The 576,716-nt window shown below is 47.2% G+C and overlaps 2 protein-coding genes and 2 pseudogenes across 2 annotated transcripts; 1 reads left to right on the top strand and 3 right to left on the bottom strand.

Moving 5' to 3' along the window:
* Positions 1-8,701: 8,701 nt before the first annotated feature.
* Positions 8,702-53,818, bottom strand: KY (kyphoscoliosis peptidase). Its single transcript, XM_037061236.1, has 11 exons — positions 53,610-53,818; positions 50,412-50,468; positions 45,966-46,028; positions 34,802-34,876; positions 32,951-33,013; positions 29,976-30,058; positions 26,835-26,943; positions 25,358-25,475; positions 16,795-16,983; positions 15,018-15,208; positions 8,702-10,978 (listed from the first exon to the last, which is right to left on the bottom strand). The coding sequence occupies exons 1-11, from the start codon at positions 53,743-53,745 to the stop codon at positions 10,083-10,085; spliced, it is 1,980 nt and encodes a 659-aa protein (XP_036917131.1). The 5' UTR covers positions 53,746-53,818; the 3' UTR covers positions 8,702-10,082.
* Positions 53,819-142,066: 88,248 nt separating this feature from the next.
* On the bottom strand, positions 142,067-142,165 carry LOC118997612 (uncharacterized; annotated as a pseudogene).
* Positions 142,166-144,476: 2,311 nt separating this feature from the next.
* On the bottom strand, positions 144,477-145,186 carry LOC118997506 (28S ribosomal protein S7, mitochondrial-like; annotated as a pseudogene).
* A 6,885-nt stretch (positions 145,187-152,071) lies between these two features.
* On the top strand, positions 152,072-568,051 carry EPHB1 (EPH receptor B1). Its single transcript, XM_037061235.1, has 16 exons — positions 152,072-152,505; positions 279,733-279,797; positions 304,174-304,855; positions 429,285-429,440; positions 453,560-453,895; positions 478,570-478,694; positions 485,972-486,134; positions 488,375-488,483; positions 489,364-489,428; positions 501,684-501,806; positions 514,612-514,859; positions 521,726-521,941; positions 554,528-554,677; positions 561,169-561,362; positions 563,098-563,253; positions 567,052-568,051. Exons 1-16 carry the CDS (start codon positions 152,448-152,450, stop codon positions 567,158-567,160), a joined length of 2,955 nt encoding a protein of 984 aa, XP_036917130.1. The 5' UTR covers positions 152,072-152,447; the 3' UTR covers positions 567,161-568,051.
* The last annotated feature ends 8,665 nt before the right edge of the window (positions 568,052-576,716 follow it).

Raw genomic sequence — 576,716 nt, 5'->3', positions numbered from 1 at the left:
CCTGGGGGCCCCCAATTTTCTTCTGCTGCCCCAGGTCTTCATGGAGCTTGTTGTCCACACCATCCGCCCGGACCTAGCTGTGTTTTCTGTCCTTCCCGCCCTTCTGCCCCAGAACCGGCCTGGAATCCTGTCCTGGCGTGCGTTCTGCATTGCAGCCATCACGCGTTCTCCTTTGTCCTCTGGGGAGGCCGATGTCCGCTTCCCCTGACACCACACGAGTGGGTGTGCACCCCACGCCCTTCACTGCAGTGAGAGCCAAAGCTGTTTCCCACGCTCATCGATGTTGGTGCTGAATTCTCGCAAAATGTGCTGGGACTCCTCGGAATCACTACGGACCTGGTGGCAGCAGCGGCGGCAGCAGCGTGCAGGCCTCCGTGGAAGCTCCCTGTGGCCCTTTCTGATGCCACCCCCTTCTTCCACGCAGCCAGCAAGCGCTCTCCTGGTGATGGCACTCACCCTTCACAGCCATGCTTTCGTGTTTGTGCACGTCCCCAAAAGGGCATGTGGCCTGATTTCGTGCCTTGTATTTGTATGCACCAGAAAGAATTAGGAATTGGATTTAAATACTGACTCAATTTATTACATCATGAAAAATACACCTGCAAAGACCTAGAAGTACATCCAATAAAAGATATGCCAGACTCTATGAAAATCTGCTCATTACTGAAAGTGAGAGTTTGCCCCCCACCCATGCTCTGGAGGGGGCAGCGGAGAGGGAGAAGGGGGCTGGGGCCTGACGCATCAGTGTGCAACACTGACGTCATTTTGACCAGGGAGGTGTCATGTAGTGTGCTTTGATTAATACGACGATTGTGAATAATGTTTCCGTGATGGAGTTAGCATTGATTTTGTTCTCTGCGTACCTTTCACCAAACAGTTCCCTTTAGTCCTTGCCGTCACTGTAGATTTCCTTCAAGTCGGCTGCGTCAGGCCGCCCCTTTCCTCTGACAGGCTTCCTGGACGGGTCTGCCCTGCCCAGATGGCGGGGACAGTGCTTGCCCTGCAGCCGTCCTCGGACACAACCCTTACCGGCCTCCTAGGGTCCCTTTGCCTCTTGTCTGGGTAGGATTTCCTGGTCCCAGGCCTTTTGCTGGAATGTGGCTCACAGTTAGTACCTGTGAATGGTTTTTTCTTGCGTGGCTCAGTTTTCTGAGAGAGGAATCTTCTAGTCTTTGCTTGGAGGGGACAAACCAGGCAGTCAGCTTTGGGGTATTAAGGCAGATAAAGGCATGGGGGGTGGTCTCACCGTTCAGTATGCAAATTGTATATATTTTCTTAACCATTCTTTTTCTTCATGTCATTTCAGATGCTGGTTTGCAGGCCTCCTTGAATGGGAGGTTTTCCTTTGTTTCCTCTCTCTGGCTCCCCTTCCCTATCTCTAGGTTGCAGCTGTTCTACTCGGATCCCAGAACCCAGACTAGGGCCAGGCTTTGTCCTGGGGGGCCCAGGGCTCCGGCCACACAGTGGTCCTGGAATAGAATAGGTAAGTTCATGGGCAGGTTGGCTCCACTGGTCCAATTCAAGGCTGTTACGTGTGAAGGAGGGCTTTTTAAACACAGGTGTCCAATCACGTAACAGCTGCCTCTCCCAGTGCCTGCTCCTGGTCTCTGCAAGGATTCTAGCAGAGGGGTGGCCAGCTGTTGGAAACGGGATTTCTTCTTTTAGAGCCTGAAACGAGTGACTTCATGGTTTCATGTGTGTCCGGGCTTTTGGATTTTTCAGGGAACAACACACGACTTGTCAATATCGTCTTCACAGTGCGAGTGACAACTGCGGGGTGGGGGTGGTGACCCTCACGGAGCACTTACTATGTGCTGAGGACTCTTCTGCTTCCTGGGTGGGCGGTTGACTCATTCCATCCCCATAAGGTACTTTTGTGGTCAGTGCCCTGGGTAGCATCACCACGTTACTACTGAGGAAGCAGGAGGTTCAGTCACTTGCCAGAGGCAGCTGGGAGGTGGCCAGGCTGGGGTGGGAGCCACGTGGCTGACTGCAGGCAGAGTTTGTGCTCTTAACCCTGTCCCATCCTGCTGTGTCCCACAGCGTCCCAGCCCAGGCCTCCTCAGCTCTCCCCAGCCTCAGGAGACACGGCTCTGTGAGGAGGGTCCCCAGCCAGCGGCAGGGCTTCCTCAGTTGAATCCATGTCCGGAGACGGAGACAGAGGCTTCAGTTCTGCAGCAATGGCTCCTGACTGCGCAGGACGGCTTTTAGCCAAACAGGGACCAGTGGCGAAGAGGCCATCTTTCCAGGAAGAAACCCATTTACTTCTTTTAGAAATGGTCTTTGAACACTCTTATTGAGCTTTAAAAATGTCCAGCGAAGCTTTTACTGAGAGTGGACTTCCTGCCCTGACCAGGTAATGTCTCCGCACTGTGTTTCTCCTGGGTGCTGGGGAAGGGGCCCCGAGGCTGACAGAATGGGTGCCGGAGCACCTGTGGTGCCCACGCTGGCCCCAGTCCCAGAGGAAGGATCACACGGGATTATGAGGTGATGGGGGTGGGGGTGGGGCCTCCAAATGCCTCCGACAGCTCGGCTGCACTTCATTTTTCATAGTATCATAAAATGTTAATTTTCAGATCCCCCTGGTGTTCACATGCATACAAATACACACACAAAGCAAAGTGCTCAGTGGGCAATCTGTAACTCTGCAGTCACTTTGCATTAAATAAACGTTTCCTCAGGTTTCCTTATCACCGTTCTTTGTCCGTATGGGAGCAGCCAGGGCCCTCACTCCCGACATCTGCACTCCATTAATCACGCAGCCCCATTGTTCCTGGTCCTTCGTGGTGCGGCTGCCTCGCTGCCCTCCACCCACAAGTCTCCCTGTAGTCCTCCCTGCCACCGCAGGGGCACCCCTGCCTTGCCCTCCCCCCACTCCCCAAACACCGCACAGCCTGGGCGAAGTAATGCTGATTCCTTGTGTCACAGAGGCAGTCAACCGTCCCCTGAATGGAAATAAAGCAATCCCAGCACGAGCTGAAGGCAGAGGGTCCCCGAGAAGAAAGGCACCCCTTCGGTGGATCGATCGGTTGTCCTGATTGCTTTCTGGTGGCAAACACCACGCGCACTCCCGGCCAGTGGCCATTTCTCCTTCCCTGTAAACACGCACTTCCCACGGGACCAAAGGGGCTGCTGCCCAGCAGGCACTGTGCTAGTTAGCTGGGGTGGAGGAGGCGGTGACTAGTCCGAGGTTGTAACCCAGCAGCCTTTTTGGTCGACAGCCACATATATACATCCAGTGATGTATTAATTCATTAAATTTTTTTTTAATTTATTGATTTGAGAGAGGAAGAGGTGGGGATGGGAGAGAGAGAGAGAAACACCGATTTGTTGTTCAGCTTATTTATGCATTCCCTGGTTGTCTCTTGTCTGTGCCCTGACCAGGGATCAAACCCACAACCTTGGCATAGCAGGGATGATGCTCTAACCAACTGAGCTACCCAGCCAGGGCCTATTAATTCAACTTTGAAATGACAAATCGATGGTCACTTAAAAAACTTACTGATCAGCCTGGCTGGTGTAGCTCAGTGGATTGAGCGCGGGCCTGCGAACCAGAGGATCGCGGTTCGATTCCCAGTCAGGGCACATGCCTGGGTTGCAGGCAGCTTCCTTGCAGGCTAACTACCAGCAGGGGGTGCACAAAAGGCAACCATACATTGATGTTTCTCTCCCTCTCTCCTTCCCCTCTAAAGATTAATAAATAAAATATTAAAAAAAAAACTTACTGATCACGTATTCTAAATGCAAGGTATTGTTTGATCATAGAGATGAAATGGCAAACGAGAGACGCTGGTGCGTCTGTGTGCTCCAGGTTGGTAGGGTGAGTGGCATGCTCCCGGGGCCCCGAGGCGGTTGGGTGGCCTCCGGCCCATCCGTGGACCCGTGCTTTGGCAGCTGACTCGTTGTCAGTCAGTGGACTAGGTTGTTGCAAAGCCAGTGCTCACCCACTGATCTGAATGACCTCCTTTGTTATTTTGGTCTTAGCCTCATTGGGCTGTCTTGAGTCAGGGCTGGCTGAAGCATGGTATACTTCTCCCGTCAGCTGAGTGGATCACTAGCTAATTGCAATACTCCTTCCTGCAGAGCTTGATGTGACTTCAGAATCCTTCTTAATCCAATGCTCCAGGCAACAATGGCCAAACATCTGGAGACAGCTGATTTAAGGTACAGCATGAAACCACTTTGCAGGCCCTGTCTGGGTTTCCTTCTCATTCTGAAACCCACACGGCTCAGCTTTGCCACTGGCTACACCCAGACCCTTGGGGCCCTTTGGCACCGCTTCCCGCAGGTGTGTCCCCACAGGATTGGCCCTGAGGACAGCCTTGCTCTGAGTGTTCAGTTGAGCATCGTTTCCTAAAAGAGCAATTCTCCTGAAGATGGTCCCACATATGGTAGAAAAGGTTCGGTCTTAAATCACCCAAGACTCGCCACTCCACAGCTCTTTCCCAAGACAGCATGTTCTCCTGGGTTTCAGGAGCTTTTCTGCAGAAAGGCTTGTTTGCTGGGCTCTGTTTTGGTGAGTGTGGGTGGGCCCAGCAGGTGCCTTCAGCTCAGTCTGTGTGCTTTTCAACAGGAGCACCAAGCTTAGGTTGCAGGATTTCCTTTCAACGGGGCTGGGGGTGGGGGAAAACTGGGCAGGAATCATAACTAGGTTGGGAAAAGGAAACGCCATAAAACTATTCAGAGCCCCAAAGGGCCCCTGACTGTCCACAGCCACCCACCTTCACCGGCAGGGCAGCTCTTCTGCTCTGGCGGCCTTTCTTCTGTGAATAATCTGGTTCACAAGGGCGTCGCTTGTTCACCTTCAGGGCTCCCACACCGCACCGTGTCTTGGGTCCTGATCTGGCTGGGGTGCTAAGGGCCATCCTACACACCGTCGCCTGTGAGTGAGACTGCAGCCCACGGCCTCTTCAGAGTCCAGAGAAACAAGGGGACTCTGGGATTTTTCCTGCCTCCTGAGTAAAAGCAGGTTTGGGTTTGAAGACCTACCTCTCCACCAGTGTCTGACACAAATGATGCCTTCTTCACAGAGGACAATGTTCTTCTGAGGGCTTTCACGGAAACCTTGTCTTAACCCAACAGTCCTGCTGTTCACAGAAGAGGAAACGTGGACAGTCACAGGGCAGGTGGGGGTCCCTGTCACCGCAGTGCCACAGAGGAGGATGAGGGCTTGAATTCTGGCAAAGGCCATGCAGTGGTGCAGGTATGGAGTTGCAAGAGTAGGCCAGATATGAGAGCCGGCCAGCACAGAGCAGATTTCAGCCACTCAGTGGGGACGATGGAATCACTAGTGGCCACTGTGAGTTTGACTCAGGTACCTGGGGGGATGGGAATGTGTTTACTGCATTGAGGGCTCAGGAGGAGCTGGAGGTCGTCTGGGGGAGAAAAGTGATTTTGGTGCAGTATCTTTTGACTCTGAAATGCCAGTGGGACACCTGAGAGACGACTGACTGACTTTTAGTTTTCTTTAGTTCTGCTTGCAAAATTTAGAGAGCAGCAACGTTCTGTCAGGGACTGTTGCTTTCCCTTTGGTCCCTCGGCTGGGTTCTCACCAGCGCCCTGCCTTGAGGCAACAGAGAAGCCAGCAGCCCAGCAGCCCAGCCTGCGGGGGGGCTGCGGGGCAGGCTCTTAACACAGCGGGGCTCTTCAGATTTTCTGCCGCCGACAATCCCAGGTCTGCCGCCTGCCAGCATCTGTTCACCGAGACGCAGCATCACAGACGCTCAGGACTGAAAGGGACCTTAGAGGTCATCCATTACAGCTTCAGGGTTGGCATTGTCAGGATGTTCTAATAATTCCAGAGTTCCTCCTATTATGAGGAAGACTGTTTCTTCCGACTTCCCTTAACTTGCTGGTAAAGGCAGGGTCCCGCTGTGGGCCTGCTTCCTGAGAAGCGTGGGTCTAGCGCGGAGGGCCGAGATGGGGCTGGATCTGGGAACACAAGTTTTTTTTGCCCTTCACACCACTGCTATGAGAATGGTTTCCATGGTTACAGCAGCTTCCTAGAGGTGTCTAGATTTTCATTTTCTGTATTTCCCTAAATGTCCAATTTATGAATAATCTCTTTAAGGAAGCCTGCTGGAAAGTTTCTGCATGTATATGAATATCAAGAAATAGGTATTTATATATTCAAAACAACAAGAAAATTGCGGTGTTAGGCATTTTTGTGTGGATTTTCTTTTTCCTCCCACTAAAAACAGAAATTAGGATTGACTTTAAAATTTTCAGGTTAAACAAGATTCAATGAAAGAAACTGCCTTCATGTTCTTCAAAGGCCTGTGAGCCCGCACGGGGCTGTATCTAACCTAATTATGTTTTCTTTAATGTGTAATAGCTATTTGCCTGACCTGCCATTTATTTGCATCTCGCCATCGCATTCAAATGACTAGGACATTGACTTTCTTCCCCCTCCAGGGGCTTCCTTTGAACATTAAAGTGTTTCTTCCTGTGTTTTTTTCCTCCTTTTGTGAGAACAGTGATAAGAATGGATCGATAATTACATTGTTGGATAGAAATGAATATAAATTTTATTGGAAAACAACAGCTGCAACAATGTGGGAAAAGCTCGCCCAGCAGCCCCCGGCCCCCACAACTCAGTGCTCGCGTTGTGAGGAGCAATCACCTCTCAAGCTGTCCCATTGCTCGCTCCAGAGGAAGAGAAAGGGTGGAACGCAGATAAACTGAGGTGTGTGTGGCACGGGCGAGTGACGCGGGTGCACCACCTCCGAACACGTTGCCAGCGGCAAAGGCCGCGGCGGTACCTCGGAGCCTGGAGGCGATCGAGTGGGTCTCCAGACCAACAGGTTTGGGGAGAGCCTAGTTCCTGCAGTTAGCGTGGCTTCTAACATCTCAGACCACTGGGAAAACTTTTCCACTTTCCAAGCCCTTGGAGAAGAGGATTTCACAATACTTTCTTGGCAACTTGTTCCTCCTGCTTAACAACAGGAAATGGTTCTTTATGTCTAGCCTAAATCCTTCATGCTTCAGTTCTTCTGTTTATTTCCCTTCAGTCTCAGCAGGCTGTGTGTGCAGAGTTTGTCCTGGTGGGACAATGTAACATATGGGGAGCTCACAATGATTATAATCAGACTGAAAACGGAGTCCAGCTGTGCTGGTGCCGCTTCCCAAACCAGCTGAAAAGGAGTAAATTGCAGTTTTGGTTGTGGAGCCCATTTGCTCCGGCTCCCTTCCTCCCTTCCGAACCGCCACACCCTTCCTTCCGCCTGTGGCCTGAGGGCTAGCCGTCCCGGGACTCGCTTCTGCGTTCGATCAGCTTCAATCCCTCACCGGCACAGGCACATCCCTCCTGAGTCAGGTCAAAGCAGTCCCACCCAGGCCTCTGCCCAGTGTTACGGACCAAGCACGCCCAAATCCTACTACATTCCATGTTTTCTCGCCAGGCAGTCCCCTAGGCTCGCTTCACAGCTTATGCATGGCAAAAATGTGCTCTGTGTACATACGAGGAAGCACTGAGAAGCCACGAGAGAGCACCAAGTGAATTTAACATAAACATCTCAGCAGCATTTTTTCAAATTCTGCGGAAAAACCCTGGCGGTAGTAGGTTCGGCCTCACGGAGGCGTGCAGCGACGGCAGTTCTGAAATTTGGGCACCAGGGGGCGCCCGTGCCATTCCACCGGCCGCTGGGACTTGAGTGGACCAGGAAACAAAGATGGGGTTTTGAATAAAGGACTTCAAAATGCAACACCAAATTCTACCCCGAGCAGCATGCGTGTAAAAATTCATAAATATGGGATTTCATTTTATGTAATTTTACTTCAGTGGAAAGAAATATAGGTGATTTTCTGACTGTGTCTACAGCTGTCTTTACGAAGCGGGTGGGGTACCTATTTAAATGATGACGGAGAGGCACGCGGATGCTCTGCAGGCACTTAGAGTGGCCCGGCCTCTGTCTCTGGTTCTCGGGACAGCTCCCTTTTGCTGGGCAGTGTCCTCTGCATGCTCCACAATACAGTGATTAAGTATATTGTTTTTAAAAGATGTGTGTCCTTCTCAGCAGAAGGCAGCCAGCTCTGGGTCCAGTGAATGACATGCGTCATTGAAGGCACTTATTATTTTGATGAAACAGCACATTTCTTTCAGCCTATAAAATCAGAGGTGTGAGAAAAGGCTGTTTTCAGGGTGTAAAACTCCCCTTGTTTCCCTGTCGGGGTGCACAGTGGTTCCTCCTCTGGGGCTTTTGTGCGTTTTCCCAGCAAGTGACAAGGTGCTGAATGCCGGGTGGCAGAGCCTGCCAGAAGGCACTGGACACAGGCCAGGGCAGCTCAGCGCCACCACGGGGGCATTGCCCTGGAGTTCCAGGGCCTTAGCCTGGTGAGGGATGGGCACTGCTGCAACATCGCTCTGGGCCAGGTTCCTGCTGGGGGGGCAGTCGTGTCCTCTGGGGAGGTAGCCCAGGGTGGTGATGGATTCAAGTGTTGGGAGCCTGGAACTTCAGGCAGGCCTGGATGAGGAGACTGCTGCCACCCACCCAGACCTCTGGGTTGACAGGGGCAGGGCCCTCTTTGTTCCCTCTGTAGCCCCAGCAGGGCCTGGTGCTCATTCAGTGCCCCATGAACACTGGTTAAATACATAAATGTGAGCATGAAGGCAGAGGAGGCTGTGAGGATTTCTGGTGGGCCCTGGCTGTAGCTGAGCCTGGGGGCAACTGGAGCAGCCCTTGGGGGACGGTCCTTGGCAGTGTGGACCGAGACAGGCAGGGGCCGCAGAGCTGGAGAAGCCAGGAGGTCAGCAGGGACCACCTCGAGTGTCTCCGTGTGAGGGTTGATGTTGAGTCCGCCACGCAGGGCATTCTCCATCCTCCCCTCTCCAGCTAGCCTTTCCACTGTTGCCATGGCAACGCCTGTCCGAGGTGCTGCCGATGGCCAGCTGGGCAGCTGAAGCTTTTCGGACTCTGAACTGTCCCCACAGAGGGTGGGACCCCAAGGATCTCTCTTGTCAGAGAAAGGGAGGAAGGGAGACGGGATAAGGGCATGCACAAAAACTGCTCCCAGGGCTGGCTGAGGTCCCCCAGCTGGGGCTTTGCTGGTGGGGACTCCTGGGGGCCTCGGGGGCCCTGTTACATGAGAGTCTTCCAGGCATCGCAGCGCTGCACTGCCCTCACCTGGCCTCCCTGCCCACGTCTGGGTTTAGGGTTATCAACAGGGCTACCAAGGGCTGGCAGGCCTCTTGAGGCTCCTTGGGCAGGGGGGAGGCTTGGAGAGGACCTGGAAGGCCACCGCCAACTGATGCAGCAGTCTGCAGGTTGCCCTGAGAGCAGATTCCGAGGTCTCATCCTGCAGACTCTGCCATCTCAGGAGTGAGATGGACTCAGCCCTGTGCAGGACTGCCACCTCAGGGTGCCCGACTCAGGACACCCAAGAGAGGAAACTGGCTTATCTCTGCTTCACAGTCTCCTCATAATTGCTCTGTTGCCACATTCCCAGTATGCACAGGGATTGTGGGGGCCACCAGCCTCTAGCCAGTGTGTGTGTGGGCGCTAGCTTCCTCTTCACACCCGCTTTTCCCCCTGGGGGGCTCTCGAAGAGCAAGAAGCACCTAATGAAGAGGCAGCAGGAATGCGGAAGACATGGGTCTGGAGAAAAAGTGATAGTCCAACCTTCCCTGGGGTGCAGGGCGGGTGGGAAACGCTGGCACGCTCCTGGGAAGGGGCTCTGGAATTCGTGATGACTCAGCCTCGCGAATCATGTCCCTCTGGGGCCCCAAGGAGAATTCATCGCTCACCATTGCCTGAAGAGCTCTCAGCCTGGGCAACACCTTGCTTTCCCACATCAAGCCTATAACAACAACAACAGCGTTAATACGAGAAGGGGGCATCTGGGCGGGGTGTACAGTTTACAATACCTTGGATTTACATAGCACCTTTTTCTTCTAATGGGCCTTTGCCTCTGTCCCCTCAGCCCTCACAGTGGAGTGAAGCCACCAGAACACAAGCATCACAGCTCCCGCGGCAAAGCAGGGAGACAGAGGCGGAGGCCTAGAAGTGATTTCATGCAGACGCAGTGGTGTCCAGGGCTCGCTGCACTTCCCGAGGGCCCTCCCTGGGGGGCGCCGGGCTCGGCCCTCACTGGCCGTTCACTTTGTATTTCAGGATGTAGGAATAGAAGCTGTGGTTGGCATTCTCCAGCACCATGACGTAGACTTCTTGGCAGCCGGCTGTGCTGCAGCTGCCCTCCCAGTAGCCTTCGCCATTCAGGGTCAGGGGCCACGTGTCCTGCCCCTTCACCAGGGCTTTGGCGACACCGTGCAGCTTCAACTTGAATGGGACGTTCCGGTTGGCAGGAAGCACGCCGGACAGAGGCTCCAGTAGCTCATTGCCCTGCCCCCAGTTGCCAAAGCTCTCAGGGAACATGGGCCAGTTCACCTTGGTGTTGGAGCAGCACAGCAGATAATTGAAGACAAAGACATAGTTGCCCGGTTCCTGCCTCTTCTTGACGAAGATCTTGAGGGCAAACTTGCCGGCCCGGGGCAGCTGGACTTTCAGCTCTATCCGCTTCTCCTGGTGCAGCTGGAAGATGTAGCGCCGCTGTGTCTCCTCGGTGATGGGGCCCTCGTCTCCGTGCAGGGAGGCTAGGATGCTGATGCCTTCCTCCACGCCGAAGCTGACGGAGCAGCGCCCATCAGTGGTGTGGATGATGGGGTCAGGGTGGGAGGGCTTCAGGATGCCCATCTGCTCCGAGAACCAGCTGGGGCCCACGGGCTGGTGCAGCTCGGCTGGCAGCCGGATGCCCAAGTCCACGTAGTTGCACTTGATCGTGTACTCCAGCACTGAGCTGTAGACATCAGAGTTGCCTTTGGCAAAGATCTGAAGCTTGTGGGTGCCCATGGTGGGAGGGTAGATGTCCAGCTTCATCCCGTTCTTCTGGAGGCTCAGCAGCCCGTGCTCCTGCTTGCCATTGAGCATGAACATGAACAGCGTCGGGGCACAGCTCTCCATGGTGATCGTGGCCTTCCCATTCACTGTGGAGAGAAAGCCAAGGTCAGGTGAAGTGGCTTCAGCCTGGGATGGTGTGCTGCTCGATGTGAAACAACCGGCTCTCTGGATGAGAAAGCCCCGACTGGTAGCCTCTGCCGGTTTGGGTGGTGTGAATACTTTCACCGCGATTGATTTCAAGCAGCCAATGTGACGTCCTCAGACGTGACCAGCTGCAACACGACACTGAAATGTCCCCTGCCCTCTTTGAGGGAGCTGAAAACTGGGATCTCAAGAAAACAACCTGCCCCAGTGGTACGTGCTCAGCTCCCTGCACATTGGATGAGGCTGCAGGAGGCCCAGCCTGGCTCCAGTGCAGGGCGGGGCCCAGCCGTGTGGAGGGCCGGGCCCTGGCCATGCTGTGACCACTCCTCCAAGTTCTGAGCCTTGCTTTCACACTGCTCCCTCCAGCATCTGTCCGTTACAGTGTCAACAGCTGTCATGTCCACACATTACCTTAAAAACTGTTTGGAATGGCCTCACTCCCGGGGACTGCGCCCCGTGGTGGGGCACCTCTTGCTCCACCCCACCCCCATGCTTCTCTCACGGGCACCTCTGTCTCAGTTGTGTTTGTGGAGCGGAGGGTCTGTGGGTGACGGTAGGGTCTTTGGCATCCACCCTCCCTCTGCCTCTCCCTGTACTGTCCAGTTTTGTTCTCCTCCTCCCTGGTGATGTTCTTCGGGGACAGGTGGCCAGTTCTTTGGTCTTCGCAGCCCATAAGCACTCCCCTGAGATGCTCAAGTGATCCCGAGACTTCCCACTGAGTCTGCCATGAGGCTCCCCGACTCCAGGCTGTCCAGCCACTGCATTCAGTGCCAACTCCAAACTTGGGCATGAGACTCCCACACAGGCAGCGGAACAGGGATGGGAGCTCAGTGCCCCCATCTCCACCATCTTCACGGGGCTCCTCCACCTGGAAAACTTTCCCCGCCCCTCGGGTACTGCCAACTCCTCACCTGCCTTCACTCCCAAACCTGTCCCCACTGCACTTCCCCTCCGCCCATTCGGCTGTCTGAAAGCTGGCCTCTGTCTCCACTCTCCAGAGTCTCCAGTGACTTTCCCGCAGAGTCCAGCCTGCAGCCCACGCCTCTCTGGAAGTGCTCTCCTCCCCCGTGTCTGCTGCGCTCTGCAGCCCGGCCCTCTCCCCACGCCTCTGACGGCCACCAGATCCCTGCGGTTGTTCCTTCCCTTTCCGGCATACTAATCGTGGGGTTCTTTGTACTTTTGTGCTATTTTCTATATCTATATTCTTTGCCATGGCCTCCAACATCTGTGGGACATCTGTCCCCAGATAACCTCCAAAGAAAGCGACCAAGAACACTAGACTTGTTATCCTCTTTCCGTGGAAACCCTCTCCCTTCACTCCCTCTTCTAAACTAGCTCAGTGGGCAGAGCTGTCTCGGCCCTTGGCTGCTCATGGCCCCTGTCTGGGTCCACCCGACACCTGAGCTGGTTGTGAGGGGCCCACATGATTCATGCTGGGTGTGTGGGACGCTAGCGCCGCACACAGCAGCCTGAGGGCTCCTGTGAAAGAAACATCCTCCCCGACCCTCCTGGGCTCTTTTCTGCAGTCACTGTCAAACTGGAGACCAGTAGGGGAGCCTGTCCCCTTCTGCTTTGCCGCTCAGAGGAATTCTTCTCGGGGTGGGGGGGACGGGACAGGATGTTCTCTCACAGCCTCCAGGGGCACTCCCCTTCCCACCCCAGGACCCTCTCCCCTGCTCTCCCCCCTCCAAACCTGGAGAAGGCCTGACTGCAGAGAAGCCATTCCGGGCTTCTCAGGTGAGGCCGAGCACCCTGGAGGCCTCTCTCCTGCCCTGTGTCCCTTTCAGGGAACTTAGCGCTGCTGTCGAAAATTTGGGTTTCAAAGATTTCAATTGACTCATTTTTGGAGAGAGGGGAAGGGAGGAAAACATTCATTGGTTGCCTCTCGCACATCTGCACCTGGGAACCTGGCACACAACCCAGGCACGGGCTGCGGCTGGGAAGTGAACGGCAACCTTTCGCTTGATAGGCCAGCGCTCAATCGACCAAGCCACACCAGTCAGGGCGTGACTTCGTTTTGTGTCATGTCTGTCTCCTCCGCTGGGTGTGGGCACTGTGGGGAAGGAGCCCACCTGTTCCCTTCCTGCCTTGTCCCCATGCCCTGCCCAGAGGGTTCTTGGCAAAGGTGAGTGGTATGGCTGGGAAGGCTTGAAATAAAGGGCTGGGACGCCTGTCGACTCTAGGAGCCTGTGACCTCCTCTGCGCCCTTTCTCCTCCTCTGCCCTCGCCCCTCCTTGGCTCTCTCCTGCTCTCTGCTTTCAGAGGCTTGCCACCCCACTGTCCTGTGCCCTCTTTCTCCCCTGCATTTGTGTGCCTCAGTTTCTGCCTTCTGCTTCCTTCCCATCCCTACTCTGACTATAACTAACTCCAACCAAGAGATAGTCTTGAAATATGCATCATGGATGTGGATCAAATTTTAGACTACCATCTACTACAGGGCCCAGCGTTCACATTTCTGTGTCACTTGAAAAGGCAGATTCGACGCCAGGGCCCTTGCTGGATACTGGTGTGCCTGGTGCGTCCCTCCCTGCGGCTCCATGCCCCTCCCCTGCCCCACCGCAGATGACGGGCTCCCATGTGACGAGGCCCAAGGCAGCCAAGGCCATCCAGCCTCAAGCTTGGGAAAGGCCTTCGTTCCCCAAGAGAGTGGCTTCACGCTGTTGTTATAACAACAGGAGCCACCAGGTATTTGTAGTTTAAAAAACTATGCCAGAATTCAGCCTGGTTCAGGGAGCCTTAGTGAGGCAGGAAGGACGAGGCAGCTGGAATGAATGTGGGGGTACCCAGGTGCCCCATTCACCCATGGGCTCTGGGCCCAGCACCGGGCCACCCTGTGTCAGCACTCATGGGAGCTCAGGCCTTGTCTCCTGAGAGCTCAGAGGCCCTGGGTGACAGGGAAGGTGTAGACCAGCAGGCAGTCCTTTGCTGAGGTGTGGGAGTGCTGGCCAGGCTGTGCAGAGCCCTGGGGCATGTCCAGCCATGTGCCCAGCCCAGGACCAGGCACCGGGGCCATAGAGGCACACAAACACAGTCAGTCATCTGGAGACAGTCCTGCGAGGCCCATGACCACAGTTCTGGGTCCCTAGAGCTGGCCCCCACCTGTCTCATACTGTGCAGACACACCCAGCTGGCTGCCTGTGTGACCCTGTGGGGATGTGGGGAGCAAATGTGACCCCAGGCCAGCCATGGGGACAGCTCAGCTTGGGGTTCCTCACTGCCCAGACCCAGGGGAGCCAGCTGGAAAAGGCTGAATCCTGTGCCCGGGAGGGAGGAAGGTGGAGCACAGGCCAGCAGAGCCAACAGTCCTCTGGGCAATGCAGAGGCCATGCTGCCCCCTGGAGCCTGGCCTGGTCTTGTCGGGCTGCTTGAGCCCAGAGGCTCCTGGAATACGTCTGTCCCCACGGACCACGGTGCCTGCTCTACTCCAGCTCCCAAGGTTTGGCTCAGTGGCTACCTCCCTAAGAAGGCCTGTCCTGCCCTGAGTCCTGGGAGACCCCTGCCATCCCCGGCTGCGTGGCTGGACCACTGACACACAGATGGTGACTCGACACACGCTCTCTGCCAGGGGTTTGGGAAGAGAGCACAGCAGGGCCATCAGCTTCCATTGGGCACCCAGACTGGGGGGCAGCGTGGCTGGGGCCGAGGTGGTTCCGTCTGCCGTGTGAGCTGAGTGAGGCTCTGCCAGCCCCGGGAACTCAGCTCTGGCCCCCTGCCAGGCTGGGCTGTGAGCGTAGCCCTCGGGCAGGAAAACCCACAGATGTCCTCCACACCCCCTTCTTGGTCCACTCGAGTGTGACCCATGGACTTGACAGTCTTGGCTGCCTCTGTAGCCCCCGAATGGCCCTGAACATACAGCTTACACTGGGCTCATGGGCCCTGGAAGGACAGTCCCACGGGGGCCCAGATGCCTAGAGGCACTGCGCAGGCTGCCCTGTCCCTGCCGCCGGTGCCCTGGCCGCCGGTCCCCAGCCCCGGGGTTACCTGTTCTGATCATGGGAGTCTCCGGGTGGGCACTCAGCATCCCCTTGTTGTAGAATTCACTCTTGTGATACATGTTGTTCTCAAACTGCCTCAGGGATTGAGGAGGTTTAAGCAGTTGCCAGTTCTTGTTGTCTGGGAAGTGGTCCTCGATGAATAGGGCGGGATGGGTCAGGAAGTAGAATTCATTGTAGCTGGAGCAGAGAAGAGGTGGTCAGCAGCGCGTGAGGTGGGCAGGGCCAGTGCTGTGGAGGGGCAGGTGGTGCCTCACGGGGGGGTATATGGCTCCTGCTTTTGGCTAACGCACCCACAGGAGGGGTCCCACTGATGCCCTGAAAGGGAATAAGCACTATCTCCTCTACTGGAGATCACCCCTGAGTGTCTACATCCAGAAACAGGAGCCAAGGCAGGATCTGAGGCCCCTTTTTAGAGAAGGCCGTAACCCACAACCGTGTCCAGAGGAGGATGAGTTCTCTTGCTCTCAAAGCCAGAGACCTGAAGGGAGCAAAAGGTGTGACCCGGGGACCAGGCGCCAGGCAGTGGAGGGGAGGGGAGGCAAGCACTTAGGGAAAGTGCTTGGTGGGCCAGCCCCATCACCCCCGCTGGTCCCCATGCCTGAGCAGGCGTGCGGGAGAGGCCCGTCTGTTGTGTCTAGGTCAACCACAGGTGGCTCTCTAGGGGTCAGGGATGGGGATCAAGAAGAAAATGGAGGCACTCATCTGTGACTGGGATGGGGAGGCTTTACTCAGCCCTGTGAAGGGAGCTGACAGAGGTGTGCGGGCACTTGAGCGCACAGGCCCCGCATGGGTGTGTGTTCACATGCTTGCACTTGTCCTGTGTGCGGGGCCGTCAAGCTTTACACTGAAAACATCAGAGACAACACTCTTTTTCTGATAAATCTGAGCTGCTGGCGGACATCATAATCCACAGTGAATGTCACAGCCTTAGTTAAAGGCCGGGGTTGCCAGAGCCCAGAGGGTGGTCCAGGCCCCTGCACCCCGGTGTGGCGCAGTGACTGCACACCAACAGCACCCCTTCCTGCGAAACCCTAACCCCTCCCTTAGACGTGCGGTACGGCTGCACTCAGCCCGGAGAGCAGGAGGGAACCTTTGTGCCTGGGGGAAGCAGAGGAGAGAATTCTGGTATCTGTGAATCCTGAAAGCCTGCAGGAACCCACCGGTTCGTAAGGATGGACCTCAGCCCCGCCTTTCTCCTATGTGGCCCTGGGGCAACTGCTGGAGGCCTCTAGCACTTGGGTGGAGGGAGTACTAGGGAGCCAGAGGAGGGACTTTGTCAGTCGAGGGGGAGATGACACAAAGTTCTGGGCCCTTGGAACTGGCCGGCAGCTACATCAGCTGGGAGCCGGAGGACGGGTGGGAGCGGCCGGCCTCAGGCCAAGGCCACCCTGGCTCCCCTGCCCTCCTGCCGTCGCCTTCAACCCTGGGTCTCCTGTTTCCACCGACCAGACGCCCCGCAGAACTGAGACTCGTACTTACAGGAAGGTGAATTTGGAGGTGCTGGTGTCCACCAGGCCGCTGCCCCAGGNGGAGTACTAGGGAGCCAGAGGAGGGACTTTGTCAGTCGAGGGGGAGGTGACACAAAGTTCTGGGCCCTTGGAACTGGCCGGCAGCTACATCAGCTGGGAGCCCGAGGACGGGTGGGAGCGGCCAGCCTCAGGCCAAGGCCACCCTGGCTCCCCTGCCCTCCTGCCGTCGCCTTCAACCCTGGGTCTCCTGTTTCCACCGACCAGACGCCCCGCAGAACTGAGACTCGTACTTACAGGAAGGTGAATTTGGAGGTGCTGGTGTCCACCAGGCCGCTGCCCCAGGTGCTGTCCAGCAGGTGCCATCTCCCTTCCAGGTACACCGCATTCCAGGCATGGTCAAACTCGCCAGAGAAGCTCTGCCCCGTCTGGTAGCCAAAGCCCTTGGAGTAGCCGGGCACCGTCATGCACTGCACTCCGGCGATTCTGGGGGCAGGATGGGGGTCTGAGAGGTGGCCCCTGCTGGGCTGCCAACTCCCTAAGCCTGTCTGTCAGTGGCCCCAGGCCTCAGGGGTATCTGCTGTCCGTGAGTCCCTTGGTCTCTCTTTTCCCTTACTTCACACAGAACCACATACGTATACAGCCTGAGGGCTTTTATCTCCAGGACGGGGGCGGAGGGGGGGGTGCACAGGAAAACAGGGCCAGTCGGCCCTGCTGCCTGTTCCCTATTCAAGATTAAAATCCCTCTGCCCAGAGCTGCCTGGCGCTCGCTGGTAGCCCCTCATGAGGACAATGCATGCCGCAGCGAGGATTGACTCATGAATGGGGGGACCAGGGAAATGGCGACATTCTTGAGGAACCAGAGCAGGCCTAAACGCATGTGTGACTGAGGAGGTGGGTCCAGGTCACATGGCAGGGTGTCAGGGAGGTGTGCTGGAAGCGAGAGTGTGGAAGAAAGCTGAGCCCTGCTCCCCTGGCTTTGTCCAGCCCAAGGACCTCTGTGTGGGGTCCCCGGGGGCAGGTCAGCCTGTGTCTACGGCCCTGACCTGGGGGACAGGCCCATTGCCAGGATCATTCTGGTCTGTTGGGGCCACGACAGTGCACTAAGGTCACCTGCTGACTGGTTGCCCTGGACACAGTTCTGGAGTCCCCTTTAGGTGTCCTTTGGGACGTGGAATGCTGATCAGTCTTGTCCAGGTGCTTGGGGCCTTTGGTGATGTACTGCCTAGAGCTCGCAACCAAGCTGGCCACTCTTTCTGGGGCCGGGACAGGGAGGGATGGGCACTGGCTACATCTGGGAACTACGGAAATCATTGGCAAGCTATAGCCTGGGTGTTAGTAGCTGAAACACTGAGGCCCAGATCTGAGTGGTGGGCACCACCCCAAGGCCAAGCAAGAGCCCTGAGAGTCCTGTGACGGTCAGCTGGCTTTCCTCTTCAGGGTCCAGCCCGCCACGGCAGCTGAGGGGCAGACCACTAGTCTCATGGAAGGGATGCCCTGTGCTAGCCCATCTGGGGCCTTTGTGTAAATTAGAAGAAATTGCCCCTTTTCAAGACACTTTCCAGCCTGGGCTAGTGTGGGTCAGTGGATTGAGCACCAGCCTGGGAACCAAAGGGTCACCAGTTCAATTCCCATTCAGGGCACATGCCTGGGTTGTGGGCTGGGTCCCCAGCTGGAGGCATGAGAGGCAACCACGCACTGATATTTCTCTCCCTCTTCTTCTCCCTCCCTTCCCTCTCTCTAAAAATAAATACATAAAATCTTTTAAAAAATGCATTCTTTGACAGAATCTATTTTAAAACAAGACACTCCTTTTGCTTGTGGACGATTGGTATAATAAATCCACAAATCTATGCCAGCCAGGGTACGCATGGTGGCCCCTCAGCTGGGCGCCTTGGAGCACAGTACCGTCCAGGCTGCCCGGCCACCCTCTGCAGCAGCGCTGGCCCCAGGCTCCACTCAGACTGACTCTGCCCTCCGGTGTCACCAGGCCTGGTTCACAGAGGAGGCCTCGGTGGCAGGGGTCCTTCCATGCACCAGGTCTGCAGCCTCAGTTTCTCCAAGCGAGAGTGCCATGGAGCCTCTCGGGTACTGGGGTGATATAGCTACACAGTCACTATGGGAAGGGGGGAAATTTCCTCTCTACAAATGAATGTTTAACAAGTAGCAGAATATTGGATTAAGCGATACTTATCTATAGTACATTGTATCATTCGCTGAGACCGTCCAGGAGCCTAGCTGTGGAGCTTGCAGATTACCGCATTCCACCTGGCGCGTGCTGCTTCACCTGCACCGGATGACCTGGCTCATTACTGTCCTCCACCTGAACTTCCTCCCCCTGCAGGGCGCTCTGCTGAGGATCCTGGTGGGCTTGGCTCTTCCTCAGCCTGCCCTTCACCCCTGTCCCTGTGCTTCTGCCTGCAGCCTCTCAAAAGTACGTCCAGGCCTTCTAGGCCATCCGAGGGAACAGATGACTAGCTGGGCTCCGTGAGAAGGAATTTGGGGGGCACTTGGGAGATGGGGAAATGGGGGTGCAGAAAGCAAGAGAAACTGAATCCTGAAGTCTAGATTTACTTCTGGTAAAGATCAAAACCAACTCTCAGAGCAGAAGGGGCGGCTCAGAGGCTAGGCCCAGGAAGCAGGGCGAGGCAGGGTGGGAGCCCCTGGTGGGTGGGGGGCGATGGGAGGGGGAGAGGAAGCAGAGCAGACACACCTGGAGAGCCCCTGCCTCCTAGGGCTGCAACGCTGCAGAGGAGGGGGCTGAGGGGATACAGGGCCGAGGGGCCTTGTTCTCAGGATGAGGAGATCCAAACATGTTCAGGGTCTTAGAGAAAACAGCCGGCGAGAGGGGAGGGTCAAAAGCAAGGCCTGAGGGGTGGGGTGGAGGGATGGGTGGGGGTTGGCTCCTTACAACAGGAGGGCTCCTTATACTCTGAGTGGGAGGAGAAGAAATGTGAAAAATATTTAGTGAGGCAAGAAATACTGCTGAAGCGATGCTAATTGACAAGAGCCTATAGAATTGTGCCATCAGCCCATTGTGTGTGTGTGTGAATTCATGGAGAACAAGAGACAGAGGGGAACCAGGGGGTGGGGGGGAGAGAAAGAGAGAGTGAGCAAAAGTCACCTGGTCTGTTGGTTAATAGGATTATAGGTGACTTAAATTTTCTTTGAACGTCTCTATATTTTCTAAATTTTCAATGATGACTATGTGTTACCTTCGGGGTCAGAAAAGTTCATACATACTGCTTGAAATTACTCTCTTGGGTGAGTTTGTTTCCTTTCTCGCCCTGAGTGTCTGTGCAGATGGCTGTCTAGCACAGTGTGGGGGAAGATGAGGAGCAGGGACCGTTTTGCTGTCAGGTGAACTGGGTGGAGCGCGCCCCTCTGGACACGCTGCCCACTGATGCTTGTCCTCTGCTCCGAGCCACCTGGAGCCAGGGAAGGAAGGAGAAGCTCTACGAGGAAATGGAGCCGGCGCCGATGGGGGTGGCACAGCCAGCCCGAGATCAGCGGGATAGCTGATTCAAATAGCTGGGATTCAATTGTCCTCCTAGGTGAAGCCGTGTCCTCAGGTTATGTGCCGGGGCTACCCGCCCATGGGAGGGGAGGAAGTGGAGGTAAGATCTGAAAGCCTGCCCAGGCTTGGGAAGGGGGTCTCCACTCCGGGGGTGCTCTAGGATGGGGTAGACAGTCACTGGGCTGAGCCAGGAGGTCACAGCTCTACTCCCAGCCCTAAGAGTCACCTCTAGCATGACCTTGGCAGACTTCTCCTGGGCAAAAAAAAAAAAAAGCTGGCATTAAATGATCTCTAGGGGTTGATTCCCCTCTGGCAGGCTGAGGAGAAGGCGGAGGGCTGTGGGAAGTGCCTGGGGCAGAGTAAAGATGAGAAAATAAACCCAGCTATAAGCTTATGCCGTGCTTGACTGTGATAGGAGGATATTTTATTACCTGGCAGTGACGTGCAAGATGAATTGGACAAAGCAGTCATAATGTGGGGCATTCTTGTTAATATCCCATGATTCTCATGCAAAATTGTAGAACTAGTGATCCCAGCTCCTGGTAGCTAGTCAGGGTAACCCGTGACCATTTCATGCCATCAAAAGATCACTGACTGTATCCTCTATGAGCAAAGCACTATACCAGGCCCCAGGGAATTACATCATATCATATCATATCAATCATAAATATTGTAATGTAATAAAATATATTTCCAAAAATCAAGCTCACTGGCTGCCCTAGATGTGCTCATAGTTGGAAGGGGGGCAGATATGTGAACTGTCACTAAAATATTGGGGACAAACAAAGCCCTGGGAACCGCAAAGGAGGAGGAATTTGCTGGAAAGAGCTGGGCGAGCTTTGAAGAAGGGGCAGAGGAGAAGAAGTGTTTCCACCTCCTACAGCAAGCACTCAGACCAGCTCAACTGGGGCCCAAAGTATCACCCAAGGAGATCTATCCAGTAACCTCAGGCTGCAGAATCTTGGTTTTTACCTTTGACAGTTTGGGAAACAACAATTCCACGGGAATAATTTGTGGAGGTGGAGGACCCAGACTGCGACTGTCATTTCGTGCAGGGGTGGTCTAGGCCCTGGCATAGGAACCGTGTCAGGCTGTGTTCACCCTACACTGTCAGGCCCTAGCAGGGTGCACCCGCCAGGCTCTGACCAGCATGACCTCCCCAGCTCTGATGGCCTCACCCTGAGCCTCCGAGCCACGCCACACACAAAGGGCTGGAGGGCGGGGAAGGGTGGTGGTTGCAGGAGAGGCTGCAAAGCCTGCTCTCGTTTAGGTACCTTATGATTTCAAATAGCGAAATGAGGAAGTACGGTGTCGTTAACCTTAAGCCCCAGCAAACTTTCACTGGGCAAGCAGGTGCGACTTAGAATTCTCAGGGCCTTTCTGTTCCCCACATGTTGGTCCTCAGGAAGGTCAATATTGTATATTGTCGCAATAAAGATGAATTCTAAACTGACCAAAAAGTGCTGTGATTTCCATCCGCAGCAGGCCAAGCATAACCATGACTTATGTTTCCCAGTTTAGGTAGTTGATTCTTGTAAGTTTGAGGGCATCTTTATATTTCTGTTATCTGCTTCTTTTCTTACAGCACTTTATGGTAAGGTCAGAGAGTGTGATCACAGTAATAATTCTCTCTGGAAGGTCCTACTGGGAGCCTTTTGTGGTGTGACCTCAGCGGCCACCTCTCCGACAGGTGAGGAGACAGAGGTTCAGAGAAGGAGGCTAACTTGCCTGGGGACACAGAGCTAGCTGGTAGCCCAAATAGCACCGGGATCCAGTTGTCCTAACGCCCAATTTAGAAGGCTTTGCCTTGCATTGGCCCTTTTGTACACCAGGATGTATTTTATTTTTAAATCTACTGGTGATACACAGAGCAAAATTAAAGAGGGTTCGCTCTAGTGATGCAATTCATATTTGTGAGGACTATTCATTGATGTATTTATAAGGCTGGGGGGGCTTAGATGTCTCTTTGGGGGGTCTTCTGTGACGAAGGCAGTTGGGGGGATAATTTAAGATTATCCAATGTATCTGCCTCTCTCAGGAAGCTGAGAAAACCACTCCTTAGTTTTGAGGCTTTTGAAAACAAGAGGTGTTTTGGGTTTGTCTGGGACGCCATGGGAAGCAGAAGCATGTCACTACATTTGCTCTCTGTGACAGCTGAAGGGCAGCGGGTGGGAAACCAACAGACATCTGATTGGTGACAACCAGTGCCCTCAGCCTCAAAGCCTCAAACTGGTAATGAGCTTCTTCCTGGCTTTACTGAAAGTCTCTGGGAAATGTGCGAGCTGCTGCTAGAGCTGGGACCGCAGGGCGAGGGAGTGTGCTCGAGGCTGACTCAGTGGCAGGAATCTGGGGAATTAAGCTTGGCCCTGCAAGGAAATTAAGCAGAATTCATTAAAGCTGTGACAATTAAGGCAAAGGGAAAGACATTAACACTGGATGATGGAGCGTCAGAAAGAAGGTGGACCAGCCGCTGCAAGTAATAACATCAACAAATAACCTACATCGGCTACTTGGGAAAGAAGATGAGGAAATGAGTGATGTTGCAAAAATATCTGAGTCCCCCACCAAATTACTTTATTAAATCAGTCTTTAATGAGGCCATTGCAGGGAGGCAGAATGGACTGGCAGCAGTAATGATGGCCATGTGGGTACAACTCTTGCTAAGAGAACATTCTGACAATGAAGTGGAGATAAATCAGCAAGTGTGGATTACATGTCTTCAGTTATTAAGGAATCAGTTAATGAATTTACCAAAGCTCGGGCAGTTATTTTAAAGGTGAGGGGAATTAGAGAAGTGGTGCATTGATGAGGTTACTGATCTTTAAAGCAAAAGTTAAAGGAATTCAAGGAACCGTGAGCTATTGTTAAACATCCTGGGTAATGTGAGGAGTGTTGCCCATGGTAATTGCCAGGTTGGAACCTAACATTAAACGATGCAAAATTTTGAATGTGTTTTAATGATCAGCTGCAAGCCAGAATATGGCCATTTTTAAACATCTGGACCAGGCCAAAAAGCTGACAGTTTCACTCAAGGCAAGTGTCAATTTCCTGAGTCTCTATGGGTCGGTAGGAAAATTCCACGGGGCAAAAGCACTTCGGTACTCAAGAAAGGAAGCTTGACAAAACAACCCTGAAGTCTGGCTGGCAAAGCCCAAACTGCATGTTCTCATTTAGTCCTACAGTCCTGCCAGTAGGTAACACAGCCTCAGTGTGCAGATGAGGAAACCGAGGATCCGAGAAGTTAAGTGCCTTCCGGAAGGAATTAAACCACTGAGTGGTCAATTAAGGACTAATAAACAGAGAACTGGGGATGTTTTTCTGGCTTTAAATCTGGCAGTCCTTCTATACCATGCTAGGACGATTTTGCTGGATGGAGAAAGCTATATTCTATGACTTAAAAACCCTGAGTGTTTTCAACTTTGCAAATTCAGATGGAAATAATCAGCCTGAACAATGCTACACACAAAATAGAGCTGAGGATGGATTAATGGTTATTCTGTACTTGAGAAGAGAGTAAGGTCTATTCCGTACAAGTTTGCTGGAATATCCTGTCCTTTCCTGTCTCTGAGGGCCTACTGTGTGTGGGATTCTGAGAAGGGTGGTCACAGAGGAAGCAGAGAGAGAGAGAGAAAGAGAGGGGCTAATGACATATGGAGACATAGAAGGCCCACAGACACATGAGAAGAAATGAGCACAGGCAACACCTCGAAGGCAGAACAAAGTCCAGAAAAGGAACATGACAAAATGCCATCTCTATGTGGTGGGTTCAGCGTAATTTAATTTGCTTCCTTTTTGTTTCTGTGTACTTTTTAAATCACCTACAATGAACAAATATAGTTTTAATTTATAAAACATTTAATAAAAGCATAAGGCAAGACATGATCTTGTGGATAAGGTGTGCCGACTGGGGAGTGGAGGGTGGGGGCATTGGGCAGGCATCCTGGAAGGAGCAGCAGGGAGAGGGGAGTGGAGTTGGAGTGAGGTGAAAGTTAGTGCAGGTGGCCTCGAAGCACACAGGGCTAGAAGGGCGGTTGAGGTCCGACTTTGAAGGACTTCACAGGATAGTCTAGTTCAGAACCAGGAGCCTGGGGAGCCTGGGGCTGGAGAGTTCCAGAGGCAGATGGAGCTGCCTAGGCCTGGGCTGGGGCAGGTGGCAGTGGGAATGCTCAGGTTGTGAGGGCTGCCCAGTGGAGCAAATGGGGAGTGGAGAGGTTGCTGTGCACCCTGCCCTGGGTGCCTCTGGTGCTATGGTCTCAGGGGCAGGCCTTGGAAGCAGGGGAAGGAAAGAGCGTGAGGGTCAGAGCAGCATGGGGGCCAGGCCTATGGTGTGGGGTTGAGGGTGGGAGGCAAACACCTGAGGGTCAGTCCTGGAGACGGTGGCATGTATAATCTAATGGAGTAGGACACCTTATAACCACCTGTGAGACACAAACTCATCACATCCTCCCGCCTGTGGACTCTAAGTATTTGTTGCTACATTTCATTTAATGACTTGCCTCCTGCCATCCTGGGGGGCTGGTCTCTGGTGAGAAGACCCTCTCCCACAGGCCTGCAGGGACAGTGGACAGCAGTCCACCCCTCCCCTGGGACAGAGACTTCTCAGTGGCCCCTAGGGCTGGCTGAGTGTTTCCTGGGAAACCCGGTGGACTTCAGAGAGCAAGTACAAGAAGCTGTGGGGATTAGCAGGGCTTCCCCAGCCTTGAATCTCTCCTGAAATCACCAGAACTAGCAATGGTGACTCCAAATACAAATGGTTCCCTCATCAGCCACGAAGTTGCTCTCACCCACCTGGGCAACCTGGCCAGGTACTCACTCCCAGAGCAACGGAAATGGAGCCCAAAGGCTCCAAGAGAGACATTGCTTCCTAGTTATTAGGCTTTTCCAACTGGCAAATCTTTCTGGGTAGAAGATTTTTTTTGTTTCCCCTGAGAGGGGGCCCCTGAGCCTGACTTGAGAACAAGCCTTTTTCAGTCCCCTTGACATCAGCAGCCACTGTCCTCCCATTCCCAAATCTGCCATTCTTCTAACCTTCAGCTGCAGGGATGGGAGAAGGTGGAAAAAGGGCCTTTTGTAACCAAATTATCTCTGTGCAGTCATCTGCCATTATGTTAATGCATCGCGAAGCCCAGCAGATGGTACAAAGTCAATTATGCTGGTGTTAAAATGAGAGAAATTGACCTTTTCAGGACTCACTTGGATTCCAGAGCAGAGTTTGCAAACTCAGGTTTTAGGGCTGGCATATGGGCAAAGGCACACAGCACTGTGGAAGGGAGGAGGGATGGGTGGGGGTGGTCGGCCCTGGGACTGCCTGCCTGCCTGCCTTTCACAGGGCCCCTCTGGTACCTGCACATTCTCTCAAAGAGCCCAGCATAGCCATCACAGTTGGTCTTCTGGGTCCGCAGGATGTTGCTGGGTTTGAAGGCCTGGCGGTCCTTCTCCTGGGCAGCCTCAATGTCGTACTCTGGAGGGCAGAGTAGGAAGCCGTGAGGAACCAGGTCCTGGGAGGCCACAAAGGCAAGTACAGAGTGGGGGGGGGGGGCATCCACAGCCCGTGGCATGGCCCCTGCCCTTGGTCCTGCTTTTGGCAGCATTTGAGCTGGGATCCCTGGGGCCTGGGAGAAACACTGTGGGTGAGGGGCTCCGCCCACGTGTTCCTCCCACCACACAGCTCTGCAGGCCCTTCCAAGGAGACTGCTTCTGTCCCCCTGTGGCCCCCAAAGCAAAGGCCTCACATTGACCCACAGGGAGCACACTGAACTTTGTCAAAGCTAGCCCCAGGTGGAGAACAGCGCTCTCCTACAGCCTGTCACTTTCCGAATGAGAGCCTGAGGCTTGCAGTGAGGCCCTGAGGCACAGCGGCCACGGAGGGCACAAAGGATGTGTGTGCGGTGTGTGCCTGCACAGTAAAAAAGTCCTGCCAAATATTCTGTTTCTGATTCTGCCCCCTTAAGGCCCAGGCTGAACTGCTGAGGTTGGGGTAGGGAGCAGGTGGCCCCCTGCCTGTGTCAGGCAAGTCCATCCTAAGCTGTATCTCTAACCTCTGCTTTGGGGAGATAAAGGAAAAGTCCAGTGGTAGCAGGTCAGGAGAGCCCCCTGGTTGTTATGTCACAGGGAAAACACTAAAAATCCCCCTCCGTCTGGTACTGCCATTGACTGCAAAGGGCAGCACCCAGTATCCTCTTCGCCACCACCTGTGGGGCTTGGCTTGACCTCTTCGGACTCCCAAGCTTGTCCAGTAAGGGGCTGTAGGCAGTTGTACAGGCCTAGGTTCCCTGAAATGGCCTTGAGAACCTGGAGACTGGGCTGAGACTGGTGACCGAAGTCGCCAGTGTGGGCACAGGAGCAGGCAGAGGAGAGCCCACCCTTCCTGGCACTGCTGCCTTGAGCCACCTCCCATGGTAACAACTTTTCAGGCAGCTATGACTCTTCCCTAAGAAATGATCATCGTTTTTTGAGATGACCTTTTGTCCTGGGTTCTCATGTCTCTCGAGCAGGTTTACCAGGAAGCCAGGACTGAAGGAAGGAGGCTGCTGGGTGAAGGGCCTCCTCTCTGGCCGCTGCTGTGGGCAGAGAGCCATGGGGGACCCCCCTACTCCAATCCAATGGCCCTTTGTGGAGACTGTTGGCACATGATGACTTTCCCTCTGCTTAGTCTTAGGCTATTCCATCTACCCATCTGGGAGCCTCTGCCTCATCTTTTGTCTCATTCCACACTCGCTGGTGATGGAGTGAGTCCCAGAGATATAGCCCTGGGAATGGGGGGTCTGCAAGGGGTGGCATCAAGGGGTCCTAGAACCAGTAACCCCGTAGGCGACCCTACCTATGTGGTGGCAGATCCAGATCCAGATGGCACGGACCCTCTCCAGGTCACTGTGGGCCTCCTGGAGCAGGTCGTCCATCAGCTCATCTAGGCCACTCTTGACTGTCACCTGGAGCGGGGAGGGGTGTCCCATGTCAGGCCCTGGACGAGGGCTGTGGGGAGCCCAGCGCCCTGCCACCTGCAGCCAGTGCTGCCTGTCTTCCAGGCAGGGAAGGAGGTGGAGAGGTCCAGAGGGACAGAGGCTGGGCCGAGAGCAACCACAGTGGGTGGGGCTGGACATGGTGGGTAGTGCTGACCAGCTGCCCACTGCCCTAAAACCACTATGTCTCTTCTTTGCAGATTTTGGGGCCAGCTGGGTGGGCATTGGGGGAGGGTGTAGCAGCCTCTAGTGATGGTCAGTACTGCCCAAAGCAATCTACAGACTTAACATAATCTTATAAAATTCCAACATCCTTTTTTTTTGCAGAAATGGAAAAGTCAATCCTCAAATTCATATAGAATTCCAAGGGGCTGGAATAGTCAAAAGAATTCTGAAAAAAAGAACAAAGTTGGAAGATCCACATTTCTGTATTTGGAACTTACTACAAAGCTACAGTAAAGCAAAATAGTGTGGTACTGATATAAGGATGTCACATAGACCGGCGAAATAGAATCGAGAGTCCGGAAATACACTCATAACACATCTATGACTAATGCACTTTTGACAGGGTGCTAAGTCCTTTCAATAAGGGAAAGAATTAACAAATGCTGTTGAACAACTGGATACCCACATGCAAAAGAATAAAGCTGGACCCTACCTCACACCATATGAAAAACTAACTCAAAAAAGGCAAGTGACCTAAACATGAGAACTTAAAATAAAAATTTCTGGGAAGAAAGCACAGGGTTAGTAAATCATCATCACCTTGGATTTGGCAATGGACTCTTAGATATGATAACAAAAGCATAAGGTACAAAAGAAAAAATAGATTAATTGGGTTTCATAATAGTGAAAAAACCTGTGCATCAAAGAACATTATTAAGGAAGTGAAAAAACAACTTGCAGAAAGGGAGACTATGTTTGCAAATCATATATCTGATAAGGGTTTAATACCCACAATAATATACAAAGAACTCCTACAACTCAACAGAAAAACCCCCCAAAAACCCAATTTTAAAATGGGCAAAGGACTTGATTATACATCTCTCCAAAGATATATAGATGGCAAATAAGCACACGAAAAGATGTTCGACATCATTAGTCACTAGGGAAATGCAAATCAAAACCACAAAGAGGTACCACTTCACACCTACTAGGATGGCTATAGTCAAAAAAATAGACAAGAAGTGTTGGCCAGAATGTGGAGAAATTAGAACCTTGTACGTTGCTGGTGGGAATGTAAAATGGTGCAGCTGTTGTGGAAAACGGTTTGGCAGTTCCTCACAAAGTTAAACAGAATTACCATACGATCCAGTAACTCCGCTCTTACGTGCGTACACAAGAGAACTGGAGGCAGGGACTGAAACAGATGCTTGTTCACAAACGTTCATTGTGGCATTACTCACAGCAGCTAAAAGGCAGAAGCAACCCAAGCGTCCATCACAGATAAGTAAAACATGATAGAGCCATACAATGAAATCATTATTCATCCATTAAAAGGAATGAAGTTCTGATATGTGTTGCGACATGAACTTTGAAAAGGTGACTCTAAGTGAAATAAGCCGGCCATAAAAAAAGGCATGTTATATGAGTCCTCTTACATGAAATATCTAGAATGAGTAAATTTAAAGAGACAATGAGTAAATGAGAGGTTACTGGGGGCTTGGGGGAGGAACAACGAGGAATTATTGCTTAAAGGGTACAGAGTTTCTGATTTTGGAAGTAGATAGTGGTGATAGTTGTATAACATCGTGAGTGTAATTAATGCCACTTAGCAATGATTGAAGTGGTGATTTTATGTGATATATATTTTGCCACAGTTTTTAAAAAAGAAAGGAAGCAATTCGATTTTCTCACAGGCCCTCAGGCGGAGTCAGAGTGGGGCTGTTGGAGAGGCAGCCCTGACCCTACCCGATCTTCCCAGGGAGCTGGGGCGACTGAATGCTCAGCGAGGCCCTCGTTGCCCTCACACCCCTCACCCCACACTAGGGTGCTCGACCTGTTCTCGCTGGAACTGTTCCGCTGCTCACATCAGAACTCCAGGACCCACTCTTTGACCACCAGGGGACCCCAGGGCCCCTCTTCCATCTCCCACTCGCCCCGTTGCTGCTTCTTTTTCTTCCAGGGCCTGGTGCAACTCCACAGTCCTTGTCTTTGACCCCCTCCCAGGGCCCAGAATACATTGTAGGCCCACACTATGGCCTAGATGACTCCTGATTTAACCCGCAACTTCAGTCCTGCGGCTTCTGGTCCACCGGTCCCCACCCGTGCCCTCCTTGGGCCTGGCTGCTTCTGGCCATCCACTGCTCCATGGCCGTGTGTCTGTCCTCAGCAGGGCTCCTGCACTGCTTTCTGAGCCTGGCCAGCAGCCTGTAGGTGACCTCCCAGCTTACCAGCCTAAGGGGCTCACTCTGATGTCACCAGCAGGTCCAGCTCCTTGGCCTTGCCAATCAAACTCTGTGGCGAGGGTCCTGCTTGGCTCCCACGACCTTGGTGTGCCCCTGGTGTCTCGGCTCTTGTAGCTGCTCCTCTCCTACCCCATGCCACTTGTGCCCAGACCCAGAGACGTGAGAGCTTAGCAGCCTAAGTGCTCAAAGGATGAACTTGGCTAAGGTCACAGTGGGAGCTGGCCATCTGCCTCTGGTCCTCCCCTACTCCCTTGCTCCCTTCCTTCCTGGGCTGGGGCTGGCATAGCTCAGTAGTAGTAATGCCCAAATGGACAGGGAGAAGGCAGGACAGAGCTGGCCATAGGGGCCTGCCATTGGGGTGGCTGCAGGGTATGCAGCCTTTGGTGGGAGCGTCACAGTCATGGGTGAGGTTGAGGGGATGGAATGGCCTTTCTGTCCCCCACCCACACACTGTAGAAAGGCACTCTGGGCCATCCATCCACAGGACTCAGGATACATTCAGGAGGGGTTGGGGAAAAGGCTGTGCTACTCTGGCCCAGAGAACTTTAAGCCACACTGGGGGACCTCTGTAGGCAGAGGGGCCGGCTCTCCTACCTGTGAGGCATAGGCGTCCAGTTTCTCAAACTGCCGCAGGTCCAGGGGCATGGATTTCAGGCTGGACCGATCCCAGGGGTAGGCTGGAAACACAGGGAGGCTTGGTCAGCTGCTGACACCTGCAGATGAGGGCTGCCTGGCCCAGGGCTCCCTGTCTTTTTGAGAGGCTGTGACTGCCCAACCTTCAACATGAGTCCCAGAGCTGAAAACTCTGCTCCCAGCAGCTATTATCTCCTGGTAAAGTTCTTTAGTCAAATTGGTTTGGGAACTATGGTAACTCCCTTAGTACCCTTAGAGATTCACAGGGAGCATAAGCCATTTGCCAACCCTATGAAACCATCAGTAAGAAACTGGTTTCACCTCAATTAACTCAGCAGTCCCCGGACAGATTGATGATGAAATTCCCTTCTCCCCACCATTTAGTTTTCTGCAGAATCCCTGCTAACTTTTCTAGGAAAGAGTGCTCTGTGGGAAGTGTCCAGGCAATGCTGCGTACCCCCGGTGAGCTCGAGGACGGGTCTGCACCATGGCTACGGTGCCGCAGAGCATTCTGGGTGTGGGAAGAGGGCATCATGGAGCCCTGTCATCTGGGCCTCTGTAGGTTGAAGTGGGTTTCTTTCTCCCTTGCCCCTGGTGAGCTGGAGCCTGGAGCACCCCAAGAAAGCCCATGTTCTGATAACAGTCACCCAAGGTACTGTGGGGAGGCTGTGCCCCAGAATCACTCACGTATGTCCAGCCTTTCTCATAAGAAGCCTGGACACAGGACAGGCCCAGTCAGATGCTGTAGGACTAAATGACCAGTGGTGAGATCCACTGATGGATGGACAGCAACCCCCCGTCCTAGTCCAGAAGAGAGACTGCACTCTGGTAGGATCTTCTTATTCAAGGTCTCCTGAGACAAGCTGACCACAATCAAGCTTGGGTGAGAGGGCAGGGAGGGGGTGAGAGGAGGATGGCGCCATCGATCCCCTGACTCATGTGGACTCACCCCACTCTCAGCTGGCCATCCCAGGAGCCTCCAAGTGTTGGGTGAGGAGGGCATGCTGGTGGGATGCCAGGAGGCAGCTGCAAGCCCAGGAGGAGTAGAGTGATGTGGGAAAATGCCTAGTGGGGTGGCACAAGGCACGGATTCTAGTTGGGGCCCAACCTCCACCTCACTGGGGGGGTACAGGGCTCGGCCGAGGGGCCCCAGGCATATATCTGTGGGGCACCTGGGAGGGCAAATGAGATGGTGGATCATGTAAGGTCAGTGTCACTCTGCTCCTGGTGCGTGCAGGGTGGGGGTCCTCTGCAGGCAAGGGCAGGAGAATAGGTAGGAAGCCTCTGCCCTGTGCATTTGCCCACACATCCCGCAGGGCTGTGAGCGTCCTGAACCCTGGTGCTGTAGACCCAAGAGGTGTGGTGAGAAGGTGAGGACAGGGTGTCACCACCAGATCTGGCCTGAGCTGCTCCATGGCCCTCTCTGGACAAGAGGCTGTGCCAGCTGGTTGGGCAGCTAGTCCAGGTGAGCTGTCAGGAGCAGGCCATGTAGATCCTTCTGCATTTCCCCACTGCTCCAAGGCCCCTTTCTCTCGGGAACCTGGCCTTCCCCCTTCTCAATTCCAGGCTGGATTCGGCACCTTCCCCAAGGCCACCTCACTCTGCTCCCTTGCTCCCTGCTGTCACACTGCAGCAGCCCCTCGGGGGTTTGGTCCTTTTGGCTGCAAGCCTCTAGCTGGGTTCTCGCCAGATCATGTGCTCTGACATCCAGGATTCCAAGGGCTGCTCCTCTTCTAAGAGGGGACAGGACACACGGCAGGCAGGCAGGCAGGCTGTGCAAACCCTACGGGAAGCTGTGGCCTCACCCAGCAGCCTAGCATTTTCTGTCTTCTTCTGCCCCTTCTGAAAGGACTAAGACACTCCCTGGAGCCCGCACCTCAAATCCTGCTGCCTAGCACCATCATGGTCACCGCTCTGGTGCCAGAGCTGGGACTTCCCGTCTCCCTTCACTCAGGTCACCAGCAGTCCCCGTCCCTTGCGGCCTGAGTGCAGCCCTGGCCCAGCCAGCCCTTGGAAGGGCACGGGACCATGGTGGCAGGCCTTGCTGAGCTTCCCTCTCCTCAGTGCCCTGTCCCTGCCTCCACGAATCTGGCTCCTGCCACTGTCTGACAGGGGCCGTCAGGGTGACCTGAGTGTGTGTGAAGGGGACCTACACGTTGAACAATTTCTGCGCAGGACAGCTCTGCAGATGAGGTCTCCCTGTCCCCATTTAGAAGAGAGATGGCATTTCTAACAGCAAACCGAAAAGCCTATTACTGGTTTTACCCTTTCTGGGTTCTATTTTACAATAATCAAGCATTAAAATCACCTGCAATGATTTATGCCCCATTAAGCTCACCTTCTGAGCAGATTATATAAATCCAAATATAATTTTGCACAAATAATTTAAAATACCAGTGGCATTAACTAAAATATTCTATGTTTTAAGCAAAACAATGGGAAGAAGGGCCAAGCTGTACCAAATCTTAGATAACATCTGGTCTTCTGAAGGGGAAACTGAGGCGCATGAGAAACAAAAGCCGGATTCAATCACGTGATCTGGCTGTCTATCACCCCATTCAGGGTTTTTTTTCTCTGGCCCACTCTGCTTATTTGCATGCCCCCAATCTTACAGGTGACTGGCATTCTATTTAGAGCTCACACAATTCTAGATTCTCATTTTAATATCTTTCCCGTAACGGCTGCCGTGTTATCGGTGGGGTTTGTGCTTTAGCCTTGGGCTCACATCTGGTTTGTGAGCTTTTCACTCCCCCTCTGTGTCCATGGCGGACATCGCTCATGAATCACGATACTCCTCCCCTGTTGAGCCCAGAGGTGGCCCCAGACTCTCATCCCAGTGACCCAGGGAGCCATTTTCAATTGACTGAAGATTTTCCATGAGGTTAAATCAATTCCCTGTCTCAGGGAACCACCCTGGAGAAGGCCCTGCAACTTACCGTGGGCATCTTTTCCTCCAGGCTGCCGGGGTCTTGTGTTTCCATTTTTATCACCTTGTAAACCTACAATATTCCAAAGGCCAAGAGGTAGAGACACTTCGGAAGAAACAGAAACGCAAGCACAGACAATTCTCTGTGTGGTGGTCCTTGCTTCTGGCCCCTCCCCTTCACTCTCCTTTTCGGAGCCCTCTTGCTCCCATCCTTGCATCCCCCAAAATGCTGCTGGAATCACCCTGGACTTCCTTGGTGGGCCAGAGGGAGGACTGGGAACCAGGGATGGATGACAAGAAAGACACCTGCGGCCTGAGAGCAGAGGTAGAGTTTCCTCTGACAGCAGCACTGGATTACTGAGTGGGCTCGCCTGGAGCCTGCTGCTCCTGCCCCCTCCCCATGCTCCCGCTGTCCTGGAACACAGTAGGGAGTGCTGAGAACATCAGCAAACTCATGCCACATAACCCCAGACTGGAACTGACCATGGACAGACATGGAAGTGGGGGGAGGGGAAAGTTGGTTTGTATGGAGCTGAACTCCAGAAAGGCCAAGCAATTATTAAATTAGTCCCTGGGAAGGCTCAAGGGCAACCACATCCTGTAAATCCAGGACGGTCAAGGCAGAATGGTCACCAGCAGTTCTTTGACCCCTTGGGCAACAGGAGAGGAACGGCGCCTGCTGATCTGCAGCCAGGTCAGGAAGATGTGGGTCCCTGATGGAACCAGGAGGAGCTTGGCAGGGGGGAGGCAGTGCCAAGACAGGTTGTTCACTGCCCTTGAAGCCCATTGTGAGTTGTCAATGTAACAACAGAAGGTTGCAGATGTGTGTAGGCCGTTCTGAGTAACAGTGGGCCTTTTCTTGCACCTACGTTTTCTTTCCATCACCTTTCTTTGGCGGAATAACAGGGGTTCAAAACAGGAGGGGGCATTTCTTGTGTATTTACTATGCCTGGCTTGTGCTTTATATTGAATCTCATTTAACGTCACAAGAGTCCTATGAGAGGCACTGAATTATTTTCCTCCTCTTATAGATGAGGAAATTGAGTTCAAAAGAGAGGCTTGGTCTTGCCCAAGGTCACAGGGCTGAGATCCGAACCCAGACAGTCGACTGCCAGGGCCCGTCCTCTCCACACTTGACTGCCCTCCTGAGACCCTGACTGCTGAGTGCTGCAGGATCGGGCGGACTTGGAGGGTCTGCATTGGCCCACTGAGTGGACTCGGAGGGAACCTGAGCCTTGGCTGCTCTGCAGCCTCTGTACCTTGGCTGGCATTTCTCTAAGCTCTTTTTAGCCACAAGATGGACAGATGCAGGGAGAAGACCAAACAGGGAGGAGAGGAGACATCGTGCGCCTGGGCCTGGGCCTGTGCGCTGCACCAAGGCCAGCCAAGTACGGTGGGTGAGAGCGCAGGCCTTGGTTGGACCTGGGTTCTGACCCTCTTCCTTGCTGGTTGCTTGGGCAGTTTTTTCACTTTACTGATGTAAAACGTGGGGATAATACTTGTATATGTCAAAGGGTTAAAAATTAATGAATGTAAAAAACTTAGCAATACACATGTTACTTTTTAGACACTCAATAAATAATATCTAAAACAACTCCTGTGATGAAATTCACCTTTAGCTAAATGCGTTGTTTACCCACATCTCATTGTAGACACTGAAGAACAGTGACTCCTGGGTGTGGGGAAGAAAGAGACCCTTAGCATGAAGCTGTCATACCTCTGCCTCTTTCCAGCATGTGGGCCCAGGTCACTGCTCTCCTGTCCCCAGCAGGTGCCCAGGCTGGGCTCTGTCTGGCCCATTAAGTTTCCCTCCATCCTCCCTGCCAGCCCTCCACACACGAGCAGCCCTATACGTACGTACGTTTAGCCAAGGAAAACTTCTTGAGCATCTGGGGCATGGCGTCTCGAGGGTGGACCTCCACAGTCAGCTGTGTCCCCCCTGTAGGGAAGAGGAGGGGACATTTTCATCCAGATGCTACTAGGAAATGGTGCAATGTCTCATAACAGATGTTTGAACAACAAAACACAATTGGTTTTAGAGCTTGCTTTTGACTATACAAGTAATTCTTGTTTAAAACAAAAATGAAAAACAAGCAGTTTCCAGATCCAGGCAAGACTGAGTAAGCACGTCCCACCTTTCCTCTCGCACTGAATGTAACTATAAACCTCGGAAAGGAAGTAGGGGGCAACTATTTGAGGATGCTAAAGTAAATGATAGAGGGAATACTGGGGAAGAAGATTAGAATTTAAAGCATTTTTAAATCGGCAGTGAGTTTACCATCCCCTTCCCCCCAGTGGTATTACTTAGACTGGACTCAATGCAGCCCGAGGCCCAGAAGTGCACAGCGGGTACAGAGAAAAAATGCTCCAAGAGAAGCCCTTTCATTGGCCTGTGGAGCGAGAAAGAGAACCTCTAAGAGTAAGAGAATGGGGAAGACACCCTGTTGTCCCACTGTTCCCGTTTTCTCCCCACTCAGCCCTCAGAAAATTCTATCGGTAGCAGTTCGGAGTGATTTTGGTGGCCAGATAGACAGACACCTGAGTCTCTGAGGGAGGGCACCAGAGAAGCTATGATTCCCAGGAGTGTGGGGACAAATTTCATTGTCCCCTCCCCCCCCCCACCCCGTTCCAGAAGCAGACACAGTTGTGAGAAGTGCCTGGCAGAGTGGAAAAACTAAAGCCCCAGCTTTTTGGCCAGAGGACTGGAAAGTGGGTTGTGAAGAGGAGGGAGCTCAAGGAAGCAAATCCATAAAGTTATGAACGAACTCTTGCGGCCACCTCTGAATTGTGCATGCTTGGATCTCATCCTAAACATCATACCACGATCTCCGAGAACTCAACTGTGGGCTAGACCAGTTCTCAGGTGAGCCACTGGGTGGTGCATGTGTGGAACAGATCTGTATAGCAGGGCAAAGGTTACAGCCCAAAATTACTCCTCAGCCTAGGGAGACCTAGGAAAATCCCAACTTGAAAAGGAAAAGCTGATCAACAGATGCTAGTGCCACGATGACAGATTTTGGAAATATCAGCCAAAGACTTTAAAACAGCCGTGCTCAAAAAAGTGAGGGCAAACAGTCTTGAAATAAATGTAAAAATACAGAATATCAGCAGAAAATAAAAGATATAAAGAAGAAACAAATGTAACTTTTAGAGCTGAAAAATACGGTAGTTTAAAAAATTCTCCGGATGTGATCACTGGCACAATAGAGATGACGCAGGAAAGATTCAGTGAACATGCAAATGGATTAACAAAAATTATGTAGTATGAACAAAAGTAAACAGAGCCTCAGGGACTTGTGGGACAACACGTAAAGGCTGAACGCTCACGTCATTGAAATACCAGAAGGAGAGGAGAAATAGTGTGGGGCCGAAAAAATATTTAAAGAAATTAAAGAGAGTAATCAGTGAAACCAAAAGCTAGTTCTTTGAAAATACCAGTAAAATTGATACAAAGAATGAAGACACCGATATCAGAAATGAAATGGGTGACATCACTACAGACTCCATATACATTAAAATAACAATAAAGGAATACAAACAACTTTATGCATGTTAATTCTACAACTTAGATGAAATAGACCTATTCCTTGAAAGTGACAAACTACCAAAACTCACTAGAGGAGTAGAAAACTGGAATGTTCTTCTGTCTATTTCTGAAACTAAACTTGTAGTTCATAACATTCCAAAAGCAAGCAAACAAACAAACAAATGCCAGGTCCAGGTGTTTCACTGGAAAATTCTAACACATATTTAAAAAGAAATATCACCAATTTTTCACAAGATCCTTCAGAAAATAACAGAATAGTGCACGTTCCCTACTCATTTAATGAGACCAGCATTACAGCAAAATGAGACAGCGTAAGAAAAGAGTGCTATAGACCGATAGTCTTTATGAACACCAAAATCCTCAACACAATATTAGGAAATCAAATACGTTATATAGTAAAAGGATAATACATCACAACCAAGTGTGGTTCATTTTGGGAAGGGAAGGCTGTTCAATATTTGACAACCAACAAGTGTCATCACCATATTAGTAAGCCAGAGAAGAAAATCACATGACAGGATCAGTTCATGCAGAAAAAGAATTTGCCAGAATTGAACATCTATTCATAATAAAATCTCTCAACAAACTATGAATAGAAGGGAACTCCCTTAATCCGATGAAGGGCATCTACCAAAATTCTACAGCTCATGCGTATTCAGCGGTGAAAAGTGGGGTTCTTTTCCTCTGGGACTGGGAACAAGATGTGGATGTCCACTCTCATTGCTCCTGATAAACATCGTGCTGGTGGTCCTACCTAGCGCAATAAAAGAAGGAAATAATTCATGTAGTTGGGAAAGAAGAAATAAATTTTTTCTTATTCACAGATGACATGCCTGTCTGCATGGAAAAGCTCACATAAGCCCTGGCTGGTGTAGCTCAGTGGACTGAGCACGGGCCTGCGAACCACACGATCGCAGTTCGATTCCCAGTCAGGGCACATGCCTGGGTTGCAGGCCAGTTCCCTGCAGGGGACTCACAAGAAGCAACCATACATTGATATTTCTCTCCTTCTCTCCTTCCCTTAAAAAGATAAATAAATAAAATTTAAAAAAAAGAAAAGCTCACATAATCTATAAGTGAAGTTCCTAGAAGTAATAAGAAGGTTAGCATGGTCACAGGACACAAGACAGCACCCCCAAATTAACTATATTCATATTGGCAATAAATGATTACAGTTGAATTAAAAAAATTGCTATTTCCCATAGTTTCAAAAATTGAAACACTTAAGTATAAGTTTTGAGAAAAAGGTACAGGAAATGTATGCTGAAAACTATAAAACATGATCACACAAATTTTAAAAACTTTAGTAAGTGGGGAGACGTACCACATTCAGGAATTAGAAGACTCAATATTGCCAAGTTACCCTTCTCCCTAAACCGACCTGTAGATTTAATGCCATTTCAATCAAACTCCTTGGGGCAATTTTGAAGATTATAGTTATAGACAAGATGATTCTAAAATTCACATAAAAAGATACAGCGACTAGAGCAGCGAAACCAATTTTGAAAAGAAAGTTGGACTCCAAGTATCTGATTTTAAGATGTACTATAAAGCTACAGTAATCACTATAGTGTCATAGCAGGAAAAAGGCAGATACATAGACCCATGAGGATCATGAAGAGTTAAGAAACAGCCACACAAATACGGCAAACTAACTTTTTTACAAAAGTGCCAAGCCAATCCAACTAGAAAATGGGTAAAAGAACAGATGTTTTGCCAAAACAGAAATGGCAAGTAAGCACCTAAAAAATGTCCAACATGATTAACCATTAGAATGCAAATTAAAATCATAATGAAATCTCACATTTATTAGAGGAGCAATAATAAAAATAGAGATAATACTATACGCTGACAAAGTTGTGGAGAAACTGGATCTCTCATACATTTCTGGTGGTGGTGTAAAATGGTATAGCCATTCTTGAAAACAGTCTGGCAGTTTCTTACAAAACAAAACATATACTTAAATATAACCCAACTACTGCACTCTTGGACTTTTAACCCATAGAAAAATTTATGTTCACACAAAAACCTCTACACAAATGTTTACATGAGCCCTACTCATAATCACTCCAGACTGGAAATGACCTAAATGTCCTTTGGTGGGTGAATGGATAAACACCCTGCAGTACATCCATTTTAGGACTAATTTCCAATAATACTGAGAGACTCTGAGGACTGATGGGAGGACATGATAGAATCTGCATGAGATATGGAAATTGAAAATGCAAAGTAAGAGTATAGCAAGCATGCTTTTTGTAACCTGGTTTCTCTACCTGTCTTTACATGTCGGTGAATACAGTCATATGCCACCATATTGCATGGCTGCCTGGTACTCTGTTCCATAGATGGTTCATACTCCATATAAACAACCCCTTTTTCATTGGACAGTTAACTTTTCCCAAATGTTTCGCTATTATAAACAGTGATGCGATGAACATTCCGATGCACACCCCTTCACATACTTTTCAAATCAGTAACGTCGAATGAATTCTTAAACATTGATCAAAAGGTATAAAGATTTTTAAGACTTTTATTAGATATTGGCAACCTTTACTCATGAATGATTTTATCAGTTTATGACCACACCTACAGAGCAAGGAAATACCCATTTTGCTCATTCTTGCTGTTCGATGACAAAACTGGCCATAATGCTTTGTACTTCCTCCTATCAAGAGATCTTTTTGGATAGGCCTTATGACTTGGTTTGGCCAGTTAGCCTGTGGCAGAGGCTCTGAGGGCAGAGGGCAGAGGCCCTCTTACACAGGCTCTGAGCCTGGGCCTCAAGGCACTTTGCCACTTCTGCTCTCATTGTTGGGATTCCAGCCACGACTGCCCTGTGAGTGAGCCTAGGCTGCCCTCCTGGAGGATGGGAGACCACACGGAGCAGAGCTGAGCTATCTCCAGTGAGGCCAACCTAGACCAGCAGGTTCCACCCAGCTCTCCAGCTGCCCACAGCACCTGAGCAAGCCCAGCCAGGACCCACGGTCAGCTGGGCGTGGCTCAGACCAGAATGCCCAGACAGACAATAAGCTGGTAAATGCTTATTGTTTTAAGCTGCTGAATTTTGGAATGATTTGTAACGTAAAAAAATACATCTCGACTACCTTCACTGACACTTGATTTTTATCAATCCTTTAACTTTTTATCAATGGATAATGACATTTCGTTGTTTTTGTGTATTTCTTTCAGTTTTAATCTAGTATGTTTCATACATTTATTTGCCACTCTAAATTCTTATTTTGTGGATAGCCTAGTTTCCTACTGATGTATTATTTTCCCCTTACTACTTTTGTAAGAGCTCTTTTGATTAATGCTTTGCCTGCTAAATGTGTTACAATTATTTTTCACAGAATAACAATACTGACTTTCTTGTACAGCTCATAAACTTGCTCTACATGCCAAAGACAGTAATTCTCAGACAATTTAAAAAGATGCAACACAGCCTCCTGAGGCACTACTTTGAGGAGGTTAACATTCATTTTGAGTATAGTTTCTAGAACATTCATTTTCAAAGAAAATCAGCCTTTGGCTTTATAATTATGACGTTAAGCATTTCAGGGTTAAAAGCATGATTTGGTTTTGGTTTTCAGATTGGGTGCCATTGCCCTCAGCAGCCAAGGTTTCCTGTGTGTCTTCTCACGATGGGGCGGCCTGGGCCTGTTCTCCTTTGAGTTTTCACTTACCCACCCGAAACACTTTCAGGTGTTTTTTTAAAGTAAACGCATCTATTTTTAAAATTTATTTATTTATTTATTTTTAGAGAGAGGGTAAGGGAGAGAGAGAGGGAGCGAACACTGGTAATTTGTGGTTGCCTCTCATGTGCCCCTCCCCCAGAGGGGACCTGGCCCACAACATGTGCCCTGACTGGGAATTGAACCTGTGACCCTTAGCTTTGTAGGCCCGCACTCAACCCACTGAGCCACACCAGCCAGGGCTTGAGATGCTTTTTAAAGGGGATGCCAAACTGTACTGAGGTGCAAGATGCCTTGTGAAGACAAAAATCGAGAAACATGACCACTCTTTCCCCTTTGGCGGGTTTCAGTATACAATGCTCCGAGAAGTCCCACAGCAAAGAAGGCTCCTGGCTCAGTACTATTCCATCACACACGGTTTGGGAAGTGCCGCACTAGAACCATCTCTAAAAGCTTAGAGAAACGGCAAAACTGACCGACTTGTTGGTTTAGGGCTCTACAATCAACCTCTTCCCCAAACTCGCCCTAATGTCCAGGAACCCAGTTCAGCCTCACCACCTTTTTGTCAAAGAATGAACAAACTGAAAAACCACCCTTTAATATAATGCTGAAGCCCTTCCGAGGGCGAGTTATGAGGGAGTCTCACGTGTGGAACGCAGCCTTGGCCAGGAAGCTCCACCCGCCACCATTTCTCATCTCTTCTCTCCTTCCTGCTCTTCCTCTTCTCTCTCCCCTCTTGGACAGAGGCCAATGTCCAACATTCTCCTAATTCCCACTTCCTGTCTCTTTCCCAAAGAGGCGCTGCTGACCAGTTCCCTCTGCAGAGGAACGGCAAAGCTCCCCGGCCTGCCTGACGTGTCCGGGAGGGTGATCCCAGCTCTTGTTTGCGGGCATGTAAGGGCCCTTCCAGGAGACTCTCTGCTCCAGGAACCGGGCCTGGGACTGGGCTCTGGTCTCCAGGTGAGCAGCATTCGCGGCACAGCCCCATGCTTCCTAGTGGTAAGAGTTTGCAGACTATAGCATTCCTGTATCAAATAAAACTCTTAATTTAGGGAAAAAATTAATTTGGCCACTCTTCAATGATAAAGAGCAGAACATCATTGAGAACAAAATTTAAAGTAAGATCTAAACCCTAAGGACAGATATCATTATACTAATCTTAATAGATCCAACCAAACCCAAAGGAGGTCCTTCCTCAGGTCACTTGGCTGGCTCTCTCATGACATCCCTCCCTAGTTCTACCAGTTGTCCCGCAAGTAACATTTCTCAAGCTGCAGTTCTGGCTGTCTCAGTGAAAGGGTGTTAATGACTGTTTTCTGCTATCCCCAAGAAGTGACTCCCAGGTCTTCTCCCACATGCTGTGGGCTCTGCTCCCTTTTCCCTACCTTCTCAGGAATGGAGATGCAGCGGGCAAGCCCCGGCATGTCCCTGGCACGCTGCTTTGGCCTGCCATTTACCCGGCCAGCAGAGTCCTCCCACCTGACAGCTTCTCTCCAGGTCCCTGCAAGCTTGAATCAGGGTTTGTCTGATGGCCTAATTTGCTCAGAATTACTAATGCAGAGATGGCAAACAGATTTTTGTGTTGTTCATTAACTCTGATTGAAAGTGGCTGCTGGGAGCATTGATCAGTTGGCAAAGACTATCAGGCATGTGTGTGTGTGAATGTGTGTGCATGTGAGTGTACACAGAGGTACGTGTAGGAAATGAGGCATTTATCTCAGATACCTGCCATTGTTGACTTACGGTGTTCATTAACTCTTTCCATGACCGGCTGCCACATTTACAACCTGAACTCTTTGCCTCGGAATATTTTCCTCTGGTAGTTGAATGCCTGAAAACCTCAGCTAGAGCATTTTGAAAATACCCTTAAATGGACTCTAGCTAGGTGTTCACCAGAGACTTGCTGTGGCTTCCACCCTAGCAGTGCAGTAGTAAGCTTCCGTGCAGGGCACGGGGAGCTGGGACATCCCTGGAACAGCTCGCTGGATGGTGGCGGGGGGGGGGGGGGCGGGGGGCGGGGGGGGGGAGTCCAGCTTTGTAGAATGCTCAGCAGGCGCAGCTGGAGGCGATATGAAAGCCACACTCAGCAGCTCTAGTTATGAGATGACAACTGAGTGTGCAGAGCTCAGGGCTGAGACCACGGGGGCCCTGCTGGCATGTGTGATGAAGGGCATCTCTTGCGGCCCTAACTGACCCGGCTTTCACTGGGTTCTTGAAAACACAACTATTGATGATTCCTTCTGCAGAGTGGGGCTCCATGGGCATATCTCAGGCCTGGGAACATGGCAGTTTGGCCCTAGTGCTGAGCGATCACAGAAGGCAGAGTGTCTGCATGGAGATAAGGCGACGACCTGGAAGGATGCGAGCCTCAACAGAAAACGAACTCCAATAATCACCATGGCGGCCCGATGTCCAGGGCGCCAGTGAGTGCTCTCCTCTCATTCAACCCCCACACCTATTACAGACTAATCACCTGAAGCCCCTTCCACCGGAAGATCCAAGATTCCAATGATCTTTTGTCATCTATTGTATCAAATCTTCCATTGAATGACAAGGTGAAGAAGAAAGACAAGCTGAACTATTTCAAGTAGCAAGTTCTGACTGAAATTTCTTGTCCAGCCAAAAGATAAGGAGGGTGCTGCACCCAGACTGTCCCCCTGAGACTGGTCCCTGCCCTGTACGGAAGGGGGCCTATGGTGGAGTAGCTATGCCCACTGGCGCTGGGAGTGCACAGACATGGGCTTAACTCCCAGGCCTGACATGTGCCAGCTGTGTAACTAAAGTCTTCCTGGCCCCCATTTCCCCATCTGTAAAACGGGAAGGATAACCTACACAGAAGGTGGTTGTGGGATTAAATGAGGTCACCCTGAAAAGGGGCTCAGGTCACTGACTGGCCCACACCAAGTGCTCCCCCAGCTGCTGAGAAAGCTGCACCGGGGGGCTGGTGTGGTTCACAGAACAGAGCTCGTGAGCAGCCAGGCTCACTGGATGAGTGGAAAAGTGGCCCGTGGAACACTGATGTCCCCGGTTACTATCATCCAAAACAGCAGGTACGTGGTTGTAGGCACTGGCACCAACCTCAACAAGGCCAAGTCTGAATCCTTCACGTTCTTTCCCTAAAAGGCACCTCTCCTGTAGCTCCTCCATCTCCACCCTCAGCTCCCAAACCTTAACTCCTCTCTTTTTCTTACACCCCAATCCACACTGTGGGGAGACCTCTCTTGCTTGTTTCATCATGCTGCCTCCCACGGGTATGCACCCACCTTCGTCCACTTGTGTCTATTCTCTAGACTTTGGGGGGTCTCATAATGAAAACTAAGTGGTTTCCAACAGCACTCAGATTACAAGCCAGCACACTGAGGGTAGCCTCACAGGCCCTGCAGGATCTGCCCCGTGTCCTCTCTGACTCATCTCTGCCACTCCCACCTTGCCCACGCCCCTCCAGCCACAGTGACCCGCTCTCGGCTTCCTGAACACACCTGTGCTCCCTTTGCCGGAAGCTCTTCCCCAGGTGTCTGCATAGCATGCTCCCTCACCTCCTCCCTTACTCAAATGTCACCTTCTCAGGGAGACCTTTTGCAACTATTCTAAATTGTCCCCTGTGGGAGGCTTTGTGATGGCCCTTGAAGATACCATGTCCCAATTCCAGGAACCTGTGCATGCACCTTATATACCAAAGGGGACTTTGCAGATGTGATTAAAGTGAAGGATCTCGTGCTGGCGAGGGAGTGGGGATGGGGTGGGGGTAGGGATAGGAAGATTATTCCAGATTATGCGTTACTTTGGAGCTCAGTGTAACCACAGGATTCTTATAAAACAGAGGCAGAGGGAGATTTAACGACTTCCATGGGGAAAAGGCAATGTGACAATAGAAGCAAAGATTAGAGTGACCCAGCTACAGGTCAAGGGCCTCTGGTGCCGTCACAGCCTCCAGAAGCTGGAAGAGACCAGGAACAGATGCTCCCCGTGAGCCTCCAACAGGACCATGCCCTGCGGACGCTTTGACTGTAGCCCCACGAGATTTATTTGAAACTTGGGGTCTCTGGAACTATTTAATTAAGAGAGTAAATGTGTGTTAAGTCGCCAAGTTTGCGATAATTTGTTACAGCAGCCATAGGGAGCTAATATACACCCAGGTGCACATACATCCACTCCTTATTCTCCTTTCTGCTTTACCTTCCCTTCTAGTCCTATCTGACACCCTTCATTGTGGTCAGCTCTTTCCCACTAGGGTGTCAGCTCCATGGGGACAGGAGTCTGTGTCTGTTTTCTTCTCTAACAAATCCCCGGAGCTGCCTCCGACACTGCTTTTTGGGGAATGAATGGGTCAGTGTCAGTGTGAACTCTAGCTAGGCCCCAAATGGGGAGCCTTCCACTCGCTGTGGCTCAGGATCCCACAGGACCCTGCCAGGCTGGCCCATCCGATCTACACAGGGATCCTTCCTTCTCATGGGATGCCAACGCTGCCGCTGCCCTCCTTCATGCCCCTCTGGAAGCTTTGAATGCTGAGAGGTGGCATGCGAGTGGCACACGTGAGCCAGGGTATGCTGTGCCAGGTGTGGCTCTGGTGACAAGGAGGCCCCATCCCACCCCAGCTGCCTAGAACACAGGGGAGGCAGTGCCATGCTGCGGTCTGGCCCTAGAGTCAGCCTCAGGGACTGAAGCACTCCCAGCCTCAACTTTCTCCTGTGTAACAAGGCTTCAACAAGGGGTGTGGCCAGAACTAAGAGAGATAAGTGGTCGCTAATCCACTCTCATGTCAGTGAATATTGTTTATTCTTGTTTCGTGCCAGCTGCTTGCTGCTAGTCCAGAGAAGCAGTGGGGCCCAGGCTGGTCCTTGTGCTCAGGGTGGGAGGCAGGGCACCTGCCTAAAAGCTAGAATTCTAACCTAAAGAGGTGCTGACCCAGGCTGCAGGGACAGGCAGCTGCCTTGTCCTGGAGACCACATTGACAGGCCCTCCCTGCATGTGTTGTGGAGGGCAGTTCCTTGAGGCTCCCAGCCCTCCAGGGAGCCACCAATGCCCCCACCCCGGCAGATAATCTCTTTATGGGTTAGGACAACAGTGCTGAGAGTGCCGGTGGTGAACTCTCAGGGCCGTTCTTCGGAGAGCTCTCAGATACCAGGCCCCGGTCTTTAATGAAGAATAGGAAACTGAAGCGGGGTGGGGGTCTCTAACCCGGCCTTGCCTCCAGGTTCAATGGTGGAGCCCTGCTCCTCCACGTGAGCCAGTGGGGGAAGCTGGTTCATGGGTAGGGGGCTGTGGTGGAAACAGAGTTTGAAGGTTAACAGCTCAGGACTTGGTGGTGGTTGGCGGGAATGAATGGGTCAGTGTCAGTGTGAACTCTGGTTAGGACAATTGCCAGCTCTGAATCTTGCCAGCCACTTGATCTTGAACACACGTCAACCTTTCCATGCCTCAGTTTACTCATCTGTAAAATGAGGATTACAGGAGCACCAATCAAACAGCATTGTTGTGAGGCTTAATTTACATGAGAATCATGTAAACGGCTTGGCTGTGTGCCTGGCACGTGGTGAGCGCTCAATAAATGTTAGTTATGGTGACGTCAATGACATCAGCGGGCTCTGTAGCCCAAGGACTATTTCTTGATCCCATGTTACCACACATGCTCTCATTGCTTCCCATGGATGTGAGAAGAGGGAAAGGGGGCTCCGATGTCCCCGGGGCAGGGAGGACCCTACTCCCCACAGTCCGAGCTCTGCATTCGGCTGTCTCTGGCTCACAGGAGCTGGAGAGCAGGTCATGACTGGCAGCGAATTCCTTACCTTGGTTGTCGTAGGAAGTGATGACCTGGGTCTGCTGAGGATGCCACTTCTCTGCCAGGTTTCCTATTTAAGGAAGACAGAGGGACCTGCAGTGACCACTGGGACCACAGTGGAATTTTCCCTGGGGCAGAGTGGGGAGCTGTGTATGTCTGCAAAAAAAGCAGGCTATGTAGGGGGGGGGCAGTTCATCCTGGGCCTGGCCCGAACACGTGCCCACCCACCTGCATGGCCCCGCGGCGTGAATACACCCCTGAATGCAGGGGCAAGGGACGGGGAGCCCTGTGCACCCACCCTCACACTGCCCAGCGGGTGCCAACACAGATTCTTTTTTTGTACTTTCACTTCTAGCTTCTTTGGATTATTGGACTCACGGTTTTTAGTTTTCCTCATAGTTTTCAAAATAAATGCAAGGTCTGGCACAAATAACACCCTTTTTTATTACAAAATTTTTTATTACAGAATCATAAGCATGTAATTCTGTAACATAACAATAGCACACCCAAGCACACCATATGACATTCTAGGTGAAATGTTCAAATTAAAACTATAAATTATTACACCCATATTATTACCCTACCAACGACATTCAAGCAGGTGTTACTTCTGCCAGATGCTGTATATCCAAACTTTTATAGCATCATGAATGTAGTTCTTTAGATTATTTTTGAAGATACTAATGAGATTCTCTTCCTTTTAAAAAAATTTATTGAATTTATTGGGGTGACACTGGTTAATAAAATTACGTATGTTTCAGGTGTACAATTCTATAATACATCATCTGTATGTTGTATTATGTTTTCACCACCCCACACGGACTCTTCCGAAGGAACTGAGGACACTTTCGCATGTTAAGTAATCACCACTTCATACTTGGTGTCGCTGGGCACAGTCTCCAAGAGCATGGGGATGCTTGACATTCCCACTTTTTTGGAGAGCAGGCTGAGAGGTTCCTGCCCTGATTTTACAGCTAAGGAACTTTTTAAAAAATATTTTTATTTAGTTATTTTTAGAGGGGAAGGGAAAAAGAAAGAGAGGGAGAGAAACATCAACGTGTGGTTGCCTCTCATGCACCCTCTACTGGGGACCTGACCTGCAACCCAGGACCTGACCATTCCCCTGATGGGGAATCGAACAAGTGACCCTTTGGTTCTTGGGCTGGTGCTTAATCCACTGAGCTATACCATCCAGGACTACAGCTAAGGGACTTATAGCTATGACTGGTTAACTTTTTGCCAGACTCTGCAGCTAGGGAGCATCAGACCTAGGGCTTGAACCCCAAGACTCCTGACTTTTAGCTCAGCCTCCTGCCTCCCTCTGAGAGTGGGGCAGCCTGCCTCCTACTCCAGCCTAGGAGTTGGGGTGACTTGCAGTTTAGTTCAGTTGTACAAACATTTGCAGGGTACCCACTATATGAAAGTGCTCTCCTTGTGCTAAGGACATTGCTGTCCCAAGGACACAGAACTGTCCTCAGAGCCTAGTGGGGTCAAGCTGCTGTGGAGAGATGCCCCATTTCTGCCATGCACCACGAGGAGGAACCCACAGGCTTACCTGCCCCTCTTTTGGGAAGCAACACCTTTCCTACATTGCTCCCTTTATAGCTGCTGACGTAGCCTGGTCTTGCTAAGGTTGCCCTTGAATCTCTGCTTCAGAGGGGTGGGGGAAGGGGCTGGGAAGGGCAAGGTTGTGGAAGTTGGGGAGGTTCCCCCACTGCTAACACCTTGGCCAGCCATCTTTGCCCTGGCCTCCCACCAGTCTGCAGAAAGGCTGTCTGGATTACCACTGGAAGTGACCACTGGGACCGGTGTCTGGGCGTGGAAACAAGCATGACTCTGGGGCAATGGCCTGACCAGGTTCCATTCAGATGATGTCCCCCATGTACCCAACTAGGTATGCTACTCAGTGCTTCCCATGCCTAGGTCCAGGCAGAAGCCAATCATGGTGGGTGGGAAGGGAACTGAGCTGGGCTTGCGATCCATCTGGCAGGGTCTTGCCCTGGAGAAGCCTGCTGGCTCCAGCCTCCTACTAAAAGCAGGCCAGCCAGGACCCTGAGCCCCTGGGCTGCAATAGGTTGATTGGCTGAGGGCCAGCTCCACAAGAACTCCAACCCAGTGTGATGTGGTATGCTGGGTTGGAGCTCAGGCCAGACTCAGGCTAGGGAAGAGGGAGGCCACCTCCTGCGGGCACAGCTGGCTGCACTTCTGCTGGCCCAGGGAAGAAACAAGATCTGGGAAGGGAATCCTCAAGGAAGGCGATTAGCTGGCATAGCTGCTGTGGGGTATTTATAGTCAGGGCTGCACAATTGGTTTCCCTGTGGCTGTGGGGCGTCAGTCTCTGTGCTGCTAGGCAGACTTTAGCCAGGACCAAGGAAAGCAGCCAATCAGAGCAGGGGAAGCCCATTGCTGGACAAGCTGGCGGGTGTGGGGCGGGTGGCTAAGCCCCATATACCAGCTGCTTGGAAAAAGTTTGGATCACTCCAGGCTCCCCCCCATCCTGCCAACGCCCCAGCCCAAGGAGTGCACAGGGCAGCAAAAAGGGGCACATGTGCCCTTTTGGATCAGTCCTATGTTCAGCCACATTTGTGCACACTCCAGGAGCTCAAGCCATCAGCTGCTTCCTTCAGTTTCCAGGGCTGGGTGCCTTGAGTGCCAGCAAGGCAGATATGTACCCAGACTCTCACCACCAGAAAACAGCGATGACTCTAATTTCTGCATGCATGCAAGTGTGCCACTTAAAAAATGAATACAATTTTAGTTTAAATTACATGTATTGGTGGAATGGTCTGAGTTCAAGGCCTCTGTGCAGTCTCTCTTCAGCCCTGTATGTATCTGAGACTCTTAGTTTTTGTAAGAATTACTTTAACCATCCTCTTTATTGGCTGACACATTATGCTAAGACCTACTTCAAATCTTTCAGAAGAGTCTTGTAAGAATTACCACGTCCCTCTGTGTTTTGTTGTATTTTTTCACCCCACTTCCCCCAAACCACAAACCCTGAAGATGATAAAAAGAGGCTGAATTTGGTGGATTTCAATGCTCTCCTGATGAAATAATATGCCTGAGAAGACATAAGATGAATTGCAGACAACCCAGGCAAGGTAAGAGGGCTGTGATGAACCAAGATGCTACATCTCTTTCCTCCCACTGCAGCGCGCATGCCTGTGTGCATACTGGCCAGACACACGTGCCTGCATGAGCTATCCCTTTCTGTGTCCAACAGGTCTCTGGAGGTCTGAGTCTTATGTAATTCTCACGAGCCTGCGGCCCAGTTTCACTAACTTTGGCATCTGCTTCAGTAGAGCTGGAGTAGGCGCACTCCTGTCTGATGGCTCTATAGCAGGGTTAGAGAAGCCATCCCATCCTTGCATGCCCATCAGCTGGGTCTCAGAGGGGTGGCTTCTACGGTGCATGTCTTGAGAATGACTTGTCCCCATGCACAGGGCAGAGGACACACACAGTCATACTGTTCACTTCCAAGATGCTGAGACTCAACTGTAGAAAATGGTGTTATGATTACAATAATTTTAATGTAACCTTGAAAGGGCAGGAGTTCTTGACTACATTGTCTACTGTTTTACCCCCAACAACTAGAACCTTGCCTGGCACTGAGGAAGCATGCAGACCTTTACTGAGGCAATGAATGAACGGATGAATTTACTTTTAGAACTCTATCCTTCCTTCTCGTTACTGTTAGAAGGATGGCAGGGCACAATTATTTGGTCTTGTTCAGTTGTGGTTCTGTCTCCCCATTTGTGGAGGGCCATGGAGGGTGGTTCCTTCATATTAGCTTTGGATGAGTCAGTCATCTGACCCAGGGTCTGATGAGCCCTCTACTGGGGCTCTGTGAGTGGAGATCTGACTCTTCTTAGAATTCTCACACACCCACAGCGCAGTTACTCTGATCCTTGTTCCTAGAGGTGGGGCTAATGCATCTCTCAAAGGCACAGAATAAGGCCCGGTATAGTTGGTCTATGCAAAGAATTCCCAGGAAATCCTGGGCCTGCAGGGAGACAGGCACCTGGCACCAGAGAGAGGAGGCTCTGGAAGCTGACTGCTCTCAGATTTTACGGTGTTCTGGGTCCCAGGCCTCAAGTAATAGCTACTCGAGGCAGGACGCTGTCCTCTCCACTCAGGAAAGTTTTCAAAAGACGGATGCCCTGCAAGACAGGAGCAGCCCCACCTCCATGGGGACACACCCAAACCTCACATTCCACATGAACAAGAAGGTACAAAAGCTTATGGCATTGCCCCCACTCTAGCCTCCAGGAAATTGGGGGGCCTGACACCAGGGAACACTTTCCAGTGGCCCCAGAGGCCGGCTCAGTCGAAAGCCCCCACTTCTGTGTGGTTAGGTGACTAGAGCCAGTCTTCAAACAAGTGAAACCCAATTCGTCCAGTCATTTCTCAACATACTGAATTCCAGATATTAAAAAAAAGGAAGAGAATTTACCATCCGAGCAGTTTCCTTCTAATTTCTGCCAGTTCCGTATTCCATTTGCGACCCCTCCTGTGAAATAACAAGGAATGGCGTGAGGCTTTCTGTGGTGTGGAGACCCAGCCCTGGTGAATGACACGCTAGTTGCCTATGTCTCTGGGTTAAAGTGGGGCTGGTGGAACTTGGCTGTCCTGGGACCCGAGGAAGGCTGCCCATCAATGAGATGCACTTGGGAGCATGAGTGCAACCCTCAAAATTTAAAACATTAAAAAATATTAAAATGATAGTCTACAAGGTGGTAGGGTTGATTATTAGGATCATCCAGGAACAATTTTCTCAGTACAGGGCCCACTTTTCACTCCCATGTCTCCATTGCATAAATAAGGAAGGATTATTGTTGAAGATGTATGCCATTCATTTGCTTGCCTATTTCTGTATGTGGCAAATCTCCCATTTTAGAGCTTTGATGTGGGGTGAGAGTGGGCAAAGACTGCCTATCCCTGTGGGAATGGAAAGTGATGATTTCCTGCTTTCCCAGCCTCCCTTGCAGCTAGAGCATGAATGTGTGTGGCCTAGGAATGGTCAGTCAGCAGCACCTGTGTCCAATTCTGTCTTGGGACCTGGTGAGGTGACAATGAAGAGAATGAAAGCTCTCTCTCTTGTGACAGTTGGAAGTGGGGGCTGCAAGGTCACCCAGTTCCTGGCACAGAGCTGGCATACGTTCCAGCAGTGGAAACAGCTGCAAAAAAATCAAGTTCCTGGTGCAAAAGGAGCACATAATGCTCCTTGGTGGCAGCTCTGCTGCACAACTCACGGTGCTGTTCCCAGACACGCAGCCTCAGGCCTGCTCTCCAGCTCTCTCAGCCACCCCAAGTCCCTCCTTTCAGCAGAACCCTCTGCAGTCAGCAACTGGGACCTACCACCCGGAATTCACACACACACTTGGAGTGGAATGCTCATGTCACATATACTCTGGGGATAAAACCTAAAACAATAAACTCTTTCAGACTTGGTGCAGGTGCCTGTACGCCACCTGTCCATGGCCAGAGAGGACTTGAAGGCCCCCAGGCATATTTTTGAGAAGCATTTCTCTAATGGAATGGCTGGGAAGATGCTAGGGCCCTAGAAGAAAAGGGAGAGAGCACCTGTTAGCCTTGCAGCCCAAATCCCTGGTGCTACACTCCTTGCCTCCTGTCCCTTTGACACTTTTCTGTCACAAAGACACAGCAGAAAGTCACCTAGTCACTTCTTCACTCAGTCTTCTGCATGGTGACGGTACCTGAGCTCAGGCCCACTTTTGCAGAGCTGAGGACCTGAAGTGGGGAGGAAACAGGAGATGCCTGGAAGTGGGCATGGGTGACTTTTGGATCCTGTGCATTAACAAGAGGCCTTGGAACAAGCGAATCTTACTCAGCATTTCCCCTCCCTAGACTGCGTGGGCTTGGAAGCTGGCTTAGCCAGGGGTCTCCTAGACATCCCCACTGCCCAGCAGGCCTCAGCTCTGGTGCATGCTCCCTCATCTCTGCTCTGGTGAGAACTGTCTGACTGAGTATGTGACACAGGTCTCTCCACTGACATAGGCTCTGGAAGAAACATCTGTTAGGAAACTAGTTGGAGAAAAATAGCAGAAAGGGCTCAGCAAGCAGGGTCTACTTTCCCTGACTCCAGATCGAGTGCATTGATCGGGAGTCATGTGGGGTTTGTGGGAGCTGTTTGACCCCTTCTGCAGCAGTGCCAACCCCAGGCATTCCTGGAGCTTCCCTGTGTTCTTCAGCCTTTCTTGCTAGTGACAGAGTGTTTAGGAGAGACGTGATCAGAGCGGGAGATGGAAGTAAGGACTCACTATCTGACCCAGAGCTGGGCCTCGTGGGGGCCCTCTGGCTGTGCCTCACACAGTGAGGCTTTCTGGACTGAGTCGTGTCTAGTTGGAGCAGTCTCAGCAGACTGCTCCAGTCTCTGCCAATTTCATCATTGCAAATACTTTGGGTGGGCATTTCCCCTTCTTCCAGGAGCAGCTCTGAGAACTAAAGAACCAACCAACGCAAGCAACTGTTGGCCCCCAAATTCCTCTCGGGACTGGAGTACCTGTCAACATTCTCAGCTCTCTAGAATCATTTTTTCCCTGCTTTTCTCCCCAAGGGGTCACCAGGAGCTATGGGGCAGCTCCAGCCCCTGTGACTGGCGGGGACAAAGCCATCCATGGCATCATTGCTTCAGTGTGGCAGGTGGAAGGGGGATGTTCAATGTACAAGGGGACTCTAGGGTCAGAAGAGCCAAGGCAGACTTCAAGGAGCTCAGGAGCTGGAGGGGAAGCTGGAGGCAGAAGCCGTTTTACTGCTCCGGCTGCTGAGCACCACTCTCAAAGCACGGGCGCACAGTCAGTCCAGTGCATGCACACACCACCCTGCCAGGGTTCCCGAGGGCTTCCTCCTAGACCCAGGACCCAGAGGTTCTCAGACATCTGAGGGGCTTAGCTAACAATTATTATGCATCTCTACCCTCTTCACGCTGTGTCTGTCCTCTTCTCTGGAGTGTACAGAGGCCTAGGATCTGCTTTCCCCAGTCATTCTGTACACGGTCACTTTATTTTATCAGTCTACACTTTACCAGGAAGTCTGAAGGAAAGGAAAACTAAGTTAAGGTGGGAAGAACATATTTCAAGCCTAACCCTATCCAAGCTTGTGTGCCCTTTACACCTGTTATGCCTTCCGTAGAAAAGGGGGGGGGGAGGGCTCCAAAAAGGGAAACTGAGGCTTCGAGTTGTGCAAGGGCATGATGGGAGCGCCCCATCTTCAAGTCTGACTCAGCACACAGATTTCCTTGGGGACCCTGCACCCTGCACCCTGCACCCTGCACTGCCATACGGGGAGCTGGCTTTGGCCACCCAGAGGCAGGCCTGAGGCTCTGGCCCCTTCTTTCAGGGCATCTTCCAACCCAATCTGCACCTTTCAGAGAGCAGTTGGAGAAACTGGCAGCCGGGGTTGAGGGAAGCACCCACAGGCAGGCACAGGGAGTCAACTCAGGGCAGTCACGGGGCTGCACGTTGCCAAGGGACGCCAGAGCCACAGCATCGAGGTGCAGGCAGCCATGGGGAGAGGGTCGGTGTGGCTGACCTCGTTCTGGGGCGCGTGAGGCGCCCCCACGGCGGGTGGGCCCTGGGGAGAAGAGGCCGAGGTGCCGGGGCCTCCAGGGGTCCGGCCGGGCACGCGTTACCTCCTCTGCGCTGAGGCGGTGCGCCCGGGTCCGCCTGCCCGTCCGAGTGCGTGCCTTGCGCAGCGCGCCGCTTCTCCGAGTGCACGATCAGCAGCATGTCGAAGGACACGGCGTTGCTGTCTTTCTTCAGCGCCATGGTGCCGCCTCACTCCCCGCCCGCGCGCCGCGGCTGCTCGCAAGCCTGCCTGCGCTGCAAATGGCCCCGTGCGCGCCGCTCCCCGTCCGGCGCGGGAGAGGGCGAGGGCGCGGGAGAGGGCGCTCCCCTGCCACCGAGCCGCTGCGCGCTGCGTTTCGCTGACTCTGCCAAACACGCCATTAGGGCCCGCCCGGGAGGGCGCTCCCCTAATGAAGCAGCTCTAAGTCACCTTTGAAAGGAAATCCCCGGCTGAGCCCAGACCTGCACCGAGGACGCGGGCCCCAGAGCCTCCCGCCCTGCATGCACCCCTGCCTGCTGTCCCTAGCGCTGGAAGCACTTGTCCCGGACTTCAGGACTGTCCTCTGGCTGGTTGGCTCGCTCCATCCCTGCCATCTCCAGGGGGTAGGGGGTTCCCCAAGAAGGACCGTAGCAGTCCTTCTCTGAAAGCCATGGCAAATACAGAATCGCACAGTGCTGTCAACAGTGAGAGTCAGTTTAGGCAGGGAAACGAAAAACAATAAGCAGGCTCCAGATTGACTTGCGAGGTGTGGAGAAACTGAACAACTTTTGGCATTGGCTCTACTTCATCCTGGGGTGGGTTTTGCAGGTTGACATCTCCCTCTCTAAGAAGGAAATAGATAGGATCTTGGAGTGAGAACCTCCTCACGATTACTACCCACAAGAATTTGGACACACGCCCACTGGGCATCAACTTAACAGTCCTCTCTGGCCGGAAGTGAAAAACCTTAACATCTCTGCTCTTTCTAGAAGCCCGGTTCCTGTCCCGTGGGGACGGGGGAGGGGAGAGGAGGAGGCTGGGGCACAGGGAGCAGCCTGCCTGCTGTGGTCAGGGAGCTGGACCTGAGAGTCCTTCTATTTTTAGTGGGGCCTGGCCTGCCCAGCCAACAGCAGCAGGGCCTTTGGCTCTAGGTCTCAAGAGTGTTTACAGTGGCATCTGCCCATTAGCCCCTGCCACGAGGGGCCCACCCCGCCCGAGCCAGTCCCCTAACTTAAATTTCCACCATTAATAAATGCCGAGCTCGCGGAGGCCTTTGCTCTAAAATCCTTTGCATCTTGAAATTTTGTGACCCCGCTTTGCAGCAGGGTCTCTGAGAACCCTCCCATCCCCCTTGGAGGCAACTGTATTGCACAGGCCTGGGTTTCAGTCTCAGCTCACTCCCTGTGTGACCTTGGGCAAGCCATCTCCCCTCCATTTTCTCACCCACATCACATGGCTATTGCAAATAAATTTTCACATTCTTACCTCATTTTAAGGGTGAGGAAAGGGACAGGTAAAATGACACATCAGTGATGAAGCTGGGGTGCACAGAGCTGTACCCTCAGACTCTGAAGATCTCTCTCCTCTGACTGTAGCTCACAGTTTGGCTGCCCGTTAAGGCGGCTGCCTCATTGCATCACCACCACCCCCTTGCCCACTGGGCATCTGAGGAAAGGAAAGGTCATTGGCTTCTGACACTGTTGAACCGGAGTCCTTAGATCCTAGAGAGCTGGGCAGAGGGACCAGTGGAGGGGGGTGACTCCTAAGGCAGGTTTCCTCATGCAATGAGTCCTGCCTCTCTTGTCCTGTTTGCATTAGTGCACACACATGTCCGAGCGTGTGGCTGGGAGGCTGGCTAAGCCTTGCTGCTCTCTAGATGGCTGGGAATGTACAGGAGTATATGAAGAACTAAGGAGTATTCAAAGCTGCCAGGGTCCTGGAGGTTGCTCAGGCGGCTCTCTCGTCCCAGTGTACCCCTATATGAGCTGGCACAGTGTGCCCTACCTGCTTCGAGGGTGCAGATCCCAACGGAAGCTCCTGTGTACACGCATCCTTACTGGAAGTGGGGAGGGCGGGGAAGCTGAAGCCCCTTTGCCTGAAACTTGCGTTAGCACCCTCCCACACTTACACCCCCACTCCACAGTGTCTTACTTGGGACCTAGCTCACCATGACAGCCCCTCACAGGGCTACCTTGAGAGGAGATGATGACTTGGGGGGGTGCCAACCAGGGGCTTCTTCAAGTGCTTGAAAACAGATCCTTTGGAGCAGGGCTTCTCATCTGTGACACTATGGACGTTTGGGGCCAAATAATTCTTTGTTGTAGGGGGATATCCTGTGCATTGTGACTGCATCCCTGTGATCCACCGACTAGATGCCAGTAAGAACCACTTCCCAGTTGTGACAACCCAGAGTGTCTCCAGATGTTGACATACGCTTCAGAGAGACAAAAATGCAGTGAGAACACTGCCTTGGAGCAAATCCATGAAAAAGGGGTGGTGTTGCCCTAATTGCTCTGGGAAATGCTGCTGCTTCTGGATCCCAAAGCTGCCCAGAACCTGGAGCTACTCCCTAAGGCTCCATCCCAAGGCCCGCAGTCCGGCAGCTGGCTCCTTGGGTCTGCAGAGTGCTCCCTGCCGGGAGCATGGGCACAAGGATGAGATGCTCTCCTCACTCCCCACTCCTCCTATCCCTGGTCTTTGCTGACCCATCCCTTCATCCATGGTACCCAAGGAGACAGCGCAGGGAAGGTGACGTGGTGGAGGGCATATGGATGTATCCAGAAAGCGGGGAGGCAGGAGGGGAGACTGAGGCTATGAGGTGTAATTTGGTGAGCCTACCTTTCTGCTCAACTGCCCCTGCCCCTCATTGTTCCCATAACCACTGGGACAAGGAACAGACCCTCTGTCGGCAAATTGTATCTTGAGCTTCTGCAGACACACATCTTCCTCTTTCCCTGACAGCCCACACACGCTGCAGCCACAACCATGTCCACCATTCCCCACCCACATCTGGCCTCTCCACTTCTCCACTTTGCTCAGCTCCCTTCCTCTTCTGAGCCTTTGTTATTGCTGCCACCCATTCCTGAAAGACCTTGTCGGACCTGGCAGCTATAGTCTAGCCATCCTTCAAGGCCTGATACCAGCCTCACCTCCGCCCTGAAGACTTCCTGGTCACCAAGCTGTTGGAGCTCCTGGAGCATGCCTACCCTCTGAGGTGCCTCGCTTTTTGATCAGCCCCAAAGTTAATAGGACTTGGAAGATTATCCCAGCTCTGTTCCTATGCTCGTTAAATTTAGAGAACCTGTCAATTCCCACTGGGGCAGTTATACCCAGCAACCGTGTATTTCTAGGCTCCACCTCCTAGCAGGGTGACCTTGGGCAATGCACTTAACCTCCCTGAGCTTCCGTTTTCTTCATCTGTCAAATGGGGGAGGGTGTCGCTGGGATTAAATGAAATAAGCACCGAGCTCTGACTTTGTTAAAGGTATAGTAGCTTCCCATTTCTTGGCCAGACCCCTGTGTGGCTCTTGCTCTGAGGAGGGTCACATAGATGTGGTTCCACAGTTGGAGAGAGGGGGCAGAAGAAACTGGAGGCATCTGTGATTTTCTCATGGAGCAGAAGTTGCCTTCCCTTCTGTGTCACTCTTACGACCCTTCCTGCCATCACAGAGAGACTCGGCGAGCCACAGAATCCATCCCCGGCAGGACTGACATCAGCCTTGTGCAGCAGCACCCTCTGCAGCAGAATCGCGGGCTTGGCACAGCCGTCTCTCCTTCCTGCCCCCACTGCACTGGAAGAGGGATGTGCCTCTGGACTACCTCCACGTTGTATACGAGAAAACTGAGGCTCAGAGGCTGCAGTGACCTCTCCGAAGTCCCACAGGTGTCTCATAGGCAGCAGGTGACACCCTAACTCTTGACAACCTACCTTGCATGCCTCTAAAACTCATGCGCGGGGCCCCTTCCCCCATGGCCATCATGTGCTTGTGAGCTGAGGCTGCTTAGTGCCCCGGTCCACGGTAGAGCAGCCACTATCCTGCAGGGAAAATGGTCTTAACGGTCACGATAACAGACCCCATACCTGAGGCAGGAGCCTAAGATCTTTGCTGAGACTTTTGGAAAAAGTCTTTGAGGTCAAGCCTTGAGCTGGATCTTTGGGGATGGATTTCCTAGGCTCTGTCGCATGAGTGGTGGCAGTGGGAGTAGTCACAATTTGGTGGTCAGGTGCATCCGGTAGCCTTCAGGAGCAGTGAGGTCACCCTGCGGGGGAAGCAGAGGCAGGCAGAGGTCTGCCATGTTCAGAGCCCTGACAAGGAATTACTTGCTGCCATAGCTCAGCGTTCAGCAGTGAGACCATAAGGAGGGCTCTCTAATCCTGCTTGGTTTGCCACCGAGATGCTGCCCAGCCCAGGCAGCAGCTTATTCTTGTGCCCCTACTGTGTACAATGACATTATGATGAAATGGCCGAGTAAATACAGAGGAGGGGCACCTGTCCTCCCAGACAGGAAGGTCCAGGAAGGCTACTAGGTGGAGCTGACATCTAAACAATGACCCTGGAGATGAATGGGTAGGAGAGAACCAGGGAAGAAGGGCGAGGGCTTTCCAGGCCGAGGAGCAGCCTTGGGAAAGAGGGGCTGGGTGGGGGTGTGCTGGAAGTGAGAGAGAAGATGACACGTTTCAAAAAGTGAAAGCAGGATGGTCTGGTTGATGCTATGGCGCACAGCGAAGGGGTCAGAGGGGAGCCAGAGAGCCGTCAGGGCCAGTTTGGGTGGGGCTGCTGGCCTGAGCAGTGATGGTGGTCTTTGTCAGCAGGGACAGAAGAACAGAGAGAGTTCATGAGAGGGAAAGATAGTCAAACACTGCACATGGGCTGTGTGAGAGAAAGGGCGTCTGGGAGTGTGGCACCGGGTGCTTAGACCACGTGGGGAACTGGGCTCCGAGAGAGCACCGGCGCTGCCAGGGGCTGGTCAGAGCAGGCAGGCCAGTTGGAGGGCAGACCCGGCTCAGGCGCAGGTGACAGTTCTGGGTGAGCGGAGCCCTGGCGCTCCCCGGGGGCCAGTGAAGCAGGCCCTCTATCAAACGCAGGCTTATTATTGAGAATTTAGAAGGGCGAAAACTATGTAAGGAAGAAAATGAAAGCACCAAATCCCACCATCTAGAGACAATTACTGTTAAACATTTTATTATTTAGCATTTCCTTCTTTTACAACATATGTATATAATAAATGGCTGTCTGTTTGTGTATATATGTGTGTGTGTATTTATTTAAAAAATAAAGTTGTGATCACACCACATACAGTTTGGTATCATAATTTTTTTCACCTAACCTGTGTAATGAATAGTTTACAAAAAACTCTTCAAAACCCGATTTAAGAGGCTGCCTCATCCCCCATTATACTGACATGCTGCACTCACATTTTCTACTTGCTTGTTGCGGGACTTTCATTTTGATTCGCATTTTCCATGTTTGTAAATAATGTGCTGACCAGTATCTGTGTGCTCACACCTTTGACCACATATCTGGTTATTTCTTTAGAGTAGGTCCCGGGAAGTGAACTGAGTCCAAGGTCGTGACTATTTTACCGCTGGATATGCCTACGCACCTGAAGTCAGGTTGCTGTTCAGAATGACTGTGCCTGCTTGCCACCTCCCCGGCTGCAGATGTCACCTTCCCCACACACCATCGCCAACACTGGGCGCTTTCATTACACGGTATTATTATTGTGTGCTTTGCTGCAATATCATTGTTGCATTGCAGCTCTTTCGAATTTTTATTTTTATCTCTACTGAGATTGAACAATCTTTTCCTTTACCTCAGTCTACGTGTGTGTGCCTGTGGGCGTGTGCATGTGTGCGGTGATTTTTTGGCATTCCTATTCTTAGTCCCCACTTCTTACGGGAATGCCACCAACACTTAAATGTTAGTTTGAAAAAAGATTATGCTTCCAAACTGCTTGAGACCATGTTAAGCTCTGTTGAGGACCAGGTTGTGGTATCCCTCTCCCCTGGTCCCCCACTGCCCCCCACCCAGGGTGCCTTCTACGTGGGTAGCAGACAAGAGGTGCTCAATTAACGTTTGACTCAAATTGGACAGAATGAATGCTCTGAGCCAGCCAAGACTTCTCCCTTTAGCCTGGAGGTATAACAGCCCTCCACGGATCTGGAACGAATGCTCTTCTGTTTTTCTCTCAGGCCTTCGGGGAGTGGAGGAGTAGGAGGTTAAATGAGGACAAAGGCTCCTTCCTCCGTGGCTGACAGAGCCATCTGGAGCACGAATCTGGGGAGAGCTTGGTTCTGACAGCGATGCTCAGTCCCGCCCCAGCCAGGAGTCAGAGCTGTGACTTTTCTGTTAAGCACAATTTCCGTCCTCAACCTTTCCATATGTTGGCCCATCAGCCATTCCCTGGTTCAGGATTTCTGTCCACGACACCTTCATCGACTTTCTCTATTTTCCTGTCCCTCCCTCACTTCCACCCCCCTCTTCTTGCGTATAATGATGTGCACGTGTGCGCAGTGCTAAATTCCGAATTCCAGGTGGTTTGAGTTTTGGAGTCGTCCTACTCTATGGCATTCTTGGCCTTTTCCTGTGGATGGAGATGATGAAAATCAATTTATCTCTCACCACCACTTCCAAACTATCTCAGGCCATGCCAAGAGAGGTATCCAGTGGCACATGAAAGCCCATGGAGAGATTACCTCTTTAGCTTCGCCAAGTGTTTATTGCAGCTATTGAAGTGCCCCTTGCATAGTCCTCGATCCACCACGCTCTCTCCTATGGAAACAGAGCCCTCATGCCTGCGGTGTGCTCTAGAGTTGTTCTCTGACAGTCACTTAGTTCTGTAGCGAATTCTGCATTTTTATGCCCATGAACTCATGCAGTCCTCACCGTAGCCCAGGGTCAGGCCAATGCCTTTGTGCCCATTTTATTGACAAAGCAACAGAGGGTCAAGAAGTTGATTCACACAGTTTTTCTCGTGCATCAACACTGGCTCCTTATGTGGGCCCAGCCCTGGCAGCAAGCCTACAGCACACTTGGCATTCTGCACAAGTGTGCAGTTTTAATAAAAAGGGGCATGGATGCCTCTTCCAGGTGTAGGCTGAGATTGGGGCGGGCCATTTGCAGGGCCCAGGGCAGGGCTCTGAGTGACTCGTGTCCCCTGGGAGATAGTCCTCACACCTGGCTCTGGGCAGGTTATCTAATGAGATGGCCAGGAGGCCACAGAAAAGACTTTGGAGCTGAAACATGGATGAAGTCAGAACAGCCTTTCTGATCATTCCCGTAGACCCCTGGGGGCTGCCAGGAGGGGACTGGCGCCCATTTACTCCTCCGCAGGACAGGCCCAGTGGCCTGGGTCTCGGGGAGGGAGCCAGTCTTTCATGTCAGGGTAGGCTGTGCCTCGCCCATTCCCGGGGCAGAGCCTCTCATAGGAACCACGGGTATTTTTAGTCTCACGTGTGCAGGCACAGGACACAGCGAGCTGGACGGGAACAGCTAATAAGCCACAGTCCGTACAAAGTTGGGAAGGATGAGATGAGGGGGAGGGCAGGGAGCCTGGTGGAAACTTTTGCACATGCCTCGTTGTCAGAGAACCCTCTTTGTATAATTCACAGAGAAAGACTGAGGTCAGAGTGACTGGCATAGTCCCAGCTACAGAAACCTGAAAGTGGAGCATGTCCCCTTCCGTGGCCTGCCAGTCTCCTCCCCACAGGTCCTGCTCTGCCCTCCCAGTGAGGAGGTTGGACAGGAGGGATGTTGGGCTTCAGGGATTGGATATCAAGGCTTCCTGGGTGGGAGGTCCTCAAAATGTAGTCCTTTGGACTACATTCAAAGCCCATCTGGGATGTGATATTCACAGCCTCAGGAGATAGTTGAGCAGTATCAACTATTATCCTGATTTCGCAGATGAGGAAACAGGTTCAGAGAGGTGTGGGCACTTGTGCCAGGTCACACAGGAAGTGGCAGAGCTGGGATTCAAACTCAGTCTCCCAGATCAAGGTCGACCGTGGTTTCCCAAGACATTCCATTTTCTTCCACATGATGGTCGGTCATGTCCAAGACTCATTATCCATTTTATGTAACCACAAACATTTTTGCTGTGACAACTCAGGGTCAGGAACTCTGTCACTGGAATGAGGCAGTGGGGATGACATGATTGTTGGTCTCCAGAGCTCTGGACCTAGTGAGGGCCATGCAGGAGTGACTCTCAGCCGAACCTCAGCTTGGTCAGTGTGCAAGCTTGCACTGTGGGACAGGGAGGCTGGGAAGTGGAATGGGTGGGTTTCCAGCCTTTGATTTTGAGCCTGAGGACCTTCAAAACTCTGCTAAGACAGTCTCTTTTTTGGGCAGTATCTTTGGAGGGTGAGGCTGGGGGAAATGGCCAGGGAGGGGCAAATGGGCCCTGGGCACTTTCTCCAGTCCTGTAGCTGTGAGCATTGTGATGCTTGGAGTCTGGGGCAGGGCTCACTAAGCGAGGGCTTGGCAAAGCTAGAATGAAGGCAGTACTCAACCCCTGCTGCTATCAGCTACTCTCTTCCTCTCCTGCATCTTTACAGGTTGAGAGCAGAAAAAGACAGAGCAAAAACATCCGTGTGAGATGAACATATGGAAATGAGTTCCTTGCACCTCCCTGCCTCCGCCCAGAGCCAACCAGGGCATGTGCTTCTGTCCATCTGCTCATCCACCCACCAATCCCCCCTTTCACATACTCTTTCCTGTCTGCCCATCCACCCCATCTATCCACATTCTCCTCCATTCATCTCACTTAGAAATTTGCTCTTCTCTACCTGGACGTCAATTCTCAATCCATCTACCAACCCGTCCATCTATCCCTTCCATCTCACATGTTCCACCCATCCATTCACTCATCATTCAGCCTTGTCTCCTATCCCCATCACTTACAAATTCTTCCCTTCTATCTGGAACCAGGCACTGCATTCCAGGCTTTATGTCTGGTGTTGTGAAGATGAACGAGTCTATCTCTTGAAATAAACCTGGAATAAGTATGATAGGTCTACTTATGAAGGAAAGAGTAGGATTAAAGAGGGTCCTGAGTGGAGAAACAGAAAGAATATGGCTGAAGGAGAAGAGGGGGTACTGAAGGAGGGTCAGACTCTTAAATTCTTTTTTTGGGAAAAATATAATAGAGAGAAGGAAAGAAGGAAGGAAGGAAAGAACATGTATTGGGTACCCACTGAAGCTGGGCCCTGCGTAAGGTGCTTTCGCTAGCCTTACTTATTCCGACACCATCTGAGGTAGTTGTCTGCACTGTAGAGATAAGGAATCGGCACTCAGTAAGGCACCTACTTAACATTAGTGAACTTTAGGAGCAGGGCTAGACTGAACGTGTTTGTCAATACAGAGCATCAGAATGAAAGCTTGACATTAACAGGTCCGGGACAATTGAAAAGCATGCCTTTTGACAGTTAATATCTGGGCTGTGTTGCTTGAAGGTGTGTGTGGATAGGAACTGCAGAGTCATTTGGCTCCCAGGGTGCCCAGTGTGAAGGAGATTGTGAGGATATGCACAGCTATTGGAGCCTGATGCCAGGTCATATCTGTTTGACACGGAATTGGAGCATCCCTTGGTGGCTGTGCCAGACCCAGAATCCTCCTGGAAGATTCCTGGCCCTGGACTCTCTCTGCCAGGATGCATCAACCACCTTCAGGTCAGCCCCTCCGACATTTACACAGCCAGTTCAACGTTCAACTTTGCTTTGTTTCTCTGGTCCAAGATCTGCTCCTGGAGGTGGAGGGCTTGGGAGGACCAAGTGGAGCCCCAAGCAGGAGCTCAGCGCCACCTCCCATCTGCTAGGGCTTTAGCAGTGTCTCCACGAGCCCCAGGCTCAGGCCCCTCTGCCACCCAGGAAGGACAGTTTTCTGCCGATACATCATTCTTGGCACTTTCTGGATTCACTCTCAGTTCTCATTGTTTGACGCCATCAAATCGTTCCCTGACTGTTCTGCTGAATCTCTAAGGACCACCGATTGACAACCTCTGTTTCAAGGTGGAGTATCCCCATATGGTTAGTGAGGTGGCCCATACAGCCAAGGGTTCTAGTGACAACTCAGCTGAGGGGCTTGGTTGGGGTGAGGTAGCCCTGCCGCTCACCCAACAGATGCCTCTGGCAGCTGCAGAGCGTGTGGAGTGAGGGGTGTGATGGAGATCGGGTGAGGGTGCCGTGCTGATTAGAGGCTAGAACCGCACAGGTCTCATTCGCGCGAGCCCTGCTGCCTCCTACAAACTTGGTGGTCTTCTATTCCCTGCAGTAAGTCTATTTTCTGCTAAGAAACTATTTGCCTCTGCTTTTGCCTGCTCCGGAGAGCAGGGTTTGGGGGGATTGGAATTCAGGTGGCCAGATATCGGTGCCGGCCCAGTGGATCAGCCACGAGCATGCAGGGCCCAGAGTGGCTGTGAAGGGGGGTGTGTGAGGAGCGTGGTTGCTCTGGGCCTGAGTTACCTCCCCCGTCCTTCCTCCCCAGCTTTCCCCTCAGCGCAGCCGGGCCACCCACCTGCCAGCTCAGCTGTCTCCTTGCTCACCATTAATCCCTGCCAGGAAAAAAGGGGGGAAACATGAGCCGGGCCTTCTCCCACTGCATATCCTGCCATCCTGTCCTCCTTCCCACCAGGAGGGATGCAGAGAGGGGACGCAGAGAGGGGGCTGGGGACAGGGAAGGGCAGGGCCCCGACTAGGGGGCCTCCTGGATGCATGAAACCAGAAAACGAAGGTGTTCCCTCTGGAGCCCGCACACACACGAGCACGCAGGGCCTGCTCTGGTCTCCCCTGGAGACCGGACACTGGTATGTCCCTTCAGACCAGCAGAGCCTCTCCTGCCTCCCCTGGGCTGTGTCTTCCCCTTTATGTCCCTGGGTCTGGGGTGGGGTGTTTTTATGTGAGCTCAAGTCCCAGCACTGCCCAGCCTGTCAGAGCCTCAGCCTCCTCACGTGTAGCCCTGTGGCCATCACCACCCCCGCTGGGTGGAAGATAGAATGAGGTGGTGCAGAATGTGGCCCCACACTCGCCAGCATATCCCAGTGACTATTCACAAGCAGTGCCAGGTGGTCCCTGCACCCGGGACACAGCCACAGAGCTCAGTCAGGGGTGTCTCTGGTGCACTGTGCAGGAGGAGCAAGGACAGGAGCAGCCCAGGATGGGCGTCTCACTGTGGCTCTCTGGAACCTGTGTTTGCCTGTGGGAGCTCTGCCGCCTGGACCTGCCATTCATCTGTGCTCCCCAGAGCAGCCTGCTTCCTGCACACAACACGAGCTCCTTTAAGGCAAGTCAGTATGTGTGCACATGTGTAGCAAGGCCACTGTGGGTCCCCGATGGTACTGTGGGGCCTTGGGGGAGATATATCACTTCTTTGGGCCTTGGTTTTCTCCTCTGAGCAATGGGTGTGTTTATTCCTGCCTGATGCAGCTGCCTGGATTCAGCAGCTGGCCGCCCACATGGCATGTAGTAAGTCAGGGGTTCTGCAACATCTGTCCCCTCTCCCCATCTGGTGCAAAGGATTTCCTCAGGTTGCTTTAGAGTCTGCCCCAGGGAAGAAGGGAGGGGACTGGTGAGGACACAGGACGAACAACAGAGGGGGTGGAGAGCCCTGGCTTCTCTCTCACCAGACACTGATGGTCTCTGCAGACTGAGGCGCGGTAGGGCTGCCAAGGGTCAGCAGCACAAGGCCACTTCTGGCCCCCCTGGTCTGGGAGAAATCAGGCAGAGGGCTTCAGGGTATGTCAACCAGCCTGGCTTCTTCTCTCCCCACCCCTTGCCCCCTATCATCTTCAGGCTTGGGAGGGGTCTGGGGCGAAGGCCTTGACCATGCTTCTCAGTGAGAGAGGTCAAGGCTGGCCTGTGTTCATGGAAGACCTCCACCCACCAGGGCTAACCCAAGAAAAGCCAGAGAAAAAGCCTACTGGGTGCCAGGCTCCCCCAACCATTCCCTTGAGGCTAGGCCCCTGGCCCCTGGAATGAGCATTTGGCAAGTAAAGCAGGGAGCCTGGCCTCTGTCAGGGTTACCAGAGGCAGGCTGGGCCCACGGCTGGGCCAGGCCCCAGATTGAAGTGGTGACAGCAGCCTGCTTGTGGCAGGACAGTTTGCACTTCCCAGGTGGTCGCTGAAAAGCCACCACGGAGGGAAGAGCCTCTGTGATGACATGGGCCTCTGGCCAAGGTCTGACAGCCATCTGTTCCTGGCCTCCAGCCTAAAGGCCTTCAGGGAGGGAGAAGACAGGGAAAGAAACGGAGAAGCAGGGGACAGAGAGAGGCAGAGATGTGGCCAGAGAGACAGAGAAGCAAAGAGAGACAAAGAGATCCTCAGGCAGAGAGACACAGAGACAGAGGGACAGAGAGAGGAAGCAGGAGCCACAGAAAGGCAGAAAGAAAGATGTGTAAGGGGAAGAGAGGGAGAAAGAGGCAGACAAAGAGCGAGAGAGGAACAGTGAGAAGAGACAGGGCATTGGGGAGAGAACTAGACGGCGGACAGCCAGAGAGACAGAGAGAGAGAACAATAGGAACAGGAGCGAAGAGGGCAACTAAGGAGCGGAGAGATGAGAGGAAGAGCGAGAGGTAGGGGACACAGAGAGATGGGAGACACTAGGGAAAGACAGAGAATCAGACGGACAGAGACACTCAAGGGGAGCGAGAGAGACAGAGAGGCAGAGCTATTCCTAGAGATAAAGAGAGGGGGGTCAGTGCTGGGGTCGCTGGTGTTGCGGGGGGAGGCAGACAAAGGGGCTTCTGGTCAGGCTCCTGGTGGAAGGAGAATTCTCATGAATCAAGGTCCTTTCAGCCTCAGTGCATTCAGTGGGAAAAAGTCACACTTGGACCTGGCCCCCTTGGTTCAAGGTCCTGACAGTGGTTCTCAGATGTTAGCAGGCAGCGAATCACTGGGGGGCATATTCCGTTTCGGGTGCCAGGCCCATTCCCTGTCTGATATACCTGTCAAGGGGAGGCCAGGACTCTGTGTCCAGCAGGGCCCCCAGCAGAGTCTGTCATGTGGTCACAGCAGTCACCAGCAGAGACACTGCAGCAGGAGAAGCCAGGGTAGATCCCTCTCTCCTGCTCCCTGTTCTCCCCACACTGCAGGCTCCTGGGCAGGCGGGGGCCAGGGCTGGGAGGGTTCTGAGGGAACTTTCTCCACAGACCTGGAGGTTTCTTACATTTTTTGGTTCATCAGCCAGTGACCCCAGGAAGAGTCGGGGGTCCTCTGTCTAGCCCTGGAAGGGCAGATGGGGAGGCATCTTACAGGTCATGATTCAGTTCCAGTCACTCTGTGAAGGTGAGGAAACTCGGCAGCTGGGCCAAGGCAATAAAGGTAACACGATACGTCAATTTATCAAGTGCGCTGGCCCAGGCTCTGTGTGGAATATTATTTTACTTCGCTCTCTTAAATAGGGTAGGGGTCATCACTGGCTCCACCTCAGCAGTGAGTTTATGGGGCTCAGGGATGAAGAACAGCACGCCCAAGGCCCCCATTTGCCTACCTGCTCCTTCTGGTCTCTTACCCCTCTCTGGTGTGAGTTCATCTCCAAAGGCATTGACTTCTCTGCCCTTCCCGGTTGTTACCTGGCTCCTCCTGTCGGAGCTGCCGCAGCTCCCACTGTGGTGGGTGTGAGAGAGGCTGGGCCAAGTCCAGCCCTCGCCTGGGAAGGCAGAGAGGGCTGGCAGTGTTAAGAGTTAAAGTGAAGGCACCATGGGCTCCCCTCCGATCAGATGTGGAGTGAATTCGACAACAATACGTACATCGATATGCAGTTAAGTTCACAATGTACTTAGAAACAGCCAGGCTTGGGTCCGGGAACCCTCAATGTACTTTGTTACTCTCACACGATGACCACACCCACGGCACTTGTGCCCCCGGATGTGTGGGGTTTCTGCACCAAGCAATTCTGACTCTAACTGCCTGGAGCCAGTGGAGACCCTGCAGGCTAAGGGCTCAGTCCTGCAAGACAGCCTCCCACAGCAGGTGCCAGTCAAAATTACTCGGTCCCCAGTTGCCCACAACTTTCATCTGGCCTGGTTTCAAAATGGTTCCCACTATCCCCTCCTCAGTGTAATAATTTTCTGGAGTGGCTCGTAGAACCCAGGAAATCAATTTACTTACTCTTGCTGACTTGTTACAATGAGGATTTTAAAGACTATAGATGAACAGCCAGACGAAGAGATTCACAGGGCAGGGTGTGGAAGGGCCCCGAGTGTGGGAGCTGCTATCCCTGTGCAGCTGGGGTGCGCCACCCTCCTGTGCATAGACGTGTCCACCAGCCGGGAAACTCTCCAAACCCTCTGTTTTGGGATTTTGATGGAGGTTTCATAATGTAGCCATGACTGATTAGTAACTCACTTTTCAGCTCTTCTCCCCTCTCTGGAAGCTCTAAGCTTCTAATCATGCTCGGTCTTTGTGGTTACCAGCCCCCTTCCAGGAGCTGCCCAAGAGTCATCTCATTAGAACACCTGTCCTCCTACTGCCCAAGAAGTGACAAGGGTTTTAGGAGCTCTGTGTCCACAAGTGGGCTCAAAATCCAAATATTAGCAGACACTGGTGGGACAGATATATACACTTATTATTATTGTTATTATTGTTATTATTATTATTTCACAACTTGACCATGTGAAAAATTCAGTAGAACACCCGCGGATCTGCTTCACAGATGTGTCCACCTAGTGACACTTCCTGGAAAGGGACCCCCTGGCTCCAAATGTGGTGGCCGTCTTTACGCTTCAGCCACCAAGGAAGGGCTTTCAGGGAGCCTCCCCACACCAGAACACAAGCCCCTGCCTAGACACTTCTGATGGAAGTGCCAGGACCTGGAAGTGTGGATGGGCCACACTAGCAGCTGCACTGTGAGGCTGCCCTGGAGAGAGGAGATTGGGGCCTGTAAAAATGTGGAAATCCAAGTATGCACTTTGCAAACTCTTGGGGTGCTCTGACCTGTTGTTTCTCATGTGATCCAGGTCAGGACCTGGGAGGCAGGAAGCCAGGAAGCCATGAAGCCCTCACCCATGCACATCCCTGTCTGCCCAGCTGTCCGGCTCTGCAGGAGTAGGAAGCTGAGGATTGAAAAAGGCTGTCCTGGTGTGAGCCAGCCAGGAGGGGAGCTGCCAGGTGGCCCTTGACCTCCAGGAGCTGGGTCCGCCCAAAACAGGAAGCAGAACTAAGAGGTGGCTTATGAGTTCACTGCCTCCTTGACCTTCAGGACAAGCCAAGAACACATCCCAGAGCTGCTTTTAGCAAAGAGGGCTTTCCACACCTTCTGACTGGCTTTCTGCCTGGGTGGTGTCCAGTTAACTCTCCTGATAAAATAATTTGTTTCTTTCCTTAACTAAACTTAATGGCTCTTTAGGTAGACCATTATTTACATCCTGTAGATTTCCACTACTCTACTTTTTCTGTGGACTGGTTCCTTTAAATAAAACACATCTTTATTTTGTAAATTTTAATTTATGTTTTTATTAAGGTATAGGTGACATATAATATTACATTAGCTTCATGTGTACAACACAGTGATCCAACATTAATACATCTTACAATGTGATCTCCACAATAAATAATAAAGCACGTCTTATTGCTATGTTTTTATCAAGAGGCCACCATCCCCACTTCCATTTTTACCTTCACCATCATCACCACCACCACCACCAAAAACAACAACACACCACCTCACCTTCACAACCATCTCCACTTCCATTTTCACCTCCACCTTCACCATCTCCACCCCCTTCACCACCATCGTCATCCCACCTTCACTACCACCACCACCACCAATAACACACCATTTTCACTGCCACTGCCACCAGTTCCACCATCCCCTCCATCTCACCTCCACAACAACCACCACCACCAACAATAACACACCATCTCACCTCCACTCCCACCAGTTCCACCATCACCACCATCTCACCTCCCCCTCTATTACCACCACTCCCTCCACCATCACTTTTTCCACCACCTCCACTACCTTCACTCTCACCCTCACCACCAAAGGAGTTGGTCCTACATCTCAGAGACACTCAGTCTTCAAAGTAGCATGTAATGACAGGGAGTCAGACTGTGCAGTCAGAGGGGCACAGACCACGGATTCACAGCAGGTCATTTCCCTCCTCTTGGTGAGCCTGCTCTTGGGGTTCTGGCAGACACTCTGTTGGAGAGATGTCTTGGCTTCCCCCTCTTCTCGCTCCTCCAGCCCTGAGCTTGTGGCCCAGATGATGCAAGGGTCTGCCATGCAGTGATGACTGGAGACGCTGGGGTCTGGTTTGCTTTGCAGCTGGTTTGCACGGTATGGCTACACCAGGCTGTTGACAACTGCTACCTGATATGATTGATCAGCTTCTGTGTGGTGTGCATCATTAAGGTGCATAACACCAGTGCTGACCCAGGATAATGTGACTCAATCCATGTTACTTACTAATGGGGCTGATGGTGATTTCAGTCATAATAAAGCTCTTTCGTTATTGTTCCATGGTTTCTGGAGGACTAAAATAAATGGGTACTTGAATCAAAGGTCTTAAGTAAAAATAGAACCAGTACATGTTAAAAAGATGAAACTTGGGGACTGGCCAATAATTTCTGAGCACAAGAAAATATTTTCAACTATTATCAACTAGCTAATGAAAATCAAATGTGATGTTTGAGGCTCTCTGAACTATTTTCATAGATGGTTTTGTAAGGTGTTAGCCTCCAATATGAACACATTCCTTCCCAAACCATACACAATTTAGTAACATCTGATAAAGTTGTAATGTGTGTGCCCCATGACCCAGCTCAGATCATGTCAAGGTTGTTTATTATAGCAGAGTTTGTAAAACTTACAAACTGGGAAATATCCATGGTGTCCAATTGTGGTATCCTCCCACGCTGGAATTCTATACAGCAGTGACCATGGATGAACTAGACCTTCATGGAATTATATAGATAAACATTTGCAACATAAAACTGAATAAATAAACTGGTGTTGGAAAGATAATATAGTGTGATATCACTTAGATACAGTTTTTTAACATCCCAAACAATACGATGCATTTTATACAAATATATATGTATATGTGTATATATATGTGTGTGTGTGCATATATATATATATATATATGCACACACACACATATATATATGCAGCAAAAGTTTAAAAAATGAATAGAATGTACCACTATGTGAAGATAGCGATACCTCTGTGGACAGAGAGAACTGAAGAGGGATTCATATAGATCATCAATACACCTGTAATAGTTTACTTTCTTTAAAAAAGTATCTGAAGTGGACACAGAAAGGTGTTCATCTTTGTTCTCTCCCAGTGGTAGGCACATGGATATTGGTTATATTATCAACTTTAGTTTTCTGTGTGTTTGAAATATTTCATCATGAAGATAGTAGATGGGAAAAGGAAAAGGAAACACGGAGTCCTGCCTTCATGCAGGTGTTTAAACAGAGCCTGTACAAGTGTCTGCTGGGTGCAGTGGTGGTGTTGGGGGGTTGCACCAATGCTTCACGACTCACTTAGAAGGCAGTGAGAACTTATGGGACATCACAAGTGGTGGGGTCATCTCTGTCTCTCTGAGTTAGTTTCCTGATTTATGAAATGGGGAGCTGTGAGCTGAGGGAAGCTGTGTGCATGGATGCTGGTGGGCAGCATGGAGTCATGCATAGTGAATGTTATGACCTGGACTGGCCAGAGGTGTCCATTGGGGACCTCCAGTGACAGGTTGTCCAATTGATTAATATTCAAATAAGTGTGTAGGGCTGAGTATTAAATAACTTTCGAAAATGATGTTCCTGTCTCTTCAATAAAAAAAGTGCACTAATTACATCACTAGAGGTCCAGAAATAAATCCATACATTTATGGTCAATTGATTTTTGACAAGGGTGTCAAGATAATTAAATGGGCCCTGGCTGGTGTAGCTCAGTGGATTGAGCGCGGGCCTGTGAACCACACGATCGTGGTTCGATTCCCAGTCAGGGCACATGCCTGGGTTGCAGGCCAGTTCCCAAAAGGGGACTCACGAGAGGCAACCATACATTGACATTTCTCTCCTTCTCTCCTTCCCTTCCTCTCTAAAGTTAAATAAATAAAATATTTTTAAAAAAGACACACACACACACACACAAAAAGATAATTAAATGGGGGAAAGAAGAGTCATTTCAACCGATGTGTTGAGACAACCTGATACCTACATGCACGAGGACATCTGCCTCACGCCATAAAAGAAAATTAACTAAAAACACGTCATGGACCTAAATCTAATAGCTAAGCTATAAAACTCTTAGAAGAAAATATAGGTGTAAATCTTTATGATCTGAGGTTTAGTTTTTGTAGCTAAGGCCCAAAAGCATGAGCAATCAAGGGAAAAGTAGATACATCAGACTTCCTCAAAATTAAAAAATGTTTGGGTTGCTCTATCTTGATAGTGACAGTGACATTATCAAGAAAGTGAAAAGACAACTCACAGAATGGGAGAAACTGTCAAATCGTGTATGTCATCAGAAACTATATCTAGAATATATAAAGACTTCTCATGACTCCTAATAAAAAGGTAACTCAGTTAGATAACTGGCAAAGGATTTAAACATACACATCTCCAAAGACTATACACAGTGATCAATAAACACATAAAAAGATGATCAGCGACATTAGTCATCAGGGAAATATAAATCAAAACTACAATGAACTATCACCTCATACCCAGAAGGATGGTAGCAATAAAAATGCTAGATAATAAGTGTTGGTGAGGATTTAGAGAAATTGGAATCCGCATACATTGCTGGTAGGAATTTAAAATGACCACCTCATGGAATATTATTTAGGCATAAAAAATGGAGTACAGATACCTACTACAACATGGGTAAGAAAATTATGAAAACAGCCAGACACAAAAGGCTGCACATTTTATGATTTAATTGGCCTGCAATGACCAGAATGAGCAAATGCGTAGGGAAAGAGAATAAATTAGTGGTTGCCAGGGGCTGTAGGGGCAAATGGGGTGTGACTGCTAATGGCTTTTTCCTGGGGCCTGATGGAAATGTTCTGGTATCAGTGGTGATACCTGCACAACCTTACAAATATAGTTAAAGTAATTATGAAGTATAATTGTACACTTTAAAAAGGTAAATTTTATAAGGGGATCACAGCTCAATGTTTAGAAAGAAGACTATAAAGAGGTGAATCTGCCCGAGAATGGGGTTGACAGAAAGGAATGGGGGGGCGGGAGAGGGAGGGAGAGAAACGAGCTCCTGCGATACCGCGTTGGATACTTATATCCGGTTGTGCCGGAAGTCGGACTACTTCGGAATGTTTCAGTTACAGGAGCCAACAGATTCCCTGCTTCTTAGGTCAGAGTGGGTCAGGTGTTCTGACTCTTACCCCCAAAGGAGCCCAGGCTGGCACATATGCCCTCTGACCTTCTGCGGGCTGCATTTTTTCCTCCTGTTTTCCACCTCTGCCTCTATTGGCTCTTGGTTCATGTTTCTTTCATTTGAAAGATAACACTCCCCTGACTTCACTTCACACCTTTCTCCTCCCCATTTCACTCAAATCTCCCAAAGAGTGGGCCACACCTGCTCTTTTATCTCCTTGCTACCCCTTTTCCCTCTTAACCCTCTGCTTCCAGGTCCTTGCCCTACTCTCCATGGGCACTCTACTGCCCTCCTGTGGCCAATCCCTGCAGTCCTGGCCCCTGAGGTCCACGTCCTCCTTTCCTGCCTCTGGGAGAGCTCTGAGCTCTCTGGTGGCCCTCTGACCTTGGCTCCCATCTACTCATCGCTGGACATTTGTGCCTCCTCTGAATCCAGACCGGGTTTGTGCTCTGATTCTGATCCCTCTCCCTGGGCTGCTGCCTCCAAGCTGGAGTTCTCACAGCTGAGCCCCCGCCTGTGCTTCAGACTTGCCCAGCTCTCAGCTCCTCTTTTGGAAGCGCCCTACCAATGGAGCCACGGTCTCCTCCTCCTCATGTGGTGGCCTAGCACATCATACCACGCCCCTCTTCAGTATTCCTGATGTCCCTGATCTTTCTGATCCCCATCACTATTGCTCCCTAAGCCAGTCAGCTCACCAGTCACTCCTGCACCTCCACCTCTTTCTGTGCTCAGGTTTAAAACACAAATCTGTGTGTGCTGCTCCCTGCTCAAACCCACATGGGATTCAGTCCAGGCTTTTGTTTTGGCAGGGCATGCGGGCCACCAGGCACTGGCTCCCACTTGCTTCTCAGATGCTTTTTTGGGTCATCTCGGTTTATGCTTAAACTCCTCCAAACAGGAACTGTAGGTTGGTCACCGCAGGGAACCATGCTGCCCCATATCTCTCTGCACGCGGTACCTTCCTACCCTCTGACCTCCTCCAATGACATTCTTACCTTTCCTTTAAGATTGGGCCTGCTTTTCTGGACACTCCATCACATGCCTGCCCTCCTTCCACCCCCACTCAGGCCAGGTCATGTGCTCTCTCTGGTTTCCACAGCTTGTTGGGCTTCTCTCTGCGAGACTATTTATAACATTGTTTAAATGGTTTTCACATCTATGTATGCTGTGTGCCTCTGGAGGGCAGGCTGTGTGTTCCTGAGGCTTAGCAGAGTGCCTAGCACATACCAGCTGCTCAGTCAGTGTTTAATGAGAGAAAAAGGTGAACCATATGGCTAATCTCCCCTGGCCATTCACTATGTGCCTTGTACCCTATAAGATCTCTTGGTACAGAAAGTCATTTAAACCACATGACAACCTTATGGGCACCACACTTGTCCTCAGTTTATAGGAGAGGATGTCGGGCACAGTACTAAGGCTGCCACTTACTTGTGTTATGTCATTTGACCCTCCCTACTTTGCTGTGAAGTGTTCAGGACAGGCGAGCCCCCTTTTATTAGAGACAACTGAATGTGAGCAATAATAAGAAACTTGCCCCTGGCCCCACAGTTCATTAGGACCAGGTTTGCTTGTTCTAAGCATGCACTCACTCCTTGCTTGATGTAAGCATCCAAACACTATCTGGCCAACAAGCTGACTCACTGTGCATTGTCATTCAGCTGGTGGGTGGTAGGACATGTCCTGTAATTAGTGCCTCAGCACAGACCAGGACTCTGTTCCCACACGGTGCTGCTGAACCACACTAAACCCACCCCCCCATCCCCCATGAGGGTTTTCCACAGTGCTCTTATATCACCAAGACGGTTACATTTTCTTTTTTTAAAGGTTTTATTTAGAGAGAGAGGGCAAGGGTAGGAGAAAGAGAGGGAGAGAAACATCAATGTGTGAGAGAGACATAGATCAGTTGCCTCTTGTTTGTGCCCCAACTGGGGGCCAAGTCCACCAGCCAGGCATGTGCCCTGACTGGGAATCGAACCTGAAATCCTTTGCTTTCTGGGACGACACCCAACCAACTAAGGCATGCCAGTCAGGACACATTTTCTCTTTTAAAAACATACATATGATTACGGGGACTATATCCCCCCCATTCATATATTGAAGTCCTCACTCCTAATGTCTCAGAATGTGACTGTATTCAGAGACAGGGTCTTTAACGGGGTAGCTAAAATAAATGGGGCAGAAGGTAGGGCCCTAATCCAATAGAACTTGTGTCCTTATCAGAAGAGAAAGAGACACCAGGGTGCAGACACACAGAGGAAAGCCCTCGTGAGGACACAGCGAGGAGGTGGCTATCTGCAAGCTGGGAGAGAGGTCTCAGAAGGAATCGACCTTGCTGACAGCTTGATCTCAGACTTCCAGTTTCCAGAGTGGTGAGAACACAAGTGTCTGTCGTTTAAGCCTCCCAGCCTTGGTAGTCTGTCACGGCAGCCCTAGCAAACTAATGCACACATACATGTTAGGGCTCTGGTTAATTCTGTGACCATTGTTTATGCTCCGTTTTTCAATAGTCCTAGTCTTAGCCACAATGTTAAGTTTCCGAAAACAGTGGCTGTTGAGGAATGGGCTTTGTAACTCCTGTTGAAGTCACCCTCTGAGGAGGCTGTGCACAGGCAGCATACTAATGAGGTGAGGATTCTGGACAAGCATGGGCTTGGCCAGCCTGACCACTTGCTCCCTGAGGGGACAGACTTTACTAACTCGGTTTCTTCATCTGCAAGGTGGGCACATCGAGACGTATGATGAAATTTCCCTTCTAACCCCCAAATGCCATCATTTCTTGATGGGAGAGGGTGGGAAATTTCCAGCTTAGTGAGGCTGCGAGATATTTGTGTTTCAGGTGGGGAGAGTCCAGAGCCCCACCAGTCTCTCTCTACTGAAAGGACTCAATACAAAGGGCCCTTCGGTTCCTTGGCAGGACCGGAGCTGGTGGCTCAATGAGGGTCTTGCTCAAAGCGATTTGCAGGACCTGGAACTGCCGGCTCACAGAGGAGGTGGTCGGGCTTTACAAGGACTTCTGCGAGTGCCTTTGAAACTTTCTGCTATTCCAGTATGTTTAGATCTCGCTTCTGAAGCCTGATATCTTTCAACTCTGGTATCTCAATTTTTCCCTCCTGTCTTGGCAGCTGAGCCAGGAGGAGCTTTGCAGGACAGCGGTACTTGTTAGTGAAGCCACAGGACAGGTGGCTCTTGGGACAGGAGCCTGGGAACATGCAAGGGCGGGGCTCGGGGTGGTATGAGGTTCAAGACCGGAGAGAGCCAAGGGTGGGGAGGGTGGGGAGGTGGACCCTCTGCAGGCTCAGTGTCTGTAAGGAGCCCTCTGGTCTGGAGGGGAGAGCCGGAAAAGCACGTCTTTTTTGAGGCAGACACCATGAAGAGAGACCTGAGGAGGGGTAGAATTAGGGGTGAGAACATGTCACTTTGTTCTGTGGCACTTGGTAAACTGTGAAGGAGGGACTGTCACCCTGCACCTTTCAGGGATGACTTGTGAACATGTGGCCAGCAGAAGTGCCGGCCAAGCCCAGGCGCTGCTGGAGGTCAATTAAGGCAGGGGATCTTAACCTCGAGGCACACGTGGCCCTAGAAGTCCCGGAAAGAGGCTTCCTGGAGTCCATGAGCAGAAGAAATCACGCCTACACGTGTGGGCAATTCTCCTGGATTAAGGGCCATAGCTTTCACTAGATTCTCAAGTGGGTCTGGCCCGTACAACGTTAGAAGCTCTAAGTGGGGCGCCATGCGGTGAGCGTTGAACTAGAACCTGCACGGTGTGTTTCAGAGGGAGGACTGCCATGCTGTCACTGCAGGAGACGGTGGAAGCTGGGAGAAGCAGCTGAGCCTGAAAGCTGTTTGCAGTTGACCCGTGGCTGTGGAGGGAGACGCCTCCAGGGGCTGCTGCTGCGGACGCTGAGCCCAGAGGCGTTTCCCCGGAGGAGGAAGGGCATTGAAACAAGGAGGCTGCACCCTTCGTGGCTGCGGCGGGCATTCTACATGTCTGACCTCAGTCTGTCCTCACAGAGGCTCCAGGGGGCAAGTATCACGGCTGCAGTTTACATGCGAAGAGACTGAGGCTCAGAGGAGTTAGAAATCTGCCGGGGTCACCCACGCAGCAAACAGACCCTCCTGGAGCAGCGGCCCAGCCCTGTCAGAACCCAGGCCTGCTCNCAACGTTAGAAGCTCTAAGTGGGGTACCATGTGGTGAGCGTTGAACTAGAACCTGCACGGTGTGTTTCAGAGGGAGGACTGCCATGCTGTCACTGCGGGAGACGGTGGAAGCTGGGAAAAGCAGCTGAGCCTGGAAGCTGTTTGCAGTTGACCCGTGGCTGTGGAGGGAGACGCCTCCAGGGGCTGCTGCGGACGCTGAGCCCAGAGGTGTTTCCCCGGAGGAGGAAGGGCATTGAAATAAGGAGGCTGCACCCTTCGTGGCTGCGGCGGGCATTCTACATGTCTGACCTCAGTCTGTCCTCACAGAGGCTCCAGGGGGCAAGTATCACGGCTGCAGTTTACATGCGAAGAGACTGAGGCTCAGAGGAGTTAGAAATCTGCCGGGGTCACCCACGCAGCAAACAGACCCTCCTGGAGCAGCGGCCCAGCCCTGTCAGAACCCAGGCCTGCTCTCATTGTCCTCGGCCAGCCATTTGGGGGCTCTCTGCCTCACTTTTGGGGTTCAGTGGGTGGGTCTTCTGTGGGGAGGTCTCTGGGCGATGCCAGGGATGGGGTCCGGTCTACCATGCCTCCTAGTCTGCTCAGTAAGTGGTCTTTCTGAGTCACGAATTGGTTTCACTTAAGAGCAGGTCAAAAGAATTGACTCCCACACCCTGTCACTTCTGAGCACCTCAGGGGATTGAGTTCTGGGGTTGGCTGGTCACTCTGGGGACCTTTTAGCTAAAACACACGTAATGGAGAAATGAGCTTGTAATCGTATTGAGAGCAGTTCACATTAGATACCAAGAAGAGCAAATTCACACTGAGTTTCAAATCAGCACTGACTAGACATCCTGGGCCCTAAAAGACAACAGCAAAAGTTCCAAAAGGAAGTGATTTTGGTGAGGGAGGGTGGGCCTTGGGGGAGGGCAGGAACCGGGGGAGGAGTAGAACCTGGGCGAACTGCACTTCCGAATCGCCACTTTCGCATCTCTAGAACATTATTGTTACTAGGTCCTTACTCGTCACCCACAGGACATAAAATACGTCTGAGCACTTCATGCTTTAACCCATTCGTTCCTCCCCCTGTCCAAGTAGCCGCCCCCTGGGCGCTGAGAAGTCTGATCGGAATGACGGTGTCGATGAGAGGGGACATCGAATCTGGGTTCACTACGCACTGGGCAGGGTTCGGAGGACTGTTGTCATTCAGCCTTCACAACAACACTGGAGGAGGGCACTGTTATTATCCCCATTTCACAGGTGAGGAAGCGCAGGCACAGAGGTGTGAAGTGATGCGCCTGCGGTGCCCAAGTAGGCAGCAATGGCAGATGGGAGGGGGGCTGCGGGCAGGTGTCGGACAGGGCATCTGGGTGACAGAGAGTCACCCTAGGGCTTTGAGTAAGGACAAAGCAACCACAATCCTGTTTTTAAAACTTTCTGAAGTTTATCACCTGTTACGCCTCTCCTAACTCTGGGGAAAGTGTGTGTGGATTAGCAGGCTGACTGCGACAGGCCGGCCACCCTGGGCATTCCGCTCAGAAGGGGCGGCAGAGCGCGTGCGTAGGCACCAGGGGTTAGCAGGCCACGCGGCGGTGTCGGGGAGCTGGTTCCTGCTCGGCGAAGGCAGAGAGGCCTTTCCTGGCTTTCGTCATCTGACATTCGACTGAGTTTTTGAAGTTTGGAGTCCACACTCATGAACGAAATAGTGTTGCGTCTGATTCCGAGGGTGGGAGTTGCTAAGAGACTGTCCATAGAGGTGCACAGTTTCGGGGCTGGAAGGCTCCTGGGGTGTTCGGCCCAATGCCCCCATTTTAGTGATGAGGACACATGGGTCTGACTTGTTGAAGGCCAGACGGCAAGATTTTGACGCACACTAGCAATAACCTAGTCCTTTATACGCAACCGACAGCTAAATAACTGAGGGAAGGAAAGTTGTTCTTTTGTGATGTTGTGATTTTATGTCAACCCCCAATCCATCAGTTAGAAGTGATGGAAACACGAACTTAAGTGATGAAGGAGAAATAGGAAATACGGCATTTTCTCATATAAATGAGAAGGGCAGGGCTCTGGCTTTAGACACGGGGCTCAAATGATGCAATCAGAACTCAGTCTACCTCTCACTCAGCTTTTCTCTGTCCACGTTTACTTCATTTTTATCCAGGTTCTTCTCAAACACCAGTGAAACGGCGCCCACAGCTCGAAGACGGCTTATATCTTTATAGCCTTAGCAGATAAAGAACCCCCTTCCCCACTCGCCACCACCAACAGTTCCACATCACTTGCTTAGCTTGGCTGGGTTGGGGTCACCTGCCCACGCTTGAATTATTGTCAGCAGGGGGATGCAGTGCTCCCATTGGCTCACCCTCAGGTCTGGGACAGGGTCAAACCCACCGTCAACCACATTGCCTCAGGGCAAAACAGGGGGCTGTTAACAGATCCAGGAGAGTGGGTGCAAGGCAGGCAAACAGCAGACGCACACTACAAGGTTTCAGGAAGGCCAAGGCTCTCAGACATTTTTCATTCTCATTTGGCTTTGGCCAGGGAAGGCAAGTTAGATTTGACTGAGGCCATAAGGGAAAAAGAGCTCTCTCTTGTATATCAGTGGATGGAAGGAAGCCCCTAGCTTATGATACAAGCTACCTCTAAGGCAGGGATGTCACACTCATGTTCACCAGGGGCCACATCAGCCTGGAGATTGCCTTCAAAGGGCCAGATGTAATTTTAGGACTGTATAAATGTGACTACTCCTTAACTAGGGCCAAGCAGCTCTGCATTTGACCCTTTGAAGGAAATCCTGAGGCTGATGTGGCCCCTGGTGGAAATGAGTTTGACACCCCTGGTCTAAGGGTTTGGGGTTCAAAGTTACTCAGAGACCCGAGGGGTGTGCCCACATCCTGGGAACATGAGCTCACAGGCTGACGTGTGATCCTGGGCAGCTGACTTCACGTCCCCTTACTCCCTCTCCCACATGTGCCCCCACTTTCCTCAGTGACAAGGGCCAAGCTGCTCTGGGCTGAATGGATGGTTCCAGCTACAGAGAAATCTCTTCACGTCAGCCTCCTTTCTCCCTTGGGGGCTGGGCTCAGGTGAAGTCCTCCTTCTCATCTCTCCCCATAATTTCCTCGTCCAATAATTCCATGCGGGCAAATGTCTTTAATTACTTAAGCACAGGCTCCTTCAACAAGCCCTTACCTCCTTCCACAATCTCTTTCAGCTTTTGCCTCATTATCTCACGGGAGTCCCTTTCTTTCCATTCATCTCTGCACATATCTCCTTCAGTACAAGGAGGCCTTCCTGCTGCAAGTAACTGAAAAATGCCCTCTGATTTAACAGAGGAGCATACTGTCCTGCAACACAGGAAGTCCGGGCACAGGGCTGATGCGGTGCAGCACAGTGGAGCCCAGCCTTGGTTTCTCCAGAATCTCAAGCCGGGTGTTTGTCTGTTGCTTCTTTGTTCTCAGCAGGCCTCACACGTGCTGGTAAAATAACTGCCGGCAGTGCCTGGCACAACATGCTCTGTGTTCCTATTTCACGAGAGCAAGGAAACCTCTCTCCCACCCACAGGATGAAAGAATGGCTCTTCGGTCCCACTGGACCAGTTTAGGTCTCCTACCTTCCTGAACCAATGATTGTCGCCAGAGGGATGCCAGGTGCTGACTGGATTCCTGAACCCAATACTGGCAGGAGCTGTGCTTATCCTGCCGGCTCCACCAATCAGGACCCTCACTGGAGCTAAGGCTGGTCCAGGAGGCTTGGAGTCATGAGGTCTGAGTTGGGGAAGGAAGGGTCGTATGCCAGGTATGCACAGTTTGGTGTTTAATTGGGCTGTGCATGTTTAATGTGCTGTAATGTAATTTTTTCATAGAAATACACAGTATTGCTGACATAGTCTGGTTTAAATAGACCTTTATGGATTTGAAATTGTAATCTAAACATTATCTAAAATTGTTTGTATGGAGAAAACATAAGATGTCATGCCAAGCATCTTATTTATAAACGCATTTATGCCAATTTAAATTATATTGAGATGAAGCAATGATTAGAGTAATTAAGAACCTGGGGTCCTGGCCAGGTGGCTCAGTTGGTTGAAGTGCCACCCCTGGTGCCAAAATGTTGTAAATGGGATCCCAGTTGGGACACATGCCCAGAATGCAGGTTTGCTCCCCAGTCAGGGTGTGTATGGGGGGCAACTGATTAATATTTCCCCCCCACATCCATGTTTCTCTCTCTCTCTCTCCCTTCCTCTCTCTCTAAAGACAGTGAACATGTCCTTGGGTGAGAAATTAAGAAAAAGGATCTGAGGAACTGTGGTCGCTAGACCCATACCGAGCTGTGGGTGTGCCCTGTTTGATCCCATGTGCATGCGTGTGCACACACACAGACACACAGAGGGGACACTCATCACATCCCCTGCATGGGGCTTCTCTCTGCCCCTACCCTCTGCCCAATGCCCAGAGCCTGACACAGACATGCGTCCTATGGCTCTCTGGGGATTGATCAGAGTCTGTGTCTGGAACAAGACAACTTGGAGTTTCTTCTCTGGGTTCCCATCTTTAGCCCTTTCTCAAGAATGTTTGGATTTGGGGCCAGAAGAACTCGGGCAGTAAGAAGCCAAAGATGATGCCATTCTCTGTCTTAGCTGGTGCTTTCTACCTTCTTCTGACTGGAACCCTGAACCCAGGGCTTTATTTTCCTCTAGTTGGTCCTCCAGCAGAGTTAGCAGGACTTGGGGACCAACCAGGAGGTGAGGTAGTGATGAGCATGCGCTCATCAGACCCATGTCAGGTTCTGAGGGGCTTCAGTGTCCTCAAACCTGCAGTGGGGACATTGCTCTGATAATATATTTGGCTGTCATATATTGAGGACTTCCTCTGGGCCAGGCTCTGGGCTACCACTGTTCCCTGCCATACCTCATCTAACTCCCTCAAACCATATGAAATAGGTATTATCATCTGTGTTTTTCAGATGAGAAAACTGAGGCTCCAAGAGGTTAATTGACTCACTCAAGGCCGAACAATCAGCCTGTGGCAGATCCTGGGCTTCAAGCTCTGGTCTGACTCCAGTGTCTCTGCCCATACCAGTCACTCTCGCCCCAGCACTGTAGAGAGGAAGAGATGGGAAAGGTGTAGAAAGAGCCTTGAACAGTGCTGGCTCCCTCTGGGGATTTAGCGAAGAGTGCAGGTCGCTGCTGCTGCTGTGGTAGAAAGCAACGGTCCTGCACCATCCGTGAACTGACGGCCGCTGTGCAGAATCCCGAGCTGGCCGTGGTCTCCCTGAAAACTTGTTTATTGGCCGTGTCGTAGTCTGAAGAAAGAGTTGTCTGTCCTCTCTCAATTTCCCCGGCCCTCAGAAGGTAGGCTCGAGTTACTGAGCACACACACCTGTTGTCCTGGGCGGGGAGGGGCTGGGGAGCTCAGGCCACCAAGCATGCGTCTGTGCTGGGGTGGGGTCAGCAGTGTCTCTGGCAGGCTGAGGTGCTGGCTGGCCAAGAGCCTTCCAGCCAGGGGCAGCAGTGGGCTTTCATAGCCAGAGGCCCGACAGGGACAGTTGGGGATGCTCTGGGCCATCAAGCCTTCCCTCGTGCCATCCCGGTCACCCACCCCCCAACCCCAGACATGGCACAGGCTCTTCCCTGGGGAAGCTCCGCATCAACTGCAGTTAAGAGGAAGGTCAGAGAAGTGCAAGAAATAGCAGCTATGGAAACAGCAAATACTGGTAAATGCTGCTTAGGTACCAGGAACTGGGCTCCGTTCTCTCTGTTCACTGTCTCATGCGAGCCTCACATGCTCTGTGAGTGAAGCACTGTCATGGGCATCATTTTAGGGATGGAGAAACTGAGGCTGGGTGAAAGGGGGAGCTTGCCTGGCTGCACACAGCAGGCACAGTATGACTTGCACTGGGTACATCAACAAGGAGTTTCATTATTTTTTCCATTTTTTAAAATACATTGTATTGGTTATGCCATTACAGTTGTCCCATTTTCTCCTCTTCATTTCCCTCTACCCTACACGCCCCTTCCCACCCACATTCCCCCCTTTAGCTCATGTCCATGGGTCATACTTATAAGTTCTTTGGCTTCTACATTTCCTATACTATTCTTAACCTCCCCCTGTACTTAACCTCCCTCTACCTACCTCTGTACTTTTCCCCCATCTCTCTGTACTTATTCTCTGTACTTTTCCCCCATCTCTCCTCCTCCCACTCCCCTGTTGCTAACCCTCCATGTGATCTCCATCTCTGTGGTTCTGTTCCTGTTCTAGTTGTTTGCTTAGTTTGCTTTTGTTTTCATTTTAGGTGTAGTTGTTAATAACTGAGTTTGCTGTCATTTTACTGTACATATTTTTTATCTTCTTTTTCTTAGATAAATCCCTTTAACATTTCATACAATAAGGGCTTGGTGATGATGAACTCCTTGAACTTGACCTGATCTGAGAAGCACTTTATCTGCCCTTCCATTTTAAATGAAAGCTTTGCTGGAAAGAGCAATCTTGGACATAGGTCCTTGCCTTTAATGACTTGGAATACTTCTTTCCAGCCCCTTCTTGCTTGTAAGGTCTCTTTTGAGAAATCAACTGACATCTTATGAAAACTCTTTTGTGGATAACTGTCTTCTTTTCTCTTGCTGCTTCTAAGATTCTCTCCTTATTTTCAATCTTGGGTAATGTAATTATGATGTGCCTTGGTGTGTTCCTCCTTGGTCGGTCCAACTTCTTTGGGATTCTCTAATCTTTCTGGACTTCCTGGAAGTCTATTTCCTTTGCCGGATTGGGGAAGTTCTCCTTCATTGTTTGTTCAAATAAGTTTTCAATTTGTTGCTCTTCTTTTTCTCCTTCTGGTACCCCTATGATTCGGATGTTGGAACATTTAAAGATGTCCTGGAGGTTCCTAAGCCTCTTCTGATTTTTTTTTTAATTCTTGTCTTCATTCTGTTCTGGTTGAATGTTTCTTTCTTCTTTCTGGTCCACACCATTTATTGGAGTCCCAGTTTCTTTCCCATCACTATTGGTTCCCTGTGCATTTTCTTTTATTTCACCTAGCATAGCCTCCAGTTTTTCATCCAATTTGCAACCATATTCAACCAATTCTGTCAGCATCCTGATCACCAGTATTTTGAACTGTGCATCTGATAGGTTGGCTATCTCTTTGTTGCTTAGTTGTATTTTTTCTGGAGCTTTGATCTAGGCCATTTAGTGTGTGTGTGTCAGTGCACCTATTACATAGTGAGGGGCAGAGCCTTAGGTGTTCATTGGGGTAGGATAACCCACATCACTGGTGTGATCCTGTATGTGGAGGAGGTGTCCAAGAGGGAACAATGGCACTTGCTCCACTCTCTCTCAGATTTCAGTCCCTTCTGCTGCTTTCCCCAAGGAAACTGGGCCCTTCCATTGCTGACTCCCATGTGGATGGGTTTGTGTACGTTCTAGGACCCTGTGGGTCTCTCCAACGAACTCTCCTGTGAGGCTGGGAGTTTCTTCTGCAGCAGCCTCAACCCCCACAGGTGTTTTCAATCGGAGGTTTGAGGCTTTATTTCCCCAGGCTGGGACCCTGGTTTGCAAGGTCTGTCTTGCTTCCCAGGTGTTCCTCCCAGTTTATCTGCACTTGAATGTGGGACCACCCAGTCCACCAGCCACCAGCTCACCTTGCCCACCCTGGTCCTCCAACTGCCACCTTGCCATGAGTTCTCTCAGCCCCACTGCCTATCTTTGCCTCTCCTACTGGTCTGGATGAATGTGTCTTCTTTAACTCCTTGGTTGTCAGACTTCCATACAGTTTGATTTTCTGTCAGTTCTGGTTGTTTTTTGATTTTTAAATTGTTGTCCTTCTTTTGGTTGTGTGAGGAGGCACAGTGTGTCTACCTAAGCCTCCACCTTGGCCAGAAGTTGAGGTTCATTTTCTTAAGTGTGATGTTAATGCACCTCCCCACAAAGCAAAAGATTAGGGCAAGGTCACTTATTTCACTTCCCTTCAGTAAACCTGGGCACAGTGGCAATGTTGGGAAGAGGGTCAAGCATGTGCCGACACCAGGCAGGGGCTCTTCTCACCACCAAGCCGCACAGTAGTGCTGCAAACTACAGCTCAGGGAGGTCAGGCGACTCAAACCAAGCCACACAGCTCTCTGTGCTTTCACGGAACCAACTCCTATGGCCCAGGAGACTCCTGCCCTGGAGAAATTCTCAAAACTCACCAGGACGTACATTTTCTGATACCCTCAAGTGTGCCCCCCTGTTCAAGTTCCTCAAAAGCTACTCTGGCCCTTCTCTCCACTTTATGTGATCCTCTGGAGAAACTCAAACTTCAACTCAGCTGAGCCTGTAGCGGGTCTGGAAAGGTGAGCTATAGCCTGCCTGTCACTCCAGGTGACTGGAGAGTGGGGCCTAGTACCAGCTCTGTGGCTGCTGAAGTGGTTTGTCGGCATCACGAACAAACTGCGACCCTGTGGTGCCTGCTGGGCTTATTCCAGCATCAAACCTTGAGTGTGTCAGCTCCAGCTGGGGATCAGGCATGAGGGGCAGTGGGACGTGTGCCATTCAAATGGGGGCTGTGGCAAGTGACAAAACCCCTTTCAACCAAATGTAAATTCAAAAAGTGTATTGGAACACGGGGGTCATATTACAGACCCTCAAAGAGTGTAGAGTAATTAGCCTTCAAGAAAGACAAGAATCCAGGCTGCCTGTGACCTGTGCTGGGAGGAGGGCCAGCTCCTGTGCACTGCCGAGCAGGGAGCAGCCGCACCTGTGGACTGCCTTCAGTTCGTGTGGCTGGATTCAGATGACCAACCCACAAATGGTAACAAGCGAAGACACATAATAGCAAGTGCTAGTGAGAATGGGAAGCAACTGCAGCTCCCCTGTGTTGCTGGCAGAAATATAAAACGGTGTATATAGGTGCTTTGGATAACAGTTTGGCACTTTCTCAAGAAGTTAAACATAAATCTACCACATGACTCAGAAATTCCACTCCTGTGTACTTACCCAGGAGAAATGACAACATACATCTACACAGGGACTTGTCCAGAAATGTTTGTTCCCAGCAACACTGGTGACCAAAATGTAGAAACAACCCGAATGTTCACCCACTGATGAATGAATAAACAAAATGTGACATATCCATGCAATGAAAACAAGTTGGCAATAGAAAGGAATGAAGTATGATATATACACAAATGCTGTAATGAATGAAACTCAAAAACATTATGTATGTGGTGTGATTCCACTTATACGAAATGCCTAGAAAAGGGAACTCTCCAGAGACAGAAAGTAGGTTAGTGGTTGCTTTGAGCGTAGGCAACGCCTGAAAACAGGCACAAGGTTCTTTTTTCTGGTGGTGGAAAGATACTAAAGTTAGATTGTGGTGCTAGTTGTGTAACTCCATGAATTTCCTAAAAGTTACTGGATTGTGTATTTTAAACAAGTGAATTTTATGGTGTATAAACTATACCTCAATGAAACTATTAAAACAGGAGAAAGATTTAGATGCCAAAGAACCTGAGTAGACTCACGTGCTGGCACCTTATTTGCAGGCCCACCGAGGAGACCTCGGGGACCTGGGGACAGTCAGGGTGCTGCTCTATCAGCAGCCAGCGTGGGAAGAAGGGTTGTTGAGCAGACAGGAACCTCAGATACCAGCCCCCCTCCACCCACTTCAGGATGGCAGGTGGCTAGGATCACNTACCTCAATGAAACTATTAAAACAGGAGAAAGATTTAGATGCCAAAGAACCTGAGTAGACTCACGTGCTGGGACCTTATTTGCAGGCCCACGGAGGAGACCTCGGGGACCTGGGGACAGTCAGGGTGCTGCTCTATCAGCAGCCAGCGTGGGAAGAAGGGTTGTTGAGCAGACAGGAACCTCAGATACCAGCCCCACTCCACCCACTTCAGGATGGCAGGTGGCTAGGATCACCATTCTGGCTTCCCCAAGTGTGAGAATCCCCGGTCACTGAACTGTGCTCCTCCCACAGCTGAGCTCAGGCTCCGCGGCAACCTCCCCCAGCATCCAGATCTGCCTGACAAAGGCCTTCTTCCGCCAGAGCCTTAGCAACAGAGGCTGGGCTTGGGTTTCAGCGTGGAGACCTTGGGGATAGCTTCTAAGGACAAGCATTAAACCAGAAGCTCACAAAGGTATGGTTTAGCTCTCAAAAACAAAACAGGTGCTTAGTGATGGTTGGGCATGACAGTTACCTCTAGCCGTGTACGAAAGTGCACGTGGAATGGCCCCTCTGCCCCAGCTATTCAGCCCCCTGTTGGTCTCCCCCACTTTCTCTGCCTTTTTTCTACCCCCACAAACAAGATAATAAGGAAGCCTAACCTCAGAGTAAGCAATAGCTATAAGGCAGAAAAAATAAACAAAGGTGAGGGTACAGATGTCGGCAGGTAGCAGGATGGAATAGAAGTGACTTTCAGAGGGTAACCGAGTCACATCAATGGTGAGGTCCAAGAGCAACCCCTCCCAAACTCGGTGGTTTGTGAGTAATATGAAGAACCATGCTACTTTTTGTTTTTTGAGAATTTTTATAAGCTTATTTGAGCCACACCGATGACATATGCTGGGGAGCAAGATGTCAAATGCTTCAGAGAATAACAGTTTTGCAGCTTTTATGCATTTGCAATTGAAGAGGGGACATATATAGAGGTGGGAGGCAGCAAGGCGTGGATTGGGTTGTAGGACAGTTAACAAGATTGTGTGCTTTCTTGCCTGTTAATACCCCATTCAAGGGTCATTACTTCTCTTGTTTAAAAGCTGTGTTAACCTAAATGCAGAAGAACAAGAGACAGTGCCCAGTGGTGTGGCTCAGTGGAATGAGTGCCGGCCTGCGAACCAGTCGCCTGTTCTATTCCCAGTCAGGGCACATGTCTAGATTGCAGACCAGGTCCCCAGTAGAGGGCATGTGAAAGGCAACTGCACATTGATGTTTCTCTCCCTCTATTTCTCCCTCCCATCCCCTCTTTCTAAAAATAATTAAAATCTTAAAAAAAAAGAACAATAGACAAAGCTGGCTTAAAATGTTTCACTAAAGAAGTTGTAAAGAGGTGTAGGCCGGGGGTCTGACTCCGGTGACCTGCCCAGTTAGGAATGAGGATCAAATTACCCTGTGAGGTTACTTTCCATAGAATCCTCCCCTTTTTTCAGCCATAGTTCCCCCTTTTAGTCATAAGCCAGTCTGAGTGATGCCTATGTGACCAATCTTTTGGTTGGAGAGTGTGGTCTCCTGGTGCTAAGAAGGCTCCTCCCGGGAAGTTTCAGCATGAACTTTGTCTTGTTGACCATTGGCGGGGGACAATACCGTCACCATGGGATCTGGGCTGAGGCCGGATTTTCCTCAAAAGGGGAGAGTGGACACGAGGAAGGCAGTCAGGTCTGTGGCCGTCATTGCCAACAGAGCGCCCTGTACCATTTCTGTCCTGTGAACTATCACAGTTCAAGTTAGCCTTCTGCTCCATTTTTCTGTCTGCGCTCTGGCATCACATTTACATAAACTATGAGAAGAGTATTAACAGTTATCTTGCCCATGTTCAGTAATAATAAACAGTTGGACTACACAGAAAAACCCAAAGAACAAGTCTGACTATTATTATGGCTGTTAATGAGCAGCAGACAGGGTCCTGATGCCCAGTACCACCCTCCGGGCAAACTTCCGGAGGCAAAGGCTTGGTCCTAAAGGGAAGGAATCTTTATTCAAAAGCTACATGATTTTGGAATAACAGCTGTCCACGTGCATTAGCCACTTAAGCCTACCAATTAAGGCTCTTTAACTCTTTAGTTACAGCTTTAATCACTTAAGCCTATTAATTAAGGTTAACATCTTTAACTCCTGAATTCCCCTATCATCCCCGCCATTAGTTTTTAATTATTTTATTTCTATAGATTAGTTTACAAACTAAAACAACAGAAGATAGGAAAGCTACGCCATTTTGGAAGAATGGCCTCAGAACTCGTCCCCTCTAGGACGCCCAAAGAAAAAGACCCCTGCCGCCCTCTGCCAGACCAGCAAACTGTGCCTGGAGCTCCTTCCTCTCCAAAACACCATCCTTTGGGAAATGCAGGCAGCTACAGACCCATCACCTAGGCATCCTTTAGGAAGAGAACCTGAGAGCCCGTCTCTGCCCTCCTTTTATTTTAAATCTTCTGACCCATAATTCCATGCACTTCGGAGGTATTCAGCTTCTCAGCCAATCCTGTCCCAGACTGTTCACCAATGTCTCGGGCAAGCTCCTCTGTGGATCTGATCAGATCTATCAGGACTAACGTCATTAGAACACAGGCAATGACAATCAAATAAAATGGATTCTGAGTTCAATATCCATCCATAGAAACACAAGCCCCGATGATGTGTTGGGGTAGCTGTCTACTTCTGTTGTCCGTGGCTTCTCAGAACCATGTTACTTTTTAATGAACACATATTAATGCTTTTTTTAACTCAATAGTGAAGAAACCAGAGGTATTATAAGTTCAAAAGATAATCCAAAGAGCACACAAATTGTAAGTTAGGAATATTGAAACATAGGAGCAAATGGAGACAAAACTGGCCCCCCTTCCTCGCTATAGCAGAGAACCAGATTTAAAAAATTTCCAGTGCTTCNCCCCGATGATGTGTTGGGGTAGCTGTCTACTTCTGTTGTCCGTGGCTTCTCAGAACCATGTTACTTTTTAATGAACACATATTAATGCTTTTTTTTAACTCAATAGTGAAGAAACCAGAGGTATTATAAGTTCAAAAGATAATTCAAAGAGCACACAAATTGTAAGTTAGGAATATTGAAACATAGGAGCAAATGGAGACAAAACTGGCCCCCCTTCCTCGCTATAGCAGAGAACCAGATTTAAAAAATTTCCAGTGCTTCCTGAGACACTTTTGTAAAGCACAGTAAAAATAAATTGCCAGGAAAATAAAATGAAAGAGAGGAGGCATATAAAATACAAGCTGAACTTTTCGTATCAGTTTCAACAGACATAAAGTTGCTATGAATGTTTCTAAAAGCTTCTCTTGATTTCTGTACTTATCTCAGTAGTCACTCGTGGTGAATAGTTTGCAAGCCGGGCCCTGATCCATGGAGCACATTTCAAGCTGCACGGTATGAGAATTATTCACACTCATTGCTGCGGAAGCTCCTGGAGCTGTGGCCTTCTGAGGCTGGTGTCCACGGGGACCAGCCTTTTTCCTGTTCCTGTTCTTTAACTCCGAGGGGGTTCTGCACCCTGGCTCCCCACCCCCCATTATTAGTCTAGTCAAGGGTAGCAGATCTTCAAGTCTTTGGCCTCAGGATCGCTTTACACTCTTGAAAACGGTTAAGGATCCCCAAAATTGTTTTAAACATGTAGGTTAGAACTACTAATATTTATCATATTATAAATTAAGACCAAGAAATTAAAAAATTTATTTATGAATTCATTTTAAATCATGATACTCATAATCACAATAAATCATTACATGTTAACATAAAATATTTTTTAATGAAAATGGCTGTGTTTTTCAAAACAAAAGTAAACAATGAGAAGAGTGGAATCTTCTTTTACATTAAAAAAGTTGCTTGGTGTCTAGTGCCTCTTTTTCCTTTCTCTAACAGAATAGAAGGCAGACAATGTCTCATTTCTGCTTTGCATCTAAACTATTGCAATATCACAAGTTATATAACCTGTAGCAAATGTCTTTATATACCTGTGAGAAAAAAAAGAGTGAAATAGGCAAAAACACCTTAACTTATTAGAAAAATAGTCTGACCTCAGAGAACCCCCAGCAGGGTCTGCAGGGCCTTCAGAGGTCCTTGGTTCTCGCTCTCAGTGCCTTGAGAAACATTGATCCCAGAAACACTGGAGGGGGTGTGTCTAATAACACCCCCTTGACACATTGAGGGTGACCAGCTGTCTCTGTTTGCCTCGGACTGCCCTGGTTTTTGCATTGAGAGTCCCGTGTCCCTGGGCAAACTATGAGTGTTGGCCACCCTGACACACAGGCACACACACTTCTATTCGACCTAGCCCGGGCATCCCTGCTCTGGTCTCTACTACTCTGTTTCTCTCCCTTCTCCTCTCCCGCATTCTCACCTACTTCCTCTCTCTGATTTATTTTCCAAGTACTTCATAAAAGACTGGGTCCATAAATGACTTCATGGAGTTGCTGAAAAAGTCTTGGGTTAATTATTTCCAGATTTTTCCCCTGGAAGCATAAATAAATAGATAGATAGATAGATAAATACCCAATTATATTTAAGTCATTGCTCTTCAGAATTCTGTTGCCCAAAACAATTCTTAAACAATGTGAGGTGTTATTTCTTTTTTCTATCAGGAAAAAAGTTTCTTTATATAAAGTGGCAAGAAGCAGAAAAAATGAGCTAATTTATGGCTGATTTATATTTGCATTTGTGGCTCAGACATTAGCAGGAGGCAGGAGACACAATTCATCTCCGGGCTGGACCCACTGGGTACCGGCCTCTGCCCACAGTCACCAGGCCTTCAGAAGCCTCACTGCTAAAAAGCTGAGGGAACCTTAGTGAAAAGTAGGGCCGCTCTCCCCAGGTGCTTTTGTCTCAGTGGCATGGGCACCGGCCTGATTTCCTGGAGGCCTGATGGGGAATTCTCCTGGCAGTAAGATAGAAACACCCCCCACTGATTGCCACTAAGCTGCACAGGTCCTGGAGACCAGTGCTCAGGGCTCAGGGCCCTGGGAGGAGGAAGGCAACAGCATCCTTTGGGGTCTTTGGCTGCCGTACTGTGGTCATGTGGACAGAGCTTCTTACCTAGGCCCAGATGCTAACCTTTCCCACGGGCGCAGTGGCCTCTGGCCCACACTCCAGAAAGCGAACCCTCCAGATCCTGAGCATGGCCATTGCTTGCCATGAAGGGCTGGGAGCCCTCAATGTCTTCCTGAGGTTATTAGGGTTGGGGGTGGGCTCCGCTCAGAGCGCAGACAGGAGCAGTCCCCCGTGCACCCATACGCTGTCCCTCCTGGTCTAGGAGCAGGCTCTATACTCCCCAGCCACAGAGCAGCCTCCTCACCTGGCTGCAGAGAACCCTGCTCATTTGAGTGTGTATCCTGCTCAGCAAACACCCTGTTGTTCTCCAAAACCTGCCCCCTGCCCAAACGTAAGTAAAACAGCACCCAAAGTTTCTGAGCAGGAGCTTGCAACACTGCTCTTGGTTCTTTCTTTCTAAATTTCTTTTTTAATTTAATTTAATTTATTTATTTTTAGAGAGAGGAGAAGGGAAGGAGAAAGAGAGGGAGAGAGACATCAATGTGGGGTTGCCTCCCACACGCTTCCCTACTGGGGAGATGGCCTGCAATCCAGGCACGTGCCCTGAGTGGGAATCGAACTGGTGACCCTTTGGCTTGCAGGCTGGTGCTCAATCCACTGAGTCACACCAGCCAGGGTTCTTGTTACTTTCTTTATCCCATCATCAACAAATATTTCCTGAGTGCTTGCCTGTGCCCAGACCTGTGCTGGGTAAGAGGGACATATGGATGTGTCGCTGTCTCCCAAGGCCCCCAGGCTAGTACAGGAGACAGACACACAAGCCATCTATGATGTGGCCTGCTGCTTCTGCAGTGATATTTATCACTGTACCTTCTTCAAGAACTCATTCTCGAGTGTTGTCTCATTTTACTCTTCTTTTGAGTTTCCAGACCCTACGTCCATTTCTTTCAGTGGAACTCTGCTGGATTCTGGTACCCTGCAATATAGACAGTGAATAATTTTTTTCTTTCTTATCATGCAGCTCAGTTAGTACTTCCCTGTGATTGTTGATCAAAGGTAGAGAAGCAAGCCCTCACTCTGTGTGCACGTGTGTGCATGCCAGGAGTTCCAGCACATTGTGAAGAGGAAGACAGTGGACTCCAACACAGGACAATGATGGGACGGGGGCCGTGTAGCAGGTGCTTGCAAAGAGGGCTCAGCCCAGCTCCTGACCAGAAGGCTCTGAAATACCAAGAAGCTCCGGGGTCAGCTGGCCAGGACCTGCCTGAGCTGCGGGGGGTGGGACGTGGCAGGTGGGAGGGGAGCCCTCTGCTCCAGCTGCCATCACACAGTGGAGAGCCACTAATGGAAATAACCACTGGGGCATGATTTTTCATGCCCCGATTCCAATCACAGACCTGTCATCCAAGAAGAATATTGAAGGGGAAATTCCATTTTCTTTTAAACCAAACGTCCCCCACAGAAGCCAAAGGCTCGTGGAAACAACCCGGATTGGAAAGACTCGAGCACACATTGTTCTGGCTTCTCAAGTGAGAGGTGGCGGCTCTCTTCATTTATCAGGAGATAAGTTTACCAGGAGAGGGGGGCCTGCCCACACGTGTAGCGGTGACCTTTCTTGCTTTCTTGGGCCAGGGACTCATTGCACAGGAGGAAGTTGGGCCCATGAGGTCTTTGTAAACAGGCTGACGTGGATCCTGGCAGGGGAGGACAGGCCATACCCCTGGCTGCGGTGGTGGAGGTGGGCCAAGCCTCTGCACCATGGAGGCACCACAGCAGGGCTCTGTGGAGTCCCCCTCAGAAAGAAGGGGTGCTGAGCACTCCCAGAGAAAAGTGCATACGCCAGTATGGACTCCCTTCTACTTCAGCTCATCCACTCACAGGAGGTTTATTAAAAGATAGAGAAACAAAGAAGGTGGCAGGCCCGATGGCCAGAGCACTGGGCAGAGGATCAGGTGGCCTTGTTAGGCACAAGCAAACTGTGAACACCGATGCCCCAGAGTTTCTGTTCTAAGTGCTCCCAAGTACTTAGTGAACCCTTGCAATGGCCAGGGGATGTAGTCCTAGTATTACCTCCACTTCATACTGGTAGAAGCTGAGGCTCAGAGTTGTTAAGGAATGTTCCTGAGGTCACGTAGCTAGTAAGTGCCTCTGGGCTTTTCTCTGCCTCACAGAACTCCACCCTGGCTCTCCAGCATTGCTTTCCACCCTGTCCACATAGTAAGACAGCCATCAGGGTGGGATCCGTTAGAGACTCAGGGGGACTTACTGTGTAGATGAAATCTGCCCACCTGGCCACACTTAGTATATGAAAATGGCCTGACCTAATCTGGCCCCAAGGGGAATATGAGGCAGGCAGGCCTGTGGCTGTCAGACAGTGTCCCTCTGCCGAGGCTTCCTTCCTGGCTTCTGAACACGAGCCTTCCTCCAGTTCCTTCTACCCCCATGGCTGCTCCTTTTCTGTCTGCCCTGTTGGTTCCTCTCCTCTCCATTCCAGGTCAGAATGTCTCTGATCTGGCCCCTCCTGTATGCTTCACACCCACTCACTCTGGGTTATCCAGTCCTGACCATGGCTTAAAGCATCATCTCTATGCTGAGACATCTAAATTCCTATTTCCAACCTCACTGCTCTCCTGAGTGGCAGGTTTGTACTGCTTGACAATGCCACGTGGATCACTAATAGATAACTCAACCTTGACTTGTCCAAACTAAGTCATTTTTTCTTCTCTGTCCTCCAAAAGCATCGACCCCTGTGTTTTACCACTAATATCCCCATCTCAGTAAATAGCACCAGAACCTACCAATTCAAGGCTGGGACTAGGGTGAGGCAAGGATATTTCGGGAAGCCTTCACTCCCAGGCGCCCACCTGACCTGCACCTGCATGGCCTGTGGACAAGGGCTTCCTTGAATGTCCTGCCCTGGTTACCTTGCTTGGCTCAACTTCTCCACCTTGTCTGCACAAAGTTGCTCTATCCAAATGCCTAGAAATTATATTGATTCTTCTCACTTTTATTTTTACCACTTATATTTAATCCTTCAAGAAGTCTTGTTGACTCTGTCCCCAAAACTTGTCAGAAGCATCTAGGTCTCTCTACATCCACTGCCCCCACACTGGCCCCGGCCCTCAGTGCTTCTTCCCTGGTGACTTAATGGGTTTTTAAGCTCCTTTGCAGCCCTCCTCCAATCCATTCTTCACATAGCAGCCAGAACTTCAATTTTTACTTTCATGAAAGTGGTACACAGACATAGTTTAAAAGGACAAATGGTTTTATAAAGCTTATAATGAGAAACAGGAGGGCGCTGCCCCATCGCGCCTCTGTCACAGTCCACACCTCCCAGAGGTGAACGCTTGCAACCCTTCGGTAGCTTCCTCCACCCTCATGCTACTGGCTTTTGCATTTTAGGTTTTAGTTATTTTCTACTGAATTCCAGAGATGGAATAAGACTAGCTCTCTTATCTCCCTCGCCCATCAGTCAGACACTTTCCGGTAAAATCTTTCTGATTTAGTTATATTGCACCTTGGATTAAATCAGTAGTCCATGTGCAGTGGCTATTGGTGCAGGATGGGGAGGGGCGTGGGGAATCTCACCATCTTTCATCCTGGTCTCCCCCCCCACACACACACAGCACACAGCCTGTAGCACGGTCTCTCTCTGCAAAGCTCCAGATCTTGCAGTAGGAAGCAGCTTCCTGGCTGGCTTCCCTCCCTTCACACGTGCATCCTCCACTTGTGGCTGGTCTGCCAACAGAGTTGTCCCTTGTCCATCCACTTTCTGTATTACATTTTCCACCATGTCTTGTCTGCTGTCTTCTACTTCTGGTGCCTTCCCTCTCTGTAGGTTACTTCTGCTTTTATCTATCTTTTTTTTTGGGAGGGGGTCATTTTGTTGGGAGTTTGGGGAAGATGTGTGTGTTCAATTCACCAGGTCAACTGGAAACTAAAGTCATGCATTTGTGCTCAATATATGGTGCTCAAAATGGTTTTTTTCTTTTCTAAAAAATTGTTTTCTTGAATGATTAAGTGCAATACTGTGGATATAAGATTGTCATGTACAAAGGTTAGTATATGATCAGTGCTGATGTAGAGTAAAATATAAAATTTTAAAAATTATTGATACATCCGTCAATGTTTGTTCAAAAACATGAATTGAGCACTGACTGTGTGCTCATCCTACTTTAGGTGTTTGGCATAAAGGGAACAAAACAGACAAGATCTATCCTCACAGAGCTCTGTCCATGTTGGGAGCAGAGGTCAGAGCATGAATGATTGCCCCACTAAATGAGTAAATTACAGAGTGTGCTTAGAGGTGATGAGACCTATGAAAAAATGCAAAGTGAAGCTGGGCAGAGAGAATCCAGAGTGCCAGGGGTGGGGACAGTTTCCTTACTCCAGAGAGTAGACAGGCAGGGCTTCGGAGGAGGTGGCATTTGAGCAGAGACCTGCAGGAGGGTGGGGTGTGAGCCACGAGCTGCCTGGGGGAAGAGCGTTCTGGACAAAGGGAACCAGTGACACAGAGACCCCAGGGCAGGAGCCCGGCCTAGAAGTGTGTTTCTACTGAATGGAGAGATCACAGTGATTAAGAGGGTTGCAACCCCAGCCCTGCCCGTGGGGAGATGCTTTTGCATGGCCTCTTTCCTCTGGAGCCAGGACCAGCTGGCACCTGCTATCTGTAGGAATCTGCTCCCAGTGCACCTCACCAGTGAGCCAGTCTGCCATCGTGGCCCCTAGGTGCTTTATTTGGACTAGCGGGGCAAGCTGAGACTTGTTCATGGGCTGGAATCTTCTGCAAATAGTGGATCCCAGAATGGAAGGGCCATGGCTTGTTGGAGAGGTGGGGCCTGGCAGGAGCTCCTGAGCGCTCCGAGAGAGAGACAGCCCAGGGTCCATCAGAGCCTCCAAAGCACAGCAGAAGCAGCTGGGGTCTCTCTAACATCCTAGGTCTTCTACCCAGTGTCTAAGAATCAGGGGTCTGCACAATGTCCCCAGGGTCTGCCTTACTTTCAGAGCCCTTCATATTGAGTACTTTAGCAAGCACATCTGCAGCCCTGGGCCAGCAAACAAAATCCAACAAAAATAACCTGCCAGAGGCTGGGGCTTCCCCATCCCTTCTCCTTCTGTTGTGAGGTCTAAATGTATACAGCCTCAGTGCACCCAGGCTTTGTTTGCAAAATTGCTCTGCTCTCTCCTCACCTTGGTGAGTGCCTGAGCAGACACCAGCTTTTTTCCTGGGACCTGAGTCCTGAAGCAGATGGTGGCTCCTCACCTGTACCTGGATCTGACCTCCAATGGTTGCTCACACAAACCACACAAACCACACATGGGTGGTTGTCACATCCCTGTAGGGTACAGATTAATGATGCTCATCAAGATGAACTGGAATTGATGGCTGATCAGTTGGCCTCCCACAGTGGGCTGGAGCGCTGCTGAGGATTCTCTGCGCTGCTGCCAGTGAGCTCAGGTCCTCCTGGTCCATGGTAAGGGCTGTCCTCAAGAGGGCTGCTAGGGTCTGCCTATTCTGTATACCTCATCATGGGTTCAACATTTCGCGCTGTGTGGTGTAAGATCTCTTTCCCCCAAGGGCCATACCAAAATGCAAGCATGCATCTAGGGAGAGAGGGATAGCCATTAATTCTAGGATGGCAGACAAGCACACCTACAACACGGTCCCTGGAGGGCTTGGGACAGACATCCTGAGTTGATCCTGGCACTCTTGCTTGCTGAGCTTAGCTCTGGCCACAGCCATTCTCACACGAGCTCTCTAGGTAGCCCTACTGGTCAATCATGGTTAGCAGCAGAAGTGGTATCTATTTGCCATCCTCAAATTAATCTTTTATCAGAGATTAATTTGTCCAATTGGTCAAGGATTTCCAACAACAATACAGCTTTGCCTGGCAGAGGTCAGGGCCCCCAGGGAATGGGTCACAGAAGAGGGGCTTTTCATGTTCTTGATGGGTCATCGAGGGAAGGATAAAGAAGTCTGGAAATTCAGAAGCTCAGTTGAGTGAATTGGTCACAGAGAACACTGCCTGTCAGGCCCCCTGGGCTTGGAATGTTCCTCAGATTCTTCTGTTCTGCAGATTCAAGCTGGATGAAAAGTTTGTGCCTTTTAACCCATCCCAGCACAAGCACACTTCTTTCATATATCTCCCATTTTGCACCTCTTATTCCCAAACTATTGGTTTTTATATTAAATATTTGTATCTCTTGAAATTTCAGGATATTGCTCTGAGACAGTGGTGGAGGTGGGGACACATGCCCTCCTGTCCCTTCTGTCCCCAAATGCTAAGGTTTAAGAGTGTTGGGCTTTGACCGTGGAAGGGTGACCAGGCAGAGTGATCCAAGGTAGACTGGGGGACAGCCATGCCTATGTGCATGTGCGCATGTCCATGTGTCTGGGGAGCCAGCAGACCCTAGACTGTCAGCCACAGCAGCACCTGCCTGGAAGAGTAGTGTGGGGAGGGCGGACCGCTTTCATGAGGGAGGAGCCTCCTGGGAAGAGGATCAGGCAGGAGTTAGACTGAGGAAAAACCTGTCTTTAGAGGGACTGTCACTTGGACTTGTCCTCAGCTCAGTGTCCCATGGACACACATAGGACCCAGAATAGAGATGAAAGTAGATTTTTCATGGTGTGGTGGTGGAGTTGGTGCATGGTGAAGATGGCTGTATCACGGGCACTGGGGTGCGGTGGGCCCCCCACTTAGGTGGCTAGGGGCTGGAGATCAGTATTAAGCAATGTCACAGCCCTTTGTCTGGAATTCCTTGGTCAGTCATCCGGTGATGAATCGAACTCTTTTCAGCTCCAGGTGTTTACCCTTCTCCTGGTTTATGGATAGAATGGGAGTGATTCTGGGGATGCCTGGTCCGTGTAGGAGGGAGAGGGGCGGGGCCTGTCCATTTGCACATTGCGGGATGGGGTAATGCCAGGAGGGCTGTGCAGCCTGGGAAAGGAAGGGGTTCTCTCTCTGGAGCAGGGTGGGAAACAGATGACAGAGGGCCTAGGGGTCTTAAAGGGGTCCTGGTACTGTGTCCTGCTGGGAGCTTTACCAGGAGGGGTGGACGAAAGCTTACAACTGATGCTCTGCAAATTTCTTCTTTACAAAAATGCCTCCCAACCCTCTGATCGCACTAGAGCCTTTTGTTCAAAATCTTTCTTTCCATGACTGGATATAATCCCAGCAATTTATCATCATCTTTATACTTAATTAAATAGCTGTCCCTTATTTAATATCTTCAATTAAGCTGCTAAAGCCAGATCTTACTTATAGACCCAAGTTTTACATTGTAGTTTCTTTCAAAGGCTTTGTCATGAGGGCTTTCTTTTTTATTACTATTAATCCTCTATAATAAATAACATCAACTCCAATAATGCTACTCTAGATGTTTTCCCTCGATTCCTGCCTCCTTCCACATTTATTATGGACTCAATTTATGTTCCTTTAAATCAGGTTCAATCTGGATGGCAATACTCTCATTTACTGACTGATCAATTTGAATTTGTTTTATAAGGTTCCATTAATTACTTTGTCCAGTTCTCCTGCAGTGTCTGGAATTAGTGACTAGTGCATTCCTTAGCATTCCTGTAGTCTCTCTGGCTGTATATTTTCATGGGAACAGTATCTTCAGGTTAGGGTTGGTGAGCTCTCAGATGCTCATATTGTCAGGTGCTTTCAGTCTTTTTCTCAGCAAGGAGCAGGTAGCCGAGTCAATTGGTGGCCAGGCACCTCTGGACACTTTTTCCCCCTAGGGTTGGCCCCTTCTCTGGGGAGTCCCTTGAAAACCTTGCAGATAGGGGATACAAATTTTGTGGGAAAGTGATGATCTCTGAGCCGGGGCATGTGGGAACTCATGTGTGGTTTCTTCTGTGCATAGCTGGGACTTCCAGGGTGGGTCCAGACTGGTGGGTTCAGTCTGCTACACATGCAGCCCCTGTCCCCGATACTGCATGGACACAGACATATACCTTCCTCTCTGATGACCAGAGATGCAAAGGACACCTGAGCTTTAGTGGATTTCTTTTTTCCCCTTAATCTGAGACCTGCTCCTGGCACTGTCTTTAGAGTTATTGCAGCGGCTTTCCAAACTCCTCTGCTCCTGCCATTTGGAAAGACAGTTATTCTGTGACTGTGACCTGATAGCTTGACACACTTTCAGCTGGTTGGTTACTTACAGGGAGAACATGAGGCCAGGCACCAGAATCTTCTCGGCAACACTCAGGCACACGGGGAGGGATGCATGTGACACTTTCGGATGTGGGTTAGGTGAGTACATGTTCCAAAGGTACTTCCACAGACTTACTGAAGGGCAGCCTGAGCTGCCAAATTTGTTTCCCCCTCTGGCCATGAACATTTGGAAAAGTGATGTGGTTTAGATGAATGCTGGCTTATTTTCTGGTGCAAAATGAGAGTTTGTTCAATGAGCATTCTCCCTCTTCCAGGATGGGAAAATGGGACAGTGAAAGTCAAGCCGTTAGCTGAGCAGTAAGATTCGAACGTGTGGTCAATGGCCTGCCATTCGAGAAATGGCAGAGAGTTGGGTGAGGCTAGTGAACTCTGGCTGCTCACATTCCAGAGCCATCTGACTGTGGCAACTCAGTTGGTTTCCAGCTTCTCGGAATTGGTTTCCTGCTGGCTGGTAGTAATTTCTGTCCCAGATTTCTTTAGCACAGCCATATCCTTGCAATGTCAGCTCTGCTCTGTCCACACACACACACACACACACACTCTCTCTCTCTCTCTCTCTGTCTCTCTCTCTCTATTTTTTAGTTAACTCAAGTTATCTTACTTTCTTGCAAAACAGAATACCTCATCTTGAATAAGGGGTAATTTGCTAAAGAATAAAAAGAGGCTAATGTACTATTGAATCCTCATTCTAACCCATCTTTGGACAGAGTGTCTCTAATTAGGGCAAAGACCTAAGGCCAAGGCCAGTGACAGAATAATAGGGTTGATTTAAGAGAGAAGGGAAAAGGAAATAATGGTGTTCCCAGTAAGGCCTGAAAAATTCTATGCAATATGAATTGAGAGCAGAAGTGAGTGCCTGGGAGGGAGGCTAGAGACTATGGAGAATCACTGTCCCTAGAAGAGAGGTGATCACCCAAGATTCGACTCCCACCCACTGCCCCCTGCTGGGCGGAGAGTGACGGTGGTCACTCAGCCTTTGCTTGGGTATCTGCACAGGTGGAGAGTCTTCTCCGGCTTTTCTTCTCAATGGAGCCTTTTTTGTTTTTTTAAAAAGATTTTATTTACTTATTTTTGGACAGAGAGGACGGGAAGGAGGAAAGGAGGGAGAGAAACCTAATCACATGGTTGCCTCTTGTGCACCCTCTACTGGGGACCTGGCCTGTAACCCAGGCATGTGCCCTGACTGGGAACCGAACCAGTGACACTTCATTCGCAGGCTGGCAATCAACCACTGATTCATACCAGCCAGGGCTCCATGGAGCCTTTTTAATTTGCAGTTTGTGGAAATCTGTTGTTTTTCCTGACTAAATCCTGTTCTCCCTTCTTCTGGAAAGAGCAGCCAGGCTATTTTTCTTCCAACTCAAACTTGTGGTTTGGGCAAGGCTGACCCCACCTGTCAGCTTTAGTGTGGGCATGTGATCCAAGCCTGGTAAATCATCATGTTTCACACCATGGCCATAAAGTCGGTTCAGGAATGCGCATGTGACCTGAGCTATCCAATGAAAGTCAGTCCTGGGAGCTTTGATGGGACCCTTGGGAAGGAGGTGCATTTATTCTCCTGGTGGTTAAACAAATAGGATGTAAGCCTCATGCTACTAGTGACCAACTTGCCACCACTGAAGGAGAATATATTTGCAGACGAAGCCAACATAGAGACAAACAGTGTGGAAAGGTGGAGTGCCTGAAACCTCTCTCTGGACTTATATGTTACATGAAGAATAAACTCCACAGTTGGCTTAAGCCAACTTGTGATTGGTTTCTGAGTCCTGAGTGATATAAGAAGTTCTTAACCATTGGAATTTGATGACTTTTTTATTTATTGGAATGACTCCCCTACAACCTCCTTTCTTAATCCTTGTTCTGCCTTCTGGGTCACAGAGAAAACATTCATTTCCTCTTTCATAGAAGAGCTCTTACTTAAAGACGCTATAACTTGTCTGAATCTTATTTCTGGGTTATAACCTTCACCAATCATTTTATTTATTCTCCTTATGATGAGGTTTCTGATCCTCCTCGTTATACAGGTTGCCTTCTTCTAAGTGAACTATGACTTTATGATGTTCCTTCTTTTTTCTTTTTTTTACAGATTTTATTTATTTATCTTTAGAGGGCAAGGGAAGGAGAGAAGGAGAGAAGTATCAATGTATGGTTGCCTCTCGTGAGTCCCCTGCTGGGAACTGGCCTGCAACCCAGGCATGTGCCCTGACTGGGAATCGAACAGCGATCGTGTGGTTCGCAGGCCCATGCTCAATTCACTGAGCTACACCAGCCAGGGCGTGATATTCCTTCTAAATANTCCCCCTCATTATACAGGTTGCCTTCTTCTAAGTGAACTATGACTTTACGATGTTCCTTCTTTTTTCTTTTTTTACAGATTTTATTTATTTATCTTTAGAGGGGAAGGGAAGGAGAGAAGGAGAGAAGTATCAATGTATGGTTGCCTCTCGTGAGTTCTCTGCTGGGAACTGGCCGGCAACCCAGGCATGTGCCCTGACTGGGAATCGAACAGCGATTGTGTGGTTCGCAGGCCCGTGCTCAATCCACTGAGCTACACCAGCCAGGGCATGATATTCCTTCTAAATATAGCTCCCACACCTGGACCTGGAATTCCAGAGGTGGTCTGATCAGACTGGAGTTCCTAAGCCTACCCTTTTCTTACTGGGATTGACCTTCTACTTCTACTAATTTAATGTAAGATTCCATTCAGAGTTTCCGTGGCTGGGGTGACCTCTTGATACTGTGTGGTTATGGCTGATGGTTTTATAACACCTCTGACTATGTTTTACAATAGTTGATGAGAAGCCAGGCCTAATCCATTCTCCACTTACCTAGTTATGAATTCCACTGTCACACAAACCTGAATCCAAGCTGCTCCCATTTAATAGCTGTCTAACCCCGAGAAAGCTGTTTAAGCACCTTAGGGCCTTGCTCTTCCAGCTGTGGTACAGGCAGCACCTTAGAAATGCCAAATAAAGCTTCATTTGGCAGACCTTCATTCCAGACCTCACAATCTACATTTTAACAAATCGCCAGGTGAGCTTCATATACATTAAAATATGAGAAGCACTTTCCTAGGAGATAGCTTTTTTCCCTCCTGTGTGGTAAATTCTTTTTCAAAAATACTTTATTAAGATGAAAGTTACCATTTCACATATTTCATCCATTTAAGCATACCATCCAGTGCTTTTTAGTATATTCAAGAGGTTGAACACCCCTTACCACCATCTAATTTCACACAGCTTTTGTGCCCCTTAATTAGAAATACCCCATCGATTCCCAGTCAGGGCACATGCCTGGGTTGCAGGCCAGTTCCTGGCAGGGACCAGTTCCCAGCAGGGGATGCACAAGAAGCCACCATATATTGATGTTTCTCTTCCTCTCTCCTTCCTTTCCCCTCTAAAGATAAATAAATAAATATTTTAAAAAAATACCCCATACCTATTCACAGTCCATTTCTGTTCTGCCTCCTATCCCTCAACCCCTGGCCCTAAGCATCACTAATCTACGTTCTCTCTGTAGATTTGCCCATTCTGAACACTTCTTATAAATGAAATTATACAATATGTGGTGTTTTGTGTCTGGCTTCTTTCGTTTAGCATGCTTTGAAGGTTTGCCACCTTTTAGCGTGTGTCAGCACTTCACTCCTTTCTATTGCCCAATAGTGTTCCATTGTGTGGCACATGTAGTTTATCCATACGCCAGTTGGCCAGCATTTGGGTGGTTCCCATTTTTTGGCTATTACAAACAACATTGCTAACAACATTTGTGTATAAATCTCTGTGCCAATGTATATTTTCAACTCCCTGTGTATATGCTTAGGAGTGGAATCACCGGGTTATGTGGGAGAACTCTACGTTGACCTTTTGAGGAACTGCCAAAGTGTTTTCCAAAGTGGCTGCATCATTTTGCATTTTCACCAGCAGCGTGTGAGGGTTCCAGCCTCTTCAATTTCTCCCAAACACAAATTATCATTCTTTTTAAATTATAACTTCTTAGTGGATGTGAAGTGCTATTTTATTGTTTTGATTTGCATTTCTCTAATGATTAACGATTTTGAGTATCTTTTCATGTACCTATTAGCCATTATACTATAGCTTCTGTAAAGAAATATTTATTCAAATCCTTTGCCCATGTTTAAACTGGGTTGTCTTTTCACTATGGAGATGTAAAAATTTTTTTATTGTAGATATAAGTATCAAATCAGATATATGATTTGGAAATATTTCTTCTCATCTGTGGGCTTTCTTTTTGTTTTCTTGATAATGTTTTTCCAAGCACAATTTAAAAAAATTTTTGCTGAAGCCCAATTTACTATTACCTTTTTGTTGCTCATTCTTTTGATTTCATATGTAAGAATCTATTGCTAAATCTTAGGTTGTGAAGGTTTGCTCTTACAATTTATTTTAAGAGTTAGGTAGTTTTAATGCACATAGTTAAGTCTGTGATGCATTTTGTCTGTGGAGAGATGCAACTTCATTATTTTTTCTGTGGATTTTCAGTTGTATCAGCACCATTCATTGAAAAGACTATTCTTTTCTCATGGAATGGGCTTGGTACTCTTGTTAAAAATCAATTGGCTATAAATATAAGCGTTTATCTGAGGACTCTAAATTCCATTGCATTGATCTACATGTCTGCCTTATCCTGGTACCACACAATATTGATTACTATAGCATTGTAGTAAGTTTTGAAATTGGGAAGATGGATAAAAAGTACTAATTTGATATTTTTACTTATTACAGAACTATTCTAGATCTCTTAAATTATCACATGAATTTTAAGATTAGCTCTTCAATTTCTGCAAAAGTAGGCAGCTGGGATTTTGACAGGGGTTGTATTGAGTCTGTGGATCAGTTTGGGGAGTCCTACCATCTTAACAACACTGAGTTTTCCAAGCAATAAAGATCATATGTCTTTCTATTTATTTAAATCTTTCCCTTACATTTATTTTGTTAAATTTATACCTCATAATTTATTCTTTTTGATGCTATTGTAAGTGGAGTTTTCTTGATTTCAATTTTAAGTCATTTAATTTTGAATTGCTAGTATATAAACATAATTATTTTTGTATATCGATACTCTGTCCTTGCCACATTGCTGAACCTGTTTATTAGTTCTAATGGTGCTTTAGTGTATTCTTTAGTATTTCTTTAAACAAGATCATGTCATCTGAAAGTAGAGTTTTACTTCTTTCTTTCCAATCTTGATGCCTTTTATTTATTTCTTTTACTTAATTGTATAGACTAGAAACTTTAGGATATGTTAAGTAGAAGTGGTGAGAATCAACACCATTACCTCATTCCTGATTTCAGGAGGAAAGACTTTAGTTTTTTACCATGTAGTACGTGGGGTTTTTCATAGATGTCCTTTCACAGATTGAGGATGTTCCCCTCTATTCCTAGTTTTTTTTTTCATTTGTGAAAGGGTATTGGTTTTTGTCAAATACGTTTCCTGAAATAATCTTAGACTTTCTGTCTTTTAGTCCATTAATATGGTGTATCATATTAATTGATTTTTGAAGGTTAAACCAATTTTTTTTGTTCTTGGGACAAACCTTATTTGTTCATGGCATATAATTCTTTTTTTAAAAAGGTTTTATTTATTTATTTATTAGAGAGAGAGGGAGAAAGAGGAGGAGAAAAACATCAATGTGTGGCTGCCTTGCACCCCCCCCCCCAAATGGGGACCTGGCCCGCACCCCAGGCATGTGCCCTAGACTGGGAATCAAACCAGCAACCCTTTGGTTCGCAGGTTGGCATTCAATTCACTGAGCCATACCAGCCAAGTCATATAATTCTTTTTATATGTTGCTGGGTCTTGTTTGCTAGTATTTTGTTGAGGGTTTTGCATCCATAGTTTTAAAAAATATTGCGTTGTAGGGTTGTTTTTCCTTGTGATATCTTTGTCTGGTTTTTCTATTAGGGTAATACTGTGGGTTGAAGAGTCTCTTCCTTTTCTAATTTTCCTAAATGTTTGTGAAGGGTTGGTATCACTTATTTGAATGTTTGGTAAAATTCACCAGGGATTCCTTCTGGGTTTGGACTGCTAATCTTTATGGAAAAATTTAAGTGTATTAATTTGATCTTTCTGCTTGTTATAGGCCTCTTCATATTTTCTATTTCTTCTTGAGCAGTCTTAGTACTTTGTGTCCTTCTAGGAACTTGTCCATTCCACCTATGTTATCTAGTTTGTTGATTAAAGTTGTTTATAGTATTCCATTATAATCCCTTTTATTTATGCAAGGTCAGTAATGATGTCCTCTCCATCCTTATTTTAATGACTTAAGTTTTCTTTCCTTTTCCCCTTGATCAGCCTAGCTAAAGTTTTGTCAATATTGCTGGTTGTTTTAAAGAATCAGCTTTGGTTTTATTGATTTTTCTTTATTTTTCTAGCCTCTGTTTTATTAATTTCCAGGCTAATTTTTTTATTTCTTCCCTTCTGCTTGATTTAGACATAGTTTGTTCTTCTTTTTCTAGGATATAGTTTTTTAATCTGAAAAAATAGCGGATTTTCTTCAAAATGTTGTTTCAGGATTAAATAAACGGTATGCCTAGCATCTAGTAGGTGTTCAATAAGTATTAGTTCCCTTCTTAATTTATTCATCCCTGTTGTTTTGGATCCATAAATCCAGCCTGTTGGTACCAAGTTGAATTTTGATAGTGTCATCAAAGGATATTAGTCACGCTACTCGGCTGTGTAACATTTGCAAATCTGATAAAACATGATTCCAATACCTGCATCCAAGATGTGGATGAAAACAGTGGAGCAGGGCAGAAGCTGATGGTATGCCGCTGCAAACCTCTTCCAGATGGACATCAATCCTTTCGTCAATGTCCTTTGGGCACAGCGGTTCAGCCATAAATCTAGCCAGCTGTCCACATTTGCCCCTGCCAAATGCCCTGCTAAATCTCTGTTGTCTGTGGCACTCCCCAATTCCCTCATATCTACAGTGGGCTGCTGGCCTCGCCCATCTGTCATCTGTGCTTCCTCCTAGGTGTAGTAGATTGAATTATCGGTCCCAATCCCCCCCTTCCTGAATTCACACCCTTGCCATAGCTTTACAAGTGGAGGACACTTTACATTCTTTACTTGGATTTTGGCTATAAGATTTGCTTTAGCCAGTGGCATGTGGGTGAAAGCCTAAGTCTTAAGAGGTCTCACATGTTCCAGCTTATTATCTTGTGCCTCTGGCATCACCTTGAGGAGAACACAACTATGCTAGTTTTCTGGTCCAAGGGGCATAGAAATGTGTGGAATACATCTAGGCTCACAATCCTACAGCATGAAGCAGAGCCTCTGTAGCCAACCCAGAGATCCCTGAGAATAAATGAGAGTTGTTTCAAGCCAAAGGGTGTTGGGGTGAATGGTTTTACAACATTGGAACAATACCTGACCAATATACTTGGTCAGACCCATTAGAAGGCTGTGCATGTGCTATTTCACCAGGTGTGAGAAGGGATGGTAGAGGCACCTTAAGGCTGAGACTGTGCTCTGAACTAGTGGAAAGAACTTTGGGCTGAGGAAAGAGTTTAGAAAGAGTCTAATCCCAGCCCCAGCAGCCTGGGGCAGTTCTCACTTCTCTCTACCTGCAACCCACAGGCCTCCCACCCACATAGCAGTCCTCTGCCATTTTTCTGCAGGTGGGACATATCTATCTGATGGGCAACGGCCATGTGAAAGATGCATTTCCTCTCCAAGATCCAGATTTTGACAAAACTCCAGAAGATCATTTTAAGGAAGCGTCACTTCAATAATTGACAAGTGCCACAGCTAGTGGTATTGGAGTAAAGGGTGGTCACACTGGGTTATGGCTTGGATCCTAGAGGCTGTGGCTGATGTGAAAGTCCAGCATCTCTACAGTTTATTAACTCTTTATCTTCTATTAAAGACTAGAGGGGCCCCTTAGAAGGGAATTTCACAGTGTGTGTGTGTGTGTGTGTGGTTCCACATTGTTGCAGAATTTATGAAGGTGAGGGCGTGAGCTGCATTTGGCAACCACTATCCTTGTTCATTCTCTCTTCTGTCAAACTTCTGTTTGTGTCAGGTGGCATCGAAGTGACCAAGGGCTTCTCTGGTATCTGTTAAGGGGGTTTGTGTTGGGGTGCACGTAGTTTGGGTTCAGTTGGATATGTTTCTCTGGTTTGCATCATGCTCAGATATAAGTCATTGCTGGCCATGCTGGTATAACCGTGGCCATGCCACGGTTTCTGAGAACGCTCATCCTGCGAACCCTTGCAGGATCATGCTATGAATGCACCCATGGCCCTAGCTCCTGAAGTACAGGGTGATGCAGAACAAACAGGACTTGAAATGCATGAAAAACCTATGGTAGAATAACCTTCCAGTTATTAGGCATGTAACACTACAAGCAATGGATTCAGTTCTCATCAATGCCTAGTCAAAACAGAAGTTCCTTTATGCAAGAATATACTCAATTAGGCAGAGCATACGATAATCATTGTGTTGTACGTCCCTTTATTTCTTTTTCAATGGGAATTATGTAAAATAGAATTGGTTAGAATTCCTATACTTATTTTCTTTTATTATTTTCATTATCGATATTCATCATCAAATTTGTAATTTGCTATCATTCCTTTTCTCATTCTAAATAAATATTTATTTAGCACTTATTTTTGAATCTGTAGTTTTGTATATTTTTCTCAAAATGTGCCCCCAAATTGTATACTTTTTTGCCCCCAGGAAACCTCCCTCTGCCCCTGCCTGGTGAAGGTCACACCCCAAAAGCCTTCGAAGGGCAGCACTACCTCCAGCAGGGAAGTGTGTGCCCACTCAGGGGCCCCCAGGTTCGCTCAGAGTGCCCTGCTCTCTGCTGAAGGTGCTCCATTGAGGGCTGACATTTGGGAGCTCCTGTCCTGGATTTTTGAAGAGAAGCCAGTAATACGATTTTTTACGTGACTTCTCCCGAATCTTAAAAGTTAACACAGACCTACTGTGTGGGCTGTTCTTTTGCATCCTCTCGAGATACCTTTGCCCTGCTGTAATTTACTTTTTAAAGGCAAACAATGGGTAAGCACCAGAGCTTTATCATTGGCAACAGGCTCTTGCCATGGGCCCGTGGTGACAGCAGTAGGTCAGAGCGCTGTGGCAGGAACAGAGGCCCAGGGGGTTTCCAGGGTCCTGTAGGCTTTGATGCGCAGGTGTTTGCTCCAGCAGGCCCGCCCCCTGGCATCAGTGCAGATGAGGAAAGACCTTGAACTGTGGTGGGCAGGCAGGATGCTCTTCTGGGCTGGGCGGGCCACAGGGCTTGGAGGAGCAAGGCTGCAGGAGGCCACAGCCACAGAGTCAGGTCTGTGTCCTCTGTGGCCCTGAGGGATGGGAGTCCATGGCAGGGCAACGGGGATTGCAAGAGTTAATGTGATAATGTCTGTCAATTATTTTAAGCCACGTGGAGGAAAATATATTATAAATAGCCGGGGCCATAACAAATTCAAAGGGTAAGTGTATTGATAGCTTTTCCTCTTCCTAAGATTTCTGATGTTTCAAAACAAGATTATTTCAGGAGTGTATCTATTTTAATTCAAGAGATTCTCCTTTAAACACGTTTCATGGTGAGAGAGCCTGTCTTCTCCTGTTCTGCCCCAGCTTTTTCCACGGAAAGGCCAAGCTCTGGTTTCACACACCTCATGCCGGCCTCGAGCCTTTGAAAACCTTTCCGGGTGCCACCAGGCCACTGTGCATGTTAGCAAAGGCCTGGCTTTGGGCTGGGCTTGACATTTTAATCCCCAGAATCCACCTTGTTTACCACTTGACAGCAGCAGGTTTCATTTTGAACAAGGTGCTTTGTAACCCCCAGATCCCAAAGCAGGACATGGCAACAAAGGCACACTCACACGGAGCAAAATGCTCCCTGAGATCCGAGGCTGGCTGAGCCACCACTCGCTCACTGTCCCTGCAGCACGGGAGATGCTGCAGGTGTGGAACAGGCCGAACGCTTGACCCCACTGCAAGTGCTGGTGAATAAAGGGCATTTGGGCTTTTCTGGAGCGGGCTCGGGATCTTGTTTATGGCTGGTCCTGGGCCTTGACAAGCTTGTATTTCTTCATTCGCACAACATAACTTTCCTGATTCATAGCCCCGGCCTCCAGCGCCAGATGCTGAAGTCAGGCAGGCAGCTCGGATTCCGGCGGCTCCTGTTGCTCTCACCGGGATTAGCACAGGGAATGGACGGCTGGAGCACGGGGCTGCATGGCCTTCTCTTCTTCCAGCCTGGCTGCAGTTATGTCTTTGCAAGCATTTATTTTTAAGAAACTCCTTTTGCTGTTGTGCAGACATGGCTTCTTTATGATATCTCTCTCCCCCCTACTCCCCTCTACCCTGCACATCCATGCTCCTCACAGTTGAAGGCCTCACCGTTGAGCTTGCTGCGACTCTGATTTCTACAGAGATTTGAAATGAGATAAAATGGCTCCAACAGAGAACATGAAGATGCTGCCACCATTTGGGGTTCTGCTTAAAAGTGAAGCACATTCTGCAAAAAGGACAGCAATGGGGTCCACTGCCTCCAATAGGGCAAAGGCGGCTCCATTTAACAGGGAGTAAACCCATTTCCCCCCTCTCAACATGAGCTACTGTGTAGTGAGAGGAATTCAGATTTGACAGTGTTAATGCTGTTTAATTACGAATTTGATTAAGGCAGGAGATCAGTGAGCCAATCCCAGGCTGGAGACTAGTTGTTTGTGTGCTCAGCAAATGCAAATTGATGATTCTCCCCTCCTGCAGTTCTGGGCCACTTTGACAAGGCCTTGGCCATTCATCTGCTCTAAGTACATTGGCTGCAGTATTTCACCAATACCCCGTGGAGCACATGCAAGTGGGCCGAAGAAGGACAAAGGTCACATTTTACTTGTCAGTCAAATGTGGAGGCAATAGAGGGCAGGATTCTGAATGTTATAAATACATTCCTTACTGTGGAGTCAGTCTGCGTATATCTTCAATAGGAATACTCATACGGCAGCTAAAGTGTTCTTTGGATACCTATGAGTCAATGCCTAGGATTTATCTCAAGTACTCCAGGAAAAAACTTTAAAAATGTTTGCATATGTGTGTCAGGAAAGAAACAGATAAACACGTAAAACAAGAGTGTCAAAGTGTGTAGAATTGTTGAAGTCAGGTGATGAAAACACGGCAGCTTCATTATTCTCCCCACTCTTGTATCTATTGGAAATATTCTGCAATATAGATCTTCCCTAAACCTGTAAAAAAATATCCCTGAAGACAATTAGGCAAGCTGTGAAGTGAGAGAACAGCAGAGGTGCAAAAATTAAAAAGAGAAGATAGAGAAGAAAAACATAAAGGCCCAAGTAGGTAAACAGACAGCTGATTTAAAAAAAAATCATGCCTAATAAGATTTGAAAACCTGTTCAACCTCACTAAAACAATTAAAAAATTTTAAATGAAGCAATAGAATGTCATTTTTCTTCCCAAGGAATGAGCTAAGACTTAAGGAGTAGAACTCCTAATGCCTCGTCTCCCACAAGCAGCTGCTCAGAGTGCATATTGGGACAAGCTTTTGGAAGCCAAGTTAGCAACGTGATTTCAACAACCTTACATTTTTTCCTATCCATTCAGCCAGTACTTCCACTTCTAGGAATTTTGCCTAAGGAAACAAGGAAAGATGTGCATGGTGACTTGTGATTTATGTATTGTACTTGAATGACTGTGCTAGTATTATACAGAGGAGTGAAAACAATGGAAATGACCCAAACACCCAACAATAAATGACAGCTTAGGTAATTTTTTGACAATTAATTTGTGTAATTATTCAACAGATATTTATCAGGATCCCTCTACAAGCCACACACAGAGGACACAAAGATAAATACAACACAGCTTTTGTTTTCATGTAGTTGATAGGGCCGTTGGGACACAGACAAGGAAACAGTGACAAAGGTCATTTGCATAATGGAGAATACTGCAGATATTAAACATGCGAGTTGCCAGGAACAACTGTGCACTAAGGTAAATGAAGGACAAAAAATGTATATATTGCCCTGTGTAAAAATATTTACATAAAAATACAAAGATTGATAAGCAGTGTACAAAATGTTAACATATTTATTTCTGAGTGCTGGGATAATGGGTGATTATTTTTTCCCTAGACTTTTCTCCAAGTTGCAAGATATTCTCTAATCAAAATATATAATTTTAGAATTTGAAAAAATATACATAAAAAGGAAGGGTGCTACATTTAATGAAGATCTATTTTTCTTTTTCATATTTTTATTGCATATATTGGGGTTACATTGGTTAATAAAAGTATATAGGAAGCCCTGGCTGGCATAGCTCAGTGGATTGAGCATGGGCCTGCGAACCACACGATCGCGGTTCGATTCCCAGTCAGGGCACATGCCTGGGTTGCAGGCCAGTTCCCAGCAGGGAACTCACCAGAGGCAACCATACATTGATACTTCTCTCCTTCTCTCCTTCCCTTCCCCTCTAAAGATAAATAAATCAAATCTTTTAAAAAAAAGTATATAGGTTTCGGTTGTATAATTCTATCACACATTATCTGTATACTGTATTATGTGTTTACCACCCAAAGTCAAGTCTCCTTCTGTCACTATTATCCCCCCTTTACCCTCTTCTACCTGTCCCCATTCCCCTTTCCCTCTGGTAATCACGATACTGGTCTCTGCATCTATGAGGTTTTTTTCCCTTAATGCCTTCACCCAGCCCTATGACACCCCCCACCACCCCTCTGACAGCTGCCAATATGTTCTCTGTAATTACGAGTGTTTCTATTTTGTTTGTTAGTTATAATTATATTCCACGTACAAGAGAAACCATATAGTATTTGTCTTTCTCTAACTGGTTTTGCTGACACTTTGATTTGGGGCTTCTAGCCCCCAGAAAAATTCTGTTGCCTGAAGCCACTCAGTTTATGGTACTTTCTATGGCAACACTCAATTGCAAAGACTCAAGACAAACACTTTGAGGAAGGTAGGGGGTGGTGAACAAGTGGTGCATGGAGAGTGTGTATGTGTCTATGTGTATATAAGCAGGTGTGTGCTTGTGAGTGTGTGTGTACATGCGTGTATGTGTGGCCCATTGAGTTGCATTTGCAAGTTTAAGTTGACCCAATATCCTACTTAATAATGGGGGCTTAGGGCATGGTCTTCAAATTTCACCCTCTCACTTCTCACCCATGGGCACTCCTCTGTCTGACCTGTCAGCTACCCACTCTTCCTTCCACTTGCTCAACTCTCATCAGCTCCTGAGTCCCTTCCCTCTGTCATCTTCCCCCCTTGCAGCTCTCCCTACTTCTTCTCCTCTGGCGCTTTTCCTCCAAGCACAGAGCCATGACAGGATCTGGTGCTTTGAATGAATGGTGGTAAATCCAGAGTGTCAGGAATGTGGGACTGGGTGGCTGGAAGACACCAGCAGGGGGGGCCAAGAGGTGGATGGACCAGGATGGTGCATTTCCTCACCGGGCAGTAGGGAGACAGCTGGACCGCTGAGCAGAGGAACTGGTGGCCAATTGTTTCAGGAAACAGAGTGAAAAAGGCTGACTTGCGAGGGCTTATGACTGGAGGCAGAAATCTCCCCGTGGGAACCCAGGTGAGAGGTGGGATTCTGGTCAGGCTGTGAGAACTGAGCTAAAGGGGATGCTGGAAGTATTGGAGTTAGGATTCTCTCTACATAATGAGCACTGGGTACTAGTGGGCCTACCTCACTGAGCCACCAGGGTGAACCAAGTCTTCACGTTCCACTTGGAAGGTCACAGGATGCAACCGTGTGCAGCGGGATGCCAGCTAGGACATCGCATCAATCCTCTTCCTCTCTTCACCTCAGACACACAGCTTACAATCTTCATGAGTCTGCCTCAGTAGGAGTCTGGTGATGGCTGCTTCCCCATGGCAACGATGACCTCCCCGTATCTCCCTTCCTCCTGACACACTTCCATCAAAAATTCCAGCCCTAGCACAGCAAGTTCTCCTCTCCCAGAGTCCAGGACTTTCTAAGATAGGGCCCTTCAGTTTACAACGTTGCCTCCCATAGCACCTACCCCTGCCCCACTCCCCCAAACAACAATCATGTAATATGTCATCTTCTGTGTCTGGCTTCTTTCACTTAGCATGTTTTCAAGGTTTGTCATGTTTTAGCTTGTATCAGTTAAGCACTTTATTCCTTTTTATTGCCAAATGACATTCCACTGTATGAATGTGCCACATTTAGGGTAGGAGGCAGCGCCTAACAGTCACGGTACTTTTTGCAGAGCTTTGCGTGGACCACTCTGAACTACTAATCTATTCCTGTGGGTCCCCTTTGAGTGTGATGTTCACCCCACCACACCTGTAATGGGACTCTGAGCCCAATGGGACTTGAGAATCCCACTGGGAACAAAGCAGAGCCCTGTCCACAGTTGAGATTCAGTTATATATACACTGCATAGCTTGATGGTGGGTTGGGGCAGGGGCAGAGGGAATGCACTGTGCAGACTTACACCAAGTTGTCAAGAAGGACACAGGGCCTGGAGGAGTAAAATGACTGGGTTAACACAGAGGGGTTTGTCACAGTGATCAGACTTGGCCTCAGGTCCTGACGACAAGGGAGCTTTAGGCTATAGTGGAGCACACCCTGGTGTAGGCCCGAAGGGATGCCTTTAGATTTTCAAGTGAGGTGGTTTTAAGATCCAACTGAAAGAACTGTGTCTTGAGGAACTGAAGCTGTTCTGCTAGAGAAATGGATGGTACATTGACAGGAATTTACCCACAAAGCCCTGAGCACCTCTGCAGCAGGCCCTTCCCCCCTGCCCAGAGCAGGGCATCAAAAAGGAAGCGGGTGAGTGATTAGCTTCAGCCGCTGAGTGGGAAGATGCTGAGGGCACCAGAGGTTGGAGAGCTGGGAAAGTGGTGATAATGGTCGGGGTGTGGGAGGGAAGGTGCAAAAAGGAGCCTGCCAGGCTTTCTCCTGTGGGAATGGTGGGGTGTGGGGAACAAGGTTGGAAGCCCAGACAAAAACTGGGTGTGTGGTCTGGTGAGCTAGATGTGTCCCTCCCACGGCACCTGGCTCTGACCTGGACGGGAGAGTGACGCATGCGGAACTTCCAAATGTGTTTCTGATTCTGTGGGCCTGCTGACAAAACTCTGAACCCCCACTGGAAACTGGATCCAAATTTTAGACAAAGATGATTTGTCAAAAAGCAGAGAGATAAGATCTTACTAGAAAGCTCTTGATTACGTATCCACTCTTTAATGAGTTTCTGCATGTGTTTTGCTAATCTAGATTGTTTCCCATTACCTAAACAGAATACCAGTCCCTTGGTCTTTTTTTTTTAAAGACACAGTTTTATTGAAGTATAATGACATACAGTAAAGTGGCATAAAGTACACAATTTGGTAAGTTTTGAAGTGCATACATATTTGCAAAATCATCTCCACAAGAATGAGGTGGAGGTGATTTTGCAAATGTTCTCATTAAGAATGAGAACACATCTATCACCCTAAAGTGTTTCCTTATGGCCCTTGGTAACCTGTCCCTCCATCCCCTACCCGCCCCCGCTCCACCCCTGCTTCCCGCTGCTGCCTGGCAACTTTCTCAGAGCATTAAACTGGGCAATCATAGGGCTCAGCTCATTTGTTTTTTGTCTCTCAAGGATAATTCTTCATTTTGCCCGAAAGGTGCCCAGTGGCTTGCATGTCATTGTTGCATATATTTTGCCTGGGCTTGTAGTCAGGTCAGGAGGTAAATCTGGTCTCTGTTACTCCATCTTGAATGGAAAAGGAATTCCAACCCACGCATCTTGAATGATTCTCTGTAAACTTGGTCAGAAAACAGTGCACTCTCTCCTTCGATTCAGAAAGTCCTTGTGTTGTGGTGGATTGTCTTGAATATGCATTATATGAGAGTTACTTTCTTTTTTTTTCTTTAAAAAATCCTCACCTGAGGACATACTTATTGATTTTAAAGAGATGGGAAGGGGGGAGAGAAAATTGATGTGAGAGAGAAACATTGATCGGTTGCCTTCCATACAAACCCTTACCAGGGATCAAATCTACAACCCAGGCATACGAACTGACTGGGAATTGAACCCACAACCTTTTGGTATATGGGATGACACTACAACCAACTGAGCCATACTGGCCAGGATGAGAGTTGCTTTCATCCATCCAGTCATTAAACAAATATTTTTGAGGATGCCGCCTGTGCAGAGCTCTGTCTTCTGCACTGGGATGAGCAAGATAGACATTGTCCCCACCATCTAGGAAGTGCCCGTCAAGTGGAGGACACAGATAACTAAATGAATGATCCCAGTTTGGAGAAATGAGGCTACGAGAGAGGTTGTCACGGTGTTTTGTGGGTGTGTGTGTTCAGACCAGAGCAGATGATTTCAGGGCCCGTGGGATCACATCCCCTAGGCCCACTTTTTTTTAAAAAATATTTTATTTATTTATCTTTAGAGGGGAAGGGAAGGTGAGAGGAAGGAAACATCAATGTATGGTTGCTTCTGGTGCATCCCCTGCAGGGAACTGACCCCTGCCGGAAACTGGCCTGCAACCCAAGCATGTGCCCTGACTGGGAATCGAACCGCAATTGTCTGGTTCGCAGGCCCTCGCTCAATCCACTGAGCTACACCAGCCAGGGCCCCTAGGCCCACTTTTGATTTCAGCTGCAGCTGTGGTGCAATGTGACCTCATTCCACCTTGGACCTTCACCTCCCTGTTTCCCTGCCTCAGGCCCTCTCTAAAGTTTCAGATGCCCACACACCTGTAAACCAGAGCCCCTCAGAATTATAGTCCAGGAAAGGGAGTGGGGAGTTAATGTTAGCCCTTAACCAATGGGAGATGGGAGGTGTGATGAAGGACCCACTCCTGTCCTTTGGATGTACAGTCTTAGGGGGACATTCTGTACGCTTCTCAGAGGTCCCAGCAGGACAGAGCCCCCCATTATCTACAGCAACAGCTTCAGTAGAGTTTTCTCTTTCCTGACTTAGTCGCCCCACATCTTCTCTCCTGCTCTCTGGAATCATTTCCTAAATGAATTGCCTGCATCCAAGGAGTTGTCTCAGGCTCTGCTTTCAGGGGTACTCAAATAAAGACCTGAACTTACCTAAATTTAGTATAATAATCCTGTTTGACAGGTGAGAAAATTGAGCCTTGGGGTTTCTTCTGAGATCATAGGGCTGGAGAACGGGAGCCAGGATGCAAACACAGGTCATTGGACTCCAAGTCTCTGTTCTCTCCACAGCTCTCTGGATGGCACTCAGAAGCTGCATCATCAAGGGCTTATGTTTGGGAGCCTCAGGGAATTCGCCATGCATTGTCCAGGGGCCCAACAACCTCTCTGTAGTGATAGTAAAGCCAATAGAAAAATGAGAAAACCATGCCTGTGTGCCAGTGCATGTCCAGGTGTCATGTGATGATGACTCAGGGGTCACTGCTTAAGTCATGACCATGAATCAGGAGCCACAAATGTGCAGGGTGCTGGGATTCACAAATGCAAATACATGTCCCCGCCCTCCAAGAGTGCATAGTCTAGGGAGAGAATGGACAACAGAGTGACCTTAAGTGCAGGTGGGATGTAGGTTAGTCAAAGCTCAAGGGCGCATCCCCAGAGAGAGTGACTAGTGTGTTCTGAGTGGGGAGGGAAGGGCGTCCAGCAGGAGAAAACATGACACAGAGGCCTGGGCCAGCCCCTGCTCAGGGCCCCATTGGCAGGCAGGAAGAGTTGATGCAAGGTACATTGGGAGGGGGTTGGTAGGAAGGAGTGGGGAGGAGAAGGCAGAATTCAGAAGAGAGGCAGGAAGGACCCAAAGGTTCTGCCAAGGAATCTGGGCCTGGCAGTGGGAGCCACTGCAGGCTTTTAAGTAGGTCATTGGTTTTCAGCTTTAGCAGGCATCACAATCAATTAGAGAGTTTGTTAAAACACAGATTGTTGAGCCCGGCCCTGGAGTTGCTGAATCAGTAGGTCCAGGATATGTCCTGAGAATTTGCATTTTTCACCAGCTCCCAGGGGGTGCTGATGTTGCTGGTCTGGGAACCGCACTTGAGAACAACTGAAGCAGTGACGTGATGTGCTCAGAGTTTCTCGGGGGCACTGGAGAGGGCCTAGCTGGGATAGGGTGGCAGATGAGAGGGCTGCCACAGTGACACCAGGACAGCTGAAATGGCCTGCACCAGGAGTGTCAGGATGGAGAGAGGAGGATGGGAACGAGAGTCAACAGGCCTTCAGTAGCTTGGGGAAAGGGTAATAAACAAATCCAAGTGGATCTTACCACCATTTCAGAATCTCCAAATCAGGAGTCAGTGTGTCCAACCAGGGGAACTATATAGCGAGGCAGACAGGCTGCCCTCCCTCCCTTTCTTCCTTCCACCTCCTTCCCTTCTAGTTAGAAAGGCAGCAAAAATTGTTCAGAGAAAAGATAAATGCCACAAGAAAGATAAAGTGAGATGATAAAATGAAATGAGAGACAAGCAAAGAATCAGTCACCCACTGGAACCCAGAGACCAGGAATGCTAGGCAGACAGAAGTGGGTTAAGGACATACAGACAGACAGACCTGACCTTCCAGCCCTGGACCTGGGGCACCCTGGGGTCGGTCTAGTCTTCCAACGGTTAATTAAGCCTTTGCTACCAGCTGATGTGGAACTTGAGCTTGGTGTTGGAGGGAAGGTGTGCTTGTAAACAAGGGCTCCACTCAGCCCATTAACTGTTGACTATCTCACCTGCTCTACCTGTGCAGCTGCTTCCCTGGATCCTGTAGCTCACCATGCTCCCGAGACAGATCACCATTACCATCCCCTGGCCAGCATTCCCAGTGTGAGCTCTTCATGGACACTTCAAGCATGGGCGTTTATGCCAGACACCGACTAAAGCTGTGTGGCCAGAGCCCTTCCTTCCCTGCTAATAGATGTCCTGGCCCCTGTAGGCTCCTTCTGGAGGAATGACTCCACAGAGCTCATCTTCCTGTTCCTGACCCTGTGGACTTCCAAAGCAAGGCTCCCCTCAGTCGTCCTGAGCCCAGGGCAGCAAGTCCCAGACTTTGTCCCTGAGCAGCTCATGGATGGGGTAGAGCTGCCTCCTGCTTTGAGGGTCGAGTATCCACAAGGCGGCTTTGAGCCTCTGGGTGGCTGGGGTTGGGCCTCAATGCTGGTGCCTCTACACCACACAGGGAAGCCCCTCTTTCCCAGGGACCCCTTCCCTACACTGACGGGACTGCAGCATCTCCATGGGGGCAGTGGGAGGCCAGCTCATCTGGGGAGGAGTCTGGAGGAGAAAGGGGTTTCTGTAAGCCATCCATCCATCCATCCTCTGGCCCGATCTTCCCCACTCAGCCTGGGCACTGCCAGCCTCTCTTACCTGAAAGTGCTGGGCATTCCTACTCTGAGAGAGAAAGGGATCTATGGCCAGCCAAGACCAGCAGATTCTCCAGAGAAAACCTGTTGGGCTTCTTTAAAAGCAAGGTGAAATTCACATAGTATAAAGTTAACCATTTAAAGGTGAACTGTTCCCTGATATTTACATTCACGATGTTGTGCAACTGCCGTGTCTATCAAGTTCCAAAACACCCCCATCACCCAAATAATAACACCCTGTGCCCATGAAGCAGTTATTCCCCATTCCCCCTGCTCCCCAACCCCCGACCACTGCCCATACACTTTTTCTGTCTGACACTTGTCCACTCTGGACATTTCATATAATTAGAATCACACAACATGTTACCTTCTGTGTCTGGCTTCTCTCATTTAGCACAATTTTCAGGTTTGTCCACGTAATAGCAGGTATCAGTGCTTCAGTCNAGTTATTCCCCATTCCCCCTGCTCCCCAACCCCGACCACTGCCCATACACTTTTTCTGTCTGACACTTGTCCACTCTGGACATTTCATATAATTAGAATCACACAACATGTTAACTTCTGTGTCTGGCTTCTCTCATTTAGCACAATTTTCAGGTTTGTCCACGTAATAGCAGGTATCAGTGCTTCAGTCCTTTTTATGGCTGAAGAGTTTCCCACCAAATGGATATATCATTTTTCATTTACACAGTCACCCACTGAGGGACTTTGGGGTTGTTACTGCCTTTTGGCTGTTGTGAATAATGCCACTACAAATATTTGTGTACAAAGGTTCATTTGAGTACCCATTTTTAATTATTTTGGGTATATACCTGTGACTTGGAATGGCTTATGTAGGGATAGGTTGTATGATAATTCAAGTTTATATTTTTTGAGGAACTTTACTTTTAGTTCAGGGGTTTTCATACCTCAGTTTGACCCGGCTAGAGTGGCCAGGATGCCGTGAATGGTCAGATGGTTCCCAGGTTGTAGCTCAGGCAACTGAATCAGTGGGTGAGTGGTGATGCTGTCACTTTGGGGAACACACGTAGGGGCCGGGAGAGGCGTTCCCCTGGGATCTGTCGGATTTGAAGTGTCTGCTGTACAGCCACATGGACATGACTAGGGGCGGGCTAGGTGCGCTCAGCTGCAACCACGGGGAAAGGTGTGGGCGGGAGGCCAAAGTGGCTCATCAGCAGCTGAGGTCACCACGTGTATCCACACTGACGGAGCACCTATCACTTCCTGGGCACTGCCCTAAGCACTTTCTACATTAAACCACCCTGACAACCCCATCCGGTTCTAGGAAAGCCCCCACTTTCCATCTAAGGAAGAAAGGGCCGGGCTCTGTCCACACTTCCTAAATCCCACAAACACAGAGCTCATTGGTTTCCATGTGTCTTTGCTTCTGGCTGAAGTCCTAGGAGATCAAGCTCTGTGAGGGCGGGGCCTGGTCTTTCCTGGCTCAGAGGCTGGCATGCTCGTCCAGGGGGTGCTAAGTGTGATGGAGGTAGGGCTTTAGAGTAGGAAGAAAGAAAAGGGACAAAAGTGGCATCTGGAGAACCCCAACATTTACGGGCAGAGAGAAAAAAAGTAATCAGTAAAAGAGGCCAAGACAAGAGGCCAATGCTCAGAGAAGTAGGAAGAAATGAGAACTCACAAGGGGATGTTTTTATTTTATTTTACTTATTTTATTTTATTTTATTATTTTAATGCTCACCCGAGGATGTGTTTATAGATTGGGGGTGGGTACAGAGATCTATCCGTGTGGGAGGGACGCATTGACTGGTTGCCTCTCATACACACCGCCTGGGGATCAAACCCACAGCCTAAGAATGTGCCCTGACTGGGGATCAAACCAGCAACCTTTTGGTGTAGGGGATGATGCTTCAACTAGCTGAGCCACCCAGCCAGGGCAAGGGGAGGTATTTTAAAGTGAGCCAACCCACCCCAAGAACACCTTGCATGTGGACATTTGGGTGCAATTTCTAAGGCGAGGCCATGTCCGATGTGACCATCGCTGCAGCCAGCCCAGTGCCTGGGGTAAGTTTCCAACACTGTGGGTCCTGAGCCTGTGGCGACAGGACAGCCACTCCCCCATCTGGGAGAGTGAAAGCTGACAGAGGGACGGAGTGATGGAAGGCAGCCAGCTCCTCTCCTGGCCAATTACCGAGGGACGGCAGATGACTAAGGTACTCAGACAGCACATTCCTTTATTCCCTTGGAAAGAATTAATTACAGTCATAAAAAGAAGACAGAAAGAATTTCCGCCACACACTCTCACAGCCAGGTCAGGACAGAGGTGCAGCCACCCAGGGCTAGGAATCATGGGAAGAAAAGCCCCTTCTCCTGAGAAAAAATGGCAGGAGGTCTCGTTAGTGCAATTAAAATGCAGGGCTGACAAGCGAAGGTCCTTGGTGATTGTCTGTGCCGCAGGGGACTGAGCTGTTTAAAGCACTGCGTCTCCTCCCCTTCGTCCTGTCCCAGCTTGTGGGTGACCTGTGCTGTCCCCTCCCACCTGCCCCCTCTGGCTTTGCTGCTGCCCAGGCACGATGTGGGTCTGGCGGCCAGTGGCCTGGCAGAAGCTCAACTGCTGGGAAGGAAGGGCCTTTGGGGAGTCTAGGCACGAAGTGGGCAGGAAGGTCACGGGCAGTGGGGGCTGTGTGTCTCCATCCTTTGTCCTCTGTCCTCTGCTGTGGGGGTCTGTGCAGGTGTGACCTGGACAGCAGTCCGTCTCCCTGCCAGGCAGTAGGTGTCTGGCTGGCTGTCTCCGAATGGTCTTCCTAAACCGATCTCTAGACACAAGCCCTCTCTGCCCGTTCCCTTTGCATCTGTCACCGCTCTATTTACAGTTTCATGTCTCTATATTTATCCCAGCTCTCTTTCCCCTCATTGTCTCCCTCCGGTCAGTGCCTCCTCCCATGGGGACTTGTCAGTAACTCTTGGGTTACTCCAGGGTTTCTTCCAGGTCTTTGGACACTGGCTCAGGACCCCCATTGACACTGCAGTTGGAAAACTAAACTATAGGCCTTGATAGCTTGCAGGGCCATGGTCCATCACTTAAAGCAGGGGTGTCAAACTCATTTTCACCGGGGGCCACATCAGCCTCGCTGTTGCCCTCAAAGGGCCAAATGTAATTTCAACTCCTTAACAGTTGATGAGTAGTTACATTTATACAGTCCTAAAATTATATTCGGCCAAGCAAAGGCTCAGAGAGGTGGGGCAACAGACCCGAGGACCCAGAACTAAACAGCAACAGAATGCTCTGGGCCTGGCCCCCACGCTCCAGACCACTTTGCAGGGCCGCCTCAGGGCACCACAAGGTAGGCCACAGACGTGTCTAAGCCACGCGTGGTGTGCATATGCATTTCACTGTGAGTAACTGTGAGGTTTATATGTGTACCTGTATGGAGTTATTCGTACGTGTGCTGCTCATGTGGTTTAAGATCTGGTTCCTCTTTTTAGGGAACCCCTTAAGACAACATAAAATGCCCCTTTCAGTCTTTCCTGAAAAATGTGACAAACTGTGTCTCTGAGCTCAGAGGACTTGCCAGGTGCTAGGCCGCTACCTCCAGGGCTGGAGCACACTCCAGCCAGCCTTGGTGTCCAGCATACCTGGGCTTGGGGAGGGGGCTGGACCAGGAAGGCAAGGCTGTGTCTTAGTCTCAAGGATCTCCTGAGGCCTTGCCCTTCAGTGCCCTGTGGCTGTGTCTGGTTGGGGCTGTGACAGCCAAGGGAACAGCAGGGCTCACGTGCAGAGACCCTGAGACGTCCATTTTGCCCATCAGGAGGCCAGAGTTTTCTTCCAGGGTTTTGGCAGATGACACAGCTCATCTTGTCAACAGAAGGGCTGCCCCAGCAGGAGAGTCTCCTCCTGCTTAACCCCTTTCCCTTCATCCTGCAGGGGCTCATGCTTGCACCTGCACTGGCCTGGGCCTGCCTGGGTGTATGGCCATGCCCCGAGGCCTCGGGTGCATAGTCCTGCAACTTTCAAACTGTATTTTGAGACCCTCAGCCTCTTAAAGAGGTGCTTCAGTGACCGCTCTAGCAGGAGGATGGAGAGGGTAGGTGGTTGGTTACAAGAGACTCAGAAGGTGGGAGTCAATTTACCCTCCTCTGACCGGGGCAGCCCTGGTTGTATGTGATCTACGAACTGGGCTTTCTTCTAAGAGCTTAGCTAGGCCAGCACCCTGAGTCGTGCCACATTTCCATCTGTCTTCTTAAAAAGGCCTCCTGCACCCCCTGCTTTACCCCACTGCCCCCAACTCTTAGCTAGGGGCAGGCAAGATTTCAGCCCCTCAAACCCTCCTGCTCTGTGGGTCTGAGAGAAGCAGACCACAAGAATGCTGGAAAGGATGTTCAGGGGCTGCATGGGCACCCTGGCATGCCTCTCTGACCTTGCTGTGCCCTGGGCTCCCTCTTCACCACGGGTGTCTTAGCCAGGATACTTGTGGTCTCTTAGGCAGCCAGGTATGACACAGGTGACGGGTGCTGGGCCATGTGGCCTCTGAGAGATGATTTATGGAGAATGCAGCAGATACAAAGAGAAGGAGAGAGAAGCACCTAGTCCTCACTATCTGGGAACTCCTTCCAGAGTCCTGATCCCTGAGTTTTGGAGGCTCTGAGAGCTCCAGGAGGTGGGAGAGCCCTGCCCTCGCCCCAAGCTGCCCTCTAGAGGAGAGTCTGTGAATGGCGACTGAGTCTGGGTGGTTCATTGTACCTCTCAGCTCCCAGAGGGCTTCTCCAGGGGGTCCCTCTAGAGACAAGGAGTGAGGTGCACCATATTGTATACACAGAGAAATTTTGCTTAAGGAGAGCTACAGGGCTGCTCCAAGTTGGGGAGAGCACCCCCTCCTTCTTCAGTTTCATGGGCTGGCTTCTTGGTTGGGGTCTCTCCATGCGGGAGAGCTTTCCCCAGCCCCTCTCAATGTGCCTCTTTAGTGGCTGTGGTTGAATGTCAGCTTCTTCCCCTCGCTCCTTCAGCCTGGCTCCGTTTGGGGAAAATATTCTGAGAGGAACCCCAGCTGTGGTACCTGCCTTGCACAGCTGGGATAGCTGTTGCTAAGGAGTTCTAAGTTGAATGCTCACTTGGCCCCCTGAGTGTTTGATGCCAGCAGGAGCTGTGGGAACTGGACTGGGGCCCCACGTGAGCAAAAATACAACTCTCAGATAATAGTCACCCGTGAAACGGCACAAAGTGGTGTTCCCTCTTCTGCTCTGAGAGACGGGACAGGGGGCGTCACCCCTGGTTTGGAGAGAAGCTTCCCCATGAATTTGGTGTGGTGGCCTGAGCCCCTTCCAGGGGCCAGGAGGAGATTTGGGTCCTGCTGGGAAGCTGCAGTCAGCAGGGCCGGAGGAAGGTTGGACAGAGAAGCTCCTGATGGTCCCTGAGCCCTCTGTGTTGGGGCACTTGGCCAGCCTGAAGGGAAGGTCTCCACTCAGTATCTGTAGGACAGTTTCAACTGTTCCTGGTCTGGCTGATGTCTCGTAACAGTACTTTCTAACTTCTCCATTCCAGCCTTCCTGAGCTCAGGTGGAGATCAGAGAAGAAGATGGCCCATGTCTCTGTGAAGAGGGCACTCCCAAGGGGACCACCCATGGGCAGCTGGGAAGTTCTCATCATGGTACTGAACACTTGGCAGCATCTAGAGGCCCCTGCACAGGTAAGAAGAGTATACTTATCCAGAGCCTGAGGGAAGTTAAGTCCTACTGTGTGCAGGGATGGAGGGCTGTGTGTTTGGTACATTTTGGGGACCAGTATGATGTAGGGTCTGGACACGAGTCCTGTCCTGACAGCTGAAGGTCCACCAAACCTGGAGAAGAGGAGACCAGGGGAAAGAGCATCCGTTACAGCTAAAGACCTGTCCTTCACCCTGTCCTTCCAGCCCAGAAGGGAGATGAGGGCTGGTAGGAGGAACTTTTAGAAAGAGGTTAACAATTTTACAGGGGTAACACTGGTCAATAATATTATATAGTTCTCAGTCACTGGGCCCATTTCAGCCCGGGTCTGATCTGGCTTATTCCTATGCAACTGACCCTTGGCCCCATGGGGGCCTCCTACCCTCAAGGCCACCCTGGCTTCCCTTGTTGTGGGCAAAGCTCCTAGAGCCAGCCTAGGGCCATTCCCTCCACACTATTTCCTTTTGTCACCTAAACTTTGGGTTGCCCCAGTCAATGGCAGTTCCATGTCCCCTGATGTATCACCTGCATCCAAAACCCAGGGGTCCTTTGGGTGTGTCTTGTTATGATACCCAAGGGATCTCTCACTCCTCTGGGGGTTCATCTTGAGCTGTAGGGCTGAGCTGGGAAGTCCTGGGGCCCTCCCAGCCACAGACCACCCCTGTGCGTGTCTCCCTACGGGATGGATTCCAGTTATTAGGGAGAAGAGAATTCTCCTGTTCTGTAATCCATGTATCCAACAATTCCTTTTACAGCAACTTAAATAACGACACCCCCCCCCCCAAAGAGAGGGCATCCTAATTCCTACTACCTGTGAATATGACTTTATTTAAAAAAAAACAGTTGTTGTAGATGTAATCAAGTTAAGGCTCTTGAGGTGAGATCATCCTGGATTAACAGGTAGACCCTAAATCCAAGGACAAAAGTCCTTATAAGAAGCAGAAAAGGAAAAGACATAGGAAGAAGAGGGGAAGGCCATGTAAAGGTGACACTGGTGATTGGAGTGATGCTGCCACAAGCCAAGGAACAGTGACAGCCACCAGAAGCTGGAAGAGGTAGGAAACGGATCCTCCCCCAGGACTTCCAGGGGGAATGTAGCCATGCTGACACCTTACTTTTAGACTTCGGACCTCCAGAACCATAAGGTAGTGAATTGGTGTTATTTTAAGCCACTAAGTTTGTGGTCAGTTTTAGTTTTTTTATTTTTATTTTTTAGATAAGGGAAGGGAGAAAGAAAGGGAGAGAAATTTTCATGTGAGAGAGAAATATCTATTAGTTGCCACCTGCATGTACCCTGACTGGGAACGAACCCACAACCCAGGCATGTGTCCTGACCCATGACCTTCTGGTTTGCAGGATGACAACAAACCCTTTGAGCTACACCAGCCAGGGCATGTGGTCATTTTTAACGGCAACAACAGGAAACTAATACAGTCTTTGACCAAATGAGTCTTTCCCCACTGTTGTAAGAGCAACCCTTCACAGTTGGAGCTCATGACTTCTTAGGCATCAAGGCCTTACTTGCCAGCTCATTAGCGTTTTTGCACAAACTGGCAGAGGACATACCTCTGCCTTGGGCATCACCACCCACTGGATTTTCCTGGCAAGGGAAACCTCCCTCTCCCCTCGTGCTACCACTGCGAGACCATCCAGCCTCCCAACAACAGAAATTAATCTGAACGAGCAGGAAACAGGCAGGCCCTGACTCTGCCTTACAGGCACCTGGATTTTAAAACTGAAAACCAATAAAGCCTGACGTGTGGGGCTGTGGTATGGAAAGAACCCAAGGTAAAGTTGGTGTTGGCATGAGAGGAGGGGAAACCAAGTCACTTTCCCAATGTTTTTATATGAGGGGCCGGGGTCACTGGCAGGGATGTGCAAGTATGAAAGATTTCTGGGTCAAGCAACCCTAAATGAGGGAATATGGCCATGGTTCTTGTGTGTACTGCTATCGATAACAATGAAGACAGTAACTGTGATGATAAGAGAAGACTAACGAGTGTTTACAGTGTGCCAGGCATTTAGCAGATACTTGTTAATCTTCACAATAACCTACAAGATGTTTGCCTTTATTGCCCCTGCTTTGTGGTTGGAAAACTGGAGCATAGAGAGGTCAAGGATTTGGTAAAAAAACAATTAGAACCCATGATTTGTCTGAATGTAGGGAATGTGCTATTGTAAATATAAAAATGTAAAAATATTAATTTGCCTCATTGCAGATCCCAGATTGCTTTCCCATTTGTGGTTTCGTTTGGTGCCCGGAGCTGTACATAGGAATCCTTACCTCCAGCCTGCAGATGAGGAAGCTGAGGTCAAGAGCCTGGCTTGAAGAGAAATTAACACCGCCGTCGCTGTTCACTCCCAGGTGCATCTGCAGAGCATACCAACCCAGCGGGGTGGGGGGTGAATAGGATAATTAACAGGGTTAACATTTATTGGGCAATTACTACATGCCTACTAGGAATAGACTTAACACATCACCATGTGCTCATTTCATCTCACAGAAGTGCCATGAAGTGGAGATTAAGGATCTTATCTGAGGTCATACAGCTGTAATAGTCCGTGGGCAAGCCAAAGCTAGCTATTTTCATGTGCTCTTTTTGTGGTATAAGAGGAGCTCCGAGTTTAATGCAGATAGCTTCCTCACAGCTGCTTGCAGACCTCATTGGGACTGGACAGCACTGTCCTGGGCCTCCCTGGGCCCGGGATCCTTCTGCAAGGTAGCTAGGGTTTCTGGGTGCTCGCTGCCTCTGCGCCCATGGAGCATTTTCCCTCATCACCCTGCTGAATTCATGCCGGGACTCTTTCAGGTACTTGGACTTTAATTCTCTGAATGACTACACCTGTTGCTCAAAAGGCTGTTGGAAAGGAAATAAATGCTGAGGCGTCTTTTTTGTTCTTAAATGGTAACCCTTAAGGCAAAAGTACTTGTGTGGGAGGAAGAGCCTAGACCAGCTTTCCTTGGCCCTGGGGAGATTCCTCTGCACATCCATCATACTCACTGTTTAAAGGCTCAGACTGCCCCACCCCTGAGCCTGCAAGGTTCCCTTGGCCCCCAGTTTCACTCTGTAGCATCCAGCAAGAGCTCTGCTCCAACCCCACCCAATGGCATATGAAAAACTGGCTTGAGAGATCTCTGCTTTTTGTAACTCTTTGACCCTCAGTGGGACCCCTTGTCACTGGCTGTGTGCCTGGGATGGTTTGGTTCTGCAGAGGATGTCCTGCCTTGTGGATGCCCATCCCAGCATGTGGACTGTGCTATGCTTTGGAGAAGAATCTGGTGGGCATCCCAGCCCTCCCATTCAGCCCCATCTTCCCCGGAGCCCTCTGGGCCCAACTGTGGGAAGAGGCTGGCTGTGGACATGTGCACAGTGGTGTCATCTGTCCTTTTCAACCTCTGTGTTGAGATAACAGGCTCCTAGGTCTTCAGCTATTGACACAGACATGCTTTGTACTGTGCAGCCAGTGTTGTAAGGCGGGTGGCATCTTCCTCTTAGTCGAAGGGGGAGGCCTCAACTGGAGGCTGAATTACATTCCCCTTCCAACTACAAGACTGTTTCAATAGTTTAACTTCATAAACATTTAGAATTAGCCTTGAGGGATTCAGGAAAATGGAACATAAGTGCTCTGATCTTCCTGGCTCCACTCGGTAGCCTGTGTTAAGATTCCAGACTGGGAGGCCTGGCTGATAGAGGCACAGGGCTCCGCACCCAGGAACATCCCATGCCTGGTTCGATTCTTTGTCATCCTCAAATTCTTAATAACTGTCTAACAAGGAGACCTGCGTTTCTTTTAAAAAAGATTTTATTTATTTAGTTTTAGAAAGAGGGAAAATGAGGGAGAAAGAGAGAGAGAGAAACACTGATGTGAGAGAGAACATCAATTAGTTGCCTTTCATACGTGCCCAGACTGGGGACTGAACCCACAACCCAGGCAGGTGCCATGACCAGGAATTGAACCTGCAGTGACCTTCTACTTTGCAGGATGATGCCCAACCAGCTGAACTACAGGGTCAGGGTGTGGCCCTGTGTTTTTATTTTGCAGTGGGCCCTGTAGGTGAAGAAGCAGTTCTTGCACCCTAAACCCTATTTTGGCCCCTTCCTGACTCCCACGCTGATTATTCCAATGCTACTACGTCAGATGCACACATTCTGGTCTGATAATTCTAGGTTCTTGCCAAAGGTTTTTTCTTGTTGGTAAGCAAACACTGGTTGAGTGCCCCTGGTGTGCTAGGCATCACGTACTGTTCAAGGAGTTCTTCAACTGGAGGAGATAGATGGATAGCTGGGTAACCAACACTTGAGGCCACCTCATTCAGCCTCACCATTGAGAGAGAAGAGCCTTCCTGAAGGGGTGTATCCTTGAGTTGAGTGACGGGTGATTCAGGATTAGTCAGAGACTGGGAGAAATGGTGTACTAGACAGAGTCAACCAGAGCCAAGATCTGGAGGTGTGAAATGTCACAATGTGCTCTGGGAGCTTGAGACACTTAGGCAGGACACAGTGTGAGGCCAAGGGTGACAAGGCTGGAGGGACACACAGGGGCCAGATCAGAGGCCTTCTGTATGCTCAAGAAACTTGTAATCTTGAACATCAAGGGAGGAGACAAAGAAGGAAGGAACAGAAGTAGGTAGGAACATGATCAGATTTGCATGTCGGATGATCCTCCAGTGGCTGGATGTGGCCAATGGATTATAGGCAGCAAGCCTGGAGGGGATCTGTAACAGGCTAGCCCATGACTGAGGATTAGTCAGGACTGAATTTCCAGAAACAAGGAACTCATTTGTCTTGCTGCAGCCTTTGCCTACATATCCGAATTTTGTGAGGCTGGCTTAACAGTTACTAGAGCTCGAATTTAGGCGATGAAAGGCTTTCTCAGTGACCAGAGGCATTTTTCCTTCTCTTCCCGGTCATGGTATCAGAGAAGAACCCTCTTCTCTTCTCAGTGAGTATTGGCGTTCCTTCCTAACTCTGGGCTGGCCCAGGTGCGGGCAGCTCTGGGGTGCTGGAAGGCCAGGGACCAACTCTTTATATGGCTGATGCTAGGGAGAAGTAGCTTTTCCAAGTGCCTGCTCATTAGAAAGCTCTACAGACAGCTTGCATGGTAGGGTAGATAGAAGTTGAAAGATGTCTCGCAAAATTCTTGTCCCTTGGTTATTCAGTCAAATACTAAACCAATGAACAGCCATGAAGGGATGTGAAGATGCATGAAGTTTACTAATTGTCTGGCTTTGAGACAGCCTCACTACCCTTGATTGTCTGTGTGGGCCCCTGTAATCGCATGAGTCCTCAGAAGCAGAAAAATGTGGCAGGAGAGATCGCAAGTATGAGAAGGAATCATCTCATTCTTGATGTGCTATTGCTGAATCTAAGACAGAGGGGCCACATGCAAGGACCAGAAGGTATCTAGGAGCTAAGAGGAGCCCTGGCTGACAACCAGCAAAGAAGAGGTACCTAAGTCCTACAACCTTAAGGAAATGGATCCTTGTGACAACCTGACTAAGCCTGGGAGCAGATCCCTGCCCCTCCTCCTCACACAAGCCTCCAGTAGAAATGCAGCTCTCCGTGATTTTCTTATCACATCAGTTTCTCAACTCTGGCCAAGGACTTGAGCTTGGAGACTCATGGAATAGAATAGCTTTGGGTGGTTCTGAGTGGTGATTTCTATGTGAGCTCTGATGCTGGGTAAGGAACAAGCAAGTGAACATAGGTCTTTTTAGTGGACTGTAGGTTTCATGAGATTCAGGCACCAAGTACCTCCACAGTTTCGACTGTGGTCCCTGTCCGGCAGGATCGGCAGTACCTGGTGAGATGGACAGTTAACAGGAACCACGCTCAGGCATTAGATCAGAGTCTAGAGACACAGGTAAAGGCTTTAACTAAATGTTTCAATTACCTTGGTTGTCACACAGCTTAAATGAAAGATTAAGAAAGAATGGTAGTCATGTCCTAGAGGCCTGCCTGAAAAGCAAGTTTCAGGGAACATGTTTAAAAGTACATTCTGCTTGAGTTCATAGGAAAATGTAGTTAGTTGAGTGTAAAGCAGTGATGGCTTAAACAATAACTATGTTCGCACGACATGTAGTCTCTGCGATTTGGTGTGAAGATCGCATCACTGACGTACATTCATGAGACACTTTGGAGGGTCTCGGTTCCTCAGCCCGGTCAAATCACCTGAACTCAGTTACAAAGGCTCCAGACAAGATGATGTCTGAAGTTCAATGAATCAAACCAATGAGGCTTGCCCAAGAACTAACCGATCAGCTTTGCCCACGACCCCTACCCCTCAATCTTTGTCTTTAAAAACCCTTGACTGAAAACCATTGGGGGTTCAGGTTTTAGGCCATAGTTTCCCAGTCTCCTAGAGTGGCACCCTGCCAAAAAGTGCCTCTAATTTCTCCACCGCAAAACTTGGAGTTCGTTTTTGGGCTCTGCTGGGTCAGCTGGGTGGATGCTCTTCTGTTCAGTAACACTGGGAACTTGGAGAAAAGCAAATTGTTGGGCCGCACTGGAGACCCGCTGAAGCAGAAGTCTTAGGGGGAAGGCAGAAATTCTGGCACCGGCTCTTGTCTGAGGACCCCTGGTGTAACACTCACTAACAGTGAGTTTCCATCTCGCTGTGCTTCGGGGTCATCTGGGACTGCAGCTGCCTGAACCCCACCTGAAACCAACTGACCGAACATTTCTGGGGTGGGTCCTGAGCACTCACAATTTTTACGTTTCCCCAGTGACCCCAATGTACATGGAGAATGGCTGCTCAGGTGCCTGGCACATACTTAAAACTTGATAAATATTTCCTGATTGGATGGATGGTTAGTAACATACTCTGAAAAATCCTTGATGTACGTGGTTGCTCTACCAGAGGAGAACCCCCAAAGACTGACTGTAGAAGGAGAAGCTGTAGGCAAGGAAGGGGCTTGGCCTTTTGGAAGATTACAGCCAAGCCTGGCGCTGGTTGTCATCCTCCCAGCCTAGCACTTCTCTGGCCTTGAATCCGGCCTGTGTGTGTTTAACCAAAAGGAGCAGAGATGAGACACGGGTGTGGGATGAGAGTCTACAGTTATTCCTATTTTCTCTCACGTCATGTCTTCAGTCCTAGGATGAGGGGAGCAGGTGGTTCATTTCTGAGACAATGGGGAGTTGTATTTGGCCAGGTCCTCTATTGTGCCACAGTGTCTTCCCTGCGTTTCACTGATGTGCACAGCCAGTAGGTCAAGGCTACTTGTTTTCTCATGGAGATGCTTCCCCATTAAGGTAAGCTGTTAGCAGGTGTGTGCTGGATTCTCGTCTTCGCAGTCTAAATAGCCAGCCTTCGAACCCCAGTGGGTAGATACCAGGGACCCCAGGTGACGGTTCCCAGATCTGGCTGCACGCCGAAATCTCCCGGAAAGGCAGGTGACAATTCACACTGCCAGTTCCCATCCAGAACCACTGAATCAGGCCATTCAATAGTGGAACTTCCAAATCCGTACTTTAATAGAACCCCCAAGAGATTTCTGATGCAGCCAATCTATGAGATTGTAATAAAAGGCCTTTTCAAAGTGAGGGGCAACAGGCATTTATTTGAGATACAAAGGAACACCTATTTCAAAAGCACCCATTCAGGCATAAATCTAAATAATGTCCAGATTAGGAGACGGAGGCAAGGGGTATTGACAAGAAAGGGAAGGGGAACAGTTATATCAATAGAAGGGAGGCATTTCTACTGGTGCAAGTAATCTAACACAGTGACGCTAATTCTAAACAATGTGTTTAATTTTCTGTTTGGTAGTCATCAGTCCCCTTATTATATTTGCAAACAGTTCTTCGGGACACAATGTTGCTTTAGGCCCAGTCCAAAGGTTATTTTGCCTTGTTTTAACCTTCCAAAGGTTGAGATGTAAGACATGCCAGGCAGCTCTGCCTCTTTTAATGTGGCTCCATTTATATTATTTCTTACCAATAGAACCCCCAAGACATTCAGATACAGCCAGTCTGAGATCTGGGCAATCGTTGCATCCAAACATGCTCTTTTTACAAAGTTATGATCTTTTTTCAAAACTAAAGTGTCTTAAAGTTATTGAATGTAAACTGGCTTAAGCAAAAGGATTGCATCCATAAAGCTGCATTATTTGGAGTAAAAACTAAAGAAATGCAAATACTTCAGAACAATCTGAAAGAGAGAACATGTTATTCTACTCATCTTCATTTCTTTTCCACTAATCTGACTCCGTTCTCAGGATTTAGTGGTACTTATCCTACTCTCTATTTTCAGAATTTAACAATCTTCCCCTCATGATTTGGAAGCATTAAGCTATTTGCCATCAAACACTGTTCAAGATGCTTTTAGTTTTTTTTCCTTTCCCAGCTTGGCGGTCATCAGTTAAATTGTATCATGGTTGACTAGGGGTGTGGGGTGTTGGAATTTATCTCCCACAGTATAAATTACCCGATAATTTACAGGATAAATACCCACAGGGTCTTTGCCATTTGCTTTCTTAGCTTCCACCTCTTTCTGGCAAAGGAAAACTATAAATATGTTGTTAAATAATAGGCCTACTTTTGCTCTCTCTGTTTTGTCTTAATCACTAATACATGGGCTAATTAGCTTCAAAATCTTTCAGAGTTACTGCTTGTGTTGACACTAATTTGGAAAACAATGGTAAGGTTTACACACCACTTTTCTCCTGATTCTCTTAGCAACCACCCCCCAAATCTGATACAAAATTCTCAAACCATGCTGGCCAGAAGGTAACTTTAATAATACATTGGGAGCGGATGCTAACACGGGGAGTCAACCTCCTAGCTCCCATTCCTGGGCGCTGAGACTCTCAGTGGGGCAGCCCAGCCTCCTGCTTCCAAGCCATTAACTCGGCTGGCTTCCTGAACACAGCCAAGAGAATTGTCACTGTCCTTTCTCCAGGATGAGTGGAGGCTGACAGACTGAGAGGTTAGCAAAAAGCAATCCAATGCCCACCTCCACCCTCAGAAGATACCAGAGCCAGGAGACTTCATTTTCTCTTTTAGTTGCTGTCCATGGGCCCTGGAGGAATCTGGAATATTCTTAAAGGGTATTCTTTAAGCTACATGCATTCCAGATATCTGACTGAGAGGAAAAACTGCAGGAATGAGGGGCTATTTGCAAACGTGCTGGTGAGATCAAGTTGCAGACATCTTCATGCCCGAAAGTGAATCCAGCCATCCAGGGTGGGCGGGGCCCAGGCATCCCAGCCCAGGCATCCCAGCCAGGCCCGGCTGAAACGTCAGCCTTGGCTGCCCTGTTGCCTTCTCCCCGGGAGGCACTGTGGGCTTGTGCTTTTTCAGTGCCAGGAGATGAGGTGGGTGGGAGAAACCTGACCCTTTAATGCCAGACACCCAGTGCAGCTGATGCATGGCTGGATCCTCTTGCCAGACTTGGCTGGCCTCCCTCTCTGTTCGAGGCAGCATTAAGAAGATTGATTTCTGTTAGCCAGCCATAATGGGAGACTGTAATGGCTGCAAGGGAGACACTTGGCTTGTGGACACCTTGAACTGGTGCCAGTCACTTCAGGGGAGAGCACTTGACAGAGAGCCAGGCAAGGTTTCTCTTAAGCGTCTTGCTTTTCTGCTTTCTCTTTTCTCCCCATCTCTGCCATCACCTTTCTCTCTTGCCCTTCATTTTCTCCTCCCTTTCCAGTCCCCATTTCTCCCCTCAGGTCTGGAATGACTCCTCGTGGACCCATTCTTGGCTTTGGGTGCAGGGTGTTCTCGCCTGTATTCTCCTTCTTGTGTCCCTGCAGGGGTGCACACAGGGGCTGGGCCTCTGCAGCACCTCAGTGGGTGGCTTCCACTGCTTCCCCATGACATTCCAAGACGGCCCTTGCACTCTGCAGGGTGTAAGTATTTCCTTATGGAGTTGGACTACTCCCAAGAGACAGTAGAGAGTTTGGTCATCTCAGGGGCTGAAGGGTGGTTCTCAGCTTGACTGTGACTCAGTTTATGCTCCTTGTAGCCTTTTGGGGTGAGGGAAAGGGAATTTGGCTTCCTGTAGGTGGAGATTTCTGTCTAGACTAGTGCTCTCCAGGCTTGTAGTCAGCAAACCTCTCCTAGGAAGGGGTCTCCAGGCTCCAAAGCATGGACAGCAGCTCTGGCCTCTTCTTTCACACTCCCCTGGGGCTGTCCAGAGGTTCCTGAAGCCCTTTGGCAGTAATTGCAGCCCCAGCCTCCCACCATTGCCTGTGTACTCATAGAAACAGCAGGGAGCAAGGGACCACAGGCTGGCCAGGCAGAGAGCAACTGTAGACATGTCCTCAATCTCCTCCCAAATCCTCAGCTCATGATTCTGTTTGCAGGAGGGGAGCCAAAGCTTTGGAAAAGATAGGAGACCCAGCCACCACTTACAGGTGGGCTGGCTGGTGGGCTCCCTTCCGGCAGAGCCAGTCTTTTTTGGAGTAGGCTGCGCCTGCTCTACATGGCGTAGCCAGGAGGGACTTTTGGAGGCACTCCACCCACTCCCTTGGCCCAGGCAAAAAGGCACACATAGAGGCCAAGTCTGTTTGGGTAATTAAGTCCCAGGCACTGCTGTGATGAGTGGGTAGGGGTGGGGGAAAGTTTAAGTATACCCTACCATATTTCCCGCGGTACCAGGTGAACCCCTCAGCAAACCACCTCCACGAATACCGTACTTAAAATCATAACTCAGAAGAATGTGGGCTCCATGTCAATGAACCCTGCACATCTTTCCAAACCCATGTCCTCCAGCTTCAGCTATTTGGTCTTCACTCACCAGGCTTCAGCCCACTGCCCCGTTCTGTTTACATCCCCTGAGTGAATGTCATGTTTTCACAGATGCCCTCCCAAATGGCCCCAGAGCAGGTTCTGGACCCCCTGTGCCACCAACAGTCACCCTCTGTCATGCAATATTTTACTTTCTATGTGGTTCTTAGCTGGCATTGTCTGAGACTATCTTACTGATTATATTTGCTTAGTTGTTTTTTTTTTGTGTGGGGGGGCGTCTCTATCTCTTATGTAATTTAACATCCACCAGAACAAGGACTTTCTGTCTTGCTCATCATTGTTTCCCCAGTTCCCCTGGTGCCCAGAATGCACCAGGTGCTCAGACAGTTATTGACTAGCAGCAGGAACAGAGAGCTTTGCCTCGCCGCTGTGAAGGCTTCCTGAGGAGGTGGTAAGCACTATCCTCTGGGTGCCAGAGGGGAGGGTACAGTTCCTACCGGCATCCTCTGGGGCATCATTTCCTAATGGACACCTTTTCCCCCCATGTGGCTGTGTTGGTTCACACACTGTCCCCTGTGCACGAAGGGCAAAAAGAGACTAAGAGAGGCAGACCCTGCCAGGTTGGTAGGTGGCAGCTGAAACAAGCAAGGGAACTTCCCTGTGAGGCTTGTCCTGGGCAGCTGCAAGATGATTAGATCATATGATCTCCCCTCTAGAGTCTTAAAAGTTGTTACAGAGGCCCGAATGGGGTTTGGTCACATATAACGTCCAAATGGTCTCAGCTACACATTGCTCTCTCAAGGCTGCATCCTAGAAACGGCTCCTGCTGTGGGAACCTTGGGCATGATGTCCATTTCAAGGGCAGGGCAGGGGGTGAGGAGCCTCCTATTGCCCATGGCCATCTCCACAATCAAATGGTGGTCACATCCTCTTGATGACCTCGCCCAACAGACGGATGTCATTGTCCTCATCTTCACCTCTTAATCTCTTTCGAAGGGTCTCTGGGCAATGCTGGTGTCTGCATTCCTGCTCCTTCCCTTGTGCTAAGCCACTTAGCCAGGAGAGACACAGTAAAGAATTTACTCTTCAATTTAGCACACCAACTTAAAACTCAACTCTTAACTCAAAGCAATATAATGGCAGGTCATGACACTAATGTGATAGAGAGGAAAATTGTTTTGTTAACCTGTAAATACCTTCCAAAGAGGGTGAGTCCTGTGAAATGAAAGCCCCCCTTTCCCACCGATGGACCCTTGTCCACATGGGTAGCCAGAACTGAGGCGGCCAGCAAGGGTTCTGGGACGGCTGGGAAACTTGGAAGAAGAGGAACATGCGATGCTATCTCTGAGGATGTTTGTATTTCTGAAAAGTAAATACCTCCTTCATCATTGCTGAACCCTCGGTAAACTCTACCTCACAAACAAATACTTTGTGAAAGTGGCCAGTGTGTGTGTGAGAATGGAAAGAAGGGGCCACGTGTCCTTGGGTCAGTTGGGTGCCGAGTACAGATATTTTGAAGGTCCATGCACTGAACTCACAAAGCAGAAGCAGAAGTTGGGGCTGGAGTTGAAAACCTGTACCCTGCCCCCATTCCCTCTGCTCTAGCACTCCAGTCACGGTGGTCTGACTTCCGCCTGCGAGCTTTGAGGCCCAAGGGTTTCCTCTGAGTTATCACAGGCCTGCCCCACCCATCCTCACGCTTCTGGAAGTGCTATGGACTTGACCTCCCTACCCAGCAGCCTGGACCAATGTCTGCTGAGAACTAGTATAGAAGTAGCCCAGCTTCTTGGCTCCTTATGTGGTATGACTCCTAGCTGTGTGTTCTAGAGTTTCCCTAAGAATTAACCAACAGTCCCCCGTGGTGGTCACTGGCTTGACGATTATTGGCTGCTTCTCCATCAAGGTCTTGCTTCCCACTCACCTATGCACGTTTCCTTCGCCTCCTATGTTGGTGAGATCCTTGGAAGCAGAGCCTGAGAAAGAGTCTTGTTCAAGTGACTTAACTGTGGTTGTGGGGAGAGGAAGAGGAGGGAGCATGGGACTGGGGAAGGAGCTGAGCAAAGCTGTGGTCTCTGCTGGAGGCTGGCTTCAGCCTCAGCCCTGGGGGAGCTCTAGAGCACAAATAGAACTCCAGAGTTGGTGGCCCCTGGAGTCAAGGCAGAGGCCTTTGGAACCCCCACTTCAGTTAGACATTTTCCGAGGATTGCCCTGAAGAGGGGCATGGGCTGTTGTATCCTTGAAGCTGGAGGATAGGTGCAAAGCCCAGACCACTCAGCGCATCTCTGTGTAGACTGGGATCCTACCCTTGGTCTCAGGGTCTAATTCTGGGACACAGAATGAGAGACAGATCTCCAGGGTACGAAAGACCCATATCTCTTTCTAAATTATTTTTTAAATTCTCACCAAAGATATGTTTTTATTGATTAGAGAAAGAGGAAGGGAGAGAGAGAAAGAGAGAGAGAGAGAAACATCGATGTGAGAGAGAAACATCAATCAGTTGTCTCCCGAACACTCCCCAACTGGGGATTAAACCCTCAATCTTTTGGTGTATGGGATGACTAAGCCACCTGAGCAAGGCAACTTCAAATCTCCTGATAGTATATTTAAGTTCTCATTTATCCATTTGGTTCCAGAGGTTATTTTTTTATAACTGGAATTATTTGATAGTGACTGATTCTCTCTTCATCATTCTTTCTGTGGGATGGCACCCCTCTTCGTAGAATGACCTGGCCTGTTTTTTTCCACCCTTCTTATTCTTGCTGTCACTCAGTTGTGGGTGTAAGGCTTTCTGCCTGCCCCAGCCCTTTTCTTCTCTGCATCAAGTTTTAGCAGTGAACACCACCAGCAGAAATGGCAAAGACTCCAGGTATTCCCAACATGATCAGCTGCTCCCTCAGCAAGCCACCACCCCACCCCTCAGTCGGTGCACAGAGATATCTGTGGTGTCATAGGGCTGGGTTTCCGACTCACCTCTCCTGCACAGTGACCCAGCCCCTCTGGGATGTTCTGCACCACAACTCACTTCTGTGGGACCTTGACAACCGCCTAATTTTTGCCAACCCTTGGCCCTAGAGAGCTAGATTCTATTCTCCATAGTTCTAGTCAGCAGCTGGGTGGGATAGAAAATAAGCTATATATTTTGTGGTAACCACATTACAATGTTAAAAGAAACAGGTGAAATTAATTTGTATATGAGTTAACACAATATATTACACTATCACATCAAATGCAATCAATATAAAAATGATCAATGAGATATTTTACATTTTTGTACTAAAGCCTTGAAGTCTGGTACAAATTTCAGTACATTTTACACTGGAAATGCATTTGCGTTTGGACTGGCCACATAGCAAGTGCTCAGGAGTCACATGTGGCTCACGGCTACCATACTGGAGTTCAACTCTAGAGTCTCTGGTAGTAGACTTGGCTTTGTTGAAATGGCCTGACCATGGAGCTTGACGAGTCTAAACTAGGTGAGTGAAGCCAGAAATATCTGATGTTCTTGATGAGGTGGGGAAGCTGAGCTGGGGTTGAGCACCGAGGTTCACGATGAAGCTAAAGGGTGGTGATGAGGATGGAGGAGAGGGGTGTGCTTTAAGTCTGGGAGGTCTGGGTCCAAGGGGGGAATTTCCAGAGTTGAAGACCATGGAAGCGGAGCAGTGTCTGATGCTGTCAGGAGGTGGTGGGAATCAGGACCGCTTTGCTTCAGGTGCTGGAGTAACTTTCAGGCCAGTGTTTTAAGGCCTTTGAAGCCACCCAGGATACGGACAGAAAGGTGGTAATGGACAAACCATGACAACGATGCTGACACTGTTTGGGGAATCAAGACCACCTCATTCAGACGAGGTATGAGCAGAGCCAACCTTATGGACCTGAAATTCATCTTTTTATTGTTAGAAAAGGCAGCTACTGGTAATTCTAATTTTTCAAAATAAAGATTTAAATAGGCAAGAAGTGACAAACATGGATTTAACCAGCATGCTTCCTATAGTGTTATTAAATCCTTGGTGTAGGTGTTAAAAAGGACACACATTCTGCATTGACCTTGAACAGTACTTTTGGGTTTTACCATTAGTAAGCCCCCTTCAGTTCTCACTCTCCAATTAGTTGTGTGATTATCTACTAGTATTTTGATCTGGACTGAATTTCCTGTTATAATGATTCGTTTTTCATGCCTTAGACTTTTGTGAAGAGCAAGGGAAGTCACCTTCATCTCTTCTCCTTGATCAACCACACGCAGCACTTAATGAAGAGAGCGATCAGATTTGACATTCTCACATGCCTGCTGACTTTGGAGCAGGATATATACTCACCTCATATTTCAGATGGGTAAAACCAAGGCTTTTTGACCAATTACTGGACTTTTCCTGTTGACTCAATTAAAAAAAATTTGAACCTGTAGTACTTGCTTAATGAAAATACATGGAAATGGTTAGTACTGAGATTTCTAAGTTTCACTTTTGGTGAAATTCAATCCTTTGAATGTTTGGATTTTGTAGAGAAGGGACTCTTCTATTTTTTGTAATTCACTACTGTATCCCAGACTCTGACACAGTGTACATACGCAATACATATTTTTGAACAAACGGATGGGCTGCATCATTTCTTTCTTTCGTTTTATTTAGATGGTCAAATCTCTTTTATTGGTTTTAAAACAATAGTTCCTCATATAGGATTTGTAAAGAACAAATAAATGATACGCACATGCCCCTACCTATGGGAAATCTAAGAACATTTCCTCGTTTGTTCTGCACATTGGGTCTTAAAGATTGACTCATGTTAAGCACAAATAGTTCCGCCTCACTATTTTTCCTCTTGCATTGTATTTACTAGTATGGTTGGATCATAGTTTAGGTAGTCCCTTCATTAGTGGCCCTTGGGTTATTCTCATTTTTTTTCTAATTTAAAATTAGCTTCACTGAACATCTTTATACATTCCCTCCTTGGTTGCTTGTTCCATGGTTGTTTCTCTAGGTTAGTGCTGAGCAGTGAATGCCCCAATTTAAGGGTTTGTAGATCCTGCCAAAATGCTCTACAGAATATAACTTTAATTTATACTTTTACTGTCCATCTGCCCTCATCCTTGCCTACATTTAATACTAACAAGCATTTGTTTTTACCAGCCTATTGGGTGAAAGTTACGTTTAGTTCATTTTGAGGAGTTGACCTTGTTATGGTAAGTATACACAAAATAATAAATATAAGGTACATATGTATATATGCATATACATATAACTTAAGTATTAATATCTATCACTCAACTGAATATTAAGATTGCCTTAGGAGCATCTTCCCAATTGTGTAGCAATAATTCATTCATTTTTGCTTTGGTATATAAATATGCCATGATTTATTTTTCTGTTCGACAGTGTTGGACTTTGGGCTGTTTCCTGTTTTTCTTTTTTTCTTTCCTTCCTTTTATAAATTGTGTGTCTGAGGGCTTTCTTGTGTACGTCTGCTGGTGTACACAGGCAGGAGCTGTGAAATTGCTGAGTTCTGGAGCACAATGGAGACTGCCAGGTGTCCATTCAAATCTCTTCTCCCCATCTTCACATATGGTGTTCAGCAGGACATCTTCCCACATTCCCTTTCAGTTGGATGGGGCTATGTGACCATGTTCTTACCAATGGAATCTAAGCAGCTTTCCATTCTGCTGCTTTGGGGTCAGAGTCTTACAAGCAATGGATATACCTCCTCCATGCTCTCTTTTCTTTTTGCACATTCCAAAACCCAAGTGCAGTGGTAACCCAACTTCAACTTTGCAGAAAATGATGGAGTCTAGCATGATGGGAGAGCAATGACTTAAAAAGAACCCAGAACCTGAGTGACCATGAGGACCTAAGTTATCCCATTGATCAGGATAATAAACTTCGAGACTGGTCATTTTTTTGTTACTATCTTTATGATGGCAGCCTATATTTACTCTAATCCTTATATAATAAGGAAGCACATGCTAAACTTCACTGAATAATGCCGTCCTTGTACCCAGAATGTTTGAACCAATTGACAGTCGCACTAGCAATGTATGAAAACTCCTGTTGCTCCTTATCCTACTAGCCCTAGCTGTTGTCCAACGTTATTATTTTTGCTTTGGTGAGTGAGGAGTATTTTCACTTGCAAGTGAAGTTGTGAATCTTCAAATATTGTTAGGTCATTTCATATTTCTTGTTATCTGAAATGTCTACTTGAATCTTTTGTGCTCTTTAATATTTGGGTGCTTTTTTATTGTGGTTAAATATGTATAACAAATATATAAAAACATAGTTATATATTTTAAAATACATAAAATTTGCATTTTTATTATTTTGAGTGTACAGTTCAGTGGCATTAATTACACTCACAATGTCGCCTATTTCCAAAACTCTCTCATCACCCTCCAAAACAGAAGCTCTACCTATTAAGCAGTATCTTCCCATACCCCCTTCTTGAAAACCCTGGTAACTTCTGTTTGCTGTCTTTATAAATTTGTCTACTCTAAATATTTCATGTAAGTAGAATTATACGGTATTTGTCTTTTTGTGTCTGGCTTACGAATATAGAACACATCACAGATTTGTGTGTCATCTTTGTGCAGGGACCATGCTAATTTCTGTATCATCCCAATTTTAATATATGTGCTGCAAAGCAAGTAATTGGGCACTTCTTAAAATGTTTATTTCTTTTGGTTTGCAGTTCTTTATATATTCTAGATTCTAATACTCTTTGATTAAATAGGTAGCAAATATGGGCTGGGCAAAAGTAGGTTTACAGTTGTGAGTACACAAAACAGTTTATTCTTGTATTATTATTCATTAATTATCATATTATTTTCCATATGAACAACTGTAAACCTACTTTTGCCCTACCCTGTATTTTCTCCCAGTGTGTGGCTTAACTATTTTTATGATGTCTTTTTGTAACAAATTTTCTTATTTTACATGGGCAAAAGTATCTATGATTTCTTTTGTAACTTGTGCTTTTTGTGTCCTGTTTATGAAATCCTCTTCTACCTACCCCACCTCACTATTCTCCTATATTTTTCCAAAAATGGTTTTAAAGTTTTGCCTTTCATATTTTTGTTTAAGCCACCTGAAATTGACTATATTTGATATGAGAGAAAAATCTAATTGTAATTTTTCACACTGTTTCAGCATTTACTGATTTATCCTTTCCCCAGTACTTTGTAATGCTTCTCTTGACATGGATTTTTCATATACACCTTGGTGCTAAATCCCCACACCAGTTCCATGTTTTAATTGTGGCAGCTTTATCATAAGTGTTGATGGCTGGTAAGGCAAGGCCCTCCATTCTGCTTCTGTTCAAAATTATTTTGGTTATCTTTGCCTTTTATCTTTGAATTCTGGCTGGAATTGTCAAATTCTTCAAAAAATTGCAGATACTTTTCTTGTATTTATATTGAATTTATACTTAAAATTGAGGAGACTTGCTATCAGTTTTCTCATCCAGGAATGTGGTAAATCCCCCCACTTATTTAAATATTCTCTTAAAAAAGCCTTATGTTTTTTTCTATACAGGCCTTTAAAAGCTTTCTTTAGATTTGTTCCAAAAGTTTTGCTATTAAAATGCCATATTAGAAATGACTTATTTTCATTGTTTTTTGTTGATGTTTGGAAAAGCAATAGATTTTATATGTATATCAATTCATTTTTGTTTTATAATTTTAAATATTGTTATTTAAGTTTTCTTCTTATAGGTCTGTAATAATAGGGGTATAATCCTTTTTGATTTGTCTGCTGAATCTCATTCGTGGTAGATTTAGTTATGTGTTCTGTGATTTTTGGATTGTGAGTTCATATTTAGCAAGACTTTATTTGTGAGACTCTTGTGGAGGTTATATCCATCTTGCATTTCCTTTTACCTATTTATTTACTACTAATTTTTTTCAATTGAGTTCTTGGCTTGGGAGATCTGAGATAAAGTAGTATAAATCTGAACTCAAAACCTATGTAAGAGAAGGCTTATGATAAGAATTCTGAGGGGAGGGTATTTTCTTTCATACCCTGAGCCCAAGCAGAGATGTAAGCTTCCTTGTTCTCCTCTATGACAATGGGTAAGTTTCTCCTAGTCCCTTTTTTCAATAAAGTCATTGTAATTTGAAGCCTCAGCTTATGCAGTGGTCTCATTTCTAACTTGCTGTCTTGCATTCATCCAAAGCCTTGCTTCCAATTCATGTACATTAAAATTCAAGTCATTATTAGATTTCCCAGACCAGGGACTAATTCCCACCCACACTGCAGTGTAAACTCCCACATTTACCATTCAGGATTTTAGTATTTCTTTGTTTCTAGCCTCGTGGGGATACTTTTTATGGGCTCTGCAATATATTGAAAAGTAGCTATTTTACATATTACTGAGTTCTAGATGTGTTTCATAGGAATGTTGTGGGTTACCCTAAAATATTACCACAAATAAAAGTTATTTTCTTACTATTTATTTACCCCTTTGTTTATGTAATAAACAAAATATGTAATGATATTATTTTTAAGCCAGAGACCTTTCTTTCTTTAATTTTATTCCCTGCAGCCAGTTTTAATGAGTGGCAGCACTGCACCGCATGCTACAGTGCAGGAGGGTGAGAATGTTCCAATACACCTTCCTGGTACTAAAATGCTTCCTTTCACCCAAATGTCCACCCTAGCCAGAGGGAAAACAAGGTGGGACGGGCCCTGGCTTTTGTTTTGTTTTGTTTTTTTGAGGAAATCCAAATCCATGTACTTCTTTGCAAGGAGATGGGGCAGGGAGAGCAAGTTGTAGCCCACAAGGGAAAGACTAAAGCAATAAACATATTGCTCTATCTTTCCTGTGAGGCCTGCCAGCCTGCCCTTAAAAAGGAACTACATTTAGCACAGGTAGTTTTCATGCAGCAGCGGCTCACGCTGCCTCTTGCAGCAGAGAACCCTGGGCTTTCCTCTTGGAGCCTCCCCTCCCCTCCCCTCCCATCAGCCGCAGTGGGCCAGAGCCCGGCTGGTCTCAGCCATCTTGTGCATGTCGTGCTTCCTTTTCATCACAGGGCCCTGGTTGTGACAAGCCTCCAGGAGCTCACGCCACAGCTCTGGCATCAGCATCCGCCCCTGCTTCTTCTCCGTGCACTCAGTAATCATCCACTGCATGGCCGGGAAGCGACGACGCTGGCCAGACAGCGACAGAGGGACCCGGTGGAAATGGCCACCCTCGAGGCCCGGTAGCAGCCCAATCCCAAGTCCGCAGTTCTTCGGTGCTTGGCGGAAGATGGTGCAGAGGTGGCGTTCAGTGGCTGCCTGTTCCTCTGAAGAAGCAGCATGGTACTTCTCAAACTGCTTCCTTTCCACAGCGTCCGGAGTCTGTGTCAGGAGGCATCAGGCCAGTGCTTCGTTTCCTCATCATGTTGCTGAATCTACTGATCAATGGGACTTCCAGCTCAGAGACTGTTTTCAGCGCTGGGGCAGCTTTGATAAGCTGAGTCTTCCTGAGCTGCTCCTCAAGCTTCTGTTCCTGTCACCTCTGCCCAGGGCTTGAGGGAATGCTCCTTGTCAGTCCGGGGACCCCTGCATTCAGGGCCATCGTGGCTCTCCCTCACTCGGGTCGGCCTTGGAAGCCGTGGAACTGCACTCTGAACACCCGGTGCTAGTTCTGACCGCCTGCACACTGCCTTCACTCAGGGGGCAGCCATCTTCGTTTGCCACAGGACCCCACAGGAACTGCCCGCGACATGCCTGAGCGAGTGACAAAACCGGAGGAAAAAGCTCTGCAGGGTCTGAAATCTGTGCGTCACTCGATTAATCTGGGCGTCACTCGATTAATCTGGGTGTGAACAGTTTCTTATTCCAAAGTCGAAAGGAAACACTCACCCTCCCATTATCTGTCACATTCTCGTGTGACTCTGCCACAGTGGCAGTGGTTGCTCCTCACCCCCCATCCCGAAGAGACGTCTCAATCAAGATTGAGTGTTGCTGGCCGGGTGCTTCAGTTGGTTGGAGAGTCGCCCCACACACCGAAAGCATGTTTGATCCCCAGTCAGGGAGCACACCTAACTTCTGGGTTTGGGGTTCGACCACTGGTTGGGCACTAATCCATGTTTCTCTCTTTCTCTCTAAAATCAGTGAAAACATATCTTCAGGTGAGGATCAAGAAAAAGATTTAATTCATTTATATTTGTTATTGGGAATAACTTCTGATGTTTTTAATGAAGTCTTATTTTTAAAAAATTAACTTCTTTTTATTTATTTTTTTCAAATTTTTAACATAGAAGCCATATTTTGTTTTCATCTTCTCCAGTGTTTTCAAAAATATATATACTTCTTTAAAATATATTAAAATGGGTTTAAGCCAACTTTATTTTAAACCAATTTCAGAAGTTGTAACATTCAAACTTAAAAAAGCTTCTGAATTCCTTGTGTGAAGAAGGAATTTAACATAGATTTTCTCTCCTTCCTTACATTCCCTTTCTACTTGGTCTTAATTAATATAATTTGAGCTGTTACATTTAGGTTTTTGTAATTAGAATTTTAACAACATATGTATTCTTTACTAAGACTACTTTTGACATTTTAATTCAATTTAAAAGCAGTTGGCAAACATTTAGACTTGTATTTTAATTGACTTTATTGCTTGCCACCAAACCTTGTTTCCTTGTCAGTTGGAATATATAATACTCTCAAATAATTTCTTGAACTGTTGCAAATTTTTCAAGACCTGAAGATGTCTGCTGCTTTATGCCTGCTGGACACACACACACACACACACACACACACACACTTACAAATTCCCCTGATAAAATTCTATAGCTCTGGCCCCATTTTCTTTTGGAATTCAGTATTATGAAGTTAATAATATTGATTCTATTGCAGGTCCCTAGCCCCTTGTAACTAACTGATCCAATTTTATATATTTATTCTCTGCTTTCTGTCTTCTACACGTTATGTATTTTCTCTCAAAGTTTTTCCTTTTCTGTCCATTTTACATGCATTCTTGGAAAGATTCTCCAGTTTGTCTTTCACATCATCTATTCAACGTTCAGCAGCAACAAATGTGTCCTTTCCTTCCATTCCAGTGTGGAGTTTGATTCTGATAGTGCATTTATTGCATTTTTGTTTCCTTAAATTCTTTTTCTCTTTACTCATTCTGTTCCCTTTTCTGCTTAACCTGTTTCCTAGAAAGCTTGTTTGTGTTTCATGGAGTTTGTCTTCATACATAACAAGAAACTTCCTGAAAATGTCTTTCAAGTGTGTAGAGCATCATGTTCAAAGGAATGCTGTCCTTCTGGGTCTTAGAGATGCTATTCCTGCTCTTAATCCTGCAATATCTAACAGGCCCCTAATATGTCTTGACCCCTCTTGTCTCCTCCTTGAGTACTGAGAGACTCATTAGTTCTTGCAGTTATTTTTTGCTAGACAGGGTGAGCAAGTTGGCCCTGGGCCCTCCATCTCCCTACTTGCTTTATGGTTGAATCATGTTTTTAGATCTACCCTGGAGGGCCAGCCAGTGTTTAACTGCCCGTTGTCAATAGGCTTCATCTAGTGCGTATCTGCACTCCTGAGGTTACATCTTTCTCCAACCACCATCCTGATTTTCTGGTGCCCTGATCTGATGTGTCATAGCAAAACTACACTCAGCAGGTTGCACACCTCCCACAGTCACTACCGTGCCTGCTCCGGTCTCTTGACTATTCTTCACCTCCAGATGGACGGCACCTTCATCAGCCCATCCTTGTGCCCAGTGGTCTTGCCGGTTTTCAGGCTCTTCCTGGGTATAAGAAGATCTTGGGGGAAGGGATGAGAATGACAGGGGCATCCCTGTTCTTTGTTTGGTTTAAAGCCAAAGCAGCAACAGTGATGGATATTTACTCCATTCTCTGGTTAGCAGAGATTCTGGATGTCTGAGTCAGGTACAGACAGTGAGGGGACTACAACATATCTTCCTACCTATTTTTTAAAAGCAGATTTTCTTTATAGAAGAGAACTTGGCATATGTCATACATGTTCCTGATAGGTTTTTCTCCACCCAGCTTCATTTACCTTGTAAGTATGTATTGTCAGTTCCTTCCACATCCTGGCAATTAGGTTGTCTGTCAGTGTTCATTCACCTCGTTAGTGGTGAGTCTTCATATTTGTCTTTATTCACTGGGGCATTTTCCTGAGAAAAAAGGAGAGGCTTGTTGAAAGCCTCTAGCCAGAGGCCATTTTGTGAAGTGTCCCACAAGGCATTTCAATACCTGTCTTCCTGAGGATCCTGAAATCCTTAAAGGGAGGGGCTAGACCACAGTTATCACTGGGCCCTTAGCACCTTGCAGGCACCTGGCAAGGTGCTACTAAATAAATGTTGAAAGATCAAAAGAGGGAGAGGAAGCTATTTGTTATTTATCTATTATCCATTGTTAGAAATGTTTTAAAATACTTGTAAATGGTGCATGTGCTTCTCTAAAAAGAATTGGTGAAAATTTATCTTGCAGCTTAAGAATCTAATTAAAAGTAGCTTGGTCATGCAGTGTCTAACTAATCCTTTCATTTATACAGTTAAGAAATATTTTTAAAAAAAGATGGGATAAGGCAGCAACTTAATACCTTCTCATGTACAAGACACCCGTCTGATCATCTTCTTGATGATGACTCTTTGTCTGTGTTTTGTAATACTAAGTAGAATGAAGAAAATAGGCTTAAACTACAACAAAAGGGCTGTAGGTTAGAGGCAAGCAGGAACTTTCTGATAGGAAAGCTGCAAAATGTATAGAATTATCAAGGGAACCTGTGCAATTGCTTTCTCTAGAAATGCTTTTCAACATTTTAGACACAAAACCGTTTAGCGGTGGGGTGAACAGCTTGGCTGCCCTCAAAGCTTCCAGCCAGAAGGGCCTCTGAGTCTTAGCAAAAGGGTCGAGTCACCCTTGGGTGCCTGAGAGCCCTCAGCTGTTAGCTCGGAGGCAAGCATCTGTCACTTTGAAGGAGTGATTTAGGGATATCAAATAGCTGGGTGATTAATCAAAAAAACAAGCAAGCATTTGACATCAGAGAGGGAAAAATAGCCAAGGAGATGATTTGGGGAAAATAGGTACCCAGGCTTGGAATCCCAAACCAATGGTCCTTTTGGGTATGTTTACAAATCATAACCCATTGCAAGAGAAACATCAGTCTGCTGTACCACTAAATTAACACTTAACTTGTACAAAACATCAATCCCCTGGATTATTAGAGAAATTAATAAAAAGCCTAAACTGATGGTGTTCTTACCTGAGCCACCAGCATGTTCTAAAAGTCATCAGGCTGACTTCCTTACATGCTAATCAGTCAATGTGCCCCATCCCCACCCAATCCAACCCTCTCCTCTAATCCCCGTTTCTCTTCCCCTACTTCCTTCTCTTCTAGCTGCAGAACTCTTCCTCCAAACAAAACCTGATTCAGATGTCCAGTAAAAAAAGGTGCCAGAATAGAGGGGGAATGGGAAGCGCCATCCCCTGACCGCTCCCATACTTCCCCATTTGGGTGTCCCCTGAGAAGGCCTCAGAGCACAGTTTTAAACTCATAGACCTCGAGCAGGGACTCCTAAGCCACAGTGGTGCAGCAGAATCAATGGGGGTGGGGCCATAACATTACATTTGTGTCCCTAGCTCATTCCTACTGACCCTAAATCCTGGGGTGGGGCATGGAGATCAGATGTTAAGATGGTGATTCCTGTATAATTTGCCTGCACAGGTTGAAAGACCTTAGTGGGGTTGTCCTTGGGGTCCCAGTACTTTTGTCTCCCAGGATCCTCCTAGGAGTGATGTTTTGCAGCTGGGTAATGTCAGTTCTGTCTTCAGCCAGGACTGGATAAGCCACTCAGAACCCATGTAGACACATAGTGTGAGACTGTGGGTGAGAGGGACCAGCTGAGGGATGCCAGGGCTTCCTGGGAGAGGGGACGTTTCAGTAGAAGTAGAGGGCAGGAAGTTCCATTCACTTCAGTTCAGTTTTGCAGGTAAACATCCAGTGCAGTGCATTCAGAAATCTGGATGCCACGCCAGAGTGGTTGGTCCTTCTGTATGTAGAAAGTGCTCAGTACACAGTCATTCCCTCTAATATCCAACTACCTACAATCGCTCTTCGGTTGTTACTTGCTTTATTCTCTGGTCCTTCTCACCACTGGACATACTATTGCTTCTTCATCATCATCCTCCACTACACTGTAAGTTCCCTCTGAGTAGGACCTGTGTCCCCACCGCCTAGAGCAGGGCCTGCCTGGCTCATAGTAGGTATTCAACAAACACTTATTGAGCTCGTGGGTGAGTCCATGACGAGCAGCTGGCTGCAAGGAAAGGAGAGCCTGTGTGTGGGTATAGATGTGGGGATGGTGAGGGGATCAAGCTGTCTGAGCAGCCCAGGCCCAGAGGGAGGCTGGCAGAGTCAGGGCTGAGAGGCAGGTTCCAGGGAGCTGTGGCTGCTACGCCAGAGTGGTTGGTCTTTCTTCGGGCAGACAGTGAGGAGCCACTCGCCTTCTGTTCAGGGAAGAGATAAGATCAAGCTTGGCTTGAGAAAAATTAGTTTGGCAGGAGTGCAGAAGGATTAGAAAGGGGAGGGGATGAAAGCTGGGTGACCATTCGGAGAGTCTCCAGTTGTTCAGGGGAAGGCGGTGTGGGCTGGAATTGGGACAGGCTCCTGGCCTTGAGACAAGGGCACTGGGAGGAGGATATGGCAAAGGGAGACTTTGCCCACCATGCCTCTCAATAGACTGTGCTGTAGTGAAGGAGAGGAGTCCGAGATTCATCCATCCACCCATCCATGAGGGGAGTGCTGGAGGCAGAAGAGCAGGTGGAGCTGCCAAAGAATTGTTCATGGGCCCAGGGAACAGAAGTGCCAAGGATGGAGCTTGAGGGAGACCCCTTTTGAGACCTGAAGAGCGAATGGGGGAAACACTAAGATGGAGAAGGACAGAGAGGAGGAGAACCAGGACTGGGGAACATGAGGCAAGAGCCCAGGAGAACTGATAACAGAGAGCGCCGAGGGTCCAGGAGGATGATGGGTAACTGAGAGTAAAGTGGGTCATTCCAAGGGTGATGGCTCCAGAGATGCTAGGGCACTGTTGCTGGTGTTTGGCAGGGCAGAGGGCAGCTGGCACGAGGAGGGTGACAAGGGAGTGGAGGCCCATGGGATCTTCTCCTCAGGTGCTGAGGCAGGGAGCAGGGAGGAAGGAATAAAGGGAGGAGGCAAGGGAGGCAGCTGGAGTCAGTGGGGGAAGCAAAGCAGTATCAGGATGGGGAGAGTCTGGCTGGGACTGAGGAGTGGTCCCAGTCAAAGAGACACTGAACATACAGGGTGGGAAACAGATTGAGCAAAACCCAAAGAGGAGGGTGGGGAGGATAGGAGGGTTCATCACATCTGCCCACTATCAGCTCATTAACAAACCCAGCACAGGCTTGGGGAGAAGAGACAGCTGCCTCCACTGCAGGACCAGACCATCTTCTGGTCTGGGGTGGGGGTGATAGAGTGAAGAGTGTCTCCAGCGTAACAGCATTACAGTTTCAAGATGGGTCCTTGGACTAGAACCCTGGCCATCTCTAGAGACAGAAAAAGAAAGCAGAGCTGTGGGACATGAGGCTGAGAGGGTTCCTCCTACCTCCAATACCCTGTCTCTCTGTTGCTGCCTGTGTATGTCCTTCCAACCCATGTTCAAGTCTCACCTACAGTAATGGTGCCTCCCTCCGTGTGCCCCACCTTGCATAACCTTCTGCTGGCCCTATTGCATTCCCCTGGCCCTATTGCATTCCCCTCTTTCTATAGCGGACTATGTGACTATTGGTCTCACCCCCAGTCAGGTCTTCCGGGGTCAGGGCCCTCTGCAATGCTCATGGAATGCTTTCAGAAGAGAAACCTCAAGGCAGCCAGAGACTTCTGGAGGACAAGACCGGCATGTGGACAGGAAGCATTTCTAGTTCCTGGATACCCCGGAAGAGCAGTGTCTTGAACCCGAAGGTTCTCTGAACCTATTCCTTCATTCAACAGAGATATTCCATCATATTCTACGGGCCAGGCACCATTCTAGGCACTTGGGATTCTGTAGTGAACAAAACAAACACAAACCCCTAGAGTGAAGACCCAATTCTAGTAAGGAAGGGGGCGACCCACAACAAACGTAATTGATTAATAAAACAATACGCAGTGAAGTGTTATGAAAAGGAGGAACAGGCTGTAGCCACGGGATTGCACTAAATAGGGCAGTTAAAGTTAAGTCTCTCTGAGAAGATGAAAGAAGGTAAATCTGATTATTTAAAGCTCATCCAGACCTGGGTAGGCTATAAATGGTTAAGGCTTGCTCCTTGCTAGACGCTCCGGGGCTTGGGGAGCTAGGGCCGACCGGAGCGTTTCTCTTAGTACACCACGAGGGGGAGCCCGGACCCCTCCTAGAGCCTTCCCAGCCCTCCCTCACCGCGTTGCGCGCAAAAGTTTTTCTTAAACTAACAATGCCTGGGTAAGGAGGTGCTCGCGTCTGATTGGACGAGAGATTTTTGCAGGTTTGATTCCTTGATTGGACAGGAGGTGTTAGGGGTGGGGAGAGAGCTGATGGTGGGGGATCCCACTCCCTCCCTCATCAGTCTGGCCGGCTTCGTCCTCACGTAGGCTCCGCTGTAGCTCGCAATGTGACAGCAGGACGCATACGCGCTCTCGCGCTCTCACCAGCTCGCACTCCCTCGCCCTCTCTCTTTCACACACGCACGCACACACCCACCTCTCCCATAAACACACACACACACATGCACACCCACACCCACGCGCGCCCGCACCGCCCCACGCGCGCACACTCCCGCCCACGCCCACGCCGCGCTCCGGGGAGTCCTGTCCCAGCGAGAGCGCGAAAGGATACGGAGAAGCCACCCGCGGGGAGCGCAGCGGCGCCCCGGGACCCGGCGCCCTCCCCGCGCGGCAGCCTCGGCTCCGGCTCGGCCTGGGGGCTGCCGGCCGGCGATGGCCCTGGATTGCCTGCTGCTGCTCCTCCTGGCAACCGCAGTGGCCGCGATGGAAGGTAACGCACCCTTCGCGGAGCAAGTTGGCTGCCGGCGGCTGTACCCCGGGGCTTCTCTGGTAGCTTCGGGTCGCTCTTACCTCGCTACCCGGGGGCCAGGATGTTAAGGAGCCTCGGCCGCGGGCGAGCGCGGGGCTGGGGCGGCACCCACGGGCGCGTCCCCGCTGGCTTTCGGGGCCCCTTGGCTCTCGCGGCTGGCACTCCCTGGGAGCCACGGTCTCCCGCAGCTTCGGCTGGGAGAACTCGGAGTCCGCTGCATTGCGGTGCAGGCTCCTTAGTTCCGGGCAGAGCTGGGCGTTGGGGAAGAAGGGGCGCCTTGGACCTTCCAGTCCCTGGAGAGCGGGCATGGGTCCGCTTCCTTCCTACCCCGGTCAAGGATGCGCTTAGGCGACCGTGCGCCACCCCTCCGTTTACTTAACTCGGCGTCTGCCGGCTCCAGGATTCTGGGTTAGGCGGGTTAGAGCTGCCCTGGTACCCCGAAAGTGGCTGGCGAAGGAGAGGGGCTGAGTCCACTGGCTCTACCTTCGGGGACAGCCGGATAGTCCGGGATCCTGCCGGGCTTCATCTTTCTTGGGTCAGCCTGGGCGAGGTGGACACCTTTGTCACTTCTTGAGCCTGGGAACGGGGGTGTGGTGGGTGGTCGGTGCTGCCGAAACGCGCCCATCGACTCCTTTGCCCACTGGAAGGGGACTCGGCGCCAGGAGCTGACGGACAGAGACACTCTCCCTGCCACTTCGGCCCTGGCTGTGCCTCTAGCTGGGGAGGAAAGCGCGCGCCGTGAGCACCTCTCGGGGCGCAGCCGGAGCACCCCCGCGCGCTCCGGGGCGCCCGCGAATCCCTGTGGGAAATCCCTGCCCTGCTCCGCGCCTCCACCCCTTCTCCCCGCCCTTCTCTAGGCGGAGCGGTGGCCACCAGCCGCAGACCCTCGCGGGGAACGCAGCTCGGCCTTAGCGCGGAGTTGAGTGCCGGGGTGGAAGCAACTCTTGGGCGTGAGGCGCTGGCACTGCCGCCGCCGTAGCCGGGCTCACAGCCGCACTGCCGTGTGGCGGAAGCTGGGTGGAACTCCACGGGGACCAGGCACCGAAGGGGCGCAGCTCCCGGCGCCCGTGCCGCCTTGCAAGTTAGGAGCTCGTTCCACTGGGCTGCAGGGTTCTCCACCGAAGTGTTACCGGTTGTTTAGGAGTACCCACACCCAGAAAAGCCCGCGGTGGTTCGGTGTCGCTGACCCCTCCGGAAAGCGCTGTTCTTCTCTAAGCGAAGCTTGGCATTCGGCGCCCTAAGGTGGGGCTAAGATCCCCTCACCTTCCAGTGAAGACCACCATATCCCACATTCGTTCTGGTGGCAGCACGGGGGTGGGGTCATTAATGCCTAGAAAGCCTCACTTGCCTTTCAAAGGTGGCTACATTTTGTCTGTCCTCTGCCTTCCTCTGACCTTCTGGGTGCTTTTGGGAACGGGCAGGGTCTGGAGTGGTGTGGAGCGGAGATGCTTGGGTTTGACTTACTGGGGGCCAGTGAGAGATCATTTGAAATGGGCCAAGCAAGACGACGGATACTTTCAAACCTGTCAGGACAGCCTGGGTCAGAGCGCATTTGCAACGGTCGAAGCCAGAGGGACTTACCGCTGGGGCCCCGTGTCCTGCCTGCTTCTCTCCTCAAGCTTCCCAGAGAGGGTCAGGGGCTGGGCCGCTCAGAGCAGATAGGTGCCCATTTTGGGATCTTGATCTTGGCATTGAGTCTCCATTGATGAAGGAGGGCACATGCCTGGGAATGAAACTGTTTGGGGAGCAAATGCGTGGGAACACACCAGGTGTCTGGCAGTGTATGTGTGGTTTCCTCCTTAAACCCCTCCTCTTGGGTAGCCGGAGCTGCCTGTCTGCGGGCGGGCTGGCTGGAGCTGCGTGAGGGATGGTGGCATGGTGCCTGCCTAGCCCTGAGCAGGTCCTGTCAGCCAGGTCCTCGGGAGCAGCCTGTGCCACGGAGGCTGTGGCCCTTCCCTCCCAGCAGCCCAGAAACTTTGCTGGTAACCTGGCAGGAAGGAGCCTCTCCGGGCTGCAGGTCTCTCCAGCAAGGGTTAAAAGAAACACCACATTCAGCAGAATATTAAAGCAGCCCCACAGTCCCTGCCCAGTGCGCAGGGGTAGTACGCACCATTCACTCCTTCCTCTCCCTGGATGAACACAGGCAGGTTCGTTTTCCACTCTGCTCACACAGAGCCGCTTCCCGCCTGCCTGGCTGGGCTGAGGCCAGCGTCAATCCGCTTGTGATGAGTGAGGAATAATGATCAGAAAAGTGGATCAATGATCTGCTTCCATGGACAGCAGATCCCCCAAACTCTGCTGTGGCCAGGGCCCCCCTCTCCTTGTGTGTTCAGTCACTTACATGCCTGTCTGTCTGTCTCCTTTCCTCCAAGAGTCTCTGGGGGAATTTCAGCGGGGCTTTGTCATCCAGGGCAAGCAGCTCGAAGACCAGTCAAGTCTTTAGCCCAGGCCAGGACAGGGACAAAGGGACAGTGTCAGCCATGAGACCAGGTGGAGACAGGTGACCAGAGGCAGGCAGGGCCCTGTGAGACTACCAGCCCCTCGCCTCGCCCCCAGCCAGTGTGGAAGGAAGGAAGGAAGGTTGGGGCTAGTTGACCTGGAGTGTGGGAAACTCACACTGGAAGAAGAGCGCTCCTCTCTCCCCTTCTCCATTTCCAGCTGATGGTGTGGCTCTGCTCTGTTGGGAGAGAGAAGGCACCACGGGAAAAAGGCTCTCTAGGGGATTTTTAAAGCCTGTTTTCGAAAGGTAGCAGGGCAGGCCGTGGAGGCAGGGAGGCTGACATCCCCTGGCCACAGAGCCAGGCCTCCATCCTCAGCCTCTGGACAAACAGCTGTTTCTTCAAGCCCTTTTCTTTTCACACCATGTCCAAGAGCTTGTGAGAACAGGCTGCTGGTATGTATGGGGCGAAGGCAACTGCCTGCATTCTCTGAGATGCCTTTCAGGACAGGGTTGGGGGACCTGGGCTTCTCTGGAGGTGCTTCTGCAGCAGCAGGGACACGTTGGGCTGTCAGCTCACTCTTTCCTCAGAGGGAGCTTCCCTGGACCAAGCATGTCATCCCTTCTGGGAGAGAGCAATCCTGAATGGCTGACAGCTAACGCTAATAGCATTCTCCCTGCCCCACCCACTGTGTCCACGAAGGATCATACACCGGCAGGTGGCCTCAGTGTTTGGACACTGGCTGACCGAAATACTCCCAGGGGATCTGCTGTTCGGTGTGTGGTCTAGAGTTAAGTCCTAGGCTTGGCATCCTTCAACGCGCACTCAGGTTTGATTTGGTGGTGAATCTCTTAGGGCTTGGCAAAGAGTGGGTTCTCAATAGTAATTGCTGACCCATGAATACACGCCTAAGGTATGGCATTCCTTTGTGGCATACCTCACCTTGAAACACAAGGGCATCGAATGCCATTGTACACAATTAAATCTCCATTACATCGTGGTGAAAAAAATCCCAACTTCAGCCCATGTGTTTGCAATAGGCCATCAGGCCAGATAGTTGTTGGCTGTTTCTGCTTTTTTCCTGTTAATATTTGTTTGCTGAGTGTGCATCTGCTTTGGGTGTCCATCAGCGTGCCTGAGCCTACAAGCAGCAGCAGGTGCCAAAGGTTTAAAAAAATATCTGGGAGAGAAAAGTAAATTTGCCAAAGTCCTGTCCATTGTCTGATTTTATTTTCAGTGCATTATGGAGAGGTTGCTATTACTCAGGGACACCGACTCCCCTGCAACGCCCAGGCTACAGCTAGTGAGTGGGATGCTGGTGAGGTATGGCAACGCAGCTCTGGGCAATTGCTTGAGAGAAGTCTTGGCCATGTAAACAGCTGCAGAGTTCTGGCCCCAGCCCCAGCCCAAGCCTTCTGGGTTGGCAGAGCAGAGCTGCCAGCAGCTGGTGGTGCCCAGGAGCAGGGGGAGGACCTACTGGGCCGCACAGGATCCTGTTCCAGCCACTCCTGCCTTTTGTCGACCTGTGCAGACCCAGACTCAGATCTCAGAGCCCCTGCCTTGGCCCCTCACAAGGACGGGTCCTAATTACCAAGATGAGCTTTGGGAAAAGTCCCTAAGGTGGAGGCATGATATGGTACCTTTTTACATTCCATCCATCGAGAAGGGATCTTTGATAAAGCAAAGAGGAAGGGGACCAGTGGGTGCGTAATATAGCACCGTGACTCTTTCCTCTGGATCTAGTGTGTGGATCCACCCATTTACTGGGAACTGCTGATCCTATGGATGGTCGCCTGAATTTCATGAACTTGGGGCAGTGGAAGGAATTGCAGGGTGAGGACTGGAATCGGGCTGTGAGGGTGGGGCTGGAATCAGCTGGGGTGCAGACAGATTGCTGGATCATGAAGCCAGAGTCCTCCACCTCTGGCTTCATCTCCCAACTCTGTCACTTGGGAAAATCACCAATACACTTGACCACTGTGTCTTTCTTTCTACTGAGGTCATGATGCTCACCCATTCCAACCTTAGAAGTTGGACTGGTAACATACATTATGAGGATATGCCTGCACTAGTTAAAAAAAAAGATGCTATTGAAGTCAAAGGTACATTCATATTATGAAATTTACACAATCATCTATAGCTAATCTCTATGAATTCTTAGTCACACTGAGGTTCAGGGCATAGTATCTTTCCAGAGTGGGTAAAGGGTGGAGGCAATTTTGAAAGGCAGAAGAGGGGAGCACCATCTCAGGCAGCAGTTCTCAGTGAGATGACTAAGATGCAGTGGTTACGTGGTTTGATGGGGTCACGTAACTAGTAAGTAGCCTGCCTTTGAACCCAGGCAGGCAGGTTCTGGGGTCTATATTCTTAACCATGCCCCCTTACTGTGCTATTTTTGTGGACTTTGCAAGAAGAAAGAAAGGTTCAGCTCAACCTGAATCCACAGGTGGGAAGAATTCTGGTGTTTACTCAGCTACTGGTAGGTACTCTGTTGATTACTGGGAACTCCTAGTTTCCATGGTCTTGGAAGAAGAAATGGGAGAAATGCTCAGATAATCCCAGCACTTCAGCGCAAGCACAGTTTCCTGCTCCCTTCCTGCCCTTTCTCCCACCTCCCATGCTCATTGCCACCCTTTGTACCTAAGGACACAGGGCTGGAGACCTGCGCCACAGCATGGCTTCTGAGAAGGAATTGGGTAGGACTGGGAGCATCTTTGCTCTGGCCACCTCATCCAAGGAAGAAATGTTCCCAAACAGACAAGTGTCCCCAAAGGAGATGGGCCTTAGTGCCTTATGTATTCTAGAGGCAGTAGAGAGGGGCACACAGTATCCTTCCTGTCCCCACCTGACTGTCTAGAACAGGAGTATCAAACTCATTTTCACCGGGGGCCACATCAGTCTCGAGGTTGCCTTCAAAGGGCCAGATGTAATTTTAGGACTGTGTAAATGTAACTACTCCTTAACAGTTAGGCTAGAGATTGGTGCTGCCCCCCGGGTAGAAAAAAGGTGCCAGGCCCGATAAAACAAGGTGGAGGGCTGGACTTGGCCCACGGGCCTTGTGTTTGCCACCTGTGGTCTAGAACATATCCTTGCACTTGGCTTCTAAGACTCAGCTTCCTTGGAAGAGCTCACTTTGTATCTCCCTCTGGTACACTCACAACTTAAGCAACCCAAGTATTTTTGTTAGATGTTCATGTCTCCAAAGATGGTGGATATACAGAACATTAATGCCTGTCTGTCTGAGGAAATGACTATAATAATAAAGTAATGCCCTGGGAGGGATTTTGTATTTAAAAGCAAAATGTTGCATGAGAACTTTCTCAGCTTCTTTCGGGGGTTCCATTTCAGCTGTGGCAATAGGTAGGCCCCTGCAGTCAGTGTTTGGCTGTGCTTAGAGGGGGTGCATTCAGTGGTCAGGTCAGGGCCACCTGCTGCACCAAAGACCCCAGACACCTGATGTCTGAGCCACCTTGCTGGCTTTTGTTGGTCACTCCTCTGGAGGTCAGAGAGATGGGAACACACTTTGCTGGGAGGCTTGGGTGGGGGGTTGGTTTCTCTTAGCTAATGAATAACTGCTTTCCATCTGGCCTAAGACATAGGAAGCGAGCAGGTGCATAATTAGCTCTCCCCTTCCCTGCACCTATTTTCTCCTTGTTAAATCAGGCTGGGGGAGGGGGCAGCAGGGGCTGCGTGGGGACACCCTCAGGGTAGAAGCAGTGGGAAGTTAACAATTATTGATAAAGCAAATTCTGGGACATGGTGACCTCCTGGCTAATCATAGCAGTGTGGGGGGAGGGTCCCCGTAGGCTGGTAAGGGTTCTGCAGGGGCAGCTCAACAGAGGTAACAGTGAGGTTGGCTGCCAACAAAAGGGCCTTAGCCTGGTGCCCTCTGCGAGGAGACCCTGGTCAGCAGCAGTGTAGGGGGCACAGGGGTCAGAGTCTCCACTGGTCCTGTGATCTGCCAGGTGCCTCTAAGTGCCACTGGCTTGTAAGTTGGCCTCTAACTTTATAAGTGAGGAAGAAAGCATCTTATTCTTCTGTTCACTGACTCCCTGGTAAACATGGAGTGTTTCTCAGCTCTGTGGGAAGATGCCTAGAGACGAGGATGGGAATTCTTTACTTCACTGTGATGACCTGGCTAATAATTGGGGCTTTGGAATGACCCATTTGCTGAAGGGTAAAAAAGGTGGCACAGAAGGTGGCCCCGTTTCTCCCTCTGTCACCAGTAGAGATGCTCTCCGGATCAGGTGAACTCCCAGACAACGCCCTTAGCATCTGCTTCAGGAGGCTGCTCTGTCCCCTCATGGAAGGTTCCCCCAGAGTTCTCTGTAGCAGAACTAGGCCAACATGGAAACGTATAGGAAATTTCCTGAGAATTACCAGGACTCATTTCTGCCTGCGGATTGCACCTGAGGCTCTGCGTCCCTCCTCTCTCCCCTCCAGCTCCCTGGCAGCAAGTGACAAAATAACTGATTTGAATTTAACTTCCTTGCCCTGCTTCTCTATCCCCCAGTGGAGGTGATAATGAACAGAGAAATGGGCAGGCACAGGTGGCCAGGATGGGTGGGGACAAGTGAGGGAGCAGGGGCCCCACGCTATTGCCTAGCACTAGCTTCTGAGGTCTCTGGGGCTGATTCTGTGGCTTCTGAGCTCCAGAGCACAGACCAGGGCTCAGGCTTCTTCTCTTGGCCTTGATATGTCTGGAGTAGAACTGGAGATAAGTTTTGGGGAAGGGAAGAAACTCCCCAGAAATCTTATAGCTTGTGGCATTAGAGCCAGGGCTGGATTAAGGTCTTATCAGCTCATTGAGTATTTACTGATTTCCATGCCTCTAATGTCCATGTATTCATTCCCCCAGCTTAGACGTGAGGAAGCTGTGGCTTTGAGCTGTTAAGTTACTGATGTAAGAGCTAAGATTCAAACCGAAGTTCTGACAAGTTGGATGATGCCCAAGTCTCTGCTTCCAGTTCAGCATTTTTTTCTGTTTAACATTGCTTATTCATGAAGTATATCAAAGAGCACCTATTAGGCACCAGGTGTTTAGGCACTCTCCTGCCAGGTGCTGTCAAAGGTACCAGACAATATTGCTTCCGTCTGCTCCCTGGGGTCCCTGTGGCCAGGCTCTCCAAGGCTTTTTAGAACTCTCCCCCGCCTGTGCCCCCAGCTGGAGGAGAATGTTTTGCCTTCTTGGTCTGCATTTTCCTGTATGCACATGGCCTTTGCCCTGTGCCCCAACCAGTCAGACCCCCACTGTGGTCATTATTGGTTTTCTTTATGCTGCATGTCCATCTGGCTCTTGTCCTTGTTGAGATGCGTTGCTTAGATGGCTGCAGTTTGGCATCTGAGCCTGGCTGTTGGTGGGGAATGTGTAGGCAGCAGGGTAGCTGTGGGTCTCCCTCCATGGTTCCACTTTCCAGAGGAAGAGCCACCTGCAGGTGTTCACCTTTGGGGACCTCCCTGGCTTCTGCCCTGTGGACCCTGCCATGCCTGGGGCCATGTTGCTTCATTGTTTTGTTTGTTTTTAATCCTCACTGGAGGACATTTTTTTATTGCTGTTAGAGAAAGAGAGGAAGAGAAGGAGAGAGAAACATTGACATGAGAAACATTGATTGGTTGCCTTCTTATACACACCCCAGCTGGAGATTGAACCCACAACCTGGGTATGTGTCCCGACCAAGAATTGGAACTGTGACTATTTGGTGTACGGGACGTAGCTCCAACCAACTGAGCCACACCACCTAGGGTGCCTTGTTGCTTCTTGAGCTCTGCCCATCTGGCCAGATGCAGATGCCATGACACAAAGGGGAGGAGGAGGAGAGAGACCCCTCAGCATTCTGGTCTCCCTGAATAGTGACCCGTTCCCTTAGGGTTGAGTCTTTGGAAAGGACTGAATAGAAAGACCAGGAATAATTGCAGGCAGCTTCATTGACAGGGAAAATGCCTTATCTGTAAGAGGCAGCAGGGCCTTGCAGTTAATTGTTCTGTTGTTTTTCTCTTGCTATTTTTCCAACATGTCAAGGTAGGACCTTTGCCCTTGGCCTTCTCATTGATGCTGAGGCTGGAGCTGGGTAGTGAACTTGGAGAGAAGCAGAGATAGGGGAAGAGCCTCACCGGGGACTGATGGAGTGGGAGCCCATCCAGGGGTGCTCTCAGCCCCTTTGGCAACACATTCAAATGGTCTGAGTGCTGGAGTATAGGCTATAAGCTTTGGGGAGAGGAAGAGGGTCTCAGGATCATCAGAAAATCCTCTGACTTTTGGGCTGGTGTCCAGGGGCCTGTGCCAAGCACTGGTCAGACCGTACTTTGGGGGTCGGACCACACCTTGGTATTTGGGTTTACCCAGTCACTACATGTGTGAATCAGGACTGACGCAAGATCCTTCACAATCTGCGTTCTCCTTTCCTCCCCTGCTCCATGCAGGCACAGATACACTCACACCACAGGTCCACACACCCTGGGCATCTCCTTTTCCTTTTCTGATTTCACTGTGTGCCTCTGGGCCTGCACCTGTTTGTTCTTCCCATGTTGAATTTTTCACTGACCTTTTCTTGGCTAACCCTAACATTTTCTTTAGACTCACCACAGTGGTTCTCTCTTCTTGGAAGCCTTCCTCCCAGCCCCAGACTAGGTTACATGGCCACAGCCACCTCTGCTGTCTCCCACAGGAGCACATTCCACACTGGTCTGTGTCGTGTGTGGATTTCACTGAGTACCCCACAGTCTGTGACATGCTAAAGGATGGCTCGATCTTAATTGTCATGGTATCCTTAGCATGTGGCACCTGGTAATGTCAATACATGTGTGTTGTACTGATGAATAAAAAGAAAGAAAAGGTCAACAGAACACTTTAAAACCCCAAAGTCATGTCCCAGGTGGTGGTTTAAAACATAGCTGCAAATTTTTTGATGTTCTTCTTCGTCAAAACATGAAGCCTAAATCCTCTCCTTAAATGTGAGCTGGCTTTCCACCTCACTCTAATGAACAGTGTGTGGCACAAGTGTCCTGCCTAACTTTGGGGGTAAAATCATAAAAGATGCTCTAGCTTCTGCTTGGCTCTCTGTCTCCTCCGATGCCTTTGTGACCCAGCCTCCACACTGCGAGGAAGCCCAAGTGACACGGTGGGGCCGTGCGTAGATGTGCCAGCCGTGGGGGGGGGGGGGGGGGGGGGGGGGGGGGGGGGGGGGGGGNCCCCCCCCCCCCCCCCCGCACATCACAGCCCACGCCAGCATCCGGTGGCAGACATCTGAGGGAGCGAGTTTCCTGTTTGTTGCAACCCCATCCTTAGGCTGTGCCTGCGACTCTAAGTGGGAGGAGATGAGCTTTCCTCACTGAGCCCTATCTAAATTGCAGATTCACGAACAAAATAAATGCTATCTTTGTTTAAAACGAGTAAGTTTTGGGTTGGTCTCTTATGCAATAATTGATAACTAAAAAAATCCTAGAATTAGCAGCAGAAAAGTGGTCTAGAGGAGACTACAGAGGATTTGGAGTGGGGGAGGAGAGGTGGGGTCTCATTCATTCAGCATTTAACAAGTATTTGTTGATCTCCTACTATGTGCCTGGCACTGTGAACAAAAAAGCAATGTTCCAGGGCTTGGGAGCAAGCCTGTGTAGAGAGGGGCACAGTCACTAAGAAAACAAATAATGTAGAATATAATTTCAGGAAGGTGCTATAAGGGAGTGAAGATGGCGATGTGATTAAGAGTGATGGGTGCAGGCTTGGCAACTTGAAGTGGAGGGAGAAGGTGGGCAAGGGAAGACCCTTTTCTATGAATTCTGGAAGGGTGGTCTTGCCACGCAACCCAGCTTTATTCTGCATGGGAGATAGTTATTGTCTGGGTTATGAAATTCTTTCCATCCAAACTGAATCAAGATGGGACAGGCTGCCTGAGGGATGATAGAGTCCCATCTTGGGGTGTCCAAGTGAGGGCTGAGCCACTCTCAGACTTGAGAGGCCAAATTCTACAAGTGGGAAGTAGGGAGTGGGAGCCGACAGGTAGAACTGACAGCCTTGCTCAGAAGCCATCGGTTTCATGAATACACCTACAGAGCGCCGTTGTTGAGCTTCTCCTTGAGAAACATTCACTTGAAACTAAGGAAGACACAGCCTTTCCTTCAAGAAGCTCGCCTATTAGCAGACTGGTGGGGGAGACAGAGCCATGCAAACTACAGACTGAAACAGGACACAGGATGGAGAGTGATAGATGCGGTACAGCAGTCCCACATCAGCTGCTAGGAGAAACCAATGACAGGGTCACACTTCCAACTGAAAGGATTTGGGGAAGGAGTGTGTGTGAATGTGTGTGAATGTGTAGGAGCAAGATAGAGGCAGAGACACAGGATGAAGCTCCCTGGAGGGTGAGTAGAACTTTGTCAGACAGAGATGACAGTGGGTAGGAGTGAAGACTGCTATTCTACTCTGTGTCTTAAAGGTGGACATTCAGAGCTCTCCATCAAGGGCTTTACCTATTTTATTAGCTGTATCTTTGGTTGAACAGATAGATATTTAACTCAAGTGGGAGGAAAGGAAAGGGTAGGGGTGATTACTGGCACTTGCTATTACTGGACAAGTAATAGCTGACACTTGCTATTTGGGACTTAAGTTATGATAATACCTGGGGCACAGTGCTGTCTCAGGACTCAGTCTCCCTCTTCGTATTCCTCAGCTTTGTGTCTGTGTCAATCAAGATGCTGGTAGAAAATGGACGGCACCCTCAAAGGGTTGAGGGGAGTTAAATGAAGAGACTTTATAGAGATATAAATAGGACTAAGGGAACCAATTAGGATGGGGATGCACCCAGAGACTGGCAATACTGAGAAGGCATGAACCCCCAAGGTCAGAAGGGGCAAGTGGAGGGAATCGTGCCCTCAGGACCAGGCAAGAGCTGTGGCATGAGAGAAGGCTCCCTGGCAGGAGCTGTAGACATGGATAGAGGAATGCATCTACTGCCCAAACCATACAGGGAGGGGGAGAAGCATTGTATTCCCTAAACTCTCCTCCTCTTTCCCATCTCTTGCCAGCACCTCACATTGGATGAATTCAACAAGAAGGCAGAGGGCACGAAAGCCTGATTCACAGAGGTCAGTCTCTTGAGGCACAGAAGAGGGCAAAGAAAGGTTGAGAGAGGATGGATCTGCAGGGACAGTGGAGAACAATCAGCCCAGAGTCATTTCTGTTGACCTCATTCTCAGGCAGGCTTGCCCACGAGATGGTCATGTGGCAGCTGGCAACTCAAACTCACATCCTCTTGAAACTTCAGCAGAAAGAGAAATTCTCACCAGCTCTAGCAAAAGCCCTGGTTTGTCTCCCTGACCTTCCTTGGGTCCTAAGTCTCTCCTTGCATCAGGCTCTGTCACCAGGATGATAGAACGCACTCCTTGGCCAGGTTTGGGGCATATGACTACCCATCCCTGGAGCCGGGGGAGACAGAGTTAGCTCAGACCCACCTGCACTGCCTGGCCTGACGTGGGGGAAGGTTGGCTCCCCACAAAGATGTCAGGGTGCTACTCCCAGAAGAGAGAGGAGTGGGTGCTGAACAGGCGATAGGCCACCACACCCACTCAGCCTTCCTGCATAACTGCATCGTGGAAGTGAATGGAGAGCTTGTCTGTGCAATGGAAGAAAGAAGATGGGTTCTGAGGGACACAGGATGGGGCTGGGGCTGTGAGGATCCTGGTTGGAGATACGGGAAAAGCCCGGGACACTGAAGATGATAGAAAAATAGAAACCCTGGAAGGGCAGCTGGAGACAGCTGGGCAAACAGCTTGTTTCTTGACAAGGATGTTTCCTATATTCCTGAACATCATGATCCAGCTCAAAGTGATGACTAGGCAGCCGCAGGGGTGTTGGCCGAGACAAAGTGATTTTAAGACCAGTGCATCTCATGGGGTCGGGGGCTTGGGGAGCTGGATGAAAAAGGTGAAGGAGGATTTAAGAAGTACAAATTGGCAGTTACAAAGTAGTGATAGAGATGTAAAGTACAGCATAGGGAATGTAGTCAATCATATTTTAATAATCGGGTATGGTACCAGGTGAGTTACTAGTCTTGCCAGGTGGTCCAGGTCTCATAAGTTATATAAATGTCTAACCAACATGCCGTGCACCTGAAACTAATATAATATTGAATGCCAACTGTAACTGAAGAAAAATACAAGACTAGCATATCTCAACTAGACTCTGAGGGAAGGGGGTTCCTATTTAGGGCAAAATGAGAAGTGGTGAGTGAAGAGCCCTACTTTTCACTGTAGTTCTCTGGGTTCCAACACCGAGACGAGAACGTCTTAACCTAAGCATTGCATTTAAGCTGAGTGTCCAGTAGAGAGCAAGAATGAAAGAAATGCGAACTCAGGGGTACAATGAGATGACTCGTTTCCCCTCATTTTCATGGCTTAGTCTTGCCTGGGATTTCCATTTGCATCACTAGAATGTTTATTCACAGTTTCCGTGTAGTTTTTGTCTAGGTTGTGAGAGTTGTATGAAGATGGCAGGTCTTCAAAGTCCTTTGCAGATGCCTCCTTACACCTTAGGTGTCTGTTTCTCATTTGAGAGAGAAGCATCTAAAATCTGCTTAGAATTCATCAGAGGAAGGCTCTATTTGCCCTTCCAAGTTCCCTGCTCTTGGATCCACATTTCCTCCACTTCCAGCTGAGAACGAGGCCCCCTCCTCCCACCCCCACACACAGTAGCACAGAGCTGCTGCTGTGCATGAAAACCGAGGGTTTTCTCTTTCCAGTCAGAAGAAAGTAATTTTCCTTTCACTCACCTGACTACCTTGTTCAGAACATCCCCTGCCCACCCTTTTCTGATATCTTACTGCTAAGTATTTGCCAATTCATTTGCATCTCAATGGTTCCTTAGCAACTATCTTACCCTGAGGATTAGGTACAAAGCTGCTCCCTGACACAGGGTGCCAGGGCTCCATGGCCTTCTTTCATGGTGCCTGAGTTACACCAAACTGAGCCCTGCCCAGACAGGAACGTTCACTCACAGCAGCTCACGGGTTCTGAATTACAATGCAGTTCCTCCTTGCCTTAGCTGAGCATGAAGACTTTGAAGTGACCCTTGCACTAGATGCCTCAAATCATTCATTGGTTAATAATCTAACCAACCTCTGGTAGATCTCACAGGTCACAGCACAGCAGGGAGTCCTGTCTGCAGACAGGTGGCAAGTTGGGTCCATTTCATGGATCTGGTAGCTGAGGCTGAGAAGCAAAATGACTTCTCCAACGTGGGCTAGGCACCTGGAACACATCACAGAGAGAGAGATGAGCTCAGGGCACTGCTGCTTCCTGGTTGTTGGTCCACTCTCACGTGTCTTCTGAAAAAGAGTGACTCCCATTTGCCAACTATTGTGAGCTTCCAGAATAAATTTCAAGTTTTTTTTTGAAGCACAGATATGTGACTCTAGTCATCTGAGGTCCTAGGAAATTTCACTTCTTGCCTAACCAGGAATAATTGGCCAAATGAATACGCCAAACATGAGTATCACCTGGTTTCCCTAGTCTGGGCTGTGACAGTGTTCCCATTCATGGGATTGTGGTGTGAGTTGCATGGGAGGAGTGCGGGAGAGCCCAGCGGGTGTGTCTGTGTGTGTGCTCGTGTGTGTATTTATGCAGATGATAGAGCTAGACAGTGGCACCGGACCACTTAGCAAATTAGAATATTCTGCCCCGAGTATGTGTTGCTGCTTTGTAACAGTACCAGGCCTCCACCACCAGGGCTCACTGGCGTGGAACAGCCGGGAAGAGCTAGCTACTCAGAACAGGGCAATAAGAACAAAGCTCATTCCACAGTAGGGCCGACCTTTGTGACTCCCACTTCAATGTTGTTATTAAATATCTGAAAAAGACTCAAAGAACAATTATAGTATTGTCATAATGTGTAAGGAGCAAGCTGCTCCCAAGCAGGCCCCGCCTTGGCTGTGCTCGGCAAAGCCGGGACTCGGCAGCGGTGCTTAATTCCTTCTCATCTGGAAGGGGCCTTCCTTTCTTAGCACCAGCAGAAAACCCCAGATGTGCTGTGTGCAGTTCTGCCCCACGGGCTCCGGAAAGCTGAGGTGTCAGGGAGGAAGGGGGTGGGCCCCCCTGATTGCTCCTCGTCTAGCTGTAGACCTGAGCGTGGAGTCCCAGTTGCAGTTGTCTTGATAGCCTGAGCCTGGCTGGGTTATTATGGGTGCTGGTGAGAGTGTGCTGAGTTGTGTTGGTTTAAGGCTCTCCTAGGGTGGAGAGTGAGTGACTGGCTTTCCCATGAAGGGCTGTCTGTGGTCACGTCCTCCTTCACACGCCCCCCCCTCAGCTAACTTATGTGGCTTGACTGTGGCACTGACAGGAACCCACCCAACAGATGAGCCTGTCAGGTGGGAATTTTATACTTGGGCTTAGGGGATGGCCCTGTGCTATTTTGGCTCCCTCTGTCACGGCGTTTTGCACCTAAACCATTGTTTCTCAATGTTATTCTTATTGTTGTCCACCCCTAAGGGACTCTTTTAGATACTTTTTCCGCTTGCCACCCATATGCTATGAAATGTTATTACCACAGATATACTGTACATCTGCATACTGAGGCCCTGCCAAAGGCCACAAACTATTGTAAGGCCCCAGATCTTTCGCCCTCCCATGTCTCCCAGAATCACTGTTGCCTCTGTTCAGAATGCATTGTCTAAATGAAGTAAGTCTGGCTGCAAATAAGCCAGCCTTTATCTGAGTTAGAGCTCAGTTTCACATCCCCTATTTTTTCATGCAACTTTCACCTAGTGTGTCACAGAGCAGTTGGAAAGAATGTGCACCTTAGTGGATCGAAGAGGGCCCCCTGCTTTCGTGGTTGGGTCCTGGGGTGGTCCTGGGCCCAGTGGAGGTTGGGGCACGAGGGTGATGAAGGCTTGGGCTTGGTGGTTTCGCAGTCAGTGTGGAAGTGTTTCAGTATTTTAACGATCACAGTTTTGTCAGTCTGTATTTATTGTTCATTGGATTTGAAAATGGTTTTTTGAGCCTGGGTCGATTTTTTGAATAAATAAGTTTTCTTGTGGTATAATTTACGTACAATATAATTGATCAGTTCTAAGCGTATGATTCCATGAGACTTGATAAATGAGTGTGGTTGTGTAGCCACCAAACACGTGTGATACAGAGAACATTTTTGTCACCCTCATATCCCTTCCCCAGGACTCCCCTCCCTCCACCCCTGGCCTCCAGCAACCATTAATCTGGCTGGTGGATCTATGGTTTTGCTTAGTCTAGAAGTTCCTATAAAGGGAATCATAGAGTATGCCATTTATTTTTGTTTGGCTTCTTTCACTTAGCATTATGCATTTGAGATTTATTCATGTTGTTGCAAATATCAATGGTTCCTTCCTTTCTGTTGCTGAGTTGTACTCCACTGCATACATATATCACAACTGGTTTGTCCATTCAACAGCTGATGGACATTTTTTTTTAGTTTTCAGGTTTTTTAAATCCTCACTCAAGCATGTATTTATTGATTTTTTTTAGAGGGAGGAAGGGAGTGGGGTGTGTGGAGAGAGAGAGAGGGAGAGAGAGAGAGAGAGAGAGAGAGAGAGAGAAACATTGATGTGAGAGAGAAACATCACTCAGTTGCCTCCTGTACATGCTCCAGCTGGGGATCAAACCCATAACCCAGGTATGTGCCTTGACCAGGGACTGATCCTGCAAACCTTTGGTGTGTGAGGTGAGGCTCCAAAGAACTGAGCCACCTGACCAGGGCTCTAGTTTTTGGTTTTTAAGACTAAAACTACTATGAACATTTAAGTACATGTCTCTGTGTAGACACAAAATGAAAAATAAGTTTTCATTTTTGTTAGGTAAATCCTTAAGATGTAATTGCTGGGTAACGTAGTTATAAATGTACATGGTTAGTGTACATTTATAAGAAGCTGCCAGTCTGTGTTCCAGGGTCTCTGCGCCACCTTGCCCTCTCACTGACAGTGCCCGAGAGCCCCAGTTGCTCCTCATCCTCACCAATAGTTGATATTATCAGTCTCTTCAATTTCAGCCAGTCTGAAGGGTTTATGATGGCATCTCATTGTGGTTTTCATTTGAATTTCTCTAATGACTAACGATGTTCCTTATATGTGCTCCTTAGCCATTCATATAGATTTTCTTTGCCAGAATGGGTGTTCTGTCTATTGTTTTATTGTTGCTGTTGTTGGGTTGTCTGTCCTGGGTTTATTTCTAACTTGTATGGTTGTTTGGAGGTGGGAGAGGAACTCCACCCCTACTGCTGCCTGACGGTTTGGATGGCTGTGTTGGCACCTGCTGGGTCTCATTCCCTCTCGTTCCTGGAGGTCCGGGAGGGAACAGGCTGGGATCTTCTCCACAAGGATGGCCGTCAGTTGTCAGGAAAGAAGTGCTATGGGCGTGTGCCAGCCCCCACAGGAATCCATGATCTGGTGATCGGGGGCTCTGTTACCCTGCGTTTATTCCCCTTGTGTCATCCCTAAGTTCTACCCCCGTACCCACCATACTCCTGGGCATGAAGGAAGGGCCTGTGCCCCCAGCGGGCCCAGAGGTGCAGGAGAAGCTGTGTCCCCTGATGGTGGCAGCAGAAATCCCCAAACAGCCTGCTTTTCCAGGGTGTTCCTATTGCTTCTATTGTTGGCGTTTTTAGTGTTTTGTGTTTTTAAAATTTTTTTAAATGGAAAAAGGTGGGATTCCTCTGCACAAGATGCCCCATGAAGTGTGATCTGTGCAGGGAAGCACACCCAGGCTCAGCCCGGCCTTTCAGGGCTAGGCCCATTCAGTAGGGTGCTGGGGGCCCCAGGCTGCTCCTCACCTCTCTGCTGGCCGCTTTGACTCCTGAGGGCTTTCCCGGCCCATCTGGTGTGTGCTGTGCTCGAGCCATAGAGAATGACTTTGGTTTATTTCTGAACTTCAGATGGCAGACTCAGAATTCCACAGGCTTCTCAGCGCCCGGGGCGGCGTAGGTGCTTCCACCACGGTTGCTGCTATTTGCATGGTGATGATCAGTGATCACAGTAATCATGGGGGTGGTGACACATGACAAGCCTTCTCCGGTGTCATCAAGAGTCTGGGTGCTCAGCAGGGCCCCGCATCGTTTCTCACAAGCACCTCTTGTGCCCACGAGCAAAGATGCCACTGACAACGTGTCATGTGTGGCTCTGGGCCCGGTGGGCTGTCGGAGTCCCCTGAATGCAGCTCAGGGCTGGCACAGTGTCAACACCTGGTAAATGTGACGGATGAATGGGCTGGTGAACAGTCCCCTATCACGCTGCACTGGGCCACCATGACATAAAGCCAGGAACTCGAATCAAACTGAAGGGATGGCAGCATAGGAAACCCGGGTGATCCAGCTGTGGAGGCAAGACTGGTACACCTGGGACCTGAGGATGGTTTAGACAAGGAAGTGCCTTGTCAGGACCTGTTCCTAGGGGAAGCTCAGGGGTAAACTAAACTCGGCCTGAACACGTGCAGATGGAGGATAGTGGGGTGTGCATCACAGGAGGAATAGCAGGAGCAGAGGCACAGTGGTGGGAAAGGAAAATGAGTGCCTGGAACAGCAGGGACAGTCAAGTGAGTGCTCATGGTACAGCCAGGGGGCCGGTGCAGCAGGGATTTAGAGGGCAAGGGTAACCAGGGAGGCTTCCTGCAGGAGGGGGTAGTTTTTAAAGGGAATAGAGTTGGTGCCCATAGAGGAGGGAGGGTGTAAGAGTCCCTTCTAACCAGGCTTGCCGTGCCCTTGGCTGAAATTATCTGGGATGGGGACCCTGCAGAGAAGCATGTTTCTGTGACACGGGCCCCTTGCCTTGGACCCCCCTGGCTCCAGAAAGACTAGGAGATGTTGGAGGGCTCAGCATCATTACTGCATCCTGAGTCCCAGGGCTCAGCTAGCATCGCCAACAGGGCTCCACTGAGGGGAGAGCAAGGTGTCACTTGCAATGGCCTGGGCCAGTGTTTTGCGAAGTGTCTCCTCCAGTCTCACCAGTCAGTGGGTGGTCCCTAACCCAGCATGTAGGCTTCACCTGGGAGCTGGTTGGATGTGTGGGCCTTGCCTCATGATGACCAAATTCAGGTCTGCCCTGAGAGTTCCAGGCTCTGATCTTCTGCAATTGGGGAAGTGGCCTCTTTGAACAGACCTTTTTTTGAGCATTTTTTAAAATAAAGGAACCATTTTAGATTTTGAAAGACTAAAGAGACATAACAAGTAAGTATAACACATGATCCTTTACTAAATCCGGTACTGGGAAAAAATGTTCTATAGGACTTATTTGGACAATTGACAATTGACCTGAGCTACCAAAATTAATGGAGAGGGTCTTATTAGATGAAAGTATTATAAAAATTTTAAACTTTTCAAATTCGATGGGTGTATTGTGGTCAAGTAAGAGAATATCCTCGTTCCCTTCATGAGTGCACCCTACTCTCAGTGGGCCCAGGGAGCAAAGTTAACCAAACAAAGGTGTGTGTATCCACAATAGAGGTACATATAATATGAAATATATATGTAATATATTCTTGACTATTAAGTACATGTGTAGAAAGAGAGAATAAAAAAAACAAATGTGGCAAAATGTTAACAATCAGTAAGTCAGGGTAAAAGGTATATGGGGTTCCCTGTTCCATTCATGCAATTTTCCTGTGTGATTGCTATTATTTTAAAAGTGAACAGTTTTTTGAAAGTACAAGAGTGGGAGGGACCCAGAAAACCCAGAATTATCTTCTGGACAGTAGGCACCTTGTAGTACGTGTGACTAGGTGAGTGTTCTAGGAACCAATCTGTGGCAGTGTGTCAGCTGGCGTTGTTGTGAGAGGCTGTGCTCGGCTTTAGTGAAGTTTTCTCGGACTCTTTCAACATGTTTGCCCTTTTCATGATGGGTGATTTACAAGCACACCTGCCCATACTACATGAGTGTGCAGTAGTTTTTGACCCAAAACGCCATGACCTCTATTTATCCCATCTCTCAACGAGCAACATTTTTTTGCTTCTCTGATAAAAAAAGTCCTCAAAGGGAAATGTTTTGCTGATATGGAAGAGGTGAAACCAAAAAATGGCAGAAGCACAAAAAGACATTAAAATCGATGAGTTCAAAAACTGTTTTGAGCAGTGGGAAAAAAATCTCGATTGGTGTATTCCATCAAGTGGAGAGTACTTTGAAGGTGACTGAAGTTTAAACATGTGAGAATAAATACACAATTTTTTATAAATAAATTCTGGGTTTCTGTGGCTCCCCCATTGTATATGCTGTTTAAAAGTTTGATGGATGCTGCAAGTTCCACTCCCAAAAGGCTGAACCGATTTGTATTCTCACAATGTTGTGAGCTGGTCGGCGCAGCTATTTGAAGTAGCTATTTTTTTTCCAGTTATTTTGGTGCCAGGGACTTTTCTGATGGGGCCATATATCAGTTTTGACCTGGGGACATTTTGGTTTTTCCCCCCCTAATTTATTATGAATATTTCTAAAAGCACTGAAGAGTCAAGAGTGCAATGAACATCCCTAGCCCATTGCCCCTATTTGACAGTTGTTAATATTTTACCGTATTTATTTATCAGTGCACAGGTTTGGGGGTGGTGGGGATTGAGACTCAGCAAAACCGAGTGAGTGCTGAAGGTAAGCCGTGCAGCCAGACACGGAGTCCTCTTCACCTCCTGTCTCCTCCCAGCTTTTCCCAGATTGCTTCCTGGACGGATAGAGTTGATGTTTGTTTAGGAAGCAGTTTTGTGGGGTGTTGGAGTTGGACAGGCTTGAATTTGAATTCCACCTCTGACCGTGGGCAAACTACTTAATCTGTTTTTGCCTTGGTTTAGTCGTCTAAGGAAACTGAAGTCAGTTTCTAAAGTCGACCTTAGAAAGTACTCGAAGACTAGACTGTAAGACACGAGAGGACACAAATCAGAAGAAAACAAACTCCCCCAAACCACAGGTGATGAGGGGGAGCAGTCTGGCTCTGTGAGGGTCCCAGGAGGACACCTCTGTCACGCTCTGGGGATTCTGGGGCGTGAAAAGTTCCCGTGCAAGCAGAAACAAGCTTTTCTTTAGGAGACAGAGGCTCTGGGTGGGTGGGGGAAGTGATACTGGGAGGCTGGGTAGCTTGCCCCTTGTCTTGCCCCAGAGATCTTTCTCTTCTCCCTATGTTTGGGACAGTTGTAGAGGGCAAAGAAGTTGGGAGGTCAGAACTGGGGGCCACACACTAAGAGCAGAGTGGCCCCTCCCAGAGAGCGTATCCAGGAGAACACAGGTAAGTGGAGAGTGAAATAGAGTTAACATGGGGCAGGTGGGAGGAAGAGGGTATCACCCAGGGCTTACTCTGTCTGGGAGCTGCTTTAGGAACTGGGACGTCTCCCCCCTACCCTGGGCTTGGGGGAGGTATCCTGGCTGTAAAGGAATGTTTCGTCTGGCAGAGACCCCCTTCTTCCCTGTTATTGCCCTCCTGTCTGGAACCCTACCTCTAGATGCCACAGCTCCTGGTCCCCATGGCTGTGTCATCCTCTAGCCTAAGCATAGAAATGCCCCTGGCATTTCTCAGCCTTCTACACTGGCCACCCTCTGCTCAGACCTGGACTGCAGGTGAGCTGAAATATTGCAGGCTGATGGTGAGTGCAGAGTGCTGGGGACACTAACCAAGATGTATGTGTTCCTTTATCATTCCCATTGCAAAAGGATTTACTCTAAGTCAGGTCCTTGCCCTGACACTTCGGGAATGTCCAGGATTCGTGTTTAAAGTAGTGGGACCTTATTCCTCACCATTGGTGTGGGCGAGACCACTCCATCCTCTCCCGTCTTGCACCAGAATGCATTTCTTTCCTATTTTGCCTCATTGTGAAAGGACAACAGATCTGAGTAACATCAGGAACCCTTTATTTTTGCTATTAAAATTTTCCCCATCACCTCGAAAGAGGCGTGCGTTCATCTCTGCAGTGCTGCCATGGCTCTAGAATGGGAGTGGCAGATTGTAGCTGTGGTTTGGCATCAACAAACCCAGACTGTCTGTCCACGCAGGGATCAGACTCAGCAAGACCTGCACCCTTGCCTCTGACCTGGCCCAGAGGGAAGCAGCAGTGTCCTTGACTGGTGGGATGGGCCACCCATCAGCACCACCAGGACCACCCAACTTACTAGTTCTCTGCACCTTTCAGGCACCCAGCACTGGGTTGAAAGGCTCCATGCTTGTCCCTGGGCCTTGGCCTCTCAGACAGTTGCTTTTGCTTCAGAGGCACTCCGTCTCTCAGGAGGAGGTGTGGACTGGTGTAAATGACTCACCTGCCTCGTTGATGGAGGGAGTAAACTCCCAGAGAACTGGGGATGGGTATACGGGACAGGCTCTCAGAAGGGAAGTGTCTTCTATGAGCAGTGGGTTTGATGAATGGAGTGGGGTGGAGCTGAGCTTACATGAGGAGAAGGGAAGGGGTGGAGGAGGTCACTCTGGACTTGGAAGGAGCAAGATGTCTCCGGGGAAGACCAGGACCTTCTTGTGGCAGTCTCCTGGGTGTGGATTTGACTCTTGGCTGGAAGGAGGCCCCTGTGCAACACTCAGACAGAGCCTGCCCATAGCATTCAGAGCTGCCGGGGTCTTCTTGGATGGGGCTACCCAGACTAAAAGGTGAGCGCCCTGGGATGAGGAGGGGGAAATCTTTCTGGACTGATGGAGTGTCAGGCCTCAGATGGTGAAGTGTGGGAAGAAGAGAAGAGGAAGGAAGGAAGAAGGAAGGAGGTGGAGTGGGGCTGAATGTAATTGTCTTCTGTTTCACTTGGACCTTTCTGAGCAGAACTACCTGGCAGAACCCAGGAGAAGGGAAAGTGAGGACAGGGAAAGAAGGGAGAAAGAGAGGGAAGGGGCAGCCAGGGGCAGTGGAGTTGATGCCATCGTGGTCCTCTCGGTGGCTCAGAGTTCCCAGCTGCCGCCCCATCCCCCAACGTCTGCAGGATCCCTGCTGCAGCAGCCACACCAGCTCTGTCGGAGCTCGGGGGTCTCAGGGGAAGAGAAGACTTATAGACTTACTCACCGAGTGCCGATTTTGTCTCAGGCTCTGTAACATGGCACTCTCACGTATCCCTCACAATAACCCTAAAGGATTGCGTTCTTATTTCTTCGTTACAGTCAGGGAGACTAAGGCCCAGCTTGGCCAAGGTAGTGCCAGCTTTCTTTCTACTATTCCCATGAGGCAATTAGTGAATACTCAGGGAACAGGTACATTTTCCATGGAACATCATACGTGTGGAGATCCCTGCTGATGTCCTCAGGAAATTGTAAATACAAAGATAGTTTTCTTGCCTGAAGTCAGAAGTCAGTGACGTTGTCAGTTCCCATGCAACAGGCTATGATGCCAGATGCCTGCAACAGCAGAGAGAGAAGCGAGCAGGAAAATGGGGAGCCTGGGCAGAGAGGTTGTAAGACATGATCTATTAGCATAGATCTGAGGGTCTTCCATCCACTCTTCCTCCAGCATCTGCTGGTGCTTTGAAAAAGAGGACAGACTGACATTTGGAACTAATACATTTGGAACCGTTGGATGCTTCTGCTTTCAAACTCAGAATAATCAAAACCAAATTCAATTTTCCTATAAGTTTTCTTTGAATATTTGCAAAAAGAACAATACATTTTTTTGTAATCCTAGGCTCTTGCAACTTGTTAAGTGATGGGCAGTTCCTTGTGTGTCCAGCACGCTGAGGCTATTCATTCCTGTTGACCTGGCATGCGAGGGTGGAGCTGACAATGAGACAGGGTCAGTTGGGGTCAAGTACTGGGAGGCAAGTGAGTTTAGGGAAGGAGACCAGAGGGAGGAGACCAGATGCTGAACATGCCGGGGCAGAGTTCCAGTCGGTGCACACTGGGCTTGAAGGGTCTGGGTCTGGGCTTCTTAGGGTATGACGCGCGGCAGTGCTGTGTGCTCTTGCCAAGTGGAATCCTCATTGTAGTTCTCCATGTTGTTAAAAGCTGTGGCCGATGACATTGTTCAAAAATGGCTACAGCAATATCTCCCATTCCACAGCCTCTTTGGCAGTGGGTCTGTGCCAGCAGAGAGTCTAATTCCCGTGTCCCTGAATCTGAGCTAGTGCCAGTAACTTGCCTGACCAATAAAATGTGGCAGAAGTGATGGGACTTCCAAAGCTAGGTCATATGCAGACTCACAGCTTCTACCTGGATCTCTGGGAACTCTAGCTGTTAGAAAGCTCACTTGGACTCCATTTGCCATGTTGCAAGATGCCGAAGACACGTGTGGGGTTTTAGCTGATGGCAACCAGGTGAGCTCCCCACTGCCAGCCAGCACCAACTGCCAGCACCGCGAGCCGGCCATTGAGGCATCAAGCTTAGTATAGATATCAGGTGACTGCAGCCCCTGCCAGCAATCTAACTGCGACCTTCTGAGTGACCCCAAGTGAGAACTACCCATCTGTGAGCCCAGCCAACCTGCAGAATTGTGAGGCATCATAAAACATTAGTGTCTTAAGCTGCTCATTTCCAGGGTGATTTATTCCACACATTAGGTAACTGGAACATCAAGCAATCGCTTGAAATTGTCACGTAAGACAAAACCCAGACAGGCCTCAGGTTAGTGACCACCGTGATGGCATGTAACTCTTCCTCTGGGGGGCCCTAAGGTTCAAGGCCTAAGACCTTGAAGACCAGAAGGAGACAGGCAGTGGCCTGCCCGTTGCTGTATCCTGATCAAAGGAAAGAACGCTGGAGATGTAGGATTATGTCAGTGAACTCCAGAAGCTTGGTGGTTGGTCTTCGGTCTGGCAACGTAAATGCCCATCAGGCCAGATCTCTTCTAGCTCTAATGGGACGGTTTTGAACCTAAACATGCAGGATTGTTCATTTCATGTGGTTGGTTTTGGCTGAGTGTCCCAGCAACTGAGTTTGGATGAATGTCCTTTGCAGGGTTTCATCCAAGTGGCTGATAAAAATGCCAAAGAGGAGAGAGCCTGTGAAATCTCACAGGAGATGCTGCTTCCATAGGGCCCTGTCTGGGTTCTGCTCTCCTGCCAGCTGTGAATCCACCAATTTGTACTTGTCATGGCCAACAGTGCTCCATCTGATCCACCATCTCCTGAATTGCTTCACTGAAGTGTAGATACAATGTGATCTGGGCCTAGGGAAACTTTCGAGAAGACTGGGAGGTAGGTTGGGTGTTTCTTACTCAATCCATGATGCCTCTAGGAAATCTCTCTTTCCTCTGCCTATAAATATACTCCAGTCTCCACCTTCCACCACGGTTTGGCTCCTGGTATGAGGTGTTCACTGCCTATGTGTTTCTTCCTGAAAGAGATATTATATGTGTTTCTTCCTGAAAGAGATATTACATTTACCTTCTGTTTTCTACCATTTTTTTCATTCTTTCTTTCCTTGAAGATGCCTTTCTCTGACCATATCTGCATTATTTTTTATATTATATTTTCTATCAGATAGCATTATACCATAAAAAGTCATAGAAAACAGTTTTATAGAAGCTGAGCTTAGAACTGATGTGCGCTTAGGAACTTCTTTATATTATCATCTCCGTGTCCAGCCTAGATCAGTTCAGGTGCATTGTCGGCTTTCTTCCCCTTTCTTTCCCTTCGCCCTGGAGGGGGAGGAGATGGGCCTCTTCCCAGCAGTGCTGCTTTGCGTATAATTGATCATTCTTGCTGTGTCCTTCGTCTGCCTTCTCTGGTTCTGGATAAATAACTCCCAGTTCCTTGTGCATTTCTTCCCCATCCCTGTGTTTCAGGACCTTAATCAGTTTTATTTCATTCTCCACTATAAATGATCTTAAAGCCCCTTGGAAATATAAAGGTTGTCTAAATAATAAATCATCATTTTGGCAAATGATACTGAGACATTTAGATAGATAAAATTAATCACCCCCTTATAGCTATATAGCAGCTTTTCCACGGGGAGTACAAAGTAGTTTGTAGAGCTCATAGTTAATTCTCAAACCATTCCTGGAGAAAAAGGGTCATTTATCTGTTTAATAGGGGGAAAGGTCATGGAGGTGTAGGTGGCTTCTTTTGGCAACCCCACCTCCCCCACCCAGCTCAGTACATGGTGTGAAAGAGGCCTCTGCTCTCTACTCAACACCCAACACTGTAGCCATCAGGCAATGGGCTCCCTGGGTGGACACCATTCCCTCGATCCAGCCCGCACACTGCCCAGGCTAATGGACATAAAGCATATTTTCCTTAGAGTGAATTCTCCGTCCAGAGTGCTGTAGGGTCTTTCCCAGCACAAAGTACAAGCCCCAATGATTGTACCAATATTCAAGGAGACTGTGCTGTCACATACATCAGCTCATTAATTATTATGCCCATTTTATAGGTGAGCAAACCTAAATGGCTTATTCAGACCCACACAGATGTCATGTGGTAGTGCTGAAATCTAAGGCCAGGTTCATCTAACACCCTAGTCTAGTACTTTCTCTTCTCTTTAACCTGAGCTTATGGTTATGTCCATGAATTTGGCTTTCAGCGACAGTAAGCAAAATCAAGACACATGCACACATCTGATTGGCTCATGTAAGGGAAAGTACAGGGATGCCGATTTCAGACATGGCTGGATTCAGGATGCTATCAGAACTCAGTTTCTGATACTGTTCCACCATGGTCACCAGCTCCATTGTTTTGACTTTAAGAGTACCTGGGTGATTCACTTCTTGGGAGTTCTGCTGAGTCCTGGAGGGCATTCTGGTTGATCCCAGCCTGGGTCACATGCTCATCCCAAACCAGTCACCAGCCTAGGGTCTGGAATTCACTGATTGACCCAGATTATTCCCTGCCCTGGGGAGCCTAAGGTGGGGGTGCTATAAAGAGAGGGTGAAATTGCAAAAAAGAATACAGGGTGGTTATGAAAAGCAGGACAAATGAGTGAGTGCTGGCTGACAGAAAACATCCCAGACCTCCCTTGGCATCCTACCCCGAGTCCTCCTGCTCTCAATGGGCTGCTCCTCAGGTGAGTATCCATCCCTCTGTTCCAACAGCATGTCTTTGCTTATGCTTTTTTTCTTGCCCCTGTGTTTCACATTTCCCATCCGAATCCCCTTGCACCCTCTGGCCTACTACATGCCTTCTTGGAGGGGCTCGGCCACCTGGCCCCTGAAAGCTTCCTCCCTTGCGGTCCTCTGTTCTAGATTCCTGCTTTTTTTATTTGGGCCCTATTTGAGGAAAGATATCTGTTTGGCACTTTGGACAGTTTTCAAGGAAAGAGATTATGTTCAAGCTGGACTAGATGTGCAAAATTCACATCTCAGTGATATTTGGGACTTTTGGTGAATACACATATTTTGCTGTGTATAATGCACACCGACATTTTTTGGTGCATTATACACAGGATTATTATACCCATGGGTATAATACATTCTTATTTTTCCCTCAAAAATTTGGGCAAAAAAAGGGCACATTATACACTTATGGCAAGATATGGTAGTTGGTGTAAAGCAAAGGATGCAGGCATAGCCAACTGTGCATAAGTAGGAATGAGAGAGATCATGGGGTATTCATAGACCTGAGACAAATATGACTCCGAATACAGTGCCATAATGAGGTATCTGGCATGGTCCTCTGAGCCCCTCAAAGTGGGATCAAAACTTATGGGCCATGTCAGGCAGGAAAGTTGTCTTTTCCCTTTATTCCCGGTCAGTTAGAATCTTCTTGGAGCCTAGTCCTCAGCTGGGCCACAATACCTGACAATGTGTTCATTCCCAGCATCTGACTGAATCTAATCGTTTTGCAGATCAGGAATCTGAGATCCTAAGAGGCTGAATTAATACCCCAGGGTTGTGCAATGGGTTACAGGCACAACTGCAAGTGGAAATCCTATCTGGTGCTCTCTCCAATCCCTGTGGTTGTTCAGGGGGCCCCAGCAGGGCCTTTAAAGCTGGAGAATGACTTTGTGAGGGAGACTTGGAGACTATAGGCTGTCCCTAGCCAGAGAGGGGCTAAGGGCCACAGACAGGGTCTGGTGGTGCTTTCTGGAGAATGGCCAGCACAATTTTGGGCTTCTGTGGACACTGAATCAGTGCGTGAACACCTGGATTGGCTTGATAATGCTTCTTAGGAACAGAAGTTCCTAGTTAGGAAGATGCCACCCAATATTTTCTGTGTTGCAGGAGAACAGGACTGTCAGGCTGACAGAATGCTGGGGTGGACCACGCAGGATGCCCACTGAGTCCCCTCTCTGTAGCCATCAAAGGGGGAAGTCTGAGTGGCTCAGACTTGAGTTGCTGGAGGCTGGCAGGGTGGGGCCCTCCATCACCCAGCTCATGCTGTGTTTGGGGGTTGCTTTCCATCTCCTGGGGCGCCTTCCTTCTCCCAGCTGATGAGGCATTGCTGTAGAACTGTGCTGTTTCTGAAACGTGATTTGAATAAAAAGAAAACTCTCATATGGACTGTGCTATTTTTAAGAGATACTAGTTAAGGAATGAAATTCTGTGAAACACACAATTATTTAACTGTCTTTGTTTAACAACATTCTTCTAATTAACCACCATTAGCATCTATTGAGATGCTGGGCAAGTATGCCCTGCCACACACTTGTTTTGAAGGAAAAAAATTAATTTGTGTTCTTGACCCAAATTCTGACTGAGCCTCCCCTCCAAGAGCCTGATTCCATCCCTTTTGGGGTGGGGTGGGGCGGGGGTGGTAGGAGGCTCTCTTTGTTCTGGGGGAACAGGAAGTGGGGGAAAGTCACTTCTCCAAGTGCCTCTCAACAGCTGCCTTTCTGGCGGGCTTTCAGAACCCTGCACCTCCACTGGGCTCCCCTTAATAATGCTGTCCTCCCTGCTCAGCCCCTTCCATCCTTAGAGCTCCTTTAAATGAAAATAAATGAATTTAAAAAATGGAAAAAAATTGAAATAATTTTAGATTTTCGTAAAGTTTAAAATATGGTACAAAGAATTCCATTATATCTTTGTTATGGGTTGAATTGTGTCTCCCCCAACAAGGTATGTTGAAGTCCTAACCCCCCAGTACCTCAGTGTAGACTGTATTGAGAGATAGGGAGTTGCAGTTATAATTCGTTAAATTATGATCCTGATTACTTTTCCAAGTTTCTAATGCCCTTATTCCTGAGCTATTTACATATAATTAAATATTTATAGCATTATATGTTTATATGCCACCAGTTGGTCAAAATGATGCCTTCATTGAATCTCTTTCATGTATGATGTCTTCCTTGTACCTTTTTTATCCCTAGAATTCTAGATTGCTTTTCTTTTTTTTCTTTATACCAATATTGTCTCGAGTTCTACTTCTCCATAGTGTTTCCCCCAAGATGTTTCCAAACACTCCACCCCAGTGTGTATCCATCCTAGTTGCACTGCTCACTGTTTCAAACAGAGGCTTCCCTCCCCCGGAGTTCTCCATCCTGTGCTTTGATCTGGGCTGGTTTTCTGTGGGTCTGTGCACTGCAGCCCTCGGGGGCTTCTCATTCCTGATCCCTTGGGTTGAATTCGCTGTGTCCTGGCTCCTTGTCTTTCTCTTTCATGCTTTATTTCCTTGTTTGACTGCACTACAACTGCAAATAACTTCTGAGGAAGGTTGTATGGAAAACAATCATTGCATTAGCTGCCTGCAAGAGGGAGCTGAACACCTGCAGTGATGCTCTGTAACTTTTACTTCTTATTTTCTGTTCTGTGTTGGGAGAGTTTTTTGGCTTCCTCCTACAACTGCTGTTTGATATATATACTTTCAACAACAATTCTCAAAGTTTTATAAGATTACTTTACTCTGTATTTGCTCTTTAAAAAAAAAATACTATCCTATTCTTGCTGTTTGAATCCAAGGTCTTGTTTCTACTGGGGGTACTGATGAGAGAATTTTTAAGTGGCGGAGAAGGTGAAGAAAGGCAGAGAGAAACCTGTTCCCTGAATTGGCCACTTTTTCCTGTTTATCTTTTGTGTTGCAGGATTCTTCAAAGGTGTAGTGACTCATATTTAAGAATGTTACAGAAAAGCTGGGTTCTTGTCTATGGCTTTCCCATTATGCTATAAAAGGATGCACTTGTCCCTCAGCTTTCTCCTAAGAACTGTATGAAGTCTTTTCTCTAATTCATTCTCTCAGTGGCTCTGGGTTTCTGCTCTCCTTCCCTAAAGGAGAGGAAAAGATGCTGTATGTTCAGCCTGCTGTTCTCTTAAGGCTGTGGTTTAGGCTAAGTATGTGGACTCATAGCAGTTATTAGTCCTGTTCCTCAGCGTGAATGGATTCCTTCTCAGGGTTAACACAATGGATGGGCCTTGAAACACTTGAGAACATGGTGGAGAAGATGCCATCTTCGCAGGAAGCCCTTTCCATCCTGAAGCCTCAGGGCTTGGGGCTTTGGGACTTCCCATTTGCTCTCACCTTAGCCACGACTGTCTGTAAGCAACTCTAGGAAGAGAGGACCCTTCCAAAACTGAAATGACATCCCTGTAAAGAAAGGAGGTATGAGGGCGATTCTTATAAGGACAGCATTTAGAGCTCCAGCCCCTAGTTGATCCCTGAAGAGTTCAACACTGTTCACCAGCTTCTCCTATAAAATCCATCCAACCCCTGGGGTTCCCCTATTCATGCAGGGCAAGTGAGTTAAGATTTGTGTTTGATTATTATTCTTGGTCAGATTAGGCACACTGATCTCTTGAAAGGGAAACTGGGGTGTCCTGACAAAAGAAGGGGAGTGTTGGAGCAAGAGCGGGTCAGTGTTTTGAGGAATTTTGACCTGTGTGGAGTAGGGGGGGTATCTAGGCAGAAGAGAGTGGAGAGGAGGCCATAGGTGGGAGAAAGGCCCAGATCAAGTCAGCCTGGTTGGAAGTCACTAGAATAGAGAAGGGCTTTTCTGGGTAGGTAATGTTTTGTTTTGTTTTTCTTTCTCTGGAGGGAACTGTGTGAAGAGAGGGTCCTGGCAGTCTATGGCAGACTGGTGGGCAAGATCATGTTTAGGGAACTTCTTTTCTGGTCTCAGGCCCATGACACAACCCTGTTCTCCTGGCTGGTTTCACAATATCTAGTGGGTCACAGGGTTCTGATGTGCCTTCTATCTGGGGATCCCGGAGGTCATCAATCAGTTTCTGTGTGCCTCACTTTCCCTACCAAGGACATGGGAGACTTGGCTGGTGGATGGGTGCTACACACTGGGTTAAGAAAGGAGAATGTGAGGATAATGCCAAGTAGAGAAGTCAGCAAGGGCTTTAGGGGGAGGCAGGAGGCATCAGACTCCTCACGACTTCCATCAGCTCTGCATTCATTCCTGAAACGGGCAATGATTTCTCACTCTTGTGTAAATTGTCATAGCATCCCCCATCCAACAAGGAATTGCTCCTAAACTCTTTTAATAAGGCGGTTCTGGAGTCGTCTCTGGGGAGGAGAAGGACCATAAGACAGCCTCTCATGGTTATAATTGAGATCGAGGGCCCTGCCCAAGCACATTGCTTCCCAGATTTTCTAAAACACTTGCAGGCATGGCCTTCAGTCTACCACATGGCTGCGGAGTGTGGCTAGAAGACCAGGAGTTTCAGGTTTTAATAAGCGTAGCTGTGCGTATTGAGTTGGACCCTGCCTCCGCAATTCTAGACCAGCTTCCTAACCCCCTTAGCTAATTTAGGATCCAGCCCATGCCCTGAGACCATGCCTTCCCACCCTTCCTCAGCCTCACTTTCTTCAGCTTTGCTTCCTCAAGTTTACAAAGTTGCTCAAGTCCCTTCAAAACTAGCAACAGAAGTTTGCTTCTGGCCTATCCTTACTGTTTGCTGTTTTCTCCTTCCCTTCAGACATCTCCATAAGCTGCCTCCCACCTCCTCAAAGATACTTTCCCTATGGTTGGGTTGGTTCTTCACAGCTCGCTTTCCTACATGTTGCCTCTATGCAATGGAAAAAAAATCATCTTTTACCTTTTCTGCCTTCAGGCCATTGTGGTTTGGCCCAGTGCCTTTTTCCATTTTATGATATGTACTGCCCGTCTCCCCATTACAAAGGAAATAAATGTGTGCGTTTGAGCTTTCCTAATTTTCTAAAGGGGAGAGTGTCTGTTCTCTGGTTCAACTGCTTTGAGAGAGACCCTACTTTTTGGATGCTTGTATGATATGCTTGAGAGAAAGTGAGGCTGTTACTCTGAAAAAGAGAAATATCAACTGATGCCTTCTGAAATTGTTCGAATAGGCTAACATATTGTGAGAGCAGCATTGGTCAGAGTCATGGCCGGGTTGGGTTGTAGGAGAAAATACAGGATGCTTCATTTATTTGGATTTCAGGTAAATTTCAGGTAAATAAATCACTTTTAGTATAAGTATGTCCAAAATATTATGGGACATGCACTGACATATTGCATGTGACATTGGGGACGTACTTATACTAAAAAAAAATTTGTTGTTTTTCTGGAACTCCAGTTGAATTGGGCAGCCTGTTGTTTGTTGGTTTGCTCAATCTGGCAACCCAGCAGGAACACTCGGGAGAGAGAGGTAGGCTGTGGAGGGCCTTCATCAGAGGTAAACTGGGGCATCTGTGAACATAACCACAGGCCTCACAGAATGAAGCCAAAGCCAGACTAGGAGCAAAGCTGTGACGGAAGGGAGCTGTAAAAAAAATCTGGGACAGGTCGTGAGACAACCGAACTGCCAACCCCCCGAGTAAAGTGTCTGAGTCATCTTATCATCTGAGAATTTGCCCTGTTCATCTGGGACCCTCTTCTGCCCCCATCCTCAGCCATCCGAGTGTCACTGCTATAATTCCCTTATCTCTACACCACCTGTGCCGTTATATTTTTCCTTAAATGAATTTACTTAAAACCTTGAATAAATGTATTTCAAAAGGAAACTTGATTTTACCATTCTCAGTGGAAAAGCAGTCTCACATTCTATGGATTGCAGGTGACTGTAAACGTACGGGCAATAGAATTGATGTTATTGAACTCTAATTTTTGACTCTGAGTCTGAAACCTACTCTCAAATTCCATAAAAAGCGAAATTAGTGTCCTGTCCAGGTGGCTCAATTGGTTAGAGGGTCATCCTGTACACCAAAGGTTGTGGGTTCAATCCCTGGTTGGGGTGTGTATGGGAGGCAGCTGATTGGTATTTCTCTCTCTTTCAAATGAGTACACGTATCCTTGGGTGAGTTTTAAAAGAAAAGTGAAATTAGTAAGTTATAGAGAACCTATCTGCGTGGAATGGCAAATGTAGCTCAGCCACAACACTGCGGAGACTGTTGGCCAGAGTCTGCATCAGTAAGTGGTAGAGGTGCGAATGGTGTACTAGTCCCCAGTGAAAACTCTCTTCTAAATAATCAAAGAGACCAAAGAAGAATTGCAAAGGAGACAACTTTCTAACCACAAGTCAGCACATTTAATGCTCTGTGTGTTCATGGTTAAAGTGACTTTCACTGCTAGAAAGTGCTGGTAGTGGGTGTGTCTTAGCAATGACCAATAATACTGGTTTGTTTTTAAAGTCCTTTATAAATGAATTTCTTTTCTCTGTGGAGAAGAAGTGGTGTGAATATTTGTAGGTAGGAGTCTGAGTATCTGCAGTGTTTGCCCAGGGTGACCTGATCCCAAATCATTCATGCTCAGCCTCAGAGATCCTGTCCTGGGGCAGTGGGCAGACATGTAGTAGAAACCACGCTGGGGTTCTATGGGACTCTCATTCCCCCATTATTGAGACCGCAGGGGCAGACCTGACTAGACTCTCCGGCTTTGATGTGCTAGTGGTCCCACACCGACCCTATGATCCTCCACCTCCCATGCCAGGCCCTCCATTGTGATAGGAATGACAGCACAGGATAGAATGTACTAGATGTACTACTATTCTTATCATTGGGACTGTGAATGGGTGAGCCGCATCCTTGACAAGCCAGGCAGAACTTGGAACACAATTTTTCCATGGAAGCAACGTGCTAAAGGGTGGTTAGGTTTTATGGTATAATTGGTTCAGGATAGTAAACTTGCATTGAACACCTAGTATGTCCCACACACTATGCTAGGACTACAAAATGTATAAAGCACTGTTTCAGGCTAAATAGAGTTTAGTCTAGTGGGAGAGATGAGCGTAGAGCAAATGAGTGAGTGGTAGGTACCAGGACTGAGGAGGCTGAGTGGGCTGTGAGGTCTCAGCGTAGTGGCTGGCCAAGCCTGAGGGTATTTGGAGGAGCTGGGCTAAGCTCAGTCTTGGAGGGTGAGCAGGTATTTGGGGTATGAAGAGAAGAGATGCAGGGCAGGAGGCTGAGAAGCATGTATGTGCTGAGGTTCTACAGTCTGCCTGTATTTCTAAAGTGAGCTGAGCCTGTAGGTATAGAGAGGTGTTGTGAAGACCATCCAGGATCTGATAAGAGGTATGCTGGGTGGTCCCAGGTAGAAAGAACAGAGGTGAGGGCTGACCTTGGCCTGTACCACCCAGGAAACCGCAGACATTGCACACCCAGGTATAAACCACATCAGAGCACCACCGCCCTGCTCCTGCACTGCTGATCCTCCACAGAGGATGGAGGTTGGTGGTCAGTGGTCACAGCCAGTCCTTGTGGCTGACTGGCCTGGGTAAATCCCTCCCATTGACCTGCCACCTGTAGTCAAGGCTCAACTATAAGAGGATAGTTTATTCAGCCCACAGGAAGGACACACCTTGAGTACCCATCTTGGGTGATTGGGGAGGCTGTAACACTGGACCCTACAGGATACCTTCAATATTAGGCAATGCTACCAAGATGGGGGCAGGTCATAGAAGCTCTGTCTGATCCGTAGAAAAAAACATGAGGGAGGCTGCCAAAATGAGGAGACAAAGAAACATGGCCCAAATGAAAGAACAGATCAAAACTCCAGAAAAAGAACTAAACAAAATGGAGTTAAGCAATCTATCATATGCAGAATTCAAAACACTGTTTATAAGGATGCTCAAGGAACTTAGTGAGGACCTCAACAGCATACAAAAGATCTAGTCAGAAATGAAGGGTGCACTAATTAAAATCAAGAACAATTACAGGGAAACAACAGTAGAATGGATTAAGCTAATAATAAAGTAAATGATTTGGAACATAAGGAAGCAAAAAACAACCAATCAGAACAACAAGAAAAGACAATCCTAAAGAGGATAGTGTAAGGAGCCTTTGGGAAAACATCAAGTGTTCCAACAATCACACCATACAGGTGCCAGAAGGAGAAAAGAAAGAGCAAGAAACTGGAAATCTATTTGAAAAAATAATGAAAGAAAAGTTTTCTAATTTGGTGAAGGAAATAGACATGTAAGTCCATGAAGCAGTAAGTCCCAAACAAGATGGATGCAAAGAGGCCCACTCCAAGACACATCATAATTGAAATTCCAAAGGTCAAAGATAAAGAGAGAATCTTAAAAGCAGCAAGAGAAAAGCAGTTAGTTACCTGCAGGGGAGTTCCCATAAGACTGTCACTTGATTTCTCAAGAGAAACTTTGTAGGTAGAAGGGATTGGTAAGAAATATTCAAAGTCATGAAAAGCAGGGACCTATAGCCAAGATTGCTGTACCCAGCAAAGCTATGATTTAGAATCAAAGGGCCAATAAGGAACTTCCCAGACAAGAAAAAAAAAACAAAAACGGAAGGAATTCATCATCACCAAACCATTATATGAAGTTTTAAAGGGACTTACTTAAGGAAAACTGAACAATAAAATGGCAATAAATACATATCCATGGACAACTAAATCTAAAACACAAGCTAAGCAAACATGAAGAACAGAGACAGAATCATGGATACAGAGAGCGTTTTGATGCTTGCCAAATGGGAAGGGGATGTGGGGGAGTGGGTGAAGAGCTGATTAAGAAGTACAAATAGGTAGTTACAGAATAACCATGGAGTGTAAAGTACAGTATAGGAAATGGAGTAGCCAAAGAACTTATATATATGAGCCATAACATGAACAATGGTGTGGAGGGAGTGGGGGAGGGGGTGCTGGGTTGGGGGGCAGAAGGGGAAAATTGGGACAACTGTAATAGAATAATCAATAAAATAAAATAAAACAAAGTATGGACTCTCCATTTTAGGCAGGGGAGCCACTGAAGGATTTTGGTCCTGCTTACATTTAAGAGAGTTGCACTGGTTGTTGTGTGGGTGACAGTCAGGAGGCTATAGGGACAGGGAGAAATCCAGCTAGAAAGTTTCTGTGTCAGTCTAGGTGGGGAATGAGAAGGCCTGGGTCAGAGGGATCACTACACTCTCTAGAATGCAATCTCTTTAAGGACAGGGGTCATCATCTGTTTTGCTTAGGCTTATGCCTCACCAAATGTCAGGAATAAAGCTTGATAAATAGTAAGTGATGAATAAGTATGTGTTGAGTGAGAGGTTCAGACTGAGGGGAGATTCAATGGGTTCAATTTTGTGGAGATGAAATGAGTGTTTGGTATTCCAATATGAATTCCTCTCTGTCCCCTATTAGTTGACGTCCAGAGCCAAAAACGAACTCTATCTCTATCTCTGTCTCTGCCTCTGTTTCTATCTCTGTCTCTCTTTGTCTCTGTCTCTGTCTCTATCTCTTTGACATACAAACCAAATTCCTGACTTATGCATGTCCTTTTGGGTTGCATGCTGGTTGCTTGGGACTGTCTGTGTGTGGTCATTCCTGGGGTCCACTCTTGGGTCTCCTCTGCTGGGCTCAGTTGGCTAGCCCAAGTCTCTCTCACTTGGGGCTTTGCTATTTTTTTTAAATATTTTATTTATTTATTTTCAGAGAGAGGGGGAGGGAAGGAGAGAGGGAGAGAAATATCAATGTGTGGTTGCCTCTCATGTGTCCCCCACTGGGAACTGGCCTGCAACCCAGGCATGTGCCCTGACTGGGAATCGAACCATGATCTTTTGCTTCACAGGCCCGTGCTCAATCCACTGAGCTACACCAGCCAGGGTGGGGCTTTGCTATTTTTTAATGCTTAGAACATGTCACCTTCTATCTTCTTAGGAATGACTCTACCCTTTAAACCTCTTACCAAGGAAACAATAAGTGGTCTTTTCAAATATACCTCGTTGGAGGTTGCCTTATACTCTGTGAGTTCAGGACAACCAGGTGAAGGTTTCCTGGCCATCAGGACAGTTTTGGATGTCACCCAGTGGAGGAACATGAATAGTCGCACCATCAAAATCTGTGATTAATAGACATAATCTCCACCAGAGCATTAATTTGGGGCATAATCAAAGGCTGCTGAATTACTTCAGTGTCAGACCTTGACAGGGAAGTCAGCCTAGGATTAGCATTTTGATTTAAAGTTCAGTGGGTGGTATTTATCTTTATGTCTGTCACATACGTGTGATTGACTGTCTGTCCTGGAAAATAAAAACAAATGCTACTTCCCCAGTCAAGTGAATGGGGGTGATTTAGAGGTGCTCTCTCACGGTTGGCTGGACACGTATGTAATGGATTGGCAGCCTCTTTTTCATGGCCTCCACCAGGTGTTGGATTCAGAGGCAGGTGACAGTGGCAGAAGCTGTGCTAACATCTGCACAGGCGTCTCATTCCCGATGGTAGCTCCTTAGCCCAGCCATTGCCTGATGTGAGAGATATTGGTGTGTGGTGTTGGGAGTGTAAGGGATGCTGAAGAAACCAGGTCCATCCCAGTGGGACTGGGGTCACAACACTGAAGACCCTTCCATTCTCCAGGCTGCACAGCATGTAATGGTGGTAGATTCTAGATTCCAGCCCCTGTGATTGCTACTTCCATCCCGGCAGAGGTGTTGATAATGAGAACACATTAACATATGTGCGAAGATGGCTTTTATTGATGTTGACAGGCACTGGCCTGGTGTCTTTTCTGGCATTGTCTTGAATCTTGACCACAAGTCATTATAGATAAGGACCTAGAGGCCCAGAGAGGCAGTGTGACATGCTCAAGATAAGCAGAATTGGCCAGAGTGAAGAGTCCAGCCCAGGTTAGTCTGGCTCCATAGTATGTGTTCTTTCCATTCTCCAGCACCTGATTTGTCCAGCCAGCTGGGACAGACTCTGGAACTGGGGGTGAGAGGACAGGCCACTGGGCCTCAAGGGTGGGTCTGTGAAGAAAGGGCCTGACTGGAGAGGAAGAAGACTGCCAGGTGGACAGGAAAGGGGTGCCAGGGTGTCCTGGGCTCCTCAAGGCTCTATCCATTCTTGGCTCTGTGTCATCATCCCTGTCATCAGAACCTCGGGGCTCCTGTTTCCCTGTCCTGCAGGCAGCTTTGGTCACAGGTTGGAGGCTGCAGTGTGGGAGATGTTTTGGTCCAAACACTGAAATGATCGGCGCTCTGCCAAGAGTCAGCAAGCTTCTTTATAAACAAGGTTTTTAGTGAACGGTTGTCACAGTCAGCTGTTTGCATCTTCTGTGGACATTTTACTTGAAGGCAGAACTTGATGTGGAGGGTGTCTGAAGTTGGGAGGGAGCTGTCTGTGGGGAGAGCTGTCCCCTGGGTACCTGTCCAGTGCAGCCGTCAGTCTCATCTGGCCACACTGGGTGCATGGAGCGAGTGCTCCCCAAAGCACAGTCAGTCTCCATTTGTCCTCAGGGTGATTGGACAGCAGTAAGTACAAACGTGATTTCAATACCTATTATACTCAGCTTTTTTCAGTCAAAAAGTCAGTATTAATCATGGATTTTAACTCCTTGTTTTTCTTAAATCAGATGCTGTTTTTTAAAACATGCATTTATAAAGAATTACTTCCTTTGTCTATTTTTAATTTTGCATCTGAAGATGTAGTAATTGTTTAGGACTTCCATTTATTAACACAAATTGAAGCAGATATTTGTAAATGAAGAGGGAAACAATCTTCAGTTTAACAGATATAATACTTGGTGAATTTCATAAAAGTTATACTTCATTAGGCAAATAAAGTATAATAGAAATAACAAATGTTCAAACTTTTGTTTGGTTAAAACTCAATATTTATAAATTGTGAATGTTTGTATATAACTGAAGTACATTGTAACAAAAATATACACAAGCATTGTTAGTATTTTCGTTATAAACATGAAATGTGGGCTTTAAAAATAACAGTAAATATGAATCAGCCTCAGTTTAATCAAGGTTAGAAACTTAATGTCTTTCATTCTGCAGGCACTTCAACATTTACCTTCCTCTTCCTGTTAATTCATTGACCGGAAAAGAAACAGGAGCTCTCCTGCTTGTCCAATTGCCAAGGGACTAATCTTGAATAAATTTGCCTAAAGAAAGAAGACATTATTTCTCCATCTTTAGAAGAGGCTACTGTTATCGGAAGCTTGGTTTATCATTGTAATATTCTGATAAGTTTAGTTAAGTGACTTGAACGACTTGAAATTACTCATCAGCAAATATCTGTCCCATAACACATGCACCTTTAGCATTGACTCATAGAGTTGATGTTAGTAAAGGTTGAAAGTGAATGGCTCGTGTGGCTGCATGCCACAGTGTCCCTGCGGCTTAAGGGCGACCTAACCCAGCTATGGGAATACTAGCAACCAGTGTGTCAGGAGCAGTTGGGACCTGCTTGTCAAATATATATTTTTAAAGATTACAATAATCTATTCTCTCAAGCACCCCATAACTAAGAGGCATCTTTTCCTAGTCCATGATTAGGTCTTTGAGCTTTAGCATATCTTTCTGGCTATAAAAAGGCAAATTAATGTTGTTAAAATTGAGGTTAACCTTTTTTAAATAGATGGTTTAAAACCTGATTTACTCCTAATAAGTCCCTGATCGTCGTCCTTCCTGGTTCACATGTATGCCAGTGTCATTGATATCAGGTCAAGGATGACCACCAAGTGTTTCCTGTGGGCTCAGGCTGCTTTGCAGAATGCACTTGGCTGTTGGAGATGGCAGAGGGGAGGGCAACCATGCGGACCTTGCTGGGACAGGGAAGGGGCAGGGCTGGTGGGACAGGATGCCTGTAGATGATCCCCTAGTGGGGAGGAGAGAGGAGTTTTTGGCTTGGGACTTCTTTAGGCCTTGCTGCATGTATCTATAAAAGTATAGTTTTATCAAATGAACAAGATGCTCAAGAAAGGTCTCCTTTGGACTTCAAAGATTGAGAGTTAGCCAATCAATAGGAAGGACATAGATGTTTGGGGCTTATTTGGTATAATTCCTCAATAGTTTCCATAGAAGGAAAGTTTTAAAAGAAAGCAGAAGACTTGAACAACCTCATTCATGCAATTGCTCTTGAGCATGCACTTTAGATAAGATAAACGGTCACACTTCGCCCCACAGAATAAGCACGGACATTCACAGACATGTAAAAAGTGGAAAGGGTGCCTGGTGGACCCCAAGAACAGGCAAGCAGTGAAGGGTAGGAGTATGGGGAGCATAGAACAGGGGCTTTGTTTGAGTGGGATTTTGATTCAGGATTTGCTTTAGGGAATCCTGGTCCTGACCATACTTCCACCCGACTCTTGCCCCAAACCACCCTCATGCCTGATGGTCAGGTTTCTTGTGTGGGAATGCACTGGCCTCCCGAGAGTCTGGTCTGGGCTCTGCCTTCCAGTTTGGGGAGTCATTATCACCATGGAGGACAGAGGCGAGGATTATGGAGGTGCCACACAAAAGGGTGGAAAATTCGTTTCATCTGAGGTCACGGGAGACATGAAAGATCATTTCCCCCCATCTCCTTTTACAGATGAGGAAACTGAGGCCCAGAAAAGTTTGTCGATCTGGCCAGAGTGTCAGAAGGAAACCCTGGCTCCCTGATGTTCTGTCCTAGCCTTTTTGTTCCCTCACAGCATTTCTGGGCTTATTTTGGCTCTTGGGGACATCTCCTGGATGTCTTCCCCACAGTCTCCTAGCAGTTCATGCTTAGATGTTATCCTATTGGCCTGTCAACTCTTCCTAGTATAGTGCTCCGCCCCTTGTCAGCAGGGGGTACGTGCCAGAATCCCAGTGGATGCCTGGGTACTGCTGAACCCTATCTATACTATGTTTTTTCCTATACATATGTACCTGTGGTAAAGTTTAATTTGTAAATTAGGCACAGTAGGACATGAACAATAATAACTAGTAATAAAATAGAACAGTTATAATAGTATACTATAATAAAGGTTATGTGAACATGGTCTCTCTTAGCAAACTACCATGTGTTTCCTTTTTCCTTCACAATTTCATGGATACAAGATTCATTCTTTCCATAGATCTTAGCAACCTCCGCTTATGATTATTTTTTATTGTCAAGAATTTTCACATTTTCACTTAAAAGGAGGGCTTTCCAGCTTCTCTTTGCCATATCTGAGTTGTCAGCTTCACTACTCTTGTGCTTCGGGGCCATTATTAAGTAAAACAAGAGTGACTGGGACACAAGCACTGCGATAGCACTGCAGACGCTGTGAAACCCAGAAGGGCCCTAAGTGACCAGGAGGCGGGTCCTGTGTGTACAGCCCGGATGCACTGCACAAAGGGATGGTGCGCACCCTGGGCAGGATGGAGAGGGACAGGAGGAGATTTCATCATACTCCTCAGAAGGGCGTGCAATTTAAAACGGATGAATTATTTACTTCTAGAAATTTTCATTTAATAATTTTGAACCACAGTTACTGAGACTAACTAATACCGTGGAAAGCAAAATTGCAGGTAAGCGGAGACTACTCTATTTGTCATTTTATTTTGCCCCAATTTAAGACATTATCCTCTCATGCTCTAAGCAAAAGTCATGGGAGACTAATTGCTTAGTATTCCCCTCTAAAGCAAATCCTTAACTTAATAGAACCCTCTAATCAGTTGCATGTAGCCTTTCTCAGTCTCTGAAAATTAATATCTGGAAAACTTATGGTTATAGTTGTACCTTCAAGATTCCATGTGTCTTCCAGCTTGAGGATGAGATGGAAGGAGCCACCGCCATCTGGTGGCAGTGTACCCTAGTTACAAGAGAGGTGTATTAAAAAGAAGGCAGCTTTTTGCATGCTAGAAGCTAGAAGATAAAGGTGAACATTTTACCCTGGGAAGATTCTAATGAAAACAAAGAATGAAATAATTAGAAGCAGTCTGGAACATATTCAAGGAGATGATTTCTTTTTACTCTATGTTCGTGCATTAATCATCAACTAATGTTCAGATGAAAGAGGAATAATATTTATGTAGTGCCTACATTCTGCCAGGCACTATATTAAGCACTTTACATATGTTACCTCATTTGATTCTTAAAATACAACCCCAAGATACTATTTCTATTTTGCAGATGCAGAGAAGTTAACACAAAAGGCTACACAAAATGGAGCTCAGGGTTAGGAGGTGGACTTAATTACTCAGGCCTAAGACTGTACTTGTCTCTCTTGCCTCACTGTCTACTGCCTGCAGGGTCCTGTGTGTTTATAGATCAGTGTTCGACAGGTGCATCTCTGCCCTCACCCTGCTTCTTATTGGCTGGTGGCTCTTTATGTGTCCTGGATCGAATTAGCAATCTGAGGTTCACCTGGTCTACGAGAGTCTGTTCTTTTGTTGTTGGCCGTTCTGCCTGGGTTACCAGCCTTTACTTGACGTGAGTCCTTGGTAAGAAAATGCGACAGAACTGAGCTGTTTTAGGTTGTAAGGCAAAGGGGCAGAACATCTCTTGGAAATGTCTCTGATCTTGAAAACTGTGGAGGCCCTGCTATGCTGGCCTCAGGCGCAAGGCCAAGGGTGCCCATTCCTGGGTCCGTGGCTGTGTCGTAACCTCATTCCAGGCTGTGCTGAATAGGATGACAGTGCGGTGTGTAGGCCTTGAGAGAGAGGCTGTGGCCTGGGATGGGGTCGGGTGTAGGGCAAGATAGTGGTAAGTAAGAGAGGATAGACCTCAGATCCTCCTGGCGAGTGTTTTCCAAGTCTCCATGACCCAACAGCTCCCTAAAGAGGGAGCCCAACTTTGCAGATGGTGGAACCTCTTTGTTGGTGGGGGCTGGTGGTGGCGGTGAAAAAGCTTGCGGGTGATGCTGCTCTGTGCCCTGGGACACTCTTTGTTGAATAAACAAGTGAAAGTTTGAATGTGCTTCTGCTTTGTTGAGAACTAGCTAGAAGGGACTAGGACTGACACCTCATTCGGGAACCTGGGGCATCCTGCTGGGAGGTCCTGGAGTAGGAGCAAAGAGTGGCATTTCTTTGTGGGACCACACTGCTCCTCCGTCTTATCTCTACTTGGTGCCTCCAATGTTAACTGAACTCTTTCCTTTTTGGACCTACTATTTCTGTGAATCTGTCTGTCTGTCTCCCCAGGCAGCATGAGTCACTAGGGTACAGGGACCAGATCTCCTTTCTCTGTGGTGCCTGGCCTGGGGCTTTGCCTGTGGTAGACGATGATGTTAGTGTTTGCGGTTCATCTAAAGCAGGGGACTCACAGGTTTCATAGCCAGGTGAGGTTACTTGGCGCTGTATGAACACGAGCTCATGTGCCATCTAGCTACATTGGTGTTGCCTCATCTTCTGGATTTTCATGGGGATAATACCCAGTTTTAGAATGTTGACAAAAATGCTTTTTTTTTCCGGTTTACATCATTGTGCAGGTCAAATAAAATCACTCTGGCTCTTAGATGCACTAAAATCTCTAAATGAAGGTACGACAAATAGCCTATGTATGGTCTAATCCTTTAAAACACAGTTTTCCAGTGGTTTAACCATGTAAGTAGGTCTTGGCTATTGAACTTCTGTCATTCAAATGAGTGAGTGTATAAGAGCACCCACTTTGTAAGAAGCAAAAATTTTATGAAGTTGTTTGAGTCAGAACCATAACAGCACCAATAAACTGTGTTTTATGAAGTTGGCGAGAAAGTTGTAATCTGGAGGGTGTTTCACAGTGTGCAGAACTGGAACATGTTGTAAATGCTGTTCCCTGACTGCCCCCTCTGCCTCTTCTTTAGTGATAGATGTGAGGGCCCCCTTCAAAAGTCCCTTGCAAAGCTTCTGGCACAGGGGTGGACGTTAGTGGCTCATGGCCTTTTGGCTCACTTTGAGATTGGCTTATTATGGTAGTGACGATCCCCAGCCAAGAACCTCAAGTGTAATTAGGAAGGGTGAACTGTAAACCGTCATGTGCTGCCCCATCTTGGGTCTCCTTACAGGAGATGGGTCCTCTCCCTGGCCTCCCATTCTCTCAGAGTCCCCTTCTCTGGCTACATCTCCCTGCAGTCCTCTAGGAGAGGATGTGTGAACCCTGTAGGGACATAACTCACTGCTGCTGTGACATGGCGGGTGCTCCTCCCGCTCTGGGAGAGTTTTAAGGTCTGCAGGAAGAGCTCTGATGTAGGCAGCAAGCTGTGGCCAGATGTCTCCAGAGTGCCATTAGGTGATCTGCCTGCCCCAGCCATGATCAGACCTGGCCTGAGAGCCTTGGAAGAGAGGGGCTTCCTGCCCAGCAGCCTTGTTCCATTTGCTGCTTGTGCTGCTAGTCACTTGGGGCTGCCTTGTGGTGGTGACTGTTTTTCCTGAAAAGGCACGTGTCAGTCTGAATGAAGGGTGGGTGAGTCATGCTTAGGTTACTCACCACTGAGAATTCTGGGAACCTTGGTAGGGGTGGGGGCAATGGAATGAGAGACTCCTGAAAGGAGCAATGGTAGCTTAAAGAGTTCCTCTCCACTTATTTCACCCATTTGTTTGACTAAAAACCTGACTGTTTGGAGAGGGCTCCTTCTCATCTCAAAGCATTGGCTGAAACTGTGAGAAGAGCACGAGAGTTGAATTAGGCACACGTGCCTCTGATTGCTGCCCTGCCACATACTCCGTGTGACCTTGGGCCACTGTGCTCATGGTCTCCTCCTCTATAACATGGGCTTCATGAAATCTCTCTTTCAGGCTTGGCTGGGGGAATTGGAGGTACTTTTCTGAGTGTCTGTCATTGTGTATGGATTGATTTATGGGCCCAGCACGCTTCCGCTGCGCCACTCTGCTCCCACCCGTGTATGGATTGATTTAAATTCTTTTATTACCTCATTTGTTTGAATGGTTCACTCCTTGGTATCTCCCTCATTGCTTTACACTCACTTGTGTGTATTTGCAGGGATTCTGAGAGCTGGGGAGACAATGAAAGTAAGGGTGTCATCAACATCTCCACACATCATTACAGTGGGCCCCTAACACGCCTTCCTAATAGGAGCCCCACTGTCCCATGCCCATGCCATCAGAGCCCATGTCGTCATGGGACTTGCTCCATCTATGACCCTAGCTATTTCAGTGTCTGTAGCCAGAAGACCTTAAGCCATTGATTAGACAGATCAGTCCTCCTAATTAAAAAAAACAAAACAAAAAGCCTTTCAGTGGGGGAAAAACAAGTCCTGTTTTCATTTGGGAAAAGCCAGTTCTGTTTCCTAAGCCTGGGTTGCCATATGGCTCTTTACTTACTTGCAGTTGACTCTCTAAGCTTTGTGTTCTAGGCCCTTGAGTCAGACAACTTGCTCTTTCTCAGATAGGACTTTTCCTGTGTGCACATTTTTGGTTGTTCAGTTCTCTCTGGCTGGAGTAACTTTTCCCCTTTTGTCCATCTCTGAATATCACACACATCCTTGATGGCCTGGTGGAAGTGATGCTCTGATTCTTTCCTTTTATGCTATTAATGTTGTATCTGTTATATTTGTAGATGTTATAAACTCAACAATACATTGTTATGATAGCTACATTTTATAATCTAATCCTTGTTAGATTATAAATATACTAGGAAAATACATTTCTAGGGTCTTTTATAGTAGCCCACATATTCACCATTTCCAGTACTTTTCATTTCCTCCTATGTTTTCAAGTTACCTTGTGGTGGCATTTCCTTCCATCCTGAATGACAGATTTTATTATTTCTTGTAAGGCAGATTTGCTAGCAATTAGTTCTCTCTGTCTTTGTCTGGGAATGTCTTTATTTTGCCTTTGGGTTTTGCAGGATAGTTTTGCTGGATATAGAACCCTTGGTTGACAGTTTTGTTTTTATCACTTCAAACATTATTCCACTGCCTTTGGGCCTCCGTGGTTTCAGAAAGGAGGTCAGGCATTGATCATATTGATGGTCCTCTGTGTGTCAATCATTTTTCTCTTGCTGCATTCAAAATTGTCTGTCTTTTAAAAGTTTGACTACTATATATTGACACGTGAATCTCCTTGTCCTTACCCTACTTTGAGTTCACTGAGCTTCCTGAATGTTTATAGTATGTTAAACATTTAAAAACAGTGTTTTTAAATCAAACTTGGAAAGTTTCAGGTCATTATTTTTAAAAAATTTCTGTCTTTTTTTCTCTTCCTACCCCATCAAATGTGTACTGGTATGCTCAATGTTATCCAATAGGTTTGTGAAGTTTTGTACCTTTTTACTTTCAATTTCTTTAAGTGTTTTACAGTTATAATTTCCACTAATTTATCTTTAAGTTTACTGTTTTTTTGTTTCCATTTTCAATCTTTTATTTAGCTCCTCTGGTAAGTTTTTAATTTCAGTTATTATATAAGGGGAGACCCCCCAAAACCTGAGTTATCTTCTGGAGGGCCGACATCTCACAGTACAGGCTTCCCCTGCTAAATGAGTGTTCTAGGGACCCATCTGTGTCAGTGTACCGGCTGGCATTGTTGTAAGAGGCTGCGCTCAGCTTCAGTGAAATTTTTTTGAAAAATATTTTCAATATGTATGCCTATTTCATTGTGGGTGATTTACAAGTGCACCTGCCCACACTGTGCTGAGTTTTCAGCAGTTTTTGACCAGAAATTGCATGACCCCTGTGCCTCACTCTCCCTATATAGCTGATCTTGCCCTGAGAGACTTTTTTTTTTATTTCCTGGATGAAAAAAGTCCTCAAAGGGAAATGTTCTGCTGATGTGGAAGAGGTGAAACAAAAACAGCAGAAGCACTAAAAGGCATCAAAATCGACAAGTTCAGAAACTGTTTTGAGCAGTGGAAGAAATATCTCGGTAGGTGTATTGCATGAAATAAAGAGTACTTGGAAGGTGACTGAAATTAAAAATAAATACACAATTTTTATAAATAAATTCCTTTTTGGGGAGTTTATTTATAAATAAATTTTTAAAAATAAATTTTTAAAATAAATTTTATAAATAAATTCATTTTTGGGGGGTGTCCCTTGTACTTTTCAACTCCAGAATCTTCATATGATTCTTTCGTGTTTTTTTTTTGTTTATAATTTCTATCTTCTTATGAAACTCTCTGTTTGTTGATTTGTTGTTATCAAACTTTCCCTAATTCTTTAAACATGGTTTTCTTTAGTTTTTGAATATATTTATAATAGCTACTAGGAAGTGATTGTCAGCAAATCTAGAATTTGGGAGCTTATACACAGTTTTTACTGACTACTTCTTTTTTTGAGTGTGGGTTACATTTTTCTATTTCTTTAGATGTATTATAATTTTTATTGAACACTGGAAATTTTAGGTACTATATTGCAGCAACTCTGGGTTCTTATTTTCCCCCCGCAGTCTGAAACATACACACTTCTCAGATGGCCTTTTCAGAGTTCTGGGATGGTTGTTTTGTCATGTTTTCCTGGCTTTATAGTTGGTTTTTTAAAAAGAAGATTTGCCAACCTCTTTCCTCTGCTCTAACTATGAATCTCCAACAGGTTGTGTATATTTTTATGTGATCTGCTTCTTCTTGGCTGTGGAATCACTGGAGAGCTTGTGTTTCCTCTCCTACTTACCCAAGAGCACTGTCTGAACGTAGTTTGGATTTGTCTTTGAATCCTCAATGTGTGGCTTCATGCCTGGTGCACAGCAGGTGCCCGACAAATGTTTGTTGCACTTATGATTTGAAAGATGACTGACAGATGGTGTGATCCATTTCAACACAGGATGTGGTCTCACACAGACCTTGCCTTGGGTCTCAAGTACAATGCTTCACCTTATTGATCCTTAGTCTCTCGGCTGTGAAATGTCAGAAATACAACTCACTTATTGGGTTGGTTGTGTGAATTAGGTAAAATAAGGTGTAGAAGTCATCTAGAACAGGACCCAGCATGGAGTAGTGTTTTGTAACTATTAATTAGTTTATTCCCATAAGATGTGGGATTGTTGAAGATAATGTGCCTTGACTAACCTAGCTTATCCATCCACCCGTCCATTCATTCATCAAGCTCTCTATAGGATGTGTGAGCTTGAGAAACATCTAGGGGAGAAAACGACAAATAAATAGATATTTTACAATCCTGTGGACAAGACCCGTAGAAGGCACAAGTGAGGAGCTTCAGGTACAAAGTCCAGAGAAGTGACACTGGGGTGGGGTATACATGACCCTGAAGTGTGGCTTTGAGGGTCTCTGGTAAGATGCAGAAAGCCAGGGAGGGATAAAGACAAGACCACCTCACCACTTTTTTATCCTGTAGAATGTCAAGGTCCAGTCTCATCTAGGGAGATGACCCAGCAGACCTGAGACCGTAGCAGTCATAGATGTGCTCACACTATCTCTCTAGGAGGCAATGATTTTATTTTTCCTGCCAAGACATGCATCATTTCTATTCATTATTTTACCTCAAAGCATTCAGATGGTACGGTTTTTCAGTGAAGTCCAGGAGCACCTAGCAAGCTCTCATTTTTTCCCCAAGAGGAGGCATCCTTGCTTCTGTTAGGTGACTAGTGCTGTTCCCCACCCCCAACACACACATTATTAGGAGGTAGAAGTTTTTTGTGCCTGGTCAGAGGGAAGAGGTGGTGGGCCACATCCTTGGGGAAGCGGGGCTGCCAACCTGTGCCCAGAGTTGAGTTTCTGTCTCTATTTCAGGTGTTGCCTCTTCTCAGGGGTCCAGGGGAGAGGAGGGCAGGCAGCAGGCACAGGTTTTCCCTGGCTCTGTTTACCAGGCGTCACGGTTCCTGCCCTGTCTTACGCCACCAATTTTTTCTTTGCAAACATAGACTCATTTCAGAAGTTGAATGCTTGGTGTTGTGTCTGTATAGAAGCCCATTATGAAGTGGTTAATTGCCTGTTTGGACCTGGGGGGGTATGGCATTTGGGCCTCAGCCAGGGGAAGGTCAGCGCAGCCCCGGTTGCCCATCACGCTGCCTCCCAGGGTCCACATTATTCCCCCACATACATCATTGGGAGCGTCGCCCAGGTACTCTCCTGCTGGCCCTGGGAACTTTATAGCCCATATTTACTCTTCATTACTGTTTCCAAAGTACTGCTTGTGTCATGCCTGTTCAATGGTAAAGTTGCTCGCCCCCCTCTTCTCTATGGAGTTCCTTTGAAACATGCTCCTGGCTGAGGGAGGGGGATGGTCTTCTTTAGGAAAGCCTTTGTGGAGAAGATGGAAAGGCACAGGAGTCTTGCTCACCTTTACAGGCAGTATTTTGGGCAGGAAGGGCTGAGGGCAGACAGGTCAGGCTGGCCGAGAGCTCTGGTGGGCCGCTCCCCAGTCCGTTTTGGAAGTCGAAACTGAAACCTCTGGGTATTTACACAGCCAAGTCACCTGGATGAGGAATGGGCTGGAGGGTCATGTGACGGGAGTCAAGGCAAACACAAAAGAATCCATTTATTATCCTGGCAGGAAATTTGTTCTTTTGGATTCTGTAGCTGCAGACATAATGATTTCATTTCCTTTGGTGGAGGGAGATTAATGGCCTTTCCCCTTGGGCCTGTGTGGATTGCTGTTTCCTCCACGTCCCTAAGTGTTTCAACTCCGGGATGCCTCGCTTTCTGAGGGGTCAGAGGGTGCGTGCCGGTTCACGCTGATTAACAGAAAGTGGCCTTCCCTGTGGAAGGCTCCAGGATACGCGGAGGTGACCCAGGTTAAAATGCACACATCACGGAAAAACCCACCCCGGCAGAGGCTGTCCCCGGGGCCTCAGAGTGTCTGCAGGCCTCCCGCAGAAGCAGCACAGGGTTCCCCGCCTGCTTTGAATGTGGCCAGAGAACTGGGCTAGAGTGTCACCTCCCTAGCAAACGGTGGTGCTAGGACTGCCACAAGACGAGCACTGCTACCCTTGGCCACGTGACTTGGAGAGAAGTGCCTGACCTCACGGAACCTCAGGTTCCTCATCTGTAAAACGTGGAGATGACACCTTTTTGACCAGATCTTGAAGAGGATTCAATGAGATCTGTGCTAAGTCCTTGGTTTTTTAAACTAAAGTCCTACCCAGAAGTGGGGGCTTCTCGTGGCCCTTCTGGACTCCTGGTGGCTGCAGGGAGAACAAGTTCTGGTGTAGAATCAGCCTCGTTTAAAGGATGAGATAAGGTGGGTAGAGTGGGTCTGTTGGCCTGCCCTGAGGTGAAGGGGTCAAAACCAGAGGCCCTCGGCCAGGGTCCACCCTCCCAGAGTGTCCCTCGTGGTCCGAGGTGGCCATTTGGAGCAGGCTCCAGTGTTTCGGGTTGAGCAGAACAGACGTCCCACATGGGGAGTCAGGTTCTGTGTCTGGACAAGGATCAGTGCTGTGTTGTACAAAAGTCAGACTGAGAGCGTTTTCCCATTGTGGCTTCGCGGCGGTGTGTGTAGGGGTGCCCTTCCTGGAATCAGGCTCTGGATTGCAAAGGGCTGTGGCCTCCTCCCACTGAGTGTTGCTCATCGTTGGCACTGTTTGCTCATGAAGAACTATTAAACAAAACTTTTGTGCTCCAGAGAGATGCAGAAGTAATTTATTTGGAGACATTTTTGTATTTTCCCATGCTTCGCTTTCTCATCTGTGTCTCCACTGGACCCCAGACACACATTCATAATGGAGAATCGTGTCTTACACTCTGTATATGGAGACGTCAGATTGAGTGAAATGGAATTGAACTGCGTGAGGCTGACAGCTGTTGAACACAGGACCGGGTGACGAGGACGAGGGATTGTCTGTTCCCAGGGGATCTCAGGAACAGGATGAGGCGCTCGGCAAAGGCTGCTTTCGGGGAATGTGTCCAGGAGGCAGGCGTTTGTTTCAGTGAAACACTGCTAAAAATAAGTTAAATGTGGATAACAGAGCAATTTTAATAAACATTTTACTTTTAATATGTTTATAGTGTTGTTAATTATCTCTGTAAGTGGAGAAAATAGAAATTGTAGCACATTAAACAAAGATTGTTGATTAGGATAATAATATGGAAATTTTAATCAAGACGGTAACTTGAAGTCAGAGGAGGCTTTCTCCTAGGCTGCTGGAGCTTTCATCTTTATTAAACACCCCATTTATCATCACCACTCCATTCATCACCGGCATTAGATTAATATTGACAATTTAGAATAGAAATAACTTTTTCTTGCCGTTATGGTAAGAAATGATGATGGTGCCGGAGTCTCTGAGGGAAGCCACCTCACGCTGTCACACTTCCCTCCCTGCTGTCGTTGGCTGCCCCTCTCCAACCCAGATCTCAAGGCTCCAGCCGTTCAGGAGGGGGGCTCCTCCATGACCCACAGACCACCAAGTGCTGTGCGCTCTTCAGCGAGAAAGCAGAAGGCCTTTGGTCGCTGAAGGTTGTCCCATCGGGGTGGAAGCATGTCCAGAAGTCATAGGCCTCTTTTCCAATTCAATACAGAAGATATTTGTTGAGTGTATCTGCAAGGTCCCCAAAGAGGCACGTCTCAGCCCCGCCCTGCGGAGGTCACACCTGCACCCAAGGTAGACCTGACTTTCAGACCAACAGTGCAGACAGAAGGTGTAAGCAGCGGTTCTCAAAGTGTGGTGCCTGGGCGCACAGCACCAGCGTGCACACTAGTACTGGAAAGCCACTGCTGTGAACCTGTGGTGGCATCACGCTTGAGCATCAGAATCGGCCGGAAGGCTGTTGAAACCAGTTGCTGCTCCCTGACCTTGAGTTTCGGATTAAGTAGCTTTCAGGTAGAATCCAAAAAATTGCATTTTGAACAAGTTCCCAGATGATGCTGAGGGCCACACTGTGAGAACAACTGAGTTAGGCTAAGGAAAGACTGCCAAGAACAAGACCAGGAGGGCTTCATGGAGAAGGATCCTTTTGGCCTTGGCAGGAAGAGTAGAACTTCAGCAAGTAGAGACAAGAAGTCCCCTGGAAGCTGATGGGGCCACAGTCAGAAATGGGAAGTTTGGAGGGCAGTGGGCTGCAGGGAGAAGGTGTTTGGCTTAAAAGCCTTTGCAGATGAAGTAGAGGTGGACCAGCAGGGGACCTGGGTGCTGATGATGGAGCTTTATCTCCGTCTCTGGAGAGGGATGGGCACCACCGGGGAGTTGCTGCTGCTGCCATGAGAACACAGGAGAAGGCCGAGGCAGAGCTAGGATCAGGGGTCAGAAGCTGTTCACTCCAGGGGGACAGCTGCCTCCTGAGATGCAGCCCCATCCAGAAAAACACCAGGAAGACCCGTGGTTCAGGGCCTGTCACACCAAGCCTACTGTTTGGAATAACTGCTTTTTCCCACATTGCTGCATTTGCTGGGCTGGGGGAGGGGAAGAGGAGGGAGATGCCTCCTGGAGCCCCTACTGTGGGGAAAAGGACCACCACCTGCCCTGTGTTAAGTGTGAGGCCCAGCTTTGGGCATCGCCAGCAGCAGGATGGCCTTGGCCTTCTGGGTGCCTCCCCAAGGAGTCCCTCGGTGGTGTTGGGAGGCTGCAGCTGCTGGGCTGTGATTTGGGGTGCTGGGGAGGGGACAGGTAGTAGACTCCAGCTTGGTGCTGCCTCCTATTCGGAGCCCCTTCATTCTTCTGCCTTCCCCAATCCTCCAGGGCTTCTTAAATGTGCTACTTGTCGTTCCTTAAAAGGCCTCTTTCTTTGCCTTGATCATAAAATTGCCAAGGAACAATGGCTGTCATTTAAAACAGCAGCATTAGAGCTCTTTCCCACCGGTTACTGCCACTGTCATTGCCGCTCCACATCAAAGCGTCAGGTGCCCCTGGAGAGGAGAGAGGAGGGCCTGCTGCACTTCCAGGGCTCTGGGGGAGCCAGCCTGCTGGCTGAGACCTTCAATGACAAAGAGGGTGTCCTCCACGTAGACCCCTGGGGAGACTGCCCAGGACTGGGGCCTGAGAGAAAGGAGGCTGGGAGGGCTACAAGGGTGGGGCACCCCTCAGTCTACTTGGGGGTGGTCTGGGCTTGCCCTGACTGACTCCTGCCAGGGGTAGGAAATGGGGGAGTGTGGGGCAGGGGGAAGCCTGTGTTCTTGGCATGAAGGTGAGAGGGGCTGTGACAGTCCTGGAACCAACAGCTCATGCTGGCCCCAGAGGGCTTTGGGGACTGTGCCTGAGCAAGCAGGAGCAGCCAGCATCCTTGTGCCCATCCTGGCTGGGACTCTTGTTTCATCCACAGAACTGGCCATTCCCTGGGGAGCCCCGTGTGGCTGCCCTGTGGGTATGAGGGAGGTGCAGACAGTAAGTCTGTGGAGCAGCATCAGCAGGTCCTCTTGTTGGTTGGTGCAGAGCCACGAGGACATTTGCTCCCTGCCCCTTGGGGACAACCCTGCAGAAGCAGCTGGAAGGGAAATTACATCACAATGGAAGGATGGGTCCTGGCCTCCTGGCCTGGATCAGGAACTGCTTTTCTCCCCTTTTTCTGTTAGATCATTGTCCTGTTTCCTCTTGGGTTGAAGGTCTGAGTGTATTTGGGAGGGAACGTGCTGGTTCTGTGTCCCTTCAGGGTCTGGATGGATTCAGCTAAGAGAGAGTAGGGGGCTGGGCCCCAGGGTTGGGCAGGGCTTGTCTGGAGGGGGGAGTCTGCATTGCAGGGAGGCATTGCAGGGAGGCAGCCACACAGGTGCACACACAGCTCCTTAATGCAGTGCGGGCTTCTCAGAGACAGGTTCCCAGGGACAGTTAAGGTTTCTAAAGAAACTCTTTTCAAGTGCACCCTGTGGGGTCTCTGCTATCCAGTCCTCACAGCTTCTTCTTCCCCAGGGGGGGTCCCCAGCATTCTGCATTTCAACTCCTTCTCTCCTCTCTCCTCCAAGTACTCCCCTCCATCCCCTGCTTCCTCTCCCCACTGCCCCTCTTCCCTGAGCTTCCTCCCTTCTTTGCATTGGTTATTTATTCTTCTTCATCTCTTCTCCCTTCCTCTTCTTTCATTCCCCCCCCCCCACCTTCTCTGATCCCACCTCTCCCTCTTCCTCCTCCTCCTCCTGTAAGTTCCCTTCCTTCTACAGTCACCCTCTTCCTGACAACAGGCCCTGCCCCCTGGTGGATGCATGCCTTGAACTCCGAGGATTGGTTTACACAACCAAGTTCATGTTGGCAGCCTTGGCTTCTGTGGTCTCGTTCCTTGGACTGTTGCCTGTTCAAGATAAAGGGCAAAGCCACGCTCAGCGTCCTCAGTGCCTTGATCTATGGGCTCTGTGGCCACTTTCCACTGCCTGACAGGGGACAGTTTATTTCATATCTTGAGGTTTGTTCACATGTAAAATCTTATAAGAGAAGGTATAAATATTAAAACCCCTTGGTTACATGTTTAATGAATTATGTTGCCTGAAAATCATAAAGTGGTACAAGATCTTGACAATCTGGAAAAAAATGTAGCTTTTTTTCCTTTTTATAGCTATATCAGAGCTGAGCCAAGTCTGGGGGCCTGACGTGCTTCTGCGGACCTGCGGCTGAGCCTGGGATCTTCAGGCATCTGTCTTTGCTCAGTATCTGCTTTGAAACTCTGCCTAAAGGTGGATTTTCAATAGAAACCCAGGGCTACAGGGTCTGTCCAAGTTCAGATTATGTTTCCCGCCCCATCCTGCGCCATTGGCTGTGCAATTCACCCACCTCAGGGGTGTTTTCCTACCTGTTTTAAGCGGTCACAACAGGACCATGCACTGCCATCTGGTGTCATCTGCTTGCCTCTAGCTCCCACCTCTGTCTTCCTCAATGGCCCCCTCCTTTCGGCTGCCCCACCCCTCTGGAAGTCTGCCTCAACCCTAAACCTGCAGCCACAGTGCCCCCTGCCTCTCCCACCCTGGCGAGTAGCACTTTCACAGATGGCTCTGTTAAATCTGGATAGGTTCCGGAGGTGTTATTTGATTTCCGCATCCCTCTGTTCCAAGACCATATGGGGCTCAGGAGAGAAGGGCAAAAGGTCAGGCACTTCACCTCCTTCCTCCTCAAACCCCATGTCTTCTCTGGGCACCTTCTTCATGGTATTTTCCTAAATCCTTCATGGTGAGGTCATGGGATTTTGAAGAGGATTTTGCAGGTAACTGCAACAGAATGCACCAGCCTCCCCAGCAGGAGACCTAGAGGTCTGAAAAGCCACCAAAGTAACGTTTGGAGAGCATGAAACCACTCTCCTTTGAGATTTTGGGTGTGGGTGCACATGTATATAGTACATGTATGTGTGTGAGGAGAGAGAGAGAGAGATCCAAGTGCCTTGATTATTGGTTTGTGTTGTAAGGAAATGACCAGCTGTGTCCTTAGCAGAGGGTCACAGTTGTAAGAGACAGAGGCAAAAGAAATCAGTGAAATAGATCGGAGTGAGGGAGGATGCTGGGCTAGGGTTGGGATATTCCCCACGGCTGCTGCTGCTGCGTGCGGTGGGAATGGGGGTGAGTGGATTTTTATCTCATGTTCCCCAACCATAAAGTTGGGAGGGCAGTCAAGGTCGCTGCCCACTCTGAGTTTCTAATGTTAATCATATCTGAAGAAGAGGAAGAGCATGCAGCTGTGAGGTGAGAGAAAGAAAAGAAATAGCCAAGGCCATGGAGTGGAAGAGAAAGAAGCTGAATAGGAAATACCCATTCAGAGGTGAGAGAGAAAAGGGGAGAAAAAGGAAAAAGGGAATGCTTATCTAGGAGATGGTGTTGACAGGAAGAGAGAGGAGGGGAGCACATTGAAGAACTTGGGGAGGTGGTGTCTGTCCCCACCCCTGTGGGACTTCTGGTCCCCACCCTCTGTGGGTCAGCCTGAAGGAAGACAGAGGAGATTGTGTGTGCCTCCGAGGACTCCTCTAGTTCACGTGGTGGGTTTGGGTTGCCTCTCCCAATGAACCTGGAAATGGAAAGAAATGGCAGACACAATTTGGGGATAAAAAAAATCAATAGACTTGGTTGGGATAGGTTGGCTGTGGGAAGTAGGGGAGAGGGAGTCCTCAGAGATGACATCCAGGGTTTTGGCTTTTACACTCAGTGGGTGGTAGTGCCACTTGTTGAAATAGGAAAGAATGGGAGATGACTACGTTTGGGGGACTTGAATGTTCTGACTTTGAGATGCCTATGAGGCTTGCAAGTGAATGTCAAGAAACAGGTTGGGTGTGGATATTGGGGGTTCAGAGGGAAGGTCGATGGTTGGGGTCGAGGGAGAGTTGGTAGCCATGGGTGTACAGATGGTGGATTTCCCACCAGAAGCACCATGGCCCAGCAGTATTCTCAGCCTCTTCTAATTAGGGTGGTATCAAGCTAAGGTTTTGGGGAAGGAGAGAGGTGTTGGGCCCCAAACCCCAAACTAAAGGAAGGGTAGAAAATATGAGAGATGGGTTTCATATGGGAGCAATATCACATCTCTGCAAAGTGCATTCTCTTCAACCAGGCCCCAATGCCCTTCCGTCACAGAATCCTTCCCCATGAGCCCATACTCAGCCTCAGAATCCTTCGCCCCAGCCCACTGCTGTCCCCTGCTAATCCTGTTGGTGTGCAAGCATGTTCTTCTCCTGCTCTGGAGATTAACCCCAGGCTCCTGTGCAGAAAAAAATGGTGTTTGTCTGGTTGGAAGCCCTGAGATGATGTCAGGTGGAGCTTGCTTAGGGTTCTGAATATTATGATGGATTTGGGAGTATTGGCAGTACTTGTGTGTTGGGGGTGCCCAGTAGGTACTCAAACATGTGTAGGGAATGAACAAATGTCTAGATGAGTCAGTGCCTGCAGCCTCTTGGAGACCGAAGCCTAAGATTCTGCCTGGTGCCCTAGGGGACCGAGCTGAGCTGGGCTGAGCTCAGAAGAAGCCGTGCTGCAGGAGGACTTCCCTGAAAGGTGGTCTGTGTCCTCATCTTGATTCTTTAACCGTCTCCCTCTGGATTAAGTCCGACCCGCCGTGAACCCAGGCTCATTGTTTCTACTCCTCAAGGAATTGCTTTTACTGCACCTCACTTTAGCAAGAGGCCGTCAGCCTGCACTGAGGGGCTGTAGAAAAACAGACCCCGTGCAACAACTCCCAGCGGTGTTTATAGTGAGGTGTTGTTGGCGAGAGCCACTGCATTCCACGGTGTCTTCTGCAGGGACCCACGGGAGGCATTTGCTTCGGGCTTCCATATCAAGAATAGCAGGGCTTTTCTGAGCAATCATTTTGTTTATGTCCTATGGACCCCGTGACCCGTGTCACTGATCAGGTTTCCTCATTCGTCGGCTGTGAGGAAATCCAGCTCCAGGCGTGTGACTTGGCCATAGAAAATGTTTGTTTTTGCCTCACTGTGGGCTCCAGTTTATGGCTTTACCCTTGGGATGGCTTTTTCTTTCTCACCTGTTTTCCTTTATCTTTTGCACCTGAGTCTCTTCAGAGATTTGTTATTGCTTTTTGCCCCTTATTACAAAACAAATATAGATGTTGTACAAAAAGTTAAGGCGATATAAGAAAGTGAAAAGAAAACTGAAGTCAGTTATAATTCCCACCCCCTCCTTGTTACATTTTGTGTGCAACTTACCTGTCTCGTTCCTGGACGTGAACGAGCACACAGCACACGGGTGTGCACAAACACGGACATGCACATTCACAGTCTTCACACGGAACTACTTCATGTTACATGCAGTGTATTGTACCTTTAAAATAGCAATGTATATTTTTCGCTTTCTTATGTATCTTATAGTATTTTACATAATCCTCGTAAGCCACTTTAAATCTTCTAAAATAGAGTGGGGTTTTAAATAAAATACAATATACGATTTAAGGCAGAGACTTCCAGGGAAGCTTTGGAACCCAGAATGAGGCAAGGCCTGCAACAAAATCTGGAGAAGGGCCCATCCCAGGGGGGCTCCCAGGAGCCAGAGCCTGTGGCCTGGGGTGAGAGAAAGCTGCCCCTGTGATGCAGTTGCCCTGGTAGATTTGCCTCAGGTCCCTGGGGGCATTTTGAACACATTGGAAGAAATTCAAAGGTGCCCACTGGATTCCATAGTCAGACTGGAAGAGGGTCTGTTGTAGCACCTGTAAACAGAATACCAGGCAACTAAGAGGGATTAGAAATGAGGGATGTGTACCCCGTGAACAACCTAGCACTCCTCTGAGCACAGAGCTCAGAAGTCATTTTAAAGTACAAGATAGCTCTTGGTTACAGACTGGGCTGCCACCCGATTGAGTGCGGTGACTGTCATAGGGATGATATTGTACAAATATCTCCTGATATCTTTTTCCACATTCACAGGCTGGTTTACTGCCCTGTAAACCAGTGATGCTTGAGGAAGGGGGAGGTGTGATACACTGCAGAGCAAGGGAAAAGGAGGTCAGCACCTAGAGAAGTTGGTGCTCCTCTGGAAGAGCTCATGCTATCGAGCCCTGACAGGGTACCAGGTACTCTTCTGAGTATTTGTGTGTTTATCATTCAATCCATAAAGCAACTCTATGAGATGGTAGTGTTAGTGTTGTGCCCATTTTACAGATGATAACATAGAGGCAGAGAGGAGTCAAGTGATATATTCAAGGTCATATGGTGTCTAATGGTTGGAGCCAAAATCTAAAGTCAAGTGGCCTGAAAGGAGTCAATCTATAGATAGCAGCCTTGACACATGAGGCTCCAGAGCTTGCTCAGGAATATGAATAAGAAAGCCCTCCTGGTTCTTGGAGGAAGGCAAAACGCAAGAGAGGAAGGCAAGGGTGGAACTGAGTGCCAGGGCCCCATGTCAGGGTTGGGGGAGGTGGTGGGGTATCTGGACTTGGAGGTCCCCAGGCAGGTTTGGGCAGTGGATGTATGGAGAGAACCAGCAGATGGTACCAGGCCTGGAGTGGGGCTGCCTCAGGAGCAGAAGTACCCATATGCAGGCACCCAGGGCCTCCACCACCCCATGAGCCTGACGAGCCAGACAGTTCAGCCTCCCCTCAGAGGGTACGTGGGGCCAGGTGCAGACAGCCACGTCTCATGCCTCCCACCCCGTGAGGATAGCTCAGTTTCCCTGCACCCCACTTCATCTTGGGGTTGGGAGAAGGAGGGTGCATGAACTTGAGTATGTCTGAGAAGGTAGTCTCTTAAACAGGAACCAATGGAGTTTTCTTTAGCTTTATGGTTTAATTTTATCTGCTGTCAGTAGAACTTGGGGCTGAGAGCAAAACATCAAATTTTAGACCTGTTTCATCCAAAACACGTGGCTATTGAGCAGTTGAAATGTGACTTAGTCTTAACTGAAAGGTGCTATAAGTGTAACATACACCTTAGATTTGGAATAATTAGTATGAAAAAACTTCAATAATTTTTATTTTGATTACATGTTTGGATGGTAATATTTTGGACATCTTGGGATAAATAAAATAACTTATTAATTTTACACTTTTTCTACTTTTAGTAGTGTGATTGGTCCTGGTTGGTGAGGCTCAGTTGGTTGGAGTGGCATCCTATAACAGAAAGGTTGCAGATTCAGTTTCCAGTCAGGGCACGTACCTGGGTTGTGGGTTCCATCTCTGGTCTGGGCGCTTACGATCCCTGGTCCAGGTGCATATGAGTGGCAACCAATCAATGCTTCTTTCTCATGTCAATGTATCTCTCTCTCTCTAAAAGCAATGAAAAAATGCCTCAGGTGAGGATTAAAAAATAAAAGTAAAAATTATAGAAAATAATATGATTGAAAAAATTTAAAATTGCATATGTGACGTGGCCGGGTAACACAGTTGGTCAGAACACTGCCCCACACACCAAGGTTGTGGGTTCAATCTCCAGTCAGGGCACATACAAGAATCAACCAATGAATGTATAAATAAGTGGAAAAACAAATCTATGTCTCTCTCTCTCTCTAAAATCAATAAATAAAACATCATAAAAATAAAAAATTACACACATGACTTGCATTATGTTTCTGGTGGACAGCATTGTTTCAGACAAGAAGGAAGGCTGGAAAAAAGGGAAGGTTGTGTTTTGGGCTCATCTCACTGAACGGTCCAGATTTCTGTTGCATACAGTGCATCTGAAGGTTGATGTATCATTTAAACAGGAGGTGGTGTTTCGTCGGGTTCTTTAGTTGTGGGAATTGACACTCTCCCAAGTGAAGGGCGGGGTGTTGTGCTAAGGCCCTGGTGCCTGGAATCCAGGGGCTGCTGAGTGAGCTCCTGGGAGGGCGGGGGTGGTGAGTTCCACCAGGGCAGGCTCCCAGGAGAGCAGGGCTGTGCTCCCAGCCCTTACGCTTCTCAGTTTCCTCCTGCCTGTCCCCTCTCTGTCTGCATTGTCTAACACATGTGCTCCTTCTCTCAGACCTTTTCCCTCCCTCCCAGCTGCTGCTTCCTCCCAGCTTGCCCAGCCCTGCCTCATGTACTCCTTGCAGCCTAGGTTTTTCTTGGCTGCTTCATGCATGCAGGTCATGCCTTCTTCTTCTTTTACAGGCATTCTGCTTGGCAAGAATGTAATGGACACTGATTGGTAGAATGTCCACCCCAGGGTCAGTGCTGGCCTCTGATCTACTCAGTGGCCCCTTCTATTTGGATTCCAGCTTGGCATGTGTCCCTTAGTAGAGGGCAGGGAAGTGGGCCTGATAGGCACTGTGATAATAGGGGATGAGGGGTTAGTCAGGAGAACAGAAACACAGACGGGCAGTGTCCAACCCTGCACCATGCTGGGGCAGTGCCTGCCCAAACACCTGTCCAGGAGTGAGCCTGACACAGCCTCAGGGTGGAGGTGAAGGCAGAGCCTGCTCGAGTCTGATGCTACTGAGCATTTCAGTTCTATCATCAATCCCTCTGCACTTGTTGGATGATGCAACTGTCTATAGGGAGAGAGAGTGTGCTGCTGAGCCCACATAGGTGTTCTGGCTACCTGAGTAGGTAGTGATTTCATTTGAAAGCAGCACATTGATATCCTGATTATATATCACTCTTTGGAATGTGGTTAGCATGAATCAGCCCCTCTGTTATCATAGTTGTGGGTCTGACCTGGTCTGCGGTGATTTCATGAAAGATGATACTTCTTTGGCAGGCTTCCTGGAAGCCATCCAGGGGCCCTAGCTTGTGCCATCCCCCCACCTAACCTTTGCAGAATTGCTTCAGCCTGACAACTTTTTGTTGCTCTTAACAGCAAGCAATATGGTTCCATCAACATCGTTATCATCATTGTTGTCCTCTCCAAGATGTCACTGTAGGTGGGAGTGATATGTAGTCCTTGCTTGGTCCCCAGAAGCCTCTCCTATTATCAGCCAACTGCTCATTTGGTCCACTAACTGGTCAGGATCAAGGGCGATGCTTTGAGTGTGTTTATGTGAGCACTTGAAGTGGCACATGGGAGGACATCTGGGGCTACCATAACTGACTAATTAAACAGGCAGAATGTATCTGATGTCCAGGTAATTACTGCTGAACATCTGCTAAATATGGAGTTTCATTGATGGCTGGTGTTGTTAGGCAAAAAAGTGATGCTGTGTTTGCACTCAGCTTGGCAAGGGATGATTTAAAGTCTGTTCCCATCAGCAGCCCACAGAGCAGCCCCAACATGAATTAAGAAGCCTGGAGCTTATGTAACCTGACCCAGAAATCATTTCCCAAAAGGGCCCAGGGAAGCTCAGGAAGGGCTGCTAGAAATAACAGCATGAAGTGATAGACTCTTGAGAGCTGGCCAAGCCCTGTCATGGGACTGTTGTGGAAACTGAGGCAGCACAGGGAGTGGAAGCAATCATCAAATCAGCAACAGGGCCGAAGTCCGGAGCAGCCGGCCAGAGTCTTTACCAGGACATTGCCCCCGCTGGCCCCCAAAGCCCAGTCTGTCCCGGCACTTCCCTTGGAGGCACTTAGTGACAGCGCAGACCCCTCGCCCCAGGTGAGTGGGAGTCCTTGGGCCAGCTCCAGCCATTCTGTTGCACCGCGATGTGTGGAGCAAGCTGCTTGTAGGACGTCTTCCCCGCCTGCATGGTCACGTGGAGGACATGGAGAAGAAATTTGGGGAGATTTCCCCTCTGGTTGGGAGGGCAATTTTTCTTCCGTCTGCTTATGAGGAACATAAAAGCAGCCTGGACTTTGCCTGGTGTCCTGTGCCCCTCTTCTGGTCACTGTCTCTTAGTGAGCTATGGTAAGGCTGTGGCCTCGGGACTTCAGTGAGCTGTGGTAATCTCTTCTCTCCTCTCTCCCTCTCTGATTGTGCCGCCTCAGGTCTCACTGGGTGTTCATTAAATGATGGTTGACTGTTCGTGAGCGGAGAAAATTCTGCTCAAACACAGCCTGAGAGTTGTGGGGGTTGGGGTGGGTGGTAACCAGGAAGCATAAGGGAAACTTGCTGTAGGCAGTACCCTGCATCCCAGTCACCAGGCTGGAAGTTAAGTTGGGGAGTTAAACACTGGCTGGTGTGGCCCATTGGATTGAGTGCCAACCTGTGAACTCAAGGGTTACTAGTTCAGTTCCCAGTCAGGGCACATGCCTGGGTTGCGGGCCAGGTCTCCAGGAGTGGGTGCTCAAGTAGCAACCACACATTGATGTTTCTCTCCCTCTCTTTCTCACTCCCTTCCCCTCTCTAAAAGTAAATAAATAAAAATCTTTTTTAAAAAAGCTGGAGAGTTAGCTGGGTCCCCATTTGGGCCCAGTGGTCCCATCTTGAGGTCTCTAGGGTCCCATGAAGCCTGATACCCCCAACCTTGGGGCCGAGACCCCACTGAGCTGGTGCCTGCAATGGCCAATCACAGCTTTCATAGCATCTTCCCTCTGAGTCTCAAGACCCTGACTTCCGTTCAGATGGAGCTGCCAGTCCCGCCTCTAGGACTTGAATATTTCTACCCAGGAGCAATTGTTCATTTCATTAACAAGCATTACTTGCAGACTTTCCCTTTTTTAAAATAATTATTTACGTTACAGAACTACAAAATTAATTTTTTTGGTGATCCTCTTCTAGTCCGTGTCCATGTGGCTACAAATGTACTGTTAATATTTTCCTTGCTTTACATAATCTACATAAATCTAATTTTCAATAGCTTTGACATAGTTCACCAAGTAGTTGTGTAATATTTCACCATTCCCTGGTTTTGTGAAACTGGGAATAAGCATATTGTATATTTAGCTTTAATTCTTACTGCTTTTTCTTTCTTTTGGTAAGTTCTGAAGAGTGGGTTATTGTAAACATTTTTATAGCTGTTGAATGGGTGGTCGGGCTCAGGGGCAAAACCATCTGGGGTGATGTCTGGGAGAAGAGCCTGGTTCACTGTGGAAGGAGTGGTTGGTGCTGGCTTGGACGTGGAGGGCAGTAGAGAAGGCCCGGTAGACTGGAAGCACCAGCCTCAGTCACTGGGTGGCTGAGGGGCCAGCTAGACATGCTGCTGTGGCCATTAGGGTTGGAAGATCAAGAAGCTGAAGGCTGGCTTTGGGCCCTGGGAGCAGGACATCCCTCTTGCTGAGCACTTTAGTCCCCTGGCACAGTTGGGGACCCTCTTGCTCCTCCTCCTGGAGACAAAGAGGCTCATAGCAGGTACAGGTTGCAGATAGGACAGGCCGAGGCTCTCCTTGCGGGGCTCAGTGTAGGAAGGGCTGCAGGTCACACATGGGGCTTCACACTCACCACGCCTGACACCTTGACTCAAAGCCACAGGTGCCTATGTGGATGCTGTTTTCCTTGCCCTTGGGAGGGAACTTGGGGCTATGCTAGGTGGTGGGGCTCCAGGAACTATTTTGTGTGTTGCTTTGCTCCAGGCGTCTCTGGACAATAGCTGGGATGAGCCCTAGACTCCCTCTGCCTGGGTGACCTAATGCTCATGGCCTCATGTCACCTGGGCCCTCCTACCTGTCTTCCCTTATCTCCCACCATGCCTATGTGTACAAAGGCCCTCTGGTCAGCCTTTCCAGTCTCCCAGCTAATTGGTAAATTACTGGAAATAATAAGATGTTTCTCTAAAGCTGTCCCTGGTCACCCCATGACCCAGTTAGATGTATCCTATTGCTGCAACTCCAAGTCTGTCTGTTGGCCTTGATTGGCCCCATCTTATTGCAATTACTATATACACAGCCATCTAGTTCCTTTGTAGAAGTCAAGGTATATAAGTTAGTAAATAACATCAAGTCACATTTTTCCCCTGTAGTAGACTGAATGATTTTTAAGGGTAGCAATTGACCTTTACTTATCTTTTTATCATCCACTAATTTTTATAATTACTCATCAACTCTTAAATGTTAGGAGTTTTATATTTCACCCTTTTAAGGAAGAGCTCCTGTGTGACAGGAAGAAAGTGTGAGTGTGTGGAAGAGGCCCTCTGATCTCCGTCCAGCACTCCCCACCTGCAGAGGCCGGGGCCACCGGGCCATAACCTAGACCCCCACTCACCTGACATGAACTCACTTCAAGAGCAAGCCAGTTCTTAGGAGAAAATCAATAACCTCATGTGTGCCTGTCTTTTAAACCCAATGCTTTTAAGTGGCACCAGCTCTACCAGGAACAAAAGAAGGAAGAAATTAGGTAAAGGGAGAATCAATATTGGTGTTGGGTTTTTAAAGACTTAACAGTCTTTTACTAGACTTGGTTCCAGGAAATCGAAGCTATTACTTCAGGCTCCTGGAACCAGCCTTGGGGCAGAAACTACAGTTCAAATTTGCTCTTTCACCTCCAAGCCTGGAAATAGAACTAGGTGTGGCCTTCCCTGCAAAGCATTGCTCCTTTTTTCTAACGTTGTATCTGCTTGCCCAGCTCCGCATTGAAAGCAGGGACCAGGACGGGTAGAGGGGCCCGGCGGGCGTGCTGAGTGTCAGCGTCCTGCGTCTACATCCCAGTCTGTGTTCCCACCTCTGGCCCCAGGGAACGATGGCAGATAAGAAAGGTGGATGATGTGATTGCATTTGATTTCCCAGCCACAGTGGTTTCCTTCAGGAGGTGGTGGTGGAGGAGCAGGACTTGGAGACGGTGTTGTGGGAAGTCACGGAGTCTTTGCTGGTGTCAGGATGAAGGCTATCTCACTGGAAACATGCTTTCAGGGAAGTGCACATTGTTTCTGTCCTTCGTTTTGCTCCAGAGCAGCAAAGATGATGGCGGCAACCCAGAGGTCTGGGCCTTTTCGTGTTCCTTTTCCTCCACCTGCCCCTCTCCTGTGTCCCCTGCATTTAGTTGCTTTTGTGTGACGTTCCTTTCATCTCCATTCTTTTAATCCCCTGTTCTGTGGGCTTAGAACCACAATGACGGGAGAGGGCTTCCCGAGACTGGGGCCCTACTCCCAGTCGCTTGGAAGGATTCTTTACTTCAGACAGCGGCCTGGCATTGCCTTTCCTGAGCGCACCTTTTCTCTAGAGGTTTGCTCGGATACCTGTGCACACACTGGCTCCTGTCCCGGAAGGGGCCTGCTGTTCTCCTTCCTTCCTTGGCCTTTTCTAAACTTTGTGTCAGGCCCAGGCTGACATCCCTGTCCCTCTCACTCCAGTTTGCTATCTCTCCCTCCTTCCTCACCCATCCCTGTCTTTATCAGTTCTACAATATTTTTCTGCAAAGCCAGAGGCTCAGAATAAAAAAGAAATCAGTGACTCCAAGCAGAGAAATTAATTATTCTATCTCTCTGAAACCTTTTCATGCTCTTTCTGCTTGGTTTTCGTAAGAACCAAAGCAGCAGGTGGGGGACAGTCTCACCATGGTTGAGAAAATGAGGGAACTGTAGAGGGCACGTGGAGGTGATATATCAGGAAGGAACTAGTTTGTACATTCCTTCCGCACAGCAAATGTTTTTGGAATGCCCCCTCCCTGCCAGCCCGTCTGGCCAGAGGGGCAGGGAGGACCACCAGCAGGCCAGTTCCAGGGTTCACAGCCATTGCCTCGGCAGGCAGCAGACCTGAGGTTCTTGCGTGGGCCTCCAAGACTCAGAGAGCGGAGCTGCGCTGTGCGTCAGTGCATCTTTTGGGGACGTTTCTTCAGATTCTTGAAAAGGCTTAAGATCTCAGGCTGGCTTTCAAAAAATTTGACCATGACCTGTAGTGAAAAATATAGATCTTGACCTTGTCTCACACATCTGTGTGTGTTTTCTAGGTATACATATATATATATATATCTACATGTATACCTATTCTTATCTGTCTGTCTCTTTCTCTGAAACCAAAGTTCCTCAAACAACACTTACCCTTTCTACCTGCAGATCTATGTGCTGTTTTCTATTTTATTTTTCTCAATTCTATTATAAGCTACCTTATTCTAGTTCATTAAATATACTGATTGCTCCCCACGAAGCTGATTTCATGGACTAGTAATGAGTCACAACCCGCACTTTGGAAAACACTGACCTAAAGGAAAATCACTGATCCAGGAACTCACATACATTCCTAGTGGGAGTGTGAATTAGTACATTGCTAATGAGGGCCTTTTGGCAATATACCCAGTGACCCTCACATTCCATTTGTAGGAACTTGCCTCACGGATGTACTTGTGCAAAGTGATGTTCAAGATAATTCTTTGCTCTATTGTTTACAACAGTAAAAGGTTGGAGACAACCCAGGTGTCCATCATTTGGGGACTGGATGCATAATGGAACATCCACACTGTGGAAGCATACTCTGCAGCTGTTAGCAAAAAGGGGCGGGGGTAGGAAGCTCTCAATACCCTGAGTTGGAAAGATCGTCAAGATATGTGAAGTCAAACAAGCATAATGCAAAACAGTGTTTATTATGTTACCATGTGGATAAAGAAGGGAGCAATTATATATTGTATTTATGTATGCTTATATTGGATTATACATATGAGATTACCCTGTTAGAGGTTAAAATGGTTGAATATTGGCGATTTCACATGGTCCAACACAGCATGCATAAAACAAGGATTAGGTAAGAAATGAAGTTACCTGCAGGAGGCCGGGAGGAGACTTCTTCCTGGGACCTGTTAAAAATAAGGACTCTGAGGTAGTTAATGGAAAAGGAGTGTGGTCACTCGGACAAGGGCAGCCCCACCTCTGAGTGGAGGGTGAGCAAGGGCTGCCTGCCCATCTTCACACGTGAGTTCCAGTCAAGACCAGCCCCAGACAGTGGACAGGAGGCTGAGACGGAGAGGACCAGCAGCTGGAGAATGCCTCTGTCTCCCTCCATTTTCCTTTCCTCTGTCTAGATATCATGTATGGATGGAATGGTGGGAACGAGTAAGAAACTGAACTTTTAAATTTTGAATGCAATTGCGTGTGGTAAAGAAAGCATCACCCAAGGAGTGTCGATGGCCAATGGCTGGACCAAGTGGGGCTTCTTACTTCTCAGGGCTTGACTGCAGAGGGCCCTGGACTCAGGAAAGCTGCCCACCTGCTGCCTGCTGCCCCGCCTGGTGCTCAAGCTCTTTGAGGTTTCTGAGATCCTAGAGTCATCTGGGCAGATGTCTAGAGGGGGTTGGTTGCTGCTGGGTGGGGGTGAGGGTAGAGCTGGGGATACAGGTGTGGCCTGGTCTGTTCACTTCAAAGCCTGTGCTAATTTGATTTCAGGTTTTCACTGCTAATGAGGATTCCTGGGCGGCTGGCAGGATATACAGCTAGGTCATCACAGGGTATTCAGCGAGGCAACATTTACCCAGGCACTTCATCACCATGGGCTGCTTCATGCTAGCTCTGTAGACTTGCGAATTTGTTTTCATTAGCATGTGGAGGACAGACCCATCTCTCCAGGGCAGAATCACACACTCCAAGTTCTGGGACACTCATAGGTGGACTACCCCAAGTATTTCTTACCCCAGAAATAGAACTGCCAAGGGGAGCAGTCCCATGCCCTCTGACCAGTTATCCTCTCCCTCTGGCAACTCCTTAGGGGCAGAAAGGCAGCCTCAGAAGCCTTTGGCAGGCAGGAATCTGAGCTATGCAGCCAGCCTGGGGCTACGGAGCCTGAGCTCTGAGATGTCCCCGGGCTGATCTCTTCCACTGAGAATGGGAAAGAGATCAGAATGTATGTTTGTATTGGGGCTGGGGCCATGCGGGCAGGGCCACAACTTAATTGCCTCTGAGAAATTTCTTTTAATTCTCTGAGTGTGATCAGTCCCCCTGTGGGGCACCTTCCTTCATTAACCTTAGGAATACCTTTCATCCTATAGTTACAGTGGGTTCTAGCTGGACAAAGATCTTTTGTCTCCCTCTGAAAACGCCATGTATTGATGTCTTTCCAAGTTGTGTATTCATTTAGTTATTTTTGGCAGGTGAGGATCTTACTCTTCCTTTCATTTTCTGCCCATGTTTTACCCAACACCCCATTGCTCGGGTAACAGAACCAGCACTGGACAGTGGTCAGTAAAGAGAATCGTGTGATCTCAGTGGGGCTCTGTGAAATTAATCAGGAAGTGCTGGGCAGGCAGGATGGAGTGAGCAGGAGCTGGTCACGGGCCAGGTAGGAAGCTGCTGTAGCTGCTCCAGTGAGCAGTCCAAGGCCTGGGCTGGGAGGAGCAGGAAAATGGGAGCGAAAGATGCCAGTGGCCTTGGGACGGAGGGAGCATCCGGCTTCAGAAACTGACTGGGTATCAGAGGGAAGAAGAGCCCCATGACTCTGGCTTCGAGCCTGGTGGTGGGAAGTCTTGGGAAAAAGATGCTTAATTAGTTCCGGATTGGACAGTCAAATTGGGCATGGTGATGGGGATGGAGAATTCTGCTCTCCATCTGCCTCGGCCCCAATACTCTTCCCTGGGAGTTAATCTCAAGCTTGTGGCAGAGTTAAAGAATTTGGTTTAAACTCCATCAAAGATGGGGGTGAGTCACTCACAGGAAGGAAGGAATGAAATTGTGTGACAGAAAGCACAGAAGAAGTAGCTGATCAAAGGTCCAGGCAGTCTCGGCTGCTTGATTGGGCAACGTAGTGCCGTGTCACTTCTCACTGGGTCCTGTGCTGAGAATGACAAGATGGGGTGGAGTGAAGGGTGAGCTGGTTTCCCAGGGCTTCTGAGCATGCATGTTGGTGTTCCCTTCCCTTGTGCTCTGGCTCCAACGGTCCTGCCAACCGGTAGTGGGAAAAGAGCTGGGGAAATGGAACAGAGTTGGAACCAGCAGAGGGTGTACCCAGAGGACAGTAGGCGAAGGCTTCATTTCTAAGCATGAAGTTCAAGGAGATTTGAAGGAGGGATTCCACTGCAGCCAGGAAAGACTAGGGTTAGATGAGCCACTGATCGATGAGTTAAGGTTTAATGAAAAGATACCAAATTGTACTTAAGTCCTTATCTTTCTTCGCCTCTTGATCTTAAATTATGTATCAGATTTTAAAATATGGACATGATTAATGCTTCTTAGGCTCTCCAGCTTGGCTGTTTGAACAAGAAGTTATATTTTAACTTAAAAAGCATAACGGAGAGGAGACACTTAACGTTTTTCATCAGTTACTCACCTGTGGGTGAAGCTCAGCTGTTTGGCCCCTGAGGCCACACACAAAGGCACCACTGCTCACGGGCTGATAATTTACCCTATTACTGGCAGAGAAAATAAGCTGCCTCCTGAGTGCAGCAGCTGTAGTGTGCCATGAAAGTTGCAATGAACACGGAGGCTCTTGTGTTTTACCAAGAAGGGAAATGGATGTAGAGTAGAGGCGGGAGAGAGGAAGTGCAGTGCTGATGCTACTGGAGGGCCAGGCTTAACCTCCAGATGCATCAGAGGGAGGGTCCAGGGAAAAGCTGGTCTCTGAAGGGGGAGGTATCTTGGAGGGCTTGAGAAGTGGAATGCAGAGTAGGGGCCTGAACTGCACTGTTGGGTTCAGTAGACATTTATCGAGCACCTGTGTGTCAGGTTTTGGGGATACACATAGAAATCAAATATATTCTTGTGTTCATGTTGTTTACCAAATAGTGGGGGAAATGGGTTGGTAAACACTTGGATATGATATATCTGTGGCCTATTTGATAACAGATGTTTGGATAAGGCGCAAAATGGGACCTCCTGATGGGAGAATTATGAATCCATGGAGAAGGCCTGTCATGCTGTGCCAGCCACTGTCATGTGCCACTGAACAGCCACTCTGCGTTTGAGGCCGTGGGCCTTCAGGGCTTAACCAGCTCTCACCAGAGGGGTGACCAGGTGACTTCAAATCCTGCCTCTGCTCTTACAAAGCTGCGTAGCTTTGAATAAGTCACGTGACATCCCTATGCCTCAGTTTCCTCACAGTGATACTTACTTCACAGGGCTGTTGGGAGGATAAGGCATATAACACAGTGTTAGTGTTGATGGTGGAGAAGGAGGAGTCATCTAGAAAGCAGGACGGCTCCGAAGGGAGGAAAAGCTAGGCAGCTGATATGAAGTCCAGCCTAACCTGGCTGAAGCAGTGGGAGAATTGACTGACTTTCCTAGTGGGCCAGGAGGGTCAAACAGTGCCGTGTATCCAGTCTCTCTCCCCCTGTTGGCTACTCCCTCTGGGTTGACATCATTCTCATAGTTTCTGTGCTGACAGCATGGCCTCGTCAGTATGGCTCTGAGCAGCTACTGGGACTACTGCCTTTTAGGATGAATGAATCAGGAACTGATAACAAAAGTCTTCGTTTCCGGACTCCTAGGAAGAGCCCCTGGATTGATGCTGGGGGAGGGTTGAGCCTGTGCCTGACTGTGAACCACTCGCTAGGGTCCTCGGAGCATCTGAAAGGCGTCCTCTCCAGTGTCCACCTCTGGCCTCTTTTAATTGACCAAGAACTTTAAGACTCTAAAGAAATATGAGTGCAAAACCTGCTAGGTGTTTAGTGCTATTCCATTTCTGATCTTTTAGCCTTGTCTTACCCTGTCCAACAAGAGAGTGATTTTTTTTGCAACTTGCATTTGTTGTGTTCTGCTTCACATTTTTACTTCATTGGTTTATTAACATTTAATTAAATGAAGCGTATATAATAAAAAATATAGCTGGCAAACAGTTGTGGGACAAACACGGCAGACTCTGGGTGAGCATTCTATTTAACGGGCAGGGCAAGAGTGCAAGGGTCTCCCAGAGTTATCACAGGGTTGTGGGCATTTGACAGAGCAGAAAAAGTAGGTAAAGCAAGCAAATCAGATGAAGTCATTAAAGAGCATTGTACTGCCTGAGTCTGTTCTCTGATGAATGGTGTGGATGGGCAGTTGCAGTGGATCTCGAGAGAGTGAAATGGACCCATATGGGATGAGCAAGCGAGAAGCGGAGCGCTGGCCTCCCTGAGGAGAGAAACACAATGACTGCATCCACATTCAGCTGGATGGCCACAATCTGGGGGCATCCGACCTGAGTCAGGAAGACACCCAGGCAGAGCTCCTGGGCACAGAGTGGGGATGTCAGGAAAGTATAACTCCTGCCTGCCCACTCCTGTTTATTTCATCAGGGTGTGTGTGGGAAGGAGAAGAGGATGCCATGCCCTGCCCCCAGGTAGCAGAGCAAAGCAGGGGTTGCCCTAGCTTACATACAGGAATATTCGCTTTGGGTCACCTGGAGGGTATATTCAGAAGGGGTTTCCTGTTCGGGACAGCTAGGAAGGCACATGACCCTTGACCCTTGGTAGGCATGAAAAATTTGAATCCCACTGGCTTTAAAATCTCAGGCAGAGACTGGTACAATTTAGTGCTCCAGGGACAGCATGACATCAGCTGCAATGCCCTGGGACAACCCAGCCTCAGAAAATGCCGGCCCTAGACAGAGCAGGTCCCAGGAGCCTCATTAGTAACATGGGGACAAGGATACCTACCTGACAGACTGTTGTGAGGATTAAAGGAAGTGACAATCTCCAAGTTCCTGGTACAGAGTAAGTACTCAGTGAGTATCAGCTCCCTCAGCTACGTCTCCTGGTTTCAGCTCTGGAAACTGATACTCAGAAGTTAGCAGTGTGCCTTGTTTATATGGTACAATAGTAGCAGAGCAGGATCCTGGAGTGCCATCTTTCTCTCCCAGCCTGAGCACGCTCTACAGGGACCAGGCAGGCTGCTGCCTCTCCTCTACCTCAGACCCCTCTTGTCTCTGGGGTGGGTGGCTTATGGCCCTTCACCATGTGGGTTACTGCTTGGTGAGAAAGGCCTCAGCTCAATAGTGAAGCAGAGATTAGAAAAGCAGAGGCCATAGGAATAGCCATTTACTAAAACAATATCTGATAACGATGTCTTAAACCAGCTGTAGCTCAGGGAACGAGTGGAGCCGTGTAATGACTACAGCTCAGGGTCTAACAAGGAGGCCATCACTTATTTATAACACTGGTGCTTACTTGCTGTTACTGCACACGTGCCTCTGGGTCTAGGCAGGTGGATTCCTTTTATAATCTGAGCAACAGATGAGTCGATTTGGCTAGTTCCCTGGGTTGGGGAATTGGCTGGCATAAGAGTGTAAGGAATTCAGGAGTTGAGGACCTCAGACCCTGGCACCGGGGCTAGGCGGGTGGCAAGGAGCTAAGCTTCAGAGTTCTCAGAGTCCTCTGTTCAAAGTGGATTCAGTTGCCAGAGCAGATCACACAGGTATTGGGGGTGTTGGTTCACCACCTCGCCTTATTCATGATTTATTATTTATGATCATATTATTATTGCCTTTATTTATTGAGTGTACTGCACTTCATATTCCAGGGCTCCCTGGATGATCTCAACCAATTTGGGGACTTTAAATTTCTAGACACTGACAACCCCCTAAGTTATTTTCGGTCCAATCTCTCTACTTTGTTTAAACATATCATCTCCCTTGGTCCCTGGATCTCTCCACTGGGGTGACCGACAGGCTCCTCAGTGCTAGCATGTCCGGACAGACCCACTCCTCTGTTAGTCTTTGCACCACAGTAAATGGCGTTACGACCTACCTGGTTCATCTTCAATATCTCTCGTTCCCTTGTGGCCCTCATTCAGTCTGGCCATGGATCCTGCTGGCCTTCCTTGAAAAGCACCTCCTGGTTCTGTCCACTTCCCTCCATCACCTGGTCCTACCCCTCAGTCGTATTTTGCCTCCTAACCAACAGACATCCGTGCTTCCTGGTTCCTTCTCACCCGTTCCCACTCTAAGTCAGATAGTCACCTTCTCCAATCCAAAGCCTCCCCCTCCCTTCTCATTACACTTTAACACAAAGCTCCGCCCTTTGTGCCATGGCCCTCAGGACCCCATGAGCTCTGACCCTGCCCGCCTCTGCAGCCTCCTCTCCTCCTCAGTCCTCTCCAGGCGGCACGGACCACCCTGGCCCTTTCACTGAGCACATTTGTCCTCTGTGCAGGGCCTCTGCAGTTGCTGTCCCCTCTTCTTGGAATGGTTTCCCTCAGCACTTCCCTGGACTGGCTCCTTCTCATCAGTCAGGTTCCACTAAATGTCATCTTTGAAGAGAGCCCAGCTTGGTTAAATAATACCCTTTGCTGCTGCTTATCATAGCATCATATATAGAAGGTGCAATTTTCTGAAATTATCATACTTATTTGTTTACATGCACTGTGGTGTAGACTTTACCGGAGTAGGAAACATTTGGTGTGTGGGTTTGGCTCCGAACAGGGCTATTCACAGTGCCAGGGACATAGTGGGCTCTCCATAAATATTTATTGAATGAATGTATGAACAAATGTTTTTTCTAATTTTAATAATAACCTAGCAAAGTAGGTTTCATTTGCTCAGTTTTACAAGAAGTTGAAGTTCAAAGATGGCACAGATCTTGCTTAAGGTCATCCAAGCTTGTAAGTGGCAGAAATGAAGTTCATATTCAGTTTTGCCTTGCCCAACACTCTTCTCCAGGCTACTTTTCACAGACAAACCTACCTGGGCGATGCCACCGAAAGACAGTGTTTGAATTCCCTGGTAGAGTGTCCCTGGCTTATAGACCTCCTACAAAGGGGTTACTGTGTCAGGGCCTGGGGGTTTTTGCAATGACCATCATTATCATCCCAGCAGTTGCCCTGAGGGAGCAAGTGTGACTGTGTGGGGAGGGTGTTTTGGAGGGTGCAGTGAGTAGTGGCTTTCCTAAAGCTCTGGGTGATTCTCACTGGGACAATCTCAGTATGACCTGTCATGACCAGCTGCCAACCCACTTAGGGGAGTTAATACAGTTCATTACACCAAGCAACCAAGGGCAATGTCTGAGAAAAGAGAAGTGCGGGCACTAGAATGGAGCCAGGTGGGTAGCTATTTGGTAGCAATAACTGGATGCTATGTTACCATGTGGTGACACAGGGGCTGCCAGATTGCCCTTTCATTCACCCCTGAGACCTGCATCTGCTCTTATTCCCCATGTGGAGGGACCCCTTATATTAAAAAATTCTTACCTTTCTGGTCCTGTCCTATCCCTCTGTTTTCCCTTGGGTGCATTCTTTTTGTTCTGAGCCTCACCTGACACCTGAGAAAAAAGGAGTCCTCTCACAATAAATCAACAAAGGATGGTGGGATTCAGCATACAGCTTTGCCTCCCTAGGGCCAATGGTCCCACCCATTCAGAGGGCTCTGGGATGCCTCATAAAGTGGCCTTGACAGGGTTTACCCTGGCCCTTGTAAGCACGTCCGAAAGACAATTCCCATTCAGGGAGAGGCCGTTTGCTAACAGTGTTTTATTAGTTCTCTCTCCCACTGCCTCTTCTTATTCCTTATAATTTGGATCTGGTACAATTAATCAATCTGTAAAGGAGTCCAGGAGCATTAAACAGAATTTGCCATTCTCATGCAAAGCTGAAAGACATGGCTATTTCACATGGAGCAGTTAGACACTTTTATGACCAGCCTATCACATTATACACCACAGATTTCCAATAAATAAAGCAAAGCTAGAATGAGGGCTGCCGGTTCTTTATAACAATCCAGCTAACAATATTGTGGACAGACCAGTGCTTCCTTGACATCTAATTTACTCAATTACGTGAGTGATCATGTCACTCCCTGCTTAAGACCCTTCAACGCCTTTCCATATATTAGAATGCTAGGTGAATACCCCAGTGCTCCTCTCTGTCATGATACTGTGACACAGCACTGAGAGAATATCCTTGTGTTCCTCCCTCACCCGACTGGGTGGCCCGTGAGGCAGGGCCACCCTCTTTTCCTTGGTACCCCTTGTCTAGCACAGGGCCTGGCATCCTGAGAGAACTCAGCAGAGGTTTGCTGTGTGGGCGAAACTGGATGATGGACTCCGGGCACTGTGGACAGGGGCACGGATGAACTGGGAAATGCCGTGGACCTCGGATGGCTAATGGCTGAGTCAAAATCCACAAAGTGACATTTTTAGATATTTGACATATCAGCTGGAATTTTCTATTTTAGCATAGACCCTTAAATTTGAGACATTAAGTTGGAATTATGCCAACCTAACTACCTATGCCAAAGAGAGAACATGACCAAACTCATACATGAGGGACAAAAAAAGAGGGAGAGAAGGAAGGAGGATGAGCTGTGTGAGACCATGCTCCAGAGTGAACAAGGACAGGCAATGACTTCGCTTCTGTCTGGTCCCTCATGCTCCTTGTGGCCCAAGCATCTGGCTGCCCTGAGCGTGATAAATGACTTACAATCAGACTGCCCTTAAAGGCTAATTTACCCCAGGCTTACCCCAAGTAAGAGAGAATTTTGGGGGGTTTTATTTGCTCCATGTGAGCCATGCAGATGGTTGGGGGATTCCTACTGAATGGATCTGTATTCTAAAAGCCAACCACAGTAATTGTCATTTTATCTGCTTGCCTCTCAGCAATAATAGTGTGTGTGTTTGTATGTATGTATGTATGTGTATGTGTATGNGAGGATGAGCTGTGTGAGACCATGCTCCAGAGTGAACAAGGACAGGCCATGACTTCTCTTCTGTCTGGTCCCTCATGCTCCTTGTGGCCCAAGCATCTGGCTGCTCTGAGCGTGATAAATGACTCACAATCAGACTGCCCTTAAAGCCTAATTTACCCCAGGCTTACCCCAAGTAAGAGAGAATTTTGTGGGGTTTTATTTGCTCCATGTGAGCCATGCAGATGGTTGGGGGATTCCTACTGAATGGATCTGTATTCTAAAAGCCAACCACAGTAATTGTCATTTTATCTGCTTGCCTCTCAGCAATAATAGTGTGTGTGTTTGTATGTATGTATGTATGTGTATGTGTATATATATATATATATAGTTAATGAAGTTATTGAAGAAACCTGGCAGTGGGGACTCATTACATGCTGTTGCCAACTCACAGGGTTCTGGTTGGCACTGTCTTTCATGCAACCAGAAAATGGTTTTCCACCTCAATTCAGTTGAACCCACCCCTACCTGCTGCCCGGCTGGAGAAGCCGGCCTATCACAGTGTTGCCCATTATGGGCAGCTTTGTCATGCATTCTGGGCCAGCTGACCGTCTCCTGTGACAGCTCTGAGTAGGGGTGGTTGGGGCAGGCTTAAGGGCAATGAGGGGCCCTCCAGTGTGGGTTGAAGAACAGAAATAGACATGAACCAGGAGGTGGTATCTCACCGTTCAAGCTCAATTCCAATTTGACAGAATAGCTACTATTAGGAAGTCATGGGTAGTGGTTTCTCACTCATGCTGACCTGAGAAGTTTCAAGGAGAGGCTGAAGGAGGAGAATGGGGAGTATTCCTGTCTACAGAAACTTTGATAGAAGCAGAAAGTCAGCTGTCTCTGCGGGTGGGTTAGGGTGGAAAGTTATGCATGCAGTACTGGGTAGGTGATGCTTCAGCCCTGCCCCTCACCTCCAGCTGGAGGAAGCATGTCCAGAGTCTATAATACTCTGAAATATAATAAAAAATTTGAATTTTTATGTGAAATCTTCTCTTTTTAAATATTAGCAATAGATTTTTAAAACATGACACACTGCTCCCCTGCTCTCTCCAAAAATGTCTGTGAGCAGCATTGGAATCATGGCTCCTTTAGCTCCTGGAGGCAGCAGGCTGGCCTGGATGACTTGGTGAGATTTTTGTGTTGAGTACCATGTGTACCTTGTGGGCACACTGTGATTCTCCTCTCCTCACCTGAATGCACAGAAATCACTCCCAACGTAGAGACACCTTCTGCTTCCTTCTTGCTGGAGAATTTTTCAGAAGGAGCAACCCCAATCAATGTGTGAGCTGTGCTCATTATAGTAGTTACCCGATGGCCTATTTATAGAGTGTGGGCTCCCACTCTGCTGTCATTGCCAAGCCCTTCCTCTGCTTGTCTGTGTAGCAGACTGAGCTTGCATGGCAGTGTCCTCCCCCAAGCTCAGGGTCTCTGATCCTGTCTGAAGTAGATAGTCCACTTGCTTTCCTTGCTTTCTTTTCCTTATCTTTGTCTGACTCAGGGGTGGGGGCAATGGGCAAGGCTTTTGCATCAGTTCTGGGGTCCTGCCTAGATCTTGGCTCCTGGCATACCCAGGGATTCATCTCCCAAATGTTTGTTCAATGGTGCTTGCTGGCACCTGGACAGAGTCTTGGGTTATGGAAGGCGAGGATGCAGGGCAGCTTGGCTCAGACTCTGGCGTGTGGCTCTGCTGGCTCCCAGGGAGAAGTTGAGTGTTGTCCCTGATCCCTTTCCATTTGAATCAGCCAGGAACAGCTGACCTGCCCACCTGGTACCTCACCAGGGCTTTGTGTTGGCTGGCAGAGGGGAGCAGAAGGCCAGCTGGGAGGGAGAGTTGGGCAGATGGAGGCACTTCCGGCAATGGAGATGGGTGCATGTGGGCAGTAGGGAGAGGACTCAGCCCTTGGGTTTTCTGCAGAAGTCAGGAGCAGCTTGTATGGAACTGCAGGGTGTGAGGGGCTGGTGGCCTTCAGGGGACCCCAGGGAGGCCCAAGCAGCATGGAATTTCAGACCTGTGTTTCCTTGTTGACACTGCCACAATCACAGGAAGTTACTTAGCACCTCTGAGCTTTTGATTCCACATCTATAAAATGTGGGTAATAACTACCTTTTGACATAGTGATGAGCTAATGTTTGTGAATGGGCTCGAAATACCACAGATTGCTATGGCTAAGTGAGATGATTATTATGTTTACCTAGTTTTAGTCTACTTCTCAAGCACTTATTTTCATCCAGGTCTTTAAAGTAGAAATTTTAAAGACATCCAAAGTAGAATAGGTCAGGGGAGTGGCCACAGGGCCTCTTTTGAGCCTTGTCATTGCCTACTGGAACAGAGTGTTGTCTCTGCCCCTTACCTGGGAGCCTCCCAGCACCCAGCCTGGCCCCCTCCGTGCCACCCTCTGCGTGGCCTACAGAGGGACCTTTCAAAAACTGCACACCTGGCCTTGTCGTCTTCCTGCTGCACAACCCTCATTTCATAATCCAGCTTCCACATAAGAGGTGTGCACTAAGCTCTGTGCTAGGCAGGCAGCTGGGAATGAGATGACACATGGGGCACAGTCGTGTCCCCAGGTACATGGATTAGGGCTCCTCAGTCCACACAGGATAGGAGGCAGACCCCCAAGTCCTCTGGGACTATTCCCGCTGGGGCCTATTCCCTGTCCACCTCTCTAGCCCATCCTCCTCTGCTTCCTCCTTACCAACCTCTAGGATGAACTCCCAGTGCTGACTGGCCAGTGCTGGTCTCAGACCCCAGCCAGACTGGTGCTGGGCTCCTTCTCTTTGCCTGCACATCTCCAAGATGCCCTTTCTTCTTGCTCCATTCCTCTTGATATGCTAGATTCTTGCCCGGCCACCATGACTCAGCCTTTGTAGAGCTGCATGTGTTTGGGCTCCAACTCAAAACAGCCTAAAGGGAAACAATGTATTGACTCATAAAACTGAGAAGTAACATGTTTTCTGGATGCAGGTGCTCATGTAACACCTGTATCCAGGTGTTGGACCTGGCCTTTCCCATGGCTCTGCTGTCTTCTCTGCCAGTTTCATCCTTAGTCAGATCTCCCAAGTGGTGGCAAGGGTGGCCACCCACCAGTACGGGGTTCAAATGCAAACAGTGTGCATCTCCATAGCAGTGCCAACAGAAGGTCCTGGGCAGCGGCTCAATAGGCTGGTTTGAGTCATAAGACCAACCAATCACTATGGCTGGGGGTGATGACCTAGGATGGGGCAGATATTTGGGGCAACATAGGAAGGGTATGAGCTTGGCTGAATCCAGTGGATGGAAAGTAGGAGGGAGTATTTTACCAGAGCAGAATCAGGTGCTTTTATGAAACGCAGGGGCTGTAAATCCTGGGCTGGCAAGCAGAGCAGATTCCAGCAGACTTTCCCTGGCCACTCCCACCACCCCTAGGGAGCTTACATGGTTCCACATGCCTTGCTGCTCTTATCAAAGTGGAATGAATTTTCGCTCATGCACCTGTTTCTCCCATTTCACTCAGCTCCCTGAGACCTGGTGTGTGACCAGGTCCCATTTAGATTTGACTCTTCATCATCCAATTCCTGGCCTGCATGGGGCTCAGTACCATCAGACTTGGTACCTGTGAGCCCACTGAATGAGGCCCAGCCTCTGCTTCATGCACAAAGGGAGCCACCCTGAGAAGACAACACAGTCAGATGGCAGATCTGGGGTCATGGCCCTGGCAACAGGTGTGGACTCTCTCTGGGCACACTGGTCCAAATTCTGTGAGTTGTGTGGTCTGGTGAGATTTACCATTTGGAGTTACTCCTCTGTGGGCTGAGAATGTCACGTCGTGGGCAGGATACCTGGAGAACCTTAGCTTCAGATGGAAAGGCTGCCCAGTAAGGGTAGCGATGGATGGTACAATGTCAGGGAAGTGGGTCTTTTCTTTACTGGGCAGAAGTCAACACAGTTGTGGGGACAACTTAGCCTCAGGTACCCCTGTCCGCCATGGATGAAAGTGAAGCTTCCAAGACATGATCTGCTTGGGGAGGAGAGGTGGCCGATCTCTCAGAGGAGAAAGACCAGGAGTCCCTTCCTCAACGGCTTTTATTGGGTTGTAATACACAGGAATACAGGTGGCAAGGATCAAACAGTAGATAACATTTCAAAGAAATCTGAGGGCTTAGTCTGAGTCAGTGTCTGTCTGGAAAGGGGGTTGCAGAAACTTTGGGAGACATACTCATTTCCTGCTCGGACCCTTATCATGTGAATGAAAGCACTTTTAGCAAAGTAGGTTTCACAGGACTTTATGAACTCTTTCTTACGTCCTATCACTCCGGATCCCACTCTAGCTGGCAAGGGACTGCACCAACTCTCCCATCACAGGTTTTCAGGCTTAAGTGGATTAGAGCCAGGAAGTGCTTCTCCCAGATGGAAATGGGGACTCGGGCTTTGTCAGAATAGCCAGGAGGCAAGGGTCCATCACTCCCTCTTTGTTGCAGTCCCCCGAGTCCTTCCATGAAGGCCTCCCAAGTGATCGTGTCTGGCTTAGGTTGCCCCTCCCCTGACGGGTCTTACCTGTCATAGACTAACTGATCAAGCATTGGGGGCTGGGGATGAAGCAGAAGCAGCGCTTGCTGCCAGAGACAAACTTTGTCTCCTTAGTGGCTCACACTCTGGAGGTCACTCACTCAGAAACTTAGCCATGGGGGGCAGTTACAACTCCTGAAACCAGGCAGAGTGGTTCCCAACACACAGTAACCAGCCCATGAGCCCCAAGGAGCAGGGCCAGCCACAAAGCTGCATTCCTTTTTTACTGGGCACTTCACCTTACCCTTCTCTGACCCTCAGGCCTCCATGTCAGCCAGTCCCCTTTGGCTGTTTCCTAAGCACACTTCATACCAACCTTCCTGAAGGCACTAACCCCAGAAACAGGGTCATCATCATTTGGGAGGGAAACCACAAGAAAACTGCTATTATTAACAAAACACCCATGTTTGTGAATTATTTACTTCTTTAACAGATTATAGGGGTTCAACAGAGGTTCAACCTATAACAGATTATAGGTTATTCTCTACAAAAACTTCTCCATCACTCACCTGTGCTGTCCTGGGTGGGAGAGAAGAAAGTGTCTCCATTGGAGGAGGTTGGGGACTATGTTACCTATAGCCTTTCATGCTCACGGTGCAGCCTCATTACCTGGGGACACTGGGGAGGCTGGGCCAGATCTGACAGTGTCACCCCATTAAGGTAGGGAGTCAGGGAAGATCTATGCCTCTAGATCTTCCTCTTCTCTTCAGAAACAGGGGTCATTCCTACCAAGTCCCCAGTGCCACCAGGTGAAGTTGTGATGAATCACATGCAGTCTCCAGGGGGGTGGCTGAGGGAAGGCTGATCCCGTGTCTCTGCCTCTTGGCAGAGGTTACCACCAGCCCTTCCAGCAATGGCGATGGTGGGCCTGAGCAATGAGTTCCTCACGCCCCAGGTGAGGATGACCTTGGGTGCTGAAGCTGAGACCATCTGGAGAAACCTCTAGCCCTATCTCTACTGATCTTTCTGAGGGATATTTGTATACCATGAATTAAGACCAAGCTTCATGCTATTCTTCAAGCAATTTCTTAAGAAGTGGCTCAGGTGAAATTAGCTAGTCTGAATAATTCATTTTCCTTCTTCCAAATTTAAATTTGCTATTCCCATAATGGAGAATCAGCCAGATGTGGGGCAGGAGTCATTGGCAGCTCTTATTTAAATTATTAAAGAACAAAGAGAGGCTGGGAACCCTATGAATTAAAAACTATAGTGTTGATGGAGAGAGCTGACCCGAGGGGTCGGCATCATCAGTCACCAGAGAGGTGAGCTCCTGGCAGAGCAGCGGGTGAGCCAGCAGGGCTGGGGGGCTGAGCTGTTGGGGTCAGGGTTCTCTCTGCTGTGACTACTTCTGGCTTCCAGACAGTTGGTGGGAAGGGAGAACTTGGCCTCTTCTTGACGGTAATGATTATAGGGACAGGGAGTGTTCCTACTCGGGAGTCCAATGCTGAGGGCAAAAGGGACCTCCAGAGCCATGCAGCCCAGCGTTTTCTGAAATTCTGTTGTTCACATACCAACCACCTTGGTGAATTTTTGCCATGTGGATTTACTATCTGTATCATTGTTGACTCGCTTTTTAAAAATTTAAGCGCATTCCTTTGTAAAAGAAAATTTAAATCAGTCTAGTATATAAAAAATTGGATAGATGCAATAAATAGAAGACATTGGTCAAAATGAATCAAATGAAAAAATGATATAAGCTTTAGCCAAAATATAAAGAAATATCGTACCCAAACCAAGACTTTTTCCCTTGGGGTAATTAGAAGTATTAAAAGGGAGTTGAGAGGGGTGTGCCTTTGTCCCTGAGTCACTCAGAACAATGTACTCTGTGGCTGGGCACCAAGCAGTAAACATAGAACCAAAGGGGATGAACACATTGCTGTTCTCCCGCTGCTGAAGGACTCACTAGGAAATGTACAGGCGCAGTGCTGACAGTGGGCTGCTTTGCTCAGGGACTTCTGTGGAATTTTGTTCCTTGAAGACACTTCAGTGACATTTTAAGATTGTGAACAGGCTCCTGGGCCAACGGAGTCTTTGGTGAGGCTGCCTTTGGGGCTTGTTTTGTCCACTCTACAGAGGGCACCTGCTTGGTGCTGCCCATGAAAGGCTGCTTCTGCTTGTCCTGCTTTGTGCATCCTTCTCGCTGCTGGCCTGAAAGGTTCCCAGGACAGGTGATCACACATTGTACAGCCACCCAGAAGTTACTTCCTGCACACTGTACTCATTCTTCACATGGCCAAGAGGTGGCCGCAATCATTTTGGAAGGCCTGGCATGGAGGATCCACCACCAGGGACCACAAGGCTCAGCAGCTAGGTACATACCACTGCTGAGCCAAGCTTCATCTTCCTGGGCCATACTCAGGTCATCCAGCCAGGGCTTGGGCCAAGCAAAACTGTGTTGTATAAGCAGCTTGGCTGTGGAGCCCAGACATGAGGCTGAGGGCCTTGGGCCCCTCTAGCTGCACCATTTAACATGGGTGAGAATCCCAGGTGTGTCCTCACAGGATGGTTAGCCAACTTGGAGTTGGGCTCTTGGTTCTTCTTTCAAGAGGGAAGAGACATTGTTGCTTTATCTGTGTGAGAATCACATGGCTAAGGCTCGAGATTTGGGGTGCAGTTACAGGGGGTAACATTGTTCCTCATTGGAACAATGCTGTTTCCACACTTGCCTTGGCAGATAGGGGTAGCAGAGGTCCAAACAGTGTGAGCTCTCTGCTCTTCTGGGGGTTGGTGGGTAGCTGAGCTTTTGCTGGTTGTGGGAAACAGTGGCCTAGAGCCTTTGTACCATCATCCCTAAAGCAAGAAATAGCATCTCTCAGGGAGGCAGAGAACCCAGAAGCTCCATGAGAAGAGGAGTGTGTGTGTGTGTGTTTCACATGGGGATGGGTGTATTGAGTGTGTGGCACATCCATAGCAGCATGTTGTATGCAGATGTGTATGTGGTGGGACAGGGCATGTAAGTGTGTACAGGCAGATGAGGCTAGGGAATTATCAGAAAGGAGAACCTACCAAGAAACAAAATGCAGACACCGGGCTGACTTGGAATAAAGGTGCCTTGGTTGGTGATGGATAAGACAAACTCCATTCCGGAGCAGCTTTGCCTGAGGTCCCACCTGCATCAGATGGGTAGGCCTGCTGGAGAGACCTGCTGGCAGATGCTGAGTACTGGCCATCTGTGGGGCCAGGTCAGAAGGGATGCTGTTCTGAAGAGACCTCTCTCTATAAACCAGGCAAGGCCTATAGTGGAAGGAGGCCTGGCAAGGGGCACTAATTGGTTTATGCCCATCGACAGAGCTGCCTCAATAGACTTCCACACTAGAATGGTAAATAAATGAATTATTGAAAGGGAGGAAGAACCTCTTAGACAAATCCACCCCTCATGGATCTTATTTTTAATCCCTGGAATTCTGACTTTTTAAAAAAGCTCAACTTGGCAGGCAGCACAAGAAAACGTGGGAGTGACTGCTGCGGTGTCTGACCAGAGCTTGGTGCAGCTTCCAAGCAAAGATGACTGAGCAAATGAAAATAAGGATTCACAGAGGGTTAATAAAGCTTTACTGCAAAAACCAAACAAAGAATTCATGGAATGAAATGATAATGAGGATCTGTCCAACAATATTCTTTGGGATGCATCCAAGACTGTAATCAGAGGAAAGCTAATTCAGTACTAATTTCAGGAAAAAAGATGAGGAAAAAATGGGTAATTAGAAAAGAAAATGGAAACACTAGAGGAATCATATAAACATAAATTAGGTCCCAAAATACTAACACAATTAATCACAGCCAGGGGTGAATCAAACCTAATCTTATCAAGAAGAACTGAATATTTCATCAAGCGTACAAAAGAAATATGAACCGAGAGGCATATAATCAGCCATAAGTAAAAAAACAAAACAAAAAAACCAAAAAACTTGTCAGAAATTAACAGCTAAAATGTAAGGGAGAAATAACATCTTCATTAACCAGTACAGATGAAAAATGGACTCAGAAAAATACAACAAATGCTCATATCCCTCAAAGCCCAATCTTCTCCTATTGAAATTACAGCCATAACTTTCAAAAATCTTTTTATTTTTCCTCTCTCAGGAACAGAATGATTCATTGTATATAAAAAAGAAAAGAGAACAGAGGAAATAATTAAAGCTATAAAAAAATTCCCAATTACGAAGCATCAGAGTCCAGATGGCTATAACACAGATTTGCCATGAAGAATCAACATGTATGTGTGAGAGTGTGAGTGTGTGAATGCATGTGCAAGTGTGTGGCTATTCAAGTGTGTATGTGTGAGAGTGTGTGCATGTGTGTGTATTGTGTGGTAGCAGGGACATCTACTCTAAAACAATGGAGTTGGAGATCTGGACAAGGATATGCTATGAGAACATTTCTCCTCCTCCTCCCATAATTTGTGTTTCTTAGGCCTGGCAAGGAATATGAAAGATCCCCTAGTTTGCTCATCCCAACATGTTGGCATTTCATTTTGAAAGAGGAGAAACCAGGCTAGCTTGTTCCAAGGAGCAAAAACTGGAAACGTGTCCTAAGAAGGACCATTGAAGAAACGGGGCTGGCTGGAGAGGAAGCCTCTCCAAGGCAGACAAGAGAGTCTCTGCAAGGAAGAGCGCTCTCTGATGTGGGCTTCATACCCAGTGTCTGATTCAGGGCCCGGCTGTCTTAAACAGCAACATCCTGCCACGGAGAGAGAGTGCTCCATCCCAAGCAGAGGTTGTACAACCTTCTGGCGGAAACGCTGAGGGGATTCGAATCCTGAATTTGAAAGGACTTGTTTAACCCTTGTGTTTTCTAATTCTGAGATAGCAAGCCAGACCAACTTTAAATCCTCCCAGAAAGATCAGGTGATGTATTTAAGATTTCTGGAGAAGGAGAGGATTCCTTACCTAGCTTTAAAAAGTGATTGTGAACCCTAAGTTAGCCATCAGAAAGTTAAGGGCTTTGTTTCACTTGGAAAGAGGAATTGGTTGCGGGGCCAGACAAGAAGATTGCTGCCTGTTCTGGGTTTGGACCTTCCTGAGTAACCTCTGGTTACCTTGGAGCCTTTGTAGCAGCCCCCAACATGGCTGAGGTGCTCAGAGGGCAGGTGTTGTCCTGCCTTGGAGGTAGGGACAGGGGAGTGGTTAGAGTACCCTGGGTACCTTCCTGGTGCTGGGCCCTGTGCTAAAGCATTTCATACATCATTTCATGGCCACTCTGAGTCCAAAAACATTTCCCCTGGTTTAGGAGTTGAAGATATGTAGCTGTCATGAGTTTAATTAATTTGTGCAAGGCCCTACTGCTGGTAGGTGGTGGGCAAGAGGGATTTGAACCCAGGTTCCTCTGTTTTAGGGCTGGGTGCCTTGCTCTGTGCTGCCTCCCATTCTGGCCTCTATGCATCAGGCCCTGTGTATGTGGCCGTATTGCTGGGTCAGTGATGTCTAAATGTCCAAGCTGTGTTCCAGTGTGAGTCGCCATTGGCTGAGTCCCATGTGTTGGAGGCTATGGTCCACCAGAGAGCAGTGACAGTGTGGAGACGTGGGATTTGATTCTCCTCGTTGGGAAGTACACAGCTGGAAGAATTCTGAGTACATGATTGATCACAAGTTTATTACTTCATGAAGTCTCAAAAAAGCCTTTTTGTGTACATATGCTTATTATAAATAAATGAGCATAAGCTTTCTTTTAACTCTTTGAAAATATATGCTTGAAGCCAAAGCTGCTCAGATGCTCTTCCTGGGGTTTCAGAAGTTCATTTGATCAGAAGCTGGTCTGTTCTTGCTAGAGAGTGCAGTGGATTCTAATTAGTTAGGGTTCAAAGACTGAGCGAGTGTTGGCCGAGATTCTGTTAGTTAAAGCAGTTATCAAAAATCAGCCTAAATGAGCAAGAGGATATAAATTTATAATACCATTTTCTTCCAAAAGACCTGAATGACCCAGACCATTTTTCCTTTAGCTAATTTGCATCTTCGCATTTTAAGAGGCCAAGGCACTAGGGTAGAAGCAAGAAAGCTTCTCAGCTTCCTCAGCTGTGTGGGTTGAGCTGTGCTGTACCCACACTTGACATGTGCGGGCACAAAGGAGGTGCTGGACCAATGAACAGGTGCAATCTGTCTATTTAGACTGGTCTTAGGAGCTACAGTCAGTCCACCAGTGAGCATTTATGGAGCCTTATCTAAGTAGAGGCAACTGAAATGGACATCAGCCTTGATGACGAGTGCATGCGGCGGTTCCCATATTGTAGGTCTGAAAGAGGGGCTTTGTTTTGAGTTCCCTGAGAAATTGGAATAAAAAGTTTTGGATTCTAATGGTGCAGAGGGTTATCTCTGCTTTTTGAGAAGGTAGAGAAATGCATTGAGCATGATAAGGAGAGGCACAGAAGATGTAAAAAAACACCTAAATTGAACATCTAGAGATGAACATCTGAGACGAGAAATACACTGGATTGGATTAAGGGAAGAGGAGGTGTGGCAGAACTCCAAGACGTAGTAATAAACACAACCCACAGTGAAACAGAGAAGGATAGAAGATTGAAGAAAATGGACAGAGCATCGGTTAACTGTGGGCATTAAAGAGAACCACAAAATTCTAAGTGTATAATGTTAGAAAATTCAAATAGCCGACTGAAGTGCGGACGGAAAAGTAATAGTCCCTTTCCCCAGTTTGTACCCCCATTTTCCCCAGTGATAATCACTGCTAACAGTTTCTTGCGATTCCTTTCAGAAAAATAAATATGCCCATATCCACCTATTTGTAGTATGTACCTGAGAGGCAACACCAGATTTGATGACAGTTAGCCAGCAGGTGACAGACAGATTGTCTTCTCCTATTCTTCAAGTCTAGGACTCCCTAACCAAATTTCCTTATGTGGCCTCCAAGGAATTTTGTGAAACATGATTGATACTGTGAGGGAGATGGGTTCCATGGCTTAGAAAGTTTGGGAAATCTTGGGGACAACAAAGGCAAGCGAGCGGGCTTCATTATTGTCAAGTTGAGAGAGCTTCAGGCTCCTGGTGAAGGAGAGAGTGAGCCGCATTTTCCGGTCTTCGGTCAAGGAGCTCCTTCAAGGAAGGGTGTGTCCTATCCCGACGGGGTTGCTTCAGGTGAGTCCTTTGGGAGATACCGCTCTGCCAACAAATGGAAGAAGACATCCGGACTGGAAACGGAATGGACCCTCCAGGGCAGTCGTGTGTGAGCCTGAAGGTTGAAGGTGAGAGGAGAGCACGTGTATTCTGGGCAGTTGAGGGTGGGGTTGGGAAAGAACCAGACTGGGCAGGATTGGCGGCCAACCTCCTGTACAAAAGTGGTGCCACATATGTGGAGCTGAGTGATGGTTGAAGAGTTAAATAGTTGAAAAAAAACTTTTCTGGGAGAAGAGGATGATTCAGCAGGTGAATTTACTTGCAGAAAAATAAAATTCAAAGTGTGGAGAGGCAGGCTCTGCTCCTTGAGTTCAGCAGAAGCAGGAGGAGGGTTGGGAGGCCCATTTTCACAAGTGTGACCGTGGCAAGAGCGGAGGAGTGGAGTCAGACATCTGTTCTGCTTATTATTTGGGTGGCCCTGTTTGTATTACTCACGTTTTCTGTGGCCCAGCATCATCACCAGACCCAGAGGGATTATAATCTGTTGTTAATATTTATTGAACACATATTGTGGCCAACTTCTCTCTGAATGCTTGACCCAAAATACTGATTTTTATGCTCATAACAACTCTGAAAGGTAGTATGCTTTTTATCTGAGACATTATTGGTGAGAAAATTGAGGCACAGAGAAATTAAGTCATTTACCCAAGGTCACACAGCTTGTAAGTGGCAGAGAGGAGAATGGATCTTAGACATTATTTTTGCCACACCCACATGGCATAGCATTGTAAATATAAAAAACAAACAAGGCTCTGGCTGCTGTAGCTCAGTGGATTGAATGCGGGCCTACGAACCACACGATCGCGGTTTGATTCCCAGTCAGGGCACATGCCTGGGTTGCAGGCCAGTTCCCAGCAGGGGACCCATGAGAGGCAACCATACATTGATATTCTCTCTCTCTCTCTCCTTCCCTTCCCTTCTAAAGATAAATAAATAAAATCTTTAAAAAACAAACAAACAAAGATCTGTGGCACAGAGAAAGTACTCCACGAAATGATAGCCCTTTCCTTCCTGCAACTAACAACTTGCTGGAACATTCCATAACAGTGTGTTCTGAATAAATATGTTGTACACACAATAAGCAGCTAATCTTTCTTGTGCACTCATTAGGTGCTGGGAACTGTGCAAGCCTTTTGCACATTTTATCTTACATTCCCAGCAACCCTGGGGTGGCTGTGTTATTAACCCCATGTTATAGGTGAGAAAATTGAGGCAGACAGTAGGTTTAAGTTACTTACCCTGTCACTAGCTTAGTGATTGGTAGAGTCTAAGGGGGCATCATGACTTACGGGAGACCACAGGCTGTTGCAAAGTGATTAAAAACCAGAGCGATGCTCCCTTCCCAACTGTGAATTCATCTGAGAGGAAATTGAAGCATAGGGAAAAAATCAGAGATGCCTAATCATGGGGCCACAGACAGGGCAACAATGAGCCATTGCTACATAGCAAACCACCCCAAATGGTAATGGCTTGAAACACGAACAGATCATTATTTTGCATCACTGAAGGCCGGCTGAGTTGTTTCTCTTCTGGTTTCACCAGGGCCCACCCCTGCAGCTGCTTTTAGCTGGAGGGTTGGGGAGTCTGAAGTGGCCTCACTCTTGTGTCTGGTGGTCAGTGCTGGTCATTGGCTAGGAGCCTTGTTCTTCCCCATGTGGCCTCTCATCTTCCAGGAGGTTCAGCTGGGCTTCTTCATAGCATGGTGGGTTTAGGGTTGGAGGACAAGAGTAGAGGCTGTCCACCCTCCCGAGCTCCTAAATTCACACATCACTCCAGCCATATTATCGATCAAAATAGACACAAAGCCAGCCTGGCTTCAAGAGGGTGGAGAAACAAACCCCAACTATTAAGGGAAGGAGTGGCAAAGTCACGCTATAGGAGACAGGCGCAGGGAAGCCATTATTATAACCATCTGCTACACTGGGTTTGGGACAAAGAGCAGACAGAAAGAGAGTGACATTTGCATAGGTAGTAATAGGAAGTATTTATTTTCAGGTATGTCTTTTGATATTAGGACAAAGACTACCAGGACAACTCATTATGAAAATGAATAAGGAAAAGAAATTGTTGGGGGACTCATGCTCAAGGAAACTCAAGTTTTCATTGTTTTAACTCTACAGGATGGTCCATTCTGTAAGTTAATATAAAGTTAAAGATTGATGAGACCATATCCATGAAGTACCTAGAGCCCATGTAAGGAGAAAGGGCTCTGTCAATATTACAGGAATTATCAAACAACTATCAAAATGCCACTTAAGAGAGGACAGGTCATATTTTTACCTGGAAGAGTTCAATTCTGATGTTCAGGGGGGTCTCCCAGCCTGAATCTGTGTTGATTTTCTCACTTGCTCCTCTTGGCAAAGGGTAGAATGAGAACTTTGCCAAGGAAGGGATTTTTTTTTTTTTTTTTTGCTGGGAGAACTCAAACTCCTCTTGCTAGGGAGCGTGGGGTGAGGAGTAGTGTGAGGGTTTCACATCAGGTGCATCTCGATCTCTTCCCTGAGGACAGCTGCCAGGGGCACTTAGCCTTGCTCAGCAAAGGGAATCCTTTCATCCCCTTGACAGGCCACATCTGTGGTTTCACACAGGGACAGCCAGCCAGAGCACTGGGACCACCCCATGACTGGGCCAGATTTGGCCTAATGCACACTTCATCGATACAAAAACCAGGACGATGTCAGTTCCATACCACCTGGAAGGTCTCTTCAGTGAGCACGTCCTGAGGGAAGGAAGTACTTTAGTGTGTCTTAGGACCTGAGATAAAAGCATTCTATGGTCTGATGCAGCCTATATTTCTGGCCCCTTCTAGAGAAAGATAGCCCCTCCTTTCTGGAAATAAAACATATCTTCCTGGCATGTCAGTCCCACCCACAGGTGATTTGTTTATTCATCAAATATTCCTAGTGGCACTGGGCACTGTACTAGGAATGAAGACACAGCAATGAATAAGACAAAATCTCTGTTCTCCTGGAGCTTTGAAGAATGTTCTAGAAAGAGAAGGCAGACAGCACAAAGATAAAGGGAGAGAAGTTGGACAGATTCCAGCAGCACAGAGAAGGTCCATTGGTAGGGACTGAGGACAGGGCCTGAGGGCTCAGAGGTGAGCCCAAGCAGGCCCCTTGGGAACCATTCATAGGTCCTGGTGAGGAACTTAGATTTTCCGCTGAGTGCCGTGGCGGGGCGGGAGGAGGGGGGGTGGTGTTGGAGAGTTTTAAGCAGAAGCGTGAATTCATATGATCTATATGTTTAAAAGATCCCTCTAATCTTGATAGGGAGGCAAGGAAAAAACTGGGGGAGGAGGACTACTGAGGAAGCTGGTGTAGGAGCCAGGCCTGGGCTGGGGGGATTATGAACAAGAATGCATTTTTGAGTGGGTTGCAAATTCCCCATTCATTGCAGCAGTACCCTTGATTCAAAGAAGTTTTGCCCCCATTGTGGACCACTTTGGGCTCTGGTTTCAAAACCCCCTTATTCACCATCACCTTATCATGAGAGATATTTGCATGAAAACCTGTGAGAAGCACTACCATACGAAAACCATTGTGTTAAAACCAGTTGGTAGCCCTCTGGGAAAAGAAAGGCAGGGATATTTCCAAACTTTATATTTTATTCCACTAATTGGCCTCTTTCGATGCCTGTGCTACACTGTTTTTTTTACTAGCTATGGCATGGTAATAGGATTTAATGTCTGGTGGGAGTAGCTGCTTGTTCTTTTAGGGAAGTTTTCTGGCAATTCTTGCTTATATATCTTACTCTAAATGCTCATAAAAATATTTCAAACCTATACGAAGTATAGGGAATACTGCAGCATTTTTAAAAAAGAAAGGGAAGTATGTTGTGAGCCCTGATCTACCTGCTACGCAACTTGTGAAATATCTCCAATTTACAAGTGCAGAGGAAGCCCCATCCGTCTCACCTCAGTCCCTGTCCCCCTCCCACCGGGGCACCACTGCATTCCGTGTTTTTCATTTCCATTCAGTTTATTCACTTTTAATGTCTCTCTGTGTGGGCCTAAACAAAACAGTAACCTGGATTTTTCTAAATTTTATATAAATGGCCATTATACTTTGTGTCCTTCCGAATCTTGCCCTTTCCCGCCCAACTCAGCGTTATGTTTGAGAGATTCATCCTTGTTGAGACAACTTACTTTAGCCCCTTATTGCTATGGTGTTTTGTTGTATGAAAATACCGTAATTTATTCTCTTGATGGGCATTTAGCTTGTATATGATTTTCTGCCATTAAAAGCAAACTTCGGCTGACATTCTTTTACATTTCTAAGAATTTCCCTTGGATCTCTTGGGTCTATACGTAGGAATGAAATTGCTTGTTCTTAGGAAGCGCACTTGTTCAGCCCTGCCCGGCACAAACTGCGCTTGGAAGTCCGTGTACCTGTTTGCTTTTCCGTTTTAACTTTAGAATCATCTTGACTATTTCCAAATGAGCATATAGATAAATAACAGTTTTATGGGATTAAACTTGTATATGATTTTAGGAATATTTAACATAGCTTAAATTCTTACCCAAGAATATGACACTTATCCTTTTAAATTATATCTCCAGGTATTTTGTCACTATTACAAGTGAAGTTTTTTCTCTTCCCTTGTATCTTCCAATCAGTTTTTTTGTGATTATATATAGGTATATATAAACAACCATTGCTCTCTATAGGTCACTTTGACAACCTGCCCCTTTATCATTTAGAGCAGGTTTCCATGTGATTGTTTTTGATTTGCCAGCTCTGCGATGATATTATCTCTGACTGCTGACCATCATTGTCTTCTCCTTCGAAATGATACATCTGTTTTCCTAGACTAATTGTTTTGCCTACTGTCCTGCAACAGGGCTAAATAATAGTGGTAATGTGGACATTTTGCCTTATTCCTGATTTTTATGGGGAACATTTTGGAATTTTTCTATTAAGCATTTTTGTGTTGAGAAAGCTGTATGTATACCATCATGTTAGAAAATATCCCTATATTTCTATTTCATTATGAGTTTTTCAAAAATCAAGAGTGAGCGTTGAGTATTATGTATTGCCTTTTCAATGTTCTTTGAGATGCTTAGATAATGCTTTGGGCATATTAATATGCGTAATTATATTACAGATTCTCTAATATTGAACGATCCTTGCCTTATAATAAACTCTACTTGCTACTTTATTGTGTTGCTGGATTCTCTGTTAATAATTAATTTTAGGACTTTTGCGTTGATCCTTATAAAAAAGATTGATTTCAATAGTTTGAGTGTTGGAGAGCTATGTGAAACACTCTGGTAGAGTCTGGGTGTTAGAATTCTCCTTTCAGCTTCAACATTTACACTAAGAGCCAATCCTCATGACTTTGGGGGGTTTTTAAATGTCCTACAGATCTTCAGTCTTCAAGAAATTATCTTCTTCCTGATCTCATCACACAGTAGCATGGCATCTCAGATAGAGGGGTCTGATCGGATTCTTTGTGCTGACCATGGACCACAGCCTCCTATTATAGCTCAGAATATTCTCTCTTCAGTCAGGCTTTTTTCCTTATAAGTAGTTTTTGGAGAACTGTGGTATAAACTTGTCATCTATGTAGATCTTCTCCCAACCAAGTTCCCATTCTGTATCCTTCAATAGAAATACTTCCCAGTTTTACAAGCACGCTTTTTATTCAGAGTTGACTATAAAGGAGATGTTTGAATTTAGGAGTGTGATTTTCCAGAGAAAAGATGTTTGAACTGGTACTTGAATGATGTCATCATCCTGGTCTCAATGCCCATTTACTGCTAAAGGTCCCTGGGGTGTGGGTGTGGCAATTCCAACCAATGCTACTGACCAGTTGTCACATTCTTGCGATAGGACCCTGGGTTGAGTTCCCTGCTGGAACCCTCCCCAGGAGCCCATCTCTGACCTTACCTCCAAAAGAGAAGTGGCTTCTGGAGGATTCTAACGCTGAGTTGCTTTACTTGCATCGGAGTTCCAGGAACAGGTTAACTCAATATTTAAGAAGAACTCTTCCTCTCTATTTGCATGAGAAAAGGGGTCTCTGTACATTTGCATCGGAGAAAATAACTGCTATCAATCACTCCCTAGGTGACCCCTCTGGAGAACAAAGAGCAGTTAGTTTTTTAAGTCAAGGATTTTTGAGTTAGGGGTTAGCAATAAACGTGATCTTTCTGGGTAGGATGCTTTTCTTTTTCTTTTTCTTCCTGATGGGCAAATTAGGCTGCATTTTTATTTCTTTCTTACTTCAGGCATCTCTGTTGGTCTCTATTCTCTGCCATTCCCTACCCCCTGCCTTTTATTCTCACTTTTCTCAATTGGCCACCATTCCACTCTCCCTGCCCTCCTTCCATCCTATCTCTTGGTGTGTAATTTGTTTGCAGTCAGGTTGTCTCTTTGATTTACTGGGCCTCTTCTCAGCAGAATTATAATAAATGGATTGCTTTGCAGAGCCCTAGCTAGTTCAACACCATTTGCTCAGTCTGGGTCAAGCCCCTTGCAAACCCAGAATGCATACAACCTGCACAGAGGCACACACGCTCTCTCTCTCTCTCACACACACACACACACACAATATCAGCTCTATCTTTTTCTAGCCAGATTTAATGAAAAATCGTAAGTCATCCATCTGAGAGCCAATTAAGTTACAAGAACATAGCAAAAGATGTCGCCAGGTTGGTCCACCTCCCCATAGTGCAGTGCTGGGTGCTGGTAGTCTCAGGGGGCCTGGGAGGGTGTCCTGATTCCAGCCTTAATTAGTTGTATAATTAGCAAGTGTAGGCCTACAAAGTCTTTGTTGTTTGCATCCAGAATACACATGAAGAGTGTAAATTTCAACTGTGTTAATTGAAATGAAGAATAACGGATCTGCTCATGGGCTGCTCTGCCTCAAACACTTTAGTGGTTTCCCTTTGCACTGAGAATAAAGTAGAGAAACAGCAAACAAACCATAAATCCAAACAAAGGACATTTTAATGTGGCCTATGAGGCCCAGCCTGCTTGGTCTCCTCCCTCTCCTACTATCTCCAGTGCCAGAGCACAGTACCTCCTTACACACCCCCACACACAGACACCCACAGGAGCCTTTCACTTGCTCAGAAGTGCCTGGCTTTGGACCCACCCTTGCCTCTGCCTGATGAGTCCTACCCGGCCCCAGCCCTTCTCCTTCATCAGACCCCTTCTACTCCTTCCTCTGGTCTCAGCCTCAAACCTTCTTCTTCCAGGAAACAGTCCATCCTCTACATCAAGCTAGGTCCTGTTATCGACTCCATCACCCACTGTCATCCTCCTGTGTCACTGAGTACAGTGGTTATGGCATGAGTATTTGGACCACTCCTTGAAGGATGTCTGTCCCCTCGGACCATATGCTGCCTTGAGGTTGGGCTCCTTCCTGTTATGGTCTGGGATTTATCTGGAGAGCAGGTGCTCCCTATGTACCTGTGAGCTGAACTGAGCAAAGGAAGGAATGCAGAAGAGCAGCAGGTCTTTCTTCACTCAGTTGTTGGGAGGCATTTGCATTGTTGTATGAAATTTCTCTTTTATTTACTTCCTCTGTTCTCACGCCCATTCCACCTTCTTTATTTCTGTGCCCTGTGGCTGTCCTTTCTGAGTTGAGCCCTGGCTGGTTTCTCCCCACTAGAGTGGAGTCTTAGAGAATAGGGGTTGAGCTTCTCTTCCAGCCTGAGACTCCCACCACCCATTGTATGTGGACTCACTTTGTATTTGTTGAACTGAGTTGATGACTTCATCCTGCGGTGTTCCTGGGTTCCCCCTTGTCACCGTGTCCAAGATCAGTATGGTGTGGTTTGAGGAAGGAGGAGTGGACCGGTGGCGAGGCCTCAGCTTTGGGTGGACCACCACTCCTGGCCTCACTTTTCCTCTCACAGGCCTCAGTTTTCTCATCAGAGGCCCTTTCTAATGATATTCCAACTTTCTAAGGCAGAAATGCAAGGATTCAATCTTCCCAGCCCAGAAGCCTTGTAAGAGGTCATCTAAGCCACCCGCAGGTCCAGGACTGGTGGCACCTGGGCTGTCCATTTCTTCTCTGAAAGTCTGTATTGATCTTCTCCCTGTCTAGCTATGTTTTTGAAGCCCAGGATTGTTGATTAGTTTCTTTTCTTGAGGTTCTAGCAAATGAAATAAGATTCTGGAAAAATGATGGGAAGTTCTGTTTGGAGCAAGGGCTCTGATGTGGCAGACAAACTAGCCTCTGACCCTAAACTCCTTGTCATGGACTTTTGGAGGTTTGCTCCTTAGTTCAGCATTTCATGAATGCACTTGTTGTGGAAGGTACATTTCCCCTGTCTCCTCCTTTGGCCACCTCTGATCCACAGAAGACTGTTGAAGAGCCAAGTGGTTTGTTTCCAGAAAATGTACGCTTCCGAAGGTTTTGTTTCCCTAACTAGTATTTTTCCCTCTAGTTTCTCATTTTCTCTGTCTCTGGGAACAAGGAACCGTGGCTGCTGTGCTAGGGCCCCTGCTTTTCTTGTGTGAGTTCAGTAAATCTCCAGCATCTGAAAGGAATGACAGCCTCCAGCCTTGGGCTTCTGCATGGAAAGAGGCTTTTCACTCCTTAATGCAGGGCCAAGTCTTCCGCTTTAATAATTGTTCCCCTCTCTTCCAGAGATTTACAGTTGAAGAAGTGTTATTAAAAAGAAATTAATGCAAAATAAGAGCCTGCCCTGGAAAAGCCGCCTGTGCCCTCTGCCTGCCTCTGCCCCTCCCCTGTGACCCTGTGTATGTAAAAGGGTTGCCTTGCTTTATCTGACCAGGGTTGGCCCCAGAAGTTGATGCCCACAGAGGTAAAAAACCACCTCTATCTTGTCTTCTCATCCTGCATTTGCTGGCCTGCTGGATGCCCGGTGGATTAAACATTTTGCCCAGTGACCAAGGATTAGGAGAGTCCAAGACACAGGAGGGGTCTTGGTGTCCAGTGTAGAAGGTGGGTGTTGGAGAGTGAGTGCCTGTTCTTCCGTCACCATGCACAGGGAGAGGGTGTGCTCCGGGAGAGTAATCTCTGTTACCAATGCATTTTTTCCACAAAGAAACTAAGAAAGCCACAGCTTTGAAGTAGAAATTGTCTAGGCTTGGGAGAAGCTGAAAAGTAAAATAAGGTGCTAGGAACTTTTGTGTGCAGATACAGAATCTGAAAACATGCACTTTTCCCATTAAACATGCTCAGATATCTTTCTCGTACTCATGTAAGCAAAAGTGAATTCCTTCATGAGCCCTAAGAGGAAAAGCCAACAGAATATTAAGGAGGGCCGCTTCAGTGTCTATGTAAGTGCAAACTGCTAGGGAAGGGGGGCCGGCAATGGAAAATCATGCCAGGTTTATTTTCCGCATTTTACACCTATGGGCAGGGGAGGGAAAGTAGGTATAATTCAAGTCCAAGATGAAAGGCTTATGGGTCTCTCCCTAAGGCCACTCTCTACCTTTCTTTTTTAGTACCATTTTCTGCAGCCTTTGCCAAACATCTATGGAACAGACAAATAAAGCTTGAGGATGAGGTAGGGAGGTTGGGGGACTGACTTCTTTGGATTTCTCCATGTACCCTGTAGCAAAAAGTTGTCATCTTCCTGGCATCACTGGGGAGATATGGGAATGGAAGAATTGTAATGCTCACCAGGTCGGGTAGAAGGCCAGTACCAAGAAAAACAGCTCTGAGATGTTATGCAGACTGCCCAGACCTTCAGGCTGCTCATAGTCCCAAAAGATCCCGAGTCTGTGTTTATTTTGCACCTGTTGCAGGCTGATCATCTCCAACCAGTTTTCCTCCACCTTGATGCCCGCCCTCCCATAACCTGGTACCCTGGGTGTGAGTTATCTCATCAGTAAAGGGGGATGATCACAGACCCTGCCTCATAGGATCATTGAGAGCTAACAGACCGTGCCTGGCATGTCGTTCACACCCGATGATAGTTGATGTGGTGGTGGTGGGTATTACTATTGTTATTATGACAACCATTATTTCCACCCTGCTGGCATGTCACTGCTCACCTGTTTTCTTGCTGAATGGCTTGATGGTTTCCCCCTTGCCTGCTCCTGTGCAGGCTGGTCCCAGGCAAATCTTCATGGAGTTGGTCTCCTCCATCCCAGTCCATGGCCCTGAAGTCTCCTGGGTGCTTTGAGCATCAGGAGTAGTTCCCCGGGGTGTCAGGTTCAGAGGGCAGCCCTATCCCTAGAAAGCACCATGGGTTGGGTGATGAAAAAGGTGGCAATTTGGAGGCAGAGCTGGCAGTGGCAGTCATCAGCACTCAGGTCCCACCAGAGCCCTCTGCTGCTTGATGTTCAAAGGGGTGGAGGTTGATAAAGGGTCAGCAGGTGGCTCAGCCTCACTCATAACTGGCAGAAGAAACTTGATGGGAAGTTCCCTCCTGGTGAATGTCACTCTCCTCACATGGTCTCTGTCTTGTCACCAGCAGAGTTGCATGAGAGTGGGGTCACCAAGACACATGGTGGTAGGAGAGGGATTCCAGCCCTTTCTGAAAAGGTGAGGGCAGAGGTACTCTGACTCTTTCTCAAAACCAGATTTACATTGGGGGACCCAGGAGCACACCCCAGCCTTCTCACTGTATTCCTAAAGGGCAATTTTCTTCTTGGTTAGCTCATCATCCTTAGGAGTCTGGGAGATTCCAACCTCTCTTTGGCCTGGAGAGCCGCAAGAAGCCACAGCATCATTCAGGGAGGGATGCCCCAGTCCTAGCTGCTCCCTAACCCCCCAGGTCTCAGACAGGGCCAAAGAGAGAGGGCCAGAGCAGCAGCAGCCCAGCAGGAGAGAGGGGCCACAGCTGCAAGTGCAAAGCAGCAGAGCAGGGCGGTGGGGTCACACAGGTCCCCTAAGGTGGTCCTCAACCCCAGTTGTGTCCCATCTTTAGCACTATTGGCTTCCTCTCCCCAGAGCGCCTTTCCCGCCAGTCTCTTTGGGGACATAACTCATCCAGTACTCAGAGGGGCATTCCTCTGGGTGACCACCCCTGGTCACTGGCTCGGAAGGAGCCAGCTTCCATGCTTCCTTTGCACTGTTGGCGACACACAGAAGTGATGGTGGATGAAGGATCACTTCTCACTTTATTACTCACCACAGACCATTTTCCATCCGGGCTTAGAAACCTTGGGATTGGCTGTGAAAGGCTGGAGAGGGTTTGGGCACTAACCAGAATTGGTTTGTGTCTACTCTTCCTCTATTGGGGACCTTCTTTCTGCTCAGCATCTGGGTCTCAGTGTCCTGATGAAGGGAGGGGATTCAGTGCCCCTTTCACAGGCAGCGTCTCTTCTCCGAGAGGCCAAACTGCATGTGGGAAATGGTCCAAGGCCGTGACACTCCCTGTGTTCACCCTTAAACATTCCTCAAGGATTCAGGCCCTTTTGCTGATCAATCCTGAGAATCAGTGTTCTTTCCCGTGCCAGCTGGCATTGACTGGAGTGTCCTCAGGGTGGGATGCAGTGAAGTTGGTGACTTGGTGGATGAATGCATTGGGCCTGCTGCCAATGTCTGCATCAGAGCAGCAGAGGTGTGGCTGTGCGCGGGCTGGGCATTTTGTCATACCAGCTGAGCAGCTTCACGCCCAACCTCCTGTACGTTACACTTTTGCCATCAGCGTCTCATGACTCCAAGTAGCCTCCCTGTTAAGGGGCTTCATTCACAGCCCCATTTCCATGTGGGAATGTGAGTAGATCATGGTGGCATGAGGGCTGATGGCAGGACTGGGGGGAGAAGCCAGCTCTGGGGGATTTCCAGCCCAGTCTCCGCCAGCTCCTCCTTCCTGCTGACACCATCATTTTAAAATTGTCCCCCACTTAATGGCATTGATTTGGCTTCTTTCTATAGTTGGTGGCAGGTCAGCCCTGGATCCCAGGAGACTCCAGGCAAGTGACGGCAGAATCTGCCTGCTAGCAGGTGATACGGGGCTTCAGCACAATCTGTAGTTTGGAAGCGACTTTGTGTTTTCCAGGCACCATCTGTGGAGCAGAGCAGTGTCTGTGTGGGTTCTGGTTGCTTATTGAGGAAACAACTACTGCTCAGGAGTGGAAATGTCTGCCCTCTTGCATGTGTCATTTCATTTCCAAGCTGAGAAGTTCCAGGGCTCCTCAGGAGGTGGCTTGCATTCTGCCTCCAGGCCCTGGGAGCATTGTACAGTTTCCCCTAGTTGTCGGAAGGCAGTGTGTGTGGTGCTGGGGCTCAGCCCAGCACCGCGCACACAATTCTGATCCTGGCTCATCTCCCAAGGGAGTGGGGGGTGGTGGTGGAGGGCACTGTTGGAGGGCAGCATGGACTGGAGGATATCAGGTGCTTGTTCTTGATTTTATCCCACTGGAGATATATTTAGCAGTTCTGGTTTTCTTAATTTCCCAGTGTGCTGGTCAGTGAGCTAAGGACAAGAGGAGGGGCATGGACTCTTCAAACGATTTGAGATGCATAGACCCCTGTTACATGAAGTTCATTTCCTGCTCCTTCTCCTCTTCCTTCTCCCTCTTCCCCTTTTTCTTCTTTCTCCTTCTCCTCCTCATGCGCCTCCTCCTTCCTCAGTCATGCAGACCCAGGGATTATGGAACATTTTTTGCTGGGTGTTCTAGGCAGAGAGAGACTGCTCCTGAGGCTTGCCTGGGATACTTATTCACTGTTGTCAATGCCTCTTAGATCCTACAATGGGCAGCAGTCTACTCTTGCATGCTTCAGTGCCTTTGTCCTTGCTGTTCCCTCTGCCTAGAATGCTGTTCCTTGCTTCTTTGACCAGCATACTCCTACTCATGTGCTAAGCCCCAGCTTAAGCACCCCTTCCATCAGACAGAATGAATATCTTTCCAAGGGTACTGTGTATCACATCTTAGAGTTGATTTCTTTTTTGTTCTTAGTCACCCGAATGCACACTAGACTTTAAGCTTATTAAGGAGAGGTATTTTCTAAGTAGAGGCACAGCAGAGGCAATGGAAAGGGGTCATGACTACTGAGTTTGCAAGGTGATGGGGAGACTAATGGACCCAGAGCTTGGTTTGAGGCCAGGAGTGCAGGACATAGTCTGGGTGGGTCATGGTGGTCACTGGTGTCTAAGCTGATAAAGCCATCCTAGGGGAATGGACTGGGGTTAGAGGAGGGAGACCTTGGTTGGGCTCTGGGTGCAGCATGTTCTGAGGCTTCATCTTCTTTGAGCCTTATTTCTCTTTCTCTAGAAATGTAATAGTGGAGCCTATCCTCATAGGCTGCTGTGGGAATCAAGAGAGGTGATGCAGGTAAAGCACATAGGTGCCTAGATATAGTGGCTGTAACTGAGACCATTCTGGCTGAGAAGTCAAGGCTTTCGGGAGCAGGGATCTTGCCATTGACATCATTAGATCTGCCAGTGGGCCCAGCACAGCACATGTGCTTGCTGGCTCATTTATTTATAAATAGTTGAGTACAGATGATACTCTAAGAAGAATTTTGAGCCAGGAAGAGCATGAAAGTGGTAGTTAAGAAAGAAGAGTCTGACAGTAGCATGTGAATAGAATGGGTTTTAGACAGCAGAGTGCGTGGAGGGGAGAACGACCTTGAGCCTGAGAACCAGGACATTTCAAGCACACTCCAAAATGACTTGGGCTGAGGGGCTTCTGGGATGGCTTGGAGCTTCTTCCTCCTGCTTAGACTCATAGGGCCCAGTGGGAGGTAGACTTGGGTAGAGAGGGGAAAAGAACATGTAGGAACAGGTGGGCAAGTGTGTATGTGGACTATATTTGGGTGGGGCTATAAGTACCTCCAGGTGTGCAGAGGTGTTGGAGAGATAGGTGTGTGTGTGTGTGCATGCACGTGTATCTGAAAGACCCAACACTGAGCAAGAGACATGTTTCCGGCCTCCCATGGCTTACAGTTGTGTAGTTGCATGGGGAAGAGTGACATCAATGAAATTGTTACTTGAGAGTATGGTGACTGGTGTGATGGGAAATTTTGGGGATACTTTGAAAGTTCATACAAGTGCCTTCTTCATACTCCGGAGCTTGGGGAAGACAACTTGTTTATAAAAGTGCTTTTATCTTTTATTTTTATTTATAATAATTTTGATAAACAAATTTGTGACATAGATAGATATGTCCATATTTTCATTCTTTAACATAACCACAATACCATTATCACATCTAAAAATTTAACATGTGTTCCTTAGTATTATCAAACATCAGTCAGTGTTCAGATCTCCCTGTGTATCACCAGATCCGCACGTTACATTTGGCTGGCTTGTCTCTCCAGTCTCGTCTAATCCACAGGTTCCTCTGCTCCTCTTACTTTTGCATGTAATTTATTTGTTGAGTAAGGTGGGTTACATGTCTGTATAGTTTCACAGTCTGGATTTTGCTGATCTCAGCCCCATGGTGTCACTGTGTTTCTTAGTCCCCTGGATGTCCTGTAAACTGAGAGTGAGAACGAGGGGCCCGAATAGACTTGATTTGATCTGGTTTCTCCACAGGCTTTTGACTCACTGGTTTCACAGTCATCAGGGGCTGTGGCCTAGACATCTCATTCACTGCATCTTCTAAGCTAATGCCAGCTGGGCAAGAACAGTCATTCAGAAGAAGGGAAAGGAGGGAAGAGAGGAAAAGAGACCATGAATTAAGCTTGGGAGTAAGCTTTAGCCTGGTTGCTTAGTTGGTGGGAGTGTCATCCCGTGCACCAAAAGGTTGTGGGCTCAATTACAGGTCAATGAGGGCATATACCTAGGTTGTGAGTTTGATCCCCAGTTGGGATGTATATGGGAGGCAACCAACTGATGTTTCTCTCTCTCTAAAAATTCATGAACATATCCTTGGGTGGGTATTAGTTTTTTTAAAAGGAAAGTTAAAAAAGAAAAGCTTAGGAGTAAGAGAGAACATGTCAGCACTGAGAACATTCTGTTGAGCTGGAAGGTTGGTGGCAAGGTTGGCACCCTAGGAAAGAGGGCTGGGATAGAAAGCAGAGGCAGAGCAGAGCTGCGGGAAGTTGGATGGTCTCACAGCCTCTTTTGTCCTCATCTGTAGAATGGACAACGCCTGTGGTTACCTCTCAGAGGGACTGGAAATCAAAAGAACAGTGGATGCAGAACTTTTAGTATCAGTGCCTGGCATAGAAAAGGGTTCAATAGATGTTATTGGTGATGACATCAATGATGGTGATGATGGTAGTGATGATGGCGATGATAATAGGGAAGAGGAGGGGAAGGGAGCTTGGACTTTTCCTGAGATCTACTGGAAGCTATTGAAACTTTTGGGTCAGAGAGAGATATGACCAGATTTGTACTTTAGTAAGCCTGACCTGTCTGCAAGTTGGAGAATAGATTGGAGAGGCGTAAGAAAGGGCGTGAGACAGCAGTGAGGGGCTGGTGCAGTTGTCCTGATGAGAGGGAGCTGGCTTGGGTGGGGTGATGGCAGTGGGGAAGGTCTTACTGGGAGGTCTTTTGTTAGTAGATGCAAAGAAGAAACTATAGGCAAAGTGGATGAGAGAGGGAAGCCAGGAGCCCAGAGTTTTGATTTGACTTTCTGGCGTGAGTCTGGTGCCACCCATCGAGACAGGGTGAGGGTAGGGACCTCAAACTGTAAGCACACACCCTAGTACTTACATATGTATGTATTTAGTGAATATGTGTGTGCTACAGTACTAATATAATCTGTGCATTTTAATATATGGTATAAATATAATTATTAAAATCAGATAAAGATGAAGTAAACAATATTTTAAAATATCTTGCTGTGATTAAAGTGGCTTTTTAAGCTGATACAGCAAGGAAAAATATACACCACGAGAGAGGTTCATTGTTAATGATAGTGGATGTATATTCGTATTTCAAATAGTCTTCTTGATTATTTGATGTTTTTGGACAATTTCTTGTCAGATCTGCTTAGACTCTCGTGGCTCTTAACCCTTTGTGCAGCTGACGAAGAGCTGTCGGTGTGGGCAGGGCAGGTGCCAGCAACCTCCGGCCCATGGACTCTGTCTGCACGTGAGGTGTTGGCTTGGTTCATCTTGCGTGCTCTTCTCAGGGATCTGTTAAAGCCACTCACCCCATTGGTGTGAGGATTAGTTTGGTCTGAACCAGGTGGTGTAACCTGTGACTGCTCCTCACCTGGTGTCTACAAACTGCAGTACGTCATGTTGGAAATGAACAGAGTGAGGGCACCCTGGCTCCTGTTCTGCATGCTGGCCTCCCCGTGTCTCTCAGGGTGACACCTCGGAAGCAGTGCCTGACAGCATGACCTCCAACCATAGCCCAATGATGGCACCGGGGCTGTCTGTGTATTTGGTGTGACTAAAGCTTGGTTTTTTTCTTTTGTCCTTTTATGTGTTAAAAAGAAATAGAAATAAGAAGTGCAGGTGCTGCACTGGGAACTCTGGGTCGCCCCGTGCCACGCTGGGGTGACCGTGTGCCTGGGGGGAGGTGCTTAAGGCAGGTGAGGCCCTGGGCAGCCTGCTTGGGGCTTCAGTCTGGGCTCCCGTGTTTCAGGTGCCCCTGCAGCTCGTGAGTCTGGCTGTTGAGATGGGTCCTGTTGGTGAGTGTAGAGAGGGCAGAAGGGGCAGGGAAGAGCTACCCACCATCCCTGTATACCTCATGTCCATCCTCTCTGGCCTGTTTGGCAGTCTGACCAGGTGAGAAGTCCCAGCTTTCCCCAGACATTTGGGTGTGTCGGCATGCACAGTGAGCATTGGCACATTTAGTAATGTCCTTTGCAATTAAACATGAATTTGTATAGGGCCATTGTTGCCCTTTCTGAGAGTCACCTCGAAGGAGGTCCTGGGGCTGGAAGTTGGGGGTCATCTCACTGTCTGCTCACAGACACTCCCCCCACCCCCCACCCCAGCCTGGGCTGTGGGTACCTATACCAGGTTTATTTCTAGGGAGGAAGGAGGTGAGACCCCTGCAAAGGGAGGGGCCTGGGCACCCACTAGAGATGGGAACCAGATAATAGATTAACCACAAAGAGTGGGCAAAGAAGAGATTTGTGGGGTTGTTTAAAATTGTTCAGTGTCCTCAAGCTGGTTATTATTTTGTTGCTGCTATTCCTGAGTCCTGATGAACCCACAGGAGGCTGACGGCTCGTATGTTACTCCTGTGCCCAGCCACTCCACTGCAGCCCCACTGGAGACAACCCCACAAAGAAGACTGGGAGGATTAGGGGCCCTAATTGGTTGTTGTTGTAACATTTTTGCTGAAATGTGCAGAGACAAACAGCTGCTCCTGCTCCAGGAGCCAGCACACTTCTCAGGAGAGGAGGGGCAGTCACCGGGACGTTTTTAGGAGGGTACGTCCTCCTCTAATGGACGTGGATGCAGCTGAAAGGAGCTGGTGAGGCCTCTGGGTCTCTTGGGGGGCTCCCAGCCTGGGTGTGATAAGAGCAAGAGCGAGTGTTTCTGACCAATTAGGAGCACATACTGTGTGGCGCCTTCCTCCCCTGAGTGATCATTTTCTCCTGCGGCTGGATTCTGCCCTCTGATTATCGCGAAGCATCGCCTGTTTGGTTTTTTTCTCCACTTAACTCCCACACTCATTTTGTGCATGAATGAGTACAACGAAACCAGTTTAATTTGCTGTTAATTCTCTGTTCAAAATATTCTCTTCTATTTAAGGGACACAGTCCCTTCTGTCTTTCTGATGAGGCCTCTGGTGAAAGCAGGCGGCTGCCAGGGTGTGGAGGGGATGGTGAGGGCAGCGGCCTGGGGCTATGAGCACAGCTCTTCAGGGCACAGGTGACACCAAGGGCAGGGGTGAGGCATCCCCCGGGGCCTGCTGGGAGGAGGGTCCATGGTGCGTCAGGCCTTTACATTTGCGGAGTTAGGGGTTGGTTTGGGCTCTCTTCTGGGAAAAAAATTCACGGTTGGAGAAGCACCTCCCAACCAAGGGGCCATGGCAGAGAGATTTGAGGCCTCACACTGAAGCTAGGCTCTGTGGATCCCCAGTGTGGGAGTGAGGAAGTGAATTCTACGTCTGATCTCAGTTGGGAGGTAGTCAGGGAAGACATCTCACGGAATTTAGAGAGCACAAACTTCAAAAAATTGCTTTAAAGCATCTAAATATAGTGTTTATACAGTTTGCTCAAGCTTAGCTGGTCTGAAAGCAATTTATTTTTGTAAAAACTTGCTTGTTTTGGTCCACCATGCCTAGCTTGTCCTTCTCTCTGCTTTATCCTGGGACTTTGGGGATCAGGGCTTTGCACCTGGTGACAGGTGCCCAAACCTCAGTCGCAGGGCTGCAAAATGATATCCATAGGAGCCAAATCTGCCCAACAAAAGTACTGATGCCAAGCACTGGTCACCAGAGGCCGTCCCTCCGGCCACATGGAGGTGGAAGCTGGTGGGTGGTGGGCGGGTGAGACCCAGTGTGTGCCTTATCCTTCAACAGCTGCAGAAAGTCCCCATCCCTCTGAGAGCGTCCTGTTTCTACTGCTCTTGTAAGTTGCAGAGGGAAGAGGCTGAGAAGCCAGAGGGGGTGAGCTTCCCTCAGTTTTCCTCTTTAGAGCTATCAAAAGTGCGGGCTGAGGGAGCCTTTCTGGGAAACCAACACTTTTTAGTTTTGTGAGTTTGTAGAATCTGCTGGATTCTGTTGTCACATTCTTTGTTACTCCTCTTGTCACTCTAGGCATTCTTGATTGCCCAGACAATGTCAACCTAGTTTGGAGGGCAGAGTTCTGCTTTGGGAAACACACATGTTGTACCCATCAGTTCAGCACATCCGTAGAGAACACCTGCTGGGTAAAGATGCTTAGGTGGGTGCAGAGGACAGAGGGAAGAGCAGAGGCAGCCTGTGGTGGGTGGTTTGTAGAGCCAGTCATATAGCAAGCACACTGTGTACCGCCTGGGGACTGCCCTGGCCAGGGGTGGGGAGAGAATTCCAGAGACCCAGGATGCTGGGAATTGGGAATCTGGAATAGATGCTGCTCTGAGGGTGGGGACAAAGTGGGCTGGGCTGGGCTCAGGGACTTGTGAAGAGGCTACCCCAGGCATGAGTTTGCCCCCCACCTGTTCTATGTCCTGCTGCCCCCTCTTGAAATGGGCACAGTTTCGGGAGCTGGGCAGGGATTTCCACCAGGGAGTGAGCTGAGAATGAAATGAATCGGGATCGATAGGCTGTTTAGGGCACTATAGTTGTACCGAAGTGGAACATTGTCATTAAGTTCACCTTAAAGGTTATAAAATGAAGGTAAACACAGCCTGTATGTACCCTGTCATCTTGCCTTCCTTTCTCATTTGGAAACTTCCCACCTCATGAGAGAAGACAGGGTGGTTCTTGTGTCCATGTGGGAGGGTCCTATGCCCCCTGGCATTTAACCAGATATGATTCCACTGCAGACCGAGGTGTCTTCACGCTTCACACGCAGCTCTTGAGTCACGTGGGTGGAAGGCTGAGGAATGGCGAGGGCTGACCCTGTGTTCTGCCAGCTGACACCAGCCCAGCTCTGCCCTGGCCACACTTTTCACTGTCCTTCTGTCCCTCACCTTGGCAGCCAGAGTACTTGTTCAGTGGCAGCTACTAAGGGTTACATTTGTTCCCAGAACCCTGCTTCTTAGTTCACCCCTTTACCCTCACTCAGAAGAATCTTGTAGAAAGAACACTGGTTTAACTAAGTTTCCTAACTAATCTGACTGCACAACATCCTTTTCCCTTGAAACATCTGTTCTCTTTTCCCACTTCCACAGGTTACCCTCTGAGAACCATTGCCCCAAACCTTCCATCCTTTCCTTTCTCTTCCCACCCAAATTCTTTGCATAACCCAAGCTGTGTCTATAGTCTGCCTCCCGCAGGACGTCTTCCCTGACCATCCCAGGCCCCTGCTCCTCGCTCCTTCCCAGGGCCCTGGTGGTCTGTATCGGAGAGTGCCAAGGATTCCGTTGGAGACTGAGGCGATGAAGGGCATTTTTCAGGATAGCCACAAGCCCCAGAGTCATGGATTTGCAAGAACCTGGCCACTACTCCCAGCTGACCTTCCAAGCTCTGCTCTCATTTTCCGTATTTTCTCACCCCACTGTCCCAGTGTACCTGAACTCAGGACCTCCCAAGCCAAGCCCGAGAACTCTGTAACCTGTAGGCCAGAGGCTTAGCCAGCTGACCACCTACCTCTTGTCCCATCCTCAGGCCTAAGGGTCACTTGTCACCAGCTCAGGGCCTCCGAAAGCCCTGGCCATCCAGGCAACAAGTAGGCGAGTTTTTATGGTGTACCTGGGGCTGAGGACATGGGACAATCAGACCATGCCCTTGCTGTCAGGGAGGGGACACGCCATTCTCTGCTGGATTAGCTCCCTACAACTGCTGTAAATAATCATCACAAACTGGGGGCTTAAACAGAGAAATTTATTCCTTCACCATTCTAGAGGCTGGATATCTGAAATCACCCTGTTAGCAGAGTTGCTTCCTTCTGGAAGCTCTGAAGTAGAATCCATTCGATGACTGTTTCTTGACTTTTGGTATTTGAGACAATTCTTGGTGTTCTTCTGTGGTAGCTGCAGAAGTTCAGTCTCTGTCTCTGTCTTCACAGGGCCCTCCTTCTGTGTATCTCTGTATGTCAGATCCTTCTGTTATAAGAACATCAGTCATTGGATTTAGGACCCGCCCTAGAGCTAGGATAATCTCACCCTGAGAAAACTAACCTAATAACATCACCAAAGACCCTATTTCCAAATAAGGTCACATTCATAGGTCCTGGAGACTAGGACTTGGACATTCTTTTGGAGGATAGAGCTCAATCCACTACACTGGCTCTTCCTTCATTCATTGGAGGTGTAACGAGGGTCCCTGCTTCCTCACCCAGGAGTCCCAGCTGTCACCCAATTATGGCCTATACTCTCAGACATTCCCACTAATATAATCTGGGCAGGGACAGGACTCATCCTTGGATCCTACCTTCTCTCTGGCTGCTGTCTGACCTTGGTGGACCTGCAAGTTTCCCCTGCACTGCAGGCAGGGTTCGGAGATGGCCCTGGGATGCTGGTCACCATGCTGGTTAGAGTTGCTCCTTATGCTGGAGGCTCTGAGGAGTGACCATGTTGATCCTAGCTCCCTTCTGAGGTTGGGACCAGCCTGGATGGACCTTCTGTTTACTGGTTGTTAAATTTATTTTTGGTGGTGATAGTGGCCTTGCTGTGTCCATTTCCCCACAACTGCCCATCACACTGTGGAAAGTAGGCAGAGTCCTGCCATTTCCCCAAGACTCCTGGATATGCTTTGGCCTGTTGTGATTGAGCAAGTTGCTTTTGGCTTCTTTTCTGAAGATCCCTTTGCCCATCTGCTAGCTTCTCTCCTCTGCCACCTGGTTTTGTTGTGCTACATTTTCTCTCAATGGATCTCCTTCATGCTTCTAATTGTGATCCCATCAGATTAGAGGGGAGTATTCCCTGACCCCAAGGCCTGTGGCCCTCTGAATGCTCCCATGGCCACACATGCTCATTGGTGTGTCAAGTCTGCCAACCTCGGGCTGATAAACACCGTACATGCTCCCCTGCAAGTTCATTAGCAGTAAATGAAACTTGTGCTCCCTGTGCATGTTTGTTTCTCCTGTTTCCCTTCGGATCCCTAGGAAGGACTCAAATTCCCTCCCAAATCTGGTAGAGACCAGCTGGCCCAAGAGGATGGCATCAGAATCTAGCCAGTCATCTTCCATAGGTACACTTTGCCTAGACTGCCTGTGAATAGAAGCCTCACCTAATTTTGTTTTTGTTCACTCATTATCCCCAGGGTCCCAGCTGGTGTTTTTCTGGTGTTGTGAAGTTCACACAGGTTTCTGCAGAAGTTAGTGGGTGTGTTGATAGCCAATTACTATTTATGTGAAAATAATAAAGTTGATCATAAATGACAAGAAACATTTTAAATATCACTGGAAAAATCCTGTGAACATCTTTTTCCAGGCCAGAGCCCTTGCCTGTCTAGAGTAGGGGTCCAGCCTGCAGCCTGTTAGCATGCTTCAATGACAGGGGTAGGCTTCAATAGCCACAACAGAGACCCCATAGCCCATAAAACCTAAAATATTTACTCTCTTCCCCTTGACAGAAAGTTTGCTGACTGCTGGCATAGACCATCCTAATGCACATTGTAGCAGCCCAGCTATTGAGGAAGCCAGTGGGAAATGAAGGCCACCTGGAGGGCTGTGCTCCTGGCGGGCTGGAGGACTTTCCTAGAGCAGAGGTCCTTCCCAGTCAAGACAGTGTGTCACCTGTAGACATCAAGAAATGCCAGCTAAGACCCATTCAGTTGATGGTATTATGTTCAGTTGTGTAATGAGATCTCAATATGTTATTACATATTCAGAAGACTATTAAGAGACAGACACGGACACATGTCTGTCTCTTAATAGTCTTCTGAATATGTAATAATATCTATGAAAACATTTTATGAACTGCAAGGTCTGTTATAAAAAGCATATGTTAACACCAGCCCCCACAAATGAAACACTGTGGTATAAATCTAACAAAATATGTATAAGAGCTACATGAAGAAAACTACAAAACTCTAAGGGAAAAAATTAAAGAAAATAAATAAATAGAGACATTCTGTTATTCATGGATAGGAAGACTCAGTGTTGTCAAGATGTCAGTTCTTCCCAGTTTGCTCTGTGGATTCAATGCAATCCCAATCAAAATCCCAGCAAGATATTTTATGGATGTATACAAACTGATGCTAAAGTCTCTACGGAGAGACAGAAGACCCAGAATAGCCAACAAAACATTGAAGAAGAAGAATAAACTTGGAAGACTGCCACTACCTGACTTCAAAACTTACTATAAGGCTACAGTAACCATGACAGTGTGGTGTTGGCAAAAGAATAGACCAACAGATCAGTGGAGCAGAAGAGAGAGCTCAGAAATAGGCCCACACAGATACACTCAACTGACCTGTGACAAAGGAGCAAAGACAATGCAGTGAAGCAAATACAGTCTCTTCAACAAATGGCGCTGAACAGCTGGACATCCACATGCCAAAAAGTGAATCTAAACACAGACCTTATACTCTTCATAAAAAGCATATGTCAATTTTTTAAAAGATTTTATTTATTTTTATAGAGAGGGGGAGTGAGGGAGAGTGGGAGGGAGAGAAACATTGATGTGAGAGAGAAACAGTGATCAGCCACCTCTCGCGTGCGTCTTGACCAGAGACTGAGCCCACAACCCGGGCATGCTGCCTGACTGAGAGTCGAGCTGGTGACCTCTCACCCTGCAGGATGATGCCCAATCCTAAGCTGCATCAGTCAGGGCCATGTCTTACATTTTTATCCAAATATTTAGTAGTAATAATAGGTAACACTGATGAGTGTTTTTTTAATTGTTGTTCAAGTACAGTTGTCCCCATTTTCCCCCACAACTGCCCTCCTCTCCACCCACCCCCACCTTTCATATTTGATCCTACTCCCCTTTGGCTTTGTCCATGTGTCCTTTATACATGTTCCTCAATGACCCTTCCCCCCTTTTCCCATTATCCCCTCCCTTCTCCTCTCTGGTCACTGTCAGTTTGTTCTTTATTGCAATGTCTCTGGTTCTATTTTGCTTGCTTATTGGTTTTGTTGATTAGGTTCCACTTATATAGGTGAGATCATATGCTATTTCTCTTTCAACGCCTGGCTTATAAAGAGTGGTTATTACGAACCAGGTATAGTAATAGACACTTTGCAGATAGCATTTCATGAGATCTTTATGTTTCCTTGAGAAACATGTAATTGCACACATGTTACTGATGAGGAATCTGGAGCTCAGAGAGCTTCTGTGGGTCACCCAGGGTCACACTACTGTTATCCACACAGTCTGGATTAGAACTCATGTCTTTTTTTATTACAACCGTAGTGCTCTTTTAGCTGGAATGTGGCTGGCTAGGCAGGAGTCCTTGGAGGAAGGCATGTATTTTCCTCTGCTGGAAGGTAAAGCTTTGCATCACTTTTCTAAAGGAAGGGCCTGTGGGCCAAGGAGCTCAGTGAAACATAAAGAAAACACAGTTCAGTTATTTCTGACAATTCTGTGTTATTTTATTGAGATGTGAACTTGAGTCACAGCATCAAGGGGCCTCTCAGGAGGGCCTTTCAGTTGCTTCGCTATTGGCCATTTATCATCATTACATTATGTTACATACATTAGAGTAACTTACAAAGTGGGGAAAAGGTGACCCCTCTCCTTCCTAAGAAAGCCAGGCAGTAGTACTTGTGATGGAGACCAAGAAAGAGTGAAGAGAATTGACATCCTACAAGAAAGAGTGTACATGTCATTGTATTATTCACTTTAAAAATTAACTGAAGGCTTGGAAAATGCCCACATTTAGATATCACTAATTGAGTCTGCCTGGGAAGCAAAGAATGCCTGTCTGCACCCATGTCGGCTTCACGTGCTCTCTTCCCTCCTGTGTGCCAGAACTTGGCCTCCCCTCTCCAACATGCTGCCGCCCTTAATTCAGGGTCTCTTGGTACAGTGTTAGAGACCAGTACATTCCAGATAAGCTTCCTCCCTGAGATGCTGCAGGCCAGAGCTGGTGGCTTTGCTGGGGTCTCATTCCCTCACTGATTCAGTCATTGACCCATTCACCTGTCCTTGCAGTGGTCATGTATGGGCCAGTGCTCCGTGGATTGCTTGCTCTATGGACTCAATGCATTCCCAGTCAAAATCCCAGCAAGTTATTTTATGGATGTAAACAAACTGATTTTAAAACTTCTATAGAGAGACAGAAGACCTAGAATAGCCATACAATATTGAAAAAGAATAAACCTGGAAGACTGACAATACCCGACTTCAAAACTGTGCTCACGTGGATGCAGTTCCTAGGCCCTTAGAAATCCCATCGCGCAGTGAGCTGTGCATCTTCCCTGTTGCAAGCTGTCATCTCTCAGATTCCAACACAAGATGTGGGGCCTTCTGCATATGCGTGTAATGCTTCAGTGCATCAGGGACGGAGGTGCTCAGATTTCCCATGAATGTGTGGAGTAGGGGCCTTGCCAGGCCTCTGGGACTCTATGGCTCTGTGAGTTCTGACTGCACTTTCTATTGGTCCCCACCTCACTGCACAAGGCCCCTCCCCACACAGTATCCCATGTGGGCAGCATGCAGAGAAGGCGATTTGCTCCCTGGGCCTGTCAGTCTACACCGTGTGAAGGGAAATGGGGCTTTTGTGAGTTCTCAAGTGAATCCACTGGCCCATTGTCTGGGCCCAGCTCTCCACAGAACTCCACCAGTGCAGTGAGAACAGGGGCAGGCTGGGAAAGGCTGGATGGATTCCCAGCCAGGGCGGAAAACACTATTCATCTCAGAAACACCCTGTTAAGCAGGATCAAGAACACAAAGTGGGAGGAGAGGGGAGAGAGTGGGAACAAGGAGGGAGGAGGCAGGGGGGGTGGTGTGAGTGGTGAGGAAGAAGGAAAGAGGAGTTCGGAGGGCCAGGAGGAGGTAGGTGAGGGCCAGGAGGAAGCGTACCCACAGCAGGTAAGTGGAGCTGCTGGTCAGGAACCTTCAGGCCCTGGGGGTAGAGCCAGAGCTCTAAGGAGACATGTTTTTCCCGGGGCGACCCGGGCATGCTCAGTCAGATTAGCAAAGGGAGTTGATAGGGAGGTCAAGAGAGAAGTAGGGTGAGCCCACCAGGGAGGACAGCCCTCTTCCCTCACCTGTGCTGCTGAGACCATGCAGAGCATGTGAGCTCAAGAGTAGATGCTTCCTGGTCAGAAAACAGCACAGATAAGGAGATGGGAGCTGTAAGAAGAGCTGCTGGAACCGGGGTGTGGAGACTGGGGAAGAAAAGCTTAGAATGGCCTGCCCTCTTTATGATCTGCAGGGCTGCTATGGAGAAAGGGAAACTGGGTTTTGTGGGGGCCCTTTCAGAAGTACAGGGCTAAAGAGAGGAAGTCCCAAGAAGCCAGGCTTCTGACCACTGGGACCATCTGATAAGAAAACAGCCAGCTGGGGAAGTGCCTCAGCTTTGGTGGTATGCAAGCAGAAACTGAATGGCAGGTAGTGAGGGTGCTATATCCGAGGCCTAAGCTTGGGGTGGAGGAATGTACCAACCTTCTGGAGCTTTTTAAACCTTGACAGGTTCTGAACTGAGAGCAGTGCTTGGATCTGGGGCCTAATACCCTGCTGCATTTTGATAAGAAATGGTGTGAGTGGGCAGATGAAGTCTGGACCAGGCATCGTGTTCAACCTGGAAGACAGGGAACAGAGCTCCAGATCTTGAAGCCAGTAAACTTGATCTTTTTTTAGTTCAAAAGGAAGAGAACTGCAGGTGTCCTTTTTTCCCTGGCGCCTGTTCTTTTGGCCAGAAAACCGAGATATGGAGTCAAGTGGCTCCAACCCCTCAAGAAAACCTTTGCCCCCTACCCAGCAGGGGGAACGCAAGGCCACGTTGATGAACAACTCTGCCCTTGAGCTTCCCACATTGAAAAGGAGGAGGTGACTTCAAAGGGTCCCCCACTGCCCGTTGTTAAGAGACCAGCAGCTGCATTTCAGCTTCTATTCAGGCAATAACCTCAGTCCAGAAAGGCCCAGAGTGACCAGTCCAACCCCACCCACTATCTATCACGGAGACTGGGAAGAGGGGTCCAGGCTCAGCATTCTAATGGCACAGCCAAGCCTAAAGCCTAGATTGGGGGGGGTCTCATGATTATTCCCTCTGACAAACTGATGTGTAGAGGGCCTTACTTCTCCACATATCACTTTAGCTGCTTGTCAGGTAAGAACAATTCTATAACATGTATCCTCTGTAGCGAAGAGTGCTGTCCCAAGACCTGAGGTATCCACGTGATGGTGGAGAACTCATCTAGTCACCAAAGCTGCCAGCTCAAAGCCTTGGTCGCTGTGGGTGTGAGAACCCTGGGTGGTTTCAGGCCCCAGATCAGACGCTCACAGCCTGAGAAGAAGGGCCTGGCCACCAGGCCTGCTTGCCCCTAGCTATGGGAACCCAGTAGGTCTACTCTCAGGCCAAAAAGGGAGCCTTGCCTGGAACTTCTCTGCACGGAGGCATGCACTGCAAGAGTTTTACAAGGCTTGGGGAAGACAGTCATGGCATCGAGACTATTTGGGATCTCAAGAAATGCTGGATGCCAGGAGCTGGTCAATGCTATTGATTGGGAAACACACATAAAAGTCTTTCCAGGCTCTCTCCAGATGTCTTGGTGATGATAGAGAGGCTTTAGGAGTGTGATAACAGGCAGGGCTGGATGAGTGTTCCCTGACGAGGAGATGAGGAGTGACGGAATAGGGGCAGAGTGATAAAAAGCAGAGGGATTGGGATCTGCACTGAGTGGTGACTTGAGTCATCAGGAGTCCTCCTGGAGGAAGAGTGACTGGGTCTCTTTATCTTGCTACCTGTGGCCTCTGGGCCTCCAGACCTGCTGTACACAGCAGGGCTGGGCCTGTCACCTGCCCTCCAGTGATGGCTGTGTGTTGCCGAGTGTGAGGTACCCATGAAGAAGAGTGACATCATTGATATAGCTCTCACAAACCCCACAGGCCACTGGGCCAGGAAACCAGAGAGGGGGCCACAGAACACCAACCCTAAAGAGCTGGGTGCCAGAGGGGATGGGCTTCATCTTCAGGGCAGGAGGAGAGCAAGGTTAGGTGGACAGGTGGACTTTCAGAGGGGGCGAGAGGGACCACACTGGCTGGAGACAGCTGGAGGGCTTGAGTGGGGTGGAAACTCATGGTTGGGTGAGGACAGATTCTATTGGGGGGACCTGGGAGGCGAGTTTTGGGAGCTACAGTAGGCCAGCCTGGCTCTATGAAGAGGGAAGGGTGGCCCTCAAAGTGTGGGGGCTATGTGGAGCGCAGTGAGGCAGGACATGAAGGTCTTATGCAAGGAGAGCAGTGCCAAGGGGTGGTGGCAGCTGCAGTGTGGCATTGCTGAGGACAACAGACACTTGGAAGAGGACAGTAGCGCACAGTGTTAGCACCTGGTGGGAGGTCCACTGTGGAGCAGCTCTCAGGAGACACTCTGCTCTGGTAGCCCTTGGGGACTCAGCAGTCCCAATCTGCTCTGGGATGTGTCCAGGTGAATGCAACAGTCTGCCTGGCCAGCCCCCACCCCTTCCTTTTCCAACTGGTTGCTCCTTACCTGGAACATCCCCTAAGCCCTTACCACAACCATCCCCCACCCAGGAACCAATGGCTTTCTCTGGCTCTTGACAGGGCATACAGGGGCTCTTGGGGCACAGCCCAGTGCCAGTGACATCTGAGAGTCACCATGCCACAGATCAATTCGGGATGAGGGTGCAGGAGGGCCTGGAAGTGGAAGCAGACAGCAGCATGCTCTTTTGATTAACCAGCCTGGGATGCCATCCATCGCCAGCCTTCATTAGGGCTGCAGACAGTCATTTTGTATGGGTGTGCAGGTTCTCCTCCCTGCTCTTCTCCAGGGTGATTGATGCCCCCCTGGGTGCCCACATCTCTCAGAAAGTGCCAGGCCCTCTCTCCTTGTGCCCATGAGGAGAGGGAGGCAGCAGCTTATTATGCATGGTTCTTACCCATGTGCCACTGGTGCCAACTCATGGTTCTGCCACAGTGGCAGGGGCCAACAGATTTAATCTTCCTTAGTATTCATGGCCCTGGAAGACTGAAAAACACCAGGCTTATCAATTTCAATAGGTCTTTGACTCTCCTCTAGAAAATGCAAATAGGTAAACCACTGAGCAGCAGCGGGCTCCTGGGCCAGGCCTGCACCATCAGTGTTGGGGTGTTGATTTGAATGGTGTTCCTGAACGACTGCATCCCTGCGTGGTTCTCTTTTCTCCTGCGTGGTTCTCTTTTCTCTTGCTGCCCTTTACCTCCTTCTCTCTCTGCTGCTGGATTGGGCAGGAATGTCCACATTGTTGTCAGGGAGGCACCTGGGAAGGGGCTTGGCTGCAGGTCTGGTTAAAGGCCTGGGAGCAGTCACATCTGGGCCGGAGGGCAGCCTCAGCGGGCTGCTCCACCTGTGCCCACTTGCACGATCTGGCCAGTTTGGCTTCTGCCTGCAGATGCTGGATGCTGGAGCGTGGTCCGGAGATCCCCAGCCAGGGGTGGTGAGATAATTTTTTCATTGGTTCTCTGGCTGCAGCCTATTTTCAGATTTAGGAGGGATACGTGCGGATCTGAGGGATTCTCATAAAGGGTGAGAGATTAAGATGTCAGAATGGGAAAGGGAACCGAGATTGAAGGAAAGGAAGGAATCTGGGAAACAAAGACTGCGGCTCTTTGGAACTTGAACCTGAAACAGAAGGCTTTCGGTCTCCCCTTCTCCCTGTTCCTGTGTTTAGTCTCTCTTACTCTCTTTTGTTGGAGAGCAGCTACCAGTACTTGTACCACCTGGTCCCTTCTCTATCAATGAACATAAGGAGAGGAGAAGTTTGCTAAGGGTGGCCCCAGGCTACACTCAGAGGAGGGGACCGCACAGAAGAAGCTCAGGGAAAACAATCTTCTGAGGGCAGAGTGCAGTGCTGAGCTCCCCCCTCCAGTTAGGCAGGAGTGCTACAGGATCCTTTCACTGTAAAGAATGGGCCCATCAGGCCTGATCCATCTGGAAGATTAGCGGCATGTCATCTAGAAGGTTAGCAGGATAGACTGTGGTCATCCTGCCTTCGTTCTGATGCACTACTTTGACCTTGGCCCCTTGGGAAAACTCAAAGCATAGTGGAGTTGCTTGCCGACCCCCTTCCCAAAGGCTAGGGATGCAAGGAGAGACTCTTGTCCGAAGTTCTTGGTGGCCTCACCAGAAGGAACACTCTCTGGTGGCACATGAGACAGTAGGTAGGAGAGGACCCCACTGCTCAGTGCCACCACCGGGAGGGGTTTAGAGCGGGAGTACCGGCAGCACTGGCTTTGGGATGTGGCCGTTCATCCAGAGCAGAGCCAGGGACTGGAGCCCCTAAAACTCTGGCCTCGTGTCCTCTGCCAGGTCACCAGCACACCGAGAGGAGTGCCGAACCCAAGGAAAGGGCTGCACTGCTTCTTGGGCCCGAATGTGTGCCTGGAGGTGGGGGGGCCATGTGCCTATCTGGGCTCCCTCTTACTGGCCTTCCCCGACGCTTCGGACCCACTGGAGCCATCCATACAAGGCCCAGCAGGGCTTCGGGAGCAGCTCACAGGCCAGGAATGTAATGCTCGTGCTGAGGCTGTGGCCCCATCCCGAATCCCCCCCGACACGGTGGGATGGAGGAAGCTACAACAAGTATCTCTGTCTGTGGTTGGACAGAGGTGGCTGAGGAGAAATTGGAATGTGGCTGGAGGACTAAGAGTAGCTTCTCAGTCAGCTGAGGCTGCCAGGGCTGGGTAGAGCCAAAACTCCTCCTTCAAAGTGGGCTTTAGGGTTGGAGACTCACAGGTTCCAGCTGAGGACCTCAGGCCCATCACAGACTCTGCCAGGTCCAAACAAGGAGTCTAACAGTGACTACCATTTCAGTACCAACTATGGCTTGACAGAGGCTGCAGGAAGAGCTTGGGGAATAATAGTTCATTGGCTCCTCACAAATGTCTTGTGACATTGATGCTATTAACTTCATTTAATAGATGGCTGGACTTGAGCCTTAGGGGTCTCAGTGACTTGCTCAAGGTTGTACAACTGCATAGCAGTGCAGCTGGGATTCACACTCAGGTCTGTCTGATTCAAGCCCATTGTGATCAGGACTTGGCTACTCTGGCGGGTGGTTGCCTCCTTTCAGGCAATGCTGCTGGACATGACAGGAACAGGTACGGGAGATGCGGCTACCTTGGGCTACTAACCTGAGCCCTGAGCATCACCAGGGCCCTGACAGAAACATGTGGCACAGTCCAAAGAGGTGATTGAGGCGAGATTAATGAAGAAGTGTTTACCAAGGTTTGCATAGAGTTTTTTAAAAAAGGTAACAAGAATAATAAAACACTTAAGGACTAGCTATAGTGAGAGGACTAGCAACAGTGGAAGGACTAGTAACATACCACCCTAGGCCATGTTACCGGAAAGGGCTGGAGGAGAGGGCCACCACCTTCTGCAGCTTGGCAGGGAGGAGCTGGGGTCACCCCCAGCTTCTCACTACCCACACCCTTGGGGCTCCCATGGTGAGGGGCTCAGTCAGTGTGGTTTATAAAGGCCTGTTTCCCAGGACAGGGCAGAGTGGCTTTTCCACTGGATTGCACTGGATCTGGAGGAACAAGTGAAGCCTGCCTTTTACCTGCTAGAATGGGTGTCTTTGAAGGAGGCACCTGGCCTTCTTCGTGTCTGTATTTCCCAAGCATCCAGCACGGGGCTTGAGAATATGCTGGAGAAAGCCCAGCAGCCTTTTTTTCCTGGCATTCCCTCCTCCTCCTATGGGTTGCATTGTGTCCACCCCAGAAAGGATACACTGAAGTCCTAATCCCCAGTATCTCACAGTGTGACCTTATTTGGAAATAGGGTCATTGTGGATATAATTGGTTAGGACAAGGTCGTACTAAAATAGGGTGAGCCCCTAATCCAGCACGATTGGTGTCCTTGTAAGAGGTGAACACAGGCCCCCAGAGAGAATGCTGTGTGGTGAGAGTGGCAGAAACTGGACTGATGCAGCTGCAAACCAAGGAACGTCAAGGGCTCTCGCCAAACCACCAGAATCTAGGAGGATGCAAGGAAGGCTTGTCTCCGATAGTTACAGAGGGAACATGGCCCTGCTAACACCTTGAATTTGGGCTTCTAACCTCCAGAAGTTTGGGATAATTCATCTGTTGTTCTAAGCTACCTAGGACTGTGGTTCTATAACTGAAAATGCAGGTTTGGCTGCCTGCCACAGTGGAAGTCAAACTTGGGAGACAGGCGCTGGTGCGTAAGGAGGTTTATTCAGGTTCTGTGGCCGGGAGAATGGTGGACTCTGTCTCAAGACCATCTCATCTTCTTGCTCAGGCCTGTGTTTCTTATAGGGATAGGAAGGGGAGGGCTTTTTTCCTATCTAATTAGCTTGCTAGCTTTTGGAGCACTCAGGTCTTATCCATTCATCTTTCTAACTTGTGGCGCGCTCAGTGTGAGACCCTCCCCCTGTGCCATCTTGGCCAATGGGGGAGATTCTCTGGCCCTCCCTGACTGTCTATGGTAGTAGTTTTTTGTTATAGCAGCCCCCAGAGACTAATATACCTCCTAAAGCAATTTCCATCTTTTATTAGTGAAAAGCATTTTCAGGGTACAAAGTGTATAGACTGTGAGGCCACCATGGGATGCAACCGGACCTGGGGATTCAGCCGGCAGAGGGCCCACCCCAGCTCCAGAGGTTCTGTTTGGTTTCTTGCCATGTTTCTTAGAGGCCACTCTCAGAACAGGGACATAGTGACCCTCTGAGACCAGAGAGGTGAGAGACCCTCACAAGCCACATACCAAGTCTGACTGAAGCTGAGCCAGACAAAGAAAGCAGTACCTCTGAGGCTGATTCCCTGCCCTTCCCAGCTCCTCAGATGAACAGGTCATGTCCTGTCCCCGTGCTCTGGTCAGTTCCCTGAGAGCCTCGCTTGGCAGAGCCCTGGGAGGGAGGGACATCAGCACTGTGTCTCTGGGCCTTCCTGCTTGTTCATGGGCTGTGCCACCAAGACCAGATCTAGAGCTGCCCCAAGGCCTTAAAGCATATTTCTATGCCAAGGCCCATCTAAGCTGTAGCTTCTTTCTGTTTACGATCATTAATTGCACCTTGGAAAATAAAAGAAACAGAAGGAGAAGGGTGTGGTGGGGAGGACGGCGTTGATCTGTGTTTTCTTTAAAAAGAGCAAATTTCACAGTTTGTATTTGTAATTTCAATGCCTGTTCCGACTCATTCAGCCAGTCAGTCATTCAGCAGATGGGTTAGACCGGCTCATTCAGTTTACTCAGGCTTGTTTCTCTTCCCCACTGGCCATTATTACACATCAATCAATGGAGACATGTAATAATAGCTCTCTTCGCCTAGCATTTTACACTTGGCAAAGACAGTAAATAAATGTTGGCCCAGTGAGTGTTTTTAAGAATATACAGAGCATCTTTCTGGGCATGGGCTCACGGGCTCATGGATGTGGGAGAGAGTGCCTCTACCTGTGAAGATCAGGCTTTGACACTTAGATATAAGAATTCGGTCTGCTCATCAGGTGTGGGGCTGGGCCTTAAACACAGGTTTCCAGAGCTGACTGGGCATTTATGCTATATAAGGCATCTGGTTGAGCTGGAAGGAATAGAAGTCACAGCTCTGCCTCTCAAGGTGCTTACAATGTATGTGAGGAGGAAAGATTGAAAACAAACTTTCAGGTAGACAGGAGGAAGAAGGCATGTTAGGCAGGATGATCTGCATGAGCACATGTGGGGACGTGGGAAATGGGTTTCCCTCGGGGACTGGAAGGTCAGTTTGAAAAAGGTGGGCTTGGTCAGAAGGTTCACGAAGGCCAGCCGTTTCCAGTGTACTGTGGAGTTAGTGGAGAAACTTAGAGAATCCGAAGTTAGGGGAGTGAGACATGAAGGAAGAGGTACTGTTAGAAGACCCGTGACATTTCTGTTGCTGAATTTATGTCTTCTAAAACAGCGTGGTAAGAGGAAGCGCGTCTGTAACCCATTCTCTGCAACCCTGCTGCCCCTTGCCTTCTAGCCTGTGTGCTCATGGTGCCATTTTCCTCGGCCGAAGCGCTGTTTGTACAGTTGCACCAGCGGGGCCCTTACAGCGCTGTCTCCTGCTTTATGTTTATTGCTGACATTCCAAATGCTGCGTCATTGTCTTCACAACATTTCAGGAGCAGGGACGTGAATGTGCTTGCCTGCTGGTTCTGGTGTTCTCATATTCTAGATAATGCTGTAATGAACATCTTCATGTTATAGAATGTTTTTTTCTTTTTCCTTTGCATTATTTCCTTTGGACAAATTCTGGGGGAGGGGGTGAAATCACTGGGCGTTCGGAGGGCTTCGCTTAGTGTGGCCACATGGCTTTTGGACCACTTCCACTGGCATTAGGAGTGGCCACGGCGTCTGCATGGAGAATGGTTCAGATGGGGATTTCTGCTGAGACACCAGTTAGGAGGGTGTCACTGTGGTCCCAATGAGCAGAAGGGAAGCCCTGGACTCAGATAGGATGTGCAGAAAGTAAAAGAATATGCAGAAAAAGAGTCACGGTGGTGTGGAGAATGATCTGGTAAGAGACTAAGGGTGGACAAGGAATCTAACTAAGCAAAGTACCTCTGCATTCCACACTGGGCTCCAGGGAAGGGCAGTAGGAAGAGCTGATGTAGAGAGATGATTTAGGAGGTGTGGACACATGGGATGGGATGTGAAAGGCTCACATGGAATACTTTCTCGCTTCAACATTTTGTAGCTGCTCTGAGCCCAGGCCCCAGCCATGTCAGAACGTGGGACACCGAGGCTGGCTGGTGCCCTTAACAGTTCACACTCAACTTGTGCCACCCCCAATCCCAGAGCTGGCAAAGCCTCTCCCTCCCATGGTTCAGGGAGGCAACCTGAGGCTAGTTCAGAAGGGCAAGGCTGAGATTACAGAGAGCCCGGCCTGTGCCAGCAGTAGGAGACCTGGGCGTGGTGTGAAGCAGAGGCTTAGAAGCCCTTGACTGTGGGACCCTGTCTGAGGGGCTGAGGATGGAGAGGGCTGCAGACCCCCTGAGGAGTCATGTGGGTATCATTCAGGAGTTGCCCAGGAGTTGCATATGGAAACAAGACACAACCTCCAGGAAAACCAGGGGGAAGAGCTCCACGAGGCCCCTGCAGGGAGGCTGGGCTGGAGTACTTGGCAGGCTGCTGTGAGGGCCAGAGTGGGGCCAAGGGGTCGGGGCATGCCATAGGAGCCTGAGATGATGGCTGGAGGATGTGTGTTCCAGGAGGTATGTGGGGCTCGCCATGCTGAATCCAAGTCTGGAGGGTTGACACCATTCTGCCCAGGAAGGTGGCAGAGCTCACCATTGTCAGGGGAGCCCAGCACACCCTGGGCACCAGCACACTCTGGCTTTGGGGGTAGGGGGACTATCTTATACATACTTCATTCCTGCTAGTGTGGGCTTGTTCTTAGGGCAGGTGAGTGTGTGTATGTGTGTGTGTGTGTGTGTGTGTGTGTGTGCATGAGTGAGAAAGGAGTGGTCTGTGTGCTTCCATCAGTCATTGGCTAGGAAAGGGAGGAGGAAGTACCAGCTGCATACCAGGATCCATACACCTGTCATTTTACTTAGTGTTCACAACTGTCCCTGGGATCCCCACTTTCCGCCATTCACTGAGGCTATAATTGTAGATTTATTTGCATGGTTATATGGTCAATTTCTGCTTCTCTGCCTGCCTGCAAGCTCCCTGAGGGCTGGATGTCTGATCTCTGCTCTGTCTGTGTGCCTGCACAGTGTTCTCTCTGCCTGAGAGTGACTCAGGGCCCCTTCCCGCCACTGCATTTTGTTGAGCCTGACACCTGTGGCGTCTAGGCCTCCCTGCTTGGAAGGTCCCTGGACTTGCTTTGTCAAACACCCATGAGGCACTGCCGAGAGTCCTGGGAGCCCTGATTCCACCTGTATATGTTGTTGTATATTGTTACTACAGTGCAAGGACATTGTAAATATTTTCAGCTGAATGTCTGAATAATGCCTCTTCCCAAAGAGTGGCAGAGCTATAGGGAGAGGGTTTATTTATCTCTGTTTCACTTTGATGGGTATCTAATTCATCCCAAATATCAGCACATCCCAAGGTGCCAATCCAGACGGAGATAGGAAGCCCCTGTAGAGCCAGGTAGCAGCTGCTCCTTCCTCCTCTCAGGGGGCTCAGACCTACCCCCACCACCTGGACCCCCAGGTGCTGTCCCCCTGTGGCCGGAAGGGATATCCTGAGGGTTTCCACATCAAACCCACTGCAGGGAAATTGTTTCCTGGGAAAATGGGGTCTCTCTGCCAGGCTTCTGGGGTTCTTACCAGTCCAGCCAGCTCTCGCCAGAAGCCCCCTTCTCTCTCCCCTGTGGCCTCCCATCCTCTGCTGCTCACAGACTCCTATTTCATCCCTGTCAGCCCATCTCTGCCCCTTCCTTCGTTGCCTCTGCCATCTCTGTTACCTTTTCTCAAGAGCCAGGTGGAGCTCTCCATTCTACCTTCCCCACCACTGCCCACCCCAGGCCGGGAGACCACAGGCCTCTGTCTCCCTTTGCCTGCCCACACATGATTTCCCTGTTGGGACAAGCCCACTTGTCCCCCTCATGCAGAAGGGACCATGTCCCTTCCCTTGAGTTTTTCAGTCTCCTTCTTAAGGGCTCAGCCAGAATAGGATGTCAAGTGTGACTTTGCTTCTTGTTCCCCCCAGGACTTGATGGTGAGTCCCTCTCTGGCACCCAGCACTCTGAGTCACTGCTGTATCCCCAACATGTGTTGCCCCCTGGTCTTTACAACAATGCAAAGTAGACAAGATATCATTAGATGTCTAATATCATTGATTCTTGTAGATATCTTATAAGCAGCTTACAGTACCACAATTAGATTCTTTTCGCAGTTAAGGAAAGTGAAGCTTGGAGTGACTGAGTTATAATAGTAATAACATGGGTTTTGCAGGGCTTTGTCTCAGGCAGTGCCTACACAGTCCTGTGTTCTACTTACTTAGCTCTAGGCCCAGTCTGAAGATGAGGAGGGAGGGAAGGGGAGGGATGCACATACACATGCATGCAGAGGGAGGGAGAGAAGGAGAGAGAGAGGAGAAGGGGAGGGGAGAGGAGGAGAGGGGAGGAGAAGAGGGAAGGGGGGATTGTCTCGAAGTAGTGGAAGTGGGACCTGCACCCAGTCTGCCCACATCGGTGACCTCTCTCCACTCCACGTGTGTGCGCCCTGCCAGCTCCCCTCCTGTGGACAGTGAGTACATGCTCCCAGAGGGGGAGGCCAGGCAGTGGGCTTGGGTCCCGGAGTCCTGCCCCCTGTAGACATCAGATGTGACAGCAACACATGCACCTCCAGCTGGTTTGGTCCCCATGCCACTGTTTGAGAGCAGAAGTGATGGTAAATATTTAATTGTGCTTCCACCATAACTTTCTGCCAGAACTCTCAATATGCTTTATAAATGCAAATGAGTGCTCCCTTCCTCTCTGGGGAAATGTAAACCTCCTCAAATCACTTTTATGCAGCCCCCACCAGAGTGCAATGCCATAATCAGGAGCTCTCTGTGCCAGGAAAGAAATTGCCCTTAATCATATTGAGTGGATGGTTTACAATTTGTGGTCTGTGTCTCCACGCGGGCAGGATGTGGAGAAACAGATTCCTCTTGGCGCAACTTCTGTCCACTAGCGTGGATGGAAAACGTTATTTAGAAACAGATTCAATTACAGCTCTTGAGCAGGTGACTATGAATATAATGAAGTCCTAGACTGTATTAATGGGATTAAGAGAACAGACGGGTCTTTGGAAGATTTAGGAGTAAAGACTGATTCTTATTTTTAATTCTGGACTCTATTTTTCTCGCTGCCTGTGTCCTTTTCCTGTGTGTGCACTGCTGCTTCAACTTGATCCTGAGGCTGAGGGGTGATGCATTATCCTGGGGGCTTTGGGGGCTTTTTAGCTTTATGAGCAAGGATTCCCCCCAGCCCCAGCACCCCAGCTTCACAGCAGAGGGACCTGAAACCCAGGTCTGCCTGGCGGGCAGCGTGCTAAGATCTGAGGCTGTTGGTGTCAGGGAGGGATGATCTCTGACCTGCTGGGAAGCACCATTCTGTGTCCTGGTCCCCAACACTGCCACATGGGTTTGGTGGCTCCTGCCTCAGGCCCACCTGGCAGATGCATTTTAATCATGAAGATGAATTTCTTCAGAGCCTCGTGGAGTGTCTTCTGAGAAGTATATTATGCAAATTTGGTGTGTCATTATGATCATTATTAGTGCTGTGAAGTGGAGATGAGGGGGAGAGGGTGGGCTGCTCCACGCAGGCATCGGCCTCCCCAGCTGTCAGAAGAATCAGAGGAGAAAACAAACTCGAGAAGTCTGTTCCACTGCTTGTGTTCCTTCCGATGCGCGCGGGGTACGACTCTCAATCAAAACCCAGGCTCAAGTGGGCAAGAAAATGCAGCTTGCTTTATTCACCTCACTCCCTTCGGCTGGCAGTGTGAACCCAGTTGCACTGGGGTGGCAGAAATATCATCTAGGTCATAGGCAGGGTATATAGTGTGAAGTTGTGGAAGTGGGTGCCTCCCTGGCCCTGTTGGCTCCTGCCCACATGGGCACCCGTTTAGATGCCCTGTCCCGCATCTGACCCTTGCTTACTGTTCATGAAGTCACCACTGGGTGGTTCTGGCCCCCTTCATTAGACCTCAGTCAGGCCCTAAGTCCCCATCTGTGTCACATCAGCCTGGTGGGGTCACTTGCTACTATGTCACCACACTGGCGTGCTGGACATCCAAGCCCCTTCACCTCCATAGATTCCCACCACCATTTCTTCTCTGGGGCTGAGCACTGGGAGACAGGGGCAAAGGGAATCCCTTTTCTCAACATAGCTCCTCATTCATCACTCCTACTTTCATTCCCTTGGCCCTGCCCAGCAGGTGGGTCTGTTCCCAGACTTTTGATTTATGCCAGGAGCCCTTCCGCTTCCTAAGGGACCAAGATTTTAGAACCCTGCATCTGCATTCGTATTGCTCCACCAGCCTATACGGCACCACTGTGTGGATTTAAAAAGGTGCCCCTTGGGAACAACTGGATATCCACATGAAAAAAAATGTATATTTGATTTATACCTTTCACCTTTTCCAAATAGTAACTCAAAATAGATCACAGACTTATGTAAGAGAAAGATTTTTGTCCCTTTTGGTTATGCAAAGTTTTCTCAGATATGACACCAAACTNCTTTTGGTTTATGCCAGGAGCCCTTCCGCTTCCTAAGGGACCAAGATTTTAGAACCCTGCATCTGCATTCGTATTGTTCCACCAGCCTATACGGCACCACTGTGTGGATTTAAAAAGGTGCCCCTTGGGAACAACTGGATATCCACATGAAAAAAAATGTATATTTGATTTATACCTTTCACCTTTTCCAAATAGTAACTCAAAATAGATCACAGACTTATGTAAGAGAAAGATTTTTGTCCCTTTTGGTTATGCAAAGTTTTCTCAGATATGACACCAAACTATAAAAGAAAAAAATGGATAAATTGGACTTCATCAAAATTTAAAACTTCTGTTTGTTGAAAGACATGGTTAAAAGAATGAAAAGTCAAGCCACAGAGTAGGAAAAAATATTCGCAAAGCACATATCTGATACGGGACTTGTATTCAGAATACATAAAGAACTCTCTAAATTCAATAAGAACACAAGCCAGCCACCTTAAAAATGGAAAAATACTGGACACTTCACCCCCAAAATATACAGATGGCAAGTAAGTATGTGAAAAGATGTTTGATTTTATTCATTGTTGGAGACGTGAAAATTAAAACCACAGTGAAGTACCACTACACACCTGTTAAAATGCCCCAAATTAAAAATGACCGCGCCAACTGAGGTAAGGATGTGGGGCAGCTGGAACGCTCACACACTCCTGTGTTAGCCCCAAACTGGAACAACAGTCCGTGGCAGACGAATTGCAGTGTATCTATACAAAGGAATACTACTCAGCAGTAAAAACAAATGAGCTCTTGATACATAGACCATGATAAATCTGAAACAATTATGCTGAGTGAAAGAAAACAGAAAAAAACCCAGTATATACTACATGATTCTATTTATGTAAAATTCTAGAAAATGCCAATTAAGCTATAGTGACAAAAAGCAGATCTGTCATTGCCTGGGGACAACAAGAGGGTGAGGCATGGACTGGAGAGGAGGGTACAAAGGAACAAGGAAACTTCTGGAAATGATGGATGCATTTATCATCTTGCTTTTGGTGGTGGTTTCATGAGTGTAAATGTCTGTCAGAACGTATCACATTGTATACCTTAATTATGTGCAGTTGCCTGTATGTCATTTCTACCTTAATAAAGCTGTTAAAAAACAAAGGGGCTGTTGGATTTGCTGATCAGGAGCCGATGAGTAGTCTTTGGGGGGCAGTTTCTGTTGAGAGGTGGGGTGGCCAGTGGTAGACTGAAAAGAAAGAGAAAAGTGCCCTGTTCCAGGACACGTACTGCTACCTCCCCCAAAACGAGTGCAATCAACAGCAACTCTGTGATCACTGTGTGGAGATCTTGGCGTGTGTACAGTAGCCAGCCCGATGCTTCCAGGAGTCAGGGTGTCTGTCTTTCACTTAGTGGCCGGAGGGATTGGTAAGCAGGAAGCAGGCTGCGAAGGTCTGATGTGTGCATTTGTGTTCTGGGTGAGGACTTTGCCAAAGCTGTATGAGCCCCCAGCAGAGTCTTGGGGAAGGGGTCAGCCTGTGTCTGGGCCCAGAGGACAAAGGGACCTGCAGGAGGGCCCGGTCTTGGGAGGGTGATTGGAGTCAGAGGAGGGAAACCCACTGTCCTTGTGGAGAACAGCTGAGATAAGGGTGTCATCCCCATAGATGCCCAAAGTGAGGGCACAGGAGAGGAGGGCAGGGCCAACAGGACAGGGTGAGGAGCAGCCCAGTGGGGAGGAACAGGAGAGAAAGAAGTCCCAAGGAAGGAGTGGAACTTGGCTATTGGATCTACATGACCCTGGAAGAGCCTTTCGGTGAATTGTCGAGGGAAGAATCCGTGTCTGAGGGGTAAAGAGGTGGGTGGGTAGATGACTTCATCCCACACAGGTGGCCAGAGGTCGTTCGGGGCAGGAGCGGCAGACTCGGCAACAGGAGAGACCTGAGGTCTGCGTCCAGCTCTGCTGTGAGCTGTGTCATGGGGGCAGACCTGTCCCCTTCTCTGCTTCCCAGGGGGGCCCAAGGCTTCTATCATGGACATTTATGGTGGTAATACCTTCGTGAACATAAAGGCCACTGTCCAGCAATCCTTCTGACTCACCAGATTTTCTCTGTTTGATCCACAGAAACTTTAATGGACACCAGGACGGCTACCGCAGAGCTGGGCTGGACAGCCAATCCCACATCAGGGGTAAGTGTCAGACCCTCCCTCCTCCAGCCCTGCTGGGTAGTCCTGGGCCTGCAGGATGGCTGTGGGAGCAGCGCCAGCCTAAAGCCGCACCTTTGAGGGGTGGAATATAGGTGTGAGTGGCTGGGTCCCCTGCCCATTCACAAAAAGGCAACACCAGTGCCTTCAGGCCTGAGCCATTCCCTGGTGTGGTGATGCAGACCATCTCTTGACAAAATCCTTCAGGGAGCTGGCTCCCGGTGACTAGGGTCATGCCCTTGTGGGAATAGGGGCAGTGGCTGCCAATAGCTGGGCACTCAGGCCAGTGATGCTAGGGCAGATCAGAGCTCTGAGATGCCCATGGGCTGCTGAGAGGACAAGAGCATGAGGAGGAGCTGGAGTTCAGAAAGGCCGAGGTTCTGTTCGCCCAGAGCTTGCCTTAGAGAGGTGTTCTTGATTTAATTGCTCCATGTTCATGCACCCGGACAGACTCAATAGCTACAAAAATGGAACAGCCTTGAGGAGCTCATGGCCTCCTGTGGGGACCACCAAGTTCACAAATAAACTGAAGCACATCTCTGCTTTGTGGCAGTGGAGAGATTAACAGGCAGGTATGGGCACAGAGCTGGGAGTGGGAAACTTCAGAGGAAGACGAAGAGCCTTTATAAGCTTGGTTTTGTAGAACGAGACTGATACTGGTGAATGGGGAATCTGCAGGGATATCCCAAGTAGGAGGAATAGTTATTAAAGGGATGGAGTCATGAAAAGACGAAAGAGAGAAGAGTTTGTGAGTCTGCGATATGGCAGAGTGTAGACAGTTCTGAGTGGGCTGGGTGCAGATTGGAAGGTGGCACGTAGGGAAGGCTTGAGACTGCCCCTGGATTTTATCCTGAAGGTAATGAAGAGGTCCTGGGCGGGAGAATAAAGCAGTCACACTTGCTGATGAGATTGTGGAGAACAGTTGTGATAAAAGCATTTAAGAAGCTCTTTCAGTTGTCTTGTGTGGGTCAGGAGAGCCTAATTAAAATGGCACACTCAGAGGGCAGTTTGAGTGAAGCCAAGGGGGACACACTGGCAGCATTTGGCAATGGATGGACTGTCAGGGGAGAGGGAGGAGGTGGAGATGGAGTTCAGGTGCCTGGCATGGGAACTGCATGGCTTCATCACAAAGGGAGGGGGCAGGAGGGATGAGTGGGCTTTTCATTCCAGCGGAAGGGTGAAGTTGGCTGGGGCAGGGTGACCCAGGCTTTGTCATCTGTCGTCACACCTCCTCTCTCCTTCCCTGCCCTTGGTAACTTCTGCCCAGGATCAAGGTTTGATCTGTACTCAGTGGTATACACCGCGTCCCAACAGATCTGGTTCTCCTGCAGGGACAGCTCTAACTGGCCGTTAAGGTCACAGGGCAGCCCTGCTCTCCCCTGTGCACTCTCTCCTGGGCTCTCAACAGGAAGCCCACCAACATTTACAGAAGCACACTGACCCAGGTGCAAGCCTTGGGGTGGAAGGGCAGGGACTAGGATGAGCCGGTGTTTCCCAAAGGGAAGGGGTGGGGCGGAAGAAACCCTGCTGGGAACACTGGGCAGCTAGGGAGCCCTTCCTACTCCTACTGGAGACTTTACGCAGAGCTGGTCAGAGTTGGCAACTTCTCAGGTTGCCTGGATGTTAAGATCTTGCCATTCTTTTACAAATGTATTGTTTGAAGGCTTGAATGTTTTCACAGGCATTGGCATGATTTATGATGATTAGTTTTCCCCTTGATTTTTGGAAACACCACTGGTCTTCTTTAAATTCCTGATCTTCTTTCCCAAGGAAGATTGTCTTTTAGGGAAACATCCAAAATCAAGTGATGCCCTTTAGGGCAGCAGCTGGCTGGGTTGCTCTCTGCTTACTCCCTCCCCCCTAATTTCCCTGGCACCCCTACCCCCACTGCCGGTTAGCATCACTGCTCAGCAACCCTTCCCTGACATTCTAGTTCTCTGTCTCCTCTCTGGAATGTACAGCCAGTTTTGCTCCTGGCATCCTAAGCAGTTTCAGAGCCTTTCTGGCAGGTAGCTGGCAGCAGGAGGGTCAGGCCAGCCCTCAGCCTGGGATGGGAGGGAGGATCAGAACTCTGCTTCCATCCCAAGCCCTCTCCGCATCATCTCCCTCTGTTCTCATCCTGGACAGTTGCCTTTGATTCTGTGAGTACAAGAGCGGCTCCCAAGTTTGTGTCCCTAGCCGAAGCTCACATATCCAGCTGCCACGTATCTCAATGGATGCTAATATGCATATTACTTTCATGCAGTAATGGCTCAGGAAGGTTCAAACAGAATTCACCTTCCTCTCCTTCTCCCTTCCCTCCAGCCTGGGCTCCATCTGAGCATGTTATAAAAGCCAGAAACCATTGCCATCCTTGACTCTTCCTTTATCATCTTCAGGCCTCATCGCACTTGGCCCGTCCTCAGGAAGGCCTCTGCTGTATCCCTGACCACATCGGGTCCCCATCACAGGTCCTCTGGAGGCTGGAGAGCTGTTCTCTATAGCACTTTTCACAGTTCCAAGCTTACATCTTTGTGTGTTTATATTAGATTCATTTCTTTCCCTCCCCCCACCACCCTTTGGCTATGCTGTAACCTCCAAGGTGTCTAAGGCTCTGCCTGTTTGTTCACCCTTGGAAACTCCTTCACTCCATGATACTACATGACAATGTGTGTTTGTTGAAAGTTTCTGATGTGGGTCATTCTTGAAGATGGGGAATCCAGGAGGAGGAACACGTTTGGGCGGGGAGAGGCTGAGTTCAGTTGGACCTGTTGAGTTTGAAGTGGCGCTGGGGCACCTGCAGAGAGGGGTGCTGTCAGCATCTGACTTGTGGGCAGCGGGATGAGAAGGCAGCCCCACAACAGAGGGAAGGGGCCTGTGACTGCGGTCTCCCAGGGAGAGTGTCTGGAGGGAGAGGAGCTGGCAGCTTTGGGTGGATAACCTGCATTAAAGTGTCACATACAGAGACAGGAGCCTGAAAGGGGACTGAGGCGGTAAGGGGACTGGGAGGCAGGAGAAAACCAAGAGGTGGGCCTCTCACAGAAGCCAAGGGGTGAGAGTGTCAAGGGGGGTGAAGGGACAGAAGTGGCAAATGCTGCTGGCATTAAATGTCTCCACTGGGCTTAGTTACTACAGACCCTGTTGGTGACTCCCTTGGAGGATTTCCGAAGGGACAGGAGTAGGACAGAAAGCAGAGAGTTGAAGGGTCAGTGGGGAGGTGGGGAGATGGAGACAGCAGTTTGCGAAGGGAGGGGGGCCAGCACCTGGGAGATGAGAAGGAGGGACCTGGAGGAGCTGTGGGCACATTTGCTTTCGTGGGGAAGGGCCTCCTCTCCTGCTGAACTAGCAGGACAGAGATAAGGTGCCTACAGAGAGATGTCAGTACTCAGGTGTGGTGACAAGCCACAAAATAGAAAATTCTTTCAGCCTCTTCTTTCTGAGGATGGAAGTGAGGTTCAGGGAGTGAGGAGTGCAGAGTCTTAGGTTTTAGGAGGATGGACAAGGTTTGCAGTAACAGCTGCTGTTGCCGAGGTGGAGAGAGGCTGGCCCGATTAGAAGGAGTATGGCTGGTGGGGGAAGGGCCTCGCCGTGACTGCAGGCTCCCTTCAGCTGTCTGTCTGTACCTGGAGCACGTGTGGCAGTGGGATCATCCTCAGTTGTGCAAAAATGGGGGGCCCGGAGGGATAAGGGGCTGAGGATGCTGGCGAGAGGGGGTTGGCTTCTTGTATCATGGACTCTACTCAGCAAGAAAAGTGAAGCCAGATGGGACTGACCATTGTGACAAAAGACAGGGCCCAGACAGAGTTCTAGCGAGAGGACTCTGGAGGAGGACCCTGGAGGAGGACAGAGGCTGTGGCCTTGAGTCAGCGCCTGGATTTAAAACCCACAGAGTACTTCTGGGTAACGAGGAGGTCTGGAAAGTGAGGTCAGGGCCAGGCATTTGAGACACCAGGAGGCTGGTTGGGTGGTCCATGTCTTCCTGGGGCCCAGTTGGGGGAGAAGATGGGGCTCCCCATCCCAGATGGGGCTCCCCATCCCAGATTGTCCCCAGCAGTTGGGATCCCATGTGTTCATGCTTAAGATGGAGAGGGTGGGTATGCATTGTTCTGGTAGCCTGGGCATTCCCAGAGAACTGGGCTTGCTTTGTCCCTAATTCCGCCAGGGAGACAGCTGTACCCTGCCCACAGTGTGGGGCCTGTGAGGTGGGCTCCCCCCAGGGAGAGGCCCAGGGGCTTTTCCTGTTGTGTGACTCATTGGGTGGGGTGTCTTCAGTGCTGTGCTTGAGAACCGCCAGGTATGAGAAGGGGGTTGGATGCCCACCCACATGTAGCCCACAAACTGTTTTCAGTTATATTGCTGGGAAGTGGATCATAACATTGCATGTGAAAAACAAAGTATTTATGCTCAAATGCAAAATGCTGCTTTATAATCTAATTGCTGTTTTAATTTAGAGCCTTTTGATTTAATCTGAATCAGAGGCCATGTGGTGAGCAGAGAGAGAAAGTCACAAAGACATCTAGGAAGTAGCAAATGCCAGGGAGGGGCTGAGCTCCCACCAAAAGGCGCCCTGGGGCCCCTCCCTGGGGCTGGCTTCAGTTAACTCTCCCAAACCTTCGCTTTCAGTCCTGCTGTAAAAGGTCACCTGACCTTGAGGTTGCAGGATTTCTAGGCAATGGGGTGGGTGGGGGGGGGGGTGTTTAGTGAGGATCCATGGTGAACACTCAGTTCCAGGTCCAGGTGTGGGCAGCACACTATGAGCTGTAGTCTTTAGGGTTGCAAGGTCCCCTCTCAACAACAGTCTGCCCCAGTGTCTAGATGCTGTCTGGCCTTCTCCAACTCGTCCTTTTCCCTGACCCTCCCTCCCTGGATACTTTCTTGTCCCTCAGGTGTCCACTCTGTCCTCATCTCCTGGGGAGCCCCCCTGGATACTCTTATCTCACCAGGGCTCCGCTAGGTACCCTCTTCCTGAAGCCCAGACGGTTTGGTGCCCAGTTCTAACATACTGCTCATCTCTCACATGTCGATGTATGGTCTCTACCACTGGCCAGGGAATGGACAGCATCATTGCTGGGTCCCCAGTGCCCAGTACTGGCCCAGCAGGGGACAGGTTCCAGTAAAAGCTTTTTGCCTAAATAAATGAGGAAGGACCAGAAAATTTTGAGCCTTCTCTGTATTTTCAACCCAGAGTTCTGAAGATGGTTAGGATTTAGGTTTATTGTAGCCCAATAAAATGTTTATTGTAGACCTCTCAACACCAAAATAGTTATCAATATCTCTTTAAAGAGCTTGTTTGTGTAAACAGAGCCACCTTGCCCGAGATCAGAGTGATAAAGGAGACCAGGATACCCACCAGAAGGTTCCAAGGTTCCAAGGTTCAAGGTTCTGACACTGGCTGTGATGGATTAGAAAGGCAAGCCTAGTCCACCAATAGTGAGGTTTTTCAGCTTCCTTACTGGAAATCCAAACCCAACATTCTTCTTCTTTCCAGGAGTTTTGCACAGGCTCACTGGCTTTTGCCACCTGAGCCACCGATGGTCTGGGTGTGTATAGGTGTCTGTGTCTGTGGGACATGTGACTGACGTGTAAACATCTACCTGAGTCATCTTCAAAGAGTGCTCCATGGGCTTCCAGACTCCAGTGCCGCCTGTGCTGCCCTTTGGAGCCCTCTTCACGTCCCATGACAGAGTCTGTTAACTACTTTATTACTGGCAAATCTTCCTCATGGGCAGTGGGATTTGAGAAAGGAAAAACGGAAAAGGAATCCAGAGCCAAGCCTGAGGATCCTTCAGGATGAGCGAGCTGTGTGTGTGTGTATCTGTGCTTTTTGTGTGTTTCTATATATGTGTGTGTGCATATCTGGGTGTGTGTGTGTGTGCACATGTGATGTTAAATGAGCTGATTACAATTTATGCCTCAGTAGGCAGTTCCCAGAGTTCTGGAAATATCTTAAATGATGGGAAGATTACTGGACTAAGTGGAGAGCTTCCAGAGGAGGCCACTGTGAAGGGAACAAGCCCATTTGAATGTCTGTATCTGGTAAATTACCTTCCAGCGAAACATGCATGTGTGCCTACAAGAGCGGCCACACTGGGCCTTAGGGTACAGCCACCAGTTGCTGTGCACGTGTGGACCCTCCTGGCTACTTGGCTGTCATCCCTGGCTGTCTCTTCTCTCCCTGCCTGTCGGCTCCTCCAGGCACCCTCGCCAGCTGCCCACATCATGGGAACAAGGAAAGCACATTCAGGAGAGAAATCCACTCTAATAACATCCCATTTGTTCCAAGGCCAAGCAAGCTCAATTGGAATTTATCTGGTCTGATGGGTGAAGAGTTGATGGAGGAGCAGTGAAGGCTCAGGCCCTGTATCAGATGAACCCAGGCCCTCCCAGCTCCGTAGCTCCCTGGTTGTATGATCGTGGGCTGCCACCTAGACTGTTTCACCCCTCTGCTTAGTGGGGTGAGGATGGACACTGTTTAGTATGAAACAACATGGGGAAAAAGTTTTCCTCAGTAAACGTTGGGGAGTGTTAGCATAGTACTAACCCTCTGAAGGGCTGGATTTCCTCTTTTCTTCCTTTGATGACTCAATCATGCTAATTAAGATAGCAAAGTATGAGCTAAATTAGGCAAATCCAAGAGAAATTTAGGTCTGGGCAAAACAATTTTGTGAATGGAGTTTTACATACAGTATTTGAGTTTCAGGCCACACCAGGGGCAGGCAGACAAAAGGAGACTGTGCTGGTCATCCTCCCTCAGACCGGGACTACCGCCCGTGACTTGGGGGCTTTTGTCCATTTGGGTCGTGGATTACTGGGGGCTACACTTGCGTCTCAGTCAGGGCTTTCTGGTGGCCAGGGGCTGAAAAGCACAACTCAGTCTTCAAGGAGGCATCCTGGCCTCTGTAACTGAATGGTACAGGGGCTGATTGATGGGCTGCATGTGTTGGCTGGTCTAGGTCCTTAGGATCCATCTTCCTCTCTGCATCCCCACTCTTTTTTTCTCTCTGTCTTTTCCCATCTCCTTTCTCCTCTCCCTACTTACTCCACGATGGTGGCTCCTTGTTGAGCCTCCTCTTTGTCACAAGAAATCTGCACCCAGCTCCACCCCTTACAACCCCCTTCATCCATGTTCCTGGAGAAGAACAAACACCTCCTTCCGGTGCCCCCAGCAGAAGCCCTGGAATTAGCTCTGAGCAGACCTACCGAACCCACTGGGCTGGAATCCCATCCCGATTCTGATCCAGGAAAAACAAAGTGCTGGTCAGTACTCCCAGGTCCCTTGCTGTGTGGGGCCCATTGCAATCCTTGGGACTGAAGGGTGGAAAGGAGAGTTTCCCAGAAGGAATTGGGATAAAGGTACCAGAAAGATAAATAGATGGTAGTTAGGGAAAGTGAAAGCCTAACTCTGCATCACAGGCCCTAAGTGCCATGCGTGCAGTAAACCTTACCACGGGCCTACTTCATAGATGAGGAAACTAAGGCACAGGGAAGCTCTTCAGTTATCCACCATTATATGGCCTGCAAGTGGCAGTGGCGACATTTAGTCCCCTGCAGGCTGCTCTCCTGCTGACGACCATGCTGTACCATCTTTCCCCATGAAATCCTGCTCACCACAGTCTCTCCAGACGGTGGCTCCTGAAGAACTCCTGGGAACTGCTATGGGCTCCTCGAGTTCAGGCTCAGGATATAAAACCTGTGTTCTCACGGTACGAGACAGGGAGGTATCCTTTTCTTGAGCTGTCTCCACTGACAGGCCCTGCCTCCCAGCCAGCAGGCCTCTGACCTCCCTGCCCCTACTCCTCCCCTTCCCTCCCCTTCCCTCCTCAGGTAAACCCCTGAGAGAAGTCAGAGCTCCCCACCCTGGGCCTCCCACCCACTCCATCTTTTCTCTCACTACCAAAAGGCCTGTAATTAGGAAACATTAGCAGGCTCAAAACAGCTTTCATACCTGAAACATCCTCTGTAATTGCACTCAGCAGTGCTCTTCCCTGGCTATTAATGTCACTTTTATGAAGCAATGAGGAACAAAACACCCTGAGGCACTTAAAACATTTTTTATATAATACTCATCTTTTAGGACTGGAAGTTTAAAGTCACCTGCCTGACAGAGTCTGCCAGACAAAGCCTGGGGGGCTCTGGATGAGAGCCCTGGAGCAGGGCCCTGGGGAGATAGAAGGTGGTCCCCGAGGTTCAGACGGTGCTCTGGGAGGACGGGGATGGCCTTGGGGTCCCTTGGCTGGCACTGGGGGGGTCTCTGGGGGTGGAGAGGTGGGCCAGGTGAGCGGCTAGGGCACCATTCTGCCTGGCCTCCTTGTTTGTGGTTGCTGTCTCAAAGGGCTTTTATGTGAGATCTTTTCGTGGGCATCTATGTGCCTCTAATAGAGAGATGAATGGAATGTTACAGAGGACCAGTGTCATTGGGCACCATGTTGATTATTGCATTGGTTACAGAAATGCATTGGGTGTGACTGTGCACGTGTGTATGTATGGCAGGGGGTGGTATGGGTAGAAGGGCAAGAGACTGATGGAGGTCCAGGTGCTTCCCCCGCTTGCGTATTAAAGAATTTTGGGAGTTAGAGCGGTTCACCAGAATCTTACTCTCTGGCAAATTTATTTTTCTTGTGCTTGGAAATGGCTCATCAGCAGAACAGGAGATGTTTGTGTCCGTAGAGTCTGGGAGAGAATCCCAGAGGTCACCCAGCCCTCCTCATTTGTCTGAACAGAGAAGTGTCTTTCCTCTTCTCCAAAACTTTCCCCAGGAAGGCAGTTCCCCTACCACAGCCCTTATGCAAACCCTGGAAACCTTTCTTCCGCTGGGACATGAGCCTGTGAACCCATTGCCTGATGGCAGTTCTTCTGAAGTTGAAGGTGGAAGAGGCTCTCAGGGCCAGGGAAGGAAACAGGGCCCCTGACCGTGGAACCTGGATGCAGCCAGGTTGGTCAGCAGGAGCTCGTTGCCCTCACGCCTGAACTCATCGTTCCCTTACACTGGTTGCCTTGGCGAAGGAAAGAAATATACTAGTGGGGAAGACAAAGTATTAGAAGGAAGGTAAGGCAGAGTTAAGAGGCCTAGAGAAGATGGGCAGGAGGAAAACAGATGAAGCAAGGGGCGTCGAGTGGGCAGAAAACATACTGGGCAAAGACGTGTGGGGACCCTGAGAGCCGGGCTTTGGATGCTGCCTCTGGCCTTACCTCCAGTTACAGCCAAAGTATGGGAGTGATTTGGCTTAACCCTCACTGTACTTTGGTATAAAGGAGCAAGCCCAGGGTTTAGGATCTAACGTCCTGGGCATATTTCAATTTCCTTCTAAGTTCTTTAACTTCCCTGAGTCCATTTTCTGTCTCTATCACAAGGGTAACGTAAGATCTTATTTTTAGAGTGGCTGGCAGGATCAGTGTGTTGGCCTCCTTTGTGAACTCTAAAGCTTGGTCAGTACTGCTTGCCCTGACTAGTACTAAGGTCGCAATGACTCTCGTTTGAAGGACTTACCTTGCATGGGATGAGGATGGGAACTGATTTAGGGGGACCCTGAGAACAAGATCGCATTCCAGTGAGTCCGTTAGGTTATGGCTCTTTCATGAATATCCTCAGAGGTTGCACCCTGTGATTAATAACAGTGTTGTTATTAATAATAGTGATAATTACTGCAACTACTAGTTACCAATAATTAAGTGCCAGCTGTTGACCAGGCACTGAACATTACTTGTATTAACTCCCTGAATTCCCACCAGGCCCCTGCCAGCCAGGTGGCACTTGCCCCTGTTTGCAGAGCAGACAGACCCTGAGACTTGGGATGATTATTCAAAATCACGGGACTGCTCAGCAGTTTCACTGAGACTGACCCCAGACCTGTCTCACCACAAAGCTCACCCTTGCACCTCTGCCCCCAAAGAAGTGTAAGGAAGGCATGTCCCATATGGTGCTCAGAAGCCAGAGACCAGGGGCAAGGAGAAGTACATTGGCATTACTAGAAAGGAAAGGGTAGGTTTGAAGCCAAGTGCAGTGAGTAGTGCACGTGTTAGGCATCCCATGAATTGTTTTTTGAAGCAAGCCTGCATGGGGAGAGGGGGTGGGGGTGGTTTGTGATGTATGGGGTTTGGGGGCATAGAAGAGCAGGTCCAGATGGGGCCTGGAGGGGGAAGCCCCACTCCCAGAGCAGGTGAGGTCTGGCCAGGGATCCTGAGGATGACTCGGAGGGTACCTGAGGGTGGCTGACTTGGAGCAGTGATGGAAGAACCTGCAGGTCGGCTCCCATCCCCAGGCCTTGGCAAATGTTTAGGAAGTGAAGGCTCCTGGGAAGGGAGAGGCATGAAGTGGCCTCAGTGAAATGCTCTGTTCCATCCAGTGGCCTCGGCACCAGTTCTGATGAGCCAGCCTATCCTCCATTTAAGGTGCTCCTTTGCTGATACAAATGGGGGTGCTAGTCATGGCAGATCCTCATCACCACGTGCACTGTCCCATTCACCACTCTTTCTGGTGGAGACAGTCACGCCCAACACATCTTGCCGTGTCACAAAGGACATGAAAGATGTTGGAGTCAAGATTCAAACGTATCTTACCGATTGGGAACTCTGCCTTCAGACTAACATGGTTGGTGTCAGAACCTGCATTTGTACTCAGCTGCGAACAGTTCATTGGGCAGCAACAAGCCAGGGTGGACTCGGTGAGTAGTGCCTCGAGTAGTGGGGACTTTTGTGTGGCTGGCCAAATACTATGGGGACTGACCAGAGGATGCAGGTGCAGGAAATGCCAGACTGGTATTTGGAAAGCCATCCAGGTACAAGTCGCAGGTGGTAGTGGCCCCATTGTGTGCCCTGCTAAGCACACCTGCCATGATGGACTTATTCTGGGAGCTGAATTTTAAAAGGGACATTGGGAAACCTGCAGTGTGCCTATTGGAGGGTGACCAGTGATTATGTCATTCAAAGAATGACCATGGACTTGGGAACCTCAGCCCAGAGACAGTCTGAAGCAAAGTCCAGGAGGCAAAGGAGTGAGATCAAAGTCCTCCTCAGGCTTCCTAGCACCAAGCAAGCTCCAGTAGCCACAGTGCCAGGAAAAAGTCCCCTGACTGAGTCATATGCAGTGGCCACATTGCCACAAATGGGGGGAAGGGGCAGGCAGGATGGAGCGGAGTGTGTCTTCCTCCCAGACCAGATTTGACTGTTTGGCACCCTGATAATGGGATTCTTCCCAACCCTGAGAATGTAATGAAGCCAAGAGCCAGCCTCTCTCTCCCCTATGGCCCACTCGCTCTCCTGTCTCCAGGACCTCTCCAGAGGGTCGCTGCCAACCTGGTCCATGCACAGTCAAAACAAACTCTGTGATCATGGAATGAGGAGTCCATTTTCCAGCCTCTAATCCAGAGTGGTGGCCCCGCTTCAGCTACAGCCCCTGCTCTGTGTTCTGAGCAGAGACACCTCCATACTGAAGGGAAATGTCATCAGTCTCTCCCAGGGGGAAAAAAAAACTCTGCTGCTAGTCACTGGAGCCCAGGCCTGGACAGAACAGTATCAGGCGTCTGGGGCTCGGGGCCTGCAGCTCCCCTCCCTGCCTTGTATGCAGAGCCCTTGTTGGGCAGCAGCGAGGACCACATTCAATCGACAGCTTAAGATAATCACATGTGTGAGGCACTGCGATAATGACAGCTGAATACCCTGCCACTGTTGCCATAGTGACCAGCCAAGCAATGATTCCCTTCTTTTTTTCTTTCTTATTTTCTGGGCCTCCTTGTTCTGGGACTGGCTGGTGGGGTGGGGGATGAATTTGGGAAATGGGAAAGAGGAGGAAAGGGGGAGGTGAGACCCAAAGTGGGTAGCCCATTATATTCTCCTTAAATACCCCAGCTGGAGGTGTTTTAAATCTCAACAGAGACTGAGAGAAACAGTGTCTTAATCCCCAGCTCCCTGTGAATTATTTAAAGGGATCTTGTCAGAAGGATGAATTTGTCACTGTTGCAGTGTCAACAGCAGCAGCGGCTGTCATAAAGGCTGGAGACCCCACTCCAGGCAGGGCCTGGTATGAAATGCTGCTGCCCAATGGAAGTTCCAGTGGCCTGGGGGCTGTGGATAAGGAGCCCCATCTTGAGGCACAAGTTCGAGGTCTTTTTCTTGGCCTGCTGGCAGAGACCTGGGTGTGAAGTGTACCAGGATGCAGAGAGATGTGTGCCATCTGGACACTGGGCCTGGCTGGCCTCATTCTCTGTTAATGTGGCTCCCACAGCCCGGAGCCCTGGGATCTCCGAGCAGTGAGGGGTGCTCATCCCGGCCAGGAGTGGATGGAACTGACCAGCAATTGATAGGTGGGCACACAGGCCCCACCTTGGCCGCAGCCAGCATTTCCAACTATACATGCACAGACACACACAGGCACATATGCACATGCATGGGCATGCACACATACATACAGAACACACATATGCACATGTGCACACACTGAAAATGATGCACAGGGACAGACAGCTGGACAGAGAGGAGAGAGTCAGAGACCATACACATAGTGAAGGGAGAGTCCAGGGAAAATGATCTGTGCCCAGAGAGAGGCCAGTGTGTGTTTCCGGAGGGCCGAGATCCACCACTGGCTTTCAGGGGCCGCTTACTCAGGTTCAAGTTTTTTAAATGTATCATCACATGTAATCCTCACAACCACCTCATAAGGTAGGTAGGTAATATTAGCATCACTGGGTTAGAGGAGGAAACCAGGGCTTGGAGAGGTTTAAAAACTTGCCCATGGCCACTGAGTCCGGTGTGACTGACTCCAGAGTCTGGGAACTGCACTCCTGTGCTAAGGCGGAGCTCACCATGACCTCCAGTGTTCAGGGTGACGGCGATGCTTCTTAATCCCAGCCCTTTCACAACTTCCTTCCCAGCAGTCCAGATATATTCTACTTGGGGCCGTTTTTTTCCCCATTTTCACCTCTATATGGTATTTCTTTCATTTTCCCCCCAATCTCAGTTTCCAAAAGAATTTTGTGGAGACTCTTGAAGATTGCACTGGGAAGCACTGACTGTCCAGGATCTGGCAGAAGTAAGGCCTGCTTGAGTGTGGTTAGTAGGGTAATAATGTGGGTGTAATAATTTATCATTTTAATTCGAACATTTCACCTGAAATGTCATATGGTATGCTTGAGTGTGATATTGTTATGTTACAGAATTACATGTTTATGATTCTGTAATAAAAGATTTTGTGATAAAAAGGGGGTATTATTTGTGCTGGATCCCATCTGTTTTCCATATTCTCATTATTGTCATATTGTTAGTGTGTCCCTCACCCTCATTCTAGTAAGTGAGTGAGAAAGTATTTAGGGAATCGTTGCTTTGTGCCTTTGCAGTATGGCTGCCCATTTAAGGCTCTGGGCTTTCAAAAGCAGCGTCTTGGCTCAAGTCAGCTGCCCGGCACACTGTGTGGGGTTGTAGTAATGAATGGGGGGTGGGGGGTGGGGGCGGGTGGTCATATCCTCCTAGCCCAGCACATCTGGGAGATAAATTAGGTGTATTAGATGGTGGACTGGTGCTCAGAGCCCTCGGGGAGGAGGCATTGAATAATGCTGCCTTGGTTGTTGGTGTACTAAATGGTAGATCCCTCTGGACTTGTAGGAATTTATGTCCCACAGACCACATTTNTAATAATTTATAATTTTAATTCGAACATTTCACCTGAAATGTCATATGGTATGCTTGAGTGTGATATTGTTATGTTACAGAATTACATGTTTATGATTCTGTAATAAAAAATTTTGTGATAAAAAGGGGGTATTATTTGTGCTGGATCCCATCTGTTTTCCATATTCTCATTATTGTCATATTGTTAGTGTGTCCCTCACCCTCATTCTAGTGAGTGAGTGAGAAAGTATTTAGGGAATCGTTGCTTTGTGCCTTTGCAGTATGGCTGCCCTTTCAAGGCTCTGGGCTTTCAAAAGCAGCGTTTTGGCTCAAGTCAGCTGCCCGGCACACTGTGTGGGGTTGTAGTAATGAATGGGGGGTGGGGTGGGGGCAGGTGGTCATATCCTCCTAGCCCAGCACATCTGGGAGATAAATTAGGTGTATTAGATGGTGGACTGGTGCTCAGAGCCCTCGGGGAGGAGGCATTGAATAATGCTGCCTTGGTTGTTGGTGTACTAAATGGTAGATCCCTCTGGACTTGTAGGAATTTATGTCCCACAGACCACATTTCACAGTAATTCACCCTCTAACTTGTCCAATATCTGAGTTCTTTCAGGCTTAGTCAATGTAGTGCACAGGAGCCACTTCCTTGGGGGCCAGGCTGATTAGCCCAGCCCAAGCAATTTGCTGACCTAAAGATTCTTGAGCCTTCTGCAGGCTCTGCAAAGTTGTGTGCTGCTGGGCCTCAGTGGGCTTCTTGTTCAGAGAGGCAGCCATCTCTAGCTGGGGGGCCTGAACCTGAGTCTTTGGGTTTGCTCTGATTGAGCAACCCCAGGGAAGTTCTGCTATGCTCCCACAGGACAGAGACTGTTTGCAAAATAGCAGGCTCCCTCCCACAGACTGCTGAGGGGACCAAAACTTATGAGCTGTGTCCATTTTTGTCTCCTATGCTCTGAGCTGGTGGCTGACAGTGGCCCAGGGATTGCCTGGCTGGGAAAGGAGAGTCCATACTGAAGCCCACCCAGAAGTAGTTCTGGGGTTCCAAGAGGGGCTGGGAAGGGGCTGCTGGTTCTTGTGGTGTTGCAAGATACAGAGTTTCCCGAGACTCACATGGGAGGACAGGGATCTACAGTATGTTTTATTGATGATGGATAATTAAGGGGGTTTCCCTCATGACTTCTCAGTGTCCCACCTCTATCTGTCTTGCCATGGGAAAAGTCCAAGCTTGTCTTCAGTAGGGCCAGGGTAAGGGCTGTTGCCCAGAGTTTATGCTCCATATTGAAGTACTGTCCAGTCCAGCATCTGGCTAGCTTAGTATGTGTTTCCAGATGCAATCCATTGCTGTGCTTTTGTATTCAGGCTTCCTCCTGGAGGCCATGGAGAAAACAGGTGAGTGTACCATGTAAGTACTGGTCACAAGCAAGAGAGAGAGAGAGAGAGAGCTTCTCTGTTCCCCTGGGATTATAACCAGGAGCTTGGGTTTGGGACAGAACAGGTGCTTTCTCAAGGTGACCAATCAATTTCCCAAGTTTTTGCGGGCTTTGGATAGGGTCCATCCCTCAGATGGACAGGCCTCTGTGGCCCAATGCCTCCCTCTGTGCCCCCCAACAATCCAGTACTGGAGTGGGGAGGGGGAAGGAGGAGTGTTAATCCCCTTGGCAGAGCAGCGCTACGATCCCCTGGATGTGAAAAGTTGTAGCTTCCTGGTGAAGAAAAGAGGCTCTTGCTCCCAGTTTATTAACCTCAAAGTCTAGTCTCTGTTGCTTCCCTTCTCATTAGGTAGCTAAACACCTACAGCAACACCTCTGCATTCATAAGGGAGTCTGGCCCTTTCGTCAAGGTGTTCTGCTGACTGTAGGGCGGAATTATTTATCTAAGATAAAGGGGGTGATTTCCAAACCCTGCTGCACCAGCCAGAGGTGGATCCTGAGGTTAGCATAACAATGCTGAGGCTGATAGTAATGGTAGTAATTGGTACTTAGTGGATGCTAGTTACCTGCAGGCACAGCACTAGATGAGTTCCTTTCTTGATCCATTAGTCCTCCTGACACCCTGCAAAGTAAATAGTATTTTGCAGTTGAGGAAAATGAAGCTCTGAGAGTGGTCGTGGTCACAGAGCTGTAACTGGCAGAGGTAGGGGTCCGCCGGCTCAGGCAACTCTCTCACCTCGCCTTCTTCCATATTTCCCTTGCCCTGTGCAATTTGGCAGGCATGCTGGCCTCCTGCCTTTCTTGGTAAGGTATCAGGCACACTCCTGCTCAAGAGTTTGTTTTTGTTGTTCCTTGAGCCTATAATGTTCTTCCCTCTTGTTCTGACCAAGCTGGGTGACTCCTTGCATGTCATTCAGATCTCTGTTCAAAAAGAGACCTTCCCTATGACCCTGGCTTCACTCACTCTGTCTCGTAGTATTAAACACCATCTAACTCTATATTATTCATTTGTTTGTGTGTTCATCCTCTGGTTCACTCTATTAGAATAGAAGCCCCACAGGGGTTGGGGGGTGGAGGGCAGGGACATCGTCTCTTAGTTATGGCTGTATCACCAACACCTAGGACATTGTTTAGGGATGTAAGTAGAGGCTTAATTCTTGAATTAAAAGTGAATTAAATGAGCTGAGTTTGAAATAAAACAGAATAGTGTGATGTCATTAGGATAATACAGGCCAGAAAGACTTTCCCTGGCCAGGCCTTGTAGAAAAGGCTTCTTTCTGGTGGTCATTCTGATGCAAGGGCATGGCAGCCAAAGGGCATTCTGGGAGGCAGGGTCCCCTGGGAGGTGGCAGCCCTGCAGGGCGGGGCCGCTATCACAGATCTTTTCAGAACCCGTGCTTGGCCCTTTCTTCAGAGGCATAGAGTGAAAACGGCCTACTTTGCTTAACTTCATTTTATTGTGGCTTTCCATTTTTGACCAAGAGATGTTATTTATTAGCTTGCTTATTCACCTGACTCATCGGATTTGGCTCCAGTGACCTTTGCCTGTTTCCAAAATCCAGATCCATTTTGGGAAGACAGAGAAAGTGTGAAGCCTTTGAGGGTTGTTCTAGAAGACAATGTAGATGGAGTTTATGGCAGTGATTTTGAAGGGGACTGCATGCTTTATTCCTGCGCGCACACACACACACACACAAATATACACAATCAGCCAGACTGCAGATAATCAATAGCACTGTCCAAATGTCAGCAGGCAATCTGGGCCACTCCTGACAACAGCCCTGCGAGCTCTGACTTCCAACGAGCAAGTCAAACAAACCCAGATCTGGAGGAACATAGAGGTGCCTTTCTCATACATCAAAGTCCTGGTCTGAAAGCCTGAACAAGTACTTTCTAATGGGTGTCATTGTTTTCTTTATTATGCTTATCTCAAGGACAGGTGGTCCATTTGTATCAATAACAGTGCCCTTTCAAAGGCTGTTAATATTCTGCTGGTTGTCCAAGGCTGCTTTGTTTCTTTTTCTTTGTTTCAGGGACAAGTAGGAAGCTGGTAGGACAGGCAGTAAGTCCCCAGGACAGGACCAGGGGCTGAGGAGGCTGAGAAGTTGAACTGATCAGGGCCTTGCTCATCCCCTCAGTCTGCCACTATTTATGGAAGGCTAGGGCTGGGAATATGGGGAGGTCCCCAACACAGTGTTGCCCCCCGGGGACAAGTCCACTTAGGGGGATGGATTTGTGAGATGGCAGCAGTGCTCAGAGAGCAAGGTGGTGAGTGTCAGGTGTTTATCAGAGTGACTGGAAAGGGGACCTGGCCCCGAGCAGGTGGGTCTGTCTGGAGCTGCCCAGTAGTGTGTGGGTTCTTGACTTGGTGCAGGAGAGATTTCACAGCACAAGTCCAGGTGATTTTTAGAGGATGTTTATTGAAAGCTGGGGACAGTGAAACAAGGAAAGGCCTAGGACAGAAGAAGCAACAGGAGACGGACTAGGTGGGGAAATGAGCCTGAGCTGGGTTGCTTTGACTCACTAAGAGGTCAGAGAAAAGGGAGCCCAGGAAACAGGTTCAGGGAGCCTGTGGCCTAGCCCAGGATGAGGTGCTGCTGCTGGTTGCTCCCTGTTTGCAAGCCTTGTGGGGGCCCCTTAGAGTTTAGGAGGCGCAAGCCTACGGGAAGAGAAGGAAGGGAAAGGTGCAGGCGTGTGTGGTCCTAGGAGGGAGAGCACCGGCTGAGACCTTCGTTTTGAGGGAATTTGTGGTTGACAAATGGCATTCATTGCATTTCTGCTATCTCTTTGAGTGGCTGATTTAAGCTATCCCCACTGTGGGAGAGAAGTGAAAACCATTTACTCCTAAGTGTCCTTGGTTACAGAAGGCAGGATTTTGCGATGTACTAGATGGCTGTAAACTGTTTGGCAGTTTAACTGTCTGTCTCAGTTTCCCTATTCCATTTGTCCTGGCGCACTAACCTGCCTCATCAGGAAGTGTCCAGCAGGCAGCTGGATACACAAGTCTGGATTTTGAGGAGAGGTCCATGAGGTACCCTTGGTGGCTGCAGCCTTGTGTTTGGATGAGGTCACGAAGGATAAAAAGTGAGAGAAGAAGGGAATGAGGGGGGTGCCCTGAGAAACCTGTGAATTGCACTGGTCCCAGACATTATTGAGTAAAAATGCCATTGTGTAATATTACTATTGCAAAGCTAAATGCATGGAATTGTTTCACTTGTTGAAATGAATAAATTAGTCAAAACACAATTCCTTGTCTTCAAGGAGCTCACAGCCAGGTATTACAATCCAAAGTCACATACATGAAGCAATTAACGAATAGTTCAAAACAGTGTTATTATCAAATGCTAAATTGCATGGAATAAGTTCACTCATGCTTTAAGCATTTGAAAAAATGGTTGCTGAGTATAAGCTGGGAAGGCATCAGGGAGGAAATGAGACTGGAGCTCCCTCAAAGGAGGAAGCTTCGAAGAGAGTCTGGCTCGGCCCCCATCAGCTGCATGACTTTGGGCCAGATATTGAATGTCTCTGGGCCTCAGTGTGCCCATTTGCCAACACAAGGTCCTGGTCAACATGATCTATGGTGGCTCCTAGCCGATCTGTTATTCTCTGGTTGTCTTGAAAGAGTTGCATTTGAATGAGGGTAGGATAGGAGAAAAGCGTTAGGGCCAGTTAGATCACCAGTGACAACATCAAGCGGCAAAAATGGGCACAGTGTCCAGATGTGAGAGGATATGGCCCCTGTTTGGGCCCCTGTTTGAGCTCCTGCCATCTCCTGCCCGGTCTGTTGTCATTAATTTTTGACCAAACAGTGGGCCAGGGCCTGAGTCCAGGGGGGAAGTAATGCCGGCCCTAGCACATGGCTGTGGAAATACAAGGGAGAGGCCAGATAGGAGAAATACTGTTCTGGAAGAAGTGGCAAATTGTGGTGACAAATCGGCTGTGTTGCACATGGAAGGCATCTTTGGCCGGATATCTGCCTGACTCCAGGTTGGGTAATCAAGTGCTTTTTGAGTGGGATTCTGGGCCTGAGATTCTCATCCTGACTTTGAACCGCCCTCCTGATTCTACCCAGACCCTCAGTATCAGAGACAGGGATTCTCCCTTGGCTGCCTGTGCTTGCTCTAGAGGCCACCTTTGCCCCAACTTAGGTACCACCAGTTCAACAAACTTGACTGAGCCAATCCATACTTGTCACTTGGGATACAGGGGAAAGGGGGTGAGAAGGGCATCCCCGGCTCAGTGGACAGGGTGAGCAGGGACATGGAGTTGCTGTGGGCAGGCTTTCTGTGGATGACAGACACCGCACCAGCATTTTGGGGTGTCAGGGTATATGCTGGAAGAAACTCAGATAACAGATATATTGAGACAATAGTTACAGACTATAATACTTACTTATTTTAAGTGTCCAAGTCAATGATTTTCAGCAAGTTCACAGAATTGTGGTTGTTACCATAATCCCGTCACTCCCTTCCTGAACATTCTTCATGCCCGATTGCAGTCACTCCCCAGTCCCACCTCTAGTGCTAGGGAAACACTCATACTTTTCCATCATGGGTTTGCCTTTTCTGCATATTTCATAGGTGTGGACTTACACAATATGTGGTCTCTGGAGTCTAGATTCTTTCATTTAGCATGTTTTAGAGGTTCATGCATGTTGTTACATATGCCAATACTTCACTTTTCAAATTCCTGAATAGAAATAAAATCGTATGGCTGCATTATATTTTGCTCATGAATTCACTAGTTGATGGACGTTAGCAGAGGGCTTCAGGTGCCGTGTCAGAGTCCAGTTGAAAGCTCCGATAAGGGAGGACCACGGTGAGATTGGCGTGCAGCATTATCAGTCTTACTCCACAAATAAAGATGATTGAGAAGCATCCTGGACCTCATTTTCTTTTAGTCAAAGTATTTCAGACTCTGAGCTTCGCATCCCACTGGTAGGTGAGAGTTTCATTCTCAGTGAGTAGTTCTTCCTTCCACCATGAGTGTGCAGAGCTCTTGGAGGCCCCACTCAGAGCAGAGCTACTGTATGTCTGTAGCCCCTGACCCTCTGAGGCCGGCTGCCTCCAGCTGCCTTGGGTGTGCATAAAGTTCTGGAGGTGGTGGCAACTTTGGGTCATGATTGTGTACTCCACATTCTTACTGGGACTTGATATTTTATCTTTTTAAGTTTTTGCCAATCTGATAAGCAAATTGTGGTGTTCTGTTGCTGTTTTAATGGGAGGAGATAATTACAGCAGAGGATATAGGAAGCAATATGTCAAATGCCCAGAAGTGGAGGCAGAAACTGCTTATGAATGGAGACCTTTAGGGCATTGGCTTTCAGACAGGCAGGAGTGCACTCACCAAAGGGCCTGAGCTTGTACAGACCTTGTGTAAAAGAAACTAGGTCCTGAATAAGAAATTGAGCATCTGTGGGGTAGTAGACCAAGAGTGCTGTAACTTCCCTTTTTAAAAGAATCTTGGAAGTAGTGTACCTGGGGATACAGCATAGGTCAAAGCCTGGTGGGGGGAGCAGGATGGACGAAAGAATGTGAAGGGGACACAGGCCCCTTGGGTCTGGTCACCCCAGTCTTGCTCTGTTCCTCATGCTCCATCTTAAGCTACTCGTGTAGCTCAGTGGGTTGGAGCGTTGTCCCTCTACACCAAGGTTGCGGATTTGGTATCTGGTCAGGGCACATAGAAGAATCAACCGATGAATGTACAAATAAGTGGAATAACAAGTGGGTGTTTCTCTCTCTCTGTCTCTTAAATTAATCAATAATAATAATAATAATTATAATAATAATAATAGACCTCCTCTGTGACTTCTAGTTACTCTCAAGATGAAATTCCAAGTTCTCCACCAGACCTTCCCTTCCCTTAGTCTCATGTGTGCCACCTGAAACTTTTTATGACTCTTCTGTCACACAGGCTTCATGCCTCACTGGCACCAGGCCACTTTTCCCCATGACAGAAACTTTGCACTTGCTATTCCCAGGCCTGGCCGTACCGCCCCTCTCTGCGCCCAGCAGACACACACTTCTCCTGGCTACCTTCTTTGATCCATCCATTCCCCCTCAGCTTGGAGGGTCTTCTCTGACATGCCTCTCTACATCAGGTACACTTCCTCTCTTGGCACCCTGTAATTTTCGCTCACAGCAGTTAGCACAATTGTAATTATTTAGTTATTTTAATAACCATTTGTCTAATTTCTGTTTCTCTCACTAGATTATAAGCTTCATGTTGCTGTGTCCCCGGTGGCTAATGGAATGCCTGGCATAGAGTTGGCATTCAGTAAATATGTTTTTGTTGATGAATGAACAAGGTGTGACTACAAAGCAATCAGACTGATGCCAAGTGTCGTAAACAAATAACAGTGTTTGTCCCTCCTGGCTGGGAGTGCCGTTCCACCCTCGTCTCGATTTACCAAGTCTTCTTTTTCTTCAGTGTGCCCGCTCCTAATTGCCACTTGCTTGGAAAGCGTTTATGCCGCCTGTAGCCCGCTCTGATCGCTTATCTTTTCAACCCTCTCTAGCCCCTGCTGGCAGCAGGAGAATGAAATAGGGAAGGAAATGAATGTGAGACTCAGTGATGGCCTTTTCCCAAACAACAGGGAGTTATTTCCTTTCTCGATTTCTCTCTGCTCTTTCCCTGTGAATATACAGCTGTATTCCCCCTAATTTGCTTTGATCGTTCCCTTAGGAGCCGTCATGGATCAATTAGATCAGTAGAATTTTATGACTCGAGGTCACCCAGTATGATTCCTCATTTTACAGATGAGAAAACTGAGGCCCAGAGAGGTTAATGGTGGGAACAATTACCTCTGTTGGGTCTTATAATACCAATCAGTGTCATTTTCTAAGATAAATGTTCTCAATATCCCAGCTCCACAGGAGTGTAAATCCTCATTCTGTCTGTTTAAAGGCCTACTGGTGGTGACCATCTCAGTGCCAAGGTGAGCCCCAAAAGGTGGCTTCTGGTCTTGCTCCAGCGCAGCAGCACTGCGTTAGTCTTCTGTGGGTCAAGCACTCTGGCTGGGATTGGGCCCCCAGCCTAAATGGGGGCCACAGGCTCCACCTGCGCATGGACAGTGCAGCCCCACGTTCCTGCTGAGACCTTGTATAGCATGACTGAAATACGGCTCATGAGACCCGCTGGGTTTTAACAACGACGGAACAGCAAAATAAACCTGTCCTGTCCCCAAAAGTCATGCAGGGTCAACTGGGAGAAAATGATTTCAAAGCTGCCATGGAAAGGGAGAGAGGTCTAAAAATTTGAACAAAACCCACTGGTAGCTATTTCTTCTCCTGAACGTATTGCTTTCTGGTTGCAAAAAAAAAAAAAAAACAGGCAAGCAGAATGCAAGTTTAACAGAATGCAAGTTTGAAATAGAACATAACACAGTCTTAAAGAAGGAATAAAAAGTGATTCCTGGACATCTACAGAATCAGTGAGAAATTACTCAAAGTTCAGGTGAGGTTTGGCAGTATGCAAAGATCCCAGATGGAGCTCACCGAGGATCGCAGGCTGGGGAGTGAACTGGCCACCTGAGAGTGTGGGCAGGGGCCGGGGAAGAAGAGCCCTGGAGAGAGGGCAGCTCAGGTGCCTCCGTGGCAGGGGCCAGGCAGCAGGAGTGGCTGCAAGGTGTTCGGGGCCAGCTCTCCATGTGCCTCTGCACCAGGCCTGGTCTTGGAATAACTGGTGCTTGTTTGAAAGACAGCCTTGCCTCTGCCTTCCTCCTCCTACAGGGGGGTGATTCTGTGCGAGAAGCTACTGTAGTATGTTTTCCACGCACACTAATTGGCTTTTAGCTCTTTTAATGAAGAATGCTAGTTTATATACAGGGTCCAGCACAAATAGTGCCCCTTTTTATTACAAAATCATAAGCATTTAATTCTGTAACACAACAATATCACACTCAAGCATACCATATGACATTTTGGGTGAAATTGTTCAAATTGCTGTCCATCTCAGGCAAGGCATTCACGTACCCTACCAACCACACTCAAGCAGGCCTTACTTCTGCCAGACCCTGTATTTCAATAATATAATAAGCAATTAGCACAGTATTTAAAGAAATAGGTACTATTTGGTTTCTTTTATCACCACTGCTAAATAGCCAAGGATCTTAACCTATTTTCTCTTTTTCATTTTAGGAAGTTGAATTTCTTCTGTCCCTTATTTTCTTGTTTAGCAAACACATTGAAACTTCCTGGGAATACCTCCAATTCTTGAGATTAGGGTCCTGAGAGCCCCCGGCTGCTTCCTTTCCCTGCACAGGAAGAAAGAATGACCCAGCAACTCTTCTTTGGCCCCCGGCCCAGAGAGACTCAGTTAGAGAAGCCAGGCCCTCCTGGACCCCTCCCTGTCCATGTTGCCGGTTACTGAAATAAGTGTTTCGGAGAATTTCTGTGGCCATTCAAAGCATTTCTTTCTATCTCTTCTCCTCCCCGTCTCCTCTTAGGGCCACGTGACTGTGGATGAATTGCATGATGTCCTTCTGTCTGTAAACTGAGGATAATAGTATCTGGTTCTATTAGGAACTACTGGGAAGATTGAGAGATATCACTTAACAAATGTATTGTTTCTCCTATTCTCCCAATTCACTGGGTTGCTAAAAATGAGAGCTCTCTTTTCCAACACAAAGCCTGATCATCTCCCCCCTTGAAAGAAGCTTTCCTTAATCCCTAAGTAACACATTCTCTTCCATCACACCTTTGCTTGAAATTTGCACAAAATGAAGCTAAATTTCCTCCATTAAAGATCTCTCTTAGCAGCCCTTCCTCTTACCAGTGTTATATAGTCTATCTAGCTCTTTCAAAGAGTTGATGTTATAAAACAAAAGTTTATAGGAATCTAAGTTTGTTGAGAAATTCTGAAATGCATTGTATTCATACCCTTTTCAGAGACAATAAAGGAGCTTCACCACCATAAATCAACTAGGTTGGGAAGTTAGGATTTTCAAGATGGGGCTGTCGTGCTGTTGTACCCCTAATACACAGAGTGGCCGCTGAGAGTGGAGACCATGGCTCGGAAGAATGTCCTTGACCTCACATGAGGCTGAAGCTGCAGGTTCACCCCATGGGTGTGACAAGCCATAGTCACAGCATGAGAGTCATGTGTTAGGTGAGGAGAGGCTTTCTAGAGGAAAGTTTGTTATATTTGGGGACAGGCTGCAGAGGAGTATTCTGAAGTCCATGTATAGGAAACTTTTCAAAGCAGTTTAGGATTAGATTTGTTCATTTCTCAAGCAGGCGAGCTCTCAAGGCCTGCTTCCAGTACCAGGCTTCTCCTCTGCTCTGCTTCTCTTTGTCTTCTCACTCTCTATTTTCTGTTTTTACATGTGTGTGCCTGTGGACTGCTTGGTGCAGTGGGAAGAAGTCAGTGGCTATGATGAAAACCTGAACACCATCCGTACCTACCAGGTGTGCAACGTCTTTGAGCCCAACCAGAACAATTGGCTGCTCACCACCTTCATCAACCGGCGGGGGGCCCATCGCATCTACACAGAAATGCGTTTCACTGTGAGAGACTGCAGCAGCCTCCCCAACGTCCCGGGCTCCTGCAAAGAGACCTTCAACTTGTATTACTACGAGACCGACTCCGTCATTGCCACCAAGAAGTCAGCCTTCTGGTCTGAGGCCCCCTACCTCAAAGTAGACACCATTGCTGCAGATGAGAGCTTCTCCCAGGTGGACTTTGGGGGAAGGTTGATGAAGGTCAACACAGAAGTCAGGAGCTTTGGGCCTCTTACTCGGAATGGTTTTTACCTCGCTTTTCAGGATTATGGAGCTTGTATGTCTCTCCTTTCTGTCCGTGTCTTCTTCAAAAAGTGTCCCAGCATTGTGCAAAATTTTGCAGTATTCCCAGAGACCATGACAGGAGCAGAGAGCACGTCTTTGGTGATTGCTCGGGGCATATGCATCCCCAACGCAGAGGAAGTGGACGTACCCATCAAACTCTACTGCAACGGGGATGGGGAGTGGATGGTACCCATTGGACGCTGCACCTGCAAGCCTGGCTATGAGGCTGAGAACAGCGTGGCCTGCAAGGGTAAGCTCTGGGACCCTTTGAGACCTCTGCTTCCTGCCCACCTGGGGCAGGGCCAAGTCTGCAAGGTTTCCCGACTCCAGCTCTGGATCATATGGGAACAGAAGAGCCCAGTGGCTCTTATAGTATATAGCTCTGGGGAGCCTTTATTCTTCATGTTAGGCCATGTTAGGCCATGTCACGATTTGTCAATTGTGCCCAATCAGAATGTCCATATTCATGGTGGGGGAAGAGATGGGAAGAATTCTAAATGGTGGATAATAACTTAACCACTCAGTTGTATCTAGTTTTGGGACATTGACATAGTCTCTCTCTGTGTCTTTTTGCACACACACACCTGTGCATCCTGTGCAGCTCCATGCACTGAGGCATAGAGAATTTGGAATTTGGGTTGTCACGGATGGTTCACTCAAGAGTGCTTGTGATGTGACTGAATTTGGAAAATATTTTAGTTCATTTCAGTCCAGCTCCCACGGCACTCAACTTGGTACTGAACCCATGTAGCTCATTAACTCAAAGCCCTCTGGCTTGGCTGTCTTCCTCCAGGGGCTCAATGCCAGGATCTGGGGCCGGGATGGGGCCTAGCATGGGGTGTATCAAAAGGAGTTGAAGCTATTGGAATGGGGGTGAGATGCTATCATGAGTTGTAATACCTTTGCTTCTGAATGATACAGAGTGATGCAGGCTTTGCAGTTGTGGGGGTTAGGTACTGTGTGCTCACCTAGGCTCTGCTCGGTCCACAGGAGCACACGTCTAATATGTGGCAGTCAGTGTGCTGATCTGGCTCTAACCCAGTCTCCTTAGGAGTGAATGTAAGAGGCTGGAGGGGACACAGCTCATATGTTGCCTAAGTGCCTGGAAGCTGAACATAGGCGACAGGGTGGGGGAAAAGAAAACTGCTTTCCTGTTTTAAATTTTGTTTGTGGCCTTTAAAGTGTCAGCCTCTTTCAAAAGCAAGGCTTCCTCCATGGACCTTAGCAATGACCACCTTGACCCTAACCCATCACTCAGGTGGTCTTAGTCCTTTGGGGACAATGTGGAGGAGGGAGGCTATATTAGCTCCACTTTCTTCAACATGAACCTTATGCCAGCTCCTCCCTGTCATCATCCTCACCCCTTCTGAGCACCTAACCATTCCCTGCATGTCTCCTTCCTCACTTATTTTGCTCCCCAAACACCTCCAGGCACAGAAAGGATTGCTAATGCCCACCAGCTCTGAGATCCTTTGGGCTCAGCTAATTGGCTGGGCTGGGGCCTCATACAGCCTTTCTGAGGCCTGCTGAGACAAGAGAGCTGCGCCTTTGTGTCTTTATTGGATTTCTTGGTCAGGGTGCCCATAATGGATGGTGTGGAAACAGAGGGGAGAGAGTGCTGGATCAGGCGATGAATCAATGCAGACAGTTTTAAAACCAGCCAGGCCTGGTCCCATAGTACTCATCTTTGTCTCATTGGTTGGAGGAGGGGCGGGAGACGCCCTCTTTGGCATTTGTCAGGGTCTGAGTGGGGACCCAGGCACCAGGCTGAGTTTTTAAAGGGACAGGTACAGCAGCTGCCAGGCATGCTTTGCCTGAGCACGGGTGTTTTCTTCAGGCTTCAGAGGGCAGCCACGCCATGCTTGCTGGATGGACCCTCTTGTTTATTCTCATTATTTCCTGAGCAGAACGGCAGGAACCCGAGCAAGCATTGATTGGTTCTGATTTAATTGGGACTCTGGGAACAGGCTCATTTCTTTGGACTAATTGGAACTTTTCTCTTTTGGGGGGTTCTGCTGTCTGTGCTACTTGCCAGTCACCTCCTGTGATTGTCCTGGGAGGGCATGTGGGGACAGACATTTAAATCCAAGTGGTTTCTTTCCATTCTCCCTCGTCAGCCCCAACCCCCTCTGGACTTTTAGGGGCCATTTCTAATCTAAAGCTATTGTGAACCTGGCTTGAATTTACAAACTGTTTCTCAGAGCAAACTCAATGGAGTGTGGAGGAAATGGGAGCCCAGGGTACCATCCCTTTGTCATTTCAGAGGCACATACAGCCACATTTTGGTGGCATTTCTGAGAGTGGAAAATGGCAATCAGGTGGCATCCTGGGTCCTGCTGCCCAGTAGCCTGGCTGAGCTCAGTGCCCTAGATGAGCAGAGGAACCCCCTTCTTTCCTGTCTCAAGAACTTTAAGCTTATCTTTCAAATTCTTTGTCCTTGGCTTTGCTGGTAGCCCAGCCTTGATGACTAAGCCAGACCTTGCTTCCCAGGGCTCAGAGCAAGTTACCCCCAGGAGATGAGGTGGCAATGGGCATAGATGGTTATCTTGGGAGAGCTCTGCATCCTTTGGTTAGGGATGGGCAGTAGGTGTGGATGAATTTGTGCTTGGGGCCATGGTCTGCCTTGAAGGAAGGTACCCACCCATTTTGGGTGTTCAAAGTGTCACCTGGCACTGTGGCCATTCACGGCAGTTCTGGGGTATTACAGCCAATCTTCATGAGGCCAGGAGCACAGAGCATAGTGGATGCCAGGGAATTGTGAGTGAGAAACAACGAACCTCCATTAGCTGTTCTGGAGAAGGAAGAAGAAAGGCAAGTTACTGTCTCCCAACACAGCCTGAGAATTGGGACCCTGGAGCCAGACAAACAGCCTGGATGATTCTGTGATTCACAGTCATGTGGATCTGATAAATTTCCCTTTCTGGATATTTGAAGCTGGGCCTTCGCATGGGTTGAATCTACAGAATGGTGGAAAGAGTATATTATTTTTCCGATCACTTCTCGGCCTTTTGGCTACGATCAAGTGTATTATTTTTCCGGCACAACAGACTTTCATGATGGGGGAGAACCTTCCTCCCCTGACTTTCAGATCTGCTAAACTCTCTCCTGTCAAAGTCATGGCGACCAGTCGCTTGTTGTGCAGAAGCACCTGGAGACCAATTAGGCAGCCTGGCCAGTAAAGAATGGTCCTGGCCTAGAGCTGTTTCTGCTGTGAGGAGGGAGGACGGGAACAGGATTGGGGGACAAGAGAAGGAAGCTGTGGGGAGAGGTTGCCTATTAGGCTCTGCGGCAAGCGGCTCACACATTTCCTCGAGGGCTCCGTGGCCCAAAGCCTGTTCCCAACTCGTGCTTTCTGCACACACAGGTTGGACTCATCAGGCAGGAGCACAGCAGCCAGCTGACCCTGCCAGTGACTCTGACCCCATCAGGCATTTGTCTCCATGAAACTGTTAATTACTAGGAAAATGGCCCATCTGTCCCTACTTCAAGTTTCATACTAATGGCAGTGGATTAATGAGAAATCATGACTCCGTCTTTACCCTCCCCCATACCTTCCCTGCTCAGGTTGATGGCTAAGTCGGTTCTCTGTGTAGGTCCCTGTACCCTAGATGTCTCTGGGCCAGGGAGGCCAAGATTTGGAGCTCTGCAAGCTCTCTCTGTGCTGTGGAGCCTAAACTATTGCAAGATGAAGTTGATCTCTGGAAGGATAGAAGGGCTGAGATGGATAGTTGCTTTGGGGAATCTGGCATGAGCAGGCCCCTTATCTGTCTGTTAGGAAATTGGGGGCTACATTGTCCCATATGGGTACCCACAGAGGGGCCCCAGGTGCTGGGACAGCCCCTAGCAGCCAGGTCCTACTGGAGTAGTGTACCCATTGGGGCTTGGACCTGCTTCTTTCCCTGAGTGCTCCCTGAGAGCATGGCTTTTCCTCCCAAGCACAGAGGTCTCTGGAGCTTCCAGAAGTTTCTGCCTTATTAACCTTTCTCTCTAGTCACTGTCAGGAGTCAGGAAATGACAATGTTCTACATAACCCGCCATGCCGTCCTACCTTGTTCCTGCCCCTGAGGGTGCCCAGGCCAGCCCTGGCTCACCACTGACCCATGGTGCCTAGGCCTTCATTCTTGGAGCCACTAGTGGGGTGGGAGCAGGTAGATAAAAAGGGGGAGGGAATGTGTCCAGGTGGAAGAGACCTAACCTAGAGAGAAGCTGGTTTTAGTCCTGGCACTGCTGTGAGTTTCTGGGTGGATTTTAGTTGAGTCCTTTACTCAACTAAAGGACTCAACTAAAGACAACTATTGACAGCCCTGACTTCTCTGCCTACTTCTCAGGGTGTGTGCAAATCAACTAAGGTGATGGATATGAGAACGCTCTATAAGCCAGGCAATGCCATGTATTGCCAGGTGTCATTGCCCTTAAGTCCTAAAGCACACCATCTGGCTCTGGTTACTGAGGGATAGGATTCTGGAATAAGGTTGGCATGTGGTATTCCTACCCAGAGACACAGGTCAACAGGATTCCTGAACCTAAGTCATTACCTACCTGCACCTGCCCAGCTCCCTGACTGCCAAGCGGTGGCCAGTGAAATCAGCACAGAGGTATGATCTCCTGTCTCTCAGCAGGTCAGTGGGTCAGTTAACACACATTGGAAAGGTGTGGCTCACGAGTCCTGCTTTAAGGCAGGTGGTCTAAGCAGGTGGTCTTTGTGCACTGGGGGTCTGAGTAGGGGAAAGAAGATTCCCCAAGCTCAACAGAGAACTGATGGTCTTCTGGAAGCAGTGATTCTTCATCCAGGGTGGATGTGAGAAATCACAAGATAGGTTTTACAAATTGGCATCTCAGGTGCTCCCTTCTGAGACTGTAATGGGTGGGTCTGGTTGGGGCCCAGGCTGAAAGCTCTGAGTGTAAGCCCCAGACCAGGACCATCTATGTAGCTCGAGTTGAGAAGAAGGAGGCTCCGGGGGAGGCCACTGTAGGCATCCTTGGGCTTGTGGAATTAGTAGAAACCCCTGAAGACCTGAGCACCAGAGGGGACCCAGAAGAGTCTGGGAGCAGGGAATGTAGGGGCGGGCTGGAGGCTCGGTGGACTGAGCACTAGGCTGATAGGGAGGACATACTCAGTATGTCGCCATCTGCACTTGAGAAGGCTGTGTAGGACCCTGCCGAGGGCAGACGGGATAAACACAACACCTCGGCTTCTGGGAAGGGCTGTGGGCAGAGCAGGCAGGGACAGAAAGCAGAGAGTGGGCTGTCAGAAAAGAGCAGCCTTGCCTGGAGCTGGTCAGCACCAGCTGTTCACTCAGGACTGTTCCCTGAACAGCAAGGGAGCCACCTCTGTGCTCAAGGACACGTCCAACCTGCAGGATTCCGTGCCCCGCTCACAGCCTGCCAGTCAGAGTTGGGGCTGAGGATTGAGGTTCTGTATCTGGGAAGCCTAATGGATTTCCCGGGGTTGTCAGGTCAGCTAAGACCAATCCAACTCTGGATGTTGGCAGGGCCTTGGCAACTCCTGAAGAACTGAGCAGCTCCTGATTCACCTGTCTCCTCATTTTGTGTCTCTCTCACTGCCGTGTATCTGTCAAAGCCCTGAGCTGGGCCTGAATCCTCTCGGTCACAGTCACGGTCACTGACTTGCACGGCCCTCCAATGGTGCTCTTCGGGTCAGACACCTCCCTGTCTTCTCCTCCTAGGTCTCTCCTCCTTCTTCTGCAGCTTTGTCTTCACTCCTCTCCTCTCTCCAAATGGGGACTTTTTTCCTTGGTAATTTTCCACCTACATGTAAATTCTTTCATGCCTGGAAACCCAAGGGACATTTTGCACCTTTCAACAGTTTCAGTCCCTTTGTCAACTTGAGCAGCTGAGATGAGCCAATTTATAAGCCTGGGGGAGTTGAGATGAAAAATCTGCAGGATTCGAAGGTAGAGAAAAATGTGCCTAATTTAGCTCTTCTTGAAAAAAAAAAGTTTCTGGGGCTTATTTTCATCTCCCTTAGGTTTCCTGGTCCCAGCTCTGGGTCTCTACCTCCCTCCTTATCCTGGATGCTGAAAGAGAAGGTGGAGCCCTGTGGGAGTGGGATGTGTGTGTGTGTGTGTGCGTGTGCGTGTGTGTGTGGTGGCCCCTGTGCTGGCAACTGCATTCAAGGGCATTGAGAATGCTTCCTGCTCTCTCTAGCCCCTCAGAAGTTGACTGGTGAGTGAGAGGAAGGCCACAACCCAGACAGCCTCCTCTCAAATCCCAGGGAGATCAGCTCTGCTCAAGGCCCAGGGAGGCCAAGGTCATTAACACTGCAGCCCTGTAAGATGAGCTTCATAATAGGATTTCTCAACGGGCTACTTCATTTACAAACCTCTAGGGCCTCCTCTGCTCCCCATGGTGGCCCTGCCCAGCTCTCTCCAGAGAGGAATCCTCTGTAATTGGCTGGATGTAATAGGCTGTGACAGCAGCAGGAGCCACAGCAAACAGAGTGGAAGGATGCCCCTATGCCACACTGACTCCTGCGTACAGGGCCTGGGGACTCAGTTCCAGGCTCTGGTAGAGGCAGAGGATGGTAAGGGGCAGAAGGAAGGCAGAGCTCGGCACTGCCCCTTCTGCCCTTGAAAGATGGGTGGAAGCACTTGAATGCCGTTGGTGTTGACCAATCATGATGCTCCCAGGTCATTGCTGGAGTTACTGAGAGTGATTTGGCAATATTCTGTGCATGAGAGCTGCTCTGGGTGGAAGTCCATGACTTAATAAGTGTATGTTATCAAAGACGACAATGAAGGCACTATCTGGTCATTACCGAGGTGGTGTGGGTAGCAAAAAACAGGTTAGCCACCTAGTTAGAGCCCTGGTACCACCACTTACTGCACTATCATTGGCCAATGAAAGACTATAGTCTGCAACTACCCAAGCAGGGGTGGGAGCTTCGTGGATGCTGAGAAACCATCTATTCTGACTGCTTCATTATCCATAGAGATAATGCCAGCAAGCATTCCTGGGCAGCCATCTAAAGAACCCTAACTAGTTGATGTCACAGCCGGGATTAGAATCCAGGTGTGGGGAGGCCACCATCTTGCTCTGCTTCTGAGACTGAATGTTGTTGAAATTAACTGTCCTCAGAGGCACGACATGTATTCTCAGAACTATCAAACTTCTCTCAGCTGTTCTCTATGAATATTCTTTGTTGTGTCTCGGTTGCCCCTTGCTTTTCTTGGGTTCCAGGCACCCTCTGGACTCATGCTCTGTGGCTGTGTGTTTCTGCACCGTGCAGCACAGAACTTGCATCGACTGTCAGCATCTTCCTCTGAACCTCTCCCGGAGAAACACACTCTCCAGGTGCTCTGACATGTTATCCTGTCTTACGGGATACCCTGCGCTTATAGAAAAGGACGGAGGAAAGGTGGCCAGGCTGGGGGCCTGACTGTGGCTCTCTAGTGGAGGACCAGCATGGGCCCCTAGGGCTGAATCCCAGCTCAGGCAGGGCTGTGGTCTGATGTGCCCCTTTGCTGTCTTGTTCCTGTCACTCTCTGGGGCTGGACAATTTCTGTCTGCAGAACTTGAGCAAAAACATCTATCTGCCCAGACTTCCTCTCCTGGAGGGCAATCCACCACTTTGGAGTTTGGAGCACAGAGATGAAAAGTTACACTGAACTGGAGCCTGTATGGAGTGGGGTCCTTTGGTTCTGGGCCCTGGGGAGCTCTGAGGATCTGAGTGCTGTTTCCAGTGCTTGTGGCCATTGTTGACTGTGTTGATTGTGCCTAGGGCTCTTGGGCCTCAGTTCTCTCTCAAGGTAGTGGGGCAAAGAAGACCTGAAAGAGTCTCCCTAGGGCTTTTGCAAATGAAGAAGAGAAGCCTCCCAAACTTGGGCAGATAGCCAGGAACAAGTCTTATTTTGCCAACAGGGCTTGGATGGGAACATTAAGAAAGGAGCAGTCTTGGCCTTTCCCTTGGGGGCGGGGGCGGTCTTTGCCTGTAGATGTCCTATCTGTGCTCTCCCTGCTAGCTGAGCTAAGATTGAGTATCAGTTACCTGGGAAGGCAACTGATCCCTCCCCTTTTGTTTTGAGAGCCAAGCAATAAGGCAGAGCAGAAAAATCCTAGGGAGATGTGGCTTAGTGCAGAAGAGTATGTCTGGGTCTGTGACAGGAGCTAACCCATATGACAGAGGGCATCCTGCCTGGGTGCCCGCCCAACCTGCTGCATGGTGAGTGTGTTCATTGCAGGTAAGCTAGACTCACCCTCCAGTGTGTGTATGTGTGTGTGCATGTGCTTGCGCATTCTCCATGTGCCAGGGAGGTCAGGAGGAAACCAGCTCAGCCATATCAGGTCCTGGAGAAGCTGTTGAGGGGAAGGAGGCACTGTCGGGAGCCTCAGCAGGCCTCTCAGAATCAAGGACAGAAATGCAGAGCCAGGAAGGGCCAAGCCCAGCTCTGTTTAGGGTTTCCATTGAGAATAGGCCCCAGTTTAGAGAAAGGGCTGGACGAGGACACAGACACTTTGGTTTCTGACTTGTTCCTGGCCTCTGTCTAGAATGGCCCCCCAACCCTATAGGCACACATTTCTGGGAGGAGCTGGAGCTACCTGGTCTCTGGGAATGACCCTTGGGGGCCTGCTCAGTCATGTTGTGGCAGGCCTGGGCAGTTCTAGCCTCCAGTTCTCCAGGGTTCCACTTGTGAGTTCCCATACAGTGAGTAGCCCCTGTTCTCATTCTTTCTTCAGGTCCTCAGTGGACACCTACTAATGCCAGGCCCTTTATACTATGTGCACAGATTGAATGCTTCTACTTCTAAGAACTTTCTACTTTCCCATAGAAAGTGCTTGCAATGTCCAGAGGACAAGGGCTCCATGGGTGGCTCTGCTGCCCTGGAGAACCCAATGGAGGATGGCTTCTCCCAGCTAGATGAGGCCTCCAAGGACAGTGAGTGCAGCCCACTGGATGACACTGACTTTGCTTTCTCACAGCTTTTAGACACCTTCAGTGGTGGCACACTCAGACCCTGAGGCAGCTCTACTTCCTAGTATTGAAATGAATCAAGGGGCCTACTGCTTTTGTCCCCAAGGTGGGACTTTCATGCAAATCTCCCTTATGCCAAGCTACCTTTTGTTATTATTTTAAAGATGATTTGAGCAGATAAAACATATGAAAAGTAAGTTTTCCTTCCACTGTGGTCCTCCCCAGGGTCCCTCACTGTTACAGTTTCTGATAGTTGCTTGGGGAGAAGGTCTATGCATTTGTACATCCAGAATATAGACACATGCAGGGGCAAAATGCACAGAGTTTTCACCTACTTCCCCCAGCCACTTTCTTACTTAACAATGAAGGCTTACAGTAGTGTGGTTTTATTACACAGAAATCTGCCTCATTCTTTCCAGCGATTGTGTAGTATTCCACTGGATGGATCTACCTTTATTTGATTGGTCTTTCATTGATATATATTTAGGTTGCTTCCTGTTTTTTATTTTTAAACAATGTTTCATCAAACATCCTTTTGCATTCATCTTTGTGCTTAAGTGTGAGCGTATGTGTGAGACAAATTTATTAATTTATTCAATGAATATGTGTTGAAGGTTTTCTATGTGCCAAGCACTTTTCTAACAGCTGAGGATGAATAAATTTTTAGAGGTAAAGTTGCTGAATCAGACCATCTAAATGTTTAATTTTGATGGCTGTTCCCCAAACAGTCCTCCAAAAGAGGCATTTTCTACCAATTTTTGCTCCCACCAACAATGTATGAGTTCCCATTTCCTATACATTTGCCAAGATAATAAAATATTGATCATTTTTATCTTTGTCGATTGGATAGATGAAAACCGGCATCCCACTGTGGTTTCAATTTGCCTTTGTCTTACTATGAGGACCATTTAAACAAGGCGGAGTTCCATAGCAGAGCGGCCCGGCTCAGGAGCTGAGACGCAAGCTTTCCTGTATAACGCATCGTTAGGTCAGGTGATTTGCGTGATGTAGACAGTTTCGAGTTTGCTCACTGCATAGCATAGTCCACCCTTCACTTGCTGCTCTCCCATTCCTTCCTGCCCTGCATCCCACCATGTACATGTTCTTTACCCATTTTGGTATGTATATGCCATGCACCTATTTTGGCATTTTTCAGACTGTGGTAGGTGAAAGGTCCACAGGTAGGATAGGACAGGAGCAGGTGCTGGTACTGAAAAGCCATGCTATTCTCCTGGTTTGTCAGGCAAGCCAGCTCAGGCTAGTTTGGTGGGAAACACACCTGGCTTACCCACCCTTCCTTCTCTGCCCTGAGGCCTATTCTGGTCTTCCTGCTCTGCCCGGTGCATCTCTCAGCTTTCACTCTTTGGCTCAGTCCCTCCACCCCACATCTATCCCTTTAACTCTCCCACTTTACCTCTGGGGCTTTGGGCCTCAGCTGACCCTGTGACTCCCCATAAGCCATCCCTCCCTGTCACCAGACCTTAATCCTCGCCTGCTCTAGTGTCCTCTTCATTTATTCTGCACCTACCTACTCTCACCAGACCTGCCTGCATCATCGTCAGCCCCATCCTTGACCAGGTGCCCCAGGCTGGAGCACATTTTTCCCACAGCCCTGCTGAAGCCCCAGGCCCTGCTTCTGCCAGTGAGTGTTGTCTTAGCCCTGGGTTGCTGCCCACTGCCTCTGTCTCCTTTTGTCTTCTGACTCTGCACCAATTTTCTCTCTGGGACTATGAACTTCCTACCTCTCTTGCTTGCCTTACTCTCCTTGTCCCCTCTTCCCTTTTCCTCTTCTCTCATCTCACCTCCTCTCCCTTTCTCCATTTCTCCTTTCTCCCTCCCTCCATTCCTTCCTACTTTTCACTAGATTAAACAGATCCAGGTTAGGGAATAAGTCAACTTAAAGAAAAATAATAAATGATAAATTAAAAATCTGGCATGTAGATATGGCAAATAAGCAAGAAAGATACCATGCAAATGACTGATGTTTGAAAAGGGTGCTGACTACCCTGTTTCCCTGGGCTAAGGAAGCAGCTTGTAGACTCTTCAAGGTAGCCCCATGTTCCTTGTCAGATCATGTGGATGGTTATAATTTGGGTATGGAACAAACTTTCCTGGACTGGCTCCCAGCTTGCGTGAAATCGCGAATCTAGCATGGCTACCATTTATAGAGCACTCATTACATCCCCGATGCTCTGCCAAATTCTTTTCTTGCATTCTCTCTAAAATTCTCATGATCTCACGAATAGTCTTATGATGTGCACATGATTATCATCTTTATTTTTTAGTTGAAGATACTGAGGCGCACAGAAGCTAAGTAACATTGCCAAGGTCATACAACATAGGACCCTGAGGTCCAGCTGACAACCACTGTTCTCTACTTCTCCCTGCCACCTGGAGAAGAGCAAGATGTACTTAGGGGCACATTTGTGATTTGTGATGGGGGCTGAGGCTGCAGTGTCCCATTTGGGCTGAGATGTAAACTTTCACTAGGTCACTCAAAGGAAAGCCATCAGACTTTGATCTGCATTACTCATTGGCTAGGGACGCACTAGCCATGGAGTTCATGGAGTGACCATGGTCACTGGCAAGAATGAATTGAAGGTGCAGTTGAACCACCCCCACCTCCACCTCCACTGTCAGCCCAACTTTCAGTCTTAGTCTTCTCCTCCAAGCTCCTCCTAAGGCAGGGTCCACATCCCAAATGCCTACTCTGTGCCTTCTGTGAAATGAGAACAAAACAAAACACATTGAGAACAAAATTCGTGGAAGCAGGATGTGAGCTGAGGAGGAAGAAAAGCTTTGCATTACAATGCGTAAACCACCCCCCAAAACATCCCAGTAGCGTTGAGTAGTGTAAACTGCAAAGACACCAGTCAGGAACCAGGTGTGAGTCCTCCGATGAGGATGAGGCGTGTGCTTGCAGAGGTGATGACGGCAGGACCAGATGGAGGAAGTAACCAGCGATGGCAGAGGCCTTGTCTGTCTGTTGTCCAATATACTGACACATTGTGCACACACACAGAACAAAATCAACAGAATGGTTGCAAGCCCGTACGTCACAAAACCCTATCACTGAAAGTTGTGATAATGTCTCAGTTTGACAGAGGACATAAGGTCAGTGCAGCGTGTGTATTTCAAGTGGAAAATAACAATCTGCTCTTTGCACAAGATGGATAGAGCTTCTCATTGAAATTGTATGGAATATGCACGGACTCTGCCAAATCACAAACTTGGCAAAATTTTGCCTGTTCTGGGAATTAGGCGATTTGAGGGTTTCTGTTTGGTTTCTGAATCTGTCACACACATGGCCACATTCATTTGAATGTGGAGACCCTTGTCACTCAGGACTTTTCTTCCCTCACTGGTTCTGTTTGTCTTCCCCTCCACGTCTTTGACCACATTTGTCTCCCCTGCTTTCCTCCGTTTATTCTTTTTCCAACACATTTTAATTTAATTTTGTTGTTGGTTATTCTATTACAGTTTTCCCATTCTGCCCCCATCCAGCCCACCCTCTTACCCAGGATCAATCCCCTCTCTGTTGTTTACGCCCATGAGTCAGTCATACATATTCTTTGACAGGTCCCTTCCCCTTCCTTCCATCATTCCTCCTCTCATATGTCTTCTCTCTGGACTTGCTTTGAAAAGAATTTAAAAAAAAAAACACACACCAGAAAAACACATCCCACTGGTAGGATTTTAATGAATGGGGAACTATTTCCATTCATTGTTTTTATTTTTTTCCATAGGAAACTGTTCTGAGGCGAAGTGCAATACAGAATGAGTTTTTTTCATGTAGTATAAAATACAGGAAATCAATTGCAAATATTACAGAAGTGCTTTTTGTCATCAAAATTAACATATAATCACGTGTTGATAATAAGATCATTCATTAAAAAGAACAATAGCTTATTTTTAAAAAGTATCTTTGTAGAATGTTCTGCTTTTGTGCTCTTTTCTTTATTTTTCTAGAGTGTTCTGTGCTTGTTCAACCCATTCTTGCTTATTCTTGACTTATGAAAATTCTTCCAACCTTTCTTTTTTTCTAACATCTTTTAAATCTTTCCACTCAGCTACCAGTTAAGGACCAGTGACCAAAGCTGTCCACTGTTGAATTTAATGTGTGCAGTTAGAGCGACTGATTCAGGCTTTCAGGTTGTCAACGCCCTTCCCGTTTTGTGGGGCTCTCTGCCCAACTACACTGCCCACTTTCCTAAGAATTTCCTCTAATAAAACCTCAGCCATTTGGGAGAGTGTTTCGTCTTTGGGGATTGGCCTTTCCTCTCCCCTTTCCTCTGAACCTGGTCAAGGTGCCCTTACTGCCCCCGCCTGGCCCGCCTGGAGAGCCTGAATGTGAACTGACGGTGCCAAGGAACAGTGGATCCCCTCTGCTCTGAGGACTTTGTGAAGCGCTGGGGGCAGTGGGTCTGTTGCCCAGAGAGCTGGTGACATCAGCACACAAGCTAGTTGGCCATCCATACACCCACTTCTTATGACCCAGGAGGAGGAGGCAGAGGTGGCTGTCCCTGGACATCCCAGGGGATGATGGCCTCGATCCTCTCCCTACCCTGGCTTCCCCCAGACGCCAGGCCTCTCCAGTCAACCCCCCCCCCCCCCCCCCCCACCCCCCCCCCCCCCCCNCCCCCCCCCCCCCCCCGCCCACTCTCCTCTCCTGCCTGTAGCTGTGTGCTGGCCCTTCCTCCTGGACCACAAAGGGCTCTGTAGACAGACATTGTATGTTGTTTGCCAACATGGGGGCCCGGGTACACAGAGGGGGTGAGGGAGAAGCCATCTGCTCTCTCCTTTCACACGGACCTTTGCTTTCTCCCTTTCACTCTCCCCGTCGTTCTCTGTCTTTGAACATGCATACAAAAATAAAGAAAAAAAGCAGTTGCTAATTAGAGCAGGAGAATGAGGGTGAGCCTGGGAGACGGATACAGCAGAGAGGCCTGCTCTTGTGCAAATCAGGCAGCTTTTAAGAGCCAGGGAGGGAAAGACAGGGGGGTCCTGAAGGGGCTTGGAAGGAATATTTTGACAAAATAAGCACCAAAGCTTCTTTTTTAAAATGAGAAAGAGGGGCTTTGTCTTAATATCCGATCACAGAAGGGGAGGAAACCAGAAATGACAGAGGTTCCTGTACACTCCTGCTGCTGGCGTCCACTTACCCTACCTCTTCTTATCTTTTTCGCTCTCTCAATAGCCCAGTAAACAACAGTGTCTGTTTTGGGGACATTTGAATGCATCCTTTTACTGGTAATATTCGTTCTGCCTGATGGACAGTGGGACATCTTTGGCTTCTCTTCCCAGGCAGGGCTGACAGGGAGAGGAGAGCTTCTCCACGTAGGAACAACTGAGTCATCAGAAGGCCCCAGCCTGGAAAATATCCTCTGACAGAGCAAGACTTTCTTTCAGGGTTTTGTTTTCTCACGCAACCCTACTCTTGGTTCAGCGGGCAATCTCTTTGCTAACCCCGGGAGCCGTCCTGGGGCACCGTGGTATAGTATGTGTGGCTGGGGAAACAGCAGCCAGTGTTAGGACGGGACTCTGCTCAGACCCTGTACTTTGCAAACCCATTTCACAGAAGGTTCCAGATACCACTGCAGCCAGGGCTTGGGGGCACACACCGGCAGTGGTGCCATGGCTTAGGATGGAGCAGAAGCGGCACTGTTCGTTCAGCCAGGCCCACTCTGAAGGCCTGGAGGCGCCCAGGTGGACCCACTGAAGAGCTTTCAGTCATGGCAAGGGAAGGTTACCTGGTGACGCAGTCTCTAGAGATGCAGTTTCTCCAGGCATAAGGCGAGTGGACTGATGTCACAGCTACGTGAAGATTTTGGCATACATGCCTGTGCATTGATAAAATAAGGTGATTTTCTGATTTCTTGTGGATGTAAACAAAGGAAGATGAGAACAGTGGTCCATATTGGTACTAATTAGTCAGGGGGAAAGAAAGGAAAAGGAAGTAGAATCTGGAAAGAAAAGATTATAATTATTTTATTCTCTCCCATGGGTAGTTGTTTAAGGTAATAGCTACCCGTGAGAAGAGAGCATGACCCCACCAGAATCTACTGGGAAAATCCCCTGATTCTGAGATGAGGTCTCAAAATGAACTTTTGGGGAGTCCACTCCAAAAAAGTGGCCCTGTCTCTAGCACACAGGTATCAGCTCTTGGTATTGTCAATATTTTTAATGTTAGCCATTCTAATTGGTGTCTCCTAGTATCTCATGGTGGTTTTAACTTCTATTTCTGTGGTGAATAATGATGTTGAATATCTTTCATGTGCTTATTGGCCATCTGTTTATATTCTCTGGTGAAGTGTTTATTCAACATTTTTGCCCAAGTTTTAATTAGGCCGTTCTCTTACCACTGAGTATTGAGATTTCTATATATATGTATTTGGGATACGAGTCTTTTTGTTGACTATATGATTTACAAATATTTTCTTCTAGCCTGTAACTCGATCTTTTTTTCTCTTAACAATGTCTTTCACAAAGCAAGCATTTCAAATTTTGATGGAATCTAATTTATCCATTAATTTTTTAAAAAATTAAAAACTGCATATTTTAGAGCAGTTTTAGGTTCACAGCAAAATTGAGAGGAAGACACAGAGATTTTCCATTTACCCCATCACCAACATCCCCCACCAGAGTGGTACATTTGTTAAACTGATGGACCTATACCGATACATCATTATCACCCAAGGTCCATAGTTTACATTAGGGTTCACTCTCGGTGTTGTACATTCTGTGGATTTGGACAGATGTTTAACGATAGGTATCCACCGTCATAGCATCATACGGCATATTTGCACTGCCCTAAAAAATTCCCTGTGCTCTGTCTACTTGTTAATCTTTCCCACCCCTTTACCCCTGGCCACCACTGCTCCCTTTACTGTCTCCATAATTTTGCGTTTTCCAGAAGGTCCAACAGTTGCAATTGTGTAGTACGTGTTGTAACCTTTTCAGACTGGCTTCTTTCACTACGTAATAGGTATTGAAGTCTTCTCCATGTCTTTTCATGTCTCAACAGCTAATTTCTTTGCATAGGCCAATTATACTGCATCCTTTTTTTAAAATTTGTCCAGATTATGAATACTTTTGGTGTCATGTCCGGCAATTGTGTGGCCAATCGTAGGTCACAAAAGTTTTCTCCTGACGTTACCCTCTAAAAGTTCTATAGATTTATGTGTTACTACATTTAGGTCTATGATCCATTTTGAGTTAGCTTTTGTCGAAGGCATGAGGTTCAGATGGAAGTTCGCTGTATTGTGATTTTGCCCATGATATAGAGCTGTTCCAGCAGCAGAGAGTAGCACGGATGACTTCACCTCCTGCGAACCTTTACTTGGACATTACCTTCTCGGTGGCCCCTGCCTTGACCACCCTCCTCACAGTGGTGCCACCCCCAATAGTCCTCTTGTTTCCTCCACCTGGATTCAGTTTTCTCCATAGCCCTTACATAATGTACAATGTACATAGCTCTGACATACTGCACAATTTACTTAGATGCATTTTTGGTCACTCCTCACTAGAATGTAGGCTCCGTGAGGACAGAGATACCAGAGTGTGTGTGTGTGGTGAGCAGCCTGCTTGTTAACTGATGTGTTCTGGGTGAATGATCTGCACTGGATGTACGACTCTTCCCCTGGGATCCGGCTGCGGCTAGAGAAGCTCCCAAGCAGGCAGCGGCCATCAGGTCGGAAGTGAGGGGTCCTGAGCGGGTGGCCTCCTTGCCTCATGTGGTCATCAGGTAAAACAGGTTTGTCAGAGTGAATACTGCACTCCCCGGCTGTTCGTTCACACACCCGCCCACTTTATTGTTTGAGACTCCTAAGAACTTAAGCAATTAAACCATTTTCCCCTCTCAATCTTAAAGTATGTGTTTCTTGAAACTTAAGCTTAATCCCCTTTTCACCTTTATGCCCCTTGAAAGACAGAAAGTGCTCTAATGCTTTGGGAAAATTATCTTAAATTCGAATCAGCCCTCAATCCTGGGCGTGTGAAGCGACTCTGAGATGAGGCAGTTGGCAAGGCAGGAGGCACTGGAGGAGGCGAAGGGGACTTTCGACTGGCTGATAGTGCTCAGTTCCAGCGATGAGGCTTCGCTCATTCCTGGGAGGCCCTGGGAATCCGAGAGGCAAACAGTGCAAAGATGTGGAGAGACCAGAAGAAAAGAGGGCAGATTAAATAAACGGGGGTGAGGGGCTTCGTGGATTCTGTCTCCTGCAATGGGACCCCTCTTCACTCTGTCCCTGCTCCTAGTTCCGACTTCACTCTGCCCTGGGTCTCTGGGGTAGTCTGTGGAGTGAGTGGAGGGTGTTGTCTCCCTGGGGTGTCCTTTGGAATTTCTGCCTGGGAGGGGCTTGGGCAACAGTGTGTTTGGCTAGATGGGGAGAGGGCTAGCTGGGCACTTGAAGGCTGTTTCTGCGCAGCAATCACACTGCCCTTAAAATGAGTGTTAATTTGAAGATCGGGGGCACGGATGGGCATAGGATGGGAGGGCTGCCCTGTGTCTGTCAGGGCCTGGCTGGTGCGGGCTGGTGGCAGGTATCTTGAGAAAGAGCTGGCTCTTCCCCTTCCTTGCTGCCCCAGGCGCTGGCCCCTGGGTACCACTCCACCTCCAGTTCCAAGCGCACCCTGGGGTCTGGCGGATCCTGGCATTCTGCCCTCGGCTCAGCTACCCATGCTCTTTGATGATCTCTCAACCGCTAAGGCTCTTGGCTTGTTTGGAATCTGGTCACATACAATGTTCTCAGAAAACCAAACCCACATTGTTTCCTATTTCTGTCTTGTTTCCACCACTGGATGGACCAAGTCAGCTAATTTTCCCTTTTGATAAATTTGCTTCAGTTCAGTAGGAGGAGCTGCTAAATCTGAGTCATCAGGACTATGAGTCGGGAGAACCCAACTTGTAATATTTCTTAAATTATACTTTAATGAAGATGCCTATTAACACTTGTAATAATTCACAGAAAAGAAACCCAAGCACAGTTGTCTGAAATATTTTCCATGGTGGTTGTTTTTTTAAAGTGTTAACCAACTTAAATGGAGGTCTTAGTTACAGCTCAGAAACAGGAATTAGCAATGTCTGAGAGTCACTTCTTGCCTGAATCCTTGGCCACACCTGCCTCCCATGGTTCCTCTGGGGGAAGACCTGCCCCAGGAGAGGCTTCCTCTCCTGCCTAGGCCCCCTCCCTGCTAGCCCATGCAGAGCACCCTTGCTATGAACCAATAATGGGTGCAGGGCTTCTGAGCTGGATAGAGAGTGTGAGGGTCTTTGGGTCTTTCTCTGGGGGGTGGGGGGAAATATATATATATATTCATTGGTTCTCAAATAAGAGAAAGAACCAAATATATATATTTTTAAAGAGGTAATGCCAACATCCCCGACCAGGGTCCTGAGAAGACAGATGTGAGGCACTTTGGATATCTCTTGCCTTCAGGAACTGCTGTGGTCTCACCCAACCTTCCAAGCTGGGCCAGGCCCCATTGCTAGGGTCATGCCCCACCTCCACAGGGTTCCCCAAATTGTGGTACGATTCAAATATTTGCATGACAAATAAATACTTTTACCACAAAAATTGCAATAATCTATGTTACGAGAAGATAACTTGCATGAATTCATGTGCGGAGCCCTAGAGGCAGGCTGATTGGATAATGGGACAGTTTTAAGTCATGATGGACTTCTTTTTTCAGCCCCGTGAGTATATCCCACTGAGTGTACATTTGAGGCCTCTCCTGAATGTCAGCGAGGACAGTTGGCCCTCTTGGCTTGCCTGCGGCAGCCTTGCTCAGCCCCTGAATCTGGGAGGGTGGGCAGCTCTGACTGAGGCGGGTCCCTCCTGCACCTGTACATCCCAGGTGGGCCTCAGCAGCATCCCCTATGCCTGGGGGCCTGCTCTGAATCCTCTTCTTGCTCCCTCTACTGCTCCGTGGATGCCTCTTGGATAGAGCAGTATTGAGTCTGATTGAGAAGAGACAGAAATCTGATGCCTGATTGAGGGGGCGTGGCTACTGGCCCAGTCAGTATCGTCCTTGGGCATGGGGAATGTGTTGTCCTGCAGGGGCCCTGCCCTAAGGGTCCCCCTGTGGTCTCAGATGCTCCTGGGCATCTGCACCCTGACACCCAGGGCTGCAGTTCTGTCCAAGGGCAGGCATACAGCAAAGGGACTGCTTTCTCTGGCTGTGTTGATTGCTCTTCCAAGGGAGCAGGGCAAGGGGACCTGGTGGTCATGGGCAGGGTAGAGCCAGGTTCAACGCACCAGATGAAGCCCCAGCTCAGCCTGATGGAAAGTTCCCTGCTTCTTTATTGTGGGGGAGCTGACTATAAATCACAGTAGGAGGGGAGCCAGACAGTTCTCCTTGCCTGTATTCCGTCTTTCAGAAGGAATCCTCTGAGCAGAAATAAAATGCCTCGGTGTGACAAAGGTCAGTCAGGATTGTGGTTTTCAAAGAACCTGGGGAGAAACGTTTCTGGAATACTTAATCCTGGAGGAAAATGCTGCCGCTCCAGGCTGCAAGGCCTGAGTGGGGGAGTGTGCTTTGTCTCGTTAGGGAAAGTGATTCTAAAGGTGTGGACTTTGTTCTACTGAGTTAGGAGCTGGTGTTGGAAGTGTTGTCTGGCATGGAAAAACACAGAGAAGAATGTTTGGAGGGATGATCGAAGGCCAGCGGCACTTTGGTCATTTGGCAAAGCCCTTCCCCAGTCCTCTAGGTTCACTCCGTGTCCAGATTCATTTTCCCAGATCCCAGCCTGGGTCCATCATCACTGGGCTCACCTGCTCTTCTCACCAGCTCTGAGTCCCCACTGCTATGAGCACATTCTCAGGCAAGCATTCCAGGTGCCCACATACACATGAACGTCACAGTCCCCAAACCCAGCCTGGTCAACAGTGTAGACTCTGAGGCCAGACTGCCTGGGTTTGAACTCGGCCGCAGCACTTACTGCCTATATGACACTGGGTAAATTACTTTACCTCTTTGTGCCTCAGTTTTCTCAGCTATGAAATGGGTATAGTCATAACCTACCTCCTAGAGTGGTTGTGAAAGTGGGTGAATAGATGCTTGCCAAGTACCTAGGACATTGCTTACTTAGCTACTTAGGTATTGAGGACATTACTTAGGTACTTAAGACATTGCTGGCTGTCAGAGAGCATTCGGTATATATTAGCCATTGTTATTCTCCACCTGACACATGGCATGCTGGAATCCCTCCCCTTCAAAGCCAACTATTCAAATTTTAAATTTCACTAGCCCTTCAAGGCCTACCTAAACTTCTACCTCTTCTATAAAGAGGTTTTGATTTCTTACTCCAACTGACAACTGGGCATAATTATTTACTTTTCTATTCATACCTGTCTTACAGCCCATTGCCTATTTGTCCCCTCTCCTCTCCGCCCCTCTGCCCCATGAGGCCCAAGGCGACTGTGGGCCCCTGAAGGGTCGGCGGTCCCGTTCTTCATTCCCTTTCCTGCAGGAGAAGGGGCCTCCAGCCCTTGCAGGTTGGCTGCGTCTGCACTTGGCGCCTCGCTGCCCCCTTCCTTCTGCCCATCTCTGCTCTCCTGTCTCTGGCCGCCCCACAGTCTCCCTGTTTCTCTTTTTGTCTTCCCCTCTTTCCCTCTCTTCCTTTTTTATTCTCCTTATTTCTCTGACCTCCCCCACCTCTCTCTTAATGAGAACTTTCACATGTCATATTGATTTGGAGTTTTAAAAAGGCAGCATTGATTTTTCTGGGGGACTTCTCATGATCTTATTTTTAAATGTAGAAGGAAAGCTGTTTCAAAAGCTGTTAACTTTGTTCTATTGCATTAAGAGTCGATGTTGGAAATTCTTTTCCAGAGACCTTAGGGACCTCCGATGCCCCATCTGATGAGCTGGGGGTCAGGGCTCCCCTCCCTCTCACAGGCCCAAGCCTGGTGGCAGAGAGTGCTACCCAGGGGGAGCGCTGGACACTGGCCTGGATTTGAGGATAAGGCCGAAGAGCATGTAGGGAGTGAGCAAAGACAGAGCAGATGTACTCTGCTGTGTGGGTGAGGGGCAGGCTGGGGGAGAACAGTGGCGGGAATTTGCTGGTGAGGCCATGGCTCCTGCTTCTCTGGAATCAGAGACAGGTTCCTGAGACTGTCTCGTCTCTCCCCACCTGCAGCACATGTGGGTCCCACACTTTTGCTGTGTGCCTGGCCCTATGCTGATGGCTTTGTCAACATCATCTCATTTAATCCAGTAACGTCAGGAGCAGGTCATGTCATTTACATTTCACTTTAGGAGTATGGCGAGATTATAGAAATAGATTAAAGTTAGCAAAAGGGAAGGGGAGTGGGTTAGAAAACCCCAACTATCTGCTAAGATGGAATAATGGAAAGATCTAAGAAGGCAGAATGAAAGGGGAAGGTATGTGTTGCCACCGGAGGGTACATGTTCACACATGTAGGCTGCATTAAATTTCCTTTGGGAATGAGGCTGGAGGTATATATACCAACAGAATCAAGTGAGTGGATGAGGATATTTGATGCAGGGAAAAATAAAGGCTTGGAAATAAGATGATCTGTAGCTGATGAATTGACACTCTAGGTCAGGGGTCCCCCACCCCCAGACCAGCACCCAGTCCAAGGCCCGCTAGGAACCTGAGCTCTATCACTTGCCCACCTCCCATTCTCCCTCCTTGTCTTCCACGATACCAGTCTGTGGTGCAAAAAAGCTTGGGGACCACTGCTCTAGATGGACTGGTGGGTTGTTGCCAGGTCTGACTGCTGCCCACCCGCTTTGGTTTTTGCAGCCATGAACTGTGACCACCCTTTCCCCACATGAGTTCAAAGCATTGCTGGGTCAATGCAACCGTTTCTCTAAGCACTACAGCCTGGCAACCCACGGGCAAGTGCAGAACAGCTTCCTCCTCTGGCTCCGTAAAGACGACTCTGGGCAGATCCAGTTCATAGGGAAGTTGAAAGGTGATCAAACCATCCTGAGATGACGTGGAACCTTTGGCCTGCTTGCTAACTCCTATATTGTCTAGAATTTGTTGTAGAACAATTTAGTCCCCCCTTTTGCAGGGCTAACTTCTCATTTTTTGGATTCCAGCTTAAGGGTCCCTTCTCCGAAGTCAGTGTCTCCTCTTTGGATGTCTGTAGCACTCCTAATGACCCAGACATTTCTTTTGTCACGTGGCATGTACTTCCCTAAACAACCTCTCTGCAAAATTGCCTTCTACAACAACAATGCTCTGGGGAAAAGAAAGGTGAGGATTTGCTCGTGGAACTTTGTAGCCAAAGCCCTGAGAAGGCAACAATGCCGATAAAAAAGAAAATCTCTTCCAACCTTTGCACCCAGCCTCCCAGTAGGTGAGTACTTTGTAGCCTTGAACCCTGGGGCATTGTCTTCTCCTTGGAAATGTAGGCCCTCGAGGGCACTGACTTCTAGTTGAGACCCAGTGTATCAAAATTAAAAATCTGAAACTTCCTTGTGGATGTTTTAACCCTGGCAGAAATGTCTTTGTAGCTTCTCCATCTGCAATCCCATCTTCGTAGTTTAACAGCATGAAGGAAGAGAGGTGCTTGAGGCTGCTAACAGCCACAGCTTCTGTGGAAGGAAAAAACACTTGTGTAGACTTAGCTGTGCTTGTCAAAGGTGCTGTTGCAGAGCCGTGGGATATGGAAGAGAATGTCTCAGAAATTGCCCAGAACAAAGCTGTGCTCTGCAGCAGGGGGGTCAGGAGGGGCTGGCAGGAAATTCATCCTGGGCAGAATGGGCTCCTGCATCCTGCATTCTGTTAATAGTACCTCTGGGGTCCACACCATGGTTATTCCCCCCAAATATTAATACCCGTTCCCTCACTTTCAAGTTTTTCTTTCAGGGAAGGTAGCAAGGCTCAAAATGTTTCTGGCAGACTCCCTTTCAGGAACTGGGGTACCCACCTGTCCCTTTTCCTCCCAAGTCCCCCACCCATTTCTCGCTATCATTCCGAGCACATACAGGATTCCAGGGTTGTAGTCCACCCTGGGTCCCCCGACTTGCTCCTGGGGTGAGATGCCCAGTTTTGTTTTGTGTGGGAAGTGCTCCCCACCAGGTTCATTTTCTGTGACTTTCCCTGCTCACCCTCCCCTCCACCTTCTAGATGCTCCTCCCTCTCACCCCACCCTGGGAGGAATGAGGTTTCCATTCTCTTGAGATGCCTCCTCTGCTCCTTGGGTTGTCCATAGAAGGCGTAAGGGCAGAGACCTGACCCCAGGGAACGTGAGAGACCATCAGGGCTGGGAACAGAGCCTTGAGCTCTGCTCAAATGGCTCCTCCACCTTTAGTCCTTAGCCATCCCTGTCTGGTCCCCCACAAGGCACCTGCACCGCTCTTGCTTTCCCATTTCTGATGCTTTGGGAACATTGCCTGCAGTGGCATTTGTCGCACCGTCCTGACAGAATGTTCTTTCTCTTGGGTTTCCCACGAGACTGTGAGCTCTCTGAGGGCAGAACAGCCCCCAAGTCACCTCTGTGGCTCCTCACCTGGCCCAGTGCATGTGTTACAAGAACAACACATCTGTTGAATGAATGAATGAATGAATGAATGAGTAAGTGAGTTAATGAATGAGAGAGTGCTGTGGGAGTTACAAAATAATGTGAGAGGTGGTGAACAGTGGTGCCATCTGGCTTCAGAGGAGTAACAGAACCGGCCTTCTCAGGTCTCTGCTCCCCTCACACCGGCCCCGTGGAGGGTGAGACCAGGGTTTTGGTCCTGGCCTCCCACAGTCTTGGTTTGTCAAAGTCCCCAAGGAAACAAAACAAAGATGTTGGAGGATTTTTCTTCAGGGAAAGAAATATTCTCAGTTTATATTTAGAATGGTACAGTATCTTCTACCTTATGATTTGACTGACAGAAGAAGTGTATTTAATCTATTTTTAACTAGAATCTTAGGAATAAATCTGGTAATTAGATCTTTGTGGGAGCTATTGTGTAATTTCAAAACTTTGATCAAGGTGCACGTTTCAAGAAAGAGAGAAAAAGAAACAGTAGATTGATGTGTTTCAGTTTTCCCTGCAACTTCAGACTTTTGTTCCAGAGGAACCCACTGTCTTCGGAGAGAGGGGTATGCGTGTCTGTGTGTGTGTACAACTCACTCCCTTCTCCATACGTAGCTTAGGGTCATGTTTTTGCCTCAAATAAATTTGAGCAAGGCCCTCTTTCACTCTATTGACAGCAACAAGGAGCACTGGTCCAGGGCATGGCAGACTACACTGTTTTTGTCATTTGTTCTTTTAACAATCTTATGGGGCATTATTGTTGTGATCATTGTTATTCCTGCTTTGCAGAAGAGAACATGGAATCAAGAGTGGCTGAATGGCCAGCCCAAGACCATCTAACAGTGTGTGGTTATAGATGGCGTTTGAGCCCAGATCTTCCCTCCCTAAATCGTATGTTCTTTTACCGCCGTCACTCTGATGCCTGGATGCAAAAGTCATTTGGTTTTTCTTCACATTGCACCCCTGGGGACCTTCACTGGGAGATTTGTGTTTTGGTTCCCCATTGCCGTGTGACAAATCACCTTGTTACTCTATTTTACACCTCTGAATGAATTTATTCATTTACCATCAGCCATTTTCATTATGCTCACAGATTCTCTGGATCAGAACTTTGGACAGGGCCCAAGAGGGATGGGTTGCCTCTGCTCGGTTGTGGCAGAGGCCTCAGCTGGGAGACTTGAATGTCTGGGGGACAGCATCACCTGGAGCTGTCCTCACTCACCTGTCTGGCATATTTGTGGGCTGGGGTGACTAGAAGGCAGAGCTCAGCTGCGTGTTCGGGAACTGGGAAGCCATACAGGTGCTCTCTCCATGTGTCTTGAGCTTCTTCATAGCATGGGGACCGCAGGGCAACTAGACTTTTTACATGGTGCTTCAAGGATCTGAGGGAGACTGTCTGAGTGGAGAAGACAGAAGCTACACGGCCTTTATAGTCTCGGGAGTCACACATCATCACTTCCACCAGACCTCACTGGCCACAGAAGTCACAAGCCCATCCAGATTCAAGAGGAATTGACATTGGACCCCACCCCTCCAATGAGAGGAATGTCCAGTTTTTACACCCATGTTTTTAACATTGCAATAGACTATTTTTCTTCTGATGGAATTGATCTAGGTTCTGGGTAGCCTCTAGAAAGACTTGCTAGCTGTAGACTCTGGTAATACCCGGAAATACCATTTACTTAAGAAGACAGGTCTTCTAGATTCTCCCATTAGTTTTTCCTGGCAGTACCAGGTCAGAGGAGAGTCAGGGACCTAGTCATCCTCTGCTGGGGGTAAACACCCAGTGCGTGTAAGGTGGGTTATTGGGCACCATGTTAGGACAGGAGCTTAAGTATTTTATGATTGGAGGATTCTCCGCTTGCTGTTCATAAGCCACAACACTACCTCACCTTGGAGGAGAGATATTTCATCCGGTATAGCCCTTGTGAGTATAGGGATTGAAAATGTCTCTGAGAGAAGAGAGGACAAAGAGAAAACTTCCTGGAAATTCAGAACACTCTATCCATGAGCTCCAAGGGTTCCCCTCCATCGGAGCTGGGAGAGGTTGATGAGTACAGGGTAGGCAGGGTATCAGACCTTGCAGGGTCACCCTCATTGTGCTAAGCCATCACGGACACTTCAGGGTCTCCTAGGACACATGGTGACCAACTTCTTTATTCTTGGTACTCAAAGGTAACCCCAAATGACCTTTCTAATCTCATATCCCACATGGTGGTCCTCTCACCAGCACTCTAGCCACACCAGATTTGGTCATGAGGCTGTGCTTGTACCTGTCAGTATAAGCTAGGTTATACTATAGTAACAAACACTCCCCAAACTTTAGTGGCTTAAAACAACACAGGTTTATTTCCCCTCAAAATGCGTGTTCATCACCATCATGGGTTGGCAAGGACTCTGTTTCATGCCACTCGAAGTCATCTGTGAGAAGGAGAAGGAACTGGTGGGTCCTGCACTGAAAATTAAATGCCCTGGTTTGGAAGTGACACACATCATTTCTATTTACAACTCATCGGCCAGCACTAGATCCACGGCCTCACCCCACCGCAAAAGGGCCAGGAAGCACAATTTCTCCCTGCCCCTGGAACATAAACAGCTGGGGGAAAAATGACAAATTGCCCTGGTTGCTATGTGACTGTCACAGTGCTCTCCTTAAATCAGTATCTCTGCCCCCGCTTTGGATGCCATTTTCTTCTCCACATTTTCATTCATGCATGCATGCCTGTGTGCATCCATCCACCATTCCACCCAGCTAATGTTTAGTGAGCACCTGTACTGCACCAGGTATGACTCTAGGTTCTAAGCACATGAAGGTGAAAGGCTGTCTGGAGAAGTCCATAATCTTATTGGAATTGTTCAAAATCTGTGCAACCTTTTCAGGCCATATAGCTAGACTCTCCTTGAAGACAGCCAGTAATACTGGCTCCTTCCTCAATAATATGTCATTGATGGTTAAGCATAATAATAACTATTATTTCATTATTACTGAACTCTTACAAGTCAGACACTTTGCTAAGAGTTCAGTCTAACCTCCACTGTAGTTTTGAGTGGTTGGCTCTATTGTGCCCATTTACACGTGAGTAAATTTAGCTTTAAAGGGGCTAAGTCACTTGTTCAAGGTCACACAGCTACTGAGTGGGCAGAGTTCAGATTTAAATTTGGGCTGAGTCCAAGTCCTTACTCTTCAATGGGTACATTACTTATCTTTAATGCTCATGCATTTTTTTTCAGAATCAGAGACCTAGAAACAATAATCAAAGATTATTCTCTGCTGTTGTACTATGAGCGTTTAGAAGGCAGAGATCGTTTCCAGTGATTTCTGATTGATTCCTTTTTGATAATGAATGAAGTAGGGAATGAAAGGAAGAGAGAATAGGAGCTGGAAAGAGGGAAGAAAGAAACAAAGGAAGAGAGGAGGGAGGGGAGTTGATTCTTTTCACATCGAAGGAAAGATTGACAGCAAGGTGGCCGCGTGGTGCATCTGGAGGCAGACAAGTGCTGTGATCCCACGGAAAGGTGTTCCGTAAATGGGCAGAGCTGCTCTCGTAACCCAGCCATCAGCTCCGTCCCCCAGTCTACCAGTTCTGTGCCTCGGCGCATCTCATTACCGCTGAAGAGGTTCTTCAGTCTACCACGTCTGAACTGACGACAATTAAATACACAGATGTATTCCTCCTCACTCGGCTGCTGAAAAGGAAATATTTTTGAAAATATGACAACTCAGTATCACAGCTCAGAGAAACTGGAGGAAGGAAGAAAGGGCTACAAAGAAGGCATTAAACAGAATTTTTAAAGGTCACTCTTCGATTTTGTGTGTTATTTTCTAAAGTGGTATTTTGAGATTAAGGGGGAAAAAGCCCTGTGAATATAACAATTACGACTGTGCAGTTAAATAATGGGTTACATCAGGGATCAACAATGGCCAGTGAGGCCTGAACGCATTGGTCTTTTCTGCAGCCTGGCCCCGGGTGCCGGGCCCAATTTGTTTTCCACGATTGCTCTGTCTTTATCAAAAGAACAATCTGCAGTGCCCTGCTGTTCTTATCTGGTGCTGGAGCCTTCGACTGTGTCCTAGGTATCAATATAAGGCTTGGGGTAACCTAGATTCCTTTAATGCAGCTTCTCAGTGTTTTAATAAAAAGGCTCCCCTTCGTGTCTTTCAATCTCCAACCTGCAGGGTCAAATTGCTTTGTTCAGTGTTTACTCCTTCATCAGGGAGTGTGCACGTGTGCTCTTGTATATGTGTGTATGCGCCTCTATATCTGTGTGTGTGCCCTGTATGTGATATGTATCTGTGTCCCTGTGTGTGTGTGCACATGCATGTGCAAGACCGCTCTCATATTAGTGACTACTGTGTTGGCAACTTTCATCTAGAGATAATGTGTAAGTGCCTAATTGCATTTGCTATTTAGCAATTAACCACTTGCAGGTGTAACTAGTTGTGAGCACAGTTCTGCGTGTGTGACTTAATTGCAAGTGTGAAATATTCACCTCTTCAGTTCCCTTCATGGCTCAGTGGGGCTCAATGCTAATTCTCCCTCACTGTCTCAGTTCAGACATGTCTTATGGCCAGAGGATCTCCTCGGGAAACAGGGCATGGAGGGGTGGGGTGGGAAAGCATTTTAGCAAGAAGGGATATGGAGGCGAAGGGGAGCAGGACAGAGTTCTGGGGAGACTCTGCATGGACTCAGAAGCTTAGGCAGTGAGCTTCTTCCCCACCATACGACCCATACAGAACAGAAGATTATTTGGGTTTGGGGGCTGCAGAATTTCCACAGCAGGGGCCTGGCCCCTCCTCTGGTGAAGGCCTCTGGGAAGGGCCTTGTTTCTCTGAAGGGCCTGCAGTGAGTGGCTCCTTCTCCCAGGTCCCTTTGCCCAGGCAGTGACCAAAACCAAGGCGGAAGTAGTGGTTGGAAGTCCGGACAAGTATTCAGGAAGCTTGCATCCCTCTGCAGTATTGCTACCACACTGTGTGACAGTTACATTTTTGGCTTCAGCAACTCATCCACAAAGTGAGAGTGACCTTCCTCCCCACCTTTCTGGTGGGCCCTCAGCATGTCTTGCTGGTCAGGTAGTTGTGATTTCAGTTGACGACTTGCCTGGTGAAGAATAAATGCTGTGTCCTGTAAGGGAGTGGGTGACTCTGGGTGGCCATAGGGAGTTTCTTACGTGCAGTGAGTACCCATTAAAAATCTCTAGAGGGGTCAAGGGGATGGAGAAGGAGTTGGACGAAACTGCTTGTCCTGAACTGTACTGGCTGTGGCCGGGCCTCTGTCTCACTGCCAGTTGAAAGTGAAGGCCTGGGAACAGCCTGAGATGACCCTGAGGAGGGCAAGCATCCCTCCTCCCAGTGGCCCCCAGCTGTGAGCTTCCCTGCAGCGGGAGCATCCTTCCCCTCCCCACTGAGGCACCCCAACCTTGTGGACAGACAGTGACCCAGACAGCAGCCTTCAGAGAGGCCCTCTCCACAGTTCAAGGCCTAGAGGAGCTGGAGCTTCAGGGAGGTGAGAAATAGGAGAAGAGAGTCTGAAGGAAGAATGAGGGCCAAGAACTGGCTGGGGCCTCATCAGAGGGTGAGCAGGCAACAGGATAGAATATTAGCTCTCCAAGAAGCCTCTTCTGAAAGTCTAGGGGGATCAGCCACTTCAGGCCCCAGAGAGGGAATGGCCCTCACCCAGAGCTCCAGGGAGTTCAGAGCTCCCACCCAAGGGCCTGCGCTGGGCCACTCTTGCCATGTTAGCGGTCTCACGACAGATCCAGGTGTGTGTTTCCTGGGGTGAGGGTGTAATGTAGGGTGGGGTGTGCTGCAGAAGGAGGGTGTTGGGGCAGGGATTGAGGCGAAAGGAGAAATGAGGTGGCAGAGAGAGGACAGTCATGTCACACTCCACCTTGCAGCCTGGTGAGGGAGCTTGGGTGGCCATGATGGAGGATGTGGAGCCTGGTAGGGACCTCATGGAGTTGGTGATTCCTAAAGTTTACTCCAAGGGGAAGCTGGATTTCTTTGGACCACCTCCCCAGTATCACATTTTCAGCTGAGGCCTTTTTTGTCACATGATGAACTTGACTTTCCTGTCCTGACCCCTGGGCTCCTACTCTGGGCCACTTTCAGTAGGCTGCCCTACAGAAGTTAACTTGATCCCTGGGACTCTTGGTCCGCCCCTGGGTGGGGTTCATTGGAGTTCACCAGAGCAGCTAAAGATGGCTTCCTGTTGAGATTGAGTTGAGCTGGCCTTTTATGCCTTATTTTGCCAGAAATTTGAAAGTTTCTTGAAAAATAGGAAGGACGTTCCTATATCTACTTCCTCACTTGCTACTTGTGCCTCAGATATCTCCGCTATAAAATGGGATAATAAAGAACCTATTTAATAGGGTTGTAAAGAGGATTAATTGGAGTAGAATACTCATCATGTTAATTAGAACAGAGGAAACGCTCACTAAATATTAGCATTCAAGTTATTGGCGTTACTGTTGTCATTACTATTGAGGCTCCTTTCTTCTGAGAATACCTACCCTTGCTCAGGATGGCTCAGGGTCAGTGTTAGCCGATGGCTTTGGATGCCACAACCCCATACTTCTGAGGTTTGCGTGTTTTAAGCCTGAGTCACTGGCTTATTCCCGACAGCAAATGGCTTTAGGGACTGCTGGGAAGCCTCTGGTCAGGAGTCACATCCATTTCCAGCCAAGCAGAAAACATGTTCCCCCAGAATATGGCCATTACACACAGATTTCACTACCAACAACTCAAGAATGAGATGCAAATGAGAAAGTCTGTATTTTGCCTCTTGCTTTTAGATGATAAATTCAGGCTTAACACATCAGGTCAGGGTGTGATGATTCAAATGCCAGCCCTCCTGCCTGATCCCACGATCATGGGAAATGACTGTTTCCCAGATAATTAGAGAATGTGAGTACCAGGAGAATCCCTCATGATTATTCCATGACACCATCTTTGTCCTCTGGGAAAAGTGGTAGCAGACTGTTCAGCAAATTTAGTCAGAGTTCAGCTAACTTAGGGTGCTTTATCTCTTACTTTCTTTTAAATCATTCCTGCTGAGTGCAATAGAGCACAAAGGAGACTTTCTTAATTGCCAGTCCCCGCAAATAAGCATAAGCATTCACGTGTGTCCCTGTGCATGGCATTGGGCAACCCAGCCCACATGCGGCTGATTCCAGACTTTGGTGAGAAAGACCTCCTGGAAACACCCAATTGAGGTCATGATCCAACTTACCCACCCGGAAAATGGAGGCCAGGGGCAGAGAATTCTGATTTTTTGGTTCATATGGGACATAGTGGACTTTGGCCCATGGGCTTTGGGCCAAAAATTATCCCCCCAAATATCAAGTTACTAATAAAAGCTTTCCATTAAGAATATGTACACATGGCCCAAATGAAAACAAGAAAGCTCCTTTCCATCATGGCACGTCATGGTTGGAAGGTCAGTTTAACGCCAAAAATCAGACAAAGGAAGGGACCCCTTTGTCCTTAACTTAATGTGCGCTGTCATCACCCTGGAGGCGCCTAACTGTGTGTTTCTAAAAATAAATGGAAACTGATATAGTCTCAGGATTCAAATGTCAAAGAAATTTAGTCTGTATAAAAATGTTTGTGAAAATTTCATCTTTGCGAAAGTCTCGCTAATCACATTTATGCCTCTAGCATTTATACAGCTTTCTGAATTCCGGCAGATTCAGTCCTGGGAAGGGCTGGTCTATCCTGATCATAACATAAAGGACATTCCCTTTCTTACCTCATACGACTCCTCAAAACCCTTTGAATCATAAAATATTGGACACTGCGTATTTTGATAACAACTATATCAATACTAATTATTGCTAACATTCACTAAGCATGTAGTATATGTGGGCACTGTCCTGCCTAAATACATTACATGTATTACTGATTTTAATTATCACAGTGTTAGGGACTGAGTTGTATCCTCATTAAACTCATGTGCAGAAGCTCTAACCTCCAGTGGGACTGTATTTGGAGAGAGGGCCTTTAAGAAGGTGATTAAGGTTCATTGGGTGGGGTTTAATCCAATAGGATCAGTGCCTTTATAAGAAGAGGTAGAGATGCCAGAGCTCTCCCCCCTACACACCCCCCCACACAGAGGAAAGGCCATGTAAGGACACGGCGAGAAGGCCATCTGCAAGCCGAGGAGAGAGCTCTCACCAGAAACCAACCCTGCTGGCACCTTGATCTTAGACTTCCAGCCTGCAGAACTGTGAGAAATAATTTTCTGTTGTTTAGGCTGCCAGTCTGGTATTTTGTTACGGCCGGCTGAGCAGACTAATGCAAAAGCACTTCGGGGTTTTTACTTTTGGAGCTCCATTTTGGCCAGAAGGGCTTTGGTTCCCGGAGTTGGGACTAGCTTGTCCAAGGCTGAACAGAAATTGTGGAGCGTGGCCTTGTTCCAGGGTCTGAGCTGGTATCCATTAAGGACCCAGCCTTCCACTGAGATTGGAGGGAGGCCCAAGTCCTTGCTCTTCAGTCTGGGCCATAGCACAGGGCTCTGTGTTATGAAAGGCCTGCCAGCCCAGTGATCTCTTGTGGTAGAAAGAAAATGAGTATAAAGCCCTGGGCCCTGAGCTGGGCACATAGTAGGCAAGAGCTCAAGAGATGCCAATGGGATTTGAGCAAACAAATGAATAGTACATTGTCATTGCCTTGTTCTCAGCTTCATGTGTGTAACCAGAGTTCTAGAACAGCCTAACTATATTTTTGTTCAAAGAAGAGCAGTTAGCCTAATAAAATGAGTAAACATAAGCAGAACGAATCACTGTTAGGTTCTATAAATTGTATGTTGAAGTGCTAACTGCCCTAATAAGAGCAACTACAGTAAGTGAATGCACCATTAGACTGAAAACAGAACTATCAGTACAAGAAGATGCCCTTCCCCTGGTCCCCCTGCTTATGGCTAGTGGAGAGTAGCTGGGCCGGCCATGACAGATATGCAGTACAATTACTCAGGTGTCCATATCCATGTGGTTTTTACTTGTACTACTTACAGGGATTTGTGTGTACAGTAATCCCTTCCCAGGCCCTGATTCTCTTTTTATGAAATTCTGGTACTCTTGGATTTGTTTCTGTATGCTTTGGGAATTTCTGTTTCAGGATGCTTCAGTTTGGAGTCACTGCTGTTGGGGATAATTTAGAGGACTGGGTGGGTGGCAGGAGGAAAGAAAGGATGGGTGAAAGGCAGAGTAATGGGAGGTGCTACACAGTGCAGTGTGACGGAGTGTGAAAGATGCAGTGGGAAGGAAGGGAGGGAGGGAGAGGAGGAAGGAGGGAGACCTGGGGTGCCTCCTTACGTCCAAGTCTGTTCTGGGAAGGTGACTGAGATGTGGCTGACCTGGGATCAGGGTTTTAGAGGAAGGGCTGAGAAGCTCTGGCTATCCACCCAGCCGTGTTTGTAAGGGGGCTGAGAAATGAGACAGCTATAAAGCTCTTCTGCGTTAATTAAATAAAGATTCCCTGAGTACTTTGTGTTTCTGGCCCCCCAGTGATTGCAATGAGACAGGTCCAAGTAGCAGGTGACATAAATAAAAACAGCTCTGAATATCTGATTGGAGAACATACGAGGGGGGGAAATGTGCAGTAGCCTGTGCATTGACTGCGCCAGAATGGAAAGATTAGAAATGCCTTCCCAAAACTGGGGAGGGAAGTTCTGAAAGTGTTTTAGCAAATAGAGATTGGTAAATGGGCATTGCACACATGGAAATCATAATTATTACTTTAACTTCCTTCACATGTTATTGATATTTCGTGTGTGACATCATTATTTTTTGAAAAGTGAGTTTTTGTTTTTATTAAAATCACACATTTCTATTAACATTTCAGAGAAGCAAACAAAAAAAGGTTAATGAGAAAAGTGAAAAACGACTCAAAAACCCCAGAAACTACTGTGGTTAAATTTAGGTCAACACCACTTTTGATAAGTCTCTATAATCAACCTTCACCATAACTAGAAAGATAGATGGAGAGTCGGAACTAATTTTAGAAAAATGTGATCATGGAAATCTTTAAAACATTCATTTAATTTTGCTTAAATATAACTGAGGAAAAAGAAACTACTGTAAAGTAGAGGAAATTGCTACATTTGATAAATGTTTCTTCACCACAAAATATATTATTTCCTGAAAGGTCCTCTTAAGATCAAAAAAGGATATTATAAAAACAATGAGATTGGAATCATTATTCTGAACTTTTAATTTCAGTTTTAAATAGTGTTAATTAACCCCTTGCTCTGAAAGATGAGGAAATTGATATATACTTTGTTTGTTCTATTTTCTTCCATTTCCCTGCCTCCTAATTTTTGTTAATTTTTTGAAATTATTTTCTTAATTTTAAGCTTTATAATAATTTCAGTGTTTTAGTTTTATTTCTATATTTAAAAGACTGTAAGGACTCCTCGTCACTTCATCGCAGTTTCTCCATGCTATAGTCGTTGTTTTGATTGATCTCTTGGTTGATCTGATTTTATTATGAAGCAATCTTTCCCCTAGAAAGATTCTCTCTCACCTGTGGTTCTGCATCCGTGAGAACGTCTGCCTGTGAGTGTCACAGTAGACAGGTCTGTGGGTAGCTTATGCTCCCCTTTAGAGGGGAGTTGCTGGTTCTGTTTGCTGGCTGAATAATACTTCTCTATCTTTGAAACTCACAATGTCATGAGGCTATGCCTTCGCCTTGACTGATTATTGCCTCCCTTTTAAGATTTGTTTTTCTGTTAGCTCTCTGAAAACCCTTTTTGTTGTTGTTGTTGTTCTTGTCTGTTTGTTTTTGGCCTTGGCCTCTAATTTAGGAATTCCAATTGCCCTCCGTAGATTACTTGAGCCTTTTCTTTATGAATCATTTTTAAATGTATTTTACTCCATGTTGGTGGTTAGATCTTAAATTCATCAATTCTGTAGCCATTTATTTACCTATTTATTTAATAATGTTGTTATTTTGGTCTATAACTTGTGTCTTTAACTCTGCAATCCTCCTTTCTAATTTTATTCCATTGTTTTATCATCTGGTTTTGAGTTTTTGTTTTACTGAGTCCTTCTCAAAATAAATCCTTATGGGCAATTTTCTTCTATTTCTCGGACTATAATTTCTTCCATACTGACTTCTTTTCTGTTTTTTAAAATGCTGCGTTTTTATCTTTCTTTCTTATTTTTTTCATGTGGTTGGTAATGGGTTTGCATGTTTGCTCTGCTGTTAGTTTCTTTTTATATTTATATTGTTCCCACTGAATAAGGGCAGCTCTGTGGGTGGAACGGGGACTTCTCCCTGACTCTCCACCCGCTGTGCCTGAGGCCCGCGTGTCTCCACAGCTGAGCCATAGTCTGAGTGCTGGGTTATTTCTTCTCCCCACCTTGCTGTACCTGGGGGAGGTGGGCAGCTCAGCCGGGTCTGTGCTCATCTTGATGATCTTGATGGAGGTACTGTGTTCTCTCTGTTTTGGATTTTGTTAACATTTCCAACCAGGGCTGATCTTTCTTGAGTTTGAGGGGTGGTGGTGGTGGTAGAACCTTGGCTTTTGAATTGTTTCCCTGCTTCTGAGTGGAGCCCTATAGCTTCTCCATCTGTAAGGGTGTCGGCTCTGAAAAGAAAAAAGATTTTTTAAAGAGTACCCTTTCAGCTTGCTCCTTTCCAGCCCTTCACAAGAGGGTGTGTAGAGGGCTTTCTTAGAACCCTTCTAACTCACCAGCTGGGCTGGTCTGCCTGCCTCGCCCCCAACTCCACTGCAAGCCACTTTTCCCCTTGCTGGCCACCCCTGCTAGGGGCTACTTTTGGTTCCTTCCCACGTTCTTTTCCGACTTGAGATCTTGCCAATATTGATCCTCCGTGTGGATGCCTCCTCTCTCTCCTCCCTGCTCATTCCCTAAGTCAGATCTCAGCTCAGATGTCTGGTGCTCAAGGAGACCTCCTGGAGCCCTTGCACAAGGCCAGGCCCCGGCCATGTGTGTGCACGCCTGGTTTCCAGCTCTCTGCTGTGAAACATTTTCAGGATTTTCCATTGATGGATAAGTTTAGAAGCAGGCCTGTTTCTGCCACTGTGAATTTCATGACTCCCTTCGCCCTGTGACTCTCTCAGCCTCCACTTTTTCTGGCTGCATTTTAGAAACTTAAATCCTAGGTCATCTGTACAGGAAAACTGCCTTTCCTTTTTAATTTTTGTAAAGGTCACACTGTCAACGAGCTCAATGCTGGGACCTAAAATTAGACACTGTGGCTGTAGAAGCCTGTGACTCATAGTGCTGAGAAACCAGCCCAGCACCTGACAGGGTGGTCCAGGGAGCAAGTGGGCTGCCCTGGGACGCAGGTGAAGGTCTGGAATCTGCTCTCAGGGCCTGGCTCTGTAGGAATCTCTCACCTTCAGCTGAAAGTCTATGGGAGCTTCATGATGCCTCTGAGAGAGGCAGCCCTGCTGGCGCTCTGTGACCAAAGGCAGGTGCATGCTTCAAACTTCTCTCAGGTCCCAGGACGACACTGCCCAAGGCTCAAGTCTGTTTTCGTTTTTTCTTTCCTGAGACAAAGACGTTGAACCAAGATAAACGCTTCACTAGTATCGGCGGGGCATCTCCTAGGTGCCAGGCACTGCTGGAATCATTTGAGTACGAGCACAGCACAATCCTGCCGTAGTCGAGGGATCTTTCTAGGCCTTGGGCTGCCACTGTAAATGCCGGTAAATCCCTTGGGCCCACAGCCTGGGCAGTTGCTCCTACAGCAAGCAGAGTAGAGAGTCAGCTGGGGGCAGGGTGCCCTTTGTTACCATGTTACAACCCTCTAGGCCGAGAGCTTCCAGAAGGCGACACCTGCCTCATTCATCTCTCCACCTGCAGTGAGACAGCAAATGGAGTGGAATTTCACAGGTCCTTTCCCTGCCTCTCTCTCTTCCCTGATCACTCAAATCCTATCCCTCCTGACCTATTTCGCACTGGCATCCTGCTGTTGTGGCCTCTGAATAGCACTGATAAGGGCTGTGCTTCCAGGCCCATCTGTAGGTTTTTACTTCTTGTTTCTCACCAGGGTTTGAGGCTGACTGGTGGGCTCCCTGCTACCCTGCTTCACCAGCCCCTGGCCTGGTACATACGAGTCACATGTCCTTTTCTGAAAGCCTGTCCCCAGATTACACTCGTTCATGACAGGCATTTTGAGGTCCAGAATAATGCCTGCCTGGCCAGAAGGGGTGCTGTCCTTGTCCCCCACTGCCAGGTTGCCTGTCTACAGTTCTTGCTCTGTCTCTTTCAGAGCTGCAGCAGCACAGACCGCCGGCTGCTCTGGCTGCCAAAGCACAGCCTGGGAAGCCATCCAGTCTCATCCCAACACCAGGCAAGCCAGACCTGGGGAAACAGATAGATCTAATCCTGGCCTTGCAGGGGACAGCTAAATTGTCAAGCAGCACACTAATGGGTGCTGCTGACTGCACAGGTATCTCTGGGTTATAAATGCCCAGCTCCAGAGAGCCTACTAAGTCACGCAGAGGACAACTTTATGATCCAGAAAGTAAAGAACTGGAACAAGATCAGCTTGTGACAGGGAGCAATTGATCGGGATGGGAGAGAGCTTGGCCCTGGAGCTCAGAACTCCATAAACCATCAGAGCTCAGTGCCTCCTGTGGGGATATACACTGACCATAGTTCTGGGAGCCCAGGAAGCTGGGTGAGAGTCCTGAAGGGAGGCAGTGTTGACCTGGAGCACAGATTGGGGCTGGGGGTCCCCGTGCCACCCCAGTTTATTTCTCTCATCACCCTCAGAATCATCATCTTATGGTCCTATGCTGATCAGGAGCCTCTCCCGTGGAAAAGGCTTCAGTGGCTCCTGCAGCCCCCTAAGAGTCAGTCCGTGCTCCTGAGCATGGCAGTCAGGGTGCTGAGGAATCCTGGGTTTGATGAGCTTTCCAGTCTCACCCAGTCTTAACCAGGTTTCCGATTCTACGCTTTAGCCACATTTAATGTCTTGGGTTCCCCCAGCTGTGACGCACATCCTTACCGCTGGGCCTTTGTACAAGCCATTGATTCCTTTTACCTTGAAGGCCATCCTTCTCCACCTTCTTCTCATTTAGAGATCTTTCACAGGTACTGCAGGTTTTAGCCCAGATGCCACCTCTTCTAGGAAGCTCTCCCGGGTTAGGTGCCCCTTTCATACACAATCTGTGCACACCTTCTCATAGCACTTTCACACAATTATGTATTTGTACTTTTGTGTTTACTTGTCTGTCTCCCATCAAGACCTTGGCTGGGGTTGAGTGGGACCTAATGGCCTTTTATTTACTATTTTATCCCTAGGGCACTTTATTATTTATCCCAGTGTCTGGGGCACAGAGGATGTTTGTTGAACAAATGAGTGAATGAATAAATAAATAACCGAGTGGGTAAATAAAGAAAGAACATAACATTGTAGGGAAAAGCGAGCCCCCCTTCTTGCCCTTCCTCGGCAGGCTTCTGAGGCTTCAGAGATAAAGTCGTCACAGGATCTCAGGCTGGATCCCCATCACCTGTTGCACCATGCCTGGGAATGCTCTCACTGTTCGCAGCGCCTCCAGACTCCTCAGTCATGACCCCCTCCAGGAAGGCCCCCCGGAATCCACTGTGGGACAAAATGCCTATTGTGTCTTCCCCAAGCACCAGTGTTCACATTGCTCTTTGTATAGGTGTACATGCACCTCGTTGCATTTTCTGTATGTATTTTTATGTCCCATTTTTTAACTTTTTGTTTTAGGATGTCTATAATTATCTCAAAATAAATGTGGTGGTAAGAAGTAATATAGAAAGACCATATACCTTTCATCCAGCTACCCCCAGGGGTAGCCTCTTGCATAGTTATAGCACAACAGCAGGAAGAGAAAATGAACATCAATACCTAGATTGACCTTACTCAGATGTCCCAGTTTTACGTGCACTCACTTGTCTGTGTCTGTACTGGGATCTGTTCAATTTTGTCACGTGTAGACTCACATCACCACCACCACCACAGTCACAACACGGAACGGCTGCACCGTAAGCATCTCTAATGATACCGCTTTACAACCAGGGCTGACTTGACTTCCTCCTCCCCCTTCCTTATCTCTGACAACAAATCTGTTCTCCATCTTTATAATTTTGTCTTTTCAAGGATGCTGTATAACTGTACTCATATAGTATGTAACATTCAGGGACTGTCTTTTTTCACTTAATGTAATTCCATTGGGATTCATTCAAGTTATGGTGTACTCCTGGCTGAGTAGTATTTTATGGTATGGATTTACGTAGTTGGTTTAACCATTTACCTGTTGAGAGACAGGGTTGTTTCCAGTTCTTGGCAATTACAAATAAAGCTGCTACGAACATGCACATGTAGGTTTTTGTGTGAACATAGTTTTCATTTTTCTATTGATGGCCAACAAGCACATAAAAAGACACTCAATATCATTGGCCATTAGGGATATACCGATTAAAACCACAATAAGATATCACTACATGCCTATAAGAATGGCGAAAAAAAAGTAATGATAACACCAAATGTGGCAAGGATGTAGAGAAACTATGTCAGTCATGCATTGACAGAGGGAATGTAAAATGGTATAGCCATTCTGGAAGAATTGTTACAGTTCTTATAAAACTAAATACATGTTTATCATATGATCCAGAAATTGCACTCTTGGGCCTTTTAATTGTATTTTAAAACAAGATTTTTTAAAAATTACATACAATTCACATTCATAGTATAACAAAAGTAGAAATACAATAAACATAAAGGAAACAGGCTCATGTAATTTGAGTAGACATAACTACTATCAATATTTTAGTATAGTATATGTCTAAATCTTTTATCAAAAATGGTGCCCTGGGTGAACACACAACACAATATACAGATGATGTATTATAGAATTGTACCCCTGAAGTCTATATAATTTTATTAACCAATGTCACCCCAATACACTCAGTAAAAAGGAAAAAATGGTGTCTTGTACTTTCATGACTTTTTATATTACAACATATTGTTTCTCCTGTCCATGCCAATGAGTGTCCCTATTCTCATGTTAAACTTGCTTTACATCAAATTCAATGACTTATTTCACTAAATGTAGACATCTAGGTCATCTCACTTTTTTCTCTTGCTATTATAAACAACCCCTAACCAAGTTCCTTGTGTACATATTTCTGATAACTTAATAGTCAATATTCTCAAGATAACTTCTAACAAGTAAAACTTGTCATTGAAGTTTTCCTAAAAGCTTTTGATAACGATTCCTGATGGCCAGCCGCGCAGGAATGCTATGCTGAGGGGCCCTGCCATCCTAGGTACCCAAGAAGGGACCATGTCCCCCTACTGCTTCCAGCAATAATCATCATCATCCTTTTGATTCTTTGCTAGTCTTATAGCTAAAAATGCTAAATCTTAGTTATTTTAATGGAGATTTTTAAATTTTATTACCAGTTGGACTATTTGTGTCTCTCCCATGGTGAATTGCCTGTTTATATCCTTTACCCAATTTTTTCTGTTGATTTGGAAGGTGTGAACCTTTGTCATACATATTTCAATGTTTTTCTAGTTTTGCAATTTGATTTAAAACTGTATTTTTGCAGCAAACCTTAGTATTTTTATGTAGCTTAGGCTATCATTTTTTTCCTTGTGTGCTTTCCCCTTTGCTTCCTTTATTGAAAGTTCTTCCTCACTCTCAAGTTATATATTCATCTGTGTTTTACGATACTACTTTTATGGCTCAATTTTTTGTTTAAATATTTAATTCAGCAGGAATCCATTAAAGGGATTTAGTGCAAAGTAGGGACTTGTTTTCCAGTAGCTGGAAAACAGAGACCTCATGTCTCTGCCTCGTTCCCTGAGTGATTCACTCTGTCCCCGACTGGAAAGGCTCTCTCTTCATCATTGTCCATGTCCTCTGATCTGTTCTGTGTCACAGAGATGTCCACAGCCTGCGAGCAGCCTGCTTTCTCTCTCTGACATTATCTTCATTATTTTTCATAAGGTGTGTAGGGTCTCCTTTTGCTGACTTTGCCTGGCGAACCCATCTGTCTGTACACACAAGCCTTTATCTTCAGCTCAGTAACATTTTACTACATTGTATCTTTCATTTTTTGTCTGCCTCGTTTGTTGTGGATTCTATTTTAGGAATCCTCATTGTCTACATGTGGTTCTTCATTCTCTATTTTCCAAATCTTTCACCTTCTGCCATACTGTTTTGATTTCTTTCTCATTTGTTTCCCGTGTTACTGACTTGAGATTCTCAAAGTAGCTTTGTTTCTGCTATTGCGTTGCCGGTGTCCCACTGCCCTCCCTTTTCATCTCCCTGCAGATTTCTCCTTCTTTGTGTTTCTCTGCCTGCGAAGCTGTGCTTTCTTGTACACATCTGGAAAAGTACACACTTCCCTGAAGTTTTCTTCGCAGTTCTGCAGTACCTCATTTTCAGAGGGGTGTTCTTCCTCTCTGACTTTACAGAAGGATGTTCCCATTCTTGCACTGTATGGTTTTTGCCCTTTTACTTTAAAGCATGAGGGACTCCCATGAGACTTGGTGAGGTTCCGCAGCGGGGTGAGTGGCTTATCCTGGGACTCAATTTTTGCCCACTGGCTTGGTTTCATTTTCTAATTGCTTCTGCCCAAGCTGTGGAGAATGGTATGTGCAAGTCCTTGTCCAGTTTCTTGTATCTAAAAGGTTTTCCTGTGATGTAACTCTGCTCTGCTCAGACTGACATAGTCCTTTGCCCTGTAGACTCTGGTTTTTTGGTTCTTGTAGTCTGATGCGATATGTGAAAAGTACAGTTCCCTGAATGCACCACTTTTGGGTGTCAGCATCCTTACCACTTCCCACATGTGCTGAGACCAGCAGCTCTCAAAATGCGTGACTCCACTTCTAAGCCTTGCATAGCTATATTGTATCTGGCAGTTTCTGGGAAGGGCAGAAAGTGTAAGGGGTGAAATGGGGACGTCCTTGACTTTCAACGTAACTCGGTTCCTCACTGGCAGTAGTCGTAGGTCTCTAAGGCAGAAACAGAGGGTAGCTCTTATTACCTGCTCCCACCCCCACCACCAGGCATCCCCTGTTTCAAACAGTAGTCAGAAGGAGCATGCCCTAAGCCTGGGTGGGTTTTTTCCATCCATCTCTGATGCAAACACTCCCCTCTTCCATTCTGACATTGTCAATAGTTGAAGAAAGGTCATGTGGGTTTTCAACATCATAACACTTACACTGAAAAACTGTGAGCACCTTGGGGCTGCTGTCCCCATATTGAGGCAGAAAGTTTTCTTACTATAGTGTATTAAATCATTTCTTTTTCTGTGCCTTCCATTTTTCTGCCAGCTTTTTAAAAGAACTATGATTTGCCACTACGTCAGCAGTGCCTAACACACTGTCTGTGGATAGTGTTTAATAGATATTTTTAAACTTAAACTGGGATATAACTGCTAAGAGACAGAAAAGAGGGAGAGAGAAAAGGAGACAGGACAGAACCCTGGGCTTTGAGGGACAAGCAGCCACAGGAGGAAGAAGATAAGCCAGCAGGGGAGACAGGAGGCACAGCCAGAGAGGAGAAAGGAGAGCAGCGCTGTATGAGTGACCGTGGGATGGATGGGAGAAGGCTGGATGGGAAGCCGGGTCAGTGCTGGTTGTGTGGGCCAAGTGGCTGAGAAGGGCCATGAGTGAAGAAGATTGGATGCCTGGCCATTCGCAGGTGACCTTTAGTTGCAGAGGCACAATAGAGACAGCCCCTTCCTGAGCTGACAGGCGGAGTGGACTGAGGGAGAGGAAGCAGTTCAATACCCATTTTAAAGTAAAAGTAAAGAAGAGAGACAGAGGGCTTGAGGGGAAATCAGCATGCCAGAAGGTTTTTTGTTTTGGTTAGGGTTGTTGCTGTTGTTGGAAGCAGGGAGATTTGATCAGTTTTATATCCTGAGGGAAGGAGGTTGTGACTAGAAAGAGCAATTCGCAAGATACAGAAAGAATATTTGAAAAAGCCAGTCTGAGTCTGAGCCGAAGAGGATGAAATCAGATAGATGGACAGAGGCGGTTTTTCAGAGAGCTTCTTGAGGACAAAGGCTGCCTCTCACTGTGACCAGCACCGTTCCTGGGCAAGGGAAGAGCAGAACACTTGTTGGGTGGGGACAGGGAGACCACGGGCTGGGGTAGAGGCACCTCAAGGTGGCCAGGAGAGATGGGGAGAGGCACTCACTCTCCTGCAGCCCCATGGGAAAGGGAGGGGTCATCTGCAGGGGAGTGAGAGGGATCGGGCACAGCCAGGCTTTGTGTGGAAAATGGGAAAGAACTGAAGGGTTGCCTGACGACCCTCAGGCCCAGCCGAGGGGCAGAGGAAGCCTCTAGACAGGATGTTGGGTGACACCACAAGAGAAAACATCTTGCCTGGGGTGACCTTTGGCCCTTTCTAGAAGGCTTGAAGAAAGCATTCAGGAAGTGGCTTTTATTAAGCCAGGAGGGAGGCTCTTTCTGGACCCAGACCCGCTTTTTCTCACCCTCCAGGTGTCGGGGGATAGTCGTCTCCACCTCAGCTGCAAACCTCTGTGGAGGTGGTCCTTGCCCCAGACCCCCTGCTCCCCAGGCCCCCAGCACCGCTCCTCCTCGCCCCTCTGCATTCTTGCCTGCCCCTTCTCTGGAATTCACCTCCCAAGGACTAACTGGAACCCCTCAACGAGACTGGTTTAACACTGTCAGCTGAACCAGAAAACCGGTTGTGAAATGTCCAGCTCTGCACTTCTGCTTATGAAAGCCTTCTTGGGCTGAAAAACAAGATCTCACTCGCCTAATTAATTAATCTATTAATCAGTAAAACATCTTTGAGACCCTCTGTGAGTGTCAGGTACGGACACCACAGAGGCGTTGAGGCCAGCATCCCTGCCCATGAGAGTGTGTATAGAGGAACACACACTCAGTGAGAGAAACTCACGTAAAAAAAGCTTTAAGCTAAGGGTGAACACGAGGGGTAGACAGTCCATTTAAATGGAAGACAGAGCGTTGGACTAAGTGGGGTCTGGAGCCCTGTCCCAACCCAGCAGCTTCACTATAAAGCAGGACTTGCCAGTTGGCCTTTTTCTTTTCTGTATTCTTCATCGCCCTTTCAAACAAATAATTAACCACAAAAAAATAATGCACCATATTCTAGAACTCAGTGCCTCGAGCTACTCTCCGGAGTACTTGAACTGTGCCCTGGGGTTGGCGTTGTTACAGGGACCCTTGATGAGAATAATGCCTGATATTGTGCAATTGTGTGCGGTTGGCCTTCTTTGCATGGTTCTGTGTATGCACATCAATTACACGCATTTGGTATAATTTGTCTTTTTAAAATCACACCTTCTATTTCACCCCAAGAAGATAAATGGATCCTGCCTCAGTCTCAGTTCCATTGATTTTTTTTGTGTGGTCCTATGGTGAAGCTATTATCAACACTAATCTGAAACCCTGCTAGGAGCCAGGAAGCCCTTAGAATACTGAGCACCAATTTCTGCAACTTCCACCTTATTTTTCTTTTCTCAGGCTTTTGTTCTGACTCCCCTCCTCATCTCATTTTCAAATGTGATTTGATTATCATCCCCTGTAGTCAGTTCAGCTGGCTCTGAGCAGGTACCTTTTCAGCCTCTCTGGCTTGGAGGAGGGCGGCAGAGCCCTCTCCTGATGGAGCGTGACCCTCCTCCGGGAGGATGCCTGGGACTGCGAAGCCTCACTCCACGGCTTGCCTTTCCAGGAGACCGAGGCATGAGCGACCAGGGAGGGTGAGCCTCCGCCTTTCGTCTTACAGCTCTCTAAATTACTTTTCTAGGGAGAGGGAAGAACAGAAACCGGGGCATTGGGATTGAGAGGCTACGAGACATTGGGGACTCTTTTGACAGCGAGCTCAGTGTTTGAAGACGGGGGCAGCAAGTGGTGATATTTGTGGGCTTAAAGGGATAAATGTCAGACATTGCTGTTTGTTTAATTTTTGCTTTGTTTCTGTTTCCGTGGGCTGCTCTGCATCCCCACGTGCTGCTGGACCCATAACCGAACTCGGGATCTTTAAGCAATCACGTGCCAATTAAAAACTGTATTGATTAGTTTGTAGAAGGCAAAACACTCAGTTCATTAAAATATTTCCAGCGGTACAAAGGGCATGTGGTGAAGAGTAGGCCTTCCCTCACTGCTGACTCTGGGCCGGGGCCTCCCGCGCTGCTCTCACTGGCCCCCGTGGAGCCTTCCAGCGACAGTCCGGGCACCGGGCGGGCCTGTAGCTCCTCCTGCCTCTGCGCTGCCGTTGCTGCTTCGCCTCCTGGTTTGCTGGCAGAATAATATATCTTATAGATCGTTCCATGCCAAGACTCATAAACCTGCCTCACTGTATAGGATTGCAAAGTATTCTAATGTGTGGATGTACAACAACTTATTTAACGAATTCCCTATTCATAGTATTTTTGGTTGTTTCCAATCTTTTTGCCATTAAAAAGAGTACTGCAGCCCTGGTCAGGTAGTGCAGTTGGTGGGAGTTGCCCTCTACCCCAAAGGGTCGTGGGTTCAATCCCTGCACAGGGCACACACCTAGGTTTCAGGTTTGATCCCCAGTCAGGGCGCGTATGGGAGGAAACTGTGGTCAAGGTTTTTCTCTCATATTAATGTTTTTCTCTCTCTTTCTCTCTAAAATCAATACACATGTCCTCAGGTAAGGGTTAAAAAAACAATACTGCACAAAAGAATTCAAAGCAGGGACTCAAACAGAAATTTGTACGAAAATGTATATAGCAGCGTTACTCACTATAGCCAAAAGACAAAAACACTCCAAGAGTCTATCAGGAGAGGAAAGCATAAACAAAATATGGTACATACATACAATGGAATATTATTCAGTCATAGAAAGGGATGAAATATTGATACATACTACAACATGGCTGGACCTTGAAAACACTGCTAAATGGTAGAAGCCAATCACAGAAAGAAAAATATTTATGTTTCCACTTATATGAGGTACTTGTATTAGGCAGATTCATAGAGACAAAAATATAATAGAGCAGGGGTGTCAAACTCATTTTCACAGGGGCCACTTCAGCCTCGTGGTTGCCTTTAAAAGGCCAAATGCAATTTCAACTCCTTAACAGTTAAGGAGTAGTTACATTTAGACAGTCCGAAAATTATTTTGGCCCTTTGGAGGCAACCGTGAGGCTGATGTGGCCCCCCATGAAAATGAGTTTGGTCCCCTGGAATAGAGGATACCAGGGACAAGGGGCTAAGGGGAATGGGGAGTTATCATTTAATAGGTACAAAGTTTTATGTTGGGGATGATTAAAATATTTGGGGTATAGATAATGGTGGTGGTTGGCAATATTGTTAGTGTATTTAGTATCACTAAATTATGTGCTTACAAATATTTAACATGATAATTATCACATTACACATATTTTAATACAATAAAAATAACAGTAGAAAGACAGGAATATGCTTCTGAAGCCTTAACAAAGGAGAATGCTGCCGTGAACATCCTGGAGTGATAGAGCGCTCTGGAGGAATGCAAGGGTGTCTGTACGATGTGGTCCCAGAAAGGAGGCTACAGAGTGAAAGAGCCTGTGCATTTAAAACTTTGATATGTGATGCCAAATTTTCTTTCAAAAGATTGTGCTAAGTAATGCACGTATGACCCACAAGACAGGAGGTTGGTTTGGTGCCAGCCACAGTCTGATATCAAACATTTTAATCTTTGCCACCCTAGCAGCTGAAATGTGGTGCCTTTTGCTGATGGAATTTGCATTTGGGGTTGTGCCTTGTGTGTGTGAGTGTCAGAGATTCCAGATGTCAGGAGTCACCTTGGTCCTAGGTCAAGACAGAAATAGGTCAGGAGCAGCGTGGAGGTACAAAGGGGGGCTGGCTGGCTTGGGTTTGAAAGAAGGACTTCTGACTCAGTTTACCCCTTCTGCAGCCTCCCTCTACTTGTTGCCTCAACTTTATTGTGAGATTCATAGAACAGTGGAATGGCGCCTTGGAAGAGGACTTCTAATTCAGTAGGGGTCCTTGATATGCTCCCTACCAAGCCTTGAGAGCCTCGGTACACAGCTAGTGACCGGAAGCTCAACCTTAGTGATGTTCTGAAAGGTTATGCTCCATCAAACGAACTGCCTGGTCTTCCAGCCCTGAATTTTAGACCTTCTGAAGACCCAGAACAAGTGTATGTAGTTCTTTTAGCAGCCAGTTAATTGAAAAGATAAAGTCTAAAATAAATGATGGTGAATGGATGCATTGATGAATGAGCTATCAGCAAACTCTACTCACTGATGTTTTTATTTCCATATGGCTTCCACTGAAGGACAGAATCACTTGGAAGGGGCCTCCTGGATTCAGAGGGCATCGGATGCCCTCTCTGCGAAGCAGCCCTGCCGAGCATCAGTGCAGGAAGCGTGTTGTTGCCTGGCATGCCTAGGCCTTGCTCGCGTGGTGTGCGGTGCAGCCCAGGCTTCTTGATTTATAATGTGCACTGGTCCTGTCGAAAGATCACCTTTTCTTGGCTTCAGTCCAGAATTCCAACCCCCCACGAGCAATCTGAGTGAATCTTAATTCACTCCCCAGCATTTTAGCCATTTCTTCCAGCTTTCTGTCACTTCTTGATTTGCTATACATTCAGTTACACATTTTCCCTTCACTTTATGGATTAAAATGTTGATTAGGTCAGGACTAAGGGCAGTGGCAGGTGGTGATATCCCATTTCTCAAGGTTGATGGGATCCAGTTATTTAGCAGAATTATTACTAGCGAGATGGCTAAGGTCCATGGCAAAATCACGAGGGGCTCAGGCACTCTGCTGAAGTCAAGATGACTGTGACTGTGGGAAGAGGTGGAGGGTAAAACAAAAAAGGCTGCTATTAGTTCCTGAGTTTTCACTACCAAGAAAGGAGTAGGCAGTGCCGTGGAAGCGGGGCACACAGGCAAAGCATCGGCTTGGTACCTGGACCTGAAGGGGAGAGAAGGCCAGGTGTGTTCAGACTCATAGGTACAACTAGAGGAAAGTAATAGCGAACACATACACATACATAGTCCTCTCTACGCTCCAGACACTACCCCATGCATGCTTACATATGTGTACTCATTGTTCTCACATGTCCCGTGGAGCAGGTGTCATCATTATGTCCATTTTACATGTAAGAACTCTGAGGCACAGAGGAAAACTGAGTAATGGACCCAGAGTCCTTCCTCTAGTGTTTAAGTCCAGGCACACTGGCTCTCAATCACTTTACCCTGTGGCCTTGGGAAAGTCAGCCTTCATCATGCTATTGAGGAAATGATTATTGAGTAAATGTCAAAGCGTGCAGTGGCATGTTCAGCATCTAGAAAGGGGACTTGGAAAACTCCAGGGATTCCAGACTTCAGGGCAGTCTCTCCAGGGCAGGTCCCTTGTGGCATCTTCTCTGAGCAAAGTGGGAGATGTGAAAGTGACTGTGGTGAGGGGGTGTTAAATAATCTGTCTCAAAGGTGACTCTTCGGGTTCCAGATACATGGTGGCATTTCCTAGCCTAGAGGGAGTGCCATGGCCAGCAGGAGAAGGTCTGGGCCCGGGAGAGCTTTGTCCACGCCTGATACCTTGGTCCTCAGTTGATTCACCTGTGGAAAGATAAGGCCGATCTAAAAGACAACGTCGGTGTAGTTATTTTCTTGGGTGAAAGTTCAGTATGTCTTGAGATGGAGAAACATATGTCGCCTATCTGGGTGTCAGCAAGATAAGTGCATTCAGTGCGGCCAGACCCTTCACTGGACAGGTGTGGTCAGCAGGGGCATGGATTTGCCTAGCTGCCATCCTCTGTTGCAGTCACAGGGCCCTGGGTTGCCTGGGGAGAAGGGGATCTGGATAAACCCATATCCCTCATTAGATCCAGAAAGCAGATGTGAGGGCAGTGGTTCTCAGCTGTGCTACATTTAAAACCTCCTGGAAGGTTGGAAGTCTGCCAGTGCCCTGGCCCACTTGTGGTCTGATGTGTTCCTCCCACTTTGGTGGGGACTAGGATCATCTGGAGAGATGCTAAAGCACACACACTCCCCAGGAGCCTTGGAGGAGGACAGGGCCTGGGCTGTGACACTTTAACCGAGTTTTCCCAGGTGATCTGGATAACTGTCAACATTTAGGAACCAGTGGTCTGGGGTGTGGCTCAGAGTCATTTCTTAAAGCTCTGGGTGTTTTCTTGTGCAGTTAAGGTGCCGCAGTCTGTGGCTGTCCTGTGCCTAGCTGTTCAGGTGCAGGGAGTAGCAGAGGGCAGAGAAGCAAAGAGAGGCCTCTGTGAGCTCAGGCAGGAGTGACACCAAGGATGGGCCACAGCCAAGGCTGTGGGTGCTGGCCTGGGGTGGGGGGTGGGGCTGGGGGACAGAGCCCTGGAGAGATTCACAGTTAGCAAATTACCAGAGAAGCCTTTTAGCGGAAAATGTTGCAAGTTTTTTCTAACACTCTTGTAATGGAAAAAGTGTTTTCTGGATCTAGAACAGTTAAGCTTTTAGCCAGCTTATCTCTCAGTTTGAGTTCTTTTAATATTGCAATTATTTTCCTTAAGATTTATAAAATTTAAGTACTAATTAGATCATCAATCAAATCTGTTATTTAGAACGTACCTTTCTGATTGTGCTTTTAAAGAGCCTCTTTTGTGAAAATGATACAATCTCATTATTTTTTAAATCAAGTAATACACAAAAACACGAAGAAGAAAAAAGTTACTTCAGATTTCACCATGGAGAAATTCTTAACATTTGGTGACTACCCTAGCTCTCTCTCTCTCTCTGATAGAAAGATAGCTAATTAGGTAAATTGAAGCACTTTTACAAAAATAGACTCTTACTGTACATATTTTAAAATTAAAAGCAATATGTTTAGTTTGATTTGAATTTAATAGACAAAAAATTACAATGAACTGCAAAAATTACTGAAGTTCAGACATACTTTTCTCCAAGTTACTTCAATTTCTGAAAAACTTTTCTGTAGAGTTATTTCTTTAGTAGGGGGAAGATGAGATTCATCCCCAGTTTTAAAATTCCATGGTGTCTACTGATGTTCTGCCACCTCTCCCTCCCCGGCAAGTCTTGGGTTTCTTATGCTACTGTTTTTTCAATGACGAGGTCAGTGGCAATTACATTCCATCCAGTGATGCCATGCTAGGGGCTTCCATCCAGTCACCTGCCTGTCCTTCCACTGGGGCTTCTTTATTCCAGGGCAGTGATTCTCAAACCTTGAAGTACATATGCGTCCCTTGGGCATTGGGTTAAAATGCACATTTGGTGTGAGAGGTGTGAGGTGGGCCCCAGGGTTTTTTTCTAACAAGCTTCCTCATGATGTCAGTGCTGCGGCTGCAAGATCGCTTTTCATGAAGAGGTTTTAAGCTGTTTTGTTTACTTCCTGGTTTTCCTGACTGCGCCCTCCACACCCTGCCCCTGTTGCTCATTGGTGCCATGCACAGCTGAATTGTGCCATTCTTGCAAATGCTCGGATGTTCTTGCCTGTGTGCCTAGGATAGCAAGCAACGCCTAGGGTTAAAATACATGGTTACACACATTCCTTTGCTTAGAATTGTGGATATTCTTCTGGTATTGAATGTTGCTGTGGTCAGTGTAGGCTGATTTTTACCTTTTTAGGTGATTGGCTTTTCTCCACCTGGAAGTCCAGAGTACTGCTTTCTTATCCTTGAGTCTTAGTGATTCACCAGGATGTGTCTTGATTGGACGCATTTAGACTTTCTCAAGTGGCAGTTTCAAGCCTTCCACTCAGGAAATTGTTCTCCTATGTGCTTCTGAATGGTTTGGGCTCTACCTCCGGGGTCTCTTCTGCAGAGCACCACTGAGGTGTTTGATGGTGTGTGCACGGGGTGTGCCTTTTGTCACAGGTGCTGTGGGCTGTCACCCCCTGAGACTGTTTCCCTGCCTCCTCCATACTCTTCTAGAAGTTTTTTCTCAGCAAGGAGCTCTTACCCCAAGTGCTCTGGAGATGGGGGTGGGAGGGGACAGAGATGGAGTGAAGAACAGCCTCCCAGCTGGCCCACGGGTTCCCACACCTCCTCCTGCACCTCTTGGCTCCCACGGCGCCAGAGGGCCATTCAGGGCGTAACATTTGCCTCCAAGGAAGTCCAAGTCTTGCCCAAGTCTGAGGAGGTTTGTGTCGGCCTTCAGGACTCTCTAAGTCCCATCGCATTTCCCAGTATGTGGCTTGTAGCCATAGATGTTTATTTTAATGAAGCTTGATCTTTTTTGTTTTCCTGTAAGAAATGTCTTTTATCCTTTGCGCATTTAGTTAGAGATTCGTGGGAGGAGATAGAAGGCCTCAGAAACAGCATTACTTTCTGTCTTGATGGAGGCCAGGATGTGGCTCAACTTGTTACACATTTAATTGGCTTATTTCTTCTCCTTTTTCTCCCATTAACATGGTTAATGGGAGCATGCATGACCAACAGGTGTCTGGCACTCTGTTCCCACTGTCTCAACCCCTGCAGCTGTAGAAATTCGGTCCTGGGAGGCTCCCCAAAGCCAAGTCCCTCTGGTGGGGTGGAGGAACAAACTGCAGCCTGGGCATCTCAGCTTATTTCTGTGCAAAGGCTGTTGTAAGCCAGCAGAAAGCCTTAAAACTACTGAGCCCTCTGACCTAGCTCCCTGGATGAAAGCCGTGTGCACCCATTATGACATGGGCTACATTTGCCTAGCTGTGCTTTATAGAAAACAGAGACTCCTGCCTGGAAGTACTTCAAGATGACCCAAACCTCCCTTCTTCGGTACAGTTTCAAGCTGTAACAGTGTCACAGATGAGGCACTTGACCATCGCAGAGGGAAAACACCCTGCAATCTCCAAAAACACGCTCATCTTTACCCATTTAGGATCATGCCAAAGACGAGGGGCTCATCTCCACCTGTGAGAAAGGAAAGTTGAGAGCACAGAAGTGGGAGTCCTCGACCCACCTTGTTTCTACCTAAAGACATGAAATCGACAGTGTGACCCCATGGCCTCGGCCCTTAGTAACAGATATCAGGGGACTGGGGGAGGCAGGGAGGTTCGGCCCGATGCAGACTCATGTGTTGGCAAACTCATGAGTGATCTGCCCCTGCAGTGCCCGCCCAGCATTTCTTGCCTTCTCAATGGGACATCTGTGGAAGCAGGGCCTGCCTGGCAGGGGTGGGAGATGGACAGATTGCAGGCACTGGAGGGCAGCAGCCCGACACTGTATCACCACTGCACAACTCAGCGTTCACATGTCAGAGGACACATCTGGGAGAGCTGGCAGAAGATTGGACAGGCTCATACGGGAGGAGCAGGAGGGGAAAGGAGGAGGTGTTAGCCATTGGACTGAGAACCCTGGAGAGGGCTAAGCTCTACCAGGAAAAACAGTCATTCTGCCCAGACCCCTGCCTCTGGCCAAGATTGCAATACCCTCCCTCACACCCGGCCCACATCTGGAAACAACTTAGCTCTTTAAGGGTGCTTATCTTTTTTCCAAATATCTCCCCCAAGACCGAGTCCCCAGATCCCCTTGGTAACCAGTGGCTAAAAGTCACATCTACAGGAGTATTTCCTCTTGGCTATGGATTTAGCATATTGTAAACACTGGCTCCTAAAACTGACTCAATTATACAGCAAGCAGGAGAGCTTTTTCCTACTTAAATTGAGCTACTTTAAAAAAGTCTGAGGGGATAAAGCCATTCTAGAAGTTGAAAATGGGATTCTGCACTGCAGTGGACGTATGTCTGGTGGTAGGATGGGGGTACTCCTCGGGATCTGAACACTTCTTTCTGCTTGAAGTCTGGGGAGGGGGTGTCTACCTGGAGAGTGCCAAGAAAACAGGAGGGCCTGAGGTCCTTCTGCCCACCCTGGGAAGCTGGGGCATGGGTACCTGACCTCAGCCCAGCTACGTAGATGCTCCTGACTGAGGCTTTGACTTTTGAGGGAGCAACTTAAGGATTCAAGAGAGTGGAACATTTCCTGCATCTTCATCAAGTGCTTGGAGGAGGGGCAGGGCAGAGGGGCCTTTGGGGAATTTTGAACCAGGTCTGATACAGCCCAGGCTGTGGGGCCCAGCCCGCCTTTACTCCTGCCCCAGACTTCCCAGTGATTCTGAATACTGTCCCATAGCTTTCCAAAAGGCAGCCTTCCTCTTCTGTTTGGCTTGTTTTTGTTTTTTTTTTCACTTCACACAGTTCATTTCTGTTGCTTGCAGCCAGGAATCCTCACTGAAACAAGAATGGTACTGAGTTTTGAGTTAGCCAGTAATTTCTTAGGGCAAGGCTGCTTCTAGCAGGAAGACTATACCCATTTAGTGGGTTGAAAAGTGCCCATTCATAACCCACCAAATGGCTATTGAGTATGTGCTGGTGGTAGTCACTGTGCTAAACACTAAGAAACATGCGCCCTCATGGAGCTTACGCACTGGTGGAGGAGACGTGCCTGTCCAACATCCAGATCGCTGTCCCAAATGGCTGCCTGACTGGTGGGAGTGTGTGCCTTTCACTCACGGAGCAGATTCCCAGCAGGCCTTTGTGGACTGTCAGGCAAAGCCCTGGCACTCAGCAATGGCAGCTCACCTAGAGGCCGGCTTTCATGGAGGGACAAATCACCCACTCTTTTCTTTTATAGCTATTCTTTTAGCTTTGGCTCTCTGGTTATATTTTCCTTTCTTCATATTTAATACATCTCAAGAGGGAGAGAATTGCTGGTCATAGCCAATCGCAGGTTTATTCCTTGTCTTTAGGGGGAAAAAGGATATGGGGCTGCCAGGTTCTGCAAATAAATCCTTTGTGAACAAAATTGCAAGTGTGTGTGTGTTGGGGGGGGGGGGTGTGTCAGGAACCCCCATGTGGCACCCAGAGTCCGTTCCTGGTTCCGCCTTTGCATGGGATCTTGTTTTGATCCTGAGCCTGACTTCATCCCTTTGTGGACAGGGCTGTATCTCCCTCCTCCCAGTGTCCGTGCTGTTCTTGCTGCTGTCTGCTCACTGCTTCTCCATTCCTTAAGTCCCTGGGCATCTCAGTGCCCACCAAATGGAGCCTTAGACTGCATGGTTGCTCAAACTGACCCAGTGGCCTTTGGCATTCCCCCGAGAGCAGGCAGGCATCTTACCCAAAGAAAAGGTAGCACATATCCCTAAAGCACTGATCCGGGGCTTCTTAATCTGGTGAACTTGCGCAGGCCTGGAGAGCTTTCAAACAAACACTGGTGCCAGCCGCCACTCCCCTTCCCCCATCATGCTGTCTGAGTTGGCCCCCATGGGTGTGGACAGCAGCAGTTTAAGAATCTTCCAGGTGATTCCCGTGAGCTGCCAGGGTTAAGATGCACTGTTCTGAGATCCTTTTCTCACAAAATAGCCCTTCAAGGAGGAATAAAGAAAAGGTTAAGAGGAGGATGGGGTAGGTCAGAAGGAAAGCACAAGGAAGAAGTGTTGGACTTGGCTGGTGTTCCTGTGGCCGAGTTGAGAGCCCAGGAGTAGGGGCTGGACTCAAGCTCAGTCCCCAGTAGAGTCACAATCTTGCTATACGTCTACGGTAAGAATCACATAAGCATTTCTTGTTTGTTTGCTTTGAATGGATCTGCCCTTTGGCTGTGTCCCTGGAGAAAAGGGCAGGGGGCAGGCCCTCCTAGTCTCAACCCTGTCCCCCTACAGCACACCCCTTCTCTGGCGGGAGTGCAGGGCTCAGCAACAGATCAAAAGGATTTCAGCAAGAGACAAGTATGGAAAGGAAGATGGGAGAGAGAGTGCCTGGGTCTGGGGCTGCTTTAGAGGGCTGAGGACAGAAGAATGAGAAGCCAGCCATGCATAGGTATGTGGGAAGAGTGCTCCAGACAAAGAACCCAGAAGTACAAAGGCCCTGAGGTCGCAAGATCGTGTCAGCGTCGAGGACCAGCACAGGGTGGGACTCTAGCATAGAAGGACAGGGAGAGCCCTTGAGGTGAAGTCAGAAGTAGGCGAGGGTAGGTGCTCCTTCACTCGGAGATGGTCAAGTGCCACATCTACTGTGATGTCATGGCTTGAAAATTGACTGAAGAAGAGAGGTTTGGGTCAAACTGGAGTACTTCCAGCCAATAGTCCCTAAAGCACAGCCATGCAAATATAGCACATGGCATGATGGATGCGCGTGGTTTTCCCCCAAAGAGCGGAGTCAGAGGGTTTGGTGGGTTCAGACATTCTCCTGGCTCACCATTTGCCCATAAAACAGCCTTTACAAAGACGCAAACTGCGGCCAAATCTTATCCCCCCTCTAAGTGTGAAGGAAGCCACTGTAGAGCTTGGCAGAGGGGAACAAAAGATCTGATTTCAGTAAAATAATGTGATAACCACAACAACCCCACCCTGACCAGTGTACATGGAGAGTGGGGTTCAGTGGAGTCAGGATAGAAGGGGAGTCTGTGATGGGACTAAGACTGAGAAGGGGATCTTGTTCCTCCTGTGGCCCTTCAGCACGTGAGTGACAGGCAGGATCAAGGCCAGAGTCCCGCCCTGCCTAGGGCCAAACAAGCCGGGCAGGGCGATGCCCTCCTCACCCAGACCCAGGCCCCATGTCCTAGCAGCATCCTCCTTCCCAGGGCGAAGGCTCCTCCCACTTTCCAGGGGAGTCAATAGCTTTCAAGAGCAGAATTGGAATTCCACTGGATACGCAAGGCTACCATCCCATCCATTGGACGTCTTTCCCTGAAAAATATTCTTATGTTTGCTTCTTGGGGCTTTGTCCAGGAACGTTGTTTTACTCCAGAGGTTTCCAGGTGGTTCTCCCCACTGGCTTGGGCTTTAGCTATTGATGACTCCCGTCAATAGGCGATGAGAAGTCTCTCTCTCATCTCTAGGCAGCAGTGAAGGCCTCGTCGAGCTGGAGGAGGGGGCGGCAGAGGCAGCATTAGCAGACTTTTTCTTCAGGCAGGCCGGGAAAGGTTGCTTAAATTTAGGCATTACCCTCCCAGAATAAAAATTAGTTATTTTTATGTGAGTATTTGTTATTGAATTAAATATAACTATAGGGCACTTCTAATTTATAGCTCCGGCTGGGGAGCTGGGCGCCCTGCGTCCTCTGGGTGCCGCCTGCGCAGGCCACACTGGCTTTCTGCTTCTCCCACCCTCTGTGCTCATCTGTCTTGGTTGACTCTCCCAACTTTGTCAAATGTAATGTGAAAGAAAGGGAAATTAAAAGAAAACAAAAGAGAGATTTTCCAAGAGGGGAAATCAGATTTATCCTGAGGTAATTAAATGTGTAGGAAACCAGGAACAAAGCAGTGCAAATAGTGTGTGTGTGTGAGTGAGACAGAGAATAAATCATTATTTCCCAGCAGCCAGAGCCCTCTGATGAATCTTAAATTCAGGTGCCTATCAGGTGGAATTGACAGGGAAGCCAAATGTGGGCTTTGTGTGGCTGCAGCTAAGGGCTCAGGTGTTCCGGGCACCTGTGCAGACAATTTTCAGCTTCCAGGGCTCCCCACAGCACCTGGGGGTGGGGGCACCTTGGGAGCCTCCGAGTCGGGGCTGCGAGCACCGCCATCCCCTCCCAGTTGCTGCAGCCTCCTACTCTCCCTGCACAACTGACTGTCCCTGCTGGTGCTCAGGGGCCTCAGTGCTGGGCCTTTCTTTTGCTCTCTCATCTGCTAAAGGCTGAATACACTGGGCTCAAGGACTACTTCTTCTGTTGTGGCATCCCCACCACAGGGCATGGCCTACCGTGGTCACTCGATATGTTTTTGTTAAATGAATAAATAACTGAATGGCCACAGGAGGGACCCTTATGCATTCAGACACATGAAAGTCATCCCACTGTCGTCTTTGACAGGTACATTCACTGTGCTCGGACTGTGAGGGAACCTGGGGGGAGGGCAGAGAAGGGAGGAGAACATTGAGGGAAGGTAGGAGGTGTTGTAAAGGGTGGGCCGGGATAGGTGGATGGGCTTTGTGAAGCCCCCATGGTGAGGGGGCTTGCCCTTGGAAGCTAGCAGCAGTTACCCCCATCCTTCCCACACTCTGCCCAACTCAGACCCGTGGAGACGTAGATCCTCTGAGAGGCAGGGCTGATGAGTGGCCAACAAGGCCTTTCAGCTACTGTGATGGGTGTGCTGAGCAAAGACCCACGTCCTCGGGAAGCTTTCTGGGGACCATAGTCTGCACAGCTTATCTGCCGCCCCTGCCCCCAAGAGCACCTTACTGATGCTGTGAGTTACTTCTGTAATGGCCTTCCTCCCCTCTTCAATGACCAGCTCAGGTGTCACCTTCTCTGCTTAGCAGGTTCTTGAAACTTTTGTTTACAGAGTGAGCACTCTCTGCCCCATGTCACACAGTTGTTCCTGATCCATCTTTTCCTACGACCTGCCGGTCCCTGAGCTGTACAGGACATGAATAGCATCTCATTCAGCTAGCCTACTAGCTGCTGAATAAATCCAGAGCTTATTCACAGACCAATTTTCGGACACTTTCTGAATGACACTGTGTGACAGGGATGGTACATGGGCTTTAAGGGATGATCTCATTTCTTCCCCAACACTGGACAGGAATGTATTTTGCCAGCTCATTGGGATTGAGGGAGAGAAATTCCACGCTGAGGCTCTGCCTTGGAGAGACTGAGGCAAGGGGGCCAGAGCACCTGTGTGTTCAGAGGGACCTTGCCTTTCCACCAAGGCTTCACCATCACAGGCTGCACAGCCGAGCTCCGTGTGCAGTGCTGCAAAATACCTGGAGCCCCATACTGTGTTGCCTATGCCCCAACCTTCAGCTCCAGCATGAGAGGGGGCTGAGTGGGATTCCTCCCACCTCTTCCAGAGGCCTGAAATTCCACCATAAGACTTCCTTTTTCTTTTTCTTTTTTTGTGGTAAAATACACACAACTCTTAACCACTTTTAAGTGCAATGTGCAGTGGTACTCAGTACATTCACATTGTCATGCAAACACCCGCCACCTCCAGAGCACTTTTCATCTTACAAAACTGAAACTCTGAACCCAGTAAATAATAACTGCCCATGACTCCCTCCCTTCAGCCCTTGGCCACCACCATCCTACATTTATCTGCCCATTTGCTCCATGCCCCAGCCTCTGGTAACTATCGTTCTCTGTTACTGCGAGCAGACCTACCTAACATTTTCTTTAATCATGAGACATTCTTTTCACTGGATTCTAAAAGTTCTTTAATGTGTTCCTTGTTAGAATAAATACCACTTTGGACAAAAAGACCTTCAATGTTGTCAGCTTAACCTTTGAGAGACTCAGCCCCACAGAGGTAGGAAGCCTAGATGAGCTGGGGCATGGGAGTGGGGGCCTCTGAGTCAGTGCTATGGTCTGAGTACTTGTGACCCCCCCGAAAATTTGTAGTTGAAATTGTGTCCCCTAAGGCGATGATGGCCTTAGGGGGTGGGCCTTTGGGAAGTGATTCAGTCAAGAGGGCAGAACCCTCACAAGTGGGATTAGCGCCCTTAGGAAGGAGGCTCCAGAGAGCTACCACGCCCCTTGGGTCACATGACGTGAAGACACAGTGAGGAGTGTGCAATCCTGAAGGACCCTTCCCTGACCGTGCTGGCACCCTGATAGCAGATTTTCAGTCTCCAGCACAGTGAGAAATAAATGTCTGTTGTTTATAAGCCATCCACTGTGTGGTGCTTTGTAGTAGCAGCCTGCACAAACTGAAGGGACTAGGCTAGTCGCACTGGGCAGGGCTTCCTGCCGGAGGGTGGGGGCGGGGGCTTAAAACTGTCTTCAACCCAGCACTGTGGGGCAAGGAAAGAGGGGTATGTGTGCAAAGTAGACACAAGCTTTTAAAGGTGCTGCATGGCAGTCACTCATTCTCTTCTGGCCAAAGATTTGGCTGTAGAAAAATATTCCAGAAAAAAAACCATGTTTTATTTTCCAATTACAGGAATAAAATATGCCTTTTGTAGAAAACATGGAAGATATGGAAATGTAAAGAAAAAATGAAAATCACCCAGAATGCCACCGTCTAGAGATCGTTTCTGCCAATCTTTTGGCGTATTTCATTTCAGCACTGTGTGTGTGGCATCCTGTTGCAAGCAATCTTATATCTTTTACCCATTGAACATTACATTGTGATCATTTTCCCTGTCATTAAATTTATTTGAGAGCATTATTTTTAATGGCTGCCTAATATCCAGTCTTGTGGCTGATTTATAATTTATGTAACCATTTTCCCCTTTTTGAGCACTGTAATTTGTGCATATTATAAATACCTACAAATAATGATGCTGTGGCTATCCTCTAACAGATAATAGATCCTCGGGCACTCTGTGCCTATTTCTTGGTGACAGATTCCTAGACGTGGAACAAAGGGGTGTGCATTTGGTCATGGATCTCAATGTTTATTCCCAGGTTGCTTTCACAAGGTCCCCAGATGGAGGTTTGGTCACAGTAGATGAGACTGTCTCGTCTGTCACCTACTTTTGCACTGAACATTACTGTTTCTTAAATCTCTGCTAACTGGATACTGTTAACTAAACACTCTTTGTTAGTCATTTCTTGTCCTTTATTGTCTGTCCATTGATTTTTCCCAATTTGGCAATAGAGTGTTAGTGTTTTTGTTATTAAGTATTCCTTATATATCAAGATTATTAATATTTGCCCAAATATGTCACAAATATTTCTCCCAGCTGGTTGTTTGCCATTAAATGTTTTAAAATTTGTGTATGGTATAATTTATTTATTTTCTCTTTTATTTTATTTTATTTTCTATCACCATTTATCATCCTTATATCCCCTTCCGCCTCCACCTGCTCCCCTTCCTCTAGCAGCGACCACACTCTTGTCCTGGGACTGTGAGTTCTTTCTCTCTTTTTTTCTTTTTTTCTTTTGCTCACTCCCTAGCTCCTCCCCCCTACTTCCCCCAAGCTGTCAGCCTGCTCTCTCTATCTATGAGTCTGTATCTACTGTGCTTGTTAGTTCAGTTTGTTCATTAGATTCCACATATGAGTGAAGTCATATCTGCCATTAAATTTTTAATAACAATTTTATTGAGATAATAATTTGTGTGACATACAGGTCACCCCATTAAACTGTACAGATTCAGTAGTTTTAGAATATGCATAGTTTCGCGGCTCTCACCACAGTCGATTTTTATTATCCTAAAAAGAAACCTCAGTCATCAGCGTCAGCTCCCGTCTCACCTCAAGTCCTTACTCCCTCTTGCCCCTGGAAACCACTAATTTAATCTCTGCCTCTATAGGTTTGCCTGTTCTGGACATATCCTGTAAATGGAATCGTACAATACATGGTTGTTTATAACTGGCTTCCTTCACTTAGCAGAATGTTTTCAAGGTTGTAGCCTGTCTCACTACCTCAATTTGCCATTAAATTTTGCTTATGATTTTTAATAGAATTTTTGAATTGTTAGGTGCTGAATGTTTTGGTCTTCCCTTTTGTGATCTGCCTGTCTCTCCTCAGGGCTTTTGTGCATAAAATGTCCTTCAGTTATATTTACAACTATATTTTCTGCTAGTTTTTTAAACTGTTCATTAAAACATTAAAGTGATTAAATCTCAAAGTAGTATATGAACATAGTCCTGTTTCAAATGGCTTTAGTTTTTATATTCAACTCTTCAACTTCCCTGTCACGTATTTTAGTAAATTGTGATAGGATGAGAGTTTATTTTTTTTCCAAACACCAGTTACCCCAGTCCATTTCTACCCCATTTATTTGTACTATTTGCTTTGTCATTTATTAATTTCTTAAATGCACTTGGTTCCATTTCAAGCCTTGTGTTACAGTGTCCAGTTTATTGATGATTACACCAGTGCTGTGATTTCTAGCAATTATAAAATAGGGTATGGCTTGGTTTACAAGTTACCTTTCTTTATTCTTATTTGTAAAAGCTTAATTTTCTTGCTCACTTATTTAGCCACAAGATCTTAGAATTATTTTTTGTGGTCAAATTTATTTCTCTTTAATGATGCCTTTTCCCTACCACCAAACAACCACTGGTAATGTCACTGGTCATGTTTCAAATTTATATATTATTTGGGGGAATTGATAGCATTCAGTCTCCCATTCCAGGAGTATGTTCTCCTATTTTTTCAAGTCTTATTTTATGTATTTTAGTAATGTTTTAAGTTTTCTTCATTTGCATGCCATAATTTGTGGCCATTCTGATGTCTTTGATTGCTTTTGATTTTTTTATTGCTGTTGTGAGCAAGCAGATTTTAAAAACTGTCTACTTCTGGTATTAAAGATGCTTCTTTTTTTCCCCCTTTACAATAGTGTACTTTTTTGAAACTCATTTTCAAATTATAATATATTTTCTAGTTATTTCCTTTGCAATTTTTATGCCTGTAATCATACTGTCTGAAGGAACACTTATTTCTTTATCCTTTCTAATAGTTATATCTCTAATTTCTGTTTCATTCCTTACCATCATGGCCTGATCTTCCAGAAAGTGTAAAGCATTAGTGAGAAGTAAAAAGTGTTGAGGAGGAACTGAGATCGTTTTCTTCCTAATTTTAACAGAAATGACTTTAGCTGTTTTATTAGTAGGAATAGTACAGATTTGGACTTCCGGTTAAGATAGTGACATAGGTAGATATGGCTTGCACAACCACATCAAGATTACAGCTAAATTATAGAACAACCATCACTCAGAACCATCAGAAATCAAGTTGAATAGAAGTCTGATAACCACAGAATTAAATAAACCACATCCAACCACCAGACTGGTAGGACAAGCAGAGACGTGGAACAGTCTGGTCCCACATCCATGTGTGGTGGATAAAAATTTAGGAGGAATATCTTGGAACAAGGAGTCCCAGCCCCACACCAGACCCCCAGCACAGCATTCCAGTGCCAGAAAGTTAAGTCCCCATAACTTCTGGCTGCAAAAACCAGCAGGGATTGAGTCAGTGGAAGAAACTTTTGTAGTACCAAGCAGTTCCCCTTAAAGAACCCACATGCAGACTTACTTGGACTCCCTCTGAGCTCCAGCACTGGTGGATAGCAACTTGAAAGACATCGTTGACATACAGGAAGGAACTGAAATGTCTGGCATCAAGGTGGGAGCTGGGAGAAAACTTCCTGCCAGATAGAAAGGTGGGAAGAGGCCATTGTCCCTTTTCTGAGCCCTGTTCCCCCAGAGTAGGCAGGTGCCATTAAACTGATTAACATTGTTGGCCCTGCCCTGGAGATCCCCTGATTATCTGTCCCACATAATTTATGGGACCACCCAAAGTGTGAACAGTGACTTTTCCATATGAATGGCTGGTCTGGGCTCTTGCTTCAAAACTTCCTAAATCTTTTCAAACGAGCAACAATTGGCCTCAGTAAGCACCCAGCCCCAGTACCTCTTGCTAAGCACTAGCAGCAGCCAGCCTAGATTCACAGTTTAGCTTTGTTTTGGAATCTCTAAGCTTAGCACAAGCAACAGCCATCTCAGATCATTTTATAGCTCATGCAGGTTGACCCCAGACAGCACACACATGGGGGTTGACCTTGGCCTGCATNATCTGTCCCACATAATTTATGGGACCACCCATAGTGTTAACAGTGACTTTTCCATATGAATGGCTGGTCTGGGCTCTTGCTTCAAAACTTCCTAAATCTTTTCAAACGAGCGACAATTGGCCTCAGTAAGCACCCAGCCCCAGTACCTCTTGCTAAGCACTAGCAGCAGCCAGCCTAGATTCACAGTTTAGCTTTGTTTTGGAATCTCCAAGCTTAGCACAAGCAACAGCCATCTCAGATCATTTTATAGCTCATGCAGGATGACCCCAGACAGCACACACATGGGGGTTGACCTTGGCCTGCATCAGTCAGGGTACCCCAGGGCCAGCACACCTAGTGGACAGCTACAGACTACATTGGAGCACCACCATCCTGCCCCTGCACAGCTGATCCTCCACAGAGGGCGGAGATTGGTGATGAGTGGACACAGCCAGTACTTGCAGCTGACTGGCCTAGGTAAATCCCTCCCATTGACCTGCCAACATCTACCAAGGCTCAACTACAAGAGGATAGTTTATTCATCCCACATGAGGGGTGCACCTAGAGTACCCAGCTTGGGTGATAGGGGAGACTGCCACTGGACCCTACAGGACACCTACTACATTAGGCCACACTACCAAGACACAGAGTCAAAGAAGCTCTACCTAATACATGGAAACAAACACAGGGAGGCTGACAAAACAAGGAAATGGAGGAACATGGTGCAAATGAAAGAACAGATCAAAACTCCAGAAAAAGAACTAAACAAAATGGAGATAAGCAATCTATCAGTTGTAGAGTTCAAAATACTGTTTATAAGGATGCTCAAGGAACTTAGTGGGGACCTCAGCAGCATAAAAAAGACCCAGTTAGAAGTGAAGGATACCCTAATTGAAATAAAGAACAATTACAGGGAAACAACAGTAGAATGGATTAAGCTGAGAATCAAATCAATGATTTGGTAGAGAAGGAAGCCAAAAACAACCAATCAGAACAAGAAGAAGAACAAAGAATCAAAAAAAAAGAAATGAGGATAGTATGAATAGCCTCTGGGACAACTTTAAGAAGTCCAACATTTGCCTCATCAGGTGCCAGAAGAAGAAGAGAAAGAGCAAGAAATTGGAAATCTATCTGAAAAAGTAGGAAAGAAAACTTCCCTAATTTGGTGAAAGAAATAGACATGCACATCTAGGAAGTGCAGAGATTCCCAAACAAGATGGATGTAAAGAGACCCACTCAAAGACACGTCAATGGGAGGGATTTTCAGTGGGTAGTCAATAGGAGGGATTTACCCAGTCCAGTCAGCTGCAAGCACTGGCTGAGCCCACTGACCACCAACCTCCGCCCTCTGTGGAAGATCAGCTGTGCAGAGGCAGGATGGTGGTACTCCAGCATGGTCTGTAGCTGTCCACTTTGTGCGTTGGCCCTGGGGTATCCTGACTGATGCAGGCCAAGGTCAGCCCTCATGTGTGTTCTGCCTGGGGACACCCTGCCAGATCTGTAAAGCAAACCTGAGATGGCTGCTACCTGTCTGGGCTTAGAGATTCCCAGGTAAAGCCAAATTGAGACTCTAATCTGGCTGCTGTTAAGGCTCACTGAGGCCAGCTGCTGCTTGTTTGATACAATTTAGGAGCCAAGACCAGCCATTCTTATGGAAAAGACAGCTTGGGTGGGCCCATAAGCTGGGTGGAGTAGAGTCTCTGTGGATCACCAAGGTGGGTCACACAGTGTTTGCCAGGATGCCAGAGTCTCAGATATGGCACCAGCCTACCAGCTCTGTGGGGGACAATGGCCTCTGCTCACCCTGATTCCAGATACTTCAGTTTCTCTCTGTATACCACTGGTGCCCTTCAAGCTCCCAACCAGGTGCTAGAGCTCAAAGGGAGTGAGTTTAAGTAAGCAAGCCCGAGTGTGGGTTCTCCAAGAGGAACTGTTTAGGGCTCCAGCAGCCTCCTCCACTGAGTCAATTCCTGCTGGTTTTCACAGCCAAAAGTTGTAGGGACTTATGTTCCCGACTGTGGAATCCTGGGCTGGGGAACCTGGTGTGGGTCTGGGACTCCTCACTCTTGAGATATCCCTCCCAAATTTTTATTCATGTGTGTGTGGGGCCAGCCTGTTGTACATCTGTGGCCCTCCTAGCTCTCTGGATGGATGTGGTTTCTCCAATTCCATAGTTGTAAGTGTTCCATTCAACTTGTTTTTGTAGTTGTCAGACTTCCATTCCACTTGATTTCCAATGTTCTTGAGTGATGGTCGTTCTAGTTGTAATTTTGATGTAGTTGTGTGAGGAGGTGAGCTGTGTCTGCTGGAGTGATTTGTTTCTTAAAAGTTTGGAAGAACTCCCCGCCCCCATTTGGTAGGTTTGTTAAATTCCATCATCATAATTGATAACTTAAGGTTATTATTTTTTCCTGTGTCACACTTCAACAATTTACATTTTCCAGGAAAACTGTTCAATTTGTTGAGATTTTTCAATTCATGAGCACAGTACTGTGCAGAGAGATATTTTGAAACTAGAAGAAAACGCTGTTTCTGTGCTCGCATCTCCTTCTTATTACTTGTTATGTGTTTTCCTTCATTCTCATTACATACCATAATGATATAAGAGCTTTACATTTCAATGGGTTTTATCGCTCACCTCCAGCTTTCCCATACTTGAATTCTTCATTTTGATTCATCACTCAGTCTCTGGGAGTGTGTTTTCTGTAATATCTTCTCTTCCAAAGGATACATATTATAAGTTTTAGAGTTCATTCATAACTTAAAATGTCTTTGTTGCTCCACATTCAGGCAATGCATTGACTGAATGTAAAATGTCTGGCCACACCATTTTCTGGGAAACTCATAGGTATTGTTGTCTTATGTCTTTTGTTCTTCTCTTTGTGTTGTTGCAGAGGCGATCTGAGGTTTGGCCTTCACTACCGGTTCTTGCTTTTCTTTGTTTTGTTTCGCTTTTCCTCCTGCCTGAATATTTGTATTTTATTTCATTTTTATATTTATTTTTATTGAATTTACTGAGGTGACACTGGTTAACAAAACCAGATATATATTTCAACCTCACATACACACAGACAAGAGAATGGTGATAGTCAGAGGGAAAGGCAGGGGGGTGGGAGGTGGAAGAGGCCAAGAGGGGAATAAATTTGGATGGAATGAGTATTTGTAGGTTTTTGAGTTCTTTTATATAACAATATTAGGGCCTTGAAATTTAATGCTTTAAGGCATATTGTGTGTGTGTGTATGTGTGTGTGTGTGTTAGTAAAAGATTCAGTGTTATGGGAAATAGGCATTCTCGTTGCCTTAGAATATATCTCCAAACAGTACAGCAGTTTTTCTCATCTTTGAAACCACTGACATTTAAGTCCAGATAATTTTTTGACTAGAAGCCATCCTGCACATTGTAGGATGTTTAGTAGCATCCCTGGCCTCTACCCACTGGATGCCAGCCAGAAACGTGCTCTTTCCATAAGCTGCGACAACCCCAAATGTCTACTACAGACATTGCGAAATGTTTCTAAGGGGGCAAATCACCCCCTGTGGAGAAGTTCTGTGACAGAGGGTGACTTGTACTTGTGTTCTGAACTCAGGTCAGGAGCAGAGCATCTTCCCTATCTTACTTCAACTGGGCTCCAGTTCAGGCAAAAAAAAAAAAAAAAAAAGCATACATGTGCCTCAGTGTGTGTTTTCCACTTCTCTCCCATGGCTTTACAATTGGTGGAAGTCCATCCAGTTTTTCACACTTTATCAAATTGTAGTTCATGTAGTAGATTTTGAGTTTTTCCTTGTCTAGTTTTGTTTTTAAATTCTCACCTGAGGACATGTTTTTTTCATGGCCTTTAGAGAGAGGGGAAGGGAGAGAGGAAGGGAGAGAGAGAAACACAGAAGTAAGAGAGAAATATTGATCGGTTACCTCTCACGTGCTCCAGCCAGGAATCGAACCTACAGCCTAGGTATGTGCCCTGACCAAGAATCAAACCCTCAGCTCTTTAATTACAGGATGACAGTCCAACCAATTGAGGTTGGATTGTCACACTGGCCAGGTCATCCTTGTCTAGTTTTTAGTGATCTTTTAATAGGAATTTGGGAGAAGAAAATAGGAAACGGCCAGGCATTGTTGGATTTACTCCTTTACACCATTCTCTTTCGTTGTGAATATCCTCACTGTGAATTTTTTGTACTCAAACTTTTAAAAAAATAATTGTTGCTTCTTATGGGAATTGTTTTTAATATCTCTGTGGGTGTTTCAGGTGAGTATGTCAGTGGTTCAGGCTGTAGTTTAGGATGCCCAGTGAAGTAGTTTACTCTGGGCCCTGCTGAAAAATGGCCCCTGTGAGACCTTAACCGTGTGGTCACCTCTTCCAGAACCTGCCACTGCTTCGTTCAGGCTGCGTACACTGATGACAGCTGAGCTATCGGCTTGCAGCCTCCACCTAGGCAATGCTGATACCAGGCAGCGATGAAAATCTCTTCTAAATGCAAAGAAGTGTGAGTCTCAGTTGAGGCATGGTGTGAAAACAGTTTGGCTGCGTACCCTTTGCCCAACTACATCTCAAGAGACTTGGGAGAAACAGAAACACCTCCTTTCCAGTATTGTTTATTTTCATGTCACACACTGTGCAGTGGAATGAAAACAGGGCCCCAGTGTGGCTCTACTTGTGAAAATACGCCTTTTACTTCTATTTTGATTTCGGAGAGGGAAAGTTCCCACTAATCTGTGAAAGCCACCTTCTTTAGAACCTTTCAGCTGCGTGGTTTAGAGATGAGGATGATGGCGCCTGAGTGTAAGATGCGTGTCAGCTTCCAGCCAGGTTGGAACACGTGTGTAGGGACTCCCTTTTCGTTTGACCTCCCTCCATCCAACACCAGGGGGTGTCCTTCCCCCTGGGAGTGGGCCCACTGGTGGAAATAGCAGCTTTTTGTTTTATAGATTAATTTTAATTTTTATCAAGGTAATGGATTAAAAATTCAATTAGGACTAACATGAAAAAATATCAGTCTCCTGCCTACCTCCTCCACCTCATCCTGTGCCTTAACACTTTGATATGTTTCATATTTATACTTTGTTTTTTGAATTATATGCTTATAATGTTATTTATTGATATCAGTTTACACTTTGTCTTCTGAATTCCCCTTATGGTTACTGAGCATTTCTTCTCTTACTTTGTTCCTTTCCATATTCTTCCTCTTCTCTTATTTTGTTAATATCTACTGCTCTATCTCCTATGTATCTATAATCTTTTAATTTTTAATGTATGACTTGGGGATATCTACATGCATATAATATACAGAGCCTGGCACAAATACAGTCCCTTTTACAAAATCCTAAGAATGGAATTCTTTAACATAACGATATTACACTCAAGCACTGCATATGACATTTTAGGTGAAATGTTCAAATTAAAACTATAAATTATTGCATCCATATTATTACCCTACCAACCACACTCACACAGGCATTACTTCTGCTGGACCCTGTAGAATCTATATTTATTTATTTTTCTAATCTATATTTGAAACTTCTTGGTTAAAAACATGTAATTCACATTATTATAGTTATGTCACTATTTTTCAATGCTGAGGTGAGTAGTTATATGGCTATTTTATTTTCCATTCACTTTTTATAAAATTTGGGATTAACGATTTCTTCGTTTTTTTCATTTATTTAATTTTCTATATATTACCTTTCTTTTCCCGTAGACTCAATCAGATCTATCCAATAATAGCCAATATAATTCTCCAAATGCTTGGGTCTCCCAACCCCTTTAGAAATCCTCTAGTCTCCTCCTCAAACCCTGCTCTCCAGTCCGCTGCACAGTTAGTGTCTTAGCACTTACCTTTGCTACTTTTAAACATTGCTTCCCCTGCTTCCTGCGTGTATTTTCATCTTTTAAACAATTTCTTTAAATTTTTCAATAACGGTTGCCATAAAGTATTATATTAATTTTACGTGTGCAACGTAGTAATTCGACATTACATAACTTACAAAGCCATCACCCTGACAAGTCTAGTGCCCATCTAACTATGTCTTCATCTTTATTAGTTTACTCTCTTATTTAGCTTGAGCACATCCTTCAGAAATTTTCTTTTAAGAAATGTACTTGGGAGGTGAGTATTTCTTTTTTTTTTCTCCTTTTTTTGTCTTCACCATGTCTGAAAAGATTACTTGATTGATTGGCTGGTATGAGTGCTGGGTTGAAATCTTCGGAACACACGGAATCCTCTTCAGCTTGCCAATGCTGTTGTTGTACATTCAGTGACATTCTGGTTTTCCTTATTTTGTGTTTTGTTTGGTTTTGTTTCCTTCATTGGAAGCTTTCAAGATCTTCTATCTTCTCACTGGTGTTCGTGTCTTTTATTTTATTTTTAACACTCAACAGGCAACACTCATTCATTGCCTGCCCACTACATGAGTATTTCAATCTGGATGTCTTCTGTTCTGGTAAAATTTATTCTGCTGCTTTTTTTTTTTTTACCATTTCTTTCCATCTCTTTTATTGGTTGTGTCTTTCTGAAACTCTCACTAGTCAAATATGAGACCTTCTCAATGGATTCCCCCCCACACACCTTTTGCTGAACGATCTTCTTCCCATTTTCCATCTCTATTTTTTTCTTCCTTGTAGCTGGTTTCCTTGACTTCATTATACAAGCATTTTACTGTTTTTGCGGGGGGCGGGGTTATTTTATTGTCTAAGGCCTATTTCTTTTCATAGAATCCTATACTTTTTTTCATGAATGTAATATCTTTCCATCTCTTTGAGGATATTTATTTTAATTTTCTGCTTTGCTTCTTTTTCATCTGGATTCCCTTTCTGTTTGTAGGTTTTGCTATCTCATGGTGCATGCTTAAAAACGTATGTGTGTCCAGGCCATCTGTTCATATTTTCCTATTGTAGCATGTGTCACTGAAACATGATAAGATGTTACCTGGGAATGGCTGGGGCTTGTTGACAGATACATGCCGTTGCCAGGTGATCAGGTGGCCAGAGGACTGATTCACTGGGGTCAGTATATGGAGGTCCTTTCTCAGGTGCCCTCTAGTTTCTCCAGAGAAGATTTCTGTAATCACATGGTGTTTTACTTATCTCTTTATTTGGAACAGAGGCATCTATGCCTTCATGCCCCACTGCCACCCTTGAAGAACTGTGCCTCTGAGGACTTCCAGTGACCAAGCAGTTCACATGGCCCCCTCTAGAGGCAAGGACACTGTGATCAATCCTCCAAGCCAGTGTTCACTCCTCCCTCCAAAAATGCATACAGACCTTTGTGTGCTGTGTTTCCCTCCCCAGGCTCCCTGTCCATGGGGAGTTGCATCTTTTCTATTGTCTATTGTCATTTAGGGGCTCCAGGATGTAGCAAAAGAGAAGCACATGTTTGAATCAGATATTTGAATGTATATGACTCTAGTGGCAAGTGTCCATGTTCCTGAAGACTATGACCAGCACAGTGGGCCAGGGAAGAGGAACCTAAAGCAGTCACAGAGAAGGAATCAGAGCATCATTGGATTTTGATGCAGGATTCAGTTTGTGCTGGGATAAGGTACTGCAGGGGAATTCCTTTCCTGTAAAGGGACAGAGTAGATTCTGGAATCCTTTACTGCAGGTTTGGCTTAAAGGCAGAGGAATAGGCTCAGAAAACTTAAGGCCAAAACTCATTTTGAAGACAAGGCATCATGTGTCTTGAGGGACAGGTTATCTCCCCTTGGGGCTGTCCATGGTTATAGCCACTAGAGTCCCCACAATCAACCCTCAACCTAACCCTGCAGGAAACCTGCAGATCAGCTGATCTGTCTGATTTTGATTCACTAGTCCTCAACCTTCCTGTCTATAAAGTAGGGAGATTGTGGCTGTGAAAAATACCATGCACACAAGGGTTTGGGGGCTCTAGGAAAGGAACCCCCATTGATTGAGAACTTACTTTGTGCTAGACCTTGCTCTAGGGATTTCACACAGGTAAATCCTCTTTCACAATGGGCTTTAATACAGTATTCTCCTCGGAACATGGGAGATAGCTAGAGCCAGAATCATATCCTTAAAAAAAGAGAGACTGCTGTTTCTGTGTAAATTGTTTGCAAATAGGTTGAGAGACAGAATCAGGAAATGAGGACTAATAAATCACAGCCCTTCCGTGTCGCATCAGGAAGGTTCCAGCCCAGCCCGGTGTGCTCTGCCCTGGCTCCCGAGTGCTTAGTAACATGTCACAGATTCAGAGCATGTAGTTGCTTGGAAGGAGTCTGAAAGGTTCTAGCAAAATGCCTCCCTTCGTCGATCCTGCTGCAGACAAGCTATTGTGCTGTGCGCTCTCCCTCACACCATTAGTGTCAAACCTTCGTCAATATTTAAACATTCATTATTCAGAATTTCATTTCTCTGCTCTTCTTTTTCTTTTTTTAACTTGGCAAAGGAAAGAAAAACAAGGTTAGCAACTGTATCCTGTATTTCTGCAGGAAAGAAATGAGCCACTTCAAAACTGTACTGATTTACTGGATAAATATATATTTAGGCATTTAGGGACTTTAAGTATATATGATTTACCAGAGGAATAGTGGGGCATCCTTCAGAATCCACTATGCAAAGATATATTGACACAATTTTAACTGTATAGTTATGCCTCTGATAAATCAACCTGCCGCCTTCAGACCTTCATGGTCCATTGGAGATAAAATATGCATCTCCCGTCTGGGGAGGGAAGAGGATAGCGGTGGGGGGGGGGGGTGGCGGTGCTGGGGAGTAGACACAGGTGTGCCTGGGAGGATCTCATAGAGGAAGCTCCTGTGCGGCACAAAAAGCTCAATCTTGGAATTCTGAGGGAGGGCTGTGGGCTCCTGACTGTGTGCTGTCTGTAGCCAGGTTTGGGAACTTGCGAGAGGCAGTGCTGTCTGTCTCAGGGAGGACTGGAGGCTGAGGCCCCATGCAGGAAGCTCAGGAGGTGGACTGTGGTGAAGTGATAGGTTGAGTACCTAGACAAGGCCCGGCCTCAAGTCATAGCCACAGGAACCCCAAGGTGTTGAACACATCTTGCCATGAGGCTTAGTCCTTGGGAGGCCCCGCATGCAAGCTCAGGGGATCCTGTCAAGGCAGCAGTTATGGTGTCTGGCAGCAGGTGCTTTTCAAGGTCACTAGAAGGGGGCTTGTGAACAGGCAAGCAGTTATTGTGTGTGTGGTGGCGGGGCAGCCCTGTATCTGGCTTGTAAGTGCAACATCTCATCATCTGGGTGCCTTCTAAACCTCTCCTGGAGGGGACCCTAAGGGATGGATCCTGCTTGTGGGACCTGATGACGGATGACTCAAGGCCAGTGGAAGGAGGACAGCTGACAGAAAGTCTGTTGAGTAGAGCTGAAGACAGAGAATCCCTGAATATCCAAGGTCAAGATGAAAGCCTAGCACTCACACACTGTTCAAGCTAGAGTGATCTTTCCTTGGGCACAGGCCCAGCCAGCGGCCAGCTCACAGTCATTTCCATGGCCACATGCTGAGTCCATTCTTCTAACTCCACAGGGGTTTGGAGCCACATGGCCTGAGCCCCAGGCTGCTTATACAGAGTGGGTATGAGTTGCCCCAAATAACCCCTCTACCTTCCCCTGCTCTTCTGCACCTATCTGTCCTTGGGGAAGCTGCAGAGAAACCTTGTTTCAGAGTCATTTTCTGCGTTGAAGACCCTCTACTTAGGTCTGTGATTTCTCTGATCCCCAAAGCCTTGTCTGCTGCCTTTGTCCACTGAGAGGGACAGGTTTCCCAGGAGCTGGGATTTTGCTGCCTAATTCTGCAGAAGCTAAAGCTAGAATTGCAGGGGGGAATATCTGTTATTCCAAACCAGTATTTACAATAATTACAAGCAATGGTAAATGGAATTGGGGAAAGCGAATTACCTTTAATTACAAGGTCCTTTAAGAATATAGGACCCCCTAGGGAGCACATTGTTGGGCAATTAGAGAAGGAGGTTGAAACCCAGCAGGTTCTGTGTTTGGGCATGGCCTCCCACTCAGGACCCTTCTGCTCACCAGCACAGCCACTCTCACACCCATGCTAATGGGCCTGGCTCCTGCTGCTGGGGAAGGCTGGGCTGACTGGAGACTCAGTGTCTGTTGGCCTTGAGATATTATTTCAGCATCTCTGGCCAACACAGACATCCTTCTGTGATGCACATGTCATAGGCTTTTCTAAAGCACATGGGCTTGTGGCATGGGCCAGATGACTGGCCCACTTGAAGACCTGTCTGTAACATGCTAGTACCCTGCTGTACCACCAGTTTGGCTCATCATGGGACTTGTCAACATATCTGGTCTGGCTAGATCCACAGGTTTGAAGAGAGGAAGGGCATCGAGTGCATGGAAACTCTGTTAGGAGCTAACATTTATTTCACCTCTTTTCATCCATCCTCCCCTCCATCTACCCATCTCTCCATGTACATCCATGAAATACCCTCTAGTAATTGCCAGGCTCTGGCCTAAATGCTGGAGGCACAAATGAGGAGCTAGTCCTGACCCCTGTAGTTAGATGGGGAAGACTGACAAAGCCATTGATGTAAACAGCTTAACAAGGCTCACGGGGCCCTACCTCCGAAGGACCAGGGCCTCAAACCTACCTTACACCCAAACAGTAGGTGGATAGTACGGGGAGCAGGGCACTTTGGTCAATCCAACCAAGCTGCTAGAGTTTGCTTGAATTGGACAGGGAGATAATTAATCAAGGATGCGGTGGAATTGGGACATACCTGATACTGCTTTACCTTCAGTACCATCTCCTCTACTGGGTCAGTACTCTGCAGTATCTCTAGATCTTCAGGATCTTCCCATGGGCACAGTACTCTAGAGATGGTTAGTACCATCTCTACTGGGTCAGGTATCTGTGCCTTGAGCCTGAGAGAGGCGTGTCCCCTGCAGGCTTGCACCTCTCAGACACTGCTACCTTCACCATTAGTTCTGGTCCTTGTACCTCTGCAGGGGCCTCCCAATTCAACCACCATGACAATGTAACTGGAGGGTATCCTGGCCCTCGCCTTTCACTGAAGAGCTGCCTGAACTTGGAATAGATGCCTTACCCTTTATGGTTGGTAGGGTCCTCATGCTTATTTAGGAAACTTCTAGAATAGCAGGCTGTGTTGACAACAGGCAGCAGGTCAGGAAGCCCAAGTGTGGAAGCTGCAGAGAGGTATAGCAATGGACCGAAGTGACTGGCATCCAGGGCTGCAGCAGTTTATATAAGTGCGCAGTAGGGCCTGACAAGCAGTCATGATGTGGCCACATAGTCAGCCTTCCGCTCCCATAACTGATGGATTTAGACTGCTGAATGCTGGGCCATGTGGCCAGGACTGGAGCTCTGGGATGGTAAGAGGACTGTGGAGAAGATGAATGGATTGTTGTTTTGGAATCAGACATTCTCAAGGCCTGGGGAGCATCCTGAATGGGAATGCTGCCACCCTTACACACCCACAGTGACAAGAGAGTTAGCACGTGCTGAGGAGCTAGAGTAACTTCTTAGTCCCAGAAGCAAAGTAGAGGGTTTCCAGTGCAGCAAATCATTCTGAAACTCAATCTCCTTATCCCAGATGCACATGGAAAATGAAAATTCATCTCTGCATTTCTAATCTCCATGAGATAGGAGGAATAGTGGGACGAGACTCTGGCCTTTGGAGAGGATTTGATAGAATTCTCCACAGTCTTGAAAACTAAAGAATGTTCAGACCCTCAGGGTGATGTCCCTTGAGGATAAATATAAATATTTTGTGCTGAAAAGCATGTGTTTGGTACACCAGGGAAAAATGAATTGTTTTGCATGGATTTGACTGTTATAGATCATTAGTGCTAGTTCCCAGCATAAGAATATTGGAAGGGGTTCAGCAGTCATATAGGCAAAGCCCATTTTACATAAGGGGAAACTGGAATCCAGAAAGTTTATAGGACTTGCATATGGCCAAGGACAACATCTATTTCTCATTGATTCCCAATCTTTGACAATGTTGATTTCTGTATAGTAGGTGTTTTGTACTCTTAGTTGAAGAGGAATAAATGAACTAGCTAAAATACTGCATTGCATCTCAGCTCCATTTTGGAAAATAGCCTCCTTACTGAGCAAGCCAAGAGGTACAAGGTTGATGTGTGGATTTCATATTTCCTGGAGGCTCCATGATGCCCGCGTGGAGTGGGTTCTACTTGCTCTGTTGCTTAAATGGCAGGTTGCATTAGGCCACATTTGCTCTGCCTCCTTCGCCTTTAACTGTTTAGATGACTTACGAAGAAAAGTTACAGGAATTATGCAGTCAGCGTTAAAATACTTTGTTGGTGTGCCCCTTATCAGACCCCAGCCCTTTTTTGTCATGATCATTGTTTACCCCCACCCTATCACCCCTCCCAAGAGCCCCAGGAACATGTGGTCCTATCACAGAGTTCTGGTGTGTCCCCTTCCTGCCAGCATGCTCCTCCCACCAGAGTAAGGCAGGAGGGGCGAGTTGGCCACTTGTAGCTCCAGAGGGGTCACCTGGCCAAGTCTTGGCTTATGTCACATCTGTGGGTTTGCTTATCACTTCTGGTGGGATAGAGATGACAGCAAGTTCTTTGATATTCATCCCATGGAGAGATGTGCCCAGTTTCCTCCCCTGGAATCTGGACTGGCATGTGACTACTTTGACTGGTAGAGTGTGGCAAAGTAACATTTGGCCAGTCCCTGGCCTTGCCTTTAAGAGCATGTGCCACTTCTTTCTTGGTCTCTTAGCTTCCCCAGCCACATGTAGCAAGTCCAATTACCCCGCTAGAGAGAGTACATGACACTACAGGGCCCCCTTAGCACAGCCTGCCACATGGTCCTGCCAAGGTGCCAGGCAGGTGGGGGAGGCCATCTTGAACCCTTCAGCCTAGTATAGCCACCAGATGAACAGCATTGAGGGACCCTGGTTGATGTTACACAGGGCAGAAGAATTGTCCCGCCAATCTCTATCTGAATTCCTGATCCACAAAAATCTTTATAGAAAATAAAAACTTGAGTCTGAAATCAGACTTCCTGGCTTTGAATCCCAGCCGTACCATTTCTGGTTGCATGACCTCAGGCCAATGCTGATCCTCTCTGAACCTTAGTTTCAACATCTGTACAACTGGAGTAACGCTACTTTCAGAAGAATTATGAAGCACACACCATAGTGTAGTATAAATGGCCTAGAATGTAGTAGGTATACAATAAATCCAAGCTATTCTTTGAATATTTTTAAAAAGATTTTATCTTTAAAAAATTATCAATGTGTGGTTGCCTCTTGCATGCCCCACACTAGGGAACCTGGTCTGCAACCCAGGCATGTGCCCTAACTGGGAATCAAACCAACGACCCTTTGGTTCACAGGCCAGAGCTCTATCCATTGAGCCACACCAGCCAGGGCTGAGTATTTTTTTCAGGAAGCCAGAATTCCTTAAGGCAGGGGGGTCTTGGAACTAGCTCTTCCACCTCCAGTGTGATGTCCTGAGAGCCACTTAGCTTCTTTCCTTGGGGACCTGTGGTGTTGGTAGGAATGGGCCACCTACAGATTCTGGGCCTAAGGGGCATTCGGTGAGCTGGAGAACCATGGCCCTACCTGCTAGGGGTGCGGGGACGATGCTGGGTTTGTGAAGGAGACAGGTCAGCATCTGCAGTCATGTCCATGTGCCCAGCACGCTAGTGTGGATGTGTCAAAGGGACAGAGAAGGAGACTGTGCTGCCCAGCCTCACAGATAATGCCCAGGAAAACTCTCTAAACTGCAAAGCATCCTCTACGTGCGAGGCATTATTCTTAATAGCATAACAAGGAGGAAGAGATAGAGGAAGTGGAAAAAGGAGAAATCCACCTGAATCTTCCTGATAACAATTTTACATAGATAATTCCTTCTACTTCTTAGGCATTGGAATTTTATTGGGACTAGTGAGTGTCTGTTTGGCTGTAGAAGGCCCACAGACGCTTAGGAAAGGCTCAGCCAAAACTTTACTTAATGAATCCCTTCAGAGGGGATTTCTTTTGTGGCAAAACATTCCCTGCTAGCAGGGACATATTCCACTGCCTGGGGTCCCTTTCTGGGTTTCTGTAAACCAAGAGTGCAGAGATGTACCCGCTCTTCAGTGGGTAGTGGTGGGTAGTGGTTGGCTGATCTACCTAAAACACTGCTGGTGTCATTCTAATGTCTTCCCTCCTTGTCTATGCCCTGGAGAGAATGGTTCCTGGTCCTTTCATTCCCATCTCTCCCCCAGATCACAATGTGGTACCTCTGGAGTTGATGTGTGTGGCCCAGAACCTCCACATGTTGAGAAGTAAGAAATGCCTGGGAAGCCTTCTATGGCCACTGAAGCTCAAGTTGTGATTCTGGAACCTTTGCCTTCTTGTATAGTTACTCTCTTAAATAGCATTTCTCAAATGCAAGTATTCTATTGGTCTTGCATAAAGAACTCTTACTCTTCTCCTCCCCTCACAGCCTTGAGTGGGCCCACCTCCCTGAAAAGGAAAAGGAGACTCCAGGATGCCAGGTATCATGGACAAGAAAGTGAAAATTTGATGCTCAAGTCTTGAGGTCATGAGGACAGGGTGGCCAGAAAAAGAAATAGAAATAGTTAAATTCAGATTTTAGATAAACAATGAATAACTTAATAGTAAAAGTATGTCCCAAGTGGACTTTCCACAAAGAGCAGTTTTTCATTGTTAGTATGCTCCATGCCATATTTAGGACATACTTACATACCTAAAATTAGCTGTCCTTTGAAATTCACATTCAGCTGGGTGTCTTGTATTTGCTGAATAGAGCAGCCGTGGCTGAGGAGGACTGCACTCCTGCAGTGGATGTCGGTCTCGCTCGCTGAGCTGAGTTTTGTGGAGTTTGTTGAGTCTGCAAGGCAGCTGCACTGGACTGATTGTGTCCCTTGTAGGAACTCACTTGCTCCAAGGCTGGTGGCCCCAAGGTAGGCAAGGGGTTGTCTTTTGATCAAATCTATGCAAATAGCAAGCACATTCTTCAGCTGATCCCCAGAAACCTCATGACTCACCCCCTGGTGTGCCCTCTTTAAGCACATCAACAGCTCCCCACGCCAAGGAGCAAATCCAAGACTATTGAAATTGAGTTAAAGAAGTTAATTCCTAGGATTTTATTTTCTTGTTTTTATTCTACTCTCCTATCACAAAGAATATGGGATATCTGACCCTCTAAATAAGTTAGGCTTGGGCTTAATCAAAGCTAGAATGGGACTGCCATGCTCAGATATCTGTCTCAGAGTGTGAAACCTCTATGAAGTGTGTTTATGGGTCTGGGCCTTCCTGGGACCAAAGACTGGACTGGGGGGACTCTCCCAATGTTAGCTTTCCTTCTCCTCCCTCTCCCCCTCCACACCCTTTCCAGAGGAGGCATCTGTCCCCACGTCTGGTTTGAGATGCGCTGAGGAGTCCCTGCCCTCTCCCATGGAAGGTCCTGCTCCATCTCCATTCCCGAGGTGTATTCCTCTGGAGGAAGTCTTTTACATCCATAGAAATCCAGCATGGATGATGCTTTGAGGCTGGTGGGTTCCTTGTACCTCAGGCTGTACTCCCCAGGTCCTTCCCTGAGGTAGGGCCTGGGGAGGAGGAAGGGGGAGACAAGCTGACCTACATATTGCCTAAATCCAAGGGTAGGAGGANACTGGAGTGGGGGGACTCTCCCAATGTTAGCTTTCCTTCTCCTCCCTCTCCCCCTCCACACCCTTTCCAGAGGAGGCATCTGTCCCCACGTCTGTTTGAGATGCGCTGAGGAGTCCCTGCCCTCTCCCATGGAAGGTCCTGCTCCATCTCCATTCCCGAGGTGTATTCCTCTGGAGGAAGTCTTTTACGTCCATAGAAATCCAGCATGGATGATGCTTTGAGGCTGGTGGGTTCCTTGTACCTCAGGCTGTACTCCCCAGGTCCTTCCCTGAGGTAGGGCCTGGGGAGGAGGAAGGGGGAGACAAGCTGACCTACATATTGCCTAAATCCAAGGGTAGGAGGAGGACAGTGAGGTGGTCCACAGAGGACAGGCCAGTTGGCTTTCCCCCCTTCCCCGAGAGTCTCCCCAGGACCCCACTCTTTTCAGGCTGCCTCTCCAGGCAGGAATTCGTCCTGAGACTGGGCAGGACAGACACGGATTGGCAGGAAGTTTTTGTATAATGAATGTTCAAAGCAGTGAGTTTATCAGAAAATATATTTTCATTGAAAGCTGAATTTGTCTCACTTTCAAACCATTAATCAAAAGAAAAGTAGATTTGCCTATATTTATTGCAGCTCCCCAGGATGTCAGTGGGCAGAAATTACCATATATGTCACAAACATGGCGACTGCTGGGGGTGGGGGAGAGGGAGGAGGCCTGATGGTTTCTGGGAAGTTTGGTGCTGCCATTGCCACTGTTACAAATACAGGAAGTGGGAGTCACTGGGAAGCAAGACCACCGCCTGAGGGGTTACCAGTGTGGCAGAGCCTTGGTTTCCCGGAGGAGGGCAGCTATGGCTGCAACTGCCCTGAGGGGCTAGTCCCCGTGGGTACAGGCCAGCTTCCAGCTCTGGGCAAGGAGCAGAGTAATGTCAGCTCAGCCTGAGAGGTCAGCAGTGCCCAAGGTGCTGCAGAGCAGAGAGGCTAAGAACGCTGATTCCTGGTGAGAAAAAACAAATTTTGCAGTTGCAGTTTTGCTTTCCTATTTCTACTGTGTAATATGGGGCACATTACTTCACCTCTCTGAGTCTTAGTTTCCTGGTGTGTAAATGGAGGTAATTATATTTGTTTCATAGAGTTGTTGGAAAGATCAAACAGATTAACATAGGCAAAGGTCTCTGCACAATGCCTGTCCCTTAGTAAATGTTTAATAAGTGCTACTGATTATTATTAGAAAACATATTAATTAGGTCTGTAATGTCCTAACACGTTTGGCTGTTTTTTTTTTAAAGTGCCTTTTAAGCTAAATTAAGCTATCTGCTTAATTCAACTATATTCTTAGTTCAGGCATTGCAGTGTAGACTCTATCTTTGCTGAAATGTGCCCCCCCCTTTCACTTTTTGTGTTTTCTTTGTGTGTTTAATCTCTTGAGGCATCTCAGAAGCAAGGCTGAGTTTGAACGTGACAGGCAGTTGTTCCGGAGATGCTTGAGAAATTTAATGTCACCACCGCACACAGGTTCCCAAAGTGTGTCCCACAGTCCCCGAGGGGATACTTTTAGGGGGTCTCCAGTGTCAGAACTAGTTTTAGAATAAAACTTATATGCCATTTGCTTATTTCACTGTGTTGATTCTTGAGTGGAGAATGGGTAACACTTGGATCCGTGAGGCCAGAGTTCTCAGTTCTCACCTTAGCAAGAACTGAAGCAGTGGTACCAAAGTGTGTGCTCATGGTCATTCTGTCCTTTACCAAAGTCACTAAAAACAACACAAAGAAACCAATGCCAGTTTTACTTAAGATGTCCTTGACAAAGCAGTAAAAGTTAGTAATTTTTTAAATTCTTGATCCTTGGGTACAAGCTCTTTTATCATTCTTTGTGATGAAATGGTGAGTTCAAAGAAAACACTTGAGCTGCATACTGAAGTATTATGGATGTCTTGGGGAAAAGCAGTCATGTGATTATTGGAGTTAGAAGCCGAACTCAAGCTACTTTTTTCATGGAACTTCATTTTTTACCTGAAAGAACAGCAGATAGACAAATTACAGCTATTCAGACTAAGATATTTGGCAGATATTTTCTTGAAAATAAAAAGAGACCACCATTCCAAGGAAAACCACTGAGACCATGGGCTGCTAATGATAAATTTTGAGCTTTCAAGTGAAAATTAGAGTTTTTGGAAGCTTGACAACTTCCTGAAACTTGACTATGAAAATAGTTTTCGATGCAGTGGGATGTCATGTGTCAACATTGGGAAGGTCTGCATAACTCAGTGTGCTAATATTTGCCAAAGATCAATACCAGGAGTGATCAAATCCAGCGCTGGTTAAAGTCCCATGAAAAGCTGAAAATAGATGAATGTATTTTAATGAACTTTATTGCAAAATTTTTATTGATTCAGTTTAAGATTCCACATTTCAACTAAGCATACTGAGTTTTGGTGTAATATGAAGGAAAAATATCCCCAATTATCTGAAAAATCCACTGCAGTGCCTTTTCCTTCTCCAACTCCGTATCTGTGAGACATGAGTTTTCTTCATGTACTTCAGCTAAAATAGCATATTACATCAGATGGGATACAGAGTCAGACAGGGGGATGCAGCTGTCTTGTATTGACCTGAACAGAGAAATTTGCAAAACTGTCAAGCTATGCCAGTTATTTTATATAAAAATATGTCATTTGTGTTAACATGTAATGAGCCTCTTATGGGGGTTCTCATTAATGTTTAAGAATGTAAAGGGACCTTAAACCCCCTCAAACTCGAGAATTGCTGCTCCAGCAAATGCTTTGTTCTTTTCTGAACTATAACTCTACTTACATTTTATTGAGATTATTGGTGTGTGTGCCTCTTCTTCCTTGCTGGACATGTGAACTCACTAAGAACAGCTTCTTATTCTTGTCTGTGTCCCCAGCAACTAGCATATGGTAGGGTAGGTGGTAAATGTTTGGTAAACATCGAGTGAACAAGACAATGAATGTTAGGTTGTCTCATTAGCTATAAAAATCTGATCTGGTGCCCCAGAGTTGTCTAAAATGTTGTCGAGCTATGACCTCAGACTCTACCATCCATGAAGAGACTTGTTTGTCCCCTTGGCATCTGTGTATTTTGAGTAAGTTGCTTGATATCTAGTCTAAGACATTAATCCTCCAATTGAAAAAGTCTGCTGACCTTTGGCCCAAAGGTTTACTAGCCCTGCCTTAGTGAGGGGCAGCACACAACAGTCCATGAACTCCAGAAAAGGCCCTGATGGAGGGAGAGAGAGGAAGAGAAGTGACAGCTTAAAGAGAGGTCAAGAGAGGAGAAATGCTGGGCAAATTAGAGCAAGTAATCTGTGCAGATGGCATCTGGGGAAACAGAAGGTGAGAAACTGTCATCCCAAATTGCAATTTGACAAAGAGAATGAATCAGCACCTTGGCAGAGAGATGCCTGAGCTTTCTGTGCCATACTCTTCAGCCTGGCTTATCAGAAGCCCCATTCTCATGACCCTATGAAAGATCCATTGGCACCTGCAAATCTTCTTGTTAATTGGAAATACATGGAACTGCACAGCCAGCAAAAGCCCATGGAGGCTTCACAGTCTCCGTAGGACTGGCTCGCCCATTAACTGTTTCTCTGCCCGCAGACCTCAGCTTTCCATACCCAGAGTTCCCTGGAGGCTGTATGCTTCCTGGGGCGCAGTGCTTTGATTCATTCACTCACTCCATTCATGATTCATTCATTCATTTACCTGTTTGTTCCTTCCCTTAACAAACACTTATTTGCATCCTTGTGGCAACCTCTTTTTACTCCACACAGTTCTCCACACTGTTCTCAGACAGGGGCATTTTTTCCTTCTATCCCTCCAGGGGAACATTTGCAAATATACCCTCCAGTTCTGACAACTGGCTGGAGATGATAGTGTTACATATGTTGTAATGCACAGGACCACTTCCCACAACAAAGAATTGTTTGGCCCCAAATGTCAGTTGTGCCAAGGTCCAGAGAACCCTGTTCTAGATGGAAGGTGACTATTCCAGGGTCACTGAGGGAGTGAATAGGCAAGGGAGATGGTAGATATTAACCTGCATTGGCAAGGTGAGAACTAGACAGCAGAGTGATTCCTTCAAGAGGAAGCATTTGGAAAGTGAAGGTTGCTCCCTTTAAGGGTAAGTGGAAGGCAAGAGCAAGGGTGCTGGAGAGCATGGGCATGACTACTGATTGAGATCTCGAGGAGGAGGGAAGAGAAGCCTCCTTTAGTCTATCCTCTGAGTCTTCCCTCAAGTCTTAGAAACTGTCTCCTCTTGCTAACAGCCCATGATCTTTGATTTAAAGCAGGTGTCATAAAACAGGGAAGGGCCACTTCATCACCATACCCACCACTCTGTGCATACATATGCTGGGATCTAGTCACATTTGACAGGCAGTGGGCCCTGTGTTCCTGGGCCCACAGCTTCCACACCAGGGCTGAAAGGCTCTGGATTATGGGGCCACTGTGGCTACTGCTTCGTCCAGCTTTGCTCTTCTTCACATGAGTGTCTGTCTCAGAAGATAATGGAATAGCTTAAATGCCTAAGCAATAGTGAATTCACTCCTCCTTCCTTCCTCTGACAGCTTGGCTGCCAAGTGCAGATTTCTGGAAGGAGACCTGTAGAGCTGAAGTTCTAGCCCTTGTGGAGGCTTCTTTATGGGCTCAGAAGTGGGGCATCTTCTGTTACCCTAGAGAAGGTGCCTCAAGCCATCATGGTCCTCTGGTTCTTTGGGATCTAAATGGAGCAGCCTGTCCTATAAGCGCTGTCCTTTGGTTCCTCTTGCTCTACCACTGGGTTGCTGAGTTAGAGAGGAGCCTCCTCATTGAGAGCTTTGCCTACCTTGGAAGGCATCTTCTTGCTTGAATCTTTGACTCAGATTACATCTTCAAGCCACTTAATGTGTTTTATCTATTGTGTAACAAACGTATTGGCTAGAACCTACATCATTTCACTACTATTTCTCACAGTTCTAGGAGTTTGCTGGGCTCAGCTAGGCATGTCTTGCTCACTTTCTCTTGTGCAGTTACAATCGGATGATGCTGGACTGGGATCATTGAACAGGCCTCTTCATCTGTGGGTCTGATAGTTCATGGTACCTGTCAGCTGAGAACTCACCTGGGGCTGGAGTCCAGAAAACACCTTTCCTCCCCATGAGCCCTGAGCTTCCTCATGTTATGGCAACTGGGTTCTATGAGAGAGCATTCCAAGAGCTAGGAATTGTAAGGTACCAGGAGCTTAAGGCATTATCCTGGAAACTGGCATAGAATTCCGTCAGTTTTCCGCCTGTCCAGCAGCCACAGAGCCCAGATCCAAGTGAGGAGACATAGACCCAACTCTTGATGGACAGAGTATCAGGTACTTGGGGGCCAAGTTTGAAAACCCCTCACAACGTGTGGTCAGAGAAGGGTGAACATTTGGCAATTGATAAATTAATGAACTAAGCAATCAAACAGAGCACCAACTTTGTTCCAGGTTCTATGTAGGGACAGAGGCAGGCCCTGCCGCCTTGCCTGTGAGGAATTTTGAGCTCACTGACTAACTTCTGGACCTTTGAACTCTGTGCTCTGAGTACCTTCCTGGTTAGAAACCTGAGATGGGGCAAAAGTTGGGTGGGTCTTGAGTCCGCAGTTTTGTTGTGTGAGCTTCCAGTGATAACCCAGGAAAGCAACCCAAGGAACTCTCCTTAAGAGCGAAGCCTTCCTCCCCCTTCCCTTTTAACCTTCATAGCCAATGCATTCCCTTTGGAGTTTAAGTTCGTGTGCGGTGGGTTTTCTGTTACTTGCCTTCCAAATGATTTAGGGATGCATGCAAGCCATCATGTGAATGGCTAAAACTAATGGAGAGGTTTTCTAGGATTAAACTATAAGGCTTTTTGCCTTAGCTGCTGACTTTATAGCCTAATCTTTGAGTTAGTTGTGACTTCCCTGTGAGGCCACTGAAAATATAGTGACCATGCGCAGCCATTATTAATTCTACAAAAGAGAAGACACCTGAGCCTCTACCCCTCCAAAGTGGCAAAGACATAATAAAGGACAATCCTTTCAACTAAAATGTTCTTATCCTTATTAAAACATTGTATTTTCCATACTTTTGTCACTCTACCACAAACTAATAATCAATCTTGTAATCACTGTCTCCTGGGGCATATTCTTTCCACGTGGGAGGGTGAGTGGCTTTTGATTCCTGGGACAATAGGGTCTGCTTCTTGCAGCTTTGGGCCTTGCCTCACTCATGAATATTTGCCTTAGAGCCTTTGATCCACTCACACTTGTGGATTGAATGACTCAGATGTCCAACCAGCAGTCATATCTAGAGTCTTCCTATCCTTGATTTTCTGAGACTCTATTATCTTAACTTTGAGAAAGGTCAAAAGGAAGAGAAATAAGAACTCCAACAAGCTGGATGGAGAGTCATTTTATTCTAGCCCACTCAGACTCCAGGCCTGGGTCCTACCCTCCTTCACTTATCTCTAAGGTTTATTTATTTTTTTTCTTGGAAAACCAGAAGCAAGACAAAGGCACCAAGGCAGTTACTCTCTAATAATAACTGCCCCCAACTTCCTTCCTATCACTCTGTGGGTGACTTTGTCCCTTGCAGGTTTGCTCTTGGAATTTAGAAATGGGTCACACAAGCTGTCATCTTTTTAAATTGTTTCTTATCATAGTTTCAAGATTGAATAGCACCTGCTCTCCTCTTTCTCCCAACCTTCGGGCATCTTTGAGAGCAGCATGCTAAAAAGATGGCAATGGTAGGGACCTACGTAATTCATAAATGGCTTTGACTGCATGGGTTTTGATGAGGCAATATGGAAAATGATTGCATTAAGCCTTGCTATTTATTTATTTGACTTTGTACAGGACAATCAATTTGTTCACGTTCTGTGCGCCCTGACAGGAAGTTAAATGGCAGAGAAGGCAGGCTGGGTGCATTACCTCATTGCTCTAAGAGATGCTGTCACTTCTCAAATCACTTTAGATTGTTTTTAATAACAGCATCTTTCATTCCTGTCCACCGAGGGGGTAGAAATTCTCCCTCTGTAGAGAACAGGACACTGAGGACGGTGAGGTCTGACCAGGAAAAGACGAGCTCATTTTTCCTTGAACCATGTGAAAATGCTATTTCCATAGGTCAAATATCAGCAACTTCATATGGATCAACCTAATAGTTTAACATATGCCTGTGCCAGGATGGAGTTAATCTGTCCTAGGCAGGCAGGAATTGCTCCTGTTTGAGTATTTAGGAAAAAATTCCAGATCCTTGCAGAAAGAACTTCTCAATATTCAGCCCTGGTCAGACATCATACTGGAGTTGTGTAAAAAGACAGCAGGTCAGCAGCTGAACTGGACTCGTGGACTGGGCCTGATGGGACAGTGTGTGCATCTCTGATGTGTGTTTGTTGAATACTTTTGGATGATCTGGAAAATTTATCAGAATGATACGTGATTCCTTCAGAATGGTCTCTGTGTTTGAATAGGCTCTGGAAATCAGGATTCTGGGTTTGAGGAGAAGGCTGGTTAAAGAAAGAGAAAAAGGAAAAAAAATGTTTGCTTTTTATTTAAGGGTTGAAGAGGAAAATAGGGAAATTGCTTAGATGCAGGTTTGAATTTGAGTTTGGGCTCTGCCAGCTCTGTAACTGAGTCACAGTGTCTCCAGGGACTGGCTTTCTCTCTCATCCACAAATGTATGAGATTAGTGTGATGGTTAATTTATTATGGCAACTGGGCTAGGCCATGGACTCCAAATATTTGATCAAGCATTATTTTGGATGTTTCTGAGAAGGTATTTTAAAGATGAGATTAACATTTAAACCAGTAGACTTTGAGTAAACAGATTGCCCTACATTATGTGGGTGGGCCTCATCCAATCAGTTGAAGGCATACATTAAAAAAAATTAAGAAAAGACTGACATCCCTGAGGAAAAAGGAATTTTGCCAGTAGACTGACTCAGGACTTAAATTGTAACTGTTCCCTGGGTGTCCAGACTGCTGACTTATCCTGCAGATTTTGGTCTTGCCAACCTACACAACTGTGAACCAATTCCTTAAAACTTCTCTCTCTCTCCCTCTCCCTCCCTCTCTCTCCTTACACACACACAGCCTGTTGGTCTGTTCTCTGGATAATTCTGACTAATTAATTATGTGACTGACCTGGCACAAGGTACCTGGACCTTAATTTAACCTCCCTGCACAGCACACATTTGTTTCTATTAAATGATCTTTTTTCCCCATTTTTACATTAAATTTGGGGTCTGTTCCAGAGGAGTAGGGCTTGGCTTTGAACTGAAGCAAAATGAGACTGGAAAAAATGATGGGATGCAATGTCTATGAAGACCCGGAGAGTCAGGTGCAGAGAGAAAAGTTCAGAGAGCTCTGGGTAGATGCTAGAAAGGGTCAGGATGGGCGTGATATATGCTGAGCATCTTGCTTCCTTCTGTCCTGGAGGGCATCAGATGGCATCACATCTTACTTCCTTCTGTCCTGGAGGGCATCAGATGGCATCACACACAGGTGGAGGAGGCTGGCTGCCTCAGATCATGGCCAGCTAAACTCGCCATTGTTGTATCAAGAACCCTGGTCATCTGTGGGAGGCCTCAGGCTTCTCGAGCTGCTAGCTAGCACCAGTGTTAGCTCATCAGGTCTTCACAGGTTTATTATAAAAGATTTACATTGTATAAATATTTATCGTTCTTTTCTCCAGCTCTAACACCATTTCCGCAATGCATATTTATTCCTTATTATAGCGTCAGCTTTGTTTTTCTCTCCATGGGTTTTATCCTCTTCTTTCTGGGTCTTTCCCTGACTTTAGGTACAGGTGCTTCTTCCAGAGGCATCATTTGTCCTTACACATCCTATGTTCTTATACCTCCTTATGCCTTATGTCCTGCATAACATTTCTGTGGCTCTCGTTGTTTTGGTGTTCAAGTAAATCAAATATTGTATTATATAACTAACAGATGCCTACTGTCAAAAATTTGAGAAGTTAACTGTAATAAAGTGGTAGGGAAATAGTATCTATAATCCTGCTAATATTTTGGTATATTTACTTTAATTTGTAGTCTCGTGATCTGTTTTATTATTATGTACTCTAAAAATCTAGTCTGAGCATTTTGATATAAAAAATCATGAACGTTCTTTTTAATGGCTGTCCATTTGGCTGTAATATCATATACAAAACAATTCCTGTAATGCTGGACATTTCGTTTGTATCTGCTTTTCATAAAATAATGATGTATAACACTTCAAAGAACATCTTGTACCTAACTTTCTAGTCTGCCTCTGAGGGCACATTTTTAGAAAAGACTGGATCTTAATGCTGGCTCGCAACTCTCGAGCATTCCTGGGGCAGCCCCTGCCTGGTTCTTCCCGAAGCAGCTTTGCGGCACATGGCTCCCGTTCTTTAAAGATGAGAACACTATGGTGTGAGGAGCTTAGGGCACTGGGACTTATCCAAGTGTCCACCCAGCTAGCAGGTGACAGAACCCACCTTGGAGGATGAATGGGGTCACATAGGCAAGGTCTGGCCCTGGCCTGGCACTTGGCAGGTGCCCATCAGGGATGGCTGCCAACGTTTCTGTGGTAGGGCCTCCACAGCCCAGGTGTCAGGATGGGCCTCATTCTTCCCAGCTAGTAGGGAGGCTCCTACTCTCCCCGTTTGTGCACCTTTGTGTCCTGTGGCCCTGAGGACAGAGAGGAAGGAAACACAGTGCTTCCCTAGGGCTCTTTCACTTGGGGGTCCTCATACCAGCCCCTGGCATGTCCCATAGCTTTTCCCTCTTTCCTCTGTCTTAGGCCCAATAGTCTACCCACAAGACACTGACAGCCCAGAGGAGTGGTATCCACTTCTGAGCCTAGGCCACCAATGCCAGGTGACATGGTACCAGGAAACCTGCTTATCACTGTGGAATATTATTAGGCTGCTCACAGCAGAGCTCAAGCCCACTGCCTCCATGGATGCCTCATAGGGCCAGCACCCATCACCCTCACCCAGCATGCAGCAGGGGTGAGGCTCCCACCTGTGGGCTGGTGCCTCATGAGGACCTGCCCACCCCCTTGGGCCACCTCTGCTTTCCAGGCTGTTGAGGTTCTGCAGATACCACATCCCTCTTCCCCTTGACCCAGGGCAGTCCTGCCCTGCTGGGCTCTTCCCAGAATGTACCCTCCTCAGGAGATGTTTGGGCTCTCTATAGTCTCTGAAAGGGCCTAGCATAGGTACAGCTGATGGGGTGCTCTCTTCTGCTTCTGAGCCAGCGGATTTCCCTGAAGGGGCAGAGCTGGTGTGGAGACTAACTTGGGGGTGCTGACTGTGCCCTGGGATATTTCTGAGCAAAGCCAGGGTCACACCAAGCAGACCAGAGATGGCAACATCAAATCCAGAACTGGGAGAAAGAAGTGAAATTCTGTCTTTCTATTATATTCAGGTCTCATTAGATTTCCAACAGATTTTATGCTTCCAAATGCATTTGCCACACAGAGCTGCTTGGAGCCCTCCTAGACAGACAGGGGGAGTGCAGAGTGGCTGTGTGGGAGGAGGCTGGGCTCAGGGAGCAGGGAGATTTGCAAGCAAGGAGTCTGAGGAGTAGGGGAGGCAAAGAGGATGTGAGCCCACGCGATGCTATGCTGGGAGAAGATTCTCAGGGCCTGTTGGTCAAGGTGATCTGCCCCTCCCAGCTGGGCTCAATGCCCACCCATGTAGGCTGAGAGAAGGGTATCCCCTTCTGTGAGTGGTGAACTTGGGAGTCCCCTCTGTGCCTGCTCAGTGATCCCTATCCCCATCCAGTGGTTACTGGGTACCTTACAGAATCTATCAGACCACAGGCCATGTCCTTCTTGTTGCCTCTGATCCCAGGGGCAGGTGAGGCAGGGGCTGGGGAAGAAGTCAACACAGGCTCAAGGGCCTTCTGGTGTCATGGGTGCCATGTGCAGCCCAGGATATCTTTGGAGAATGTCATGCCCGGCAGCAGTCCATGGATAAGGCAGGTTTACAGGGAAGGGATCCAAAGACCAAGAGGTCACAGGCCAGAAGGACTTGGGGGCAGATGAAGGGGTTGGAGGGCCGGCTGCTTGGGAGAAGCCTGTGAGTGAGCTCTTAGCATCCAGTGTTGAGGCCAGCCATGACCTTCCGCACATCCTCCTCCAGGGACAGCACCATTTGTTTCTCCTCTCTTCTTTCTCTGTTCCCTCTTTCTTCCCTCTCTATTAGTCTTCTCCTTTGGAGAGGATCCAATGTGCTGTATCAATGGGTTTATCAAGTCTCCCAGACCCTGCGTCTCCCACACCCCAGCCCCATGCATACTTTAAACCACCCTCCTGGGCCCAGGGAGGATGCACGTCCCTGCTGTGTCATATCATCTGCGATGCTTGCTGGCACCCTGCTGCCTCTTTCTCTCCGCAGAACTGGGCAGTCTGAGCCCCAGCTCCGTTGTCCAGCTTTCAGAGGTTTTCTACCCCGCCAACCCAGGACTTTGGTCACTTTCTACCCTGGAGGTTCTGAGTACAGTGACTACATTTTCAATTTTGAAATCAAGTTCCTTGGCATAAGTGAACATATGGCATATGTACATATGTCTATACATGCACATATACTGTATACATAAGTGTACATATGTCTGTGGAGATACATAAAATTATGTCCTTGCTGCCTACTGAAAGTCCCAGATAACCTAGGCTGCTGGGCTGAGCCCCCTCTGGCATTGTGCTCAGGATTTGCTTTTGGGGTTAGCTTCATTTTAGCCCCCTTCTTTTAGTTAGTTTATTTTTCTCTCTCAACTGGAAAATCACATTTGATCAGCTGTAGAGAGCAATCAGCTACTGAAACATCGGGATTTAGCTCAGGAGGCGGCCCCTCCAAAGCTGGCATAGGTTCTCTGGGGCAAGATGAGACTCCTGGGGGGCCACTTCCAAGCCCTAGGAGGGGCAGTGAGTTGGGCAGGCGCAGGTGGGGAGACAGAGGAATGAACCAGCTGCCTCAGAGGCTGGGAAAAAGCCATTCTGAGCTGAGCGCTGGAGTCCTGCAGCCTGGGTTTGAGCTGGTGCATTCAGTCTGCCTCGCTGTCTCCCTCGTTCCTCTGCTCTGAATCTCACTGATGAAGGTGGCGAAGGTGAATGAAGTGCTCCCGTCACCACACTGAATGCCAGCTCCTCCGGTGCAGGGCACTGGGAATGGGAATGGGAATGGGGGCCCACCTGGCAGGGCTCTGGGCTCTGCCCTCCTCTCTGCCCCACTCCCTCCCCACTACCCAAAGGTGGCCCCGGAGAAGGGAAGGCCTCCGCTTCAATAGGGGTGTCCTTGCTAGCTTGTCTCTACCTCCCGTTCTGGATCTCCTAAACTCATCTGACCATGGGAAACTTTTTTCCTTATACCTAGTGATGTCTCACACAGTATAGTTAGATGTGGTTTAGGAGAAGCAATTTATTTTTAAACTGGACTCCTCAGGTTTGTGGGAGTGATCCTCATGAATATTATCGAACACATCTCATCAGCAAGTAGTTCTCACTACATGCCGTGTATCAGGTTCGTCCCCTTGGCAGCAGACTCTTCCATCCGAGTTCCATTCTGTGATGAGACTGGTTTCTCTACAAGGGTTACTTCTGAGGCAGGGAAATTTTTATTACAGAAGGAGCCCTCTCGGAGTGAACACAATCTTTTACTGCTTCATAGCTACCAAGCTGACATTTAGAATTCAGGTGTCACCCGAGAGTGACTGAAGACTGTGTTATCTGGGATGTTATGACATGGGTCACTTTCTCCCTGTAGAGATGATTCCCAGCAGCTCACCCCATTACAGGGAGGGCTTCCAATTTGCAACTACATGAGGAGTGAGCTTCTACCTGTTTGAAACATCTTAAAAAGGAGAGGCGAGGGAGACAGAAGGAGAAAAGGAGGAGGGCAATGGGGGAAAAGAAAGTGAGGCCCAGGCAGTACCCTGTACCCTGTGGGGACGTGGGGAGAAAAAGTTGCCAAGTCTCCCAGCTTCACCATCGGGGTACGCTGCAGTGACTCTGTTAGGTATGAGGGGTGATTGCTCCCTAATGGGAGTGGATGAGAGTGGCCATGTGGACATAAAAAAAAGTATATGTTTTACTCCCAATAGCATCCCAAGGCCTTCAATTTCTAGGGAAACTGAATAGGCTTCTCAGGGGCTCTGAGGTGAAGGGACATGGGCTGTGGCTTCCAGCTCTGCCACTGCTAATGCGTGGCCTTGGACAAGTCCCTGTGGCCTGATTGGACCTCTGTGCTCGCGAGTAAGATGAGGAGCAGTCTGGGCCCCAGTTCTTGGATGCAGAGCCTATGAGGGACACGCCAGGGGGAAGTGATGAAGAAGGATGGGAATAGCAGTGTGCATATTCGTATTTGTTCTTTCTCTCAATATTGAGATATAGTTCACATACCATAACATTCACCCCTTCGAGTGGCTTTTAGTAGGTTCACAAAGTTGTACAACCATCATCAGCATCATCATCTTATTTCAGAACATTTTCATTTCCCACCAAAGAAATCCCCTACCCATGAGCAGTCATCATTTCTTGCTCCTCCTAGCCACTGACCACTACTCACTGACCACTACTTTCTGCCTTTCTTGGCCTACTCTGGACAGTTCATATAAATGAAATAATACAGTATGTGGTCTTTCGTGAGTGGCTTCTGTCCCTTAGCATAATGTTTTCAAGGTTCGTCCATGTTATAGTATGTACCAATACTTCATGCCTTTTTATGACTGGGTAATGTTCTGTTGGATGGGTGTGCCACATTGGGTCTGTGCATCAGTCAGTGGACGTTGAGTTGTCTCTACTTTTTAGCTGAACAGTAGTAAACTTTTGTGTGAAAGTTGTTGCATGGACCTATATTGAAATTATATAGGTTTAACTTTCAATTATTGAAAATAATTGAAATTATTTTAGGTTTGGAATAGGAATTTCTGAGTTGCATTCTAACTTTATGTTTAACTTTTTAAAAAACTGAAAAAGTGGCTTCACCGTTTTGTATTCCCACCAGCATTGTACGCAAGTTTGGTTTTCCCGCATCCTTACCAACACTTGATATTGTCTGTCTTTTTATTATAGCCATCCTAGTGGGTGTCAAATGCTGTCTCCTGGTCGTTTCAATTTGCATTTTTCCTAATGACTAAGGATGTGGATCACTTTTTCATGTGCCTATTGGGGCTATTGATACATTTGCAGAGAAATGTCTGTTCAACTCCTTTGCTCATCTTTAAATTGGGTTATTTGTCTTTTTATTATTGAGTTGTAAGAGTTTTGTATGTATTTGAAATACTAAGTCCCTCTTCAGATATTTGATTTGCAAATATTTTCTCTCATCCGGTGGGTTGCCTTTTAATGTTCTTGAGGGTATCTGAACGAAAGTTTTAATTTTGATGAAATCCAATTTACCTACTGTTTCTTTTTGTTGCTTGTGCTTTTGAACCCATAGCTAAGAACCCATTACCTACATCCAGCATCATAAATATTTGTACTTATGTTTTCTTCTAAGAACTTTATAGTTTTAGCTTGTACATTTAAATATTTTGTCAATTTGAGTTAATTTTTATAGCATGCTTTCTTAAGAAAATCATTTCAATGAAAAACAAAGCAAAACCTCTGAGTTGGGCCAAACCCAACTCATGCGAATCACCAGTTTTGCATGTTCTGAACAGAGGTTCTCTAAGGGCTCTCTGCTACTTCTTTGTCTCAAAATGTCTCCCTTTTGTGAGTCAGTTGGGAATAAGCTACAACCCAGGGGAAGACAGTTTGGAACAGGACCTCCAGCTGCGGTGGAGGCCAATCAGTGGAGGCTGTCCTGGGGCAGAAGAGTCTGGTGCGTCTTCTGATGAGGAAGTCCAGATGGGCTTGTGCGTTGGCCTCAGTGCTGGGTGAGGCCCCCTGCCAGGTTCGATTAAGACTGACCCCAGGTTCTGCAGGCTCAGGCCTGGCCTGCTTGCTCATATGTGTCCTCCCAGAGCCTGAGTGCTAGCCTGGTTTCTGGAGATCTGGGTCCCCTTGCTAGTTCTCCTGTAACCGGCTATGTGACCCTAGGCCACTCGCTGAACCATTTTGAGCTCCCAGTTCTTGCCCTGAAACCTGACATTTGTGATCTTATCTTAAAGGTTCTGATGATTGCTTGAATCCCACTGACACGTGACGTTTCCAAAAAAGTTAAAATGGTTTGATCATGAAGATGTTCAGTAGAGTTTCCTCAAGTGCAGACCATAGAAATGTGGGAGATAATGGCTGTGTGATTGGATGACTGAGAAACACTAAATCAAACACAAATGGGTCTCTTCACTATGGGACTTCCCAGACCCTTGCTGGGAGTATAGAGCGTGAATCTGTAGGAGGGGGGTGTGCTGTGCAGCATTCCTCAAATTAGTTCATCTATGAAAGAGCTATTATAAAAAGTGAGTGCTGCCAGTTTCAAACAATATAAATGAAATGGCAGTCATGCAACTGGACTTCTGTCTCTGTGTGCTGCTGTGTGGGTCATGTGCCATGTCACTGAGTGTGGTGAATCGAGTTATATCTCCCAGAATAATCTTGGCACTCTGGCATGCCTGGAAAAGTCCATCATGCTGGTCTGGGTTATGGAAATTAACTCTGGTCAGCCTGTAAAATTTTCTGGTCTTCACTCCTGACTGGTCTGACATTCAGGGCTGCCTGCATTCCTCTGCTAGGCAGCCGTGAAAGACTGCTATGTCAAGGAACTTCAGAACCCACCTGACTTGTTCTGTATCCGCTGGGTTTTGACCTTTGATTGTGTCAGAGGTGGAAAGCTAGGTGTCTCTTGGCCCACCTACCAGCATTCCTGGTGGTGGAACTGGCCACACAACCAGTAGGCTGGGCCCTATGGTTTGAAAGAGTCCCTGGCCCAGGCAAGTAAGGAAGGGACTGGCAAGGTGATCCTCCTCTTTTTATCAGCCCAGGTCATTTGTTTATGATTGTGAGGAGTTTGGAATGGGATGGGCTGAGATAGTAATGAAGAAGAAGATTATATACAATAACTAATAATTTATCAAACAATAACTTCATAATGTATCCTTTTTGCATTCTATTTAACTCTTTTTTTAAATTTTAGTAAACTGTTTGCGTTATTTTGCATTCCTAGAGTATGAATTGAGAGTTGCATGAGGCAGGGTTGAAGGTGGATATGGGTCATGGGATAGGGAGTTCTATACCTGAGACAGGTAGGTGAAAAGAGACAACAGCTCTGCTTCTGCACATGGTTAGAATGATGCACATGGCCAAGTGTCCATCGTACTACAGCCGTTGTACAATGAAGTGTGGCCCATGGCTTGAGAATGACCCATCCGGTCTCTGTCTTCTTTTCTTCCACATAGCTGGAGGCTTTTTGGCAGTGAGCAAGGTCCTCTTTTTGCAGAAGATCCTCCTCAGAGGCTAAAGAGATCTGCCCTCAGCCCATCTTTCTTTGCTGACCTGGTCCGGATCTGCCTTCGCACACGGCTTATAAATCTCCTTCTACAACAGTGTATGCTTCCTGGGAAAAACTGCTAAGGAGACCCAAGTTCCAAACATTCCTTTGTGCTGGAACACCAATGTGGGGCCAGCAGTTTCTGCTCCTGGAGAAGTCACAGTCTCACTGAGAGTGACTGCGCCCACAGAGCCACAATACTAGGCTAAGAGCACTAAGACCTCAGAGAAAGGCAGGCACAGATCACTGGGAGCTCAGAGGAGGGAAAAATTATTTCTAGCTGGTCTGGAGGATAAGACATCTTCATGAGAATAACAGGACTCTTAATAAAGTCCTTAGAGAAAGTAAGATTTGAATATGCTGAACTGGGGGAAAGATTGACATGGCCTCTTCCCAAAGTTCATGAAGGGGAGATACGGTTACCTGAAGAGATAATGTGATGGACCAGAATGCACAGAGTGCTGGGATCTGGGGGTTGGAAACTTAAAGCAGTTGGACACCTCTTTCTGTTCCAACACCATTTCATTTGAGGTTCAGGCAATGGCTTCAGAAAGACAGAGAGGGGTGCTTTTCTTAGTACTTTATTTTGGTATTGAGTGAAAAAGCTCATAGCTCTACATACCATATGTATGTTAATGACTCCAAAATGTACTTCTCTAGGCAAGACCTGAACGCAAGAGTCATATATTCACCAGCTTACTTGACATCTCCCTCTGGGTGGCTAATAGGCATTTCAAACTCAATGCTACCCACACAGAACTCTTAATTTTCTCCTTCACATCAACTGCTTCCCACTTCCCAGAATGGCACCACCAAAGATTCAGTTGTTGGATCAAGAAAATTAGGTCGTTCCTTTCCTCAATGTCTTCTTCAACTCTTCTTCCAATCCACCAGCAAGTTCTATCAGCTCTACCTTGAGAATATGTTCTTGTCTGCTTCACTCCATCTCCATTGTAGAATTCAGCCCAGTTGACCATCATCTCTCCCCTTCTTAATAAAACCAAATTCCTATCCAGCGTTCCATGACCTGACCACACTCCACTCTCTGGTGTGTCTCTCTCTACTTTGTCCAGGCCCACTGAGCTGCAGCCACACCCGCTTTCCTGCTGTTGATAGTCCTTCCTGCCTGAGGCCTTTTGCTCTTACCAATGCTGCCTAGAAAGTTATATCCTGTGATCTTTTGTGTGACTGGCTCTGACCATCCCTAATCTTATAGTCTAAAGCACCCTATGCCCCCCCTTCCCTATCACCCTCATTTTCCCTGTTCTGTTCTCTTCAAGGCATTTATAGATGCATGACATTTTCTTATGCATTTGCTAATTTACTGTCTGTCTCTTCCTCCCCCATGAAAATGAAAGTGCCGTGAGAGTAGTTTTACTCCCTGTCTGGTTCATTCTTGCATCCTTTGTACCTGTCATCTGGTAGGAGCTCAAAAAATATTTTAACTTATTTTTGATGGATAATTTCAAAGATGAACAAAAGTAGAGAGCTTCAACAATTACCAGCAGATTCTGTTTTCATCTACCCACCCTAATTTGAAGAAAATCTAAGACATCATATCATTTCATCAGTAAATATTTCAGTGTGCATTTCTAAAAGACAAGTGTTGTTTAGAAAAATAACCATAATATCATTATCATATCTAAAAAATTTACCAGTGACCAGAGGGGAGAGGGGAGGGAATTTCAGGGGAAATAGGGGAGGGATTTAGAGGAACATATATAAAGGATACATGGACAACAAATGAGAAGGGTGGAAATGGGAGGGAGGGGAGCACGGGGGCTGGGATGGGATGGGAGTAATAGACAGAAAACTGTACTTGAAAAATAATTAAATAAAAAATTGGAAAAAAATAAAAATTTACAATAATCCCTTAATATCATCAAATATCCAATGAGTTTTCAAAGTTCCTGAATGTCTCACTTTTTTACAATATTTTATTGTTATTGTTTGAAACAGGCTCCAAAGGAGGTCTTTAAATTGCAATTGTTTATTTTGTCTTATTTCTTTAAATGCATAATTCCCACTCCAGCCCTCTTGCTTTGTTCTTGAAATCCATTTGTTAAAGATACCAGGTATTTTGTACTGTGGAGTGCCCCACAATCTAGGTTTGCTAATTGAATTCCAGTGGCGTTGCTGAACTTGTTTTTCTGTCCCCAGCATTTCATGTACATTGGACATAAGAGGCTGGATTATGATTCAGGTTTGTTTCTTTGGAAAGAATATGTCTGTCTCATATTCTTCCACTGGGGCACGCCTCATTTTTTGTTATCTCTGTGATGTTAGAGGAGCTGATTATCAGTGCCAATATCCAGTATTTCATTAGAACTTACAAAATATGAGTACTCTAATTCTATAATTCCTTCTGCATATATTAGCTGCAATACTTTTATAAGGAGAAACTTACCTTCATTAATTATTTGGTTACCCTGAAGTACAGTTTGTACAGGGAAGGCAGATGAATGCTCGATTCTTTCTCTGTATCAGTTTTCAAAATAATGAGTTGGTCCTTACAATCCTCCAAAGTTGACCAGTGGGGATTTTTATTTTAGGTGTCATCATGAGCTCATAGATTTATACATACATAGCAAATTTCAATCAACAGAAATTTTTTGAATGAATGAATAGTTGAGCAAATGAAAGTTTAGAACTTTCTATAGGTTTTCAGGTTTTCTTTCCAGACTTTATAATCAGAAATATATAGAACTATTGGATGATCTTCTTTTAGGGTTAATTCCATTTTTTAAATACTTACTTGGGACTTTATAGTTTAATTGAATAAGTACAACAGAGGCCCTGCTTTTAAAGATACTTTCATCCATTTGCTAATTAACAAAACACTTTCATTTAGATCTTGAATCACTTCATTATCAAAACCCACAATGTGTTTCTCACCTGGAAGGTTACCAGTCACTGGCCCAGAGACTCTGGCACTGACACAGGCCTTGTCCATGCTCCTATGCTGTGGGCTTTGGCCAATCACCTCCCCTCTGGGCCTCAGTTTCCCATCTAGATGTATAGGGATGGCATCAAGTTACCTCCAAAGCTCTTTCCAATCTTTACATTTTGTGGAGCTCTTCCTCCTCCCTACGAATGTGATCTCTTGGTAAAGGCCATGTAAACAATGTCAGAGCCAGTGACAAAGGCAGGAGTGGAATAGGGTGGAGAGGGAGGAGTTGGACCCACAGGCTCTCCACACATATTTCAGCCAGCTGCTCAAAAGAAGCCAGTACTGGAATACATTCTCCTGTCTGTGTGCTGTGTTCTTACAAAGCTTTTTGGAATTGGAAGGGAGCAGTGGCTGCAAGCAACAGGTGCCTACCAGGTCAGGAAAGATTTCAGGGAGTTTTGGGTTGTCTCTGAAGGAAGAAAGACGAGGTGTTGACTGTAGGAAGATGTTTTCAAAGTTCTGGGACCATGGAGATCTGACTCCTGGGTCATCCCCCAGTGACTCTGTACTTCCTGGCAGGACTGCTCCCACTCCTGCAGTGCACCTCCCACCTGGCCCTGCCATCCATGCTCCCTGGAGGCAGAGGCAGCCTTGCCAACCACCCTGGCAGCATGGCCCGTCTGGGAATTCAGACATTTAGAGTGCCAGAGAGTCTGCTGGCATTTTCCTTTGTCTGCCATGGGGTTAGATTGCATTGGAATCGATAGGTGTCATTCTGTGAGATTTCTGATGAGCAGGCCTGCTGCTGAGCTGTTGTCTGTGTTCCTGCTCTCCAATCACAGGACCCACATCTCCCTATCTCTGTCAGCATGTGACTGAAGCCCCCAGAGAGCAAATCAGTTTATCAGAGGCTCTAGATGAGGTATCTAGAGATGATGGAATGTCTCTTTCTTTGGCTTCCTGGCACTGGTTGCTAATAGCTAAGGGCTGGTAGGGCTTTTTATTAGTCAAGGATAGGCACTTGGCCAATAATGGGGTGTGGTTGCTTATATGGCATCCTCTGTAGCTTCTTTCACCCTTGTTGTGGTAGGAAGGGACAGGCAGCTGTCAGGAGGCCACTCTGCTGACTCCATCCCCATCACTCTCACAGTTCTCCTCTACCATTGCCATCTCCCCCAGTGTAGACAGTGGCCAGGTCACTGTAAGAGGGAGAAACTATGCCCTGTACACTGCAAGGGACTTGCATGATGAGGAGTCCCAGACCTTGAGGCCTTTCTCCTTAGCACCTTGCAGGCAGTGTTAGACCTTTTTTCTATCTGAGACATCTGGGAATGAGTGGGTGGTCAGAGTCACATTGGTAATTGTAAACAACCCCAAAAGGTGAGTTCCTGGTATTCATTTAGAAAGAAGGGTCAGTGGTGGTACAATGGGACATACATATGCAAGAGAAACGAAACTAGACCCTTATCTCACACTGTACACAAACATTAACTCAAAAATGGGTCATAGACTTAAATGGAAAAACCAAAACTATAGAACTCCTAGGAAAAATAAATTGTGACCTTAGGGCAAAGATTTTTTTAGCTATGACTCCAAAAGCACAATCGATAAGACAAAAAATTGATAAATTGGATTTTATCAAAGTTAAAACTTTTGTTCCTCAGAAATACCATTTAGAAAATTAGAAGACATGGCACAGAATGGGAGAAAAATTTGCATATCATATATGTGGCAAGGGAATTATATTCAAGATAAATAGGACTGTTAAAACTCAATAAAAAGTAAGAATTCAGACAGTGCAAAAAGTGAGTGGAAGATTTGAACAGACATTTCAACAAAGGGGATATACAAATGACTGATATGTACATGACAAAATGCTCAACATTAGTCAGCAGGGAAATGAAAATCAAAACCACAATGAGATACCACTTCACACCCACTAACATGGCTATAATTCTAAATTTAAAGAGTGGAACCCTTGTAAATTACAGGTGGGAATGTAAAATTATACAGCCACTTTGGAAAACAATTTGGCAGTTTCTTAAGTTAAGCATAAATTTACCATATGACCCAGCAATTCAACTTCTACATTTCTATCTGAAAGAATGAAAACATATGTCCACAAAATGACTTGCATGCAAATGCTCACAGCAGCATTATTCATAATAGCCCACAAGTGAAAATTATACAAATGTCTATTAAGTGGTGGATGAATAAACAAAATGTGGTATATTCCTACAATGCAACATTATTCATCAATAAAAAAGAGTGAAGTACTGATATATGCTACAATATGGATGAACCTCAAAAAACATTATGCTAAGTGAAAGAAGCCAGATGCAAAGAAAATATGGAATGAGTCCATGAAATATCTAAGAAAGGCAAATCTATAGAAACAAAAAATAGATTAACGATATCCTGGATTAGGGTTGGGAGTAGTTATTGACTGTAAGTGGGCATGAGGGAATGTTTGGGGGTGATGGAAGTGATCTAAAATTGGACCTTGGTTGCACAACTCTGCAAATTTACTACAGTACACTTACAGTGAATTTTATGGTGTGTTAATTTTACCTCCATAAAGTTGTTTAAGGAAAAAAAAAGAAAGAAGGGACAGAGGTAGATTCTGGAATGTGCTTTTGCCAATGGGACCACTTGAAAGATAGGCAAAAAGAGTGGTGTAGAACCTCTTGGAGCAAGTCTCAGCTTCCAGGGAGGAGGCAACACCTCAACACCCCTCCACTGAGCTGAGTCCCAGGGGCCATCCACTTCCCTCTGTAGGAGCAGGAGCCCTAGGCAACTCTGCAGTTCAACTCTGAAACCTTAGCTCACCATGATCTTCTCCCAGACTTCTCCTCTCCCTCCCTCACATAGCATGGGTGTCCTTTGCTCTCTGCACCTCCCCAGCCACTGTGCCTCTAACTTGCAGTCACAGCACTGCTCAGTGTCCCAGCTGCAGTGTCAGCCATCCCTGCCCACCCCCACTACATTGTCCCAGAACCTGGTTCCTCTGACAGGCATGCCCTGATTTCTGGTGCACATCACTGGGCCATGACAGGGCTGGGAGTTGTCTTGTTGGGAAATGGTCTCAAGACTAAGGAAGGGGCACACATGGTAGAAGGAGGGACTGGATTGAGAGAGTGGGGGTGGGAGAGCTTAAGGAACAGCAGGTGGGACATGGGACATAGGGGAACGGAAGGACCCTCAGACACATAGCACTCCCTGGCACTGGAGGGGCCGAGGGGGCTCATGGAAGCCCATCCTGGGGCCACAACCCAGCGACAGGAAGCAGAATGCCCAGGAACAGCTAAGTCCTTCTGGGGTTGACTATGCAGAATTTTAAGAATTGACACTCTCTGGAAGGTTAACATTTGCCATTGGTTTAGTCATTTACTTCTGAGTATGAAGCAGCCCCACAGAACTCTTGGGCCCCACAGAGTGCAATTGTGGAGCCCTTATTACATAGTAGAATACAGGCAACATGTAACAGACATCAATTCATTTCATCCTCATAAAACTCTTCAAAGTAGGCCTATTATTATTACTCCATTTTGTAGATGATGGAACCAAGGTCCAGAGGGTAAAGAAAGTTTGACAAAGTTTGAAAAGCAATCAGCAGCAGAACCTGGACTGGAGTCCAAACATTCGGTCTCTAGTTCCTCTGTTCCCCCAGGTTCTGCCAATAGTGGGTTTAATGGGGTAGTAAGCCAACCTTTTCCAGGCCAGGTATGAGAAGGCAGAAAGCCTTCATAACAAGCTTATCTTAGGGGGAAAAGTAGGGGAAGAAGAAAGAAAGGAGTAGGAGAAGCTGACATGCTTTGAAACAAAGGAGAATAATAGAAACAGGAAAGGTACCCTGGGAGACCCAGGACCCCAAGGCTGACTGGCTCCTAGAGAGATAGGAGCTTGTCAGGCATGACACCCCAAATCCAGCTCCCCATCCTCATGCTGAGCTCCTGCATCTGTAATGTGTACACAGGTAGGAACCTGGGCCAACAGGTCTGTCTACCCTCTTGCATCTTGGGGTTTGGGCATTGCAAAGCCAGCACCTTCTTTGGCCACAGCCAGCTGGGTGGAGTCTTCTGAAAGAGAAGTCTGCAAGGCTAGTATGCTGATAAACAAATGGCCAGAGGGGGTACCACTTGTATAGGAGGAAGGCAGAAGGAAGCAAAGGAAGGTTGTCCCTGAAGAAATCTAATCATGCATCTTTCTTGATTAGAAAGAAAGAAAGCCCCCTTGATAGAAGCAAGGGGGCTAAACCTGAAAGAATCCAGTGACATAAGTCTCGAAATTCAGGAAGATTTTTACCTTCTCCTACTGTGGCTTCAGATTCAACCTACACTTTTTGAATACATATGTGCTTGGCTTCCAGGACAGAAGACTTCTCATAGATCTGGGCAGGCTCACTCCCTCTCTGGGTCCTAGGTTTTCTTTTCCCCCTTTGATTTCTGCAAACCCAGCCTCCTACAGATAAGGTACTTGGGTTAAGAGTTATTGTGAGCAGGCACTATATATCTCCAGCATCCAATACCACGATACTGAGTCCCAAATAGTGCCTGGGTTAAGAAAGTGGGTAGGAAGTTGCAGACATAAGTTTAAAAATAAACCAACCAACCACTGAAGAATTACCCACCGTAATATCTTCTTAGAGGATTGATGGCTGTCTTGGGCTTGGGCAGCAATGGCTCAGAATGCGTTGACCGTAGACCTCTGAGCTGGCAAAACAATGTTAACCTGCCAGTGAGCCCACGTCTCCATCCAAATGGGTCCACGCCTCTATACTAATGGGTCCAGACTTCCATTCAAATGGGTCTCATCCTTCCATCTAATTGGTGCTGTGTGAGGAGATTTCTGCCTCCTGCTGCTGCCACAAATACCCTGACCCAATTAGATCAAGCACTCTGAAGGGCTCTGCCGCCAAACCCCATGTGAAAGGAGACCTCAATCTGTTTGCTGGCCCAGGAGACCAGCCATTTATGTAGACAGTGACGGTGGAGAACTGGGCGGGGAGACCCCTTCAGAGCAACTCTGAGATCTCTTGGGGCTGTCCTCCTTCCCTTTCCCTTCAGCTTGATTGTTATTCCAAAGGCCTCATTATGGAACTTACAAAATAATGGTTCTGCAGTGTGTGCATGGGAGACTGTGTGTACGCTAATTACAGGTCCCTGGGTCCCCATGTATCCTCTCTCAGAGGCAATGCAGTGGAATCCGAGATGTGGCTCACTCTTCACTGCAGCTTTGCTTCCCTCTCCTCCCATCACCTCAGCATCTTCCTTCCTCAAAACGTGGGGATAAAATGGACCGAGTGAGTAGGAATAGTCTCCCCAAGCCCATCTACCTGTTTCCAGAGGGGCCCATGGCACAAAAAGAATTTAGCAGCATGCCCTGGCTGGAAGAGGGGGTATGGATCTATAATTTATGAAACGTGCAGTTTTGTAACAGAAATCCCATTTATTTGGAATGGCTTCAGGGGCTGTTGGGATGCATGAGGCACACTGCCTCTTCGTACTGTAAATGTAGTAATCCTGACTCCCTGGTTGGCACTGTCCTCCTGAGTTGGGGAGTTACTTGCAAGATTGGGAAAGGGAGGGATGGGGAGAAAAGAGGCTTGTGAAGTGTTACTGCAAATCCTGGTCCAGTTGTGATGCCCTGAGCAGGACAAAACCTTGGATACACAGAGAGACTTCATGGAGGATGTAGAGTGACCCTGAGCCAGATGTCAGAAGGGGAATCTGAGGCCCAGGATGAAAGCAGGGAGGCTGGGAGTTGAGGTCAGCAGAACCATCCCCCAAATCCTGTAACTAAGTGCAAGGTCAATCAGATTCTTTCTAAAGGGAATTGTTCTGGGGAAGCTAAATTTTCTTTGCAGGGAGGGGTAAATTGCTTTAATCAAATTACTCATGGAGGTACTTGGGGCAGACCAAAAGCAGAACCTTCAGAAGTCCATGTTTGGACAGTGCGAGGAGTATGGTTTTGGGGGAGTGGAAAGGGGACAGGGGTGAAAAGGACTCAGGGAGGTGGGTGCTCGCAGGGGGGTTACTTGGCATCTCTTAGATTTGCGTGCCAATGAAACCGGCTGTAGGTCATGGTCTGAAGCTTCAAACCTCACCTTCATCAAACTTTGATCAGGCTCAGGAGTAACACAGACCTGGGCTGAATTTTGATTGTTTCCCTAATACCCGTAGGGCCTGGGATGAACTACTCAACTTCTCTGTATCTTGGATCCCCATCAACAAAAGGTGTAAACCCAGCACCTGTTGGTGGAAGAATTGAACATGACAATATAGCTAAGCCCTTAACAGAGTACTCACCCACAGTGAGTCCTTCAGAGTGAGACCTGATGGCCATTTGCTGTTATTATTGTGCATATTACTGTGTTGTTTTGAGAATTAAGTGTTATAATCATATAATTTCTGTTCAGCATCTAGCACAGTGCCAGGCATGTAACCACTGTGTTTTTTAGTGTCAGTTGTTGCTTTTAATCTAACATCTTCCACTTCAGACAGGCATCTTCTATTCCAAATCCTCATCCCATCTCTGTCTAGAGAAGAGAGGAGAAGAATCAGGTGGAGGAGGGAAGGGAGAGAGGGCAGGGAGGAGGGGTGACTAGGGTTCCACCTTAGCCTCTGCTCTATCACCAGCAAAGCACATGAAGTCTTTAAGGAATTTAATATTCTTGGTACCTTTGAATATNCATCTAGCGCAGTGCCAGGCATGTAACCACTGTGTTTTTTAGTGTCAGTTGTTGCTTTTAATCTAACGTCTTCCACTTCAGACAGGCATCTTCTATTCCAAATCCTCATCCCATCTCTGTCTAGAGAAGAGAGGAGAAGAATCAGGTGGAGGAGGGAAGGGAGAGAGGGCAGGGAGGAGGGGTGACTAGGGTTCCACCTTAGCCTCTGCTCTATCACCAGCAAAGCACATGAAGTCTTTAAGGAATTTAATATTCTTGGTACCTTTGAATATGTTCCTCTCAAGTTCTTAGAATATGTGGAATAAAAGGAGATCTTTGGGAAAAATATTTTAACCTATTTTTTAAATGCTGTATGGGGCAGGAGGGAGTTGATATAGATATATCCTAGGTTATTTCAAGTGGAATCAGATTTGACATAGGAATTTAGATGCTTATAAAACTCTTGAAAGGGGTGGGGAGACAGGGGTCAGGGCCACCGATTACCAACTCAGGGAGTCAGTAGTCAGAAGACCCTGCTGACCATGGTCACAGCTGCTAATACAGAGACTTTAGCACAGAGACTAGTACATAGAAAACAGCTAGAAGTCACTGAAAACTTCACATCTGCCCAGTCTTCTGTGCTGCTCATGACCCCTGCCCAAGAGCCACATCAAAGCACCTGCCTGTTTTCTGCCTTCCATATCTGTGAGAAGGCCTGTCATTGGTGGGTTCTAATCCCTCCAGGCCAGCATTCTGGGAAATGTAGTTCCCATATTTCCAGCCCCTGTGAGCCTGAGGCTCCATTGAGGTAGGGATCTGATCCCTTGAAGATGGAAAAAACAACACTCATGAATGTAAAGGCAGGGCCAACATCCAGACGGCAAGAGGGCACAGAAGGCACCGCCCTCTTGCCGTGGCAGAGAAGCCAGAGCGGCACAGTTCCTGGGGAGGAATGGGTAGGAGAAGAGGAGGTCTGGGGGCTTCCATGTGAGTCAGATGGAATAGCGGCAGGAGTGGAGAGATCCAAGCAAAGGCCCAGGCTGGGAGGCATTAGATTCAGGCTCTCCCTGGCATGGGTGGTTGGCAGGGTAGGCAGGACTCAGAGTTGCAGGAAAACCTGTATTACCCAAAGGACCCTTAAAACTGGGTCAAGGCCTGAAGCAGAGCCCAAGGAAGTCACAAGGTCAGTGGGAGGATTGTGGGATCACCATGGATAGACATGAGAGCCAAAGAGCTGATGTGACTATAAGGACAGTCTTATCATGCATTCAATTCAACGAGAACCTGAAGCTGCCACCTGAGTTGGGCAGGACCTTGGGCACAGGAGTGTACTGAGATAACCTGGATACAACCTGTGTTTTTAGAAACAAATATTGAGAGAGACAAAATGATGACGATGATGATGAGCTAACTATTTTGATTTTAAATAAATTATACAAATCATTTATATAGATTATCATGTTTAATCTCCCTCAGTACAAGAAGGTACTATTATTACTATGCACTATCATTATGTGTTATTATTATTATGCACTATCATCATATGCTATTATTGTGTACTGTTATTATAACAGGTAGGAACTATTATTATTCCTAGTTTACAGTTGGGGAGCCTGAGGTTAGGGAGGTTAGGGACGGCAGGTAGAAGGTGGAGCCAAGACCTATCTTTGCACCGCCCCCCCCCTCCGTATCTCACACTGTAACATAAGACAGTGTTGGTGGTGACAGGATGCAAATGCATGGACAGCACTAAGGGGGCAGTCTGAGAAGAGACGTTTACACCACCTGGGAAATGAGGGGCACTGTCATGGATAAGGTGGAGTGTGAGCTAAGTGGGAGGCATGGGCACGTTTCATATTCAGAGATGGGTAAGAAGAGCACCCAGATGGTGGGGTGGTTCTGTGCTGCCACATTGTGAAAGGTCATAACAGTTACATAGTGGAGAAAAGTAAAAAAAAAAAGTCTGAGCTCTGAAAAGTTTGTCTTGCCTGGACCCACATTTTTGCTCATACAATGCAAGTATGTGAGCACTGTTTAGGTCCTGGCTGGCAGAGATATGCAGCGTACTGGGAGCAGCTTGGTGGGGGAGGCAGGCAGGTGAACAGCCAGCCATACCCAGTGTGGGAAGCTTGGTGTACAAGACACAAGAGTCTAGAACTGGTGCACAGGGCGCAGTGCTAGCAGGAGGAGGGCCCTGAGCAGTTCTGACACATACATGGACGCGGGCAAGGAGAGGCTTATGGAGAAGCTGGAAGGGTGATAGGGCCTTTGATTCCAAGGAGCTGTGGGAAAGCCAGGTCCAGGCATCAGGCTTCCTTGCTACGGCAGGGGAGCTCTTGGGAGGTTTTAGGCAGGAAAGTGGCACCGTCTGATTTGCATTATGGGAAGACCTCTCTGGCAGGTGTGCAGAGGACACAAGCGGAAGTCAGAGAAATCAGGGAGCTGGTGGTAAGACAAGGTGGAGACAGAAATCAGGAGATTGACAGTAGGTCAGAATGCAGAGAAAAGAGAATGTGGCGATGATTGGATGTGAAGGAGGAAAGGGAAGGGAGGGAGAGTTAGAGAAGCAACAGACTGTGGGCCATTTGCTTGTGGGCCACCCACAAAAGATAGCCTATAGACAGAGGTCAAAAATACAGGAGGGTGAAACCATGAGGTGAAGGCTCTGATTCTAACAGGAATGGCATGAAATGGGGCTGAGAGTGAGAGGGGTGGGGTGGAGTTGATTTCTCTTGCAAGGAAACCCTTTTTTCAAGTTTGGAGGAGGGAGGGTGGACAGGTGGGAGGTAGTGAAGCTCCCATCTGCTCTTCTCCTATTTCCCTAACCGGATCTTTTCATTGTTGTGTAGTAGGCAGGAGCTAGTGCCACGTGGGTCAAGTTAATTAAAGCCTACACATTAAAAATAACAATGAGAATAAAGGCCAAGAGTCCATTGCATGTCTGTCCCTCTTGCTCCGTCCCCTAGTTTCCCAGGAAGCCTGGCACAGTCCTTGAAGCCCTGTTGTGCATGGGTCTTCAGTCCCATCTGGGGCCCCATCGTGTCTCAGGAGCAGGTGATGATGGCAGCTGAATAAGCCCCCACATAGGGATGTGTTTATGGTGGCAGAACAGGCAGTGGGTAGAGTCTTTGCTGGATGTGGTCCTTTCTCTCCCTTTTCAGAAATAAATATCTATTTTTTTAGCTCAGAGATATGCCAGGAAAATAAAACAAAAGTAAAAGAGAGATGGGGCATGGGGGAGGAGAGAAGTATCTAGTTTGAATAGCTTTCTTCTGTGCGAAAAAGCAACAGTTTGTTGCAAAATATTTATCTTCATTATGGTTGCTATTATTATTGATGGAGAATCCCTGCAGACTAATGGGAAAATCTCTATAGGAAGCCTGAATCCAGATGAGCTGAATCTCCCACCTGGCCTTCCATATGCTGGGTGAGCTGGCCTTTATTTTCTGGGTGTCCAGGTGACTCATCGGTACAGCCCAGAAAAGACAGTGCCTGTGGTTGGCTTAGGCTCACGGAGCCGGGAGAGATCTTCCAGATCAGGGCATGAGCTCCCTGTGGCACAGATTGCTTCTTGCTTGCCTTTGTGTCTAACAGGGCCCTTGCTTAGTGAAGGTGTGTGCTGAGGGGCCAAATAGGGGATGAATGACCGTGAGAGTGAGCACACGTTAAAAGGATAGGCGGAGCCAGAATCCTGTTTAACCATTCCTTTCACCAAAGGGATCAGTGACATCTAGGGAGGGTGACTCACATCCGAAAGCCAGCCTGCAGTTCAGCCTCTTCCTTCCTAGGGGCCTCTCTTTCCCTGTTCCCTCTGCTGGGAGATGTTGTAAAACATAGATGAGATCGTGCTCTAGCAGTTATTTTTGTTACTCAGAATAGAATGAGTTTACCGAAATCAAAGTATTATTCATCATGATGGATGTAGGAGAGGCTCAGGTTAGCAGGCTTGGGAGCTATGATTCACTTCACATGGAGCCTCGTTTGGGTTCATCAATGAGGGGCACGGGTGAGAAGCTGTTCTTATCCCCATGTACCTATTTCACAGATGAGTCCACCGTGTCTCAGAGAGGCTACAGTGGAACTTACCCGTGACCTCACAGGTAGCAAGGGTTTAGGAACTGATTTTGGAACCCAGGTTTTGGAAGTCAACACTCAGGGTAAATTTTGCTGCCCCACTGCTGCCTCCTGTGGCATTCATACGCAGGCCGGTCCAGGGCTCACAGTGTTTTCTGGTGACCAAGTTAGCTGATTAACGCACGAAGTCCTGAGAACAGCCCTGACTTTGAGGAATTCCTCGAGGGGAGCTGAGTGTGTCTTCCCAAGCTCATTACCTGATCTCAGAACTTTATAACCACACCTCATAAATTGGTACAGTGTGACACTTGGCTGTTGGCTTGGCAGAGACGTCAGGAGTGATTTAGAGCTGCTGCGTGCCCGTTTCCTGTCTGCGTCAGGCATAGGAAGGTTGTGGAGGACGAAGGCCTCTGGGAGCTGTTTTCTTCCTTCACACTCAGCCACCTTTGGGTCCAGCTTTATTGCTCTGAGATCATAAAGATGCCAAAGAAGGGAGATGGGACTGGTTTTTCCTGTGCTTGCTTCAGACAGCATCTGCTTGTGTGGACAAAGATAGTATCATAAACGTCTGATGCAGGTGGCTCATCCTCTCCTAAGGGTTTCATCCATTGCTCACAGCACACATTCACCCCTCACAGCCGCAGTGGCGAGGAGGACCTTGCCCTCTCTGCCTCTGTCTCCCGCTGGTGACTGGTGTCCCCTGCCACACGTCCATCTCAGCATATTACCAACACCTCTTTCTGTCTTAAACTGCTTCCCTTCCCCCAGGGAGTGCTGTGAGTTTGAAATGATGGCCTTTAATCATTTCTTAAGTGACCAGCCCAGAAATCATTTCTTAGAGCCACACACACAAATTAAATCATAAATCCACACTGGGCCCTGCCTGGGAAGGCCTGAAGTACAGCCCTGATTCAGAGCAGAGAGGAGAACCCCCTTCCCCCAACAATAAGAAGGGAGTCAGCATAAGGCCAGGGCTTTGGAGAGAAGGAAGACACACCCCTACTGTGTGAGCTCTGACTGTTACAACAAAATACTGTGGATTAAGCAGTTTAAACAACAGATATTTATTCCTCACATTCCTGGAGGCTGGAAAGTCCAAGATCAAGATGCCAGCAGATTCAGTGTCTGGTGAGGACCTGTGTTTTGGTTTGCAGGAAGACTTCTCATTATGTCCTCACATGCCCTTTCTGTGGTGCTTGCAAAGAAGCACGTGTAAGTGTGTGTGAGAGAGAGAGAGACAGCAGAGAGAGAGAAAGAATCACATGTCCTTTTTTCTTTCTATAAGGACATTAATGCCGTTATAGGGAACCTACTCTCATGACCTTGTCTAATCCTAATTACCTTCCAAGGTCACCACCTCCAAACACCATCACATTGGGGGCTGTGGTTTCAACATATGAATTGGGGTGGGACACACACATTCATTCCATTGCTTCTACTAACTCCCCTTCCTCAGAAAGGCCTCTTTGTGCTTCTGTTGTTCTGCTCTGGACAAAAGAAATCCTAGAAAATGCAGACAGGTGGATTTGAGGCATATGGAAGGTGCTATCTCAGGGTTAGGAAGTCTGGGCAGTCCCACGTAGGGCTGAACCACCCACACCCCACTGTCCAGAATCAGCTAGGCCCAAGAAGTTCTTTGATTACTTCTGAGAGGTCAGAAGGAGGAGGGCAGATGAGGTTCTTTGATTACCTGGGAGAATAAGGAAGTGGTAGCATTCATTAAGAGAGACTCAGTATTAATGGTTAGGGGTGATTATGAAAGATATCTATGATTCCTACTTATGTTAAGTCTCATTTTAACATTCTGCCCACTCCAAGATAAATTCCTACCTGTTTGGAACACTGATATCTGTCCTTATGAAGACAAAATTTTCTGCTTCATTAGTGATGGGCATTCAGCAAGGACACCAGCTAGATTCTAAGCATCCCTGCTCCTTTCCACCATCGAGCTTCTGCACATGACAGTTCCTTTGCCTGGAATGCCTTCCCTCATTTTATCTACTTAGTGAACTAGTATTCATGCTTCAAAACCCAGATGGGTTCTCATGTGCTCCAAGGGGCTTTCCCTCTCCTCCAACTCACATAAAGAGGAGGCTTCCTATTTTCTCCCCACTCCTATACATGCTGCTCTTTTTATACTAATTGTGCTATCTTATAATCATTGTTAGCATTTGGCCCTTCCATTAGGCCTGTGTTCCTTAAGAATGGGGACTCCAGCTCACTCTGCTCTGTATCTCCAGCAGCCAGGTCAGGCCCTGGACCCAAGGAGTGATGTTTCTGGAGTTTTCTGAAGCTCCAGTCAAGTGGCTGGAACCCCACAGTGAAAGAGCAGCTACATATCTTTGCCTCCAACATGCTTTGCTCATGTAAGTCACTCAGATTCTGAGTTGAGAATCTGATATCCTTCCTCTGCAAAATGGGGCAAATAAAACCAGCGCCGCCACTATTTCAGAATCCCACAAAGAAGATGAATCTGATAGTACGTTTATAGGGAAATGTGTTAAAACCCTGTACCTCAGGGTGGGGGGTCAAACTCATTTTCACTGGGGGCCACATCAGCCTCACAGTTGCCTTCAAAGGGCTGAGTGTGATTTTAGTACTGTGTAAATGTAACTACTCCTTAGCAGCTAAGCGAGAGCTTGGCACTACCAGCAGGTAGAAACAAGGTGCTGGGCAGGATAAAACAAGGTGGAAGCCCAGATTCAGCCCACGGGCCTTGTGTTTGCCACCTGTGCTGTAGCTCCTTGAAAAATTCCATTAGAAAGTCAAGTGTTGGCATTGCAATTATTATTTGATTCCCAAATGGTGAGGGCACTTCCAGGAATGTGCTTTGCTTGATGAGCCAATACATTTTCACTCCCCACTGATGAATTTGGGAATCGAATAGCTGTCATCTCAAAATAATTGACACATCCTGGTGAAGCACTTACATTCTTCTGATGAAATTCTGGATTCTTATTGAGAGCAAGGAGAGAGACGTGTTACAGGGGAGCAATATTATTTTATGGACCTTTATCTTGGTTATTAACAAATGAGCGTTACATGTAGAAATGGTAAAAGGGGAATTCAGTAATGAAGTTTCATAGGATTATAACAATTATTAGCCTGATGATGATGAAATCCAGATTGCAATGCTCACGATTTCCTTGGCATTCACTGTTCTGTGCTCACTAGTGCTGACGGAGAGCAGGCTGGCTATTTCTGTCCCTATACCCCATCCTGAAGTTATCTGGGAAGTGGGCATAAAGCCTTTAATATATTTGGCCTGGGGTGTGAGTAAACAATCATAATTATAGGTGCCCATATGCCATGTAAATAGCAACCCCCTCGGAACACATTCTAGGAAGATAGCACCCACTAGAGGTAGGAACAGTTAGTGCCAGTGAACTCTCACCCCCACCCCCTGCTGCTGAGCTGCCCAGGTGCCCTCTGGTCCTCTGGAAAATGTAACCAGTCCCACTATTTACATTCTCTTTATTTCCCTCTGCCCACTAGAAGCCACTGGGAAGATGAATTTGCCTTTCAAAGAAGGCCTCTGCAGAGTACCTAGCAACCACATCCATACATCACCTTTTTACATCCCGTCAGGAGTTGAGGCAGGCAGGGACTCAGGGGGCTCAGGGCTAGCCTATGACATAGACCATAGTTGTTGGTCCCCCTAACCCCCACCCCTTGGAGGCAGGGAAAGTAGGGCAAGATGTCTTCAGTGACCAGAAAAGAAACACATCCTGCCCCTTTCCCAAGCCTCTCATCTGACCTCATGTGTGCTTGAACATGTGCATTCTTGAGCTTCAGTGCACATACCCATAGATACAGAATGCCCTGACTGCCCCCCGCCATGGGTAATTTATCTTAGAAAATAACTGGAAATAACTTAGCAAATAACTTTGAAGTCAGGCCAAGCTGGGTCTGAATTCTGCTTCTGCCACAGACTAGATGAGAAATATTGTTTTCTGAGCCTCAATGTCATTACCAGAGAAATGGGAATGATACTATATTCCTTACATAGTTTCATTGAAAAAGAAATGAAAATGTTAGATTACATTTGTCTATGAGAAATAGAAAAATGTTAAGATAATTTAGTTTTAAAAATATAGAGATTTAAAAAAATATCGTGTAAAATAAATCCAGGCTGGTAGGATACTCCTTGGTATGGTGCCAGAGTCTGAGGTATATCATAACTTGTTTCTCTGACATCCTTAGCACATAATCTCTACCTTATAGGCCAAGATGGCTGCGTGAGTTCCAGCCATCATGTCTACTTTCCAGCAAGAATGAAGAAAGGGGGTAAAAGCACTGGCTTTCTCTCTGGATGGTCACTGCCCAGGAGTCACATATACTCTTGTTTATATCCCTAGACCCTAGCAAGTCAAGCCAAAGCTCCTGCGTTATTGAACACTAAGGGAATGTCCCATGTGGTGGGACAAATGTTGACTTTTAAAAATGTAATACAATAGCAAGGTGATGACACATTACGTATGGGGAACACATTATAATTTTATAGTACAATAATTATAGAGCAGTTTTTACATGCTAGGCAGTACACTGAACATTGTATATTCATTATCTAATTTAAGCACCAAAGCGACTCTCTGAAATGGGGACTATTGTAATTTCATTTTTACAGATGAGAAAACTGAGTCTCAAAAATATTATAGAACTCACTTTCTATGGCTATAAGTAGTGGAGATTAAAGCTCAGAAATAGATACTCTTTTTCCCCAAGAAGTTATATTGGCATAGTTTAAATTTAACATGATATGCACACGTTTTTGTTGGTTCCAAGGAAATTAACTTGATTTTAAAACACCCCAACCAGTGAGTCTCAGGATTCAGGCAGCCCATGTTCAATTCCCAGCTCCACCACTGGCTTTAGGACCTCAGACAAGCAGCTGGCATTATCTGAGCCTCAGTTTCCCAATGTGCAAAATGGGAATAATTGTAGTACATGTCTCTTAGGGGTTTTATGAGGATGAAATGAGATTATGCTGAGTCCCCAAGTACCTGGCTCATGATAATACTTACTTAAATACTAGTCATTGTTATAATTAATATCTTATTAATATGGGCACAACTTTATAACCAATTCTATCAGCTGGTGGTCAGCTTGGCAACCCCCAGACCCTGCCTTAAAGGGGTGCTGAGGGTGAGGGGGGCTTGCTCAACACCCCACCGCATCCTGTGCTTTATAGTATATGCCAGTCTCTCATTTAATGAGAGCCCTTTACTGGCCTCACCCAGAGGCCTGGAGGGAGAGGGTGGGTCAGAAGGAGCTGGCCCCTTCCATGCAGCAGAGGGACCAAGCACATTGGCCTACTGTCCTAGATTCCTGTCACCCCTTCAGCCCTGGACTTGTTTCCTTTGGGGAAGTCCTTGCCAAGCTACTCAGCAGGGCCTGGTTCACTCCCCCCGATCCTCCTCCTGCCCCCCACTTGGGTCTGCATTCTCTGCTCATTCCCTAGGCACTTATTGGTGGTGCCTTCAGTTGAATGGCTTCCTCTAAGTGCACTTTGAGATCTAAGTGCTAAGCACACCCTTAACACCTCTGATCTTTTCTTCAAGCTTCTCCCTTAATCATGTTTAACTGACAAACCTGAAGGCAGTTGGGGATGCTAATATTTATCCAGGAACTGAAGATAGGGAGGACACGGAGCACTCTGGAAATTAACTCTGGGCACTGTGGAATACATGATCCCTGGAGAGAACATGATTCATCCCTTTTTTGTTCCCCACCTCCCCCGCCCCGAAGCGGAGCCCTCTTCCAGCTGCTCTGAGTTGCAACACCCACTGGTCCACACACACGACCACCAGGGGCTCAGTGTCTAGGGTTGGGCCTGCCCAACTGTTCGGAAGGAGGGCATCCCCCTATTCCAGAACCCATGAGCCCCATTTCTCTGTTCAGAGGCTCCTTCAGAGTTGGTGACTTCCTGAGCAAAAGTCATAGGTCAGACACAATGGATTCTGCCAACTTTGTCTGCCTTCAGCCTTTTGGATAAAGGTCATGCAAATGTTCACCCTTGCCATGTTCACTCCCGCTTGGAGAATTTGGGGGTTGAGTATAGCTTATTATTTCAATATCGATAATTGCATGTGGTTATTTCACTTTTTCAGAGTTGACTCTGAGACTTGCAAAGTGCTATATCCACTACCACTGCATTTCAGGAGCTGAGATGGGCCCAACAGACCCCCAGGCAAGGGTGTGGCAGAGCCAGTTGGAAATGACTTTGACTTCCATGTGACCTTGGCCAGGCCACTTTTCTCTGACATTTCTCGGTGGGGTGGGGCATGCTACACATTTTGGGCCCAAAGGCCAGGCCATCGCAGTACAGGGAAAGGCTTCCTGTCTCTCATCTGTCAAGACATCTCAGGTAATACAGCTTGGCAGTTTAAGCCTCAAAGCTTTTGCTCCATCATTACCAAAAAATAAAAATCATTTTTTTGCTCTCTTTTCCCACTTGAATGGTGTGTAATATCATTATAGATTTATATGTTTATGGCTTTGTGACCTGGGGAAAAGCTGGAAATTCCACTGTGCCCATTTCTACTCCTGGGTGTCTGGAAAGGTCACAGAAAAAGTATTTTATCAAGTACACCACCACAGAAGGGGAAAATCTTAATCTTTTATTATACATATGCAGCACTTGACCTTCTCTTGAGATGGGGCACCTCTTAGCCACACTTCCTTAAACATAATGCAGCTCTTTCCCGACTGCACACAGGGAGAATAATTAGGTGCCCTGGCCTCCCAGCTAGAGAGGAGGCTGTGCTGTGGGGATGACCTCAGAGATGAGAAGGAGAGAGAGTTGAGGCAGCTGGAGGCAGGGCAGGGGTGAGTCTGCATAGCTACAGCAGGCTCATCCTGACCATACGGGAAGGTGAAGCAGACATGGCCTGTTCTAGTTCCCCTGCTGACTGTGCACCTCGGCCAAGTTACCCATTGCCTTCTTTGGGTCTCAGTTTCCCCATCATAGGTCTGGGGTGTGCCACTTTGATCCATGGATAGCAGCTATCTGGGTCATTGAGTTAAAGATTCTGAGTTCTGGGCTGGCAATGGGTGCTGTGATGGATTAGTGATATCTGCTGTGGCTGGAATAGGGAAGTAGTAATACTAGATGTGCTAGGTACTTGCTAACATTGTTCTAGGGTACTTCTAAGGTCTTTTCCTGCCCTGGCTACTTATGATCTGTGGATTCACCAAAGCCCTGGGGTGAGGAAGTTTGGAAAGGGAGAAACAAATAACCTTTTCTAAGAGACAAGTACCATTTGCCTTGTCAGGTTTTGGAGGGGAACTGAGATTTGTGGTGTTTTGTTTCTGTTTCTTTTTTGTTTTTTGTTTGGTTTTCACATTGGGCCTGTGAAAAGCAGAGAAAGCAAGGGAAGTGCGGGTTCTGGATGTGATGACCCCATGATACCTGGCTGTCTGTGTGTGCAGGTAGCCAGCCCAGGCTCCTGGCCCATGGGGAAGAGCAGGAACCCTGGTGACTTCTCACCATCGTCCATTATGAGAAACACAGTGAGAAGTCACCTTCATTTATCTTAAGAACTTGCTTATAAATTATTTTTAAAGGGAATTCATAAAGGTCTGTGTCAGGGGAAAAACTTACAAATAAGATTTTTCTCAAAGGGTAAACACTTCAGTTTAAAAATATGGCAAGCAGCCTGACTGCCAACATATATCCCCTTCGCCCGCTGCCCAGAGCTACCAGATTGATGTTGTTTTTAGAACATAGGCAGCCAAGTTCTGACACATGTGGAGACGGGGCCCTGGGAGGAGACATCTGGGGATTCCCTACCCCTTCCGCACCCTGGCAGAGCAGTGGCAGGCTGGGCCTGGCAGCTAGTGGCCCAATGGGTCCAGTCAGGGTAGAAGACCTTGGGGTCCCTAGGAGTGGTCAAAGTGATCTGGCCCTTACCTTCCTTCCTCTGCCCCAAGAAGCATCTCCTTGGTGGCAGATGGAAATGGGAAGAGCTCCTTTAAAAGATCCTGCCCTGGCTGCTGGCAAGCTGCTTTTGCCCTCTTCTAAAAGACAGGCCCTCTGCCCTTGCACCCAGGACAGGCTCACCCACCTTCTTCACCACATGACTGCAACTCTCAGCTCTTCTCCAGGAGGCCCTGCCCTGTTCCAGAAGCCCAACACGTTGAAAATTTCACCCCCTTCTGGCCATTTGCTGCCTCTGGATTGGAGGCTCTGCCCCTTGGCCCCCTTTTATTTCTGATTCCCCGTCCATCTACCTTCACTCCTCAATAATAGCCCTCTTTCCAATGGTAAGAAAATTACTCTCATACCTAATGCAGAGCCCTTAGAAGTGACCCCCAAATGCATGATGAATGAAGAAGATATGCATGTCAAAGGGAATGGTCCTGTTGAGCTAAAGCATTGGAAGTTGCTCTGTGAGGCTCTCAGCAGCTACTGGCTAGCCAGTTGGGCTTTGGGAGGGGCTCAGATAATGCCACACCTTCCGAGACCAGTAAATCAAAGTAGACGTCGTGGCTGGGTCTCTAGCTAAAGGACCCCTCCTGGGGGTCCCATTCCAAAGTTCTGAGGGCTTTGGCTGCTCTGAGGATTCCTGAATCTAAAAACGGTACACCCCTCCTTGGTTCAGGGGTTCCTGTAACTCTTTATGCAGGTTGGTTGGTAGGGGACAGTCGTGGGGAGCAGGCATAGCCAGAGGAGCCAGACTAGTTCTGTTTTCTTAGTGAGCCCCACCCCACCTTCCCCACTCTGGGCCCTTTCCTACTGTCATTTCCCAAACCCTCAAAGTCATAGGGACAGTGATCCCACTGCCAGGGTGCTGGGTTTTTTAAAGAGAACTCCAGGAAGAGGAAAATGCCTTACCTAAGTGGATCAAACATGGAGGATGAGCAGGGACATGACCAGACAGTGGGTCCTCCTCTTTGACTCCCAGCTCCCAGTTGAGTGCTCGGCACTGGTTGAGACTGGTTGAGACTCAGTGCGTACCTGTTCAATGGCAGTGACCCCTGATCACCCACTAGGCGCTCCTCTTCTAAATGATTCTTGAGTCCATTTCTGTTCCCATTCCCACTACCCTAGTACATTACTGCTCTTTTGGGGCTACAGGTCTCCCCCAATTGTCTTTACTCCTTCAATGCATTCTCTCCCAGAAGCCAGTGTGATCTTTTAGAAACAAAAATTCAGTCATGTTTCTTTCCAACTTTAATCCCATTAGTGACTTCCACGGTCCTCAGAGCAAAGTCTAATACTTTGCGTAAGGTCACGTAACCAGTAAGTGGCAGTTTTCTCAGACTGCAGGGCTGTGATGTTTCCACTCTCCCAGGTGGTCTGAGGCAGTGGCTTTCAGTCGGAAGCTGCATCAGGATCTCCTGGAGGGCTTGCTAACCCTGACTGCTGGCCCCACCCAGGGTTTCTGGTTCAGTAGGTTTCTAGGGGGACCCGAGATTCTACATTTCTCCTAGTTCTACAGTCATGCTGCTGCTGGTCTGGAGACCACAGTTTGAAAATCACTGGCCTGTGTCATTAGAGAACACCTGAGCTTGCTTTATAGCTACCCCATTCTCCAAGCACACTGGGCTCCAGCCAGGAGGGCAGGATGCAGCCCTCAACTGCCTTCCTTGAGGTTCTGCCACCCAGCCCAGTCATGCCTCCCATGCCTGGATATGGCCTTGGCTGTGCTGTGCCTGGCTGCTCTCTGAGGACAGGGAGCCATTGGTGACAAGAACCTAAGTGTCTGGCCTTCCCCCTTGGCACATTGTTCTTCTGTTTGTCCCCCTTCAGTTATGGCCAGTGATCTTCCCATCCCACCGGGGCGAAGTGCCCCTATCCTGACCCTACCTCTTTAACAATGTCTTTGCTGATTGATGCATTCTAGGCTCGCTGTAGCTCCTGCTATCTGAGCAGCCTAATAGAACTGGACATTACAGTCCCATCTGTGTCATGGTGCTGGCAGCATTCATCAGTCAGCAAATGTCACCAAGAGTGATACAGATGTATGACACAGCTAAGTATCCCCTCTGCACAGCCATTACAGCTGGCACCAGGCCAGGGAGTCAGAAACTGGAGATCCATTTGGCTTCACGTGCACAGGTCCACATAGAAGTGACAGTGCCACAGCCTACCTCGTGCCATGTCCCTCATAAATGCGTTGTGTTCCTGGTAACTTCTGCAACTGCCCAAAGGTTCCCCAGGCCAGCCAGGGGCCTGCTTTCTCTGAGATATGGGCACTCTTTTCCCATTGTCCCACCCTCTCATTTCTTTGTCAATTTTTACCCACTCTTCAAGGCTTGTGCATGTGCCACCTTCTCCAGGAAGCCTTCCCAGTTGTCTTTTACTCTCCCCTTCCTCCAAAGACCTTTGGCACAGGCATTTCCACCTCTGGGGTAAAGCTGTTCTTGGAAAACAGCCAGTCTGACCTGTCTTGCTCAGCTCATTTTAGCTGCTTGTAATTGGAGAATGCCAACCACACTTTTCTGTCCTCCAAACTTAAAAATGTAGCGATTGAGATTTTCTTTGATTACTCAAGTCTTATATATAGAATGTGAAACATGGGGAAATTATAGAAGAACACAAAATAATCAGCATCAGTAGTGCTGCCCCGCCCACCTTTCATTGTAGTGAGTATGGTTTATATATATACATGCATGTAGATGTGTGTGTGTGTATGTGCATATGTACATGTGTATAATGAAGTTTATACTCTATATAGTTTTAAACCAACTTTTAAAATATTTTTCCATGTCATACTTTTAATGACTGTGTAGTATTCCATTATATGGGTGCTCCATGATTCATCTAGTCATACTTGATTATTTGACTTTTTAGTTTTCTTTCTTTTCCTCCTTCCTTTCTATTTCCATCATTCCTCTCTTCCTTCCATATTTTAAAAAATGCTGAGATAAACATCCATTAACATAAATCTTTTTCCACATCTGCTTGCTTTTTTCTTCAGAATGAGTCTTTAGAAGTAGAACTATTGCTCAAAGCTCTGAATATTTTAAAGGTCTTAATACAGAAAAGCTTTATGAATCCACTTTTTGCATAGGAGTGTCCATCATCTCATACCCCCTAATATGAAGATCATTTCATTGTTTTGTTATTATTTTTATCATAGCTTTTATCTTTGGGTCTTATCATAAGGAGCTTCCAGTGAGCATTCAGTTCAACCAGTGTGTGCTTGTGCTCAGCTCTGGGGAGAGGGGAATGCAGAGATGACAAGACCTAGCGTCAGCCTTCAGACAACTTTCAGACTAGTACGCGAGTTGAGTGAGTGGGTGCATGCATGCTGGGGAACCACTTCTCTGCTATTGGCTTTTTCAACACGTTGCTATGAACAAAAAGGGAAGCTGCAGTATCACAAGGACAGAGGTTCCTGGGATTGTGCAAGGGAATCCATTTGTTGGAAGAGCAAAAACTGCTAGTAAGAATAGACAAGAGAATTCCAGCATAGGTGCCCCAGTGCCACCTCCTTCCAGGGAGCCTGGAATTCCAGAGTCAAGTACTCATAGTATCAGCCATCTATGATGTGAAGGTAATGGAGACATTGGGCCATGGGAGAGAGTCTAAATATTGGGCCCAACACAAGGCCACAAGACCTAAGGGAAGAGCTGTGCAGAGCTGTGTGCATGCATTGCAGGAACCTCTTGCCTTCCCAGTCAGCCGCCACCACACATCCCGGCTGAGCTGCCCAAGCTGTTCTGCCTTTTACAGAGATGGAGCAATTTATGGAGAGAAAGGGGAGGTTCTAGGAGGAAGGGGCTCGGGGCTGGGAACCTCTTTCTTCCTGGCTAAGAGCAGGTGCCTTGCCCCTCTCACTCTCACTGGGGTGGGCAGGCAGACCTCTGAGCCAGCTGCTGAGCTGCACCTGCCTTGAGAAAAAAGGCTACCAGTTCTTAAGCAGGGGATGAATATTCATTGGCATGAACCTTTGCAAACTCTTTTGGGGGAGAAAAATTAGAGCGGGAGAAGTAATCACATTATTAAAAACAAAGATCGAGAACAGAAGGTGGCAGTGGAGGGAAGAATCACATTTAAAATGCAAGGAGAGATTTCCTTTCTGCAGAGTAGCTGTGACCCCCCTGAACCATGTGCTGTGAATAGTTAAGGTCTCCTACATTTCTGCTGCATAAAAATGTTTGTTTCTGAAGCCTCAGTTGAGGGGGGAGGGTAAGAAGCATTGTGCACCCTCCACCTATAAAAATTCTACAATAATGTTTTGAGGTTTTCATTTTATCTTCCTTCAACATCAAGAAAAATTGCGAGAGCTAAAGAGGCTCTGGTGAGTGCTGAGTGACAGGTTAAAGGGCTCCAATATAGATTAGATGGTCCACTATCTCCTGAGGAAATTGCATAAAAGTGGTTATTCCCTCTCACTTCTATTAATTTCCTCTTCCTGGCTGGTTGGAAATGCTTCATAACCTGATGCTGCAGATGGGGACGAGAGACGCTTTCCATTATCTCAATCACTGCACTGTTTATGAGACACTTAATCTGTTTCTTTATAAAGGAATAGTGCTATAGTTGATGGATTTAGTGTCACTAGAAGTTTGTGTGCAGGGATGGGAGCAGGGGCAGTTCTCGAGAGCATTATAAGCACCAAGTAATTTGTTACCTCATTGAGGCTCTAAGAAGTTGGGTGGGCGTTCTGAGGCAACCTTCTGGATATCAGCTAGAGGTCACACATACAGCCCCTGGTCACTTAAAGCAGGAGGGAAATGCTGTGTGTTTTGCCCGGGGAGCAGAAAATGCACACATGCTTAGGAATGGGAAACTCAGGTCTTTTTCTCCTGGTCAAAGTCAGGGGCAGGGGAAGTTTTATGTGTAGAAGGTGTGCCACCTCAAAGCTCCATTTATCACCTGTCTGAACTGTGATCATTCGCGATGAAGGAAAGTGGACCCCCTTTTCTTAAGGAAACAAGATATCATGGGCTGCACTGATGTCAGAAACATACAGCCTTTCAAGGTACAGATGTCCCGCTGACAGGTCTTCTGCGAATATGCAGCGAGGTGCGGGAGTCTCTTCTCTGTTCACCCACCTGCTTGAATAATAATGAGACCCTTGCTGCTGAGATCCTGGGCTGGGCACCCTCTGACCCAATTTCCCTTCCTGCCTCCCCTATTCTTCCACCTCTTCCCTCTTGCTTTGTCTCTGCCTCTCCTTCTGAGTCTCAACTCCTAGTCACTACAGGAAAATGTTTCCTAGGGTCTTTGTCTCGTAACAACGTATCCCCAAAATGACACACGTCTTACCTGACCAGTCTCCCCTTACACACACGTGCACAGCACAGATCACACTATACAGGAATCAGCCTTCCGTTATTCGCCTCTTTCACCAGAAAGGGCACTTCCTAAAGTCTGCCCCCTACCTGCACTCTGGTCTATTTTTCTAGCATGATGCCTGGCTCATGGTAGATCAATGAACATTTGGTGAATGAGGGGCTTGTAACTGTACTGATGGTGCTGACCATAATCCTATATCAAGAGAAGGGCAACTCGTGAGTTTAAAAGTGATATTAAAGCAAAGAATTGTGTTATTAAAATGCTTTGGAGTATGCATATATGTTTAGTTAGGCCATGACAGTTTATAATAGTAAGTGTCTGAAACTGTAGACCTGTTAATCAGGTGTGTGGGCTCCAGGCTGTGAGAGTCTCCACCAAGCCCTACTGTGTTGCTCCCAGCTGCTTACATGTTCAAGTGACTTACCTGGGACATTTGCTTTTCTTTTCATGGACTAAATATTTTTGTCAGAATCTACCCAGAAGCTCCATGTGTGACCCAGTTGCTTTTTTTCTCCAGGGGCAGCACCATTTTCTTACTTATTTTTCTGTGTTACATTTCTAGTTAGATGACCATATAGTTAACTTCCACTTCTTATTTGGGGTGTCTGATACAAAATTAGTTTAAAAGGCTTTGTGGGCTAGCCTGGCACTTTAACCATTACTGAAGGCATTAATTCTATGAGAAAAATGTAGCACAAGTGTGTTTATAAGTTACAGTCTAAAAGTTTAAGAAATGAACCCAAGAATGCTACTTATTTATAGTTTGGAAATGTTTAGACACAGACTTTATTAAAATATTAATTTATGAAATCTGAATATTAAGGAGACTATCCATTGTGTAATCATAGGTAAAATATATTTTATAGGTATGATGAGTTTCCTATTATACAAGACAAATAATCTGTGAAGAAACACATTCTTCTATTTGATACCCAGACTTGTTTCAGGACTCAGAACCTATATTCTGACCCTGAACTCTAGATGTTCTTGCAAAGAAAACTTGTTTTTCAAAAGGGAATGGGTAAGTTGGGGCAGAGGGGGATTAGCATTGTTTAGCACTTTTTAATGGGAGCACATTTTCATATTTGAGTTTACTAAATTCTAATGATCTGTGGGAGTTGCTGTAAGAAGTGAATTATTTTCGATCAGTCCTCTATGCCGATGAACAAGCTGAGCTGCTAAGGATCACGTAACGGGCGAGGGATCACCCACCTGGGAGCCAGCAGAGCCAGAAATCAGACCCAGGGCTGCCTGGGCACTGCCTGGTGCTCCCTGCCCCAAGGAGGATGGAGTCACACCCCTCCTCGGGACCTCTCTCCCCTACCTTTCTTGCAGCTTCTTTCTTTCCAGCCTGGACCCGCTCTCCTCCATTACTTTCTGTTGTGGCCACCTTAGCATCCAGAGACTTTGGGCTACCCCGTTCTGCTTTTCTTCATGAGAAATCTCGGGAAGGCACTTTCCAAATCCCTTCACCATTTGTAGATATTGAGATGATTGTTGACACTGTTAACTTATTAAATGTTAATCAAAGAGGGTTTTAAGTGCTGGAAAGAAAGTGAAAACACCTTGTTCCTCTTGGACTGATACATTTAGAAAATTAGTGTGGACAGGACCAGACGAATGCATGAGATGCACCCCTTTCCCCTCCTCTCCTTTCCAGGGAAGGAGCTTCTGCTCTGTTTGGGCAGCACAGGCCTGGTTTCTCTGTGTTCTTCAGCTCCAAAACTGAAGGGGGGGCGGCAATGCTGGGTGATTTACAGAGGAGAGGACCAAGTGCTTCTCACAGGAGCCACAGAAAATGCCTGGAAGGAAGACAGAGAAAGAAGAGAGGGAGGAGGAGACAGAGGAAGAGACTCTCCTGCATGGGCTTGAACAGATAAATCAATAATTCAGATTCTAAGATTCTTGGTATGTCATTCAGGGTGTTCCCTTTAGTATTTTATTTGTTTGGTCTTCAGTAAAGCTTAAATTTCTTTTTCCTCCTAAGAAAACAGCAGTTTCTTTTGAGTGTGGTGAGATGGGTCAGCCAGTGGCCCATTTTTACGTGGGTCACAACAGAGACCTTCTTGGATCATCTGGACGCCGTTTACCCCAGTGTGTCCCCTGGGACTGGAATCCCAGGGGATGCTCTGCAAAATAGGGCTTCTTGGTGAGAAAACATAACCCACTTTTGGAATTTCTGAGACATTCTGTAATAAAAAAATGAGATTAACTTTCTGAATCCACATGTTCAAAATATCAGGCCCCAGAACCCTTTTGTGAGTAACAGGCGCTAACATCCCAAAGAAGGTTGCCTCCGTAGAACATTCTTGGGTTATGCCATTCCAGAACATTCCAACTCAGAAATTGCCTCCCATCCAAGATGAGATCCTACCCCAGGGTAACTGAAACACTACACTTCACTTCGAGTAAGCAAAGGAGTGAGAGAGCTTTTCCAACATACAGGAAGCAGTCCTTCCTTCTTATCTTAGTAGAAAAGCTGTGCATATTTTCCAAATAGTTTATGTGTATATTACCACTATCATATTCCCCACAGTGTGATCCTGAGCAACTTTTTGAACTGCTTTATGTCACCATTTCCTCATTAACAAGATGAAGATAATAATGGCTTCCCCATAGAGTAATGCATGTAAAGCACTTAGCAAGGATGTTAACAGATGGGGGCTACTACTGTTATTGAAGAATACTCTGCACTTGCCAGGAGGGACCCATGTATTTGGGAAGATGAGCCTTGTATCAGGAGAAGCCATTATAATGGTACTTCTGTTCCAATGAAGGTCACATCATATTATAATTGTATGAGGACACTGGATCAGGAGCTCCTTGAAGGCAGGCTACGTTTTCTAAATTCCCTGGATCAGGTCTTCAGAAGAATTACAGTAAATATTTTTGGAATGAGTTAGTGAGGTACGTAAGAAAGCCAAGTGAGTTGACCACGCAGTAAGTTTCACCTGGTCCCAAAGGAGGATGAGCCAGAGGACATTTCCTGAGGATAGGAAGAGTCAGGAGCTGAGATAGTGAGAAAGGGACTCAGAGAAGTTAAGCGGTCAGGAGGAATATTCTGAGGAGTCAGCAAGGAGGAGACCAGACGTCTGGAGTGGAGGGTCTCCACAGGTGAGGCATGGTGAAAGCCCAAGGGAAGGGCTGGATGGAATCAAACTTTTGGGGGCTTGTCTCTTCAAAGGTGGTCACAAAGGGAATTAAGAGGAAGTGCCTCACACCTGAGGGACCCTCTAGTGGGCATCAGGCTGTGCCAGCCTTTCTCAATGTTCCGTACACCCATGTTCATGATAGATGACACCCAGTGCATGACACATTCCCTGGTTCACTGCCTGCAAAGCCATCCTTTCCTTGCCTCACTCTGCAAAGCATTTTAAAATGCAATTAAGGGGAAATGATGTTGTTAAGCCAGTGACCTTGAAATCACTTTAATTTCTTCGTAAAGAATCACTCATCAAGTCTGGTCCTTTACTGTCATTCATAACACGTGCTTATTAACAAGCACACAGTGTCCCTCATGTGTGTTGCAACATGGCATTTAAGAACCGTGGGTCTGGCTCACTGGCTGACCTGGACCCCTCTCCATCCAAGGACATCAGGCAAGATTCCTTCAGTGAGTGGCTCAGCCTAAGGCCCTGGCTGTTAACCAGGTAGAACAAGGAGGTGATAACCATTTATAGAGCATGTAGATCCCAGACACTGAGCTGCACATTAGATTCATTTTCTCAATTAAATGAATTGACACATGTGAAAGGGAAGGATCATTATTCAGATTGTTCAGGTAAGAGAGGTTGTTGGTACCAGGAAGGCACTTTTAACTAGAGATGTTTAAAAATTGTGTGTTAAATAGGGGTTTTCTGAATCTGAAATGCTCATTTTGTGCAGAGGGTATCTCCATGTCCTTTTTAAGGAAGGGGGTAGAAGCTTTCATTTCTCAGCTCCAGGGAAAGGCGCCCCACTGCCATTCCTCCATTAATTCTCAGATGGTCTCTTTGTGTTCCAGCCTGCCCTGCAGGGATGTTCAAGGCCAGCCAGGAAGCTGAGGGCTGCTCACACTGCCCCTCCAACAGCAGATCCCCTTCAGAGGCATCTCCCATCTGCACCTGCCGGACTGGCTATTACCGAGCGGATTTTGACCCCCCGGAAGTGGCATGCACTAGTAAGTGTCTAGGGCTCTGGGCTGGGGAGTTTGTTTCCCTGACAGTCAGTGCACATGGTGGGCCTGGGGTAGGGGAGACTGAGACAACATTCTCCAAGGGCAGCACTGGCTGCTGCGCTGAAATGCAGGCTGTGGTGCTGAAACGGACAGCTCCTGTGTTGGGTGTGCAGGGCCCCTCTGCTTAGTAGTGCAGGGTCAGGATTATGTTTTGTTTTTTTTTTTTACCTCCTTCTCCCCTGTGAGTCTTCCATCAACTTCCTCTCACCAGATCTTAAAAAGGACAACCTGGAGAGTTCTTTGAGTGCAAAATCAAGATTCTCTGGGAGACCGTAACAATTCCTAGTAACTCCTCCAATCACCTCCTCCAAGAAGCCCCCTTAGTCCTGATAGCTGAGACTATCCTCTGTCTTCATGGGCCCCCTATATTTCTGTGACCAGTTCTCAGAATCTCATAATTTAATTGGCTGCCTAATTATTCTGTACTTACCTTCTCAGTTATCAAGTGAAGGTCCTTGTGTGCCAGGACCACATATTCATCTTCCTGCATCCCTTGCAGAGCCTAGTATGGTGCAGAATCTGCACCCTCACCCAATGACAAGACAGAGACCTGGCCACAGTAGCTATCTATGTGACAGATATTCTAGGGGGTAGGGCTAATGCGTCAGCTCCACCACTCCCCCATTCTTTGCTCTAGAGAGGAGGACAGCCATCCTGACAAAAGTGTGTGTGTATGTTGGGGGTGACCTCATTCCTGGGTAAAGATGGGGAAGGGGAGCATTTCCTTATAATATTGTCCCCCATAATTGTGGGGAGACTGGAAGCACTACTCTCCCTGCACAGCACTTCAGAGAACATGCTCCCACTTCCTTAAGTGTTGCAGCTCCAAAACACAGATAATTTTTTCAGTATTCCATTGCATGCAGAAGTCAGCGCTCCAGCTTAGCCTCTAATGATGCTAGAGCTTTCTTCTGCATTGGATGCTGCTGCCTGGTTCCCTGTGAGCAGAGACTTTCTCTTCCCCTCCTTGGACAAAACCCCTTCCACCCACACCCAGCGTAGAAGGGCACAGAGGGAATGTTTCACACATACTTGCAGTTTGATGGGTCAAAAAATGACTGAGCTCCTAGTAGAAGAATTTCCTAATCTGGCTTTGCAAATTATAGGTAACCTTTGCTGTGTGCAGAAGGGGGATGAAAATGTCTTCTAGATCAAGGTCCTGGGGTTGATCAATATTTATATATTTGAACTGAAAAAAAAAAGCGAGAAATGCTCATCCTCTTGTAAACTGGTTTTTCCCAGCCCCTCCTCTCTGGGGGGGGGGGTGATATGAACAGAAATAGTTCCATTACTGCTGCCTAGAGTCCCTGTCTTTCTTTTGCAGTATCTTCTCTACTGACTTCTGAGGTTCCCCTGTGGGTCTCTGTGGCCCTGGCACCCATTGCTTAATGTACTTTTTTAGAAGCCACTTAAGGATGCTGCATCACCGTTGCCTGGATTTCCAGACTAAGGACCAGTTTCCATGATTGCCAAAGCACGTGCCCAGGGTCTCACAGATTTCCTTCTGAAAACATTCCCTTCCATTTCTACCTGTGAGCCCTCTCTCACTGGTTAGGCTCCCTCTGCAGATTAACTCATACATGTAGGAAACTGGGCCTCCCAGCTTCCTACTTCAGGACACACACCCTGTGAATCTGTCATCCCTTGGATTCATCACGCAGAGAGAAGGTAGGCCAACAACCAAATGCTCAGGATACTTGATGTGGAGCTGTCCTCCTCGCCATATAGCACTCCTCCTGTCTACTTTTCTAGGCTTATCCTTCAACCATCTAACCTGATGCACCTGGGATAAATAGGAAGGCCCTATAGCCTCTAGTATGCACATTTAGACTCTTTCTTTTTTTTTTTTTTGACTCTCATTCTACTTTGTCTACCTGTATCTTGAGTCTACCTCATCAAAATCAGACCTCATTGCCTTTTCTCTCCTGTCTCTGGCCCAGCTATCTCTGGTCCAGCTGTCTCTGGGGTTAGACACAGTTTTCTCAACCCTGTGGTCCCCCCCCAATCTCTGTGCCTTGCCTAGAGGAGGGGTGAGTTCTAGACTTCCCTGTGTATGTCACTACACCCTTTCTATAGACCAGTGCTCTTGTGCCCCCACATATCCAGTGCAAAGATCAGACTAGAAGTCACCCAATCAAAGCCACACTTGTCTCTGGTGGTCAGGGCTGAGAGCAGCTCAGTGATGCATTTGTCCAGCCCTGGCCTGCAGGGGCGGGCACTTGTGGGTTCTGGGCTGCTGCACAATGCTAGGCAAAAGAAGTGTAAATAAATATTATTTTATTGAGCCTCATTGTATATTTGATTTATTGTGTGCCAGTTAAGTACTGTATGAAAAAGTCAATTTGTTAGCTTTTATATCTCATCAGGGTTTCCTTTCAAAGCGTTCTAATTGGAGGTACCATCTGTTCTCTTAAAGACACATCACACATCACCACAGTAAATAATTTCTAAGATACCAGGAGCATATCTGGAGCTGTTGAGGCCAGGCAGAGGCCTGCACCATGGCCTCAGAGGGGTTGGCTGATTATGCAGGTAGAACAAGACAGCCGGACACAAGCCCAGCCCAGCCCAAAAGAGGCTAGTTGGGCAGGGAGGGGACAAGTGCTTGTTCACTTTGCAGGTGCCATCCTTCATGCATCCAACCAGGGAACAACTATGGCCCAAGGCAGTGGGAGGACCCAGATAAAGGGGAGCTGTATCTTTCTGAAATGTGTAGGACAGTGGGCACCTATAGTGTCCAGGCCCTGTGAGCAGGGGGGAAGGGGACAGTGTCAGGAGTGTCCAAGAGCCCTGGCCTCGAAGGCTGGAAGGCCTCAGATTTGGCCTGTTGCCGTCATCTTTGAATAAGATGATTTACATCAAGTCACACTTTTTCACTGACAACACTGAACATATAACAAATCTTATGATTTAAAATGTTATAAAGCTAAAATACTTATAGTGCACTGAAAATTAATATTTTAATGAATTTCATTAATCTCTGAGACCAAAACATGTATGTTTGTTATATTTTTGTAGTGTTAAATGTGCTTGATTATTCTAAATTAAACATTTAGAATGCCAGATAACTTTTGTAGCCCTGTGTAAGCATTTCTTCATTTTCTTTTTAATCTTCTGGGAGAGCCTGGGATCCCCTTGACCTCTGAGAAGCCCTGGAAACCCTGTGTGTCCAGTCTTGTCCTTGACAAAGTTTGTGGCCTCAGCAGGGACTTGGGTGCTCCCCAAGGCAGTGTCAAAGGGGCTGGTGTGGGCCCCAAATGCAGGCAGAGGAGGGGGCATGGTGAGCTCTGTGTCTGGGTGTGATGATGTCATTGTTTCTAGTCTGTAGACATCCAGCCCCCTCCTTCCTTCTTCTTCATCCTCCTGGCACCTGGGCTTGGCAGTCTGCTGCATGAATACCTGGCTGACTGCCCCCTTGCCCAGCCCGATACTTGCTCATATTCTAGAGGAAGCCTAGTTCCCTACAGGCTCTGAAAGGAGGGAAGAGGAGATTGAGATAGCTGGTGTAAGGGTTTAGGATGCGCACTGCCGCCTGTCAGGGAAGCTCTCAGGGAAAGAGGGATCGCCTAAGCCATGGATGGAGTGAGGTGAGGGCTTCTGGGATAGCTAGAGACAGGTCACAGGTGATCCTCACCCTTTCCTGCTAACAAAACCCTCTGAATGAAGCCACAGTATATGGACAGTGCAGGGTTCTAGGGAAGAGCTCAAGGGGAAGGGGCAGCTCACCAACTGGAAGGGGCTTTGGAGGTTATGGGCTAAGACTCTGCCTCTGAGCTTCGGGCCTACTGAGCTTCAGCTCAGGAAGTTGCCACCTCCCTCCTCTGCTGCCTCCTTGGGCCAGCCACGCCCAGTGTCCTGGAGGCTCCCTGGGGAGTCAGGACATCCCACTTCCCCAACCTTGTGTTCTGGGAAAGCTTATGAATCATTAATTGTATGTAGGGGTTAGAAGGTGGGCTTTGGGACTTGACACACAAAAGTTTGAATCTTGACTCTTTCTCTTACCTTCTTTGTGACTTTGGGCTAATTTCTTAACTTTACTCTGTCATTTTTATCTTCATGATATTATACGAATGTATGCCTTTCTGGGTTGTTATGAGGAATAAGCAGAATAGTATTATAGAGCTTTTGGCACAGTGCCTGGTTCCTAGCAAACTCTCAATCTGTGTTAGAACTTGCTTTGGTTATATCCCTGGAAAGTGTGAAGACTGTGGCAGATATGGAAGCTTCCAGCATGACTGGATGTTGGATATCTAAAAATAAAAGTGACATCCTCAGGGGCAGTCCAGGTTGTGGCTGTCCCTAAGCATCACAGCAGAATCCTTCATGTAGCCCCAGGCCACACGGTCATGTTGGCCTGAAGATCCTGGAGAAAACAATGTGAAGGCGATGGCCATGTAACTCGACGGGCTGTGGGAGAGAGCGGGAGGCACAGCCCCAGCCCCTGGGAGCTCCAGCTGCTGCTGAGCCCTGTCCTCTGGGACTTGAGAAGACTGGAGAGCTAGGCAGCCCCGTTGACAGACAAGATTGGCTTTTGGTTCTCAGGGAACAGGGGCTCCATGACCTCAGGGTCAGACACACTTTTTTCCACAGGAGGGTCTTATGGTAACAGAAGTGTGACAGGGTCAGGGGAAAGAGGGCACAACACAGCCAGGAGCGCACAGGGAAGTGAGACAAGCTATGTGAAACAAGCATCGGAATGCACATCTTCAGTTTTAAATAATTTCTAGTTTACTGGGAGGTGAAATGGAAAGGAGGAATTTATGAAGCAGGTGAAAATAGATAATTATGCCTTATAAAGTTGCTGTCTGTGAAAAACTATGCAGAAGGACTGGTGTAAAAATAATTACCTTGTCACATTTCTGACCACAAAAAGCCCTTTTCCTGTCACCCACACGGGAGAAACTGATGGATCACAGAGACAAGCTAGTGCTTGTCTAATTTCTTCATTTCTGCTTCAAATGCAATGGGTTTCCCTCTGCAGTTTTGATGATAGAAATGGGATAACGAAGGGGCTCCAGAGATCATTGTCTTGTCCCTCGGGCCTTTCTGCTTTCCCTTTACATGAGGGGTCGCAATGCTGGCCAGTCCTCCGGGATCCTCCAGAGACCACCCCTGACCTTCCTTCTGACTAACATAGAAAGAAGGCCAGGAAGCTGAGCTGTAAGGTGGGGACTTTGGGTGTGGATCCCAGCAGGGTGATCTGGGTGTGTTATAGCCTCTGTGAGCATGAGCTTTTCATCAGCAGAACTGGGCATGGAAGAACTCAAATGGGAGGTTGTGAGGATTAAATGGCAGCATGTCACTGAGACCCCAGGGTGTCTCAGCCTCACACGTAGTGGGAGCTGAACTTTGGTACCTCGTAGGCAGATGATGCAGATGGTCATGTCATTGATGCTGATTTGCTGTAGTATCCCTATTGAATCTGCCTCCCACTGAGAAAGATGTGAACCCATTCTTCCCTCTCCCATCACTGGAAGCTCTAGTTTATTCTCCTTTAAGCTCATGTTCCATCCTTTTAAGGGCTGGCAGCTGATCCGCTCTTTCATCACAACCATCCCGGGGCATCAGGGTGGCCCCTGTGTCACAGGCTCATGCTCCTTGAATGGACTGCTCAGGAGCATGGTGGCATTGCCACCATGGAAAAGAGGGCCCCAAGGCCCAGAGAATAGAAAAGATCTCAGGATGATGAGAAAAGAATGAAGTCCTCTGTGGCTAGGCCTGGTAGCCTTCAGGGTGTTGTGAAAAGCCTGTGATGACATCAGCTCATAAACCCTTCTCACCGGTCTTGGTTCTGCTAGGTCACACTCACCAAGATTGCCAGGGATTTTTTTTTTATTTACAGCAGTGGTTTTTAAGTAAAGTCCCTTGTTTTTATAAGCAACCTCAAATCACTGGGAACTTGAAAATACCAATTCTCAGCACACACCCCCCTCCCCCCCCGCCCAGGCCTACTGAATGAGGAGCTCTGGGGATGGTGGGTGGTGGGCAGCAGTCTGAGTTTTAACAAAACCTCCAGGTGACTCTGAAGCATGCTCAAGTTTGAGAACATTGCTTCAGAATTAGGTCAGCTTTCTCTGTCCTCTGCTTTATGACTCCTAGGGAGAGAGGCCATTGAGTAAATTCCAGCAGACTGGAGCCATAGGGCCTGCTCCTCTCTCTCAATGTCTTTTTGTGCTAGGCTTGGTGGGATGGAGGGAGGAAGAGAGGGAGAGATGGAGGGAGGGAAAGGAAGAGAGAGAGATTGGAGGAGGTGTGGGTGTGATGTGAGTATGATATGTGTGGGTGTGTCTGTGTATTTGAGTGTTCCAAGGGAGGGCCTCACTAGTTCTCAGAACAACACTCACCAGCTCTGGCTTGGTTTCCAGTTCACCCTCATTTTGGGGTGGTTGGGGCAGTGTGGAGACCCCCAATGTTCAGCATCAGCCAGCGCTGGAAGCAGTGATAGGGGAGAAAGAGCAGAGTCAGGTAGCGTGACCTGGCTGGAATGGGCTCAGGGAGGGCTGAAGGAGAAACTGAGGCAGAGGCAAACTGACTGGTGGGAATCATTCACCTGAGCGCAGATGGAGGGTCAAGGGGAAGGGACTCTAAATGGGTGATGGGCCTCCCCTTTCAGATTGTCCTCTACCCGACCTGGCAGTAAATAGGACATGAGGAAACTCTGAGGCTGCCAGTACAAGGAAGAGCTTTTCAAGCCAAAAGGGCAGGAAGGTCCCCCAGGGTGACAAACACTCCAAATTGAGGACTACACTACAGTTTAGGTATGGTTTTTAAAACTTTTCAAAGTTAGACCTTCTCAAAAGCATTTGCCTCTATTAAGCTAGGAGTTTCAATATCTTGAAAGAGGGCAGCTCTGCTCACAGCTAGCTTTAGAAAAAGATACACCATGTGCCCCATTCTGTAAATAAAAGAGCTACTTGATTTTACCCTGATATATGATCCATGTTGCACATAATATGGCCATTTAGCTCTTGCTGGTGTGGCCACTGTAGTTGTGGGTTCAATTCCTGGTCTGGGTACATGCCTGGGTTGTAGGTACATGCCCTGCCTGGTCTAGGTGTGTGCGGGAGGCAACCAATTGATGCTTCTCTCTTGAATTGATGTTTCCCTCTCTCCCTTCCTCTCCCCCTTCCTCTACTCTAAAAGCAATATACATATCCTTGGGTGAGGATGAAAACAAAACAAAAACAAAAAAAACTATGGCATTTGTGGCTCTGAGGGGGAGGTAATCTGTGTTTTCCTTGAGGTGAACTTCAGCCATTGTCATAGACAAATGAATCAGAAGGCAAGCTGTTTCTTGGAGTGCCTGGATTTGGATGGTTTACATACCTGGATGCAGAATTGAAGGAGTGTGACTGCAAGCTGAAAGCTATTTGTAACTGTCACTGCTGTTTCGAGAAAGGTCATTGTTGCCTATGTACACACACTTTCACACATCTATAATCTAGAATTTCTCCTCACCACTGTTTGACCCAAGTGGGTATAACCCTTAGGAGGCATCCTATAGCTCTAAGTTTTAAGTTTATAACCAGGCACACATGCTGGCATTTCTGTTTCCACACTTCATCGTAAGAGCATTGGGAATAACAGACTGTTAACATTCAGAGCAGCCTTCCAGGTCCTGCCACCCAAAGTCTTCCCCAATGTCAGCCTCCTCCCTCCAACAACCCTGACAGGTGGTCATGCCACTTTTATTTTTCTGCATATTTGTGATGACAGACAGCTGATATATTTAGCAGGGCAGCTCTAGTTTATTGCTTGGCAGCCGTCACCCATCAATGTAGGAGAGATCTTCTGGATCTTGCACTGGGCACTGCTTTCCTCCCCCACTCAGTTTTGGTCCGCCATTGAGGAACAGTGTTCTGGAGGCCAGCAGTTCTAATGTTTAGTAAGGATTACTTTCATATCCTTCTTTGATCACCTACTTTAGGCTAAACATGTCTTATGTTGTCTATTCCCCAAAGCACATGATTTCCTGAACCCCACTGTCCTGACCTGCAGTTTCTGAATCTCCCACATTGATCAATATCTTTCAAAACCCAGCAGCCAGAGTGAAACATGACCCTCACCCTAGAGTAGGGTTCAGTGGAAACATGATGGATTTTCTCCCATGAATGGGATACTGTTCATTGTTCACTTTGGTTGCAGCCCTCACACCAAGGCTCCTACCAGACTTTTGGGACATGAAACACCCAACGTTTTTGTTTGTCCCTCTAGAAAATGCCCATTTGGGTCTCTCCTTTTCTGCACTTTAATATTGCATTGTAGATTTAGGCACAGTGTTCATTCAAGTGTAGAGCATTTGAATACCAGCTTTTACCACCTTTCAAATCACAAGTATTAGCACAGTTATTAGGGGAGTGTGGACTCTGGTGGCTATCACTGAGTTCAAGTTCAAGTACTGCTCTGCCACTTGCCAGGTGTGTGAAGTGGGGCAACTGACATGGCTCCTCTGTGTCTCCACTTTCTCATCCACAAAATGGGTAGAGTATATGTGTCTATCTTGCTATATTGTCAAAGATATGAAATGTAGTGATACTGTTTAGAGCAGTGTTTGGTGTACAGGAAGCATTCAGTGAAAGTAAGCTATGTTATTTGATTACTATCGTTGGAGTAGCTTACCCTACTTGAATGTTATTTTCAAAGCTGCTAAAATCCAAACACTGGTATTATCATTTTTCTGACATTGCTTGGTACACATTTATATATGTAGTTTTTTTCAGTTACCATTGTTGAAATCTAGGGATGCTATCTATATACCCTTTTTCTCTGCAGGCCTGTAAACTTTTAGAAAAAGAAGCAATGTCATTTGGCCTCATTTGTACTTAGAGACAACTGCTGGTTCTTGTCAGTCATTCCTTGAGGCTCACAAAGCACTGATTTCACTGTGAAGTTTCAGAAGTAGGAGGGAATTGAAGTAAAATTTATTTAATCTACTCTCTATTTTGAAGATCAGAACAAAGCTGTTTATCACATGGTTTTACAACCCTCTGTTGCCACGAATGCTTCTTAGTGGTCTTCAGGCAATGGCTTGGATGGCAAATTTGCAAGCTCTCGTCCCAGAAAAGGCTGGTCTGGGATGGATGCTGGAACTTGATGGCATCTGTAGCTCAGAGTTCTTATACTTTCCCTGATCCAATTCTCCTCTTTAAAGGAGAAGACAAACAGAAGTGGGTTTTCTGCATCCTCTGTCCACCACCAGAATTGCACCTCATCCCTAGGAAGCAAGAGGTCCCAGTTGTACTGTGAATATTCTATACTGGTTAGAGTTATTCAGGCATAAGGCTCCACTGGACTGGTAGCTTTGGACATGCTGATCTGATTGTTTTTACTGCCTCTGTGACCTTATGCAATAGTCAAATGGGAAGAGCCCTGCTGTTGGGATCAGGTAGACCAAGGCTGACTCTTGGCTTCACCCCTCACTTGCAGGGAGGCCTTAGGTAGGTTTCTTCATCTCTATGAACCTCTACTGCTTTTCTGTAAAATGAAGATATTGATTATTATTGCACCAGTTATGATGATGTATGTAAAATACATAACTCAGTGTCAGACATATGGTAAGTGCTCAATAAATTGTTGTCTTGTTTTTGGTTGTTATAAATAATTTTTAAGAGGTGAGGTCATATCTAAATAGCACAGTCCAAAATAAAAACTGAATAAAAAGGTAGGAGAAATGGTCATTTTAGGGCAAAGGCTCCTGGAGAACCATATTAGTTTGGCTGAGATCTGACACCACCACCCCTCTGTCTTCTTCCCATCACAGTGGGATCACAAATCTGTGTATTATACCATCAAGATGGTGTACAGACCATCTTGATGCCCCAGCTCCTCACAGGCAGTCCCCAGGTGTGACTATGGCCCTGGTGCCCCCAGCCTCCCCATTTTCATCCATATAACTCAGCAAAATATCTTGATCCAATTCTGATACCAGAGGCCAAACCCAAGCCCATAGTGGGGTCTTGGATGTATCTCACTCTTAGACCTCTGACTAGTGTCCTCTTTGTAGTCAGCTTTCAAGGTCACTGCTGCCAGTCAGTCCTGGAACTCATATTGGTGCACTGCACCCCCCTATTATTGATCATTGATCCTGCCCAAGAACTAGGTTTAGAATCTACTATTGACTTCTTTACACTGGCTGGGGTCCCAAACTCCATCCTTTTATTTTATTCCCTGACCTTCCAGCTGCTGTATTGGAAACCTGGTACCAGCCAACCCTTTTCCAAACCAGGACTATGATCTACCAGATATCCTGGTTTGTTAGCACATGTGACTATAACAGTGTGGATGCAGAGACCTACATGTATCCCTGATGGTTTCACTTGGGTGGGACAAAGACTAAGGGTCTCAGGTGTCTGACTCTCATCACAGATTTCTTTCAACTTAGTGTAAGTATAGATTCTAAACACTGTTGGAGAGAGCAAAGGCTGCCTGAGTCATCAGTGAAATCCCAACTGAAAGTATGCAAAGAGGTAGTGGAGATGTCAGTCAAGAGGGCTTCTGAATTGTGTGGGAATTTGGGTGAAGTGGGCAGAAATGGGTTTAATAGTTTGGGCATATCTGTGCTGTTTGAATTATGTGTGGCATAGGACCAGGATGCCAGAATTCTGTAGTGATTTATTTGGAACCTGTGTGTCTGGTTTTCTGAGAAACTTTCCACACAATTGGCTATAAAGTGCCCAGTCAAAGCCAGACACCTGATAAGGGGTTGGCTGTGGGCTTAACAGACTCCCCAGGGGATAACTGATCATGGATGACTTTGCAAAGAAAAAGCAGCTGCAGTACTGAAGTCAACCACTGGAACAGCCAGGACCCCCTCCAGCCTGTGCCAGAGACTGCCTCTGCCCGACTCAATCAAGAGTATGCTGACTCTGAAGCCACATTGACAAAAGTGGTTTGTCTCACAGAGGCTGAGGGATAACCCCCGCTATGGAAGGCTACTTGGACACAAGGGTCCCTGTGTCCTCATTCTGTAGAGAGAAAAGACAGGTCAGGGCAATGATAGTAATGGTGTGCATGCCCTCTCCACCCCTACCCTGTGGCTGTGGACTTCAACTTTCAAGAGGCCCTTTGAGCAGCTCCTCTGGGTAACTATCTGGGCTCTGCTCCCCTTGGAAATGGCAAGAAAAATGCTCAACTATGTGGAGTGAGGCCTGCATGGCGGCTGTGGAGGGAGGTAAAGCTTGGTGCAGACTGGTTTTGCTGGGCCAGACATGCACAGAAGGTGGCTGGTTACGGGGAGGGTACAATGGGAAGCCATGTTTACCACCAAAACCTGCCAGTGCTCAGTGAGCAGAGACAGAAAGCAATTCAGTTTCCTGAGAGAGGGTGCTATCTGTTGGCCAGCAAAGGGGAGCTTGCACGGGAGGTAAAGATTCTCTGTCCCTATGAGTGAAGGGCAGGCTTTGTGCCCATGCCCAGTGAAAGTGCCTACATGCCATTCTCATGAGGTTAGCCAAGACTGTGCCTGCAAGGCTTTTGGATGATTCAGGATCTGAGTCTGCAGCAATCAGAAATGACATACCAGGACAAGTTGCTCTGTAGGAGGCCCTGCCCATGCAGGAGCAATGCTGTTGTACCAGTGACTGAAGTGTGTTCTAAGGTCATTTGACTCCAAGAAGACTGGCTTCGACTGTCACCTCTGATGAGAGCAAATGGCTTCGAACCTGCTCTGAGAGGACGTGGCCTAGTGTGTGGATCTTTCAGTTGGAAGACCTGTGGAGATCCTTCCTCTGAGACATTACCCAGGTCAGAGGTGCACGAGCAGGGTCTGGGAATGTGCAACCTGTCCCAGTCCAGGGTAGGAGTTCTACGTGCAGCTGTGGAAGATTCACAGAGGGTCTGCATGAAGCCTTGAGGGCCCCAGGCAGGAAGGTGTTCTTGCTTTCGAGGGCCTTCAGGTCAAATGTTCTGGACAGTGCCTTTTATTCACTGTATGGTGTGCTCCTGGTTGTGCTTTCTTTTTTAAAACCTGAAGAGATGGCCAGGGATTTCTGAGTTTTTATTCCAGGCAGCCCTCAATGCATGTAGAGAGCACTAAGACATACTGAATGCTTCAACAAACATTCTGTCATTTAATTCTCCCATGATTGTGCAGAGGGCCATGTCCCTTCCAAGTCCCTGTCCAGGTGCTACATCTCCACTGGCCTCCTCAGTCAGTGGTTTGTTTAGTTATAGTGCAGGGACCCACCTTCACTGCAGACTTTGAGCTCCTCAGGGTAGATGTCTGTAAACTTTTCATACCATAACCTCACATGCAGGGCATAGTGCCCAGTAGGGTCTCAGGAAACACATATGGATTGATGGGTCAAGAATCAAAAAATAATTAGCCCCAGAGACTGTAAGTGACCTGCTTGAGGTCACAGTGCAATGAAGCTGGCACTCAGCACCAGTTTACTCTTTGTGAATCCCGTGTGTCTTTCACTGCTTCAGAAGGCTCTGAGTTCTCATTTCAGGATTAGGACAGAGGTCTTGAAGGCCATCTCTTTAAGACAACATGACCTATAACTTTTCTTGACATGGACTGTTCCCAGGGGGTCTGCAAGAAAGAATGTCAAAGTTGTCCTCTCTGGCCTCACTTTGGGTCACAAGTAAAAGATTTAATCTTCAATCCCTACCCCACACAGGCAGTGATGTGAGATTGGCTGTAAACGCATTCTTGCTGAGAGATGCTCTGGGCGCAGGGCCCTCAGTGGTCCTCCAAGGGCTTCTGCAGCCCTATGGAAACCTAGATGCTCAGGCTTCAGCTCAGGCCAGATATAGGGCTATCTCTTTTCCCAGAAAGTAAAACCCACCCCCTTTCTCCCAGACAATTAACTCCATTGATGTAGTAGAAACAAGAAGTACTTTCTATAAATATTACTGTTTGGTGAAATGTGTAGCACTAGGTTCTTTGATGTTCCCAAAATCCCTCTCCACAGGGTCCCTCCTTGTTTTGATTAATCACTTGTTTTTACCAACTGTTATGATTAGGAGAATTGCCTGAGTACATGCCCAGTGGTTCCAAGACCCTAGTGAACAACACATGCAGACGTGCTCAGCATGATTCTGGAACCACACTCATTCTGTTTCTATGGGGAACCTACTGGAATGCTTCAGGAATAAGAACTTCCTGCTTCTGTGAGAGACCTACCCACCACCCCCCACCACCCAGCTGCGTTTGCACCACACCTGCACCTTACACACTTAGTGCTTCCACCCTGGATGGAAGAGTTGTTAGGATGAGCTCTGGGAAGGGCCGGGCCTGCACCCAAGTCTTGATTTCACCACCCACCAGCCATGTGACATGGGCAAGTTACTTAATATCTTCAAGCTATAATATCATTCAGTGTAATATGGGTGTAATAGTTCCCACCTCGTAGTGTGTTGGAAAGATTAGATTTTATTAAGTAATGTACCAAGATGGCTAAGAGTACTTTGGATAGAGGGTGTATTATCAACACAAAATTCTAAATTCCATAAAGAACTCCATTGAAGTGGAAATCCAAGCCATCTCTCTGGGTTTCTTTTTCAGATATTTTTTGTAGAAATCTCCAGGCAAACTACTGACATTAAGTCACTCACTTGGTGGCATGAAATGAACAAGTTTCGGTAAATCAAAGCCTTGTCCCCCTGATATCCATGCAGATGGCACAGGTGTCTGTCCACAGGAAACCTATGTCCCTGGGGCTCATTTTAAATTGATTCCAAGGGTGACATAAAATTGGAATGTTGGGATTCCAGAGCTGTCAGGAAAACTAAAGCAACATGATTTCCCCAGGTTTCAACATCCTCTCTTCCTTGCCCAAGGGGAGCTCCTACGTTTTGAGAAGAGAAGCCAGGGTGCCTGAGCTTACAGTGGAACATGTACTACTTAGCCTTCCAGTCCTTGCTAACTCGGACCCCCAGCACAAATCCCTTTTTAGAAGGGACACCTTAGAACTTCAGACACCATCACCTTCACATTAAACAAAACAGTCCTCCAAATGTCTGGTGCTCATTATTCACAGCTGGTAGACAGTTGGTCTGCTCCTTCACCAGTCCCAAGCCTCTCTGAGGTTCTGCTATGGAGGGGAGAGTGTCTCGATAATCTGTTTATTTTGATGCCACTGCTTTGTACAGGTTCCTGACACCTTGCTCCTGGTTCCTGTTATGGCCTTAAACAGCCACCCCCCATCCCACACTGATAAGAACTGACAACCCCTGCTGCCATGGAGTCCTGTAGTTAGTTGTGTTGCTATTGGTGCCTGACAGAATCTTTAGTAGCTCCCCCAGTGCCATCAAGGAAATCTCATTGAAAGGGGCAGGGTATGTGTGCCTCTGTCCTAGGTGCTGAACCATCATGGTCCATCACATCACAACCCTTTCTTCTGGTTCAGTGGCCATCTTGTCCAGTCTCTCTCAGGAATTCTGCACCTAGTGAGGGGATGATGGAAGAGGAATTAGTGCATCCTAAAGGAAGGTGAAAGGGAAAGAGAAAGAGAGACAGCTGAATATAGTCTGGGGAGTGTCATTGCTACACAAGGCAGCTTGAAAGAATAAAGAGGGGCTTGTGGGGGTTTTTGGACATAATTTTCAAATAACCAGTTACCAAAGAACAAATGCAACTGAACACGAAGCTGACTTCATGTTTATTTTATGACTATCACATTTCTGAATCCATTCTGCTTTCATTTCTACATGCTGCATTGAGGGCAAAGACATAACAACCACCCTGACTTGATTTTTTGCATATTTTGCCTCCGTAGAAGATCTCTTCAAACTTCTACAGCCTCAATTTCTTGTCTGTCTCTACTCCTTGACTTATCTCCCTGTAAAATATTAATGACATTTCTCCTTTCTTCAGGAAGCCTTTCAATCACTTAAATGTGGCTATTTCACAGTGAGAAATGGGTAGAGAGTTGGAACAATAATTTTTTTCAAGATTTTATTTATTTATTTTTAGAGAGAGGGGAAGGGAGGGAGAAATAGAGAGAGAGAAACATCAATGTGAGGGAGAGTCATAGACTGGTTGCTTCTGTTATGCGACCTGACTGGGGACAGAACCTGCAACCCAGGCATGTGCCCTGACTGGGGATCTAACTGGTCACTTTTGCTTTGCAGGAGGACACCAACCAGTTGATCCACACTGCTCAGGACTGGAACAATAATTTTAAATGACCAATCCTGGACCACCTCTTCCCATGTCTTGCTGGCCCCTTGTACCACACTTACTTTATCATTCCTACCCCTGGTGTCTTTGTCTAATCTCCTTCTCTATGCCCTCTTAGCTCAGCCCACAATGAAGTATGCAATCAGTCTTCCAAACTACTAATAAAACGTTGACTCTTTTCAGCCATGAGAACATTACCTCGCTGCATTCTTGATGTACAGTGTTCATCAAGAATGATGAACATTGTACATCCCAGTCCATAGCTCACATCTTTTGTCCAAAGGGTGATTGAGTATGGGACACAGTCTTCTGTAGGGGCAAAGAAGAGGTTTTCTTGCCCAGAGGTGGAGGAAGAACAAACAAGGCCAAATACCATGTCAAAGCCAGACCACTTCTCAGGAGGCCAGGAAGCATATGTATAGGCATACCTTGTTTTATTGTACTTCACTTTATTGCACTTTGAAAACATCACTTTTTCTTTTTCTTTTTCTTCTCTTTCTTTCTTTCTTTCTTTCTCTCTTCCTTTTACAAAACCTATAGAAGATTTTTTAATATCCTCATTGAGCAAGTCTATTGGTATCATATTTTCTAATAGCATTAGCTCACTTCTCATCTCTGTGTCATATTTTGGTAATTCTCATTTCAAACTTTTTCATTAATTTATTATGGTGATCTGTAAACAGTGGTATTTGATGCTTGGGGTACCATGAGCCATACCCATAAATGAATGTGAACTTAGTCCATAAATGATTGTGTTCTCATTGTTCCATCAACCAGCCATTCTCTCATCTCTTTCCCTCTCCTCAGGCCTTCCTGTTCCCTGAAACACAACAACATTGAAATTAGGAAAAATTAATAACCTTACAATGGCCTCTAAGTATTGAAGTGAAGAGTTACACATCTCTCACTTTAAGTAAAAATCTAGAAACGTTTATGCTTAGTGAAGAAAGTATGTCAGAATTGAGCTAGGTGGAAATCTAAGCCTCTTGCACCAAATAGTTAGCCAAGTTGTGAATGCAAAGGAAAAGTTCTTGAAGGAAATTAAAAGTGCTACTCCAGAGTACACCCAAATAATAAGAAAGCAAAACAGGCTTACTGCTGATGTGGAGAAAGTTTTAGTGGTATGGATAGAAGACCGTATCAGCAACAACTTTCCTTTAAATGAAAGCCTAACACAGACCAAGACCCTAATGGTCCTTAATTTTATAAAGGCTGAGAGAGGAGAGGAAGCTGCAGAAGAAATGCTTGAAGTTAGCAGAGATTAGTGCATGAGATTTAAAAAGAAGCCATTTTCCTAACATAAAAGTGTAAGATAAAGCAACAAAGTGCTAATGTTGAAGCTGCAGAAAGTTATCCAGATAAAGAAGGTCTAGCTAAGATAATTAATGAAGGTGGCAACACTAAACAACAGATTTTCAATGTGGACAAAAACAGCCTTATATTAGAAGAAGATACAATCCAGGACTTTGATAGTTAGGAAATAGAAGTCAATGCCAGACTTTAATGCTTCAAAGGACAGGCTGATTCTCTGGTTAGCTGCTAATGTAGCTGGTAACTTTAAGGGGAAACCAATGCTTATTTACCATTCTGAAAATCCTAGGGCCCTTAAGAATTACGCCGAATCTACTCTGCCTTTATTTTTTACATGGAATAACAAAGCCAGGATGATAGCACATCTGTTTACAACATGATTTTAAGCCCACTGTTGAGACCCATTGGCTCAGAAAGGGAAGATTCCTTTCAAAATATTACTGCTTGTTGATAATGCAACTGGTAACCTAAGAGCTTTGATGGAGATGTACATGAGATTAATGTCATTGTCATGCCTGCTAACACAACACCCATTCTGAAGCCTTCAAGGAGAAGATTTGAAGATCAAGGAGTAATTTTTACTTTCAAGTCTTAGTATTTAAGAAATACATTTTGTAAGACTATAGCTGTCATAGAGAGTGGTTCCTCTGATTGATCTGGGCAAAGTAACTTAAAAACCTTCTGGAAAGGATTCACCATTCTAGATTTTATTAAGAACATTTGTGATTCATAGGAAGAGGTAAAAACATCAACATTAACAGGACTTTTGAGGAAACTGATGCTAAGCCTCAAGGATGACTTTGGGGGGTTCAAGGCTTCAGTGGAGGAAGTAACTGTAGATTTGGTAGACATAACAGGAGAACTAGAATTAGAAATGGAGCCTAAAGATGTGACTAAATTGCTGCAATATCATGATAAAACTTGAACGGATAAGGAAGTGCTTCTTATGGATGAGCAAAGAAACTGGTTTCATGAGATGAAGTCTACTCTTGATGAAGATGCTTTGAGGATTGTTGAAATGATAACCAAGGATTTAGAATATTGTATAAACTTAGTTGATAAAGCAGCGGCAGTTTGAGAAAACTGACTTCAATTTTGGAAGAGGTTTTATTGTGGGTAAGATGCTATCAAACAGCATCATATGCTGAAGAGAAATTGTCCATAAAAGGAAGACTCAATAGATGTGGCACACTTTATTGTTGTCCTCTTTTAAGAAGTTGCCACAGCCACCCAAACCTCAGCAACAACCACCCCGATCAGTTAGCAGCCATCAACATTGAGTCCAAACACTCCACCAGCAAAAAAAATATGACTTCTCTAAAGACTCAGATGATGGTTACCATTTTTTTAGCAGTAAACTATTTATTAATTAAAGTAAGTACATTGTTTTTAGACATAATGCTACTGCATATTTAATATGCTACAGTATGCTGACAACATAAGTTTTATATGCACTATAAAACCAAAATAAAATTGTGTGACTCACTTTATTGCAGTATTCACTTTAATGCAGTTTTCTGGAACTGAGCGTATAGTATCTCCAAGGTATGCCTGTGAGGGTGCACACAGAGGCCATGAACCCAAAAGACCTGAACTCATTTTGGATACACAACTTCATGCCCAAGACTAAGGTTCTACTTCTTCCTGAGTCTGCTTGCAGGGGGAAGGTGGCCTAGAGGATACAGATTAGGGCAGACAGTTTCTGGGGTACTTTTTACCAACTATATCTTCAACCTTATAGGCAGGACCCCCAGACACCATCTCTGAATATTTTGTTCTGCACTGATCTTACCTTTTCTGAAATAGCTTTAATTCTTTGTGTCTATATGACTTACTTTCATCCTTAATCATATGCGTTCTCAATTCCTAGTATCTGGGTTCTCCAATCTCATTGGTTATAACCTGCATATCCACAGCTTTCACAGTACTCACAGTTCTGGGTGCAGGGTCTCTGCTTTAGGAATGAATGGCAGAATTAGATCAGTCTTAATTAGATGAAATTTCAGTATTCTAGATCATCCATAGTGAAAATACTACTGCTAATAATAACATCTGACATCGACTGAGTTCTTCTGTGTACCAGCCACACACTAAACTCTTTGGACATATTATTTCATTTCACCCTAAAAACTATCACTTTTCAGATAAGGAAATTAAGGCTTATAAATTTACCTTCTCATGGTTTGCCAACAAGAGAATATTTTTAAACATGGTTGCTGTGAACATTTAGGGGATTCACTGGTAGATTTCAGAGACCCACCAGGATCTCCGAAAAATTATGCATGTCTTCAAGTACGTGTCCATTTTTCTCAGAAAAAGCTTAATTGCTTTCATCAGATTCTCTAAGGGGTCGTGCGCACAATGGGGAGGACTCTCTCCCCAGAGCAGCATAGTTTCGGCCTGCACAAGGGGTCTCCCAGAAGGACATTGCCTTACCATGGTTGTCACCCTCACTGGCTCCCCCAGGGAAGGGTCCAAGGACACAGACCCTGGCTGTAGAAATGCACAGTTAGCTGGACACTACCTGCTCCACCCCTTGGACAGACCTGAAATTCACATCTAAATTCTGAGACTAGATGGTTGGCCTTACTACGATTCCTGGTGAAGGAATTGGCTTTGGGGCTTACCTGCCTTCAGCAGATTTTCTCTTTCATTACCCAGAAGTAGTCTTATTTCTAGCTGAATGCCTATAAACAAACTCACCAACTCTCCCCACCCACTCGGACACTCCATTAAAAAAATCATCTGCCTCAAATCACATTAAGAAGCAGAAGATTCTATCTCTTTCACTTTTTTAGGTCCTGATGACAACCATGCTTTATACAGGCTGAGCTAACCTCTCAAGAACATCCTGGAAGAACCAGAGCCCCATCTCCATAGCTAGGACCCACCGTGTTTCTTCCACCCAGAGAATCATAGCTCAGTAGTTTTCCCATCCTCTCAAAGGACCGAGTTTTCCTAGTCTTGTTAGCAGGAAGCTTCCATCACTAGTAACTGTAGCAACAGGTCAGACAGCGAGGCTCCACAAAGCCTGGATGTGTGTAATTAAGGAAAACCTGGATGTGGATGCAAGACAGGGTGCTTAGACAAGGCGACCCAGGCTCTGAGCCCTACCACTGCACTTTCTAAGGACTCTTGCAGAAGAAGATGGCAGATTTTCTTCTTCTGGCCTCCCTCTTTACTCCCTCTTAGACATTTTTGTCTGCTCTCAATTGGCTTTCTTCCTGAGGAAGTTGCTGGGGGACCTCATTCTGGAAAAGACTTCTTGCAGGGGTAGGACCACAAACCCAGGGAGTGCAGCCTGAATAGGTAGGAAGGGGCCCTTGTACCTTCCTTTAGGGAGACTGGTTCAGAGGCCAAACCTGTTCTGGTCAGACTCTCATTCAGGGATGGGAGAAGCTGATCAGCCTACTTGCAGGAATGTGCTCTGATCACCGGGACCATGGAGTGCAGACCTGGGACTACCATCACTGTAGCCGCCCAGACACTGGACCCTTGCTTGCTGGGCCTCAAACAGGCCTCATGGGTAAAGAGGCAGGAGCTATATGCATGATCAGGAAGCTGTCTTAGCCTGGGGGCTTTTTTATTTCTTAGCACTTATTCTTATAGGAAATCACCCCATTTATCTCCTTGTTTCCTTCTTTCTTGTCAGGTTTTCTCACCAGAATGTGGTGAGAAGCAGAGGCCTGCCTATCTAGCTTTTTCCTATCTTCAGGTGCCTAGAACAGTACAGAGAGTATTTGTTAAAGTGAGTGGGTCAATGAATGAATGATGAATGGGGTTCCAGTCATTATTTGTGTTCCAGTCATTATTTGTGGCCCAGACTCAGGTCACTTCCACACATATGCACTATGAGCTCAGGCTTTTGCTGGGCTTTGAGATAATCAAACATACCCCTGGGAGAAGTTGAATGGCAAAGGACACACAGCAGGGCAGGTTCAGGTTCTCCTAGGTCCACTCGCCAAGGGAAGACCATCCATCTCTATTCCTGCTTCTTGGAAGGATTCAGATTTATGCAGCCCTAGGCTCTACAACCAGAGTTCCCATAGACCCCCATCCATGCTCCACAGACACATTTGCTCTGGAATGCAGCCATGGATGAGAAGTGTTTGTTTCATGTGAAGGCTGTTTCTAAATAAACATGAAAGTTCTTTCTGGAAACCCACTGCTTTTCTTTCTGAGCGGGGAGCAAATGAGCAGTGCTGGGTCTCCCCATTGGGTTAGGGGCAGCTCCTCATTTGCTACATTTATCTCTACCAAAGCCTCTACCACTCGGGATCATAAATGATGAGTCCTCATTGCCGCCATAGCTGCATCTCCATTGGCCTCATAGCAGGGCATCCTGTCTCATGCTGGAGGGAGGTGTATACATGTGACCTGAAGCCTTGCACACAGAGGAGAGGTCAAAAAGTAGGTGGAAGGGGCCTCTCCTGGTAAAATATTTTTAAACATGGGAATCACAGAGACAATTGAGCCAGAACCCCACCAGGAGGCCACATCATGGTGAGGATGACACAGAGGGAGAGACCATCACAGTGCAATAATAGGATCTGAATTAAACAGCTAGAAGTAGGCTTTGGAATTCCAGAGTGCTGAGGGGCGTATGACTGGACATTGGGGAAACTTCCTGACAAATAGGTGCTGGACATTAAAGAATGAGCAGGAGTTTGTCAAGTAGAAAGGAAGAAAAGAATTCTAGACAGAAGAGAGAACACTGTGCAGAAGCTCAGGAATGTGGAGAGAGTTTAGTGAGCACAGGCAATCACAAGGATCTTCCTAGTGGATGTACTAGGGGAAGCAAGTGTCCGGGGACCAGAGATGAGATCAAGAGCAGCAAGACTACACAGGGCCTCAAAAGATGTGGACAGGAGGATAAACCTTTGGGTAATTGGAGTTTGAGCAGAGGAACTCTGTGACTCCAAGTGCATTTTGGAGCTCATACTCTGGCAGACGAGAATGGATGAGAGAGCTGCAAAGTGATATTGGAGAATTCATCAGGAGGATTTTGCAATAGGGCAGGAAAATTGATGAAGCTCTTTGTTATGAGGTGGTGGGGGTATAGAGGAAGGGAAAGATCTGGGGGAAATGAGATGGAGCTGACAGATGTGCATCATGGGACACAGGAGCTGTGACTCCTAGGGCCTGGCTAGTGACAACACAGAGTGCCAAGGGAGTTAAGGACAGAATTGTGTTCCCTAGACCTGTCAAGTAGGAGGCCAAAAGGGAAAGCAGGCATGACGGCTGAGTGGGGATATAACCAGACTACAGCTGGCGGAGCAGGGATAGAGGAGAGCCACCAAGTGTGACTACTTAAGAAAAGCTTGGCTGGACAGTAAAGAAGAGAGGACATGCAATGTAGAGATACCAGGTGACAATATTTTAGTTTTAAAATGGCAAGGACTTATACAAGTGTAAGTGAAGAAGCTGGAGCTGGGAAGAGGGTGAAGTTGAAAGCTAAGGAAGTGAGGGGTTAATTGAAGGGGGAGCTATAGGGTGGAAGGGATGGGTAGTCACTCTCTCGGGCGGCACTTCCCTCTGCTCCTCTGTCCAAGGCTGCTTTCTGAGTGACAGCCTCAGGATGGCCTGAGGATGCAATAAGACAACATTGTTAAAGGATTTGCCCTATGCCTAGAGAAGAGCAGTCACTCAGTGAATGTATTTATTACAAGCAGGAGAACCAGTGGCCTGTGGCTGAGGCTAGGCTGACTGCTCTGAAAGTGAAACAGGCTGCAATGGCACTGACCACCAGAAGCTTGTGCTCTGAGTTGCACCTGTCTGAACAAACAGACATGTCCCAGACAGGCACTGGCCAATACAGGTGATAATGAATAGTGCAGGGAGAGGAGAGACTGGCCTAGCCCAGGAAGAGCCCACCTATCGCAGTACTGACCGTCCTTCCAGTGCTAGCTATGTGCTGGTGTGTAAAGAGATGGATGTTTATCCTTGGGCAGATGAGTGGAGAATTCTTAAATGCTATTTGCAAGACTTCGGTAAAAATGCTTCATGAATCTTGCCCTGTCACATGCGTGCATGAAAGTTGTGCTTTAGCTCAGACCTAATGGGCTTTATATAGTACAGTACTGATTTTCCTTCATGTTTTAATAGAATTCGATTTAATATTTGCTTTCTGCTCTAGCTGCTGGCTGTTGACTGATCCAACACAGAATCCGTCCCTGGTGCCCCCCGACCTTGTTGTTATTCCCTCATTTTGTATGTTGGCATTTGATTCCTGTCTCCAGCATGAACCACTTTACACATGTCTTCGTTCAGCTGGCAACAGTCATGTGCATGAATTCTGAATGCGTTACTACATGGAGCGGCTGCTCCAGCAGACCTAGCATTCGGAAGGGGGGCTTCCGGGCAGGATTCATTTCCGTTGGTTAGACTTTAGCGAGATGCAAAGCTCAGCTTGGGAACTCGAGGCTGTGATCTGTTCTGTTTTGGGGCAGGAGTTTCTCCAACTTAACCTCAAATTGCTCAACACTGTGACCATTAATCCCGCAACATTTTGCCTTTCTGTGAAGTACCAGGCTTCCTAGATTTTTCAACCAAGCATTTCAACCTTTGCCAGAGTGAGAACAACAGCTGGAGACGGGATTATCCTGAGGGAAGAGGCTGCTCCTCTTGAATCTCAGTGAGGCTGGCTGGTTTATAAGAGGGAATCTGTTCAAATTTCATGTCATCTGATCGCCAACATTTGGAGTACACTATCAGTGTAAATTTGAGGTTGGAGATGGCTTTTCCCTTAGTAGGAAAAGGTAGCTAGTTTCACTAGCTGGCAGCACAGGGCTATAGTTAAGAATGTAAGCTTTGGAATCAGGCAGGTATGTGTGTCCATACTGGCTTCAGTTCTTATGGACCACAAAGTCTGTAACCAGTCCTAATTCTCAGCTTTAGTTTCCCTTTAAACTAAAATTAAGTTACTTATTTTGTTTTCCCAGTTAAATTTATAGGGGGATTGAATGCTTGCAACGTAGCTAGCAGAGTGTCTGGAACTAATGTTCTTCTTGTGTCATGGGCTGGACCACGGTGGCTGTGTGAATCTCCCACCAACCTTGCTTCCTGTCTTTGTGCACCAATGTGAATGGTCACGCAGTGTGAAAGGTCATCTCTCTAGGTGTTTGGGCAGCCTCCCTGAAGAGAGACACACCCACCACCACGCACACACCATGCAGATCTCAAATTGTGAAATTTTGTGCAGAATGTGAGGATATGTTGAGACTTTTGATTGGACACTTACATCCCTCAAGCCTTGAATTCTACACTAATTAAGAAAGTAGAAGAAATCTAATAAGTGTCCAGTATACATCTACATCATTGACATTAAAGCTGGTGGGAGGATGTGGCTTGGTCCTAAGAACAAAAAGACTTGTTTTGGCATCCTCCTCTCCATGACACACATGATTGAAAGGAGAGCCCCAGTGGGAATGACAGAAAGGGGACTTTGAGACAGGTTGTCATTTCTGTCCACCATTTTTTCTCAGAACAGATTGAAGCATGGAGATTGGGTTGAAGGAGTGGAGGGGACGCATGCATGTGATGAGGGTGGGCACACTAAAGGTAGTAGAGATGCTGGACAAGGAAGCTTCTGTCCAGCCTCATGGGGCCTTTTTTTGTCTCCTTACAGGTGTTCCATCAGGTCCCAGAAATGTCATCTCAATTGTCAATGAAACATCCATCATTCTGGAGTGGCACCCCCCAAGGGAGACAGGTGGGCGGGATGATGTGACCTACAACATCATATGTAAAAAGTGCCGGGCAGACCGCCGGAGCTGCTCCCGCTGTGATGACAATGTGGAGTTTGTGCCAAGGCAGCTGGGCCTGACTGAGTGCCGAGTATCCATCAGCAGCCTGTGGGCACACACGCCCTATACCTTCGACATCCAGGCCATCAATGGAGTCTCCAGCAAGAGCCCCTTCCCCCCTCAGCACGTCTCTGTCAACATTACCACGAACCAAGCTGGTAAGTCTGGCAGCGCCTCTGCTCTTCTTTCCTTCTGTGTGGTTGGCTCTTTGTCCATCTCTGTGCAGGAACAGAGCTGCAGTCACACCCAGCCTGTTAGTCTGCCCCCAAGTCTCCTCCTAGGGGTAAAGGTGTTGAGTAATGGGCATTTGTGGCCATGGAGGAAATAGTTGTAATGTTTCACTCGTGAAAGGGAATTGAATTCTGAGAGATTTTCTTGAGCTAAGCACAAAAGCAAAGTTGTATATCCAAGCCAGAGCAGGACCCAGTCCTCTGTATCCAGCTCAGGCTCAACAAATGCCCTTGGAAAGATAGATAGATAGATGGACAGACAGATGGAGGGTAATGAATGGACAAACAGATGTACATATGGATGGATGGATGGGTGGAAGCCCTGAATAGTCTTGAGAACACCAGTGCTACTCTGCTAGAAAAACCAGTGACAGAAACCTCCTTGTAATTGTGTGATGATGTCAGTATTGCCTTCATAGATTACTTTTCAATTAAACCCATTTAATTCAAGAGTACATTCATTCTCCTTTATAGCTTGCTTAGATGAATACTACACTGTTAAGTGTAGAGACCTCATATAATTGTTAGTAGATCATTCCTGATACCCAGTACTTCCCTGTGGCATGCATAGCTCAAAATACACTTTCTTCTCTTTTTTTCTGTATCTCTTAATCTTCTGACCTTTTCTCTTTATTACTTTTTACCTCCTGAAACAATTTGTTCCTTATTTTATCCATTAGACTGGTTCACTCATACACTTATTCATTCATTTATTTATTTATTCACTCATTATTAAAAGACAGTGATTAGCATCTACTGTACACCAAGCTGTGGATGAGACATCGTGAGGGATATAGTGTTATTGGGACACCGTTGTTCCTCTCATGAAACTCATTAACTTTAGAATTTACAGGACATAGACACAGAGTACAAAGCCCCAAGGTGGTATCTTCTATGCGCTATGTTCTATACACATGCAGGAATACAAAGGGAGTTTGAGAGAAATGAGCCCTCTCTCCCCAGGGGATAGTACAAGGCTGAAGAGGGGAAGTGAACATCACATCTATAGGCAATGATAAGGGTCATGGACAATGGACCATGATCTTTTTTGGAGTTATGGATTTTTCTCAATCAACAAATTCCAAAAGGAACATTTGTTATTGAACTACTAGGAGTCAAGCCTATTTCTTTTTCTCTCTCCCCCTGTATAGTTCCCCCTTCTTGACCTCTTCTTTCTTACTCGATCTTCTCCTACTCCACGCCTCCTCATCCTCAGCTCGTTTTGCCTCTTCTAATACCAGGCATCTCTGATGGCAGATGATTCTTAGATTTAAGCTGTCAGAACTGAGGAGAAAAAAGATGTTGCAGGAGAGCAAGGCTGTCCAGATGGCTGTGTTGTTGCTGGCAGTGTGTGTGTTCGTGTGTGCATGTTTGTATGTATGTATATGGTCACGTGTTTACATGCATATGTGTGTAGTGAGAAAATAAGAGGGGGGGTGTGGGAGCCTCCAGCTGGTGGCCACAGCCCCAGTGCCATGGAGACAAAGGTTGTGACAGTCTGTCTTACCCAAAGAAAAGGGAATGGTAATTTCGGCATCATGTTGAGCATGTAACATGGGCAGGCTTTGTTAGCTGTATTTCCCTTGCAGAGTCTGAGGCAGAAAACTGGCTGAAATATTTTAGTGTCCCAGCTTCTGGGAATAATAATCCTGCCAGGCTGTCATGTTATGCTGGGCTTGGCTGTCTCTTCTCTCTTTCTAAGCATGTGCGAACAAAACTGCCACTTATATCAGTTTGCTTTGATTTCTGCCCCCCCCTTCCCTTACCCTGCTATTCTGAAACCTGCCCATCTGCTTGTCTTGCCATCTGCACCTTCCCAGGCTGCAGTGGAGCTGGGAGACCAGGGCTCCTGTAAGGGATCCTGCATTGCCAATATTTGAAATATTTAGTTTTGTTCTCACCCATTCTCATGCCCTTTGTACCTCTCCCTGTATTCTTAACCTTCCCTGGTCTTGTGGTCCCAGCCCCACTGTCACCTTCCAATATATGGTTTATCTTTGGGAATTCTGGAATTTGGGTGTCAGGAAGTTTGCAATCAATAAGAGAAGTATGCAACTGCTTCTTGGTGGCATGTAGTTATTCTAAAATAAATGTCAAGTTGACCAGTCATTCCTAATCTGTGGATGGCAGGGCCATGGGAAGCACAGTGTTACCACACTGCATTGGTGACTCCACCTGTGAAGGCAAATTATTTTCAACCAATAGATAACTTATTTTTTATTGATTTTAGAGAGAAAGAGGAAGGGTGAGAGAGAAAGAGAAAGAGGAAGAATCAGCAACCCACCACTCCACCCATCCACACACCCATTGGTTGATTCTTGTCTGTGCCCTGAACAGGGATTGAACCCACAACCTTGACATATCAGGATGATGCTTTAACCAATTGAACTATCTGGCCAGGGCAACCAATAGATGATTTTTTTTTTAATGAGAACCTTCAAAATAAGTAATTGAGCCTGTACCTCTGCAAGAACAGTTTAGAAACAGGAATAGAAACCACATTTTATAAAATATGAAAGAGAGACTAAATAAGAGGCATCATAAAGACCTTAATGACTTAGATCCATGAAGGGATGAGGAAGATGAACCCAGGTATCACCAGTAAGTCATAACGTGTCTCACCCCTTCCCAGGTGGGTGAGATCTATGTCAGCCTCCCCACCCTGACCTCATGGTATAGTTGATGCCCCTGTCATTGCCTGTGGCCGCCACCATCCTACTGTTTGGGTCATGCGTAGGTAGTTGGCAGGTAAAGTATTTGATCAAGAGCAGTCCTGGCATCAACCATCTGGAAACTGCCCCAACGGAAATAGCTGGGGACCATTCAGTGGGTCCTGACTGAGAAGCAAGCAATGCTTATTGTAGTTAACACCTCATGTTGGTGTTTCTTTAGAGTTGACAAAGAAATATGGAATTCATGGTCTCATTTGATCTCATATTTACCCTATGATTTGGGCATTATTTTCTCTATTTTTCATATAAGGAAGCAGAGGCTTAAAGGAATTGGAGAATATGGTACTAGAGGAGGGTCAGCAGGATGCCACCTCTGTTTCTGCATTTGTTTCCTGCCCTAAAGCGGACTGTCCCTCTGAGTTCTGCATTTTCTAGCCTTCAAGCATGGAGGGATTTTCAGAGTGAACCAATGCTATCCTACAGAGAGGAGGGGACCTCACTGTGTAGCCCCAGTCTTGTCTGTGACACTAAACCATAAAAGGCTGTCCCCTGCCTCTGGATTGAGAGGGGAGGTAGATATGTATTTGCTGAGGGACACAAGTTGTCCCAAAGTGAATTGGGTCCTGACAATGGATACGAAGTCACATGAGAGTAGAGTTTGGACATACTGGTTTCGCACTTGATCTGAAGCCTGACACGCATGAACATCAATTGTATTCTAGGCAGCTGCTTGTTGCTCTGGGCTGGTCCTCCTTTGTTTAGGAGCAATGGACCATATCTGTGGCTGGGTGTGCAGTATTAACTGTTCACCAGACACAGGACTGTCATCTCTTCTTTCTCAGGGCTGCCCAGACATGCTCCATGAGAGCACTGTGCTGCTCTCGTGATCCCCACCAATGGAGGTGGGCAGCTCATGTTAGCTGATTTAAGTATCCACCAAAAAGGGTTATGTTTGGTCTCAGTCGATCAGAGAAAATGACCAACAGGCTTTTCTTGACCTCTAACAGACCACAGGAGATTTTGTAATCATCTTTTGGCCCACTGGGCACATAGTAGATACAGCTCTTCCCACAGAGGCAAGCATGACTGGTAAACACCCAAGGGTCTATTGAACCCCAAGATCCAGAGTTTCCAACTCGTTCCGTGATGACCCCAGACATCTACATAGTCAGACTACTCAGGATCTTGTGTCACTTGGAGAGTTTCAGGATAGGATCCTTTCCCGGCACATAGACAGTGGCAGAGAACTATAATTTTTTAGCAACCCCAGTGTGCCAAGCCCCTACCATGTTCTTTCTTTACAAGATGAGGTGGGTCAGATGAAGAAATTTGAGTCAGAGTGCTTTTGGAATTTTCTCAGCCTCTTGCATCCCACAAATGATGTTTCTGGGCTTCGAACTCAGGTTTGTGGCTATTCTATCTTTTGGCTTATCAAAAATTGCATTATGGTGAGAATGCAAGTTGTAAGCTCTCTCCAAGTTATTGCCATATAGCTGGGCCACTTTAGCTGTCAAAAAAATGTCCATCATCTTTGGTCAGGGTTGGTCATGAATTATGCAAGCTCAGATTTATGTGAGGTCTTCAGGGATGCAGCCTTGCTCTCAATACAGCTGCCTTGAGTTTAAAATAGACCAGATCAGGTGGAACTCTGTCTGTTTCGGTGGCCAAGGGATCTGCAGAGAGGTTGTTATCTCCACTAACTCTCGCAGTCACTCTCTGGCACCTCGCCCCAGATTCAGACTGATGGCTGGATCGTCTGGCTGTCAGAGAGAATTAGAGTGAATGACAAACTTTAGTTCTCTTTTGTGCCAGCTAGACTCGGAGTGTCAAAGTTGGGGAAAGGGATCTCAGAGGAAATCTTGGAAAAAAATAAGACGAATCAGACCAGTGCATCCATAAAATCCACGTGTAGCAAGATAAAATCGGTGAATTTAGGGCCACCTAAACCAGAGAGAACAAACTCAAAGACCTATGGGGCCAGGCAAACAAGAAAAGGGAAAGAGCAAAGCAGGGCCAAGGTTCAGGCAATAGGGAGTGCTGAGGACCGCAGCGAACTAAAGAGAAAAAGGGCAGCCACTGCTCACCTCCAGCATGTGGTGCCAAGTATTATAAGCTGAAAAATCCAAATTTAAAATGTCGACAGCTAATTAGAAAATTTTAAACCATTTGAGAGCCTAACAAATCCAATTCTGGATTTCACCTATTGGCTGATTCGGAGGGCTAATCCAATTTACCGAGGCTCGAGAGGTGAGCCTCTTACACTGTCTCAGTCTCATTCCGCCATGGGCAGTCCCCTTCCTCACCTGTGGGGCTCCCAGTGGCAGAGGCACATCCAGGGAGACCTGGGATTGGCTTCTCCCTCTGATCCTCATGAGACCCATGCAAGTTCATTGAACTGCCATGATCCCTCCTTTCTCAATTGTAAAATGGGAGTAATGACACCTGCTTCCTAGTGCTGTTGTGACAGTCAAATGAGACAGGGGATGGAAAATTGTGTTGTAAATCATGCCACTGGCTAGGAGATGAGCATTATTTCTAAGAATATGTCCTAAGTCAGGCAGCAATTTATATTTTTTTCTTTCTAGGCTATTTCTTTCCAAGGTTTCTCAGTCTCTTTGTTTGGGACTAATATCACCCGCATCAGATAAATGACAGGTATTTGTTTGTCCATTCTTCAAGGAAGGAGTGGGCACCAGAAAAGAGAGCAGCAAAGTCCACATCCCAATGAGTTAGTGATGAGGACAGGAGTGGAGCTGGAGCCTGTGTACACGGCACAGGCTGACCCTCCTGCTACAAGGAGCCTGTCCGTCTTTCCTCATTGTGTGTTTAAGGAAGCAACCCTTTTCTCCTCACTTTCATGATGCCATCAGCAGTTTTAAATCTGACATTTATATTCCACACAGTTCACGTAGGGCCAGCTATGCTGGTTACATGTAGAATACTAACATATCCACCATGCCCACAACACAGACATAATGCATTACTTAACTGAGTTTAAAAAATGGATACATTATTTCTGTTAATAATCACAAGCCCCTATATTTTGTCCATTTTTAAAAATATTTTATTTATTTTTAGAGAGAGGGGAAGGGAGGGAAAAGGAGAGAGAGAAAAACATCAATGTGTGGTTGCCTCTTATGTGACCCTGACTGGAGACATGGCCCATAACCCAGACATGTGCCCTAACTAGGAATTGAACTGGCTACCCTTTGGTTTGCAGGCTGGCACTCAATCCACTGAACCACAACAGCCAGGGCTAGTTTGTCCATTTTTAAGGCACTTTTCTTGCTTTTTAAACAACTTTATTGAAGTATAACTTATATACCATAAAATCCATCTCTTGGATTTTTAGTGCAATCTTTCTTTTTACTTGAAGTATTTTTAAAATTTTTAATTACAGTTGACATACAATATTGTATTAATCTCAGATATACAATCCAGTGAATAGACATTATGTAACTTACTAATTGATCATCCCAATAAATCTTGTATCCATCTGACAGCATACATAGTTATTAGAATATTATTAAGTATATTCCCTATGCTGTACTTTGCATTTCTATGACTGTCCTGTAACTTCCATTTGTACTTCTTAATCTCTTCATCTTTTTCACTTAACCCTCCAGCCCCAGTCCCATCTGGCAACCACCAAAATGTTCTGTATCTATGAGTTTGTTTCTGTTCTGCTTGTTCACTTAGTTTGTTTTTTAGATTCAATTGTTAATAGATATGTATCTGTTGGCCATTTTATTATTCATATTTTCTCCTCCTCCTTGTTCTCTTCCTCCTCCTCCTCCTCTTCCTCCTCCTCCTTCTTCTCTCCCTTCTCCTTTTCCCCCTTCTCCGCCTCCTCCTCCATCTCCTTCTTTAAGATGCTTTAACATTTCATGTAATACTGATTTGGTGTTGATGAACTCCTTTACTTTCTTCTTGTCTGGGAAACTCTTTATATGTCATTTGATTTTAAAGGGTAGCTTTACTGGGTAGAGTTATCTTAGTTGTAGGTGCTTGCTTTTCATCAGTTTTATTTTTTAATTTTTTTAAAGATTTTATTTATTTATCATTAGAGGGGAAGGGAAGGAGAGAAGGAGAGAAATATCAATGTATGGTTGCTTCTCGTGAGTCCCCTGCTAGGAACTGGCCTGCAACCCAGGCATGTGCCCTGACTGGGAATCAAACCACGATCATCTGGTTCGCAGGCCTGCACTCAATCCACTGAGCTGGTGTACCAGCCAGGGCTCATCACTTTTAATATTGCTTGCCACTCCCTCCTGGCTGGCAAAGTTTCTGTTGAGAAATCAGCTGACAGCCTTATGGGGGCTCCTTTGTAGGTAACTAACTGCTTTTCTCTTGCTGCTATTAAGATTCTCTCTTTGTCTTTAATCTTTGGCATTTTAATTATGATGTGTCTTGGTGTGGGCCTCTTTGGGTTTGTCTTGTTTGGGACCCTCTGTACTTCCCAAACTTCTATGTCTATTTTCTCTACCAGGTTAAGGAAGTTTTCCATAATTTTTTTATACAGGCTTTCAATTCCTTGCTCCCTCCCTTCTCCCTTTGGCATGCCCATCATGCCAATATTGGTATGCTTGAAGTTGTACCAGAGGCTACTTATACTACTGTCATTTTTTAAATTCTTTTTTCTTTTTGCTGTTCCAATTAGGAGTTTTCTGCTTTCTTCCAATTCTCTGATTTGATCCTCTGCTTCATCTATTCCACCGTTGATTCCTTGTAATGTATTCTTCATTTCAGTTCGTGTATTCTTCATTTCTGACTTTTAAAATATTTTCTAGTTCTTTCTTTATTTTCTCTATGTCTTTGTTGAAGGTCTCACTAGGTTATTCTACCCTTCCCCTAAGTTCATTGAGCATCTTTATAACCAGTGTTTTGAACTCTGCATTTAGTGGATTGCTTGTCTCCATTTTATTTAGTTTTTATTCTGTGGAGTTTTGTTCTGTTCTTTCATTTGAAACAAGTTTCTTTGTTTCCTCATTTTGGCAGACAACCTATATATTAGATAGAGCTGCCATGTCTCCTGGGCTTGGTAGAGCGGTCTTATATAGTAGGTGTCCTGCTGGGTCCAGTGGCACAGCCTCCCTATTCACCTGAGATGGGCACTTCAGGTACGCCTTTTTGTGTGGGCTCAGTACACCCTCCTGTTTTAGTTGAGCCTTGATTGCTGTTGCCATGTCAATGAGAGGGATTCCCCCCAGGCCAATCCACTGTAAGCAGTGGCTGTGACCATGGTGGAGTATCTGCTGTGCAAGGGCCCACCCTATGGAGCAGGACCTACTTCAGTGGGGCTTTGATGCCCACTGAGTCTGCCCCTTGTATGTGTCCTTTGTGGAGGTGGTTGGATGGTGCTTAGACATTGTCTAAAGCTGTCCACTGAATGCAGTGGCTGTGAACCTCCTAGGAGGCACAGGCTAAGGTCAACCACTATAGGTGTTCTGCCTGAGGCCACCTGGTGTGAGTTACAAAGTGATCTATAGATGGTGGCTACTTGTGCTGGCCCCAGAGGTGCCCAGGAGAGGACAAGCTGCAAACCAATGCTGACTGACTCTAGTGCTGAGCCTGGGACCACTTAGTGAGAGGTATGGGGCGTAATGAGGCCAGATGCTATTTGTTTAAGAAATTTTATCATGGTCTGAAGTATGAGCTCAGGCATGCCATTCATATGGAAAAGCCACTGGAAACTTAGGGGGGTGTGCAAGTTGAGTGGGGCAATGTCTCAGGGAATCACTAAGGTGGGGTGAACAGTGTGAGCCAGGTTGCTGGAGTCTAAGATAGAGTGCCTACCTGTCAGCTTTGTGGGGGAGGGCCTCAGAAAAGGAACAACGACCTTTGTGAGCACTTCTGCCTGGGAGAAACCTGCTTCTCCAGCTCTCATCCCAAAGTCAGACAGTTCATTTCCTCCCCTTCTCTCCCTAGTGCCCTTTGAGCTGCTGCCCCAGTGCTAACACTCAGAGTGAGTGAGTGAGTCAAAGGAAGTCCATGTATGGTCCCTATAAGAGGAGCTCCTGGGACTTCAGAGGCCCTTTTTTTCAATCAACAACAATCGTGCTGGTTTTTACAGCCTGAAGTTATGAGGGCTTCTCTTTCTGGCACTAGAACCCTGGGCTTGGGGGCCCGGTAGAGGGCTGGGTTCCCTTGCTCCTCAGGGGGAACCTGCATAGCTGAAATATCCCTCTCAATTTTTATCTACCACACATGCATGTGGGACCAGCCTGTTGCCCCTCCCACAAATCTCCTTGTGGCTTTTATATATCCTTAGTTGTAAGACTTCTGTTCAGCTAGATCTCAGGCAGTTCTGAATGGTAGCTGTTCTGTAGTTTAGTTGTAATTTTGATGTGGTTGTGGAAGGATGCAAATATTGCACTTACTTATGCCACCACCCTGACCAGAAGCCAAGGCATTTTTGAAGTTCCTAGACAATTGAAGTTACTCAGGGATACTACTTTTCCTACAAAAGAATGATCTATATCACCAATTTCTGTGAATACATCACCTAATTTGCATTATTCCTTAGTTAAATATAGTATTTGCATGCATAAAAAATAATCTTTGAATATGAAAGAAATTTTATGATATTGCAATATATTGAGCTCTTTGGAGGAAAGATATTATGTAAATCTCAAAATTAAATATTAAAACAGTATGACACTGCTGCCTGCAAAAATTTAGAGTGTTAAGATCCATATGCTAAAACTAGCTCATTTTTAAGGGCTGGTCTCATTGGAAATTAGCAGGCAAAGTTTGTTCCAGTGAAGAGAGAAGATTGAGACAGAACTTTAAAAAGACTGGAATGACTTCAAAGAAAACTTTTATTGAAGTTAATAAAGAAAAGTTTACAAACCCCAAATAAATGAAATTTTCATTCTTCTTAATCCAATTTCATTGCTTTCTTCTCATTGTTAATTCTAAAAAAAGTTGTTTTTATTGTTTCTTAAGCCCTGACATTGAGAAGGAACTTCCAACTAGCATCAGAAAAGTCCTGACCATTTGATAATGAAGGTGTGTTTTCTGCTGAGCTGAGCAGGTCAGCACATAGCACTGCCCACGACCAAAGTCATGGCTCCTACCTACACAGGGAGCCTTGGGGCTCTCCACTACATGGTGAGCTCTGCAGAGAGGCAGATTTCCTCACCTACCCCAGCCTCATGACAGAGGGGCCACACAGCACTAGGCACAGAGACCCTTTATAAATATTTGCCACTTTCCTTTAGTCCCTACACATGAGTTACTGTACACATGCGTGGCTCATATGTGGCAATCAGAACATGTCATGGTGGCCCACAATGGCCAGATGATCCCTCCCAGTCAGCTGGGTGACCAGGTATCTTCCTCCTCTGTGGCTCCTAGAAGGAAAACTTGAGGGAATGATTTAAGAATGATGCCAGAATGATCCACTCAGAAGAACACTGTGAGATTCAACCACATCCAAAGGGGTCCATTTGTTTGTTTGTTTGTTTGTTTAAGCACTTTAACTTTGGACTGTATTCATTTACGCAACACAGTCCTTGTGACTGTTTTCCACATGCTGCCTCATTGGTTTCTGTTCCTGTTCATTCATTTATTCACCCTTTTTTAGGCCTTCTGTGCATCACACACTGCTCTAGGCACTGGGAACACAGTAGCAAACAATACAAAATAACTTGTGGATCTCACATTCTAGTCACAGCACTCATGGAGACTGGATTGAGAGACTCAGAAAAGTTAGAGGTGAGCAGGTGACTAGCTGGAAAGGGACTTCAGGGTCTTCTGCTGAGCTCTTGGTTCCCCAATCTGTAGTGGTGCCAGCTCTCACTTTCCAAAAGTTAGAATGTAATCACATGTTGCTAGAGAGCATTTCAATCTGTGATCATTGTTGCTATGTGGTGACAGGGTTGGGTGGGATATTTTATTGTTCACTGTCTGACCAGTCTGAACTTCATGTAGATGGACACACCTGCTGGGCCACACAGTGGTTTGGTGTGGGAATGCTCACTGCTTTAGGTCCTGAATAGTGGTTAACAATGCTGCTAACAGCTGGAGGACAGCTGAGAATGCCCACCCTGCATCCTTGCAAGGATGACTACAGGGCATCTGTTTTCTTATTTCACCTCATCTTGGACCAGACACTCCAGTTACATGGCTTGTTAAGTGAAAATGGGACTACTAGCAGCAAGATTGTAGAAGTTCCTTACCCTCTTCAAAGGCCAAATGAGATTGTTATAACACCCATTGCAGAGGCACCTACAGTTGAATTAGGAGGTAGTTACTTATGTCCATAGCAACGTGGGGAGGAAGGAGGAGGAGCCCTTGTGATGTGTCCACAGACTAATCTTCGTGAGAGCAGGTACAGGACCCATCATATTAGCTCATTCCCCAGTGTCTAGCTAGGTGCCTGAAATATAGCGTTTAATAAATATTTATTGAATAAATTAATGAATTATCAAATAATGTATGAATAAATGGCGCTGTCTTTCTTAAAGTACTCAGGCATCAACAGATGGTGCATCTTGAATTCTCTCTGGTCTTTCCTTCCTTAAGCATCTTTGAACAGGTACTTTGATTGAAGTTAAGCCCCTACATTCTCCCAGATGTTGGTGAGACTTGGGACTTCCTGGGTGCACTGTCCTCCTAAAACATGGTCCTGTGAGAAGCACCTGCTATGACCCGGCCTGTCCCACTCCTGCACATGCAGGGCCCCAGCTGCTTGAGCAAGCGCAGTTGTGGGGAGTTAGGATGGCATTCCAAAGCTGTTGTCTGTCCACCTGCACGCCAACTCTGTGCCTATCATTTTCACAGCACCATCCATGTTAAACAGGCAGGAGCTCCAGGGGTTTTTGAATGCAGCAATTAACAAAACAGTAATCAAGCTAAGTGTTTAATTTCAGAAAATTAACATCTTCTCTGAGCGGATGTGAGAGATGGGGTGGGGGAAGGCACATTAAATGTTCTGGGTAAATAAAGACAATGCTGGACCACAAATATTTTCCAGGGTAAGGGAGACTCTTCGCCAGTGCCCCCAGGCCTTGAAATCACTTTCCTTATGAGACCTGAGCTATAGATTCGAGCTCTTTAAATGTGTCTTCTTCTTTCTCTCTCTCTCTCCTCCCTCCCTCCCTTCCTTCCCCCCACCACTCCTTTCTCTCTCTCTCTACAGACCAGAGGCTTTCTCTCTCCAGAAAAATTCTGGGTGCTCATTTGTGCCCCCTGTGAGCCATTCTGCACCATAGAAGATCTTGACATGTATATTGTCCTTCTCTGAACTATACTCGTTATAAAGATGACACAATGAGTTCTTGGTTGTGCCTTCATTTTTTATGTGCATAGGCCATATTTGTCCTGATAGACTGAGGGCTCCTGAGGGAGAAGACGAGATCTCACTCCTCCAGTAACCCCTGCACCTCAGCACTGTGTCCTCTATTCCAGGATGTCCTGGTTGGCTTTACATAATGTTCACAGTCTGGTGGTGCTTCATAAATTAGCGGGCTGCCATTTATTTGCAGGAACAGGTTAGCATGTCGGGAGGGAAGCTCCTGAGGAGGTGGGTATACAGGGGGCTGGGTGGAGACAGGGCCTCTGGTGTCTGTTGGTTCATCTGATGCCTTGGAAGGAAGTGAGGGTACTGGACAGGCAAGGATGGCAACTTTGCAGGAGGAATATGCTGAGGTGTGAGCACAATAAGAAGCTTTGAGGCTCAGTGATGAGGTGCTATAGCTAGGCAGGGATACAGAGTTCTCAGGTTGGGTTGAGGGGGCCATTACCTGAGGGGTTACAGGGCAACTGTATTCTTACAGGGCCACAGGTCCTCAGGAAGGGGATTGGAAATCTGGCTTAGTGAACAGCCTTCCTATGGAGGTCACTAGGGTAGCCAACAGGGAGGACAAAGAAACTGAAGTTGGAGAATGAAAGGATGGTGTCCAAATACATAGGAGACATGTCAGGGGGGCCCAGAAATGTTCAGGGAAGGTATCCAGGGAAGAAGGATTTATTTCTGTGCATGTGCGATTTGTGGAGATTTTAGGCAGCCAAGGCGAGCAAGGTATTATTTATGCAGAAAGTTGAGGTATTATTCAAGCTTCTATGTTCTCTGTGAGGTAGGAGATAAGTTTGGTTGCTGAGAGTGAAGGGAAAGTATTGAGGTTGAATATTAGAGGGGAATGGAAGAAGTTTGGCAGTGTCATTCCAGAGAATGAGAGATGAAATTGCCCAGAGAAATTCAGCATTTCCCAGCAGTGCTGAGAGTCATTTGAAGTTGGTGATCACATATTTACAAATCTTCCTGTGTGCCCTGTTATGTAGCTTTCTCAGCAGTGCATGGCTGCTGGGGAGCAGGCCCTACAGGAAGTTGATTGATAGTGGGTCTCTCTTGTGTTGAGTTTTGCTGGTTGTGTCATGTGAAAAGATAAAGGCCACTCATGCCGGAGCATAAGGGGAGTATAGTCAATTATGTTATTGCAAAGATGGAACCTAAGCTGGTTAATGAGGGATATGAATAAGGGAGAGGCTGATGCTTCTCAGTCAAGGCTGAGAGGCCAGAGGAGGCCAACAAGAGTTGCAGTGGGTTCATCAGAGGTTGCGGTCAGGAAGCAGAATAGTTGAATTTGTGGCCTTGGAAATGGAGTAACTTCAGGTAAGGCCCAATCCAAGTGTGCCACTGGGATGGGCAGATATGAAAGAGTAGAGGAGGCTGGGGAACAGAGAGTACACTATTCAGGTGGGTGTTCTAGTCATCCCCAGTGGGGCAAGGCTCAGGATGGAGAAAAAGGTGGAGCTGGAAGCCCAACCCTTCTGTAAGTTGAGGAGGGATGGCAGGCGGGAGCACACAGTGGTCTCAAGCTTGGAGAGTGGCAGCCCAGCCAAATGGCATTTCTACAGAGGATGTAGGAGACACTGAGCAATGGTGTAGAAGAGGTGACAAGGAGCTGTGTGCTCAGAGGTGACAAGGAGCAGGAAGGCATAACCCATTTGCTAACCCTGAAGTGTGCCCAATGTGAAATCCTAAACTGCCACACTTGAGAGGGCTGGACAGCAGAGATACCCCTGGGAGTCAGGGGCAAGAGGATCTTTGTGGGGATGGCCATGTGCAGGGCAGGGCTCAAAACTGGGTATTGCAGGGTAGTAACTGGCCTGCAGGAGGAACGGCTTCTTAAGGCCAGGACACTTAGACCCCTAGGCCCAGGAGCACAGTCAGGGGCCCAGCTCCCCTGGCCACTGTTGGTGGCAGTAATGTCAGGTTTGGGTGGTGGTGGTGGGTCCCCAGCTGCAGTGGGTATTCTGCTGAGCATGCGTGCATGAGAGCCAGGGAGTAAGGGGAACACAAGCTGCTATAGGGTTTTGTTTGCTCTCTCCCGTGGCTGCTCCAGTGCCAGTATTTCCAGTGAACTGCCTTCGGTGATTAAACATTTAACAAAGCAGAGCTTCTACTGCTCTGGTCCCACAACAGGAAAGACTGACAGGCTTGAAGGAGGCGGAGCTGGATGCTGAGCCCCAGCTGCCACATGAGTGCTGATGGGTCTGTCCTCAGCCACCCTCATAGCCATGCTGGGGTTCCTGCATAGGACAGGCCTTGCCTGACAATTACCCCCATACACTCACGTATCTCTATAGCCTCCTGCCTCCATAGGACCACAGCATTCTTGTTTTCTGTCCTTTCCTGGGGATCTAGGAGGCAGAGAAACCCTATGGCCCCACTAGCCAGGTGCCTCCTCTTCTGGCACAGGGCTCTGCACACTTCCACCTCTGTGGGGAACCTGACCTCCCTGAGGGATCAGTCAGCACCCATCCATGAGTGATGAGATCCTGACTCCATTCTCCCCCCATGCTGAGCATCCTCAAGAGGCTCTGAAAATGAGGGTGTGTGAGTGTATGGGAGAGGAGTGAGGACCTGCATTGGGACAGGAGGCCAGGCTATATGTGGCTCTGCCCTAGACTTCGGAGGACTTTTAGGAGAGTCATTTTCTCTCTCTCACCCTTGGTGCTCTAATCCATAAATCCTAGGAGTTGACAGAAAACTAAATGACCTCAGGTGCTCTTTCTAAGTTGAACATTCCAATTTCCAGATTTCTAGACAAATAGTTCTCAAACTTGAGCACACAGCAGAATCCCCTGGAGGGATTGTTAAAACAGATTGCAGAGCCCTAGTCCCTGAGTTTCTGATTCAGTAAACTTGGAATAAAGCTCAAGATTCTGCATTTCTTACCAGTTCCCAGGTGATGCTGATCTTGGACCACATTTTGAGAACTACCAGGGTCAGATGGATGGTCCCAATAAATACCCCGACCCTGAGTCAGAAGTAGTATCAGAAATGAGGGCTTCTGCTATACATCTAATCCCTAGAGCAATACCAAACCCCAACCCCCAACTGCCATGCCTCCTTGGCTTAGAGCCAAATACATGAAGGAGACTTCTGTCTTGGGGTGGGGGGTTGACACAGTCACTCAGGCCTGAACCCTCATTTTCTCTCCTGTCCCTACATCACTTAACCCATGATGAGACTTGGCCAATATTCTACAATGGCATCAAACTGATGCCACCCACCCAAAGCAGTTCTTTGATTCCATGTGACTCCAAGGTAAAGAGGAAGATTGGAAAGGGATGTCAGGGTCATCTCAAGGCACAGCCCAGAGCAAAAGCCAAGAAGCCAATGTCTACATCAGGGAAAACAATTAGAAAAATAATTAATTCTGCTTTTGTATTCATAACCAGTCTCCAAACTAATTGCTTATTTGTTTAATCTACTTTGACCAGAAGTATTACTGCACTGAAAATATTTAATGAGTCAGGCTTTCCAATGTAAAATTCAAGCATATATGTGCAGCGAAATGAGTTTTCATCAACACAGGGAGAAGCTGTTGTCTAAGTATCTTCTTGACAATGTTATCTTCTAAAATAGAAATGTCAGAGGAAACACAACTCTCCATTTGCACAATTTATTTGTGTGTAAACTATTTCTCTTTGACATCAGTAATAGTGGGCCTGAATTCTTTAGTTAACATTTAAATACAGATTTTTTTCTAAGAATATGTTTCACATAAGGAAAAAGGTAACCCACCACACCTAACTCCTCACTCCAAACCTCACCACCCACACCTTTCAGGAATTCACATAATTCAATCTGAGGCCTCAGGTGACTTCTGGAGGCTGCTCAGCATCTTTGGATCTGTCTGTGGATCCTTCAGACTCTGGGTTGGGGAGACAGGAATAGGACTGGCCTCAGGGATCTGGGATTCCCACCTCTGATACACCCAGAGAAGCTCTGAATTATTCTGTTTTTGCACTATGCATCAACGGAAATTTTGTTTGGGAAAAGGATCCCATGCTCAAAAGGAAGAAAAGTTAGAAACTACTTACATGCAGGTAACATTTAAGCAGAAACATGTCAGTGAGATGGGGATGGCCCTCACCCCAGTCTCTCAGGGTCTGCCTGTCCCCACTCCCCTGGATGGCCTGATTTAGACCCACTTACCTTCCTCTCCAGGTGCCGACTGAGAAATCGTAGCCCTGCCTCCCCTCCCCACACCTCTCTCTCCTTCAGAAGGCAATGTCCATGTTAGATACGACTGTGATTTTCTGACCCCTTAACCTCTGATGTTTTTAGAGAAGAAGCTGCACTTGTTCCAGTACAGGTAAACTTTTACCAAACATCTATTATGTGCTCACACAATGGGAAGAGGCTGAAAACATGACATCTGCCCTGAAGAATTTATTCCACTGATGGAGAGCACAGATGAGCACCTGGAAAGTCAGACCAACAGGCACTGTGTCCCAAGGCAGCCATTACAGCCAATGAGTTATTAAAGAAAGAGCTTTGAGTTGGGAGGAGAGAAGGGGTGCTCTCATGAGCCTGTTCTGGCAGGGCTAAGCCAAGCAGAGAGAGGCCCAGATCTGGTGGGATTGGCTAATGGCTGGGTGGGGTTATGCAGAGTTGGCCAGAAGGGGTGGTCCTCCAGGCAGAGACCCCAAAAGCTGAGTTCTGCTGGGACATGGTGAGCAAAGCATTAGATGAGAGCAGCAGGTTCCTGAGATGGAATGCAGGGGGGCAGCCTGGACTGGCCATTGGCTGTCACATTGTTAAATTAAGAGAGGGAGTTGGGCATTCTTCCAAAGGGGAGCCATTGAAGGTTTTTAAGCATCAGAAGAATGTGGGTAAATTGAGCTTTAGAAAGATTAATCTGGCTGCAGCCAGTTTGCAGTCAAGTGGCCCAGAGGTAGATAAGGGAGTTTGGACAGGATATTAGGTATAAAGAGATACTGGTGACAAGTCAGGACCAAGCCAAGACAGCATCGTGACTCCCAGGCCTGAGTCATAGAGTAGGAAGGATGGGCAGTAGCTCATCCCCTCCCCAACGTCATAGGGTCTCCTTGTCCTCAAGGACATGGCACCTCATCATTTATTTCCTAGATTACTTCCCAGAGAAACATTTGGTTATTTGGAGATGTCACAGTAAACCACTTTTTTCTGGAGCACTGATTACACCACCCTCCAGGGAAACCTGCTGCTGGCCTGCCCTTTTCTCCAAGCCCATTCTTATGCATTGCCTCACCCTGGTGGGGCTGACATACTTATTTTTCTCCTCAAAGAGTTTTGGTTTTTAAATAAATACCCAGGGTTGTCACTGGACTGGGATCTTCACGTGTACCCTGGGAAACCATGCCCAGGGACTGATGTGCTCCCAGAAGGGGATTTCGGGATGGTCACCAAATCCTGTGGCCTGGCAGATTGGATCTAGCTAGAAGGCACAATGAACTACACAGGGCACATCCAGAACAAAACGTATAATGTAAGAATTAATATTCCTGTTTTACAGTTGATGAATTTGAGGCCCAACCAAATTAAGTCACCTTAGCCCAAGATCACACAGTGAGCAAATGGCAGAGCCAGCGTAGGAAGTCACCTTCCGCTGCAGCATCTGCGGGCCCTGACCGTAGCCCTTTTCTATTTCTGCTCATTTTTACTGCCATGAGCTGGGGTCCTAAGCTACTTACTATTTCCTACCCTACCGTTTTCTTCATGGCTTGGGTCTGTGGTATAGATGGCAGGTGGTTAGTCTAAGGGTGATTTGACTGGGAAACACTAGTCTAGAAAAGACGTTGGTGTTACCATATGATACAGCAACTCTATTCCTAGGTATTACCCAAGAGAAAAACAAACACAGATCCACACGGGCACTTGGACATGAATGTTTCTAACAGCATTCTTCACAATAGCCAAAATTAGAAACAGTGTTCATCAACAGAGGGATATTTGTCCTAGAAAAAGTAAGACCCAGGATGGTGGCAGTAGCTACCATGCCTCAAATGCACACTGTTCAGGCTGGGGCAGCTGCATTGCTCTGAGGGGTCACTGTAGGGACCGACATACAGCCTTAAACCACGTGGCAGGGCCTGGGAGAGCTCCCCAACCCTGCCCAGTTAGCTATTATGAGGGAGGCAGATGGGCTTCCCTTCTGTGGGCTTCCTTGGAAAGTGCAGATATGAAAGTCCCCCTAACTGGAAAGGCCATTTATCTTCTAAGAGACTTGCTGGAGCCGTCATATTAGCCAAAGCAGAAGGGACTCAGCTATGACCTCAGCTCCTGTGGCAAGTGAGAGGTGGCCTCGTAACAAGGTTATCCCTGGGATGATTTTCACCTACAGAAACAACATGTTTTTCTTTAAATGAGATTTGCTGAACTCTGAAATCTGTTTCATACTTTTATAACCTCTTCAAATGTCTTATTCCAATAGATCAACTTGATTTTGAATATATATGTGTTTTGATATTATTTTGTTTAAAATAGAGATATTTTGGTCTTAAATAAAATACTTTAACATAATAAACTGTTATATAGCTTATTATATCCCAAAAGGATTATTTCAAAACTGTTTAAAGAATCATTTTGACATAAAAATTAAGATACTAGGAAATAACTTTAATAAGTAAAGATAATATATTAGACCTTAAAAACCATTAACTTATTTTCACATTTTGGAAGCTGAGATGTTTAAATTGTTAAGGGGAAATGCCCCTATCTGCTAAGGAAAACAAAATGAAAAAGAAAGCTTTGAACATAACCAACTCACTAACCAAATTAAATGGTTAAGGAGTATGATAAATATAAAATCGTATGCCAGATACTCACTGATGGTCAGTCAGCCCCCATATCTGATGCCACTGAGTGACCTGGGACCAGTTTAGACTTATCCCATGTGACCAGTGAGTTTTTTCATAACTTGCTCCTGGGGCCTTCCTGTTCATACAGTTTATCCACATCTCATTTGTCAGTCTAGGCAAGAATATTCTGTCCCTTTCTCCATCCACTATATGTGATATACTATCTTGGATCTGTCTGCTTCAAAATCAATTTGGGAGTAAGAGCTCCCCAAAGATTTCCTGGGGAAAGAGAGACAAGGACTCACTTGCTCATGCTGCCTTTGCGCTGTCTCCATCCCTGAGCCCTTGACCAATGCAGTTTGAAGCTGGAGTCTCCTTCTGCTTCTGACATGTGAAAGGGCCTCTCATATTGGCTCTAGACTCTGCTGTCCGATACTCCTGGTTCTGATTCTATCCACACCCTCGCTGATTTTTTCTCAGTGAAAGGACACTTTTCATTGTTTCCCCGCTCTCTTCTTTGGATCTCAGCTTCCTGTTGGGTCAGCCTCTTTATTTGGTGAAGAAGGAGTTTAGGGCAATTTTGATTCTGTTTGGGGTTTGTTGAGCATCTGCTCAGTAGGCCAGGCCCATCTTAAATCTTCAGTACCTTCTTTTCAAATAGTGGCCAAACTAATTCTTTATTTTTCACTTTTTCTGAAGAAAGTTCCATGTTTGCTTCTTTGATAAATTTTAATCATTCTGTGAACTCTTTATTTTCATTTCCTTTTCTCAGTAGAATGTATCTGTGCTCATTTTTATTTTCTCTTTTGTCTGAAGGTTTCATAGCATGTAAAATGTTGAATCTAAAGGCAGCATTGCATTTGGGGAAGGAAGATAGAACAACTGCATCGCTGTAGTTGATCACCAATGGCAGGGCACCCAACGTAAGCTGCTCCTGATTTTCAGGAAGGGAGACTGATACTTTCTCACTTTATCCCATGTGCTAAATCCCATCTCAATTAAAATGTGAGATATTTAGAGTGACTTGTATGAGGAGAAACAGCCTGCCATGGGGTCTGTGAGCATCATGTCATCTCCATAAATATGAGGAATGCAGGTGCTGGTGAACTTTACCCTCTGGCGACTTCTCCTGGATGTGTGCTGTTGCGTGGCTGCTGGAAGGTCCTCGCTGTCTGTGTAACAGGGGCATTTCTCTTGGTGGATTTTGGCTATCTGTTTCCTCTAGATCACCCTGCCCTGTAGTTGCTTCTTTACCATCTGGTCCCATCTGGACTCCAAGGTCCTTCAGGGCAGAGCTATGGTTCTCTTCTTTGTCCTTTGGTCCCCAATAATTAAATCAGGAGCCTGGCACAACGTTTGGCAAGTATGTTGTCTTGAATAATGGCTTTCCAGGGATTAGAGGCTAAGAAAAGAACCAAGTCCCTCAAAATCCTCAGACTATTAGGATTAATCTTTCCAATTTTTAATACATGGTGCTTCAGCTCTCGAGGCAGAAGAATCCTAAAAAGCTGTATGCATTGACTTAATTAACAACGTGGAGATTGTGTTTTCTCAGGGGTCTGAAAAGGCGCCGGCCCTGCACAGTGAGTGTAATGGGGGAAGCAGGCTTACCAGGAGCCATCTTCTGTCTGTGTTGGGGGGCCCATCAGGATCCCTCAGTGATCTTCCTGACTCTGAAAACTGCATCACCTTCCTCAAAGCACCTTCCTCTTCACCATGGCTCTGCACAATGCACGCGAGGTCTTGGGAAAGATGATCATGAGCCACCCTCACAGTTAGCCATCCAGCCTGTTGCTAAATCCAGACTCAGTTCTTATTTTCCATGACTGAGCAGTTGTGTTCCACACATTCTCTCCTCCTGGGAATGCTTATTGCCACTTGGTTTCTAGGCAATTATACCTCCTGTTTCCTCTTACCTCACTGGCCTTTTTTTCCCCTCAGGCCCCTTGGCTATTTTCTCCTCACTTTCTGAATCTTCAATATATTCTGTTTTACTCAGTCTTTGGGGGATCTCTGTCAGTTCCACTGCTTTCAGTATCTCTGAGATACTGGTGACTCTAAATTTCTATCTCCAGTCTGGACCTCTTACACATGCATTCGCCTACTCAGCATCTACTTGGGGACGTCTTGGGCATCTCACACCTAATAGGAGCACTTGTTCTTTCCTCCCCAAATGCTTCTACTGATGTCTTGCCTGATCTCAGTTCATGGCAGCCCCACTTTTCTGGTTGCTAACACCAAAACCTTGGACTCATTTTGACTTCCATTTCTTCCACATCCCACATCCATTGGGATATTCTAAATGTATTTTGCATCTGACCACTCTACTCTCACCCCATCTACAGCCTGGTACCAGTGATCATGATCTTGTGGCTGGATTATGGTGATAGTGTTATGATCGGTATTTTAGCTTTTTACCTGGTCCCTGCATTCTATTCTCAAAACAGTATAGGGTGATATTGTTAACGTGCAAGTCAGTTTATGTCACTCCCACGTTGATGACCCTCCCTCCCTTGGTTCCCCATCTCCCTTAGAGTAGAAGTCAAAGTCATTTCAGTGTCCCTCAGGGTCCTACCCTTTGTGGTCTTATTTCTGTTCCACTCCCACTGGCTCTTCCACTGGCTCTTTCCACTGTTGTTCCCCTAAAACACCAGGCTGCTCCTAGATCAGAAGATTCTTGCCCTGGCCACTCCTTTGCAAATGCTCTTCTCCCAGGTATTCTCCTGGCTCCCCCTCCCCCTTTCTCAACCCTGTGTTCCTGCACCTACTTCTCAGCCATGGCCTTGCTGACCACATGGTTTAGGATTGCAGCCTTCTCCCAGCCAGGCTCCTACACTTTGGCATTCTTTGTCCCTTCTCTTCTGCTCCATTTTTTTCTGCTGTACTTAACATTTTGTTATACTTTGTGATTAATTGAATTGTTATATCTAGTTTCTAGATATTTCCATGAGAAAATAAGTCTTGTGAGGGCATGACATTTTATTTCACTCACTATGGAACCTCTAAACTTAAAATGGTGACTGGCACATGGTTGGTGCTCAATAAATATTTGTCTCATTAGTTAATTAATGAACTAGGCCATGCTACTTAGTTGGAAGGAAGACAAGATGCATTTGATGGTTGAATTGGGATCAAAAATATTCCAACTTACTAGATTAATAGGCCAAAATTAACATCATAAAAGTAAAGAGATACATGTCAATCTCTGTACTCAAGAGCCAACTCTACAGACAAAAGATGAGGGCCATACCATGGGAAAACCTGCAGGTGATATTTGCCTGTGATTTCAGAACTACATAGCACAGACGTGTGTTTGATCCGAAGGCTAATGGTCATATTCATAGATGTATAGTATGCAGATCACTGTAGATGTTGGTTTAACTCTAGTCTTTGCTGCTCAGACAGCAGTGGGAGAATTGGGTTCACTGCTGGGTCTCATACCTGGAGAGAGATTTAGATAACATGAGCCCCATTTGGAAAAGAGCCACCTCAGGTGGCAGCATATCTTGGGAGAAATACTTGTAGTATCTAGCCATTCTTTTCAGCAGGAAAGACTCAGGGGAGGCCTAACCAGTTTCTTTAGCTATCTGACAAGCCATTCCATGGAACAGGGAACATTCTATATTACTTCAGTTGGCAGAACTGAGACTAGTGGGAAGAAGACAGAGTTCAGATAAGGAAGACTGAGAATTAGTGAGATTTACCCATATATGGAGCAGCAGCTCCTAGAAACAGTGAGCCTCACATTTCTGGGGACACAGCAGGACTAGGAGGAGACTACTTGATAGAGACATTCTCGGGGGCTTCAGGACTGCATGAATTCAGGTGCTCCACAAAGCAGACACTAAGGTGGAATTAGATGTGCCAGAGATTGGGAAAATGGGGTGGGAACTAGAGGTGGAACTGGAAATGAAGGTCTGATCCTTTAGAAGGAGAGAGGGAAGGAGTTTGGGTAGGAAGAGTCTTAGACTGCAGTGCTATTACAAGGAAGCAGTGATAAGTCCACAGGGAAGTCCTTGACTGAAAGTTGCCCATTCAAATAGCCAGGAATAGCCCTGGCTGGTGTGGCTCAGTGGATTGAGTGCTGGCCTGTGAACCAAGGGGTCACTGGCTCGATACCCAGTTGGGGGATATGCCTGGGTTGTGGGCCAGGTCCCTGGTAGGGGGTGCATGAGAAGCAACCACACATTGATGTTTCTCTCCCTCTCTTTTTCCCTCCCATCTCCTCTCTCTAAAAAAATGTAAAAAACATATTTATATAAAATATATTATTTATTATATATTATTTACTAATTATATATTTGTGTGTGTGTATATGTATTTTTAAACAGCCAGGGATGGGCCTGTCTTAGCATCGCAGCCACTCTCAGTCGTTGGCTGGGAGCAGCCTGTGGAAAGTGGGGCTCTCTGTGGTTGTGCTGATGAGTTTCAGAGCCCAGCTGCTGGGGCCATTAGTCAGTTATGCTCCCAGCAGTCGATGCTCTGAAGGGCACACTTTCACAGCCACCCCAAGGTTTATAGAGGGAACTGTGCAAAGTCCCAGGTAGACACTTTGATTTTAAGGTCTTATCACAATACTCTCATACTGCGCTCTTTTTATGGCTCCCTGTACTGTGAGCATCTGAGAAAAGTGCTCTGCAACACTACCCTCTGCCCAGGGTCCATCACATGCACAGGTGCTCACTGAGGGTCCAGCGAGTCGTGGGGGATGCAGCAACCCGCCCCCATGACCTGGTAGCTATGCTCTGTAATTTCAGGTCTTGGAAAAGAATCTGTTAACTTAAATTGAGGATGGTAAATGTCAGTCAGCCACGGTCCCCAGAGAAAGCCTGTAAAGTGGAGTTTGTTTGAGAAAATGACCTTGATCACTACTGAAGTGCCAGGACTAAACGGAGCAGCCCCTGAGCAGAGCGCAAGCTGAAGCCTCATCCATTACCCACCTTTCCTCCTGGAACGACACCCTCATTTATTATTTCCAGACTGCTTTTATTTTATTTACACTGTGTGAAAAATGTTGGATTGGGAAATAAATGACATTATTTCCAAACAGAGGTTTCAGAATCACTTCACAGATTTTGGAATTATTATCCTGTTTCTAACTGTTTAGTTTGTGCCTCATTTCCTCATTTGTATGTGTGAGCTCTCTGTTGCAAATGTCCTCATTTGGAAAACTTTGACAGAAGTCTGGAAGAACTCTGTTCTTGGTCTGTGCTCAGGTGTTTTTGAGAGGTGCCTCCTCTCTTTCCTTGGAAGTGCAGCAAAATCTTATATGCAGTCTCAGAAAAAGATATTTGCTAGAATGTTCCTTTTTGTTGCACAGGAATTCTGTACTGACCAGTTGCACTCTCTCACTACCATCCCTTGCCTCCAGGTTCTCTTCTTTGTAGTCACTCAGCTCGTTGTGGCAAGACTGAGATTCCTTCAACGCCTTCTGCTCAAAAACGTTCCATTACTTCTCTTGTCCTACTATCTGAAGCCTAGACTGCGCCTGTTGCCACACCTCCCCTAATTGGCTTCAGCTTCCCCAGGCCACACTGTTTTTCCATGATTCCTCTCACTACCTCTTGTTTTGGTCAAGCCTTTCTCCTCCTTACCTGGAGAACACCATGTCTATTCTACCCCCTGCCATCACACACGTCATCCTGTCCTGAATTACCACCTTTTACTCCTTTGTTATCCAAACTTCATTCATTCTGCAACACACACACACAGCAAGTTCTGCAGATCCAGCTCAACCAACAAGAAAAAAAGGGCAGGATTCAAACCCAGTGACATTTCTTTCCCTACTTACATGACATTTCACATGTAACCAAGGGTCTGTTTATGTGCCCTGTCTTCCTTTCTCCACAGCCCCATCCACTGTTCCCATCATGCACCAAGTCAGTGCCACCATGAGGAGCATCACCTTGTCATGGCCACAACCAGAGCAACCCAATGGCATCATCCTGGACTATGAGATCCGATACTATGAGAAGGTGAGTATCCAGCTCTGTCTTCAGACCTGCAGGACCCAGGATCAGCCACTGCTGCATGGGTGGTGGCCAGCCAAGGGCACAGGGAGGCAGGCTGGAGGAAGTCCTGAGAGAGGGAGCAATCTGGTGACGGAAGCCAGAGGCTCTCTGGGAAAGCTCCCAGGTCTGCCCTGGCAAAAGCCTCCAAAATCCAGGCACTCTCTGTACCAACTCAGGGAAGAACCTTCCATCCCACCACCCTGCTCTCTGGACAGCTCCTGGGGCTGATAGGAAAGGACTGATCCCCTTTCCCCAGTCATGTGCAGAGGTACAAAACTGCCTGGGGTCCCCTGAGCTTCGTGAAAATTTTGTGGCTTTGTAGACTAGTGTTTTTCAAAATTTTAATCAGGTACCCCCATTATAAGACCATTTACTTATAAATCATATGCATAAACTACTGTGCTAATATATTTATGGAGGTTAAGATATTTAAATTTATAAAAATGAGATAGAAATAGAAACTTACATATTATCTTCCTTGACTGCTCTTCAGTAGCAGCTGCTTGGGGCTACAGCAGGCCTGTGCTGCCGAGAAAGGGAAATGGTGCCCTGCAGAGTTGTCCCTGGTTTCTCTGTAGGAGAAGCAGGGACTTCCTTCCACCATGGTGAATGGCAGCATTTGCAAAATCCCAGGAAAAATCAGTGGTTTCTATACTGACCCAGCACATTATTTGTAAAAACACCAGATTCATTCATTCATTTGTTCAAATACTTATTGAGTGCCTGCTATTTCACAGGTACTGTTTTAGGAGATATTAGTGATTAAAACAAACATTTCTTACCTCAGGGGGCTTACTTTCCAATAAACAAGGCAGACAATGAACAATGAACATAATAACCAAGGAAATCATACGGTTTGTTAGAAAATGAATATTGCAAAGGGAAAAAGAACAAGCAAAGTGAATGGGAATGAGAGGGGTGGGTTGAGAGTAGGAGTCAGTTGCAGAAATAAATGGAATGGTAAACATAGGCCTCTTGGAGAAGGTAAGTTCTAAGTAAAGGTCCGAAGGAGGCAAGGGTATTGTGAAGTAGGTATCTGGGGGATGGAGAGCTTGTGCAAAGTCCTAGGCAAGATCGTGACTGGTGATTCAAGGAGCAGGAAGGAGACTGGCCTGGCTGGAGTGATGCAGACAATGGGGAAATAGTAGACAGGGGAGGTGGTGATGGTGGGCCTTAAGAACTTGAGCTTTCCCATTGAACAAGATGGGGATCCTGCTATGGATCCTGTTAAGTCATCAAAATCTGACTTACAGCTTTAAAGGATTATTTCGGCTGTTCTGTTGGAAAGAGGCCTGCTAGATCATAGTCATCTAAGATAAGAATGATGGCAGTTGAATTAGAGTGGAAGCAGAAAGCTGATGGAACATGGTCTATTTCTGGATCTAGGAACTAAAGACAGAGCCGACAGGATTTCCAACAGGTTGGATTTTGGATGTGGGAGGTTTTAAGCCCAATATTGACTAGGAAGGGGATTGCTGTGGGTAGAACATGTTTGGGGCAAGGGAAGGAACAGAAGACAGAAGTTTAGGCCAATGTCTCAAATGCCTCTGAGATAGTCAAGTGGAGTGTGGAGGAGGCAGCTAGAGTACAGGTCTGGAGTCCAGGACAGAGGACCAGGTCAGACATGCCCACTTGGAATTGTCAGAATGTAGATGCGTGAAAGCCCTGAACCTGGGTGAGATGGTCCAGTGGGTGAGTGGAAACAAGAAGAGGATCAAGGATGGAGACCTGCAGCCCTCCAGCACAGAGGCAGTGCAGGACAGGGGACATGCAGCTCTGGGAAGCAGGAGCCCAAGCTCCCAGTGCCTTCCCTAACCAACCAGCTATGCAGCTACAGTCAAATTATTTAACCAATCTGGGACACAGTGTACACATTTGCAAAATGGTGGCAATTTACCTCTCTGAAAGTGGAGAGCCAGATGGATCACCCATCTAGTCTGCAAGGAGCGATGCCTTTCAGCCATTATAGCCGAGCTTGCAAAGCAAGGTTAGGATCAGGCAGCATTCTACACATTTAGAGGATGTTGGGTTATGTAGACAGTTCATTCAGAAAATTAAGTGAATTGGGAGTAATTTAAGCCATCAGGATTCATTAGCAACCATCTTATCTGTTCAGCTTTGAATTTGGGGTCCTTATTTGCTAGATATATTTTATCAGCTATTAAAGTAAATGTTGACTTTCCAAATGTTTTGAACCAATCTTTTTGGACCAGTTGACCACATGATCTTATTTCATCACAAAAGTTGACCTAACAGTTCAATAGAATATCATGTGTAGCCAGTATATGGTAAGATGTCACTAGTAAGGTTCCAAGCAGCCCCCTTCCCCTACGCACATGAACTTGAGCCTTGTAGCTTATTTCAGAAATAATGAATTCTCCCTAGTGTGCCTTTTTGAGTGCTAGGGTCTTCATAAACATTATCTCCTTTCTCCCTCACAACTCGTTGTGGTAAATATTAGTATCACTGACACAAGTTAAAACCGATGTATAAAGATATTTTTAAAAACAAAACAAAACTTGTCCATAGTCACACAGCTAGGAAGTGAGTCTGTAGCTTCACTTCTTTGCCCTGAAGGAAGTGGCTGTGTGGGGAAGGGGTCAAATGCATGGGAGACCATCTGCCTTCCTCCTCATCTGCTGGGCCAAGGGCAAGTCACCCTTGGGAAAGGGGTGAAGGGCTTAATGACAGGCTCAGAACCGAAACCATCCTGCCTGTGTCCCTTGGCTCCTCACTTCCCCACCCACGTGCAAGCTCCTGCACTGCCTTTCCCTTTACACACAAAACTCCTCCTTTGAAAAACAGTAATTAACCTCCACGTCTGATGTTATGAAGGAAGCTTCTTCTCTTATTTCAGGCCGTGTCCCTACTTCTCAGTAATTTATCCTAATTATTAACAGATACACATGCACAGCAGTTCAATGCCTGAGGCAGCTTCCACACCCCAGTGAAGCATATTATTGTCCCCACTCCATAGCACAGCATGCGTTCCTTGGGAACACAGAAGACTCTTTGCCAAAACAGTGGTTACTGTTTGGTATATTACTATAGAACTTTTCCCTTATAAGGTGCTTGACTATAAAATTGTTACATTGCCTTGACCATTACTAATATGACTTAAGAAAAGACATTACCTGGTGAGGGTATTTTTAAATAACCACAATGATAATAATTCATCTTTACTGAGTGCCCATTATGTGTCAGATTTTCCACAGATATATTAGTTCTGGCCCTTAAAAGAAATATTCTTGAAAGCTAGGTATAGCCAACTTATAGATAATCGAATGAAGTCACAGAAAGGTTAAATGACTTTTGACCATGCAGGTCACAGCTAGGGAGTCACAGAGCCAGAACTATAGACAGTTTTATTATATTTCAGTGTATTTCTGAGCTCAGTTTAGGACTGAATGCAACCATGTTAATGCTGGAGATCTGAAAATTAGTGTGGCCCCTGAAATAAGAGATTGTATCTTAATTTTAAATCCAAATGCATGTAACGAGAATTATTTGTACGTGCTGTACAAGGCCATGGAATCCTGATCTTTAGAAGATGCAAATATAGATAGAACTCAATCTAGCAGGTGTCCTGGATTCAGTCCAAAAAAACAAAACTCACCATCCTACGCCAATTTTTCTAAACCAGGAGTCAGCAAAATTGTCCTGTAAAGGACTAGGTAGTAAATATTTTAGGCTTGTGTGCATTTGTAGCCGGAAAGCAGCCATAGAGAATATGTTAACAGATGGGTGCGGTTGGGTTCTAATAATTCTTCATTTACAGGGCGGAGGGGAATAAAGGGGGGGGATAGCATAATCAATAAAATATATTTTTAAAAAACTTCATTTACAAAAACAGGTAGCTGGCCATGTGCTATACTTTTCCAGCCCCTGAAAACCCTCCCTGGTTCTCCTGCCACACGTCATCCTCTTGGTTTGTGCTTGGGACTCCTTCCACTTTCAGCTCTGTGGACGGAATCAGTGAGGCTTTTATGTCTCCCAGCAGCTCATTAATGGAGACCATAGACACCATCAAGCTGATGACACTCCCAGAGCCTCTCCCATGTTCATCTCCATCCCCATTTCAAGACATTTCCATTCTTCATTGTCTCTTGTTTACTGTCTTCTAGCACTTTCCACTCCTGGTGGCAGTGTTTGTAAGCAGACCATGGGACAAGCGTTTATGCCTGCTCTCGGCTGTCTCCATGATAAAATATTTAGGTGTTTACTCACATTTCCTACTAACTGTGTGGGCTAAAACAGGCTGGGTAAGGCCTTGGGAATTTCTACTCTCCAAATTTTAGGGTCATTTGCTCATAGAAACTGTTCTGAAGCTCGCTATTTATTCATTCATTTAGCACTGAATGGTTGAGTGCCTGGGAGGTGCCAGCCCTGGGCTACGTGTAGGGATGGAGAAATAGGGAGACATGGTCTCTGCTCCCAATAGCCACAGCCTCTGTCTCCCCCATAGTTATACAATCAGTCATAAGTGACCAAAAAGAAAAAAAGACTTTGCCCTTCACTCTAATCCATTTGCCTGAAGTTGATTAATGGTTTTGAAGGGAACAAGGAGTGATACTCGATTTAATCACTGAACTTCTTGAATGTATGCACTATAAAGTGATTATGGGTTAATGTTTTGTGCTGAAAACTCAAATGCCAATACACCAAAACACATTTTTCAGTAAAAGTGCTGCCTGGTCAATGCTTATTTCAAGCAGTGCGTACTTCCACAGTTCGCAGTAAAACCAAGAATTTAGGAAGTCACCTGGATTTTGTACCAATGGGATTTTGCCCGAATTTGCAAGGTGATGTGATTTTTTACAGTTTTTGATCCCAGATTTCCAGTGTGTCAAAACAGTAATGACCAAAGGTCTAGATGACGTCCCTTCTGTAGTGAACATCCTTCCTTCTGCTGGCTCCCCAATTGGTAGTGGTGGTGGTCAAGAATCCACCTGCTTTTAAGATACATCAAATAAATGATGGATGGGTGTTCTTCTTCAGGGAGTCTCTCCCAGACACCAGTGTATAGCCCCTCCACTAGGGTGCATATGGGCCTATTTGTGACTTTCAACTGTGTCCAAGCTAACCTCTAACCTGTGGTCTCATACAACTGCTTCCGAAGTGTTTTTCACCACCCACCATTCCACATTCCACAACTGCCCAGTCACTTGCAAGCTCCTGAGCTCCATTATAACTTGCTTTTACATGTTCATTCTGTTCTCAAAGGATATTCTATTCAGTACTCACTTTCCACATTCATCCACCTGGCTAATTTCTTTCATCTTTCAGAACTCCACTCATGTCACCCTTTCTCTGAGCCCCTCCCAAATTCTTTATCAGTCTGGACTAAGTGACCTTCTGCTGTTCCCCTACAACGTCCTAAGCTGCCAAGGCACTCAGTCAACACCATTGTCATCATCTGTTTGTTTTCTGGTCCACCCACAAGATGCTGCTTTCCCAGCAGAGTGAGATCATGCCTTGGTACCTGCCACCCGTGAATAACACCCAACATATGATAGTGTAACTGTGACCACCTGGCCAAATGAGTGAATAAATACACATTGGGTAAATGTTTACAAGTTAATTTCTTATCATTGTACTCTATTCTTTTGTACTGGCTTAACTCCCAAAGTTTTGTCTGTCATCAACTGAGGTTGTGGCTTACAGACCTCTCACCATCAGCTATCCCCTAATTTGTCACCACGCCTTCAGAACACCTGTGCCTAGAACCCATCACAGTGCCCCAGGACTGCACATGGGACTTGGGGACCTCCCTCCCAGGGACTCCAGCTCTTTATTTCACCGATGCCCCCATGTTGCTCTAAGATTCATGATGCAGATGGGGACAGGCCCAGGCTCTAAACTCGTGTTCCTGAATACTTGGCACTGAGCTGCATCGCCATGATGCTTTTCTGGAAAAAAATCAGAGAGCAGGCTGGTGTGTCCAAAGATGCTGAGGGTGATATATAATGATGAGGGACAGCAATGAGGATAGTTTGTGGGCTCAAGTACTGAGGGAAGCCTTCCTTGAAGAGGAGACCTTAGTATGAGGCGTGGAGGTATAGGCCCGAGGGGTCGGGAGGGAAGAGGGGAGCCCTGGACAGAGGCATTTCAGTCTGGGAAAACAGATTAAGCGAAGGCCAGGTGGCCAGAATGTGGTCCTTAGAGGGGCAGGAAGGTGGCAATTTAGGGACATGCGAGGGATTGGAATTTACTTCATTATGAGAGGCTTACAAACCTAGATTTAGAGGGTTTGTTTTTATCTGATAATAGTTTTAGAGAAGGTAAGAGATATTTTTTAGGAAAGAAGTTTGTATTCAATGGGAAGGGAAAGGAAGAAAAGGTGGGAGGCTACAAAATCCAGGCACAAATCAATTGTTCCATCAACAGCAAAGAGAGGAAGCAGCTCTTCCAGGGCACTCACGATGGGCAGAGGAGTCAGAGGATGAGAAGCACAAGCAACATCTGTGCAAACCAGAGGGTACATTTGTAGACAACGGGAACTGTGAACGACAGGGCAGAGGAGGCTGAAGAGAGTGACAGAAAGGAGGGCAGGGCTGACCCCTAATATGTTGGGGTATGAGGATACAGGGTCTGCTCTCCATGGAGAAGGACATGCTTGCCCGGAAGATGGTAGAGAGGGAACTGGAGGATGGGGACCCAGACAGACACAGGCTGAGGTAAAGGCAGAAGCAGGTGTGGGAGCTACTCTAGCCTGGTCTTAACCTCTTCAGCAGAATGGAAGTACTTGAGGGAACTTACAGAGTGACCTAGTGCAGCCATTGTGAGGAGTGATGAGGGAGATTTTGAGTGAAAAGAGACAAGAAAACATTTCAGTAGAAGCAAGGTAAGGAAAAGCAGGCACAGGGCAGCCCAATCGGTGCTTTTGCTGAGGTCAGAGACTGAATTGCATTTCACAGTGATGGATGTGCTTTGTTATTCTACTTGGAAGCCTGGAGGAGGGAGCAATAGAAAATGACCATGAGCCCCCCACCCAGCCCCTGAGAGATCAGTGTTTGGTTACTCCCTTTAGACTGTAGCCACTCCATGGTCCAGAGACAATTCTTTATTTCCGCAGTCCAGGCTGGTCTGTCCTGATTCAGACGGATGGCCTGGGGCTGGTAACACCTTCTAGCAGATCTGTAAGACCAAGAACTGATGGGGCCTGGATGCTCTAGGGTGGAGTGGCCTAGGGCCACAGCAGCAGGAGCAGGCTACTGACCCCTCCCGTTGCCCTTTTTCAGGAACATAATGAGTTCAACTCTTCCATGGCCAGGAGCCAGACCAACACAGCGCGGATTGATGGCCTGCGGCCGGGCATGGTATATGTGGTACAGGTGCGTGCCCGCACCGTGGCTGGCTATGGCAAGTTCAGCGGCAAGATGTGCTTCCAGACCTTGACAGATGGTAAGGGGTGGACTAGTGACCTGGGCACAGGGAGGGCAGTTCAGGGAGGAGAAACCCCACACCAAAGAAGCTGCCCCTGCAGCCAAGAGGTTAGTCTCTAACTGGATTCCAGTAGGATTTCCTTGGAATGGTTTGCCTCCTGATACAGCTATGTAGGGGGACATCTATCTGAAGTTTAGCCCATTCGGGTCCAACATCTGGTGACTTGCATTTGAAGGATCTCTGCATGGGGTCTGGCGTGTGCACAGCAGTGGGACCCACACGTCTCTCATGGTGTCAGTGTGCCCTCTGGCCCAGAAGCAGGGCTCAGATCCCTGTTGTTTCACTCACTTCACTCTGTTCTTGGGGGCTGAGAACTGAGCTCACAGCCCAGATCTCCAGGGAGGAAATGGAGAGACAGAATCTGTGGTGTGGCAGTCCCGTGAACCCAGCATCTTAGAATATTTGAAGGAGCTTCATATGTGACCTCTAAAATACTCCCACCTTTGGGCTTCATTAGTTTCCTATTATAACAATTTCCTCCACTCCTCGGAGACCATGCACTTGAACACTTATGAAAATGAGACTTCCCTGCAGCCTGAGCATGGAGCATAGGTGTGTCTGCCTGCCTGTGTTCGCTCACTCTTTTCCTTAGCTAGCCATGGACCACAGTGTATGTGTTCATTTAACTATTTATTATCTACCTATCTATCTATATTTATATATTCATTTATGAGCTATTTCCTCATCGTTTTCCAAATGTCAGCCTATTCCCAACCTCCCAAATTGAAAGCCATTAATTTTATATACAAAGCAACCTGCCCTTACATAACATTTTATTTTAGGCCAACACTCTTCAGCTAGGCATTTGACGGGGCTTGAGGTTTTCTAAGGACACATTATACTTTTGACAATTTAAAAATTCACCACAAAGATTTAAAAATCAAATGATTTCATTAAAAAACATAATATTCATCATCTTGGGAATAGTTGTGAGAGGAGCGAGTGCCGGGGGCCTCCTGTGAGGCGTTGCTGCCCCACGGGTGCCCACCACTTCCCAGCGATGTGTTCCTGGGTGCCTTAGTGTGGGCTGTCTGGCTCCTGTAGAGCTGGAGTTTGCAACCTGTTTAGAGTGTATTTTAGGTGAATTTTTAGTCATATTTTAAGGATGGTGCGATGGGGTGGAAAGGCGAGCCAGTCCATTCAGATTAATAGTGCCGCTGGTACGAAAAGAACGCGGGCCGTCTTCTTTTCCTTAAGGACTCTGTCCCTCTCTTTGTACCTCGCTTAACCATCCAGATTTATGGGCACTTTGGCATCAGGAGGTACACAGGATTAAAAGCCCAAAACTCAAAATGAGCTGAGTGCTGGTCTCTTGACAATTCTGCTAGACAAATCAAGAAGTAACAGATTTCTCCCAGGAAGGCAATTCCTTTTACATTGGCAGTTAAATTTTGTAAACCCATGAGGGGTTAGATATCAGAGAGTTCTGGTAAGTGGCCAAATTTGGGAGTGTTAATCTTAATGACTGAGGTTCACACATCAGTAGTAATTATGCTTACTGAGGCTTCGGGCCCCAAAGGCAGCACAAAGGTGAGTCTGAAGGTTGAGCGAAGATGGGTCACTGGGGCTGACCGACCTGTGGGGAGGTCACATTGCTTTATGACGTGTTTTATGTTCAAAGACCTGGTTATGGATCCTCACTGTGGTTCCTTGCATTTTTTGAGCCAAATTAATTTTTTAAGAGCATGCATGTTACACAAAGCTCTCCATGGAGGGAAACTGAAACTCTACCTTCAGGGTTTAGAATTGATTTCCAGAAAGTGGGAGTTTTCCAGAATAGCATCCTTGTCTTTAGCATCTCTGTCTCCACCCACAGAGCTGAGGGCTGGTCTCAAACATTGGGGGCACAAGAATCACCTCGAGTGTTTGGGAAACATGCAGGCAGATACCCTGCTCTTCACCTGGGGTTCTGACTCAGGGATCTGAGTAGGAGCCCAGAAACGGCCATGTTTAACAGTTGGGCTTAGGAGATTCTAATATAGGGCAGCAGGAACCTTGGTTCAACATGGCTTGTCATTAGGGTTGCCGGGTAAAACACAGGCAGGCCAGTTAGATTTGAAATTCAGATAAACAATGAACAATGTTTGGGACATACCTATGTTTATTATATATTGAATGGTGTCTTTGGATCATACCTTGAGTGCCAGCTGTATGCAAAAGGCATACAGGGAGGGTTCTAATGCCTCATTCTTGCCTAGATGATTACAAGTCTGAGCTGAGGGAGCAGCTGCCCCTGATTGCTGGCTCAGCAGCGGCCGGAGTCGTGTTTGTCGTGTCCTTGGTGGCCATCTCCATCGTCTGTAGCAGGTAGGCCCTCCACTCCCACCCCTGACTCCCACCCCAAAGAGAGCTCCTTGGACTTGGGAAGCCCCACATTCAGACCCCTCCCAGCTGTGCAGACTGTCCAGGGCCTGACCCTACGTGGACATACTACCAAACTTGCGTCACACCACCAAATTTATAGTCATCACTCTATCTCAATCCACAGACAGCCTAGAATTATCCAGATTAACTTCTCTGTGCCTGGGATACAATCCTCTGTAAGAACCAGGCACGGTTATGAGTAAACAGCATCCATCCTCAAGCTTCATTTTAGACAAGACTCTTAGCACTCCTCACACACCACAGTTTTTCAGAGTGACAGTTATAAAATTGCATTTGACCCAGTGGAGCATCACAGCTTGTGCCTCACACAGGCCATCCTCTGGTTAGAGAGCCAAAGTCCTCAGCAGAGGGCAGAAGGCAACAGGCAGGAAAGGCGCCAAGGAGGAAAGAGGAACTTTAAGTTCTGCAGAAGGGCTGGCCCTGGAGGCCTTGTGAATTTTTAATACTGTTGTTGCTGCCTTCGGTGGTTAGCCCAGATTCTCCTCTGCACAGCCCTGCAATTGGCCCCTCCCAAGCACTGCGGCAGTGCAGCCAGAGCACTAATAGGCATCCTCAAGAGCCTCAACTCCAAGTTCTGACACAGCCATGCCTGGCCTCTAAGAGACTTTCTTGAAAGCAGACTCAGCTGCCCACAGTGGTGGTCAAGCTAGACCTCTGGCCATGATAAGAGCTATACCTAAAGTGGGAGTCACAGTTAGCCATCCCAGGAGACACCTGAGTGAGTCCCCATCAGGACAGGAGGTCTGGGTGGAGGTTCCTGGAGCAGAGAGACTAAGAGAGCTCCTCTTCCTTGTGTCCACAGGAAACGAGCTTACAGCAAAGAGGCTGTGTACAGTGACAAGCTCCAGCACTACAGCACAGGCCGAGGTGAGTAGTAAGCAGACACCCACTGCCTGACCCTTGGAGAATCACGGAGTAGAGCAGGCAAGTGCTTGGAGAGCTCCTTAGAGCGAGCCTGGCCAGCCCTGACCACAGTCCCCTTTCCAGCCAGTCCCCAGTCCCCCAGCACTGCCTTTCTCTGCAGGTCCGCAGGGACCACGGCTGTGTGCCCCACCACCACCCCATATGCATTCTGCCAATTGTGGGTACTCATTGGATGCCTGGCAAGTAGATTATCTTTTGCATTGATAAGCCTGTATAGGACAAGGGAGTGCAGGGAAAGATTGGGTTTAGCAAGTCAATGAATCCTGAAATCAGACACAGTGGAGAAGGATGGAGGGTTCCCTATTAACATCTTCTGCCTTATCTTATCCAACTGAGCAGCTGGGGAATGTGTTAACCAAATTCACAGATAAGCCAGAGAACATGAATGTAGGGAATTAAAAAGATAGCAGAGCCCAAGAGACCAAAGTGTTGAGATATCTCCCAACTATTTTCTTTGAAAAAGTTACCTTAAAAGTTTTTTTCACTCATTATCTTACTCCTCTCTTTAAAAAAAAAGATATCTAATATTTTTATAACTGAAATTGCTCCTCAGCAATGTGTAACATGAAGTCATATGTCAGAATTACTCTTTTATCTGTGTAATTACAACATTGCAGGGTCTGAAAAAGTCCCACTGAGTCAGTCAGGCCACCCTCCTCCCTCTACAAAATGGTTCCGTTAATCCTTGCAGCAGACATGTTCTGTGTCTAAATAACTCCTTTTCAATTCCACAGATGCCCTCAGAAGTCTGTCCCCGCACTTTGTGCTGTGCTCTGTCACAGGCTTCTTCCATAAGCCTCACCTCAATCCTTCTGTTGAAATGTAAGCCCTGTTCTTCTGTTCACACATCTGTGAGCAAGAAAGACAGACCTTGTCCATGGGCAGCTCTGGGAGCACAGATGGGCTCCGAGGAGAAAGTTCTCATGAATCAAACTCATCTCTTCTCTAAGGTTAGGGTCTCCAAGACATCCACACAGCAGCTTCATCATAAAGGAACTCATGTTCTAACATGGCCAGTGCTGGCTTGGGTTGTACAAAGGCCAGTCTGTAGATAAGATCTTGTTTTCCAGGGGCTTTCAGTCTAAAACCAAGAAACTGCTGAGGGTTTGCAGGGGACCGAGCCCCAGACAGCTGGCATGGTGTTCAGACAGTCACAGTTGGGAGAGAGGTGGGCTCACTGGTGCAGAAGCACTCCCACGGGGCTTCAGGGCAGCCCAAAGTCAGCAGCACAAAGAGGGGTGGGGATCTGAGAGTGGGGCCATCATTAAATGTACACACACTGCTCCTGACATACCCCTCTTTCTCTCCCCTTCCAGGACACCTTGGGCCTCCCCGTTAACCAGATGCCACTGGTTTCAGAGGGGAAAACCCTACTGTGTTCTCTCTTATTTCCTACATCCTGACTCTCTGCCTCACTTCAAAATCTACAGATGCTTTTACTTATATTTACCTGTGCATTGAAGGCAGGGCCTTAGCTTCCCCAGCTAGTAAACAAAGAATTTGATTGTATCTAAGATTCTCAAGTGAAGGTGCCTTCCAGGGTGTGTTAGAATTACCCGCTTGCCTCCTGGCCTCTCAGGATCTGTCATGCCTCCCCACCACACCTTTGCTCTTTGCCATAGGGAGAAGCATTGTAAAGTTCATTTCAGATCTAGCATCCTGCTTACTCTCTGGGTGAGACATTTAGAGATGGCCATGGGAACACACATTGGGAATACCATTTTAAAGACTACAGGCGGCCAAAGGTGAGAATAGGTTGCCCTAGGAGGGAGTTTCTATTTTAAAGACATGCAAGCTATGCCTTGTCATTGCCCCTTGGGTGGGCTATAAAGGGTCCCCAGTCATCACATCAGGGTACAGCTTGGTGCCTTTTTGACCACTTCACGGTGAGATCTGACCATTCTCCTGCTCTGGAGGGACCAGCTCTGCTGGGCCGCCATGTGGCGCTTCCATACACAAAGGTGCTCCGAAGTGCTCACAGCCCTCTTCTGGGGGATTTTGTCACATCTAAGGCTGACAGAAGGAGGCTTCCCTGGTTCCCAGGGTTCTACAGAAGAATCAAAACTCAGTCTGCTGTAACCATGGTCTTGTTTCAACCAGTGGGGACACTTGAAGATACAGTGTTGACAAGCTGCACAGTCACCATCCCTGGGACTCAGGGCAGATCCAGAGTTCTTTGTGGACCAGAACTCATCCCTTACTCCTTTAGCTGCCTTAGAAGTCTGTCGTCTTGTTAATTCAGTTCACCTTTTATACATGTCCTTCCCCTCTATTCATAACTGTTCTCTTTTTATCCAGTCTCTGAAACCAGGCTCCTCTTTGCACCCAGGTTTCTACACCCCGAGTCTCATACACTGAACCGCATTAGTGCATTTTGTCCCATGGATATCAGTCCCTCTGACTAAAGCTATTACTGTGGGAGAATCACAGTGCAAGACTGTGGAGCTGAGGAGAGACTTAGCACATGTGTAACAGGAGAGAAAACAAGGCTTTCTGACGCAGTTTGGGCCTGGCCCAACCCAGGGAAGAAATAAGAATAATTATGGAGAGTCTACTCTGCACCTTTATTCTGGTAGCTCACATCAATTCATCTAACCCTGACAATCACTCTGGGAGGTTGGCATTAATTTAGGGGGGTAAATGACTTACCACATGGCTCACAGGTGGCAGAGGTGGACTGCACACTCTAAATCTGGCTGTGGAGCCCTCGCTCTTCCCATATTGCAGTGGTTCAAGGCACTTGATGGTTTATTACTCCCCTCTCTGGGTCTCAGGGCAGGAGGCAGAAAGGTCAGTAAAACCTGGTCTGAATGTGTGCACCTACCTATACCTGGGCTACCCTTGTGCACGCACTTTCCTGCGGGATGTGGCAGCAAACTGGAGCTCTGAGGGCTTCTTGCCCTGGAAATTGCAGAAAACCTGCAGGGGTGCCCCAGCCCCATTCATCATTCCTACGAGCACCCTGCCTCTCTTCCCCACAAGCAGGACACATGGAACCATAGATAGAGGCTGCCGGCCCCTGCCCTCCCAGATCTGCCTTTCAAGATTATGCAAAAGCTGAAAGAGACATCATGTAAATGTTTGCAAATGAAATACTTTGCTAGCCCATTGAGATGTGGCAGATCTGGTCAATTTAAGGACACCGTGCTCTCTGAGACACTGGTTTATGTCCATCCTCTAAGCCTGGAGCACAGTGAACAGGCATGTAAAGGGGATTTGGATTTGGGTGAACTAGACTACAGGAAAGGCAGACTGGGAAGAGAAAGTTTGCTGGATATGATGCTAGCTGCTTGAATGTAGAGCCTGCATCCTTGTGATTCATGTTCAAGGGTGGGTGGATGGGGCTGGGGGTTTCCCATGTCCAGGGAGGGACAGACACATAATGTGTCCTCGTGGTTTATGTAGGCCAATTCTCAGGAGGTGCTGGCTGACTATTTCCTGGACAAGATGACCCAGGTGGGCCAGGGTGTGCTTCAGAGTCTATCTTAGAGAAGTTCCCATTGGGTCCATATTTGGAAAACACTACTGGGTAATTATGAGGCTTAGATAATTATGCACTTGATAGTGGCTGGTACCTCACTGATTTCTGAGTTGGGTGGAGTGTGTATGGTTGGGAAAGAGGAAAATAAAGGCTTGTTAAGAGTTTGGGGCCTTCCAAAAGCAGCCCTACCTGACAGAACCATCTCCATGTCACACAAAACCACAGATACAATTGTGGAGCTAATATAATTAAGCTTTGAGAAAAGCACAGACATCTAGGGTGTGTGCCCAAAGATTGTGGATCAGCCAAGATTGCAGCACTCTGATTTCCACATAGGGCAGAAGGGCAGAGCACTGAACCAGAAGAGTGAACTTCATCCCTGCCAAATTCTTGAAGAGACTGACACAGATGGGTTCTGGGCATTCAAAACTAAATTCAGTGATCATTAGGAACCGACACAAGATCATTAAGAAAAAAGTAATGGGACCTCATCTCATTTACTAGGGTTACACATTTAGTAAATTCAAGAGGAACTGCAGAGATGTAGTGAAATTTTCATTATGGCAAAAATATTTTAATATCTCCTAAGGGGAAACATTGTAAAGTAGGTGCAGAGCTTGACTTCGTACCAAAAGAAAGCAGGTTAGTGGCATTGTCAGCCGGGCAGGAAGCCACCAGTTTTATTCTAGTCCTTGTCCAAGTCAATCTCTTGTTTGTTTGATTGTTTTTTAAATTCATGAGTCAGGTGCAGGCATAGGGATTCTTATCAAGTTTGTGGATAACAGTTGGAGAGCATAACTAACACCATAGAAGACAGAATCAAAATTCAGAACTATCCATCAGTGTTGAATGCTAATTTAATATCTGCAAGAAGAAATGTTAGAGGGATAAATCTAGAGTCTAGTGTTTAGGTAAAAACAAAAAGGGAACAGTACAAAAAAAGAGGAAACCTGACATGCTATTTGTCTAAAAAAATGTAGGTATTTAGTTGACCACATAATGAATATGAGTGGTATACAGCTGACTTTTAAAAGCCAAGCACTGTTACTGATGCAGAATAATATTGTTCTCAAATTTTGAGCATTTAACTATGTTTAGCATTTTACCTGTCTTAATTAATTTCATCTTCATGACTGCCCCATGAGGTAGATTTTGCAAGTGAAGAAAGAGAGCCTCAGAAAGGACAAGTAACCTGTCCAGAACCTGAAAATTGGTGATTTATAAAACAAGGTTTTAAATTCAGGTCTGTCTGGCCCAGTAGTCCCAATTAAAGTTCAGACCAGAGGAGGTGATGCACAGACATGCTCTCCTCTGTGCTGGGAAGAACACGTAGAGTGATATCAGTTCTTCATTCTGGAGACCATTTCAAGAAGGACATTGTCAGCAAAGCACCTGTTCGGGGGAGAGTGGGCTGCCTGTGGAGGGTGTCAAGTCCCAATTGGTTACCTCTGAGACTTGGACACAGGTGTGGTGCAGGAGAAATGCAGGCAGGACCTGGGGGCCATCATTAAGCACAAGACCATTATGGGAAAGGAAAGGACATGCGGTTGCTGCTTCGCATGAGATTAAGTGGAACCATCTAGTGGAAGGTCCAAGAAGGCAAACGTGATTCAGTAGAAGACCATCCCCACCCCTACATTGGAGCTGTCCAAAATAGAGGCAGGCTGCCTTGTGGGAGGTGAGCTCTTCATTCTCGGAAGCATTCAAGCAGAGATAGTTCTCAGGCATGGATGGTGTAGAACAGATTCCTGCTTTAGGTGAGACATCAGACTATATTAAACCCAGAAAAACACCTAGGTCCAAGATTCTACATCCAGTTTTCTTGATGTAGATACGTGTCAGAACTATAGAGGGCGTAGCATCTAGCTCACTGGAAGTCACCTTGGGCACCAGAGTGAAAGTCAGGTGTACCTCCTGGAATAGGAAGACAGACTGTGGAAATTTTGGCTGCCCCTTCTGAAGGTAACAGGAGCATTTGTAACTGAGTATGAGTAAACGAGGGCCTTTGGGGAGAGGAGGAAAGGCCCTAAGATGCAAAAAGTGTCTGAGTTTTCAGTGGGTGCTTATTAAATGTCAAATAAATTTAATGAGCTAGATTCACACATGTGTCTACTGCTAGCTCTAAGCCAGAGCCTCTAGCAACCATGTTGACTCTTTCAGTCTTGAGCTTGTTGGCTGTGGCCCTCGGGTTCCTGGCAGGACTTCAATGGTCTAGACTGTGGGCTCTGCCTGGAAGGACCTGCCTTCCTTGGTCATTGATACCAAAGAAGAAGAAATGCAGGCCCCCAGGGTCCCTGCCTGCATTTCTCCTGCACCACACCTGTGTCCAAGTCTCAGAGGTAACAGATTGGGACTTGACACCCTCCACAAGCAGCCCACTCTCCCCTGAACAGGTGCTTTGCTGACAATGTCCTTCTTGAAATGGTCTTTTTCCTCAATAGCAGGTAGACTATGGCCCATTTTCCTTCTCCTGGGACATATATTAGGCAATAACTGTGGTGTTAAAAACAAAGCTTGCAAATGTGGTGAAACCCCATTTCAGAAGGTGGGAGGAAGAACATCCTCAGATCTATAGCTTTTCAGGCTCATTGCCCTCCCTGGGTCTCCCTTCTTGTATTGTTTCTCAAGCCCTGGCTGCGCACCCAGGACCTCTATTCTTTCATGGATAAAGACAACCACCCATTGTCCTGGTTTCTGACCTACCAAGGAGGTAGAGCAAACTGTTTCTAGTGCCCATTGACCTTTCCTGGTAGGTTCACTCCAAGAAACTGCCAGATCTTCAGCCCTTCACATCAACTACCACCCACATGCCAGTCAAATCTCCAACTCCAGACCCAGTCTTCCGGCTCTGTTTCCATTCTGAGTTTTCTGACTGCCTTCTAGACACCTGCATGTTTCATCTGTGCATTCAAAGTCCAAAACCACATGTGCCAATGTCCTTGACAATAGGGTTTCTTGCCCAAACTCTTACCTGGTTCATAGTACCATTTCATTCTAGTAGTCTTGGCATTGATTTGAATTCTTCTTTTCACTACTATGAATTCTTCCTTTGAAATTTCTCTTGCCTCTTCTTCTGTTCTCATAGTGGAATGCTGTTATCTTCCACCTTCACAACTGCAACAACCTCGTAGTCGTTTTCTCGGCCTCCAGCTCCTCCCCCACAACAATGCATGTGAATGCTGCAGCCTGCCAGCAAAATGTACTCTCTGATGCCTTGCACTCAGTACATCCCTCCCCTGCTGATGAAACAGTTGTCAGCTCTGTGTGTCCGATGGCAACGATCCTAATGCCTTTGTTTGGTAATCGAGGCCCTCCTGTGCTAGTACATCAGTGCTGTTCCTTTTCAGAACCCCCTTCTCTGCACATTCAGGCTGGTCACACTCCTCTCTCTGAGCTCTGCCTCATGACGCTTCAAGCTCCTCTCTCTCCCATGCACGACCATGTGACTTACCCTGCTAAGATTCTGACCTTGAAGACTGGCATTCATAGCCTTCTGCCTTCTCTGGTTTCAGCAGCATGTACAGCTTGCTTCCAGACTCTCAAGCACTATACCCCAATTATTTCATATCTCAATCACCTGAAGAACGTTTCAAGATGCATTTGTCCTATAGCTTCCATAATCCCAAGAACAATGCTGTTTGGGTATCCAGTCAGTGCTGAGAAAAATGAGGGGTGATCAACTGAGACAGAGGATTAGGTGAAGTCCCTTCCAGGGACTGAATTGTATAAACAGTTCCCTAAACTGCTTCTCTCTTGTGCTTAGATATCTGGACCAAATTTAGATGAGTCACAAAGATGACTAAGTCTGCCTTAGGTTCAGAGCGGAGAGCAATGAAACGCACCTCCCTGCTTTCCATGACTCCATCCGAACTGTTGGCACACAAGATATCAGTGACTGAAAACAGCCCCACTCACCACCTCCCTAGAACCAGTCTGTGGGATTCTAGGAGTCCTTCACCAGCAGGAAGGCACCAGGCTCTTCCTGGCACTCCTGAAGCCTCCTAGACAGCCATGCTCTCCATGGACCTAAAAGATGTCCATGGCATTGATTTCGTACTTTCTGAGTGCACAGGAGGGCAGAAGAGGAGCAGTCTTCTCCTTCCCGTTGTCATCCTAAATGTCGCCTACTGTTTGGAACTGGGCCTTTCCCAGCCCACTTCTGTTCTGCCCTGAAAACCTGGCACTTGTAAACTTGATAACTGACCTTTTAGAATCACCCCCACACATCTGTCGGCATCCCAGACTTTGTCCCAGTGTCGTCACTTTCGACAGCACCCTGAGCTACTGATGCGGAGTCTCTCACAATAGCTGGGAGTTTCTTCTGCTTCAAGAATTTTTCCATGCCTTGCAAAGAGGCTCTGGATTGTGGCTAAATCATTTCTTCCCAGACTTAATGTATTTAAAGCCTTGGTTCATGTTTAAGATTTGGCAAGTGAACGAGAACTATGATTTTTTACACTAAAGCTTTAGCAGTCTAAGCTGTGATCCCAGCCATAGCAAAAAATGAGTTTTGAGGTCAAAGAACAAACATGTACAAATCAGATCTTTCATAGAAATCACTTAACTGAAGTGGTTTCTATGATCTAGAAGATCATAAAACTGAAGTGGTTTTTTTTGTCTCTCAAGGTACTAGCAATCAGAAGTTTAGATCCATGCATACCGTTTTTGTGCCAGAGGTACATAACCTATGTTAAAAAATGACCAGAAACTGTGAATATTATACATATATAATATTAACAATAATCATGTGAAGCACTGTGCAGAGCATTATAAAATGCCTTATGTTACCAATCTATAGTAACATTTGATATTATTATTAGTGCCACTATTAATATTTTCCCAACACTCACAATCTGAGAACATTTTCAGAGCCCTGTCTCCAAATGTTTTGCTCTGCCTGACTCGGCAGCTGACTTGAATTCCTTGTTCACTGTCTGGTGATTCATTGCACTAAATACCATTTTCCTGATAATTAAAAACTGCTCACTGGCAAGTGGGAGCAGGAACAGGCTGATGCAGGATTTATGCAGAAACACAAAATGAACCAAAAGACAAATGACCTGTTCTGCCTAGCTCAAGGCATTCTTTTTTCTCCCCATCTTCTGGGACCTGAGAAAGGCTGGCTGTAATTTGGGAGAAAGGTCTGGAGAGATGTGTCATTTGGAGGTGAGACAGTGCAGGGGGGGGCCCCTAAGTGCACATTCTCAGCCACATCACTCTTCTGGTTTAGAAGAGATGATCACGGGTTGCTGCTCCTAGTTTGAAGGGTGTAGGCCAGGACCGTTCACTAGGTCAGTCCTATCAGACCCTATCAGAAGAAAAGCACCCAGTCTGAGGCATTTGTCAGACTTTTGATTTCAGCTGCTTTTGCTCAGTGTAACAACAGCATCCTCAATGTCAGGGAAAACAAGTGCTGATTCCCAGTGTTGCATAGAGGACAGATATTCTAATTAACATCGTATCACCACTTCTAGTCTCTTGTAACCTCTTCAGCTTCTTGTGAAACAGTCAAAACCCCTGGCCCCAGAACAGCAGCTGTGACATTGCATGTGTGTGTACACACACACACATTGTAATTCTACAGTCCAGCAAGGTAGAAAACCTCTCTGTGAGTAAACTACACCTGTCATTAAAGTGGGAACTTTCTCTCATTTAGGTGCACTTTATTGCCCATTACTGGCCTGAAAGAATCTTGGCACCATCAAGAGATGAGCCATTCCCTTCTGGGAATAATCACTCCTTCCCAGAACTGATTGGGGCCAATATCTATAAAGCTCATTAACTGGGAATCCTTTCTCATTCATCCTTATATATGTCTTTACTTGCAAGCCATTCATTATAGCACATCCTAGATTGTTTAATTAGTTTCCATGCAAGAGGTCCGGTAGGACAGCTTAACATACATCATTTAAAAGCCCTTGATCTGGAATAACAAGGTAGTTATTTTTAAAGTGACTAACCCTAAGCAGCTTATATCCCTCACTGCCCACCCCACTTCCTCTTTCTACCTTCCCAAACACTTCCTAGAATGATTTATTTGTGGTTATCATCAGTACAGTGTATCAGTTTGTGAGCCCTCTCAGCATGTGAGGCACTGTGCTAGGCATGTCACCTGCAATATGATCTTTAATATTGTTACCACCCTAGGAAGGAGGTGTCATTGCCCTCATTGGTAAGTGGATGTGGACCTGTTGCATTATGATGGGTTAGTAAGAGGATTTAGGTTCTGACCTCACCTCTGGGCACTGGCATCTGGGCTCTCAACCTGTTTTTCTCTCAGCTCAGAATTCAGTAAAAGTTACAGGTTGTTGGCGCTGACCACTGTCCGTTTTGCATTTCAAGTGCATCTGTTGTTGCCTCATCTCATGTCCTCACCACGCCAGTGCATGCTGACTTACTTCCACCTGCAGCATCTGTGTTTTTTTGTTTGTTTGTTTGTTTGTTTATAATTTATGGAGGTAACATTCACTAATCACATTTAGAAATTTCAGGTGTATGACATTATAATTCAGTATCTGTATACTCTGTTGTGTGTTCACCACCCAAAATCTACTTTCCTTTTGTTACCGTACATTTAACCCTCTTTACCCAATTGACCTAAACACTCTCTCTAGCCATGAAGCCTCCCTATCCACCTGCACAGCAGGCCAAGCAGCCCACAGCCAATGACTGATGGGAATCCCGTGCTTATATCACAGCTCCCTACTCTGCAGGTCGGGCCAGCTCTAAAGCCAGTGATTATTTACACTGACCCCCAGAACTTCCCTGGGTTAAGCCTGCTTCAATTGCCCACAGTGGTAAGTGGCTTGAGAACACACTCTTCATAGGCTTCCTTCCTTTCCCTCTTACTTCCCCACTCCCTTACAAGGACTTCTTGGGATCAACTCCTGGATAAGCCACTTGCTTTCAAAACCTTGTCTAAAGGGTTGCTTCTGGTGCTGCTGATTGGCTTTACTAGACACTTTCAACCTGCTTGCAGTTCTTCTCTTCACTTGTTCTCTCTACTAAATGAGAAAGAAATGAGTTCCCTCCCCATGTCCTCCTTTCCCACTCTTATTAAAGTAGGATCTCTCTCCCTGTGTCTCACCCTGCTCTCCTGCGTCCCCCAGGGAGTAGAACATTCTATAATAAAGGTGAGGAGCTCTCTATTTTCTGTGTCCAAATGTCAGTCAACAGGTTCCAAGTCCATGTTGTCCTCCCCAGCTTTCCAAGAAGTACACTAGAATAGTGTTGATCGTCCTTCTGGCATGCTGGGAGTAATTTTATTCCGTGACTGAGAATAACCCATCTTCCACAGAAAGTGTTTCCTCTGTGCAGGGCACCTGGCTCTCTTTGGCTTTAAAAAAATATCGCTTTCAACTCTTTGCTCTATTATCCTTTTCTCTCTGGATTATTCCTCGGCACTTCCAATCCTTGCCCGAATTGGTGAGCAAGCCGACACTAATTTGGTGGAGCTGTAGAGCCATCGTCAGAAGATTTTTGGATGAAATATGTCAAAACTAGACCATGTGTGAAGGGCTGGGAGTCACCTGAGGATAAATTGGCATGAGGAACATGGCGCTGGAAGGGCAGAACTTGGGGAACCTGACGTCCAGCCTCAACCCCGGGCCCCAGCTGAGGGCACAGAGCAAGCACTGTGCTTTCCAGACCTGCCTGCCCGCTGACTTATCTGCTGAACCAGACAGCAGCAGCAGGCAGGGAAAATGCCTCCTCTTCACAAGGATGGGCTGCTGGACCGTGTCGTTTAGCTTTTGAAGCCTCCCCCCACCCCATTACATACACCACCGCCATGAAAACAGTTTCTGTGCTTTGCCTAATGACACATCTAACATGTTGAAGAATTACATTGTGAACGAATTCATTTGTTTCTTGGGTTCCATTTCCTTCTTTTGTCCCCTCTCCTCCACTTTTTGAATCCATTTCTTTCTGCAATGACAGTTCCCTATTTTGTCCCCATGCACCCCGATTCATCTTGCCACTGTAAACATCACTGACCCAGTCTATATTCCTTTCTGTATTTCTCATTCACCATTCTATTCGTTTTTCATACTTCAGTGTGTCTGAAGGCAGGGGGTTCAATTATCATTTTTCTTTTATTCCACCTTATTTTTTCTATGTAGACATTGCTCTTTTCTCTATCAATATTTTCTGTGCTTTTCTCTTCACATTTTCTCTTCTGGTATACTGTCTTGGTATTTCTATCTTGAGGTTTTTCTAATAGCAATTTCTTTTTTTTTTTTTTAATCCATCCTCATCCCTCTTCTAGCCCTGGACAGAGCCGTCGGTAATAACCTTAACAGTGGCCTCCACTCAGGGAAGTTGTCAAGTTGATAAATATTGATATCTGCCCTACCATTTTACCACCACTTTTCCGCTAATGCATTTGGCTGGCATCAATCAGCTTACTTGCCTTCTGTGAGTGCCCGGTAAGGGAACCGGTCCTGATCTGTCACTTATAAGTAATCTGCTCCACATTTCATCAAGAGCTCAAATACAGAAGAGAATATGGAGGAGAAGGAGAAGTAGAGGACAGAGAATAGGGCTAGCGTAGCCCAGGAGGAAGGGAGATAGGGAGGCCCATCAAGGCAGGGAGAGGCAGCCTGATGTGCAGGTGAGACCCGCCCCCCAGCCATACCCTCACTGCTTGGGACAGCAGCCAGTGTTTAATGACCACTGTTCCTCTTTAGGATGTTAACCTGCTTCTCTCCTCCAATAAGGCTCCCCAGGGATGAAGATCTACATTGACCCCTTCACTTATGAGGACCCCAACGAAGCTGTCCGGGAGTTTGCCAAGGAGATTGATGTATCTTTTGTGAAAATTGAAGAGGTCATCGGAGCAGGTATGGCCCTCTCCTCCCCTCATTTCTGTTCCCTTAGTGTCCAAACATCTCTGCCTACCACTCTAGGTGTTCTCTGCCATCTTTCTCAGATGAATTTGACCATCTACAGTGTGTTTCTAGGTATCTTTGAGGGACCTTAATAATGGTGGCCATGTTTGGCCAGAGAAGTCAGCTATAGTTCTAAAAGATTCAGAAATAACTCTGGAAATGGACCAACAAATTTAGATAAGGAAAAAGATGTAGGGTACTCAACTGAGAAGACTTTGAAAGAAATAGAAATGTTTAGAAGCTGAACCTAGTATCCCACTCACTGACAATGACATCTCCATGCCTTCGGGCCAAGATTTCCTCCCATGTGTTCAGTTCTCTTTTCCTACATGCATACATTTGGGGACAGACAGTGATGAATTGAAGATGAGCCACTGCTTCCAGAAGAAAACCCACCCATAACCTAAGTTTCTACAGAAAACCTGTGATATGAATGATAATACAGGACAAGTTTCACTCTCAAGAAACGTGCGTGCTCTCATCCATCTTACAGCATCAGAACAGAACCTCAGCCCAGCTGAGAACTGACTGCCTGAGATGCTCTTGGGAAATCCTACCTAAAGGCTGATCTAGAATTTTCATCACCCCTTAATGGATTGCTGTTTGGTCAGCCAGACAATGAACCCAGCCTTATTAATGTAAATGAGTAAAATACCCCAAAATATCCTTACTTTTTAAGTAATCTCTTTATTGCCTCCTCCACTGTTTCCTTAAGAGATGTGTTTGCTTTGTGTCTGCTTTCCTACTTTTATTTTCTTCCACAACATTCTTTGTCTTGTCTTCTTCAATTTTTTATTAACCATTGTTCAAGCTCTTGTCACACATATGTGCTGAAGTCTTTTTAGCTCCTATGTCTAGAAGTGCTTTATTCATATATTCGGAGGGCCATGGAATTGCCTCTTCCAATAATATTTTACTCCATAAAATATGTTTAGTCAAAGTCTTACAGACAGCCACTCCATATTTTATCTTTAGGGGGAAAGTCATCGTTCTTCCGTTCACTGCCTCCCTTAATGCGCTGAGGGGTCAAAAAGCCATCTGTGAAACTGGAAGTTGCATTTGAAAGCTTGCCCCATTAGGCCACCGTTTTCACACACTAGTTTTCCTCTTAGAGAACTCCAACCTCATGGCATCCCTGTGGTTGGTGCTGAGACTCTCTCTGTCTGGACACAACTCTCTCCTCCCACTTGCCCCTGAGGAGTTCCAGCCGGCTGGCCATAATCTGATCCACATGAGTCTATACATATTTCCCATTGACTCTCATTAAATATGTTACTGAACCACGACTTTCACTTCTGTGCAGATAATTTTCTCTTCCTCCTTACACACTGTCATAGTTAAGGATCCTGCCTTAGAAGGCTCGATACCAGATAAATTGGAAGATTACTTTTAGGGGCTCAGATTTCTCCAGTAAACTTGAAAGAGTGCTGGAAAGGTGGGCTTTCAGTCCTGCACCCTATTTCCCTACATTATTAATTGTTGTTATGTCATGTGGTAATGGTTCTAGTGGTTTGAATGTTATTATTTATGTCATGGGCTTAGAGCAATGTGTCGTGGACTGCATTTCATCCCGGAGAGCACACATCAGCCCCATCACGCCTCTGTCAGGGGAGGAGTAAAAAGCCTTCTCACTTATGATCCTGCCAGGGAGTTACAATGTGGGATGAGCTCACCAACTGCTGAATGCCTAAGAAAGGACAATTGATGGCCATGCTTCACCATTTACCTTTCATTTTTTTGTGTGTAGCCTTTGCTGATGCTTATGCATTCTGCTCAGAAAAGCTCAGTCCTCTTCGTGGCTCACATGGTACTGAGGAAGGATTGATGCATTCAGCAGTTCATAAGATGCCCAGCAGCTGGGATAAAGACCTCTGCCTGGTTGCTGCTGACCACCCTCTACCAGACACCCATCTCCTTAAGATTAAGAAATCCCAGAGCTAATCCCTGTGGGTAGTAATTCACTATGCCCAACTCTGTTCCATTTTAACAAAAGACACTATTGCTTGGAACCAGTCTTTCTTATCTCTAGTTCTTTTTCTCTTTTGTCCTACTCTTGCTTCTCCCACACCCTTCTTCACTGAGACTGGCTTCACTTTGTGCTAAAAAAGCTGGTATGAGAATGAGTTAAAAATGTTTTTGTAAGGTAAGATTTATACAGTATAATTAGCATCATTCCTCTTAGCCAGCCAGATTTGGTGCAGGGGGCAAAAACTGGGTTGCAGAATGGTAATAAAACATCAAAAGAAGAATCAGAAGTCATTTTGTCCTTCCTTCACTTGTTTCTCCACAAGCTCTTATTGAACACTACTTGCATGGGGGATGTGGAATTCCAGGGGTGAACAAACCGCTCTTCTCCTCATGTGTCTGACAGTCTCAATGACAAATAGCACGTGTACAAAGTGTTAGGCCAATACAGCCATGTTCAGCATTATTCTGGGAATGGGTAGGATTATCAGGAAGATTTCACCAAGGAGATAACCTTTGACCTGAGCTCTCAAAGGTGAAAACTAGTAGAAAACCATAAGTTCCTGTGAAACTCATAAGGTAATGAGACAGAAGAGGAAAATTTAATGATTTAAGGAAGAAAATTAACATGCCTTTCTGTCAGTGATGTGCTTTTTCAATACCTTCCAAAAGCGAATTGCGTGCATCTCTTCCCAGCCCCATGTTCAGTGACATCATGGTGGTAGCTTGACAACAATCATAGTAGGCGTATTTACACCATGGGAATTGGGAAATGGTAAAAAAAAAACAGGAGTGTTGGTTTCTTTGTTTTTGAAGGGCTGGTAGTTGAACACTTACCAGCATTCTTCNTAACGATTTAAGGAAGAAAATTAACACACCTTTCTGTCAGTGATGTGCTTTTTCAGTACCTTCCAAAAGCGAATTGCGTGCATCTCTTCCCAGCCCCATGTTCAGTGACATCATGGTGGTAGCTTGACAACAATCATAGTAGGCGTATTTACACCATGGGAATTGGGAAATGGTAAAAAAAAAACAGGAGTGTTGGTTTCTTTGTTTTTGAAGGGCTGGTAGTTGAACACTTACCAGCATTCTTCCAGGCTGTGTAAGGTTATTTCAAAGGGATTGCAGAGGAACCAGCCCACACCTGCTGAGTCAGAGCCAGAAGACGGCTTCATGTTCATTGCAGAAGGTATTAAGTTGGGAGTGCAAGATCCATATTCATTAAACATCGGTTCTGACATCTGTGCCTGAAACTGCAGTAGGTCCTCGAAAATCAGTGAGTTGCTAATAATCCTGCCCTGTGGGGGTTATTTTCTAACATAGACATATAGTGCCACACCATAAGAGGAGGATAGGTAATTGGAGCTAAGTTGAGGGTCCCAGAGAACACATAAAGGTGAAAAAAGGAGAGGCGTGATAGCAGGGAATAACCCAGGGAACAGGGACCGGAGCGGGGGGTGGGGCTGAGAATATGGAAGTTTTGGATGGGCTGATACTCCATGTAGCACATCTGGAAAAAAAGGAGGAGAGAAGGCTGCTGGAGAGGGATTTGCTGAAGATAAGTATCGAGCATTGAGGCTAGAGGAGCAGGCTGAGGCCTAGAGACCCAGAGTTTGCAGTATAGATTCTATCTTATAGAATATGGTGAACTCCTATAGGTTTCTGAGCAGGGTGAGTGATAGAAATGAGGTAGGGAGATGAAACTGATAGATGCTGTGTTTGGAGTGGACTGAAAGGGGGTGATGGGGAAGGGTAGGTGTGACCTTAGAGGCATGGAGACCAGTTATGAGTTTTGCCTGGAGAGAGTTTGAGATAGTGGATGCTGGGATCGAGGTGCTAAGGAAGGCTGCACTGGAGTAACTAAACTGATCTAAACCAGAATGTATCCAATCATGGTGAATGGAGTGACTATTGGGCTTGGCGGTTAGAGTTGATCGGGAAACGTGGCATGAAGAAGAGCTATGGCCAGAAAGAAAGGGCATCAGGTTAAACATCTTGAAGGGAGAGGAGGGCTGGCTGGCCCCCAAGGTGTAGGGAGTAGAGGTTGTGCATGCAAGTGAAGGCCAATGGAGTAAAATCTAGAAATTACGAGAATGAAGAATTGCATCAACTGCCAAAGTTTCTTCTAAAGTTGTGGAAGATATTGAACAAATGAGCCAGTGGTGATACCATTCAAGAAGACCGAATTATAATTGCTTATTGTCTTTATGTAGTTATTTAATCCTCATGTGTCATCACCAGGCTCAAAGTTCTGTGGAGACAAAGGGACATTAGTGGTTTTATTAGTCTCATGGTTAGCCAAATGTGCTCAACTTAGTATTTGTCATATGGTTGAATGAAAGTAGATCCTTAGGGGGAAATCATTACAGTGATAAAAACTGGGTAGAGTTCAGGAGAATGGGGAAAGATAGGAGAGAACTGGAGTGAGATCATGCATGCTCTGAAAGTGGTTCAGTGGCATGGAGTGGGGCCAACCCTTCCTCTTCTCCCTGAAGATAATGGGAAAAACAGAAGTCTCTGTGGAGAGAGGGCAGTAGACCATCTGGTGTCTTTGGAGCATATCAGTTCTTTGTAACCATGAATCTGACTGATAGGAGTCACCTCAAATGTCAATTAAAATGCACTGGTTAGTTCTGATCAGTTTGGTCAGTAGACTCACCCAGAGCATAAACCAGGGCTGCCATGTATGACTAGGCACTACAGCATGGACAGTGCTTCTGGGTTGTACAGTGTGTAACCTATGTAACTATAGAGCAGCCCTGAGCACGACTGTGCAGTGCATGGAAATGCAGGTAGAGGTGTACACAGAAGGTCATCCAGAGGAAGGCATGCCAATTAAATTTTAATTAACAAACACATTGTCCTGTGACTCCAGCAGCTGCCGATTCAGCATTTCCACAGATTGACTTATTGTGGGGGAGAAGGAGGCTTGGACTGAGAGGTCTGGGTGTGGAGAGTTGGAGAGAGGGAATGTGTGAGGTGTGCAGATAGGAATGAGGCCAGCAAGGCCCATCACCTCTCTCTTTGAAGAAGACAGTGGGTTTCTTGGGGATGGTTTGGTAGGAAGGCTTCCTGCCAGCCTGACTTTCTTGGGTTCATCCAGAGTGAATGTAGACAGCATGAAGGCAGCCTCCTATTGGGTCCGAGTCACAGAAGGAAGTTTCTAAAAGAGAAAAGCAAATATATGTCTCCAGTAATTATAATTAATATAGTTGACATGTACTGAACACTCATCATGTGCCTAACACTGGCATATATGCTTTATAAAAATTATTTTATTAACCTTCATAATAGCTCTGTGTGTGTGTGTGTGTGTATGTCATTAAATTGACAGGGAAATCAACATTCAGAGGAGAGGTTGCTGAACGTCAGGCTGCCAGTTGAATTGATGGTAGAATAAGAATTGAAACTGAGACAGGGCTGATCTGGGTCTGGTGAACCCCCACACTACCTGCCACTTTGGTTATTCTGCAAAAAGAGCAGCTAAGTATACTGGGTCACTGCTTCTGGTGGTAAATTCTTCCAGCAGTTTGGAGGCCCAAGCCTCTTGGCTGGGCATGAGGATCCTGTCTGGGAATTCAGTATTCCCATGTCGTAGGCTGTTAAGATTGTCCCACATTTCCTGGGATCAGTATGTTCTTCCTAGAATACCCTGGTCCCACGATCCGGTCCTCCTAATGTGATCAGTTTTCTGCCTTAAGAAGGACAGCAATGAGACCCAAGATAATAAGCATTTTTAATTGCATGTGTTTAGTTACATTAGGAAAATAAGTCATAAGATAGGTGTGCAGCTGTCTAACAACCACAAAAAGCTACAACAAAAGAGAAAACTAGTCTGCTCTCACCACCTAGGTATTAGGTATTGTGGACACTATGGCTGTTCCATCTCATTCACCAACTCCAGCAGCCTGGTAATGGTGCCTGGGGGACTCTGCTGAGAAGACAATAGGGTTGTAATCAATTAGTAATGCCCACCCTGAGTGCCAGGTGAGGAGGTAGTAGAATGCCTGCCATGGTTTTACTATCCCTGGTTCAGCAATAACCTACTTATCTTGCACAGGCTCATGTGATAAAACTTGCTGAAAATCATACTTTCAAACCTAGTTTAAATTTATTCTTTAAAAGTCACTTTCCTGGTGGAAGCCTGAATTAGTAACTAGAAGCTCTGCTTTCCCTTCTCCCCCCTAAGGCAATTTGTGACTTCAAAATGCTGCAAAAAAAAGTGCAATTGTGTGTAGATTCAAGCTGCACACGGCCAACAGCTACTACTCGAAACACCTGCTGGCAGGTTGGACGTTTCACTTTCAAAAATTGAAAATTCTTTTCTTCTGATTTTATATTTAATAGTTGCAGTATTTAATGCTGCTGAACCACTTTTTTTCTCCCTCTTTTTGTCAAGGAAGGTAGGAAATGGGAACTGGCAAGGAGCTGCAACTTATAGGGAGTAATTTTAGCAGCTCTCTGGGAGCACAATCACAGGAACTGGCTAAATGACCCTCAGCTGACAGCCTGGAGGATGGTGGTTCTCAAATTTGAGCCAGACACCAAAATCACCTGGGGGCATTTTAAAACCCAAGTCACAGGGCCTCATCTACTGAGCTTCTGATCCAGCAGGTCTAAATGGGGTTCAAGAATCTGCATTTTCTAACAAGGTCCCAAGTGATGCTGATGCTGTTGGGCAGGAACCATGCTTTCAGAACCTTTCCTGAGAGCTACTGGCCGCCAAATTGGCCTGAAGCTAGAGCTGAGGCCTAGCCATGGGGAAGTTTTGCAGCAGGAGAGGCTCCAAGGTCAGCGGCAAAGACACATGCCAATCAAAGTGCAGCCAGACCAAAATTAGGCTGGCTGCACTTACTGTCATTAAAGGGTCTGCATAGAAAGAATCAACCACAATCACTACCCAATCATTTCTTATAAGCATCTATTTTAAATACAACGATAATGCTCCATTTGTTGAAAACATTTTTTAAGAATGATGCATTTTTATTTAAAAAAATGAAAACTGGATGGCCATGGTTTGGAGATCATGTAAAAGACTGTGGCAAATCAAAAAGCACCACAGACCTCAAGCTCTGGCCCTCATTATAGGAAAGGTGTCAAAAAGTCAAACATAGTTTCCTCAGAAGAGTATGTAAACCTGAAGTCCAAGATCGCAGGTGACAGTAGTTTCTTGACTATAAGCCATGTAAGGCTCTGATTTTCTGTTCATTACTAATGATGACAATACCCCCATTGACTCCCATTCCTGATGAAGTGAGGCGGATGCTAGAGGGCCAGAGCTCCCAGAAGTTCACACCCTAGGCTTACGAGGGGACACCCTCCATCCCCAGATACCAAATGCGGCAGTGGGCCTTTCCCACTGCCCCTGAAAAAAACAGCCCTGCTGTCTTGGATGAACCTCTTTCAAGTCCCACTAGGCTGAAGAAACCTAGTTTTCCTGCCTTTTCTCTTCCAGTCCCCACCCACACTCCCTACCCAGATGTGTCTCCAACAGTGTGTAGTTTACAAAGCACTTTTCTCACAGACTCCACACCCTGTCAGGACGGTCACAAATCCATCATTTCTTTTCATTGCATAGAGCTGAGAAAGCTAAGGCTGAAGAAGTGATATGTCCAAAGTTGGATATTGGGCTCAGCATAGACTTGAACTTCCTCTGCTCCTGGCCAGAGTTTCCCCCAACTGCTCTCAAGGGCCACTTAATTACAGGGTGGAGCACAGCCTCTGAGTGAGGCTAATGGATTAAATGACTTCTCTGTACTTGGTGCTTGACAAACGTCTGGGCTTGGAGAACATGAAGTCCTTTCTTTGCCAGACAGGAAAGGAGCTATTTTTACAGAATTGCCGTTCTTTAAGCCACTGCTTTCCAGTGATTGCTGAGAACATTTCTGAGAGAAGTAATAACCAGCACCATTGTGACCAACCGACTACAAAGTCCACCTCTCCTGATCCAAGAGGGGCACTTTTTTAAGGCTTTATTATTTTTTTAGGGCAGTTTTAGGTTCAGAGCAAAATTGATGCGGAGGAACATAGATTTCCCACATGCCCCCTGCCCCTACGCATGTACAGCCTCCTCCATTACCAACATCCGGGACCAGAGTGGTACATCTGTTAAAACTGGTGAACCCACATGGTCACCCAAAGTCTCTAGTTTACATTAGGGGTCACTCTTGGTGTTGTTTGTTTTATGGATTTGGACAAATGTGTAATGACTTGTATCCACCATTGTAGAATCATACAGTGTGGTTTCACTGCCCTAACAATCCTCTCAGGAAAGCATTTTTTAATCATTCTAAAAAACTGTGTAATGAGAACCCCTTTCCCCACGGGAGGCAATTTAAAGCTAAAGTAATAGAAGTACTTGGAGAGACATCAGCCACACAGATTAAACTATAAAATAACATTTGTCAATGAGGAAAGTCATGTGATCCACACCATTCTATGTAGAGAGAACTTTCCAAAGCCACACACTCATTGGTTTCTTCCTTCTTTCTCCCCACTCACATGTATACAGCCTGCCCTCTGCACTGGGCCCCGTGCAGTGCAAGGCAGCCTGTATGCAAGCGCTACTTTGAAAGGACTTAAATGATGTGTTCCAGGACCTTCGGCAGTTTACTCCCTAATCTATGTGAATCTATTGGGTGGTTTAGGTCTGTGGTTCTCAACATTGTCAGCACTGAAGAAACACCTGGGCAGCCAGGCCTGGCTTCAGGGGACTGTGACCAGTTCTGTCATGCTGGGCCCCGTGCTCAGAAGGGCCTACACTTAGTTTAATGCTCTGCTGTCACAGTCTTAAAGTTCTTGATAATTTTTGAACAAGGAATCCTGCATTTTCATTTTCCACCAGGCCTCACAAATCATGTAGCTGATTCTGTAAGAAGCTTTTAAACACGTCATGCCCAGGCTGCACGCAGACCAACCAATGGGCATCACTGTAGGTGGGACCCAGGCCTCGGTGCTTTGTAAAGCTCTCCAGGTGATTGCAGTGGCAGCCGACTTCGGGAACCACTGGCATAGAACCAAAGCCCTCACCTGGGTGCTTATGTGTGTGTTGTGGGGAAGATCAGAGTCACCTGGAGCACTTTTCCAAACTTCGCACACTGGTATATACAAATTAGTAAATTGATTCCTAAATATTCTGATCCCACCTGACTAGCCAGGCAGGGACATCTCTCTGTGAGATAGCTCCACTGTGTCTGGTGTTCCGCAGACACTGAATTGCAATGACAGTAACTGTACAGTTGGGTCATGATAGTCCCTGGATTGTAACTTCATATCCACACAGCTCTGTTCCCTATGGCACTGCTAACCTAGCACACCTACTGAGCAGCAGTGTGGCAGGAAAAAGGGAGGGCCTGGACCACAGCCCTTGGTCTGACTCAAACTTCTGGGGTTGGGGCATCTTTGTGCCTCAGTTTCCTTATTAGTAAAATGGACATAACAGTAATCAACTTATGAAGGTATTGTGAGGATTGATAAAATAAGTCCTGCAAAGAGCCTAACCTAGCACAGTGCCTGACACATAGTAGGTGGTCAATAAGTGTTGGTGTAATATCTCCTCCAAGAAGAAATATGATCATAACTTTCCCCTCAACTCTCAACTATGTCTTTTCACTAAAAGAAAATAGAACTCATTTTTATAGTAAAGAAGAAATATCAATATTCTTCAGTTAGTATACTTATCAAATATGCAATGTGTATTCATTCAGCTCATAGTTATTAAATATCTGTTAGGGTAAGGTGTAAGAGGGATAGATTCCATATGTATGCACATATATACACATATGTATATACATGTGTGCACACACATATACATGTTTATGGACACATACACCCATACATGCTCACACATACTGTACACATACATATACACATATACATACAGACAGACATAACAGGACACTGTTTAGTACTTTCCTTTAAATTTTACTCATTTGCTTATTGTAATAATTTATACAACATAAAAGTAACTAAACTAAGTTTACTAATCTGTGCTTCCCCATTCCTAGTCCCACCATTCTAGGGTCACCATTTAAAAAATAATTTGACACTAAAAATTAATTTGATGCAATTTTTTAAAATATCATTTTGTATGCAAACACATACCCATAGGGGTACCTACTAGATAGCACATTCTGTAAGTTGCTCTTCTTTGCTTAATAGTACAATGTGGACATCTTTTGAAGTGAGTACATGTCACTTGTCTATTAGTTTTCACTAGCTCATGGTTTTCTGCAGGAAGTGATGTCATTTTCATCTGTCCCTTGGGTGCTGGTCATCCAGTGTTTGGCTATAGAAGATGCTACAGCAAAGAGCCTTTTACAAAAATGAAAATACTGGCACTTCTTATGAATAGAGCAGGGATAGAGCCTCCAGCAGTTTAGAACCCAAGAATGGACAAAGCAAAAGCCAAACAAAAATAATAAATATGATGCCCCAATTTGGGGGCATCAGGTACCAATTTTGGGGCACCACATACCAGGCAGGCACTACAGCGGGGTGTATAAGCTACGAACATGAATGAGACTCAGCCTGACCTCATGCAGTTCACCAAAGCTGCATGTGATTAGACGTCAAGACCAATGCTACACATGGTATGTCTCTTAGTATTATAAGGTCCATGTCGAAGTCTTCCTAATGTTGCTTAAGCCAACCTCTACTCTATTTCTAGTTCTACTCTAGATTCTAACAAGTTCCATTGACTCCTGAGCAGTTTTGCTTGAAAAACCCTCTCATTCAGCTTCCTTTCAATCTTTTTTGTAGCAGAAAACAAAAGGAACTCCTAACCGAATCACAGCGGAGATGTTAACTGACTTTTCTAATGTGGCCAGTAATTTATCTGATTGCTCACAGTGTAGTCCATCATTTTCTTGCAGAAGCTGAACGTAAAAAGGATAGTTTTCCCAGCAGAAAGCCATGTTTCTCCTGTCAGGCTTTTGACACGCATTTCAGTGATGCACTTACAAGTAGACACTAAACTGCTTCCCGTGAAAGAACTGGAAGTTAGAAAACCAAGTTAACCCATAAAATAACTTTTGAAAGTACATTTAACAGGATTCAACAGATTTTTTTTTTAAGCAGCTAGGAAATAGTGTCACCAGATTGCTTTACCCCTGGTGATTTCATTGCAGAAATGTTTAAATGCCGTGGCACCCGTAGAGGTCTGTGACTCCTGTTTGCTTAGGGAAACCACATGCTGTTCAGTTTCCAGGAGAGCAGTTAGCTGTCAGCCTCCAGCTGCAGCACCTTCAGGTTCTGCCCCGGCCAGTGACCAAGCATGGGGGAAGCTAGGGCCTGGAAATTTCTGGAATGGGCGCTCTTTGTTCTGGAGCTTCCCACTGGGTTGGACGAGATTGTCAGATTTGCAGTGCAGTCTGGGGTTCTTCTTGTCCGTAACTGCTTCCTTCCTTTCTTTTCATACTGTTAGGTTTGCACAGTGATCTGGGATTCTGGCCAATTCTGCTCCTTCCCCTTGTATCCTGCACAGTGTCTGCTAACTTCCCTTCCTAACGTCTCAGTGTCTGCTTTCTGGGGGACCCAATAGCCACAGACATTTTCAGGGCAACATAGGAACATTAGTGCTATTCATCTTGTTCAGAAAACTAAAAATGTGAACACATCCCCTTGCTCCTGGACATTCTTGTGCCATGCTCTGCTAAAAATGAATGTTGACTCTGCAAAATTGACCCTTCACTTCAGTTATTCAGCTGCGACACAAATAAAAAATCCAATGTGGGGTAAAACAAACTCATATATGTGAAAAAAGTCCAGCCATTGTTAATATAACAAGTACAGTTTGCAGGACATGGATGCAGCCTGGCAGTCAAGGAGGGTGGACTGGAACGCACACGTGTGAGCAGTGATGACTTCACTGTATTAGTCAGTGGGGGTGGTGGATACTGGTTAGTGAGCATGTGTGCTATGTGGCTGTTGCATTCATGAATAGAGCAAGGAATCTACATGAAATTTTGCGTTAAGCTTGAACGTTCCTCCATGAAAACATTATGGGTGATTCAGAAGGCTTTTAGGAACGATGTAATGAGCTCGGCACAAACAAAAGGGTGGCACAAATGCTTCAAAGATGGTCGAGAATCTGTTGAAAGTGATGCATGTTCTGGGAGGCCTGCCACAAGGAGAACACCTGAGAATGTTGGACGTGTACGGGCTGCGATCAACAAAGATCAGCATCTTTCAGTGCGAGAGCTAGAAGTTGATCTGGGGCTCTCCAAAACTACTGTGTCTGAGATTTTGATGTGGGATCTTGGCATGAAACATGTTGGGGGAAATTTGGTTCCCTGGCTTCTGCTACCAAGCAGCAGAAGGATCATGCTGCAATTGCTAATGGCTTGATTCAAACCACTACCGATGAACCCTACCTCCTCAAGGCCCTAACACTGGGAGATTTGTGTGAGGTCCCAAGGTGCCTACTTTGAAGGGGACTTAGGCACCATTGTCCTTTGTACAATGTTCCTTATATCTTCTTCAATAAATGTCTCTATTTGTCATAGTACTGGCTGGATGCGTTGTGGACAGGCCTCGGTATTCTGAGATTCCACTTTAGTGACCCAAACTATTTCTAAGATCTGGGCTAAGGGACGTGTTTTAATATTCCTTCTTCGTTTGTCTTGAACTGATTAGGGCCAAGTCATCATCATTACAATGAGATAGCACCATTTTCATTTCTGCCCCTCTAATCACAATTCCACTTTGAGCACCTTTGTTTTTGATAAGCTGCCTCCCCATGTGGTTCCACAAACTGAGAAGGGAGCAGGTAATAATTGCATTTTTGTTGCAGGAGAGTTTGGAGAGGTATACAAGGGGCGTTTGAAACTTCCAGGCAAGAGGGAAATCTATGTGGCCATTAAGACGCTGAAGGCTGGGTACTCGGAGAAGCAGCGCCGGGACTTTCTGAGTGAGGCGAGCATCATGGGACAGTTTGACCATCCCAACATTATTCGTCTGGAGGGCGTGGTCACCAAAAGTCGGCCGGTCATGATCATCACAGAGTTCATGGAGAACGGCGCCTTGGATTCCTTCCTCAGGGTAAGGGAAGCTCAGGGGCATGGATAATGTTAGCACTGCTGGACCCTGGGGAATCCTGTCTGGGGACAAAGGTCTGTGTAAGGATAACCTGCCATTCAGGAATTGCCCCATAAAATATGAATGGATATTGGAGGTGTTCATGAGATTAACAGATTTGTTGCTAAAAGAAAAGAACAAAGAGTTTGTGGACCCCTCAGGAGGAGGATGGCATGTTGTAGGGGCCTTGATGAATGCTTGATGGATGAATAAGAATGGATAGATGGGGACAGAGAATGGCCATCAGTATCTGTACAAATCCCAGAGACTGAAAAGACTTTCAGCTGCTCCATAGCCCCGTGTGATTCATGCAGATGCCAGTGGCCGCCTTTTCCCTAGCACGCTGCTCTCCCCTCCCAGCCAGGTCTCATCATGTGCAGTTCACAGATGAATCAGGGTGCCTTTTTCTGGTGCCTGGGCCACCCCGCCTTCTGGGCAAGAAAGGGAAAGTTTGGGTCACCAGCATCCACAAGTCTTTTCTGGGGGTGATGAAGAATGTGATTCCCTTTCAATCTACAGCACAGGTAGGGGTGCCTTGAAGGCCTATGGCTGGGAAATCTGTAGAAGATCTTTGTCAGTGTGCCCAAATGGAGCCACACTGGAGCCATTTTCATCTCTGTGAGGTATCACAGAGCTACTCAGAGAAGGGGTGAGTGCAGGTGGCCGTGATACTGATGCCTGGGGAATGGAAGCTGATTAAGCAAAGGCCAGGGAGCAAGTCCTCCTTGGACAAAAGGTTCAGCTGGGGATTTCAAGGGAGCCTGAGAGCAAAGGGGGCAGCACTAAAGAATGGGGTAGGGTCTTCTAAACAAGGACTTCAGGGTAATACCAAGTAGCAGACTATGCCCATCACCAAAGCTATCAAAGAGTAGCTCTAGCTGCAGAATAAAGAACCATTTGTAGTTCATCGCCTATTTGGTAGTCTGTCAGCAGCTACATGGTGGCTCCAAAGCTCAGGAGCAGAGCTTAAGAGCTGCAGTGTTTCCGAAGGGTAGCTGGGGGACTTGTCTAGAAGTGGCATTTGCATAGTATTGAAACTAACTTTGCAGGGCACGCACACACTTTTGGCCTTGTCTGAGTCATTAAGCAGCAGGACCCCCCTTTTCTTGGTGGAGTAGGGGGAACAACAGGTGTAGATTGTGGACCCCATGTACTTTGCCTGGCAGACTTCTTAAGGATACGGGTTATGCCTTGTGTTTTGCCACCCCGGTACATAGCACAGCAAGTGCTGGGTAAATGCTAGTTGAATGGGAAATCCAAATAAGCGTTTCTGGGACAAAAACGTTCCAGAGTGACAAGAGAAGTGTAGTTATTCTGAGTGAGCCTGGTCTCCTGTCCATGCATCTAGCCCTCTCGTGTAAGAGCATGGATGAACCATGCTTCCTGAGGGCATTTGTTCATGGTCAGAGCTCTCATGAAAACAGTCAAATAAAAGTGAATAGAAGGCAATGTTAGAAGAAAAAGTGTTGTCTGGAAAGAGCCTCCACACCCTTTTGGGAGTCATTTATTTCCTACATGTCACCGGACAGTACTTCATAGAGAGTCATAACATGATCTGGGACTGTGATCAGCTTCTCTCTCTCTCTCTCTCTCTCTTTCTCTGGATGGTGCAGGGAACAGGGAGATTCATTCTCAGGAGGCTGTGGGAAATCAAAGCCACACAGTGTTGCTCTGCACAAGGCTATTTCCATTTGGAGCCCAGGACATGGGCACATGTGGGACACCATTATTTTTCATGATGATGAGGCCTGGGTGGTGGGAGAAAAGCTAGGGGCCAGAGAGGAGCACAGGAAAACCAGGGAGAAAGGGTGGCCAGAAAGGAGCGGCCAGAGCAGGCAGCGCCGGGAGGAAGGGGGAAATGAAGCGTGTCTGACTCTCCGCACGGCATGCAGGCAGGTAATCTATAAACCTAATTTCGGCCTTACTAGCAAACCCCGGAGCACAGCAACATTAATTGATGTATCTGCTGCTTGATAAAATCTAAAAGTAGGTCATCAGTTAAGTTCTGTAGGGTCCATCTTCTGAGACGTGGAATAATTTTAGGATCACCATTCAGAAAGAGAAAAGGAGTTAATCCTCAAAATGTGCAGCTGTTTCCTCCCTCCCGCTGATCCTTTCACACTGGATACGGCATCTTTGGAGAGTGGCCGCGGCTGCTGCCCTGGGTCAGCATCTGAGAGGCTCTGGGCATTGGGGATCCTGTGAGCCCACTGGACATGACTTCTCACAGTCCACCCAGGCTTTTCTTCCGTTGTGGGACTTAGAATCCCTCACATTCTGGAGGGATTTGGAAACACCCTTATTCTTCGAGCACACGTTCAGTGTGTTCATTGTATTCCATTTTTTCCCAAGTGTCTGTGCCATGGATTATGTAGCATGCAAATCTATAATTACATACCTGTTTCCTTCTTGGCATTCAAATTCAGGGGGTTGAATCTAGAGGCTTTTTCATAATCTTATGAACAACCCCCGAATCTCATCAATGTCCCGTGCCTGAGCCAGCAAGGTTGACGTGCTCTGTAAGGCTTTTGTGCCTAAAATTTGGCCTTATGGTTGCTGCTGGTTCATTCACAGATGGTCATCACTGAGAGACTCTTGGAAGTCACTGAGCAGTGACAAATGGAGACATTGCTCATCAGGGAAGCTCATTCATGGGCTGAAACTAGACAACAGCCACCCAGATGTCAGGAAGAGAACACCAGATTGGGAGCCCTGAAACCAGGGTTCTGCTTTGGGCTCTGCTGCGAGTCACCCTGTGGCCTTGAACAAATCTGTTAACTCAATTTCCCAATCTATAAACTAAAGGCATTGAGCTGGGTGATCTTGAAAGGTCCCTTTCAGTTAAAAAAAAAATCTATGATTCATTCTCTTCAAACAAATCAAATAAGGGTTTCATTTCCTGAAGTGGATTTGTCAATGAAAGTTGAAATACCTAAATCCTTCCTGTCTAATAAAAGGGCCAGCAAGGAGTTTCAGTGAATTTGAAGAAAAGCAGTTTCAGCAGAAAGCACTTCATGAAGGGAAGAAAGTTTAAATTACTTCACCTCAGCCGTATTTCCTCCGTGCTCTATGTTTTCCCCATGTGCTCAGTGTGGCAGATCTTTTCCCAAAGTCACTAAGAAACCTCTCTTTTTTCTAATCTTGTTTGTTTTTATATGCTGATGTTCATATCCCTGAAAGTTCTCCCTGGGAAGTTACACCAATGAAATAAACATAAAACAGTTGAACATGCCAGAAAATCTTAATATGCTCGTATCTTTAAATTTCACCAACATTATGAACTCAATAAGCATGACCCTGTCTTGTCATGATATGTGATTACCCTGCAGATGCTAAAGAAAATGCATTAGCCTTCGCAAAGTCAGCGTATTCCAAAGGAAAAGGCACTGGAGTTGAAAGAGTCAGATAAGTATAGCATTTATGTGGTAGAAATGTCTCTACTTTCTATTTCCATGGCCATGGCAGACACCATTAATCAATCATGGCTTCTTTTCCTGTGAAGCTTATACACAGCTTTATTCTCCACCCAGCATTTGAGACAGCCATTACCAACTGATCAGAGATGAAATGCCAGTAGAGATGTAATTTGCTGTTCTGGGCTTAGAATCTTGTTATAAGCCCAAACCACACAGAGTGATTGAAGGCTGATCACTTAAACCTTCTGGACTTCATTTTTCTTCTCTATAAAAACAATATACTATTGCCTGACTTTCACAGAACCAATTTTAAGGATTAGAACATATCTATGAAGTATGACTTACCATTCAAAAGTCAAGTAAAGGAAGAAGTCAGTGTTTATTGATTAATTGATCCAAACTTCAGGCTTACATCATTAGTTTCTAATCATATGCTACTGCAGTTGGAGGGGGAAGGTATCACATGCAAACCTGTTGAGCTCAGAATTGCCTGTGGACTAGGTTCTCCAAGGACAATGGTCCTAGGATGTCTTCCACACATACCTAGAACCCACAGTTCTGACCCTAGGTGTCCTCAGTCTCTCTTACCAGGCACCCCAGGTACATGGGAGAGCTGGTTTGGGTGCCACTATGACCTTGCTGACAATACCAACAAGCATTGCTGCTGTCTTAGTGTTCACTAGGCACTGAGCTAAGCCCCTTACAGGTATCATCTCATTGAACCTCACCAAAATCCTATGAAGGGTAAACACTATGGGCACTATGTTCTTATTTTACAGATGTGAAAATCAGTACTCTAGAGGTTAAATGACTTGACCAAGAGCATGCAGCCAGTGAGTGGCAGACCACGGATCCAACCTGGGTCTGCCTCACTACAAAACCTTGAATTTTAGCTATTTATTGGCCTTTGTTGGCCCTAGAAACTTTAAAGATGAGTGGCCTAAACTTTAAAACAAATTAGATCATAAAGCAGGCCTATGAAGACATAAATGGCTTAATGTAGAAACATAGACAGGTTACTGCACATGATTTCAACATTTCTCTCCTCAAAACTGTTCACCACCACCACCAGGGCCTCCCCCAACATCTGTATACAAGCTGGCTTCTTTAGGGAGATGTTTGTTTTCAATAGCAGTGTTGTTGAAAGAGGACGAATGTGTGGAGAGGAAGTAACAACCTGAATTGAAAACGGATGACCCTGTGAGTTCAGGCGGAGTGAGAATACAGTTATAATAGACAGAAGGTGCGTGAGAGCTTTCTGAGGAGGCAGATCCCCAGAGAGCTACTTAGTGAAAAGGGATGGTGCTAGCCCAGCTAACTTTTTGAGGAGGTGTTGACTGAAGTTCATTAGTAAGAAGGATAATTTGCATCTCTCACAGCACATCCAGCTCTCGTTGATGGGCACCATGTGCTGAAAAAATCGTTCCCCTAAAGCAGCTCTGCACTGTTTTTTGGAGTTGGTTAGAAGAAAATATGGTGCAAGAAGCATTCTGGGCAGGTGGTTAAGTTTTGACTTAGAAACAGCCTGGAATGTGGAGCATGTGGAGGTTGGTGTGTTTGGGGTCCTCTTCTGGCAGGGCTGTGAGGAAGCAGGGCAGGAGCCTCAGTTTCCTCCGGTCCTTCAACTTATCAGGGGGCATAACCCTGGTGGACATAGACCCCAGCTTGCCATCTTGCATGAGGAAGTCTTTAACAATTCATTCTGGCATTGTTCGACTTTTCGATGGTTGGGGTTTCCTCTCTAATCAACAGGGTAGTTTTAAAAGAGCTCTTTTACTTTTTCATACTTATTCTTGCATAGAAAATGCTTTTGCAGGAGCTTGTGTGTGAGTGGTGTGTCCCACACATATTTAAGTGAGGTAATGCATGTGAGCAGTTTGTCTACCGCCTCACATATGGTACGTGCTCAATAAATGGGAGCTTCTCACTGTTTACGCTTCCTGCATTTCACATGAGGACACTGGGGCAGAAGGCATGACTGCCTTGCTTAGGGCCCGTGTTCAGGGGACTAGACTGGACCCTGGGGGTCTGTCTTCTTCCACCTCTCCCTCCGTTGAAGCATTTTGATGCCTGAGCCATGCTCTACTTACAGAATACAACTCACAGTCCTTTGGGGAACAGCTGTGGCTGGACTAGATGGGAAAATGTATTCTTAGCAATGTGGCCCAGGGTTCGTTTATTTAACCAGTGTGTGCAGAGCTAAGACCAAGGGGCTTTGGGGAGACAGGAGGATGGCACAGATTCACTCACTGAAGAAATGCCATCTAACCACTGAGGAGGGCATCCACCCAAGAAACTGATCCCACTGATGATTGGAGAGAGGACAGCACTGACGGTTGGCATGAGGAGGAGCAGCAACAGCTCTCGTTCAGCAGGAAGGGGTCCACGCGCCAGGCACTGTGTGTGCACTTCCGCCCAGCAATCCCTGTGAGGCTGGTATGGTTATTCCAGTGTCAGGGTAAGAGCCTGGTAGTACCCAAGGGAGATGCCTTAACATTTAATTGTGGAAACAGGGAGTGATGTACCAGTCATTCATTCGGCACATGTTTATTGGGCTTTGTCTACCTATTACATTAAAGCTCTCTGTTACAGTGGTGACCACAAGAGGGAGGGTTCTAATGCTCACATTGCTTAGAGTCAAGCAGCAGAGATAGACACACATACATACACACAAACTAAAATTGTGACATTTGCTAAGAAGAAAAGAGGATTCCCTGAAAGATGGTAAGAAAGTACTAAATATATTTGAGGAAGGGGACTAGTTACAGAGACACCCTCTCTGGAGAAACATGAAAGGCAGGTAGGTGTTGATGGGGGGGGCGGGGGAAGCAGAGGGAATGGCATGTGTAAGGGACCTAAGGCAGGAAGAGCCTGGCTTGGAAAAAGATAGAAAGGTCAGCAGCCACTGTAGCTGTAACACAGGCATGAGGGATACACTGGCATAAGGTGAGGCACTGGCTGATCCCATGGGGGTCTTGTGGGCTATGCTGAGGAGTTTGGTGCTTCACCTTAACACAATGGGAAGCTATTAGAGAGTTTTAAGCCAGAGAGTGACATGCCCTGATTTATGTCTTACAAAGATGGCTCTAGCTCCAGGGTAGAGAATGGATGCACAGTGCACGGTGGCTGTTATAGGTGATGGATAACAATGGCTTGGTTAGCTTGGTGGCAGTGGAGATGGAGAGGAGTAGATGGGTTTGCGATGTAATTTGGAGATGAAATTGACAGGGCTTGGCAAGGGGAAGAGAGCAGAACATTCAAGGAGAGAGAGGAGGATAGAAGTGGGGGAGGGAGGGGGCAGTGAGCGTCCGCCCAGCACTGAGAGGCTGACAGGCGGCAGGGCTGTGGCACTTCAGCTTTTGTTTAACCACTGAAGCGCATCTTGATCCCGATGCCCCTTGTGTCTTATTACAGCAAAATGATGGACAGTTCACGGTGATCCAGCTGGTGGGGATGCTCAGGGGCATTGCTGCTGGCATGAAGTACCTGGCCGAGATGAACTACGTGCACCGGGACCTGGCTGCTAGGAACATTCTGGTCAATAGTAACCTGGTCTGCAAGGTGTCTGACTTTGGCCTTTCCCGCTACCTCCAGGATGACACCTCAGACCCCACCTACACTAGCTCCTTGGTGAGTCCTTCTTGGTATACTCGGGTGAAAGCATGGCCTGAGAAAAAGGTGGCTGAAACATATCTGCGGACCCAGGGAAGAGCCATAGTCAGAGGGATTGGGACCTGAACTCACCTCTCTACTGGGGGAGCCAGGTAGCGGGAGAAATCTCCATCTGGGAGAAATAATAGCAGCTGGCTGTCCAGGCAAACATTTGGACACAGGCTGTGAGGAAGGGTCAGTGTCTACTCTGAAGCCGTGGTGTTTCTTAGCCAATGGGAAGAGGATGTTTGGAAAAGATGATTTTGGGGAATCCAAACAGTTGGACAGTGGCATCAGAGACATCTGTCAGCAGGAAACAGGCTCTTGTTGGGTTGACACTGTGTCACCAGGTAGAACTTGGTTCCCTTCTCTTCTCCTTTTCCGTTGCTCCCAGACAGCTTTAAGTATGGTCACAGGATGAGTTCTCTTAAATTTGCTTTGCCTGCTCTGCCTCCCCACCTGCATCCCGGGCAGCTCTAACCATCTATGTCTCTCTGCCCAGTTAACTTTCGCAGGTCCAACATAGAGCACTTGACTGACGCTCAGGTTTCCCTTCCTCACTCTCTCCAGCTCAGTGGTTGCACCACAACCAGTGACTGAAACCTTGGAGTCAACCTTGATTTTTCTGTATGTCTCATCATCCTTGTTCGATCCCTCCGCAGCTCCTACAGCTGCTTGTGAAAGCTGTCCCTTTGTTTTCGTCTCTCTGCTCCCAAGTACCGTTCTCTTTCCCCTGGACTGTTACAGTAGCTTCCAGCGCGTCCCCTTGGTTTCCTCATCTTCTTATGTCCATTCCCAGCAGCACCCCCCTACCAATCCAGCTGTGTTCTTTAAATTTGCCAAGTTATTATTATTATAAAAATGAAAACAACACAGAGAAATAACAGGAAAAGGATGCCCAAGAATCTACATTGCCCTGAAACAGGGGCCAGTAAACTAAAAGGCCAGAGAGTAAATATTTTAAGCTTTGCTGGCCAAGAGGCAAAGTGAGGCCATTATGCAGAAAATTACACAGCTGTTTAAAATGTAACTCTTTAAACAGGTAAAAACACCATTCTTAGCTCAGACATTTGTAAAGAGCCAGGTAACCAGCCAGATTTGTCACTCAGGCTGTAGTTTGTTTACCAATCCCTGTCCTGAAGCATCCATTTTAACACTTTTACATTTTTCTCTTTGTTCAAAAATGCAAAAATTTTTATTTTATAAAAGTGGAATCATGTTATGTCTATTATTCTGTGTCTTGCGTTTGTAAACATCACACCCCACCAGGAGTGTGTGGTGCCTTTCCAGCATCTTTACCAGCACTGGAGGGGATCAATCTTTATGTATTTTTTATTGTTATTTATTATTTTTTATTTAATTATTGTTCAAGTACAGTTTTCTGTCTTTTGCTCCCATCCCAGCCCACCCCCCCAGTGCTCCCCACCTCCCTCCCATTTCCACCCCCCTTAGTTGTTGTCCATGTGTCCTTTATACTAGTTCCTGTAAATCCTTCCCCTTTTTCCCCTGAAATTCCCTCCCCTCTCCCCTCTGGTCACTGTCCCCCTGTTCTCTATTTCAGTGTCTTTGGTTATATTTTGCTTGCTTGTTTGTTTTGTTGTTTAGCTTCCTGTTAAAGGTGAGATCATATGGTATTTGTCTTTAAAAAGTTGCCAATCCAAAGATGAAAAATGATGCCTCATCTTAGTTTGCATTTTTACCTGACTGCTGGAGATATCAATGCCTTCTCACATAGTTATTGGCACTCGTGTTTCTTCTGCTGTTAATTATCTATACCTACTTTTACCTACTTTTCTATTGGGTTATTTGCTTTTTTTCATTTTTAATTATTGATTTGAGAGAGAGGAAAGTAGAGAATGAAAGAAACATCAGTTTCTTGTTTCACTTGTTTATGTATTCACTGGTCAATTCTTGTATGTGCCTTGACCAGGGATTGAACCTGCAATCTTGGCATATGAGGATGGTGCACTAACCAGCTGAGCTAAGTGGCCAGGGATATTTATTGGTGTTGTAGAAATTTACAAGTGTTTTCATAGTAGGGATGTTAATCTTTTATCTGCCATGTATGATACAATCAGTTTCCCCTCCCCATCTGTTAATTGTTTGATATTTTTTATATCTTTTTGCTTCTAAAAGTAGTCAATATTCATGTAGTCCAGATCTGTTTTTTCCTCTGTGTCTTCTTGGATTTTCTGCTTTGTTTTAAAAGTTCTCTTTACTCCAAGTTTATAATATGCTTTTTAAAGTTTCCTATATTATTGGGGGGTTGTTCTATGTTTAAATATTTAATATTCCTGAAGTTTATTTATTCTCCTCAAGATTTTATTTTGAAAATTTTCAAGCATGCAGAAGACATGATAAAATCTTGCAGAGGACAGCCATTTCCTACCACCTAGATTCTAGAGTTACTGTCCATTTATTACTCCACCCTATTTTGTTTGTGCATTTCCAGATAAGTTGCAGACTTATCAGTACATATCACCCCTAACCACTTCCCCGCACATGTCTTTAACTAAAGTATTTGTTTATAGTTTTTATTTTGCTTAAGGTAAATTTTTCATATATGAAAATACATGAATATTAAGTGTACATTTAGAGTTTCAACAAATACCCATGACTCAGAAATACAAACTCCCATCAATATTCAGAATATTGGTTCACACCGGGAAGTTACCTTTTGTCCCTTCCCAGTCACTTCCCACCCCAACCCCACACCCAGAGGGTGTGAACAGTGGTTGTGGCTGAACCAAAAACCACAACCATTGTTCTGGTTTTCGTTTCAGCCGTAGGTTTGCTCTGCTGTTCTAGAACTTCACGTAAGTGGAATCACGTTGCATATGTGCTTTGTGTCTGGCTGCTTTACCTTGGCATTCTGTGTGTGAGATCCGTTCATATCATGTGTAGCACTGACTTGTTCCTGTTTATTGTAGTATTACATTGCTCATTTATCCATTCTCTTGTTGACAGATGCAAGTGCTATTCTCAAATTTCTTTTTTGAATATGTATCATGACAAATATTACCCTGTTTTTATCCAGATGAATAGATGATTATGCCAGTACCACATGTTATATACATTATCCATTTTTATTGAATCACATGCCATCTTTGTCATACAAGTTTGTTATATGAACTATCCTTTGACTTTTAATTCTTCTCCATTGATCTATTTATTGATTCTTGTGCCCAATCATATTGTTCTGATTATTAACTTCAGAAAGAGTTTTATAATCTGTTTAGTTCTGATTTTAATAATTTTAGCAAGAGTTTTACTATTTGGGTAAAGTAAGGTATCCTTCATTCTTCTTTTTAAGAAAACTTTCTTGGCTCTTCTCAAATACATTTTGTTTCTTGTGAAATTCAAAATCATTTCACCAATTTTAAAACATGCACACATACATATACACTAACCTTTGAATTTTAAATGGAATTCTGTTCTACCTTTGGAAGAACTAATATTTCAACGACCCTGAATCACCTATGTAATGATGTGAACCAGAGATGCAATTTGTATATGCCTTATATTAAAATTTTCTTAGGTAAAAACTCCCCACATTATTTTCCTATATATATTATTTGAATCATTTGTTATGATTTTTGTGTTTCTTCTAAATGATAAAGCTTATATAGCCCTAGATCTGAGAGCTTTCTCAGTTCACCTGCCTGCCCATGTGTATCATATTATTCCTCCACAGTTTGTCTTTTATGTAAAATAAAGAAAATTTTCATGTTTGCTGATTAAACAATTTATGTTTTTAAAAGTGCAAATTACTTACATGAAAAAAATATTTTTGAGCATCTACTATGTACCAATACTGAGCTAGGGCTAGGGGCACACTAATGATCAAAGGAGACATAGTTACTATGTTCACATCACAATTTAATGAGGAAAGAGCATATTAAACAGATGTATATAAATAAGCTCATTATTACCAGTGGAGATAAGAACCAGGGTGTTCTGTGAGAGTGTGAATAAAACAATACGTAACAAAATAGACTGTGTCTAAGGGAATTAAGGAGGGCTTCCGGAGGCAAAGATGCTGCTGCAACAGAGATTTTAGCAGTAAGTTGCCTGAGTGATGGGGTGGGTAGAGCAGTAACAAGACACAAACAGTGTGTACAAAGAACCTGTGGCAAGGAGGGAAGTGGACTTTTAGAGCAACTGTCCACTCCAGCAACTGAGGGAATACCCTTTAACTTGGCATTTGGAGAAAGAGGGGGAAAGTGACCAAGGTGGTCAGCAGCAGTTGCAACCCCAGGGCCTCCTAGACCTCTGTGCTGAAATCTGCAGCCTGAGGGCAATGGAAGCCATTTAAGGGCTCTGTGGGTGTGCACACACGCTCAGGTGCACATACAACCCAAAGGTGATGGAATTTCATTTCAGAAAAACAACCTGGCTTTTCTCTTGCCTTTTCTTTCTAATCTCTTCCCTTCCTTTCTTTAAAGACAAACCAAAAAATACTTTCTTGCCTTTCTTTTTTTTTCACCAATAAATGATTTGGCAGGGCCAATCCAAGTAAATGTTCTGAGAAAGGGAGGCAAGCCCCAGCAGGGGTCGAGACCTGTGTGGGAGGGGGGCTGGCAGCTCAGCAATATTGGAAAAGCAGCTATATACAGGGACATTGATAAATACAGTGGAGGTAATGTACACGTGTGGAAAGCACGAAAGCTGGAATGAATTGTGTGGCGCTGGATTGCAATTGGAGGTATTGGTATGAACTTACGGTTTTCAACATGTAAAGAAGAGAGAGATAAATATAGGATGAGAATGCCTCAAAACAGTGACACTCAGGAAGCAAAGAGCACCTGGCTCTCAGGTGTCTGGGATTCTAGATACTCTTACACTAAAAGCAACCAAGACTCATTAGAGAGATGGCCTTTTCTAGGCACTGGTGGAGAAAGTACAAAATAACCTGGCAAATCTTTTTGTTCCAGAAAGCAAGAAAATACCCAAAGAATGATGGGGACATATCTAAAGAGCAATGTCCAGCTTGAAGGGCCTATTAATGTCCAAACATGGGATAATTTGAGGCTCAAAATACATAATGATAGTATCAGTTTATAACCTATTAAATAAGGTAAGAACTATGTCATCCACACTAATAGGAAGATAATCAACAAGTAAATTAATAGAAGAGAAAGCTTTCTCAATCCTAGAAAAATTATATTATCAGAAAATTCTTATTTGGTGTCCATCAGATTATGTTAAGAAATATCAATGGATGCTACAACTTAGGATGAAATTCAGAAGGCAAACAGGATTTTACATAGTGTTCTCCCCCCAAAATATTTATTATAAAAGGAGAGAAAGTAACTTTACAAAGGAACTTGGCAACACCGTCTGAATCAAGTAAATAAATTTCACTCTGGCAACAGGACAAGTAGACTTTGAGCGGTGCTTCGTAGGACACAATGAAAAGAACATGACATTTGAGATCCTCTGTTCAACATGTTCTAACCTGGGTCTCATCATGAGGAAATATCAGATTAACTAAAATTGAGGTACATTCTATTGAACACCTGGCCTATGATTTTTAAAGATTCCAAGGTCATGAAAGTCAAGGAGACTGGACATTTGTTCCAGATGGAAGGGGACAGGAAGGTTCTATAACTACCCAGGGATTAAGTGGCCATTCCTGGGACAGTTGTTGAGAGTTGGAATGAGTTATCTGGGCAAAGAGTGTATAGACATTCTTTGTGGTATTCTTGCAGCTTTTCTATAAATTTGAAACTGTCATTATATATGCATACACACATATATACACATATGTACATGTGTATGTATATATAAACTATTTTTAAAACTTATGTATGGCACAAGAACTTACCCTGGCTGCAGTTTGGAAGATGGGTGTGAGGGAGAGGTGAGAGTAGAAACAAGAAGAGGCATCAGGAGGCCGTGGGACAGTGCAGGTCAATGAAGCTCAGGGGGATTAGGGGAGTAACATGCAAAGGACTTGACAGAAAATGATGCTTAGAAGTGAAGGTGATGGAAGTCTGAGGATGGTATCCGGTGCCTGACCTGTGCCTCTACGTGGAGGTGGGTGCCATGCTCTGAGAGTGGGGATCTGGGAAGGAACTGCTTAGAGGGGCAGAAGGGTTGGGAATGGATTGTAGGTTTGGTTTAGAGTGTGTTTCTCAGACTCCGATGGGTATCAGATTTGCCTAGAGAGCTGATAAGGAGCACATAGGCTCATTGAAATAGAGTGGGATCTGCACCTTTGCATTGTTACCAAAATCTTCCAGGAAATTTTTAAAATAAACTTATTAATTTTATTTTATTTATTTATCTTTAGAGGGGAAGGGAAGGAGAGAGGAAGAGAAATATCAATGTATGGTTGCCTCTCATGCGTCCCCTGCTGGGAACTAGCCTGCAACCCAGGCGAGTGCCCTGATGGGGAATCAAACCGTGATCCTTTGGTTCGCAGGCCCGTGCTCAATCCACTGAGCTACACCAGCCAGGGCTCCAGGCAATTTTTATACCTGTCACATTTTGAAAGACTTGTTTAGAACATTTCTATTTTTATGTTGGTAGGATATCTAAGTAGAGCTGATAAATATATGTCTCTGAAGCATGGAGAAGTCCAAATGAAGATGTATATTTAGGAGTCATTGGCTCCTAAAGAAAAGAATTAAAGAAAAGAAATAAAGAAAAGAATTAAAACAGAGTGTATAAAAGTAGTGACTTGGAAGAGAGTAGAGAGAGCAAAGGGCCTCATTCTGAGCGTACGAGCTTGACGTTCACCAATACAAAAGGAGGGGGCATGGAAACCCAATTGTTCCTTTCCTCCAGAGAAGCAATTACTGAGGATTTACTTTAAATCTTACCCGCCTTATTTTCAAATGGAGGACCTGAGGCCCAGAGTGGTCAAACGAGGAGTTACCCGAGGTCACCTAGCTTGTCAGTGCAGCTTTGGTCCTTTAGTCCAGGTCTCTCGGCTTCGAGTCCAGTGCCCAGGGCGCTGTGGCTCCCTCTGTGGCCCCACAGCGTGATGGCCCCCTGCCCAACTACAGTTATTTGCGATGTCCCAGAAAGGCTGTTTCTCTGTCTTTCTTTCCCCCGCTTTTCTCCCAAAGGTCCTGCAAAATATTGTCTTTAGAATCCAAGTCAGCTGATGTCTTTGCCAACTGACTCTGCTGACCTTTGAGTGATTCTCACAGAGGCCAGGCAATATGGCACCTCCCCCACCCTATTTTCAGGCAGAGCGGGGCTAGTTACTAACTTTTATCTATATATTGGTTTTCAGCTCTATCTTTACATTTTTTCATGGTTACTCTAAAATCTACATGTATATATATTTTTTAATTTTTCACAGTTCACTTAGAGTTAATATTGTACCTACCATATTACGTACATTGTAAAAACAACAATATAATCAAAACACATGGGTCCATTTACCACCCCCATCTCTGCTGCCCTTCACATAATAATTATCATATGCATTACATCTACCGACATTGAAAGCACCACAAGACAATCTTACAATTTTTCCTTTGAACAGTCACATGTACCTTTCAGATGCTGAGTAAAATATTTTATATTAACTCAGAATAGTTTCCATTTCTCTTGCTCTTCCTTCATTTCTGATACTCCAAGCTTCCTTCTGGTATCATTCCTTTGGTCTGAAGAACTTCTTTTACATGTCTTGTAACGCAGACCTTCTGGCATTAAATTCCTTTAGTTTTCCTTTATCAGAGAAATGTCTACATTTTGCATTCATTCCTGCAAGAAATTTTTTGCTGGATATATAATTCCAGGTTAATCGGTTTTTCTCTTTCAGCACTTTAAAGACCTTGTTTCACTGTCTTCTGGTTGTCTTGTTTTACATTGTTCCATTATCTTCTGATTGTCTTGGTTTCTGGTAAGAAATCCCATGATTGTTCAAATCATTGCTCTGCTGTGTATGTACTGTGACTTTCCTCTGGTATCTCTCAATATCTCTCATTATCTTTGTTTTTCGGCTTGACTATGATGTTCCTGGACATACTTTTCTCCCCAAATCTATCCCATTTTAGAGTATCTAACCTTTTTAGGGGATTATATCTCACTATTTATGAGACATAAACAGTAAGTTTATGTCCCACTATTACTTGGGGCATTTTCAGCCACAATTCTTCAAATATTATCTCCAGTCCCTTTTCCTCTTCTGGGGCTATGATTACCTACATGTAGAACTTGGGAAATTGTCCCACAGGTTTCCAAGGCTCTGTTTATTATTTTCCCCAGTTTTTCTCTTTCTCCGATCTACCTTTAAGTTCATTGATTATTTCATTTGCCATTCTCTTATACAAAAAAAAAAGTCCCTCTAGTGACTTTTTGGCCCTATAATATCTTAGTAGTTTTTATTTTATACTTTCTAATTCTCAGTTGAGATACCTTATCTTTCTATTTATCATGAACATATGTTTGTTTCTCTCATAAAGCATAAGTATAATATTATCTGCTTTAAAGTTTGGGTCATCCTGGTTTGACATCTTCTTAACCCCATAAAAGTGGATCACATTTCCCTGGTCCTTCATGTCTAGTAGTCTTGTATTATGAACATCATGATGTAGAGACTGTAGGCTGTTAACACTGATCAACAGTGTTGGTGTTTTGATTTAGCAGGAAGGTGACTTGGTTAGTTAGACTCAACCTGCAGACTGTGTCCTGTCTACAGTGGACAACAGTTCATAATTTCAGGTTCTGTGGGGGTTTTTTGTTTTTGTTTTTGTTTTTTTACTTTATTTAATTATTGTTCAAGTACAGTTTTCTGTCTTTTACTCCCATCCCAGCCCCCGACCCCAGTGTTCTCCACCTCCCTCCCATTCCTCCCCCCACCTTAGTTTTTGTCCATGTGTCCTTTATACTTGTTCCTGTGAATCCTTCCCTTTTTCCCCTGAAATTCTTTCCCCTCTCCCTTCTGGACCCTGTCAGCCTGTTCTGAATTTCAGTGTCTTTGATTATATTTTGCTTGCTTGTTTGTTTTGTTGTTTAGCTTCCTGTTAAAGGTGAGATCATATGGTATTTGTCTTTCACTGGCTGGCTTATTTCACTCAGCATAATGCTTTCCAGTTCCATCCATGCTGTTGCAAAGGGTAGTAGCTCCATCTTTCTTTCTGCTGCATAGAATTCCATTGTGTAAATGTACCATAGTTTTTGGATCCATTCATTTACTGATGGGTACCTAGGTTGCTTCCAACTCTTGGCTATTGTAAATTGTGCTGCTATGAACATTGGTGTGCATAGGTTCTTTTGGATTGGTGTTTCAGGATTCTTAGGATATATTCCTAACAGTGGAATTGCTGGGTCAAAAGGCAGGTCCATCTCTAGTTTTCTTAGAAAATTCCATACTGTTTTCTGTAATGGTTGTACCAGTATGCAATCCCACCAACAGTGAACTAGGGTCTCCTTTTCCCCACAACCTCTCCAACAGGTTCTGTGGTTGTCAGTCTGCATTATACATGCCTGGTTCAAGGATCAGCCAGAGGATTTGGAAAAGCTTATACCTAGAATATGAGACTTCCTTTCCCTGGCTCTCTTGTTTCCAGGAATTCTCCCCCTGCTCTGCAGAAGCTCTAATTATCCTGGACTCCTTCTCTTGGTTCCTCTAGCCAGAAAAAAGGATGGGTTTTTTAATCAGAGTTTTAACCAAAGGACAGACTTAGAGAAATGGCCCCTTGGGAAAAACTGTGGAAGGTAAAACTGATCTCTTGCTGCTCAGTTTCTGGAATCCTCAGGTAGTTTTTTCTTTATTTTCTTTCCTTTCGTTTTTTTCTTTTCCTTTCTCTTCTCTTGTATAATATTTTGTTATTTGTTGGAGATTTGTTAGAAGCACATTGCTCCAACCAAAAGAGGAACCTCAGCTTATTGTCCTCAATGAACTGTTCCATAAAACAGTTCTTAAAAATGCTCTAAGCCACGTTAATGCCTCTGGTTTATGCAGGGTTTTTTTTTAGCACCATCATCTCCTAGTACATCTTGTTTTACTTAATAAGTATAGACATCATTAATAGCTATGAAAGTTTTCTAGTCTTTCCTAGTGGGCTTTCAGGCTTCATCGCTCATTCTATCTTCTCCACCATACTTCTGCCCGGGTCTCTTCTCTCTGTTTTAAATCACCCTTTCCAGCTCCAGGAGCATTGCCTTCCCACCAGGCTCCTAGAACAACGAACAGATCAAAGTTGTTCCTTTGTGCTTTCTTGTGATTGGAATACACTCACTAAACTAGGGAGCAGGTCTAAAGTGCCCTTAACACTCCCGTCCTTTAGGAGGGAGAGAAAAATAAGGCAGACTGGGCTCTGACACCTGTACAATTTACACAATTTCTTTTTGGCAGGTATGTTTCTGAATACCGGTATGGGTGTTCAGATTAGCGTTCCCTTGTGTCTTAGTTTACTCAGGCAGCTAAAACAAAACACCAAAGACTGGGGGACTCAAACAGAAGATTTATTTGTCACGATTATGGAGACCAAACAGTCCAAGATCAAGGTGCTGACAGATTTAGTGTCCAGTGAGAACCTTTTTAGTGGATTACAGACGGCTGCCTCCTCACTGTGTCCTCACAAGGCAGAGAGAGAAAGAGAGCTCTGGTCTCTCTTCTTCTTCCTATGAGGACACTAATCCATCATGAGGGTGTCACCCTCATGACCTCATCTGAACCTAATTACATCTTAAAGATCCTACCTCCGAATGCTGTCACACTGGGGCTTAGGGATTCAGTATATAAATTTTGGGAGGACAAGAGCATTCAGTCCATTATACCATGCTTGTATCAAAGACCAGTTCTCAGCCTTTGTCTCCTGTTATCAAGAGGAAAAAACAGGCACACACATACTAGGAAAGGTGCCACATCTCTGATTAACTCGTTATTAGGGTCTCACATACACATAGGTCTGAGGCTGAGCCCAGGAAGGTGCATTTCAGACAAACACCATGATAACGCCGCGATGACTAGTCCTGGACCTCACTTGGAGGACTGCTGCATTGAAACTGCGTTAGGGGGCATATATCTACTTCCCCAACTTGCATTGTGAGAAAATGCCAATTACCTTGTTTTTCAAATATCAGAGTAAGCCTGACACTCAGTCTCTATCCTGTCAAGCAAGTGTAATTCCTGTCATCTGACGACGCACGCCTCCTTTTCCCAAGCCCAGGGTGTGTGAGCAGCATGCTTTGCACGACCCGGAGCCCCCACGCCTCTGGCCCAGCCTCACCTCTGACTGAGCAGGCAGGTGACCAGAGGCCTGGAGACAGATGTGGGTGTGGGCTCTGTGCTGGGGACACCCTCAGTCTTGAGATTCTTCTACACCATAGCATCAAAAACGTGCAAAGGAACATCTCAGTCATTTTCACTGTCACGGTTATCAGTGAACTGGTTGCCCAGTAGACTGGGGTTTAAGCTCACAGAGGATTTCTTGCATCACATGTGTTTAGTCCCCATGTTTTCTAAGTAAATAAGCCTTAAGAAAATGTATTTCAGGTTGTCTAAGGGGGTCACCTGTGTCTGGGATGCAGAGTTCTTTTCTCTCCAGTGAACTTTCCTGGGAGTCTTTCAAAGAACAGGAGCCACGGAGAAAAGGTGGAGAGAGTCAAAGTGCTAGCCTTAGGGGCCCCTCCCTTTCCTCATGCCCAGTCCTGAGCCAGACCTATGTGGGAGAAATGGGTGCTACAGTCAGATACCCCCTTGGGGAGGAGTAGCAGACCTGCACCATTGTTCCCTGAAAGAGCAGGGGATCCAGGGCAGAGCTGGGAGATGGCAGAGCACAGCCATTTCCTGTCTAGGCTGCCCAGACTTCCTGTTCCACCAGCAATGCTAGGTACAGCCTTTGGGGGTTTGGGGGGCAGACTAGTTCAGAGAACTTTTGTGGACAGGAAGGCTCTGTCAACTTTCTCCAAAGCCTTTAGTAGGTAGTTGCCTTCAGCGATACACACACAGCACATGCATGTATACAGTGCAGTATACCCACATAAGCAGGGACACACAGAGAAATACATCCACACACATACACATACACAGGCTTCCCAGAAACAGACACATGTGGGCACAAACCTTGAGTCAGTACAGGGTAATGGCTGGGCTTCTTCCTTTCATCCCCACTGAGAAGTGAATTCAACTGCTATTAAACTGTTTGTAGATGTTTTCTCTTATAAGGTACTTAGTACTTGAAAGTTGCAAAGAAAGCAGGAAACTGTCTCAAGGGGAATCCTTCCTGTAACCTTCAGGGCAAAGCTGTTCAGTCTGCACTTGGCAGGTCCACTTCAAGAAGTTGCTGCTGAGTAGGTTGAGCCCTGTATCTGAGAGGTTTCAGCTCAGTCTAGAACCTCCAGCCTTCAGAATGGAAAAGGTTGGCTGGCTTCCCGTCCAACGACCCCAGGACCAGCTTTATGTCTTCCCCACGGTGCCTGATGGTTTTTACATATAAATCGTGCTTTCCTTCCCTTTCTGATCCAGGGTTTCCCTCAGGAGGCCATTTTCAAATTATGATTTCTCTCTCTTCTCTCAATCATTGAGCTTGGGTAACAGGCTATCTCTCAGGTGAGTGAGAAAGTGTAGAGGGATGAAGACAAGCAAGGGAAAGAGGGGGAGAGCCTTTAATTGCAGCCAGGACACCCGAGTCCTGGTCCCCCGAAAATTCTTCTGTAGCATTAATTAAGTTGAGGGAGGAATAATTCAAACCTATCCCAAGGTCTGCTTTTCAAATAATTCTTCAGGCAGTTCTGCCCCCTCCTTCCTCTACTATGTCTCTCTAGGTCACTTTCTCACCAGGCGCTCAGTTAGGGGTATCAGGCCCTGACTGAAATGCCCTTTTGAGAAAGACTCAGCATGATTATTATTAGTAAGGCCAGTATATTATTAGCATGAGTGAGATCAGGATGGGGTTTCAGAGTCTGAGCCCACTCGTGCCCTGAGAACTGGAGCAAAGTGAGGGTCAGGTTTCTCAGAGAGCACATGTCTCTACTCTGAACCTAGTGTGTGGGGGGCACCTGTTTTCTACATGCCTGTCATCACTCCTGGCATCATGTGGCAGGGGGCGGCCACCCTGGGGCGGGCAGTGCCTCTACTAGCTGAGGCACAACAGAATGCCAACACATCTATTGAGCACCTAGTATGTGCAAAGGAGCTCCTTGCATTTCTTTCCTAGCAAAAAAAAAAAAAAGAGAGAGTAGCCATTAAATGACTAATTATGCAGTTAACTTTTCAATTATTAGTCCATTTTTCAAGGACTCCGAAGAAGCAATATCTGGGCTGAAACCCAGAGGTGGCAAGGAGTTAATTAGGGGATGAGCATGATGCGTACCTCCTGGGAACTGTTCCAGAGCTGGACACAGACTCTGCCTCCTCAAAGAAGGCAGAGCGGGAGGGGAGGAGAGTGCTGGGGGAGCATGTGCTTAAACACTCGGGGTGTTGGTAGACAGAAAGAGGAGGGGTGAGTCATCATCGAGGTGTAGGGACTGTGGGAGTAGCCCAAGTGGGTCCACAGTAGCTTTGCTCCAACCTATGAACTCCAGAACATAGGCAGAGAGAAAGAACCAGAAATAAGATGCAAGCCCTCAGGGACTAGGGGAGGAGCTCTGTGAAGAAAGATGAGAGTTCCTGGTTGGAAGTCCCCCAGCAGAGGATGGCAAGCCAGATTTCACCTTCTCAACTGAGAGTCCGATGAGAGTTAGTCAGGAAGTCAATGAACCAATTAATCAAGGATCAATGATTTTGTGCAAGAGGCGATGACCTCTGTTAGAGTAAGAAATTAAACTTTATTTATATTTACTATGTTGATTAGCAGTAGTATCTATAAATTATTTATTAAGATGCCGGCTTATTTTTCAGGTTGGGTGCTTAATAAATGAAAGTCTGAAACCATAAGCTTAAAGTAAAGAGAGAGCGCTTTCAATTGAGGTGAGAGGAGGTGATAGAGTAGATTCCCAGATGGTTAGATATGAATTAAGTGGTAAAACTGGACACATAAAAGGTACTCAGGAAGAGTTAATAGGATGAATGTGTGGGTGGGTGGGTAAATGTGTCAGGTTATGAGGGCTCAGAGGCTGAGGGTTTTCAGAAAGAAGTAATAGTCTGGTTAAAATGAAAGAAGCCACAAAATAGTGGGTGTGCTCACTGGGTAGAAGCAAGCTGATTTGGTTGGTGGTGAGAAGAGTGTGCAGGCCAATAAAATCATGGTATGTTTGCCCTAGAAGAGCCCTGTTATCAGTTGAATTGTGTTCCCCACAATTCAGTAGATATGTTGATGTCATAATCCCTGTGCCTGTGATGAATGTGACCCTTATTTGGAAATAGTGTCTTTGAAGACGTAATCAAGATGAGATCATACTAGATGTGCACGGATCCCCCCTAAAACCAATCACTAGTGTCCTTATAAGGAAAGGGAAAGTGAGACAGAGAAACACGGGGGAGATGACCACGTGATGACAGAGGCAGATATTAGATTGATGTATTTACAAGCCAAGGAACATGAAGGGTTGCTTGAAAACACCAGAAACTAGAAGAAGCAAAGAAGGATTCTCCCTTACCAGTTTCAGAGGGAGTATGGCCCTGCTGACACATTGATTTCAGTCGTCCAACATCCGGAATATGAGACAATAAACTTCTTTTGCATTGAGCCATGCAGTTCATGGTACTGTGCTACAATAGCCCTAGCAAGCTCACACAAGTCCACGAGTCCAGCTGACTGGCTGCATACCCATCAATGGGCGGATGTGAAATGAGTGGGCAGTCAGACCATGAAGGATGAAGACACAATATGGAAGGTCTCGGATGGACATCTGGAATATACCTAGGATTCCAGGTAATCCAACTGCATAAAATTTAAGAAAGGCTACAGCAAGACAAAACAAAGAAAACACTTTAAAAGAAAACACTTCCAAGTCAATACCCCTGCAAAGATGCCATCCCAGTGGACTCCACACTTTGTTGGGTTAGTTCACTTGGGTGACATCTTTGCAGGAGCATTGCTTTCAAAGAGCTATGACCACAAGAGGTTACATTAAGGGACTGCTCAGGTTTTGAAAGCCCTGACCAGCTTTGAGATGCTGGGAGTCTTTGCAAACCTCCCTGTAGTTCTGCAGGAATCTTGTGCATTGTTAGGGAAGTTGATACAGGGGGTGGAGGTGTCCGTCCCTCGTACCCAGCCAAATGGGGCCTCCAGGAGGGCTTGGCCTAGGTGCCCTAGGAGGGAATGAGAAACATGAAAAAAATGCCTATGGGCCTAGAGAATCTCTAGAAGGTAAAGTGTGTATCCCAGAAAGGGAAACCAGGCCCTTCGATCCAGCCCTCCCAGAGCATACAGAAGCAAGAGCAATTTAACAAAGATCCCAGAAGCTCAAAACCAGCTCTATCAAGGCTGAGCATATTGCACTTCCTCTGGGGGAGCTGAATTCAAAAACCTGAAGGCAGCAAAGGAACTCTCATGCGGTACAGTTTACAGGGAGAGGGAGGCAGAGTGTAAGGGGGAGAGGGGAAGAGAGAGCTCAGCGAGGGAGGAAGGGAAAGACCAGAAGGATAACTGATCAAAGGCCACTCTGCTGAGGGCTCAACCCGAAGGTACTCTAGCTGCATGGGTGGGGGGTGGGGGTGGGGGGATACGTGGGGAGGATTTGAGCTGAAGGTTTTATTTTAATCTTCCCACAAAAGCATTCAAATAAACCCTTTCCCTGTGAGAAAGTGAGAGAGTAGGAAACAGGAAAAGAAAAATCTCAGTGAAAAGATCCATGTAGACTTCTGCTAATATTGCTCACTTAGAGAATACATGCCATCTGGGTGTTTGATAAAAAGAAAAGAGGCGTAAAGTTCAAAGCCATGGATTCAGTTTATGAGTTGCAAGCTGCTCGCCTCTCCTCACAGCCAGCTCTTCCTTTTGTTGGAGAAGGATTATTTTTTTCATGGTCAGCAATAACTATCTTTGCAAAGTGATTTGTCAGGTCTTCATTCTTTTATTCTCTGTGGCCAAGGAACTGAGCAGTAGGGAGAGGGGAGGTGAGATGACCCAGGTGACAAGAGCAAGACTGACCTCTATTTATTAATCATCTGGAATTTTTCTATAAAAATGTGAAGCCACAACCCAGTTGTGCCCAGGGCTGATCCAGCAGCTTTACATCTTGCTACTCCATGCCAGATGGGACAAAGGTACCTGCTTTAGTGCAGGCATATTTTCTTACTAACTCCCTATTAGAGGTGTGTATTTTGGGCACACACCCCAGGGCTCTGGCCCAGCACTTAGCCAAGAGAAGTCATGAGACCTTGACTTGAGACCCCGTCGTTTTTGAAAACTTTTCCTTTGGAAAGGAATTTGGCCCACTTCAGGGAGCATGAAGAATGGCAGAAAATCCAGGGAGACCCCACCCCAAATTGCCAAGCAGTGTGAGTTCGTGTGCTTTTAAACTAACATCACCAATAAAATGGTATGAAATAGCTTTGTAGTTGGATTTGCTACCCTGAGAAGTTAGAAGGTCAAAGATTTGGTCAGGAAATGGGGGAGGGTAGGTAGGATGGAGTATGATTCCTTACTATCACTTTAAGATAGTTTATATTCCCCCTAAAATGCTTTATGCGGTTGCACATGCCATGGTTTTATTATCAAAAATAACGATTAGCATTCCACAATAGTTCTCAGTATTAGAAAATTATTTTCATAAGTAAATAGACACTATCATTTAAAACGCATTATTCAATTTTGGGGTTGTTTATTTGTATAGGCCTTTAATACCCATTATCCTACAAATAGTCATTATCTTCAATGACAAATACACTAAACTCATTCTCTCCTTGCTTTATTTTTCAATGTTTTTATCACATTTCCAGTCATGTAGCATAACTTGGTTCAGTAACTCTAACGACAGATTCAATACCCAGAACTTCACAGTAGATAATTTCAAAGGTGGTTCTCTCAGCAATTATAAGGATGAGGCTGAATTTTGAGCCTGAAAACATGGTTTGAATCCTGAGTCTGACAATTATTAACTTGGGGTAAGTTACTTTACCTCTTTGAAACTCCGTTCCACTATCTGTTTAATATTATACTCAAGCTATATCACATGATTATTGTAAAAATCAAAGGAAAAATTGTCTTGAAAGTGCTTTACTAAACTTCTAAAGTTCTGTAAAAATGTAATAAAAAGTTACTATAAAATCTGATTAAATAGAATAAATTATTCTAGCTCTTAGTAAAACATTTTACCTGTTTTGGGGGGGAGGGTGCGGAATCAGTTCCAACAATATGTGACATGCTAAATATACTTAGCAACGGGTAGGACTAGTTCCCTTGAATTACTCATTCAAGTGGCTCCTAATATAAAATTTAAACAATGGAATGTAAAGAGCTCAGACTTGTGTGGCAACGACACCAAAAGCTAAGCCCTTGTTCTGCTATTAACATGTTAATTCATGAGCCTCAGTTTTCTAATCTGCAAAGTGGGGATACGAACCCATCTCTTAGTACAATTGTAAAAATTGAATGATATTAAATATCTAAGTGCCCAGCAGAGAAGTCGGTGCCTAGTGGACACTTGATAAATGTCCAATGGCTGTCATCTCCCTGCAAGTGCCTCTTGAGAATGGAAATATAGGTATTGCCTGCTCTGTGACAGCGCATGTTCTTCAGTACAAACTCACTCAATACACAATTGGTCAGTGGGGGAATGGTGTCAGCATACTGTGGAAGCCTTGTGGTTCTCATAGGATGTTTTCCTGGGCATTTATGTTTTGAAGCAATCAGGGCAAGCTTTCTTGCAATGAAAGAAAAAGCCTTAGCATAATGAGAAGACCTTAAGAAAATGGTCAAACATTGACAGAAAGACCTTTTAGTGGCCCATTTAGTGGTTTGCAAAACCACTGCATTTCCACTCTGTCATCTGGTGAAACTAAGAGTAAAGATGAGGAAACTATGAAAACATTTTCCTTTATGTTACATTTTCATTCTTTCCCAGGGAAGTCCATACTCTGGCTCAGATTTTTAACATTGGTGGAACTAATCTCCATGATATGTGAATGCCCCGTAGGACCTGCAGTGTTTAGGCTGCAAAGAATCTGGTGCACTGGTGCAAATGCAGGTTGTAATTTACCTGTGCTGCTAATTTTATTAGGATTGCTGTGTTTTCGTTACATTCTAAATGGTCTTCTCCAAATGTAAATTTCCCTCATAGGCTCTGATATGTGATTCTGCAAATTTTCAGAATATGAGGCTTTTTGCAATGTGTATACAACATTATAACAGAAGGGCCTCTATTAGGAAATTAAAGTTCATTCAGTCACGTTCAGGGAGCATACACTCCATTTAGGTATAATAAATAGTGGAACCATCAGTAGACCTAACCATTTGAGATAAAGATGAAAATTACAACAATCCTGTTAGAACACACATGTGAATCAAAGGAAAGGAAAATATGTGGGTTCAGTGCTCAGATGTGAGTCTCCAGAATGCTTCTCTCTCCATGTGGCCACGGCTTTCCTCTCCATGTCCTGGAGTTAGTAGGAATAGGGTCAGGGCACTGCTGGGGTGATGGGGACACCTAGCTGGGCTCCAGACCACCACCCTACTTCACCCACAGCCTCTCCTCTGCTTTAGATAGTGAGCTTTTTCTAAGGTTTGCTTCTAAACAAGGGTTTTGCTGTGATGGGTACAGGATTTGCAGACTACAGGCCATCAAATGTGATCACAGTAGGTCATCTTATGTGTCAATATTTCTGTCCCCAATCATACTTTTTCAAGGCCTATAATAATTCTACAAACCTTATACATGTTGGTCCTTAAAGAAGATTCCAGAGAAATTTTATTATATTTTAGGAACTCCAAAACCAGGGTTTTCTCCATATTATATTTTATTTACTGTCTACATTTGAAGCCATGGTAGGGGTGTCTTTGAGTTCTCCTCACTGGCTTCTCTGTAAGAATAATGCCATTGTTTGGTTTGAGGACTTCTTTAGTTACCTGACTGATTGAAAAGGAGATTTTAAAAAACATTTTTATTCCAATAAAATTTTAAAAACTGCATATGATTTTTACTTTTGTCGAAACCATTTTTGCATTACAAGTTAATGTCTTCCAGGACCTGCAGGCTAGGATCGGCGTTGCATTTAGTTGTCACGTCTCCTCAGTCTTGTTCAGTCTGGAATACTTCCACTGTCTTTCTCTGTCTTTTATGGCACTGACATTATTAAAGAACATAGTCCCCTCTTCAATAATAGAACATTCCTCCTTTTGGGCTTTCCTGGTATGCCTCATTATTAGATGCAGGTCCTACATTCTTGGTCGTAATCCTACATAAGTGATGTTGTGTTTTTCTAGGATATCCTCTCTCAAGACACATGATGTCCATCTGCCCCTCGTTAGTGTTATTAATTTTGATCACCAGGTCAAGGTTTAGTCCACTTCTCCAATGTAGATTTACATACAGTATGTACCTTTTATATACCCTTTTCTCCTAGAACTGATAAGCAGCCTGTGGGAAAATAGGCTGTGTAATATCCTGCTCTTCATCAAAAATTTTCCCCTGCTTTTCGCATCCATTGATGGCTCTTCTCTGAACCAGTCTGTATCACTATGGCTGCAAAATGATGTTTTCCAACTCTAGCCACTGTGTCAGCACTTGTCATTGACAAGGGAGTATTTTGGATGGTTCTATAACCCAATAAAATGTTTCTTTGTCCTGCTTGGAAATTCAGTCTATTAATATTCTGAAGATCATTCTGTTTGATTTTTGTCTGGAATGTTTTGGAATAACCTTTGGACAAAAACATTAAGATTCTCATATGTTCCAGGGTTACCATTTTTCTGTTTTATACCATGGCTCCTCAGATCTGGTCTTATTCAATCACTATTCACTCTGCCCACACCTCTGATTTAAACAGTCTGTGATTTACTAGAGGGGAGGGGAGAGCACGATGAGAGGAAAGCAGACAAGCCCCTTTCAGCCCCACTGCTCTGCTGGACTTCAGATCCCTGCTTCTGTGCCCTCATGCCTGTTCTACTCCAGAGCCAGGATGCCCTCTCCTCCACCTGCCCTCTAATCACACCTGTCCTTTGACATGGGGAGTAAAATCTAGCCCTGGAGAGCCCAGAAAGGCAAAATTCCTATAGAGCTTGGGATGTACTGATATAGGAGACAGAAAGTCCAGCATCAACATGGCCAAATGGCAAGGCTTCTGCTTACCATGTGCAGAGGCCACTGATCTTGGGAACTTTACAGAGCATCTCCTGACCTGTGATTGGGGATTATCTACTGAGTCTGTTGGGTTTCTAGGAAACAGTGGCTATGGGTTCCCAGGCCTTGGAAAACCATGACTGGTAGAAATGGGAATTGGTTATTTTGGGTAGCGTGGAGGCCTAGAGTTCACCAGGCCCAGCCAAAATGGGTTCAGAACCCTCTGAAAAGAGGAAGTCTTTGGACTTCAGCACGAGATCTTTCCATGATGCTTCTAATTCCAGAAAATTCTGAAGCACAGGCCCCACAGTTCTAGGCAGACTTTCAAGGCTGTGGCAAGATCAGGAAGTGAGTGGGACTGGTGATAACATCCACTAAGAGACCCCTGGGAAAGTCTCGAGTTCAGGGTTGGAGGAGCAGAAACTGAGGGGTCTCTCTTTCCTACTGTGAAGAACCTGGCTGCCTCTGAGACACCCATGTGGTAATCCATCCCTGGGTTCCCATGGGCCCAAGAAGGACAAGCAGAGAGACAAACACCAGGTGTCTAGACCCACCAGGTTGGGGGAAAGTCAGGTCTGAGAATGCGGGAGTAATTCCAAGAGTTGGTTTTCCAATAAGTGGCAAAATATATAAATCCTAAATTAGGTCAGAAAATAGATCAATGGGGAAGAGACAAATAGCATGCATAAGCATTGGCTAAAGTCTGAATCAACCTGGGTCTCCGAGCATATCCCAAGAAAGGGTTCATAGTGTAGGTAGGACTAGGCAGGCCAACAGAATCCAAGGCCAAAAGCATGAATGATTGGGAACAACTACAGGCAGCTGGGCCCATGATCCAGCCGCCGCCAAACTCTCAACACCTGCACCTGGTCTGCACCTGGTTTCTCATCAGCGCCCGTCTCCAGATGGCTCAGCTGCTCCTCAAAGCCTCTGCCACCCTCCTCTGTCCCGACCCAGCTTTTTCTCTCCTAGTGGCTTGGCTTCCTCTCTCTTTTTTTTTAATTTTAAACTTTTTTTAAAGATTTTATTTATTTATCTTTAGAGGGGAAGGGAAAGAGAGAGGGAGAGAAATATCAATGTATGGTTGCCTCTCGTGCGTCCCCTGCCGGGAACTGGGAACTGGCCTGCAACCCAGGCATGTACCCTTGACTGGGAATCGAACCGCGATCCTGTGGTTTGCAGGCCCACGCTCAATCCACTGAGCTATACCAGCCAGGGCTGGCTTCCTCTTTTATCACAGTGTCCCTGAGCTTTCTTTCACATGCTGCTCTGTAACTCTTTGTGGAGTGAATAGGAAATTAATTAATGAGTGACAAACATGTCTTTGGAGATCTGCTATACCAAGTAAGAGAACAGTCAGTTTAAAATGGAGCAGGAGCCCGTGTACCCAGGAAGCAACATTACTGTTCCAAGGCAGCTGGATTCTCCACAGTGGGAGGAAGAGACCCTCAGTTTCTGCTCTTCCAACCCAGACCTGACCCTTTCCTGTGGCTCTTAGTGACTGTTGTCACCAGCCCCACTCCCCAGACTTCAGTCATTATAACCTCGCATTCCCTCCCCTCATACCTGATCCCAGAACAGACAGATAGAGAGGGGCTTATTGGTCCAACCAGAAAGGTCATTCCATCTGAAGAAAGGGACCTAAAGAAGTTTCTAGAATGCCATAGATAAAAAAGTTATTATGGTTTGACTTTAAAAGCAATGCTCTATTATATCAAAATATAAAGGTCTGTTTATCGTGATAAGTAAAACATACTCCACCTGCCTCCACCTTCCCAATTCCCAGAAGTCACCATCTTTGGTAATTTGATGTGTTTCCTTCCCAGCTTTATTGAGTATTGTGTGTGTGTTTATTTCAATATAATTTTATGGCTTCAAAAATGGTACTCATCTGTTCATTGACTTGCTCCGTTACTTAATGATGTATCATGAATATGACCTTTTCCCCTCTTAGTCCCTTACTTCATGTCTTTGGAGACTTTTGCTGCTGCCTGTGGGTCTCCCAGGCTCTTCCTCAGGCATCCTTAGTATGAATGAACTGGAGAAGCTATTTAACAAGCTCTTTGGGGATGGCCATTAGGTGACTTCTGATGTATCATTTCAAACAGTGCTTCAGTGAATATTCTTATATATGGTAGATGTTTCTGTATACTTGTACGGATATTTCTATAAAAGAAATTTAAGAAGAAAATTTGCTGGGTCAAAGAATTTGCACGTTTAAAGTTTTCAAAATAGTTTCAAACAATGAAAAGTTTCAAAAATAGGAATGATACAAATAACATCCGTATAACCTTTGCCCAGATTCTTAACCTATTGTTGTTATTTTACCTCATTTCTTTATTATTTGCCTGCTTCCCACCCCAAGTATTTTTTCTAAATTCTTGGGAGATGTTGCATACATCATGGATCTTAATCCCCGTATACTCTGTGGATTTCCATATCTCCTAAGTATAAGGATATCCTCTTATAACTACAGTACAGCTAACAACTTCAGTGATTTACTATGGATAAAATAGCATATCTAATCTTCTGTTTCTATTCTAATTTTAATTAATTCAAAAATGTTTTTTAGCACTTTTTCCTTCCAGTACAGGATCTAGTCCAGGATTAGCTATTGCATTTTGTTACCACATCAATTTAGTCTCATTTAACCTGGAACATTTCCAGACTATTTTTTGTTTTTTGTGTAATGGTATTAACTTTTAAAAAATATTTTATAGATTTATTTCTAGAGAGAGGGGAAGGGAAGGAGAAAGAGTGGGAGAGAAATATCAGTGTGTGGTTGCCTCTTATGTGTCCCCTACTGGGGACCTGGCCTGCAACCCAGGCATGTGCCGTGACTGGGAACGGAACCAGCAACCCTTTGCTTCACAGGTCTGTGTTCAATCCACTGAACTACACCAGCCAGGGCGGTATTAACTTTTTAAAGAACAATGTCTCTCTTTTTAATGAAAGCTTTCTCATGTTGGGTTTGTCTGATCTGTCCTCAGGATCAGGCCCAGGCCCATCTATTATGCATCATAAATTTACCTAAATGACCAGTGCATCCTTCTCAGGGTATCAAGTCCTGAGGCACATGGTGTTCATCTGCCCCTTGTGGTAATGTTAAGAATTGCATGTTTTAAATTTTAGTGAAAATTGTATTTCCCCAAACCTTTCGCCAGTTTATACTCCAGTCACAGTTTGTGGGGTTTCCCCATGTCCTCATCACCCTGCCCCACCACACACACACACCACGTTACCTTCAGTCTTCTTCACTTAGGCCTTCACTCACACTGTGCTTGTTGATGCTTTGTTTTAAAAAGAAACCAATGAATGTTGTCTCTCATTTCACTTGGAGGCATACCTTAATATTCTTCTCTCACAACAAATGTTCTCCAAACACCAAAAATGTGGCAGACTCGCATGGCTTTTCTGTACCCCAAAACTCACTGGTACTCAGTCTGGGGGTGACAGTCTGGGGGCACAAGTGTAATGGGACCTTTGCTTGAGAATTTGGGGCTCTGTGTTCTGTGAAAGTAAAACAGAAGCCAAGTATTTCTTCTCCTTTGGGAGAGAAAAGATGCCACCTGCCCTCCACACACAGGGACACATGTCTCCCTTTGTCTTGCCTTCTTCTTTCTTGTTACCCACTATAGGGAAAAGGCAGCATAGACTTCGGAATGGAAGGACCTGGAGTCAAGTGCCCCTGCACCTGTTATAAGATGTGGACCTGTGGCCACTCTCCTCTCCTCCTTAGCTCTCAGGGTCCATAAAACAAACCTCAGCATACCTGGTGTATGTCACCGATGGGGATGGTACACAGGAAGGCGCTGGCGGCCTCCCTGGCTGGTCTTTGGGGCAGGCGCTGCCCCTCCCTGGCCACCTCTCACTGCTGCCAGGGACCAGGGCTCCTGCAGGGAGGCAGGTGGAGCAGGCTCACTTGCACATCTCACACTCCACCAGCATTAGCTAACAGCTCCTCATCCGCCCTTCTGAGATAATTAAGCATTATTATCCTTATTGGCAGGTGGAAACAGTAAGACAGAGTGGTTAAGTGACTTAGTTATAACTGCCGGGATTGTTCAAGGGAGAAAGCGTGCCAAAAAGGAGGTGTAATTCACGAGACTAGAAAAGCTTAAGCTATTTAAGGTGAATGATTATTTTTAAATAGCTGTTGGAGGGTGGGGGCAGGAAGAGAGACTAGAGACGTGGCTAGTGGACATCAGGGAGGCACCAACAATTATACCACGAATGAGGAATATACCTGCTATACCTATTAGAAGTGTCAGGCACTTACATTGCATGAAGAGGAAGAGAAAAAAACTGAAGGCTGTAGTCAAATCAGGACAGTGGAATAAACCCCACAAGCTTCCCACAAAGCTGGACAGAGGTCCCTGAGATGGCCAGCATCCATCTGCAGACAGAATCCAGCTGACCCAGCAGCCCCCACCTCTTGCTGCCTACTGTCAGGAGCCCCTGCCAGCCATGTTGCCATGGGAGGTGTGGCCCTACCTTAGAGTCCCAGGAAGCCCCAGTGTCCTCCTGCATATGGGGGCGTGAGGGCCATGGGACATATGTGGGTGAAGGTGGGAGAAGTATCATGGCCTATTGACAGAGATAGGAGCCACAAGGACATGGGTACAAGTGGGAGAGTTTAGGGGTCACTGGCTGAAAAAGGAAAGAAATGTGGCCTCTTGGGGTGGGCCTGGGGCTAGGGGTGGACAGCAGTGAAGCAGTAGCGATGAGGGACTCCAGGAAAAGCACATTCCCTCACGTGTTCAGAGAAGCAATGGATATACACTGGACACAGCCCAGAAAGTGAAGAGGAGAGATAGCAGGGTGACCATCTAGCCTCCTCCCCAACCCTGCCTGTCCCCTGTTCTCTGGTCCCCCCTGCCAACCTTGTCATCCAAAAGGCCTAAAGTCTCATCCTCCTACTACCACCTCTCCCTTGGGGACGGGGAGTTCTTGTTTCAGCCGCAAAAAAGACACACCCTTGCCCACCAGGTCTCAGATGGGTACTGGCTCCCTCCGTAGGCAAAGTGCAGAGACTCTAAAGCCCATCACCCAGCCACTCTCACCAGGGGCAGACTCTTCAGGACTGATAGGGAGGCCCAGGCCTGGGGCATTGCATAAAGAGAGACCAATTCTGAACCATCACTGGGCTGATTCACGGTGAGACATCTCTGGACAGTGCCCTCCTCAGGAAAGAAGAGGTATTGTTCCATTTTCCTCCACTCCCCCTGGCCTGGCTCAAAGAGCACACCCACTGCCTGCTTGTCAAATGAATGAAGTCTGCCAGTGAATTATTTAGCACTGTCTCTCCATCCTTTCTTTTTAATTATAAACTCAAGATGTGCTGTATGATAAAATAATAATAAAGCCCGCATCTCAGCCATCCGGGGCTATTTTGAGGGTGGGGAATAAAAGACAGCTGTTTGCCCTGACAGTGTAATACAGAGAAGCAACGTCTGTTTGGTTGAACAGGGTTTTTGTTTTGTTTTTTTCTCCAGCTGGGAAACGTCACCAAGTGGCCTTTCTGTTCTTCACACATGAAACACACACTATCATCCGCATATTTTTAGTTAATTTATGTCCAAATAGGCTTTTCTCTAGCTGCTGGAAAATGGTGTTTGGGCTGCAGTTACCTTCCCCAGCATCTTACGGAAGGGTTTCAGAGCCCACAAAGCTCAGGGGAAAGGCAGCAAGGACCCCACTGACTGTAAATCTCTGCATTTGTAGTTATTCAAATCACATATTTTATTACTCGTATGAAATATAGTGTGCCATTCATTTTGGAGGAGCACCTAATGCTTCAAGAAAAGCTTTGAAAAACATTCTATTTAGAAACAATTTTGTCTGCAGCCAATGCAGTGTGTCTTTTGGGGTTGTCTTTTTCTGTTCGGTGTGCTATTTGCATGACAAATAAGACCATCCTCTCCAAAAGCTCACCTGTTCCTGCAGCCTGTTTCCCACCTGAAGTTCTCATTCTCTGTATGTTGCATCATAAGCCTTAGCATAGTAATAAATTACAGTGTCACCATCAAGATTGTGGCTTCTGGAAAGAAAGAAGCAGCAGGGCCAGATGAACTCTTTTAGAAGATGGAGAGACTGTTTCCATGCAAATTCCTGGCGTCCTGGGGAACTAGGAACAGCCTCTTTATTATATAGAGTCAGTTGCGATTCAGCAGCCAGAAGCCATTTCCACTGGCTGTTAGAAGCCGGTAGCATTTGGAGAAAGATAACCTTTTAGGCAGAAACTTTTTTTCCTTCTTGGCTGATATGAGCCTTATCTGGAAAAGTCACTGGGCTGATCAGATTGAGGAAAATGGGTCAGTTTACTTTCAGAGTGCTTTTAAATGGAGACGTTCATTCTGAAAGACGTTCTTAATTTAACGTTTAGAGCCAGGTTGGACCTCTCAGCCCAGGGCGGTGACTAGGGAGTGGGAGGAAGGCATGTCCCCTGGATACACCCTGAGGGCAGGGCCATCTGTGTCTGAACTGTTTACAAAGGGCAGAGCAGAGCACAGGTCACTGTCAGATGCCTCACAGCCAGGGTGGTCACTGCTCCTAGGGGAGAGTCCACAGCCACTCCAGAAGGATGCTTGCTGTGCAATGTCGACTTCATTCTCTCTCCATTTCCCTTGGGCCACAGGCATACTTGATGGAAACGTTGATGAAGCCAGTCGCTGCCTTTTTTCCCCCATCAACTGGAGGTCTTTCGAGCTTTAGTGCAACGTTAGCAAGTTTTTGCCATGTGTACCCCAACCCATTCTTTTACTCTGGGTAGACATCGCTCATCAGTCACAACACTCCTCCTTGCTGAGCCCAGAGGAAGCCCCAGAACCCTTCCCAACCCAGCCACTTGAATAGCAATTCAAGATGAGACTTCACTCAGTCTATGACTTATGCTTGCTGATCTATGGGTTTCTTAGCCTGGATACATAATTTACAACTTACTTATCCTGGGGTTGATCTGTGCCAGTGGTTCTCAATGTATGGGAAGCATACTGGGAATTTGTTAGAAATGTAAATTGTTGAATCCTATCCCAGAACTCTTAAATTCCAAAGTCTGGGTTGTGGCCCTGTGGTGGGTGTTTTAACAAGCCTTCTGGGAGATTCTGGAAACCACTGCTCCTGGCCAGTCGTCATGACTAATGACTTCACATTAGGATTACCTGAAGCATGTTAAAACCTACCAATGCTTGAGTACCACTCTCAGAGATTCTGAATAAATTAACTTCCCTAGTGTGACTCCAGTGGGCAGCTGAGCTTGAGAAGCACCAGGCTCGGCTTTCTGGGTTTGCCAGCAGAGGGGTACTGACTCTACTTTCAGCTACTTAGGCTTGCAGTGGCCACCTGGCTGGGACATGGCTGGTGGGGTTCTCTCCCAGGCATGTCATGCCTCTCTCATGAGGAAGAGTAGAAATGGAGGCTCCAGCAGCAGTATCGGAGCCGCCTTCTGACTGCTGTCCTCACCACCACGTCAGTGGCCGTGACGTACTGCCTGGGTCTGATCAACAGCCCTGAGGAAATATGGCAGAGACCTCTGTGGTTTATCTGCAGGGCTTTGCTCTAAATGTTGGAGGTGTCCCTCATTCCTGAATTCCACTGCCCTCTGTTCATGGTGAATGAGCCCCCTGGGGATTTAACAGGAGTATTTTTAGACTAGTGCCTGATAACGTTGTACATACTCAATGTATTAGTTTCCCAAGGCTGCTGTAACAAAACACCACAAAGTTGGGGGGGGGGGCTTTAAACAACAGGAATTTATCCTCTCGTAGTTCTGCAGGCTAGAAGTACAACATCACAGTGTTGGCTGGGTGATGCTCTCTCCTAAGGTTCTCAGGAAGAATCCATTCCATGCCTCTCCCCTAGTTTCTGGTGGTTGTTGCCAGTCCTTGGCACTTAGATGCATCATTCCAGTCTCTGCCTCTGTCTCCGTATACTATTGTCTTACATGGATGCCGGTCGTTGGACTCAGGGCACACTCTCAATCAGTGTGGCCTCATCTTATTTGCTTATGTCTTCAAAGATCAAATTTCCAAATAAGGTTATATTTACTAGTTAGTATAGGAGGATAGAACTTGAACATATCCTTTTGGGGGAATAAAGTATTATACATAAATTCTTATTTAATAATAACACTAATATTGGGGTAGTTTACAGATATATATGTATATATATATTTATACTTATGAGTATGGCATAATGCTCTGTCATAAACCTACCACTTTAAGGGATTCCTCATGTATCATGATTTGATGAACACCTCCATGATCACCATACTTATATTCATGGAGGTCTGGACTTGTGTTGTGTCCCCATGGACTCTTTGTCTCACTTAAGATGGCAGAGAAAAGTACAGTAGCAATGCCCAGGATGAATAACTAGCAATTGGTCCTGTGCTTGGATGTTGGCTTGTAAAACTCCACAACTGAGTGGGTTCTGGAACAAAAGCTATGAGCTGTGCTTATGTAATCTCACTGTGGCAAGGCAGTGAGCTGCCTGGGTGACATGGGGGACATCCATTGCTCCTTGACAATGGGGCTGAGTCTTATCACTGCCACCTCCCCAGCGGGATGTTGGGCAGAGTGGGTGCTGCAGCCTGTGGCAGACTGGTTGAGGCCAAGGGACTAAAATGCCTCTTCAGAGACCTCCACCCGCTGGCCTCACACCTGCCAGCAGGTGTGGGTGTGGATTATCAGCAGGTAACAGTGAAGATGTCTGTGTTAGAATTAATCTGCTACTAGATACCCTCTTTTTGTTTATCAAACTACATGCACACAATCGTCATAGTTTGTCTTATACCTGAGTTAAGGCACGATTACTCTGAAGCAGTGGATTTCAAATTTTTGGAAAATGCCTCAGCAGCACAGCCATTCAATGCCACGCTGTGTGTGGAAGGTCAGTGTATGATGTTATTTAGAGCTCAACAGTCCTGATGGCAGTGATGTGCCCCTTCCTCCTCTCTCTTCTCCCTCCCACATGCCCCAACAGTGCCCCCCTGCCTCAGCTCTAGGGCAACCTAGTCCCTGCAGAAGGCAGACCTTCAGACCGTGCCCACAGCATCCTGGGGTAAGCAAGTCATCTGGTGCTTGGAGAGACCCCGTGCAGGGGACAATGTTCAGCCCCTTTTTGCCCATGTGGATACAGATTGTTTCCCAGTGGGCCCCATCTCTTCCTCACCCCAACCCATCAAGAATTCTCCCCTCATGTTTCTTCCCATCAAACAGAGCAAACCGCTCTTCTATGCCCCTTCCTCACACCTGCACAGGTGAGGGCCGGGGACTCCTAGAGCTCTCTGCAGTCAGATGAATGCAGTGGCCTTAGGCTTTCTGGTCCTGGTGTCTCATCCAGTGGGAGGGCACCCTCACCAGCAGAAACCCTGCCTGCTGCAACACCGCCCACTTCCTTTGCTCCTAGTCCCCTGCGTGGGGCTGGTCACCATCTTCTAAATTAATAGAAATTCTTTCACATAGTGAAGGCAAGTTAAATGGTCATTACTGTAATTACCTCTGAGCACTGGACGACAAGGCAGATGGTATAATGTTTAAAAGCTGGGAGGAAAGTTTGAAACTCCCAGAAGGACAGCACCTGTCCCCTGTCTCTGGCCTTCCTTTGGTTCTGCCTCAGAGGTCAGCAGCCCCTGCTCTCTTGGCTGAGTGGGAGAGCTGGTCATGACAAGCTGTCACCTGCATGTCCAGGGCCTCGGTTCTCAAAGGCTCTGCCACCTGCTGGGGTGGGGGGTGGCAGTGACAGGCCCGACTCCGTGTTCAGTGAGGCCCAGCAGCATGAGGTGGCAGGAGGGCTGAGGCTCCCTGCCAGTGGCCCTGGCAAAGCCACTTTGCATGTGAGAGGGAGCGGCTCAACAGCTGTCACCGTGGGCCCTGGGGTCTGCTCCAGGCTTGGCAGAGAGGACACCTTCAGCCTCCCAGACTGCCTCTTCAAAATTCAGAAAAGCCTCACTTTATCCACCCTCCACCTTCTCTCTCTCTCTCACACACATACACACACACACATGCACATACACACAAGATAAGCCTCAACGGTCTTTTACTCAGGGACCCACCCGGCCAAGTTTTCTCCCTGCCTGTCACTCTGACACACCTACTGATATGTTCTCACATGGAGCCCTCTCTCATTTCTTCCCTCCCCACCCTCCACCTGCATGCACTCACATGCACATGTGCACATACAGTCACACTAGTCAAACTCCTGCTCGCTCCTACCTCACCTAACCCGGGTATCATGAGAGAGCAGGAAGCCTGCACCTCTTCTCCTCTGGGCCAGACCTTCCCCAGGTGTGGCAACACCATCACCCCTACGGGTGACATACAGCTTAGGGCCCCTGGTCCTCCTGTCTTTGACAACTCTTGGTTCGTTGGTTGTATTTTCTACCTTTTTTCCCCAGTCATGAGTAGCATGTAGATAAAAGCAGTAAATTCACTCCTGTTCTGAGGGGTGGTGAGAACAGCATGTCCTGTTGCTGAGCAGCTCAAGCCTGCTCTCCAGGCATTTGTCATGTTGCTGGTTGCTGCCATTTGAGCTGAGGACATCTCCCACCACAAAAGCCTGCCATGGTCCCCAGGGGAAATCAGGACTGTTTTCTTTGCAGAAAGCTGGACCTGTGCCTGGGGAGGTCCAGTGGGCCACCTTTCTTCCTCCCAGACCCTGAGTAGGAGCCCAAATAAAAATACACTTTGCCATTTGCTCTTTTCTCTCTCCCTCATGCTCAGATTAACCACTTACATGTTTTTAAGGTATTTTAGCTAAAGTCCAACATGTATCTCTGGTGGTTTAAAGAGATCGTGTGAACGGTCAGAAGAAACACAGCCTCCTTCAGCTGAAAGCACGAAGGCAGTGAGAGGGAGCGAGGGAGCTGCAGGTTGTGTGGGTTATAGAGGCAGAGTCCAGGCTTTGAAAAGGGGTCATGGGAGTCAGATCCCGGTATTTGCGTGAAGAATTGAATCTAAGGAGCATATTTGTTCTCCTCATCTGAATGATGAGTGTTGGAGGGTGGCCTCGGCCAGTGCCCCCACTTTACCCCTGTTAGTGGTGTCAGTTTCCTGCAGAGTGTGCCCTGCCCTCTGCTCACCTCCCTTTACTTCCCCTTCATCATCTAAGCTTTAGCCACCTGGCTTCTCGGCAGTGACTGTCCTCTCCCTCACCCAGTGTCTGCATGTGCGCCTCTACCCGGACTTCCCCTCTCCTCACTTGCCTGAGTCACATCTACTCGTCCTCTAGGACTGAGCATGGTGGAATAGTAGTTAATGTGCATGGTGTTTACCCTCTACCCCAGGCCTGTCCCAAGTACTATATGGATGGTAACCCACTTGCTCCTCACAACAGCCTGACTTTGTCGGTGTGTTCATCACCCCTGTATTGCCAATGAGAAACCGAGGCACAGAGAGGTTAGGTAACTTGCCCCGGTCACACAGGTAGAAGGGAGCAGTACCGACATCCATACTCGCCCAAAGGCTCCAGGAAACTACGCCTCTACTTGCCCCTGCCCATCGTCCCTGCCCCTCTCCTGTGTAGGGAGGTCTCCTCTGGTTCTCAGAACACCTTATATCCCCCTCGGCCTCACCCTCATCACTTTCATCTTGTTAACAACACATTTTAAGTCTTTTTGCCTGCCTCCCCATTCCCTGTGCAGCCTGAAGCAGCTTCCCTGGATGGCTTATCTCTGGGATACTAGCTTCTCAGAAAGGCCTGGCACACAGCACTGCTCATTGCCTATTTTTGTTGATAGGGCGAGTAAATGAATGGATGGATGAGGATCACCCCTTAGGTGAATACAGTAGGCCAAGGTCTGGCAGGAAAACTAGGGGCCAAGCAGAGAACCAAATGGGAGATTTCAGGGTGGGGTGCAGGGCAAGAAGAAGGGGGGTGTAACCCCAAGAGCAGCCTGTTGGAAAAGTGCATGTCCAGTCTCTGGATGCTGACCTCTGCAGTGGAGCAGGGAGGGCTGCAGGCATCTCCAGAGACCTTGCCCAGGGTGGTCCATAGGCTGCAGAGAAAGGAGAATCTCCCCAGTTTGTTATGTGGTTTGCTTCCTCCTCACCCAGGTTGTGTGGCTCACATAGCCAATCTCACGTCATATGGATTTTCATGTTGTAGTGCATTTACAACAGTTAGACTCTCCTCCCACCAAACGGTGATGTCAGGATCAGCACATAGAGAACTAGGGACAAACAAAGCTTCAGTACCAGCCATCTCCTCACATGTGGTGTGCCCACATGTGGTGGAGACAAGCACAAGCCATGCAGATGCTTCTAGAGCAGCTCAGGTGCAATGGGGGGCTGCCTGTGGGTCATGGACCATCCCAGCTGTCCCTATTCAGGAGGTATGGGAGTGGGGTGTGTGGAAGGACGTGTGTGCCAAGTTTATTTTCATCTGCCTTCAGCTGGACACCTGACGGTTGGGCTGACCGGCTTCTCCTTCTTCCAGGGAGGGAAAATCCCCGTGAGATGGACGGCGCCAGAGGCCATTGCCTACCGCAAGTTCACGTCTGCCAGCGACGTCTGGAGCTACGGGATTGTCATGTGGGAAGTCATGTCATTTGGAGAGAGACCCTACTGGGATATGTCCAACCAAGATGTGAGTGTCAGCAGCACCTGGTTACCACAAACCCCCATCCAAGAGACCCCACAGGTGGTGGCATACCGAGCCCTCCTAACTGTTCCCAACTCCAGGCCTCATAACCTGACTTGAGGGGATTAGGGGAGGTGATCCAGGGACCCATTTGGCACCAATGTTTGAAACAGTCAAAGAGCCCAGCATGTAGCTGTGATGGTCACAATGACCGCAACCCCTGTAAAGGTGCCCAGGCCAACCCAGGAGACAGTGGGCTGATCCTGAATGGCTGTGGACCGTGAATAGGTCAGGCCCCGATAAACCAGGCAATTCTTCCATGCTGCCGAGCAGCCAGCCCGTGTGTTCTCCTTTCACAACACGAGACGGAGAGGAAGCAGCGCTGGTCTGGAGGCAGCTTCGTACCTCTGGGACTCACACTCCTCGGCTTTACAGATTGGAATTCTGCAGGGACACCTTTTTCCTGAGACTTTGCTCTTCTAGGAGCCCATGTCACCTGTCGCTGACCGAGATGTGAGAAAGGAGGTGTAAGAAAGCCTCCCAAAGCTGGTCAGATTCAGACCGGCCATGGGAGTGGGACCCTGTCTGTGTGAAGGTGTCAATACCCGCTCCAGGTGGCCCTAATGGGACAAGGGTATGAAGGAAAGACAAGGGCCATTTGAAACCCTTTAAGTAAGGGTACTGGGGGTATTCCAGATGGGACCCTTTGCTCCATAATTACTAAAATGTTGGAAACTTTTGAGGATGACTTGTTTTGATAAAGCCCCAGTCAAAAGTTCTGCCTGGATTTTTGCACTGTCCTGGACCCTGGGCTGTTCCCCAGGACCCGTTCTTCCTCTGTATTTTGAATACATGTGCTTCCCTTAGAACTAAGAGGATTTCTCTTTGCTAAGCCTGCATAGCGCTGTTTTCTGCTTGCTCTCCCTATACCCTTGGTGGTGGTGGTGAGGGCAGTTACTATCTTTCTCAACTTACAAGCGAAATAAAGGCAGGGTTGTTCTCCTTTCAGATTTCTAGGCAGGGCACCCAGCCCCACTGGGAGCACCTCCATGTGGGGGTGGACTCCAGGGCACCAGTAAATGAGAAGTCAGCCCTCAGCCAGCCCTCTGTCCAGCTCAAGATTTAAAGCCATGGCAGTTGCCCAGAAGATTGAGAAAGATGGCAAGCTAGGAGTCCAGAAAACACTTTCCGGGGAGACAAAAGAGGAGCTGGGTGCTGCTATGACAATGCACCCCACTCCCAAAAGCAGAGTGGCTTCAGCCCAGACAGGTGCCAGGGCTGCCCCCTTAACCAGGTCTCAGTGCCAGCCATGTGTGGCATCTGGGTCCTCTATTATCTGTGATTATCCATGCTTCGCCTCTGCTCCTATAGCATGGCGAATCAGTAAGTATCAGAATTAATGCCGAGGCTGCTTCACGAAATCAGCTGCATGCTGGTTTTGTCCCTAACATCGGCTAGATGAATAATAAATATTAGTCAGAGAAAGCAGACCCATTTTGTTCTGCCCAGAGACTTTAATCCGATTAAGAACAATTCAGCACACATAGAATGGATTATGAAACTGTCTTGACAGGCAAGATTTGACATTCAAGATATTCTCAGCAAATGCATTTACCTATGCTGAAAACAAATGGAATTTCCGATATTAGACTTCCAGAATTTCTAAATAATTTATACAAAAAAACACTCATTGTATACTAACTGTGGCAAAGTATGATGCTTGCTGGGAATATTCATGGAGGGTTTCCAGTCCAGTGGCACGTACATGGGGTGGTGACGACGTTTGGATGGAGGAAAGCATCCCATATATTTGCCGCTTGGGCTGGGTGTCAAAGGCAATAAGAACATCTGCAAAAGAGCAGTTTATTCTAATTTTGTTGTATTTCTCCAAATAAAGCCCCTAAGCATTGTCCCAAATACCATGCTGCTGTCTGTGGAGGGTGGGAGGTAACTTCAGCTCACTCAGAACACATCTTAGGACCTGGCCTGAGAGAGAGCCAGGAGGGACTCCCAGCCGCTCGGCTGCAGCCCCTCTCATCAGAAGCCACAAAGGTGGTGGCAGTAACGGGTTTTACAGATGACAATTGAAGGGCTTTAAGAAAGAGAATTGCAGAGGCAAGTCGGAGTGCTGGTAATTGGGCTTCCAGAGCCCAGGAAGGTCTTTGAACATGTATAGAGAGTTTGTCAGCCAGAGAGAGGACTTGGAAGTTCTGCTGCTTGGATCTGATTGACAGAGATAATGAGAGTGGCAGAGTGGTGGAGAGAAGCTGCTGTTCTGTTGAAACATCAGAGCTTAACTTAACCCCCTCTGCCCTGGTTCCTCCGCTGCTCTGAGCTCCTTCACTACACTCTCCAGGTACTGCCCACTGCCCAACTCACTAATGGTAAATGCATGGGCAGCCTGGTGCCTCCGTTTAAGACAGCAGGGCAAGGGGGAGGACTCTGCTCACTTCCCAGGGGAACGGCAGTTACTTTATCAGGTGTCATAGGCACCTGGGCTTAACCCACATGCTCCTGTTCCCACCCAACCCACACAGCTGCCACATCTGGGTTCAGGGGAACAAAGGTAACCCTGTTCTCCACCCCATCCTGCCCCTTTAGGCCCTGGGGCATTGGCTTACATTGACCTTCAGGCTGGCCCAAATAGTTGCTGTAGGACCATTCAAAATGAACCAGCAGCCTGCTCAAGTGAGAGTTGCCTAGACTGGTTCTCCCATAGCCTACACCCTCCCTCTCACCTTCTCTCTGGAAATGCCACTTGATCTCACCCTAATCTTTGATCTTTTCAGCATCCATTCATCCCATCCCATTATGGACTGAAGAAAGGGGCCCAGGACGCACTCCAATTTTCAGTGTTACTCAGTAGGACACTCTATGCCTCCAGTCTGAGCCACACTTTCCATACAATTCCAACACAGTCACTGGAGTGTAGACCCTTCCATTGGCCAGACTGAAGGTGTTTCTCCGTGTCTCCTCCCTCTTTTCCTTGCCTCCTAGCAAAGCAGGTATGACAGGACAATTCCAGAGTCCCCCTAGAGGACTGGAATTGTTTTTGTTTTGGATTTTTAAAAAAATAATGATGTTTTAATATGATTATAAGTTATATGTACTCAGGAGGTTTGGAAAACACCCAGATCCTTAAAAAGAGAATAAAATTATCCAAAGGCATAGTACTTCAACAAAAGATTCAAGTAGACAAATGCTATCCACACATGAATTAATGACCTAGGTAGTTTTTCTTCAGGATGATAAGTAAAGGCTTTTTTTCCCTTCATAAATATAAGCAGCATCCATGCTCTCAGAGTAATAACAATGAAATTATCTAGAAGAAACAGAGAATGGAATTAAGTTGCATTTTGTAAACAGGAGCATGAAAGGGGGTTCGAGTGCTATCTTTCTGGACCCCGAATGACCAGCAGCAGAACAGTGAAGTTCTTTGCAGAGAGGACGTCTACTGGAATAGACGTGACAGAAATAACGGCCTCCACATGATACAGGGCTGCTTTCTACTGCTTATGTGTTCAGTGCTCAGTACTCATCGCCTCACTGCATTGTGTAATCTCTGTAACAACCCCACCTGTGCAGTTTCAGGAGGTCATGTGACTCTCCCAAGTGTCTGGAGCTATTAAGAATTGGAACAAGGATTTGAACCCAGGCCTCCGAGGCCTGCACCCCTAATCACAGTGCTTCCCGCTCACCACCACAGCACCTGCATCTGTTCTCCCTGTAGACCTGTCACGGCTCCTTGGTGTCCTCTTCAAAAGAAAGTCAGCACAAACAGAGGAAATCTAAAAACAAACACCAGGACAGTCTTCCAAAAACTCCCAGGAGGTAGCCTGCAGAGGTAACAAGGGAAAACAGTGAAGCCACATTCAGTCTGAAGCTCACAGGCTGAAGATTCCATGCCTGCATAGAGTCCCCAGTTTCTCTTGATTCTCCACCAGGAGTGTTTGGTCAGCTGGTCGCACCGTGGAGCTGTGCCCCTTCCTGAACGACCGTCCCAACTCCAGGGCTCCTTCCTCTTAAAGGCAGATGGGAGGGTAATCTTGTCAGTGGGGAAAATCAGGATGTGGGGCTCTGGCATCAAATAATTTGAACAGAGATGCCAATAGTTTAGGAGTACATGGGCTGCCCTGAACTGGAAAACTTTGGCGGCCCTTAGCCCTGTGAGAAGTTAAATTTGTAGGCTAGCCCCTCCTGCTGGCCCCACCCAGCTTGGGCTTAGGCAACCCAGAAAGAGCTCGTGGGGCCATTCAACGGGTCATCCCGTTTGTCTCCACAGTGGGCAGGCAGTCTGTGCCAGGGTCCCTCAGTATGGCTGCCTGGAAGAAGCTGGAAAAGGGTGCTGGCATGTGAGCCAGACTGATGGAAGTTCTGCCTGGGGGGTCCTCCTAAGGGATTAGTTGGTTTAGACCCATACCCCTGTCTCCCATGAGGACCTACAACAGCCCCCAGGCTGTGATTACAATGGCAGTGGCACAGAGGCCTGCAGAAGGTGGGCTTTGGGATAGTCAGAACTTATAAGCAGACCCCCCTGGGGTTTGTGCCCAGCCCTATCCATTTATTTACTAGCCGCGTGCCTTCAAACAAGTCACTTCACTGCCCCTGCCTCCATTTCCTCAAGTGGGAAACGGGGCTAAAATGCCCTCCGAAGAGGATAGCAAGTAATTCGATTGACAAGTTTGGCAAAGAGAAAAAATCTGTCGGTAGTGCAGCATATTATTAAAAAATGCATGTTCCCATTTAAAAAAAAATGTCTGCAGTCACTGACTTTATGTAGTGATAATGTTGGTGTGGTTTGGATGCACGTTTGTTTTTCTGCCCCATTGAGTGGAAGGAATAATGCACCTTGATTGTGTCTAATGACTTCACATTATCATATTATCTCATGCCCCATCTCATGTCCCGTACACCATGCATAGAATTTGTAAAAATATAAACTGATTGACAATAGTCTCTCTCCATCCAACTCACAAAGTACAAGGGGAAAAAACACACAAGCATAATTAGTTGAAATGAATCTGACATTTTTTTAAGTAGAGGCAAAAACACCTGAAAATTCCTGAACTCCCAATTATTTCTTTTGTTGTTTAAGGTGCTCTGACTGTTTATTTTAATATAAAATCAATGCATAATTATTATAGAAAATAAACTTACAAACAAGCAAAAGACAAACATAAAGAGCATTCAAGTTGCTACCTGCCAGGAGTCAACCACCATTAACTCCGTGGTATATATCTTCCCAAGGTTTTTTCTATGCATGTGTATAATTTTTGGTTTTGGTTTTGTTTTTATTTTTGTTTTTTACAAAAGCAAGATTATATGATACCTGCAGTCATGCAGCCTGCTCTTTTACCTAATATTCTAATGTGAGTACATTTCCATGTCAATAGGTACATTTTTGCAACATCACTTTAAGGCCTGCTGGTGTGCCAGGCTTTCTCTCTATTGTGTTATGAGTACAGCATAATAAATCTGTATGTTTAGCACTGGGTCATTTACAATTATTTTTTCCTATTACAAAAAGCACAGAGCAGGTGTAATTGATTTAAATAAATGGGAAATTAAGAAGTAAAGGGTGAAAAACACAATATGAAAATAGACAAAAGCATTTGAAAATCCTAAAATCTGTACAAAATTATCCCCTGGAGTCTGCAAAAATTAACAAAACCTGATTGGGCATATTTATTGTATATCACTTTGTTATTTTGACTATTTCATTGTACTGAACCAATTTGTTTAACCAAAGTATCTTCAACCCAATTCCTGTTGCTGCCTCTTTTTTTAAAGTTAACAATGTTATTAAGCATTCGTTTATTTGCATTTAAAAATTATTTTATTATTGTTCAATTACAGTTGTTTGCATTTTTCCCCCACTACTCCCCCCAACTCCAACCAAACCCACCTTCCTCCCTTGCTTCCACCCTCCCCCTTGGTTTTGTCCATGTGTCCTTAATAGTAGTTCCTGAAGACCCTTCCCTCCATTGCTGCTACTTCTTGAAGCTTAAGGCGAACAATGCCTAGAGAAGCCTCAGAAAGTCCCTGGAATGGAATAGGCTCTCCACCATGTGCTGATTCCTCCCCTCCACTTCCCTTCTTTAGCAGTAAAAGGAAGAATTATAAATAGTGGGTTTACTAGGCTTCCCATGTGCCATTGTTCTATCTGCCCTGGCACCGCCAACTGCCAGTAAAGCAGAACTGGGTCAATGTCCTTTTAAAGAGAGGAGAAGCTCAAGCACTCACCAGCTCATTCTTCAATAAACAATTACAGAGATCTAGTGTGTGTCTGACCAGCACCGGTGCTGGGGACACAAAGGGACAATAACATGTATTACCTGCGTTCTAAGAGTCCGCAGCCTAGGAAGAAAAGCCAAGTACATGTAACATTCCATTATGGTGCAAGGTAGATGAGGGCACCTGGGTCAGGGAGGCTGCATTGTTGGGGGTTAATTTGTGAGTGACTGGCTGGTGGCCTGTTCTTGCGTATGTCACTGCAGGTCATCAATGCTATTGAGCAGGACTACCGGCTGCCCCCACCCATGGACTGCCCAGCTGCTCTGCACCAGCTCATGCTGGACTGTTGGCAGAAGGACCGTAACAGCCGGCCTCGCTTTGCTGAGATTGTCAACACCCTGGACAAGATGATCCGGAATCCGGCAAGTCTCAAGACTGTGGCAACCATCACCGCCGTGTGAGTCTAGTGGTTCCTAGGTGTGGGTGGTCTCATAGTCAGGAGCAAGGCCAAGAGCGAGACTGCTAGCTCATTTCAGTCCATTGTGAGCAAGGGTAAAATGACTGAACTTATCCACTAATAGAAGAAGTTGCAAGACTCTTCATGTAGACCTATGTTAAGAAACCTGTCTGAGTCTTTACTTCCCATTGACTTCAAATGGGCTGGGCATTGGGCTCTCTAATAGTTGAGTGTATCTGATCTGATTGGTATGAGGCCATACTTCTGGGTGATCCTGTTTCCAGAAGGCACCCGTTCTGTCTAGTCTGCTAGGCTAAACAGGTGCATAGTCTGCTAGGCAGGTAGAGGTGCAAACTCGGAATCTTGGCCAACCAATTAGCAGGTAAAGGCCCTCACTGCTGGGGGCAAAGGAATACAAAGCAATTGGATTTGTTACGAGAAAATGAACAGAACAACTGTCTACTGTCAGCAACCACCAGTTGTACATTTTCATTGTAACTCATTTATTGTTCATCCTTTTAACCAAAGTTTATTAGGTGCATATGTGGCTAAGCACAGCGCCCATTGTTGGTACTATAGAATGAACAGGATAGGCATGATTCCTGCCCTCATGGAGCTTCGAATCATTTAGAAACAGCAAACGTTAATCAGATGATCATCCAAAGATAGCCACTCTAGCAGGGAGGCGCATGATGTTTAGAGAGCATATACCTGCCTCTGTTGTCATGGAAGCAGTCCTGGTGAGAGTGCATTGATGGAAAGAAAGGAAGATGGGAGTAGAGGGGCAAGGGTTCCAGGCCAAGGGTACACCATGTGCAAAGGCCTGAGGGTGGAAAGGACAGGGCCAGTGTGTAGCAGACTGGGCGGTGGCTGAGGTTGGCAAGGTGGTCAAGGGCCAAACTCTTAGAGTGTTTAGGCCTGCTGAAAATTCTGGCCTTGGCTTTCAGAGCAATGAGCATCCTTTCCAGGGTTTGACATGAATTGGGGGCGGGTGAAGGCGATTGACATGATCACATCTGCATTTGTAAAAGAGTATCAGGCAACGGTGTGGAACTTAGGTTGAGGGGAGCAAGCATGTAGAAAAATAGGTAGGAGAGCATTGCAATAATCACAACAGAGAAGACAGGGTCTTAAATCAGGTGAATGATGTGGGAAGAAATGGATACATCTGAGCAATTATGAAGGTCATATCTTTAGGACTTGGTGAAGAATTGGGCATGGGTGCTGAGGAGGAGGGAAATGTCAAGATGGCACCCTGGTTTTGGGTTTGGGTACCTGGGTATCTGCTTTGAGAAAGTGCCAGAGAAAATCAGTGGTGGGCTGTTCTGTTCCATTTGTTTCAATTAGCTGAGGATGCAACCAGGAAAAAAAATGTTACCAATAGATTTGGGGAGGTTGCAGTGGGCTGAATATATTTTTTAAATGCTCTTAGATTTCAGTTTCAGGGGAGTTGTGGATCTTCCATTCTCTTCAGACTGCATGCTGGTCAATCAACCTGTCTAGGCTGACTGACATGTGACAATGCCCAGAGGCACAGGGACTGGCCACCTGGTCCTGAGAAGCCATGCCACCTGCCAACTCAGGATCTGTAAGGAAAGAAGGGTCAGCACAGGGCTCAACCGTCATCCTCATCTTGTCAGGGACACGGCCTTCCATAAAGTGCCATTGCCCAGAACGTGGCTCCCTCTACATACTGCGGCAGCTGTGGGCTCACCTGCTCCTCTCTGTCCCACAGGCCTTCTCAGCCCCTGCTAGACCGCTCCATTCCAGACTTCACGGCCTTTACCACCGTGGAGGACTGGCTCAGTGCCATCAAAATGGTTCAGTACAGGGACAGCTTCCTCACCGCCGGCTTCACCTCCCTCCAGCTGGTCACCCAGATGACATCAGAGTAAGTGATGAGAATCATCGCTGTCCAGCCTGTGGGTGGGGGCGGGGCAGATCAAGGCTCCTTCCCTGCCATTGCCCACAGTCCCAGCCCCGATTCTGGCCTGAGCCCCAGATCTCCACCTCTGAATGGGGCCAGGCTTGGTGGAGGAGCACCTTGGAAAAATGGAGGAGAGGCAGGGGGTAGGGCAGAGAGGCTGAGATTGTTCTGGGCCCCAAATGAGAGGTGTTCAGTCATAGCCATATGTCATTTGCCTAATCACTGAGAGCAGCTCCTCCATTTAAGTTTTTAAACTCAGCCCATCAGAGGGAGCATCCGGATGGAAAGAACTCAGCCAGCCGGCACATTAAACAACACAGCAGACAGAGGCATTGCACTGACTCAGCAACAGTTTCAGATGTGGGGGAGCTTGTGTTGATACCTATGTAGCACTTGTAAATAAGTATACATTTCCATCCCCTACAAATAATTTACCAGCAAATTATTATGCGGCCTCCACAGGACTATGGAGGAATACAAAAACTAAAATCATTCAAATAACATGAGAGTCAGAAAGGGTCTTGAACGTCCACGTGGTCCATCATTTCCCCAAGACTGTTCTGAGTAGCACCTATTCTGGGAAATGTTAATAGGTTCTCCTTGGGAAAAAAGGCCCCCCAGTCAAGTACATTTGGGAAATACTGTGCACTTTATTACTCTCTTGGAGATTCACAATGCCTATTAGCATCGTAAAGGCCATGAGAAGACCTGAAATTAAAAAAAAATAAATAACAGTGAAAACTATTAAATACCGTGGAGACATATTTTTAAGAGGTAGGACTTATGGGAATGCAGTTTGAGAAATGTTCATCTAGTTCTCCCCCTTTCATTCAGTGGATTCAGAAAGCAAGTAAAGCCCTGGCTGGTGTGGCTCAGTGGATTGAGCGCCAGCCTGTGAACCAAAGGGTCACTAGTTCCATCCCCATTCAGTGCGCAAGCCTGGGCTGCAGGCCAGGTCCCCACTGGGTGTCGCATAAGAAGCAACCACACATTGATGTTTTTCTTCCTCTCTTTCTCCTTCCTTTCCCCTCTCTAAAAATAAATAAATAACGTTGAAAGAAAGAAGGAAGGAAGGAAGGAAGGAAGGAAGGAAGGAAGGAAGGAAGGAAGGAAGGAAGGAAGGAAGGAAGGAAGGAAGGAAGGGGAGGAAGGTTGGTTCGTTCCTGAAGAGTCCGGCTCATGAGTGGCAAAGCGGGGCTGCAGCCTGCCTTTCCGACCACTAATTCCACATCCTTCTGAGGGCCACAGCAGCGCCCATACTTTGCTGCATACTAGGATCACCTGGGAATCTTTAAAATTATTGATGCCTGATATTCTGATCGAATCAGTGTGTGGTATACCTGGGCATTGTGATTTTAAAACCTGCCCAAGTGATTCTATAATGCAGCCAAAGTGAGCTAAACTGAACTGACCCACTGAAGTGGCCCACTGAACTAAAGTGGGTCAAAAGTCTAACGTGGAATTGGAAAAAGGCAGATTTTGAAGACACACATAATGTGCACACACATGCACACAAGCGCATGTACACAGAGACCCCAGAGGGGCCCTCACTGGATGCCCAGGCTAAAACATATACTGACGGCACTGGGTTAGGCGGCTTGTAACATACACTTCCCATGGTGCAGGATCAGTCAGGCCACAAGCAGTTGACAAACACAGATCCTCTGTTTTGTGCCAAGCACAGTGGTAGGTGTGGGGTTTCTCTCCCAGGCAGGCCAGTTGCTGAGTCCCAGGGGAGGGGATGATCCTCCACCCCTAGCAACTGAGCACCCCTAGCAACAGTTTCTTGACTCTGCCTCAGTCCCCACCTTCTGCTTTGCAGTCCATCTTCCTGGAGTCCAGCTCCAAGTCTCTGAGGACCAATTGTGCCAGACATCATGCCACTTCCACTTCTTCCAGGGAGATGACTTGAATGTGCATCTAGTCTCAGATCCACTAAACTTCAGACATCATTTTTTTACACCTGCGTTCATTTCCTGGCAATGCCTAAAAAAGACAGTCCCTGACATTATGAATTATTGTCAGACACCAAAAATAAAAAAAGAAGCACTCGCTAGTGGAAAACTAGCTTCCCCATCTTGCAAAGTTAATATGGAGGCTTAGCTTAGCTAACTGGGGACCTGGGTGCAGGAGCAGAAGCGGGTGTTCGTGAAGATGAGGCCGCCCCTGCTTCCCCACTGCAGTCTGGCTGAGTGTGGCAGCTCTGGTCACCTGGTCCCCCACGAACAGAAGGAATCAAGGGGAGTAATTCCCTGAGTCTGGGAATAGCCACATGAAAAAGAACAGAGGAGAGTGACACCAAAAATTAAGGAACTTAGTTCAAAGTAAAAAATGTCCACACACTATTGTAGCAATTAAGTTTATTTGTTGAGAGATAAAAGATGGGGAAAAAAGTAGGAGCAACTAAATAAATAAAATAGATTGCAGGACAGTTTGTGAGTTTAAAATGCAAGCATGCCTCTCAAAAGTGTTTGCTAAAAAGACATGGGCAATTGAACAATCTAAACCAGCTACTGCAGCCTGTGGGGGACTGACCGCCAGCCAAAAGGAGGGGGTCAGGAAAGTGATGGCATTGTGGACGGAGACCCAGCAGAGCCCTCCTCAGGGATCTGGTGCCCAGTGTGCAAAGTGGTCTGCTGTGCTGGAACCCAGGGGGAGTTCAGTCAGGACCTAGAAGAGTTTGAGAGCAGCCCTGCAGGCTGGCTGAGAGCCCAGTGGTCTTGAATTTGAACCCCAGCTCCCACACTGATTCCCCACCGTGTGATCTAGAGCATGTTATTTAACTTCTTTGGGCCCTATTTGTCTTGTCTGTCAATATGCTGATAACAGTAGTCCCCACCTCATTGGTTTGTGCTGAGAGGCAAATGGAATCGCACATTCAAAGCACTTGGCCTACTGCCTATTTCCTTGCCCACAGGATGTGCACGAAAAATGATTGCTGTTTAATTATTACTGAATTTGAATGGTTTGTCAATTTTATAAGGTATTTCCATAAATGTAAATGAGATAGTATATGACAGTGAAAAAGTACTCCATGTCATATATTATCACTTGTATAAGATACTTCCATAGACATAAGTGAGATACTATGTAGCACAGAAAAAAGTACTCAGTGTCATATATTATTTTTTTTATTGACTAAGGAAAGAAGTGTATCTCCCCAACATCACATAATAGGCCATGAAGTCATTCACATGAAGACTCACAGCTTAAAGATGAATCCAAACCAAACTCCTATCCTAAACATAGTCCTTGGTTTCCTGCTTGGCCAGATATTTGAAAGTTATTTTGAGCTCACCCTTCTTAAAAATTCATGATATTAAAATTCAAACAGAGGCAGAAAATGGAAACTCAGGGGAAAAACATCAGAAAACCAAGCAAGCCTCACATCTTTTCAATCACAGTGGGTGATCACTAATTTAGGCAGAAAACCAGAGAATAAATGAAGTCTCAGACAGTCTGTGCTTGGGATGCTTAAAAAAAAAGCAATGGAAAGTTCTAGTTCACCTAGGGCCATACACACAATAAAGGGGCTGCACCAGGCCCCCCAGGATTGTCTAAGTTGGAGGGGACATTGGAGACAGGGGCCACCACATGGAAGAAGTGAGGTTGAGCAAGGAGCTATCTAGGTATGCATTTGCCAAAGATTCTTGGACGCTTTTGGATTTTAAGCACTTTTATTTGCCTTCCATGATGAGTTTCTATCTCTGAAAAGCTATCCTAACACTGAAGTGCCTTCCTTTGTGTTCTTTCCCCTCCTAGAGACCTCCTGAGAATAGGTGTCACCTTGGCAGGTCATCAGAAGAAGATCCTGAACAGCATTCATTCTATGAGGGTCCAGATGAGTCAGTCACCATCGGCAATGGCGTGAGAACTCTTATTTTCTGGGGGAAGGAGAGGAAGGAAAAGGACCAAACTCAAGGGGGAGCCTGAGGTTGAACACTGTGGATTGTCCTGGAGAGACTGGTTTCTCCACTGAGAAATGCGTCACATCAGTGAAGAATAAACTGAATCTGCTCCTCATAGTCAACCTTTGTTTCTCAGTGACAGAATCATATTTAAGATGCTGTGGGAAACCAAATACGGAATAAAATAGGAAAAGGTGATGTTCAACGGACTCGAAGACACAATAGTATGCACTGGGGTTTCGAGAGTGAACTCGCCCCCCCGCCCCCTTCGGTGGGCTGGAGTCATCTAGCTGCAGGAAGGAAGGGAAGGAGGTGGAGGGAAGAAACAGCAGCGTTCCATTTTCTTCCTCGCCAATGACATTCTTTTCTTTTCTACTTCTGTGCTCCTCCCCAAGAATCCTCCCCCTCCTCCCCCATCCATTTCCCTTTGCTCACAACTCGTGTAGGGAAGTTTCTTCAAACAAACCCCAGCTCCTGAGTCTCCAGATGTTGTTCTGTCAGTTGCCAAAGGACTTTGCTGACCACTGCATGGGGGATCCGACCAATTCAATTAATGTCTTCATATTGAAGAAGAGATGTACCTTCAATTGAAAACCTTGTTTTTCTTTTGTTTGCATTTTCTGCAAAAAGGAAAAAGAAACCACAAATTGGGGAAAAAAAAGAAAAGAAAAACCTGTTTCCATGTGCTAGAGCACGCATATGTACGTCTGCGTTATAAGATGACTGTGCTTGTTCGTAAAAGATGCAAACAAGAAAGATATGGGAAGTCTTGGCCCTGGAAAATTTGAGGGGCCAGAACGTGTTGCTAGTTTGGTTTTCTGGTTGGCCTAGTTGGCCTATCGGCTCAAGGGGGAGAAAGGGTACGGAGAAAAAGAAAATGAAATGGGGAAAATCTCTCAAGAACTTGCAAATTCAGACAGGAAACAGGTGAGTGGTTTGAATTGGATGCAGTGTGGGCCATTCTAGAATGATACTGACTGATTCATTATTCCTGGTTACATCTGAAGAGAAGGAGAAGGAAAGTTTCTGGAGAATGTTCTTCCACATCCTGGAATCTGCAATTCAAGAGGTGGCAAGGGAGAATTCTTCTCACCTTATCCATGGACTGGCTTCAGCCGTGTGGCATCCGAGGAATGTTTCAAGTGTGTCTGTGTCTCTCTGCATTCCTTCTTGTACCTCATTGTTCGATTCACTTTTGTAAATTCCACCTAACATTTAAATATTTTTAATTTCTCCTTTTACCTTAATCTCCTTGCTAATTTTATCTGTCTAATTAAAATGAGCAGAAGCATGTCTGGGTTTACATAAAATGGTGTCAGAATGTGTGTTCCTGGACCCCACTGGGTCTGTGTCCAAGTTACAGGAGAATCCTTAACAAACGTCCTTCTTCCCCCTGATGGGGGTGCGGTATACACCTGGACCCTGGGACTCCTGAGAAGCAGAACACGTTAGAGTCACTCTCACTGATGTGACCCAAAGGAAGAACCAAATAAATGTGAGGCTCTGGACTCTCAAGTGTGCGGTGTTAAGAAGTCACTAACAAGTAAACATAAACAATCAATAATAAATGATCGGCCCTGGTTTCAGTTCACACACTGCACTTGAGAAGTTCACATGCAGGCCCATTTTGTACAAGTGACTGAAAACCACTGTGGCGTGTCTGTGTACATGCATTTGGAGGGGAGAGGTGTGGGGCAGTCAGAGGAGCTATGGTCCTCACGTAATTTCTTTAACACATACTTAAGGTGAGAGAAGCCTTTTCCCCTAATCCTAGGTAACTTCATACTTGAGGAGGTCCTTACCTCCTGAAGTCCTTTCAAAGAGGCTCATAGGCCTAGGGATCCAGCTCCAACGCAGGGGAGCCCCATCTTAAAGTACCACCCTTATGCTTCACTCCTGGGGGGACAGGAGGAGATGGTCGGAACAGTGTCAGCAGATTCACATGTGGCTGCAAGGTGCCCCAGTCCAGCCACATGGTGGGTAGAAAAGAAAATTTCCCCTAATAGTTTACCAATTCCATGCACAATTTGCTAATTACCCCAAAGACCTCAATCCATGAAGTGTCTTACGAGCCTAGGCAATTCAGCTAATGTACTCTCAATTTTCCACAGTAATGAATTTTAATTTGTCACCAAATTCCTCAGGCAGCATTCTTAACCCCAAATCCTCACTGCACCTCCACCAATGATAGCCCACCTTCTGGCTGCAGACAAGCAAGGTCAAGGGGAAGGTTGTGCCACAACCTTTGGTTTGGTTTTACCCTAAGTGCCACAAAGGAGAAAGAGTGAGAGAGAACCTGAAGTGCACAAAGGGAAAGCATGAGGGGTCGGCAGAGCCAAGCCAGAGCCACCAAGCATAGTTCTTAGTGGGAGGGGCATGAAAAACTCTTGACACACCCCCAACCTGCACAGGTGCCCAGCATGGCTTCACATGCCAGGCTTCCCTACCCCGACACCTTTGTGTCTCTCATGAGTGAGACATCATGCCTCCCTTCCCTCTGTAGCATGAATCCAGTCGTTAACCTCCCTCAGCCTCTGTTTTCTTGTGTGTATAATCAGATAGTGATAACTATTGTACCTTCAGTGAAAGCTATCTAACATTCCTGGGCAGGTTCTCTATGCCAAGCACATCCTGAGTACTTCACATGTATTAATTCTCTTCTTTACAACTGTCTTGTGAAGCCCCAGCAGATACTGTATTGTCCCCAGTTTTCAGGTGAGAAAACTGAGAGATGGAGACCTTGCGTGGATCACACAGCAGCAGGGCCAGGTTTTGACTCGGACAATCTGACTCCATACTCATAACTACGATCCCAGTAGGTTTCACACTTGAGCATGCGCTAGCATCACCCGGTGGCGGGGGCGGGGGTGGGGGGTGTTAAAACACAGATCATGGGGTTCCACCTTCAGGTTTTCTGATGTAGTACATCCGGAGTGGAAGCCAAGAATCTGCACTTCTCACAAGTTGGCAGGTGGTGCCAGTGCTGCTGGTCCAGAGACCACACTTTGAGAAACACTGTGGGACTCTAACGTAGCTTCCTGGAGTAAATGATAATGGGTGCAAAGCCCTGGACTCAGAGAATGCCAGTCGTTGGTGTTCTTGAGCTACCCAGAAAGAGGGGAATGGACCTCCACACCCTTAGGCATAAAGTGAGGGGAGAGGCTGGTCTCCTGCACAGAGGTAATTGTCTTCACAGGCCTTTAGTGCCAGGGAACTTGACTCACACCTTCAAATGAACTCCTGGGGAGAATGCTCACTAGCAGCAAGAATCCTCTAAATTTCCGTTAGACCCACTACTTTGTCATCTTGCAGAGGATTAATTCTACTTCAGATCCTTTCTTAAAAATACTTTGCACAGGGGTCCGTGGCCTGTGGCCCTGTGAGCCGATCTAGAGAGAAGGAACCTCCCACATGCTGTGCAGCCCATGGTACGGCGCACCGAGAGGAGGCCTCTGCCAGATGGACCTGCAGCCACCAAGATTCCGTGGGTGGGGACTGCAAGGAGACATTGGGAGATGTTGAATGAATGTGCCCTGAGCAGCGGTTATGGGAATGGAGGCAATCTGTGGAAAAGCTTTGGAGTTTAACCCACCTCTCTGTGCCCTCCCCTGCGATACTTGAAGATAGGAATGAAAGATACAGAGTAGACACGCCTACAGAGCATGTGTTTATTGCATCATCTAGAGATCACTGATGCTCACAGATGTCAAATAGGCCCACAAAATGCTAAAATCATATACCTCCCCCCTCTCCCCAGAGTTATGTGTAGAGCTAGGTCACTGGGCTTTCACTGAGCTTTCACTGAGGTCCCCTAGGATAACTGAAATCAAATGAGCACTAGAAATTACCTTGAGTTTTGGCCAGGTGGCTCAGCTGGTTAGAACATTGTCCTGTACAGGAAAATGTGTTTTTGATCTCTGGTCAGGGCACATGCCTGGGTTGCAGGTTTGATCCCCCATTGGGATGCAGACAGGAGGGAATTGGTCAATGTTTCTTCCTCATATCAGTGTTTCTCTCTCTCTCTCTCTCTCTCTCTCTCTGTGTGTGTGTCTCTCTCTCTCTCTCTTCCTCTCTAAAATCAATAAATAGATCTTCAGGTGAGGATTTTTAAAAAATTACCCTTGACCAGCAATTGTGAAGAGAACAAAAACCAGTGAGTAGAAGTCTAGGAATATTGAGGGGCAGGAAGAGTGAGATATAAGGCAGGAGAATAACAATCTACACACTATTAGTTTGAAATAAAAGACTCTAACAGCTTTGTTTTGTTCTAAGAGGGTCTTCGTCGGCTACCCTGGGAACTGCACTGTCATTTCAAAGATAATAATGGCTCTGGCAGCAACTAAGGGCATGATTGGTCCCTGGTAAGTGAAACAAAGGAGAAGCACAGTCATGAGAGAGTACCAGCTGCCAACAGGTGCCATCAGGTGTTCTCTATCACCAGGAAGAAGGCACAGAGGACACTTAACATTCATGTCAGAGTGAGCTCAGCTTTGTTGAGCTCTGCAGTTTCAGATGCCCTGCAGTTCCTATAGAAATGACAGGGCCATTTTGAAAAGTAGTCCAGAGGTTTTGCATTGTCCAAGACATCAGTAGGGCTGGGGATGGTGGTGGTGGTAGGGGGAAATTGTTGAGGTTACAGAAAGGTTGTCAAAGGGGAAGAGGGTGGCTGGATCACACTGGAAGGTCATTAAAGTTTGCCACCAGGAAGTTTCTTGAGACTAGCCATTTGCAAATGAGCACAGGTGCACAGAGGTCTGGGAACAAACTCTCAGTCCCTCCCAGAGACTACCAGCCAGATCTTTCCATATCCCCAGAGTGGGAGTGAACACAGGTCATGTTCTGTTCTGCTCTGTACCCAGCCCTGGTGGTGGGGGGAGGGAGCATGTGTTCTGCAGACCCTGCTTAAGCGTGGGTGGGATAGACACCTTTGAGCAGTGGTGGATGGACCTTCCTCACACACCTGGGAGAGGAGAGGCCTCCTCCTTTTTGCCTCCACCCCTGCATGCCCCCTGGGTTGACCTTGTTTAATGACAGGCCCTTAATGGGTCCCTGTGCTGCTGGGAGTCATGGCTTGGCACACACAGCATTCTCAGCCAGATCTTTCTGGATCCCCAGAGTGGGAGTGAACACAGGTCATGTCCTGTTCTGCTCTGTACCCAGCACCCAACATTCTAACACACAGAAGCCAACTCAATACATATTTGGTGATTTAAATAAGTATGAGTTGAAAAAGTTTAACATGTCACTATTTTACCTACAGAAGTCCATGACCTTAAATACTGTGCTTTTAAAGAAATCAATCCCTAGGTATTTAGTTGGTATCTTTCTCGCTTACTCTTTACTGCTGTCAGTTGTAAATTATTCTAATTTTAGTTTTATCAAGTTCAATACATCCCTCTTTAACCCTGTCTGCATCTTTAATATGATGTCAAAATCTCTCCCAGAGCACGGTTTGGGAAAAACAGCATCCCACCAAGTGTCAGTGACTGTGAAAAGTCCCTCAGCAGCAATGAATGAGGCACTGTCTCTGGTACAATAGAGGCAAACTGGAAGGGAAGTGACAGGAAGTGAGCAGCTCATCCTCTGAAAGCAAAACCAGGGCAACTGTCCTATCAGGGTGACATCAGCCAGGCAGAGTGGACAGGCAGGGCTTCCCTGGCATGGAAATTTCATTGTGTCTTTTGCTCCTGCCTGTACCCTGAGACTTTCTTCCAAGAGTTGTTTTACCTTTAGAAATTTCCCCTACTCCAAGATTCCCATAGCCACTCACTCACTGAAAGAAACACAAGGTTGAAGAAAACAAAACAAAATTAGGGGAGAATAAGCCACTTCCAAAGTCCTGAGCTACTGAGTTCATGCTGCTCTGTTCTCCTAAAAGAGGGAGGTCTCTTCTCCCCAAGAAGACTTGAATTTCTGTTTCTAGCCTTTAAATACATATTTGCATGTACATTAGGAACTGCCATAGCTCTGGAAATGGCTCTCTGACCTACAACATGAGGACAAGTTCCAGCTACCTTCTTCAGAGCAAAACTCACCTTCATATATAACTTCATCTGGGAAATACACAGAGTATGGGGGTCACAGAAAAGGGCACTACTATTGTCCTAGAGGTCGAAGAAGTCATTCCTGAGGGACATCTGCTAAAATGGAACCCAAGGAGTGAAAGGATTTGTCAAATTGGGGAGAGGAGATGTTGACGGTGGGATCCGTGTTGCAGGTGTCATAGAGCAGACAGCATGTTTTTGGGGTCATAGACTGTTCAACGGGGCTGAAGAATAGAACGCTGTATATGGTTGCTGGGGTAGAGAGGGTTGCCAGGGGCTAGCCCATGAAGGAACTTTAGGCATAAGAAGGCGGGGTATGCAATTGGTTGGAAAGTAGCTTGAAGTAAGAAATTGTATTTGATATATATCACTCTGGACACAAAATGGAAAATGGAGTGGGGGTTACCAGACTCAATTCCGAGAGACTAGTTAGAGGCTGGCGCAATAACGTGGGCAGAAAACGATGGTGGCCTGGGTGAGGGTGTGAAGTAGCAGTGAGGGTGGTGATCAGCCTACTGATTAAACAAGTATAAGCGAGATCAGATTAGCAGGAGGTGGGGGTGGATTTGCTGTTGGAGAAGAGAGGGGCAGAGATTCAAGGATGACACCCCAAGTTTCTGCTTTGGGAAACTGAGTGCATTTTTATACCATTGCTGAAATAAGGGATACAAAAAGAAGAAATTGGGAGGTGGGGATAATAGGAACTTGGGCTGATGACATAGACCTGGGAGTCATGCTTTTTCTTGATAGTAACTAAAGCCATGGGAGTAGAAGACATTCCGGCAGGAGACTGTGAGAATGAGGAGATAAGAGGGCCCACACGGGATCCTGAGAAACAGTAACATTTAAAAAGTGTCCAGGGACAGGGGGGCTCACTGAGGGGAGGACAGAGCCACTGCAGGGAATGAAGACAAGCCAGGAGCGGGCAGTGGCCACGGGGTCAAAGGAAAACCTTTCAGAGAGGGAGCAGCGATCCCAGGGCCCGGAACTGCCAGGGAGGGCTGACACGAGGTGAGGCTTCAACACTGCCCAGGGGGTTAGCCACAGGAGGTCTCAGGTGACTTGGTTGGGCAGTTTCAGCAGAAGACACTGGATGGAATGAGCAAAGAGGGAACATCACCATTTTTTAAAAAGCTAAACTTCAAAGGGGAGAAGAAAAATAGGGATGAAGCTGGAGGAGGCTCCTTTTGGTTGTTGTTGTTTTGTTATATTTTAGTGGAAAGACTTGAGTGTACTTAAAAGCTGATTTTAAAGAGTCAATGCAGGAAAGGAGGAGGATGACCGTTGAGAGGGTCAGACCCACACAGAAGACAAGGAGTACAGCTGGAGATAGGTGCAGCTTAAATCGCAGCCATTCTAACTGGATTTGCAGGATGAATAAAATGAGGAATGACATGAGTTTCTAGCAGAACTCCAGCTCACCTTCCTGCTTCGTCACAATCGAATCACTTAGTTTCTGCAGCCCTAATGCAGACAGTTGAAGACCTGTGATCAATCCCAGGGACCTTGCCATCACAATGCTAGAATGACAAGGCCAGCATGCCCACTTCTGTTGAAATGGATGAGTGGACAGTGAGAAGATCTGATGAGAAACAAATATGAAGCATCCCATGCCCATTTTCCACCCAGAATCCCTCTGTAGCTACCCACCCCAATGAAATAAAGTACAAATTCCTGATCATAAAGAGAGGCTCATGTTTGACTCTCCAGACAAACTTCCCACCAGACAACACCTATGGCCTGCCCTTTCCACCTCTGCTTCTGTGCTCCCAGCTGTCCCTTTGCTAGGAGCCTCTCCACTCCCCAGTTCATGAGCCCATCAGGCCACAGCTGAATGTCACAGGTCTTATGGGTGGTGCAGTCTGCAATCAGTCACCTCTTTTATCTCCTATACAATTGTCCTTATTTCCATCATATTCCACCTTCTAGTGTGTGAGCTCCTTACATTGTATTCATCTGTGTATTCAAGCACCCAGCACAGGGCCCACATATAATTACTGTGTATAGGAGGAAGGCATGGCCAGGCCCAAGGAGACTAAATTCAGAAGGGAGGAACATTCTGGGAGAGTCGTTGTCAAGAAGTAGATAACCTCTGGCAGTAGCCCTGGCCAGGTAGCTCATTGGTTACAGCATCATCCCAATAATGTTAAGGTCGCAGGTTTAATCTCACATATAAGAAGCAACCAATGAATGCATAAATAAGTGGAATAACGAGTCTTTCTCTCTCTTTCTCTCAAAATTAATAAATAAAAATAAAAAAGAAATGAATAAACTTTGGAATAATATGAGAGCCTCAGCCACAGAGAATAAAAGGTGTGCCAGGGACAGAAGTTGAACTGGGATGGCAGGGAGAGGCCACAGGCATGGGTGGTCATCCTGGCATCCGGGAGTCACCACCGCAAAGTCCAGGGGAAGTGTAAGCCCGACTAGGCAAGTGGGAGTATTAGAATATCTGTGCTTCAGGATTAGGGTCTTGGCCTTTGGGCAGAGCCCAGCCTCAGGATCCCAGACTTCCAGGAACTTGGGTAGAGACTTGGGGGTCAGAGACTGGTAATAGCAAAGCAAAATTCCACTGGTTCATTCAGTTAACACGAATGAGACTGCTGCTGGGCCAGGAAGGCAGGTCAGGCAGGTCAGAGAGGACCCTTGGCTTTTCCACTCCAGCCTGATGTATACTTGGGCGGCTCAGCAACCTCCTCAACTGCGGCTTCCTCAGTGCTTACGCTGGACAGAAATAATTTAACTGGGTGGAGGGGTAGAGGTGTTCTGGGAGGTGTTTTTTAATACTTTGGAACACAATCCTGATTGTCCACAGCATTGTCAACGAGTCTGTGGCATCTACTGAATGAGCAGATGGGCAGCTAAGTGTCACCCAGGGCTCTATCTGCCTATGTGGTGGGCATGGGCAGGAAATGAAGACCTCAGGAAGTATCCCATGTGTAAGCTGTATGAACAGAACACGCTGCTGGACTGCAGAAGGTTGGCTAAGTACTTCGAGTCCCCCACCCCACACTGGAGGAAGAGAGCTTGATGGCAGCCCAGCCCTGCTCTTCCAGCACTCACTGGGAAAGGTCAGGACTCAGGAGGCAGAGAATACAAATGATCAGCTCTCAAGACCAGTGGGATTTGCCAACTTGGCTTTACCTTTTTAATCACAGATATCTTGGGGTTCTCTAACCATAGCCAAGAGATTTTCAGAAGCAGATAAGCTGATTAGGGCTCCAATACCAGGTTTCATCTATGAGTGAGAGGGGAGTCTTCTTCATGTAGAATTTAAAGTGAATGTTTCTAACAGGTAATTAGAGGGGTTATTTCTGAGGTGGGGCTGGAAATATGATCACTTGAGAAGTTCTTAAAATAGTCATCACAAATTCAATGATTTAGTTGGCAATAGCAATTGCCACTTTTTTTTTTAGTGCTTGCTGTGAGCCAGGCATACCTTGCACTTATATGACTAGTATTATTATACCCATTT

This window comes from Sturnira hondurensis, unplaced genomic scaffold, assembly GCF_014824575.4.
Source record: "Sturnira hondurensis isolate 20B ecotype Veracruz unplaced genomic scaffold, ASM1482457v3 Scaffold0013299, whole genome shotgun sequence".
Lineage (NCBI taxonomy): Eukaryota > Metazoa > Chordata > Mammalia > Chiroptera > Phyllostomidae > Sturnira > Sturnira hondurensis.
The sequence above is the reverse complement of the archived record's forward strand: the minus strand, read 5'-3'. Positions and strand labels throughout refer to the sequence as shown.

Excerpts from the sequence above, each read along its gene's own strand:
- KY (XM_037061236.1), bottom strand. The coding sequence starts at position 53,745 with ATGGCGCTGAAGAAAGACAGCAACGCCGTGTCCTTCGACATGCTGCTG. Across the intron at positions 50,469-53,609 it reads ACCGCCTCAGCGCAGAGGAG|GAGGGGTCGCAAATGGAATA; the intron begins GTAACGCGTGCC and ends GTTATTTCACAG. Across the intron at positions 16,984-25,357 it reads CTCTTTGAGAGAATGTGCAG|AATCGCCGGAGTGCAGTGCA; the intron begins GTACCAGAGGGG and ends TCCTGCCCCCAG.
- EPHB1 (XM_037061235.1), top strand. The coding sequence starts at position 152,448 with ATGGCCCTGGATTGCCTGCTGCTGCTCCTCCTGGCAACCGCAGTGGCC. Across the intron at positions 488,484-489,363 it reads ATCTCCATCGTCTGTAGCAG|GAAACGAGCTTACAGCAAAG; the intron begins GTAGGCCCTCCA and ends TTGTGTCCACAG. Across the intron at positions 554,678-561,168 it reads GGGATATGTCCAACCAAGAT|GTCATCAATGCTATTGAGCA; the intron begins GTGAGTGTCAGC and ends ATGTCACTGCAG.